General features: G+C 31.7%; 35 protein-coding genes, 3 long non-coding RNA genes, 3 other non-coding genes and 1 pseudogene across 67 annotated transcripts; 22 read left to right on the top strand and 20 right to left on the bottom strand.

Moving 5' to 3' along the window:
* Positions 1-4,026: 4,026 nt before the first annotated feature.
* LOC116766545 (uncharacterized) lies at positions 4,027-18,291 on the top strand. Its single transcript, XM_032656434.2, has 7 exons — positions 4,027-4,158; positions 4,966-5,064; positions 10,270-10,357; positions 15,253-15,338; positions 15,804-15,911; positions 17,055-17,114; positions 17,283-18,291. The coding sequence occupies exons 2-7, from the start codon at positions 4,966-4,968 to the stop codon at positions 17,367-17,369; spliced, it is 528 nt and encodes a 175-aa protein (XP_032512325.1). The 5' UTR covers positions 4,027-4,158; the 3' UTR covers positions 17,370-18,291.
* A 9,627-nt stretch (positions 18,292-27,918) lies between these two features.
* Positions 27,919-33,119, bottom strand: LOC133319212 (cytochrome P450 CYP12A2-like). The gene is made up of 10 exons (XM_061522761.1): positions 32,968-33,119; positions 32,168-32,295; positions 31,367-31,494; positions 31,185-31,300; positions 30,764-30,880; positions 30,390-30,668; positions 30,165-30,321; positions 29,828-30,037; positions 29,577-29,748; positions 27,919-28,405 (listed from the first exon to the last, which is right to left on the bottom strand). Exons 1-10 carry the CDS (start codon positions 33,024-33,026, stop codon positions 28,251-28,253), a joined length of 1,521 nt encoding a protein of 506 aa, XP_061378745.1. The 5' UTR covers positions 33,027-33,119; the 3' UTR covers positions 27,919-28,250.
* A 9,413-nt stretch (positions 33,120-42,532) lies between these two features.
* On the top strand, positions 42,533-46,105 carry LOC116766614 (carboxypeptidase Q-like). Its single transcript, XM_032656529.2, has 3 exons — positions 42,533-42,782; positions 43,978-44,107; positions 44,201-46,105. Exons 1-3 carry the CDS (start codon positions 42,556-42,558, stop codon positions 45,290-45,292), a joined length of 1,449 nt encoding a protein of 482 aa, XP_032512420.2. The 5' UTR covers positions 42,533-42,555; the 3' UTR covers positions 45,293-46,105.
* A 2,733-nt stretch (positions 46,106-48,838) lies between these two features.
* Positions 48,839-53,341, top strand: LOC133319211 (cytochrome P450 CYP12A2-like). The gene is made up of 10 exons (XM_061522759.1): positions 48,839-49,025; positions 49,542-49,669; positions 50,339-50,466; positions 50,533-50,648; positions 50,922-51,038; positions 51,134-51,412; positions 51,481-51,637; positions 51,763-51,975; positions 52,056-52,227; positions 52,925-53,341. The coding sequence occupies exons 1-10, from the start codon at positions 48,967-48,969 to the stop codon at positions 53,077-53,079; spliced, it is 1,524 nt and encodes a 507-aa protein (XP_061378743.1). The 5' UTR covers positions 48,839-48,966; the 3' UTR covers positions 53,080-53,341.
* A 4,698-nt stretch (positions 53,342-58,039) lies between these two features.
* LOC133319241 (uncharacterized) lies at positions 58,040-63,376 on the top strand. Its single transcript, XR_009752921.1, has 2 exons — positions 58,040-63,240; positions 63,342-63,376. It is a non-coding gene; the product is annotated as an uncharacterized LOC133319241 (long non-coding RNA).
* A 9,959-nt stretch (positions 63,377-73,335) lies between these two features.
* LOC116766158 (cytochrome P450 CYP12A2-like) lies at positions 73,336-76,925 on the top strand. 2 transcript variants are annotated; one of them, XM_061522848.1, is made up of 10 exons: positions 73,336-73,596; positions 73,770-73,891; positions 73,999-74,132; positions 74,213-74,328; positions 74,472-74,588; positions 74,672-74,950; positions 75,406-75,562; positions 75,959-76,171; positions 76,324-76,495; positions 76,697-76,925. In XM_061522848.1, the coding sequence occupies exons 1-10, from the start codon at positions 73,538-73,540 to the stop codon at positions 76,846-76,848; spliced, it is 1,521 nt and encodes a 506-aa protein (XP_061378832.1). In that variant the 5' UTR covers positions 73,336-73,537; the 3' UTR covers positions 76,849-76,925. The 2 variants fall into 2 exon arrangements, with proteins under 2 accessions (XP_061378832.1, XP_061378831.1); XM_061522847.1 differs by having other exon boundaries at positions 73,764-73,891.
* A 26,505-nt stretch (positions 76,926-103,430) lies between these two features.
* LOC116766352 (cytochrome P450 CYP12A2-like) lies at positions 103,431-105,188 on the bottom strand (annotated as a pseudogene).
* Positions 105,189-105,438: 250 nt separating this feature from the next.
* LOC133319240 (uncharacterized) lies at positions 105,439-106,414 on the bottom strand. The gene is made up of 3 exons (XR_009752920.1): positions 106,018-106,414; positions 105,796-105,929; positions 105,439-105,551 (listed from the first exon to the last, which is right to left on the bottom strand). It is a non-coding gene; the product is annotated as an uncharacterized LOC133319240 (long non-coding RNA).
* An 82,886-nt stretch (positions 106,415-189,300) lies between these two features.
* LOC133319225 (uncharacterized) lies at positions 189,301-194,524 on the bottom strand. Of its 2 annotated transcripts, none has more exons than XM_061522855.1 (4): positions 194,110-194,524; positions 193,558-194,043; positions 192,974-193,475; positions 189,301-192,901 (listed from the first exon to the last, which is right to left on the bottom strand). In XM_061522855.1, the coding sequence occupies exons 2-4, from the start codon at positions 194,035-194,037 to the stop codon at positions 189,570-189,572; spliced, it is 4,314 nt and encodes a 1,437-aa protein (XP_061378839.1). In that variant the 5' UTR covers positions 194,038-194,043; positions 194,110-194,524; the 3' UTR covers positions 189,301-189,569. The 2 variants fall into 2 exon arrangements, with proteins under 2 accessions (XP_061378839.1, XP_061378838.1); XM_061522854.1 differs by having other exon boundaries at positions 194,128-194,524.
* An 11,053-nt stretch (positions 194,525-205,577) lies between these two features.
* LOC116766582 (trimethyllysine dioxygenase, mitochondrial) lies at positions 205,578-208,718 on the bottom strand. Its single transcript, XM_032656487.2, has 8 exons — positions 208,592-208,718; positions 208,322-208,421; positions 207,518-207,630; positions 207,179-207,399; positions 206,943-207,118; positions 206,542-206,766; positions 206,283-206,416; positions 205,578-205,770 (listed from the first exon to the last, which is right to left on the bottom strand). The coding sequence occupies exons 1-8, from the start codon at positions 208,596-208,598 to the stop codon at positions 205,634-205,636; spliced, it is 1,113 nt and encodes a 370-aa protein (XP_032512378.2). The 5' UTR covers positions 208,599-208,718; the 3' UTR covers positions 205,578-205,633.
* Positions 208,719-223,792: 15,074 nt separating this feature from the next.
* On the bottom strand, positions 223,793-249,564 carry LOC116766279 (venom dipeptidyl peptidase 4-like). Of its 2 annotated transcripts, none has more exons than XM_032656086.2 (18): positions 249,375-249,564; positions 232,873-232,944; positions 232,008-232,314; positions 231,428-231,522; positions 230,572-230,649; positions 229,598-229,859; positions 229,244-229,413; positions 228,128-228,219; positions 227,868-227,988; positions 227,585-227,677; positions 227,378-227,511; positions 226,919-227,120; positions 226,285-226,469; positions 225,901-226,095; positions 225,671-225,825; positions 224,996-225,081; positions 224,702-224,827; positions 223,793-224,524 (listed from the first exon to the last, which is right to left on the bottom strand). In XM_032656086.2, the coding sequence occupies exons 2-18, from the start codon at positions 232,921-232,923 to the stop codon at positions 224,435-224,437; spliced, it is 2,442 nt and encodes an 813-aa protein (XP_032511977.2). In that variant the 5' UTR covers positions 232,924-232,944; positions 249,375-249,564; the 3' UTR covers positions 223,793-224,434. The 2 variants fall into 2 exon arrangements, with proteins under 2 accessions (XP_032511977.2, XP_032511978.2); XM_032656087.2 differs by lacking the exon at positions 249,375-249,564 and adding an exon at positions 235,285-235,348.
* A 3,247-nt stretch (positions 249,565-252,811) lies between these two features.
* LOC133319220 (uncharacterized) lies at positions 252,812-253,650 on the top strand. The gene is made up of 2 exons (XR_009752905.1): positions 252,812-253,076; positions 253,489-253,650. It is a non-coding gene; the product is annotated as an uncharacterized LOC133319220 (long non-coding RNA).
* Positions 253,651-255,497: 1,847 nt separating this feature from the next.
* Positions 255,498-285,086, top strand: LOC116766132 (synaptotagmin-5-like). Of its 4 annotated transcripts, XR_009752940.1 has the most exons (10): positions 255,498-255,661; positions 256,042-256,352; positions 274,895-275,035; positions 279,559-279,785; positions 282,032-282,261; positions 282,687-282,894; positions 283,165-283,391; positions 283,596-283,741; positions 283,980-284,770; positions 284,878-285,086. XR_009752940.1 is itself a non-coding variant. In XM_061523019.1 (9 exons), exons 1-9 carry the CDS (start codon positions 255,658-255,660, stop codon positions 284,124-284,126), a joined length of 1,641 nt encoding a protein of 546 aa, XP_061379003.1. In that variant the 5' UTR covers positions 255,498-255,657; the 3' UTR covers positions 284,127-285,086. The 4 variants fall into 4 exon arrangements, 3 of the variants coding, with proteins under 3 accessions (XP_061379003.1, XP_061379004.1, XP_061379005.1); XM_061523019.1 differs by having other exon boundaries at positions 283,980-285,086; XM_061523020.1 differs by lacking the exons at positions 255,498-255,661; positions 256,042-256,352 and adding exons at positions 265,332-265,381; positions 267,460-267,737 and having other exon boundaries at positions 283,980-285,086.
* A 32-nt stretch (positions 285,087-285,118) lies between these two features.
* LOC116766131 (uncharacterized) lies at positions 285,119-290,990 on the bottom strand. 3 transcript variants are annotated; one of them, XR_004353232.2, is made up of 7 exons: positions 290,611-290,990; positions 287,290-288,713; positions 286,676-286,878; positions 286,413-286,610; positions 285,951-286,343; positions 285,544-285,757; positions 285,119-285,326 (listed from the first exon to the last, which is right to left on the bottom strand). XR_004353232.2 is itself a non-coding variant. In XM_032655818.2 (6 exons), the coding sequence occupies exons 1-6, from the start codon at positions 290,801-290,803 to the stop codon at positions 285,655-285,657; spliced, it is 2,514 nt and encodes an 837-aa protein (XP_032511709.2). In that variant the 5' UTR covers positions 290,804-290,990; the 3' UTR covers positions 285,119-285,654. The 3 variants fall into 3 exon arrangements, 2 of the variants coding, with proteins under 2 accessions (XP_032511709.2, XP_032511710.2); XM_032655818.2 differs by having other exon boundaries at positions 285,119-285,757; XM_032655819.2 differs by having other exon boundaries at positions 285,119-285,757; positions 287,290-288,656.
* A 610-nt stretch (positions 290,991-291,600) lies between these two features.
* Positions 291,601-299,625, top strand: LOC116766364 (TBC domain-containing protein kinase-like protein). Its single transcript, XM_061523018.1, has 13 exons — positions 291,601-292,038; positions 292,118-292,370; positions 292,697-292,913; positions 293,201-293,463; positions 293,739-293,982; positions 294,109-294,270; positions 294,709-294,886; positions 295,292-295,498; positions 296,696-296,883; positions 297,427-297,510; positions 297,816-297,940; positions 298,143-298,314; positions 298,901-299,625. The coding sequence occupies exons 1-13, from the start codon at positions 291,852-291,854 to the stop codon at positions 299,021-299,023; spliced, it is 2,403 nt and encodes an 800-aa protein (XP_061379002.1). The 5' UTR covers positions 291,601-291,851; the 3' UTR covers positions 299,024-299,625.
* A 3,062-nt stretch (positions 299,626-302,687) lies between these two features.
* Positions 302,688-356,662, top strand: LOC116766205 (cyclic AMP response element-binding protein A). The gene is made up of 7 exons (XM_061522875.1): positions 302,688-303,092; positions 345,353-345,554; positions 351,105-351,286; positions 352,604-352,751; positions 353,318-353,496; positions 353,669-353,812; positions 354,292-356,662. Exons 1-7 carry the CDS (start codon positions 303,030-303,032, stop codon positions 354,475-354,477), a joined length of 1,104 nt encoding a protein of 367 aa, XP_061378859.1. The 5' UTR covers positions 302,688-303,029; the 3' UTR covers positions 354,478-356,662.
* Positions 356,317-372,445, bottom strand: LOC116766354 (heparan-alpha-glucosaminide N-acetyltransferase). Its single transcript, XM_061522874.1, has 10 exons — positions 371,299-372,445; positions 368,782-368,912; positions 367,419-367,534; positions 362,359-362,515; positions 361,444-361,648; positions 360,316-360,483; positions 359,439-359,560; positions 358,821-358,990; positions 358,107-358,293; positions 356,317-357,731 (listed from the first exon to the last, which is right to left on the bottom strand). Exons 1-10 carry the CDS (start codon positions 371,485-371,487, stop codon positions 357,437-357,439), a joined length of 1,740 nt encoding a protein of 579 aa, XP_061378858.1. The 5' UTR covers positions 371,488-372,445; the 3' UTR covers positions 356,317-357,436.
* On the top strand, positions 363,249-365,191 carry LOC116766522 (esterase FE4-like). The gene is made up of 3 exons (XM_032656404.2): positions 363,249-363,508; positions 363,582-364,816; positions 364,889-365,191. Exons 1-3 carry the CDS (start codon positions 363,326-363,328, stop codon positions 365,082-365,084), a joined length of 1,614 nt encoding a protein of 537 aa, XP_032512295.2. The 5' UTR covers positions 363,249-363,325; the 3' UTR covers positions 365,085-365,191.
* LOC116766604 (lipase member H-like) lies at positions 372,434-377,126 on the top strand. Its single transcript, XM_032656519.2, has 6 exons — positions 372,434-372,565; positions 373,038-373,210; positions 373,538-373,668; positions 373,802-373,983; positions 374,956-375,108; positions 375,493-377,126. Exons 1-6 carry the CDS (start codon positions 372,475-372,477, stop codon positions 375,837-375,839), a joined length of 1,077 nt encoding a protein of 358 aa, XP_032512410.2. The 5' UTR covers positions 372,434-372,474; the 3' UTR covers positions 375,840-377,126.
* LOC116766602 (phosphatidylinositol 4-phosphate 3-kinase C2 domain-containing subunit alpha) lies at positions 375,993-397,488 on the bottom strand. 2 transcript variants are annotated; one of them, XM_032656516.2, is made up of 33 exons: positions 397,333-397,488; positions 397,066-397,200; positions 395,389-395,509; positions 395,109-395,234; positions 394,497-395,043; positions 394,065-394,182; positions 393,125-393,303; positions 392,695-392,785; positions 392,481-392,624; positions 392,318-392,406; positions 391,732-391,969; positions 391,043-391,215; positions 390,151-390,355; positions 389,521-389,725; positions 388,784-388,963; positions 388,413-388,531; positions 387,911-388,086; positions 387,382-387,548; positions 386,991-387,124; positions 386,812-386,900; positions 386,023-386,196; positions 385,672-385,829; positions 384,960-385,047; positions 384,757-384,886; positions 384,344-384,499; positions 383,908-384,058; positions 383,102-383,258; positions 382,740-382,873; positions 382,453-382,560; positions 382,066-382,266; positions 378,331-378,524; positions 377,779-377,921; positions 375,993-377,550 (listed from the first exon to the last, which is right to left on the bottom strand). In XM_032656516.2, the coding sequence occupies exons 2-33, from the start codon at positions 397,175-397,177 to the stop codon at positions 377,287-377,289; spliced, it is 5,271 nt and encodes a 1,756-aa protein (XP_032512407.2). In that variant the 5' UTR covers positions 397,178-397,200; positions 397,333-397,488; the 3' UTR covers positions 375,993-377,286. The 2 variants fall into 2 exon arrangements, with proteins under 2 accessions (XP_032512407.2, XP_061378857.1); XM_061522873.1 differs by having other exon boundaries at positions 394,125-394,182.
* Positions 378,995-382,336, top strand: LOC116766603 (bromodomain-containing protein 4-like). Its single transcript, XM_032656518.2, has 3 exons — positions 378,995-379,970; positions 380,525-380,678; positions 380,946-382,336. The coding sequence occupies exons 2-3, from the start codon at positions 380,546-380,548 to the stop codon at positions 381,803-381,805; spliced, it is 993 nt and encodes a 330-aa protein (XP_032512409.2). The 5' UTR covers positions 378,995-379,970; positions 380,525-380,545; the 3' UTR covers positions 381,806-382,336.
* Positions 397,489-398,736: 1,248 nt separating the features above from the next.
* LOC116766361 (uncharacterized) lies at positions 398,737-400,142 on the bottom strand. 2 transcript variants are annotated; one of them, XM_032656199.2, is made up of 4 exons: positions 399,789-400,142; positions 399,432-399,567; positions 398,973-399,348; positions 398,737-398,903 (listed from the first exon to the last, which is right to left on the bottom strand). In XM_032656199.2, exons 1-4 carry the CDS (start codon positions 399,911-399,913, stop codon positions 398,818-398,820), a joined length of 723 nt encoding a protein of 240 aa, XP_032512090.2. In that variant the 5' UTR covers positions 399,914-400,142; the 3' UTR covers positions 398,737-398,817. The 2 variants fall into 2 exon arrangements, with proteins under 2 accessions (XP_032512090.2, XP_032512089.2); XM_032656198.2 differs by having other exon boundaries at positions 398,738-398,889.
* Positions 400,143-400,700: 558 nt separating this feature from the next.
* On the top strand, positions 400,701-410,469 carry LOC116766356 (uncharacterized). Of its 4 annotated transcripts, none has more exons than XM_061522975.1 (17): positions 400,702-401,076; positions 403,183-403,333; positions 403,406-403,511; positions 404,461-404,519; positions 405,507-405,718; positions 405,813-405,911; positions 405,994-406,098; positions 406,170-406,248; positions 406,473-406,690; positions 406,953-407,187; positions 407,250-407,351; positions 407,434-407,571; positions 407,701-408,027; positions 408,098-408,211; positions 408,604-408,750; positions 409,004-409,176; positions 409,972-410,469. In XM_061522975.1, exons 1-17 carry the CDS (start codon positions 400,844-400,846, stop codon positions 410,099-410,101), a joined length of 2,628 nt encoding a protein of 875 aa, XP_061378959.1. In that variant the 5' UTR covers positions 400,702-400,843; the 3' UTR covers positions 410,102-410,469. The 4 variants fall into 4 exon arrangements, 3 of the variants coding, with proteins under 3 accessions (XP_061378959.1, XP_061378960.1, XP_061378961.1); XM_061522976.1 differs by lacking the exon at positions 400,702-401,076 and adding an exon at positions 402,633-402,863; XM_061522977.1 differs by lacking the exon at positions 400,702-401,076 and adding an exon at positions 402,633-402,863 and having other exon boundaries at positions 403,170-403,333.
* Positions 410,470-410,599: 130 nt separating this feature from the next.
* LOC116766157 (ubiquitin-protein ligase E3A) lies at positions 410,600-417,860 on the bottom strand. 2 transcript variants are annotated; one of them, XM_032655881.2, is made up of 16 exons: positions 417,644-417,860; positions 417,215-417,428; positions 416,771-416,901; positions 416,421-416,575; positions 415,900-416,079; positions 415,689-415,804; positions 414,974-415,190; positions 414,562-414,731; positions 414,135-414,303; positions 413,703-413,837; positions 413,251-413,453; positions 412,632-412,813; positions 412,097-412,265; positions 411,824-411,991; positions 411,282-411,437; positions 410,600-411,007 (listed from the first exon to the last, which is right to left on the bottom strand). In XM_032655881.2, the coding sequence occupies exons 1-16, from the start codon at positions 417,676-417,678 to the stop codon at positions 410,669-410,671; spliced, it is 2,739 nt and encodes a 912-aa protein (XP_032511772.2). In that variant the 5' UTR covers positions 417,679-417,860; the 3' UTR covers positions 410,600-410,668. The 2 variants fall into 2 exon arrangements, with proteins under 2 accessions (XP_032511772.2, XP_032511773.2); XM_032655882.2 differs by having other exon boundaries at positions 413,709-413,837.
* A 314-nt stretch (positions 417,861-418,174) lies between these two features.
* LOC116766294 (retinal rod rhodopsin-sensitive cGMP 3',5'-cyclic phosphodiesterase subunit delta) lies at positions 418,175-421,011 on the top strand. Its single transcript, XM_032656105.2, has 6 exons — positions 418,175-418,317; positions 418,413-418,522; positions 418,702-418,733; positions 419,056-419,207; positions 419,423-419,559; positions 419,858-421,011. Exons 2-6 carry the CDS (start codon positions 418,437-418,439, stop codon positions 419,937-419,939), a joined length of 489 nt encoding a protein of 162 aa, XP_032511996.1. The 5' UTR covers positions 418,175-418,317; positions 418,413-418,436; the 3' UTR covers positions 419,940-421,011.
* Positions 421,012-421,092: 81 nt separating this feature from the next.
* Positions 421,093-469,062, bottom strand: LOC116766247 (protein sprouty homolog 3). Of its 7 annotated transcripts, none has more exons than XM_032656042.2 (3): positions 468,869-469,062; positions 455,669-455,697; positions 445,205-446,237 (listed from the first exon to the last, which is right to left on the bottom strand). In XM_032656042.2, the coding sequence occupies exon 3, from the start codon at positions 446,178-446,180 to the stop codon at positions 445,566-445,568; it is 615 nt and encodes a 204-aa protein (XP_032511933.1). In that variant the 5' UTR covers positions 446,181-446,237; positions 455,669-455,697; positions 468,869-469,062; the 3' UTR covers positions 445,205-445,565. The 7 variants fall into 7 exon arrangements, 6 of the variants coding, with proteins under 6 accessions (XP_032511933.1, XP_032511932.1, XP_061378963.1 ...); XM_032656041.2 differs by lacking the exon at positions 468,869-469,062 and adding an exon at positions 467,734-467,953; XM_061522979.1 differs by lacking the exon at positions 468,869-469,062 and adding an exon at positions 455,779-456,030.
* Positions 469,063-472,381: 3,319 nt separating this feature from the next.
* LOC116766133 (eukaryotic translation initiation factor 5B) lies at positions 472,382-489,392 on the bottom strand. The gene is made up of 18 exons (XM_032655823.2): positions 489,174-489,392; positions 489,029-489,091; positions 488,728-488,885; positions 486,632-487,794; positions 486,289-486,441; positions 486,038-486,169; positions 485,414-485,632; positions 484,720-484,833; positions 484,245-484,472; positions 483,510-483,692; positions 483,032-483,193; positions 482,623-482,753; positions 482,220-482,352; positions 481,826-481,933; positions 481,162-481,326; positions 480,937-481,044; positions 480,305-480,466; positions 472,382-473,271 (listed from the first exon to the last, which is right to left on the bottom strand). Exons 1-18 carry the CDS (start codon positions 489,218-489,220, stop codon positions 473,164-473,166), a joined length of 3,537 nt encoding a protein of 1,178 aa, XP_032511714.2. The 5' UTR covers positions 489,221-489,392; the 3' UTR covers positions 472,382-473,163.
* A 559-nt stretch (positions 489,393-489,951) lies between these two features.
* Positions 489,952-495,472, top strand: LOC116766298 (ATP-dependent RNA helicase SUV3 homolog, mitochondrial). Its single transcript, XM_032656114.2, has 15 exons — positions 489,952-490,448; positions 490,532-490,652; positions 490,834-491,002; positions 491,419-491,602; positions 491,746-491,823; positions 492,134-492,225; positions 492,416-492,555; positions 492,725-492,859; positions 493,016-493,122; positions 493,554-493,747; positions 493,931-494,110; positions 494,363-494,511; positions 494,772-494,870; positions 495,037-495,169; positions 495,306-495,472. The coding sequence occupies exons 1-15, from the start codon at positions 490,028-490,030 to the stop codon at positions 495,399-495,401; spliced, it is 2,298 nt and encodes a 765-aa protein (XP_032512005.2). The 5' UTR covers positions 489,952-490,027; the 3' UTR covers positions 495,402-495,472.
* A 1,268-nt stretch (positions 495,473-496,740) lies between these two features.
* On the top strand, positions 496,741-499,146 carry LOC133319239 (uncharacterized). Of its 2 annotated transcripts, none has more exons than XM_061522919.1 (5): positions 496,741-496,892; positions 496,968-497,100; positions 497,414-497,716; positions 498,101-498,231; positions 498,548-499,146. In XM_061522919.1, exons 1-5 carry the CDS (start codon positions 496,826-496,828, stop codon positions 498,829-498,831), a joined length of 918 nt encoding a protein of 305 aa, XP_061378903.1. In that variant the 5' UTR covers positions 496,741-496,825; the 3' UTR covers positions 498,832-499,146. The 2 variants fall into 2 exon arrangements, with proteins under 2 accessions (XP_061378903.1, XP_061378902.1); XM_061522918.1 differs by having other exon boundaries at positions 496,742-496,892; positions 498,065-498,231.
* Positions 499,147-499,709: 563 nt separating this feature from the next.
* On the bottom strand, positions 499,710-501,351 carry LOC116766511 (transcriptional adapter 1-like). Its single transcript, XM_032656389.2, has 3 exons — positions 500,678-501,351; positions 500,086-500,450; positions 499,710-499,904 (listed from the first exon to the last, which is right to left on the bottom strand). Exons 1-3 carry the CDS (start codon positions 501,071-501,073, stop codon positions 499,754-499,756), a joined length of 912 nt encoding a protein of 303 aa, XP_032512280.2. The 5' UTR covers positions 501,074-501,351; the 3' UTR covers positions 499,710-499,753.
* Positions 501,352-502,330: 979 nt separating this feature from the next.
* Positions 502,331-512,796, bottom strand: LOC116766181 (probable cytochrome P450 4d14). The gene is made up of 11 exons (XM_032655916.2): positions 512,536-512,796; positions 510,485-510,591; positions 509,720-509,810; positions 509,246-509,431; positions 508,864-508,933; positions 508,585-508,781; positions 508,394-508,503; positions 507,967-508,100; positions 507,774-507,874; positions 504,277-504,456; positions 502,331-503,924 (listed from the first exon to the last, which is right to left on the bottom strand). The coding sequence occupies exons 1-11, from the start codon at positions 512,684-512,686 to the stop codon at positions 503,761-503,763; spliced, it is 1,491 nt and encodes a 496-aa protein (XP_032511807.2). The 5' UTR covers positions 512,687-512,796; the 3' UTR covers positions 502,331-503,760.
* On the top strand, positions 511,753-522,935 carry LOC116766182 (uncharacterized). Of its 3 annotated transcripts, none has more exons than XM_032655920.2 (14): positions 511,753-511,768; positions 518,889-518,910; positions 519,099-519,179; positions 519,680-519,745; positions 519,860-519,916; positions 520,548-520,643; positions 520,744-520,779; positions 520,902-520,946; positions 521,227-521,283; positions 521,361-521,405; positions 521,479-521,544; positions 521,611-521,667; positions 521,887-521,934; positions 522,754-522,935. In XM_032655920.2, the coding sequence occupies exons 3-14, from the start codon at positions 519,113-519,115 to the stop codon at positions 522,759-522,761; spliced, it is 648 nt and encodes a 215-aa protein (XP_032511811.1). In that variant the 5' UTR covers positions 511,753-511,768; positions 518,889-518,910; positions 519,099-519,112; the 3' UTR covers positions 522,762-522,935. The 3 variants fall into 3 exon arrangements, with proteins under 3 accessions (XP_032511811.1, XP_032511810.1, XP_032511809.1); XM_032655918.2 differs by lacking the exon at positions 511,753-511,768 and adding an exon at positions 518,598-518,736; XM_032655919.2 differs by lacking the exons at positions 511,753-511,768; positions 520,902-520,946 and adding an exon at positions 518,597-518,736.
* A 1,453-nt stretch (positions 522,936-524,388) lies between these two features.
* Positions 524,389-540,596, bottom strand: LOC116766180 (glutamine-dependent NAD(+) synthetase). 2 transcript variants are annotated; one of them, XM_061522889.1, is made up of 13 exons: positions 540,440-540,596; positions 531,020-531,174; positions 530,460-530,715; positions 530,118-530,263; positions 529,550-529,799; positions 529,000-529,204; positions 528,373-528,519; positions 527,991-528,139; positions 527,416-527,571; positions 526,753-526,967; positions 526,079-526,301; positions 525,165-525,341; positions 524,389-524,904 (listed from the first exon to the last, which is right to left on the bottom strand). In XM_061522889.1, exons 2-13 carry the CDS (start codon positions 531,163-531,165, stop codon positions 524,791-524,793), a joined length of 2,184 nt encoding a protein of 727 aa, XP_061378873.1. In that variant the 5' UTR covers positions 531,166-531,174; positions 540,440-540,596; the 3' UTR covers positions 524,389-524,790. The 2 variants fall into 2 exon arrangements, with proteins under 2 accessions (XP_061378873.1, XP_061378874.1); XM_061522890.1 differs by lacking the exon at positions 540,440-540,596 and adding an exon at positions 535,271-535,428.
* Positions 534,463-539,397, top strand: LOC116766357 (cytosolic carboxypeptidase 2-like). Its single transcript, XM_032656193.2, has 17 exons — positions 534,463-534,667; positions 534,768-534,943; positions 535,006-535,158; positions 535,302-535,534; positions 535,600-535,746; positions 535,895-536,153; positions 536,234-536,398; positions 536,475-536,590; positions 536,657-536,816; positions 536,892-537,211; positions 537,629-537,752; positions 537,825-537,899; positions 537,971-538,153; positions 538,336-538,484; positions 538,601-538,777; positions 538,852-539,013; positions 539,091-539,397. Exons 1-17 carry the CDS (start codon positions 534,463-534,465, stop codon positions 539,377-539,379), a joined length of 3,093 nt encoding a protein of 1,030 aa, XP_032512084.2. The 3' UTR covers positions 539,380-539,397.
* A 286-nt stretch (positions 540,597-540,882) lies between the features above and the next one.
* On the bottom strand, positions 540,883-542,871 carry LOC116766359 (uncharacterized). The gene is made up of 4 exons (XM_032656196.2): positions 542,766-542,871; positions 541,497-541,583; positions 541,314-541,412; positions 540,883-541,246 (listed from the first exon to the last, which is right to left on the bottom strand). The coding sequence occupies exons 1-4, from the start codon at positions 542,772-542,774 to the stop codon at positions 540,935-540,937; spliced, it is 507 nt and encodes a 168-aa protein (XP_032512087.2). The 5' UTR covers positions 542,775-542,871; the 3' UTR covers positions 540,883-540,934.
* A 2,143-nt stretch (positions 542,872-545,014) lies between these two features.
* Positions 545,015-545,731, top strand: LOC116766592 (vacuolar ATPase assembly integral membrane protein VMA21 homolog). Its single transcript, XM_032656503.2, has 2 exons — positions 545,015-545,173; positions 545,262-545,731. The coding sequence occupies exons 1-2, from the start codon at positions 545,153-545,155 to the stop codon at positions 545,511-545,513; spliced, it is 273 nt and encodes a 90-aa protein (XP_032512394.1). The 5' UTR covers positions 545,015-545,152; the 3' UTR covers positions 545,514-545,731.
* On the top strand, positions 545,547-546,729 carry LOC116766591 (piRNA biogenesis protein EXD1-like). The gene is made up of 3 exons (XM_032656502.2): positions 545,547-546,134; positions 546,253-546,369; positions 546,452-546,729. Exons 1-3 carry the CDS (start codon positions 545,547-545,549, stop codon positions 546,692-546,694), a joined length of 948 nt encoding a protein of 315 aa, XP_032512393.1. The 3' UTR covers positions 546,695-546,729.
* Positions 546,730-547,474: 745 nt separating this feature from the next.
* Positions 547,475-549,624, bottom strand: LOC116766590 (vacuolar protein-sorting-associated protein 36). The gene is made up of 7 exons (XM_032656501.2): positions 549,287-549,624; positions 549,015-549,210; positions 548,588-548,946; positions 548,349-548,513; positions 548,127-548,227; positions 547,801-547,915; positions 547,475-547,681 (listed from the first exon to the last, which is right to left on the bottom strand). Exons 1-7 carry the CDS (start codon positions 549,380-549,382, stop codon positions 547,511-547,513), a joined length of 1,203 nt encoding a protein of 400 aa, XP_032512392.2. The 5' UTR covers positions 549,383-549,624; the 3' UTR covers positions 547,475-547,510.
* A 986-nt stretch (positions 549,625-550,610) lies between these two features.
* On the top strand, positions 550,611-555,869 carry LOC116766593 (histidine--tRNA ligase, cytoplasmic). Of its 3 annotated transcripts, none has more exons than XM_061522982.1 (9): positions 550,611-550,890; positions 551,002-551,271; positions 551,705-551,914; positions 552,071-552,292; positions 552,709-552,915; positions 553,393-553,687; positions 554,022-554,122; positions 554,501-554,683; positions 555,248-555,869. In XM_061522982.1, exons 1-9 carry the CDS (start codon positions 550,798-550,800, stop codon positions 555,473-555,475), a joined length of 1,809 nt encoding a protein of 602 aa, XP_061378966.1. In that variant the 5' UTR covers positions 550,611-550,797; the 3' UTR covers positions 555,476-555,869. The 3 variants fall into 3 exon arrangements, with proteins under 3 accessions (XP_061378966.1, XP_061378967.1, XP_061378968.1); XM_061522983.1 differs by lacking the exon at positions 551,002-551,271 and adding an exon at positions 551,456-551,603 and having other exon boundaries at positions 550,613-550,890; XM_061522984.1 differs by lacking the exon at positions 551,002-551,271 and having other exon boundaries at positions 550,614-550,890.
* Positions 555,870-567,747: 11,878 nt separating this feature from the next.
* Positions 567,748-567,833, top strand: Trnay-gua (transfer RNA tyrosine (anticodon GUA)). The gene is given in 2 exon segments: positions 567,748-567,784; positions 567,798-567,833. It is a non-coding gene; the product is annotated as a tRNA-Tyr (tRNA).
* A 3,515-nt stretch (positions 567,834-571,348) lies between these two features.
* Trnay-gua (transfer RNA tyrosine (anticodon GUA)) lies at positions 571,349-571,434 on the bottom strand. The gene is given in 2 exon segments: positions 571,349-571,384; positions 571,398-571,434. It is a non-coding gene; the product is annotated as a tRNA-Tyr (tRNA).
* Positions 571,435-571,790: 356 nt separating this feature from the next.
* Positions 571,791-571,876, bottom strand: Trnay-gua (transfer RNA tyrosine (anticodon GUA)). Its single transcript is given in 2 exon segments — positions 571,791-571,826; positions 571,840-571,876. It is a non-coding gene; the product is annotated as a tRNA-Tyr (tRNA).
* Positions 571,877-576,716: the final 4,840 nt, after the last annotated feature.

Here is a 576,716-nt window from a genome sequence, read left to right as displayed (position 1 = left end):
GCGACTCCGCCCACGTGTTGGTCGCTTTTCGCATAACCATATATATATCAAACCTAAAATAATTACATACAGAAAAGAGAAAGACAACCACAATAACACCGCGGTCTAGGTTGATGGCGTATTTTATCAACACCATCTATCGAGCACAGTGTTCAACACTTTAACCGTGCCCGCGCGCACTGCGTTATTTGTTATTTTTGTTCCGTCTCATAAGTTTTAATACTAAGATTAACATATATGAGAACATATTTTTTTAGTAACTGATATAACTAATTAACTAAAATATAATATATAACTATTCAATATTAAGTTGCAGTGTTTAAAAGTTTTGAAGCAGTGCTTGAAGTAAATTTTCAATTGACCATAACTTCTTTTTCTCTTAACCGATTTTGACGAAAGTTTTAACAATGCTCCTAATTATATGTAATCCAACTGTGAAAATCGCGTTCGAATCCGTTGAATAGTTTTGAAGTTATAACGTACCAGACAGGCAGACAGACAAAAATTCCAAAAATTGGTTTTTTGGTTTCTATGACCCTCCTTTAATTGCCTCCTATCAGTTTTTTGGAAAAATATTTAATGTACAGACATTCGATTTTTACTGTCTTATTATATGTATAGATTGCTGGTTACCAAATGGTAAAAGGGAATGGAGATAATATATCATACAATTACTGTGCACACTATATAAAGTGTATTCTATAAAATATCAGGAAGTGTGTTGTGTTCCTTGCTCTTATTCATTTAGTTAAAATTGGTTAATTCATTTGGTTAAAAGACAATCTTTATTGAAAAAAAGATAAACTTTAAAGCAAATGTATATTTTTTTCATATAGAATCTGATATAAGATTTGGTTTGGTTAATTTCATATATTATAAGGTTCAAAGTTTGGTTCAGTCCGTATGCTAAACGGTATTTGCGGCTGGTAGTTTACATCTCAGGGACTCTAAGCGCTGGAATAACAACTAGTTGTTGGAGCGGTAGACAAATCTTACAGTATTGTTACTATTGCGGAGCTAAGCAAGATTCTAGATGTAGACTGGAAACTAAATACAGCTTCCGCCTCTATAAGATATTTCCAGTAAATCAACGATGTTTTAGTTAAATGCATACGGTTTCAAAAACGTTCATTTAAATTTACGGTTTTATAAAACCTCAAGTTATTTTTATTTTATATATTTAATTAACTATTTCTTAAAATCCCATAGTCAAAAATTTTTTATGAAGATAATTCTTTATGACTTTAAATATAAAATACCAACAAGGACATTTCCCACGAACATAGTGAAAGCTATTGTGATAAAAAGCCCAAAAAAAATGATCGAATTGTGTAATAAAAGTAAAAAAGAATTTAATGTTAGAAAAATATCATCACAATTTTCTCTAACTTTAAGTTAGTAATATAAATTATTATACATAAAATATATACAATTATACAGCATTCTAAGCTTTGTCATTCTTGTAGTTTTTAGTATGTTTTGCTATAAAATTATATATCTTGAATAACTACGAGTACTTAATCATTTTTAAATGAAACATAGTTAAAATTGTTATTTTATTTATTATTTAATAAGTTACGTAAGCACACCTGAGGAATAACCTTATAGTACATCAATGTTGTTGAGTATCAAATGCTGACGCTGAGCCATCGTTGGGAATATGAAGACGAGAGGGCACGCCTTGCACCATCAGTGGCAATCGGAAATAGGTTTTAATATATATTTAGTCTGGAGTCAACCGTTGACTTACAGACACCTATATTTAGGATGTAGTTACTTATCAGTCTTAATTGTAACCAGACATAGTTTTATAGCTAAAACTGATTTTTTTTCAACCCTCCACTGCCACGAAACGTAATTAATAGGTAAATATTTACATGAATAAGATTCAAAATAAAAAGGGTATAGTGTTTAAAATTTTTATATCATATTTTATTTTAAGAGATACCTACTGAAGTCGGATACAGGCTTCAGATCTAAGATAGAACTGAATTTAGTCCTCGTGAATTTAAGGAATAGACGTAGTAAATGTGTGGTTTCAAAAAGATAGCACGGTTAACTTTGTAAGATTTTCAGTCCGTTTTACGTGATAAATTTTCCGACTGATATAAAATGTTAAGATAGTATTTTCCATTATATTATTTAAACGATTCATTTTAATAAATAAGTTACTGGATTAAAGGCACACTTTGTATTTGATGATATATATTTTTAATATGTTTAAAACAAACCAGAAATGAAAAAATAGGACAAGAGAGATATAAAAGGATATGCATAAAACATACGAAATGTCTAGAACAACGTGGTTATGGTCCAAAATACTATTCTCCGTACACCTTCAAAACATTCCGTGTTGTGTCTTTGCTAACGTAACAAAGCGACACCGACATTGATTGTTTATTATTTATTAATAATAACATATTATATTTGAATATCTTTACAGATAAATAAAATTTAAAAGTTTTTTTATAATACTAAAATACTCATTTTTTACTAAATATGGAAAAATGTACCATATATAAATATATATACCTATGATGCATGTACTTAAATAAGATTTAATTTTTATTGTTTTTCTGACTGTTGTTTTCTTTATTTCAGCTAATATCTGAAACGGATGCCTCAAATTACTTAGTACTTAAACTGATAAGAATAGCCACTTTTATTTTACAAATGTTTTTTAATTATGTTAATAAAAATTAAATAACTCTTTCATTATATTATAAGTATTTCATTTTGTAGCTAAAGATTAATATTTTTTTTTATTAAATTAATATATATGTATATTCATATTCAGGAAAAAAAATTTTTTTTTTAATGCAAATGTGTAATTGCTATTAAAAAAGTATGCTTTAGATTGAATAATAGATTAAAAAAATGTGTCGAATTCCCGAGGATAACTTGGACTAAGAATAATGTGGACACTTTTTAAAGTGAATAAAAAATGATGTGTATAATCATTATGACATTGTCAAATGACAATGTTATGTGCAAAAGTATAATAACTTACTAAATTAAGTTAACAATATTGGAAAGGTAAACGAAAGGTAAACGTGCAAAAAAAAAATATTAAAAATAAACATTTTATGTATTCTTGTTCATCTCCTCTGTCCGTAATCACTTTTGCTGTAAAGTAATCGGAACGTCGGGAGTATGTAGTTAAGAAAATAAAAAAAAGCGTAGTAAATCCGAAAACAGTAGTTTTATGTTAATTAAATGAATTCTCGCGAAAGTCTTAGATCTAAAGGTATATAATTTAGAAAGTCAATTTACCCATCATTTAATTACAAAATAGCAATAGGTTTTTCAACAACAGTATATCAAAGCTATTTAATAAAACGATGTTGTTGGAAAATACAATTACTGCGGTGATTTAAATAATTGTTGTTATAGTATTGTAAGTTACATTTATTCACGTAAATTAAATTATTATATAAAATTAATGGTATAGATTTAAGCTACGTCCATTTTACCTTATAGTTTCTGATACTAATTGTTATGAACATTACATTAAAAAATTAAGTTATTTTTTTTATAATTTACGTGTTTACATTTTTTTCATAAGATTGGTCAGAATCAAAATTTATAAAACCTTCAATAGCTTCATGAGTAAATGTAATAAGTAATGGAAGATTTTAAATCTTCTGTCACATAGGGAATAAAAAACAGTTAGGAAAAAACATATTAGTATATAATTATAGGATCAAAACCAGGACGCAAGGAGATAAAAGTATTTGGTAAGAAAAGATTGTAGCGAAAGTTACAAAGAAAATTAAAATGATATGAACGTTATAAATTTCACTACTGTGGCGAGTCTGAAAACGTTGCTTAATGTCTAATCTGTGATAATATTTTACCTTGTTAAAAGTTTGACGTCCTAAAATAAGCACTTAGACTTGAAGGCCTAAATAATTTTAAGCTGCAAATATTTTATAAGTTACTGATATTCAGAGCATTTTACTAGAGCTTGCCTTTATTACAATGTAGCGTTTGTAACTAGCCTTCAGTCTTGTTTCAGTTGGAAGGCATCCGCGGCCGCAGACGCACGTCCGCCGGAGACTGTGTACGCGTATATTTTTTACAGTATAAATAAGTGAGTGGTAGCCCTATTATGATATATGATTTAGAAAAATTTACAAAGTCAACATTAAGACAAAGGTATGCTATTACTTTGTTATAAGTTATATTTTGTATAAAAAGTTTCAAAAGGTTTTTACTCAGTATTTTTTATATATTATAATGATGTAAATAACTGTAAATATATGTTATTTTTATTACAAATAGAACGTATAATATTTCAAATTTGAGTTTATCATTGTTTTAATAAAATACGTGAATTTGACAATAGTCCTCCTAAAGTACAAGCAATAGTGTTTCAGCATTTTTAATTCGAAACCATTATCTATATTTTGATTACGCTAATATCTATAAATATCAATAAAAAAATCCTAATTACGTAAAATACAAACATCAGTTATCATGAGAGCAGATGCTTCAGTTTTTTTTATCTAAGAAGTACTTCCATCTTAAATAATCTTAAAAAAGATCTAATGTTTCAAAAACACAACTGATACAAAGTCAATTATAAAATATTTTCACTTACCGAGAGTTAATAAAGCATTTCAGGAATAATATAAGTCAAAAAAGCTATAAAAAAATTTGAGATTACTTTTGATTAAATCAAATATCTCCTTAAAGGAAGTGGGATAAAAAAAATTAACACCTACATTATTTATTAATTCTCAAATTTCTAGCCCTCAGCTCGATATAATATATACGTCTATTGAGTTTTAAATCGTGAAAGCTAGAATACTTTTTTTTTAAAACCTAACTTGATTATATTAAGAGGAACGTTCTTTATTTCTATTTCTCTTCTTCTCACAGACACATTCTTTATAAAGAATAATCAGAAGTAGTATATGCATTGTTTTATTTAGTAGTAATATTATTTTTTTCTTTTGACAGATGAAAGCGTGGACGGCGCACGACCCAGATACAACACTGTCATGCTGCAGAACATTGCACGTAAAACATGCTGCATATGCAAGTGCACTATACACATTGGTAATTATTATTCAACATATTTTACTGATGAGTGTTCGTGTTGTAAATTTCTAAACATAATTTAATCATAAGGTGATTGTATAAAGATTTTACGCATACTTTTTACAATTAATCTTGTACAAATAGGCGTAGCATAAATTTTAATAAATTAGTAGGAAGGTCACGAAGATATTATTCAAATTTACGAAAAAGTTTCCTTTGTCAAGTCTTGACAAAGTAATTTTATTAAAATATTCAAAATCATCTGTAAAAATTTTATCAGCTTTACATTTTGTCTTAGTTCAATTCTTAAACAACAATATAAAACAACTGATTAATTTTTAACGAATGTTAATAAATCACCCGTCTAAACTTTTTACATTATGGAGTTATTTTTTATATAACCTTTAATATTGTATCAAATTATTTTCATTAAAAAATAAACGAATCTCTTATTATTTCTTGAACCATGAAGCAAAATTTGAAACAGTATCGAAAATAATGAATTTATGAAAGAGTGAAAAATTAAATAAACATAAATTTAGTTATTTCAATGAAAATGCCTAAAATGTATAATATATGTACGTATAAGTGTAGCTAAGTCATTAGAGGCGAGGATAATAAAAGTCATGGAGACAAGAAAGATGTCTGAATAAATAACAAAAATCAAATTCCTACTAAAGTCTCAAAGAGAAAATCGGTGCGCTCTGAGTTTAATAAAGATAATCATTTAGTATATTTGAAATGTTTGCCTAAAACCTAAAATAATCATTAAGATATAATACCGTGTGATATTTCTGAGAACTATTAAAAAAATATATTATTAAAAAAATTGCTGTTAATTTTTCCCAGATGAAGATCAAAGTTATGAAATAAATTTTCACTAATTTCATTATTACATACGACTGAAGACAGTTTTCATTTTCAGTTTTTTCTTTTATATAAGAAGTATATATGTATATATAAAAAAACAGTTTCAAAGATGATATATATGTATTTCTTTAATGATCCAGCACTAAACAATTGATTTCAGTTTATTCAAATATAAATATCTTTCTAATTGAAAAAAAGATTCATTATAAAGGTAAAAGGACATGATTCTTTTTACCTAAAAAATTACACAAAGGTTTTATCATAGACGCTATGTTAAAACTTATAAATAATTTCACATAAGTTAAACTAACAAAGGGCAAAGCTTCTATATAATTTATATTTAGGATAATATAATACAGTTTTGTTTATATATTATGTGAAAAAAATAAGCTATTTGTGTCTTCACTGGACACAAAAGCTTACGTAATTTTTTTTTATTGTTGTTAATAATAGAGGTATTTTCTGAACGTTAAATTATAAACACAATCAAAAGTCTTATTTGTGTAGGATAAAGGTTACGAAGCATAGAGCGTGAACTAAGGGCGTTGTTTATTTATGTGGAAAACCAAATACATGTGGATATATGCAGGTCAATGACAAACATTATAGCAAATAGGTGCAAACATAAATAATATAGTACATTTGTGGTATTAGGTCTGTGATCGGAGATATGTCTCTCCTTTTTGTTTTGAAAGACGCCCTAACTTTTTTTATTTAAGAACTTCTGCGTTCAGCCAAGTTGTTGAAATATGATATTTGAATTTTAATAACCTTCTATATCTCACACAAACGATTTAATGTAACTTACTATTTTTTGCTATGTTCAATACTAAAAGAATATATTTTTAATATAAAATTGTTAGATAAGTATTACGTAGTAATATTATATTATTAGATAAACGATATTTGTTTCGGCTAAAAAAGAAATAACTTCTCATCAAAGAAACTGCTAACTTTAAAATAATTATGAAATTAACAAAACAATTTTTAATTAAACTTGAAATATTTGTTAAGAATATGAATACACAGGCTATTTTCAACAGACTCAGGACGTCCACGGAAATTATTATAAACCCCCATATAATGTTACTTGCTTGTCTTTAGATAATTCAATGTATATGTATATGAAAAATCCTCACCTTAAAACATTTATACGGATTGGTCTTTCATTTAACAAGCTAAAATTATAATTATTGATTAATCTTTGTTTATTTTATTGGGTTTCTTAAATAAACTTAACTTTTGTAATACAAAATGTGAAGAGGAAATAAAAAAACAGAATACGACATATGTATGGGGAGTGTGATGTGTACAGCCTTTGGAAGTCCCATTTAAAAAAATTCTATCAAGCGTTATAGTATTGAATTTTGCTTTCGATAAACGATAGTAGACTTTGCCATCGTTCTTAAGTACTTGTGTTATATTCTGTAACAGTAATTGGATTTCGTTGTAAATTTTGTTAGTGTTTTGGTAAAAAGACATATATATTTTTATCATGATCATGGTCTCATAGAATTTTAGTTTTTTTGTATTATATAAACCATTTTTATGTAATAGAATGAATTTTTCTATTATATAAAAATGATCCTCGCCATTTTTCTGTTCAGCGGACGTTTTGCCGTGGTTTCATTTCATTTTTGTTTATTTTAAGCCTTCGCTTCAATGACCGTCTTGAAGTATTGTTATTAATAGTTGGAAAGGAATCGTATCGTTTCTTCGGTCTTTGGTAAGCTTTCATCAGCATATTATATTGATGTGATTTTTTAGACTACTTTTTTTTTTTAAATAAAATTAAATATCTTTGCTGAACACTGATTTTTTTACGTTTGTTTAATTTTAAATAGAGGTGACTTTTATAAAAAATTTAAGAAAACCGAAAGATACTAAGAATTCGCAGTATGACATACGAAGTATTTATAAGGCTTAAAAAACCAGTTTAAAATACCGACATGTTCTTTCTTAAGGGATCTCTCATGACGTGGTCTGTTTATCTCTTATTTGAATAAAATTAAAAAATATAACGAATACATTTAAAAACACAAACACATTTAATACTACAATAATAGATTCTAAAGCTGCTTATATATCGACTTAAAAAAATATTTTATTCTTATAATAAAATAGACAGTTAACAACAAAAGATTCGTCGTCAGTAAACAAGCAAATATTTTTGTTACAAAACGAATTGAAACTGAAATTATATTGGTTTCTTTTACGCTTTGATCTTTGAAATCATGGTTCAATTGAATTTGCTTTCTGCAAAAGCAATTTTAACAATGAAAAGCATTATGTGCTTTAGATTGTATATAGAATATAATATAATTTTTTTATCTTAAAAATAATTTTATAATTTTAAGAAAGAAAAGTTTTTATCTAGAAAAACGAATTGCATTTTTCTTAGTAATTATTTTTTTATTAATCATACAATTGCATTTTTCAATTTAGTCATATTATCTATTATGTATACATTTGTTACCTATCTTTTTATTTTATCTTTTTCGTAAAGCGTTCGAGATATGAAAATAAGTATCATGTTACCGTAACTAATGTAACCACACATTTCTTCAAAAATGTCACTGGGCTTACGTAGTAAAATTAAATGTTTTCTGACGAGTAATCCTGTTGTGGAACTAAGTTGACGTTTTTATATCTCTCTGGTTTTCCTTTTTGGTCCCTCAAGTAAGTTAAAAGCGTTAGCCATAAAATGTTTACTAGAACGTATTTCGTCTTCCATTTTCTTATTCTTGTGTCGTAAAGTGGAAAGATGTTTGAATAAAAGAGAAATATATAAAACAAATCATAGTTATATTCACAAAATAATTTCAGCATCCAATAAAAAAGATTAAATTCAATACTTGCTACGTATGGATTCACTGAACTCTTGATATAGTGCTATTTGAAGCAAGTACTAGTAAGTAAAGATTATAACAACTGTTTTCGGTGCCGGTGCCAGTAAACCCTTGGATTAAAAGTATTTTTTATTTCAAGGACATCATATCTTTTTAACACAAAATAAGGCTTTTGTTTTTTGTTAAATGTCTATGTTAAATTATTGTTACACTTTTCACCCAAATGATTTCCGCACACTTTCCTGTAAGAGAGGAAGTTTAGTAACACAGTAAAGGAAGTATATATATATAATGAGAGTTATATTATTTTTTTAGATTCTCTTAAAATTCTCTTTACTAATAAAGCAGACTTTAAGGAACGTTGGTCGGTGTGTATAGTTTCACTTAAAAATATAACTATGCTTGTTTTATGTTGTTATTTATAGCTTAAAGTTTTATGTTTTTTTTAAGATTCAACATAAACTTTTATTAATTATGTATTAGAAAGTTTGTATATAATAACTCGTTATATTATTGAAAAATCAGTAACAATTATACATTTGATAAAGGTTGCTTATGTCTGGCAATCTCTAAAGTCATAGCCTTATGTCTTATGGATAGGTTATCCCGGAACCCCAGCTACAGAATTCTCTATCCTATCTTCCTTTTGCAGCTACAATTTCCATTTAATGACATATTATTGAACTTTATGTTTTAATCGATTAATCGATACTTTGAATTCCTTTAGAGGACAAAATCTGCTGTGAGGGTGCATATTAAACATTTTGGTTTAAGCCTCATCGATATGTCTCAGTAGCAAGATAATCAAGGCTCAGGAGCAGAACCTCGAGATGATTAATTATTTCAAATTGTGAAGTTGAATTTGATGGAACGATTAATGAAAACTACCATGAATTTGCGGATATATGGCATAAAAGGAGAATTTATAGCTTATTTATATAACAGCCAAGATGCGATGATGAAAATGTTAGAGATATAACTACATTAAATATTTGCAATAGCAATAGAATCGGAGTCGTGTTTATTGCATACATATATGAGAGACTCCGTGATAGAAGTTATAAGAATTAATGACGGAGGGATGGTGATTGTTGTAAAATTGGATTGAATTATCTTGGAGTTTACAATGCGTGTCAGTTAATTATTTATTTTTAAAATTTTAATTTAAATATTAGCTCGAATTTGATTTTATATGAAGAACATATAGAAACAAGGCACGAAATCAAAGGTCACTGACGTCAGACACTATTTGGTTCACTTGCTAAAAATGTTTGATGAACAAAATAATTTCTTTCTTAGTTATTATTTATCTAAGTGGAATCTCAACCATACTACCATTATTACATCATAGGCTAAGAAGAGAAGGGTTTTGGAACTTAAAGATATTTCTAAGCTTTCCAAATAATTCTTCTCTCAGGGCAGGAAGAATAAATGAGGATTTTTGTTCAAAATCCTTCAAAGAATTATAATGCATTTAATTCAAAAAAGCTTGTCTTTGTTTCAGAACATATCCATATTGGTGGTACTATTATACAGCTGGAGAATTGGTGTCAACGCGAAAAGATATAAAGAACTTGACGACGTATACTACGGTGAGCTGTATTTAGATTTGTTTAGTATTTAGTATTGTTTCTTGCTGAAAACTATAGGTATCCTGAAAAACATTTTTTTTACTGACCATCAAAGAATATTGATATCTAAATAAAACTATGTAATATTTTCGCATGTACTACGTGTTTTTATAATTTCAAATAACATACAGTTTCGGTTACTTTGAAGAAACCGTGATCACGTATACAAACTCGATGTGGCTTGTCATAGAGTGGACAGCCAAAGAGGGGCATCGATATAAGGGCAAAAAAACCACGTCTCGGTGAGCTTTAAAGTCACCAGTGCGTGAACACACAATGAACAAACCAGGCTACTACATTTGGTTTGATAAACCAGAGATTCTAGCTCGTGAAGAAAAATACACACTAAGACTAATCCACGAGGCTATTGAAATAAAAAAAAAAAACATATCAATTTTAATAGAGAAGATTCCTGGATGGATGGATGACTTTCCTACATCTGGGACCCTCTCAAAAAAAAATTTTATAATCCCATGTCTGTAACCATACTGCAAGACCTCGAGAAACAGTAAGCGCATTCTGCAGACATCTCGAGTGGTTCGCCAGGAAATTAAGAAATCGTTTGCGGTAGTTGACAAATAACAAGATCAACTGACAACTGAAACCTCGGGAGTATTTAGTTTTAAATATTAGTTTTATTTAAATGAGTACTCGCGAAATTCTTAGATTTAAATGAAATTGATATAATCATTTCCTAAATATTTGTTAGGGATTTATGGCATTTAAGTTGGGTTTTCAATTGATGTGGGAATCGCGAAGTAAAAAAATCATCTCGAGTTACGCATTTTGAAACCATTTTTTTGGACTAATATTTAGTATTACTGTAGGAAGAGTAGCAAAATTTAAAAGAAACATTTTAGTATTATCAAGTCTTGACGGAGATTGTGAAGTTTTAGTGTCGACTCGCTGTAGATTATATGGATTTAAGCAAGTTTCAAATTTTATAAAATGATATTTTACTTACTTTCATATTTATAACTCTAGTTAAACTCTAGTCTACTACAAGGATAATAGATAACTAGTTATGATTTAACTTGCTATCTTTTGTGTATGTTTTTAAACTTACTTAAATTTTGCTTCCAGCTGGACGTCGGGTATCAATATTTTGACTAATTTGACTTTTTATTTGTGTTGGTAGTGTAAGAGACCCCATGGTTCACTGGATTTAAGCTCAAATGATTTAATCCCTGAGCTTTTCTAGTGATATATAAAAATTATATTCATTCAAGTTGATATTTTAAGAATGTGTTAGAATTTGATTTAAAAAATAATTGACATTCACCAGTGACTATAAAATGGAAACAATAATATTTATAAGCAAATAGTGGTACAGAAATACGGAGCAGGAAAATAGTATATCGAATTCTTAATCTTTTATCATGTTTGTATGTATATTTTATTAGATATTTATTAATTCGCTTTGAGATTTAGCCTTTCTATAATACATGCCGTTACAAAGGCATTTCAATCTTTCATATTTTCCTACAATCTGTGATTTGCTATTAATTTTATAAAAATGTAAAGTTCTATCGAACTTATTAATTCCTACATGTCAAGTGAATAAATTAATGGTTTAGTAAATTATTTAAACAAAAAGACATTTTCGTTTATTTCGAAATAATCTGGAGATCCGTTTGTTTATGCAAATAAGTAATTCGGAATCATTTTTATGAAGTTATAAAATAATATACTTAGAAAGTCTGTCGAAATTGCACGTCTTACCCATTTCGCTGTCTTTGGAAGCAATAAATTTTCCTATTATAATTTAAACACCTTTAAAATTATCGTATAAGACAGAAAACACGTGTATTTGTATTTAAAGGTGGGGAGGATTTGAGATGTTATAGGATTTTAAATAAACTTTGTTGAACAAGTTCGGGTCTTGTCAAGAACAAATACATCAGAGATTTAGGGTAAGATCCATTCTTGATAAATTGATAAAGAGCCTCGTGGGGTATTTGTTATTGACATGCTTATCAAATTATTTGTGGGGTTAACTAAGAATTGTATAGATTTTTAGTTATATCTAAGAATCCAGAGACTAGAGACTGTTAAACCCAGCTATATTTTAGAATCCTATAACATGAAAAACTACTTTTATAATACTTTAACACTATTATTTAATATTTCAGAATGAAAGTTGTTTTTAATTTTTTGTTATCTGTTATTAAAATATTTTAACACAAATTTTCAATATTAATGTTTTTTGAGGTATAGAAAGGTTAAATGTTACTTTCAATCAAAATAGAACAAGAGTTTTAGATAATTTTTTTTATAGTTTTTAATTGTTTTTCCGCATCTGATAGTTTATAAAAACCTAAATCAGATGAATTTTCCGGGCTAATGCGAAAAACAACGAATTGATTAAGAAGAAATTCAAATTAAAAGACTATTTATTAACTGATATTAAATTTGGTCAACTTTTCATCAAAAGTGTTCTTCAGAAAGCGTAATTTAAATTGGATATAATTTTTGTTAAAAATAACCCGATCTTAGAGATACTTGTGATGATCTTGAGAAAGTTACAGTGGTATTTATTAAGATTTTAGAATTGAGAACATTCTAGTTCTAGAACTTTATATTAAATGAGTAAACACACTACATTTATATTAAATAAGTACAAAAAATATTTATTTATTGCTTTTCGCGATCTTTTCCAGGCAACCTTATTTATATAGGATGAAAATTATAGAAAATGTTGCATACAAAAATTTTATTTGACTTCAGTACAGTAAAAGTATTAAGTTATAAAAATAATAATAAGAACAATAAATTCCTACATACTTACTGGTCTGAAAAGTTTTCGACCTTAACCATAAGATGGTAGCACTATGGTAGTAAGATGGTAGTAAGTAAAAGCTACTGAATTTCGTTTGTTCATCTGTTGACTGTTACTCGCCAAAGTTTCAGCCATTTTGGACGCGCAGTTTTTATGTGACAGTCGTTTGAGTGGGTTGATGTGATTTTTTTTTGTCAAAATGGACAAAATCGAGTATCGAGCTGTAATTAGATATTTATTTTTGAAAGGCAATACGCCCTCACAAATAAAAGATGAGTTGGATTCTTTGTATGGGGACTCTGCACCATTGTTTACCACAGTAAAATTTTGGACTGCTGAATTTAAACGTGGCCGTAAGAGCTTGGGAGACGATGAACGTTCGAGACGTCCAAAAACTGCAACTACCGACGAAAACATCGCCAAAATTCATCAAATAGTGCTAGACGACCGCCGAATTATAGTGAGAGAGATAGCAGAGGTTATAAATATCTCAAAAGAACGTATTTATCATATTAAATGAACATTTACATATGAGAAAGCTTGCCGCGCGTTGGGTGCCGCGTTGCTCACGTTAGACCAAAATCGTGTTCGAATGAACATTTCTAACTCTCTTTAGGCGCAGTCTGGACGAAATAAATCCGAGTTTTGGCGCAGATTTATTACTGTAGATGAAACTTGGATGAAACAGTGGACTGCAAAAGGGGGGACCGGATCCAAAAAAGCAAAAACTGTTTTTTCGACTGGGAAAGTGATGGCGACTGTTTTTTTTTGGGATAGTCATGGAGTTATTTTAATGGATTATCTTACCATACCAAAAGGTAAAACCATTACAGGGAAATACTATTCATCATTACTTGACAAGCTGAAGGTAGAACTTGCGAAAAACGGTCACATTTGCAGAAAAGAAGATTTTGTTTCCCAAAGACAACGCACCGTCTTACACAAAGATTTTCGTCCAATGAGGAGGCAATTACCTCCCAACAATTATTTTGCAGAGAAAAATGCCGAGTACTATTTGGAGGGATAACGGAGATGGGAGAATCGCTGAGAGAAGTGTATAGATTTACAAGGAGACTATGTTGAAAAATAAAAAGTTCTGAAAAAATGTCTTGTATCTTTGTTGGGTCAGAAACTTTTCAGACCACCCTCGTACATATCCATAACAATATTGGTTTTTACAAGGAGTTGAAAGATTATTAGGGTTATAATATATATAAAAATAATTAAACCTACATAAAGCTGATAAATGAATGAAAGAAGCCAAAAATTGGGATTACCTAATGTTTTAAGCTATTTTGTTTTTTTTTTTTATTATTTGTATTTTGCTCTAGCACATTATGATGTATACAGCATACTATAAAAACAGTTAAGCCGAATTTTACAAGTCGTTTAAAAGTAAGTTGCATGCCTAAAATAATATATATACAAATTCTGGTTTTCAAGCACTTAGTGACAAGGAAATAATAGGTGCAGTAAAATGGAAAGGCATGAGCATGACACGTTTCCATCTTAAAATAATGTTGAAAATACCAACGTTTAGTATTTTTTCATTATACGAGTATAACTCCAAAGTACAATATAAAACAAAATTTTAAACGATGTTATAACAGGATAAATTTAATTCGAAAATCACACAGACACTACAAGTCAAGATTCTGAAGTAATTAGTTGATTTTAAGTAAGAATTTAAAGGTTTTTACGATTTATTTTATGTTGAGAAAACCTTTTTTAATTACTCTTATTAGTGATCCAAGCTATTGTTAAAACAGACGGTTGACTAGCAATTTGTTAAAGTATCTACTCTAATCCTGCTATATATTTCCTCGACCCAGCAAGTACTTACGATATCGATGTGATCGATTTCCCTCGATTTGTTTGTTCACTTCAAAATCGATTACGTGCTCCTGGTAACAGACGTAGTAAAAATCTTGTTTGCCTAGTCTTGGAATTCACCAAGCTTAATAGAATTACGTTCTGTATCATTAAGGAAAAACTATTGACATTCCGAGTAAATTACATTTAAGTTTGACTTCACTATCAAACTTGGTATTGACGTATAGTTGAATGTTTGTTTCAGGTGTACAGATAGCATATTTTGCGATAATAGGAACACAAATGTTTATGATCGTCCTCAGTATATTTCTTTTCTACGGAATTTACAAGGTGAATATCATTTAGAATTTATTAACATAATATATTTAAAAAAAGCACTTACTGATACAGTTTGTTGGCATACAGAAGCAAGTGTGTTAGCTTTTATGAGAGGTCTTTACTTCATTTAATAACTTTATCAGTATTATAGCTGTTATAAAGTGCTTATCTCAAGATCGTTTGTAAAATTCATGTGCTCTGAGACGAAATGTCAAAATATTTAATAGGTTAAATGTTTTATGTCGATTTAGTTATATTCTCAAGTGACAATGAGCTATCACGATGATTACAACATAAATAACAGATTATAAATTACAGTATATATAAAACATTTGTTCAGAATTGGACTAGAATTATTTAAAAATTTAAATCTTAGCACAGTTTAAATTGAATGTTATTGCAATAATAACGTCACAGATTGTTTTAATTTCTACTATTTTTATTTTGTAGATATTATAATAGTTGAGTGAATTTCAGGAGAATGTGGCCTTTCTTGTGCCTTGGGTAGTTGGCTGCATGACGTTTATGGCGTTAGAGGCGATGGCTATGGTATATTCTAATATACTTCGAGATCACGTCAATAAGGTAAATACATTTCTGTTACCAAATTACACTTCTAGTATTTTTTTTTTTATTCCAAAACTTACATTAAATTTGTACTCTAGAAATATTTTGCTGTTTTGGATTTAGTTTGCTTTATACATAAACATAAATATAAAGAATATTATGTATCTTTTTATTATAATGAAGTAATTTTGAGGCTGACGATGATCATTTAATGAAGCCTTATTTAATACAATTTTAGTGTCAGAATAACTGTCAGTAATATTCTATAATTATTATAATTATGAGCGGTGTTAAAATAAACCACAATTGATTAATAAAATTAATAACTTAATATCACAAAAATAAAAATAAATTGAATAAATTGTTTTATACTTTAAGATTTTAGGATTTTTTCGCAAACCAGTTATTTGTATAAGTGTCTTTGATTCACTATCGGTTCCAAAATGTATCGACTATGGTACGTCTTCACTGTTATTTGTCATACACCGGTTTATTGAAGTAATTGTAAAGAGGATATAACACTATATTTAATATTATACTTACAATGTAAAATAACAATTCATTAAACAGTCAGCGAAATCAAATGTTCATTGTTTTGTAAGTCGTTTTCATGTATTTGGTCTGTATATTGTATATTAACTAATTGAATATGACATGGCACAAATTGCTTGACGCGATAAGCTAAGTATCGATCAGATTCTTATCCTTGAAACTTGGATAAGTGCTTGTAATTCCACTTATGTGTTGCTATACAAGATTTACATTCGGTTAATGATGGGCGTAATTGTTATAGCGTGCAACATCATTGACTTATAAAACATTATTTTTGTAACGATTACAAGATTATAATGAATGTGTTGTATTCCCTCATTTTATTTAAATAATATTACAGATTGCATTCATTAATTGCAAATGAATATTAAATTATGTATGAATGTAAAAAATTCATAAACATTAGTATCTCTTGAATGGAATATTAGTAAAAATCTTTTCTTTATCTAGTGCTTTTTTGTGCATAAAGTATAACTCCATAGAAATGTATTTTAAAACAGTCTTCCATAACATAAAAAATGGGGGAATAATAAAATATAATATTGATTTAGAATAGACAAATTATTTTATGTGAAACATATTATTATTGAACTTTATTATTTGTTGTAGCAATTCGACGCGATGTGTAAAGCAGAGATATCATTTTTAATGCCAAGAATACTTTTGAATGTAAGTAAACAACAATTTCGGGATTTTCATTCCTCCGGATATTTTCTTTATAGCCATTGTTCCATTTACATAATTTCAATGTATCTACAACATTTTAAGTGTTATTTGATAACAGACGTAAAATAATATACTTGTGACATATAACAATTAAATACATTTATTTCTCAGTGTCTATGTATATGGTGTGTTTTGCGGCTGTATCATCTTCTGAGAGCTGGAGTCACGTGGAAGGGTTCCGCAGCGATAGAACTGTGACTAATGCGAAATCCCCCCACTGAGGACACACCACCCAATCAAACCACTCCTTGCGAAACTAGTCTCCTACTCGGCGGAGCTGAAAGTGACACCGACGCCAGTCTTCATTCCCTATGAAAGCTCCTAGATATTTGAAGCAAAAATCGTTAGTACCATTCTTATAAGAATGTCATTTGTTTATTTGATATTTGTAAAAATATTTTATATCACAAACACATCAACGCCAACTGTATCAACATTATTATATAGTCATGTATATTAGACTACTGTAAATACAATGTACAAATGTTACATTGTCCGTAACGATACTGTAAGGAATATGACAAAAATAAGGACGTACAGACATAATTTCACTGTTTTTTTTTAAATATTAAAAAGCTTGTATTTATTTAAGGCAATGTAAATATTAGCTTTGTAGAAATATGTAAATATTAATAGAATACGTAAATCAGCACTGTTATATTGTTGCAAGGAAATAAAACATGCGTATATCAGTATATTTTATTATGATCAAATTATAATTATAATTTATCAATTATATGGGGTGAAATTGAAAACAGTCACCAAACTACAGAGTACACACACATAGTAATAGTAATTTGTTATAAAAAATACATTCCCATTTTCATTTTTAATAGAGAAAAATTTAAATTAATTTTAGGAGTATGACGTTTACAAACATATATCGTAAACCTTTTAACTTTTACGTATTCTTGATATTTTAAGACAGTTATATGTGTAATGAAAAGAAAAGAAATAAAATAATGATTGTGTAATATTCAAAATGTGACTTTAAAACGTGACCGAGTTGTTTGAAATTAAATGTTATTTAAAACATATTCATTTGTAATAGAAACCTGATTAATATCACCCTATATAACGTATCCTATGTTTAAAGTGTGTAATAAAAGTATTCAATGTTCTTACTGACTTTTATTTTTTTATTATTTACTTTTATGGCATATTTTGTACCTAAAGTAAGCAAATGAGAAGAATTTATTGCGGTCGAAAATATAGGAGAAATTTATGTAGAAAAAGATCGTCACTTCCCTTGTCATACGAGAATTTACGCTTTTAATTTTCTTTAAAATAATTTTTTTGCAGTTTCGTTTACCAAGACATATATCATTTTTGTAAAAGAACCATATATTATGAAGCAGAGGGCAAAAGATTGTACCATAGACAAGCGCGCATATTATGTATGTATTGTGTAAGGTCTCAAATATTCCGTCATTATACAAATGATACTGTTTCCTTATTTCTATAGTAAGAATATAGAGAGGGAACATTAAATAAAAATAAGTGAATATTTTTTGTGCATAATGAAAAGTAACAATTTGAAACCAGTGAAAATCTTCCTAAACGCATAAAAATATATCAGTCAATTTCAAATATTAATGTTGGTACTTTCAATATTAAGATAATGACAGCAGTCTATGTGTAGTTTATTTACTCACAATGGAACACTGGACAATTATTTCCTGTGGCTTCAAAAGTATTGGGGTTAATGAAACGAGACATGTGCTATTACGACCACCCTATAAAAAATATAGAGCATTTTATTGCACTCGTACGAGTACATTAATGAGACATGTTGTTTAAAATCCTACAAATTAGTTTATTATAATAGGAAAAGAGAAAATTTTATTCGTAAAAGAAAATACTCTTATATAATTTTCGCAGATGTAAATATACATGTTAAATATAAAGATATAAAGTTTTTCTTTAACATATTAAATTTAATACGGTCAACCTACAAAAAGCTTCAAGGACAAGTTTTTAACAAGAATGTTGCTAACGAATAGGGATTGCCGGAGATCTTTAAGTTTAAGCCCTCAAAGACCGGACAACTGCAGCTCTATTAAGGTACCTTAAGACCCTTTGTCGTAACCAACTCAAGGCAGAAAATCGGGTCTGGGAACTCAGATAATGATTTGCTGAATCACAATCGCGTAAAAGTATGGTTAGAACTCGAGACTAAGTAAAAAAAAATTGAAAAACCTTTTTGATGGAGAAAACAAATATTAAAATAACAATTTAGTGTTTCTATTAAAACATCTTATGTACATTGACTTTATATAACAGTAAGGAATTGAAAAATCACTATTTGTCTGGGAATTAAATCCATTTGTATATTTTTTTGGAATATAATATTTGTATAATTGAAGTGACTACATAAAGATATGTTTGTATTCTTAATATAATGTGTAATTTCATAAACATCACTATCACAAAAAAATTGCAACTAAATTTATCTGTCTTTTCATATATTTGTCCGACATTCTTAAATTAAAAAAAATATATCATGGAAAGTTAGGACTGGTTTAACGAGAGTTCTTTTTTAATTCGATTGGACAGTGTTGTCTATGTTTCTATCTGATGCTAAATGGGAATAAAGCTGCAATTGATGAACGCACTATCTTAGTAATAGCCCTGCCTTAAAGACACTTAAATTATTAAAGAGGTTCTAATCCTTTGTTGCGTGTATGAGGAAGGAAAAGTGTATCGTTTCGTAGATACGAATTAGGCCTAAACGGGAAGAAGACGAGGAATACAACTGGTCATCTGATAATCAATGGGGGAATGGGGAATTAAATCTTGAAATGATCACCCACACTCTCTGGGGTGTATCCCTTAAGATATGAAGAGGCTAGCTTTAAAGGGATGATGCTCTATATCAAAACACACAAATCTACAGTTATATGTATCAAATTATATTTTATAATAGTTAAAAGATCTAATAGGAACACAAAACATAGAAAACTTTCTAATTCGAACCGTAAATAACTGGTATAAAAGGTAACATATATTTATTCAAAGTTTGTTCTTCTAACTCTACAGTAATATTTTTTCGTATAGTGGTGTGAAAAGTAATTGTAATATTCTTTTTATGACGTGTTTACTACTTTCGTACGCGTTGTTATGCTTTCCATTATGCGACTTAATTTTAATATTTCCTACTACTTATTTTTTTTGTTTTTATGTTTGGATCTAAACTGTTGTAAAGCTGAAAAAAATTGCATACATTAACCAGTAACTGGTATAAACAGGAATCATTATCGACTTATAATAAATCGGGAATCAGAGTCGAAAGGAAAATGCGGAAATTGTTGAAAGACCAGGCAAATTTATGATATTAATATTAATGAAAACCTGATCGAAAGTATTATAGAATTACGAGATAATGAGATTAAAAAAGCGTTGTACGTCACTGTATACCATATGTGGGTCTAATTTAAGGGTAAAGAATAAAATTATTTATATATACTTACTTCAATTAATAACACGTTATAAACATTAGTGTTATGATATAAATATTGTTGAATAATAAACATAAACTATTGCTTTGTCCATCTTAATACATCAATAATACGTTGAATTTAATGTGTAGTAAAATCGAATGATATGATTTGAAAAATAAATAATATTTTTTTTAATACTAAGCAAACACGATACATTCAAATGAAGGCAACATCACTGCCAATTACACGTGTGGCCCCTGGTAATGTAATTGGTATTTTGTTGACACGCAAGGCATTACAGAGATTAGAGAATAAATCATTAATCATTGTCCTGGTTTTTTTTTTTTATATTGCTTGTATTTATTTGTATGTTGGCATATTGTTCACTGTCACATAAAATATAATGATAAAGTAGTCGAGTTTTATAGAACGTGACGTACCTCTTGCTTAAATAACGTCTTGAGCAAACATAAGAATTAAATTTTACATCTGCAAATTATATTTAACACAGCTTATTACATCTTTAAATTTTTAATATGAATGTTTCATTTTCATTATTGTCTTGAATTTATTTCCGTTCACAATCTTATGTTCTTAAGTTTCTTTAAATATTTTAAAATATGCCAACCATTTTCTCCACTATCTCCAACACTAATTCATTTGCAAGTCCACCTACTTAATGTACTCCCGCGGGACACTTGGCAAATGTTTGCTATCGCTTCAAAGGAATTAGAATTGGGTTAATGACATAGGTTGGTCCTTGCTTCATAGGAAACAATGAAAGAAAGTTCAGTTTGTTTTCATTGAAACATTTTACTTTGAGAAGCATATTTTTCACAACAGTTTTGTAACCCCGGATGTAATTAATATCCATTTTGTATTTTATTTAAGACTAGAATAGTAGTCAAATATAATGTTTTTATTTGGAAAATGATAAATATTATAAATGAGAAGGTTAATCAATGTGAATATATATATTTAAATTATTATTGATGATTGACGAATGGTTTAAATAATTGATGAATGCCACCATTTACAATGACAAAGACAGAAAGTGAAAGGAAATTATTTCGGAATTGTCTTTTACATTATAATTAACAATCTTTAACACTCCTCTTTCAGTAAGCAAGAAGACTACTTTCACCCGGTTTCTCCCTTTAATGGGATGAATGACCTCATCAATATTTTGGTAAATTTGTTGACAAAAGACAGATATTTATTTCAAAGGACACCTAAAACTTGTCGTTGATTAAAACAAAAAGGTATACTCCAAAATGCTCGTTCAATTGTGTATTAATTAACACTTTTCAAGTATTAAAATCATCTTGACATTTATTGAATTTGTTTTGGTCACTGAAAACAGAGTTTATATAAGATATTTTATTTTATTGATACGATTTATATTCTAAATTTTAAATTTGGGCTGTTCAATGATATTATTAAATCATTGAATAAGAAACAATCTGCACAATTATTTATATAACATTTGTATAAATATAATAAATATTTTTTTAACTAAATATTAAATATCGTCTATAAAATATTCGAAATCCAGCCATTTGCCTATAATCATTCTGCTATATATTTGTCTTAAGTTGTCTAGTTGTGAAAAAAGTGTTAAGTTAGTTGTCACAGAGAAAAAATGTTGCTGAAAAGGAAACCGTTAATATTATTTTTAACTATATTTGTTGAAAAATCTCAATATCGACTACTTATTATTTTGTCAACTCATGTGTTCTATGCTTTAGATTATGCAGCAAGCCTTAGCTATTAAGCCAATATAGCAGATAAAAAATACAAAAATACTGAAATTGTATACATGTTCAATAGGTTGTGTAGAATTTTGCTTGAAAGACAGGAATTCTGGTTTCAAAGTCAGATAATGTATTTGTATTATTTTTTTATGTAATACGAAATATTTTAGAATACACATCTACAATTTCATATTTTATTCCTAACAATAAAAGACTACTGTACGCTTATCTTCTGTGAAAGGATGGTACTTCCCCGGTTGAATCAGCCCGTTTTAGTAGTAACTTGACCACAGCTGGGCTCTACCACCGCTATAATATTGTTCTTATACTATAAGCCTAAAATAAAGTGTACCATCTTTTCTTGAATGCACAGAAATACTTTTAAAAATTTATTAGATGATGATTTATAATATGCTAGAAGCCAGCCCCGACTTCGCATGGACTCTTTACAAAAAATATAAATTTTGAGAATTTTTAAACTTATTTTATAATAAATTTGAAATGGTACGCCCGATTTAAATGATTTAAAAAGTAATTTACAAATTCTGATGTAGACTTAATATCGTATTTATGTTCATAGCTTTCCAATAAACGCTTTAGGAATGCCAATGTTTAAAAGTTGTAAAATGGAATTAGTATGTTATCCTTAAAAGATAGACGTATGCCATCGCCGACTTTTCTGTAGACCTATATAAAATACATAATTCCACCACACATTGCTATGTCATATCTCAAAGGGTTTTGGCAGCGTTTTCGTTAAAAGCTGACAGACAGCTCATTTTAAACAAATATCGTTAATATACACACAAATCAATACAAAACCTTAACAATTTATATATAAAAAACCTTTCTCGAGAATCACGCTATTGAGTGGTGAAAACCGCTTGATAATTGGTGCAGTAGTTTTTCTGTTTATTGCGAACAGATGGACAGACAGACGCGGCTGGGTACTTTATTTTATAATATGTATAGATAGAATAGATTGTATCCTTACGAAAAAAATTTAGATATTTTTTTTTCTATTTGTTCATTCATACCATAAGGTATATCTTTTAATATATAGTATAGTAATGCCAATTACTATACTATATATTTAAAGATGATATAAAATAGAAAATTTAATAAAGCAAATTTTTCTATCAGTAAAAATTATGCCATGTACGTAAAACTGATAACTCTTAAATGAGTTGTATAAAAACTGAATAGTTTTAAGAAATCTTATGTTTATGAATATTTTTTTCGTAGTTTAAGGTCATCTGTCCGATAACAATTAGCTTAGAGTGCTGTCCTACTTGCTTGCAATACCTCACGGCTGGGTGTAATCTTTGGATTGCAAAATTTGAAAATATATCCAGTGGTATATTTTATCACCGTTCTTAGTGACCAAATAGCAAAAGTCGTAGAATAATATATAGTAATAGAATTAAATGTAAATAATTATGGTAATAGAAATCATTCTTTACTTTTTTAATACACAATTGTTGTACCTATAAATAGTAAAAAACGAAAAAGTTAAGAAAAAATTCAAAATTTATAAATTTAAATGATGAATATAAAAATAAGGGGAATTGATTACAAATAATATAGTTGTTACTAATGTCATGAGATCTAAGACTTTCGCGAGTATTCATTTAAATTAAACTAATATTTTGTCGGATTACTACGCGTATTTTACTATTTTAAAATTACATACTCCCGACGTTTCGGTTCCTTTGCAACAACCGTAATCATAGACAGACGAGATTTGAATGTGTGTTTTGTTATTTTTCATCAACCACCAACGATTTCTTCATTTTCTAGATTGCCGCTCTGGATGCCGGCAGAATGCGCTTACGGTGTCACGAGGTCCTACGGTGTGGTCACGGACATGGGATTTTATGTTTTTCAAGAGGGGATCCTAGATGTTAGATAGAGTCCAGCCATCTTCTCTATTGAAATTGGGATGTTTTTTTAATTTCAATAGCCTCCCGGATGAACCTCAATATGTATCTATCTTCACGAGCGACGATTTGTGGTTTGTTAACCCCGATTGTATTGGCTTGGTTTGTTCAAAGTATGTTCACACTGTGCTGACTTTGACGCGCACCTATTTTTGATGTCTGATATATATTCCTTAACCCTTGTAGCGATGCTACTCTTTGTCTGTCCAATGTTTGACAAGCCATTAGATGGTCAGCATCACAAAGGTATTATGCACTGTGTAATAAAGATTTCCAACGGTAGCTAACTGGATAGGGTGGTGGTGTGAGTTACCATTGAGATACCTATCCGTGATCACGGTTAATAGTATGAAGTTTTCAAAATAATAAAAGTAGAGTATGTAGTTTTTAAAATAATAAAATACGCGTAGTAATCCTAAAAATATTAGTGGCATCTTACTAATGCCATCCAATTTAAAAACAATTTTTATATCCCTTGTGTCAATAAAAAACTAATTGAACTTACGATTAAAATATAATTATTTTTAAAAATAACTTAATAAGAATCCTAAGTGATAGATATATATATTTACATTAAACAAATCCATTGTGAAAGTCAATTCCTTCTTCATTATATTCTTCTGGTCGAAAAAATTTATAAATTGTCTTAAGATTTAATATTACTTTAACAAATGGCCCAAAAAATATTTATTTTCTTTAAGATATCCTTTAATTAAACTAAGCTTACGCTTTGATAACATTTTTTTTAGATGATTAATCAATATTTGAACGTGTTGGTAAACGAAATTAAAGGCTTATTAATTGTTCTTTTTTTTCAATCATTTTCTAACTGTCAATCTTTAGTATGAAGAGAAAAAACGTAATTAAATAGGGCTTAGTAGGGGTTCGAAACTGAAAAGGAAAAAATATAATATAAAGATAAAATTACTTATTTAAAAGAAGATTAAGGAACAAATGAAGAAATATGCACTAGTGAGGTTAAGGTAATATTAAAAAAAAAACTCAGGTCATCTTTGCAACCATTGTTTGCAGTACATGTCGAGAACAATCCCATTTAGTACCTTTAGGAATTAAGTTAGTATTTTCATAGTCGAATAGGTAAAGTCAACAAGTCACATATGAACCTTTATCAAAGAAAAATACTGTAAAGCAACAAATATATCTGACAATGAGCCGTCTATCGTGAACATCGGATACAAGGAAAACTTACATTTAATATATGTAGGAGTTCAAGGATTGTATAAATTCAGCTGTAAAAGATAAGGTTTTTAGCTTTTTGTTTAGTATACAGACATCAAAATTTTACACCTCGTATAACATTGTCATACAAATATAAAAAATTTATATAGTAAGGTAAAGAGTTTAAAGACATTTTTTTACGGAGTAGTAGTTAATAGAGACTATCAAACTTAGCAAGAAATCGTTTCTAATTGAGTCCTAACATGGATTCTAAAGCAAATGTTGAAAATCTTTTTCTACCACTAATAGGTAGAAAGAGATAAGTAAAATTGTAGGGAATATGTATTTAGTATCTAAATTCCAAAGTCTATGTCTAAAGCAAAATATATAAACATGTCTCCCAGACAAATTTTACCTTAAGGCAGCCCTTTTGTATCTCGAAGATTGATGTTAAGTTAAAAATCACTTTACCCTTCGTCCTGAAAATCTCAATAGTTTTTGAGATTAAATTTTACAACAATTACAATACTGACTTTTGAGGTGATCAAGTGGTATAAGTATTAATACTATAAAAATTTAGTCTTCTTCATATAATATGCCTCGTCATATGATCTTACAAAGGCTCATCAATCATCTTAGCTATTCAACAAAAGTAATATTTTCCAATACTGCGAGTTTATCGTTGAATAAGGATATCTTTATTGTTGTCTAACAAAGATTTAGGCTAAAAATGAAACTCTTACTTATCTTTGCTTCAATTAAACATGAGTGTTTAAACGTTTTTTTTATACTGAAGGGTATTTATACCGGTCTTCATAATAGTAACTTTTTTTCAATCAAACAGTAATTAAGCATCGTTTTAGTGCAACCAATAAAAATAAATTATGTATTAATGCTTAATGGTGTATTTCGGAAAAAACAAAAACAGGCTGATACCAGTTAAAGGTAGCGGTTGGTTGGAATAGCCAATTTATTCAAAAGATAAAAAAAATAAGACATAATAAGTAGGTATAAACAAAAATGACACGTCAAATTCTGTAATTACTAGTTAGCGATACTGATGCCAAAAATGCAATCAGTAAAATTTTTGTCTGTTTGTCTGTCTGTCTATATGTTCTTTATAGAAACAAAAACTACTTGACGGATTTTAACAAAACTTTGTACAATTATATTTCATACTCCTGGGCAGGTTATAGTAGACTTTTCATCACGCTACAATCAACGGGAGCAGAGCTGTGAAGGGAAATATTGAGAAAAAGGGAGAAATTACTTCATTTTTTGAGCTTCCGTCGCGTGTGCAATCTTAATGGCTAAAGCTATATAAAAGATTAAATCGTATAAACAATATCTCTCAACAGCATATGCCTATCTTTTATGGTTGAGTCACAATAACACGTGTAACTCTCAATAGCTTAGCAGTTCGGAGCTTACTGATTATTATATTTGTTTATTCTTTACATGTTTAATACTCTAACTCATCCCTAAAGAAAAAGAATTCACATTATTACCTAATCAATAAAAAAGTAACATAGAAATCGGTATAGAATACCATACGCTAATAAGCCATCGCACGTGAATTCTGAATCATGCTATAAGGATTATTTTTGCATAATGATTGCCGAGCTCGACGCGACTTATGGTGGTAGGGTATAAAAAAGCGGGAGGCGACCATTGACAGAGAACAACATGCGTTATCCCGAGACGCTGAAACTGGTTCACAACGAGAATTGCGGCTCACGGCTGACCACGAACGGCATACATTATCTTGCGAGTCCGAAACCTATGCTGAGAGGAAATTACGGCTTATCACGAACGTTATTATTGCTCTTATTTCTGGTACGATCATTCAAATGCTGATACTAGAAATAATGATCATCCTTATTTAAGAGGGCACTCCAGGTATTCCCTTATCAATAAAAATTTAAATATTTTGTTTTTTATAAAAATAAAAAAAAGGAAAGCGAAAGTTAGATATCAATACATTTATTTAATTACATTGCAAGATAAGATAAAAATGTGCATTTAATTAAAATACTGACCCAAAAATAAATTTGGAGTAATGTACTCAAAAAGAATTTGTAATAACCGTAAAATCGTGTTCAAGTTGAGTTTAGGTTGCCAACTGGAAAACAATATTCCAGGGGTAACAGGTTCCAATCTTGGTTGTGTCGCTGATATTTGAAATAACATAAAATATCATAAAGCTAATCTAATGTAATGTAAACTAGAGGTGTAAAGAACTAAGATAAAATGGTAGTTGGAACAGACTAATTTTACAAATTACTATATGGATATTAACAACAAGTAATGAGAATTTTCTTTAGAAAATACTTTATATTACACAATGTTCCACACCATTTTAGTTTTCAAAATTATTTCTCACATCTTTTCAAACAAACGAATAACAAAGACCCAGCTCAAAGACATTAATAATACAAGATTGTAAGCAAAAGGTCTATTCAATAATTTGAATTGTATAAAATATAACAAAAATCTACTGTATTAAAATTATTAAACATCCTCATGGGCTATCAAATCATAAAGAAATAATAACTTATCTTTCATTAAAATATATATTGTGTTATATATTTCACAAAACATAAATACTAATAAAGAAATAAGAAAATCAAAATTATGACAATCCTTTATTTAATAACAATAGCTGCACTAATAGTTATCGCGCATTGAATCATTTCTTTTATAAAACGAGATAAAAACGTTATTGTTAACTTTAATAATAATATTATTTTATACAAGCACTTAATATTACTTAACATCTTTAAAAATAAAGTTAAAAGGTTCACACATATAATTCAAGGCTGCAGTTCGATACCGTAGCGGAGGTCCGAACCATTCTACATGGAAATTCTCAATTACTTTGGAAAGGAAGGTTTCTATTTCCAATTCAGCTATACGTCGACCTGTTTGGAAATACATTACATTAATTCTTCTTTATTTCTTCTCACCACTTACTTCGTCTAGATTAAAAAGTACGATATGATAGTATGATGTTTTCTTGTCATTACATATTTATTTATTTTTGTCCAATCGGCATTGATTGATTGATTATGCTATCGATTGCTATGTATCTAAAATCTATTTTCTCATTGATATCAATTGCGTTTTTACCAGTGCTGTTTGTATTTAAGTATATAGAGAGCTGCATTTTGTAAAACAGTACCAGTTAGGTTTTATCATACATCATTGTTTAATAAGTGATTTCTACTAAAATAATAAAATGATTTAAGTGATATGGGATATTTTACAATTAAAATTTTCGTTTACATTAACTCAATTCAAATAAAATAATCTGCAACCAATCACGGTAATGAGACCTTAAAAATTTACTATTTAAAAACAGATCTTGTTGACACACTCAGAAATAATAAAAGGAATTAATTATTATTATGCAAAAAGATAGTAATTTTCTAACAATTCTGTATTTCATATAAAAAGAAATAAAATATTGCAAGAGAGACGAAACCTCTTAGCATTCGACGGATTCACCGTGCGAGTGCCGCGTCCATCGCGTTGCAGGGAGAGGAGCTTCAACAGTGCCTGGAAATTGCGACCCAGGTGTGGGTTTAACGCCCCTATCTAACGCGAGTTAAACGCTCACCTCCACTGCCCAAGCTCCTCTCTCTACCAAACTAAATTTGAAAAGAACCTACTAGGGCTGCCTTCGAAGTACGTTCCAAGAATGAATTGATGTGAGTTCTGGACAGGCCCAAGTCTTTTAGTAGGTTGTAGAGAGATTTAGCCGTCAAAGCGTATAAATCCACGACGAACCTATTTCGTGTGAGTTCGTTAATGAGCTCGTAATATTTGTTGACCTTGATGGTATGGTCTTTGGGGATGTTTTTTCCCAAGGAATCGTAAGGTTTATCATCACAATGCGCTTTAAAATTCACGAATACATAAATATGACTGGTCGACGCACAAATATCCAGGGGGATTTTGTATTGTTTAAAAACACAATGAAATTCATGATGTTTTATGTACATATTTAACACCTTCATGATCGTCTTTGATTATTATCGATGATAAATCATTGGTATGTAATAACGGGTATCTAAATTTTTTACCAATTACCTATACAACTTCGGATCCCGAATCCAAAAGGGACAAAGGCAAATGGATGAGCATTTCCATAATACAGTGGATCAGTCTTTTCTGCTAGCCATCGTTCTGGTAAATATTCCAATGGTCTAGGAAAGTTTTTGTCCGATTTAGACATTGTTTGATGATGAAAAGTAACTTTCACCTGGAACAATAAAATGTTAGATATTACGAAATAATTATTAAAATGCTATTTATTAAATGAAGTTACTATAAAAACACACGTTTTTTGGGATGTGATACCCCAGAATATTATAATCCTTTGTTGTTAGTCTCATATTTCCTGAAGCGACAGGTAAGATACGCATAGATTCTTTTAATACTGCCTTAAGGTATTTTTTAACTTTTTGCGATTTTATTTCTTCCCTCAATTTGTCTTGTTTGTCCGGATTCGTTGCAAGCAAATATAATGTTGCAATTATCGTATTTGCAGCCTAAAAATTTTATAAATCATTACAATCCTAGATAGAACTTAAATAACATAATCAGTTATATATGAAACTACTTTACTAAATAAATATCTTTCTAAAATAATAAAAAATATAAATTTAGTTATTTCACCGTATCCACTCCTGCCAGTAACATATCGCTTGCCATAATTATTGCCACATCCTTATCAATTTCAAGTAATTTTTGCAAAACTGCTTTTTCTTCATTAGCATTATTATTTTTTGCATCTAGTTTTTCAATAGCTTTATCAATGAAATATCTACTTAACCTGTAAGTATATTAATTTTAATATAAATTCATAAACTATATCAAACAACTGTTTCATAAAATATTTACATCATCTGATCTTCGTAACATTGCATAGCTTTTTTAAACGTCGGAGTAGAGATATATTTCCAAAGGCTTGGGTTAAAGTCCAATTTGTTTGCATATTTAAATATATTGTGAACTATCTGTATCATTTTCTTGACTGGTGAGTTTTCTGGCAAATTTGGATCGAAACAGTTTAGTCGATCGCCAAGAGCGACTACTCCAATCGTTTCCAAGGCCCATAGATTCATCTCTTCGTCAAATTTTCCTTCAATCATATTCTTATCGTTACGTTTGGACTTCAATCTATAATAAATATGAAATAAAAATATAACATTTTCAGCGCACGCCACAATTCCAAAGTATATTTGATTTTCAATACGGTGTTATAATTTGACTACCTTTTAATCATATCTTCCGCTACTTCATTTAATGTGTTGCTGTATAAAATAATGGTTTTAGGTTGTAGCATAATTGGATTGACTGTTGATCGGAATTTTTTCCAAGCTTTACCATGGCTAGAAATTAAAGAGTTGAAACATTGAATATGTTTACTATGGCTGTTATGTATGAATAAAATGCAAACAGAATATTTCAAGAACCAATTCTCCACTTTTTACTTTTTTTATTTTTCTAGGAAGTAATTTTCAATATCTATGAAATTTATTGCAACGTTTTCTCTCACATCTATCGTTTTGAATATGGTTAAAAGCTTTGTATGCTTAATTCAGAATTTCAATATATATTACAGTATTAATAAATTATATTTTTTTCATCATTTATCAATGATATTTCATAATTTTAAGCAAATTAAATATTTACTCTGTCCCCAGTCCTGTCACTATATCAGTTTTCCCTTTATTACTGTACACCTTCCTATAATATTCCAAAGAAATAAAACTCGGCCGGTAAGGCAACCTATTTTCTCCCCATAGGACCTTAAAAAATAATTATGAATGAATTATCATAGTTAAAAGTTGTTCTTCCAAAAAAAGATTATCTACCTGAGACGCGGCTTCTGCATCGAATAGAAATATGACGGTTTCTCCACCAAATACACCATCTAACTTTGCTATAGGCCCATATTTTTCGTATAACACATCGCCCAAATTAGAAACGTCTTCCAACATTCCTAGAACGTAGGCCCTTGTTACCATATCTAATATAAAAATTAATGTGTAGCATGAAGTTAAATAAAAAATAAAAAAAATAATTTAATAAATTTAAACATTTAATGTTGTTGTACTTTTATCGTCAATAAATTGTATTACAATAAAATGGTTGGTATTATGTGACAAAATTATAATTCAATACATGACAAATTCAGTCTTTTAATTTTGAAGCCTTAATTTTTGCTTGTCTAAAATTAATTATTCATTATATTTCATGAATTTGAACACTTATAGATATTTTAATAATCTTTGAGTATTTATCTATATTATTTAACTACTTAGTAATCAATTACAAAGCAGTTGTTATTTTTGATTGCTATATATTATAATAAATATCACACCCTTATTTAGATGAAAAATAGAAATCATGTCTTTATTTTATAGCATTTCTGTTGCTGACATGAATCCACAATATTGTGTTAGGTCCTTTTTAATAATTATTACTTTAATGTATATGTGTAATGAATAATAGTGTGCTGTCTACAATAGAGAATTTGGTATAAATTTAGCCTCATACAACGCAACAGCTTCGCCAAAAATAAAACACATGTAAATGACCTGACCTGAATCTGACCGTATAGGTCCAAAAAAAATAATGAACGAGCTAATAATAATCTAGACAAAATAACGGACCTCCAGGAAAAAAATGGTGCAATTGTCCTATTAGAGGTAGAGTTGGTGGTCCTGGTATTTCTCGCCAGGACTTTAATTTAATTTCTTTGGCATCGACATTTACTGATACTTTGTGCACGGAAACGGACCTGAAAATGTTAATGCCTTTAACTTTTTATTGTTAAAAATACTTTATATTAATGTACCTCAAACGCTATGATTAATTTCGAATTAATAAATGTGAATAAATAATTATTTTTACACCTGATATTATACTGACTAAAGTTTTATTATGTTTCTCATATATTTTAAAAGATTAGACGAAAATCAAATGTTAAATAATTAAAGTATTTATGTCCCAAATTAACTTTTAGTTACCGCTAAAATGAAAACGTTCTGGATTTTTGCTTCCATAAATATTTAATTTAAGCTGCCCAATTTAAAATTAATTAAATAATCTACTCACGTATTATTTGAATGAAACATGAAACTATATTTAAATACTACTGCCAGAGGTATAACAGCCAAATCTGTACAACCTGTGAAAAGACTAGGGCCTATCAAGAACTAATATCAGTTCATTCTTGAAACGTGCTTCGAAGGTAGTCCTAGTAGTTTCATTTCAAATTTGGTTAGGTAGAGAGAAGAGCTTGGACAGTGGAGTTGAGCGTTGAGCTCGCGTTAGATAGGGGCCCCTTAAACCTACACCTGGGTCGCAACTCCCAGCCACTGTTGAAGCTCCTATCCCTGCAACGCTGTTGACCTGGCACCGGCACGGTGAATCCGTGGAATGCTGAGAGGTTTCGTCTCATTATACTTACCTTGATATATTTTTATTTATAGGGGCTACCCAAAAGGTTGATCTTTTAAAAACTTGCATAGCGCAAACACTATTCTAGTATAATCACAAAAAACATAAATAAAATAAAATCACTTATTTATCATGTACACGTACTACCACGAGGAGCGAATTAATAGGACTGATATCAGCGACGTGCTCTATTCATTTGATCTTGATGAGTTTGCAGGTAAAAATATCGCCGGCATGTTATTATAACTCTTTTGCATGCAGACTATTAAATGATGTAATAATGAGTTACAATTACCAAAAAGTTCGGCAATAATAATATCTTTTTATGGTGATATTCAGAAAGCGGTCCGAATTGACGGAATATCCATAAGGATTTTTTTAACTTGTAGAAGTGCCGTGTCAATTTCTCTGGACATTGAATATATTTGTATATAATTTAAATCATCATGTAAACAGTTATTAAAAGTATTTTCGTGCATTTAAGATAAGAAGCTATGCTTTATTTTAGGCTCATAGTATAATAATAATATTCTAGAGGTGGTAGAGCCCAGTTGTGGTCAGGTTACTATAGCTCGAACATGGGCTGGCTCAATCTGGGTAGTATACCCACCCACAGAAAATAGGCGTCAAATAGCTTTTTATGATCGCGTTTCGTCCTTTAATGCCCCTGAGATCTGTGAGGTAGGGGTGACAGGAATGCCACATAGGCATTTGTGGCATTCTCATATTCTAAAACAAAACAGATAATGTTTAATAAAGACTTATTTTTCATTATAACACACACTGTGGGAAGTCTCGATACGAGTCGGTCATAATTCTAAATCCATTTTTAAAACATTGTTATTTCTATTTCCATTAATATAATATTAAATCAAGTGAATTAAATTTCTTTTTAAAAACTCCTTACGGAACTCTCATATGACATTTTTGGTGGCAGCGGTGGGATACGAAAATCCCTACATACCCAAATACGTCTTCGAAGAACTCATAAAATGTTGGGCTTAGAAAATCCATGAACAATAAATTATATTTAAGAAGAACTTATATTTAAAAATAAGTTCTTTTTAAATATAATTTATTGTTAATTAAGACTCATTCAGTGACTCACGCAAAGGTGAATTATATACATAAATCTACGTCTTCAAAACATAATCAGAAGTTGCTGAAAATCTACAATTTCTCCATCTACAACATTTATAAGTCTGATAGAACAGAAGAAAGCACCTTCAAGTTCCAGTCAAACATCGGAAATCCATCATTGCGCCTGATCATCATGTTCTACTATCCGTTTATTGTGTTCGTGTATCAAATATAAGTGACTATATTCACAAATTGAACTCAGAGTTTCGTCAATAATTAAATTAATATACTTTAAAATAATACTTTACATTACAGTACAATATTTTAGTATCAGTTTCATATTTCATTATTCATAATAGAGATAATAACATTGTAAACATTAAAATTAAATTGCATGGTGTACAGAAGGCTTCTCTAGTTTATAATATTATTTTATATTGGTAATGTTGTGTTATTTATAAAAGGGGTGAAAAAATGAATCAAAAGAGAAAACCTCAAGTGTCTCTAGCACTGCGTCGTAACGATATGAAATAGAAGAAAAAGTCGACTTAAATGTTTTACTTAAATTCATACAAACCGTTGATGGGACAAGAGAAAAGTTAAACCCTTTTAATTCTATACGTGTATAATCTCGCAACTAAAAATCAGAAACCAATATTATTTAAATATATATTAAGTCAATTAGAAGGTCGCGCCGAATCCACTTGCAGTATCAAAGTTTTCAAATCATTCGAACAATTTATAGATTTTATAAAACAACAATTCGGAGAAAAAAATCACTGTACCAACTTTTATCGGAATTACGAGAATGTGAGCAAAGTTCAATAGAAACAGTTAACCAATTCGCGGTACGTATCGAAATCTGCTTAGCCAAAATTGTAACTGACATTAATCTATTTAAACCTACTAGACGAAAGACAGAGCTTCCGGGCAGTGTAGTAGCTGTGGAGGATCTCGCTCCCCATACCTTCTTAACCTGGCTACACCCTCGTCTTTCGCAAATCGTAAGGTGTCGGGACCCTGATTTATTAAATATTGCAGTGAGTTTCGCAGTAGCAGAAGAGAAAATTCTTTAGAGTATGAATAAAAGACCCATTACAACAACACAAAAAAACATCAATACTATGTCCGCTGTACCCACTGTAACAGCAGCATTTGTTGGTCCCATAATATCCACTGTTTCCATTGGATCCACTTCTACTGGTATATCTGTACACCCATCACTTCTAATAAAATTTCTTTACCATTTGACACTAGGTCTCCCGCAATATCTACTCTTCATTAGTCTCATTCTAAACGGCAACTCGAAAAAAAAGAAAATAATGTAAAAAAAATTATGAATTTTTTTCAGTAAAATTGCTCTTACCGTGGCTTTACCAGGTACAGCTCCAACATTGCTACTAGGAGGTAAAACTGCTCACACTATGTTTAAAATACCAATTCGTTTAGATCACACGGAAAGTCCAACCTGTAGTATTTCAAGAAATAGATACAAAGCTATGGTATTACGTGAGTATAATTTAATCATATGGGATTAATGTACGATGGCCCATCGAAAAGGAGTAGAAGCGGTACACAGAACTCTAAGGGATATAAGACCAAATTATCGATAAATAGGCGGTATCACTGTTTTATTTTGTGGTGATTTCCGACAAACCATACCGGCAACACCACGGGGAACCTGAGCTGATGAAGTTAGGGCTTGCCTAAAAAGCTCTTATTTGTGGCGTGATATAAAATCAGTGCAATTGACTGAGAGTGAGAACTGGAAAGAACCCGGATGATCGTGAATTTTCTGATATATTTTCAAAGATTGGTGAGGGTACCCATGCACAACCACACCAAGGAAAACTTATTTTGACGCCTGAGTTATGTTGTATAGTGCAATCTCAACAACATCTTATATCGTCGGTTTACCGTGACATAACAAATATATTAAAAAGGGACAATTCTTGGCTATGCGAAAGACCCATTTTACCTCCTTGCAATGACCAGGTATCTGAGATTAAAAATAAAATACTGTCTAATATACAGGGGGAATGCAAAGTTTAAATTTTCATAATTAGAATGGTCGATGAACAATAAGTCATGTATTACCCGATAGAATTTTTAAATTCTTTAAATATGCCCGGACTTAATACTCATGAAAATTGTTTAAAAATTGGCATTTCGATTATTCTGTTCCGAAATTGAAGACAACCACAACTTTTGAAATGGAACTCGGCTAAAAGTAACCCAGTTGCTACAAAATGTAATCGAGGCACAAATTTAGACAGGTTGCGGTGCAGGAGAGACCACTTTTATTCCAAATATTCACATAATATCAAATAATTTTCGATTCTTATTTAAAAAACGCAATTTACAGTATCGGTTTGTTATACAATGAAAATTAATAAGGCTCTAGGGCAGACTTTTGGTGTTGCTGGAGTAAATTTCGGTGTCAGTTGTTTCTCGCATGGTGAGTTATACGTCGCTCTTTTTTCAGGGTTAGCATTTCTAGAAATCTTTATGTTAACGTGCCGGACAGGTCAAATTTCAACACAGTTTACCCGGAAGCTTTGCGCTGAAGTATTTTTGTTCCATAGGTACTTAAGCCTCATGTGAAAGTGATCTAAACAATATTAGTAATACATTAACTTAATAACAAATAAGGAGTTACACGCTGTCGGAGTCGCGGGTACAGCTATTAATAATAATATTCTGCGGTTCCTGTACTAATAACAAAATTTTCCACAGTATTGTGGATTAACAAATTAATTTATATAAATTAGAAAGTAAATCTGTCTGTTACATCAAAATCAATGAACCGTGAGGAAGGACATAATAAGCTACTTTTTTACGAAAAACGATTGAAACGCGGAAGAAGTGGCGGGCTAAAGCCAGTTTTACATAATAAAGTAATACGTACTTTAATTTGTGGCACAGATATTGTGTATAAATTTTTAATTTCTATAGGGTAGAGCTCACAATGAAAAGTAGCTATTGAGTGCCGCCGTCGAGGGTCACTACGGTCACAAAAGAATAAATTATTGTTTTCCTCTACTTATCTTGAGTTTTTCCATCTATCTTCGAAAAATATTTCCTTTTTGTTGCTCGTACTAGCAGATTTTAGAAAAATTCTTAAACAATAATTGATAATCGCAACTTTTTCTTTTGTGCCTCACTTACTTAATCATTTGCATAGATTTTTCTTTTTGTTAGGGCAATTATTTTAAAAACAAAATCAGTAAGAAAGGTTTGTTAATATTTTCAAAAAATTATGAGGTTCTATATGATAAATAAGATGTCACGTTAGTGTATTTTAATAAATATTCGAATCTACTGTACCAAACCATACCGTACTTGATCTTATCGAAAACTCTATATATAATAAACAAGGACCTAATACAAAATCAAACCTACAGACCTTTTGGAGGACATAAGCATTATAAGCAATAGTTCAAAGACCACATTACTTGTAAATGTCAAGAAACGTGCTGGCGATGGTATATGTTTCTTCTAAATATCTCTAATAGAAATTTTGACAACATTGAGCAACACTTAAAAATAATACATTGATAAATATCAGCTTATACATATACATATATTTAAGTGTAAAGTGTAGTAAAAGCTATTAGAGCAAGATCCCAGGGCTGCCAGACGTCACGTATTAACTGACGGATCAAATGTGGACGATTGAGTAGCTTTAGCTTGTACCATGGTCGTATGCCTACCTGATAACAAGTAAATTGTGGCAACAAAAATAAGAAAAAAAATGACATATAATAAATTATACTAAAGTTAGCCGGCAATTAGACTAATAAATATATTTTTTAAAATACCACGTCTGTTTTTAAAATTTTTAACAAATGTTTTCTTTCAATTTTTTCTTGGTAAAGGCAGTGAAGGATAATATGGTCTGTGTATAGAATGACACACAATAAAAAATACTGTTAATTTATTTTTGCTATATTGTTGAGATAACTGTTTTTATATTTCTTAGGAGACCCAAAACGCTATTCATATAATACCGTATACTTATTTAATCGATATAAAGTCTTATATATATACATTGTCTGTTTTTTTATTTCTTTTTCTTTTAATACAAACCCTTGAAGTTACGTGAGCACTTGAACAATTTAATCTGTTAGCATGCAATATACAAATGGCAATCTCTACAAAGGTATGAATAAAGGATTTTTTGACTACATATTTACATCTCTATGTTAACCGAGAAGATTTTTTTATTATCTATAATCGGGGCAAATCGTATGTTTATGTTAAAAATCAAGTGGGTGAACAGGATTACTGTTATCTGCCATCAACATATTTATTGTGAGCTCCAATAAGTACAGTCATGCCCACGTACATGAGTATATTTTTCGAGTACACATGATGATGATGATCCAAGCTTTTAAACAAGACTCTGTCCAAGCACCAAATTAATAACGCTGGTATCCTTTTTAAAAACAGCTACAGTATTAATAACATGTGTGACATGTACGTATATTATGTGTTTTTTAATACAATATATCTTTATTTAAGGTAAAATTTTGTAGAATTCCTGGATCATAGTTTTCATGTCAATCATCGCTGACAGATTTTGGCATCTATTCAACAAAGCTGTTTGTCAAACTTTAACATTGAAAATATATTTATTGAAAAGAACTGTTTTGTATAAATAAGTAAAATTATTTTATCAACTTAGTAATGATATATATATATGACGGTCATATGACCGTCAGGATTTTATAAGTAAATCGTTAAACGGGCCATTTCAAGTTTACATCCTCTGTCGATTTTCAGTCTTAACGAACCGTAACTAATGCGATTCGAGATGGAGATGTGATATAAGAATATGAATGACCTAAAAATTACTGACATTATTTATACAATTGAAAACTGCTTTCCGGGTTTATCAGATTGTTGGTGGTGAGAGGATGTTTTACATTCTGCAGCTCGGCCTCTAGATGGTCAGCATCACAAAGGTGGTGGCCTCTCTGTAACAAAGATTTGCCAACGGTAGCTAACTGGAAAAGGTAGTGGTGTGAGTTACTATTGAGATACCTATCCGTATGTGTGGGTTTTCTCTAAGTAGTATGTCCCAAAGTATCATCAGGATTCCTAATGATGATAAATAACAGGATCAACTGTGAGACATTTACATCACGTCTGCCCGTGATCACCATGTGTGTGTGTGGGTTTTTAAAATAATAAAATACGCGTAGTATAAACCGAAAAATATTAGTTTTATTTAAATGAATACTCGCGAAAGTTTTAGATCTCATTACTTTCTATGATAGCCCAGTCGTTTTTTTTGTAGAACCTGGTAGTGAGCTGGTACATATTTTAAGGAATCGGAATAAACACGTAACATTGTCAATATATCTGGTCATGGTTCAATGATCACGCTGAATATTACCTTGTCTATGTACGTAGGGATATTTCGTGTTGTAATGAGAAATACTAATATTATTTACATATGTAAGTAGATTGTAATATATTATTGTTATAAATTTTTAATATATGTTAATAATGAATTATCTCTAAATAAAAAGAGAATTTCTATCAAATAGAGATTAAAATAAATATTGTATAAAAAAAATCTTATTTTAATTAAGTTAAATCTAAAAATTGTAGTGTCAAAGTGAGCAAATCAAAACGCACACATTCAAAAGGTGTAGTTTTCCTCACATATGAATACGAAGGCAACATATATGAATAATTCAGTATCCTTGTCTGTTTGTGGTATCTAATAAATATGAAATTAGACACGGATGGTTCGTATCACCATACACGAACTTCTACGCTAGCAGTATCGGGTGTATTAACTACTGTAAACGTTACATATTTCTTAAATATTCTATTACTCCAAAGGATTGAAGTAAGAAAATAACAAGACATTTATCAGAGCATGTACAAAGCATAAATTTCAAGACCCAAGTTGTTACTTAAAGAGTAATCGTTGACAATTAATTAAAGCGATACAATTATAAAAGCCAATAATTTACTCGAGGTCTTCGAAGTTCTGCGCTACTGAGACTTACTTGTTTATGCCCTTTCATCTAAAATAAAGCATTATCTTCTTCTGAAAATTATTAATTTTTATATAAATTGCTTTAATTTTTACTTATATTTTCTACTTCTCTCGTTAATTATAGTCTGAAAATATAGACGACTTTAATAAATACTCTTCATTATATATACAAGTGTAGGAAAAATGCACACTGTCAAGTGGGCTTGCGTTCTGATAAAATAATAAACATATTATTGTGAATAAAATATTAGATCTTATCACATTGACAACATTAAGTGTAATTTACTTAAAATCACTGATACTTTTAAACTTTTATTTTGGCTAATGTTAATGTTGTACTTGAATAATCCGATGGATTTATTTACACATATAGATTAATTGCAATCATTGAACACATTTTCATTTCATTACGCCATATATACTAAAAAATTTAAAGAAACACATACATATGTACATAATTTATGACGTTACACTATAATTTAATATAGATGAGTACAGTTATGACATGATACGGCACTTGTTTTCAAAATATATAAAGTCTAATTAACTCGCTTACCGCTTTTTGTTTAAATACATTTAGTTTATATAGTAAGTATCGTAAGTTAGATCGGAAGCTGTTAGTGTGTATTGCGATACTACTAAAACCTTCGAGGAAAGACGATTATTTCGTTAAGGGGTGGGAAGTATTTCTTAAGAGTATATTTAAATAGGAAATTTAAAGAATGACATAAAGCAATTTAAAATATCAACAAAATTTTAAATTTTATTCCAGGACACTTTGAGGCAAGGGTTCTTCACTGTTCTATAATAAAATATATCAAAAATTAAATCGATTTTATTGCTTTTTTTAAGAAATAATTCCAGAATTAAAAGGTTTTATTTAAAGTAAATATTTTTTACAGCCGCTTATCCAGGTTTTAATTTAAGTCGACATGTTATTTCATGGAGAAATAGCGAATGGTTAAAACCTTCTGATGTTAATAGCAATATTATTGTGAATAAAATCTGCTCTAACATTTATATTTAAAATAGCTATACTTCTTTGGAAGTTTAAATCTTTTGAAAGTTTACCTGACTGTGGCTTTTCTATGACAGAGGTTTGTATCTCTTATTAGCATGGACTTAAAACTCTGCCTAGTTTTGACGTGAACGATGCTAGTTGCCCTGATGGTAGTCTAGCCATTGTGTTTAAAAAAAATTGCGTTCGAGATGTTTTCTTTTATGAATTACTGGTATCGTATCTGCCCTGTTGAAACTTAAAATTCTTCTACCCTTGCCAAAAGACCTCGCTAATTATAAACCGATTTAAACAGGTTCACTTAAAATTTCTAAATTTTTCGACAAGGTCTTCTATTCGATTTATTTGTTTTTTTTTTTAGTTTTTGTTTATATCATTGGTCTGATTACATGAATTTCTAATTTGAATGTCTTTAACTTTGGTCTTTGAGTAGTTGTTATTGGCTGCTTGCCTAAGCCAATGACGACCTAATAAGTATCTCTCCTCTCTATAGCTCTATTTTGATGCAATTTAAGGACAGTTATTTGGTGTAATTGATTATGCAGATGACATTATAGCTGTGGTAAAGTATCAATTCATTTTTCAAGCTTTACTGGTGTTAAATTAATTTGAAAAGAGACGCCACTAAAGTACAAGAATGTCTTATCGAGGACAAGAGACAACCGCTTACCTTGAGTCCAACTGATGACAATGTATCATTGGAAATTCCAGACCACTTCCTTTTGTAATAAGTTGATATATATATCTATATATATATATATAAGTGTGTATATATATTCCCTTTATAATTTTCCTCCCGAAATGTATTTTGTCTCTACAAAACACGGACTAGCTCGAGTGTGAAGTACTGCTAATACATTTAGGCTGTTAATGAAAAAAAAAGGCTTATTGCTAACCACAATTTGGTAAGAACTTGGTGGTTTGCAGTGAATTGCATGATATAATTTCTCCATCCCCTTTTTATCAACAAACAACCAGTCGCCCGGTGGTCTTTTTTTATTGTATTTCTTACTCGCAGATGCATGATCATCCAGGTGGACAAAGCGATACATTTTCTTTTTAATCAATAGCCCTTCAAAAGTTTGGAGGGGTTTGCTTGAGTTTTGGTTTCCTGGCGCGTACTACGTTAGATGTCCTCAATAAAATGAGTAAGTAGGTTATTCCTGTATTAGTGAGTATACTATACGAGTATATGGGTACACTTCTACCTACCAGCAGGAAGAGTAATAATTATGCACTATTCAGTTTTAATATTTATAAAACAGTTAAATATTAAGAGCTTAATAAGAAGCCAAAATTAATTTCCTGATATCGCATAAATATCGTTTGAAGTATAGAAACGATAAGAATGATTATAATTTATGTCATTCTTTCCCATTTAACTTTCCTATGCAAATCAATTTGCCACAGATAAGTTTTATTATTAATTTGGTACTAATCACTCAAAATTTCTTCAGTTTCTATTTAATATAGCAAACGGTAACATGCCGTCAATTATTGTGGACCAAGCACGTTTAATTCTGTTTTTGAATATGTTTTTGCTAATAGAAGCACAAAAACAATATTTTTTAGACGACCGTGTCCGTAACGATCAACATAACTGTGGATACAATCATACATTGAGAGGATATTTATCTTTACTTAAACCTAATGTACTTGACATTATGCATGAAGTAAGAAGTGGACTTGGATCTCGCGATTATTATGAAATGTAAGTATTTAAGAAGAAAAATAATACCTATAATTTTTTTTTCCAAATTTGACTAAAAATCACAATTAAATTACTAAATACAACACAATACTGTTTGATTCCCTGTTTTTTTTTATGTATTGCGATGTAATTTTATTTTATTACTATAATAGGTTTAGATTCAAGATCTATGATGGATACTGAAATACTCGAAAATAACAGAATTAATTAGGACGTTTTCTTACATGAAATTAGAAGTTGGTGTGTACTGGCAGTTCTCTTTAAATAACTTTGGGCATTCCAAATAAAAGTTGGAGTATGTAGCAGCTACAAGATATATATGAACGATAATGAGAACTAATTTTTAATATTATAATAATGTATTTTATTATTTTAAAAAACTACATTTTCCCGACGTTTCGGTTACTTTGCAGCAATCGTAATCACGGGTACACGAGATGTTATGTCTATCAGTTGGTCTTGTTCTTTACCATCTACCGCCAACGATTTCTTAATTTTCTAGAGTACCGCTCTAGATGCCGGCGGTCACGGACACGAGATTTTATATTTTTAAAGAGGAGGTCCCGGGTGTTGAATAGATTCTAGCCATCTTCCCTATTGAAATTCGGATGTTTTTTTAATTTCAATAGCCTCCCGGATTAACCTCGGTATGTATCTGTCTTCACGAGCAACGATTTGTGGTTTATTTACCTCGATTGTATTGGCTTGGTTTGTCCATAGTGTGTTCACACTGTGCTGACCTTGACGCGCGCCTATTTTTGATGTCTGAGATATGTTTCTTAACCCTTTTACCGATGCAATTTTTGTCTGTCCAATGTATGACAAACCACAGTCACAATCGAGTTTGTATACCTCCGCTTTTGGTAAAGGTATTATACTCTTGATAGGTCTCAAGAATTGGCTTACTTTTTTGTGTCGTTTGTATATAGTCTTGATCGAAACCTTCTTCAAAATGTTGCCTATTCTGTCAGTAATCCCTTCTATTTGAAGTGATAATATCGCAGACTGTCACTCAACTGCAGAGCTGCAGCATATAGAACATGCTATCACTACCAACAACCTGCCCGTGCTTCGCCAGCATCGCAATAACCACTTGAAACCACCCATAGTTGAGATTCGGTTGACATTCCTTTACATCAAGCGCGTGTATCAAACTCTATTATCCTACTATATTTCCTTGAAATCAATTCTGCAGGTATTCTACTTTTATTGACAAATTTGGACCACGTCCATCAGGAAGTGAAACACTCGAAAAGGCAATTGACTATATGAAGGATCTCACAAACAAGAACGGAGTATATGATGTTCACACAGAGGATGTCATGGTATATTTTTTGTTTAAATTTACAGATTATAATTTAATATTGTATAATAGTTCAATCCATTTCTGTCATTTCAATTTTTGATTCTTATTTTAGGTTCCTGAATGGAAACGTGGGCTTGAATCCCTTAAAATGCTAAGACCACGACTAAAGCAACTGTCCATTCTTGGTATTGGACTCAGCGTTCCAACGGATGGAAAAATAACAGCAGAAGTTATTGTGGTGTCTAGTTTCGAAGAATTGGAAAGTATCGATAATGCCATAATTAAAGGCAAAATCATTCTTTTTAATACTAATTTTACTACTTATGAAAATACTATTCAGTACAGAAGAAATAGTGCCGTCAAAGCTGCTAGAAAGGGTGCTGTAGCAGTTTTAGTTCGAAGTATTACTCCGATTTCCTTATATACAACTCATACTGGAGATTTAGTTTATGAACCCCACGTTAAAAAAATACCAGCTGCAGCAATTACAATAGAAGATGCTGATTTTTTACAGCGAATTCATAACCGTGGGGAAGTTATTGTTATAGAAATACAAATGTCAAATGAACTGAAAGCAAATATATCTAGAAATTTAATTATTGATGTAAAAGGCTATGATATTCCGAATAAAATGGTTATAGTTTCTGGACATATAGATAGTTGGGATGTCGGTCAGGGTGCTATTGACGATGGGGGCGGTATGATGATTAGTTGGTTTGTGCCTGTTGTTTTAAATTACCTAAAATTAAAACCAAGAAGAACTCTGAGGGCAATACTATGGACGTCTGAAGAAGTAGGCCTTAATGGTGCGAAGGCCTACTTGGAAAGACACAGTGATGAATTGGATAACATAGATTTTATAATGGAATCTGATGAAGGAACATTCAAACCTTTGGGTTTGGAAGTAGCTGGATCTAAAAACGTTACATGCTTAATTAATGAAATTTTACAATTATTTAAACCATGGGATTTAAATAGGCTGAAAGTAGCCAATTCCACAGGATCAGATATTTCAATTTTTATTGATAAGGGCATTCCTGGAGCCTCTCTTTTAAATAAGGATGATCGTTATTTCTGGTATCATCATTCAAATGCTGATACCTTAACTGCCCAAAATAAGTCCGATGTTCTAGACTGCGCTGCGTTTTGGGCTGCAATATCATATCTTATTGCTGAATTACCTGTAGATATTCGCAGAAGTTAAAATTAATTTATTAATCATAATAAAGACTGTATGTAAGAGCTAAAGAGTAAAGATCTTATTTATTTGTGGCGTAATTTTTCATATGAAACATTTTGGAAATGAAGATCCATTTTTATATTAAAACTTAAGAAATATGTATTATTAGATTAATCAACGTATTTATAAGTGCAATACAAGTTGATAAGCATTCACTAAAATAGGTATCTATCCTTTTTCGTGATCTCATTGACTTACGATACGAAATATGATTAAGGAATCTGAAATAGAAGTGAATAATTTAAAGATCATTCATTACAAATAAAAAAATACTGATACTTATGTCAATTTAAAAAGTATTGTTTAGTTAAGACAAAGTCCAGCACCAAATGAAGTTAAAATTTAATTTAAATGAAAATATTCTTTTCTACAACTTTTTTATGCATTGTGAGCGGCAGCTGCGACTGCTCAAGGTAATGATAATTAATTAATAGTTAGAATTTTATTCCCTCTAGATTATAAATAAGTTTTTGTAAACCTTAGTTAATTTTAATTTATGTACCAACAATTTATAAAAAAAATAAGTTACAATAACTTTTGACTTTACGAATTAGATAAGATTGTCTTCTCTCTCTTTTAAGAAGATATTGTGACTCGTTAATTATATTAAAACAGTTTTATTGAGAGCTTTCGTGCAAGAATACAATCAATGTAATAGCTTCGTGCGTAATTTAGACATACCTAACGTGTTCAAACCTCATTCGGCTCCTATGGGGAGGCACTCTACTTTATCTAATTTTGTTTATAATATTGTTAATAAATATAATTGTGCTTTTATTCAATTTATTATTGTTAAGCCAGCAATATATGAAGTAAAATAATATATATTTAATAATTCATTTCATCAACAGTATTTACACTTGCCACCTGCAGAATATCGCATTCTAGTTGCGTTACCGTGACTCGAGTGGGTAAATTAAACACTAATCATATATTTAATCTTCATATCAGGACAGATTGTTCAGGGTTATAAGATAGTATATAGAAGAAATTTTTGGAACTACAAAGGCGATTTTTAAGTACTCGTAGATGAAGGAAGTGTAAATAAATTCCTACTGTTGTGTAAATAAAAAAATAATGTATGTAAATTAGTTACATATCTTGGACCTTGTTCCAATGTACTAAGATTTTTTTATGGAGTTGTCTTCATTGAGCAGAAACTTTGCATATGTTAAATAGTCTTCCAACAATATGAGGTCAGTCGTGAAAAAATTAGAGAAAAGTCGTGCAATTCACAAATTTTTTATTCAAATATTGTTCTGTTTAAACATTTATTTTGCTCATGTGTATATTGTCTGTTCCAAGAGCTACAGCAAGCTTAAAATAATTAGTAATATTAATTTATTTTTGGATTCTAATTTTTATTTCATATAAGACATATTTAAATAAAATTTGATATATTTAATAAATACACTGCGTAATAATACTAACTAGAGATAAAACTGATATGAGGCGGAACCTCTCAGCGTTTCATGGATTCACCGTGCGGGTGCCGGGTCCATCATGTTGCAGGGAGAAGAGCATCAACAGTGCCTGGGACTTGCAACTTAGGTGTAGATTTAAGGGGCCCTTATCTAACACTTACCTGCACCGTCCAAGCTCCTCTCTATACCTAACCAAATTTGAAACGAACCTACTAGGGCTGCTTTCGACGCACATTCCAAGAATGAACTGATGTTAGTTTTGATAGGCCCGAGTCTTTTAGTAGGTTGTAGAGTGATTTGGCTCTTATACTAACTAAAATTTGAAATAATTCTTCTAATTTAAATCATATATAAAAGACCTTGGACACAAAATCATATATCAATTTGTTTTTATTGCTAGCATTTCTTCGATTGAAATTTTTGCTATTATTATTATATAGCCGCATTTAACAAAAAAAACAAATTAATCTTATATTTCAATGATTACAGTTTTATGTTTTATTCTGTAAATATTTAATTAAACATACTACATATACATAAACTTACTATCAGCACGGATTTAGTATTTCATAAAACGTATATTTAATACCCATTCAACTATGAGGGTAAACAGGTTGATCCTTCATGATCTCTCTGCCTGATAAAACGAAAAGGATTATCCCAATAACATTGAATAAATTAAGGGTTCTATTTAAATTTTACTGAATAGACACAGATGCCGTAAATTTAAAGTACACAAAGCCTTAACACTCTCGAATAATAGTGAGAAAGGCTTTTTTTAAAATAGTTAAAATATGTGTATTTTTTAATTTATATATTTTTGATTAAGGTTCGTACAAAGGAAATTAAGGTATGCTTTTATTGACAGATATTTCTGATATTTATTTATGTAGTGTTCATTACGTATAATATAATTTTAACACCCCACAGATGACATGGTATTATTGCACCGCTATCATATGTCTCTGTTTTTTATTGGTAATAAATATTTTAAAGTTAATATCAACTAATATTTTAAAAATATTTGAGCTACGTATATGTATGTATGTATACATAGTGTAATGATTTACATATTTGTTTAGTATTTTATATATGCTAAATTTAGCTTCACCAGCTATTTACATGTTTTCGTATCAAGTCATTTTATCTGTTTGTTACTTATAAATTCAAACTTGAAAGTGGAATCAATATTCCTTCTACATTAAGATCCACTCAAGCAATTTTATTTGAATATTTCTGCTGTACTTGAGACAGTTTCTCCTCCTTACTATAATGACTGACACGATAAGGCAATGTCATCGTTTTGTCTCTTCAAATACCAAATATCAAACTAAACGTAATATACGTTATAACTTTGCACTTTTATTATTTTAAAGGTGAAATTTATATCCTTCAATTTTAAAACACTTGTTTTTTAATTTTTTATATATGACCCTAAGGGGCAAACGGGCAGAAGGTCTACTTGATGGAAAGTAGTAACCGTCGCCCATGGCCATCTGCAACATAGAGGGTGTTGTAGATGCTTTACCGATATTGTTAGTGAAGGAGCCACCTCAACACTTGATGTTTGAAAGACCCCATTTTGTAGTTCTCTAGCTCTATAGGGAAACCTCGAGCGGAAGATCATTCCACACCCTGCACGTGCGTGGAAAAAATCACGTACAGTCTTGCAACTAAATACATCTAGGTGATGTAGATGAAATCCAAGCCTACGGCGAGTAGTGCGATGGTGGAATGGTGACGAAGGCACTACATCAAACAGTTCCCCAGAACACTCCCCGATATATATATATATATATATATATCGATATATAGATATATATATATATATATATATATATATATATATATATATATATATATATATAAAGTTGACAGAAATTGACACTTCACTTCTACAAGTTATTAAAAAGCCTAACGGATACTCGGTTAATTCAAACCGCTTTGTGAGTATCGCCATAAAACAAATTTTTTTTGTTACTTAATTTTTTTGTTTATTGTGACTCATCATTCCATCATTTCGTGGTCAGCATACAAAAGAGTTAAAATAACATTCCGGCGATATTTTTACCTGCACAAACATCAAGATCAAATGAACAGAGCACGCTGTTGATATCAGTCCACTTAATTCGCTCCTCATGATAGTACGTGTACATGATATATAAGTGATTTTATTTATGTTTCCTGTGACTATACTAAAAAAGTGTGTGCGCTATGCAAGTTTTTAAAAGATCAACCTTTTGTTTAGCACCTATAAATAAAAATATATCAAGGTAAGTATTAAGTCGTATTATTTAAGTAAAATTCAATGTCTCATTTAAATATTATGTGAGTGTATGTATATATTTTTACGTTTTATTAATTCTGTCTGTCTTTATTTACATTTTTTATTTTTTTCGATAGTTTTAAAAATAAATGTCAATTAAAAAAGATAAGAAAACTTGTAAAATATTTAATTAATTTTAAATTGGGCAGTTTAAATTAAATGTTTATGGAGACAAAAATCCAGAACATTTCTTTTAGCGGTAACTAAGAATTAAGTTGGGACATAGCTACTTTAAATATTTAACATTTGATTTTCGTCTAATCTTTTAAAATATATGAGAATAATAATAAAGACTTTAGTCATTATAATATCAGGTGTAAAAATAATTATATACTCACATTTATTAATTCGAAATTAATGATCACGTTTGAGGTACATTTATATACAGTATTTTCAAACAATACATTAAAAATATTGTGTTTCAAACCGTATCATAAAACATTAAGGGCATTAACATTTTCAGGTCCGTTTCAGTGAACAAAGTATCAGTAAATGTCGATGCCACAGAAATTAAACTAAAGTCCTGGCGAGAAATACCAGGACCACCAACTCTGCCTCTAATAGGACAATTGCACCATTACTTTCCTGGAGGTCCGTTATTTTGTCTAGATTGTTATTAGCATGTTCATTCTAATTGAATCTATACAGTCAGATGCTTATTTATATATGTATGTGCTTCACTTTTGGCGAAGCTGTTGCGTTGTATGAGACTAAATATATATTTATTTCTCTATTGTATATAGCACACAACTCATTATTCATTACACATATACATTAAAGTAATAATTATTAAATAAGACCTAAAACAATATTGTGGATTCATGTCAGCAACAGAAATGCTATAAAATAAAGACATGATTTCTATTTTTAATCTAAATAAGGGTGTGATATATATTATATAGAAATCAAAAATAACAACTGCTTTATAATTGATTCGTAACTAGTTAAATAATATAGATAAATACTCAAAGATTATTAAAATATCTATAAGTGTTCAAATTCATTAAATAAAATGAATAATTAATTTTAGACAAGCAAAAATTAAGGCTACAAAATTAAAAGACTGAATTTGTCATGTATTGAATTATAATTTTGTCACATAATACCAACCATTTTATTGTAATACAATTTATTGACGATAAAAGTACAACAACATTAAATGTTAAAATTTATTAAATTATTATTTTTATTTTTTTTTTAACTTCATGCTACACATTAATTTTTATATAAGATATGGGGTAACAAGGGCCTACGTTCTAGGAATGTTGGAAGACGTTTCTAATTTGGGCGATGTGTTATACGAAAAATATGGGCCTATAGCAAAGTTAGATGGTGTATTTGGTGCAAAACCCGTCATATTTCTATTCGATGCAGAAGCCGCGTCTCAGGTATATAATCTTTTTTTGGAAGAACAATTTTTAACTATGATAATTCATTCATGATTATTTTTTAAGGTCCTGTGGGGAGAAAATAGGATGCCTTACCGGCCGACTTTTATTTCTTTGGAATATTATAGAAAGGTGTACAGTAATAAAGGGAAAACTGATATAGTGACAGGACTGGGGACAGAGTAAATATTTAATTTGCTTAAAATTATGAAATATCATTGACAAATAAAAAAATATAATTAATTAATACTGTAATATGTATTGAAATTCTGAAATAAGCATACAAAGCTTTTAACAAAATTCAAAACGATAGATGTGAGAGAAAACGTTCGTATAAATTTGTGAGAAGATAATATTTATTTTCTAGAAAAATAAAAAATAAAGTGAAAAAGAGAAAGTGTAAAAGTCATGGCATTCATTAAACACATTCAATGTTTCAACTCTTTAATTTCTAGCCATGGTGAACCTTGGAAAAAATTCCGATCAACGGTCAATCCAATTATGCTACAACCTAAAACCATCATTTTATACAGCAACACATTGAATGAAGTAGCGGAAGATATGATTAAAAGGTAGTCAAATTATAAAACCGTATTGAAAAACAAATATACTTTGGAATTGTGGCGTGTGCTGAAAATGTTATGTTTTTATTTTATATTTTTTATAGAATGAGGTCTAAACGTAACGACAAGAATATGATTGAAGGAAAATTTGACGAAGAGATGAATCTATGGGCCTTAGAATCTATTGGTGTAGTCGCTCTTGGCGATCGACTAAACTGTTTCGATTCAAATTTGCCAGAAAACTCACCAGTCAAGAAACTAATACAGACAGTTCACAATATGTTTAAATATGCCGACAAGTTGGACTTGAACCCAAGCCTTTGGAAATATATCTCTACTCCGACGTTTAAAAAAGCTATGCAATGTTACGAAGATCAGATGACGTAAATATTTTATGAAACAGTTGTTTGATATAGTTTATGAATTTATATTAAAATTAATATACTTACAGGTTAAGTAGATATTTCATTGATAAAGCTATTGAAAAACTAGATGCAAAAAATAATAATGCTAATGAAGAAAAAGGAGTTTTGCAAAAATTACTTGAAATTGATAAGGATGTGGCAGTAATTATGGCAAGCGATATGTTACTGGCAGGAGTGGATACGGTGAAATAACTAAATTAATATTTTTTATTATTTTTGAAAGATAATTATTTAGTAAAGTATATTCATATATAACTGATTATTATTTAAGTTCTATCTAGTATTGTAATTATTTATATTTTTTTTAGGCTGCAAATACGATAATTGCAACATTATATTTGCTTGCAACGAATCCGGACAAACAAAACAAATTGAGGGAGGAAATAAAATCGCAAAAAGATAAAAAAGCGTACCTTAAGGCAGTATTAAAAGAATCTATGCGTATCTTACCTGTCGCTTCAGGAAATTTGAGACTAACAACAAAGGATTATAATATTCTTGGGTATCACATCCCAAAAAACGTTAGTTTTTTATTGTAACTCAATTTAATAAATAGTATTTTAATAATTATTTCGTAATATCTAACATGTTATTGTTCCAGATGAAAGTTACTTTTTATCATCAAACAATGTCTAAATCGGACAAAAACTTTCCTAGACCATTGGAATATTTACCAGAACGATGGCTAGCAGAAAAGACTGATCCACTGTATTATGGAAATGCTCATCCATTTGCCTTTGTCCCTTTTGGATTCGGGATCCGAAGTTGTATAGGTAATTGGTAAAAAATTTAGATACCCATTATTACATACCAATGATTTATCATCGATAATAATCAAAGACGATCATGAAGGTGTTAAATGTATACATGAAACGTCATGAATCTCATTGTGTTTTTATACTCGCAATATTTTATTCCTATTTGTATAAAATACGGAATTATATGAAAATTACCATCTTTTTGGATAATAATAATTAATTCCTTTTATTATTTCTGAGTGTGTCGACAAGGTCTCTTTTTAAATAGTAAATTTTTATGACAAACGGTCTCATTACCGTGATTGCTAGGAGATTTTTTTGTTTTAATAGATTATATGTGAAGGTAAATTAAAATAAAATAGGGAAAAGGCTAACAATTTGTAAAATATCACCAATTATTAAAGTTATTTCATTATTTTAGTAGAAATCGCTTATTAAAGAATGATGTATGATAAAACATAACTGGTACTTTTTAAAAAAAACACAAAGAGATATACAAACAATATTGGTATAAACACAACTGAGATCAATGAGAAAATGCATCTCAGATACATAGCAATCGATAGCATAATCAATCAATCAATGCCGATTGGACAAAAATGAATAAATAATGAGAAGAAAACATTATACTATCATTTCGTACTTTTTAATCTAGACGAAGTAAGTGGTAAGAAGAAATAAAGAAGAATTAATGTAATGTATTTCCCAACAGGTCGACGTATAGCTGAATTGGAAACAGAAACCTTCCTTTCCAAAGTAATTGAGAATTTCCATGTAGAATGGTTCGGACCTCCGCTACGGTATCGAACTGCAGCCTTGAATTATATGTGTGAACCTTTTAACTTTGTTTTTAAAGATGTTAAGTAATATTAAATGCTTGTATAATATAATATTCTCATTTTTAATCTAATTTTTTATATTTCTTAAACAAACTATTATTTCACCTTTATTGTTATAATAAGGAATTATATTACAGCGGTCTCAAAGATTTCCGACTTGTTGATAAGAATTATAATGTTACACTTGAAAGATAATAGACAACGTTTTTATCTCGTCTCATAAAAGAAATGATTCAATGCGCGATAACTATTAGTGCAGCTATTGTTATTAAATAAAGGATTGTCATAATTTTGATTTTCTTATTTCTTTATTAGTATTTATGTTTTGTGAAATATATAACACAATATATATTTTAATGAAAGGTAAGTAATTATTTCTTTATGATTTGATAGCCCATGAGGATGTTTAATAATTTTAATATAGTAGGTTATTGTTATGTTTTATACAATTCAAATCATTGAATAGACCTTTTGCTTATTAATGTATTTAAGCGTGGGTCTTTGTTATTCGTTTGTTTGAAAAGATGTGAGAAATAATTTTGAAAACTAAAATGGTTTAGAACAAAATGTAATATAAAGTATTTTATCAACAAAATTCTGATTACTTGTTGTTAATATCCATATGGTAATTTGTAGAATTAGTCTGTTCTGATTACCATTTTATCTTAGTTCTTTACATCTCTATTTTACATTACATTAGATTAGCTTTATGATATTTTTGTTATTACAAATCCCATTCGAATGAAAAAAAAGCAAATTTTTATTTGGGTTAAGTTGGGATACCTTTTTGTTACGTATTTAAATGTGATCTTACTCACTTAATTAAATAAAAAATAATATTTGTAAATACATGTACCGTTATCTTTGTATATAGCATTGGTTAAATGTTGTATTTTTGGCTAAATAAAGAAACATAATTTGGAATTTGCTTTAAATTAAAAGATACGTTTTCTTTATACGTTATAACGTTTTCGCGTAAAACTCGTATACGGCTCAAATTCAGGAAACTTCTAGGCATATTAGGTTGAATCCTCATAAGTTATTTTAATTGTTACTCGAAAATAGCGGATTAATCTTTTCCTCAGCTACAAAATGAGTATCATATTAAACGGCTAATTAGAAAAGGAATGAATTAACTTAAATCACAATGCAACAAGATACCTTGCAAATGAAGGCAGATTATCCGGGTATATTAACCTAAGTACCCACGCACATACAAATGTGTTAAATATAGAATTTGATATAAAGAGCACCAATTGACGAAATATTAAAAATATATTAATTGTAAACTCTATAAAAATGAACTTCTATTTAAAAATTTTAAGATTGTAAGCGACTAGGGTAATGTTGAAAAAGATAAATTATCACATGATATATGTAGTTTTAGTAATATTGAGCTAGTACTTGAATTAAAATAAAATAATAGGTATAGACTGAAAAATTCTTCTAAACGACCAGGATTTGAACCTTTAACCCCCGGAATATCGTTTTCCAGTTGGCAACCTAAGTTCAACTTGAACACGATTTTCCGGTTATTACAAGTACTCGTTGCGTGACTTACTCTATGTTTATTTTTGGGTATTTCAATAATATGCACACATTTATCTTATCTTATAATGTATTTAAATAATGTACTAATGTCTGACTTTCGCGATTACATTACGCGACTTTTTATTTGTTTGTTCTTATAAAAAAAGAAAATAATAAAACATATAAAAAAAAAAACAGTTAATTGTAATTATCTAGATGCAGGCGTCGAGTGGGTGAACAATTTTGGATACAACTATATTAAAAAACTACGTTAAAAATATTTAAAATTACATTTTTTTTAATAAAATCCGCAAAATATACCCAAAATAAATACCCTACACGCTAGCTATCTCACTATTCCGACTACAGAGGCGACAGTGCTAAGTTGACCCGGGAGGCTATTTAAGATTAGTTCCACAAGAGCTTCTTATCTTAAGTGTTACCTAAAAACTTTGTAAAACCGTTTAGAAATACATCTATTTTAAAAGTGAATTGATAATTATTCCACACTTAGTTTTGTTTATTAAATAATTTTAATATAATTATAAAAAATCGATTTATCTTAATATTTATTTCATTAACACACAGTTCAAAAATATTTAGACTAGGGATTAAACAATTAACTGCTCTGTGTCTCTGTGTCCGTGTTCTCTGTATTAATATTATAGTAAGTAAATTAATAAATTAAAACTCAGTTATAAATATCGTGTGAGAGCTATTGCTTTCTCTATTGATTGTTATTAAACAATAGGCATTACAAAGTATCGATTACTTTCACAATAACATATTAGGTCACATCGTTTTAATTACGTATATTTAGTTATTGAGATTACGTATTTATCAAATGTTAAATCATGAAGAATTATCACTAACTTTTTTTTATGTTGCGAAAACATAGTGTTATAATTTTTTAATAAAATTTTTCTTCATTATATTTAAAGGATTAAAATCAAAACATAAAGGAATATCTCATAAAATAGCAAAATAATTGAAAAAGAATATGAAATAAAAACTTTACCCGATTAGTTACAATAAAAATTATAGTTCCCTAGACATAAACTTGTTAGTTTTCGCGTAATTCTCGCAGGCCTCACCCAATTATTTAGAAGGTTTTATGTATAAAATAATTTTACCTACTTGTGTTTATAGTACATAAGTACATCTAGCTATTATGAGGTAGTTTTTGTTCTTAATTTTAAATAAAGTTTATATTTTGGTCCATTTTATTTTTACATTTTACTATAAAAATTAAAATTGTAGGTATTGCTTCATATTTGATACAAATTCGCCATGGCAAAAAACTTATAATAAAAGTGAAATAACTTTTTTTCGTTGACCTTTAAATGTTTTGACCAACGAACGGAAATAAATATATAATGGAAATACCACGTATGTATTGTATGAAATAGTGTCGCTTAGTTTAGTGACACTTAATGTGTATACTGCTTAATATTAAAATTTGTTTTTTTTTTTTTATCATTGGCTGTATAATATTTTTTGCCGTTTTTTTATGGAGTTCATCCATTCCCGCATTATGGTTATGAAGATTATAAACTGATTTTCTTAATTCACTAAAACGATCCGAGAAAGATGACTTAATTGTTGAAGTGATCGCATATCAATACTTTGGAAGTTAAACGTTAAATCTGTCCTTTTTAAAGAATTTTGCACCAGCTCTTTTATTAAATTAAAATTTAATTATCTCCTGTAGCTGAATATTGCTCATATATAACTATTGGCATATTGGTGAAGGAATCATTTAATGAACAGAAACGGAAGAATTTAGTATTTATTTATCTCTGCACCTTAAATTGGAGAGAATTCAACTTACTACTTTAAACAAACTTATGCAATATAATATGTCACTTTAAACTCTAATACACGCTGTTTGCCACTCTTGCGGGAATTGGTTAATGTGCAATACAGTAAAATTAACTTTTTGTTCTAAAAACGGACAAGGTGATATTAAAATAATAAGCGACTGAAATGAAATGTTACGTGATGTTTTTTTTTTCCCACAGAAACAAACTTTCAAGTGCATACAATTAGAAAGTGTGTACTGAGAAGTATAATTAAAAAATAGCGGATCGTAGCGGTTAATGTTGTTATGATTCAAATAGTCTTTAGATATCTGTAAAAAATAGTAAAATATTATGGTGTTGTCTTTGAGTTTCATTTACAATTAAAAACAGAATAGTTCTGCTTTTATTAAATGATACATAATAACAAAGAGTTGTTCTGTTTTCTCTGTGAATAGTTAATGATCCATAAATAGATATGATACCAAATATATATCTACTATTTTGTAAGATATTTATTTCACATTCATTTAACTATGAGGGTAAACGGTTTGACCCTTCATGATCCCGCTGTCTGATAAAACGAAAAGGATTATCCTAATAACATTGAGTAAATTAGATCTCTATTCAAATTCTATTAAATTCACAAATATCTTCTAAATTGTAGGCACACGAAGCTTTAATACTTTCAAAAGATCGTGTTAGAGTGTGCCACAGTTTAAATAAGTTTTTCACTTATTTCTCCTTATCCTTTACAAGCTGTAGTATGTTTATAGATTTATTCTTAGTAAATATACTAAATATTTACTTATATAATAAAATATAAAATGATTCAATACATTGTTCGCTTCATATGTATTCTTAATTTTGTAATACTAATGTTTATTTTATAAAACGTTATTTAAGTACCATTAGCAAGCATGTAAGGACTACATAATCCTCTTACATAAAAAATACTAATTGGGTATCAAAAAAGGTAACTACCATTTTATACATCGTATTTTGATAATAATTATTTCGACTCACTATATATTTTTTGTTTGTAATATTTTCCAGTGAAATCTATCTATCTTAGCATTCGCAATGTAATTTTTTAAACATATTAATTTATTTAAACATTTACTCAGTTTTTTCTACTTAAGTTAAAAACAAATAAGCAAAGCGTCTTTCTTAAAGTATTTTAAAAATGATGTGCAAGTGTAGAAATACCATATTAATAATTAATGATATCTAAGACTTTCGCGAGTTTTATACATTAAAATTCCACATCCCGTCTGCCCGTGATCACGGTTCCTGAAAAGTAACCGAAACGTCGTGATTATGTACTTTTAAAATAATAAAATTTGCGTAATATATCCGAAAAATACTAGTTTCATTGAAACATATTAATAATTGATGGATATTTAATAGTTATACCGTATAGGTATGATGTTATCTAAAAACAACTATTACGTCTTCAGTTGGTTAAAAACAACTATTAGGTCCTAAATCATTAAAATTTTTAAATGCCCGATATAAGAAGACATACATATGTACATATGTGCTCGTTGGTTTCAATAAATTCAAATTGCTGTTTTTAAAATTGTTCACGTTTATCTGGCCTCATGTTTTGATGAGATCATATAGTATTAATAATAGGCACCATTTAGTATGTGGGTGAGTGTGTAAGTTGAAATATAAGAAATGCTGCCATACCGGTTTGTGTACACCGACTGTGCGGTTGACTTTTAAGTGCTTTAGATTAGTGAATTCTGTGAATATGACAGAAGATATAATATCATGGTTGAAACGACCAATATGTGCAAAAAAATATATATGAGTTTCATTTTCGTTAAAATCATAGAAATAATCTGCTAAGATTATCATTTTTCATCTTAATATTCATTTTACATCGCGTTGTTAAAATTAAAATTTTTACTCGACGGAAATTATGTTACAGTATCATATGTGTGTTAGAATACATTTTTTATCAATATTAATTCTGTCACTCTAAAATTTTATTTCATTTGATAACCCTTTAACTTGTGTGATATAGTGGGGAAAAAGATAATGTAAATAATCATTTTTAATTTTAAATAAAATTATGTGAGTCACAATAAACATAATTTTAAATAGTTCACTAAATTTGTCGCTTCACGCAATTATTATTCTGACACTTTTTTCAATTTTGAAAACACGGAAAATTACATAGCTAATTAGTAAATTATATTGCTGGTATTTTTTTGTTTTTGCCTAAAGTAAAATACAAGGGTAATACCGTTTCAAAACGGTTTCGTATTACTAAATTATTTTATAAAACTAAGTGCAGCGCATGCTTTAATTAATGACGAATGAGGTATGTTTTATATGATTCAACAGTACTGTAAATGCAATATCAAATTTTTGTTTCAAAAAAAGTTATGTCGTCTTTTAAATGGTTTGATATCCATACGTTGTTAAAGTTATTCCTAACAAGTGTTAGTTGCAAAGTTTTTGAAAATTGAAAGTAAATTTTCAATATGCGTACTTGCATACATGAATATTCTGTGGTACCAACAGTCATAACAACAGCAAACCAAAAAAAATTGTGGAATAAACATGTGCAGGTGTTACATTAATTAAGATATTTATGTTGTGCATATATAAGGAACTCGATGATCGTTAAAGTGAACGCGTATGAGAGGGAGCCAAACCCAAGGTCAAATTGTTTTAGCATTTTAATAACGGAAAAAATAATAACATCTCTTAAAAAAACATTTCATTCACTTTACTAATATAATAAAACCGCTAATGGTAATATCTTTATGGTAATCTCTAATATGTAGAAAGGACCTAATAGACATGTTAGTGTGCACTCCCCTCTATACCAACGGTTATATCTAAAGGGGTTAATCTTGTACTCGGAGTGCTTTTCTGACACTATATATTTGCCAGAGGATGCTCATCGGCCATTTTTTCTGTTTCTATTTAAGTGGAATTAAATAAATTTAACTCTCGCTATGTGCTAAGACTAGCTTATATATTGGCATCGTATCTCAGTGACGGAAACTAAATAACTGCGATTTATAAATGATAGAGCTAAAATTTTGTGCAAATAATTTGGTTTACCTCTTACCTTCGACACTTATTGTTTAACATTAATGATATATTGCAATAGAAAAATCTAATTTTCTTATTTACGCCGATAATACAAAGTCACTGAAAATTATGGAAAAGCACTAATGACTTAAAATTTTGAAAATTATTAGAATATATAAAAGCAGTACTCTAAATTTAACAACCGATACAGAATTTAGAGACGTAGGCGTCTTCTTAATTATTGTATCTAATTGGAGAAACATGTGTACAGAATAATTTCAATAGCTCATTATGTCAGGGAAATTATTTTAAAAATATTATTACTCATTCTCTTTGATATAATTAGTATTTACGATCTACCCTCGAATTCGTTTCAATGTCCTGAAGTGAACAATATATTACAGAAATAGAAAAGTAAAAATATATAGGGAATACATTGGTAAATTTTTTCCTTATAAGTTACATACGAAATCGCATATGCACAATTTAATTGGACTATAATTTATATCACGATGGACCCGGCACCCGCACGGTGAATCCATGGAATGCTGAGAGGTTTTGTCTCATTTATGAAACATGTCATTTGATATTTATTATAGGAGTTTAAATCAAGTAATTTTTCAGTATTCTTAACCCCAGTGTGCATCGTCACAATAAATACGAAGCGTTCACCGTTTCTCATAAAATAACCGACGTTAATAATACTATAATGTAAGAAGATTTATGAATGAAAAACTGCTAACGCTCCGTATAATGTCAACTAAGACTAAGCATCCAGGAGTAACGAGCAAATTTACGTAATATATTGTATGAACATTATGTTCCTATTGCGAAAATGGAGTGCATGTTTCTCACTTTAAAATTATTATTAACCAACAAGCTAAATCACAATTTACTTTGAAAGTGATAAATAAATATTGAATAAATTATTATAATTATAACAATAAATGCTTACAGACATTTTGATTAAAAAAATGTCTGCCTTTCTGGGTTAGACTTCCACCTCTAGAGTTTTTAAGTATGCTTTAAGAAAAGGCGGTATATAGAATTAAGGATATTGTCATCTTACATCTAATGCTAAGGCCATCATAATCGGATGCTTAACGAGAGACGGCCAATCGTTATTGAAAAGAAAATATATATATAAGCGATCTCATTAAATATTGTTATTTTGGTGATTATAATTTCAGCGTCGATTGTTTAAAGTTAAATTTCAAATACAAAATTCTAAAAAAACATGTAATTTTTTTTTGACATCATTTAGTAACAACTATGGCCAACTACCCCGGACTTACCCAATAATAAAAGTCTAGATAGTACAAACGAAGGAAATTATCTCATTCGTTTAACGAAAAACTAACATTTTACTTCAAAAGGCAATTATTATATTGTAATATTTTTGTTTTATTATTACGAGCTTTTGATTAAACGTAAAGATTCTTTTTTTATTTATAAACTAAGTACTAGCCCCGGCTTTGCACGGGGTCTTTACAAAAAATAAGAAATAGCCTATTTCATTTATTGAATAATTAAACTTATATTATGATAAGTTTCAAATGGTACGCCCGATTTAAATCATTTAAAGTATAATTTACAGATACTGATGTAGGCTTTAAAACGAAGTAATTTATTTTGATAAGACTTAATACCGTATTTATGTAAATAGCTTTCCAATAAACGCTTTAGGAATGCCAATTGATAAAAGTTGTAAAATGTATATAGTACGTTAAGGAATAGACATATGCCACCGCGGACTTTTCTGTAGATCTATATAAGATACACAATTCCACCATATATTATTTTATTATATCTCAAAGACTTTAGACAGCATTTTCGTTAAAAGCTCTCAGACGGCTCATGTTTTCCCGACATCTTCAACAAATATCGTTAATGTAAACACAAGTTAATACAAAAATTTAACATATTATATACTAAAACCTTTCTCAAGAATCACGCTATCGAGTGGTGATAACTCTTTGATAAATAATCGGTGAAGTAGTTTTTCTATTTATCGCGAACAGACAGACGCGGCGAGGGACTTTGTTTTATAAGATGTATTGATTGACCGATGTCATATCATAATACTCTTATAAAAAATACTTAGTTTTTACTATAAAATTATATATTTTTTCTTCATAATATAGAAATAATACATTTAAAGTAAAATTAATTCATTATTTTTTTAATGTTTTGAATACATTGGGGGCTTATATCTCGATAAGGAACTAAAAAATATGAGTACCTATTTTGATAGTACTCGGTCCCACCAATATAACGACGTCCATCTCTACGAGTTGAAGCTAAATGGATAATATGATTTTCCGGTCTCAATCAGAACAAGATTCTTTTGGCATTCTGCAACTAAATGTTATTCGGAAGTTGTAGATTGAATGATTAGAATAAGATTAGGATAAGAATTCTGTAGTCAGATGTAACATCAGGTGAGGACTGTGTAGGTTGACGTTTTAGCTTTTATTTTTATTAGAGGTTTTTATCAAAGGTACAAAAAATACATAAGACATAGTACATGTTATTCAGAGGTTACAGGTCTTTTTTTGGATAATTTTGAAGATAAGTTATAAAAATAACCAGTTTTTCTACTATAAACAATAGCTACTGAACCTGCTACTTCAAAATTCCATTGATATCTGTGCATATTAAAGCTACATTGTTTTTGTTTGATATTAGTCAGTTGGTTAGTTAATAGTTGTCAATATGTGGAACTGATTTCATTTAATATATCAAATAATCACTTTGACCTCGCTTTGGAAAATAGTGTTTACCAAAATCCTTTTCTGTGCTCTTTATGATAAATATAAAAATGGGAAGGATAAAGTCAAAAATGACAAAAGGATAATATAAAAGTTTATAAACGTTAAATAATTTTATTGTATATAGTAATTGACGTTGGTATAAATCATGTTTTATATCTACAATATGATTTGTTTTTAATTGTAATGAATGTGAACACGGAAAATTACCGTTTTTATATGACGGTAATAATTCAATAGATATCACAAAAGTACAATATGTACATCATAACAATACCATTGTCGTTTTTTAGTCAAATATTATTTTAGAACTAAGGCCAAATACATCATTCACACCGTTTCAATATTCCAAATAGTATGGAATATTTAATATTATAAAAAAACAGAAAAAACAGAAAATTTTCACTTTTCCCACATTTGATATAAAACTAAAAAAATAATCACAAATAAACTCTTAACCAGTGGAATTTTTGTAAAAAACATATTTTATAAGAATTATGATATTTTACTGTTTGATTGTATTTTTAATAAAATGGGGTAGGTAATATTCATAAATTTGTACATAAGCTTAAGGCTTACGGTTTACAAGAAGGGTTTCATTGAGAAACCAACATACACAAAAACCAAGCCATGAAGTTCAACAAGTATAACGAGCTCGCTAACGAACTCACTAAGCATAGGTTTGTCGGAAATTTGTACGCGGTAGAAGTGGGAGCGAGAGTTATAATAGCTAAATCTTTCTTCAATACAGCAAAAATCTTGGGCCTATCTGTTCATTCATGGAACGTACTTCGACGGGAGCCCTGGTAGATTTGTTTCAAATTTTGCTTAGATAGAGAGAGGAGCTTGGACGGTGGAGGTGAGCGTTTAGATATTTACCAAACCTATAACCTACCTGGGTCGCAAGTCCCAGGCACTGTTGAAGCTCCTCTCCTTGCAACGCGGTGGACCCGGCACGAACACGGTGAATCCATGGAATGCTGAGAAGTTTTCGTCGTTCGAGGTCTAAGGCATTGGAAAACAAAATGATACGTAAAAACTGAACATTCCTGTTATTGTAATAAGTTAGAAATCAATAAAATATATTTTTATTCTCATAAAATATAATATATATAATAAATTCTTTGTTACAGTAACCCGTTATTAATAAAAGTTCAGCTATAACAAAGAGGTTCATTATTTTCAGCAAAGTTTCCAATTTTCTTACTAATTCCATTTTTAAAGACCTACTGCTTTATTTAATGCTTCTAATAACGAAACGAAGGCTTTTAAAGGTCACTAGTAAGAGGTTGGGAAATTACCACAAGGCGTTGAAATTATGTAATTCTAAATGCTTATAAAATTTTATGCTTAAAATGGAGATGTTTTATAAAGTATATTATTATCAACGTAATATATTTTTATTAAAGGTGAAGGTCAAGTATTGTTTGAGTAGGTTATCATTAAAACAAGTTTAAAATTATCGTTTTTATAACTTCAAATTATGTTTTTGTTTTACATTAATTATGTTTTTGAACGATAATGTTACGACGCTTAACAAAACTTAAAACTTAAAAAGGGTCATTAAATTTTTTACCTTAGTTTGAAAATAGCTAACGAAAAAAAAAATTTAAAATTCCATCCAAACAACGGAAAATAAAGTGTGATTAAATGTATAAATAGTCTTTTTCGAGCGGAACAGGAATGTAATGAGATTTTCTTGAATCTGTTAGAACAGGTGCAAAGTTGTTAAAATGTACCTTAAGTAGATCTTATGCTAGTTTATATATAATTCTCGAATAAAAACATAAATTACTTTATTAATTTCATAGATGGAAATGAATAAATGTAGATATTCTAAGCTTCTTTTAAATATAATAATTAATAAAAATTAGGGTACGGTGTTATCATTTCAATAAATGTTTATATTTACTTGTAATTCATACCGCAAAAATGAAGAAAATATACAAAAGGTTTTATGCAATAGTAATCATGGCATTAGTATTTTATTTATATGACAATTATATGGGAAGTCGATTCAGCTTTGTTCTGATGTCAAGGCCTTACCCACCCATAATTATTTAGCACACGCGATGCCATTATGATATTGTATGCTATAGTTACGATGTTACTTAATATCTTTGTATAACGATATTTTAATGTAGATATGCCATTTTGTATATTCTGCTTTTGGGGTTGTAATAATTCACAAAAAAAAAACAAAAATATTTAAAATTGCAAAAAATAATAATAATTGAATAAAATATCGAAACTTCTTTTAGTAACGTTATATTTGTGATATTTATTACAATCTATCATCTAAACTTAATGCGCCATACATTTTCCTCGTGCCAGCTGTTTGTTATATGAGGAAAATATTATCTAAACCGGATTTATCGTGTATGTTTAAATATTAGTCAAGTTTTTTTTTTATCATCTATACAAATAAATGACAATAAAGTGTTTGTTTGTAATATTTAAAAGACCTTTTTTATGGATGGATATGGTAGATCTTTTTATACAGTACATATCCAAAAAAAATCCTACTACTACTTACTTGCGCGCTACCTACCTGGTGAAGAGTAAAGAAATGCGAAGGGAGAATTGTTGCGGGTTACCTCAGGTGTCTGCTTTAGTATCTCTATTGTGGAACGGAGCATGTGATGTGGTCCTTCTTACTAGTTTCCTTCTCGCTTTAGTGTTCTTCTATGCGGACGACACTCTTGTTTTTTTTTTGGTGACGCTGGAAAATTCTTTTCTCATAACACTCGGCCCGGGGAGGACAGCTGTCGTTATGTGGGACTCCTGGGTATAAAACGTCCAGTCTACCAACTAAAAAACCAGCGTAATTCCCCCTTGCCATAAAGGTGGGGGAGGCTGCAGTAACGCTTCGCCTAGTCCGCTTCTTCCCACTATAAGCTATCCGGCCACGAATCCAACGCCAGATGTATTTGTAGCAGCAGAAGCTTCCCGAGGCGTGCCAGCGTGGTGCTTTACGCCATCCCACTCGAAGACCTCGTCGGATCGGGATGGCAGATTCCTCGTGTCTGCCGCCCCGGGTCCTCTTTAAGGAGGAGGGCGGCGGTCGTAAGCGAGCTGCCTACACCCGACTCTCCTGCGGCGTTCTTGGCTCGACATTAGGTCGTGTTTCCTCAGCCGTTTCGCTGCCTTCTTTTGTGCAATGACGGTTTCGTAAAAGGAGAAGATCGCTTACCATGATCTAGAACTATCGACCATAGATTTAATTACGGCCGCTAATGAAAAGTCGTCCCCTATTTTAGCGACGAGGTTTGCTCGTCCACATCCTATAAAGAAGGTTCGTTTCACACGATTCATCTCCCGTGTGCGAAAGGTAGCAAGCAGGTGTGGACATTCACCTAGTCCTCTATCATCTGATCTGGCCTTCATTGTCCGTACAAAGCACAAGTCCAGTCATTTGTGTACAAAATTTAATTGTCTCTTTCGCAATATAACTCTGTAACTAATACATACGGGAAGATATTAGATCTTATTTTCAGTTCAAATAAAAAGGTTGAAGTAACAGAAAGCAACTTCTCAGCATGCTCGGTTGACAAGTTTCATCCTCCTCTACAGATTAAGCTTAAACTAGAATATAAACCATCGACGCTGGAGGTGAATACTAATGTTAGGTATAACTTTAGAAAGGGTGATTATGAAAAAATTAATGAACTCCTTGCCGGCATTGACTGGGAAACTTTACTTATTAATTGCGACAACGTAGATAAAATGACCGAAACATTTTATTCACACCTGGGCAACTTAGTCCAGCAATGTATTCCAAAAGGGCAACTGAAGAATAATAGTAATTATCCTGTATGGTACACGAGTAATTTAAAGAAAAGATTAAGAGAGAAGAATAAGTACAGATTGCTGTTTAAGAAATATCACAATCCCATGGATAAAATTGAATACGAAATACTAAGAGACAGATGTGAAATTTTAATTGACACTGATTATAGAATATATTTAAATGAGATGGAAGACAATATTAAATTAAACACTAAACACTTTTACTCGTACGTCAAAAATCTGCGCGGTAACAGATGTGAGTACCCGGCATTGATGACAATGAATGGATGCTCTTTCACAAATGGGTCTGATATATGTAACCAATTTGCAAAACATTTTTCTAACATTTACGCTACGAACGATTTAAAAACCACTTCATCAACCCCCATTACAAGATCAATGTTTAACACACATTTGAACAATACGCACATCCTTGAGAGTGACATTGTAAAAGAGCTGAAAAGTCTCGATATTGCTAAAGGAACTGGTCCTGATGACATACCTCCATTATTCATTAAAAGATGTGCTGTTCCTTTAGCAAAGCCTTTATATGTAATTTTTAACAAATCGCTATCTCTTGGTGAATTCCCCTCCTTGTGGAAAAAGGCAAGAGTGGTACCAATTTTAAAAGTGGTGATAAAAATGACATAAAGAATTACAGACCAATCTGTTTACTATCTGTCTTCTCAAAAATTTTTGAATCATTTATTAGCCCTCTACTTACGTGGCACATGAAGTCTACAATGATAGATAATCAACACGGCTTCACTAAAAAAAGGTCTACTATGTCTAATTTAGCAATTTTTGTTGACGATATATCAAAGGCTATGGACAACTCGGAGAGAATAGATTGCATTTACACGGACCTGGAAAAGGCCTTTGATTTGGTGGACCATCATATTTTACTTCAAAAACTTAGCGACTATGGCATCGATGATTATCTTTTAAGGTGGTTGGAATCATATTTAACAGGGCGTATTTTTAACGTTGTCGTTGGAGGTTACCAATCAGATGCATTTACTGCGACCTCGGGTGTTCCTCAGGGTTCTATTCTTGGTCCTATTTTATTTGGAATTTTCGTCAATGATATAGCTAAGTGTTTTAAGCTTTGTGAGTTTCAATTGTATGCCGATGACCTCAAACTCTATAAGACGATATTCGACATTAAAGACGCAAGGAATATGCAGATGGATGTCGATAGGCTTGGATTATGGTATGACCAGAATAAATTAAAATTAAACCATTTAAAATGCTATGCTATTACCTTTAGCAGAAAGGAATCAAATTTCATATTTGATTATAATATTAAAGAAAACGTACTGAAGAGGTTACATCAAATATCCGACCTAGGAGTTACACTGGACCACAAACTAACCTTTATTTCGCATATTGATAATATTATTACAAACGCATTCAAAGTATTAGGTTTTATCATAAGAATCACAAAGGAATTTAAAAAATCTTCAACCAAAATTGCACTCTTTAACTCATTGATACGCAGTAAACTGGAATATTGTTCTGTTGTATGGAATCCGCAATATCAAACACATAGAGACAGAATCTAGAGAGTACAGAAGAAGTTCTTACGTCACCTGGCCTACAAAGATAAAGTCTTAAGACAGAATGACAGTTACGAGGATTTGTTAAATCTTTACCATACGCCTTCCCTGTGTAATCGTAGATAATTAATAGATTTATGTTGTCTTCACAGAATTGTGAAGGGTGATCTTGATAGTGCAAATTTGTTAGAGAGAGTTGGATTGGCGATACCAAAATATAACTCAAGGAGCCACATAAGGAATAAACATACTTTCAGGGAAAGGTTTGCTAGGACTAACATCGGCCGTAATGCTCCCATCAACAGAATGATTCTAACTTATAACAACGTATTTAAAGGAGCTGGGTTAGATATTTTCAAGCATTCTCTGTTACCTTTCAAAAGACTAGCAAAGGGCTATCTGACTACTTGAGGTTAGTCTCAGTAATTCTACGAAGTAAGGTCTCTGTGGAATATACTGCGCAAGAATGTCTTGGTTTTTGGGCTTAGTATTATCATAATTTTTTATTACTACTCTATTATCAGCCCAGTATTATTATTGCGTTTTGATTATGATTTGTGATCACACTTTTTCTTTTTTTGGTTCTCGTTACTTTTTCCTTAAGTCAGTGCTTGTAATTGTTTTACTTTATTTGTACCTCATTTTTTACCAATTGTTGCTTTCAACTGTATCACATTTGCTATTGTTTAAGATTATTATTAGATTATTATTCTTATTACTATTTTTTTTTGTTCGTGAGTGAACATGCAAAGAATGTTATTTTATTACATATCATGTACATGCGAATGTCGAGTTAGCCTATAAGTGGGGTGTACAATTAATGCATGTAACAAATTAAATAATTTAGTGTTAATTAAGACTAAGAACTAAAATTGTATACAACGTTGGCTTCCTATTTAAATAAATAAATAAATAAACAAATCTGGTCAAGTCAATATTAATGTCAAATTTTGGCAGACGCTGCCAAATATCGTTTCACCGCTTTGGGCTTCGAAGAGAGAAATGCAAAAAAATAATAATACTGGTAACTATGATTTGCTTAAAACCAATCTAGTAAATCAGTCAGCTCAGGCGTAAAGTAGAAAGTTTTTCAGTATTTTATAGGATAGACTATAGAGGAATTACACAATTTCACTCCCCCATTCCTTTTTTGTCTTCAGAAGACTAGATGCGCGGTGTGTCTCCATCCTTACGTTATAAATTTCTCGTATGCACATGGAGCAATGCGTTTTTTCCCTCTCTATGCGTACCAAAAAAGTTTGGTATAGTTTACGTTCATCTGTGTTTAATTACAATTATACTTTGGGTGTTGTTAAAGATAGAGTAAATAGGCTGTTAATGAGATAGCGTTAACCACCTTCGATTCATTTCCTCTTACCAATGAGTGGAATGACAATCACTTAATGAGATCTAATACTTTCGCGAGTATTAATTTAAATGAAACTAATATTTTCGGTTTACTATGAGTATTTTATTATTGAAAAAGAAACTACATACTCCCTATCTTTCAGTTACTTAGCAGCAATCAGGATCACGGGCAGACGAGATGTGCCTGTCTTAGTAATCTGAAAATATAAGTTTCATTTAAATTAATTACTTGCAATCATTATCAAGAAGAGAGTAATATTTTTAGGGTGGTAGAGCGTAGCAGTGGTCGTTAACTTAACTACAGCTCTAAGATGGGCTGGCTCGACCGGGGAAGTACCACATTTTAACAGAAGATCAGGGTGAAGTATCCTTTAGAGGCTGCTTATTGTCTGATGAGTGACAGAGCAAGATGCCCTTTCCCTGTTCCCACCCTTTCCTGCCATCTCCTTATTCCCACCCTTTCCTCCTTTCTAAACAAGCAAGATTGACGACGTATCCCCAATATCTTTAATGTTGCAGATCTCTATGGGCGAGTAGACCAACTGCTCGTTTGCCATCTCCGACATAAAAAAATGAGTAACTTTACCTACTTATGGATAGAAATTTTATTTTTTTAAATATGTATAAATATTATGTATGTATAACTTTTGACATGGACAAAGACGGGGCACAGCTGATATATAATAAACAATGGCCTAGCCACATTTTTGAACTCAGTTGAAAATAGTTTTTATATGAAGTAGGAGATAAAAATCCTGTGTGTATACATATCATTTTATTACTTTTGATTGAAAGATAAATATTTTTTGTTTATAATTTTAATTCAAAAGTTACTCCGTTAAAGATTTTATAACCTTTTCATGTCTTATATGTACCAAAATCTAACAAAGGTACGATTTATGCGCTAGAATTGAAACATTATTTAAATAGGTTATAGCAATTCTGCCTCCGTGACAAATTTTTGAACCTTGAATAAAACAAAAGTATTATTAGTAAGCTTGATATTTTTACATTAAAATAGTTTTTTTTTTTTTCATTTTTTTTTTAATGCAGTTATGAGCATGTATGTACATATGTACCGTATTTATTTTGAGTATCGTAAGAATTTGTAGATAGTATTTCAATAATCTTAAAACCAGATTGAAATGTGAATTGTTCTCAAAATTTGCAAATAATGTCAGATCGAAAATATTATGGTCATATTATCAAGAGACAGGTGTCTATTATTTAAAATTTGTTTCTTTTCAAAGTCGTTGTTATCTTATCACAGTGAGTTTTAAATGAGAGACTGATTACTTTCTTGTTTGTTTAATTTTCTATCAGATGATATTGTTGACAATGATTAAAAATTTACTAATTTTTCAGAAATATATTAATCAAAAGTATATTTGCAGTATTTAGTAGATAATTTAGTAGATAATATTTATTATATTTGAGGAATTGCAATTAAGTCAATTAACAAAAATATAGATTAAGATGGCTTAAGCTAAGTTATTGCTATATGTCTAAGAACGTAGACCAAAATTGCGAATAAAGCATAAAACTAAGTCGCAAAAGATTTTCTCTCAGATAAATGCCAAACATGCCATTGGCAGTTGTATTTATATTTCGTTGCATGTAAATGAGTTTAAATACTTTTTTGATTGTCTATTTTTACTTACTGTAGTTCTAAGTTTGACTCATTTTAAACTGAGTAACAAATTATTACAACACTTGATTATTTGTTATATGAAAAATACATTAGACTTCTCAACGCGGTAGTAAAAAACAATAAGATTTTTTATAAATAAATAGTTTGTCATACAACTATGGCTTATACCTAAAATGAAAAATTCGAACAGGATTAGAATTCTCTTTTGTTTTCCGGATTAGTCTCGTCTTACATGTGTTGATAAATTTGATATTCTAGGTATTTTAACCGTTTTCTTCTTATTTTTTTTTGTTTGTTCAGCATAAATAAAAAAATAAACATTAAAATATTTTGCATAATGCGTACTCTAGTAGCAATTTAAGCAACAGGTCTATGGATTTGAATTTCAATAAATCTTTTGATATAAATAGTATACTATTTTTATTCTTTTTTTATGTCAAACTTTATATTTATGAAGTTTTAGGTGCAACCGCCGTACAAAGCACGCTAAATTGTTTGCTGCTGTTGATATGCTTCAAATTCCGTGCTTTCTTCAAATCGACAGATTCAACAAATACTAATTGAAGGATGTTGTTTTGTTCAATATTAAAAAAGTATGTTTTAAAAAGCAATTCATTTATAAATAAATATATATATGGATTAAACACACAACAAACATTACAACACTCAATGATCGTTAAAGGCCCCTTATTTGAAAGATATATTTTTAAATTAAATCTCAAAACTTAAACCAAATAATAATTTACTTTTAAAATTTTATTTACTTCTTTAAAATATTTTATTGTATTTCCTGTTCTTTCTATGTTATATTGTTTATTTATTTTAATCATGTTTAATATTTTATGTTTAAATAATTTTGTAATAAAGTGTCGTACTATTTTAGAGTTACGTTATCTTTAATATAATACATATGTTAATATTTTTGTATTCACAATGTGATTACCTTAGAAAGAAAATGAAATTAGAAATATTACTTTGAGAGACATTTCCATCTCAATTCAACGTGGGCGTTGATATGTCGTAAAGTGTTTAATAATGCATATGTAAATGTTTTTTTCGGTTTGTTTATTTAGCATTTCACACATCAGTTATCATTAAGGAGACGTATGTAAAAATATTCTTCCATTCACTTGTCTCACAAAACAGATCTTCATGAAAAGTACTTTTATTCAAATAAAATGGCTATTCTAAAGAACTTTTCTACAGAAAGAAAATAATATGTAATATAATAGTTGATTCATACGCCTTAAAATTTGTTTCTGTTAAAGAAAGTTGTTACTAACATTTCTTTTTATACAGATAAATTTTCGATCCTACCTACTACCTAATACAGAGAAAATGTATTTCTTGTAGAAATGATAAGACATTTTTTATAATAACTCAGACAAAGTATATATATATCTGAGTTATTATAAAAAATGTCTTATCTTTTTGTCTCCTTAAAAATAAATATTAGTTAAATGCCTCATGTTTGAGATATTGCCTTTGTCTAGTCGAGTTGAACAATACGATTGCTGTATATGATAAAATTGGCTTAAATTTTGAATGGATCCTGAGGAAGACGTTCATGATAACAACCTTGATAGTTTCCGTTACAGCCACCTACATATTTGGGCTATTTTGGTCTTTTATCTATGTAGAGTTAAATCTTCCTTTATAATTAGAGTAAAATCAACTTTTGTTTGATTATAAGGCTAAAGTATTTTTCTTATAAATACTCATAAACATAAAAACTATAAACAATAATGTATAGATTCTTCACCATATAAACAGGAAACCGTTTGGTAAAACATATAGTAAGGTACATATATCTCTTTGATGCGATTTTCCACACAGTACTCCTTAGCTCTTCATCCAGCCCCTCTTGTCATTGATTGACAATGTGCACCTAATAAGGGCTCCAAGGTCTCTGCTTGTTTTCAATCTAATTACTCCCATTCTAGATGGATAGTTTTTTGCTGTAACAGTTAATGTAAAATAGAACTTATTGACGTTTAGGCATAAAAGCAGTCCAGTGGGTCGGATTTTATTTCATCATTCGCTTATAAAGTTTTTATTAATGTTTACAAGAGAAGATGGAAATGCACAGGAAATTATGCCACTTATTTTTTAATTATCATGACGTTCACACCGTACCTCTCACAACAAATCTAGTTAGAAATCGTTTGAATCTTTTAGTAAACAAATAACAGAATAAACTCCCATATTTAAATTAGAACGTAACGAGCACCTGGAATTGTCTCTTGAAATATTTTACAGAAATATAATTTAATAATGTTTGAACGTAAAGCATAATTGAGACATGAGTTAGTGACAATTATTACAAATTCTAAACAAACCGAAGAAATATTTGCCGCTTTAAGATTATTTTATAAATTAAAATTTTCATTTGGACTTCATTCTTTGTTTTCTTTCCTTTGATAGAGACAAAGTAAAACAGCTATATTAAAGATATAACAAAACACATGAGTGTATGAACAAACTAACTAATCACACATGATAAAAATCTTACTCTTAATTCTTGACTTGAATAAATTTATGAACAATGGTATATTTTTTAATGTCTATTTTTTTTTATTAACTTTGTATATATATCAGTTGAATAACTATACGATGATTATTATTTAATATTAAAAAAATAACATTCAGTAATTTTGTAACTATACTTCGTTCAAGTCCGATGATTCTAAACGGAATTCAAACAAAAAATAACCCAAACAAGCTCAATCTATTCACGCGTCAAGGTCAAAAGAATAAAAACACAACATTTATATTTACGTTTCGTACGAGAACGGTCGGTTCACATTAGGTGTATCGTTATTTGTTTCCCAACTTATAGCTAACAGATAATAATAATATTATCATGTGATAAAAGATAACAGTAAAGTGCGATATAATATGGTATATTAGTGTTCGAGACAGTATTATTTATTTTATAATTTGTGAACAGCAGAGTGGCAAAATGAATACAATCAGAAGATCAGTGATTAACATTGTCGTCGTAAACCAGCGATGTTTAAGGTATTCAAATCGTTAGTCAACACTTATATTAGTTGCACAATATTATTTATTCTACGTTTATTGTAAACTTACGATATAGTTATTAGTTACTGTTACATTCTAATATTTTATGAAGGATATTTTGAAACGTCTTCTTAGTCAACAAAAGGGAACACTTAATCAAAAAGTTTCAGATTTACATCTACAAACACAATCAAAGATTCGGAGGAAGGTAATAATGTTAAAAGTTGGAAGGAAATTCCTGGCCCATCTACTCTGCCCATTATTGGACAACTACATAATTTTTTGCCTGGAGGTATGAACAAAACGTTTTTATATATATTTATTGTTACGTATGATTTTGTTGTATTAAAGTCACTAACGTATGAAGTACTATAAACAAAGGACATCATTATTTTACAGGTTCATTGTACGGGAGATTTGATGAAAAGCTACCGGGTTATTTATACGAAACTTATGGGCCAATTGTGCGATTGGAGGGAAATTTTGGTTCACCACCAATGATATTTCTATATGATGCTGAACCAGCAATGCATGTAAGTAAATTATGGTAGAAAGTAAGAAAAAAATAAAAATATATACATTTAAATATATATATTTTATATTAACATCACAGATATTTCGCAATGAAAATATTCTACCACTACGCCCTGGGTTCCAGTCTCTTGAATATTTTAGAAAAACGTACAATAAAAAAAGTGATGCCGTTGAATCAACTGGCTTGTTGACGGAGTAAGATAGAAAATAATCTTTTATTGAATATCGTATTTATTAACGCTCCAATTAACTTGTTACGACAACATATCAGCTTATACCATTTACCAGTACCCACTTAAGATGACATGTTAATACAAATTACATATTACTACTTTAAGACATGAAGAGGCTTGGAAAAAATTTCGATCTGCAGTTAATCCTGTAATGCTTCAACCAAAAACTATTAAATTATATACAGGTATTCTAGCAGAAGTGGCGGATGATATGATTTCAAGGTAGGTCGGAATATCATGACTGTCGAATAAGATAGATACTTAAAGAATGCCTTTGTACTTTGAATCATCATAACTTGTTTCAGGATGAAGAATTTAAGAAATAAAGATAACATAATTGAAAGCGAATTGAATATGGAAATGAATCTCTGGTCACTAGAGTCTATCGGTCTTGTAGCATTAGGCAGACGTCTAAATTGCTTTGATCCAAATCTACCAGAAGATTCTCCAGTTAAAGAACTTATTAAAGTTGTTCATGAAATATTTTATTGTATGTACAAATTGGATTTCCAACCAAGTTTGTGGAGATATTTTTCAACCCCTGCTTTCAAAAGAGCTATGAAACACTATGAAGATCAGATCAGGTAAGAAATTTTGTTCAGTAATTTTTGCAAAATTCAAAAAGAACTAACAAAAGTATGTTTAAATTTAACGTTTTGTTTAATTCAATTTATGAAAAATTTTGGTAATAAATTCCTCAAGTCGCTTTGATTTAATTTTATTAATAGATAATGAGAATAATTATGCTTATGAACAAAATATTTCAATTTTATATAAATAGATAGTGTAAGGTGTAGTAGATACGTACATTCATTCTTTTAAACCGAATAAAATTTTGTTCACTATTTATATGATTTAACATATATATAGTGTTTAATGAAAGAACCTTAATGGATTATAAATTAAATATTTTTAAAAATTCTAGAAAGGTGTCTTGAAACCATTTTTTAACATACCTAATTAGCGTTAAACAAGTGTTGTTGTGTCACGGTTTCTTGCGATTGCTTCAAAACTTATTAAAGCTTTTGGATTTCTATAGGCTCAGTGAATATTTCATAGAAATGGCTATCAAAGAACTAAAAGAAGAGAAAAAATATCAGAATGGAGAAAAGGGGATTCTAGAAAAATTACTAGAAATCGATCAAAAGGTCGCAGTTATTATGGCGAGTGATATGCTGTTGGCTGGAGTCGATACGGTAGTTTTTTATTTCAATATTAAAATATAAATTTTTTTTTTGAGCTTTAAGAAATGAATTAATAAAGAAAAATAATACTATTTTAATGTTATCACCAGCTTTATTTATTATCTGAATAAATAAATCAGATATCTATACATATTATAAAATAAAGTACCCCACCGCGTCTGTTGTCTGTCTGTTCGCAATAAACAGAAAAACTACTGCACCGATTGTCAAGCGGTTTTCATCACTCGATAGCGTCATTCTTGAGAAAGGTTCTAATATATAATTTGTTAAGGTTGTGTATTGATTTGTGCGTAATGCATATTAGCATTAAGATCGCCTCTTGTGCATAGAAATGATTTAACGGTTCAATGAAGAAATAAAATAACATTACAATTCTAACATCCGCAGACTGCCACTACTATAATAGCATTATTGTATCTTTTGGCAAACAACCCCGAAAAGCAGAAAAAATTAAGGAATGAGATAATGACAGCGAAAGATAAACGACCGTACCTTAGAGCTTGTATAAAAGAATCCTTGAGATTATTGCCTGTAGTTGGGGGAAACTTCAGACAAACCACTAAGGACTATGACGTCCTTGGATACAGAATACCAAAAAAGGTAAGGTTATTACTTACTTCAGGTACAAACCTCTCATATATAATAATCTTTCTGTTAAAATATTCATAAAAAAATTTACATTTAAAACAGAAAAAATGTGGAGAAGAAACTAAAATCAGATTATTTAAAGTATTTTTCGTTGTATTCAATAGATGTTCGTCGTAGTTGCTAACCAGTACATGTCTCAAATGGAAAAATATTACCCCAAACCTCACGAGTTCATTCCTGAGAGATGGATTGTGGATAAAAACGATCCGCTGTATTATGGAAATACACACCCGTTCGTCCACACGCCTTTTGGATACGGAGTACGGAGTTGTATAGGTAATATTTTCATTAAAAAAAACAGTTTTTGAAATAAAAATTGTTTTTTACAAAAATGCCTCAAATAGGATGGTTTAGTAATCGAGAGCTTTCAAAAGCCAATTCTAAAAACACTAGAGTGTAAAATAACAATTATAAATACGTGTTTTGTTATTAATTAGAAAAATGTTGAATGTTATTATATTAAATTATATTTAACAGGGCGTCGTATTGCTGAGTTGGAGATTGAAACTTTCGCGGCTAAGCTTATACAAAACTTCGATGTCCGGTGGTTTGGTCCACCGATAAAAGTTCGTGCAACTACCCTTAACTATTTTGTCGGACCCTATAATTTCATTTTTAATAACGTGTAGCGAATTAGTAAAAAAAATATATATATATTTTTTAGTTACACTTGTATAACATTAATAAATTGTACCTACTAAAAAGATTTACGCTTTATTTTTCTTTACAAGCTATAAAATTAACGCCTGAAGATCTCTTGGTGAAACATCGGTACGAATATCTTGATTCATGTATCTGGCACCTTTTCTCTTGGAAATAAATCTTATTCGAGAGTATATTTTTAATAACATCAAAAGGAAGACCCTTGACGTTTGAAACTGTAAATTGTATAATCTATGGAGTTGAATTAGATCTATCATAGAACAGTTTGTAAGATATTATTAAAGCGTAACTTGTTTATCTATGAACTTAAAAACATATTTTCACTTGTAAACAGTTCTTTTTTTTGATATTTTTTATTGATTCATGAGTGAATTTAAAATTTAATTAAAAACTCTTATGTTTGACATAGGAATGACATTGGTAATATTTGATGTTATGTTCCAAAATGTTGTCTTAATGCCACATTATGCTGTACTTTGTTAGATGTCACATTTTACAGCCTACTTTCAAGGATATGTAATGAACTTGATATGTTGTAGACATAACAAGCTATACTTTTATGAAATTATACACGAGTATGTATATCAAGTAACCACATGGATTGATTTCAATTAAGTTGAATAAAACTGTTACTTATAAATCGTAATTGTATAATAATTAAGAAATAAAAAGTACATTTAAATAAACAAAAATGTATTAGTAAAAAAAGATTATAGAAACAAATTTTGTTTCCATTTTTTTAAATTTTGGTACATTTTTTTGTCTATTAGTAATACAGACAATAAAGACTGACTTACTTTAATTGTTCCCCATATTAACTATTACAATATAAAGTCAAACTCATGATACTCTCTTAATGTACTTGACATTAAAGTTAATTATTTACGTAATGGTTATTAAAAGGTAGGTCCATTTCATAGTAAGAAAAGGACTTTTTATAAATACATACTTTAATTGCATTGGTTTTTATTTTATTTAGCATAGAAATGTAATACAATAGACTATTATTGCCTTATAGAAAAATGTGGTTTTAGTGTTTGTTATTTTTCTTTATAATTTATTTGTTACCTGTAAGTAAACGAAAAAAAGGCACAAAGAATTTTGGAAAGAGTGGAACATTTCTCCATATAAGATTTTTATTGTCGTAAATGTCATTTTAAAGAAAATTAAAACACCTTTGATCTTGTTTATAATATGAAAGTTTTGTTGGATGATTTTAAAGATTTTTTTTCCAAAATATAGAATTCACAAATAATAAGTGCTTGTCATTTTAGGTTCAATTTTTTTTTTTACTTTCTGGAGCGACTAAATATAAGAATAACACAGGTATTGATTTCGAATTATTATTATTATTTTTTATATAAAAAGGGGCAAACGAGCAGACGACCAACCTGATGGAGCTAGTACCGTCGCCCATGGACATCAACAAAAGAATTTTGCGGATGTGTTGCCAGCCTTATTTGGGAGAGGGAGAGGAAAGGATGGGAAAAAGGAAAGGGTTGGAAAAAGGAATGGGTGGGAAAAGGGAAAGGGAAAGGGCAACAGGCTCTCTCAATCATCGGACGAAACGCAGTCGTATAAGACTACTTCGCGCCGATTTTCTGTGAGAGGGTGGTGCTTCCCCGGTCGAGCGAGCCCATATTCGAGCTGCAGTATTTTGACCACAGCTAGGCACCTTTAAAATTTTCAATTATTATTGAATATCGCGATAAAACTTTCACATAAAACTTTCACAGGGGACGAAAACTTCTTAGCATTCCATGGGTTCACTGTGCGGGTGCTGAATCCATCGAGTTGTAAGAAGAGGAACTTTAACAGTGATTGCGATGCAAGTGTAGGTTTAAGGAGCCTCACCTCCACCGTCCAAGCTCCTGTCTCTACCTAACCAAATTTGAAACGAACTTACTAGGGCTTTGTTCGAAGTACGTTCTAGGAATGAATTAATATTAGTTCTGGATAGACTTAAGTTTTTTAGTAGGTTATAGAAAGATGTTACACCTCTCTCTCCCACTTTTACCACGTACAAATTTACGACGAACCTATTCTTAGTGAGTTCGTTAGTGAGCTCTTAATAATGGATAATAATCTTGATGGCTTGGTTATTAGGGAAGTTTATTTCCCAAGGAACACCAATCTCAAATAACATAACGTCCTTTAAAATTTGCTAATACAGAAATATGTCTGGTTTGGACGCCAACGAACAAATATCTTCTAGAATTTTATATTGTTTCTCACGCGTTTTCTTCATTATAGTCCAATCCAGAGCCACTTTAGTGATTGAGTAAGGCTTGATTTTGTAGCCCTAGTGTCTTCTTTTACAAAAGCTATTGATAACTTGTTTGTGGTTATTTCCTTTTGCGCTCTGGCGACTCAAAGGCTAATCGTTTCCAGGAGTTGAATAGAATTAAGGTATGCCGTTTCAGTACTGATGGGATGCAAAAATCTCCTATGTATAATCACTGATTCTGTATTTCTCAAATAATTGCATAAATCTTATATTTAGCATTCTCGTCTCACCGAATAAAAGACTTTAATAGATCCGTGGTTTCTTACTTGATCCTAACTCTACTCGGTTACTTTGTGCGCCTATCATTAACTGTTTATGGAATTGAAGTTTTGACTTCAGCTCTGGGGCATCTTGGAGGCGGAGTCACAACTTCCACAACAATATGATATATTTTTGGATTATTAATTTCTAGAATAAACATAAAATATTTGCAACGCATTGTTTATCTTGAAATTCGACTACGGAAATCCGATGTTATCGTTTGATTAAACTAAACAAGTAATGCTTAATGTATAGAAATAATTTAATGTAATATTTCGTAATTAATTAAAATTTTTGTTAAAATAATAATAAAAATGTATCCTCATAATATTTTAGTTTTAAGCCCTTATTCAGAACATAAAGGGAAGTGAAGTAATATATTTATAATTTGCTGCCTACTTGAGCTATTATTAAAGTAGAGAATACCTTCCACTACAATTAAACTTTGAAAGCTATTGTGCTTGTGAATTTACATTCCAAAACCATTCCGCGCTGTCATATCATAATTTATGTTAAAGCTGTTTTGGAGTTCATTTTTATACGACTTTCAATTGATTAAATGTACCTTTAACATAATGAAAAATAAGTTTAAGAAATTGAAATTTTTTAAATGTTTAGTACGTAATTTAAATGCTCATGAAGTTACCATTTTGCTATGTTATTTTATAGAAATATGTAGATTACGTAAACGTAGATATGACAATTATTTAATATGATACAAAATATTATAAAAAACTCTTAACTGAGATTGTTTTTTGTACAGCTAGAAATAATAATTATTTTCGAATATACAAAATAACTTTAAAGTACATAATTCCATCCTCACCTAATTTGTTGAGTAATAAATATTTTATTTTCTCACATGCACATTTTCATAAGCTCTGAGAGTTAAATCCTTTCTCGAAATTTGCTTTTACAAAAGCAAGACGTCTTCCTCCTACATACCTCCTTTTAATACTAGGTTCCCGAACTATTATGTTTATTTAGTTATATATAAAAAAATTAAAGACAATATTATAAACGAACTATAATTTATCTCTTAATAGAGAACTCTGTCAAACTCTTTTAATAACGGAAACAAGAACAGAAATTGCGGTGTAGTTACGTAACTATATATCAACGAGAAATATTATATTTATACAAGCGTACAAACAAATTTATAATAAAAGAAAATTTTGATATTATACATACATAGACATATATTGAGACGAAACCTCTCAGCATTCAATGCATTCACCGTGCGGGTGCCGAGTTCATATCGTTGCAGGGAGAGGAGCTTCAACAGTGCCTGGGACTTGCGACCCAGGTGTAGGCTAAAGGGGCCCCAACTAACGCGCGTTAATCGCTCACCACCACCTTCCAAGCTTCCCCCTCTACTAAACCAAATTCGAAAAGAACCTACTAGGGCTGCCTTCGAAGTACGTTCCAAGAATAAATTGATATTAGTTCGTGATAGGCCCAAGTCTTTTAGTAGGTTGTAGAATGATAAAGCCGTTATACCTCTCGTTCCCACTTCTAACGCGTACAAATCCAAGACGATCCTTTTTCTAATGAGTTCGTTAGTGAGCAAGCAATATTTATTGACCTTGATGGTATGGTCTTTGGAGATGTTAGTTTTCCAAGGAACCGTAAGCTCCATTAACACAACGCGCTTTAAAATTCGCGAATATATAAATATGTCTGGTCTGGAGGCCAACGCACAAAAATCTCTCTGATTTTGTATTGTAAACACATAAAATATATACAAGTATAATAAATAAACATTACATAGAAGGTAAAAGTGACAAAAGATGTCTTTTGCACTTGGACTCACTTTATAAACAGAAGATGGGAGTGTATAATATAATTGTATAATAATACGAATGTACTTCAATTTGATGCATTAGTTAAATTTTATATTTTGTTTTTTTTCTGTCTTCAATCTTTTTATTGGTTATTAATAAATATAGGTTACGTGTAAAATTATAAAAAATTCATTACCTAAAAAAGTCGAACATTTTAAGAAGAACACCATGCTTGCTTGTTTCTTATTTAAAGATTAAGTTTAAAAATGGCCACATTAATGAAAAAACGAATACAAAAATAATAAACGTATGTTAATCCGGCTACGATATTAATTTAAATCAATGAACAGAAAACGTGAATGGATTAAAAATGTACGTGTATGAAAATACTATAGGTCAGTTAAAAGGGAATCTCTTTCGCCTTTATATTGATCTAGGCTTAAACCTACTTACTTTACTATACAACGACCATGTAGCATATTAATGCCTTAAATTTAAGAAACAAAGTTTCACTTAAAAAATCCTTCACAGCTCCCATATTGATTATGTGAGATGAAATGCATGTTATGAATTTAATACACAGTAGTGGTTGCTGTTAAGAAGTCTGACGATTTTTTAATATTGTATATGTTTTAGGTAATTTGTTACATATTTCTGTGTAATTCTTCATTTAAAATCATGCTGTTTGTGACTATTTACTTTATACTTAACACAACTTTAAACCCTGTTTCAATAATTAATATGAATATATTAATCTTTTACAATGTTTTAATAGGAAATAAATAATCTTCTATTTTTCGACATAAAATAAAACTAAGAAGCCCGTAAAATAGTGAATGGTATTTACTGTTTTTGGTGGACAGTTGCTGGCCCAAACCACCTTCTTTCAAAGTTCTGAATAAGCTTTGTTACAAACGTCTCAATATCTGTCTCAGCTATTCTGCGATCTGTGGAATATTAAATATGATAATTTAAATTAATTGCTCATAAATTAAAATAACACATATTTATCACATAAATAAATATACTACTTTCCATATATATTACTTATTGAGAATTTTATTTAATAATACCATAATAATACTTGTTTATACAGAATAAAAGTAGATAAAAATTATATTAACTTTACAACTTCGTACACTGGAGCCGAATGGAGCGTGTGCCGCGGCATGTACAATGTACATTGCCACAATTAAGACGATCGTTTTCATCCACTAGCCATCTTCCGGAATAAATTCTTGAGGTTTTTGTTTTCCAACAACCAACCAACCAATATCTGTAATGCAAACAATCATAGTCACATATACTTAATGAGATCTAAGACTTTCACGAATATTCATTTGAATATAACTAATGTTTTTCGCATTATACAACGCGTATTTTATTATTTTAAAAAACTAAAAAGGCCCGACGTTTCACGACGCCGACGTCTCGTCTGCCCGTGATCACTGTTGCTGCAAAGTAGAATACGAAAAATATTAGTTTTATTTATATATACTTTGTAACACACGTAGTAAAGAAAAGAAAGTAATTAAAAACGTCTAATGTTTTAAAATGTTTCTTTATAATTAAAAATTGTTATGTATATATTTCATGTGAAAAAATTCCTATCGTAAAAGAAATTCTATACACGGCGGTGGGGGTTCAAGGCTACTTTTTTTTACTGTATCATATTTATAAAAAGTATTTCACATGCTTTGCCATTTTGTTACCTAGCGGGTTGCATTCCTTAGTAGTAAGTCTCACATACGCTGTAGCTACGAGCAGTAATTTTAGCGATTCTCTAAGATAAACTCTTCGATATGGTCGTTTTTCCTACCTTGGTTATGTCTTCCCTAATTTGTAGTGTTTATCTAGATGATTTGCAAGAAGATTCAGTAATCCTATGACTGTTTTGGTAGTCTGCCAAAGGATTCATAATATACAGCTTGTATGATAAATATTCGGAAAGATAATTATGTCTATTTTAACTGAAATAATAATATTTGATTAAAACCGAAACATTACTTCTACTTATCGATTCCAACACACACCCAAACACTTGTAATTACTGTGACTTTCGGTCCAATGTCTATTAATTTTCTTAATACGCCCTTGTCTATTTTTTAAACACGTTTTTCAGACTCTAGATTTTGTAATGCCATCCTGTAAAATTATTACTTAGAAGAAATGAGGACTCAAATTAAATGCTGTGGACTTGGAAGATTCATCTGCCAATGTTTTGAAAATCAATAATTATTAAAAATGTTCTCAAAACCCTGTTCATAATGTGGTTAAAAAACTTAAGATAAATAAAAATAAATTAAATTTTACATATGAAATATTACTATTAAACTTTTTATCGCCCACAAAAAGTAGGAATAATTTATTTTTTTTGTTATTAAATTTATTTTGTATTATTATACATAATAATATTAGTATATTATTTTGTACTTCCAATATTGAATGACTATTAAAACATAACAGATCTAAATTTATTGATATTAATAAATAATAACGTTGGTAGCGTATATCTCCTTAATAAAAATCATTTATCTCCTTAATAAAAAAAAAAAATCAAACTTACTGAGTTGTCAGTCCAATGAGTTCTTTAGCATTATAATATTTATCGGAATCCCTTTTAAACTATTCCAAAGTTTCAAATAATCTTCATTTCGAAATAAGTAAAAAAAATATTAAACGTAGTGACGGTTCTTTTGAAACGATTGATGCATTTATGAATTATTTCAGTCTTTTAGTAAACTCACATCTATTGGTGTTTTAAGGTCGAAGAGGAAAATTCGTGTGGGTGACGGACCAAAGCTTCGTAGCAATTTGAAAATACGCACATAAGATTTAAAGTAAATTTTCTCTAATGTCAAATAATAAACCTTATTAAGATAAAATACAATTAACAAGTTATAAAAATGTTTCTAGATTTTGTCTATAGAAATACGGAAAAGTTACTATTTACAGAAGTAGAATAATATTATTAATAGAAGTAGTATATTAGAAAATTGAAAATGTTATCCTTTACTATTTGATAAGTAAAAAGAAACAATAGTTTTGAATAGTTTTTGAAGAATTAGGGATTATAAAGAAATGAATGTTAATAAGAAAATAAATATATAAAATTAATAAGAAATTGCAAAGATCTATTGGATCTTGATATTAAAAATATGATAAATTAGATCAATTCAAAAATTTTTAACATTATCTCCAAGAATAAAATGTATTTGTCCAATCACAATCAAACAGGAAGCACCACGATTTTCCTGATAGAGTTTTACATTTCCTCCATTTATGGTTGATAGTACTCTAGAATATGTAATATTAGATAATAGCGAAACCAAAAAATGGACTATAAATATATATTATTTTGTGTTTCATTAAGATCATAAGTTTTACTAAGCTCTGTTTCTTGTTCATATTTAAAATAAAGATTCACAGAGTAAAATGGACGAAATAAAAGAAAAATGTATGAAAAATCTATCACTTGGTTATATAACATGGAGAGATACGAGATAAATTAATTTATAAATCATTAAATAGGTCCTAGAAATCTTAGTGGGTATGAACTATGAGTCATGTCCTAGTATATTGAGAGTACCATGACCTTGACGGCCAGATACGATGATTATTGGGAACAATTCGTATTGAGCAAGTAGGAAACATCACATTACGTAACATTATTTAAATTGTCAAAGAAACAATATCTCTGTTATTGAATACCTAAACATAATAAGTTTGAATGAACTTAACTATTTATATACACAAAAAAGTTTAAGAAAAAAAACCAAATTATAACAAGTAAAAAATTGTTGCAACTGTCTATGACGATTGATTTTGCTATTACAAAAATCTTGTCGGGTTTATATTTTTGTTATTGTATTATGATTTAGAGCATATGGTAGAGGTTACATAAAATAATAATAAAAATGTAAAATAAAGTAAAAATCACAATGCCTTGCAATCTTTTATACCTTCAATATACAACGTTTTTTTTAGTTTTGCAATTATATTATGAATCGAGTTTTACATTAGCATTACTACGGTCCCCGCTATTATTATCTTAATGATAAAATATTTACAGGCTGGAAAGAGTGAATTGACTGTGAGCAAAACAATCAAGTACCTATTGACATTGTCAATTTATATCAATATAAATTTATTGTATATTGTGCAGTGATTATTAATTTAGTTATTGCAACACCCCGTTTTGTTTTGCGGATATTAATCTGGTATTTTTTTGTTAATATATAATTATTATTTTTCTCTTGCTCCACCCTGAATGTCTTAGGCGTATCAATAAGCGTGAGATAAGCTGTAATGAATTATGTAATAAAGGAAAGCAATTCATTTTGCAATCTTTGTCACTTTTATATTAATATCATCTGGTGTTATCAGGGTAATGCTATTATGTGCTATTATATGCTATTATATGCTATTATATGCTATTATATGCTATTTATGGCATATGGAATATGATTGTGAAAATTTTATACTGTTTAGTTCTAAGCAGTGTCTTTTTTGTTAAAATCACTGATATTCATAGGATTTTCATCGAACAGCGTTACTGAACCTAGTGACAAACTGTATCTAGTATCAACTTTTTCAGTGTTTTTGTTTAAAATTTAAAATTTTTATTCAAAAAAAGTTACTATTAAATGTATGTTCGTTGAATTGTCAGCCCACAAAGCAAGTTCATTATTCAGTAACCAACAAAACTTACTTTGAACATTCAGTGACGTCAAACTTTTAAAATTGAATTGCGAGACCATTGTTTTTCAGATAAATTAACCTGAGTTTTTTAGACTAAAAGTCATCCATTATAATTTAATTGCCTTGTGTTCTTCGTTTAATTTGAGGTTTAAGTTAAATTTAAAGAACAATCTAAACATATCGTTATAATTAAAATTAACATCTGAGATAAAAAAAAGCCGTGACCAATCAATCGTAACTCAAAACAGCGTATTGCGTGTCTAGTCAAAAGTCACAACAATTGAAAGTTAGTTCGGGTAGTTTTTTTATATTAATATTCTTTATTTTTCAAATGACTACATGGTATTGATCTTTTTGAGTTAATTATTCAAATTTTAATTATTTGTCATCACAGTAAGTTGGTACATCATAGTTTATTATTTAATTTATGTGTCAATAAATGTCTAGAATTGTGTGATAAACGCATATCGTTGAATTAGGTTTTTGTTTTTCGATATTATGAAAGTTTAGTTTTTGAAAAAACTTTAGATGAGGCTTTAAGTGTCCTTATATGTAATAGTATGTATATAATAGTATAGTGGAGCAACTAACTATAATTATTGAAACGGACTCTCCCCAACAAATATACGTATCCGAAAAATTGTCTTTCTAAATATTTTTTCTTATTCCTTTTGTTTTGACCCAAATTTTAACTCTTATTTATTTTGTAATACAACATAGTTGTATAATCTTTTATGTAACAGACCTTTTATATCAAACATATTATCTATCCACAATAATATTTTCGGTATTTTTGTATCTACCATAGTTTAAGTAATTTATTGAGAATTATACGTCGGTAAACTCAATAAATGAGTACATGTTATATGAGAATTTCTACACTGGAAGGAAGTAACGGTGGTTTCATGCTAGCAAAATTATAAGCTCTTGGGAACCTAACGATTGTACAAAGTAAGCGAGATTATTATCACCTTATAGAGGCATCCCTGGAGGAAACGAAATTCCTTTCCGGCCCGGAACCTTGTCGAGTAAAAGAAATTATGTACAAAATGATTTACTAAAGAAAGGTGTTTAAGATAAAAGAAAAAAAGGGAAACCTGTTATTTTGAAAAGATTAATTGCGCCCATTCAAAAGATTGACTCTGTTGGAAATTACAGATTCCTCATTCTTAAATGTAGGAAAATGAATAGAGTATAGTCTTCGCATGGTAAAACGCTGATTATATATACGCATAGATTTTAACAATCACTTACCAAGCCCTGGTATAAAAACGTAGTTTTATAATAGACTAGGTGCCAGCCCCGGCTAAGCACGGGCTCTTTACAAAAATATATAAAATAGCCTATTTAAGTTTGAGAATTATTAAACTTATATTATGAAATGTCAAATGGTAAGCCTGATTAAAATGATTTAAACACTTATTTACAGATACTGATGTAGGCTTGAAAACGAAGTAATTTATTTTGATAAAATTTAATACCGTATTTATGTAAATTGCGTTTCAAAAAACGCTTTAGGAATGCCAATTTTTAAAAGTTGTAAAATGGATATAGTATGTTATCCTAAAGTTATAGACATATGCCACCGCGGAATTTTCTGTAGACCTATATAAGATACACAATTCCATCATATATTATTTTCTTATATCTCAAATACTTTAGGCAGCATTTTCGTTAAAAGATCTCAGACGGTTCATGTTTTCCCGACATATTAAACAAATATCGTTAATGTACACCCAAGTAAATACAAAAACTTAACACTAATACCTTCCTCGAGAATGACGCTATCGAGTGGTGATAATTACTTGTTAATCGGTGCAGTAGTTTTTCGTTTATAGCGAACAGACACACAGACACGAGCGGCGAGGGACTTTGTTTTATAATGAGTATTGACTAACAAAAATAATTGTGCAGAAACGCATAAATATTAAAAAAATTGTAAAAAATTTATGTAAAAGTTGGCAAACGAGCAGATGACCTACTTGATGGGCAGTAGTCACCGTCGCCCATGGACATCCGCAACATAAATGTTACGGATGCGTTGCCAACCTTAATTGTTGAGGAAAAGGGAGGGATGGGAATAAGGAAATGACAGGTAAGGGTGGGAACACGGAAAGAGCTACCGGCTCTTTCACTCATCGGACAAACGCTGTCATTAATGACTACTTCACGCCGATCATCTGTGAGAGGGTGGTACTTTCCTGGTCGAGCCAGTTTGAGCTGTAGTTATTTGACCACAGCTAGGCTCTACCACCTATAAAAAAAAAGGTAATGTCACAACCTATCAATAAGAAGTCTTCAATATAAGTTGAAAGTAATTAAGGTTTTGTTTTAGGGCAATCATTCGTGGTACAACAAATAATTGCCTTAAAAATTATTAAGTAATATTATATATTTCTTATTTAAAAAAAATAACAATATTGTGTCTCTGTTTATTGTTTTCTGATGAGAAATCCACTTTAATTAACATATGAAATAAAAACAAATAACTAAAAAGTTGTTATTTTATGGATCGTGAAATGAAGGATTTTTAATTTATTTTTATGATATTGTAATATATTTGTATGCCACGATTTATAACAAGTAGGAAGTTAAGTTTTTTTTTTATCTTCTCATGTATTATTTGTCTCTTTTGTTCCGTCTCGTTTATTACCAATTTTATTTTTTTATAACGTTCTTAGAGTCTGAAGTATAATATTTTTGTCTTTTATTTTTTATAATACAATACTACCTTTATATAAAATCAAAATAGAATGAATCCAATGACTACAATTATAACGTCAACTATGAAACCTAGGAACGAATATAGAACCTAATTTATGTTAAAATAATTTTATCAAAATAATTAAATACCTTTTGCTGAATTCCTGTTGTAACGGTTATTAGGTTATATTCAAAGATTTTATTGATGATAAGGATCATTGATTTCATTCTGAAGGATGGTTAAAGAAATATTGAACAGTGATGGAAAAGTGTCTACAGTTACAATTTAAATAATAATAATATTATTTTATGCAATTTATATTATTGCATTGAAACCGGAACTAACCGGAGTATTAAAACGTTACTACGTCCTGATATTATCATTTAAAAATATTATATAATATTTATTCCAATAAATTGTGATCTCATTAGGACATAAAATGGTAATAACCAAAACTGTATAAATTATGCACGATTTACGTGTGATTACCTGTTTTAATTTTATACTAATTCACAATTTTTCAATTAAACCATATATCTATGAAAATTTAATAAAAGTATTTTTTTGCGTGAGAAACAGCTGTCATAAATTTTAGTTTTATACTGCTAGAATATAAATGAAATTACAATTTAGAAAAGGCTCGACTCTGAGAAAGGCATCTTTTGTGCTAAAATAGAAAATACTCTGGAATTAACTATTTTAATTCTAAAAGTTTGTCATTGGATAGTATTCATTAATAAGTAACTAAGAGAAACTAAAAAGCCAATATTGTTTATGAAATTTAAAAGAATAGTTTCAGAATACTAAAAAGTTTCAATAAAATGACCCAAATATTCTATATTTGCTCTATGATTATAAGAGTAAATTTCTATCCTGTATTTTGTCTTAATTGTTAACTTCAAAGAAATGTCTAGTAAGAAGTGATAGTAATTAAAACCTCTTTAAAATTTAAGTACCCCTTTGTAAATTAAAAAAGTTTATCAGAAAAGTTTAAAGCAACTGTCAGCTGAATTCCGATATTCATGTGGAAAAATAAATATCCTTTCACCTCAAACATAAACATTTTGTCAGCCCCTTCACGGGTTAAATTCAATATATAGGGAGTTTTTCGCGATTATTTTTGGAGAGAAGAAAAACAAGAGGTGCTAACAATTTTAAATTTGAATTAAATTCATCTCCGTGTCTTTAAATTTATATATATTGGTAATATTAGTTTTATATTTATTATTAAGATAAAAAAAAACCTTTTTTTTTTAATTAACTTATCTTCTATTTAATAGCCTCCACTTTTTATTTGTTAATTTACCTAATGAGAAAAACAAGGCTTATATTGAGATCTAAGATTTTCGCGAGTTTATTTCATTTAAATGAAACTAATATTTCGTCTGCCCGTGATCACGGTTGTTGAAAAGTAACCGAAACGTCGGGAGTATGTAGTTTTTTACAAAAATAAATCAGGCGTAGTTTTTCCGAAAAATATTAGTTTCATTTAAAAGGCTTATATTAATTACAATAACGTACCTGAAGCGATTAAAACAATTTGCCAGAATCGTTTCCATTGTTTTTGAATAGAGTGTATAATTTAGAACTACTTTATATAACGAGATAATAAAAATCCTAAAAGGAGAGAAATAACATGAACCAACATACATTTTTTAAATATTACTCAGATATAAAGGAAATAAGAAAACTGCACCGGAATCTTATTGTAATTATTCTGGACAGTGATATAGTTACCTTTTTTATTTTAATTTATTGGTAAATAAAATAAGACTAAAAGTTTTATTCTACTTCATGTCGTTCTTTATCTAATATTTTATAAGTTATTTGGTATTCACAGAAACCGATACTAACGAATTAGTAAGGATGGACTTACGACTCTTATAAGTAAACTTTCAAAAGCGATCTTAATAAAGTGACAACGGCCATTTACATCAATTAAAATGGGGGAACATACAAAAAAGAGATACCCACGAATTGACTACCTTCTCCCTTATTGAGGTCGGTTTAAGGGAAAATGCAGTCATAACTGCTTTACTCGAACCTGCTTATTAGTAAAGCATAAATTCATTTGCCAACTTGTTTGTATTATTATATTTTCTTTTTGAAAACTATTTCTTGTGATAAAACAATGTTTATTAAAATAATATAATTTAATGTAGATTAGTAACGTAGACAAGATTGACTTTAAGAGATTGATTAAATCATTCTTAGAAATAAAGACGTGTTAAGTAGTTTACGACTTTGTAGAGACGAAACCACCCACCATTCCATGGAATCACCGTGCGGCTGCTGGGTCCATCGCGTTGAAAGGAGAGGAGCTTCAATAATGCAGGCACTATATATACTATAGGACGGGCGATCCAGGTGAAAGTTTAAGGTGCCCCTATCTAACGCGCCATAAACGCTCACCTTCACAGCCCAAGCTCCTCTCTCTACCTAAGCATATTTGACACGAACCTATTAGGGTTGCCTTCGACGCAGGTTCCAAGAATGAACTGATGTTTTTTCTTTACAAGCCAAAGTCTTTAAGTAGGTTGTAGAGAGATGTCGCCGTTATACCTCTCGCTCCCACTTCTACCGCGTACAAATTAATAAAGAACCGCGTACAAATTTTTTAAGTGAGTTCGTAATTCTTGTTGACTTTGATAGTATGGTGTTTGGGGATGTTGGTTTCCAAAGGAACCGTGAGCTCTATTAGCACAACGCGCCTCAAATTCGCGAATAAAAAAATATGTCCGGTCTGGACGCCGACACACAAATATCCTCTGGGATTTTATATTGTTTCTTATACATATCCATCATTATAGTTCAATCCGAAGCCGCCTTAATGATAGAGTAAGGCTTGACGTTTGATTTTGTAGCTCTAGTGTCTTCTTTTATAAAACCTATTAATTGCTGGTTTGTGGTTATTTCTTTTTGTGCTCTGGCTACCGAAAGACCACCACTTCAGGTATAATTTCTAAAACCCAATCGTTATGACGCGAGTATTGACCGCTATCAAGGAGTTGAATTGAATTAAGTTATGCCATTTTACTGCTAATGGGATGCAAAAATCTCCTATGTGTAACCACACTTGGTACATTTCAAAACTTATTGCACGGCTCTTTTATTAAGAATTCTCATCTTTCCGAATAAAAGACTTTAATAGGTCGGTGGCCTTCTTACTAGATCTGAACCCTACTCTGTTATTTTGTGCTCCTATCATAAACTGTTTATGGAATTGAAGTTTTACGTCTAGTTTTGGGACATCCTCGTCTTTTGCGAGATGTGTAACGACATCATCATGGGATTACCCCAGGATATGTCTCTTGGGAACTCTTAGGTGTTTATAGAGCTACGATGTCATTTTCAGATTCATCCCAATTTTTTTGTGGTCCTAAATGAAGCTGCAAGTCAGTTGGCGACTTTAGACGATTTTCTCTTATTTCCTCTTTTTTTGGTGGAATGCCGCGGAAGTCGAAACGAGAAATTTCAGGTTTTTTTCCTTCAGGATCTTTATACAAACTGATACTTTTGTGCACTTCATATGTACGTTTAAAATGGTTCTAAATTTGTTCGTTGGTCAAGAGAAGCTTTCCGCTCTCTTTCATTGAAATGATTTTAGAATAATCAAAAGGTTCTTTATCAAAATCTACCTCATGTTTTGCCCGTCAAAATAATTTTGATATTGTGTGGTTTACGCCGATATTCCTTGAATTATTTTTAGAATTGACTTAATCATTTTTTTGTTACTAGTATATTAGATTTTAAATGACTCTATTTGAGTTCATAATTCATTTTGAATTGAAAATAAATATAGCTACGCCTACGAAATTGAGTACGTCGATTAGTAGTTATTCTATTATATTGTTGTAAAATCGAGATCGAGAGCACAACAATTAAATTAACATATGAATATACAACAATTAAATTAACATACGAATATTCAGGAAGATAAATTAGTTAAGGAATAAACCTTAACTGATTGTAAGTAATAACTAACTAAGTAATTTATTATTAAATGAATTCCTTAGTCAAATTTAAACGTAGATAATAATAAATATAATATTTCTTTTACTACAATTTGTTTCCTGAACATAAACGATATTTTCGCTAAAAAATTCCAAGTCGTTTTTACAATTTATCAAAGCTATGGCTTTGTATAAAAAGAAAATACGAAAAACATTCGAATATTTCAGTGGTACTAAGTAACAAAGTATATGAAAACCTTCGTCTTTATAACATTTGAATGATAGGACTTTGAGTATTTAATATTTATCTAATGAGGTTACACTGTTTGTTTTGTAATCACGTTTATCAAGCTGAATTAATCTTTTAAATTACATTAATCGAAAAAAATACTATCTCTTTTAAAATTAACTAATAACCTCTAAAAATAAAAATTTTTGATTCATAAATATCCAATAAATTTAACAATCTGTCATAAAAATATATGAGAGGATGAAATATAGAGAGCTTGTTAAAAGTTTGAAAGTACTGTTGAGCTTTAGTCCAATTTATTTCGCTTTGCAGTGACAATTTTTCTTAATACTTTGCTTTGCGTTTGAATAAATATGATTATTGCAATTTAAAATTGAATACATGTACTTAATTTTTACGTTAAAAAAGAAAAGAGTGAGAATTTTTCAAAATATTTTTTATCTATTTATCAATCCAAATTAGTGCATAAATCACATGCCAGGAAATAATTCAAGTGAATATTTCAAAAGCATATTTACAGATTAAATCACGGTATTTACTAATTTAAATAACAGATTTTTCGCTATTCGCAAATGAATACTACATAAAATAAATAATTTAAAAGTTAAATTACATCAATACAAATCAAAAATTGAAAGGAAATATTTAAAAAAGGATTTGAGTTATTCTCAGTAAATCTTTTACACTCGATTCTCTATACAAGGATTCCATTAAAAATGTTTAGTACACCTTGGCTTCATTCATTCAATTTCGGTGGTGCTTCATGGGGATGTCTTATACCTAACCATGCATTAGAATACATATTAAAAGTAGTCATAAAATGTAAAAAAAAATACTTATATACACATAATGCAAGTTAAATAAAATCTTCAAAAAAGCGATTTATTTTATGTTCCTTCAGACATTTTGATGCAAACGAAGGAATTCTGAGCAGTTAGAAAGGTATTGCAGATTCTTAGGCTGTTATGTTGACGAGGGAGTTTCAGCAAGTTTAGTATTGTATTTATGACAACTATCAATTTTATTTTTGAATTTCTTGTGACAGATAGTGAAGTTTTTCGTTAATAATCTGTTAAAATAAAATATTACTGATTCAATGACATGACCTACTAAAATAATGATATATTAATGATATATTTTATATGAACTGTAACATATAAATGACAATAATTTTATGAAAAATTGTGAAATTGATCATTGTTGTCGTGGACAATAATGTCCGAATATATAAATTTACTATTTGAAAATTCAAATTTTAGGTTAAATATATTTAACAAACCAGGAAAATAAAATAAGTTAGTTAATTGAAAGTATCTTTTTCATATTAATTGAAACCATTTTATATAAAAATTACGATGTAACGGATAAAATTACAATATGAAAGAATTCGCCCAAAAATGCAGTTTCGCCAGACTATGTTTATATTTGTTAACATTTTTAAAATAATTAAGGAAAGGTTAAAAATGATAAATGAATAAGATAACGATTTTAAGGTTTTTTTATGATATATTTGGAAAGACGCCACGCTCAATATTATAAAACTTAAGTTAACAAAGTAGGCTAAAAAAAGTATTCTTTATATAAAGATCGTTACTATGACTCATTAAATAAAAAAAAAATATACGACAGAAGCATAGAGTAGTCAGTACTCTCGCATAATCTTCTTGTTTAATTAAAATGATAAAGAAAAAAATTATTCCCAGACTACAAAAAAAAAAAAAACACTAATAGCTGTTTAAAACTTAAAGTTTTTCTACTAACCGAATATTCTTTACATTAAGTTTGGGCCGTCAATCTTTCTGTCCTCAGAGGCCGTATTTGAGATGAAGATGGATAGCTTCCAACTAAATATTACTTTTCCCCTCGCTACTTCTAATTTCAAGAGAAACAATTGATTTTTATCGTTCCTTAAAAGACTTTTTATTTAAGATTTTATTGGAAGATTTAATTTGCATAGATTTTCACGTTTTTATTAATTAAGTTGATTTTATTATTATGAACTCAAACATGGAATATCGATAATCATTATAATGAAAATATTGATATGTAAATGAATTGATTTCTTAAATAACATAACAATTACAAGGGTATAACTGTTGTGAGATCGTTTTGAATCAAACAAATAAGAACCACTACAACGTATTAAACAGTCGAAAGATGACAATGTTTTTGTTAGAATATTCAGTCATCCGACAAGACATACATAGGTCACTAAAAGTTAAGATAAAGCGAGATACTTGTTTTCTATTTTAGTTTTTTACTTATATACAAATATTTTAGACGTGTTTTTTACAATAAATTATAAAACACATATTAACGGACTTCGTTAAAACTGAAATTAAATAACATTGCATTATCAAAGAACAATAAGTTTCTCCTTGTTTTAGAACAGACTTGAAAGAAAGAATTATACTCTTACGTCAGTCCCTTGTCAGGCCTTTGTTTTCACTACGATATTTCTGACGTTTCGATAATTTTATTATGATTATCTTGATCCCTGTTTTTCCTTAAGAGATTAAAAAAAATGGAATGCTGTACAAAAATAACTAATTATATATGTAGCAGAACCAGTACCCAAAATAGTACATTTATATTTAAAACGTAGTTGATGTATTTCTAGGAGTAGAATTTAATGTGAATTTTTAATATAAATTTAAGATTTCCGTCGTATATTTTTAAATAAAGCTATGGTTTTCGTTAAAAAGTGTTCACGATTGCTGTAAATTAACCGAAATGTAGGATAAAATTTAATACATCACCTTGAATAAAATATTTAAAAACCATAGTTTTTAGATATATTACTTTTACTAAATTTGTGTAATAACTTATTATGTTAGCCCAATTTAAAGTATAAAGTACAGGTCGGGGCCTTTATCATAAATAGTAAATACAAATATAATTCTAGAGTTTGGTCAATGAATCCAAACGACGCTGGTATAAGTTGTTTTCAACAGATTTATCGAAAAATAAAGATAAAAGTGAAGTTACCCCTAAGTCAGATTATTTTCTATTGATTATAACATATGTAATTCCCCGAATATTGGATGTTGTTAGTTTTACTTTCCTCGTATAACTTGACATGGATATATTGAAATAAGTGGAATTCACTCTTTTTTACGTCGAATACGAAGAGAAAATCTATACGAAAATGAAAACTTTGATCATAGAAAAAAAATTCAATGAAATTTATTTGATATTTGAAATATTTTTAAAATTTTCTGTAAACTGTGAAGTTTATCTTCAATCCATCATCTACTTATGTTTAAATATTTAAAAGATTAATTGTATAGTTAAAATATTTCACCATTTTATTTTTTTAAATACAAACCGAACTAAATCTATTCGCAGAATCAATCAACGAAAACGAAGCTATGTTTTCAGGTCTACTGATCCATTTAATAGTGCTTGTCTACTTATGGGCACTAGAAATACAATCAAGGTCACATTAAATTATTCTTTCACATTTTGCAACGTTTACTATGAACATTATATTTTATATTCATCTTTATAATTATTTAAATGAAACTAATATTTTTCGGATAAACTACTCGTGTTTTATTTTTGTAGACGAGGGTAGACGAGATGCCCGTGATCACGGTTGCTGAAAAGTAACCGAAACGTCGGGAGTATGTAGTTTTTTACAAAAATAAATCACGCGTAGTTTATCCGAAAAATATTAGTTTCATTTAAACGAATAAACTGGCGAAAATTTTAGATATCATTATCTTTATAATTATCCAAATCATATATTAATGTAAAAAAAAATGTGTATGCAAATGATTAAACACACTTAATATAATCTTTTAGTGATTGTCTAAACGGAATGAAAATTTATAAATATTTTTTATAGATATAATGTTATTTATTGTAAATAAACTCTGCAACACATTATTTATGTGTTATTCAGAAAATCAATCATCTTTACTTAAATGAATCGGCTTCTCAAACAAGACCCATTCAGCGTAAGAATTAGCAATGAAATCAATCGTTTGAAATTCTCTTTATGATTTTTTTTTAGTTATCTTCATAATGGTTTTCCTTATTCCTAATAATATATTAAATTTAAACTTGGTAATCCTACTAATAATATAAATCCTACTAAATAATATAAATGCTAAAGTTTGTGAGAATGTGTGGAAATTTAATCTTATTTCACCCAAAAAAAATCTAAACAGATTTTTATCAAAATTCACAGTAATGTAGCTTAGACATCGGATTAATTCGATTATCTCTGTTGCTTTAATCGGCCCCCTAATTCGATTATCTATTGCTTTAACACACTCACTACATTTCTCCCTGATCCCAATTCCGAAGTTTATGCTGACGAAATTGCGGACAAACACTAGTCACCACTAGTGATGAATTTAATTTCAGCACTAATGATTGATAAGTAATTGCATGTAAATGGCACTCTAATAACACTGTCAATAACTTCATTAGTCTTTAAATCAGGAAAGCTGAATAATACCATTTTGAATAATACAAAATAATAGAATTCTTTTTTGTTTTAGAAACGTTTGTTTGAAAATGCAACCGATCTTAATTTCGATGCAAATGTCGGATGCACAAAGCTTGTTATTATTGGCTTTCAGCGATATTTACAATTTAAATTTCCCTTTACTTCGTGACAAAAAGAACTGAAACTATTCTTTGGTGTTTTTTAACATCGATAAATAAATTTGTATTTGTGGGTATTTGTAAAACAGTATTATTTTGATAAAGAAAATATTATTAATCTTATAAATGCGACAGCTTTGCGATTCTGTCTGGATGTAAGTACATTTATTTATCCTTTAAGCAAAATCTACAAACAGTTACTTCAAAATGACACTCACGTTTAAAAATTATTGTACTATTACTTTTCATAATGTGTTTTACCTGTAATAATGTATGTTTCAAATTGTCCAATAAATTGTATGCGGCGCACAATGTTCTATTTTCTTACCGTCCGATAGTTTATTGTCGTGTAATGTATGTGTTATGTTATTTTTAATTTAAATATACATATTAGTATACATACATAGTATAAATGAATTATTAGACAATTGAAGATAACTTGTATAACACATTAATGTTAATTTTAATTTCACTTGACAAAACCCAAAATTACTTGTTCATGCAATCGTTGATTTGCTATATTTAATAAACATTTTAAATTGTAATTTTATTTTAATTTAAATATTTGTTCTATCTACCAAAGGTTTCCCAATATTGTAAATATTTTCTTTTTAAAACTCTTATGTTTAGATGACGCTGAGTTACTTTATGGTAAATGACAGCAAGGGGATTATTATGGGTACAAATTCCAGTAAGCTTTGCGTATAAGTCTTACTAAGTTTGCTAGCGGCTTTGCGTCGCGGTAAACGCCATTGGACTTTTCTTAAAAGCACCGTATGCACTCTTCTTTCGACGTCTTATAGTATAAGTTGTCATCTGTTATATTTTTTTATAATAGTGAAAACTTTGTAACGACTTTGTTTATAGAAAATGTAAGTTATGAAAGGATAATTAATATTAATTACAACGGCATAGTATAATTAATTATAAATAAATTGATACCTTCCCGTCAAATTTCAATGTAGATATACACATCAACTGTTAATTTAATGAGGTTAGATAATTTTCTACCTTAGTTTAGCACCAAATTGTTATCCCTTAGAAGTAATTACTGGGCCTAAGCGAGGATTAAACAGGCTTGATAAAAGAAAAAGGTAAGTATTGTATTTTCTGCAGTGTAAATAAATATATACAATACTAAGTGCTAGCCATGGCTTCGCACGGGCTCTTTACAAAAAAAATAAAGTAGCCTATTTAATTTTGCGAATAATTAAACTTATATTATGATAACTTTAAAACGGTAGGCCCGATTTAAATGATCTAAAAAGTAATTTACAGATACTGAGGTATGCTTGAAAATGAAGTAATTTAAATTGATAAGACTTTATACCGTATTTATATAAATAGCTTTCCAATAAAGACTTTGGGAATGCCAATTTTTTAAAGTTTTAAATTGGATATAGTATGTTATCCTTAAGGTATAGAGATACGCCACCACGGGTTTTTCTGTAGACCTATATAAGATACATAATTCTACCATATCTTATTTTGTTATATCTCAAAGACAGCGTTTTCATTAAAGGCTCTCCGGCGGCTCATGTTTTCCCGACATCTTCAACAAATATCGTTAATTTACAAACAAGTATTAAAAAAAATTAACTAATTTATACTAAAACCATCCTCGACAATCACCCTATCGAGTGGTGATGACAGGTGTCTGATAATCGGTGCAGTAGTTTTTCCGTTTATCGCGAACAGACCGACAGACAAACACGGCGAGGGACTTTGTTTTTTAATATGTATTGATGCCATTGATATTGATGATTGATCATTGACTGATTATCAAAGACTTTTACGAGTATACATTTAATTTGATTCGATCACCCATCCAAGACAAGACTACATTGTTTTTTCCTTGACTATCATAATCGTAAAAGATTCGCTAACGCCACTTGACTTTCGAGTATTCCATTAGATTTTCTTTTAAAGTTGTATATAATTTTGTAACAATTTATTCCTTATTAATTTTCATTTCTATCTCGAGACTACTAGCATCAAATATCCAGAGTATTTCATTTAAATAATAACATCATTTTGTAACTCCAAAGCGCTTCATTATTGTTGTTAGAGTCTTGTTGTGAATTAAGTGAAATCTTTAACGAACTTAGGTGATTAATGCTTGAGACAGTTAATGATGGATGTTTCCAAGTCTTATTCAAAGATTTATAAGTACTCGGATGTAGTAATCATTTAGAATTCAATGTATTTAACTATTATTTTACAAACTAAATAATTATTAAACATGATAAGTTATTTTTATTTTTCATATGTCTCCTTTATTCATGTTATATAACGCGTGCACGTGATGCAAAAATTATGTGTTTTTGTGTTATGTTCTGTCCGTTACCTGATTACGCAAAAGCTGCAGAATTATTATGCATGAAATTCGTAATTACTTTGTTATCGGTATGGAATAATAAAAAGTTACTGTTTGTATAGTGATTTAGTCAAAAAAAAATATTTTTTCAATAAATAGGAATCCAAGTCATAAATGAATTAAATTTTTTAAACATATATTAACTATGAGGAGACATCATTTACAGCATTTATAGTATTGTTTACATATACGTATCTAATGACACAAGGTTCAAAATACACACCGCGTATTAATATCTTTATCACGTATAAGCAATAACGCCCTTAATTCCCAATTTCGTAGATAGCTCAAGCGAAATGGATTCCTTTCGTTTGGTTGTTGTCAAGCTTCACTTTTTTCAGAGAGCATTACGTAATGTATCAGTAAGGGTGATTTCTTGAGATTTTATTTTTATACGGGATGTTTTTATTGCGTTGAATGGAGGCATAAAAAATATCGGAAATATATAAATCCTATTTGCAGATTCTTTTTAGTATAAAATTATATTTACCCTTTAAATGAACTATTATAATGTCTTTCACTTTTGGCGAATGATCAATCCATACCCGTGGATATCTTTCATAATAGCATCTCATTTTTACATCAACAATTTTTCTCATAAAATTTAAAAAAATAAAATGTAATCTGAGACACGCTACACTTTATTTCTAGGCCCTAAGTTACAAACAAAAGAGACAGAATTTGAGTACATAAACGTTTTCGGTTATTAACATTAGAATATGATAGTATTTTTACTTTAAAAGATAATAAACCTACTTGAAAAATAACAACTAATTTGTTTTGGCCATTGATCCACTTATTTTTGTTTGTAAGGAAATGCTGTAAAAAAACCAACTTGCAAAGAAATAGCAAAATTGTTATTGATTACATATACTTGTTCTTGTACCAGATCCGAAAGGAAGGTGTGTCCGTAGTATAATGGATCTGTCTTGTCCGTTAGCCACCTTTCCGGAATAAATTCACGGCTCCTCGGATATTGGGATTCCATGAGGCGTTAAATATGGTGAGGATATATGATGCATTGCTGGAATATACTTTATTAATTTATATAAACGATATTTATATATTATAAACGCTACACGTTTATACATCTACATTTTACGTATGTGATAGCCCAAGAGATTAAAATCTTTATTTGTAAGACGCATACTCCCAGCTGATACAGGTAAAAGACTCGTTGATTCTCTTATGCATGCTTTCGGAGACTGCCCTTGTTAAGGTCGCAATAAAAATTCTCCTCTATGTTTAATTTATTATTTCAAGTTACTTGCCAGTAGATAAAGAGCCGCAATTACAGAATTCCAAGGTGAAAATTATTATAAGATTTTAATATACTAATATTTTCCTAATTTGCCGTTTTAACTCCAGCAAACAATATATCACTGACGAAATTTTAGATCTGACTTCTGGCCACCTCTTTCTCGGTTTTCATTTAAACTTATACATAAATTACAAACAGAACTTGAAAATTTTGTTTCACTAAGCTAATTTTCCTTTGTTAATTATAAATCTTATAATTTCAAAAATGATTAGTGTGGTTTTGCGAAGGTTTGGTCAAGAAAATTTAATACAAAGAAATACCTTTCTAAATTACTTTGTAACTCCATACTTTTTTTATGTTTCAGTAATTACAAAACTAAAAAGTCGAGTTTCCAGACATTAAAAAGTCGAGTTTCTCAGTTACTATGACAAAGTTCCAAATACATTGTAAGAGCTCATTTTCTGGAGTCTTCTCGTAATATATTACTAAAACAATAAAGTCTTCGCCCTAGGGCTACTGTTGAAATTGATTCTAAAGCCCAAAGTCTCATTTCGTATGAGAACGAATCTTTTATCATATTATTATTATCTCTTTGTATTTTAAACCAAAAAAATTACCTCAGGTTATATTTTAAATAGAGTTTAAAATTTTTATATAAAATTGATTTTCAATCATATCACGAGCAACTCCGTCGGTAATTTTTTTATACAGTCATATTATATTTTTTATTGCTACATAACAGGATTGAGTAAATTTCTTTTTTTTATATGACTTTGCCTTCGATAAAAAGGTCAAAATGAAGTTCATAATTATTTAAGGGTCACTGTTTAGTTTTATTAGGTTTTTCGTTTAAGTGAATATATGTTGAAACAAACTTATGTATATGTTCTTAAGTGATCTTACTCAGTGAAAAATCTTGTATGTTCCTCAGAGTTTTTTTTATTGTTAAAAGTGCCTTGATTCAAAAAGTGGTAAGAGGCATATAATTTTCAAGATAATATACGATATATTTTTGACGGTATTTCACATTGTATGCTAATAATTAATGATACTATTGTGTAAACTAGTTTTAACTTACTACTTCCACAGTTTCTGGATAGAACAAGTATATTTTTTTTTGTACTGAAATCATTTTCATCTTTACAATAAAATTATTTGTACAATGGACATGAATTGAATGATGGATTAACTTTCATTTATCTCCAGGTAAGTAATGGTGCAACTCTTTAAAAAAGGTAATTGTAGCGGGATCAGGGGTTTTAATTTCACGATCTCATTCTTAAAGTACTATAGTTTCTAGCTCTGTTTTCTGAACATACTTCCTATTTGCATTGTTACGATAATTCTATATAAAAACTCTATCTAATATTGAGAAATCTTAATATTCCGGCGAGAATGATTCGTACCCTTACAAATTTACTCTTTTGAAATTCATTTAGAAGCACGTATAAATTTTCAATCTAGCAGTATTGTAGTCCAAAAATATGACTCCTTGTTGTGCTGTGTACAAATGTTTTATAACTAATGTGAATAGAGTATTTGCTTAAAATATTTGCCAAGTCTGTTATTACATTTACATATTTTTTTATAAATACATATTTCACTTAGTTATATATAAAATAAAAAAAGGATTTTTTTATAAAAATTTTAAATCCAAATACTTTTTTGTGAAATAACCGACGAGTTAATACGTCACAAATTGTGTTAACAACCGACAAAACATAAAGTCAGACAAAAAATCTTTTAAATGCCTTTAACAATATGATCTGGAAAATAATATATATATATATATATATATATTTTTACATAAAATATTTTTTATTACTATAATTCATTGCCACAGAATCGTGTTCCAATATAAATTTATTATTATCATAAAAATGAAATAATTTTTTTATTTGATATTTTTATGCTGTTTAATTTTAATTATCGCTATAGATACATAACTCTGAGGCTTGGCTCTTATGTCTTTCAGTTTTCTTTCTTGGACCAATAATTAGTAAAACCTTTCAGGATTAACACGGATATGTATAACATACAACTTATATTCCTTCTACACATCTTACAGCTACATATAATGCAATGATGTGAATTTAACTTATTCCTGTGAACTTTAAAGCAAACCAAAGCAGAGACTTTACGTGCACTTTGATCTTTTAAATTATTTCGTATTTGAAACTGACTTTTGGCATATCATTTTTGGAAAGGTCATAATTGTATAAAAAAAAAAATATTTTAAAATTAATTTACTATTAAAATTTATGTTTCGCGTTACGAAAAAGAATCATAACTATATATAAATATTTTCATAAATGTTTTAGATCTAAGAAATTGTAGCAAGTATAAGGATAATGTGAAACGCAAAACATGTTTTAAATCTTGGACTTATCTATTAATGATTGTAAAATCCACTAATATTCTTCTGATATATTTAAGGTGAATCAGTTTGAATGTATTTTAACAAACACCAAGATGGGTCAATAGAAGACAAATTAAGATTATAGATTTTCACTTTTAATTATTTTACATCATTAAAAATAAAATTATAAGGTGGTACCATGTAATTAAGAGTGCTGAACTTAAATTTTGGATGAGGAGCAAACTACTCTACATGAAAGTTTTCTATAATTGTCGTTAAAAAAGTTTCCAGCTCCAGATCTGCTACACGACGACCTAAAAACAAAATCTTCTGTTTGCCAGTAATCAAACTTTAAAAACAAAAAAAAAAAAACTAGAAGTCTTCATAGCTCAACAAACACAATAAAAATAATAAAAATCTGATTTTATTATTTATTTATCAATGCAGCTTCTAGTACCGAATCTAAATGGAGTATATGCAAAAGGATGGGCGTTTCCATAACATAGATGATCGTCTTTGTCCACCAGCCATCGTTCCGGTAGAAACTCATTAGGTCTTGGATAGTGGCTATCCATCATTGAAAGGAGTTGATGTCCAAAAAACAAGCTCGTCTGTTAGTTAAATCATAATTAATAGCTTACAGAAATATATTTTAAAAAAGGAATTCTTATATAAAATATACATAAAAAAATATACACCAACAGTTTTTGGGATATCGAAGCCGAGTAAACTATAATCCTTGGTTGTCTTTCTTATGATTCCCATTGTTACTGGTAACATTCGCAAAGATTCTTTTAGACATGACTTTAAATAGTATGTTTTACCCAAACATAGTTCCTCTCTTAATATATTTTGTTAATATGTCTTGTTTTCCTTGATTTTGGGAAAGAAGATACAGCGTTGAAGTTATAGTACTAGGTATCTTTGAAAGCTTGAAATATTGACAAATTTTAAAAATTTAACTTATTTTATTTGCAGGACTAAGAAGTATTATTTTTAATTATCCTTTTACTTACTGTATCCACTCCTCCAAACAGAGTATCTCTAGCCAAAATTACAGCAATTCTTTTATCAATATCGATTAACTTTTCTAAAACTCCCTTTTCTCTATCACCCTTGTAATTATTATTCAAACTCATTGCTTCACTTTCTTCTTGTATTAAACGTTGACTTACTCTATATAGAATGAATCTAAGGATATATAAATTTATAATAACAAATTTTATCACGGTCAGACACACTGAGATACATTAGGAGATCGATGTTAAAGATATAATACCCTTTTTTGCTTCCGGGGTTAAAAGTAATAAATAGTTTGTTCCTTACATTTCTTGATCCTTATAAAGTTTCATAGCTTTCCTGAATGTGGGAATTGAAAAATACCTCCAAAAATTTGGCTTAAAATCAAGTTTATCAACAATAACAAAAAAATCATTAACAATTTGGATGAGACTCTTTTCAAGTTGGGATTAAAGCAGTTGAGTCTTCTACCTAATGTTATGACACTTATAGATTCAAGTGTCCACATGTTCATTTCAATGTTGAACTTATTTTTTATTATGTTTCGTTTGTTACGCCTTAATCTTATTCTGAAAGTTTGCAGAAATTTAAAAACATTACAAGAATTACAATTATAAAAAAAAAACACTTACAAAAAAAAATTGATGAAACATCCGTACAGGAAGTTTGCATTAAGTAGTCTTATTGATAGTTAACATAATTATCTATAAATAACAAATACCTTTTCACCATATCTACTGCAATTTGTTTGATTTCTAGTATGTATAGTTCGATAATGTTTTTTCTTAGTAAAATGGGATTTACCATAGCTCTTAAATTTTTCCAATTTTCTCCCGTGCTGAAAACATTTTGACAAAAATTTTAAGGACTTAATTTATAATATATTTTTTATTGGAATGCATCAACTTAAATGTTATTTAAATATAAACAATATATTAAAATAATTAATCACTAAGAAAAAATATGCAATATTTACTCATTGACAAGGCCAGCTGGTTTTGATAGGTCTCTCCTTTGTTTGCTATAATGTTTTCTGTTATATTCGAGCGACGGAAATCCTGGGCGATTAGGCAGCCAATTTTCTCGTCGGAGTACCTACATAGATACACATAAAAGTTAGACATACTCGAAATTGGTTGAGCAAGTAAAAATATTTTCAGAGAAATAATTTTAATATGATATAAATAAGAACCTTCATTATTTCTTTGAATAACATTTATACTAAAAACTTACTCTTAAAGAAGATTCAATTGTATTATCAATTTGAATAAAAGCTTCAGCTTAAAAAAAGGTTTGACTGATTCCAAACTTAAAAATATATACATATATAATTTCTTACTTGCGCCGAAGCTTCTGCGTCGAAAATGAAGATTATGGGCTCCCGTCCCAGCAGTTTATATAGTTTTACTGTGGGTCCGTAGTTTGAATACAAGTGGTTTTGAAAATCAAAACTACTACATTCATAAAGAGGACCTAATTATCAATCAAGAACAAAAATAGAGCAGTAAATTATTATTATCTTATAATAAAAATTTGTTTAACTATTGTAAACATTACACACTTCCCGGAAGGAAATGATGAAATTGACCAATAATAGGTAATGACGATGGTCCTGGAATGTGGAGCCAACTTTTCGATTTTCCTCTTGTTTGTGATTGGCTTTATGTCCTTGAAATTGTCCTGAGAACTCATTTAGAACAAAATAGTTTTTCGTTTTGTTACTGCTACTATTTCGACATATCTTTTATATCTTAGTAATAAATAGTCACCATGAAGTTCTCGCAATTTGATAATAAGAAATAAACATAATTCTCATCTTAACTTTGTTGGCGGTGGAAGTAATTTTTATTAAAGGCCCCTGGGATCTTGCTCTATTACTATAATTGTAATATAGTGATTGACTTATATTTAATTTTAAAATGAATACACTTGTTAAATGCAATAACTAAAAATGTTTAGAAATGATTAATCATCCTTCAAATGGAATAAAGATGTAGCATACAATACGAAACTAAATAATAAAATATTAATATTCTTTTTATCACAGTAATAAAAAATCTAAAGGAATAAAGTCACAACAAGCATATCATTTGAGTTTATTTCTTTTTAGCTTAGAGTTACTAATTAGAATTATTTTTGAAATTACTATACATTTTTGAACTTTTTTATATTTGTGATTGTGAAGTTTGGAAAGAAAAGAAACTATTTGGATTTTTTAAAACACGATCATTTAATCTAATAGCTTAAAATAAATGAAAGTATTTGTGAGAAATTTATACATAATTTAAATGTGAAGTGAAAAAAAAAAACAACTACATTAACAATCCCATAAAATCTAGTTTTTCAAATCATGTAATTATGTTTCCAATAAAAGTAAAAATCTAAAACCATTAAAGAACTAAAGCATTGAATATTTTACAAAATTTAATGAAATCTAGTGTGACTAAAACTACATATTATTTTGTAAAGCAAGAGTTTGTCTATTCAACTTAATTTATAAATTTTTTTTTACCATCTTCTCACATTTTAAGATAAGGTATAAAATAATAGCTGCCTCACTTTTGTATTACTGTGACCCACATTATCCTTTTTACCGTTTAGCGTGATGTAACAAAAAAAAACCGATATTTTTAAAGAATCTTAAAGTTAATTCTTTATTTAAACTATCGTTGGCTTTTTCAAAAACAAAATTAAAAAAATTATGCAAACCGTGATTACACTGTACGTGATTCCATATATTTATACTATATTTCTTGAAAATATTTTTTTTGTAAAATATTGTAAGATTAACTCCTTTATAAGAAGCTCGAGGACAAAAGTCTAGAATTTGTGACTAGAAGATTAGCTAGAGTAAAAACTTTTTTTATGGACACAGAGTCGGCTCCAAAGATGTGAATATACATTGTGTTTCGCTCTGCTTTGATTTAACAGAATGGTTTTAGCAACTTTCAGAAAGCAAGCCTATTTAGAAATATGCTGTTTTACATACTTAGTGCGGGAGGGATTACAGAAGAAGTAGTATAATATTTTTCTAGAAAATTATTTTTAAGGTTTTGAAGTCTTTATGGTTTAAAATATAAATGTCACCTTTTTCAAATACGCTGTTTTAAAAGAATTCACCTTGTTTGATTATTTAAACAAATAGAATTATATATTTTTATATAGTTAAACTTTAACATTCCGAAACATATATTTTATCGTTTTGTACTTTAATTGGACTACGACACTGTTATACTCTCTGTATGTTTTAACTGAAAGTTAATGACATAGTTCAATTTATGTAGGACAGGACAAGATAAAATTTCGAATATAATAACAGTTAAAAAACATTATTTTGTTGATGTAAGTACCATATCAATAATAATATAACGTTGAACCTTTATTTCATCTTTCCGGTTCTCAGAATTGATTATTGGATACCATTTAGTCCAAAAGGTTTTATCCAATAAGTATCATTAAATATCTTTGGAGTGTTTCTTAAATTGAGGAGCCGTATTGGAGTGTCGCTAAATGTACGTGACTAGTTTCGAAACATCTTGGGTTTCAATGACGGAAACTATATTTTTAGTTTATTTGTATGTAATAAACTAGTCCTGGAGCGTAACTACATCAAAGTATCAAAAATATATATCATGAGAAGCAAATAAAAAGGATCCCAATCTGCATAGGTATAAATATTGAAACAATGAAAACTTTTATATTCCTTAGATAGCAATTGCATATCTAACTATTTAATTAAATTTTAAACTATTCCAGATATTTTTTTATACTTGCGATCTGCCATAACCATCTTATCTTTAAAAAAAAGTTATAATAATCCTCCAACTCCTATTCCAAACACATTATGCACTTATAATATTAATATAAACTTATATACCAGGATATTAAAGCGCTTAAAACTAATGGGACCTGTTCATCTGCCTTTAATAAAGTGACTCATTAAAAAACTAAAGGATTAAAATATAATTTATGTTAATAAAATAGTTTCAACCGTGTACGACGTAAGTTTAAAAAACAACCTAGCGAACAACATTTACCTTCGAAAAGTCAAAATCTGCCTCTCAAAATATTTCGACGACAAACCGTCCTTTATTATTGTCATAAAAAGAGATGTTACTGATATATCCATCCATCCATCCAACTCAGTTGTGTGAGGTCCACTGTTGGATATAAATCTCCCTCATTAACTTCCATTTGCTTCGATCGGAAGCGGCCTGGCTAATCCGTTTGGTTATGTTGGTGACACTCGTTTTTCTACGTATCGCCTCATTTCTGATTTGATACCTTAGAGAAACTCCGAACATAGCGCAATTCATGGCCCTTTGAGTGACTCTGAGCCTATTCATAAGGTCTTTGGTGAAACACCATGTTTTGGATCCATTTGTCGTCACTGGCAACATACGCTGATTAAAGACTTTCGTTTTATGGCTCTGAGGTATTTTATGGATTCGGCGATTGACCTTCCTAACTGGACTTTCTCTTATAGGTATACATCAAAATAGGTACGCGTCAAAAACTTCAAGGAACGAGTTCTCAATCATAACAGGGGTAGATTCGAAATGGATATTAGAGATGAGTTTCGTATTATACATGGTGGTTTTTTTTTTTTGGAGACTCCAGTACCGCCCATATTTCAACCGAAGCAAAGGCTTTTTCGTAGACCATAAACCCTAGATGGAGTGGCAAGTTATACTCTTCGGTGTTCTGGGTAACGCGGCTCATCGTAAGTAAACATGTAGTCGTCGGAACTATAGCCTTTCCTGAACCCGGCTTGTTCGGGGGCAGAAAGTTATCAAACCTGCGCCTGAGACGATTATAATCACCCTACAAAACAGCTTGAAAACGTGGCTCAAGAGCGAGATGGGTCTGTAGTTCTTCAGGAGAGTATTACCACCTTTCTTGAAGAACAATACCACCACGCTCTTGTTCCATGCTTCAGGCGTGGTACGTTCGTACTAGGCCGAATTGAAAAGTTTCTGAAGGACTTTCAGTATCGGTGATCCACCCGCCTGCAAAAGTTCAGATTCCTTCTCTTGCTTACTGATATATGCATGAAGAGAAATATAGAATGCTGAGAAGGCGAGATGATATATTTTTTAAGACGCAAATAAATTCATTGAAGGAAATACAAATGTGTAAGGGATTTTCACAAATTAATTAAAATTATTACTTAAAAAGCCTAAAGGAAGTAGTCCCGTTTTCAAACATCACACGCTACTAAATGTTACCTATATATTTTGATTTAAAAGTCTCTTTTACGAAAAAGTCTCAATTTTATCCTTTTATCACTCGCATGTGGCGTGGCTTACACTTGAAAAAAGGCAAATTGTCTCTTGCTAATAGCTTTCAAGAACACGTGACAATACTATAAAGCTATAGAAGAGGTATTGTTAAGTTTCTGGATCGAATAAGGTAGTTTTATGATTAAAATACGAATAGATTTTAAATATTTTCATCTTGATATATATCTAACTGTACTAAATTCCAAATGATGTTACTGATTATCACAATTCATTTAAAATGGAATAATGTCACTCCTAACAACTAGTTCGTATAAAAACTTCATTTATATTCAGTGCAGTAAAATTGCGATATGCAGAATGTTCTATAACTTAAACGTGTCACTTTACAAATGTGTTCAGTGCACAGTCGATTACAGAAACTTTTGTATTCAATGTTCCGTGAAAGAATTACGGCTTACTCGTAACACCAAAAATATGCGCTACAGTAATTTAGAGACATTTTTGGAATATACACAACTGGATAAACACTGCCTTTTTAAATGTAATAAATAGGTTTTCTTACGTCAAGTGTGAAAGGGACTGATCGTAGTTCAAACCAATTAGATCTGTCGTTATTTATATGAGATATATTTATTGCTTAACTAAAATAAAAGAAATAAATCGTATTTATTGTTAACTAATATCATAGACTTGCTACCTCTCCTTCAAAAATATGTTAAGATTACCTTTTTTTTTTAAAAAACCCGAAACATAAGATTTTATAAAAAGCAAAAGGAAAACTTATATATTTTTAAATATAATAGGCATTTATTTTTTTCCACCAAGATAAATTTATTTTTATTACAAGAGATGCACCGTGAATGTCAGTGGTGCTCAATGTGATGTAAATTTCAACGTCCTTCTGGAGTTTAACGGCGAGGAAAACATTGCATTTATATAATGCACACGTATCTAGAAACAAGGATATTTTAAAATAGATTACCATTTAGTTTCAAATACTTTTTATACTTCGGTTATAATTTTTGAACACTGAATCATGTCTTATAATTTTATTACCAGGAAATTGATAGAAAGAAATCAATTTTAAGCTCATTAAAAATTACAGATTTTTTCTATTTCTTCTTTTAATTATTAAATATAAATTTAATCATATGAGAATTCCATCATGCAGATTTTTATATTTTTAATTAGTATATTTTATAATTTTCTAACGATACTGATAATTAATTTCAAACATTTTCTTCTGTTCTCTCATTAAATGTGATATTATAAACTGATGGTGAATTAATAAGTTGTCAATCAGCTATGCTGTTTATGCAGTAAATTATAATAGATCTCCCAGGTTCTTTTAATATAGCCACATCTCTATTAAGCTGATTTCGGACTTACCAAGGTGGCAGCCAAGTTGATACAGTGTTTTTGAAGTTGCATATTTGTACAGCTAGTCTATAGTGGTGAATTTAATACTGATTTCAGTAATCATTAAGTCTATCCAATTAATGCTTCATACCTACATTGACGTGTTTTAAAACTGTTTAAGTGTGACCTTATCTATCTTCCATGGCTGCGGTTAATCAAGACTAATAACGTTAATAAAGTAACTATTGTTAATAACGAATTACTAAGACCATGTAATTAACTCGGTTAAACCTCAGGTTATAAGAGACAATCATAATCTAAAGTAAATGAAGATTTATTTAAAAAGCTTGATTTACTTAAACAAATGACTTACGTTTAAAATTTTGTTTGATAAAATATGATTTTTCCTCCCGATTTTGTCAATAGCTTAAGTGATTCCCTGTAACTGTCTCTGAAATTACAAAGCAATAAGTTATACCTATATCTAAGACAATGGGATGGCCCCTATGTTAGTGTAGCAAAACCATCACCTTTTTTATATGGTAACTGGAATCTACTCGTTCATACTTCTAGGTATTCCTTTCGCGCAGTCAGCAGCTTTACTCGTTATATAATTTATTCTCCATGAAATGTATGTTTTGTATGGGTAAGAATTATATTTATAACATTAAAGTAAAATTTAACTTACACCTAAATGAAAAATAAAAATAGAAAATATTAAATGGAAAATTATTGCCTAAAGCAGGATTTTCAATTTTAATCTCTACAATATCGCCCTCCATTTACCATGCCATGACTCGAGTGTGTAACTTTCTAAGTTTTTAATAGTATATTTTACAGTATTATAGTGATCTTATAATTCTTTAATTTTCAGTTGTAAAATTTACTGAATGGACTTTTTTTAGTTCGCTAATAAATATCTTGATGAACATAAAAAATAAAACTTGCAATAACTTACAAAAAAAAGGAAAAGATTATATTATCAAATGTATTGTGAGTAAACAAGTTTTGATATGATCATTTATTTGCTATTTTATTTTATTTGTCTGTATTTTTTAAATTTTAATTAAGATTTATAATACTTAAAATAGTCGTACAATATCAAAAATTTTAATATAGATAAACTATCATAAGACAGCCCCTTTATCAGTACCAGACCTTTTTAAATTAATTCAATTAGTTTGTGTTATTAACATATTACAGAATATTTACATTCATCTACTAATTTATCATAGTTACCTATTCCTTAGTTTAAAAAAATATTTTTACGTCTAGATATACAAAAATTGCTGAATGAATTGGCAAATATTTGGTAACTAAAATTAAGAACAAACCAAGAATACAGAAATTTTCTAAAAATCTTGAAAATACTTCTAAAGCAACATTCATCATGAAGCATAGCTAATAGGATGTCGAATTTAATTAAAACATACTCACTTGCGCCAGAATGTTGAAAGCAAGCCGCAGCTCAATATGTTCTGGAATGTATTATTTACTACAAATTATATGAGCGGTTGGCAAACATGATATGAAATTTTACAGTACATTTTAATAAACGGAACTGCTCTTCTTAAATTTTCTTAAATTTTAGTAAAAATAGAATATTGAAAGTTAGCAGCACATTTTTAGTACGTTTGGTTGGTCCGAACAAAATAATAAAAGGAATATTTTGTTAGCGTACAGTTTCGTACATTTTTGTATAAAAACATCAGAAGTACTTTTTATTTATTTATTTTTTTCTTTCTGCTAACGAATACACAATATATTTATTAATTGAAAATATCTTACACATTTTTTATAAGTTATTTATAATATTTAAATGAATTTAATACGGAACAACTCACATCTTTTATGTGCCTAATGTTCGTCCGTCCCTGGTTAATCCCTAAAGCTACAGGTGTGATTTATAACAATAAGTGTTAATAAAATACAAATAAAATTTTTCCTATAACTTATTGCACGTAATTAATTTAGTGAATTTATAAATAATTTACACTGATATATTTAAACCCAAATGTATCTAAGATCGAGACTACGTCTATAACTCATTGTCATCTCTAAATTCTGTTTAACTCACGGCCAGTCACACACTTTGAATTCAATGTTCTATGCAAGAGTTACGACAGGTAGTAAAGGCAATGGATTTAAAGTTTAATACATTTATCAAAAACGGCCCTAAATACCGTATCAAAATAATTGAAAATAATATTTTCGAGCCAGAAAAAATATTCGGCCAGAAAACTTTAATTAAAATTTGGACTAGGTCCGACAAAAATTGTTTTCAATTCTGATCTGGAAATTATCCAACATTTTCAGGTAATCATTTTAAAATTTTTAAAAACTAAGAGTCTAAGTTTCAATAAAACGACATAAATATTTTATTAAGAAACGCTTGTAAGTTACATTATTATCATTGTAGATATTATCATTTTAAATTCTCTTACGATATCATAATTGATACAAAATATTTTTATATTAAAACTCACATTTAATAAGCAATATTAGGTTTAAGTATAAAATAATATATGATTAAATTTTTCTCATTTTAACTAGACTAGATATTTATTTTCCCATTTCTTCCATCATTTCGAGATACACAACTATGCTTTTATAAAAATACAGTTACACAGAAAGGTTTTGTTATTGTTACGGTTAATTTATAATAAATAGGATATAATTAGGTGAGCATATATACAGAATGTTACGTTCTTGGCTCGAGTAATGCATTACTGCAAAGTATACGAAAAATTCAAGAGCTTCGGTCAAGAGTGTTTCTAGTTTTGTTAGTTTAGACACGTCGCTAGCACTTGGCTGAACCCATTTCAATGTGAGTGCAGGTCCACATTGAAATAGCTGAAGCGGGATAAAATTTAATCGAATTTAAAAATGGGTATCACGATTTTTAATTTTCTCAAATAACGTAATTTAAAAAACTAAGTTAAACTAGTACAATAAAAACAATATTGGTGTTACAAAAACCATATGGAAGTTTATTTTTTAATTTCACTTAAAAATATATATTATTCGTATCTTAGTATATATTGTAATATACTAAATATGATAAAAAAAAATTAAAATGTATAAAATTTTGTCATGCATATTCAAATGCTATTAACATGAATAAAAATCTAAGAAATAAATATTTTCTATGATGAGATAATAAAACATTATACTTTCTTATAATGAACATTTAATAAAATAAAAACTAAATATTATATTTTTATTTATTTATTGAAAATGCAAAATCAAGTTAGTATCATCCATCATCCTGTACACTGCGCACTAATTCTAACTAGTGACTCCCAATTTCAGCAGAGATAATTGGCATTGAACAATTTAGTTCTAGAAAATTTGGTTTTATAATAAAATTATTAGAAAGCACTATAAAATATATTAATGATTGCTATCAATTATCCTGAATTCCTCGGAGTACCTCCCATATTAGAGAATTCCACTGACAAAATAATTCAATTAACAACCTGTCCTATCGATATTTATACATCGCATTTCGAACATTTTACGAAATAGAGGCGTGTACTAATTGCTGAAGAGCACCACAAGATGTCAAACGATTGTAAAATATTTACTAAACATGGAACACTTTTATATCCACTTCAGTATTGAAGAAATTTATGCGGCGAAAGGAATTATACGTGGAAGTTCTATGGATTAGTGTCACCATAAACATATAATACAAAAAAATATGTTGTCTCTGCTCTACATTTCTTCCTTAATAAATCCTTTTCATATATAATTTATTAATATATGGATTAAATATCTTTGATAAGTAAACGATAATTACTTCGTTTGATAAGTAAATGATAAGTACTTCGTCTGTATTGTTTTAATTAAATTTATCTTTGCTTGGTTGTTAATTGAAATATTGGTACTGACAAAATTTTATTTCTTCGGATTAACTACCAATTTTTGCAGCACAAAAAGAAGATATGGATTTTTAATATTTAAACCTTTATTGTCGAACCGTCTTCCACCTGTCATCATATATCAAAAAAGGTTTGTCTTGTATCGATTTTAAAGTAATAACAGAGCTTTAAAAGTTTCATAGTTTCTTCTCTGTAATCTTTAGCAACTTACTTAATATATATTTTATTTAAAGAAAATTTAACGATCCTACTTAAAATTTTAAATTTAGAAATAATATAGATGTAGTTCTCACGGTTGCACAAATATATATATATATATATATATATATATAGTTATATAAGTCAATATAATTTGTTTGACTGCGTTTGACATTAATTATATGGGGTTTTCCAATAGGGACGCTTGAACTTTGACAGCTGATTGCGGCCATGTTGTTTGAGTGACAGCTGTCAAATGCAGTGTATTATATTCATTCCGTCCTCCCAAACCACCATGGCAGGTTACAGTGTCGAGCAGCACGTGCAAATCATAAAATTGTTTTATGAAAATGGGTCTTCAGTTCGAGCAACGTTCCGCGCACTTCGCCCGTTTTACGGTAGCGATGATCGTCCTGCCGAGTCGACTATCCGTCGATTGGTGGACAAATTCGAGTCAATCGGGTCAATTAACAATCAGCCGGTTCCCGTGCGTCAACGTAACGCGAGATCTGCCGAGAATATCGCCGCTGTGCGCGACAGTGTCCTCGAAAACCCGCGGCAGTCAATTCCGCGTCGCGTACAGGAACTCGGCCTTTCGCAGACGACAACTTGGCGAATTTTGCGTTGTGACTTGAGCCTGCACCCGTACAAGATCCAGCTGACCCAAGAGCTCAAGGTTAATGACCATAGACAGCGCCGTGTGTTCGCTGACTGGGCATTAGAGCAGTTGGAAGTTGACGCCGATTTTGGCAAAAAAATCATCTTCAGCGACGAGGCGCATTTTTGGATGAATGGCTATGTCAACAAGCAAAATTGCCGTATTTGGGACGAGACCAATCCACACGAGGTTCACCAAGTGGCAATGCACCCGCAGAAAGTGACTGTTTGGTGCGGATTTTGGGCCGGAGGCGTGATTGGTCCGTATTTTTTCGAAAACGATAATGGTGTGGCCGTCACCGTCAATGGTGAGCGATACCGGTCGATGATAACCAACTTCTTTTGGCCTGAAATTGAGAATATGGATCTGGACAACATGTGGTTTCAACAGGACGGCGCTACGTGCCACACAGCACACGCTACGATGGAAGTTCTGCACGAGCAATTTCTGGACATGGTCATCTCGCGCGGAGGCGACGTGAACTGGCCACCGAGATCGTGCGATTTGACCCCGCTGGACTTTTTCTTGTGGGGTTTTCTTAAGTTGCAGGTCTATGCTAACAAGCCGCAAACCACCGATGCCCTCAAAGTCAACATACGCCACGCCATCGATCAAATACAGCCCGATTTGTGCGCCAGAGTCATCGAAAATTGGACCTTTCGTGTGCGCGCCACCAACCGAAGCCGTGGCGGTCATTTGAATGATGTCATATTCCATACATAATGGGGTCGATAGACCTTCCAAATAAAATAAAAATTTCGCAAATATCTTTCCTACATGTATTTTTTTTGCATTTCAAAGATCAAGCGCCCTTAATGGAAAACCCTATAGAATGACATATAACTGTTACAAAGAATCGATTTTCACGTCAGAAGTATTGCAAGTAATAACATTATTTAACAATTTATTTTAGTAATGAGTTTGACGAGTTGAATATTTCAATGTATTATAAATAATAGCCATTTTATAATTTAAAAACTACATCAGTAGTAGGTCCTTGAATATCACATTAAATTTCAAAGTTGAAATTGTTTTACTCTTATGATTTTTATTCCATATTTCAAATATGTAGAAAATAGAGCTTCTGGCATCAAAAGTTATAACTTCGCTTAGCCTTCTGCACTTCTTATAAACTACAATTTCACACTTTAACTAAAAGCTTGACAGAGAAAGTTACTATAAGACTTCTATAACTGGAATTTGTTCCACACTAGGCGACAAGAGATCAAGTATACAATAACTTTTAACTATAAATATTCTTATCATTATACATATAGGAGTTGATATGAATAAAACAAAATCGTCTATACACTTTTATTTATCCTAAAACATATGAAATTATTTTATTACTTTGTCTAATACCATACATACATTTATTACACATACTTTACATAAAAATAATAAATAATAATTACCTAATATCAGGTTTGAGTTGGCCTTTCCTCATCCATAATATTTATAAAACCCTTTTGTTAGGAGATTTTTGCATTCCATTAGCACTAAAATGGCGCACCTTAATCATGATGATGGTCGCCAGCATTGCTAAAATTCTATCTCAATGCGTTCCAGATGACTCTCCCAGATCAAAGTAATTTAGTAAGAGGGGGGAAAGATACCGAAAAAACTTGCTACATCTGCGGGGAGGTAGTTGGAACTGCAAAGCATTTGCTGGTGGGATGTAGGGTACTCCTGGATAGCGGTTAATACTCGCGTTGGCACGATAGGGTTTTAGAAATCATACGTGAGGCAGTCTTTCGGTAGCCAGAGCGCACGCCCCTTAAACCTACATCTGGGTCGCATGTCCTAGGCACTGTTGAAGCTCCTCTCCCTGCAACGCGATGGACCCGGCAGCCACACGGTGAATCCATCGAATGCCGAGAGTTTTCATCTCTAGCAATATGTGTTGACTTACGAAGATTTGATTGTGAGTTTTAGGAAGAAAACATTTTTTTTAAGAGTTTAATGACATTACCATGCAATAAAATATATTCCTGGTATCTTGTTCTTCAAGCATGACTAGAGTCTGAGTTGGTCACTTATTGGATGTCTTCATTACTTAATGAGTTGTCAGTGTGGGTGTTATAGTGACTAGAGCAGGATAAAAATAAACTGGTATGTTTTATGGCCATATATAATAGTAATACATTCATTACTATATTTTTTTTTAATAATAATTTTCTATCTTTATTAGGATGCGTATTAATAACTTTTTAAGCTCCAATGTTAATGACCTCTGGAATTTAAAAATATGATGTTTTAAAACTTTAATAGATAAATCTCGTTTATAAAATTTGATTATTTTTGGGGTAGGCGATAAAATTCTTATAATGGGAATTTTAAAAGAAGTTTCTTGACTAAAATCAGGTACTTTTTAAAATGTAAGCACAGAATAACTAATTTAAAGCATTATTCATTCATACATGCTATCGCGGTCGTCAATCTTGTCGCTGATGGCTGCTTCATAGATGAAGATAAATTACATCCAACGAAGGTTCTTTTTTCTTACTATCAATATATCCAAAGTAAAATGATCTTTTGTTTCGCAGTATATATTTATTTTAATTTATAACAAAATATTTACATCAGTATCATCATTTTTGTATTTAGTGAAATCAAACTATGATAATGCTAACATACAAAAGGTAAAAAATTATATGACATATTAAGAGATCTTTTATTGTTATGATAAAATATCTCTTGCATCAATTGCATTAAGCAAACATTATATTGGAATAAATTTGAATTTGATATTTTTTCCTTAATGTGAGTTTTATTAGGAAAGTAGATATATTTCTTTATACAAATAATTAATTTAATAAACTGTGACACCCAATACATCTCTCTCCAAATCTCCAAGTTTCAGTATAGTACCTTTACTTCAACACAAATATTTAATTACGTTGAGTGGTTTAAAGGATAGCAATGCAACAGATGGCAAATTCCTTGTTTTATTATTAGATTTAATATTGTAAAACAAAAAACTTACCTAATTACACATCCTCCATCGTTCCTCCATCACTGAAATACGTATATCTGGACTTAAAAATAATTTATCGTTATATATTCTTATTTCGTAATTCAAATATGAAATACACTAATTTCCAGTTTTTATATCAAATTTCAAAGAACCGAAGAAGTTGACAGAACAAGGACTAGCAATTCTGAAATATCAAGTAACTTATAACATAATACCGTCTGTTTATTTAGGTCTAATTGCTCGCCTTAGGTTTTGAGTTGACGTTTAATAATCCCTTTTTGGATAATGTCATAATATTATGAAACATTTAAAGCGAAAAACTTCAAGATAATTGTATCGTCTTTTGTAAAAAAAAAAAAAAACATTTAAATTTAAAAACTGTAATCAGTTTACAAACAGAACATTTGACAAGTTTATATAGCTTACACAACGAGGATATAAGATATCCAAGGCGGTCATAAAATACACAAATGTATCAAAGAAATAAAGATGCATTATGTTGTTTAAACAAAACAAAATTTTCATATCTTTTATATTCCAAAATTGTTTAATTATTTAACCCAATGTATATATTACTTTAAAATGATCCAGTTAATAAGAAGGCAAGTTGGAAGAATTCATAGTAGACATGTAAAATGTCAACCACTTCATATTTTTATAATAGAAATTTAGGTGTGAGCAAACCATTCACTCCTTTGAAATGTAGGATTTTTTAATGTCTTTAGTATTGAGAATCATCCGAAATAATATCGCAGAAATAAACATTTAGCATGATTCTCAATACAATTATTATACTTTGTATAAATTCAAAGTTCAGCATAATATAAATAAACGATACTGAAATTATATATCTCAAGAATAGGCTTCCTTATACCCTTCCTGTGTGGCTGCTTTGTTGTTTGAAGGAAACCTCCTTCGGCTCATGTTAAATAATTTAAAGAGGGGGTTAAACTTTTTGTAATCTCTATAAGTCAATTGAAACAAAATATTGTATTCTTGTTTGTGTTCATCAGAAAATAGTGATATGAGCAATTTCGATTAAAAAAAAATAGCTATAGGAAACTTAAATTAACATTCATCTAGACATGAAGATGTTCTTCAACAAAAAGATTTTCAGAACCAATAGATACATTCTTTTATAATAAACAGCACCTACGGGAAATCCAACAATTTGTTTCATTATAATAATTTGTTTGTGTAATGTATACGATGTTTGAAATATAATATTTGATTAATTATGGTTACACAGATAGATTTCGGGTCATCTTATACTTTATTATGAAAGATATTTTAATGAAAGTTAGAGATTTGGATTATTATATTCGATATTCATAAATTATTCTATTAATTTTCTATTAAAATTTCCATTAGATTTCCAATATTAATATTTGTTTTCATGTTGAAGGCCATCTGCTCGGTTGTCCCGAGCAGACGAGCTACTTGGTGGAGGTAGTAGCGTCGCCCATGGACATCCGCAACATAGATTGCCACCATCGATTAGGGAAGAGAGGGAGGAAAAAGTGGGAAAGGGAGGGAAATGGGAAGGGGTAAGAAAGGGTGGGAAAAGGGAAAGGGCAACGGGTTGTCTCACTCATCGAACGATACGTAGCGATTAAAGACTATTTTACGCCGGTCTTCTGTGAGAAGGTGGTACTTCCCCGGTCGAGCTAGCCCATGTTCGAGCTGCAGTAACTTGACCACAGATAGGCTTTACCCCCTACAAAAATATGCAAAGTTTCCCTTTGAATTTTATGTATTGAATTTTTTTCATTCAAAATTAATTTCGTACAAACCAGAATCATTAAAACATATTTCAGGAGTTAATAACCCTCTGGTATATTAATGTAGTCTTATATATGTTGGAGTTAGTATAACCCTCGTATTTTTAAAGAGTATGACGTCGGCAAAACTGACGTCAAATATACCTTTGTTCTTGATTATACTCACTCTGTCGAGCTTTTAAAGGTAACCTCGTAGACGGTTTGACGAATCCTTTATTTCGAAGTCCTGTAACGGCTCGAGCGAGAAAGTTTTCATTCTGTACCCTCGCCTCTATTTATACCAACCAACACTCATTGTTGTGACTGCACTTGCACAGGTTTCTACACAGGTGCTTATGCTGGTGACACTTGATAATTTCAACCATCTATAATTATTAATTACGCTTATAAAAGGTATTTCTTCTGATATATATTTTCTATGTAAAAAAATCATATATTGTAATGATGTTTTAATTCCTTACTAATGTCCCTACAGATAAATTGGTAAAAATAACATATTGTATATGCAATATGTATGCGAAAAACTTGTATTAAGGAATATTAAATAATATCCATGAAAATATTGAACGCAATTTTGTTGGTAATACAATGTCGTTTAGTAGATTGAAATTTCGCGTCATTTTTATGCTTCGATAATTGCTTGTCATATTTTTATATAGCTTTTCATTAAAATTATCATGAGCTTTTTTGTTTTCCGATTATTATGTTATTGAAATTAATAATGAATTTCTTCTTACCTAATGAGATACAATTTTTTTTCTTGGTTTAGTATTACAATGTAAATGTTCGAAGACTAACTTTGTGAGTTATGGTTCTTAATTATCTTAAACGTGAGGTATTTATTTTTAAGGCAAATTTGATATAAATGAATCTCGCTTCTGCTCGTGATGTCCGCGTGAACGAAAGAGGATATGGTTTGGGAAAAATAATTTGCGTAAGATATTATTATGACGTTTTAGAACAATAGATAAATATTAGATAAAAATAAATCTTAATTAGTGAATTGAAAACTGTTGCAAAAATTATTTATTCTAATATGAAGGTAGTTTAGAAACGAATTCCACTTAACAAATCGTGTTCAATGCAACAGTCAGTCTGTGCTCAGCGATTGGTTTGTGAATACTTCACGAAGTGTTTAGTTAATGGTGTACTTTGTGTGTTGTGTTTCGAGGGCGAGACAGAATGTGTAAGTACTGTTTAATGTCTATTTCACTGTGTTCTGGCTATAAGTAATTTCAACTGATAACTGTGAACATGACTTACATTCAAGTGTAACACGATTTAGCGTCATATGGGCTTTATTGGGATCATGAAATACAATCATCTTGTTTATAACTCTCAAGAAAAACGATGTAAAGTTTCCTAAAGGAAAAACTTTTGATAGATTCTTTGTGTAACATATTGTAAATTGGTAACATATTTTTGATTAAAAGTAAAAATACACATTGTTTGTGAAGTTATTTTTATGTAATTAAATTAAATAAATCTGTTATTTGTTATGTATCCAAATTAAAGTACTTTACTAAGACTATAATTTATAAGGTCATAATTTACAAGGCTATATACACATTTTTATAAAACTATACTAGTAGAATGATATCTTATGCGTTTATTCCAAATATTACATGCACAACGCTTTGATTGCTAGAAAACTTAATTACTTGCATATCAATTACCAGTAAAATAAACAAAACGGAAACTATTTAATTTAAATCATATCATAATAAATATTATTATTTTAATATCTGCTTTTATAAATGATATATAACCGGTTTCAGGACACCACTATTTTCGAATTGAATTCATGATTTTCAGAATATTGAATTGTTGGAAATAGTAATGATACTAGAAAATTAATTATCTATCCCTTTCATTTCACCCCACTCCGCTGCCGATTGTATTTTACTTCAATAGATAAATAGCTACAAATGTTGAACATTAAAATGTATAAATTATGCGAAATACAACTTAATTAAAATAGAACTTTGTCGATTTTAATTTGTCAGGAGTGTAGATTACAAGAAAATATATATTTTTTTTCTTATACTAAACTTTAGTGCACATTTCGGCAAACCGTTTATAATTCATGATTTCAAGGTTGCCTGGCGTGGCGCCATCTCATAAAAGCCGCGAGGAATAGCGTGACAACTGTTGTGTAGGCCACGTTCGTGAGAAGGTCCTTGTTGCTTGTCTGCTGTTTTCGCGAATTATTTATATGAAAAAAATTGCTGTTTTGTATTATCGCTACCAAAAGAAAATTGCTATATTCAAAAGTTTTGTTTCCATCAACACCTAGTGAAAAAAACGGTACATATGGATAATTTCAACATTCAAGTAATACAAACAAAAATACATCACTTTTATAGTGTTGATAAAAAATACCAAGTATTGGTAAGCTGTAGTTTATTATCAAAATATTGTTTTTGTAATTTACGACACAAAAATTATGATTAACCTGGTAAATATCAACCTCCATCGAGGTTACAGAATTTGAAAATGTGTCCAGAAATTAATAAATTTCGGATTTTGGTATACAGATAAAACAATTGATTTATAGTTAAAACAATATTTAATTTTAATAATGAAGACCTTTTCCTAATTTTCTATATTTATTTATTATTGCCGAGATATAAAAAATTTATACAATAACTATTAAATCATTTCAATAATTAATAAATTTTAGAAAATATTTGTGGGGAGATATATTTCTCTTTCAATATCTCGTGTGCGTCCATTTTCTAATAAATCAGACGAATTCTAGTCTGACTAATCACATAAAACAAAAAAAAATAATTAAAATTAGGTATCCAACATCATATTTTACATTTTGTACGGTCTTTATAAATAAATGATTTTCATTCTGTTAATAACACATCTTTTATTAATGTTATGTATTTATTTTGATATACCTTAATTTTACTTTTATTTTCTAGTTCACTTTTTTTTTACCTATAATCATTTAAAAGACGTTTTAGAGTCAAATATAAGTTTGTAATTGAATTATTTGTTTTGACAAAGAATTAATTCGGAAGGAAAAATAATTGTACTTTGAGGGACTTCTTTGAAAGTAAAATATTTTTGAAAAAAATCTTTTTCTCTCGTATTCATTGAGTGTCAAAATGAATTATTCTGTTACAAATATGTATATGTTTGGTGATATTCTCGTAATCGAAATTACTACTGTGATAAATCATACATATTAGTCCTAAATGTTAAAATACGTTCTGGCTCACAAAAGGCAGTTTTACTTCATGAGAGTACATTTTTTAGATATAATAACTAGACATGGTGCCTCAGTCTTATAAATCTCCTACCTTTATTTTTAAGATTTGGAACTTAAATAGTAACCATTTATCTTAGTGTTAAATTGCTACTTCATACATTTTTATATATAACTTATAAAAACATGATTGATTCAGCAAATAAACGTGCAGTTAAAAAGTTTTGAGTAAGAAATGTATTAGTATCAGATGTTTTGGTTATTTTGATATTAAAATGTTTTTTTTTTATTATATATTGTTATATACATATATAAATTATATCTGTTAGAAATGTATTAATTGATTTTAGTACATACTTCTTTTAATTATATGACATAGAGTAAATGTGACCTCATCTTTCGTTTTTTTTTTGAAAAAGTATCAATTGCCCATATGTAACTAACAGCATAATTATATTAATATATTCATATTAATAAAATTAATTCTACATAAAGAAATATTTATAATACCTTTACCTTTTATAAAATAAAGTATTATAACATCATATCAGGTTAAAATATTTAATGAGAATTAACACTGATACTTTTTCTGACATTTGATATGAAATCCTGTTAGTATTTTTCTATTAAAATGGGGCTAGTCAGTTACGTATGTATTAAATATTCATCATAAAACAGTAAGCTACATATAGACTATTATTATTAAATATAATGCTACAAACCTCTGCAAGGCTCTAAGTAAGATATAAATTTATCTAAGTAAGATTTTAATGAGGTTTGCCGATTTAAAATCACTTTTATTGGTTTATCTAAACTGTCATGAAAACTACATTTAAAAAGCTCCCGTATTTTTTTCACGATATTATCAAACTTTTAAAAAATGCTACGAGTTTATTAAAAATGCATGAAATGGCCCGTTGAGAGCTGTTGTGGTGTTATCAATATGGAAATTTTCCATTGTCGAAGTTCGTCCCCGATGGCTTCTTCGTGTTTTTCCTATATAATATTTTCCGTTTTAATATTTCAAAAATTAGAATGAAAATTAAATTTACCTAATACAAACATTTAACATAAACTGAAAACTAACTTAATTGTTACATTCTAGTTGTAGTGAGGCTTCCAAATTTAAAAAAAAACAACAACAACAAAAATTTATTAGACTTATCCGATAACTAGAAGAAAAAGGTTTTGAAACCTTCAAAATTTTTTTATACACGAATCTCATTAAACAGTCTTAGTTGACTAAAGTAAGGATAATATAAGTCACAGGTTATAAAAACAGCTTATCAAGAACTGTGACAAAACGTTAACGTAATATTAAAAAAACAAAGTGTTAAGTAAAAAATAAATAGGTATCGCAAGAACAAAGAAACAATTATTACAGTCGCGTTGGTGCGGGGTGATAATAAGAAAAAGGTATAGAAGTTAGATCGAATGTCTCTATAGGAAGTTTGTAATATTAGAAAGAATCCTAAGCATTTATCATTTAACTCTAAGGCTAGTAGCAAAAAGGGAAATTTACAGAGACTTTAAATTGAGTATACTATCTATATCTGAATATAAATATCTATTGAGCAGTTATTTAATAAAACACTCAAATACATATAACATAATCAGTAGCTTTCCTGTTAGAATAACTAAGAAGATAATATTAATTTAATTCTCTCTATATCGTTATTGAACACTGCGCTGTTATCCAACAATAGGAAGCTTCCCCGACGTTCCTGTAATACATTGAATTTATCAGCATTATTCAGGAGTCACTTCTTTATTGAGGGAAATGAAGAATAAATTGAAATCAAAAAAATTTGAATTATAATAATTTTATGGAGTGTATGCATATATAAAATAACAAATAAATATACGAAACATAAATTTGTGAGGATTTTTTGTCGGTGAACAAATTATCACATAATTGGAATTCAAAAATTTATCGGCTTTTTGGAATTTTTGTAGGGTCCAGGACCTTTGAGCTATATTTGGTTAATCGTATCCCTCTTCCTAAGTGTGTAATTGTCAGTTCACCACTAAGACCAAGTTGTCAGTTTCTGCCCGGACACTAAGCTATGGTATTACAATCGGATACCATCCCATGGCAAATAAGAGATCTGCCTGTAGGAGTTAGTTTGGTAATGGAATGTTCCAAAGAATTGTTTAACTTAGTGCCTTCTACTCAATCCTACAATCGCACTGACCGCAGTAGGCTGGGATTGCCTCCAAATCACCTAATTATCTCTCGTCATAAGACTGTAGGTGTTTTGATCGTTAAAATTTCTATACTCAATATTTTTTTGAAGTCAGAAAACTATAGTAATTAACACCGTAGTCAAACTGTCACTACCATATAATCCTTCGCGTTTTTATTCGAGCTAAACTTCAGTACTGCAATTTTGTTATTTCGTTCATTCAGAAAAATGATCCAATCCACGGATTTTACAAAATATTCGGAAATATCAGATGTATCTGAAAAGCATTTGTTCTTGATGTCAATTGTTCGCGATATTATTGTTACTTTATTTGATTATAAGTGTTATATGTAACGACAGACTATATATGGTTTTTTTTTTATCAAAAAAAATTTTACCCACTAAAATGTAGTTAATATTACTTTCCGTAATTACCTACACATGTTACGGTTAACGCGTTCATTGGGCTACATTTCATTATGCATATTCAATTTATAACACGAATGTGTGTAGATTTTGTTAACTAAGCGAGCCAGCTATAAATAATTATTCATGTATCAGTCATTATTAACGTGCCAATTTATTGTAATTACACGTTGCTATCAAACAATTTCCAATGAAATAGCATATTAAAAGCGTTTGTTTATTTTATAGCGTTTGAATTTATATATAGAATATATATATTAAACAAAAATGTTACCTTACTAATGGTATGTACGATGATATACAGTATATACTAGTATATACTATATTTATTACTTTTCTATTCCGTTTATAAATAAAAAAAAGGTTCACAATTTTTTCGAATTCGATGGAATAAGTCTACCTAAATATTTAAAACAATACGATGTTAAAAAAAGGCCATTAACACCATATTTAGGAATAAGAATTGTGAAAGGAAGCATTGTTATTGATAAGTCAGCGAAAACATAATAGCAGAATATATTTTTTTTACTTTTATTACTGAAAAAATATACTTTACATGCAATCTCAATATCGTAGTAATTTTATGTCTTTTATAATTGACATTTGTATAAAAATAGAGTATGTTTATGTATGTACACACTATATATATAGCGCTCGCAGCATATATATTTAATTTTAGCTAAATAACATTTTGGCTACTGACTTTTTTAACTCAAATTTTTCATAAAAATTCAGCCTTAAATGATAAAACACGTGTATTTGAGTAAATAACAGAATTGTGTGCTTTCGACTGATACATGGCAATTTCAATAACACGCTGATATAATACAATAATATCTTTTGCAATCTTATTTTAAATTCTTCGTATAAAAATATTTTACGAAATATTTTTATTAAAAACTTACCTACCAATAAATAAAGAATGCAGTTAAATATATTTTAAATATGATATCGGACTCAATACTAATAATAATTATCTTCATTGACTTAGCAATCCGAATAGTTTAGGTTATATTATAACCGACGTAAGGAAGTATATTATGAATATGTGGAATATTACCAAAGAGGTTTTACTGCACAATTTTAACTCATATTAACTCAATCTAGCCAAACAAAGATCTGATTGGATTGTTTTATATTTCGTATTGTAAGGCTTCACAATTTATTTTTTTAGAAAGAAAGTAGGTTGATGGTAAAAGTATCACTACTATGGTACGCCACTATTATGTCCATTTATCTTTAATAAAATATGAATTTCCTAATTATTTTCATTTGATTAATAGAATCTTTAAAACAAGCTTTCAAATCCGTAAATAAATGTAGAAGAGTCCAGCATCGCTGCAATAAGTTCTTAAAAACAAATAGCACACAACTTCATATTTTTTAATTAAGGGAGTAAATACTCTTCCTCTAAGATTTGAATCATGATATCAACAAAAATAAACTTATGATATTTTTGATCTTAGGATGGATAAAAATACCATTATTATATTGGACAAATTTTATTTCAAATAAAAAATCATTACCACTTTTGATAACGATTGACTTAAATATAACGTCTAGTGCCCTCTTTAAATTTGAATACAGAAATCAAAATTAAGACGAAAGAAAGTATTTGTTGAGACATTATTAAAGTTATTCCAATAATAACAGTAAATAAGGATGGAGAATGAAAAATGAGATAAAATCAACAATTATATTATGTAGAGCACGCATATATATACTCTTAGAGCTAAGTACTTTTCCGATTTTATGAATAGGATCTGATTAAATGATTCCTGCATTATAATTCTGAGAGAACATTTAGTGAATTCAGTCACGTAATACAAAGTTCGAATATCAATGGAGGTTAAGTGAAATACTTAAAAGCTATTTACACGAAGCCTCGTGTAAAATCAGTACATGCACATACATTATTCATGTTCACAGACCGTGTCTAATAAATCTTAAATTTTTAAGATTTATCCTCTATTTTTTTATGGTAAGTGGAAATAAATCTGTACCTGGTAGATGCACTATCCCAGTAAAAGCCTATAAAATACCGATGGGCTGGCTATTGTATATTTGTGCTCGATAAAATCGTGGTGACCCAAAAGCATTTTGAACTGAATCTTCGTTAGGCAACATTTGGTGGCATCTGATCATATGTGGCAACTGCACTTTTCACACTTTTGCAATATCAACAAATTTCTTGGCAGCTTCCTAAGCCTTGGCACAATGGAATCCAGTAGTGTGAGAGTGTCAGTTCTATTTTTAAATGATGTAAGGCATTTTTGTCCAATGATTACTAGATTAAGTTCCTTACGTCGTTTAGGATAATTTTTGAACGACAATTAATGTGCAAGGTTTTTTAATCTCATGAAATATTCTTCTTTAGGCATGTGTGCCATTTAGCAAGCTATATTCAATATTTTAAAGAAAACTTATAGTTAATAGTTAGATATATAATCAAGATTATAAATTGAATAGTGTAATAAAATCGACTATAAGAATTAATTGTCTTCAATTTCAAAAGCAAAGGCAATTGAGACCAGTCGCGTTTCAATTTAAGAGCTCCTCTGAAGTCTGTTTGCACAACTCTCGTATTCAAACTGGGATAAGTTTTAACCATTACGACATCGTTTAGTTAAATTGACTTAATTTTTAAATTTTAATATCTTAAATACCTTGTAAATTAGAGATGAGATGATACAATTAAAGTAGTTGGTATTAATTAATAATTCAATTTAGATGTGAAAAGGAAACCTAATATATAATTTTTAATGTTGTGCATGACTGCTTCATGAGGATTCATATGAATTAAGTTTGAATTATTTAAATATTAGACTTATAAAATAAAAAAAATTAAATTGCGAATTTGACGATCGCTTATTATTTGTTAAACTTTGGCTTCAGATATACCTTCCAAAAAACTTGTATTCAAATAAAGAGAGTATTCATTGAAATAAAACCAATATCTTTCGGTTATACTGCGCGTTTATAATTATTTTTAAGAACATAATCTCGACTTTTCGTTCGAATTGGATCACGGTTACTGCAAACTGCACAGTAACCGAAACGTCGGGAATAAGTTGTTAAAAATAATTTAAAACTCGTAGTAAATATAAAACATATTAGTTTTATTTCAATATTATTGAAAGTTTAATACTTGGAAAGGAAATTCCTAATTATAATAATTTATTGGTAAGTTATCATTTGTGTAATTATTATTGTAGGTGTTTTTAACAAGATTAAACATTAAGAACCAGTCAAAACTATAGTATTCTTAATTAAAATGATTCATAAAACCTATCAAGTTCCAATATAGGCATTTATTTCAATATCGGCATGCTAAGATCTTATTGTTAAAACTTTTGGAAGCTAATCATTCGTCTCATGTAGTTCTATAAATAATTCCTTCATTAATATAAGAAGGAATAATTTAGTGAGATCATTTATGTAATACAAGGTTTAGTTTCTACAAAGATTCTAAGAAACAATTAATTTTTTTTCCACTCAATCTAATTTAAAATCAAGCGTCTACGTGTACGTAATTTAACGCATTTTAAATATTATGTTTGCTATATTTTAATCCGATAATTTTATTAGAAAGGTGACTCCTTATAAACGATTTAAATTAATATTTTAATATTACTACCATCCTGAAGCAAAATGTTAAATAAATATAAACATATTGGGCTATAACAGAATAAGACTATTAAAAAATACATATCTTTATTTGCTTTTCCATAAATTCGTGACAAATATTTATGGAACTTCATGTTTTGCGATCACGTTTTACTATCCTTCAGCGTAAATAATCATAAATGTTAAGATATTCATGCTTTTATTAAACATAAAATGATATGTCAATATATATATGTGTGTACACTAGGGATTCATAATAACAATTTTAATAAAGATAACAAATTGAATAATGAGAAAAAATCACTATAAAAAATGTACTGTCTCCATTTGAAACACTGAAGAGGATTATGTGATTTTAGTCACGTAACTGACGGTCGGCGTTTTAATTTAAGAGCTCGCTTGAAGTTCGTTTACACAGCTCTTGTATCCAAATTGGGATAAGTTTCAAACCATCACGACATCGTTTAGTTAAAGTTGACTCAATAGTTAAGTTACGATCCTTTAAAATAATCCTTCATAAAACAATCAAACATTATAAAAAGTAAAAATCAACCTTTTTGTTCTTACTTAGCTTGTGGAGTTAGTTATTTTTACACAAAACGTTACTCATTCTCAAATTCAAGTTGGTAGTATACTTTTTATACTTTAATTGAACAAACTTCAAACAATGCATTCCTCTTACAAGACCTAAACACACATACACATTTAGATAACATAATAACTTCAATGTAAAAATATAAGCGTGATTTGTCTTAAATGTGATTTCTTTATATGACAGCGGCCGACAATATATTACAAGTTTTTTGTATTTAAACTGTTGTCCTTACTTGGTTATAATTTTACTTTTATTTTATTTTATAAACAGGAGAAGTACGTATGAGATTAGAGTTAATTCCCCTATACTACTTCGGCATAAATATAAGTTTAAGTTAGTATCGAAAAGTCACCAGAAAACTGTTTGTCTCACTTTGATTAGAATTAACAATTCTCAAGTTCGAAACCAATTTTATTTAAGGTGAAGGAAACTCATGAGAATTTTAAAAGTACTCATATCAACTTCGAAGCGAATTAATTTAAACTAAAACAATAATTAAATTTATGTGAACTTATTTGTTACGACTTTTTTTTCTTCTCGAAATAGATTTTTCAGGTAGGCATTGTTTAAAGACAGCTATGAAACACAGAAATTATATTGTACCGACAAATTAATTTGCGCAATATTAAAATTGGTAGTAAATATAGTCAAGAAGAAAAATGACTTTTTATTTAAGAAAAAGAGATTATTAACATTTCTTGGATACATAATTTATATTGATTAAAATGAATATCTACAAAAAATAATGTTTAAAAAACTTTATTTTATCTTTAAACAAAAATTTTTGGCATAAAAAATAAACGTTACTTTTATTATTTATTATTACACTGAGAAGACTTTCAAGGCTAACCTAGTTTCTTTGAACAGCTTTAAACTCGACGATAAGGTAACGAATTAACGTGATTTTTCTTGGCATGCTATGTAATTAATTTCAAAAACAATTCATAAAGTTTTAATTTAAAAAAAAATGCTAAATCTAAACGAATCGCTTGTAACCAAAATTTAAATAAACTACAAAAGGACATATCAATAAAATATTGGTTTAATTTGTAATAGTTTTCCTATTGGTATATTTGGTTTGAAAAACTAAATACCTTTTTTTGTAATAAAAACATTTTTTACGTCATTGCATTCATCAACGAATGTTATAATAATGTTTTTACGACTTACCATACACTACACTTCAGTATGAAAAAAGTCAAATTAAGGTAGTGAAATATTTAATATTCACTACAGTCCTAACAATATCAGAATGCCATATTGATATTATTTTGCCTAATATTTTTACATTTTTAATGTTTTAACAAAACTCTATATGTTTATCTTAAATTTAAATTGCCACAACAAAACATTTTACTACGACGCAACTTTAACGGTTAAATTTATTCTAAAATGATTTGAAAAAAAAAGACATAAAGAATGCTCTTTATAATTACACAGCATCTCCTTGACAAAGAACAGAAGGATATTTTATAACAAAGTGTTTCTAGAAAATGAGAACATTTTATGTGGCATCAAGTTGGAGTTAAACTTAACTTAGAGAGACAGTTTTATTTGTCTAGGAATCTTACGGATTTTGTGACTCACTGGTTTTATATGATTAATAAATTCCACTACCTTAAAGTTGACAGAAAATTCTAAATAACAATTGTAATAAAAATATAACTTAAAAGATAAAAATGTGTTATAAAACAACTAGGATAATCAGAACACATCAATCACCTAAGGCTCCGTCAGGCTATGCTTTCAAATATCAAATAAACCACAATTTCTTAAAGAAATATGAACCTTAATCTTTATCATCCCCTATATAATCATTTATTTTTTTTTTATTATTCGTAGATGCGTAGTGAAATAGTTTTTTAATTAGATAGTTATAGAAACTCTCTCAGTTGTGTTTTCAACAGTTCTCATCATTCTTGTCTTTCGCAGATGTTCCTCTACAATGACACTAAAATTAAATGCTACTTGGAATTCAAGATATTATCTTTATAAAGACAAAAAATGCATTTATATTTTTTATAATTCTGTTCTATTATTTTATTTTTAAAACGAAATTTTTTCATATACCTATTTATTGGCTTTAAAAGTTTAAATTTAATAAAGATTCATCTTATAACATATGACATTTCGTGACTTCATACAAATTTGACTCATTAATTTACGTTATTTCATTACGACAACTTAAGAACTCTGCCTTCTACATTCTTGAATTCACTCTATTAACTTAATCGTCGAAGAGTCACGTTTTTGGACGGAAGGCCATACTTTGTAGTGTTATTTATTTTGGATTTTTAAATCTCTGAATTAATTTTTCTTAATAATAATATGGAAATAGTACGAAAGAATTATATACATAGTAACAATTATTTAAATCAAATATCACACCAGCGAGCACTGTTAAAAAATAAACAAAGAAATAAAAAAAAATACGATCAATTAAATCCAATATACGGGTTGAACAAAGAAAATATTTTTAAATAAAATAAACAAATATTTTGTTGGATTTATAAATAATGGTTCTAAATAATAATGATTATAAAAAAAAAATACGATTTTATCCAGTATTAATTTTCACTAAATTTGTTAATAATATGGTATAAGCAGCTGTAAAGGGAAGGAATTTAAACTCTTTTCCTATTAATTTAAATAGCATCCATGTATAAGAGTCGGCTTTTCAGTAATTGAGATATGTTACCATTTTTTTTTTAACATAATAATTTGAAGTAAAATATGAAATAATTGACATTTAAGATCAAAGCTAATCTAATTGAATTAAAACTTAATGAAATTCATTGTTTGGCTAAAATATAATTTAATTTAAAATTAAAAACTTTGTATGTTTCCTTGCTAGTATATTTATTATTTTTTAAAGTTATACCTTTTAAATTCAGTATCGCAAAGCCGTAGAAAATAGTTTTCAGATTTGGCTCGTAAAAGCAATTTGTAGCTAAACCAATCAACTAGCGCAAAATGCAATTGGCGCGATATTCACCTAAAAATTTTAACTCTCGGGGACAAAAAACAAATAATCCTTATATTTAAATAACATCATATTTACAGTTAAATATATTTTCTTGGTTTGTATTCTTAAACTCATATACAGGCTGACAACTTGTTAAACGTAACAATTGCCAAAACAGAGCTCTCATGATATCTAAGAAACCTTCGCTGTTAATAATATATGTACATATTACGAACTCTGAACAGTGTTGTCGTATAGAAAAAAAATATTCTACTACTGAATAGCTTTTTTTTTAACTTATAATCAACTGTTTTGCCTCATTGAAACTTTGACACATTTTTCAGTTTTAGAAAGTTTTGAATACGGTTGTATTTTTTTTTTAAATTCAAATAAATCTCTTCAATTATATTATCTGTGTTGTTATATTATATACCTTTAATTGTAAACAATCTTAGTCTTCTAAAAAAATACATGGGACGTGTACAAATCGAAACAATTAGTGACGATCATACGCAGCTATTTAAATAAATCTTGTAATAGTACTTTGGCTTATATTTATTTACCTAAATAATCATAGGTAGGAAGTATCCAATTAAATCGCATAAGAATATAAAAATATTCTAGCTTTGGTAGATATTCTATAGAACCAAAGTAGTAGTAAATAAATTATTTAAGTAGTAGTAAATTATTTTTTGTGTGGAAAAACTATTTCTTGGTATTATTGTTTTATTAACCAATTATTCCCATAATCAATATAAATCTCATAGAGATTTGAAATAGCTTATATCTTGTTGAATTTATTTTAAATTTGTTGGAAAAGAAAGACACACGATAGATGGTTAAGGTATATGACCAACCTCTCAAAATATTAATTTAAATGGAATTAATAATATCAACTATCAAACTTAATTATTTATTACTGAAACCATACTATTGAGAACGATAAACAAGACTTTATGTACATTATAAAATATGGTCTAAAATAATCAGTACATTAGTAATAATCAGTCCGTCAGTACGTATTTCACTCGGATGCGTCTCGATGCACCGATCATCTGTCTCGTACAACACTCGACACCTGCCTCGTTCTCTCACTGTCACATGATGATGAATAGATGATATTGTGGACATTAATTAGTACAACTATTGACTCCCTGTTCAATGGCGACAAAGTGAATATTGGATCTTCATTACTCTTGGTAACTGATCTTTACATATAGTATAGTAGTATAAATACTGCGGTAATGAGCCTGTGTTTAACATATTTAATTCATTATTTTAAGGAAGTCATTTACTACATAATAACTTCAAGATTGTTCAGTTAACAGTCTTGAACTTACTATCATTGAAAGGTATCAATACTTTAACAAACACTGTTAATATTTTTTTTTCTCATACCAAAGTAATTTCATTAGTCTAGGATTGTGCGTCCGTGAAAATAAAAATTTATTAATTTATGAAATACAAATAGTTTTTGCTCAGATTAGAATAAAATATTAAAACTAACTAAGATTGCAACCACTTTTTATTCCGGTATTAAACTTAAAAAGAATCTTAAAATGAAAGTAGAAATTCCTTAGGTGTTGATGAACCTGTTCGTGTTTATTTTTAAAGAGGAATTAAAATTATAAGAGTCAACGTTCTGTTTATGTTATAATACTTAAAAGAGTTTAAAGCCCTCGGTTTTTACAGAGAAAATTATACTTTTATATTTTTTAATCACTTAAAAGTCAGGAGCTACAAAAATATTAAATCTCTGTTAGAACTTTTTAACACTCTGATAATGTTGAATGTTGAAGTCCATTCCTAAAACTTATTATCTTATTATTATAGACGAACATAATAATAAAAAGATTTTTTTTTTTTTGTTATTTCATGGTAGAATATAATATTAATATGAAAAACGTATTCAGTAATTGATGCCAGAGATGACCAGAAATAAAGATTAATTTGAAAAACAGTTATGTTGTTTGTTCAAAATTGATCAGCTTTTTCGAATGCCCACATTAAAAAAATAACAACACTTTAATTTTAACACTTTAACAACAATTATTGAATAAATTACCTTTTGTTATTTGCTGGAGTTTAAGTAATGTTTGTTCCAGGGCTATCAAATAGAGTTCTTTATTTTATTAAGCAAAAACATGACCCACGATTCGAAAATAGCCACGAATATTAAGAAGATAAAAATCTAGTTTAGCTTTACAACCATTAAAGGAAAGAACGGATTTCTTATACATATATAGTGTTTTCTGAGTAAGAAATAAAACGTCTAGAATTAAAAATCGATCTGGGTGTTTCACAATTAGAAATTTGCTTTAATTTATTTAAAGTAAGTGAAGATGAAAAGTAAAAGAAAATTAACTGATTTCTTCAAAATAGCAATTATTGTTGATAATGTATTAATTTATTTATTTCAACGTCCATCAACACGTATTAATTTAGTATTCACTGAACGATAAAAAATACTCGTTTGAATTTTATTTATATTTATTGTACCTATAATATAATGAAATATGTGCTAAATTCCAGTATTTAGCAAAAAACATTTAATTTTCCCACCCTCCGATTCCTTTAAGTTATTCTAATCGATGTGTTTATCGGAAGAATATATTCATACATTTTTATGTTTGTGGAAAATAAGGAAATTTATAATAAATTATTTAAAAAAAAAACACGATACTAGTAATGTAAACGACCCAAATAGTTAATATCAACAAGTTAAATAAACATTTAACATGTAAGTTAACATAAAAAAATCGATACGTAATTAACATTTGAATATTTAGGTTGCACATTGACAATTGTTTTTAAAAGTGTTTCAATTTGTTGCAATAAATTTTATCCATAGTTTTATTCACTTATATATTCTATTTACACTTGAGCGTGAAAATATCCTGATTCCACGAAACTCTCTGTAAGTTCTATTAAGGTAATGAACTGGAAAACGTTCAAAGCGGCTAAAGTTTAAAATTTTGTAACTAAACATAAATAAGAACATTTGTATTCACATGCTGGATACGATAAAAAGATACTTTTTTTCTATCTAACACGGATGGAAGATGTACTTCTTAGGACAAACGAATGCATATTTTTTAAATTCAAACCCTGACATATCAGCATGTAACTTTATAAAAACACAAAAATTGAATACAGAACTCAAAACATAAAAACTTAAAAATACGTTCTCAAATTGAGATTTTCCACTCAAATGAGAATTAAGTCCAAGGTTGACTCGGTCAGATAAATTAGAATCTTGCAATTAGTAACTATAAATCTTCGCAGCTTCAGTTAAAATTTAAAATAAGCTTCTCATTACAATATTCTCTGCTTTCTGATGTTCGCAAGCCCAAGTTAATTATGAATTTTGTAAACACTTTGTCATCATTTTTCAGTTACGGAATGTTTTCTCTTAATAATTATGTTTGAAACAAACTCCTTCACGATAATATCATGCTCCGGTTTAACGTTACGTCTATTCATTGACAATGAATATTTATATACTACATATATCATAAGATGGACGAAAGTTTCATATGAAAAAAAATATTTTTTTTATAGGTTCGTCTTAAATTTTTTGAATATATATATATTATTTAGAATTTTACATCAACATGTAGTTTATCAATTTATTGAATCATTTTTTTTTATAAAAAAATAAAAAATATATACAATATACATAATAATGTGTGTTTCAATAAAAATAACTTTTGATGTAATGAAAGTGGTTACAGCGGAGTACATTAAAGGTGGCGTAGTAATTTATCATGTTGAAGTAAAAGATTAAAAGATGTTACGCTCTTTAAATATTTTATAAAGACAACCTTTTATTTAATGACAAAAGAAAATCTTACTTATATTCCTGTCTTTTTTAAATGACATATTAAAGTAATATCGTTGACTAGGTTTAAATTTAAGACCGGTCTTAGAATTTAATTTAATTACCGTTGTACCGAAAAAACTAGAGAAGTAAAATAAAGTAAGCATTTGTTTAATACCATCATTTTTTTAACAAATAATTTATTTAACAGAAGTTCACAATCACAAACACTTGTTGATAAAAAAAAATTATTTCACGTATACCACATAATCATTTATTATTTTCCCTTGCAACATTATATTAATATTCATGAGATCCCTTTTAAGGTGAGGCAATTCACTACGGCATAAGAGATAAACTTCTTGAGGAAACCAGCCAAGTCACGAAATCAATATTTGCAGAGGGTTTCCTAAGTACTTTGTATATATATGTCACAGTTGACCTTGCCTAGTTATTGTACTACAATTTAAAATTTTAAACTATACATGTTAGGAGTAATTCTTTTTTTTGTTGCTGTAGTTATAAGTCTTTGGTAAGAATTCAAGATTGTTTCAATTGACATGATAATAATCGTTTTCCGATAAATAACTTAGATTGATTAATCACTAAAGTAATATTAATATGATATTTTAAGGTAATGTTACATAATTTTAATAAAATTTGTAATATGAATTTTGAGAAATATGACGCAAGATATTTGAGTATCTTGAATTTAAATATTTGATTTGGCGTCCCTGTATAATCTGGCAATGGAATCAAATTAAGGTCGCCTTTACAAAGAGAGTATCAAGTTTGTTAGTTTATCCACATCACCCGACCCTTTTCAATGTATGTATGAGGTCCACTTATTGGTTTATTTGTCCACTTGAATACCTACTTCTAACCGATTGTTAGGTATGATTTATGTCAGATTTTGAAACTAACGTCTGTATATATAAATTAAGCAATAAGCATAAAATACAAGAGAAGATCATACAAATATATATATATATATACACTCATTACGTCACAAAGTCTTCGTCACATTTATTGATTTCCCTTGATTAGCTATAACGCTTAAAGAGCGAGCCAAATACTTGAAAATTAGTGATTTTTAAAATAATAAAATACACAAATATATTATATTAGAAGTGCAAACATAATAATAAAGATTAAAATGAAAAACGAGTTGAGGTAAGATGCTTTGCTTTCTTCCCTTGTGGTATATGCTTTCTCAGTCTTTGAGCTCATTATGATCCGTCAACTGGCAAATTTTAGAAAAAAATTACTGAATCGCTGTAATTGCATTACATAAAAATGAAATTGTTATATTGATAGCTACAATGAAACCTAGTGTAGGTTTCAATTGTAACAAATATATCTGGCTGTGGCATGGAAATGAAGAGAACAACTAGAGCCATGTTGAGAATTTTAGAACATAACTTAAAAAAATTTCAGCCCATAAGAGATAACCTATCGTTTCTTAACTACTATTATAAAAATGGGATGGTCATATCGACACAAGTATTTAAATTTACAGAAGCTTTCCAATTAGTAAACAGAGAACAGCGGTCTTTGTCAGAGTTGATGGGGTGTTTGCTATGAATAGGTGAATGAACTATATTTTTGAAGGGAAGTATTAAGAAATAGGCTAAATTGAATTACTAAGATGTCATTCTTAAAAAAGTGGTTCAGCCACCAAAAGCATCCCATGGTTAATAAATAAGAATTATCCTTTCCATAAGAGTCGGCGTGAAATCATAAATGTTCATCCAATCTAGGTTGGAAAGCAGGACTTCAAAAAGCTGGAGATTCTGATAAGATTCTCAACAGCTTTAGAAAATAAGGTTAAAAACAATCCATGCGATTGGCACTACATAATTTTCTCATAGAATGAGTACTTCTTTCTATTGATAATTCCCTTAACGTTTAGTATAAATAAACATTGTTGTTTCTCTTTGTAACAATACTTATGGCAAGACTTATTAAATAGCGAAACATAACTGCTCCGAGATCAATTAATGTGGTTTTACACTTTAAAGTATAACATTTTTATAATAACCTGTCAACATTTTACACATTTTCTGTCTATCAAATCAAAAGGACCATTATATTTGATATAAAATCATCTATATTAATTAGCCTAGCAAGCATAGCCAGTGTCGAAAATAAAACATTGTCAGCCAAAATCAAGACAAATGAATTTTCGTCCTTAATACTATATGAACAGGAGAAAGCAATCATTTTTCTTAATTCAAAAATATAATTTAAAAGACATTAAATATGATTTATTGTGTGTTTTCATAGATGTGTTAGCTCTTCAAAAAAAGCAGATGATATAAATCTTTGAAATTTTTAATAAATCTTCGGGCTACTGTGATTTTTTTAAAATACTCAATTAATACAGTTCTAAAAACAATTATTTTTTTATTAAAATAATTAATCCATATTCATAATTCAGTTCAGTTCAGTTCATCAAACAGGATCGACAAAAAGATCAGATAATGAAATCTACATTTTATGTAATATCAAAAATAACATTTCTAATACAATATTTTTTAATAATAATATTAATACTAATTGCCATTAAAATGTTATAAATAATTTATTTCATTTAGTGTTGTCATTTTTACATTCAGTTTAAGAATCCTGTTCAAGGGCTTAATCAAAGCACATTAACATTTTTCTAATACCTTCTATAAATATCTGTGTTCAATGAGTGTATTCCAAGGAAATATGAAATTCCGTGGCTTCGCATAAGTTTTTCTTCTTAGATGTTGTTACATAAAGTTTATTAACTTGATTTTAACGAAGGCACGTTTTCAGAAAAGACTGTATCTTTGTATATTTTTTATTCTCAAACATTATATTAGTCAACTGAAAATCAAAATGTAATTTGAATTTAATTATTGCTCTTCTTATGTGTTAATTATAACAGATGTTTTTTTTTTTTAATATATTCCTTTAACTGCTTACGAAACTTTGCCTGTTAAATGCCTAATTCTAGTTACATAAATACATTTAAATAATCTTATTTAAGTAGTTTAATATTATATAACTTTTACATTTTCTTTCTAAAGTGGTAAAGCAAAATATAGCTTTACTCAACTGTATCTGATACTTGCAACAAAACTGTTACGTTAGTGTAACTTTGATAATTAAATAACGTTTCATATAGTTTAGTTTGATGGTCTTAAAAACGACAAGTCCAATCCACATTACACTTTTGGTAATTATATTAAAAAATCTAAATCTTCGCCATATTTTCTACCAAAAAGGAAATTTTAAAATAACAGGAAGTTTAAAAAAAGCCATCTTGATGTGAATGTAATAAAAATAATAGAGTATTAATAAAACTTACATGTAATATTGTATATAAAATAATTCCTTTTATTTTTCGCCGTAAGTAAAACTTCCTAAAAAAAAAATATCTCTTATCAATCTCATTTCAGTTTTGATCAGGTTTAACACAATTTAATAACTTGAAGGTCAGACACGCTTCCCTCTTATAAAAGTAAGAGATGAAGATATATATTTTTATATTAAGGTAATTGAAATAAAATGTTTTTAATAGGATTTACATCATTTAAATATTCTTGATGATTGCTATGCCACTATTATGGTTTTAAGAAAGAAGTAATTATATGGAAGTCATTATGTGTATAAAGTAATAGTTGCCAATAAATAAGTGTCATATGTCATCGCTGTTACTTTGAATAATACTTAAAGTTAAGTATCAAAAGCAAAGAACGAACGACTTCAATTACGAAGAAGGTTGTCCTTTTCTGTCTTAGTATTTAAGAATGAAGTAAAAAGACAATGCAGAAAAACTGTTGCGAATAAATAGAAAGTCTATGTTAATTTATTCATAATATGTTATAATATAATTATTATTGTATTCTTTCTACTGCAAGGAGTGCATAAATGTTATTTTAGCAATTACTTCTTACTGAAGCTGTTCCTTAGTAAGAAGACTGGTTTGGAGTCTTACTAGTGAGTACTACTTTATTTCCGCATTTCTCATGATAAATCACATCGCATCAAAACTTGTGTCTTCTTTTTAAGTCATTAAAGCTAGGTTCTAAATTATTAACTACTATTTACTTTATGAAAATGATGTGTTTGGATAAATTTTAATAATCAAGTCGGATTGGTGGTTCGTTATCCAAACTAACAATTCACATACATATTTTATAAACACCAACAGTTGAATAAAATACAAGTTTCATAAAAGTTAATTTCATTTCAAATTGCTAAAACGTTGTTTTTATAAATAAAAAACGCTTTTATGTATTTTTTTTCTATCGTGTAGAGACGGACAAATAAAATTTTTAATATTTCTATAAGACTTTGTCATTATAAAATGATCGCTGGACATCTGGCAGTTAATATAAGTTTAAAAAAGCTAGTCAGTTGTAGATTTTTTTTTTCCTAGAGTCGAAACCTTTCAGCATTCCATAGATTCACCGTGCGGGTGCCGGTTCCATCGCGTTGCAGGCTGATGAGCTTCAACAGTGCCTGGGATTTGCCACCCAGGTATAGGTTAAAAGGGCCCCCATCTAACGCACTTTAAAGGCTCATCTCCACTGTCCAAGCTCCTCTCTCTATCTAACCAGATTTGAAACGAACCTACTAGGGCTGCCTTCGACGCACTTTCCAAGAATGAATTGATGTTAGTTCTTGGCAGGCCCAAGTCTTTTAGCAGGTTGTAGAGAGATTTTGCTGCTATACCCCTTGCTCCTACTTCTACCGCGTACAAATTTACAACGAACCTATTCTTAGTGAGTTCGTTAGTGAGCTCGTAATACTTGTTGACCTTGATGGCATGGTCTTTGCGGATGTTGGTTTCCCAAGGAACCGTGAGCACTATTATCACAACGCGGCATAAAATTCGCGAATATAAAAATATGTCCGGTCTGAACCCCGTCGCACAAATATCCTCTGGGATTTTATTTTGCTTCTCATACGTACGTATCTTTTAATTTTTGTTTTTGAATTTTGTAGCCCTAGTGCCTTCTCTCACAAAACCTATTGAGATCTGGTTTGTGGGTATTTCTTTTTGCGCTCTTGACTAGACTAACCTAAGACTAAACGCTTCACGTATGATGTCCAAAAAGCCTATCGTGTAATAAATAATGTTTTATCTTATATGTATGTCTCGAAATGCGATGTTTGACGATTTGATTTTTTTTATTTCTTTATAACATCATTTTATAACTTTTTATAACATAATTTTCAGTCAGTATATTTTTTAAACTGTTAAAATAATGCTTTTGGGACTTTAATTTCACTATTTATTCTTCACACAATTGTCTTTGATTATAAATGTTAACCCATAATATTATCTGCCAAATACTTCGGTTTGAAAATGAAGTTGATTTGACCTCTCTAATAAATAAAGTTTTTTTAAATATAAATTATAGTGCATATTAAAAAAAAAAGTGTTTGAAATATTGCTCTCCACGTTTCCAATAGACTATATGTACAGAAAACCTTCTAAGTAGTCAAATTGGAAAATATAATTTAAATAATAAAATTTATATGACATTTTTAATTACCCTTGTTTTGAATAAACTTCCAATTAACTGACTTTTAATTGAATCCGAAATAATTAAACTTTATTTTATTTATTTAGTTTTTTTATTTGGGGATCAAATACTATTATAGGTCCAGTATATAAAATGTCAAGGATATTAATAGCTACTGAAATTACTGAAATCTTTCCTTAAATTCAGCGTTAAATAAACGATGAAAGAACCACAACGCATACCAAAAGGGACGATTTGAGGTTTCACAAATTACGATTGTTTAAAATATTTTAGGAAAACTTTAACACAGCAGTTGCGTCCAACTGCTGTCTGCTTTCAAGAGTAATCTTAAAAACTAGTCTTATCAAGTAAAATGATGAATATCCACAAGGTTATAACATAGTACATAAATAAATGCTAATTTTAATTTTAATAAAACATTATATTTAAAAAAAAATTGTTTTCATATTGTTTTATCAACAATTTTTTTTACTTATACTTTGAATAAAACAATCAATGCAGCTTAACTCTATATGTAAAAAATACAAATTTCTTAAGTATCTATAATCTAAAACGGGCTTTTCTAACGTTCACCTACAAATTTACGACATGCAATAAAAATTTCTACACAAAGTAAGGTCCTTAGGGTAAAGGAAGGTAAAAAATTAGGGTTAGACGGGGTGATACTTCTAAAGTAAGTAATATATACTTCTAAATAGAAAATGTTTTAAAAAAGGTTCCTCTATTTATGTGTTAGAGAAATATTTTATGAGTATAAAAATGCTCAATATTTTATTTAATTTTCTATGTTTTTTGTATTATGCAATTATAGTTTTCTTTATGATAAGTTCAATGACTTCGATAACAAGATGTACAGTCACATGAAATAATTTACAAAATACAAAAAAGTACAATTCTCATATTTCAAATAAGAATATTACAATCATTCAAAATATCTGTGCCAACATATTCATGACAACAATAAAGATTCCACACACAGACCCTCATTATGACGTTTCTGCTGTTCCTGACATAAATATAATTGTTGTTTTATAAAATTGTAATATTTTATATGTTTAATGAAATACGAGAAATAAATTAAATGAAAAAAAAGTTTTATGAGAATTATGTCAAGGTTTTTCTGAATCAATAAATAAATGATTTAGTACGGGTTTTTTTCAATCGAACTATTGTTAGATAATTTGTTTCTTTACCAATCATCTTTTCTATTATATTATTTATTTATTTAAAACTTTAAGTATTAATTAAGTGATTAAAATTTTTAATTATAAATGAAATGTACAAAATAGGGCGTCTAGAACCAATTTCACAGACCACTGCATATTTAAGCTTTAGATTATTTTATGGGGTAACGTAACGTATAAGCGATTTTAAGGTTTGATTGCAAAATCCGAAATAAATTTCAAATATATAAGTTGTACAATTTATAGTACCAAAAGTGCGGAGATTAAACATTTTACTTTACATGAAATACGTAGTAACAAAATATACCCTATCTTATTTATCGAAACCAATTATAAAGTGACTTGGAACACCAAACGTAAGCCTTTGATATATTGCGATGTGTTTGCTAATATCGCTAATTGAGTTTGGAGATACAAATCTAACATTGAAACGTAGATTAAAATTTTTATAGCATTGATTTATATATTATAATTCATTGATATAATCTAATATTGTATCATATGAAACACTTAGTAATAAGCAATTGATGAAAGAAGATGAATTATTCTCTTTTATACTATTTAAGAACTATGTTGTAATAAAATTGTGGATCTAAATAAGGTCACCTAAGAATTTTAATGTATTAATGTTCTCGTATATTTTAGGTACAGTACAAAACATCAGCTTTTGTACAATGAGGGAAGCTCAAATACTTAAATTATATAAAATAAACACAGAAGTCTTCAGCCGAAAATACAAATTTATAAAGATAAAACCACGTCATTCATTTTTTTCCTTCAATTCTTTTAATATCAAACAATGAATCTTGTCTTTTAACGCTATGTTCTGTCAAAACATAAGTTCATATTAGGAATTCTAGTTTAAACCGTTGATTTGTCTGTAAAAGTAGACTATTTTTTAATAACCAAAGTAAAATATGATCTAGGGCCTAAAAATAATAGAATGTAAAATATATTATTACAATTATAACCAACGTATAAAGGACCTTTGTTTGCATATATTTTTGAACATCCTAAATGGCATCGTAAATTCAATGCGGTCACAAACGACCACTTTGTAACTTCAGCTATGTGCCGCTGTGCAAAGGTTTAATTAGGTAAATTTATATCCTTACAAAGTGTATATGCGTCAAGAAAATATTACAAGATATTCACATACATTTCTGAGGTGTAAACAAAATTCTAGACATTTTATAATACAAAATTATATCATTTAAATATATTTAATATTATTATGTTACCATTATAATGCAAACGATTACATTTATATAAAATTACATATATGTTATACATAAAAACAGTTTATTTACTATCAGTCGGTATGTAAAGGTTCTACCTTATTTTATAATGCATCTTTATATTATTACAAACATTCACAGTGTTTGATGTGAGCAAATAACATAAGCTTCAGTACTATCGAACCATGTTCCAACCATCGCAATCACAAATTCTTGTTCCTCTGAATTTACAATTCCTTTGAACTTTGACAAACGTCGAGCGTTAATAGATGAGTGGGTTGGTTAGGTAGATGTGATGTTTCTATCAACAGATATCGCGCCATTGAAACACTGTGTATTTTTTACACAATTTTATACAACAGCATAGTTATATTCCTGTACGTAATTTTTTAAGATTAATTTAATATAATTTTAAAACACGAATGATAATGCAAAACAATATTTCAATCGTAATGATTTGACTTATTAGTCGTAATTGTACAATTGTAATGATTATTTTCGGACGCTCTAGGTTTAGCAATTATTAAATTGGTTGATTGAGCTTATTTTTAAATATGGCTAAAGCCTCATTATCCGAAAGGACAATAACAATGGAGTGCTTTTCAAGAAAAATAAGAATTATAAATGAAAGTTGTGTTACTATTTCGTATTTTTTCTTTTTATAAAATAAATTTAAATATGTTAGCGGTTTAATCTCTTGTCCGTGATTGTTTCTGTCTACAAGGAATTTCCTATTAGTTGGTAAACTTTCACAAATCTGTCTCTTTGTCGATAATAGTACTGACAGCCACGATAAAACATTTTACTGTAACTGGATGTTGTCAACTTATGTATGTGTTATTTCTTGAGCGAATTTAGATAAAAAAACTAGTATCACATCGTTTCTTATAACATAAAACCGATAAATTATATTTATTTGTAAGTAGAGAAATAGCAAATAATAGGGATTATTTTTTATTATTTTATAGAATAAAATATATTATATTTTCTAAAATGATCATGACATAAAATAAGATTCTAATATTTAGAAACGTCTATAATATTTAGAAACGAAAAGCAAATAAAAGTAGGTGGAAAAATTGTTTCAACTGGTTATTATATAACGTAACTAAAAGTTTTTTGTAACTAAAAGTTCAAAATACAAAACAAATGTCTGGCATAATCAAAAAGGTGAAACGTAAATTATATTCCATGGCTTTAATATATAATATATAAATATATATTATAACCAAATCAAATAAAACCAGAATATTAAGTCTCATTGTCTCTTACTGTAAATACATTGAAACAGCAGACTGGCAGAACTTATTACTCATTAGAAACATAGTTTCTTACTTCAGACTTTTACCTAACAACATTTTAATAAGTTTACAATATTATTGTATTACAATAAAAGCATTAGAAGTACACAAATACGATTGAATAAATAAATATTTAATAGCTATTGTAACGGTACTAAAATAACAAAAAAATTAAAATTTGTTTTTAACTCTATTTCAAATATGCCCTTGCATAAATGAAGCAGACAAGTTTGAAATATCATAATGAGATCTAAGATTTTCGCGAGTTTTATTCATTTAAATGAATGGCGGTAGATGATAAATAACAAGGACCAACTGACAGACATTCACACCTCGTCTGCCCGTGATCACCGTTGCTGCAAAGTAACCGAAACGTCGGGATTATGTAGTTTTTAAATAATAAAATCCGCGTAGTATATCCAAATAATACTAGTTTCATTTATTTGAAATATCATGCCGCTATAAATTTGTATTCAAAATTTACGTGAATCTATACCCATATGCTATCAAACAGAATATTGAGAAAAACGTTGTTCATTTACTGTATAAAAAAAATGTATTTCTTTAATTAATATATTGACACTGTAACAGAGAGGATATAAAAATGATTTAAATAAACCTTATATTAATAATTTATAAGTTATTCAGTGAATTCTTCGGAGACGAAATTTTTCCATATTTTTTGGCGAACCAATTGAATTAGGAACACTTCCTTTGACATTCTAAGGAGTAATAAAGAACTGAGTAATAGAAGATCCCCTACTTATAAAATATTTTATTAAATTCTCTCCCAAATACTTTTGAGCAAATAAATTTAAAAAAATAGACATATATAATATATTAGAACTGTCAGTAAATGATAATGAAACAAGGGTAGCCTTAAAATAATAAGAAATTGAAATATAACCTTAAAAAAATACAAAAGAACAGATTTGAGGTTCTACAAAAAAATTAATTTAGTTTAAACAATAGACCTACATATTTGCTTGACTTTCAGAAAAAGAATCATGAAAGTTTTATAAAATGAATTAGCCGTTAAGAATTCTATCCTTTGATTTAAAGAACAAAAATCACAAACTAAAAATGGGGAATTTGGAATCATTGTCAAAGCTAGCAGGTTTTATTCAACGCATCAAACGAGAGGAACCTGAAATAGTGTTTATTTTTTTTCCTCTCACATTTCAAAGAACATCTGTAGTGAGGTAACTTTTGAACGCTGACATTTTCCATGACGGTTCTCACTTTGAACATTTCAACATCAGTTTCATTGCGGTGAAAGTTTCCAACAATATATTCCTTTATTTCTATAGCTTTTACAGAAAATATAAATTTGATATAAAATTATTTTACTGAAAATAGATTAGAATTTTATCATAATGTCATTTGTTTTAAACTACAACGATTATGGTCATATAAATCTGTTCAATGAATACCAACGATCCAAATAAAATAAGATTTTGTGATTCCAAAGACATTTAAGTGTGTATCGTTGTTCAAACATCTCTGGGGTGTTTCTTTTTTATTTTAGTTAATTTTATTTGTTTTTTTTTTAATGTTGAAACTAGTAATGACTTTTTGCATAATTCATGTACTCAGAAATCACTCAAGTACAATTCAGTCAAATAATTGTTTTGACAGATTAAGTTTCAAGTTGTTCAGTTTTACAGTTAAGTTTTATGTACACAATATAAAATGTATTATCTTTTATCCATTGATGAAGTAATATCCTCTGACTTATCCTACCATTAGATACGAGAGATGTGCAAAGAAACTTTAAGTGAGCTCTTGAAATGGAACGCAGGCCATGTGAAACGTGACTCATTTTAGTTATTTCTTTGTAAGTGTACGTAATCCCAGTGAATTAAACAATTTCACGAGAATGATTTTATTACTGAATCTGATTTCTTTAACATTTGTACAACTTTTCATTATTTTTGCTATTAGCATTTTTCTAAACTTAAAAGTTTGATTCTATTTTGTATTTTATTGCTTCACATCGACCAGATGATAGCGCCCAATAACGTGTAATATTATATAACAATGTGATAATTACAAATTAAGTTTAAATAATATTTTCATTATGTAACTTTAATAAAATGTTTTCTATAAAAAAACTTAGTTTATTTATGGAGATAAAACTGGTAAGCATTATCTCGACAACATGTTCATTATTTTTAATAAGACGACGTAAAACATGCTACAAAAAAATTTATAATTTTCACAGACACATAAAATAGCTATAAGCTAATGAGATCGACTACAAGCTGCTAAACAAGTCATCAACAAAACAAACAAAATAACTGCGGGTTTAGATCAACAATCGAATTAATGTATGTTTATTTTGAACTTTGAGTTACTCTTGAAGTGTACTTTAAATAATAAAATTAATAATTTAAATAGTTATATGAGAGTCTCGTAAAGCGAACACTGTTTGAAGTTGTGCTTATTATATAACATTTACTGATTTCTTTATAATATATTAAAAAAAAAACTAAATGAGTATTCAGCTATAAAAACTTATTCTCAAAGTAAAATTGGTTTAGTGTCGTGATATTTTAGCTATATTTTTCATGATTCTCTGAATACGTCAGTGTATTAATAAAAGTATAGTATAATGTCATATTCTTTGTTCGTACCAGTAAAGCTGTTAAATGTTGTTCATTCAAACAATGACAATGAATATTAAAGGAAATCGGTATACATGTTTCAGATTCGTTTCGAGACACATTTGCTATTTTTATTTAAAATGTATTTTATACGTACATTTTATATTTTAAATTTAAAAAATGAACTCGAATGCCTGATACATTTAACACTTATTTTCTTAATGTCCTCAAAACAAAGGCCCTTATGAAAAATAACTCGTATTGTTCTCAGCCTTACTCTCTGCCATAATACAATAACGGCAGCTCTTTATTATTTTACTTAACATGTAACTTTATATCTCCAACAAAACCTCTCTTACGATGTTCATAACGTCACATTCTATTATTCTGTGTTTTTGTTTCACATGATTGAATTTGTTAGGGAACCCTCACACGGTTCCGCAAACGTTTAATAACATACTGAAGTTTTATTTAATGCCCATTGTATCAATACTGTGTAAGTAATTTGATTGTAAAATAATATAATCAAAACGTAACATTTATATAAAACAGTCAAATTCTTACGTATATTTACCATATATATTTTTTGAAGTATTGCTGTTACTTCGGCAACAATTTTGCACTTATCTGTGTTCGTTTAAAGAATAAATTTACAGGTTTGCATAAAATCACTTAATGATGACAATTTGACAATAATTCTCTACAATAAATATAGTAATAGTTGTTTTAGAAAAATTACGTGTCGCTAAAAGATATATTTTATTCTACAATCTTATAAAGCACTCCCTTTTTTATTTGATAAAGGTTTGCTATACTATTTGTCTGCTTTTTTATTGATAGACTAACTTTGTCTAGATTTATCCGATAAAATGATAACAGCAGCTCTCAAACGGCCTTGGGTATCTTTTGTTATAAGATAAAGTTATATCTGTATTGATTATGCCCAGTCTGTCAATATTTAAGATCAGTCTACAAGATGAAGACTGTTCTAAAATTAAATGTAATCTAATAAGATCTAAGGCTTTCGCGAGTATTAATTAAAATGAAACTAATATTTTTCGGATTACTAAGCGTATTTTTTTTTTTAAACTACATAATTCCAACGTTTTAGTTACTTTGCAACGTCTGGTCTGCCCGCTAACACGGTTGCTGCAAAGTGACAGAAACGTCGGGATTATGAAGTTTTTAAAAATGTCATCTATTTAAAATAGAAAAGAATTCGGGGGTTTTAAAAGAATTTAACTTAATATCTTAAAGCGGGATAGATCTTCTGTTTGAAGGGTCGTCGTGAATAGGTGTGTTGAACCAATAATATTATTAATAAATATAGTAAATGGATCTGTATTCTTTAAAGGTTATCAGAAAATACATCATTAAAATATTCTGCTATATGTAGAGAGAGAGTAATTTTATCTTAAATTTTGTTACTAAAATATTATCAAATATAAAAATATAATAATTAATATATGAATTAAAATTAAAACCCAAATCAAAATTGTTCGCATTTATCATAATGATTTTAACTTTAAACCTAACATTAATATGAGTAACAGACTTGAGTTTCAAAAGTTAAACAAGTAATAGTATTTATCTATGGGGTTTTCCAATAGGGACGCTTGAACTTTGACAGCTGATTGCGGCCATGTTGTTTGAGTGACAGCTGTCAAATGCAGTGTGTTATATTCATTCCGTCCTCCCAAACCACCATGGCAGGTTACAGTGTCGAGCACACGTGCAAATCATAAAATTGTTTTATGAAAATGGGTCTTCAGTTCGAGCAACGTTCCGCGCACTTCGCCCGTTTTACGGTCGCGATGATCGTCTTGCCGAGTCGACTATCCGTCGATTGGTGGACAAATTCGAGTCAACCGGGTCAGTTAACAATCAGCCGGTTCCCGTGCGTCAACGTAACGTGAGATCTGCCGAGAATATCGCCGCTGTGCGCGACAGTGTCCTCGAAAACCCGCGGCAGTCAATTCCGCGTCGCGCACAGGAACTCGGCCTTTCGCAGACGACAACTTGGCGAATTTTGCGTTGTGACTTGAGCCTGCACCCGTACAAGATCCAGCTGACCCAAGAGCTCAAGGTTAATGACCATAGACAGCGCCGTGTGTTCGCTGACTGGGCATTAGAGCAGTTGGAAGTTGACGCCGATTTTGGCAAAAAAATCATCTTCAGCGACGAGGCGCATTTTGGATGAATGGCTATGTCAACAAGCAAAATTGCCGTATTTGGGACGAGACCAATCCACACGAGGTTCACCAAGTGGCAATGCACCCGCAGAAAGTGACTGTTTGGTGCGGATTTTGGGCCGGAGGCGTGATTGGTCCGTATTTTTTCGAAAACGATAATGGTGTGGCCGTCACCGTCAATGGTGAGCGATACCGGTCGATGATAACCAACTTCTTTTGGCCTGAAATCGAGAATATGGATCTGGACAACATGTGGTTTCAACAGGACGGCGCTACGTGCCACACAGCACACGCTACGATGGAAGTTCTGCACGAGCAATTTCTGGACATGGTCATCTCGCGCGGAGGCGACGTGAACTGGCCACCGAGATCGTGCGATTTGACCCCGCTGGACTTTTTCTTGTGGGGTTTTCTTAAGTCGCAGGTCTATGCCAACAAGCCGCAAACCACCGATGCCCTCAAAGTCAACATACGCCACGCCATCGATCAAATACAGCCCGATTTGTGCGCCAGAGTCATCGAAAATTGGACCTTTCGTGTGCGCGCCACCAACCGAAGCCGTGGCGGTCATTTGAATGATGTCATATTCCATACATAATGGGGTCGATAGACCTTCCAAATAAAAAAAAAATTTCGCAAATATCTTTCCTACATGTATTTTTTTTGCATTTCAAAGATCAAGCGCCCTTAATGGAAAACCCTTTATATTTTAAAATTACATAACACTAGAGTATAAATATGTACAATAAGAATTCTGTAAGGGTTCACAAAATTTGCATCCTTTTGTACTTTTCACCAACATTATCTTTATTTTTAGCCCACACAGTTACTAATTTATTTCAACGCATAATATATTACATTAATGTATTGATACACATAAATCAGTATTTTCATAGTATACTTTAATACTTGCAAGAACATTAATTTTTCTCACATATCAGGAGTAAAATCAATGTACTCGTATATTAAAATCTGTCAAGAAGCAATGTTTTAATCTCAATAATAAACAAAATTGATTTCAAGGCGTGACTTCTTTTATAATATTTTTAACGTGTACTATACCAAACTCTTATTCGTAAACTGAATTTGTGTCTCCCGTGTGGTTAATATTTTTCATCCTTATTGCTTTCTGTCTAAGCCGAATTTATGTTATATTCTGAAATGAAACTATAACGAATTTGCTTTACATTATTCCTGCGAGAATTTTGTAAGAGTAAATTGTGTCTGATATCGTTTTGCTACAATTGCACTGGACTGAGAAGTAACATGGTATTCCGAAACTTTTTGATATTTAAAGATGATCTTGGGTGCTCTACTACTTAATTTAATTCTTATTAATACTACTTAATTAAATTACTTAATTTAATTCTTATTAATACTACTTAATTAAATTACTTAATTTAATTCTTATTAATAACCTTTAGATTTCCAATAGATGGATGGATACCAGTGGATTTCCATTAGAACTTATTTAACTACATACTTTTGTGATAATTTCAAGTTGAAATAATATTTTCCTCGCCCTTCATTTTAATTGTTTCAGGATGTATTGGTATTAATTTTCATAATTTTCAAAGATTCCCTTGTATTATATTAAATAAATCGTAACCTTTTTTCTTAACCTCTTTTTAATCCTAAAATAATAAATTGATTCATCTGTATTTTAGTGATTCTGTGACACCCGTAATTTAAAATACAGTATTTAATATTTAATTTCCCAGCGTCTTTTTGAAAGATAGAGATTTTTTTTAAATATAATAAAATATGCCATATTATTTTTCTTATAATTATGTTTCAATATTTAATCAACGTTGAGCTGATAATTAATAAAACATTTAATAGAAAAATGTATAATGAAATATTTATTACAAGTGCAAATAAGCAAGATTACAACCTGCAACTTCCGTAATATCGTGTTCCAGTGACTTTGCTAACTAAGCTATCGAGACCTGAATCGAGATGCTGTATTAAGAATTCTACATATTTTATATAAAATTATAAAACAACAAATGGAATCTAAACAGTTAATAGAAAAATATTATTTGAAAATTGAACCTCAAATACATAAATAAAATTTTCGTAATTATAGTTTTATTCTTAAAACAATAAAATAACTGAAATTGTCATTGCAAAAATTATGTATGAGGCATAAAACTACTAAAGGGAATTGATACCATAATTAAATACATAATGATTACAATAACATATTCCAAATGTAAGTGGTTCAAATCTGGTCGAGATGAATAATTTTCCTATCCCATACCATCCATTGGAACTGAACATCTTCATACCGAAAAACCTATTTTGAATTTGCAAAATAAATCTTGTTCAAACCTATCTAGATCTGTACGTTTATATATTTAGTTAAATATTCAGTGTCTTAAAAAAGTTTAGCAGCTTAAACAATGAAATCATTTTCATAACTTAAATCTGTAACACACAAACAACTGGGAGTGACATATTAAAAAAATACATATTTGAATAAAATGCTATTTTATTCCAACGATAATCTCGTTCCACTTACTGAAACTAGTACCATATTTATTATATTTATCAAAATTTATGAGTTAATCGAATTTGAGTCTCCTATGCGATTGTTTTATTCTATATTGGTTTATTTCTAATGTATTTTTCTAGTCAAATACGATACGATTACTTTACATTATAACTACAATAAGCCTAATTTTTATTATTTCCATCATTATATAACAGGATATCTCTTTGGTATTTTGCTTCAAATTTTTTTGAACCGTAACCACCATGGTAGTCTATAACTGCTTGTTTTTTAAGGATTATTGTAGGCACTTTAGACAATATATTTGTTTTGCACGCTCGGTCGGCTTTAATTAACCCCTATCCTTGTTGTTTCTGAAAAAGATTAGACACTACATATTCAGTTAACTAATTTATATAAGAGAAGGGTTGCAATTGGATAAGTAATTATATTCTAAATATCACTTTTTTTTTTTTCAAAATTTTTACGTAACTATTGTCCATGATGTACATAATATTAAGGGAAACTTTTGTTCCGTTTTATCGTTCATAATTATATATATTACAGGTTTTATCCTTTATTTTAATAGCTAACAATTTTTCTCAAATATCGTTGAATAAGTCATAAATTTAACTTAATTTCTTAAACCACCGATCAATAGGTTTTATGAGAGAAGGCACTAGGGCTACAAAATCAAACGTCAATCCTTACTCTATCATTAGAGCGCTTCGGATTGGACGATATTGATTGATGGATACGTATGAGAAGCAATTTAAAATCCTAGAGCATATTTTAACATTAGTTCATTCTTGGAACGTGCGTCGCAAGCAGCCCTTTTAGGTTCGTTTTAAATTTGGTTAGGCAAAGGGGGGACCTTGGACGGTGAAGGTGAGCGTTTAATGCGTGTTAGACAGAGGCCCCTTAAACCCACACCTGGGTTGCTAGTCCCAAGCCCTGCTGAAGCTCCTCTCCCTGCAACGCGATGGACCCGGCACCCGCACGGGGAATCCATTCAATGGTAAGAGGTTTCATCTCGTCTTTATTTTACAAAATTAAAGGTTTCATATTGAACCACATAAATCAAGGAAAATGAATCCAATTATTAGTGATTACTTTTTCACTTCAAAAATATCAAGTTGATAATAATATATTACTAGATATAATTCTTACGGAAGCTTGCGGGTGACATTCTCGAACCGTAAATAATGCGGGTCGTTCTATGGGACGGGCTTTACGTAATAAATAGTCTATGGGATATCTCAGCCTATTACTTAAATATTTACTGAAAATGGAAATGGAAACTACAGTCAAATACAGGAGGTTCTAATATATAGTGTCAAAAGAACAGAAAAACTAAGTTTATTATTATTAGTCTTATTCAAAAAAATAGAAAATTAGATCTGCATTAATGACTTTAAAATAAATATTATAGCTAACAAACAAAGCTTCTCATGACATCAATATTCCATTATTAAATTGAGAGTAGTGTATTTAATAACAAAAAAATTCTGACCTTTCTATTTTAACTCGAGGCTTTTCCCTTAGAGTATAAAGTTTTTAATTTAGCTGAGTAAAATATTTTTATAAATTATATTAACTTCTGCTCCTGCTGCCAACTTATATTGTTGCTGACGTGTAATAAATTTTAATAATTCAGTTGTAAAAATGTCTTATATATAGAGAAATGTGATATATATGTGCAATATGTTTTTTTCATAATTAAAGAAAAGACACAATATCTTTAAATAATTTAAAGTAAGCAGTGTTAGCACTATTTTAAATATCATAATAATTTTTCTTCATAAATTTAATGATACTACCATAGTTACTAAGTACTTAACTATTGCCAGCAAATTGCTGTTTAAATCACTCCAAATAAATTATTTTCTGTGCATAACAGCTTTTGAATTACAATATCTGTCGAAGTGCTAATAGTAGTCTGTAGTATTGTTTACAGTTGATCAATTACAAATTAATCTCCTGTATGTAATACTACAGACATTTATTTTACAAGCTCAGTGATAATAAAAACGATAGTTCATTGTCATCAGTATAATCTAATTCCGCAGATATTGAAGTCAGGAAACTGAACTAAACTAAAAATTTCACGTGTCTTTATAGTTCTTTTAGATCAGACTAACGAATAAAGCAATTTTTGAAAACAACATTGACTCTATCAAGGCAACCAATCTAAGTTAAAAAAAAAGTATTTTTAGAGATATTATTTATCGATTGTGTTTTTTTTAAGATAAAGACAATCCTTATTGTTATCATAGTATAAATTTAAGTGATTTTATTCGTGGATTTTTTTTTTTTTATTTAATTGAAGAAAAAAGTGAAACTAATTATCATCGAGCAGTATATATCTGCTAAATATTTTTTTAAAGTTACTAGTAGTTATTCTGTCGCGAAAATAACAAAAAAAAAATTGTCCACTCGACAGCTCTGCAGATTTACTACATCGTTTCTACCAAGACCACTCTTTTTTCGCTTTTAAGTTAAATTTTATAATTAAATTATCTCAATGAGATGGTGCCGTTCTCTGATAATGAAATTAGAATATGACGTTGTTAAAAATATTTTAAGTTTTCGTTTTGATAACGAATCAATTACGATTTTTGAACATAAAACGATATTATATGCAACCAGCTGCCCAAATTCTATGAATAATAAATGAGCGCTGGTGTCACATAGATATCCACAAAAAGTATTGGCAGCATAAAAGTAATATGAAATGACGTTTTAAATCACTTACATTTTTGAAATATATATATTTAGTTATATCAGTATATGTATAAATTACTATAGTATATAAATCGAGATCTAAAATTTAAAATTAACAATTTAAACTTGTATAAAAATGATTTTGATTCATTTATGATATAAAAAATAAAAATGAAAAAAGCTAAGGATATATTGTGTGAAGACGTAAAAATTATAAGGTTAAAGGAACTTTTTTTCTCAGTGTAAAAGAATTTGCTTTAATCAGAATCTATAAGTGAGAATATACATAAATATTGTCTAAACTACTTTTATTTAGAGCTGTTCTAAAAAATAACAGTATAAATAAAATTGGTGATACTATCTTAACAGAATATAAAGTCCTTCTTTGAAATGTCCTTGTTAAAGAATTTGAAAGCTTAACTTTCAAATATAACGAAATACAAACACAATGTGGGCATTTTAAACCATTTTCTAAATATACGGAAGTAAGGGTTTTTAATTTGACGTTTCATAATAAGAGAATTCTTAAATGTATATATCTCTGTTTCTTTTTTTTTCTATACATATAATAAATGTTTATTTAAACAAAATAACAACTTGGCATGTTTTCTATTCTTCTTACAGTTTCACATGTGAATCTGTTTTTATTGGTTATTGTTTACTTCCTTTCTGAAATTGAAAATCCGAACAAACGTTTTATTGATCGCTGGTTTGAAAAACAGAACTTAAAAGGGGGAAAACGAAATAATTAAAAAAAAATAATTTCGGATAAGCTTTTCGTAACCTTTTCAGTAGAAAATATATTTTTTGCACCAAGTGGCACTCAAATAACACCTATTTTAAGGAATTTAAGATTTCAGTTATTTTAGTTAAAATCTAATGGTTTTGCAGTAAAGTTTTGTCTACATAATATAGTATGAACTATATACATATTAAGTAATACTTTCATGCTTATCTAACTACTGAATAATGATATAATCACATGTCAACGTAAGTTTCGTAAGACGTCTAAAAATGTAGTATTTTGCTAAATTTAAACAAAACTACTAAATTAAGATCCATAATCGACCTATAAATATATATTTTTAATTCTTAGCCAACCCTTCACAAAAATATATTTTTTATGAAACTAGCTCATAGGGAATACAAATTTATAAATTTTCAAATATCAATAAAGTATTAAAACATAGCAAAACTCTATTTAAAATAACTAAAAGAACTCTATTTTATAATAACTCAAATATTTTTACTACCTTCGGCTATACATTCTAGACATGCTTAATATCGTACCTATAACTTCACTACTTCAAATTCGTTCAGAAACTCATTTCTTATCTTTATCGACTACCTCTTTATACCTTCCTTTAAAATTTTACGTTTCATTTATACGAGCAATATTGTTATTATATATAAACTACAGTCAATTGTGATACATTTGAACATTAAGTGAAAAAGACTTTTAGAAATATCCTCATTAAATATAAACACCTATGTTTATTTAACTCTACTTTTATTTATATTTCTGCCATAATACAAGAAATTGCAACAGTAGCTTTTTATTATTTTACTTAACATGTAACCGAATATCTGTAATGAAATCTGTATTACGATATTCGTAAGCTCACATTCGTAAGCTCTGTTATTGTTTCTCATGATTGAATTTGTTAGTGAACATTTACATTCCTACTCCGACAACCTTTAACATATATTATCAGCTTTTATTTAAGAATTATTTAACAAGGACTATGTAGGTTTTATTGGACCATATCTAGCAGTTACTACCGACGCTAGTACTGCCAGTTACCAAAAGGTATAAATAACGATATTGCTCATTTGGAACGTGTAGACTTTAAATAAATATGATTGCTAATAAGTCATTTACGATATTGAAGTAGGCCTGTATACTTTTGCAGTGTATATGTATTTTATTGACGGATGACTTTTTGATCGTATAAATTTGCTTTAGTCGATTATCATTAGGTCAAAATCACAAATTCCTGTACCTCATATTTTATTATATATAAATAGATATTACATATTAAATAAATGTCCGTTGAGAATCTTTAATAAAGAGATATCGTTTATAAAAATTCATTCTAACATATTTTCGGTGTATGAATTAATAGGACCCTTTTTATGAAAACGGCTTGTGAAAGTGACATGATCAGGGAAATATATAAATATATATATATATATATATATATATATATATATATATATATATATATATTGTTATTTTTAGTTGTATCCGTCTTTTTTATAATAATACAAATAGTAATAGTCTTTTTTATACAAAAAATAATATGATTATAATAATAATAATAATATTGAAACAACTTTCTGATGTTTTTTATAATTACGCTGTATTTTTATAGGCTGTTAATTTGCTAAGTATTAAACCAAAGCATAAAAAGCATTGTTCTTTAAAACAGATACTTCGTTATTTTCAAATATTTTTTTTATGATTGTTCTATGAATTGCTAAAATTACCTTCCATCTGTAAGAAGAGTAGTTTTTAAGCAGTATGCATGCATGCATGCATGCATGTACAATATATATATATATATATATTGTACATGTAAGGTCGTAACTTAAAGTAAGACATTAACTCTTAATGAATTAGACAGAGTTAAGAATTAGTGGAGGAAATTCAGCAATTAATCATTTTTTCTCTCTCTGTCAACATAGAGCTTCTCTGACATGAGTGTGCTGATTGAACAATTCTATAGAAAATCGGTTTTATAACATGTAAGGAGGTTTTATTCACTGATTTTTTAAATTAATAAATCAAATATTATGAATGTAAAGAATATTTACTGCGTCGATTTTTATAATTATGTTAACATAACAGCTGCGTTGAACTGAAAATTTAATTTAAAATCAAATATGTAGTAATGGATATAACAAAATAAGTAATTAAAGATATTGAGATGTCCTTAAACCTAACATTCGCTGGTTCATGAAGTCTAAGGCTGAAAAAGCTGCAAGAAAACCCAGTATCGGCTTTTGTCTCTACAAAGCAGAGATCTAGTGACTTATGGAACACTATTGTTAAATTTAGGCGATATAGACAAGTTACGGGAAGTGTCACTGAGGCGATTAAGATGTCGTAGAGAGACATACAGTGTGGCTTATTTATGACCACGATCTGGTTAAAATCAATATAATCAACCTTGCACACAAGCGTAAAGTCAGTCTCTCAATATTTTATACGATACACTTTGGAGATTGTGTTCAGGAATTACGCAATTTAATGTCTCCATCCCCTTTTAGCAAAGGTATCTGTGAGTATCCATACTTTCGTAATAGGCCATCCTCGCATTCAGCTATCTGCACTGGTTTTCTGTTCACTAACAATTTGGATATCATCGATACAATAGTGTATAGTCTATTACTTGGATAGTAGGTATACTATTTTGTAATTCAGTCCCTTGCGATGGACCCGGCACCCGCGCATTGAATTCATGCAATGCTGAAAAGTTTCGTCTCTCAACGGCAGATCAGTTTGAATAATAGTCAAGTGCTGTCCAGTTAATATAGAGAACAAGAATAAAATATTAATCTGAAGTATTAATTTCAAATGGATTAGAATCAATAGAATTAATCATAAGAAATGTAGAATTTCATGAAACTACAAACTCATTAACATGTTTTTCATTGATGCTGAGTAATAATTTACTACTACACGATATCCATTTCTCACATATCATTTCTCCAAAATAAGCTTTAACTCATATGATTGTTATTACATAGTTTTATTCATAAATTCAATTTGTTTCTCCCATGCGGTTAATATTTAATCTCATATTGGTATCTTGTTTGAACTGATTTTTTTTCATTTTTTTTTGGATTGCTAAAATTTTGACTAATTTATGTAGTGAAATATTTTTTCCTAATTAACGAAAAAATATATTGATTTTTTTCATTCAAAAACTATAATGTAGTGATATTTTATACTCATAATAAATGCATATACTCCTAGTTCTTTTTTAGATTTCACGTTACGTGTCAGTTTTCATAAAATTCCGAAAAATAATTTATAACTTTGTAATAATTTTTAGTTTCAAAATTAAATTTTGCTCATGAAATTAGTCAAACGACTACCCTATTTAGCATAACTGGCACCTTAACGACGACATTCTCCAGTGGTGAGGAATGCTGGCCGTACTACTGAGCACTATGGTATCTCTTAGGCCGTTGCCAAAATAGCATCTGTTAATGATAATTGAAATTATACCTTAGGGCTTAGTCAAAGGTCTAACTTATGAATTTCAATTATCTTAATATCAATAAATAAGTTTATGCTATAAAGATATGTACAAGACATACGAATATTTTTTTATATTATACTGTTATATAAAACCAGAAAGGGTACATGTTTGTACTATTTTTACTATTTAAATTTGTATTATTTTTGTTTTTTTTTTTCATATTTTTTTAGTTTGTCATGACATTAATGATCATTTATTGATACATTTACATTCACTTAGCGTAAACTTAAAAATAATATATGAATTGTAATATTTAGTAAGAATAAGTAGATGTTATTTAGCAATGACAACATTGCACTGCCGGAAGTGAATTGCTAATAGATAAATGCCAATATGTTTGACACTTCCCTCTTAAGTTTTCGAACTGAATACATGTTTACACATCGTCAATAAATAAAATACCTTCAATATCTTATAACTTATTTCGTTTTCCATAACCAACTTATCTCTTATGTGATGCTCTGTCTTATAATATTGTGGCTCGACCAATAAATGTTGACTTTTTTTTAAAGAGTCGTTTATAGCCTATCAATGTAAGTATGTACTAATGTAATGTACTGTGTAAGTTGCCTAGATTAGTATTTATTTTTTGTTTGTCATTCTTCGTGCTATTAACACTATAACTGAAGTCTTAAAAATATAATGATATAAGTAAATTAGAAAAACTACTTCGTTTTCTCTCTACACAATATGCAAAATTATTCTTTCGATAAACAAAAACGTTAACAATGGCAAATTATTACACAGTCTCAGTGTGTTAAGTGCATTAAGTAAGTATTTGTTATTTTGTGGTTTTATTGCAATTAAGTCTTGCAAGCTTTTGTTTCGAAATGAGATAATTTGATATAAAAGTTTTAAAAATCCAAAACTATATTTTCAATATGCAATAAGTATTCATCCGATTAGTTGAGATTTAATTTAAAAACTTTTCTAAATCTTACATTAGTTATTTCTTTATAACTTAATAATCATCATGATTGGTGTTAGTGACCTACATATTGTGTCACTGACATTTCATTAATGCGATGAAAATTATAAACTGCAAATATCTCCGAAATGCTTTCATGAAATTTTAAATTATTTTATGACATATAATAAAGAAGATTAATCACTGCCCGGGAACATTGACATACTTTTTTCAATGAGTGAATGACTCAATTTAATTATTTGTTATCGGTGACCATCACTATTATGTGTATCACAAGGCTTGAATAGTTTTAACGTTTAATATACCAGCCAAATCTAGCCTCACCAAACAGGGGATTGTGTTAGAAAAAATTATTTGGCCTAGATGTTAATTGATTGACGTCGTCATATTGTTTTTTTTTTTGCGCTTCGTCAATTATGATTTTTGAGTTTTAATTTTCTGTTCATATAAATAGCTCATGTTTCATGCTAACCTTCTGGGTATATAATGTAATTTTATTAGAATCTATTTGGGTATAAACAAAATGAAGTTAAACGGTCTGTTTTAACTAACATTATTTAAATTTAAAAAAGTCTGATACATATCGCTTTAAAAGTATTAATTTGAACTTTAATCAGCTTTAAATGTACTCCGTATAAGGTATATTATTTTTTTAATTTATAATGATATTTTTAACTAAAAATAGGTTCAATTAAAAAGAGTCACATTTTTAATCTACCGGTTTTATATTTATAGTAATTATTAATCTTTCAACTTTTATTTATTACGTATCTTAAGAAAAATCTTTAAAAATAGTAATTTAATCTAATAGAGAAGTTGAAGTTGTATTTAACCAATATTTGAGAGATCTATAAACATATATATATATTTAAATAGATGACAACATAGTATTGAGTTATGTAGGAATTATGTTGAGAAATAAAAATATTCTGGTTTCAAACATACATAAAAAAAGGAAATCTTGTTGAACCCACGTACTAAGTAATTACTATTAACATAAAATTTTAAGAAACGTAAGTCATTACTTCGGGGCGATATTTTTTTTGTACTTTACCGAATTCATTTTGAATTGCATTGTATTTCATTATATAAAATGGTAGAAAAGTTCGCATTATATAGAGTGTAGAAAAGTTCGTTTTGGCAAAGCAAACCGAGAGGCTAAGGGAATCAAATCGTAAATATTGCTATTTATGACAGAACAATGAAAGCAGTTAAATTGGCCACAATGACTGGTAATTATTTAAAACAGTCGCATTTAATTATCCATTTTCTGCCCGGTTTCTCTATTTAAAAAAAATACTTTCTTACTTAAATTTTATGTCTAAGATGTAATTCTAACAATGTTTTATAATAATCATTCATTATTTTCTTAAAAAAAGGTTTATTTAAAATTGTTTTTTTTTTATAAACTATTGTAGATGACCCTTATGAGGTTTTTCATGTAATTTTAAACATATCATAGAAACGTCTGAAAACTTTGTATTGGCATCGATATATCAAAATTTGGCAGCGAACGAATGAACGTATAAAAATCAAATATTTCATAGTTTATTTCATCTCTACAAGCAATAAATATCCGTGTTGTTTCAAGTAAGTTTTCTATATTCACTGTGAAGTATATTAATATAGCTCCATATTATTTTTTATTACAAAATTTTTTAAATAACATCTGACATAAAATCGAAATCCTCAGAGCTTATAGTAAATATTAAAAGTGAACTGTAAAATGTTTTTACAGCTGCAATATTTGAAATTCACTTCTCCGGGAAATATCAAATACATATTTGAATACATTGGTGAGCAGATGTTCTTCATTTCGTGTTCACAAATGTACGAAGTTAGCAAATATTTATAACTTAATATATATTTAATACGTGTACATTAATTAATATCCGCGTTCCTTCCGAGGATATAAATCATAACAATAATAATGAACCTTGAAAATCTATACACTATTACACTCATCTCTTCCAACACATTTGGCCATTACATCATTAACTATCTATTGATTAAATTGTTTTCAAAATGTCTAAAGCAATTTGTAAGAAATTTTAACTTATAGAACTATTATTTATTACGTTATTTTGATTGAAACAACATTTATACTCCGATCACCTTCTTTTGTATTTTATATTTGAATTACCAAAGACAGATCACAGATTAAAGATTTATCTCACTTTATTTTACTTAATGAAATGTATCTTTATTAAAAAATTCTTTAATCAATTTATTTTTTACATGAAAATATGGATGAGTTAGTACATATAGGTTTGAGTTTTAGTTGAGCATTAGGTATAAGTCCAATAAAATAATATCTTTACAAGCTCTTAAAAATTTTGGGTGGTAAAAAAGTTTTTAAAGCTTACCGTATAATTTGATAAGTCCCAAAGTCATTTCCACCAAACTTTGAAGAAATTGTCGCTAATCATAATGTGTTAGATATTATACTCATAATATGAGTATATGAGGATTTTAAATGGATAATTTAATGGAAGTGAGATGAAACAAATAAGATTTGTTTTAGGTTGGCTTCAAAAAATCTTTTATAATTACATTGTTATACATGAGACTATAAATAAATATCAGTACTTCACCTTTGAGTCATTTATACCTTGGTTTAAATAATATTGCAATTAAAAATATATATTTACTAAACACTCTTTAACTAGTGCGATGGGCAAAATAATGTCAGACAATCATTCCAAGTAATTTAATCACAATTTGAGATATCCTTCAGTCAAAAGTGCTATATTAAAAATATGTGCTTAGTGTTGAATAACAAACATTGTTATAAAAGTGGCCCTTTGCATATAGAATATTAGCTATAGTAACGAGACATGTTTTGATGAAAGTAGTTTATAAGTATATATATAAGGCCTCAAATTAATGTTCTTCATATTATAGTTAGTTCTTTAAATTAATTATAACAAATTAATATACCGTATATATTATTTATTTGAAATATGGTCATGAATTATTTTTCTATCGACTGTTGTGTATCTACCATCTAGGAGATATCGTATTTAAAAGCTACACTACACCTAATTTTAATTTCTAAAAATATGATTACAATTTAATATTGTTATAGCAAAAAGTTTATCGACAAAAATTATATATTCTTAACTATTAGAGAGTGTGTGATATACTCTCTAAGATTTTATTAGTAATTGAAATCGACAAAATAGTTACTTGCTTAATAACAAATTCACATGATCAATCTTCACCTGCACGATACTTATCGTTCTTTTAGATTATTCTTTTGAAAGTTTCACAAAACGATTAATTTTTTTATACGTTGATTATTTTATCTAATTAATTTTTAAACAATATAACGTGAAACCTTTCCATTGATATTTTGAACTTAATTATTATTGCAAGGAAAAGGTTAATATTTCTATTAGGTATATTCATTGTGATGTTCTTCTTTGTAATAAGTTTTTAGCGATCTCTATTATTAAATTAACCCAATCTTGCTGAAACACCCTCGAAAATCGCAAAGAATAAATAATGATCATTAATGGATGAGTAACAGATCTCATTTCGTGTGAGAAAAATCAATTGAGCGAGTTGAATGAAGACGGCGAGAGAAAAGTAGAGATTTCATCGCATTCATTATAGTATTGTCTTCCTTCTTAAATTTAATATATTTTAATCAAGCATATTATTGTGAATATTTTTAATACGTTACCTTGTTCAGAGCACGTAATAATATTAAGTGAAATGTCACCAGTGAAGCCGCGTCGGTTACTTTCATTTTAAATGCAATAACATAGATTATGTAAAGAAAAAATTTAAATATGGAATCTCTCTCATCAATGTTCGATAATTTCTCTACCAGCCATTACAATAAAATCTTTATTGTATATGAATATTCTCTTTGGACGTGTAATAATAACTTAATAACCGGTACAACAGGAACTTAGAAACAGGAATATGATTATTAAATTACACCCATGAAATAATTTTAGCATGAGCACTGTAAACGTTTACTTGACTTAAGTGTGATACAAAATATATTGTGATTTGTATAATCTGGTGCTGTATAACAGATAATTAAAAACTGTAAAAATTTTAATATTATTGATATTTAAAATTTATTTATCATCACAAAAATAATCTCAAACCGTGTTGTTCATTGTATGTTATTGTATAAAATATTGTGTTGCTCTCTGATGCACGGACATTCAATCTATTAAGCCTTTATTGGAATCAGCGTTATTGTTTTATAAAAAATCGGTTTCGTGTGAGTGTATTACGAACTGTTTTGGTCCCCGAATTAAACGAATTATTATGCAACTTTTTTATATTTCTTTGTACAGTATTTGCTTGGTAATATTGTATATAAAGCATATTTATTTGTTTATCAAACTAACTGTCCCTAACTCTAGGTTTAGCGGATACTACAAATATTCATTCATATCGATAAAAAAATATTTTTAAATTCTATTGTACTAAAAGTCAAAATATATTTCAATTTTAATATGGTACTCCTTATAGGCGATTAATATGTGACAGTCTTGCTCCGTACTTATATAATCTTTGGATAGAAATGTGAAAAAATAAAAATTTTAAAATCATATAATCAAATCTTAAATTACATTTAACATCGTTTTGAAATGGTACAGAGTTTAAAAAATAGTAAAAATCTTTAAATATTATATTTTCTAAGCTGACCTTTTTTATTTGCGTGGTGTAATCAGAGTAAACACAGAGTGTAGTGTGTCTACAGGACATAATTCAATGGAATGGTGAACTGGTAATAATTGTTGACCTTGATGGTATGGTCTTTGAGAATGTTGGTTTCCCAAGGAACCGTAAGCTCCATTAACACAACGTGCTTTAAAATTCGGGAATACATAAATATGTCTGGTCTGGAGGCCGACGCACAAATTTCCCTTACGATTTTATATTGTTTCTCATACATATCCATTATTATGGTCCAAATGTTTCATTAAAATTATCTTGTAATTTTTCCAATGAAAGCTTTTAATAATAATTAAATTATTTATTATTATCTATTGTCCAAGATATTGCAGAACAATGCTAATATCACAAAAGTTTTATGCCGATAGAAGGTGTCTGGCAGCATACATTTGAAATTGTTTACAATATTACCTACAACATAAGTAAATATCAGACGTCACACTTTAAGTAAAGTGAGTAAAATATTTAACTTAACTGTAACACCTGGTACCTGACACCTGGTACCTGACACCTGGTACCTTACACTTCACTATAAGCTAGCAGGTATGTATTCGTTTACTGTAGACTATAATACTAATTACAAATATTACAAATGAAATGTGTAATATAATTACATTATCATTCATTTATGAGTCATTTAATGGATCCAAAAGATACTAAACTCTTCAGAGGTTACGTGTAAAATTGTTGTATTTGTTTTTAATTGCACAATAGAATATTCCAGTTATTCGTTAACCCTATCATGAAAGCCTCAGGAGGTAACTTATTTTGCATTCACATGAATGACGCATGTAACCATTATGCAGAGAACTGTAATTGTGTGTCTGCGTGAGTGGTTTTATGTAAAGTTTAATCATTCAGACAAATATTTAACATCACCTATTTATTCAATATGATTTTTTACTTAAATGATGGCAAATTCATCTGAATTTATATACCTAATACTGACAGTTTCCATATAAGTTTTGTTATTATTTTTTTAAGCAGAACCATAAAAAGAAACTTTGCAAAGATTTTAAGTTGAAAGTTGAGATATAATTTTGTGTTAGATATAAAGTATCAGATCACTTTGAATTTCGAGCAACAAAAAATTTATCGACTATAAAACCTATAGAATATCCAAAAAACATAAAATAGAAGAAAAAGATTAAGTATTTTTTAGATAATTTAATTTTCCTTAAGACTGAAATTTTAACCGTATATAAGACGCTCTCGAAGTACGAAATAAAAAAGCGTTTTATCTTGGAAACATTATGCTTTCTTCGTTTTCTTACATTTAAGAATAAAGGATATATAATTTCCAACAGAGTAAATTTTTAAACTGAGCACAATAAATCTTTTAAGACTTACATGGATATCCTTTTATTGGAGTACCTATTTATTTTATTTCGTCTTAAAAATCTCTTTAAATCATTTTATATTTTGTAATACTAAAACTTATTTTTATCTCGAGCTGATTTTGTCGACAATATAATGAGTACAAGTTACATTGCATGCATAGGAACATATATATCGGGTGTACACAACGACAACAGTTGTAAACTTACTACGGTTATCGTTATATTCACCCGAAACCTCAATTACTCAAATTATTAGCCAACTATCAGTTTATCTAGTTCACCAAATTTGGAGTTCCACAGATCAAAATATGGACAAAGTTCAAGGTTTAAGCAAATTTCAAGATGCAGCCATTAAGACCAATAGCTATAAAACCTTCTTAAATTTAATTTAGATGTAAACCTTTCTTAATTATTCTAATATTTTAAATGAACAAAATATTTGTTTGATAGATACAATTTGAACACAGTAAAAATTTTTAAAACAAATCATCCATATTTTTTATCCAAATTATAAAATCTGTATTCTGTCAGTGTCATGTGTTGGTCGAAATACATTTATCGTAACAGCAACACTCGTATTAATGTATTGCTGGGAATACCAATGAAGCAATTTATAGGAACAAATAACGAATTCGACTTAAAACAGCTTAAATTGAATATGTTTTCCTTTTTCGTATGTTCATATAACAATCGCATGATATAGCTCTCAAAAAACAGCTGTACAAAATGGTTTGTATTTTATTTAAATTTTATTTTGTTGTTACAAAAATAATTATGCTTAGTGAGATCTTTTTTATTTTGCCAGATTTGGATAGTGCATTATAATATTTTTTTGTTAATTGTAAATGTAACAAAAAGCGTGTGAATAGTATTAGTCCTTAATGTTTAACATTAAACTAATCATGCTTAATATTACGTAAATTTTTGAACCCTATTTTAAGTAACTTTTATTTATAAATTTGGTGGTAACTAATTTGTTAGTTACAAACAGAAAAGTCTTTTGTTGACACAAAGGACTTGATAATAGTGTCAGGTATTTTTGTACAGTCGTCGGATTGCCAAGGGCTATTGATGATGCTAACGTGTAGCCTCTGTTGACTTCTTTTTATATTTGAAAAACGTAATTAACTTTAGTTACTATTAATTGATATGTATAGGAAGAATATATATAATTGCTTGTATTATTATTTTTGTAAAATTATATTACATTGAGCATTAGATAAACAAATGAAATTTTTGTAGAGTCAGTCTTATTGAAGTTAGTTAGAGGAGACCTTCAAAATAAAATATTTAACATATTTTAAAATTTTTAAATCACGCTCGAGTTTCAGGAATAAATAAAGATAAATTGTTATAATAGGGACATGTCCCACATGAGACGAGTGGGAACCATAAACATTTGTTAGTCCTCTGTAATGTAAATACAAACATTGAAACTGGAATTATTTTTAACATAAATTAAAAATTAGCAACAAAGTTGTAATTTTACCTCTTTTAAGCAATTTTTATTATAATCATCTACTCTGAAATCTAGCAACTGAAAGACTTAAAGCTAAAGTAATCCCCAATAAATTGTGTAGTTGAAATTTAAGGAAATTACTTCAATTTAGGCTAATAGATCGTGAGATTAGATCGCTTTAAACAAACAACTCCTCATCTTTATAATATTGATATAAATATAATAAGATTATTCTTTAAAATAAGTCAAGTAACAAACCAGTTAAACAAAGTTCACGTTAGGAAAACAAGATATTAATATTTATAACTTTTAATCTAAAAAGCTGAACTTCATTTATCTGACAGTGAATGGCCAGGCAATTCACTTTTAAAAGTTAAACGTCGCTGAAAATTCAAAGTAACCTTTGTCGGTTACTGAATAATAAACTTGCTTTGTGGACGTGAACTCCACGGACAGGTATTTAATAAGAACTTATGTCCAACGATAATTGAAAATCTTAATACATTGATGCTCTTAATAAAATGTATTTAATAAACATGCATGGACTATAATATATGGTTTATAAAAAAGAACTCGATCAGTCTATATAAAATTACACATTTCATGAACCTGTATGTTAATGTCATATCAGGCAATGGGTGGTTTTAATGTAAATGCTGAAATTGTACTATGAAACATGACAATGAGTACTAAAATATATTTGAACTGAATTGAAACTCCAAATGAATTCGCACAATCGTATAAATGCAATTTACCGATAAAACTGGGCTCTGTCATTCTGGAAAGCCAATACCAATACCAATTTCATTTTTGTTTTTGGCCTCCTTGTGGAACCGTACAATATTGTCATATCAGACATTGTCACACTAAACGACAAAGGATTTGCGAAAATACGAAAGTATTTTTCTTAATCCCAACAACTTTCTAGGAACTTAACCTAATTGAAGTAACTCTAATATTCCAATATTTGCTTTACTAGAAACTGCAATTTAATTATAATATACCTGAAGCACATAATTTTAAAGTCTTAAACATAATCCTTAAAAATTTTCTTATGACGGGGTCCGCTCTCCTAATTTTATTCTTCCCCTTCCTTTTTACAATTCTCCTAATTTTAGTCTTCCAGAAGATCGCTACTTCTCATGTCTTGTTTTATAACACACTCACACATCTTAGCTTTGGTCTTGCCCTGTTCTGTTTGCCAGTTATAGTAAAATTGAGTGCTGCGTTGCCTATGTACATGCATAGGTGGTTTCCTTTTGATATGTTCACCAGCGCAGCCGATTTTCTTGCAACTTATCCGCGATGTTGCGTACGCCAAGACTGGACAAGGTTACGGACCTTATCGAGCCTGGTCTCTACGCACATCGATTTTAATTTCGTGAGTGGAATCAACTTGCCTTTTCGTAGATGCCCATGTCTCACTTCCAAAGGTAAGGACTGGTCTTATTCTCACTAGGATCTGTAGATAAGCCCTTTCAGCTTAACTGGCATCTTGTTGTGAGATATTAAGACACCAGTTAGTTCCTGCCATTTGAGCCAAGCAATTGAGATATAATGTTGAAGGTTGCTTTCGCGTTTACCGGATTTGTCTATTATATTACCGAGGTATTTGTAGTCATCGCATTGCTGCCTGATTTGATTATCGACTATTATTGGGGGGGTGCGAGAGGTAGGAGCATTAAATACCATGAAAATGGTCTTGAACAACACTCAAAGTCAGTCCTCCTGTCTGCAATTGCTGTATCTATGCGTAAATAGCTACTTCCAGATCTTCGCCACTATTTGTATATATCGCTATATCATAAGCGTATATAAAATTTATATTGACATTTAATGTCCAGGGAGCTTATTGTTGTGTATCTTCAGTAAGCGTATCTAGTACCATACTAAACAAGAGAGGGCTCAGAACTGAACCGTGACGAACCCCTTATGTGACAGGTATTGATTTTGTCATTACTAATGTTGTTTTCACAAAGGAGCTTGCATTCTTGTACATTTTGGATATATTTGAAACATATGTTTTAGGAAGATTTCGACACCTGAGGCTCCACCATATGGTGTTTCGAGGAATTAATTCCGGTCCTAATGCCTTTTTATTTGCCATTTTGAAAAGAGATACCTTGACCTCTTGTGGTTATTGGCGATACTAAGCCAACATTTTTACCAGGTCGTGGTACGGGGGTACTGAAAGGATTTGTGTTGTTATTTAACTAGTTACTGTAGTATTGGTGCCAGGTATTTATGATGTCGTTATGTTTATATAGTAGCTTACTATCTGGCCCTTTCAATCATATTCCTTAAAAATTATATAAAATTTAAATAATACAATATCTACCTAGTTATTTTATTTCATACTACTATATATAATAAAACAAATTAATGAACCACCAATGAGGAGTGCCTTAAAAATGTACGCGTAATTTTCTACTCAAAATGTTATTTCGTTATGAAATTAAGTATAGCTATTATATATGGATGGATGGATGGCAATAATGGTATTCATTATTTACTTTATTTAAGTAAATAACTTTTATTGCTTAGGAGTAAAAAAGATTAAAGGGTTGCAAAATATATTTGATGTTAAAGTATTCCGCCTAAAGATTTGCAGTCAACTTATGGTATTATATAGCTATTGTCAATGTTTACTTAAAATGTACATTTGAAATAATCGCCTAACATTAACCTACTTTAAATTGTCATTTATGTTCCTGCACTGACTAGACTCGAGAGAATCAATATATCATAATCTTGATAGCAATAAATAACGTTAGGGACAGTAACCAATGCATTGGCCGTGATTCAAGAACGTTGACGTCGCTAAAATTCCTATTTTGAACCTTAACAGAAGCACATACGATTTATATTACAACTTGCATCTGTTGGAAACATGCTAAGGCCATAATTCTCCTGGAAAATTGTAGCACCTTATTACCACCAACATGTGTCGACTGTGAGAAATGACGTTATATGTAATGCTCACGCAATTTAATGGGTGACACCTTTTCGTCTTATTTAACTTTTATTTTCTAGTAAATAATATTTTATTTATCAATCTTCCTCATGGCTATGGCTATGGCTATTCATACAGTTGCCAAATCCATGGTCTCGAATAACTAATGAAAACCTTTAATCTATTATTACTAAAAGGTTCCAAACGGTATATATATATATATATATATATGTCTTTATTCTAGATCAAATAAAAATAACATTACGCGGCTTGAGTACAATAATTTTTAATTGAACTCTTACAATTTGCTTTTATTGAAGTATTTTATAAAACGTCTGTCCATATTCTTTAAAATACGCGATAATATTTTTTTTTCTTGTCGTTTCGGCATCTGCAATGTAACAATTTCACGTTTGATAAGTACAAAGTATTCGGAAGTTTTAATTTTTTTGTTATAAATCGTTTTGTAATACTGAAGATCGTTACACTAAGAATAATGACATTGATAAGAATTTAAACCAAACATTATTTTGTTTAATAATTAATGAAAATTCATAATAGAGATACCGTTAACCCCACAATTGAGAAAAATATTGAAACAATTTTGAACAGTTTTGACTGTAATTAGGTGAATAATTTAAAGAAAATTAATAATACAAATAAAAAATAAATAAATGAAATTAAAAACAAAAACGGAAACATGCGAGCCTCAATTGCTCCCAGTTGGCTCTGGACCAAAGCAATTTATTAAACTGTAGCCTTTTAATTGCAGTAATTTGATATTAAATTTTACATAACTATTAAAGTTTACGAAAAAATGCAAAAGCGAGGGACAAGTTAAATTACAGTTATTAGTTAAAAACAGTAGTATACATACATTGACATATGTCCTTCAGTATAAAGAGTTCAAATTAATTTGTAATTACAGAAAATGAAACTATGTTTTCCGTTTATACTTGTGCTACGCGGTTTGTTATTATATTTTACGTTTTCTCGTCGTTTCCATCATTTTACAACAACCACGATCACGGGCGGACGATATGAAAATATCCGAAGGACTTAGTTTCATTTTAAATGCACACACGCGAAAATCTCAGACATCATCTTATTATTTTATAATTCGCTAAAATTTACGATCATTTTTCCTTTACCTGAAGTCAAGGAGAATAAATGTGAAATCCTCAGAGTGAAGGAAATTGCACGCAATTGCAGTGGAAACACGTGTGCTGAGTCTAGATCTTAATATTATATTGACCTATTTATATTCACTTGTTTATACTCGTATTCTCTTACTGTACTTAATTTAGTTTCCTAAAATTTTTTTTATTTTTATGAAACGAATAACTCTTAATCCTATTTTGTATGTTTGATAAATAGACAGTCTCTCTCATCTTTTTTTTCTATTTTTTATGTCACTTCAGCCTCGATCTTCTCTATAATGTAGATTTAGGATGAAGACCGATAACATGTCTGATTCTCATACGTATTTTCTTATACTTTAAAAAAGGTATAACTTTAGTAAAATAAGAGTTTTACGGATCAAAGCTCAAAGGTTTTGCTTTTCCTCTATTATTCTATAGTTACAAAGTAAGTAAAATTATCATTCTTATTTTATGAATTGCACATAACACATTATAGTTGGTAGAGCGTAGCTGTAATCGATAGACCATAGAAGTCTATGGTAAAGTAGCGTTCCGCGCTGTGTTTCACAGTCAGAATACCGGTTGCCCTGCCCTTGCCCTTTATTCTTTTCGTTCTCGATGTTATTACGGTATTAAATTGCAAGCCATAAGTTGTTATCCGTCAGTTGTAAACATGTTTCGTGTTCGTGAGGTCCAGGAAGATACAATGCAATGGTGTTTTAATAGAATCTAGAATATTCTGGTTTAGGAGATAGTCCCGACGGCAACAAAAAAAAACCTCCTAATTTTACTGAGCCTTAGCAGAAGAATGGTGTGCAAGGCCGTTCGGACTAGGGTTCTTGTCAGCGACATATAAACCTCGACAATAAGTTAGAATAATCGTAATTATTAGCTTATCATAACATGCTTTTACAGTAAAATCCTTCTTCCGATTTTCTCCCTGAAAAAAATAAAGTAAAAATCAGAAAAAACCAATGGATTTATACAGCGGGATCCTCTTCCACTTTCAATGTGAATGTGAAACGGACTTCATTCTAATTTATATGCCGTCCACTTACACCTTAAGAAGCAAATATATGTATATATGGAAGCAATAACGAAGAAAATAAGATATGAAACTTAGCACAATTTTTTTACTATCGAGATTATCACATATTCGAGATTATCTGTTAAGCGGATTCAAATAAAAACTTGTTCTTTAAAAGGTATTTTCACTGCATTCATATTATGTTTCAACTACCAATTTTACCCCTAAAGACGTCAGTCAAATAACAAATATATAAAATTACAGGGCTTTTTCTTCAAAATTAGTAAGATAAAACAGAAAGATATAATTAGTAAGTTACAAAACTGTCGATACTTAACTTGTTAACAATTCTCCCAGTACACTTAGTGTTTATTACTTGAAAGAATGTTTTTAAACGGATCAGAATATTTTAATTAAATTATTTTTAGAGAAAATAAACAAAATTACTAAAAGTTTGTTGAAGAACATGAAAGTCAATCTGAGCAGAAAAGTCATTTATTTGGATATTGGTAATTCGTTTCTATAAAATACCATCAGTTTGACTTGTGTGTTTCTGTTTGTGGTTTTCTTGATTTTAAAATGTTGATCCGTTTATAATGTTATACAACAAATTTTCCTCAGGCTATAATATAATCTTAAATATCTTTAACTAAAAGACAAACTCGGAGAGTATACACAAAATAGAATTAAAATCTTCAAACAAAACTTTGTGTAGTTTAATTTCATTGAAACGCAAGTAAATATTTTATATAACTGATCACATTACATGCTTTTTAAAACATAAGTTGAACTCGGAACTAACAAAAAATCTCAATGAATTATAAACTTTTGAAACTGAAGGAGAAAGAAGAAATAAGTTCTCTAAAGGTTAAAATATCAGCAGAAAAACAATCTCTACAGAAAAATGATAATAATCCTGATGTTTCGGTTCCTTTGCAGCAGACGTGATCCAAGAGAAAAAATGTCTGTCAGTCCTAGTGTTTCATTTCGTTTATTCGTGATCGCGCTTGCTCATTAAGGTTATAAATCAACAAAATATAAACTCTAATAAGAATTATTAACAGATGAGATGAAACCTCTCGGTATTCCATGGATTCACCGTGAGGGTTGAGGGTCCATCACGTTGCGGTGAGAAGAGCTTTAACGTTGTCTAGGATATGCCACCTAGGTATAGATTCAAGGAGCCTTTATCTACCGCGGGTAAAAACTCACCTCCACTATCCGAGCCCCTCTCTCTACCAAACCAAATTTGAAATAAACCTACTTGGGCTGCCTTCGAAGTACGTCCTAAGAATAAATTTATGTTAGTTCTAGACAATAACAAGTCGTTTATTAGATTTTAAAGAGACTTAACTCTTATAGCTTTTGCTCCCACTTCTACCGCGTACAAATTTAAGACGAAACATTAGTGAGTTACTGAGTTCGTTAGTGAACTCGTAATACTTATTACCTTGATGGCATGGTCTTTGAGGATGTTGGTTTCCCAAGGACCAGTAAGCCCTATTAACACAACTCGCTTTAAAATTAGCATAACAAGTGTAAATTCTCCAGAGCACTTAAATTTATTATAAATAAAGAAACAAATATAAGAATTTCGTATTGAATTATATCAGTAACTTTAATATTTTAATGTATCATGAAGCCAAGCGAAATGTATTTTTAATCACAAAAATGTTTTTCAAGCTTGGCTTCAGATCCATTTACTAAATCTGTTACTTATTTTTCACGAATATTTTTCCTGAATTGAATTTGTGTTTCCCACGAGGTTAATTATTATATTTTAAACTCTTATTAGTTTTTATTACCAGGGAGTTGGAATGTTTTATAATTTTTTGTGTCTGTAATTATTAATATATGTTGTTATATGTTCTGAAAATATCCTGTAGAAGTTTTAGGTTTCCTATTTTACAAAATAATGAGAACACTACTACTATAATTTTACAACGACATTTATGTTGACCTATCTCTATATTTCTCACATATTAATTATATTTCATTGCTAATAAAATTACCATTTCAAGCGTGACAGAACTTTATACCTAGTGAATGTTGGAACATCACTGAAAGACTTTAACTAAAGCTTGGTAAATTAAATAATTGTTTTTATTAATTTTAAAGTATATTTTGGCTAGTTATAATAAAATGGCTTTTCATTGTCAATATTAAGTGAAATAGCTTTATAGGCAGAAAGTTTTTTGTATATATGGCCAACAAACGATACTTTTACCGACGGCTTCATCAATTTTGAGTTGACATGCGGGACTCATTTTTGGTTACCGCAAGCCCAAGTCAAAACCGTAACACTTGCAATTTGTTTTAAATATATAAGTAAATATCTTAAAGTAACCTAGTATTCTTGACCATGACACGAATGAATAGAACTTCTTGTATTTTAATAATTATACTTATTTACACACGAAATCACAACCACATGAACGGATAAGATTGTAACTACGATTCTACATTCTACATCTTTAATGAATATGGCAGAATTAAAAAAAAAATATTTGCTTCCTATAAACATTTTTCATAATAAGCTAATATAATTTCTGTGGTTTTAATATATACAGAACTCAATCAACCTTATACATATATGTACATACACAAATATAAATTGTAGCTGAGTATGATTAAGACTTTGATATAACGTATATGGTTTGATGAACGTTGCAATTAGAAATGATTATCCATCAAGCGTAAATTATGTTGAAGTGCTTATTAATCTGAAGAGTATTCATACTGTCTAAACAGCTAAAACTAGAATGTAGGTCGCCTTGAGTTAGCTACTAATATAATATAATAAACATATGATTAGTGTCTTAGAACAATTACTGTTGAAAGGATCTCTTCATTCAGTAATAATTGATTAACATGAAAATAGAGACAAAGTCTAGACGTATTTAGTGAGTACGTAAAACAAAAAAAAATATCACCAAAGAAAAGACAGTTATGACAATAATATAAGGAATAAACTGATACCTTTAAACTGAAAGCTTTGGCGGTCTTTGAAAGTCTAAATACATTCAAAATATTTTTTTTTTAATAGGCCTAAGAATCTTTCTTCACATTAAATTTAAGTTATTTATAAGATCTTAAGTTACTGCTTCTTTATTTAGACTCTCTCGGAGGTAATTGTCTATACGTCAGGGTAAGTAATAAAATAATCCTTATCTGTAAATTTAATTCTCTGACTTTTTATTCCCAGTGTCTATCGTACATTCACATAAGTAAACATGTGTAATATTATATAGGAATGCCATTATTTTCTATACACACTGATGTAACTAGTAACGAACAAAAAAAATTTACTCGTATACAGAAGGACATTTTCAAACATCTTACTTTTAATGTACTGAATAACAGTTTCGTCAAAAATGTATTAATTTAAACTTTTTATTCAAATTGAAACGTAATTTAACTTTTGACTGAATAACTTCTTTTTGTAATTCAATATTCGAAGAAATCTTAATACGACCATTTCAATGTCACTTTTCCTTTTTGTTTTATATTTACGGAAACCTTTTATATAATTTAACGAATCACGTTAAATCAGGAGTTATAGAATTCAAAAAAATAAAAATGTTTATAATATTTTATAAAGTACATTCCATATTACGTAACCTCAATCAATTGAGTGGTTAAGATCAACAGAACAGAATAAAGTATGAAGCTTGGTTCCTTTAATTTTTTTGTTTGGTGATGAAGGTACAATTGACATTATATTTTCCTTAAAGTATAAATTAATATCGCCTACAAAAATATTTATACTATAAACTCAATGAGGTCAAAGCTTTTCAAAATGCTGTAACTTTCGTATTTTTTTTGATAAAATCGACCAATACATACTAACTGATATTATTACTTTCTAGGAATATCGAGTTGTTTCAATTCTAATAAAAGTTTTTGATAAAGCATCCAAATACTTTAATCAAAGCTATCGAGAGAAACAAAAAAAGTTATTTAACGTTTGAATAAGAAAAACATAAGTTAATTTGAATCTACAAAGTAATTGATTTAAAAAAAAAGATCTTAACAAAAAGGTTTGATAAAAAATTAAATGCTGTACAATATTTAGTTTTTTTATGAGAAAGGTGACAAATGAGCAGACGACCTACTTGATTGAGAGTAGTCACGGTCATCCATAGACATCTGCAACATAAGAAATGTTGCGGAAGCGTTGAGTTGCCAACGTTGTTATTATAGGGACTGAATGTAAATAAGTCCCCAGCTTTAGATCACTAGAAAGAGGCCTTAGTCTTAGGAATTTCCAAACCGGGTAAACCTAAAAATCTTCCAGCCAGCTATAGTCCTATCAGTCTCCTAAGTAACTTAGGAAAGATATATGAAAGGATTGTTCTTTCCCACCTGTATGTATGAAATTCCCAAAGAGCAGTTCGGGTTCAGAACCCGTTACGCTTGTTCCTTGTTTGTTTTGTTTTTGCAACGCATAAAAGAGCACAAACTTCAAGGCTTAATCGCCCTGAATAGGAACAGGATCGAGGCCCTCTTAATCGACGTGGCGAAGTCGTTCGACAGGGTCTGGCACGAGGGATTGGTATACAAGTGGTACCAAATTAAAGTATCAGACAGGCATATACACATCATATGAGACTATCTGTCGAATCGCTCTTTCCACTATCGAGTGGAGGGGTACTTTTCGTCTCCTCGACTCATCAGAGCCGGAGTCCCTCTGGGTTCCATACTGTCTCCCACGCTATTTTCCATATTCACTGGGGACATATATTGGCCTTTCATTCCAATTAAGCAGGCCCTCTTCAAGGACGACACCTCAATTTATACCACCCACCGGGACCCGGACATTATCCACGTTCGACACCAAACCCAGGCCAGCGCCCTAGGCGACATGTTTCGGAAATTTTGGATCCATCTTTTCTTCAAATGGGGTCGATGGTAAGATATCTCCCGGGAGATATCAATATTCGGTACGCCTATCCTTTGACGGAAGGAAACTACTAACCTAGGTGTGACGCTAGATAAGCAAATGTAACTTTCTCCTCCTATCGAAAAGGTTAGAAACCGAGTCTTTTTTTCTTCCTTTTTTTCACGTGTCATGTTAGTTTTGAATTTACAAAAAAAAAACGTTAAACTGGAACAAAATTTGTAAGTATTTATTTTAATAAAGTCCAATAGATAAACTAATAGTTAAAAGATTTAAAGCAAAATAACGTGTCGATTATAATTATTTCAATTTAATACTTTTTTTTTAACACATATATGTTTGTGTGTTTGTTGGAGTTTGTTTGCTTGTTAATTGACGTATTTTTATATTTATATAACTTTATTTAAAATAACAAAACACCTCGTAATTCAATTATCATATGTAAGGATTAATATTTATAAACTTTAGTTCCAAATAAAAATAAGATACAATATCTGATTTGCTAAATTTCTATTATTTTATTAGTAAATATACTAAAAAAAAAGATATGAAAACTGAAATTATATCATTATACTTATATTGTACAAGAATATTTAATCATAATGAGATCTAAGATTTTCGCGAGTTTTATTCATTTAAATGAAACTAATATATTTCGGATATACTACGTGATCACGGCTGCTCAAAAGTAATATATAGTAATAAACGTCGGGATTATGTAATGAGATCTAAGATTTTCGCGAGTATTCATTTAAATGAAACTAGTATTATTCGGATTTACTACGCGGATTTTATTATTTAAAAACTACATAATCCCGACGTTTCGGTTACTTTGCAGCAACCGTGATCACGGGCAGACGAGGTGTCACGAGGTGTCAGGAGGGATTATGTAGTTTTAAAATAATAAAATCCGCGTAGTATATCCGAAATATATTAGTTTCATTTAAATATTTAATCATACTCGTGACTCTAGTATTTGAAATAAACTTCTGTCATTTCATTGCTCGAGAAACTTTAACCGAATACACAAACCAGATAACCTCTTGAAAGTTGAATGCATTCAGATAACATCATCGCGAGTGAACTACTTACTACAAGATTCGCGTTCTAAATTCTAATTATTTGAAATAAACATCAACATCGCAATATAAAATTTATTTTATTAATAGTTATAATTGTAAATAGTTAATTGAATTTTTGAGTTCAGATTTGAGATCATACCATGTTCTTTTAAATGAAACTAATATTTTTCGGATAAACTACGCGGAAAAATATAAGTTTCATTTAAATGAATAAAACTCGCGAAAATCTTAGATCTCATCATACCATGTTCTTCTATTAATTTATAACATTATTTTTTTATGAATTTAAAAATTAAGCTAGCTCAAAATTCCTTCTCTCAAAGAGTGATATATATATATATATATGATTCTAGAAATCAAGTGCTATATCCCTTACGTTGAATAAAAAACATTTTATCTTATGATAAATGAGCTTCATAAATTCAGTGTTATTGTCATCGTAATTCTAAAATATCGTTGAATTTCGCGAGCAAACTGCTCTTCTCGTTTTTAAACGGCTATTTATTCTCTCTCACAGATTAATTATATTTTATCGGTAACAAAATAGGGCAAAGTATTTTTTTTATTTAATATCCTAATAAGGTAAAGCTTTTATGTTGATAAGTTTTTAAGTTTATATTGACGACATAAAATAAAACTTTTTTGGTAAGCTACTTGAAATAATGCATACTTACGTTAATCGTATATTTTGCACCCCATATATTTTACCGGTGGATAAAAACATATGTGTTAAATTCAAAACGAAAACAATGCCCACATTACAAATAAATTTCGTTTAATTTTTAAATAAAATATTAAGTACATCAGCAATTTAGTAAATGGAAAGAAGATTAAAAGCTACAGATACTGTGAAAAAGGCAAAAAACTTCGAAACTAATTAAGTATGATTGAGAATTTTTGTAACAATTTTTGCAACGGACATGGCACTGCTTATTGTACTTTCGGTCAGTATCGTTACCACACTTTGCTTCGTCACCCCACATTCGCTTTTACATTTTTTCATTCATAAATCTCCACACATTTTAGTATTAACGTAAGTCAATGAACTGTGAGCCAATTTATATTTGAGTATTGGTTGTTTGCTTTTAGACGTCAATAATTTCAGATTTTGAAATACAAATTAAAAAAATCCGCGAAAAAAATTGACCACGTAATGATTACATATCTTATATTCATTTACCTATATGTAATACCAAAATACACGGATATCCTGTTTTCAAGGTTCCCTATATCTACACGTAACCCTAAACTAAATAATCTAGACTAACCTCAGAAATATTTCCTGTTAGATTGATTTTAAAATCTCTTTCATATATCTCAAGTAACTGTAGTGGCGTTACTGTTCCTGTATTCAGGTATTCGTGGCTATATTTATTGAACTGAAAATGTTATCTAAAATATATTCCTGTTACTCATTTTTTACTTTGATAAAAATAAAAACACTAAAATTCTATTATTCGACTTGTCCTTCTCTTTACAAATTATTGTTTTTAGATATAAACATGTAATGCTTTTAAATTTGATATATTTATTGTAAGGTCTTAGAGAACATGTTATACTTAAAATTTAATTTTATTGCAAAACGTAGTGAAAAGTTTTCTTTGCAGTTATTTAGATTATAGTACGTATTCGGGACTTGAGAATTTCTGTCAGTTGATGTGAGTAGTTGCGTTGCATAAAAACATTATCTATTCATAAAAAATATAAATTAATAGATCTCTTATAAACTTAAGTTACGTTTTACACAGAGCATCCTCAATAAAATTTTACGAATGAAATAATTAATTATTAATACTTAATTATGTTTAAATAATTATTATTTCCTATATAACTGTTTACATTTTATAATATTATAGATGCATACCAGTTTGTTATTTTACCCTTAATTCTAACTATAGAAAAGCAATTAAGATAGACCGTTCTATATGTACAGTGGCACAGATAACCAATATCAGTAATAAAGATATATTACTTTGGCCAAGTAACCAACAGTGTCGAGAATATTTAAAAGATAAAAACAGAAAATAATATAAAAAATATTTTCTTATACAAAACACTGCAAGAATAGTTCTATATATAGATATAAGTTCAACCCTTACCTATCTCTGAGTAAGACGATTACAGCGTAGATAAGACAAAGTTCTTTGGGAGTATAATTTTTTATATATTAATTAACCTTTCAAAACTACCGGCGTATTGTCAGATTTACTTTTAATCTATAGTTATCTATCTTTTTTACAATATTATAGTTTTTATTACACAGTTCTTGTACAAAAACTACCGTTTTGTTACGCACCTATTTCGCTCCCATCCCTCATATTTACCCATTTTTCTACTTCAAAGGCATTAATAAATAGCTTTGTACAAGTTCATCGATAAAGAGAGCTATAAACTTGAACCTTTTTCTTGTTTATCATCAATTTCGTTTTGAATAAACTTCGTCTGCACCACAATCTTTATAAAACTCTATAAAAGTTGAAGATACTGATACATGTTATAATATGTTTAACATTTGTTTAATGTGGTTATATAGTTTGTTATTATAGTTTTATTAACACTATATAAGAGGCAAGGTTGTTTATTTTGAGAGAAAAGTGATTTATTAATTTCCTCCAACCCAAGGGAGGCGTTAGAGGGGCATGAACATGAGGTAGGGAGTCCTCAGAATGGGTCCGACATTATCCACTAAACGTTAACTGTTACCATTATCGATTAAGCGGAGATCCACGGGGTCAGTGGCATATTCGGCTGTGATACTCTACCAAAATTTCCTAACTCTCAGATAAGAGTACTCATAATAACGTGGATCCCTTCACGATATAAACCTACATGGAACCAAAAGGTGGCCCCAATTCCCGTCTCACTCCCACTCTACACAGTTGGTATGGAGTCGGGTGACATATTCGCGCTTCCATTTACCCAGTCCCTCCTGACTGTAAGCGTCAACAGAAGAAAAAGTCTCCATGCTCTGCTTCGCAGTCTTCTTTGGAGCAATGACTTTACCCAAATGGCCTCATTGTCAATAATATTTGTAATTACGCCTAACAGCGAAACCATACCATACAGTCCTTGAAAGTGTGACAAGCCGCATCGTTGGGCGACCACGAATCAAGTCACAAAGAGCCACAATCATTCGGCTCAGTGACAAGAGGGTCATCTCTGCTTACGGCACAGTACCTGCATAAAGTGAAACTTTAGAGTCCAGTGCCGCTCGTGTATCCAGTGTGTGGCTAAAGATGAGTGGAAAGGTAAAGGCATACAACGCATAGCCATCTAACTTATGTAGTCGTCTACTACGCGTTACTTAAGTTAATTTTCGAGCCAGATTGTTTCTTATGCACACATTATAATATCCCGTGATTGAAAGGCAAATACCACATCTCAAAAAGGTTATTTACAATATTTACAGCTTTTTCTTTACAAAAAGTGGACAAGAATAATAATAGCAGGAACATGGTTGACGCAACCAATGAAATAATAAATTCGAGTTTTAAGACTGGTAACATGAAACAGTGCTACATCACATATTCTTGAACCGCACTCAATTTAATGTGACTAATAAAATTCAGGGCAAGATATTTTTTTTAACTACATAATCCCGACGTTTCGGTTACTTTTCAGCAACCATGATCACGGGCAGACGAGGTGTGAGTGTCTGTCATTTGGTCCTGTTATTTATCATTTGGTCCTGTTATTTATCATCTACCGCCATCGATTTATTAATTTTCTGGCGTACCGCTCTGGATGCCGGCAGAATGCGCTTACGGTGTCACGAGGTCCTGCGGTGTGAGCACGTTCATGGGATTTTATATTTTTAAGGAGGGGGTCCCAGGTGTTGGATAGATTCTAGCCATCTTCTCTATTGAAATTTATATGTTTTTTATTTTCAATAGCCTCGCGGATTAACCTCGGTATGTACTTGTCTTTACGAGCGAGGATTTGTGGTTTATCAAACCGAATGTAGTGGCCTGGATTGTTCATTGTGTGTTCACACACTGCTGACTTCGACGCGCGCCTATTTTTGATGTCTGAAATGTGTTCCTTCACCCTTGTACCGTTGCTCCTCTTGGTTTGTCCAATGTCCATGGACATGAAAATATATTAGTTACATTAAAAAAAAATAACTTTAATTAAGCATTTAGCTTGGTCATTATATTTACTTATATATCCTTAAATACCTCATATAATTCTTTTCAATAGTGCCTCCATCTCAGAGCTCACATGCCGCAGGAGAAGAATAAGTTCAAGAAGTGATTACCATATTTTGTAAAATTTATGAAGCTTAGACGCTTTCACATTCCAAAACTAGCCTATTTGTTTTATACATTGCATTTTTAAACAAGACTTAATTATTCTCGGTATTGGAGTCTTATTTACAGAACTTATATTATAACTATACCTTTACAAAGCCAGAGTACCTAATATGTTCAACTCAATTACGACTGATAGTAATTAACGCAACTCAAAGGATATTAATATGTTTGAGATAAACATGACTTCAATAAATAACAGCAAGATAATAATGAAATTAGAATTGCTATATTCAATAAAGCGATTGCAATATGTTTATTGATAAGACAAATTATATGAAACTATTCATTCAGTCCTCGTTAATTAATATTTAGGTTAGAATTTTTTTTCGTTTTTAAATAAAAAAAGATTTTTTCTTGTAAAATCTGTCAATGAATCCGAACCAAAAGTTAAAAATCTTTGTAAATACAATCAACAAAATAAAAATCAATGTAGGTAGTTAAATTTGGTTATATCAATTTGATTAAAACCTTTCAACAGTTTCCTTATATTTTAGCACATAATTATTTTATTTAATTTTTATAACATTATACATTTATACTTCATATAATTTTTTTCCGTCCTATTTAATCAGCACTACATATTTTCCTGAATATTATTTAGTTAGATAGGGGCCCCTTAAACCTACACCTGGGTCGCAAGTCCCAGGCACTGTTGAAGCTCCTCTCCGTGCAACTATGGACCCGGCACCCGCACGGTGAATCCATGGAATACTGAGAGGTTTCGTCTCATAATATCTTCTAAACTCTTTTTGTTATACCATTTTATCTTTGCCCATCGCGTGGTATACATTGTATGTGGTATTCTTTATCACCTTGCTTTCTTCTAATGCCCGGTCTAGAAAAGTTCTACTCATACTTAAGATTTAAAATTAATTTAATTAAAAAAAATAATTATTATTCCAAATACAGATATAGTATTCCAAATACAGATTTATATAAATATGTATAGTTTTATACCTTGTCTATCAACGTTTTCCCATAAAATTGCCATTTTCATATTATTAAGGAAAAATAAAAGTAGTTATTTCAATCCCTAAGTTGGCTATTCCTCCGTTAAATACGATTCTGCTAAATAATAATCTGAAAAATTTAGCTCTAAACATTATTTTTTTGTTTTCTTAATATAAAATTATTCTTGTAAGTTTCATTGTGTGCCAAATTATTTGTTATAACTTTTTCTTTTTTCAATCTTTCATTATGTAAAATTTTATTTTGTTATCATGGCTAGAAACAACTGAATAAACTACATAGATTTCAAAACTACTAATATAAATTTTATTTTAAAATTACTAGCTGAAAACAGACGGTTGATTTTAAATTAAAAGACCATATATTACAGAAACATGGTGGACGAAGACTAGAATCTCTATTAAATAGATAGTTTGAATCGACACTACAAAAGAAAAAATTGTAGTGTCGATTCAAACTAATGGGAAATGGTAATTCAACTAAAATGGTAATTGAATAAGCATTTCAAAGGAATTAAAGCATTTTATTTGATGCAAATGAAATAGCAGGAAGGTTTGCCTTTTCTTCTTAGTTATTTAAAATAACAACCTTTACTTTTTGTTCAACAAGAAAAACAGTCGGTTGAGTAAAGCTATGAATCTCGCAAATTAAATGATCTTTTGAAAGTTTAATTAAGTATGTATAACAATTTGGACGTGATTATAAAAATTAATTTGGGATAATAAATATAAATTATGATTAATAATTATAATTTATAATGACATTGAGTTAATTATTTATTTAATGCATTAATGATTATTTATTTAATATAAAACCGCTATAAGCATTCATATACCAACAGTTTTAAATTCTAAACATAAATTATCTTACAAATCTAATAATTGCTTTTTTATCAATGGGTCATATTTTAAATATCACGTTAAATAAAATCTTAAATTATTATCTGCCATGCAATGACAAAAATATGGAAGGGAATAAATTCACCGATAACGATACTAATAATAATGGCTTTATTGATAAGTGGACAGGCTCAGATGACAGGTCTTTAAGTTGACCTTAATTTAATATACATTTAGGGAACACACATTTAATTTGAACCGAACCTTTAAATTCCCGAACGCACCCGAAGTGACGTTAAAGCGGCAACATCTGGCTTGCTCATTTTTACGCGGGAAAGTATTTGGTCGACGAGACTTGTGTCTTTGTAAATTGAATTTAACTTATTTAAGGTGTTTTGGTTTAAGATAATAATTAGTTTGTTCTAGTTAAGGTTTGATTTGTTATTTTAGAGTACTGGCTTTATAAAACAATTATATTTTTTTATGATATTGTTAGAATACTAAATATACATTTATTTACACTGCTACCATTAATATGCCATTTACAAACTGTTTCTGCATTGTTTCATACTAAAACGGGGATTTGAACGCTCATAATCTACTTTGGAAATTTGCATGACAGCTGTCTTCGTCCCCATCAATATCCAGTCCTATTAACCTACTTTGCATTTCAAATGTAGTAAGTACCCAGATAACTACGTTAAGCGATGGCTTTAGTTTAGTGAGTGAAATTAGATCATAATGATTAAGATGATCAAACGGAAAGCTTTCCACTGACACGTTGATAACTACGCTAAATAAAAACAAAAGATTTAACTACGTGAACCTTTCCATTTAGTGGAATTGTGTTTGAAGTTATATTGAAACTAAAGTCTTTTCATGTTTGCTATTTAGAATAAGGTTATTGTGATAAATATAAAATAATATATAAATTGTTTGGGTTGTGACGAGTTTGAATACCTATCATCCTGACTTAAACATTGCTTCGTTATTAGTTGAAATAACTTTGTGAGTAGTTTAATGGAATTTAGCGAGTGCATATCTTAGGAGTGGGATTGCGTTAAAATGGCATAATGGCGTTTGTTACTAAACTTTTATTAAAGTAGTTTTATATTTTATCTCAATACATCGTTCAGAATGTTTAAAACACTAAAAGAAAATATTTTAATTTTAAACATAAAATTTTACAAGATATTTAGCATCGTTTTACATATAAAAGGTTTTTATGTCTAATTTTAAAAATATTTATTATTACGACCTATAACCAAAAAAAACAATGATAAAATATATACATACATAAATAAAAATAGCACAGAACATTATTCTTCCCTTGGTGTCTATTGCTCTTTAGTCCTATGACTACCGTTGACATATTTCCCTTACGTAGTTATTCACGTCAACAACTACGTAGGGGAAATACTTTGTATAATTTGACTTCAAAATTATATGCCTGCTTGTCTAAATTATTCAATAATTTAAATCGTTTATTTTATTAAACGAATCTTTTTTTTTTACTTCACACATTTATATAACAAGAATATTTCGAAGTAATAATATGTTTCAGTTTCCTATTCATTACACTAAACGATAACTTCAGTGCTGATTGTGTTGGTATTATAAATATAGACATAGAGAATGATGATAAGTATAAAATAATGCATAGAATAAAGTGAACATTTGGATAAAACTTAGAGAAAATTTAATATACGTGTAATAATAAATGACTCGTATTATTAAGAACGAAGTAGTACAAAATTGAAAATAAAGAGCTTAAACTACTGTATGCCGTCACGTAGACCGATCTCTGATTATTCTCTGCTAGTACAAGGTCTAGATACTCTAAATTCTCTAAATCATATAACCTCAGACATTTTCTACTACAATTTTAACGTTAAGTTAAATTATATCTTTGTTATAAAAATATTAGTTTTTGAAAAAAATTGCTCCTATAAAGCTGCATTTCTTTTAAAACAAAATCTATTAAAAATATTTAAGTACGATCATTATAAAATTACTTTTACATAAGAATTGTTCCTACGAAAAAAGACTTTTAAGGAATAGAACATAATTGATTCAAATTTTCTTCCATTACTACGTTTAATATATATTTTTTTTATTTTACACACAACATTGTTTTTAAATTGCTTAAATAAAATATATTTACCCTTGTAAGTAAAAACATGGCGTGTAAAAAGTAATTATATAATGCAAGTAAGGCTCCTTTAATTGTTCCAAATTTCACCCTCATGTTAAATGGCCATTGATATACTCGTACTAAAAACAGTAAGTGGTCTTTCGCTGGAATATCGTTTATAGGATCAAAATTGATCAAGCACTCTACCTTGTTTTACTTAATAAATAACTTGCTTAAAATAAGCTGCACGTAATTTCACATATACTGAGAACATTTAGTTTCAATTATTATTTACTTTTAGTGCATAATATATTGATTGTATTATAACAAGTTCAAATTATACTCTCTGAAAACCTGCAGGCTATATCAAATTATTATTAATTTCTCAAGTTCCACAAAATATTTTTTTTATTTCTATCAGTTTTATAGTTAGATTTTTTAAATCTATGTTCTTTATGATAGTACTCGTCGACATTAACTAAGATTTTTCTACTTCAAAACTATTTCACTAGTTCAAAATTAAAAAATTGATAGTTAAATTAATACCAAACACATGTTTCTGTTCTAAATATATATACTTTAACTAGCAAACCCGGCGAACTCCGTTTCGCCACCAGATGGCTTCGTTTTATGTAACGTTTCGTTTGGTGATTAAAAGATGAAGAAAAAAATTTTTTTTTTGTTTTATATTTGAAATGAAAAATTTTATTTCATTTCACAACAGTAATGAATTCATTTCGATTAAAAAAATTAAGTGTTATTTAGTTGAACTTCTCTAAGTAAATGAAAGTGAATCCAAAGTAAATACTGAATCGAAGCGTTATACGTGTCCGCAAATTAACCGTTTCATTGAAGTGCTCTTTGGTAAACCACATTTTTTGTTTTTTGGTCTGACGTTAATACAAACAAAGCGGATGGTTTCCCAACTCGTGAACACGCAACGTATAACTGCCCATGTGAAAAACAATGATTTTCTAAATTTATCCCGCAAACACTATGCGATTGGCCTTGCGACTTGTTAATTGTCATTGCGAACGCAAGGCGAACTGGAAATTGCAATCGTTTGAAGTCAAACGGAAGATCAGTCGGAATCATTGGTATTCGAGGAATACATACATTTTCACCTGCGTACTTTCCGTTAATAATGGTTGCCTCAATCAAATTCGGCATAAGTCTTTTTACCGCAAGTCGAGTACCGTTGCAAAGTCGCGGTGGATTCAAATTACGCAATATCATAATAACTGTACCAACTTTGAGTTGCAAGTTATGTGGTGGAAATCCTGGTAACTCCAGAGAGTTCAAAAACTCCGTTGGATAATGTACTACATCATCGGGATTTGTTATGGAATCAACGGATTTGTATGTCACCAAATCGCCATCGATTTTTGATTGAATGGTGAAATTCAGTGCGTGTACATCATTATTCTTTGCGGCAAGAATTGCTCGTTGACTTAACCAAGCATAATTCTGATAATTCTCACTAATGTTTGGAAAAACATTTTCAATAAGAGCTAGTTGAGAGTCTACAAATCGGCAAAAGTCGTTGGTAAGAGTAATTAATCCAGATGTCGCATCAACTGGGACTTTTCCATTTCCAACAGCTAACAATTGTTTTGAAAATTGTGCAGCACTTTGATCATTTTGAAGTTGAACTCTCATATTAGTGGTTAGCGATAATGTTTTTACGTTATTCCATAAAGGTGATGCCTTCAGGCAAGCATTCAATTCATCTGCAGGCGTTCCACGGGGAATTACTGGCAACGTCTGCCTGAAATCGCCTGCCAACAATATCATCAAGCCGCCAAAAATGTTGTTATTTCGCCGAAGATCCTTCAGTGTGAAGTTGAGTGCTTCAAGTGATTTCTTATGTGCCATTGTGCACTCATCCCAAACAATGAGCTTGCATTGCGTCAACAATTTTCCCATTGCACTGGATCGGGAAATATTGCATGTTGGAGTCTCAATTGTGTTTAAATTGAGTGGCAACTTAAGCGCAGAATGTGCAGTACGACCGCCATCTAGAAGAGTCGCCGCAATTCCAGATGATGCTAACGCCAAAGCTATGTCACCTGTTGATCGAATAGTGGCCAAAATCAATGAAATGACAAATGTTTTCCCTGTTCCTCCAGATGCGTCCAGGAAGAATAGACCACCAGTATTATTGTCCACCGCTTGCATTAATGTTTCGTATACTGGTTTTTGCTGTTCATTCAGCAACGGCACATTATTTTGAACGAATTCCTGCAATGTATCAACATTGTATTGCAGCTCTCGATTTAATTCTTGGTTGAATGCATCGTGTATTGATCGATTTGGTGCAATCATTCCTACTTCAATCAGTAGCTTGTTTGCAATAGTCAAGCATTGATCCTCAATCAGAATCAGTCCTTCATTGTAGATTTCATCGGTTATTTGCATGTCAGGATTATTCGTTTGAATGCGCAAGCGATGCAAGATATCTTCACATATGTCGTCTTTGTATTTGTTCCATAACTGAATTGGTTGTGAAGGAGAACATGTGGTGATGATAATTGCGAACAGCGTTCGTATTTGGTACGCATTTGATGAAACAACTGAATCCGCAAGTGTTAAATCCCAATGAGAATCGTTCTCTAGCAAACTCAATAGTTGACATGCTTCTCGATATGTTTGGCATTGGTGGCCATTCACAGTTTTCAAATGCGCAAATGATTTTGGTCCACGTACATTTACCAACAGCAGTCGCAAATAAAAACATTCATCATTTCTAGGATGAACAGTATACATGCGACCTAGTGCATCAGTGGAAAACACCTGTGGCCAATCTGGAACTGGGGTTCCTTGTTTGCGACGTTGGAATTTCTTTGTTGATTGATTCCAAGTGTAATACTTAGGCATTTCAACGTACATCAGCGTCGCTGCGAATGGATCTGCTTCACACATTGCAAAGAAGCTAGTCAATGTTGTCGATGGTGGTCTCTCAGCTCGTTGTGCTGCATTAGCTTCAGTGAAGTAAACTCTTTGGCCATTTTCCAAATGCACTGCTAAATGTACAACTGTGGGATATCTTTCATGAATTAGAAATGAAAATAATCGCCACAGTGCTTCATTAGTACTGACGTATCTGCCCATTTGGAAGTTGCTGATTTCGTCATTCGCATTTTCCGACGCAATACCAAACACAGCCATGTCGCTGCCTTTAGTGACGTACTTGCACAAATATTTGATTGATTTGGCCGAATGACAACTCTCAACGTTTACATGTGTTTCAAAAATTCGTGATAGTAGCGGGCAATATGGTACAATGAATTCATTTCCGATCTCAATCTCTTGATTTTGAACTTTAACTTTGATAGTTCGACCATTATCTTCTTTTGAACGCCGACGATATACTGGATATCCGTCGTTCCCTGTAACTGTTTCAGCAACTAACGGTCGCGGATATCGTTTTGTGCACTTTCCATCAGTCATGCAAGGCGATAATGGATTTAATGCACCGCACGGTCCATGCACCATCTGTGTCGTCACAATGTCGTGTAGATGGGGATCAGTGACTGGATCAGGAATTTCAGCTGATATGATGTCATCCACTTCATTTGAATGTAATTTGTTCAGCAACCAAGTTAGGATATGAGCATGCGGTAGTCCACGCTTCTGCCATTCCACCGAGTACATATAACAACGTGTGTCACCAAAAACTCGATACTTAGTAAGCACATCCATCATGACCTTGAGTTTTTGCTGAAATACTCTGGCTATTATGTCATGGCGATCTTGCGGTTTTTGGCCCGGTTCCAACTCACGTTCAATTTCCGTCCACTTCGGATTGCAAGTGAACGTAATAAATAAATCGGGAGTTCCATAATTTCGCACGTACGTCATAGCGTCTTGAGCGTATTCGTGCATGTGGCGTGGGCTTCCGATATAAGATGATGGGAGAATCGTCAGACGTCCAATACTCTGAACATCACCATCTGAATGAATAGCATCACGCAAGTGTATATAGTCCTCAGATCGTAGCTTTGCCTGATTGAATCGGATGAACGCTAAACGTTCTGTCTCGACTTTGACATACATGTCGACAGCGAATTGCTGGAATAGCCGACGGCACTTCAGAATGACATTCTCCTCATGTGTACGAATCATCATACGATACGCATAGTAATTCATTGCGCTTAGATTTTTATTCGTTGATACGCCTGAAAATGCAAAATTAAATGAATTGTTAATGGAAACCAATAATAGCAATAATTAGTGTGTGAATATTTTACTTGTAATTGGATCGACCATCTTCAACGTGATGTCGTATCCGTCTTGCCCTTGCCAATAAATGATTGGATATTGTAACGCATCGTACAAACGATGTGTCTCGTTTACACGATGCATGATATTGCTTCTTCGCTGAACGACAATGTCTCGCGATTTAGTTGGATCGCCAACAATAATTGCAGCAACATCATTAACGGTGGGTGCATTGAATCTTCGCACATGTTCACCTGTTGGGGTACAATCCGCTCTTATGACAAATTTGTGCGTATCCGATGGCATTCGTTCCAATGCTGTTTTGAACATATTAACCACAGCGTTATTAGCGTGAAAAAATGCTTGCAACTGTTCAATAATCCGTCTCTTTAACTGTTGTGTTCCCTGAATATTACACCGCACATTCAGCTGATCCACCATCGACGAAATGAAATATATTTGCAGAAATTGATGCGGTTCATCTGGTGTTGGCACCATTGAACCATGCAAATGATATATTTGTCCTTGTATCTGTAATTGCAAACAATCATTTGTTAAAGAATTTGTTAAAGAATATGGTGTAACTTTTGATCGTGTGTGTTGTATCTTTTACCTTGCAAGTCGGCATGAAGCCGCCTTCTCGAATGATATTAGCTCCAAAGGAAGTCATGCGAAAGCAGTTATTGTATTCAAGGATGTGTTGAAGAAAATGGCTGGAATCGGGATCACTTCCATCGAACAATGGTTTCAGTGGCTGTGGTGGTGTAAGTAATGGATCCAGTTTGACTTTTCCACTTGCGCAGCACAATCCAGCCGTTTCTCTTTTGAACTTTAACGCATTGCAATATCGGCATACAGTCGTCATTGGTCCAATATTTAAATTTTCATCATCACTGTAGTTCGCAGTGGGATCATATTGGAATGCCAAGCGATTGTATGATGCCAATGATCTTCGTGTGCTCACGCGTTGTCTCAATCGGGCATTTTCTCTTATTATATTTTGTCTTTCTTCGCTTAAGTTCTGTGAATACACTTGTTGCTGACTTGCATGTCTTGTGCGGCGACCGATGTTCGCACGTCGTCCTCTAGGCATTTTTAACTATGGGCAGAGTGGTGAATTTAACCTCAAATGCACGATCCACGTAATTTACACAGTTCAACTTACCACCTTAAAGACAAATACCTGCTGTTGAAATTGAATAAAAATGTACACAATACACGTGATTGTTTTGATGGTTTCCAATTAAAATGTTAAGAAACGAATAACTTATTTTTTTTACTTTTTTTTCACAATTTCACACCGGTTTGTCACATGAAATTAACTGAGAAGAAAACAATAAGTAGCTGTCAAACAATGTGTCACGCACCGTCGCCATCTTCTTAAAATATTGGTTTGTAGTACATGCTATGTATCAGAGATGGCGCTGTATTAAAAAAATGATATCCCTATTTTCTCGCTTTTCTATTGAAATTTTCCTGAATTTTCTTGGCTATAAACCTCACGGAGCCCGAGACCTTTTCAACAAATGCAAAACTGTGGAAATCTGTTTGTGCGTTCTGGAGTTATAGCGTCAGGAAGGAAAACTCGACTTATTTTTATATTATAGATTTAATTCTTATCATATTTTTGCGATGATGTATCACGCGATATACTCAATGTAAATTTATGTCATTTATTTCAAATAACGCAACAGGAAATATAAACTAATAATAATAAAATCAAAATCCTACCAAAAAATAGAGATAACTAAAAATAATAATAAAGTATTTTTTTTAATGAAAAACAACCACCATTTGAAATTCCTCGTGCTGAAATCATATTTCAGGAGTTTAACCTTGACATAACTTTCGCAACAGGAAAGACTGTGAACAATCTGCCCGGTATTTTCTCTTAGTGGAGAAATGCATGCCTGAAATCTGACAGCTGTTTAACACACGTGCTTATAATTTATTCACTTCAAAATGTACCTGCGCTTTTTAACTGTTATTTCTTTGAATATCATTCATTATATAAGTTAATCTTAGGATATGTCTTTCAACCCTTTTCCTTCTTTAGGGAATCATTATGTGAATTCTTAAAAATTTTGTTTGTCAATCATACTACAAGCATATAAAAAAAATCCTTTAACTGAAAGAATGGAAAATACAAGTACCTTGAAATGCTTTGTATTCATAATTATTAAGTTTAATAGTAAAAGCAGTAAACATTAAAAAGTCATCTTCTTAATCTTTAGCTACTTAATTAAAAACAGCCTTATCTGTTAAATGTATTCAATAATACTTACTAAAATAAATCTTATTTTTATCATATCACTCTACGTTCTATGTATGATGGAAAGGTTACCCGTAGTAGCATGAATTTCGAATGCTAAACGCTTAAGAATGTTCCCTTTGAACATTTCTCGGTTGATAACACTAAAATGTTAAATTGAATTTCTTAAATTAGGGAGCGATTTGTACATCAAGGGAGTAATTCGAGTTCAATCAACCCTTTAGCAATAGAAATCAGGAAATTTTGTATATACAGTTTTTTTTGTTTAGATACCTAGTCCCATTTTGCCACGGATGATGTAACTTCCCTCATCCAAAATAGCACAATTTTGATATCATACTACTAACATATTAATGAAAATGTCCGAAGCAAGAAATTTTTAAACGATTCCCAACATTACTTAAGCTAGAATCCTTTGAAATAAAAAGAAATCTACAATATACCAGTACGTAAATATACTTTTACAGACCATTATAATTTCGATAAAAGGCAAAATAAGCCGTGATTTACCACGGCACATAAATCAAGATGTTTTTTGTAATAATCATAATGGCATGCAAGGAACCCTTAAAGTAGACCTTACATTTGTAACAAAAAAAACCGGACGTTATTGATGTGGGTTTTATAGAAGGAAAATTTTATAAGTCATATGTCCAATAAAAAAACTAAATATAAATATAATATTTTTGTATAGAACTACCGTTCTTAATCTATTTTTGTACTAACTATGTATATATTTGCTAAGGATTTATAAAAGCATAAGAATAGGTTTATTCAGCACGTGGACACAGAACAATTATTTTCTGACCTTTGACTATTAACTCGCAGTTCAAAGTTCTATATTCAAATACCTTTTTGGCAACCAACAACGTCGAGCATTCACGGTGACTTTGATCCTTATTCATTCCACTTACGTGCAAAATCTATAATGATCCTCCTTCCAAGATTTACTTAAGATATTTAAAAGGTAGCTTACGAACCTTCTAGAAATATAATATACATACATAAATTGGTGCTAATAATTGCTAACATATGGTAGATCATCCACTCACTTGTCTCATTACACACGTTAAAAATACAAAAATCATATAGGAATCATAAATATCATTTGCTACATTGAGTTTCTAGATTTATTTCTGTTTCTCATAAAGATTTTTTACGTATCACTCAATCAGATATCATGAATATAATGTCTAATCTAATTTCAGGGAGAAAAAAATACAGGGATGTTTAAAAGACAGTCATAGCACATTTTTTCATAATTTATATCACCCCAGGAGACATTTCATATTTTTTCTTTTCCCCATTTTCAATTGGTTCTCAAACTTGTCATTTAAATTAAATAATCAGATCTATTGAACATTAAAGGGTGTATATAAACACAACTATTTATTTTATTCAGATCAGAGCACATCAACAGATGATAGACATATTTAGTTTTTATTAACAACTTTAAACCCTACAATCACTACACTTTTTCCGAAATTCCAGATAGTTAAACAGCTTTTAGATTTTTTGTGTTATCTGAACGATATCACATGAATAAAACATGAACTAGCGTGAGTCTTTATATATATATATATATTTGTTATTACACCATATTTATCACTAACAAGAAAGACAAATTTACTTGAAGAGATGACCGAAATATTGTTTTTTTGATGAGTGACCAACGATCAGACAGCCTACTTGACGGTCAGTAATTACCGTCGCCCATGGACATCTGCAACATAAGAGATTATACGGATGCGTTACCGAATTTCATTCTTGAGGAAGAGGGTAGTAGAGTTTAATAGTCTATACCTTTAATAGCCTACATTAAACTCTTATATTTAAGTAGAGTATATGTATTTACATTTTAAGAAGATTAGCGTGAAAAAGATGAAAAAACGAATAAGTAAATTGTACGCAATTTTTTAAGTGGTAAATTTACTACAGCTCGAACATGGATCAGCTCGACCGGGGAATTGCCACCATTTCCTGCATAGTACCAAAATTCAATACTCCTAATACATTTTGGATTTATTAAATAATACATATATTTTATAAATATCTGTAAACAATAAAATACTGTTATTATTACGATAGCTAAATTTACAAGTCTATTATTATTCCAAACTCGAATACAGGTTCCATATTTTATATTATTATTTTAACTCGATTCAGCCAACCGTGAAACAAGGAGAATCTCCGTAAACAAAACATGATCTGCATAAAATTCTCCTCACGTAGCTTTTGGAGGCTAATTTGTGAAATGGTGTAAAGATTGAGCGGATATAGAATTTGTCTTATTTGTCTCTGCTTCTATTTTACAAATTGACAAAATGATACAATGGAATGTATTTAGACTGGGCGTGTGATTAGCATAACTGTAATTTATTTTGGTCGTCACAATAGATTACCCAAGTCGTGAATAGAACGTTCATACAATAACCTATATCGAAAATTTGCTCTACCTCTTTAGTTGTTCTGTCACTATCAGGCATAAATGAATACTGATGTGTTTTAATCGATTAAACAAGTAAATTAATTTTCATTCAGAACGAGTCATTCAGTTTAGCTTTCGTAAAAAAATACCTTTCCTATTAATTATTATTCAACAACTGATTCTAATTGTTTATTCATATTTATAAAATAACTTCCATGTAGCTGTATAAAATCGTTTATCGTGCAGACTCTTATTTACATGTGTTTAGCTATTCCGTTAACCTAAACAAACTTATTGAATAATATAAATAACCAAAAGCATTGACGACAACATATCTATTTTAAGAACGATCTTTCTGTCGAACGAACTGTCCTGAATTTAGGTTGCTCATAGTTCAGGAAGCTCGAACCCATTTATATTAGTAGACATTTGATTTATGTACCCGAGATAAATAAAGCCTGGAGTCTAGTCCTTAGCCCCAGATTCATTTCATAGGTTTCCGTGCCCATGCCAGCAATTTATCTATTAGGAGTGAATTGAAGACAACTGATTTATTTTATTGTTATAAAGTATGTCAAAATGATCCCTTAGCGTTTTGTACCATGTTTAAAAAAAATATCGTTACTAGTAACCAAAGATCATTCCGAATCGATATTGCAAGTTAAAAAAATCCTAGTACATGGTGTTGCCATTGAAATTCAACTACAAACTACCTTCCATGCTCACAATGAATGACAAAGTAAGGTTTTCTTTGTTAGACCTACAAATTAAAACTAGAAAATCCCTCATCATCATCATCATCAGCCTATCGGAAGCCCACTGCTGAGCATAAGCCTCTTCTCGCATGGAGAAGGTTTGAGCATTAATCGCCACGCTTGCTCAAGACGGGTTGGCGATTTCAAACTTATAATTTGAAATCATAAGTCCAGGTTTCCTCACGATGTTTTCCTTCACCGTTCGTCATTGGTGTCTAAATACTATTAGAAAGTACATATGACTATGAAAAATCACATTGGTACTTGCCAGGTTTCGAACCCGCGCCCTCACGCATGAGAGGCGGTCCTTTAACCTCCAGGCCACCACGACTTGGAAAATCCCTACAAATAAGAATATTTCGTATGGGAGGATATTTTCAACTGACAAATTAATATCTCTGCACATAGAGAGCTCTCAATTCCGTTGGCACTTGTAAATTATGATGTTGTAATTTATGATGGCAATACACCAAATCATGAGTTGTTAACTGCTTATGTAACACTTGAACGAACTATTACTGAAACAAAATTTTTAATTGAACTCGAAATAATGCTGTAAGCATAAAAAATAATTAATGAAGTTCGTATTTTACGATTTTTGAATTTTCAAAGGAGAATCTTTGCATTTGGATTCTGATAATGAACATTTTCGTACCACTACTATATTATGTAATTAATGGGATCTTTCAGGCAGTATAATCCGCTTTCTATTTCACCTGTTAGCTGAAAATCATACTAAGAGAAGGTTGGAACCTCATCTTTCTTCCGAATGCTCTCAACATTAATGAAATGATAGAACAAAATAATTTCTTTACAATATATCTGTTATTTATATTATTTTATGCATTATAATTAATTATTTCCTTATATTGTAAGTATTTAACTCACTATTAGTGATATTTTTTTTCATATAAAAATTTAAATCCTTTGAAAGTAACCAGATGATGTAATCGTTCGCTCAATGAAATTTGCACTGAAATATTGTTTAATGTAGAACATTGTGAAGATTATAGCCAGCTAACATTATTTTCTGTAAACAATATAATACCATATAATTATTTCTTGTTTTCTATGTAACAAGATGATGGCTTGCCTTTAGGTCTATTTAAGCCTAAAATGTTTGTTTTTAACCAATAATTTGGTTGATTAAACTTGTTACTCAAGCCCCAGGATCTATTAAAAGGATCGTTAAAGTATATTGAATATTTTGTTGTTAAACCGCTTAACTATCTTTTTAAGAATGTTATTTATATTATGTTGAATGTTAAAAGAATGGATCTTAATACGTTTATGCTAAAGTTTAAAAGCTATTGAAAATATCGGTAAATGACTCACTCGTAGCACCACAAAAGAAAATTGGAGTAGGGTAGTACAAACGTAATAGTTTGTTCACCAATTACGAAGCTTCTTTAAAGTTTTTAACATAAAAACAGTCATTTTGCTGGTTTTTAAAATACTTAACATAGTTCTTAGTGAAATTATGACTCACGAGAGAGAATATTTTGTTTTCACAAGTATTTTGTTCCAAGTGAAGGCAATTTCATTAAACAATCAATAGTCCGGTAAATTTTTTTTACCAATACCAAGTTTCTGTACGATTTAAAATAATTGTATTTGACTCCGTGCCTACTTTATGCAAGACAACACAGGGATTCAGTTCTCTTTATCATTTCACTCAATTTTAATAACACAATATATTTAAAAAAATATTGGTGCGAGTTAAGAAAACAGAAGGAACAGTTGCATAAAAATTACATATTCAAACTTAACGTTTCGTTTAATTTTATTTGGTGGTATAATTTTAAAGTACAATAATAATGTTAAGTACCAAATAGGAAAGCTGAGCAGTGGGTTTAACATATATTCAGTAGTTAATCACTGACATAAAGACACTACTCTAGAAAAATAATTATTTAAAAGTCTTAATTTATAACTTTAGCTGATTTTTCTGTATCTTTCAGTGTCATCAAAATTATTCAGTATGGCTCTATAATAAGTTAAGTTTTTTTTAACTTTACCTAAAAATAATAATTACAGACATTAATGTAAAGCACCGACCTCACGATTTTCCATCTCATGCAATACACTGACTCTATATATGTCTTTTAAAATAGCAAAATATAATATTATCAAATATAGACTTATTTTTTTACATACATATACGAGTATATTAAGCGATGCCATTTTCCATTTAGTTGTTTGATGCTAATCAAATATTTACCATATAATACTGTCAGCTGCAAGTCTCCCTAAATTCCAATTAAACGAGCTCGGAGAGCATGAATACGTTTCACATGAATAAACCCGTGAATCTAGATACTTGATAAATTATAATCATTTGCAGTTGCAATGTTCGTCAAACTAAATCACTAAATAATAATATCTACAATATTATATAATAATATAACATCAGCTAAAATAAAGTCATATGTTATTTATAAAACTATTTTATTTAAATGTTTTGTCTTGACTTTTATATAGTTAAGTATATTTTATTTATAGTTGAGATGTCATTTTCGGCTATTATTGTTGTTATAGTTAAAGTACAATTAAAGCAACACGTAATTTAAAAACTTAATTTTTCGAAATAGAATTTTTTGTCCATCTTTTGCGTGTCACATTACATCCATCGACGGATTAGTATTATAATGCTTATGATAAATCAATACATCGGAGACAATGGTTCATGTGTGTATCATTTATATTATTACTGAAGCCTGAAAACATACCTCGGATTTTGAATTTTTATATTCATGAAACTTATAATTTATCAGTATATTTTCAGTAGCCAATTTTAAACTACGTGTATGTATGTCCAAGTTTAAACTTAATTGTATTTATCATGTGGATATTGTAAGGAAAATTGTGATACAAAAAACTTATTTTTATACTATTAGCTATGATATTATACTCGTACTACTAATAAAATTCGCCTACGCCCCTGATCCTATGATATTGTAAAAAAAAAACAAGTTTTAGCAAAAACATTGCTGGAAATATGAGAAAAAGTAAAAATGTTTTATGATCGTAACTACGCGGGCGCGTTCTATCAAATAGTCGTTTTGTAGGAAATCCTTATAACAACACTGCTGAGGGTCTTAAGGTTCAATCGTTTTGTCGATTGATTAAATTAATAAAATAAGCTACACGTCATCACATGTGCTACTAATTTATTTATAAAATTATCTTCGTTTATATAATAATAGTATTAGTTTCAATTTTTTATATAGTATATATCTCCTATGTTTGCATATAATTAAATTTTTGTTGTTTTATATCTACTAACAAAGTTGCTAATAGTGATTTCAGTCGAAGCTGTAAAATTTTATTACATTCCTAAGTTAATCCCCGATCGTGTCTCCTCCATTCAACACGACACTGGCAGAATATACTCTGCACGTCTTTGTACTGATGAAGGCCACATTTAAAACAACCAACTGACCGATATCTTCGTTTTGACTATAAAAATATATAATTTTATCTACGACCGATAAAGTATCACACTTAATAGTATTCATTATACAAATAGCGTAATTTTAAAATTAATTTTTATGTTACATATTGTCAATGTTTATGTGCACTTTACAAATTTATAATATTTTTTTTATGCAATCATTATTTATATAAAACCCATATAAGATTTATAAACATATTATTAAAACCACGCTGGAGATATAAAAATTTAATTCACAGCAATCTTCAGATGTATTTTAATATTGTTGAAAAACAAATTATTTTTTTTAAAATATCTGAAGTCTTAAGACGAGGTATTGACGTATATTTCATCTAGTGTTAGGTATTACTAATTTTATACCTAATGTAAGTATAATATTATAATATGTAACTTTAACAAGAGTTTGCACGAAAGTAATTATAATAATGCAAAGCATGTGGGAAACTTCGCGTTATACTAAACATGAAACGAACAACATCTGCTTGCTCATGTCTCACAAAATACTTGGTATTTCTCAAAGAATTGAATTTTCAATACTCAAGCAGTAAAAATATTTTATGGTTCTTGAACATTGTTTGAGTTCGAGTTCCCTTGAACTTCGGTTTATGGCAGGTATTATTCTGAAGTATATGATGTTCCATTAACTTTATCTGTGTAAATTCCGTAAGTCATTAATGCCTTTTTGCCATAAACTGTTCGTATTATACAGCATGTCCAGTTTATAACTTACACTGAATATAAAAATATATTTATGAAGAACGATACAGTGATGTTATATTTCAAACACTTTTTATGAAAGTTTATAAGGTTATGTATGAAACATTTGACTTCACTCACTGATTTTCTAATTCCTTTATTTTTGTTAGTTATTGATTTTTACGTCATTCACACTATCTCCGAAAGTCAAGGGTTATGATAGCTGAAAGATTCTTTTTTCTTCGCCGGTGATTTTGCTTTCATTTCGAATGTACGATAAAACATTGCCCTTTAATAGTTATGACGAATTTAATACAAAATAATAATAAATAACATATTCCGTTTTTAATAAAAAGTAACCTAAATATCAATCTTCTATAGGTAATAAAATTAAATTTAACAATCTAGGCGTCTAAAAGATATAAACCTTTAGTAAAAAAGCTTAAAGCAAAATAGACTTAATAGCTTATTGTAAGTTACATTTAAAAACTGTTTTATTTTCAAGGACCCTTAAAAAATTATAATAAAACTGTATTTTGTTAAAGAGTTTCCGTTTTGATGATAATCTTCATACATTATAAAGTCAAACCACAAACCATATTTCTAAAATTTTCTTCCGTACAATGCTTTACTTTTCATACACTAATTTAGGCATACGATGTATGTATTCCAATAAATGGTATTTTTATAATTCTGATCTGTAATAATCGTTTATTATTACCTTATTCTTATTTCGATTGTTGAACCATAGAACCAGTAATGAAGTTAACTATTTAAATTACATCTCAGGTTTTTGCACGTAGTATCTACGTATTTAAATCTAATCACAATTGAAGGAAGCAATGAAGACGGTTATAAATAACAAAGGCGTCAAATGAAGCCTTGAGAATAGTTTTATTTAAATTACTACTTTACTTTCCAACTTAATTAACATGGCAAATTAAATTTGTACAACAATAAGCCTAGTATAATATAACGTGTTTATAATATTATATTATAAATGCAAATGTATGTAAATTTGTCGCTGTTTAAGGTAAAAATAATTTACCGATTTTTATAAAACTTTACAATAATGTAGTTCAAATAACTGAATAAGACATACATACATAGATTACAATTTCTCCCGGAATTTCGGATAATTTCCGCAAAATCACTACATAGGATTATTTTTTTGTATGAACTTACGTGACATTAGATATATGTCTCTTTCTTAACTTGAATGTTGCTGTTAGTCCTATTGCTTTTTACAGCCTCACCGGGAAGGTCTACAGGTACATGTATGTCACTGCCGGCTGGTTACCATTTAATTTAATACATTTTGTACTTTTCTCTCTGATTGCAATTTCGAAGATCACTTGGACGAAATCATTGAATTATTGCTTAGCCGATTTTGTAAGATAATAATTTGTATATTGATTCCACTTCAGCGTATTATGTTGAATAAAAATGTATTTGAAAATTTTCACAGCACGTCCTAATAAACTTAAAACTATTATTTTAATTACGTATCGTAGTATTTTGAAGCTAAACTGTATTATATAAAGGATGCCATGTAGATTTAGATAGCAAAATGTGTTCTTTTCATACTTATACAGCTTTTTGTATCTTTTAACTAATTCAATTGGTATTCTAAATTTCTTAACAAAATTAAACGAAAAAATATTTCTTGCTACAATACAAAGATACCTCATTGTAAAATAATAGGACTAGATAATTTTTACCTTTAATTTTTTTAAGGAATTTAATTAAACAAGAAGTAATTCGATTATGCTTTCAATGAATTAATTAAAAAGAATTTTAAATTTTTAGAAAGTTACTTTTTAACAATAATGATAATATTCAACGTATTTAAAGAAATGATTTATTTTTTTAAACTCAACATCACACGGTCTCTACAAACTTAAACATTTCAAGCGCCTCTAATAGTCTGGAAGCCGATTAGGGTGTCTTAGGAAGTTGAGAAACTTCGTTAACTCGACTTCATTGTGCTGGGTGCTCCTTTGTGAAACCTTAATATCATTAACTGATGCTATCATATATTATAACCCACAATATCAAGTTAATTGAATTGAATCCGAGATGTCTAATAGCGAATAAGGGTCATGATCAATGAACTACCTAATGACGAAATCGGTGACAAATTAAATAATTTCCATACATTTTTAAAGGTAAAAACTTAAAAAATATGTCGTATATATTTATCAAATTACGAAAAGTTTTGATATAATTTCTTCAAAGTAGATTTCTTATTATTTATTTAAGTAATCTCATATCACATCTTATATGTCGTCTTACTATGTAAACTGGAGATAATAACAAAAAAAAAAATTTTTGTTTTGTGAAGCCAGTTTTTAATATGAATTAACTAAATTATAGTGAGTATATTATTATTTTTATCAATCAAGACGTACATTGTCGGTAAATATTTTTGAACATATAATTATAAAAATGGACATTAATTTCTCATAATGAGATCTAAGACTTTCGCGAGTTTTATTCATTTAAATGAAACTGATATATTTCGGATATACTACGCGGAGTATATCTGAAATATATTAGTTTCATTTAAATGACATTAATTTCTCTTTGATTCTGAATTGAATTATTGTTAACACTTACAAATTCATTGCTATTGGAATTAAGAAGTGAAAAAAAAATCTTGATGTATTAACTGTATTTATTTTACATAAATACTATTTGTAGTTTATATATATATTGTTATTATATATATATATATAATAACGAACAACAATAAAGTTGTTTTACAAATTCTCAGACCAAGTTTATAAAATGTCATGTTCCATCAGAAACAAACTGTTTGATAATTTACAATTGCTGCTTAATTTATAGCTTAAAGATAATAAATTCTATCTATAATATTAATATAAAATTATTTAATTAAAGACACGAAGAATATTAACCTTTTATATTTCAATTATCTCTTAAGACTTATTCCTTGTGCTGAATGAAGTCCACAATAAACAATGCATGGGGTAAGTTTATGGAGTTCTATATTAAAATGCACAAATTATGACATCGTCACAAACAATTTATTTTAATTATTGAAGCACAAAACAAGCACTGCTATTGTATAAGTTTCAAAGCTCGTGCTTTATTAAGCCAATCGGAACGTGACACGTAACTACCGCATATTATACGATTTCCTGTGAAAGCTGTTCTTCCATGAAGTACTCTGAAGTTGTCCATCACCATCACCAAACCTGATCACATTTTAAAATATAAGATACGAGTGTGGACATAGGTTATTTTATTGAATAAAATCACATTTTAAATATGCATAGTCATTTATCGTGAAAGTAATACTGTTTGCTCCTGCTGTGGTTTAAACTCACAATTATTTTTTTATGTTCATCCAAAATCCTTAAATAGTTTATTCGATATAAATGACGAAAGGTATTTGATTAGATCGGATTTTTTTTATAATTTAACTAAATTTAAAGTCAATTTATTATTGTTCATAATTTTCAACACATTAATTAAATGTCAGTGACAATGTAGGTCACTGCTACCGATCATTATAAAAGGTCGCGTATTTTTAGCAATCACTGTCAAAGTACAAACAAACACAATATTTAAATTGAGTTTAAAAATGATTTTTTTTTTCATTGAAAAAGACAATTTGTAATAAAATAAATATATCTTCGTCAAGGTTATTTCTTGTGTTTCTTCCCCAACTTAATATCTAGGTATATATTACGTTAAGCGGTCTCACCTGGGTATAATTTAAATTTCCATTGACAGTCGGTATTTTGGTAATAGGTCGAGAGATTCCATAGCGCGCGGTAGTATGACCTGCATTCCTCACCACTAGAGAATGCCATCGGTGAGCGGTCGTAAACATTAAACCTGATAATTTAAGCAAACTAAAATTTTAATCAAAATTCTTTATCTAAAATCTATACTACGATATTTTTTTATTTTGATTTTATTGAAAAAAAAAATAACTATATAGAACCTATTTGTTAAATTACCTTATTTGTTCCAAATTCTTTTCCTTGTCAACATTTATAACAGGTGCCGAATATTTATAATGATGACCATCTTCCAAATATTCCGCGTCTAAATTAAAATTAGTCAAGAACTCAAAATCCTCAGGGAATTCATTTTTCAATTTCGTAGCTCCAAAAAAACCATCAACTAAAATTGTTTCTCCGCCTTCTCCATTGGAATGTTCCAGGCAATGCAGTATCTGGAGGCTAGGAAAAAAAAGTCAGACATAAATTGTTATTGAATATCCCTTTTTATCTATAACATATTAAAAATAATTTTGGAAAAAGGCGTCAAGTTTAAAAAAACTAAAAATACCAACGTTAGTAAAATAAAAAATGTTTTGATTCAACTTAGATATTGTTTATGTTTATATGTTTATTACCCAGCTGCCTCGTTGAAGTAAGTGTTATCATTGTGCACAGCTAATGGCAGATTCGTGTAAGCGGTGTCAGCGTAGTCCTGGACGGAGGTAAACTGCCACATGCCTCCAAACAAGGTATGTTGTACACCACCTAACGCTTTGCACACCTGTTCCGTAGCTTCCAGAGATACACCTACCTAAACGATTTAATTTAAAAAAATCCGCAGACTTTAAACATCACTTCATTTTTTTTTTACCTGATCAATTAAAGCAACGCCGTAGTCTATTAGAGATTTGAATACTGTGATAGCACCACTCTCGGTGTTAAGGAATTCACGGGCATGAACCCTTGCTATTTTATTTTCAATGTCCAAACCCTTCCATAATATTGGTCTTAGTTTTCTACTGTCTTTCCATTTATCATATTGAAATTTTATTAAAAAAGATGCTTCGTATGTCGACTGATGTTTGTCATTCCCTAAAATATTATGATTTATAATAAATACTTCCCTTACCTTCTTATTATTTACAAAATGTCTTATTTTCTAAATGATGTAATGATATTTTTTCTATAAAGGTTAATCAGAAATTCTTACATTCGATGTATAGATTACAAGCGTCGAATTTAAAAGTGCTTATCTTGATGCCTGATAGTTCTAATAGGTAATTAGCTTTTTGAAAAGTATCAGAGCGATAGCACGACGAACATCTGAAAAAGTATCGAAAAATAAAATGCATTTTAAACTAAACTATTAATAACACGTTGCTTACATTCATCAATATTCTAAAATGAATGTAAAGTTATACATCGTAGAAAATATTAAAGTTGCCGGACATATGAAATGTTTAAATTATACCGAAATAAACAATTCTTTGGCACGAGACAATTCTTTGTCCTTGTATGTAAGACATCTATTGCAATGCTGCCGCTGTGATTGTCCTCTCAAAATTTAATTTCGAGTACTGTATTTAAGAAAGAAATTACTTGTTATTTATTCAGCAAACAATTTACTTCAAGTGTAGTCAAATATAAGTGATTCCGTAATTTTCTCGCTAACATGACAAAGCAAATTTATAGTACCAATGACAAAAAAATACATTGTTTTCGTATAAATGTATTTAAAAAGAGTCAGCAAAAAAATATATATATATTTACATTTTCTTACAGCGGAAATCCCCTAACAGTTAAATAAAACCAAACAACGCAAATTTTATGGTTATGACAACTAAACCTAAATTTTATGTTTCCGTGTACCAGAATTTTAAAAACTAATTAAGAGAACCGTAACAATGAAAAAGGATAAAAAAATATTTTTAAAAAGGTTTTATATTCGTTGAGGTTTTTGAAATTGGGTTTACATTGAGTGAAAAAAATATATATATTTTTATATTGTGTTTACCTGCAATTATCTCGAAGCCAGCAATCTTCAACACTTAAAGAAGTTCCATTTTCAAATTTTATATTTAGAGCTCTATCAAACTTATTAACATCGGTTATAGCTAGAAATAAGGATTTAATTTAATACTTTTAACAACTTCTGTACTCATCATATCAACAACTATTAATGAAGGCAAATTGCTACATTAGCGATGCCAATATTGTAAAGCGTGTATCAAGAGGAAATTGAAACCGACAATAAGAGGTTAATGTGAAAAGTTTAACAACTTACCAGACATTTTTATTAATAACTGTATTCCCAATTACACAACTTCGGAATCATAAAGCGACTATTTATGTGACGGAGAGATACACAGTTATCTCGTAATATTTGACGTGTGAGGTCAAACGATAGTAACAACTCATAAAATAGTATAAACAATAGAAAGAGGATGTAATTTTATAGCAATTAAAAGGTCTACGACATTTACATGGCAGGTTTTATTATTATTTTTTACTCATTTAAAATTCTAATTCAATAGATATTTTTTTAAACGTTTTTTTTTTACAATTTTATCGATACCATATATGTTTAATTCCATTTTGTTACTAATTAGCAAGATGTTACTTACGCTTGTATTAATTTCAGACCTGTTAATTGAAATAGTAAAAAAAAATTGTTTACTTAAAAACATCATTAGCCTTTAAATTACTCGCCTTCTAAAATATTCAGTTATATAGTGAAGAATACATCAGAATGAGAATGAAACTGAACTCATTGGTAATTTTTCCTTTTTTTTTTTAGAGAAAAAAGAAATGAACAGTATTCCTTACTAAGAAATAGTCAGCCGACGGCATCAATACAGATAGAATGTACAGTAAATTTATACGAGGACGTAAAAAAACTGCAAGTGGACAAATAGTCACGGCGATTCTCAGCTTCTGTAAATTTCGTAGTTTTTATGACGTTTGTATTGCGACAGCAAAGCAAACACTACAGGAAAGGCAGAAAAAACATGTCTTTTTCCCTTATAAAAGTAGTAGCTTCTACAAAATTCCAATTCATAAAATAGATGCCTCATCTTGTAGTTCATTTTATTTGTTTAAATTCATTCAGTCATTTAAATATTATGCAGTACTTAGAAAATAAATTAATACAGACTGTTACTGCTTTGATTCTTTTTATAATCATACATTTTCCCATACATTTCAACCATAAATGATATCATATTACCCATTACAGTAAGAAGTATTGTTATAACTTGAGAATTTACTTGTCCCTACTCCTCTATTTCAATGCATAAAGATTTAGAGTAAAATGCATGCTCATTGAGTTGATGTTCTAACTTTAACAAACTCGTCATACCAGATTTGGTTGTTTCGTAAAGGTTCTTTTGTTGTGGAGTTTTAAAATCACATTACGAACCTCATCATCACAGACCTCACCCATCCTCTGCCATGACGCTCCATCTTGGCTCATATGGATCAACTGTGATTCAGCCGAACAGAACAGGTCGCTTACATTACACAGGATTATATATATATAGTTTTCGATAACAGGACTAACTAAAGACTGCAAGGATATATAATATAACCTTTTTCTAGCCCTCGAATAATAATTTATTTTATTTTTCATAGGTAACATGTACCTGGGAATCGATATGATGGACACCAGATGATTTTAGGAAGACAGACAATTTTTCAAAATAGTTTTCTATCGAAATTCTAGTTGCTTTTGGTTTTAAAATATTATACCGAAAAAACATTTCGTTATATGCTTAAAATGAGAAAAAAATTATAATTCTACAGTTTACGACAAAGTTCAATCGCCTTCTCCACAATTGTTTTTCGTTGATCTAATTAAATAACATTTCAAAGAACTGTTTAAACATATAAATAGCCAGTTAAAAACATAACAATATACTTAAGCAATTCTCATTAAATTACACGACAGGATATGTGTTTTGGCTGGTTTGGGATTAATAATTATGTTACAGTATTATTTATTTAGGTCTGATAAACAAAATTCCTTACATCTTTAATTAAACAATACTTAAAATTAAAAATCATACATGTATAAAAGTTGAAACATTGTTTCCGTACACGTTTTACCACAACCTTACAACAGTCGCGTAAAAGTAGCAACCAATAGTGACAATTAAAGTTTGCAGTAAGATTTAGGCCACAATATTCATTAGTTAGACCATTAACGATTAATTAAGTTGAAAATAAACTAACACTACGTTATTGGTTTGGCAATAGTTAATATAATATTATAAGAATAAGCTATTCGAATAAACTTCAATAATTTCGCCTAAAGAAGATTGCATTTTAATAGTTAGTAAAAACTTTTAGAATAAGATTTTTCACTTATTCCTAGTCCACTGCCTCATTTGAGTGTCGTTTTGTCGAAGTTCGGGAAACTGATACTTTCAGCCAAATAAAATGTCCGATTTTGCTGGATCCGGAATGATGTCTCATACAGAACTATGTGTTGCAATCCAAATTTAAGTCCCTAAAATGTCTACTCTATCGATTGAAGATATCTGTTTCAAAAAAATTTTTCAAGATTCTACACCAACAAAACAAGTTAATTAAAAGCTTTGAAAGGCAAACACTGACAATATATACCTTTTTTATAACACCCAAAATTATAAATAAACCAAACATCTGTATTATGGAATCCAGAACAACATAATTATCTCTGTTATAAGTAACGAAATTACGTTTTTATTTAAGCTTATATATATTTAAATTTTACAGTTTTATAGAAATATAATAAATATTTTTTTTTTATAACTATATGTTATTTTTTAATCTTTAAAGGTTTATACATACTTTCAGCTTTTGTTGTAACCTTTTAATTAGGCATTTTTTAAATCCAATATCATTAAATCAGTGAGTGAGTAATAAGGTTTACTATATAAATACTTACTTTTTCAGTAGCAAAATATATACAGTGAATATAAGTGAGCCCTTCACGCATATTAATTTCAATAAAACTAATATCCGTAGTACATGCGAAAATATTAGTTTTGTTTTAACGTATGCAATTAATTAAAATATATTTATTATAAAATATAAACGAAATACAAAATAATTTGTTGAGAGAATTAAAAATAATTCTATAACTTTAATATTATCGAAGTAACCCTTTATTGTCATTGATTACAAGAGAACAAAAGGAATATTTCAACTATTTTTAGTACAATATAAAATCGCGTAAAAAGTCACAAAATGTTTTCTTCATCATTAATTAATTTACTTATATAGAAATTTTAGTGCCCGAGGTGAACATAGATTATCTATAAATTAAGTAACTAATAACTCAAGCAGGGTTTAAAATTATAATCGAATTTGTTAACAAAAAGTAATCATTTTTTAGCTTATTAATTTGTGCTGCGTATTTAAAAGTTTCGTGAAAACCCTTTGACCGCCAAATAATTTTGTGTAAAGTATAAAAACGTTGGGAAAACATAACTAATTAGTAGAGATTTAACGCTCGAATCTTTCATACAATTAGGGTATTACCCGAGTTACCCTAATGTGTTTGACCTTTATTACATTCGCGGGCAATTTCTCTGTCACCTTTACAAATGTGCGCATTAATTACCAGAACTTCATTATCTTTTATGTTTTATAAAAACTCCATTGAAACTGAAAAACCTTCAACAATTTATCATAAAAATTGTTAGACTAAGTAACATTACGGCACTTTCAACGCTTTTAAGCAAGAAAATTCTATGAATGACGAGTAAACAAATTATGGTTTTCACAAAGAAAAGAGAAATAAGTCTATAAAAGATCGAGTTGAACGTAATCATTAATCAAGAATTTAAAAAGCATAAAATATATATCGAAAATATACGACTTTTTTTTACCATTCTACACTGATAAAAAAAAATATTTTTCTAATTTCTAGAGGATTCTAAATATAAGTAAAAATTCCTAAACAATTCTGTCATTAACAAAAAAGAATCACATGCATTTTATGAATCCGTATTGTGTGGTACACCTTACATACACATACATACCTTTCGTGCTTTTTATTTACTGTTTCCTCGTAAAATATTTACGTTATAAGAACTAAAAATAAAAAACACTACTTATAATTACGTCTAGACCTTTTATAAAATGTAAGAAATATTGTATATGTTTATATAATACGAGCAAAAATATGTAGTCTTCATTAACACTAATCCTTATACCACAAAAAACTAATAGATTGTTCCCAGTGAGCAAGTAATGACAAGAAAATAATCGGACTGCCGTTATGTAAGGAAAAAATGTTTATAAACATATTTATACCTTCTATGACTCACAAATTCATAGTAACATATACCTAATCTTTATATGAAATACATGCAAGCGAATATGAATTAATATGGTCGTAAATACATGCATATGTTTGAATAATACCTTAAGCAAAACGAGATCTAAGATTTTCGCGAGTATTCATTTAAATGAAACTAGTGTTATTCGGATTTACTACGCGGATTTTATTATTTAAAAACTACATAATCCCGACGTTTCGGTTACTTTGCAGCAACCGTGATCACGGGCAGACGAGGTGTATGTACGTCGGGATTATGTAGTTTTTAAATAATAAAATCCGCGTAGTAAATCCGAATAACACTAGTTTCACCTTAAGCAAAACTTTGAGGAAAACAAAACGAATTTAAATCTAATATAACTCAGTTGTAAAGCTGCGTGAAAATAGAGGTTCTTAGCTTCATCACGGTCGACAGTCGACACTAAACCAATTATAGCCCATAGCGGGAACGCAGAATGTATTATTCAGTTGCCGTTTGTGCTCCCTGTAAAAAAAAATCTTCAGTGAATTCCTATCACCATATTCAAAAAATGTTTTTGGTAATTTAATTTTTCATACCAAAATTTTTGAATCGAATGAGACCAAAATCAAGTAAGAAATTTATACTTGAAATTCTGGTTAAATTTAACATAGAAACTATTTTTAAATGTTTTAAGTAAATAATCTATGACCTCCGTCGAGGTAAGAGCCATGTAAGTTCCACGTTAAATCCAATTTAATACATAGCCATATAATTCGATAGGTTACCAACATATGTACTGTTACTGGGAAAATGTCCTGAAGAATGACCGAATGCAATCAAACATAATCTTCATGTTCCCCACGATACGAACGAATAAAATAAAAATTTATTCAGTCTCTTCGTAAATAAAGAAATAACTCGCAAAACAAATAAAAATATGTTCCTTAAATATTCGAATACATATCGATAAGAATTGAAAACCTTAATATTATATCATATTCGACTTAAAATCTCAGAGGACCTATTGAGCATTTTTTTTTAATGACAAATTAGCCATACTTATAAAAGTGTGATGGAAGCATAAATTTTGTAAATGCCCAGAATACAGATTACAGTTTAAAAAATATTCCCAGTCCGCCACTGTGAATATTGCAAAACATGTCCCGAATAAACGTGAAGCCAAGTCATAAAGTCATACGTACATGGACTTTATCTCATCACATTAACTGTCAACATTGGATTTAAATATAAGTGTATTTATATGTAAGTGAATATGAAAGTAATCAAGAATTCACAACAAAAAGTGTTTTGCGAGTCTTGATGTTGATATATCTAGTTCATTATAAAGCAACACATTACGATCTTAACGTATAAGTAAAATTATTGTATTTTTACACTCTAACAATGATAAGATTTGAAACAGTTTAAAACACGAGAAAAGAAATTAATTTAAAAAAAAATGGTAGATAGCCATTTGAAAAACAAAAAGAAATAAACAATTATATTTTGAACAGCGTAGAAAATGAAATAATTAGAGACTTTAAGCATCAATATTTAATTTAATGATTTATTTTTGAACATGAAATGAAATTAAAAATAATTAAAAACAAGTTTTGACAGGATCACCTATTTTACGAAGTGAACTTAAAGTACTTTGAATTATTTCTACGAGTATATGCTAACCACAACTTTGCAAAGTCACTACATGTTCATGTTTTGAGAAACTGGTAACTATTCGTTTGTAATGCAACGACTATCGTGATAAGGAATAACTATGAAGATTAAACATAATACATGTACATTTTTATATGACGTAAATAATTAATGCTTGTATTGGATACTCTGTATTTTTAAACATTTCCCCTACACAATAACTCGCGTAAAGCTTTAATAAGAAATTAGGTTTAAATTTTCTCATGTTCATTATTGAAGGCGTTACGAGTAAGAAAAGATAGAGACGAAACCTCTTAGCATTCAATGGATTCACCGTGCGGGTGCCGGGTCCATCGCGTTGCAGGGAGTGGAGCTTCAACAGGGCCTGGGACTTGCGACCCAGGTGTAGGTTTAAGGGGCCCCTAACTAACGCGCGTTAAACGCTCACCTCCACTGTCCAAGCTCCTCTCCCTACCTAACCATATTTGAAAAGAACCTACTAGGGATGCCTTCGAAGTACGTTCCAAGAACGAATTGATGTGAGTTCTGGACAGGCCCAAGTCTTTTAGTAGGTTGTAGAGAGATTTAGCCGTTATCCCTCTCGTTATAACGCTTATATTGATCACAAGGTTGAATAAATTTGCAATTAGCTCTCGGGCGTTTTACTGTAAAAGGTACATACGAGTATGATACGACTGCTTTTTATTTGATTTACTTTTATATTTTTTTTAAGATTATGAAAAATTCTAGATTTTATTCGCTTCTATTAATTACAATGAAGGAATTTAATGAATACTGACGATAGTCTTAGATCTCATTAAATAGATGAATTACTTCCATAGTTTACCAACATTTCACTTAACTTAAATTTTAAAACGGAGTTCATTTTATCTTCGTGAAGCATGTTTATAACATTTTTATAAAAAAAATTAACTTTACATGCATTAAAACAAACCAAGTATCTTTCAGTCATTCTTTAAAAAGTGTAAGTCATCAAAGAGACAGTAACTACAAAACACAAAACAAACAACGAAAGACAAAACTCCGTTCATAATGAATTCAATCAGATTATAAAATTTCATTGTGAATATTTAAAAAGTTTTATGTCGAGCTGCGAATTCTGTTTACCTTAATTTATTTAAATAAAACAGTGGCTAACCGAATTTTGTACACTGGAAATTGACTTCGATTGTGGGATGGAACGAAATATTTATATTATAAACTTTTCCAAAAAGACAAATACTTTATTGTCATTTGTATCATTCAATAAAGCATTTTCGCTCCATTTTTAAATGTTTACACCTCGTCGCCAATGTAATATTCAAGAAAACTTCGTAATGTATGTATTGTGCTAAGTAGCAAAACTGAATGACTGAGACTAATACGATAAAGTAATCTACCTACAATACACCTGACATCATATTATTATTTTAACAATACCGAGCAACTATAACTAATACAAAACACATTATAGTCAAAATCATTTGTTCATTATTAAGATATACTTAAGATCACAAGTAAATTACTCAATAAAACTCACACTTATTCTTTGAGTACATTTTTATAGAAATGGATAAAATCATGAGAAAAAACAACAATAATTCTTAGTAAAATTAAATTTATCGATTTAATGAAGCTATTTCTGTTACAGGTTAGTCGAACGATAACAGGAAGAAACCGCAGACCACAGTAATCCAATTAAAGCTAAGTATAAACTGGAATCGTATTTAAAGAGAGAAATTCAGAATAGTCTATACAGCTATTTTGAGATCTGCTTGATACTATTGTCTGCCTCTTTTTTAGTACAGTAAGTAATAAATGCTCCGTCATTTTTTCGTTACATTTATGTGGTGTTATAGCGAGATCTGGTGACGTTATCTTACAAGAGTGAATCGATCTCTTCATGCAATCATCGTTTGTTTTTGGTCTTAGATAGACAGCAGTCAAAGCCGGCTTAAACAATACTATTAAAAAAACACAACATACATATGAGACATATTTATGTTGTATTCATAAAAACTAATAATTTATTTGTATCTATATTTTTTAGACAAAAATATTAAGTATAAAATATAATGTAGCTACTGTTAAGTTAAAGGTTGAAGTAAAGTAGAAATCTTTTGAAACATTTATCATCCAGTTGTCCTCGAGTTTAACCAAAATAGAATTGTTGGTTAATTCAATATGTATTTCATTATAACATCAAAAAACACAATTCAAATAAAAATTACCAAGACGTTAAAATGGCGTGTTTCAAATCATACTAACTTGAATAATATATCTTTGTCCCGTACTCGTTTGCTGCAATCCTTATCTTCAATTTACGCATTACATAGGGATCCTAAGAAATGCGGATAAAGAAGATTTACATCGAAGCCAGATCATTATGGTTTCTCTCCCGTATTCCTCGGAGATTTTAGTGAAATAGGTTTCCGAGCACATTTATGGGGATAAATAAAGAGAAGATTTACAAGAGCATTTTATTTTAGATTACCTTATATTATTTTTTTTGAGAAAAACAAAAATAATTAACCAATGTTCAGTACATGTGATAGAAATATATTGTGTAATCCATACTTACATTAAAAATATCTACGATAGTTTTGTAAGCAAACTGTTTTCTACTGTGTAATGTTGTTACAATCTAAGTGTTGCAGGCTGTCTTTCTGACTGGCACGGTATAGTATTCAGAACAGCTGTTTTGAGCTCTGACACTGCAACTTCTGCTAGCGAAGGTTACAATTGCTATTTGAACAAAATTTTTCGTTGAAATGAATTATTTTCAACTCGGATAGTTGTTTACTTGAGGCATAAGTGTATTTAAAATAGTAAACAAGCGTTATAAGACTAATGATTTCTGTTTTTACTCGCTTAGAATTCTGTCAAATATTATTCTTGTGTAATCATCCATATATTCGTAGAAAACATACAAACATACATCAGAAGCGCATAAAATATTTTTCAAGAGATATCATTGTCTTCTCGGCTTCATTAATTACATATTTTCCGCGTTAGTACTCAATTCCTTATTGGCCACAAACGTAATAACTGCAAATTAATCTTGGGATACGTTACCAGGATATATTTATTTCATTAAATAATTAGATATGTCTACTAATATTTAAGAAAAAGAACTCGCATTTCTTAAAATTTTACAGGTCGTCTAAAACTTTAGCTGCATTTCTCCCAGAAGTAATTAATTTTTTTTTACGTTACTCGCAGAACCAAATTTTTTATATCTTTCTAATGAATAAATAGATGACAAAACAAAGTTAAATATATATAATAATATTGTTTTTATGTCTTTATTTATTATATATTACATAAAACTAAACAAATAGAACTTATATTAAAAATAAAGTTTTTTATATTATGTTATAGGCAAAGCTATTCCGTTTAACTATATATTATATTACTTATATTTACAAGACACACTAAATTTCCTGATAACATTCAACTCGTAAATATAAGAAAAATTCATAATTCGTATCACTTCATTTCTTCTGAAACCTGAAGCCTCTGAAGTCAATAGATGTCAAGAGACCATGACCTTTATTTTAAAAACTATTCACAAGAATCAATTTATATTTTTTTATTTAATCAATAGGAAAGTTATATTTTTATAGGAAATTTTAAGAAATTATAAGAGTTGATTCAAATGTTATATTAATTTGCAATCAACATATGAATTACATTTAAAAAGGTATCAGAACGTTAATCGCTTTGGAAGTTACGGAAACGCACAAAAAACTTTTAATTAATAAGCAAAGTTTAAACAATCAATCTGCACGGAACAATTCAATAGTGCCATTTTATTTCTTCAATAATTAATTACCAGGTCATAAATTTCCAATACTCGTTACGGAACTGATTTATTACAGCATCATTGAATACTCAATTCAAGTATTCTCAAAAACACTCGTGACAATCAGATATAAAACCTCATTATTCTAAATAAATATTGATTTCATCGGGAACCATGACAGTTTTATAATAAGGAAAGTCCTTGTAAATCTTTTACAAAAGTCCTTGTAACAAAATAAATGTTAGTGTGATTAAAAAATAAAAGAGCTATTGTTCGTTATTACTTCTAATCATGTTATAAATGTGAACATAGATTTTATTTTAATTTTTATGTAAAATTTCAGTCAAATTTGTTGTTTGGAAGGATGCCCAACGTGACCTCGGAATTTATTACTTTTCAAGGTTTTGTTAGAGACATTAGTTTTCTATCTTTATACGATTTTAATAACACTGTTATGTAACGAAAGTCAACGGAAAAAATCTATCTATCTTATGAATTTGGTAAGTTACTCGCTGGTATTAATTAATATCTATAGTAAAAGAAACTTTTTCCATTAGAGAGGCAGTAGAGAGCAAATTTTTAACAATATCGAAAATGTCCCATTTGTCATAGAGACCGATAATAACTATATGCAAACAAACGAGCGACGACAGGCTTCTATCATTGTGAAATATATTAAAACACACTTTGTTTTTGTTCTGCGAATATTTTTTTTTTGTTTCTATATTTTTTTTTTTTGTTTTTTTTGTTTCTATATTTAGAATACTCTTAGTGCGGAGTTAAAATTTATTTTTGTTATCGTTTAGGAAAGGGTTTTTTGCTATGACTAAAAAAAATTTACTTCGTGGAAGTTTCAACTTTGAAGTGTCTATTCATTCTTATCATATCAAATATTTTAAACCTAATATGCTCACATTATCATAAATATGTAATGTAAGTGTTACTTCAAACTATATTTATATATACACACATTTCCCATTTGAGTGTTGCCATATTTGGGGAATTGTATGAGATTCCCTGCGAATTCTACTACAAAGTTTAATTTGTTATTTTATATTGCATTCTGAAAATCAACTGCAATAAAAGGTTCAACGGACAGAAAGATAAAAATTATTGCGCAATAAATTGCTGGAATCACGAGATCTGTATTTTAAAACTCAATTATTTCTAAGAAAACGAGACGTAAAAAATGTGAGGCAGAATAAAAGTAACTTATTCTCTATGAATAAATATCATATTTTAAACCCGTACATATTTAAAATATACAAGAATTCATATCAAAGATTAGATTTTGTACAGCGAAATGCATGTAGTATTCTCTTGAGGAAATATGACCTAAAAAAACCAATACAGCGAAAAGTTATTTACATATGGTATGATTTACGAACACTCGAGGGCATAGACTAGTTTGAGGCCAAAGAAATAAAATATTTCATGATATTGAAAGCGTAAACACGATAGCAACCCAAGTTATTATTTAAATGATGATTTTTATGTGACCCCAAAAACATTGTTAATAAAAAAACGGCATGGATATTGTAATGAAGAAGTAATAAATACTCCTGCGAAGCCGTATCTTAAAGTTTGTAATGAGCAATGTACAAACTTGGTTAGTTACTCTTAGCAATCCAGAAACACGTAATTTAACATCGTTCCCTACACCTGTATATGTGGCTAACGAGTGTTGTTAAACAAACTCTGAGATTAGTGTGTTAGATACTTACAAAGTTGTTCGTGGTTCTTTTGTTGCTAATTAACAGTCTTGTACAAAAATTTTCAACTTATAAGTGATTGCTATTGTCATGATTAATTACAATCATTAAAAATTTTCATCGAAATGTCAAACGAACTTTTGATAGAATATAAAATTTTGTGACTAAAACAATGAAAAGTAAAGTTATATGAATACTCTGATTTTTTTATGTAACTTAAAAGACCAATAAGATTTGATTTAAATTTCACCCTTGTCCTTATTTTAACTAACTTTTTATTTAGAGTTAAGTGACCGCGACGTGTATACAAATCGTTTTTAATATTTACATTTACAGTACACTGTACTGCAAGGAATAGAAAGTTTTTGTCAATTTAGAGGCGTACAAAAATGCATTAATTAATAAATACATAAGTGTACACAAATGTGAGTTTGAAAATACAATAATTAATGGTATAATCATGCGACAAGCAATGCTGTACGGAATAGAGTGAAGTCGTAAATAAAATTCTCATACCAGAGACATCTAAACTTAGACTTAAATAGGTTTCCATGCAAACAGTTTTAATACTCCCAAACTGTCTCCAAAAAACCAGGACCACGATATTCTAAGTCATGCTGAATCTATTTGAGGCTTATTTATTGCAAATTTATATTTCACAAGTGCCCACATAAGTAACGTAACTACAGTTATGTCTTAATAAATGGTTTTTACTGGTTAACATAGGAATCCCAATGGATTCTACGATAATACGTTTTTATTTTAAAATAATAATTAGAAAGGAATATATTTAGGGAAGATATTTTTTGTTGTTGTTTTATATTTATTGTCATAAAAAGAAATGACAGATCTAGCCTTATCAAAATGATTTTAACTGATAAAGTATATGAGAGATAAAATTAAAAATTCACTATATTCTAATATAATAAATGTCTATCAGTGTACCGTATATTTTTTTTGCTCGACTGAACCGCTTAAATGATTCCTATTGGTATAGAAGTAAATAGGAAAAGGCAGCAGATCACTTTCCGAAACAATAACAGTCAATCACTTCGATTCTGATAATTTTTAAGAGCTTCACGCTATGGATATAAAATACTTTTTCTTGATGTAATATATGAAATTATAAGTCCTTTAAGTAAACATTCATGTTTAACAGATAGACATAGTAATTTTATTGATAAAAAAACTCATATTTCAAAGCCATTTCTTTCATCACCTTAATATCCTAAAACCAGAACTCAATATTGTGTGTTGGGAGAGCATCCGCTTCATATTGGGAAACGGCTCACAAAAGCTGTTAGTTCAATGCGAGGGAACTTATGTGAATACAAGAGAACTCCGATAATATGAAGGGCGGAGGCTTTCGATTCACTCCTTATTGTTTGATAAAACATTTAAATCATGCCCATTTAATTGACAGATAATTTTTTTTTTTATCATTTTAGATAGATTAAAAGGAAACTTTTAAACAGTCTCAACATAAAATAGATTGTCATTTCATTATACCAACCCTTTCACGTTTCGCAGGCGTTAAAGTTAATGTAAAAAGTTAAATTAATGTGACGGTTTAATTATGCTGAAAATTATCTAGAGCCGAGAACGACTTTTTTATAAAGGCCATTTATTTTGGTTGATGTTAATTTTGTTTCCAGGATTGTCTAAGGTTTGCTCAAACTTAAACTTTTATAATTAAAATCGTGATCTAATCTATACGATTAGGTCAGTCTGACCGTGCATCTTATGACACTCATAATTTAAAATGAATTAGGTAACGTGAGTTCAATTTAACAAAACATTACTATAAGTATGGATTGTAAGCAAAACCCTTCAATATTACTTTGTCAACTTAACTTAACTTAACTTAACTTAGTATCATCTATACTGATGTCTGCATTGAAGTATCCATAGAGACTTTCCAACTGCTGGTGATGGAATTACGTAGTAGAATAAAACTTATAATAATGTTACAGAAATTGATTGTCTACACTCCGCACTATAATGCCAAACTCTGTTAAAGCATGTATCATATTTTATTTTATTTCTGCTGCTCACAGCTTTTCTGTTTTACATATAGCTTGTTCAAATAATTTTGTACAACAATTTTAAAAACATATTTATGGTTGTTTACATAAAAAAATTATAAACCTCGTTTTTCATACATCATTTTTAGCATTCTTTATATATTTTGTTACGCCATTCGACCTAACAAAATATTTAATTTAAAATAATTTATTGATATATCAAATAGTAGGTAACTTTACCTATATATATAGGTATATATATTAAAACTTATATACTTCGATCATAAATTACCCACGGAATTCCAAATGTGGTTTATAAATTAACAAAATAAATACATAAACTAACAGATTACCTTAAAAGAGTTAAACACTTATCCCTGAGAGAAGTTAGAAAACAGTTTTATATTTCTTGGTAAAGGAAAAAACTTTCGCTTTCTCGCGTAATGAATCCCGCTTATTCCACGCTAATGGTTTGTAGAAGGCTTTTAGTAAGGGTGGCGACGCAAACAACTATACGACTTTAACCTTTAAGCCTAGCCCTTTTACCAATACTCTTTTAATTTCTTAAGGTACATTAACGTGATTACTTTTCCAAGGAGTAATGTATAAATAAATTGTTAACATTACAATAAATTGTATATATTTTTGGTTTCTAAGATTGTGTCGTATCTTATGCGAAATAGAAGTTTAGGAAAGACAGAAGACAATGAAAAGGTTATCTCAACTATCTTCGAAAAATTCAACCTAAAGCGTTTGTGTTTGGAAATTTTTGTGCGATTTAAGACTCCATTAATGTTACTTATATTTTTTATACATATTATTTTTGTTTATTTATATCATACTCTCGTACGTAGCTTTGAAGGTGTTGCAATCCATTGGATTACGGAATTTAGGAAAGAGAAAGATAAGTTTCGATTGTAAAACTCTTACTTTCCATCTGAGGTGTAAAATTAATAGATATAAAGACAGTCTAAGTTAGACAATGAGTGGTTGGGACCCAGCACTTACTTAGCAGTGATGCTTTCAAAGTAACTATGATAATAGTATTTGTCCATAAGAAAAAGTTATGGTATTGACTGTTGTTATAATAAGATATAATATAGAATTCAATGTTCTGAGAATTCTTATATTACTTTATGCACATTTGTTAATCAATAACGGACTTAGTACTTAATTTATTTAGATTTTTTATTTTTTTTTTATAGTTACATTGCTGGAATGACGAAGGTGACTGTTTGGATAGAATTATATGTTCTTATATGACTCTGATATCATTTAACAGACAGTTTTATAACCCATGTCATGTTCCCAGGATCACGGTTGCGACTAACTAGACGACACGTCCGATTAAAATTAATCTTTTAAAAATGAAAAATTAATGGTAAACATTGTTTATTCCATACAGGTACTAAAATATACTTTAATTTAAAAATATTGGTATTTGTGAAAGTCTTAGCTAACCAAACGTTTTTATTTAAGATTTTAAATTTAAAAACGCTACTTGATAAAATTTTATATTGAGAAAAAAAATATATTATAATTTTTTTTACTATTTAGTTCAACGAAAACACAAATAATTCCAATATTCAAAATCAATAAAAAAATATAAGTTACATAACGACTAATTCATCATCAACAACTAGTGTTACATAATAATTTATCTCCATACAGTTACGTAGGTTTCAATAAATTTCAACTTTCCCCGTCCTACAAGTTTATCGCTCATGACGCAAGCTCATAACCAAGTTGGAAACCCAACTGACATCAAAATTATATTAAACCCACAGCTCCAACTTTGTTTTCGCTTTTGTTATGCTAATTAGTTATGTATTTTGCGTGTTCCCGTCTATACAAATTAATTATAGAGATTTTTTTATATATATCTATTCATGTCTATATCGCTTGCATGTATGGGTAGATTTATATGGATAGTAGGACTTACCGCTCTCTATTACATCACATAAACACAAAGAATAGATAGTGAAATAAAACACGTTGTAAACGTTATTTTATAAAGCACATACATTGAATATTTAATACTTAAATATTAAAATTATTTACAAATACACTATTTATTTAAAACATCAATAACATTATTGAATTCATATTTAAGTGACACATTTGCAATCTAATTTTTAATATCTTTAACATAAATTTTTCATCACGTCTTTTTATATATTCGTAATATACATGAGGCCAGAGTTATAGTTTGTTCATAAAATATTTTATGGTCTATTATTTGTATAATATTTAAAATTTTCAATCATTGTTTTCGTGTGAAGAGTGATTTAAAATTAGTTAAATAAATCCAATATTTTTATGATACTTCGTGGGAATGGTGAAAAATCCATACAAGTTTTTTGGGATTAACGGGGCAAAGTCCACAGACTGATTACTAACTCTAAAACACTAATACTTTGGCAGCTCATTTAGATTTTTTTAAATACTGTTTAATTAATTATTTTAAAAAAAATCAAGCTTTTTTTCTTTCTATGCTTTGGATCAAGGGATGATCCGGTTCACTTACTGGTAAGGGGGCACCGTCATCCTTAACTACCTGCAACTAAATGGTTACAAATACTTTTGGTATTTATAAACAATTACTTTGAAAATGTAATAAATATAATAATAATAATTCAATATAATCTACAACATGTTTTCTCGTAGGAACTTTTCTAGCGCATGATAGAAATGTGGTTTCACGCCGGCCAGGGTGTGATTTTCGTCGGTGTAACTCTGAAAATATATAAATTGTTATGAAAAATAAAATATTTTTAACTATACTCAGTACAATCTATCACAGATCCAAGAATTATTTATTTTATTAACTAATAAAACTGTAATTTTAAATCAAACACGAAATTGAACAGGTTCTTAAGAGGTAACTAATATATTAAGCAATGCTGGGCTTACCATTTGATGGAAATACACGTCTCTCCGCTGAAGCAATCTTGATAATAACATGGCGTGCTGGTAGTGGACATTATCGTCCTCCGTCCCGTGGACAAGGAAATAGCTTTTACGCCTGTAAGCTTCCACCTGGAAGAAATAGAATAATGTCCTTTTATATTGATACAAATACTTTTCTTCACTTTTAATACCAAAAGTTATTTCTATATTTAACCTACTAGACGGATAGTTTTAATTTAAATTTTCAAATTTAGAATAGACGACATCTAGCGTAAATCTAAGTAATCAAATACTCACCACTTGATCTGACAAGAGACTGGAATTCCTGTACGCTCCAATATTATTCTGTGGAGTATCTAAGTATCTTTCCGTGTAGATGGAATCTAAAACAATAATTTGTTTAACTACACTAAACTAAGGAACTATGATATAATTAACAATAGTCTCAATGTTACAAGGAAAATCAGTAATTTTTTGGCTATAACAAATATAATATCTCCCTTATGCCATAACATTTTTTTTGCTTAGCGAGTTGTCGCAAGGCCCTTATCCAATTGTTATTTAAGGAACCTAACGTTGTAAAAACTTTGAAAATATCATTTCATCCTTCTCATTGTGAAGACAATTTTATTAGAGAGAATCAGTCATTGCCCAACTGAACATAATATAGATATTTATTAAGAATTCAATTTATTAAACAAAAAATCCCCTAGAAAGCTTTTCGAATAGTCAAGTTCTGTGATAAAGGATGTGATGCAAATTTTATAATAATAAATTAATTACAAATAATCCATTACTTTTGTAAGAATGAAGTTGGTAATCTTTAAGTTGTCTAATATTAACACGAAATTCCAAGTCTATTTACTGTACAACCAATATTGCACTTAGTATTGACATTGCTATCATATCTAATTTATTTACTAACAATTTTTATGGATTCCTAAGTTTTATTTATGATGCCGTTCTACAAACCATAAAAACGCCAATCAACTACGGGGGCTACGGCGATCGCACATTTGAAAACATCACCGCGAGCCAGCGCAAGCGAAGCAGCATAACCTCCATAAGACCAACCCCATATACAAGTGCGAGAACTGTCCAACCATGGCAACTCTTGATGCAGTAATCTGAAATAGTACAAAAAGAGAATTAGATACAGAGCAGATACGCGTATTACTATAACAAAGAATAAAATAACTTACTTCGTCGCAGAAATTTGGTCCTCAATTTCAACGGATCCAAGTTTTCTATGCACTGCGAACATGTTCTCGACTCCCTTCAAACCAGATCCTCTTCCATCGATGGTAGCAACAGCGATGCCATAGTGATTCACCAAATATGAACCCCAGTCAACATTCCATTGCTTTGTGACCAACGAGGAGTCAGGACCTCCGTAGCTGAAATAGTTATAAAAAAAATCATCAAAGATCAATGGAACTATAGTCATAAGTATCATAAGATTCGGGAAAGCATTCAAATAAAATTTATACAAAGAGAAAAAAAGAAAAAGAAAAAAAAAGGAAAAAATACATTTCGTTAGCAAATTATAGGTATGAGTACCAACGTAGTAGTAGTAACTAACTTACACATTAACGAGTAATGGTACATTGTTGCGTGACTGATAGTCTCTCGGTACTTGTAATTGGACATCGGCATCTGGGATGCCAGCTCCTAAAGATAATTTTCTTCTTAAAACTACAGGTAGACTGCCTACAGACGAGAGATTCGATATCCTCTCGTTGTCATCCCACACCGATAAACGGGTGCCATTCTGAAACATAAAAGATGCCTTCGATAAAAAGCCCATAGACATCATCGCGAATGTGTGAAACCCAAAATACTGAATGACTTCCTAATGAGTTCAAAATTTTGACAGGATAAAATATACTTCTACTCAAGCTAGTGTAAGTACATGGACATACAAAACGTCGTATTTATAATATAAATAGGTTTATACAGAAAATTTTGTAGATCTCCTTCTTATCACATATGTATATATAAAATATTATTGCATCATAAACATTTTATAAAAGTATTTTGTAGATTCATCTCAATCTATGAAACTGATGTCTTCTATTTTCGTTACTTCTTGTTGTATGAATAAAAAAAAAAATCACTTCGTTATAGAAATATATACCTCCGAATAAATAATGCCAAAAAATCAGTAGTCTCTTTATTTTCTTATCAATTAGCTACTAGGGAATTTATAAAAATACTGACCACGTCGTATATAAATATCTGTGGTACCGCTGGCCCACCGCAATTGATACTGATCCTCGAGCCAGATATGCTGCCCTCGTTATAAAGACAAGGACTGCCATCTGGACGAACAACTGTGCAGGTGAAGCAAGAGACACCAGCGCTGCTGGCAGAGTAGATATGCTGCTCGGCCGTATCATTTATACCGGACGCAGTGTACCAGCTGGAGAGGTCGATTTAGGACATATTTTTTTGTAACATAATTTTTATTCTTTATTATTCATCTTGAATGAAACTGTACTTAAGATTGTTAACAAAAAAATATTATAAGCAAAACTTGTTCTGAATTAACGATAGTGAAATCTTTATTGGAAGATATAATAGTATTGATTTAAGATAAAAAGAGTTTTAGTAATGGAAGAAGTATGCCAATAAGAGAGCCACCAAAAACTGTTTGTCTTAAATTAATTATTAACTTACATAACATCATCCGGAGTCCACGTCAGGATATCTATCACTGTGTGGGCTGTGTTAGTTCTACTCTGTACGCTCCAAGAGGTACCATTGGTATTTGATACTTGAAGAATTTGTTTGTAGCGAACATTATTGACAGACTGGAAAATGATTAGGAAGATTTTATTATTTTACTATATATTTAATTTACTCATTATAACATTAATGACTTACGTCAGGTAAAATAGTGATGAAGGAATCGCCCTGTTCATTGAATACCATCGGTACGTTTGTAATCCAGCCGTTGGGTTCGTTGTATCTAAATATCTAATAAAATTTTATTTTTTTAGTATTTGACATGTATTTTTTTTTTGTTTTAAGAAAAATTGTTACAGTTTCAGTTCAGCTGAGTTCAAAATTGGAAAATATGAAATGGGATATTTAATTGTAAGAGTATTAGTTGAAGTTATTCATTATCTTACTGTACTATTAACTAATAAACAAATTATCGTCTCACTGTAACGCAATCCTGGTTAGCTTCGGAGCATACATCCACTTTTAGTTCTGATTGTACGCGGTTCATCCACATTATAGCGATGCTTTGATTTCCCATAAACTGAACTTTTGCCAGAATCGGTCTGGAAATTAAAATACATCTATTAACTTTTATCAGTGCTAACATTCTTAAACAATTTTAATACATAATATTTATATCTAATTAAACCCTATTTATTTATTATATTTTATGATTTTTCATAATTGAATATTTTTACTCACTCATTAAGATCAGAGGGGGGTGCGAATGTTCTCTCAATGTTGGCCGCTAAATTACGGATGGTCACTGTCACAGATGGATTATCTGTTCCAGGCTGTAAGGGCAAGAAATAATGTAAGTGTGTATTTTACTATCTGTATGTATCATTGAATTAGACATCCTAACGGATTATGAAAACTTTTCATCTCAACCGGTCGGTATTCAGCTACAATATAATGATGAAATTTTAAAATACTATAGTAACATCTTTCCCGCCAGTTTTCATACCTCTTAATTAATTTAATAAGGAAAATAATTTTTAACAAAAATAATAAATGCAAAATTTTCTAGTTAGGTACGAATTATTTATGTTATAAAAATACCACGTTATCTCTCGAAATATTTATTTCTAAAACGACGATCTCGTGAACTCCAAAGACATGAAAGGCAGCGAATCGTGGAGGACTTGAATAAATTGTGTTTAGTTATTTCAATTATAATATAATTGTTAAAACAAATATTAAACTCTTCATTATATCTTATTGTTTTACGTCGAAATTATTAAAACAGACATTAAGTAAAAGATCAATCCATATTAAATTTTGTTGTTAAATTAAACTCCACAATTTCAGACAGAAACTCCGAAGATAGTACATTATTAAGAGGTATAATTTCTTACAGCTCAAGTGTTCTCAACTCCATTTTAATTAGACATGGAGGCTGGGTAAGGAATTAAACAGACATGTTAGTCTCCGCGTACACCAACATAATAAAATTATAAACTTACATATAATAAGAACCTCTGTGTATTCTAGAAATTAACTGTTGTACATCGTATTTGATATGAATGAACGAAATGTGGATCACTCAAAGACCTTTTACTTTTGTCATTTATAAACCTATTAGTACGACACTCATCTGATATAGATCATTAAAAGAGTATAACTAAATATACTATATACAGTGAAGTATATTTTGACCGCACCCTCGACTAAAATTTCATAGTCGCACCAATTCAATAAAATATCTTATAAATAGAAGTAAAGTAAAGGTGTATAGTGAATTTACTAGCATATATTAATAATTTAGAATACGTATACAAAAACAAATACATTATAATATCAAATATTTTTTTTAACCTTGGGATAACGTATATCGCGATGTCTGGTGTATTGGAATTCAACAGCGCCGGGTACACCGAAGTGTGGTATCCTCATTACGCGCACGTTGGTATCGTTGAAGGAAGCGTACGCCAGCCTCGAACCGTCGCCAGAGAACCACATCGCGTTGTTGGAACTGAACACCTCCTCTGATAAATTATCAAACATAAATTAAAAATCTAATGTGCTAATTACATCTAAAAGAAAAATTTTCCTGTCACCTAAAAAAATTCACTACTTGAAGTAGAGAAATCGTATTTTAAAGAATAATCATTGAACATTTCCTTTATATGTAATTATAATACAAGTATTAATGCAATTTAAACATAATACCTTCATAGACCCAATCAGGCGCGCCGTTGTAAATGACATTTTCGATGCCAGAAGATGTTATTTGTTGTGCTGGAGATGTCAGATTAGGCTTGTAGTAAATATTATTCTTGTATACAAATGCCAGGGATGTCCCGACTGGTCCCCACACAAAGTTTTGAAGAATTGACATATCGCTGGCAACCCCTTCAGGCGTTATGTTGAAAATGTTTCCAGTGGATGAATCGATAACCACGTACAAAGCTTCAAAACTGTAGCGATATATCTGAGGTAAGAGTAACAAACCTTATATTACAATGTAGAGAAATTTATTCTCAAATAATTATAGTATGTAAGAAAAACCATTTACAAAACTAACATTCTGGGTGAAATGAAATAGTGTCGATTTTTAATGTTGTTTTGAATTATTGTTAAAAACATAACATTTTTAAAAACAAGGCCTTATTTAAAAATATCTTTTATTTAATCCATTTTTTTTCCCCAAGAAGGTAATAGACTATTTTATCCCCGTTTCATGGCAGCTATGATTTACAAAAATTAGTAAAAACCTGTTTGAAAAATAGAAATAACAAATAAAATATTAGAGCAATGTAAAAAATCCAATTTTCATTATTGAATACACAATTAAAGTCCACGAAACCGTCGTTCAATTACGTGCACAAAAGATCTCTCCGGAGCAAATTATTTAAGATCACGTCCGCTATAACAGAGCTTTGGCACGAGAGCCCACTTAATACAGTTTGCAAAACTACTTCGTTACGCTTGTTACAATATCTTTAGCCTCACTGATTTCTAAATACTAAATATCATTATATTATAACACAGTTTTGTGTAAAAAAACTACTAAAAAAACTAAATTTTTCTCTATAAAAGAGATGTTATTTGCATTAAACATTTATTCCATGCAGTAGATGTGTTGTTACCGAAAATTATTGATATTTCTCTAGTAAGTTACATTTATTAACTATGATACATACCAATTCCTCTGCATAGGAGAGCACTACATGTCGTCGATCAGCCGATAATTCCGTCACGCGGTTGGAATTTTGAAGTATCTAAAGGAACAATACAATATATCTCAAAATTATTATTAATAATGTAAATCTAGATGAAGCAATGAAAATATTAACTGCACCAAAAAGTTCTACACTAAATTCTATATGTTCTGTATATTCTGAGTTTTATAATTCAAGAATTAGGTTTAAACTGAAGGCAGTATATCGCACCGCTTCACCGAGTTAATAATGCTGAGCCGTGATATATAAATTTTGAAGTTGAATTTTGTGATAGCTGTAGATTCATATATCTTAGGAACGAATACTACAACTTTAATAATATTTTACAAATACATATAATATAAGTTTTAAATTTTGTTACTTAGCTATTATTATTATAAAACCATTTGTTTTCTTTTATTGAAAAAGTATTCGTTATTGGAATATTTCTACATGTCTCGTAATCTAAATCTTTTAGTACTACATGTATTCTCCCCTTTATTTCGTTTAATACACAGATATCCTAATAACGTATTCCGTAGAGAGGATGAGAAGATTTTCAGTCGTGTTTAAATCTTTGATAATATTATAAAAAAAGATATAATAAAATAAACTTAATAGCGAAAATAAAATTCTTCTTCATTTAATTAGTTAAATAAGGAAATAAATAAGTATTTATAAAAAAAAATCATAACAATAGGGAATATTTTTTTTATAAATCTACATAATACATGTTTGGTTTTACAAACAACTAGATCTCTGAAACTGGAGACACCAACATCCTGTGATTACTTAATAAATTATCAGTGTTTGGTCTAATTGATGGCTTTTTAATTACCTGAGATGAATTCTCGACGAGTGTCCTGGGTTTGGAAGTGTCTACGTTGTATAGTATCAACTCCCCATAAGCATTTCTGAACATGATTTCACTTCCTACAATGATAATGTCCAACTATATATAATAATATAAATTCAAATATTTGTGAACATTGCTGATGTATCCATGATAGACGTTGGTAACTTAACTGAATATGAGTGAATGTATTTTAAGAAATTTCATGATAATTATAACGTAACAAGTAAATCACACTCAAGCATACCGCTGGCTGTACTATGTTTAGCGAGCAGTAGAAAGTATTGTAATTTTTGCTAATGTTATAAGTCAATTAATAAATTATAAAAGATTTATAACATAGTCATCTTACATCTAAGTTAATTGTTGGTTTAACGAACTAATTACGACAATCCGTTGCAGAGGGCCACAAAATACTTGGTTAGAATTGTTATCATTTCTTACGATGGAAGATAAATTTTTGGAGTGTCTTGTTTCTAGTAATACATCATCAATATCAGAAGTTATTTTGAGTTATAGTCAATTTATAAATAATAATAAGGATAAAATTAAGAAATCAACGTACCCGAAACCCAGGATCCATTAAACGATGTTGGTAAATATTCTCCATTTAAAACATCATCCAGATCCATATCCCCTGGCGGTGGAGGATTAGTGGTCGGTGGCTCTGTTGTTGTTGTGATCGGTGTTGTTGTTGGGATTGTTGGGGTTGTTGTAACTGGTGTCGGTCCTTCGGTTGTTATAATATCTTCAGCATCACCACCCCTTGTGAGCACAACCGCGAGGGTGATAACCACAGCTATCACAGCACACATCGCGATAAAACCAATAGTGTACACTAGCTTCTTTGACTTTTTTGGTGCAACCAGGATCTAAAAATGTATATAAAATGCCAACATTTCCAATGTACTGATGCTGTGTGTTATATTCCAAGTAGAGACATCAAGATATCAATCGAGGCACAATTGATAAGCGATAAAAACAGCTCTCGATTTCAATAAAGTTATTGAACACTGCACCTTAAACGTCCATGATAAAACTATGATAAGTTTTTGAGATTATGTTTCATTCTAACAAAACTAGTTTAACAACTCTAAAGTCATATAGGATTGAAGAACAACACATAAGAACGTCTATGCACACATACAATTCTATAGCTATTCTACAAATGCTTATATTTTTTCGCTCGCTATAACAAGAAACTTGTTCCTAGCATATAAGATCAGTGAGGTTATCAATTACGTAACCACTTATTGTTATTGTAGTAAAATTCATGTATCTTAATGTATGTATGTGTGATTTTTTTATATAACTTTAGCGTTAGAATAGATACTGTAGATGAAATTTCAAAGATTTTTTTATTGAAGCCTCAAAGTTAATATCAATGTTATTTGGTATGGTCAATAGTAGTATACTATGAGCAATATTACCTGATCACTGGTGCCCATCTCGACTGTTGAATTGGTATTATCCTGTGCCATGGTGGATGGTTACGATATGCTCTGTAACGAAATTTTATTAACCACAACCTTACTTTTCTCATCCTATAATTACGTGAATTCCTGTTATTACTCAATGAAATAAAAAAAACATTAGTTAAGTGTAAATATTTATAAACATTATCGAATTTTAGTTAATCGATCTTGTCGACTTGAATATAAATTTCTATTATGTATAATATACACAAAATATAATTATCTTATCGTAGGGACGAGTGCGATTCGGCTATCTCTTATTTAAGGTCATTCCCGTAGTTTACGATACTTAAAAATTCCGATATTTAACATTCATAATACATAACCCGGAGAGATTTTTTTTTTATTTGCAACAAATACTCCCCAGTCTCTGCAATCCAGAATATATTGTCTTGGATTCTTAACGCTGTTTTAATGGTACAGTACTTGTTAGGGAACATTAAAATATTTTTAAATTCATTAAAATGTTACAGGAGACAAAGTGACTTGCATTATATTATCCTTCACATATATTAACTCTAAACGTATATAGATAAGAGACAATATTTATTGTTTGCTAACGTATGTATTATCGCTGCATTAAAATCTTTATCTATTTCTGTGATCGTTTAGGTATATCTATTATATATTTCTCTCGTATAAATTCTTTTTTTAATATATTTACTTTTTTTATATATAATACGAAAATTTCATGACGATACCTATAATAAACTTCATATAAACTTTAAAAAACCTTATATATATCTGGTATGCCTATTTTGTTCTTATGATAAATATCACATCTAAATCTATATCCAATAAAATGCTTTCAAATAAACACTATTTAGCTAATAATACTTACGACAAAGGAGAAATAAAATCTCGTACTCGAAATTTATCAAGACATATAGATTCAGTCACTCAATATCCAAGGATGCCTTATAAATATAAAATTCTTCTGTAGACACAATTAAACATTTTTATTTATTACTATTAAATAATAATAAGTCTAACAATAAGTCAAAGGATAAACAAAATCCTCTGTATATTATATCAAACAAACGAAAAATTAAATCATCATCATCATCATCATCATCATCATCAGCCTATACTGGAATCAGCCTATTAAATAGATAGAAAAAATTCTATCCCAATACAATTCCACCATATATTGTATAAATCTCACTGACTTATACGGAAACGGTTGTTTTATTAAATTAATTAGAAGAATGGTTTACAATTCGCTATAAACAATTACATATATATATAGTTTTTTTAGTTTCAAAAATGTACAGCGTAGTATTGAACATATGTGAGTCATTACTTCGTATTTCCTATTTAATCATCCTAATGCCAATATATAAATTTAATAAATCAGAATAAAAGTCTAGCTTTAATTTTCCCATAAATAATACTTTTGCATTGTAATGTATATAGCAAAGAACAAACGTTTAATTATCTATTTAACAGCACGTTCCTCCTAAACTTTAATCTTCGATTTACCGTCACGGTTGTCATTAACTTTGCCTTTAGGAAAAGATATGCAAATTAGTAACTCTGTTTTATAATATTTATTGTTATATCTTTTGTAAATTTATCTGTTTTATTTCATGTTTCATTTGTCAGCGAGGGCTTTCATGGAATTATTGAATTAAATGCTCCTAAACTATACTCATAATTACCTTACAGGTAAAGCTTGGAATTATCAAAATTCCTACAAAAGTTTAGTTTAACTATATAGCTAAAAAAGTTCATACACGTTGAAGGAACTAATATGTTTTATGACACGTGAAATATTCTTATCTATTATATTATAATATGTTGATATAATTAATCAATATTACGTTTTTATCCAGTAATGCCATTGTAAAATGTAGAGATAAGTATACATTATTTTATGTACCATGTTGTATATAAGTATATAAGCCAGTATGATAACGGAAATATTTTTATTATATTTAAATGGAACTAATATTTTTCGGATCACCACGCATATTTTATTATTTTAAAAACTACATACTTCCGAAGTTTCGGTTGCTTTGCAGCAGCCGTGATCACGGGCAGATGAGATGTGAGTGATCTCATCAATTTCTCAGTCTTTTTATTATATTTTTTTATTTATCGAGCTTATACAATATTATAATTATAACGACAATTAATGAATAATTAAGACTGTTCGTTTCTTTAAGCGTTAATCCTTATTAAGGCTTTATGCGTAAAGCTCAGCTTTTTTTATTCCTAACATAGCATATAGATTTTTCATAACATCAATCAATCTACAAATTCAAATATATTATATGTAGTATGATTTTTTTTTAATGCAAAACGCTTTATACGTTTTTATTTGTTATTTTAAGGCAATTAAATTTAATAAATGGTTTAACTTACCACATAAATTAAATACAACACCAGTCAGTGGCCTACTCCGGGCCACACTAAATAGGGCAATAAACAAAACACGATCGAGACACACATATCTTTATAATGCGAATTAAAATTACGATTAACATGATAAGGAAACTACAAATAATTTAAACAAAAGGTACGTTATATTACTAACAGTCTATAATTTGATGTTTCGTTTAAATTATCTTTTAGATTTACCATTTTGTGGGAAATAAACTAACTGTTTGAACTAGATCACACATATATATTTATTATCTGAAGATATCAATCAAATTCTTCTATATAATATGCCAAAAACTATTCTGGAAATCGAAAATCCAGAGTTATATAGGCAGGAAACTGAGTCATGTAAAGCTAACGGTAGGTTAACAAGTCACATATGCATATAAAAATTACACAGTTTGTAACAATTCCAAGACTCGAGGGAGTAAGTACTAATAATGCTGACATAAGAACAATGTTTAATAAAAACGAGATATGTTTACATTAAAGTAATATAAAAGTTCATTTATCTGTCATTATGAAACTCCCCTCCGCTGTATATTTCAATAGCCAAATGCCCCAATCTCAGTAGCCAAATTTGAAACACGGGGGGGCATCAAAAGACTTGAACTAATATCTCACGATACTCTCGATTTTATTATTCCATCGTAAATTTTCATAAATTTTTAAAATATAAAAAAAACACACGCTGTGACATACAGCGATCGATTCTAATCAACATATTTCCCTTTTATTTTTCTTCAACTATTATTAAAGTAATCTTCTACTTTAATATCATCCAATCAATGCAACGAATTTAATTCATAAATATTTCCTTAAAAGACCTCTATAATGATTTCTAACAAATTTCCATTTCCCGCCTAAATACAAGTGGGCTCTGTCAATTTCCCGGGGTTTTAATTTCCTCCCCTCGCAATATATTTGAGGATATAACATTTATTTTTCTCACAAACCTCTATGAACGTTTATGTCAAGTGAAATCTTCAATATTAAAAACATGAATGGATATTTTATTACTAAGTTATGTATTTCAAACATGTTAGTTAATTACTATAGAATGTATGTAGGTAGCTAACTTAAAAAATGATATTGTAATAAAATTAGTTTATTTTAATCTTGTAAACACTATTATACAAGTAAATTAAATGCAGGAATTTCTACAATTAGTTATAGCTAACTAATGACTAACCAGTCGTTAGCACTTTCCTAACGAATGAAAAGTGACTTGAATTTATAATAGGGCACGTATTATTACAATACAAAACTCAACCGGCCGCGTTTATTTCATAACATTTGAACCGAGGTCCGCATTTCATATATATATATACAACCACACTAATGTGTTACTAAATTTTAGCCCTTACGTTTCTTGACATTTACAGAATAAGAATATTTAAATAAATTTAGGAACACTAAAAAAAATATATGGGTATTTGAATTAAGAACGTTCTAATTTTAAATTTGGTTAAAAATACATATATTTTTTTGAGAATCTACATTGAAGTTTTAATTATTGAATAAATAACAAAATTCAATTTTATTATCACTTATAATTAAAAAACGCCGAGCGTTCTATTTATTGTCCAATATACAAACTAAATAAGAAACTTTTATTACATTCGCTTAAAAATCATTATAAATGAGAATCGATAGATTAAACTGACAATATTATTGTAAATTTACCAAAAGTGAACCAACTCAGATTAAAACTACCACAAACTTAACGTTACGTAAACTATGAATTTTTATATAAGTTAATTTTTTAATTGTGTCTTATGCCTCTTGACACAAACTCATATAAGTTGCCAATTTAGTCTCAAATATGATTGTATAAAATTTGACAAGACAGAAAGGAATGCGAACATACTATTGTCACAGAACAATGAATTAATTAAGATGGCCGCGGAATTTGATGAACTCGAAAATATAAGAAATATGACGATTTATGTTACTCTAACAGAAAATATAGCTACTATTTTACACATACATCATGTTGGTTAAAGTAAAACTAAGATTTTCGTATAAACTATTCGTTTATTTTATTTTATTTATACTACATACTGCCGAAATTTCGGTTCGATGCGGTGAAAAAAAATTTTTTCATCTGGTCTGCCCGCGATCACGGTTGATACAAAGAGACTTAAACGTCGAGAGTATGTAGTATTAAAATAATAAAAGGCGCGTAGTGTCAATGTAATGTGAAGCACGAATACTCGCGAAAATCTTAGATGTCACTATCATGTTGATTAGTTCTTTAATAAAAAAATATATGACTTAGTAATACGAATAGAAATTATAAAGAAATATTTCACGTCTAAACTTCTTTTTTTTTTATCTCATCCTAAAAAAATGAGGACGAATACAATTTAAAAGAAAAAAAAACCTACCCGCTCGTTTGATATGTCATTTTTGAATTCAACTTATTAATGAGTATTAGTAAAGCGGTTAGTTAACTAGAGTGTTCTATAAAAATAATTATAATAATAATTAAAAAAACGCCTTTATTCCATTCGACAATTTAATTCGTATTTTCCCCTCACAGTACTTAAGTTTATAATTCGTCCTGAAAATAAAAACGTTCACATTGGCATAATAAAAATATAATCCAGGTTTCCAGAGCGAGAAAAGACATAGCTTATAAAAAAAAGTTTAAAGTTTATCATTCATCTGCATCTGCATATCATATCATTATCATTTAGTTTTTATCATGCTAATCATACAATGCTATAGTATTAAAGTTATTACTAATAAAATTTTAATTTATTTACAAAATGACAAACAGTTGCATTCAAGAATGTAAATGTTTGAACTGGCGCCATTTTCATACGACGCAAGTCATACGTAAGTCAGCTAGTTAAGACGTGACGAAACATTTTCATTTTTAACTATTAGTACGAGTATTATGGTAAAAGGAAAATACTTAAATATTGCTACTTAAGTTAAAATCAATATTTGTACAAACCGAATGCTTAGTCCAAGGTTGCATCATCCCACTAAATACAAAGTCTATTCCATTTTTCAATCAATAATTAACGTTATAACTATTAACGCTCCGTATGTTGTGTGACGATACCAACTTGGACTAAGTATACCAGCTACCGATGATACGTTTACTTTGGCGTGATCATTTCTTGTAACTGTATTTATTATAAATTCTTATCACCAAGATACAAATTTTTAAAGTTTTTTCTTCGCCAAACACCCTAAAGCCTAGATCTCATCCCAAACGGTTTTAAATTTATATAACATGCTCTCGTCATCAACAGTAATGTACAAAAAATCGTAGCGTACTCACAAATAAAATGTCATATGTATCCATTTTATTATTTTGTGACAAATCAAATCGAATGAACAGAGAGATTCTCACAAACAAATCCAACTGAAACAACTGTAATTTGAAATAAAAAAGCCTTTAATCCCTTAAATTAATATCGAAACAATTCACCGGTGTGTATTCGGAGGCTGGTTGATAATAACATACACGTTGTACAAACTAAAGAGTTCATTCCATTATGAAAACAGCCACCGGATTTACGACTGAAGTAATTTCCTTTCCATAACGAGATCACCCCACACTTGAATAGCTTTTGTGTATACAGATTATACGTTTGTTTATCATATACTTTATTTTCTAAAGCTGTCAGAAAAATGTATATTTTTATAACATATATTCACTCTTTTCTGTACATTATTTATACTACTCTTTATGATAAAACATAATCATAAAAAAAAAACGAAACATCTCTGCTTATATTGTATTTAGGCTCATAAAAATCAACAAAAGTATTACGTTCTGTTTAATTATTTCAAATTTTCATTTATTTTTTTACAATATGATATTTTATAAAAAAAAAAAAACTTTCTATTAAAAGAATAGTGTTGCTATAAATTCAGGGAAAGGTTTAGGTACAAATGTATGTAGTCCTTTCTTACTTAATGTGCCCAACTGATTCGGTTCAGAATTTTTTTAAACCTAGAGTTAGTTCTAAAGAAAAACTAACAATTAACATAATCAGGACATTTGATGGAATTATCATTAAATGAAAATTAATTTATACGAAAAAAATTAACTCCGTATACATATATTTACACTTGGCATAACAACCTCTTTGGTTAAATGAAAATGATAAGAGAAATGTTTTTTTTATTAGAAACATCTCTCCTCAATAACTCGACACAGATGCTAAGAAGTTTACCTTGACATCAAGTAACTTCAAAGTTAATTCTCTTATCTATAATTAGTTGAAAAAACCATTAAATTTTAATGTAACTTAATTATAGTTAAAGTTCTCAGCTAAATTCTTATTTTCTTTGTTTATTCTCGTTTTTGATATAAAGTCTTGATAATAATTTTACTTATGAAGCCTTTATTAATATTTTTATTAAATTTATAGAGACTTCGCTTGTTTTATGTGTTAATTATCAAGATACAAAATTTCTTCTTTAACTACTTCAATATCCTATTATCAACATTTCAAGCGAATTGTATGTATAGTTTTCAGCTAATGGAATGTGAAACAGACGTACAAAGATTAAATAATATTAGTGGAATATTGTTTTTTAAAATTAGAATAGAATACATTTCTGTTGAAGAATAAATTTCAAATTTAATTAAAAATAAATGACGTGTTCATTAAGAACAAACAATACTATATTATTATGCCACATTTATTATGTATAATAATAATGTATTATTTACATGTTTTCAGTTCGCAAATGTTATTATACATATTAAATAATAGTGAATCTATCTAAACCCTCGCTTCTAACCGCTGGTAGAAGTAACTTATATGGCTTCGCACTAGCAAAAACATCCCTAGGGGACCGTAGATTTCTGCTCATAGAATGTAGACCTAATCATTCTTGTTTAAATCCCAGTAAAATTAAATTTCTTCGTATGATTGAATACGTATAAATAAACCATTAAAAAAAATACACTTACAATTCAAATAGGACACTTAAAATAATAATAATCTTTGAAATTGAGATTCCTATATAGATAAATATGTAACCATTTATCAGTCTACCTCTCTTTCGCTCTTTATCTCTCTCTCTCTCTTTGAAATGTAATAAATCGTATCATACATCTAAGAGTGTGTTGAGGAAAAAATAAAGGAAAAGTAAGGTCCATATTATGTATGTCGTTTAGGAATCCTTATAAAATTGGGGTGAGCTAACGGAACAAATGTGCAATTCATATTACAGCTTCTGTGTAAAAACCTTCTCCGATAAAAAAAAACGGGAACGGTAAAAAATACATGCATTATGTTTTATTTCAGGACCTCGCGGCGGAATTGAGTATTACTCGAGTTTTTCACACAATTTCCTTAAAGCGAAATGTTTAACATTATACAACATTAATACATAAATACATACTCGTGTATCAGAAGCCTGGTATTAATACAAGTACTAAGAATCATCGATAGGTCAGACGATAACGATGTCTTTAATGAGGAAGGATAACATGAAATTAAAAAAAAAAAACTTCTATTTTGATACGGAACTTGTACTTTTTATATCAAAATCAAAGAAGACATATTATTCTTTCATCAATGGTTATAAAAACATTTTCGAGCTTCGTCGTTTTTTTTTTATAAGTCTAGGCACCTAAAAAAAATAACACAAGTCGTCCTAAATAGTTATAATGAGCATAAATATTATGAGAAATCGTCATGCGAATGAACTGCTCATATTTTATTCAATCAATATTCTTATATTATTAAATAAGGAATATTAAAATCATAAATACAAAGGTTATAATAGGAATAATTATATTTTGTAAGTTTTTTATCGTCTTTGATTCAATACAAGTATATAGTATATATAAATAAAGTATATTACTGTGAGGACAGGAAACTAATTGGACGTAGACCAATCGGCCCCCGCCATGACACTGATTAGAAACCCTCGTTCTGGTTTTTCCTCCTAATCGAATATTTTCAAAGGAAAGAATCTTGTACATATGTTGGTTTCCCGATAACGATTTTAAGGACTCTCGAGTGTTTTTTCGTTAAAATAAAATTTCACAATTCTCTACTTTTAGGACGAAGAAATTACGATATTTAATGTATATATTATTTCCTGTAAATAACTTTACGTGCTTTCGTTTAAACTTAATGTTTTAAAGAAATTTTGGTTCGAAGAATATCATAACAATATTTTATTTTGGTTTCTTTATTGGTTGAATTTATAGCTTGTTAATAAAACATGTTCTCCTCAATCACATAGCTCGCACGCTTGTGTTCTCACGGTTAAGAAAAGTTTTATAGGAAATGATTATCGTAATGGAGAAACTTTCACTCTTTTTGTTTTCGTGTAGAGACATAAAGCCTTTTATATTTCTTGTATAGTTTAATCGAGTTTTATATATATATATTTAATTTAACATAATAAAATATCAAATTTGTTTTTTAAATTATTATTTTTTTTTTATAATATTTCCTTCATCTTTTAAATCTTTATTCTTGATATATATCCGTCATAAATGACATTTATCGGGAATGTTCAAAAACTAAATTTTTTTTTTTAATTGAACCAATTTGAATGAGGCTATAACTTAAATAAAAAAAAAATAAAAAAATAAATGACAAACGTAAACAAGAATTGTATGTTGTAATTGTCTGTGCAGTTCATGTGACATAACACATGGTTTCACGTAACTTCCGTCGTAAATATGTATAGCCTACACTTTTAAATGCGTTCTGTGCGGTAACGATCAAGCAGCTTGTGCAAGAAATAAATTAATGCAAGGAATAAAGAGAGAATGAAAACGTATACAGACCAATTGTAAAATGATTAAATGGGAGTAAATTGTTCAAGAAGTATTAGTAAATATTTCTGATTATTATCGGTAGTGTATATATAATGCGTGGGAATTTTAAAAATATACTCTGTGAGTTTATAAGCACAGCGTTATCCAACGAATATAAGTTTTGTATTGCATTAAGTAATATTACAAGTAACAATACATTATAACACTAGTTAATTAATGGTTTGCTATTATCATTTACAACAATTAAAAACAGTAAACAAAAGTGAAAGGTGGCAAAGGTTTTACGAATCATTAAGTAATTAAATTTGTACAAATTTTTTCTATAAAATAAATGTATTCTTTAACATATCTTTATTAAAATATAATCTGTTGTAAATGTTTTTCTGTACTATTATAATTATATATATATATATATAGATAGAGATTCAGAATGCAAGCAGTAAATAAAAGACTGGGAACTTAAAATTGTTTATATGATTTAAGTTTTAAACCGATGGAATTACTTTAGTGTAAATACCACGTACTTATTCTGACAAAATTAAACAGCTATATGTCTAAAGAGTCTGTTTAAAGTGAAAGGTCTAGTTCCGAATGATCAGTCACATCTACCTTTTTTTTTTTTTTTTTGATGACGCAGGGAAACTCTTTTTACGAGCCGTCTCACCGGCCTTGGTGGGGCCGGAGAGGATGTGTGAGACTCGACCTGGGCAGGTCCCTACTCACTAAAACCACTGCGAAAGCCATCGGCCGCTATGTTGGTGCACCCCGGATCTGTCAGCGACAGGGCACACCAGCGACTGGCCGGTCCTGGCAAAGACCGGACTTACTCCCTCGGAGAAAGGGGGCGATCCCGGCAATTAGGACCGCCCCGACGACGCCGGGCTTTCACAGGAGCCGGGTTACCAGCCCGACCCCAGCCCGGGGCGCAGGGGCGCTATTGGAGGAGGCGTTGATATCGCCTCCGGCGCGCCCCCGTCCGTCGTCTGCGGAGGGAGGGTGCATCAGCCGCAACCTCCCGTTCCCGCTCAGATGCCTCCTTCGTGGACATGACCGTCTCACAGAAGGAGGACACCGCCATCCAGGACCTGTCACTCTCAAGCATCTTCTCCGCGACACTCGAAAGCGACAAGCCCACTCCGCCGAGCGCCGCCACAAGGTCTTGGCGCTGCGCAGCCCATCTCGGGCACACCTCGAGGGTGTGCTGGGCTGAGTCCACCTCAGCGCCGCACTCATGGCAGCCTCCTCCCGGCTCTCTCCTGGCCACCCGACACAAGTAGTCACCGAAGCAGCCGTGCCCGGTGAAAACCTGCGTCAGACGGAAAGTAAGGGGTTTGCGTTTCCGCCTCATCCAACGCTCTAGGACCGGACGGAGCGCAGCCGTTGTACGTTTACCGTACGGCTGGCCCGCCAGGTCCTCCCCCCACTCCCGCATAAGGCGCGACTCCCCCTGCCGGCGAACCGCCCGGATCTCCTCTGACGAAGGGTTCTCTCCGAGAGCCCTCCTACCCGAGACGTAAGAGAACACCTCGGCGAGAACCGACGCCACCAGATCCCAGGGCGGATCGCCAGCAAGAGCCGTCGCTGCGGCCCAGGAGACCGTACGGTACCCCCTAATCACCCTCACCGCGAGTGCCCTTTGCGCCGAGCGCAGTAGGGCCTTGACCCCGCGGCTCATCGGTCGATCAGCCCAAACGGGAGCACCGTACGTGGCTATACTCCGACAGACCCCAGAGTATAGCCGCCTGCAAGCTGCGCTGGGTCCTCCGAGGTTCGGGAGGAATTTCCCCAGCGCACCTGCCGTCCTCATGACCTTCGGCCCCAACTCCCTGAAATGGGGCACGAAGGTCCACCCTCCGTCAAGGGTGAGCCCCAGATATTTCATGGTCGGGCTCACCCTGACCCTCCCTCCTCCTATGAGAAGGGTGGCACCCGGCGGGGGTCCTTTCCGCCCAGTCCCGCGGAAGAGGAGGGCTTCGGTCTTGTCGATTCTGACCCGAAGCCCCAACCTCTCTATGCGGCTGACCACGAGATCAGTACCGACCTCGGCCAGCCACGCCGCCTCCTTGTAGCTTCGTCCCCGGGATAAGACGAGAGTGTCATCTGCATAGCAAATGACACCCATCCCGGGGAGGAGGCGACTCCGCAGGACCCAGTCATACCCGACGTTCCACAGAACAGGTCCCAGTACCGAACCCTGTGGAACGCCGTTGTCGACTGTCCACCACTCTATGGACCCCCTCCGGTTCTCGACTGCCACCCTCCTCTGGGAGAGGTAGCTGCCTAACAGCCTCCTCAGATACAGGGGCACTCCGAAGTATTCGAGTGCCGCCTGTATCGCGCTGTGTGGGAGGCTGTTGAAGGCGTTGGCGATGTCCAGCGACACCGCCAACACTACCTCTCCTCTGCGTTCCGCCTCTTCCGTCACCGCCCTCAGGCGTTTGAGAGCATCGACGGTCGACCGGTGGGCTCGGAACCCGAACTGGGACTCTGAAAGTCCCGGTCCCGAGCCTTCCTCCAGGTGCCGAACGAGACGGGTGGCTATAATCTTCTCAAAAGCCTTCCCCGCCTCGTTCAGCATAACCACCGGTCGCACCGCCGAAGCCGAGTCCAGAGGCCGGCTGCCTTTCGGAAGTAGGCATAGCCGGCCTTCCTTCCAGGCCCTCGGGAACTGCCCGGACCTAAGACAGAGGTCGAACAGCTCCCTGAGGGCTCCTCCGAGGTGCACCAGGGAGAGGGCCAGAACCCTCCCGTGCACCCCGTCCGGACCCGGTGCGCTCTTCTTACTCTGGAGGCGAGCCAGAATCGCCTCCATTTCAGACTCCGTGACGGTGGGCGGAACGCGGTCACCCTCTTCCAGCGTCTGCCAAGCCATCCTGGGGGGAGTGAATCCCGCCGGGGCGTCGGGGAAGAGTTCCCCGACGATCCCCCTCAGAACAGCCGGCTGGAGCACCTCCATGATGGGGGCCGACTGGGCGCAGATTTTATTCCGCGCCCTCTTGTACGGTCGGCCCCAGGGGTCTCGATCGAGCCCCTCCACCAGCTCCAGCCAGGCTGCCTCCTTGGCTCGGCAGATGGCCTGCTGCAGGATCAACTTCTTCTCCACGTAGACCCTGTACAGCCGGCCATCACGCTCCTCGTCCTGGGGGCGGCGTCGCCTGCTCCGGGTGTATGCCCTCCTGGCCCCGTTGCAGGCGATCCGGAGGTCGGAAATGTGGTCCGACCACCAGTACACCGCACCCCGCGGGGGTCGACGTCCAATGGGGGGCATCGCCGCTCTGCAGACGTTATGGAGAACGTCCCCAAAGCGACTAGCCCCCTCGTCCACCCCCAACTCCGCACTCCCCGGGAGACTCCAGCGGCCGACAACGGCCGCTTCCTCAGCCAGTTCCCGGTTGAGCCTTGACAGGGCCCAACGCGGGAACCGACTTCTCTCCCGGGACGACGAGGAACTCGACGCTGGACTCCGGCGACCGGCAGGAGTGGCAGACACTTCGAACCGTATGTAGCGGTGGTCCGAAAGCGTCTCCACTCCTACCTCAACCCTCCATCCCTCCACTCTGCGTGCGATGGTCGGAGTGGCGAAAGAGACGTCCACCACTGAACCTCCCGACCGTCGCACGCACGTCTGGACTGTCCCCGTGTTGAGTAGGGACAGCCCGGCAGTTAACGCCCATTCCTCCAGCTCCCTCCCTCTGGGTGTTGTGAGAGGGCTTCCCCAAGCCGTGGACTTGGCGTTGAGGTCCCCCATCACAACGACCTGGAGAGGCGCTAACTGCCCTACTACCGGTCCGAGAGTGTCGAGAAAACTCTCGAAGGCCGGCAGGTCGCGGTTCGGGGAGAAATATACCCCGACTATGGCAATCTCCCCCCGAACCGCTGCCACATACCCGTGGCCCCTCGCCTTGACTGCGAGGGGGGGCACGGCGCCCGCCCGCGTGACGATCGCCACGGAGCCGCCCGTGTCTCCCGCCCAATGAGGTAGGGCAGGGACATAGTACGGCTCCGCTATGACCGCCACGTCAACGGCCCACTCCACCATGGACTGCAGGAAGAGGTCCTGAGCCCCGGCGCAGTGGTTACCGTTGGCCTGCAGGAAACTGAGATGTCCGGCCATTATTCGGACATCTCAGCTCCCGACGCCCGCCTCGAAACCCCCGCCCTTTGTGGCTGGACCGGGAGTTTCCCACGGGTGGATGGGGGGCGGCACGAATGACCCCCCATCACATGGTCCGCCGGCTTGCTCGCGTCAGCGCACACAGCGCAGCGCGGTGACGCGGAGCACTGGGCGGACTTGTGGCCCTCCTTGCCGCAGCGGTAGCACAAACCGCTGCGGTCTTTTGGACTAGGGCACGCGGCCGCGACGTGCCCCGTTCCCAAGCACTTAAAACAGTGCTTGGGTCGTGCCTCCATATGCGAGAGCCGCACTTGGCTCCACCCGACTGACAGGCTGCCCAGCTGCAGCAACTTTTTCGCCGCTGCAGCCGGCACCTCCACCAGGGCAGAGCCTGTGCCGCGAGGCCCAGGTCGCACATTACGAACCCTGACCTGGGCCTCGGTGCAGCCCCCCTCCTGCGCGACCGCGGCTATCAGCCGGTCCGCGGTCGTCGCGTCGTTGAGGCCCGTTACTCTTACGTCCGTGAATTTCACGGGCCTCGACACCTCCGCCTCCTCCGCCAGCACGGACTTCAGCTTCGCGGCCAAAGCGTCGGCTTTGTCCGCGCTGGCTGAGCCTGGCACCTCGATGATGCGGGCCCCTGTTGCCGATGCACGGATTTTCAGGGGCCCGATGCCCAGCTCCTTCGTGTTAACCTCCCTCTCGGCCCTTAGGAGGACCGACAAGTAGGTCGCTCCCTTGGCCGCTGCCTCAGGCCGTAACTTAAGCATTACGGCCTGGGAGCGTGGGAGCGCCACTTTCTTGGGGCCCTCTTTAGGGCCCACCTTCTTCTTTGTTTGCGGCGCCGGCGTGTTCGGCACCGGCACCACCTCCTTCTTCTTCGGGGCCTTGCGGCGAACCACCTCCGTCCACCCCGCCGCTTTGGCTCCGTTCCCCACTTTACCCCGATCTGTCCCCCCAGCCGATGTGGATGGACCGAATGCAGTCCATACCACCTCCTTCCCTCCCTTTGACCTCTTGCCTTTCCCTTTGGAAGGCGCAGGGAGGGAAGGGAAATCCTCGTCGGAGGATACCACCGGCGCCGGTGGCGCCGCCAAAGGGGCCGATGACTTGGACCCCCTCTGCAGGGCCGCCTGTCGAATCGCCCTCCTGGCCGCAATGGCTTCGACCGAATTGTCACCCGCCAGGGGAGGGCGGGCTACTTCTTCCCGCTTGAGCCGGGACTCCAGTGCGGCCAACCGCCCATCCACCAGGTTGCCAACCAACCTGGCGATGTTGGCCTCCAGCACTTGAGATTGGTCCCGGTTTATGGGACTATCCGCCGCCGCTCTTACCATCGAAGCCCTCTCCTTACACATCTCCTGGAATTGTTCCCGGTGAGCGCGCACCTCCTCCTTGAGACCCGCGTTTTCTCTCTGGAGCCGACCAATGTCGGCTCTGAGACGGCGGGTCTCCTCAGCCTCCGTTCGCGTCACCAGCACATCCAGTGCTTCGCGTAGGAACGCCGAGGCCCTCATGATCCGGGAAGAGTATCCCCCTTTCAGGTTCGAACTCTTCCCGACTAGCTCCTTGATAACATCGAGGTTCTTTTCGGCCTCGATCATTATCCCTTCCGCCCCCATGCTTTCCAGCTCCACAGGGAGCTCCTTCTTCTTCGTCCTTGCCCCGTTCTTCTCCCTCCCGAGGCTTTTCTCGAGGCAGGAGTTAAAGGCAGCCTCTGACTCCTCCTCTTCACGCTCCCGCAGGAATCTCCTGGCCTTAGCCAGCGTATGACCGCGGCCTCGCCTTCCCGCCGGAACCTTCCCTCTGATGACATCACCCCCAGTCTCGGTGTCGGAGCCTGACACCTCCGAAAAGAGGCGCTTGGCTCCCAACACCGACTCTGGGCGCGACGACATTGAGTCGTCCGCACCAACCTCATTCCCAGTTAAAAGGCCCGTTTTCCCCCCCCGGACACTCCCCCCCCCCATCATACTCTCTATCTCCCATCTTACACAACCTAAGCACACCCAAACACAATCCAAAAACGCAACGAATGATAACAGCAAGAACCTCAGACAAGTTTCCGTTTTATCACCCAATTGAAGTCCTGATCAGTCACATCTACCTACTGTAGTCACAACTTTAATATTTTCGTTATTATATTGGTTTAGCTTCCAAATAATAGAATGATGTTCCATCATGGATACCAATAGTGACTTCAACTATTACTATGTACGTCTGTAGTGATGTTATCACGGGATAACTTATACTACAGTATGAAAATATAATATATAATAAACATTTGTCCGTTAGATTACCGCAGCAATATCAAAAATGTAAAAACTTTTAAAAATTAAAATAATATTTGATTGTTATTTCAAGATTGGTTACTATTATTTTATTTTTCTATAAAACAGGGACGGTAAGCAAAAAATTTATAAGATCAACTGTTAATAAAATAAAAAAAAATACACCTGTTAAAATTTTAAATATTGTGACATTCACATCTCGTCTGCCCGTGATCACGGTTGCTGAAAAGTAACCGAAACGTCGGGATTATGTAGGTTTAAAATAATAAAATCCTCGTAGTATATCCGAAATATACTAGTTTCATTTAAATGAATAAAACTCGCGAAAGCCTTAGATCTCATTATTTAAATAAAATAGTTTTGTTGCATATTACGTATCACTTATATATTAAGGGCCTCAAAAATCGAACACTCCGATTCTTCACCTTAATAATAGTATCACATCAATTAAACTTGAATTTATAATACGTATCTAATATTATTTTTTTACTAATATATTAAACGTAATTGTATGAGGTATTTATATTTTTAATTGGACACTTAGAGACAATATAGCTAACAATTATATTTTTTTGCCAGCATAGTCTTGGCTCAAATTCTTAATTAATTTTCCTCTAATCTCTAAAATCGTATTGTTTCGCGGTTTCTTTGACGACCAAAATAATACATGTCCTTTGTCCATTATAAAATGCCATTTAATCTAATTTGTAATGTATGTATACTAAAACTCCAAAAATAGTTATCACTACGTATACTTTATTTTCATACTTTATATTATTTTATACTTTACAATGGCAATCTTACTAAAAACATACGAGTTTTTCATTTATTTTGTAAATAATAAAATTGTCGCAATTTAACAACTATATTAAAAAATATAAAATAAACTTACCTTAACCCAGCTCTACATCTTCAGACTGCACCACAAACAAATTGAAACTATTTAAAAAATCACGTATGAGTCAATCCTACAAATGAGTTTTTATTGCTTTCGCTATGCACTCTGTATTTGTAAACATCGTCTTGTTGACATTCCCGAACGGTCGTCTGTCGTACGCTGCAGTCATTAAGAGACTGAGGCTTACGTTCGCGATACTTACGTTGCCCGGTGTACCACCAATTCATGTCTTAGGTACATTACTTGTACATTATACAGCTGATGTCACTATTTTATTTTTACTTTAGTAGCTTAAGATAGAATTTTTAATTGACTGTATCTTCTAATTGACTACGCCGTTATATAACACAATAAGTAGTTACGTTCTTGATATAATCTGTTCTCCTCGCGACCTCTGATAACGTGGTTTTGGATAAAATGCATAAATTAACTTAAAAAAAAAGTGACGAATAATTCCTCTTTTTGTTTTTTTTTTTTTAACTGAGTACATACATCGAGTGTTGATTACTTTTGACCTAAATATATATTGCTTCCCAATTTGAATGTACGATATGCGTATATTTTTACCTGTTTGTAGATAATTTACTCAAAATAATTGTTTTATAATAATGACAAGTCTGATTATGAGTTAAATTGAGCAACGGTTTATTTTAAATTTGACCAGATTTTTAACATTGTTATGAAACTCAAAATTGGAAACTACGTGGTGAAATAAAACTCAAAGTGTGTACTAGGAACATTATTTCATACAGATTTTAATAAAACAGTAGCAAGAACAAACAATATCTCCATCTTATACAAGCTCTTACAACTTACCTGGCGGCAAATGAGTGGCTCTTGGTATAGAATATTCATGGCTAGTTAATGTATATAGCTGAGCCTCGCTGCTCCACCGAGCTCGCCTTATCATAATACATCATTAATATCTAAAATACTCGAATAAAGGTGATATTTTAGACGAATTCTTATATCGTTGCATTTTAATAAACACAACAATATAATTATCATGGTTCCAAACAATCTTTATAAAGAAAATATCAATATTTTAACATTTTTGTCACTCGCAAGCATATTTTAATATAACTTAGACTAAGTTATTATTCACTATGATTATTATTTTGCTGGACTATGTTTTTCCCCGACATCGATATAGATATAAAACGTATTTTTGTCCCTGAATCGACTTCGCCTTTATCACAAGTCCGTTTCGTCATTGGCGGGTATTCCCAACGAACCGAGAAGTTCTAATGTAAATAGTATCGGCACTTTGGTGTGATACTTCAGTTTTTGTATAATGTTTGATAAAATTAGAAGAGGCTATATAAAAAAGCTGCAAGAAAATATATGTATGTATGCAACACAGTTACTTCTGATTCAGTTAATGACTGGCTATTGCCAGTGGATTTGTCTGCTTGCTATAAGAAAAATAATATTTGCCTTTCTTATAGATATATATATATTATGTGTACATACTATATAAGAATGAGTTGACTTTGATAAAAAACAGCCGTTAAAACACATCAATGGCAACATCGCAACATTTTCTATGCATTTAAAATGAATGTCATTTTAAAAGCTATCTTGAATATTTTTAAAGAGAAATTTTTCATATATACAGTTCCGTTACGTAAAAAACTAAACTTAGATAATTTGAAGGGCTTTAAATTTATTTTTATTATAACTATAAAAGTCCTGAGAGCTTTTCACGGCTGATATGCCTCCTCTTATCTCTATACCTGTGGGAAAATCTTAATCACTATGTGATATGGGTCAAGAGACGACGAGAAAACCGTATGTGAGAGTGTGTGAATTAATTCTGAGAAAGACAAGAGCCCTTGAAGAAACAATAAAGCACATGAGTTTACGAGCTTGAGGTTGGGTTCGATTTCCTGTTAGAAATAAAAAAATACATGTGAAAATATATTTTTTTTTTTTTTCGAAAAATGAAACGTGTTTATACATTAAGTCATATCGAAGTTTTAAAACGTTTATGAAATTTTAATATAATATAGATTGTTTTGTTGTTGTTTTTTTTTTTTTACTACAGTTTAAAAAATTCTTAAAGCAGAAACTGTTTAGAATGGTTTGCATATGGAATCAATCTATGTATATTTATATTTAACTAGCTGTACCTTGCCACGATTCGCTGTGAACAACAAAAGACAGCATATGTTTTATTGAAGTCTAATTTTTCTGAAGTTATGTTTTATTGAAATTTTTGTTTGTATAGATATAGGCATCTTGTTTTCCGACACGGGAACACGCAATATAATTGTCCATGTGAAAAGCAATCCAAGCAGTCACAATTATTTAAATTAAAAATAAACTTTTCAAGAATAATCTATATCTATCTATTTTTTTATGCTATGGCTTGGTTGTAATGGTTCAAACACTATAGAATTCAGTAAAATTTGGTATACAACCAGATAAATGTCTGACAATAATTAGTACAGAAAAAGCCACGTGCAAAACACTAGTGTTTAATATTTATATGCTACAGCGATAATGTAAATATTAATGTTGATAACGTGATTGGAGACGTTTGTTTAAATTATGAATTTTGTTCGCCACTATATGACCTTTATATTCAATTGAATACCAAATAATTATTTTGGCAGTGATAACGTATATAAGTTGAAATATCTAACACTACAGACTTTAAGCATAGTTTGCAAATAAAAGATTTTTTTTAGTTTAAATTGTGTATATAAAATTAATTTCAAGGGGTTTTCAGATTTTCAGCATTAAATTTTTTTTGATATAAAATTGCATTTCTAATGTTTAGTTAATATTGGAAAATGGGAACGATAATATTTAAAGCAATGGTGGACGAGATATCCATTTGTAAAACTGTAGTTTCTATCTGCATGTACGAAACATATTTAAAAAACAATCATACAGATGGTAGATGAACATGAAAATCGAAAAATAATATTCCTTTATATCTTTAATCAATCCAAATATCACGGAACATTTATACCGCTACATAAGAATATAATGATATTAAAGGATTTTTGGAATCTATTAACGACGCCATATTAGTCTCGGCTGCTTTGATAAAATATTTTTTCGTTCATCTTTTCTTTGATAGATAATAACATGCGAGAGGTAGCGAAAGTGGTTTTAAAAATGGCAAAACAGTTTCATTTTAAAAATGTACTATCAAAATACCAATTAGTACTTTCTAAGATGAACAAATCTACTATATAATTTAAAAAGATCCAGGTGTTTTCAATTTCAGATTTCCAAAGTATTATTTAATAGTTTAATTATATAGTATAAAATTATACAAAAAAAATATTAACCAATTTTTGTTATATTACATTACTAAAAATCAAGGATGCTTTACAATATTTCACATGTCTGTTATTCTATAAATATTATATTTTAGTACCTCAATAAAATTTTGTCTATGGTTTTCATCACTTGACAATAATGTCAGTTTTGACAGACGTCTGGGTTAAAGCTTTTCAAAGTAGTTCCATATTGTAAATATATTGTTGATACCTATATAATATATGGTTTAAAAAGATTCTCTCAAAATGGAGACAGAGGTAGAAAAACGTAATCCAGACTGTACGCCATGCAGAATCGTTGGGTCAATCGGTCTTGTCAGTATTGGCGCCTATCTCGCTAACGCTGCATTTAAAAATAAAACTACACCTGGAAAAGTTTTAGTTTCCACAATATCGTTCGGTAATAATAGCTTATTGAATTCCTAAATGTGCATTATACATGTAATTCATCTGTATTCTGTGATTTAAAAAAATTATGTAATCAATTAACCACATAAACATGTATAAAATTAATTTTGATAATTCTCAAAGTTATCATATGAACCAATTATCAGTAATTCCTTTTCTTTTTTTGGCAATTCTTCAAGTATAATGCAATTGATTTACAACCAATTAATAAATGTCATTCAAGTTTTTGTTATAGAATAACAGCAACCAGCAGTCGTACAAAAATTATCAAAATATTATATTACATTAATGAAGTATTCTGGCACATACAAGATTTGAATGTTAAATTTACTCGGTCACACACATGCAAACATATTTTATGTATTTAAGACAAAAGGTTAATTTAATTTAATTTTATTTTTCAGCATTTGTTACATTAGGAGTACAGAGATACAAACAACAGTACCCATTCAACAAGAACATACAGAAATCTTAGGATGAATCTGTGACCAATGTATTTTACTGTAATGTAAATAATTTTTAGGCTTAAGAAACAAATATGTTATTGAAATAAATTATTCGCTACAGTTATGTTGTATTATGTATATGTAAAATGTACTACTGTACAATTTTTATCTTATTTGTGTTTGTACATAATATGGAAAGTCTAAAAAAAATCCCGATCTCAACCACAGCTCTATTCATATGTGAAATTCAAAGAATGTTCTAAATTTGTTTTCTGAAAGAGAACTAATACTTTTCTGTTAGTAACACTGCCATCTATATTTATTTGGTGGAAACCTTATAACCATGAGAAATAACGTAAATCATGAGGAATCCAAAAGAGGGCGCTCTTATCAAAATTTAAACAAATCTTGCCATGATTGTCTCAACTTTTTCAACCAGAATAAATGGATGCTATGATGTTAATTAGACGTCAAACGGTAAGCTAAAATCATTATTCTGTTAAATGACAATAAGAAACAGAATTAAGAAGCTTTTATGGAGAATAAAGTAAAGAATTTTTACTGACAATAAGCTAGCCCTACTACGGACATAACAAATATATAAAATGATGTCCGAATAATACATCATATTTTATTGTATTAAAAAAAAACAGGCTTAAAATTTGCGATTATCGAGTCCTAGATATTAAAAATGAAAAAAAATAAATTCTAAAGTAATATAATTTTCAATATTTAAGTGCATACGTTTATACATACATATCATACAAAGTAATAATTTCATCTATTTCCTCGCAGCTTATCTCGTTAGGACTATTTCCCATCAGATACACCATTGACATCATGGCTAACATATTCCTCGCTACGCATTGTAAACACATTACGCAAATGTACGCTATGTACCTATTATAGCTATAACGATTTTATTCCAATACACATTTAATCTAATTATATCTTGTCTTAAAGAACTACGGATCGATATTATGAAAATGAATAGATTTGGTGAAAATGTTCCTGGTGATATAAGATTGTTGCTAATATAGGAGGTAAGTTTGTAAATTATCAAGCGATAAGTGATCGTGATTTACTTGGTGAACTTCAAATGGAATATTACAATAAAAAAATATGCCTTTAGATTCATCTTCTTATCGTAAATGTCTCTAGAAACGAACGGAATGTTGGATTTGTATTTCAGGACTGTTGCTTAAAAATTTTATTACTAACATTTTGACAAGTACCTACATTGAAATGTTTCTAATTTTTTTTAATATTACTATAACAACATTGTAATAACATTTTATAAATGACGTCACAAAAGTTATTTCCACGCACTTAATTTTCATTAAAATATCATCAGCCCAGCACTTTGTTTCCATTAAGCTTCATGATTTTAGACAGCACTGTTCATAAGGAAGTTAATTATTTAATATCATACATTGTAAAAGTCACTTGACTCAAGTTACTCGGCTTCTCAAATTGTCTATGAAAAAGCGGCCGAATTTTTATTTATACGTTCGATATCTCTATAATCCAGTCAACATCTCTATAGATCAATATATTTAGTTTACAAAATACACTAGGTCTACTTAATTTTTACATTTACGAGACTTCACGAGGACAAACAATTTTGATATAGTTTTAAGGGTTCATTTTGACCGACCTATATATCCAAGTTAATAATACCATAATATTAACATAATTTAGGACAACCTAAAATGAAATTCTTGCCTTGGCAATATTATATTGGGATTATTCTTAATAAAAAATGGCTTTCATATCCTTGAAATCTGATTCTTACTTAAAACGATGAAATCGAATACGCCTTTCTTGTTCGACAAGAAAATTACATGAGAAAAATGTACAATATTTACATAGAGGTTACAAAGGTTTTGTGTTTGTGAGCTAAGACTATAGCTGCTAGGTTTTACAGCCACTTAGCAAATCTTTGCACTCAACGAAGTGAATTGTATCCGATAACGTCGCAATGAAGTCAACTCGCAACACAGATCACGACTCCAAGTAAACAAGAATAATGATAATGCGAGCCGCCCGCCGCAGAGTCGCGCGCGGCCGCCCGCCTTACACACGTGTCAGGAACGTCTCCAACAGACATACATACATACAACTATCATGGGTGAGTACTATATATACCTTTTCTGAGATGTACTATCTAGCATATGGGTGATTTTTTTAAGTTAAACTAAACAGAAAAGTTGATTAGCAACTTATACAATTCTTTAATAGTCCCTAATGAGTGTTTTAACTGAAAGCCTTTACACTTAATTCCGCTTGCGTCACTCTACACTCTACTGAAGTTATAATTCGACGATCTGTATAATGTGATGGGTTTCGTTTGCCGGCGATTCTCTTTAACCTTCACCTTTAAGTCGTCCGTATATATTTACGATTTTGTACTTAATTGTTAGTGATGTTAAAACGTCGTGTTAGTATTACGTCGCAGTTTGAAACGACGGATCGATGTTACATTATTCTAACTAATTTTGTTATCTGCAGATAAGCTGTGGGCAGAGCGTCGACTCGACGGGGCGCCTTACGAGTACGATATGGGGGAACACAAGGGGGATTGGATGATGGAAAGCGCTAAGCAAATTCATGGGGAGGCTCAGGGAGCAAAAGTTCTGCCTCCTCAGGCTCGGACTTCGACGGATGGAACGTGGTCTGCTCAAGCTAACGCATGGAGCGCTGCCTTGGGAGCCGTCGGTGGGGCAGGAACAGTTTTCCTGATTGCTCTTCTGTTGTTTATATTCAAGAAACCGAAGAGGCATGATCCACCTCAGCTCGCTCCTATGGATGTAGCACAGAATGTAAGTCCTATAATTCACACCAGATCTGTAATAACTATTTCGATATAGGAATCATCGCTAGCGAGAATAATTTCGAACGTTTCAACTTAGTCTAACCAAATTATATGTTGTGTATACCAGGCTGTTTTAAGAATGTACATAAAAATGAAAATTTCCTTGAATATTATCCCTAAGGAAGATATTATCCGGCTCCAACAATATACTCTGCCCACGCGAAGGTCTAAATCTAACATTTGACGAAGGTCGGTCTTATAAAGGACCTATTTTGTAATTTAAAATAAACGCAATACCCGGTTACAATAAGCATATTTATGTATTATATGTTATGATGAAATTATAAAATAAGATTAATATAATACCACCGGCGCGGCGTCTCGGAGATTTTGTGAATTAAACCAGCCATATTTTACAGCATGTTACAAAGACATCAATTTAACAGACAAATAATAACTTTGGAAAGAAACGTCTGCTGTACAAGGGAATGTAAAACGGACACACAAACAAATGACGTTAGAGAGTAACAAGGAGAAATTTAATGAAATCAAAGGCGAGCGCTTAATATTATATTATACTCTTTAATACGATGTGTCATCCGTAATTCCATTAACAGGCAGTTCCAGGTCTCAGGAGTATAGCTGTACGGGATTCAATTTTAACAGACTTGAAAACTAGATGAAATAGAATTATTTATATATTAAAAGTGTATAGCAATAAACTTGTGAGATCTATCATAATGTACCGAGTTCATTAAAAATGCAAGGACACGCTTCGGTTGCGGCAAATTAAGTAACGGAGTGGTTCAGACAATTCGATTTACTCAGAAAACCGCTAGGGTCGAGGAGGATATTACAAATAATATTAATAATGATTACACTTATTATAAATAAACATAAGCAAATAGTTAAATGTGCTAGCTATTGTGGTTATTCATAAGTCACTTCGACCGTTATACAAATTTATTGACGTGTGATTGGGTAATTTAGACTTTTATTTTAAAATAAATTAAAATCGATCCTTTAAACAGAATGTAGGTTACGGTGTCTCTTTAGCAGACAAGCTACGTCGGGCAAACAAAAAAATATAAAGCTATTCAGATTCGAAGGACAGAAATATTTTGTAGATAAATACATTTTATTGAAGCTCGAAAATGAAAGATCTATTGTGCAAGAAAATCCATCGGTGTATATAAAATAAATTATTTGATATTACTTTTCCTCCGGTCATTGAGCTGACCATAATCCGTTCGGTAACCGAATTCAGACATTTCGACTTGTGGAAAAACCTTTAAAACCTTATTAAGATAAAAAAAAAACAATCTTCGATATACGATTACTTGAATAATTATTCTCTATTATTCAATTAATCAATTGATCAATACAATTGAAATTTGTATAGATGATTTTTTTAAAGCCCATTCTTATTGTTTGTAAAAAGTCTTTACTGTATCATTATAATTAGAAATTTGTTTTAGTTTCACATTAAGTCAGCCTCGTCCTATATTAGGGACTTTCGCACTGAAATTACGATCATGCGAGGACATAGCATTTTTTTTTTATACCTTTTTTACTAGTAAAGATGATTTTATAAAGAAATTCAATTTGTGCTCCATAGAACAAAGAAAAAAATAAGAAAAAAAAAATACTGGTTGAAAATAAAAATGGTTCTAAAAAAAATAAAAGTTATGTGTCTCCATAAATGCTAATGCACAGAATGCAAGAGGTAAACAATTTCAGAGCCAACTTCATAACGCACTCTCACTATTTACATTACATAATCGATTGAGACGCATTTACTTTGCTGTTGAATATGGAGTTGCACACCAAGAAGGTTTTGCATACTGTTGGTTTTAATTATTGATATTCAGCCAAACATTTATTATTATTACCTTTAGGTTAAACCAAATTCACGTAAACCTAAAGTTTTAATAAACTTGGTTCCAAATAAAATGCAACCTGACTTTAAAATATCGTGTAAAAAGAAATTATTTAATTCTTCAGTAGCAAACCGAAAAAAAAATTATAATATTATTTTCGATTTTTAAAAACTATTAGTAACAACAGATTTTGAAAACAGAAGGCTAAAGATAACCCGATAATGATTTTCTCTTAATTATGTTTTTACTTTTTTTTTATTCTTTTCACTATAAAATATTTATAGACGTCTTAAAAAAATTACTGCGGATAAATCAACTTAATTGTTGATTGTTTTATGTGGCTACATATTTTCTGTCTCTAAGGAAATTGTTCTCAATATTTTCAGCATAAACCGTAAAACCAGTTTGAATTATGTGGCTTATTTTTATACATCCAAGAACTATTCAAATTCGAACCCAAACAAAAAAAGGCAATCGAATATAACCAAATATTTTTGAAATATACTCGAATGCAAACTAAAAGGTGGTATACATCCTAAACGAACTTACCTCTTGTTCTGACATGGTTAAAAATGTACATTTTATTGTTTGTTATACTCATAGAAAGTTCGATATTTGATAATGAAGGTGTCTCATATCTGTGTCATCTCAGTTTATCATTTATCTGTCATTTAATAAAAAAAAAGTAAAATAGAATAATAATAAAATTTTACAATTTAGCTCCATCTCTGACAAAATGGTTATAACATGTATAAAACTGTTCAGGAAACAGGACTAAAGCCTCCTACGCTTCACTTGTTTCAACAATAGATGGCGTTGTTAAAAATTTTGTGTTGTACATGATGGCGTAGCATACTCGTAGTCCTAGCTTTGAAGTGTAGCACTGTGATTTATAGCAGTGAGTTTGTGACTATCTAAGATACATTATTATCAATTATTTTTTGCTTGCAGTTTTATAATTTAGGCGAAAAAAAATTTTTTAGACCATCTTCATGTAGTTGTATGTATATTTATTTATATGTAAGACAAAAGTAAATGACTCTAACAATTTAATTCAAGATTTGCAACCCCTTTTGTTTATAATAGCCATTTAAAGAGTATCCTTGTCATGGAATTTCAAACAATATTGAACTTTATTTCTTTGATTTAAAGTCCACACACGTTATTGCTTTTCAATAATTTAGATTCTATTTCTCCTTGACCTATAAACCGAAATTCACATTGGTTATGCCGGATTAATATTATATCGTTACGAGCTCGGGTTTGATTAGCAAAATAACCACAACATTTAACAGAAAATACAAATATTTTCTTTATTATGATTGACATAATATCTCTCGTATCGCTTGTATGTAACTTCTCGAAAGACTGACTCCAACACCGATCTAGAGCCCATTAATACCCAAAAATCCGATCACTGGAACATTTCAAAATTTCCTCTTTTATATTTCTACTCTGTTTACAAACATTAACATTAGGAATGTTCAAGTAAATGTGTAGTTATATAATAGTTTAATCCACCTGTCACGAGATAGCGCTGCCGCTCGATGTCGAAAAAATTCTACAATATTTAAGACGACGCGACACTGCCCCCTCCTAAGACATTCTTGTCCCGAGCGTCAATAGATCCGTAGTTACGCGCTAGGCGATCCAAGTGGACAATCTACGGCTGGCTCCATAAACTATTCTGAATGCAGTAGGTTAGGTCATTGATTCTAATTTGCAATTTTGTATGGGTCATCCCATTTGTCATGCAATTCAGGAGATTTTCCCGTGTAGGGAACTGGATTATGGAGCCACACAAGCGATCCCTCCTTGAATCCACTGTTATTCGTTTTCCGACCATAGCGAGTCTTCTGCCTCTCAGACTCTCCCTGTCATATTCCTGAGCTTGTCGCAAATTTTCCTACCGCTTACTGCTGAGCTCCGTCCTTATTTCGAATAGAGGGGCCACTTGCCGGACACAATGTTTACAAGTATCGAAACAAGGCCTCTCGATAATGCGGCTGCAGTTCCATGAGACTTGCTGCTGCGAGGTTCCATTACAAAGTCGTATTCCTGCTTTTGTCGGGTCCCTTATTATCCACCCCACTCTCCTGCAATTGTTCTTCGTCGGCCTGTTTCGTCATCGGGCAACTCGGTCGTAAGTGACCCCTCTCCCCACATTTGAAACCTCTAGGGATCTACCTCTTCGTACTTTCGCGAGAAGGTGGCGCCTCCCTGACACAGTGGGTGCGGTAGTCATGCCTCACTGCCTCCACTTTCAGAGCCTGGGTCAAGGTATATTTGAAGGTGTTATGGTGCCCCAGCCTCACTGCAGTTCTTACTCTCAGGTCACAAAGGAAGTCAACAAAAGCTTGTATTTGGTATACATTGAGTGGTTGTGCGGACCGGTAGGTTTTACGCACCAGCTTTTCCACTTCTAGATCCCATTGCTAAAGATTCTCAACACTACCCTGTACCGGATCTTTAAGCTTTGACCGAAACATATGATCGATGTGTACATCTTCATATCTAGCCTCAAACGCCTCAAGCAGCGGCTCGTAGGTGACGTTTTTTCCTAACGCCTCCAGTTTGGTCAAAGCTTGGTGACGAAGGTGAGGTAAGGTGGTAAGGTGAGTGCGGTCATTGCCTGAGCTTTGTTCCACCCATTGACTTTCATTTGTTGGCCTCAAACTGGATTTTAAATGTAGAATAAATGTAGATTAAATCCATGAGGCAACGGCGCTGCAGCCGCACATATCATCACTCCTTTTTTAGTCTTCAGGTCGTCTGACAGTACGGTGGACAACCCAGGCGCCTCTAGATGTAACCCTCCTCTAGCACCTTCAAACTGACTCTGATCCACCTCCTGCTGACGATAACATCATCGTGGTTACCTTTTGTCACCAATTGTTACAAGCTAGGGTTTGATTAGCAATATAAAAAAGGTATTTAACAGATAACACAAATATTGTATTTATTAATGATCGTAAATGATTTCGCAAGTAATATCGCTTGTATCCCTCGTATGTCGTTTCTCGAAGGACTGGCTCAAAACCTATTTAGCCTTTAATACGCTATAATCCGATTACTAGAACATTCCAAAACATTCTCGTTTGTATTTTTACTTGTTTACAAATATTAAAAATAGGGATGTTGTATTAAACGGATAGCTAACAGCTTCTTCCACTAGTCAAAAGATGGCGCTGGCGCTCCATGTCGAGAACATTCTACAATACCTCTTAAGGTCGCGACAATATCAATACAAAAAACTCTTGCTGTTTTGTTCTTATTTCTAAATTTATAACGAAAAAGTAACAACCACTTAACGTTTTATTTAAAAGTTAATGATAAATGAATATATTTTTTTTATCACTCAATAAATATATTTGTATTAACAATAATGAAAAAATAAAAAAACAGAAAATGGATTTTAATATATTTCAATAAGGAATATAGGTTTCACGTATACTTAAAACAACTATAAACAACTGCACACGACTGTAAAACTTTATGCAACTTCACCAAGGGTTGTTGACTGTTTGCAGCCTCATATCATGATTATTTGGATTCAGACTCAATATAATTTAACTATGTACATTTCTCTCTTCTTTTATTTCATTTAATACTCATTATTTAAATTTCTTTAACATATTTAATGTTTGAACTTAAATTTAAAACGAAAGAAATGTTAATAAAATAACTTGGCGATAGTTTTACAATCCACTCTCCAAAGTATTATTATAAAATTATAAACAAAAGATAATTTTTATGAAATATAAAAAAAAAACTAACAATAAGTAAATTGTAACCTGTTGAAGGATCAACAAGTGAAGCGACTTCAAATGTTAAGCTAACTTAATGCAGCTAGATAATCGTAGATATTCCTTTTCCATAAAATACACTATAGTATTTAAATAGATATAAATACTACTTTCAGGACGATACTCTTTAGAGTACAAGTATTTATAAACAATTTATAGGAACACATATGTTTTAATATTAAGATTATATGATGATATGATTAAAACACTTCTTTTCCTTTAGTTTTTAATACTGACATTTTGTGTAAAACTAGAAATAGGTTTAAAAAAAAAAACAAATTAAAAGATTTAATGTAAATGTAATAAAAAGCATAACTTTAAAGAACGTTGAGTTCTACACGCGGAACATTTTACAGTTTACTGCACAGTCGTAAAAACTGAATAACTAAAACTTTAGTCACTTTAGTCGAGTGAATTTAAAAAGTTTCTTCAACTAGAAAATTGTTTGAATAAGACATGACTGGATTTCTTGAAGTTTTGATTATATAGCTTGATGTTATTTCTATTCAATGATTGATATTGTAACGTATAATAACGTAGAACGTACAGAATCATACGTTAATAAACGGAAGAACTGCAAATAGGTCAATGCGACCTCCAACAAATCGATAAGATTTGACCTTGAATTTGGGATAAGCGTATAACACAGCTATGTGCAATTCCTTTCCGGAATAATTAATTGCTATAACTAATAACTCGACCATACGAACAATTTACACGGATTACATGGTTTGCTTTGCAAAAAAAAATGATTATCGTGTGAATCAAATGCAAATCTTATCTCGAAATTTTTGTGCAATTTGAAGCACCATTAAATAACTAGAATAAAGGTTTGGTATTTATTTTAAATTTCAGACTCAAAGTCGAGCAGAATAATTTAAAACATGGCAAAACTTTTCATCCAGATTACCCTTTAGATGGCACCTAAATATGTTTACCATATATATGTCTGTAAAGACGTTTTAAAAATAACTCATATTTTCTCCGCTATAATATTAAATTGAAAATTGAAAGTACATCGTCTGAAGTTAGAGATAAAAGCTCAAAATGTTTTACGTATATGCATATACATGAATATTATTAACTATAAAGTTTAAAAGGTATTTGAGAGACGACGTTACTTCTGTGACAGTATCATAGCAAATTAAACTCAGGAAAGTCATAAATTCCGACTGGAGCAATGAATATCCAACTCATCAAAGGACTGCTCGTCGTAGCAAACTGTCGAAGCAGTTGAAATAAAGTCATTGTTACCACTGTGGTGTTAAACATAAGGAAAATAATATTATAATCACAACATTATTTAAAACTCATCATACAGTAATCCTTACACTACTCACAACTTACATTGATATTAAAGTATACTGAAATGTATAAAAATGTTGTTAATCTTTTACCCAAAAATTACGGAGCTCATTTAATTTATTCTAAAGAAGCTATGAAGAGATTGTATGCGTTCTATCTGAGAGATAGATTTTGATTTATCGAAAAAAGGTTTAGCAGCATATTATTTAAATGTAGTTGAATTTATTTTATATAACACTTTGTATTCAGAATAAAAATATATTTAACACATTTCCTAAAATTGATTATATATCAGTATCAAAACATTTATAGGATTTTATTAAAAATTGACAGCCGATAAATAAAGTTATTCACGTAACGTCAAACATCGGTTAGAATACGTGATTGGGATTTATTGAATTTAATTCATTATTTAATATGGAAATGAACAGTTCTGTTAGTAAGTACACTTAGATCTCGATGTATTATAACTACTGTAAGAGTCTGAAATTTTATAGGCAATATTTATTACTGTTCGGTAATAAAGTATTATTGAAATAAAATAAATTCCTTTTGCTTAGGCGCTTGAAAATGTTTCATTACTTTACGTGTACACGTTTATTTATCGACAAAGATAACTAATGAAAATCAAACAAATTATTTACGGGACAAATTTCAACTGAATTGGGTGGTTATGTTCCCATAACCGACAAAAAGTTGAATATAACGTTGAAGACATTTCCTTATATTAAATATTTTAGTCAACATCTTTGCTTTCCTAATTTTTTTTTGTCTAACTTCTATAAAACCTTTAAATCATTTTTCCTCTCACACGGAACGGTGCTGGAAATTAAATAAGTGTGTTACATATCTCATCTACAGCTGCCTCTTAGCTATTTATTTATCATTTTCTTATAGTATTCTGGATATTAAGCTAAAAGTAAGAAATGACTTTGGTTAAAAAAAAAAAATATTCGACCAAAAAAGAGTTATAATACGTACATTATTTCTAGTAGGGAGCCGTCAATACTTTGTTTATGAAGGCTGATATAAAAAAGGATCTTATAAACAGTGTCTATGACAAAATATATGAAGTGTGTGTATTATTTATTGGGCTTGGTCAATAAATGTCCCTTCAGGTAAAAGTATGGTTTGCAGAAAGGGAAAGAAAAGATTAAGCAATTTTTTTCAACCCTCAATAAAAAATCTTCGTTACAAAACCAAGTTCTTTACATTTGAATCACGTCATGATCTACAAGCCTGAGTACTTCAAAGCCTGTCACTTTAAAAATATCCCTGAAATACAATTCTACTATAACCCTAGTACGAATTGTATATAATATGATTTATATAGATTATGGAATATAACGTCGGAGAGAGATATTAGACTGACCCAATAACTTAAAGTAAGAATATAACATAGCTTTCATGTTGAGAAATGTTATCGGAGCATATTGCACTTGAATTTATTTCGAAATATTCGTTGAACAACTGAGTGGTCAGACCTTCGGATTTCAAAAGGCTTTCATTAAGAGGATATTGAAAGTTCCACGAGGCTCAAGACGCCCTGCATGACCTTCCGTACCTGTTGCTCGGCCAGAGAAAGTGACTCGTCCAAAATGCGCCGCCGCCCTTGGTGTTGCCCACAGCAAACTACCTCCTCGTTTAATGGGCAAAAATTTTGTTCTTACTTATAGAGATACAGCTTATATTTCACATATTTATTTAATGGCTGTTGGTTCAATTGAAAATCTTCATTTAATACAAAATAAACAAACAAACAATGATAATCTAGTAGTACAATTTGGAGTTATAGACTCTACAACCATCAACCACTTAAATGAAGACGATAATCGTTTAGAAAACTTACTATCCAGATCTAAAATCGTGATCTTTAAATGCAGTAGACAATTAACAAGATGAGCAGCGATCTGTGATCACTCGGATGTATCTATTTAACCGAGAAATAGGGTAAGGTCGCTCGGGCAACACCAGCCCGGGCGGCGCCAGTCCTCGCGAGGCGCGGTGTCATCCGCGCGCGTATTCCGTTTTTCTAACCAGTGTTCGTATGTGGCCTATATTAATAAAACATATCTATACACTACAAAAATATAATATAACATTCCATAATCATTACTATCACAAAAATATATTGAATGTTACAATTTGCGCTGTAAATATGTATCGTTTGTAAAACCCTGAGGTTGTGGAGTTGCCATTGAAATATTAAGATTCATAATCGTGTTAATACGTGATCATTGAACCGTTTTAACTTAGGACATCCTAAATGTCATCGCGTTCGTAAATTTGATTAGATTGAGTCGCATAAAATGATAATTATTATATTAAGCAAAATTTTGTTAACATTTATTGGACATCATTAAAGTTCTGTAGCTTATGAGATATGAAATCATATATTACAGTAGATCATAGTTGAATCTAATTAGAATTAATCGAGATGTTGGGTTCGTTAAGGGAGCAATCGCAGTTTTCCTTCCGCTGATAGCTCGATCCTCGACGCGCAACAGTTAGCCAGTAATCTCTCGTTTATTTGATTCCCCTCTGATTACCATCTCCGACTAATACGTCACTTATTTCACTTTTTTTCTATCATATTATGTAAATACTTTAAACATTAAAAGTTTCGTTTGACCTGGAGGTAACTTAAACAAGACGAAGTTTATTAACTATGTTTTATGTGCAAAATTATGACTGAACTGTTTTCTTTTAAAATCAATATTTTCCTTATAAAATCTGTATATATTTTGTGTGTATGTATGTAGGTTAACTCGTTTGTACTGACTCAGTGTTTTATATCTTATAGTTTTCTTCATGTGTGATGATATCTGATACGCGTTAGACACATTGTAATCGAACGCCCACTGATCGTAGTACTATGAGCGCCCACACTGCGCTGCCGGCAAGCTGTCTGGTCTGGGGGGATTCACCTTATATTTTACTACATTTTAAGGAATATAGCCCACGTCTTTGGACAGCCTTGAAATTTATTTTTAGCACAAGTTGTTTACAAATATTGAGATGCTCTGAATTAGTAATTTATCAATTGAATATAACCAATAACTTTCAATGAGAATATTTTTTTATGATAGAACAAGTCAAGCAAAGTTCCTTATATAAAATAATATAAGTCAACTTTGTTATCCGTTTGCTTGTAAGTTGAATCAAATACACGCAGTATCCTGAGTTAACAATTTTGTACATCTGTAAACAGTTTTTTGTCGTAAAGTGTACGTACGTGTCTAAATATACTGGCAATTTTTTTTTTGTGTGCACACACAGTGAATTTTTTATCGTATCGTAAGAATGTAATTTTGCAACATAGTAAAATCAATAAGCTTGTGGATAACACCAAAATTTTTGCTCACGATCTCTGTCAGGTGTCAAAGCACGGTCAGATAGGTGGCCTGAAACCAATATGGCGGACAAGTAAATGTTGTGAGAAGCTAATGAAATACATCTTTGTTGGACATAAAAATTAGTAGACATTTTAGTGAGGCGCTTGCACAAATAATCTTTTTTATAACTCCAAAAAAACGTTTTATAGGCTATGAGAAATTAATAATTTTATGGGCGCGCTCGCAAGAGCTTTTTCCAGATCGTTACTCCCAAATTATCTTTCACTAAATATAATATTAATATCCATCAATCCATTATAATGAGTACATTATTCAAGTTAAATGAAACAAGTGTCACAACTTTTCTGTTCGTCGGATCATTCATAGCATAGAGATCCAAAGACGGACATATTTTTATTTAATTATATATTATACACTTATAACATTATAATTTATAAATATAGAAGTTCTAATGAGACAAACACGATTTTAGATTAATGATGATATATTATAGGTAATAATTTTTGTGCACGGATTGGATACATCATATTGTGACTCGGGTCAAGAGCTGCTTCTTGCACAGAATCCAATCAAGTTTCTGAATTCAATTTATTTATAGTCAATGAAAATACAAACTAAATCTTTTTTTTATGTTTTATACGATCTCAGTAATTATTCTATGTTACAACACTAGTAAACTACATATTTCGATCAACGACTATTCTCAAAATCTTTATTATAAATTAAATATGGAATTATTAATATTTTTTTATTAAATGAAACCACAGCATAAATATACAACGAAGAAACAACTAGGATAGAAACCGATTCGGCCGATATATTTTATGATTCGTGTGTTAATATTGTTCAAATAAACATTTAATATTGAAATGACAAGTGAGTAGACAATATGAGTGGTTTGGGGCCTCCTGGAGTGTGGGCCGCCCAAAAGAGACTGGAATCGTGGGCTAGGGCGGCGAGGGAAAGGACTTCTAGCGCCAGCAGTGGCCAGAGTCATAATTCAACTGACAGTTTTGGCGAAGAGAAGTCCCATGGAAGTCCAAGCGTACGTATATTAAGAAACCGCTAAAATTTATAAGGTTCTAAGCTCTAGTAGGTTCTAAGCTAAGCTTACTGAAAATTTTGCCTCTTTTTTAACATATAATAAGGTTAAGTGATTCTTAACGGTATGCAAGATGCAAGATGCAATCCAAAACCGACACAAATAAAGGATAGAATAGATGTTTCAAAAGACATCCTAACAAATATATATATATTTATAAATATTTCCGATGTTATCATTTTCGTCGTTTGTTCTTTATACCACTGAAACCTTTTATACTTTCTTTGATGATGATGATGATGATCTTTCCCCAGCTGTTTACAATCCAAGTAATGCCCAAATTTTTATTAGCATTTTGAGTATAAAAATGTTTTAGAATATTTTTGATGCACGTAGTATAACATTTAAAATATCGTCTTTTAAACTAAACAGATAATAATTGTATAAAGTATTATCTTAATTTTATCATGTTGTATTTTTTCAAAATAAAACACGTATGAATAAAACTTTGAAAAACAAATAATGAAGCCCTGAACTGAATGTTTCAGAAAAACTCTATTTACAATAGAAATTGTTTCAATATTTGTTTAATCCCTTAGTTTTACTATTCGTTATTTGATAAAATATTTTACATTTTCACGCGATCGACAAAATGAGACTCGCTTGTTTCTAAAGCCTTAATATTATGTTGTAATGTCAAGGCGTAACATTACTATGAAAAATCAAATTTTCAATTTCCAACAACACCACAGTAGACACTACTATATACACTACTATCGACACTAGTTTCTGGTACATCAGAAATGTTGAAATTTTTGCTTTAATTATATTTAGTACAGACAAATATGTATAATAATTCTAAAACTCTATGAAATTAGTCTACAAAGTAAAGTAATTTAAAACTATCCGGGTTACGTGTTACCAATATAACAATGATTGTAATTAATTGACGGATATAAACCTGAAATAACTTTATAATGATGTATCTTTGAATAAATTAAAATCTCGCACACTCTCTGTCGTCGTTTACAAAGCCTGTGTAGTTTCAATCTAAAATTTCAATCTACTTATCTGTTATCCCGCCTATTACATGTACCTAGAGGATACCAACAATAGCTTTCACAGAAATGAATTTTAAGTACATTATTAATACAATCCTTAAACGTATAGTTGTGATATCTACAATGACAGAGTAAATAGGCTTCGTCTTGTACAGTGTATTTATCATAAAAGTATTAATTCCCATTTTCCTCAAGATACAATAATAACTAAGACTACTGCTCAGCCAATTAATAATCAAATAATATATATACACTTATTAATACAGTACGTACTTCATAAGAAAATAAGATACCGATTATACCTTCCCACGCAAATAAATAGAGTTTCAATTGACAAGAACGCTTTCATTAGGGTGTGGCGTTACAAAGCCAATTGTGGAAAGTTGGAGACTAATAAATTATAAATGTAACAGAAACATGAAAAATGTAAAAGCTGACAGGAGAACGGCGCGGATCCGCTCCGTAATTTATGGAAGTTGAGTTTAAAGAGGAAACTTCCAAAGTAACTTTCATATATAAAATTTAAAAGAAAGGATTGTCTTGTCTCACGACCGATTCAATATAATTTAGAAGATAGGCCTCTATTATATCTCATGTAACTTCATTCTATTTAATTTTCTTCCCTTTTTATTCATAGTTTCTAGGGTTATAGGTCATTCACCCCTTCAGTTCTATAGCAGTCTGTGAAAAGTGTTTAAGGTATGGTAAAATATAGAAGGTCGCACTTAAAGTAGGTACCCCCTCACAACCCAGCTTTAATATCTTACATATTATTTTCCTCTCGACGGAATGTATAGGAAGAACAGAAAATGTTCTTAATCTTTTTATTATCATTTAACAATATTCAGAAAAAACAGCAATTTTTGAAAACATTTCTAACAAAATTATTTAAAATAACAATATCAAAGTGAGGCTTTTGTTGATATCTACCAGTTTGTCAGATTGTATGAGATATTTTTTAAACTCTCAATAAAAGTTTATGATTAGAACAAAAAAAAATTCAAAATTAAATAAAATAAGACGATCCCGGCACACCATCAATGCCAACGTTTAAAAATTCATTAACTTACCTTTTAGAAAATTGTTAGACATTTTTCATTTTAAAGATTTAATGAAAAAAAACTTGTAACGTATATAAGACCAGTATTTATTCACTATTCAGTTGGTTTTAGTAGTTAATTTATTGATAAATGTGTAATGAAACTAGTATTATTCGGATTTACTACGTGGATTTTATTATTTAAAAACTACATAATCCCGACGTTTCGGTTACTTTGCAGCAACCGTGATCACGAGCAGACGAGGTGTCTGTGACGAGGTGATCACGGTTGCTGCAAAGTAACCGAAACGTCGGGATTATGTAGTTTTTAAATAATAAAATCCGCGTAGTAAATCCGAATAATACTAGTTTCATTTAAATGAATACTCGCGAAAATCTTAGATCTCAAAATGTGTAATGTTTAAACCCTGCCTTAACAGACGATTAAACAGATTCAAAATCATAGCCTGCGTGATATCCCGTGGGATGCCACCGAATTGAAGGCATTCCCGGAATTCCCGTGAGACCAAAAATACTGGGTTGCTATTGCAATACTTATATACTGATAATGTAATATCCGCTGTGAGGACAGAACGATTTTGTTAAACATTTCATCCGAACATTTTGGATCTCATATATAACATTATACTTGTGATTGTTTTTTATAAATGTCGTAATATAAATATATTAAAAATGTTAAAAAAATATATCTATATAATATAACGCCTTAATATCTGCAACAAGTTTACATTTCAATTAAAATTATAAGTGGATGGAGTCCTTAGTCCTTAACCTCGTTTCTAAACTGTGATCCTGTCTTGTCTCCACTCATCTGACTATTTGGAAAACAACATCTTCGGCAATCAAAACAAAAAAAGGATCAAAAATATATACTGAAACACGAACAAAAAATGGCCTCATCACGAAAAAATTTTATGTGTTCAAAATACAACTTAAAATTTAATATTTTTTTCTATAATAACATCGTTGTACTTTATAATATGTGATTAATTACATATATGTTTAGTATCAAAATTTTATAAACGACTATCAACGGAATTTATTCTTGGACTAGGTTTTCCCAACGACTTTTTTCACGTCTAATAAGGCTTCTCACAAAATAGTTTATGGTAAATAATTGATTAAGATTTTATCCCATTCAAACGGACAACAAAAGCAAAGCTTCTACAAATCGACGTTCCTGTTTATCATTGCTCTCGACAGCTCAAATACTATTGTAGTAGACAAACAGTAGTACAAATAATTCACGACTCAAGTAGTTTGGAACACGCATTTGTATCTTCAAAACCATTTATATTTATATATTATATAACATCATGATATATGTATAATATGTTATCAACGTTGTGTAAAAGTACGCTTCTATGAAAGTGTTTCGTAATGGGCATATTTGCGATTACTTTTGATGTACCCTTTAAATGTTTTAAATGATGTGTCCAGCACAGATATTTTACTAGTCTGTGTACTAGAGGTATACTTGCCCCAGAGAGGATGAACTAACTTTGTGTAAACTAAATCTTGAGGCTGCGAACTTATTCACGCCTAGTGGTTTTAAAATATTTGTTCCTCTTGCTGTCAATGTATATAATATGTTTATAAAAGTATATATAAGATTACTGTAACGTCACTCACTGTATAAATCGTATTCCGTAGGGAGCTTTCATTGTATATAGCTGCAATTGCTCTTTCTACAATGTAAGCATAGTGATGTTATTATAAGCGTATGCCTAAAGCAATACTTCTACCGTAGGGAATTGTAAGATAATGAAAACATTGTGAATTAGACGACAAGTATTGAATTATATGTCTACTTCTCAGTTAATCAATGGTCTCATCTATGGACATCTTCTTTCATGATGCCATATCCGAGTATATGCTTTTTCTGTAAAAGACCGCGACCCTGGAATTTTGGAACCCCAACCACCAGCAGTTTTCAAACTATGGACATACACTATATCACATCGACAATATTATGAGTAACTTGGTCGTTCTCTTTGTCATTGTAAGGATTTAATCAATTACGAGGTTTCTTATAAGGCTCGTATACGCGTATAAATCTTTCTGACATAAGTCTTTACTGCTACTAATAATTGCATTTTTTTTTTCATCAATAAGGTATTTCAAAAGATCAGATTCTTTGCTTTGCCGATAGCTGGACAATCTAATTGGATTCTTCTGTTAATCTCTTTCGCGTAATTTGAAGTAGAAAATCTGTATTAGATATATATTTATTTCTGACCTCAATTTATAGACATTCTTTCAATTGTCATCACTTATTAACATTGTAATGACCTCCAATCCAGATATACTGTAAAGATTATCAAGCTTTCTGGTCTGCCAGAACCTTCGAAATTGTGAAAGTGCCGACGCATTTGTGTTAGTCAAAGCTTCTAGCTCACGTACCCTCAAATGAGCTGGATTGGTTTCATATATTAATTCTGTATGCAGACATAATTATGCCTAGTTTTCATAAAATCAAAGGCTCTCTATTTCACAAACGCTACGCCTACCAGCCAATTATAATCTGCGGTTACCAATTCCATTGCCTACCTACTAGAGCTTCGTGAAGATTACTGACATTATTTTAATGCATACTTTTCTGTTAAATAGGAACTTCGTCACTCAAATGAAAATTTAGGATTCTAGTAAAAACTATTTATGACTCAATTCTTCTGTATCTCACTTTTATTTCAATATATTTTATATTGTAAACGTATAGGCAAGTGATATTCCGAAGTTGAATCTGCTTGAAGTTGAAATTTATCCTAAATCTTCTTTACATGAGTTTGAGAGTTTGGTTCAAAAATTTCGTTACCCTCTGTGAAATGTCCTTGCAGTGCTTAACTCAACCGTGTGTATTATTTTTTTATTTCAAGCTATTAATCATTACTTTTATCATCGCTAACAGCTAAGTTATCTAAGCTATTATTGATAAAATGATCTCAAGTAAACAGTTTGCATCAAAAAATATACTTCAATGTTTAACGCCTGTTAGACACAATGAATCGGATTTTGCTTCTCTAACAGCCATTAAATTAAAGCTTTGTATATTCTGTTGCACTGTGGCAAACAGCATTATGTCCAGAAATTGCAAATATTCGATCAGACTGCTTGGCATATTCCGCTTGCTTTGGTCACTGGTTTATATGGTATCCTGTTCGTATCATTTACATATACGTCGGAATATAAAGAGGTCAGCGAATTCACTTACATTTAAAGTGCCGTAAAATAATTAGTTTAGTTTTGTACAGTTTCATTATTTTAAGCATCCAGTACACTACCATTCGATAATGTTGGTAACTGATGATTTATGGACGACAATCTGAAAGTGTTGGTCAACTTTCCTACAATAGAATAAGTGAGATCAAAGTAAATGCCCGGTCTTTGGAACTAAAACAGTCCAATTATATTTTAGAGCAACTAAACTCAAGGCCTTTTTGTTGACAAAAAGTATTAATTACGTCGAAGTTGTTTTTTTAAATATGGAATCAATAAAAAGAGAAAATCGTAAATCAATCAATAAAAAAGTAGAAACGAATACTCGTCATGGACGGTTGAAAATATTGTTAATGCTTATCCCAGGCACGGTAAGGGCGTCACTAATTGATTGCCAATGTGACTGGGAATCTTGCTCGAATTTTTCACACACATTTATTTGAATTTTTATGTGACAAATAGACTAATTGGGAGCTATATAAAGTTTCGGAACTAATTTATAATGTTTGTATATATTTTTTATGTTAGTTAATTACGTCGGTGTCTATTCCCTTTTCCATACTATATGATTCTTTCTATTATTAATTCGACCAGTTTAATGAATTTGCCGTAAAAAAATATCAAATAAATATAGAAATCTTCTTTAATTTTGTAACAAGCAAGTCGCATAGTGAGTTAATTATTATCAGACTGTGCTACGACTTTCTAATAACATATCACGGAATTAAGTTGTACATACATATAGGACATATGTATATGTCTGTATAACTTACTATTTACGTGTATATATGTATATACACATAAGCAATGCCTAAAGTCACAGACTGTATTTCAAAGTAGGTATATAGTTTCGAGAAATAATTTTAAATATGAATTTTATTTTTCATTATAATATTCTCAAATTAAACACAAAGTTTTTTATGTCCATATCAAGATTTTCCCATGATAATATTCTAATTAATAGACATAGCATATAATAGATTAAAATCAACATGAAGATATCTAGGGAGTGTCGCGAGCCTTACAAAAGCCTTCAATAGAGTATATGTAGACTGCTATAAATGATGATTGTTCAGTCCGACCTGCTAACGAGCCTCGCCAGAGTACACTCTTAATGTGAAGCTAATAAACGTGTGATTGAAAGGCCGACATATATCCATAGTTAATACAGTGTTATACCAAATATATTGCAATATGTTACTTGTTTTATCATGTATTATGAAGCACTTATGATATATATCAATATTTAATTCTACTGTACGTCCGTATATCACTGAACTCCCCAGAAACATCTGAACTGATATCAAAAAATTGATTTTTACGCATTTGTGTGCTGCCCCGGATGGTGTACTTTCACAAATCAGCCCGGCCGATGGCGATGCAGCCCGTATCTAGGTTATTTATAATGAAAATGCTGCAACGTAGTTGACTGTACTTGTATGCATTATTTTAACATACTTTATTCTCTGTGCGCAACTCGATGTTCTCACGGTGGGAGTCGCGGGCAAAAACTACTATCAATATAGTTTTTCCTACAACTTTTCTCAAAGCGTTTGATTAATTTATTAGTGATAGATCTATACCGATTTCGATGAACCCTTAGCTGATGCATCATTGATGTTAAAATGACAAAATGAAGATAATTTATGTTATAGAATTTAAATATTTAAAATTCATCACAAGCCTCTATAGCTAGCCCTTACCTATTCTTTAACTTCATTTGGCCATATTTAATGTCAAATGCTACAATAAAAACACGTTAGTTTCATTTAAATGAATTTTTAAAACACATGTATATTTTAATGATTGGTGTATTGTTGTAGGAAATGCTTATACCTCGCGAGCAATGTCGCGTGCAGCCTCTGAGTGAGAGGTCCGCATCTTCTCTGCCCCACGCTCGTCTAGCCAGGACACCTTCCATATCGTCCCAGAGCAGCCTCGACAGCGGTACATCAAGAGCGACTGTGAGTAAACTTAATAAAAACTCGGTTCCATTATCGAATTGGAACTTCCACTATTTATGTTACAGAAAGAAAACAACGTCCGTAACAAACACAAAGATAAACTGAGATATTTGTCATTTGGTATGATTTATAAGATTATATAATATATATGAATGTTAGAAACAAATATAAATGTATATTTTTGTGGCTTATTTCCAGCAATCTACAGATTATTTAACACACTACTATTTTTCGGATATACTACGCATGATTTATTTTTTGTTAAAACTACATAATACTCCCGACGTTTCGGTTACTTTTCAGCAACCGTGATCACGGGCAGACGAGATGATCTCGGTTGCTAAAAAGTAACCGAAACGTCGGGAGTATGTAGTCTTAACAAAAAATAAATCATGCGTAGTATATCCGAAAAAATAGTATGTTCATTTAAATGAGATATTATTTTCTATTAGCTTTTAAAGTTTAAGCAAAAATTTTTATCAAACAAATGGCTTTTATTTTACAAAGCTTTGTAAAGTTGTATCTAAATTAGAAAATTCTGAATAAGTTATTGTTAAGCTCGATAAATACATAATTAAATTGATGACAAATCAAATGTCAGAAATATTTTTTTATGAACTTTTATACTTTTTTCTGTATTTCAAAAGAATATGACTTTTTAAACCGAAGATAGTGGAGGCATATTCACATACATTTCCTTCCGAAGTCCATCAATGTACTTATCTAAATAAAAACTACCTGTATATATTTTAATTTAATCTCGTTAAACAAAAAGGTTTCAAGCATACAGTGAAAATGTTTTATCAAATGGAACCCTAATAAATATAGGACAGGTGGAATTGAAAATACATCGCAGCAAAAATGCAATTTCCGGAATATTTAAAGCGCTTCGAAACTTTTTAACATTAAGTATTGGATGTTTTAAACGCAGCTGTATTGAAATATTTCACTCAATTGGTTTCCTAAATGTTTTATGTTTAAAAATTTTATTCGTTTGATAAAATTCATTTCTCTTCGACACTTGGTTGATTTGTTTTCATAAATATTTACAACCGGAAATATTAAATGTACACTAGCAGTTTATTAATGGATATCTTTTTTTTTACGTAATTTTAGAGAATGTATGGATGTTTTTTATTCTTAAATCCCAAAAACGACTTAATATATTTTGATGAAACTTAAAAGATATATGGTTTATCAAAATTTTTTCTGTAGTTACCTCAGAATTGAAATATACTTATTATATTATGTATGAAATGACTTGACTCTACGAACATAATTCCTAATTTCACGCGGACAAAGTCACAGACATAAACTATTATATATGTGTACAAAGAATTGCCCAGACAGACGTTAAATTATCTAAACGTATATACGTACATACTACATCTGTAGTTACTGAGGACTAATATAAGTGAGAATAATGTGATAAAAAGAAACGTCGCTCTCAGAGACGCGGATGTATATCGTCAGTAGCACGACGCGACGTCATAATAACGAGGTGGTTTTGAAAAAACAAAACCATCGTAAGAGCAATTCCACATGGAGAATTCAATGAAAGTAAATTTCTTTGGGGGAAAAAATCCATTCAAAATAGAACTAGTTTTTAACAAAATTATATTAGAACCGCCAAAAGATTTAAAGTAATGCATTTTTTTAAATATTTACAATTTTTTTTTTAATGTATAACAATATACATACAATTGATTTAAATTAACTAGGTTTTCGATTTTTTAAATTGACAATAAACAAGAAAAGTCTGGAGTGGGAACAGCAAAAAATATATAGTTGCTTATAGCGAGAAACGTAAAATATGTTTTTTAATTAGGTTCAACTCTCAATTTATGAGAGCCTGGTCGTACAAAGTACTTGTCACAGAGAACCATATGACGCCATTTTTGTTTCCCATTAATGACGTATCGTGTATTTTAAATTTAGATTGAGTTATTTTCATGTTATCGAACGTCGTAAATATATTTTAAATAAACACGTTGAAGCATCGTTATGAATTTTTCTGTTGTTGAAACTATTCTCGGATTTGAATCAATAAATTTAAATTTTTTATTACAATGAAGGCGAGGTATTGTCAGAGTAAAACATTTATAAGTTATAGTAGTTTCAGTTAAATTTAAAATCGTAACAGTCGGTACCAATGTAAGTACATGAAATAATTAAATGAATCATTCGATTTATATTGCTTTAGAGAACAATTTAAATTAGAATATTCTATCGAAACACGAATCGATAATGAGAAATGTTTCCGCTCTCGATCGTAAATGTGGTCGCAATAAAAATACGTCCGCTAAGTAGCGGTTTTATTAACCTTTTGAACGATTAATTCCGAAATAGCGCCCACAGTATATATAATTTTAGACGGAAATGTCATACATTTAATTGACAACTGACATAATGAAAAGGTTTCTCCAGGTCGATTTGTCTTGTGAGGCTTCTTTTTAATTTTATCTCAGTGATTCATTTCGCCAAGGAATATATTTGTTTTATACGTACGAATGTTGTCTTGCTTTCTGTCGGAGACCAAAGTGATATCAGTATTCTATTTGAATTCAAAACTGATTTAGATTTAAAAATAACATTTCATATCATAAACGTAGAACAATCGCATAAATGGAAAAATTGTATCGAATATTTCCGCGCTTGAAGATTTCCTTCGAGTAATCTGAATGGAAACAAAAATATGTTATGAATACTAAGTAGAAATGTGAGTTGGATAGTAGGCACGTTTCACGATCACATTTTTGGCCAGTTTATAATAAGTCATACTTTACAAAAGTACAGCTAAGTAAGATAGATCACATTCATTCATGGAATCTAATAAGATAATTTACATCTCATCTAAAAATATTAATTTATTATATCTATAAATAAGAGTAAAATTTTCAGGAAAATCTTTAGTTTTCATTTTCTTCATCCCAAAGTAAGTGACGTTAAGCGCAAGTACTAAGCTTCTCTTGAAATTCTTATAAATCATTTTCTCACTGTGTCTTACAAAACATTTTCTGTAATAAAAGCATTTTAATACTCTTGGATAGTGCTAAAGAAATGTAAATTATTTTAGACCAGCCTTGAAAAACAGTTATTTGTAAAAAACATAAAATAAATCTGTATATAAATACATATCGGAAAGCCTTATATAGCTGTGAAAAGTAAAACTATTGGCTTCACACATACATCAACTTATAAATGAAAGATGAAAATTAAGTTAAAATTTTTGTTCAGAACTGTTCTAATGAGCACTATACTCGTATCCCATTGGAAATAGTTTCCGGGTAAAGTTTACACTATAGTGACCTTCGTGAAAATGTGTTTAAAATACCTTAATGATACACAATAAAATATAATAACCGTCTGAAACAGAATTGTTTGAAATCCTCAGTTCATTAAGGCCCTAACAACAATACACTTTTTGAACACAAAAAAAAATTAGACATTAATGTATTTATTATCCTGAACAAAAGATATATTGGAGTGATATTTTTACTATTCATGTTATTCGTGGTGATTGTTCACGCGGATACAATCGAAAGTAATGGAGTAATAATCACGCGACCAACTTAGTTCCCATGTTCACCACTCACCAGCCACTACATTGAAGACCACCCCATTTATAATTTTACCATCTGACGTGTGAAGCTTCAAAGGATTTTATTTTGCAATTTTAAGTACTTTTATACATTGATAAAACATTTGATATAATCAATATTTAAAGTAATGATAACGATTGTATAGTTTATTAAATCTCGTCTGCCCGTGATCACGGTTGCTGAAAAGTAACCGAAGCGTCGAGATTATGTAGTTTTAAAATAATAAAATCCGCGTAGTATATCCGAAAATATATTAGTTTCATGTATTATATTAAATTGCAAATTCGAGATTAAGTTATTTAAGTTATCAAGATCTCGTGATTTCAGATATAAATAATAATTATTAAACTTAATATACTTGTTTATGATTAACATATTCGTCTAAACATTTCTTTAACATTAAAGCAATGTTGGCATATTACTTGAATTAAAACGGAAAATGTTAGGTGAAAATTTTCATCAATATAATCAGGAATTGAACCTACACCTTAAGAATATGGAGATCCGTGGGATTTACATAAAAAATTGAGAAAAAAAGATTTATTAAATGGTAACACTAATGGTATGGTAAAAAAGTCGTGGTGGCCTGGAGATTAAAAGGCCCACTTCTCACACGTGAGGGCGCGGGTTCGAAACCTGGCAAGTACCAATGTGATCTTTTCCGAATCATATATACTTTCTAAGAATATTTAGGTACCACTGACGGACGGTGAAGGAAAACATCGTGAGGAAACCTGGTCTTATAATTTCAAATTATGAGATTGAAATCGCCAACCCGTCTTGAGCAAGCGTGGTGATTAATGCTCTAACCTACTCCATGTGAGAAGAGGCCTTTGCTCAGCAGTGGGCGCCTTATAGGCTGATGATGATGATGAACACTAAAACTCTGAATATGTTACAAAACATTTATCTTAATTTCAGAGTCACCGTGGTTCTTCGCCAGCAATTAGGACCTTCGCCCCGGACGGTCGTACGTTAGAAGCTGGAGTATCTGGCATGCCCCGGTCTCCCTCACCATTGAGGGCAGCGTCCCTGGATGTCAGAGCAGCTCCCCTCGGCTCCTTGGCTTCTTTGGCTGATTCCCCAGCACCACCAAGCCCGAGACACATACCCCCTAGATGCCTTTCCCCCCTACTTATGCCGCCTCGGTAAGATTTCTTTTAGTTCTCATTTAAAAGTATATCTTTTATTGCATACACATTATAATTACGAGCCTTCTCTAAAAGAAATGAAGAGAAGAGGTCCCAAATCACCGGAAATATACCCCAAGAAATAAAGTAATGTATAGTAATATATAAAAATATATATATAACTTGACTATGAGTCCTCATACTGTACTCAACGTATCTGATAGCAGAAGAGATCTACAGGAGGGTGCACATTTCAATCTCCGTTAACACGTTAACTTCATCCTGCGACAAATGTAATAAAAGAGGAAACAGGAAAAGCGTCAAGTCTGTCGATGTTTTTCAATATCCTCTAATTATTAACGATCCAAGCTGCTATACAATATCTTAACATAGAATTACCAAGTTTCCTAATTATCAAACTGTAATTTGTTTCAGTGAAAAGCTGTATTATAAAAATAAATGACAAATATTAAACTGAAAGTAAAACCGTCGTAATACGTGTTCAACCCAAATTATACAGGGTGTTCATTGATTATTATCAAATTTAAGTGCCATTTAAAAAACATTTCATGCAATCGTTTAAAATATACATGTTTTTTCGTTACTTTTAAAAGATAATAAACAACTACCTTACTAATAATTCACTCTGGCTAGAAATTAAAGCCGACAAGTTTCAATAGCCGTCGAAACTCCGCACTGCCAACGTTAGGTAACACTCAACAAAGATATATCTAGTGTTACCAGAATGGAATTCAGATGACACGAGTAACAAAATAACTAACACATAGTTATACAAAATAAATATATTTGTGATTATTTTATTTTAAATTAAAAAAAAAACTAATAAGAGAGTATCGGGAACACGATTTTTTGATATATAAAAATTGCATTACTGAAGGTATTTTTTTAGTTAATTTTATGTTATTAGATAATAATGTTTGCATTCATAATTAGAACATTTTATTTCTTATTGAGTATTTGAATCGTCTAGACAAAGTCAGCGAGTTTGTTACTCCTGGTAGTTATTAAGTGTTTTTTTTGTTTTGTTTCTAAGTGAAAATTTAACAAATCTTGAACCCCATCAGGAGCGTTTCGTATGTATTAAAACTATTCCTAAACCCTTTTAGCTGGTATAATTCAAAGTCCCTTCTCAGTTTCATTACGAATAGCTTCAAATATCGAGGGAGGTAGGCGAGGACTCCACAAGAATCAATCTCAAGTGGGCGTGTCCTCAACAAATTGATATTAACTCAATTTGCGCACACAGCCTTCTTCTGACACTACGAACTCATTACTTTCTGTATCAACAGGCCATCTTTACTAAATTGTTTATAATTATAAATTACTAAGCGAGCGTAAGAATGTGATGCTATCCCTGCATGTAGTGTCAAATAATGCCTGCGTATAGAAATGCATTTTTATTCACGTTCATGAGTATTTCACTTACATCATATAAGTTAAATTAATATGCATGAACCTTAGTTTAGGTTTAATTTGTAACTGAGTAACTCATACATAAATAATCGTCCACAATCATGAATAAAACTTACTTTTTATCTATGCACAGTCCGAGATTTGAAACAAAACTACTTTAGTATTTACGAACAATTATTCAAATGAATGAAAGTTTTAAACTGATAATTTTTAACTACAAATAAAATTAAATTAAATTAAATTAAATCGCTAAATAATAGTTATACTTAAACATCGTTTTTAAATTTAAATCTAATCAAGGGATAACAGAGATGAAATAGATTTAAATTTCAAAATTATTTAAAACGTAAGTAACAATTATTGGTCTCGTTATGAAACAACGAAATACTTTAAACAGATTTATATATCGATTGCCATGTTTCGTTATGATTTCTGTTTCACCATATTTGTGTTGTAAACATCATTTTTAATAATGAATGATATTCGCTCTGTGAACTATACTGTCAACACGGTCTGGGGTAATGCTCTTTGAATTATTAAATAATACACGCCACACTACACTTCGGAATATTCCACTACGAGCCACAGATACAATATTAATGTTGATATTACAAAGCCACAACCTAATTTTTTTATTAAGTGAAGTTGTAGCGGTTTTATGTAGATTAAGAATGAAAATTAAATGATAAACATTTAATTTCTATGTATCAATGTCAACATGATTTTCTTAATCATTATTTCATATAACGGGAAGGTTTGTTCGCAGAATCGGACTATGAAGGGAATGTTTATGGTAGTACCTAATAAAAGAATATAATTATTCGTTTCAGACGAATAGACCGCAGCAACTCCTTAGTAGAGAACAGCAGCGGAGCACCCTTGAGTCCCGGAGCTAGCACCGCGATTAGTTCTTTAGGAGCCCTGCAACCAGATCTTTATACTAAAAGAGAAACTCCTTTGGTTATTGAATTAGAGGGCGTCGGCCCCTCACTAGGAAGAATCCACTTACGCTTAAAGTACGACTTCGATAGATCGGACCTTGAAGTTCACCTGATAGAAGGTGAGCATTAACTGACAAGAAAAAAATGAATTCTCCCAGCTTTTGCTTAAATCAATATCCGTATCGGTAATACGAGTTTATTATATAAGTAAGCCGTGTATTATCCATACATTCGATGCATACACCTAAGTGAACAAAAACCACGTTAATCCACTAAAATCCATTTAAACCACGTTATGAAAAATTAAGCAAAAGCAATATTTGTTCAGGCGTTGTTTATTCAATGACTCGGTTGCTCCATGCGTGACAGGATTTAAATATTTTAATATTTATAACTGTAATCCCTTAATAACCTTTTTTATAAACATGAAGTGTGCTTTATCGATTTTCTTTTATTTGAGTATTAGCTTGAGTAAACTTTAGTGACCTTTAGATATTGAGTATGACGTTTATAATATAAAATATAATATTTTCACAAATTGTAGCTCACGATCTGGCCGGCTATGAGGCTGGAGGTTTTAATGATCCGTATGTAAGAGTGAGTTTGTTACCGGAAGTCGATACTCGAGTCAGACAGACACCAGTCCACAGGAATGAAGCCAATCCCTTTTTTGACCAACACTTCAAGTTTCCGGTATCACACGATGACCTCACTGACAAGACACTGCTGCTACAAGTGTTTGATTATGACAGGTGATTATTTCAAAAATATATTGGTTTACAAAATTATCATTTAACCAACAGGTCAAAAATAAATCATAATTATATTTAATAGCTTGGCGCCACAGGTTACAAATAAAGTTTTAAGTTGCTCCCTTTTTCAACAAGACTCCCAAAAATTTTATATCAGCCGAAGTCAAAAATGAAAAAGATATGCCAATTAATTAAAAATAATGATTCAATTTACTAATATCTTCACGGCAAAAAACTCCGTTTTATTTAATGAATTAAATTATTTTCCAGGTTCTCTAGAAACGAAGTGATGGGCTCGGCCAAGGTCCCACTGTCACGTGTGGAGGTCGCAGGTGGTGCGGAGGTCTGGGCAGAGCTTTCTCGCGAGCGTCGCCCGCCCGAAGAACTTCAGGAACTGTTACTCTCTCTTTCTTTCCTACCCTCAGCTGAACGCCTCACCGTGGTAGTACTGAAGGCTAGAAATCTTCTTCCGCCTCAAGAAGGAAAAGATGCTTTGGGTACGGTATTAAATTTGGTTTATGGATTTTTCTAAACTTCGCCTTTTGGGCAGCGCGAACAAAATATTATGACTCCGATTGCTTTATACCTTATGAAATTCAATTCTTTATTGGCCCGTGTATATGTATATATCTTTATTTATTCTTGTTGGCTGTTTTATTTACTTCAGATTAATCATGAATACAGAAGAACTCTTTTTCTAGATGTTTATGTCAAAGTATACCTTCTGGTTAATGGTAAACGGGTAAAGAAGAAGAAGACCAACCGCAAGGAAATCAATAACCCCATATGGAATGAAGCTTTATCTTTTAGTCTTCCTTCAAGTAACTTACAAGAAGCTTCTATCGAGGTGAGAGCTTTTAATTGATATTTAAAATTAAAATAAAATATAAATCAATAAAACAGATAAAGGCTTTATATGATTGCTATTTCTGGTTCTGATACAGTACTCATTTACCTGTAAAGATTTTTTAACATAAACAATTGCTCTAATGTATAGATTTCATGACAGGTTGTATATAATCAATGATTGACTTTGAAATCTGTCCAATATTAATTTGAATGTTTTATAACTGTTAAATTATCAGGTATGTGTTGTAACTGGCGGTGGTAGCGGTCTGGTGGTGGGTTGGTGCTGCGTGGGAGCCGCAGAACCAGCGGCTGAGGGCCGCCACTGGGCACAAATGGCGCAAGAGACACGAAAAGCCGTCGCCATGTGGCACACCCTCAGATAAACCATAGGCAATCGATCTACGCACATCTACGGCACAACCTATCCTGCTCGCACATAAACTGTCATTTTTTAATCTGTCTAACAACTGTCAAACATCAGTCTCTCGTAACTAAATAGTCTATGTGAATGTGTCTTAAACTACGTCTTAATATATTACCCGATATGGATACAGTATTTGTGAACCCATGTATTTAGTATTTTTTAATGTTTTCATAAAAATATATTTCATAACGCCAGAGCCTAAAATAAATTTATCCTAAACTAGATACTTATAACGAATTTGTTAAATAATGGCCATAAATCATATCTTTAAAATAATAAATCAATATAATATTAATACCTACCAGTTTTAAACTGATTGTTGTTGGTGTGATTTAAATTTTACTTAACCTGCATACACTTAGATATTATCTGTACTACATATTTATTTACGGATAGATTATATAGATTTGATTACGAACGCGTCGTTGCGATCATTCTAATTTTGAATTTGTATTAACTACGACAAATGTTTGTGAATCAAGTTGTAATAGTCTACCCCGTTCTTGTAACTTAGCAATCGTCCTGACTGTGGGCTACTTCCTCTCTGAATACATCAATATAAACATCGGTTCATCGACTCGTAATCGGCCTCTATATATCAATGTATTAAGTATTTGAGCTTCTAAAACAGCAAACAATTCTTATGAATTTTGAGATTTTAAATTTAAGATATAAATATATATTTTTATTTGTGTATTTTTGTCCAATAGATAAGTTCATTCTACGCCCACAGTTGCCCTTCGGTGTCTGTCTACTGACGTATCTATGATCTAGTCATTAAGGTGATCTCTGTTTATAAGATTTATTATTATATCGAATTTGATCCATTAATATACGTATTTTTGTCTATATAAGTGTATCGGTGTGATGGAAATATTTTATTTTACAATGTCTGAATAAATCGTCTCTTTATAAAAAAGGGTTTCACTTCCTCGGAAGAATGAAAGACAATTTAACAATAATTTACTTTTATTAGTAACTATTTATTTATTTTACATTTTTTACACATTAATCGTAACTTATGTGTTGTATAGTCTATGAGGAACGTCCGTATACCGTTAAGCCGGATCAAGCGACACGAGCATTCATCACAATAATCACTATGTTAAAAGTTCTCAACTTACCACTCCTGCCAAGTCGACACAGCTCCGTGCACCAACTAGAATTGTATGGTCAAATGATAAATAACCAAATTAAGATGAACCGCGAGGTGCGTCTGAACCAAACAGTGTACTAAACGAACTTGGTGACGCGGTTAGTTATATATTTGTGACATCAAAGCGTTAGGCGTAAAATTCTAAATTAGGTGATAATTTCAGAAACATAAACTGGCATGCAGAATGATTATAAAGAATTAATCTACATTAATACTTTACACGTAATGGAGGTCCGAGTCGTTGTTGGAAGCGACGGATGTGTTACGTGTGTGTGTGTGTCCGGTTGCATGTGTGCGTTTGTGGCATTGTGTAATAAGTGTAAATGTGATGTCATTTCTGCGAGGGTGTGTCTGGGTGGTAGTATTTGCAGTCGGGATCCCTGCAAGTTCCCCCGACTTCGAAGCGGCAAAAAACACCATTGGGATCCTTCCAGCTGTAAAAATTGCACCAGCTATAGAATAATCAGAGCCAACCCCATGGACAGTTCCGATACATACTCACATCGCTATTCCCATCAATTACATCGGTCACTGCCCTAAAGGTACGATCAGCTGTTAATACTTAACTAAACCAGCCATCCCGACATATATTATAGATCAATAATAATTTATATGTAAAATTCTCACTTTTTACACTCCAATGAGTTAAGCGGTGACACATAGTCACTAGCTCCGGCGATCTCTTTCGGGCTTTCCGTCGCTTCGCACTTTAATCTCGGGTGTGTATCTGTCTCGCTCTCTCTGTCCTCTGGCGTGACGTCATCGCCGTTACAGCCACCAACTCGGTCCGCGGAGGGAGTCGAGGGTATCTTTACATTCTTCTTGTTAGTATGAACATCCAAGTGCACGGATAGTGTCGGTAGCGCGACCTCACTGAGATCGTTCACGACGCTGACCTTGAGCGCTTTCAAGTTATTTTCGACTTTATAGTCTTCTTTGCTGGGGTCGTTTTCTTTCTGCAGCTTCGTTGTTATCTTGATATTGGCCCTTGGTGGTATACGATTGGAATGTCTTTCGATGCTAAAAATCGTTTATACAGAGTTACGTATGAATCAAAACGGCATATATGTGAAGACGGATCTGACATACCCTTGTTGCAAGAGCACCTGGTGTTGCAGTCTTATGCTGGTCAAACTGTCCTGAACTGTTCTCTGGTGTTTTTTGTTTATTGTGATAGCTGTGGTAATGTTACGAAGTTCCGTGGACACTATTTTATACCTTTGGGACAATTTCTTAGCCTCTTCCTTTAGTTTGAATATTTTTGATGATTCCTCGGCGATTTTTTTTCTGAAATTTTCAATTTTAATATGAAGATAAGTAAAATATGTCTCCTTTGCATCATATATATTTACCTGGATAGCGCTATTTTGTCTTCAATGCTTTTGCTCGGGATCGTTTTCCTTGGGTCGATGGAAACGTTGCGAGGTTTTAGTGTGTCTTTGGTCATTTGATTGTTTGTTATTTGTCTAGCTTGCTTTATTTTCTCTAATTCGGCCATTCTCTTAACCAGATTCCTGTATTCTATTTGTTCAGACTTTGGTAGATGATTCATGGCCTGTAATTTAGCGGTGCATAGATCAATAACATGCATCACATAATTTTACTTCAACTGATAAATATATAATTAATTTGCCTTTGAAAACCAAATTATAATAAAGTCCCAAAAAAAATTAAACCTTTATAAGTATAATTAAAGAATCGATTTGAATGTCTAAATAGAAATATGTAAAACAATTTCTGATGTAAAACTATTAACTAAGCCGTATTTTAACAGACTGATACTGTGTGTTTTTAAAGAAATTTTCCTTAATAGGCCGGAATATATATAAGCTTAACGACAGTAAAGAAAGGGCACTGAGTCTAAGATAATTTAAACCGCAATGTAAATTAACTATTGCTTTGACGTAACAATCACTTTGTTTCAGTAACAACGAAACTTCTCTTAATACGTTCACCAATATCTTACCTTAGCGACAAATTTGTGTGCTGGTCTGACTGGTTGCTGTACAACATCAGGTAGAGATGTTTCCTCGGTCTTATTTCTAACTGATTTCAATAAATTGTCTAATTTCATTTGAAACTCGGCCTGCTCGGACAATTTGAGGTGCATTTTAGTTAAATTCTTGGTCGCCTCATGCTCGCCCTCTGAATCAGAATCGCCTAGCTGTATAACGAATTTCTTTTCTTCTGGCACTGCTGCGGATGGAACATCTTTGATTTTATCACTTTTGATTTCCTTAACAGATTCTTTCTTAGTTTCCGAACCGTCTAGAGCGGATTTTAATACATTAATATTCAATAAGTTCGGTAGGTTTTTACTTAAGGAAGTCAATAGTTTCGCTCTCAATAGATCTTCATCTTCTTCTAGCTCATCGTCTTTGTGAGGTTTCTTTTTACATGAATTATCTTCTAGAATATTCTGGTTGCCGTTTTCGTGGTTACAATCAGTGATTTTTCCTTTGTCTTCAGCATCAGAACCTATATCCATATCAACGGATTCCACATCAGTATTATTGTCAATATTAATTTCGTTGTCGCATTTTACATCAAAACTATCGCTCACTGATTGGGATAATCTCTTCTGTAGCTTCTGTTTCCTTTTCATTTCTATGGCTTTCTTTAATAATGCTGACTTCAAACAAATAAGCCTAAGCTCGGCAGTGTCGCTATCCTCTTCTTCTGATAAATTTTGTTTATTTTCAGTAATTTCTTTATTAATGTTAGTCTTTTCTGTTGTTTTACTCTTAGTTTTAAGAGCATGTTGCCTCAAAACCTCTAAATCCTCGTCAGAGTTCCCTTCAATACTTTTTTCTGTTGGCACCGAATCAACGGTGTCTACACCGCTTAGAGAAACTAAGCTAGAATCATCTGTACACAAGTCTATTAACTCACAAGATTTCGTATTACTGGGGGGATCATCTGTTGTTTTAATGTTCTCTTGTTGCCGCTTGCATACCTCGAGTTTATCTTTCTTATTTTCTAATCTCATACCTTCTACAGTGTTATTATTTATATTAATGATATGGTTTTCAGTCCTCGACACACATAGCATACGATTAATTCGGTCTTTGAGTGTTGTTGTGTCATTCTTTGCTTTATTCAGTGTGACCGCGTCAGCTAGCTTCCGCCTCTTATTCTTGTATTCATCGTCAGATATGTCACTTGTATCTGAGTTACTTTTAACTTCGACTTTTTTCTTTCGTTGTCCTTTCTTCTTACTCTCTCTGTACCTTACGTTTATTGTCTGTTTAATTTTCTTTTGTTTATATAATCTATTTTGTTTGTGCTCTTTAGTGTTCCTATATTTTAAGTTTGGAAAACCATCATCAGCATCTGTACCAGAAATTTCATATTGATCATAAGTTGCTTCTACTCTTCTATGACTTTTACCTAAAAGCACATATTCATAGTTTCTAAACTAAGTAAAAATTGCTGTTGTTGCCATATTTTCTACTTCCATGTCTCTGTCAATCATCACCTTACACACGAAATCATTCGTTTCTTTTATTCTTCTCTGAAAATAGCGTCCACTCGAGTATGTTGTCTTATTCCCTTTATAACGTTCTCTTAATGGAGTCACATTAAACTAACTTATTACTATCCACATACATCCTCATACTTATGTCTTTTACAAAAAATCGATTGTCTTAATGTGATGACAGTTTTATGTTTATTCTACATAATGTATATATATATATATATTATTATATATATATATATATATTATTATATATATATATATTATTATATATATATATATAATAAACATGAATAAATATCTGTTAGGTCTAGCGAATAAGCACCTTGGAAGTGACCACTATATTAGCCACAAATTGGTCTTCAGTACTGAAAGTAAACTATCTAGTCTTAGCAAACTGCCATCACATTTGATATACACCTCTTAACCAGGTTTTGAAGAAATGAAAAAAAAAACATTCTTCCCCAAACATACACCCATACACCCTAATTGATGTCATATAACTTCTCTAACAAATATCAGTCTATTTTTCTCTCCTTAATTTTCATAGTTTAAGGAATCAACACCATTAGTCTCTTGCTCTATGACAACAGAGTAATGATGTGATTTCCTTAAAACATAACATTATATGAGAAGACGAAGTAACTGTAATACATTTTTTTCATAACATCTCTTTGTTCCTCTTCATAAAAAGATCACCCAACACATGGTACTACAGTTATCTAGATATAGTACAAATGGCTTAATTGATTTTCAACTAATAAAACAGTTAGTTAAAAAGAAAATAAGACACTAATGTACATAAAGACCTTGTCTTCATACTTCTGACGGTTTTGTACATGATTTGCTTGATGTTGATGTATACATATATATAAATAATTTATAATTTCTTGATGTTCTGCTTGCTCCATTCATATTATTTTATCACAACCATACTTACTGCTCTTTCATATATGTCATTATAGTATTGTTCCTATTTAGTTATCTCGTTACAGTATTGTTCCTAAGTTCATCAGCAAAATTTTTCTGTTCATACAAATTTTCTTCTAACTTTTATTTTAAACTTCTCACATAAACATCACAATTACCTTTCATACACATTTTACAATATATTCTTCCTTATTTGAACTATGACTATGTTATGATAATAACAAATCTTTAACTTTGGACATTTGGGACCTGAACGGAAGCATTATATTAAGTGTTTTATCATATATAACCATTGTCTTAAATCAATTTGGTGTAATTTTCTAGAGTAAAAAAAATTTTGCTGTATATTGCACATAACAATAGATTTTTAGTCAAAACCCAAAATGAACAGCCAATAAGTAATTAATTTATAAATCCTATCAAAAATATAGACAAACTTACATGTAATATTTATATAAATTTTTTATGGCTAGTTATAGCTCGTTTATATATCTGACAAATGTATATAAAAATACATACATAATGTTTAGATTTACACACATAAACCTTAATAATTACAACAAGTAAATTTTATAAATAATAAACTAAATAATACATTGCATACTTAGATGTTAAAAATAATTTGTTTCTGTGAAAAATTATTATTCTAGGACATTTTAATCATTATTTTGTTATGTAGTATGTGAAGAATGTGGGTAATAAATTTACAAATGGGAATACACAATTGAATTTTATTCTGAATGCGCATTTAAAACTATATTGTATAGAGGGATTTATACAATATAAGTCTCTAAACGAGACGAGAAAACTACTACTAACGCTTTGTTATTATAGAAATTATATAATTACATAAGAATTGTATTTCACGAACATACGTACCTGGCCCAATCGAGGTCCTTTTGGCTTCTTTTCTTTCCAATACATTATTGTAATTCTCCAAAACCTGCAAACGTTGCCGCAGCAAAAACTCCTCTTCTGAAGATATGTCAGACAACTCGTCTAATTCGTCGACTATCTCTCCTTCTTCCATTTCAGAATCAGCATTCGAATTTATTAAGTTATCACAAGCCATTTTGATAAAATTTAGGAAGCGCTTATTCAGTATTCGTTCATAAGACCGTTTTTAAACATGGGAGTGAATTACAATTTTTAATAACTATTACTCTTACTAAATACTTTCATTAGAATATATTACCATTAAGGAGTATTAAATATAATGCAATAACTAATAAATAAAATGTGAACACTGGATGGCATATTGGACCATAGACAATTTGCACTTGCAATAACAGATTAAAATAAAATGTAGGTACTAAATATACTGATTGTAATGCTACCCATATACGTAAAGTGCTAAAAGGACAAAAGGTATGAAATATCTTTAAATTACATAATGAGATCTAAGATTTTCGCGAGTATTCGTTTACTACGGGCAGACGAGGTGCCGTGATCACGGTTGCTGTAAAGTAACCGAAACGTCGGGATTATGTAGTTTTTAAATAATAAAATCCGCGTAGTAAATCCGAATAATACTAGTTTCATTTAAATCTTTAAATTACTTTAGTCATAAAAGTTGCTAATCATTTAGCAGAAATTATTTTCCCGTCTTACCAAAGTAAAAGCCGAGACAAGAATGATTTTATAGACAACCACATCAAAAACCTTAAAAAGCACCAATGATAAGTTTTGACTCAACGATTTTTTAGCACTCGTGCCATGGAGGCCTAAGTGAAAGAGTAACACAAGTTCTTTGTAGTACTATTCCTAATAGTCTTCTAGACTGTCAAGAGTAAAGAACCTCATTGTTTCTCAGAACATTCTCAATTGAGTAATGGCAACTTTCATGTTTTTGTTTGAAAATTGAAAACTTCAACTTTGATTACTATTTACTATTTAGTATTTTCTTTGATTTAGACATCTCAGCTGTTTCCATTCTTATTAATTAATTTAAAAACAAAAATTTCATAATTATACGTAATTAATTTGCTCGTGGATTTTATATTATGACAATATTTAAACATATATAATTTTGTAATAATATTATTAGTTTTACTGTCCTAAAGAAGGGTGAGGAAATTGTTTGTGATTTCTGTGTATCTTACAAACGGTAATAAAAAAATATGGAGGATGATTATAAATTTGCGGCTAGTACATTTTTCGCCAAGAACCATCCCGGTGAAACTTGTGGAAGCAACGGATTACCATTGACGCCCAGTTCGATAACTATTTTGGGGCGTTCTCAACGCCTCCTCCAAATTGAACATCCAAATCTGTGCACTTATCTGGATATTATTAGGGGGAAACATGGTTAGCGATATAAAATTCTATGTTTTATAATTTTTGTTATTTAAATGTCTTACATTCATTTTATATTATTCCATTTTAGAAAGAATTATAGTAGTTGCAGAAGTGATTGGCAAGGCTCTTGCAGATTATACTACAAAATTTTCCTATGAAGAAATTATTAATATTGCTACTCAAATAGCTTGTGGCATGAAATTGCTTCATGATGGAGACATAATACATAGAACTCTGAGTGATGATAATATTCTTCTTGATAGTAATGGTAGAGTCAAATTGTTCCATTACGGAATGTTTTATATGACCAATGAGGGAAAAGAAGTACCTTTTCCTCTTGGGTGAGTAACTAATTAAAAATTCACCCAGTCAAGTTACCACATACAAACATTTTAGTTTTAAAGAACACTATTTGTTCTAAGATTTTTTATCAATGTTTAGGATATGGAAATTACTTTTTTATCTGTAGTATAACTAGTTGTTATTATTATTTGCTTATTTGTCAATCAAGTCATTATTTGCTTGAATTTTCAATAGCTATATATTTTTTGCTTTGAGATAAAGTATTTTTGTAAACTCAAATGTCAATTATCACCAATGGTTAAACTTCTACATACAATAAGAATGAATTTGAATTCATATTGACTAATAACTTATAATCTTTCAGCCTGCCGCGGTATTTCAGCCCAGAAGCTATCATTGGCGGAGGCGGGCCTTCAGCAGACGTTTGGGCATTTGGTATAATAATTCTAGAGCTGTTTATTGGAAAATTATGGAATAATTTGAAACCCAGTCCAACATTAAGAAGAATTCTCACTTTGGTTCATAGTAACAACCCCGCTGAGAGAATTGCAAGAGAACATTATGCTCTAGATGCATACAAGGTGTTTGATATAATTAAAATTGCTAAAAAAATATATCCTCGAATGTTAGTTTGATGACACTTCAATGTTTATTTCTTCATATAAATAAGATTTTAATATAAAAGCAATGTTCATACTTAAATTATAAATCGAAACGAAATTTGTAATGAAAACTTTTTGACAGTCAGGATTTTTACCTGCAACCTTCATAATATTGCTCCAGTTTTTTTCTCAATCTTTTATTGCTATCCAAAATTTATTTCCTGCTTATAATTTTTCTTAATTGTATTTATGTATATAATTTTCAGGAAATACCAGAAAATATAAGGGGCATAATAGAGAAATGTCTCAGAATATATCCATCGGAAAGAGCCACATTTAAAGATTTACATTCGGAACTATCCATCATGAACACACGGACACCGTCTGAAATTAAACCCGTTAGAGGTTTGATGGGTTGCAAGTTGCAATATCTTTACCACTGGTGGCAATTGGCTGGTGGGGATATTCAGGCGGAGTTGAAGAAAAATGGACTCATTAAAAACAGTCCACCTATATTGTCTATGCCCATGTGAGTAAAATTGTTGTTGGGCCATAACTTACCATAGACAAGAAAAGACATTCTATAATGAAAGTTGTTATTTTATGCTATGACATCTGCTTGTTTGTATATAAATGTGGTTGTATTATTATAAATTACTCAAAAACCGAAAAGCCTATTTGAGTGGTTGCTTGCTATTGTATCATAATAAATGAATATATATGTTTCAATCGCTCTTGTTACTTGTATAATAATTTTTAAATCATTTACGTCTATCGGATTTTATAATAAAGCACTTCTTACAGCGCCATTCTGTTAGATGGTCCCACAATAGGCGGTAAGACTGGGGCGTTGTTCGACCGGCGCATCGCTAAATATAGCTTGGATTTATTGAAAAATCGCCTCAGTCATATACCACCAAGCGATTTTTATCCACTGATGCACGAAAGGAGGCGAGATTACGAGGCTATGGCTTTGCCAAAGATTATAAGGGAACGGGATACTGAATATCAGTTCTACAGACTGCTGTGGTTCCAGAGGCTACTGCATGTAATGTATAAAGAATTTAAACGAAACCTACACTAGCAAATACTGAATATTTAAATGCTTTGTGTAAAGTAGTCTCTATATTTAAGTATTCTATGTAATGAGTAATATGATTTGTTTTCATTATAGGGTTATCCGTACACGGCACAATGTATAAGGTCGGAAGCAGAAATCGATATCCCCCCTCTTGTAAGGGGGGATGTATGGGCCGCCTTGTTAGGAGTTTTAGGAGATATAGAAACACACTATGAAAGAATAGACAAGGAAACACCCACACACACAGACAGACAGGTATATATAGGGTTGTCAAGTTGACAGCAATTAAATATAATGATTATTAATTTATGCATAATTTTATACAGGAGCTGATAGCCCTGACATTTATGTTTAGTGAATTTTGGTATTTGGTAACACAGGAATACCCCTAATAATAATTACCAAATTAATATTATGGGTACTTTGATGACACGAAACTTGTAGTTTATCCCGATATTCCGAGTAGTTCGCGGGAACACGTCAATTTAATACATTTACAAGAATTTCAGACGGAACAGACAGTCTCCCATTTTTCATTCACCTATTAAGGTTTATACTTGTAAAGAAAAAAAATGATAATTCTAATTCATGGAAGAGTATTCTTATTCGTTATGAGTACCAACATACAGACGACAGATGGCGTTGTTATTAGGTTACCATAAATTTCAAGCAAACATTTTGTTATTTGTCAAGATCGATGTGGATATACCCCGGTGTCACCAGTACTGCTGGCTGTTGTGCGGCGCTGAAGGACACAAGAAACTCAAGAGACTACTGAAGGCTTGGTTACTGACAAACCCACAGTACGTTTACTGGCAGGGCCTGGACTCACTGACGGCACCGTTCCTATATCTGAACTTCTGCAATGAAGGTAGCTGTGGAACACGTGTATACAATACTTAATATTATTATTATGTAAATATTTGTCTCACTTCGAAATTCAACTTTAAAGCAATGGCGTAGGGTCGCATTAAGAGTGTCTTTATACTGTCATTGAAGTTAATATTGAAAAATATTAATAGGAAACTAGAAAAATAATCTTCATTAATATTATTTTTAAGATGAAAATAGTTTGTTGGTTTAAACGCGTTACTCTCAGGTTATATTCTTCAGAATGAAAAACTATGCATTGAGTAGTCCATTTATCGAGTAAGTTTGTATGCTAACTCATATAATGACGTCACGCCGAGAGAATAATAAAAAAAAACAGGATAAAATGTCAGGAACCGTCAATAATTTGGGAATTATTGTTAATAATAGTATATATTTATTTCAGCTCGAGCGTTCGCGTGTCTGACAGCGTTCGTGCCAAAGTTCCTCCACAAGTTCTTCCTCAAAGACAACAGCGCTGTGATAAAGGAGTACTTGGCGAAGTTCTGGCAAATGGCCGCCTTCCACGAGCCGCAGCTCGCGACGCACCTGCACGACATCAACTTCGTTCCAGAACTGTTCGCCATACCCTGGTTCCTGACTATGTTCTCGCGTTAGTATATATGTACACACACACACACACACCGGACCGGAAGTATTGTTTATTTTATATAAAACAATATCTTCGTCGGCCTCTCCGGACTCCTAATATAAATTATGCGTTTGTTTAATAACTACCAGTTTCTTAGCGAAGGTTGTTACTAGCACGCTTTTATTAGCTTGTATGTATGTGTGTATCGGAATCTTTGAGCTTAATTTTCACCGGTATCTAGAAGTCTGCACAATTTGAAACTCTGCTTACTTATCAAGGACCGATGACAGTGCAATAATTTGCTAACTGTTTTCCATTGTCCTTATAAGGACTGCCGGGATTAATGAATTCTTTTATACATCCTCTGTAGTGGAGTGAGAGAGATAGAGATAGTGCGCGGTCTGCACATGTCTGTTTATGAATAATAGTTTTAAAAAAAACTAAAAAAACAGGCTTTTATAGCTAACCGAACCTAGAAAATAAGAAAATAATTTTCACTCACAAAGAAACTATATAACCGCAGTAGGAGGTCAAACAATCTTTCATAGCTAATTTTTACTCTGATTTAAATTATTCTGTTAACAAGTAATATAATTTTATTTTGAGCTCATTTCTGCTGTAATATAATTACTTTGTTATTGAAAATATTTTATTTTTTAGTTCGATTAGCTGTAAAAGCCTGTTTTTTTTTTTAATTTTTATTTATTTCGTTTTGTCATCACTCAAGCCATATAAACTATGAGCTCTCCAGTCTTCCGAATGATAGAAGGCATTTCTGGCTTACCATAACTTGTTTGAATGCCTAACCTGAGCCGTTATTATTGTTAAGTGACAATTAACATACAGCGTATTTAAAGTGAATAAAATTATTACAAATATAAATGATTATAATAACATTGGTCGTCTTAATTGACAATACATTAACAAGGAATTTTAAATATATTTTCTTTATTACCACATAATATAAACGAAACTAATATTTCTCGGTTTACTACGCGGATTTTATTATTTTAAAACTACATACTCCCGACGTTTCGGTTACTTTTCAGCGACCGTGATCACGGGAAACGAGATGTGAATGTCTGTCAGTTGGTCTTAATCCGAAAAATATTAGTTTCATTTAAACGAATACCCTCGGAAGTCTCGGATCTCATTACCACATAATATATTCCAGTGTTGGAATTATTACAATCTATTCCATATTCCAACAAATTCCAGACGTATTCCCATTGCACAAGATCGTCCACCTCTGGGACGCACTCCTGGTGGAGGGTCCGTCCCTGCCCCTGTTCATGGGCACCGCCATACTCCGCCAGCTACGCGATACGCTGCTGGACTCCGGCTTCAATGAATGTATCCTCCTGTTCTCGGATCTGCCGGAAATTGATATAGGAGAATGCGTTAAGGTTTGAATATATATATATATAGCATGTTTTTCATATTCAATCATAGATGTGCCGTTAGTATAGAAATAGTGCTATCCAAAGAAGTGCTTGGGACTAATTAAACTTCTTTCAGACAAACATGCACCGAAGTTAATAAAGAACAGGTTTTTAAATCTACCTCATAATGATTTTATAACATTTATTTAACGTTCTGAAACTTAAAGTGTTGGCGGGTAGTATTATAGATGAGAATTTATGCCAGCACAGACATGCTTGTATTTTTACATACAAATACATATATAAAATAAATATATATATATAATAAGTAATTTTTATATACAGAGTTGCATCTTCGTCATGAGTCATAATGCATTAAAAATATCAACATTATGACTTATTCCATAAGATCTAAGGTATATAATCGTGCAACCAATGCATTATGTCTGAGCCTAGTTAGTATCTTACAATATTTTTTAATATTAATATTTCATACAATTTTCAAAACAAGTAAGACGAGTGTAGATTTAATTTGTGAATGATTATAGTAATTTTTTTATTAAATAGGAATCAATAGACATGTGTCGCAGCACGCCGAAGAGCCTCAGCTATAGAAGATTTACAAACGAACCCGAAATAAAAGATCCCATGGTAAGGTACATATATATATATAGTCTATTCTAGATACATTTATATGTAAAATTTAAATTTTTAATTAAGGCAACATTCTAAACAAGAATTTAATTTAGTACAGAATTCTTTAATTAACTTATCAATGATTTATCAGTAGTTGTTGTAGTACATAGTAGTTCAATTCTAATTGAGTTAGCACAGCGCTTATCAACGCGACACGAGCTGTCTCACAGCACTGAACCTTAAAACGTCAAATAGCGTGCAATTATGAACTTTAATGTATTAGTGTATTTTTAAACAAAAAACATGTTTTCTAATTCCAGGATAAGGTTGAAATTCCAATGGAGACACTTCTAAACGAAGTCTGCCCACGGATAAGCCTGTCCGATTTCTTCTCTCTGATATGTCAAGACAAGTGCTGTGTGGTTGACATAAGATCCAATTTACTGTGGGTTTATTAATAAAGAGCCATAATCACATATAACTTAGTAACGTTAAATGTGGAATAAATTAAATTTTCTTCTCCTATATATGAGAATACTCTCCTCCACATATTATATCTCTTCATTCAAATTTTTTTTTTATGTATGAATACAATAATTTAAATTTGAATATGTATGTACAGTTAAGGAAGTATAACAATTTCACAGCTATGAGAAAAGCTGCATAGAAGGCAGCATAAACATTCCATACAGCGGAGTACACCTCGGACAACATGAGCTTAAGTCGTTGGGGCCTCAATCGTACAAGGTGCTGGTAGAAGCTGTAAGAATGAACAAGATCATAGTAGTTGCCTCCGCTGAAGACGGAACAGCACAACTGGTAAGAGATAAAGTATTCGGTTTCATCTCAAAGCATTTCATACAAATGTTCTTCGAAGGCAGCCCTAGTAGGTTCGTTTCAAATTTGGTTAGGTAGAGGGAGGAGCTTGGACGGTGGAAGTGAGCGTTTAACGCGTTAGATAGGGGCCAATTTAACCTACACCTGGGTCGCAAGTCCCAGACACTGTTGAAGCTCCTCTCCCTGCAACGATGGACCCGGCACCCGCGCGGTGAATCCATGGAATGCTGAGAGGTTTCGTCTGATATTGCAGATTATTTTACCTATATAATAATACTTACTGGCCATTCATTTTCAAATAAAAGCTGAAGATATATTTCAATATACAATTATAATTATTTAGAAATGTATTGAAAACTACAACATTAATTAATAACGAGCTTACAAAATATAAGTTCAAGTTACAAAAAAATTTTAAAATTTTTGTACTGAGAATGATTTTAATAGAAATATCAATGAAAAGCACTGGTCCTGAAATTTATATTTTATATTCAATTTTATTATTATATTTCAGTGTTGAATTTCTTTACAACGCCATCTAGTGTTGAATCGCTGTTTATTTTTCCAGTTCAGTTCGTACCTGGTGAAGTGTATGGTGGCCAGGGTCTGTGTTCTTCAAGGTGGTGTTGCAGCGCTTCACACTCACGTGCCATCACTCTTCATAACACAGAGGAAGACGGCTATCAAATAATACTCAATCATTATAATATGTAATTGGTGTTATACATTGTACTGTTTACAAAATTTATCTTGTTTCGTTGGCGTTTGTTAACCACTCAATTAATTACAATAAATCAATTTATTGCTATTATAAATATTGAGTTTTAGTTACTGGCTGTATATATTAAATTATTTTCTTTATACATTGAACAAATTTTAATATAAATGACTAATAATGAATTTTGAATAATATTGTACGCGAGATAATTTAAGATAATTAAATTTAAAGATAATTTTGTTTATTTTTATTTATTTTTTTAATTTAAAGATAATTTTGTTTATTTTATGCATTAGAATATGATCTCTTTATATGAAATATTTTGTTATTTATATAAATTTGTCTCTGTTGTTTACATTTTTGTATTACAGAGGTTAAGTTTAATACAATAGATTTGATGCCGTGGTAATATCTCGAAGAATAATTTGTTATTATTAAAATATTTATAATATTTTATTTAAAGTTATTTTAAAACGACACGAATTGAAATTCATGTTATATAAAGAATTATCAAAGATAAGAAAAATCATGTTACATTTATAATTGTCTCTGTAAATATATATAAATAAAATGTATACTGTGGTTTCATTTTTAATTATTTTAATAAATATTTAAAGATAAAAGTATTTTTTTGTATTATTAGTAAGTAGGTAGTATTCTATCAGATGATTTTTTGCTTTGATGCATGAATAATTTTTGCATCCTAACTATGAGTTGGTAAACTCTTGTACTGTCAGTATTAATGTGATATAAATATATAGTCTTAAATGAAACTAATTTTTTCTTACATAAGGCTATTTTAATTATTCATATAGTGAACACTTGACGTGACGATGTCTTCTCGTCCGCCCGTGTATGTGTCTATTGCCTCCTCTACACTAGTCGCGGAGTTGAACGAAGATAGACGAATAGGATAGTGTAGAGATGCACTTCGGCTTACCTCGCCAAAATTACTTCGCCTCTGGTGACCTCCATTTGTTGTCGGTTTTTGGTACCGAGTCAAAGGCCCGAAGTTGCACGAGTGTCGGCGCCTTATAGCGAATGAGCTCATCGCAAAGTTGAACGAGTGTGTAGTGTCGCACTTCGGATTGTTGCCAAAGTATCTCGAGTACTTCGCCGAGGAACTCCACGAGTAGTGTAAAGGAGGCATATCGTTTGTATCAAGTAGATAATAGATATTAAATAATAAAAATAAACACGTTGTATTAGAGAGAATGAGTTTCATTAAGAAACTTTGTTTAGTCTGACCGATACAACAAGGTAAGGCTACAGTTTCGGAAAGTCGTTATAGTGTTATTGGGCATTTTTTTTTAATCTATGTACTTTAAGCGCTTTTCCAAGCACCATTTACATCTGCGAAGTGAAGTAGGAGCCAGATATTTTTGACGATTTATGGGTATACTTAGTTTAAACAGTTAAAGATAAGTTTTAATAGCTTAGTTAATAGATAGTTATAGCTAAGCATAACATAATTCCATTAAATAGAACAATACAGTAAACTACAGTCTCACGAAAGTTAATTAATAAACAATGTAAAATAAGCCATGAAAAGTTATTTTTGTATCGTCTAAAGCCTTTGATTGTGTAGGCTATAGAGTGTCATATATAGGTATTTTATTATCAATATTATTTTATGTGCGGACGTGCATTTTATCATATTCCTAATAAACCTATTACTGAAAATAAGAAATCAACAAAGTTGAAGTAAATTATGTGAAATTATTTGTCCGCAAAAAAAAATAGTCTTTTTCAAGGGACTACATACCATTATATCCATTTTTTATATTATCGTGTGACGTTATATAGTTTGATTGATTTTAAAAATAGACGAAGTCTGAGAATCTAGTACATAATTAAAATGATTTGGCATTAATATCTTCTACTTCTATACAAGGTGGGTTTAATGCGTCTCTTTTATATTGAATGTAATATTTTCTATAAATAGTAAGCGCCGAGTTGCTTTATTCAAACGATCATTTGAATGAAGCGTGTTTTGATTTAGCTTTATATCTTTTATCGGATTCGTGATTTGAAATTTCGTTTCATAATCATGTACACGAATTCAATTCAATTTAATTGAATAAATAGAAAACAGAAATAAAGCAAATTTATCTCTTTGAGGATTACATTGCACATTGGCCACTAATTTATATACAAAAATATCATAAAGAGTATAACTGTCACATGTTTGAAAATTCCTGAAATATCATATATCAAATTACATACATTTATCATCAAATAATGGAAATAAAATAAAAGCACTACTCATAACATAACCTGAAAATTAATATTACAACTATTCAAATAATGTCAACTTTTTATATTTATTATTAGCCACAGATAACCCTAATGTCTAAACTGATATCATGATAAAACTCTTTTAAATAACACTATGGTTATGTATCCATTTTATTTCTTCTAAAAAAATTATTGATATGTTTTTTTATTTATATTTGTAAAAACTCGTGTTGCATTACATGACTATAATTAAAACAATAATCATATTTATCTAAAAAATATTTAATTTTGTATAATAAAATACGGCGTGATTTATCAATACTTATGTCATTTGAAATATTATTTTTGAAGCAATTATTAAATAAAAAATGAACTTTCCAGACTTTTGACTGTTATCTATACAAAAATTTATATTGAACGTAAACAATTGACATTATCAGTAGGTATAAATAAAAATTAACAGATGACGACAACTTTATCTACATCTTTTAAACAGATTGTGATCATTAACATTACTATTTAATGAAAGCAATTACAAATACGTAAGCGTAAAGAAAATTTTACCAATAGGTAAATAGCGTAATTTGTAAATTAAAATTCAAACATGGAACATGCCCATGGTAATTGAGCAATTATATTAGATTATTCATTACTAATTTGTGACATGTTTCACTGTTCAAATTGGTTGGTTTACTCATTTTCATAATAAGTTCCTTTACCTTCCAAAGTACCGTCAGTAATTTTTTTTTGTAAATTATTTTACTTTCAATTTAATATTTACGACAACTTAGCACCCACTTTAATTATTTATGTCTTTATTTAATACGTCTGCAGTATTGTCACTAAATTGGGCATCTAGTCAGAGACGTAGCTTTTTTTAAAGATACAACAACAAGGTCAAACAAGTAAAAATTATTTTACTCTAATATAAATAAATGTCTTTTTATTTAATTATTAATTATTATCCTAAACGAATACTAAAAAAAAACACACAAAACAAAAATGTTACCTTGTAGACCTCTAACACTTATTAATTAAAAATTTTATTTATGATTAAGAGTCATATTTATTTAATAAATCTGACAATAATATTTAAAATTCTCGAAAGAAACACGAAATATCTAATTCATATTTATAAAAAGATAAAATAAACCATTATCTAATTCTGATAGCTGCGGACAATAATGTTTATAGAAATAGTTCTAAAAGAAATAATTGAATCGGAAGTAATATGGTCGAATCACATTTTATTAATGACAAGAGGACCCGTATTATTATTGTAATGAGTTGTATTATGTTCGTGTGGTTGTATGGACACCCCGGTATTAACCCACGGTCATGTTTTTACCCCCTATCATGTTATGAATGAGAGGTTGGTGGGGCGAAAGGGGGGACAACCAACGCCGCCTTCATTCGCCGGTCGTACTCCGACGCGGATGCGTGTACATTGAAAATATAACGCTCACCCGACATTCCTCGCGTGAAGTGAAATTTCACGAGAATCATTCACAGCGAAAACAAATGGGCGTCGATAGTGAAAATTAAATATTGTGATACGCAGTGACCGTAAATATATTTTCATATTGACAGCAAGTTGTGCAGGTTTACATACCGAGTTTCGCACCGCTGGGGAAAGGACCGTGGTCTGTGGAAGCGTGACAGTTTGGTGTGTTTTGTGCGAGTCGTTCGAGGAGTTTCTCTTAGTGGAAGTCGGAGGCCGTCGTAGGAACCCGGCCCCGACATGGAGAGTTACTTCGATATCTCCAACGATCTGAAGGATGTCTGGGACGCGGACATCGACCCGGTAAGTTCAAATTGTTATCAACAACAAAATATTCAAATCCCCGCCAAAATTATCACCATTATATCGATGTTAAAACGAGTGTCATAAGATCACATCGCATGCCGTTAAAATGATAACAATAAATAATTGCAGCGCCGACCGACCTTGTTTTGTAATCAAGGTACCTGCATTGGTAAAGAAAATAATCGGCGATCGGCTCACGACTGCGGTATTGGTATTGCAACTTGTAATTGCATTCCTTCATATTGCTGTTCGATTTAACTGTTTAACAAATAAAAAACTTCAAAATCTCCTGTTATATGAATGGTACATGTAAAAAAATGTTACCATATCTGTAATGATAACATTTGAAGTTAAATATTTCGTTTTATTCAGCATAAATATACATATACATATACATATAACGTCCCTAATAGATAGTCTATGAATGGCTATTAGCGTTTTATCGTTATCAGTGTAAATTGATAAATTAGTTCATGGCGTGTTGATAATATTAAACAGAGAATGAGAATAGGAAAAAATCTTTTACTTTATTTAAAGATGTAATGTAATAAATATTCAAGTTTCCCATAAACATTCTAATAACCGGTTGTCCGTCTTAACAACCTGTTGAAGTACTCGCACGATTTGAAAATAGGGGAGACTACATTCCGTTGGCTAAAACAAACGAAAATAAAGACGTCAAGTGGACTCGAGTTTATTTATTAAATAAAATTACGTAACGCTTATAAAATTATGTTAATTATTTAGCGAGGAAAAATAAAAACCCATTTACTAATTAGGTATGTTAGCAATAAAGAGTATTAATTATCTGGTATAATGGCATTGCATTTGAAAGCCGCTACTTTCTGTGTGGAAAAAAAAATGGCAACTTGAATCTGTGCTCAATTAAACTTTTCGAGCATGTCAAAGCCGGCACCTGTGGATTGCTTGTTTCCTCTATGTGACGTCATTATATGGTAACCCGTCCGAATTGGAGAGCGACTCCATTCACAGCATTCAGTTAAAAAGTTCGGCGTTTTGAATACGTCCAGTTAATGCTATTTCTTATGGAAGCGGCGTACGGTATACCGTAGTGCGACGACCCGGTACGTTGAACTAAGAGGCCCGGGGCCATTTTTATTAACTACATTATCATACCGAAATGTTAGCTTCAACTTAAATTAGTCTGAATAAAATAATAAGGATGTGTATTTTGGACTGTTGATTATTTTTTTATAAAAACAATTGCCGCTAACTCCGCGGTTTTGACATTTCATCGAAGGAGTATCGTTATGGAGGAAAGTTATTAAATAAATAACGATTGAGTCCGGGGGCGAGTCACAAACGACGTTAGATCTTATATTACGTATATTAATATCCGTAAAAGCAATTGGAAGCCTATTACCGAAGTACGGGTCAGGATAATTGCATAGGAAAGGCAATTCTAACTGGAGTCGCCTGTTTGTAATCCAATCTCCTTTCTTGGTGACCGTTAAGGCTGTGGATATGAAGATCGTGGCCATAATGACTTCTTTCACTTCATATGATATATAAGAATACAGTATATCTATAAAAATACTATGATGATATCTCATTTGTGTATACATTGCATGTATAAAACAATAAATAATTATTATTTGACTTGCATAACGGGTTTCGGTTGAGCGAAGGTTGTTGTCCGACGCCAATTAACTGTTAAAAAAAAAAACTTGAATTTTATATGTGAAGGCGAAAGAAAAATAGCCGGCCTTCTCCATAGATCGTATGAAAATTATTTCTTGTGCAAATAAAAATCAATATATCGTTTAAACAAACAAATATTAATTTACACTTAGCCGGAATCTTTAAGCCAATCCGTCAGCGACTCGGCGTCATCCAAGATCCTCTTCAATTCATCGAACCGATGATAATATTTCTTTGTGAATTATTTATTAATTCCATAATAAAATTCTCTTTACGGTCAATTAAGGTTACATTAATGGAAAGTATAAATTTATACATTCTCTGGACACTGACAAGTCTGGCCTCCACACGATGGAAGGTTTTGTCGTTTATGTACTAAAAGGAAATAAAAAAAAAACAACTTCATTTATAATAATAAAGAAGATTCTATTCAGTTATTGTGTTTAATATCAATATAGCATCTAGTTGATTAGATCACAGTATACAGCGTGTTGCTGAAGTTTGAACAACATGGTGTTCTCGTATGTGGGTTACGTCACGGACAGATCTCGAAAACATAAAAACAGTGTTGACACAACTGAAAATTATAGTGATATATTATGTTGGAATACAATATAGTGTGTGTGATAATATTGTTTTTATATAAAATATAGTATAGCGTGTTGTGCAACCGGCAACCGTCCGTGGCTCTTCAGCCGGGGCTTCGTGAAAGGCGGATCGTCTTTAGCATTCCTCTCAGTGCACTCAAACACACCGTGAAGTTAGAAGTATACGCTAGCTCTTGTTATATAAGCGATAAGGTTCAAAATAGCGTTATTCTCTACGAATTTAGAGAGTCCGCTGGAACAATTGTCATTCCTCATTAGCTTTGTCTGGTGGCATTTTTTTTTGGACATGCTAATATACTGTTTCAATCGCTGTCTTAATTGTTAAGGTATATACACACCTATTACATTACAACCAACAACAATAAGGGAAACTAAACGAGGTCGTAAAGTTTTTGATTGCGGTAATTTAATATATTTTTCAAATTAAATAATTAGTTTAAGACCTTATTGTATCCTGTTTCAGTTAATTACATTAGTCATAAACAATATAGATTTTTTTTTTAATTTAAAATATTTATCAACACTCCAGGTACAATCACTGATGAAATTTTAATTTACATTACGAAGGCAGCTCTACTATGGTTGGCTAAGAAATACATGAAATTAAAATTTTTTGAACAGAACTTAGAAATTTCTAACAATCAACCATACTAAAATGACCTTCATCATATATTGGTCCAGCCAAATGAGAACCGAACCTAGTTTTTACATTATACTACTTTTTCTATTACTCCAAGTACATTGAAAGTAGATCGCTCAAACGATAAGCACACAAGCAAGCAGAAACATTGTTATGCTATTATAATATTTACGTCACAGCTTTATGTTCTAAATTGCAATAAAATTATTAATATATTAATTTCAACAAATTGGTGCAACGTAATTGGGTGTCATATTTGTATTTATATCTCGTGATTACGCAACTGTCATTGAGGTGATGCATTTATAATCTGTAGAAAATAACCCCAGATAAACCTCCGTTAAACGTTTTTAACATTTGAAGGTCGAAATTATTTACGTCAAATTATTTAAACAGATGGTTTCGGATGTACAGAACGCTGTTGTTTTTATAACAAATATTTCAAGGTGATAATTTGTTGAGTTCGAGTGGCTTGGGGCCTGTATTAAAAGCCTATTAGGCAGATCCTAGTACCGAGTAACGAAACTTTTGCCTCAGAATTACGGATTAATAAAAAACTAAGCAAAAAAACCTAAAACGGACATCGGAACTGTTTTGATTTCCAACGCGATGGTCAACGACCTACTTTCACAGCTATCTTTTTTCGGATATCAATTGATTTTGTGAAGACCATGTACTTTTAATTTTTTACTTTTATTTCTATAAACTGATTTAATAGTTAACTGATTTTTGTTGTAATGAGATTTATGTCAGAAATAATTTAACTATACGGTTAGTATGTTAAAATATACTTTATCACCGGGCAATAAGGTCTCTATTCTATGAAATTCAATTAAAATTCTTTCCTAATTTATCAAGATTTCATTTTTCATAATTAGTAGTTTTTGTCTCATTAAGTGTCCTGATACATTCGTTGCGAAATGATGATAAAAAAATTTAAATAATATTTTAACGTTAATATTGTGAATAAATTTAAAACTGTATCATGACTGTTTTGATAAGGAAAGTTAAATTTTCCTTAATTTCAAACTACAATAATATCAATAAATAGACTACTATTAAGCAATGACTATCCGATAATGTTCCTATCATTCTATATTTAGTTGGTGTGCATATATTATACACGTAATGTTAACATAATATATGGGAAGGAAAATTAGTTTTTATTATCAATTTATTATTATTTTCACTCGCAAGAAATTGTCTGAACTCTGTTGTATTATGGGTAATTTGTTGCAGCGAGCTCCATGAAATATGGTGTTTATCTGACAATTCCAACGGCACCTCCTTCAATGAGGAATCTGATATGAATTAATCCAGTATTGTCTTCCAAAATGAGGCTACTATTGCTTGTTTTACGACTTTCTGTCCTCGGCTTTACAATTGTTTATAATTCTCCGTAATCGTTTGATTACATCTTGGGAAGCTGTAACATACAAGAACTGGTCAACCAAAACACTCACCAGTACCTCTTTATGATTCAACTTTCCCTTAGGACAGGATTTGACCGGTTCTTCAGGCTCAGGGTTCAATAACTGTCCTGAGCTGTTGAATTTGGTCTCAGAAAAATAAAATCATTTCAAAAACTTAAAAACTCTATTCTTAAAAAGTGAGCTCTTTATCGTCTTCCAATTGGTTAACAGACGGACGACAACAGATATTAAGAGGGTTCGTTCAATTTAAAAAACCTAATAAATGAAATCAAAAGAGAATTAATTGTTCACATTTTTATTAACTTCAATGCGCTTAAATAACTACGTATTATATGTATTTATACATTATAATTAAGTGACATCCCATTAAAAGTTCTCACATCAAAAGCTATAAAGATTTAATTACGATTTTACAAGTAAAACTTATAGATGCCAAATTTTTCTTTGACAGTTAAAACAAACGTGGTACGTGAGAGGGGGCGCGATAGAATAATTATAAAAGTGACCGGGACATTATATGAATAAAGTCACATGTTCGATTCTCACTCCTCATTTATCTTTGCATAATATAATTTATTTGCTTTCTAATTGACTTTAATAATCCTTACACGAGAATTTTATGTTATAAACAAAAATTCGAATTGTTTTACATCTAAATGTCGTGTTTTTGTACATTTTAATTTCGCATATGCTACATATAATTTAAATGTCAGCCATATTGTTGTATATAAGCAAGTAATAATGCGTTATCAGCGAACTAAGTGGATTATTGGACCGTGGGCGAATGAAATTTATCGCATGATAACGAATGACTTTTTGTACAAAAATATTATATAAACACCAAGGCGATAGCTTTCCAATGACGTCTGCACTTGAAACAGTGAGTCGCTATAACAGTATTGAAACAAGCGGGTACTTTTAAAACGGTATAACTAGCTCAAGCCCGTGACTACGTCCGATTTTGTCCGTTGTTATATAAAACCTATAATTTCATACGAAATGAAGGTATTGTAATATTTTTTTTATTTAATCATTAGGCTGAGTGTATAAGGAATAGAATTAAGAATTTTTTTTTATCTCATGATGGCTTTAAAAATTGTGTCCTGGTATAATTCTATGTACATACTGTGAGGAACTGCGACTCTGTCTACAAGTGTAACCTTTGCCGTAACATGCAATTACTCGTCGAAGATGTATGATTAATATCTCTTTAATTATTACGAGACGTTTAATCGCTTGTTATATTCTCACACGCGACTTCACTCGCATGACTAACTTGAAAATAACGTCCGCGAACGACTTAGTATCGAATGCGGGCGATTTCATAAGAAATTCACGTATTTTTTTCAATCTCAGATGAGTTTAAATTATTTTATTTATTTGTTCGTAATATGTATTTGTGGATGTTTTGCAATTTATATTACGTTCGAAAACCTTAGACGAGTGGACGTTGATAAAATTTAATTACAATTAAATATATATATATTTATTATCTACTTAATTCGTTTAAATTTGGTTATAAATACATATAATATTGTATGTATATATGTTTATGTATGTAATGAAAATTAGTTTTGCGCCTGATCGATAAAATAATCAAGCCGGCTCCAGATCCATTGGTTCAGTACAAATGTAGAATAGATTTATATTAAAAGAAATATCCATTTTAACTATAAAATAATTAATTGAATAATAACGATTATTGCATGTCTGAATTCCTGATGAATTGACATAACCCAAGGACGGTTAACTAAATTGATCGACATGAACGGCGCTGGGTGATTTCGTATGTATATTCAATCTACGGATATATTTTAGTAAGTTTATGTTAATATAATATTAATTTGGTCTTCATATAGTTTTATAAACATCAACTAATCGAAGTTTAATGTTACATAAGATATCAAACGAATTTCCTTCCACAGCACGTGCTCCTTATCAGCTCGCACTGCGATTCGTTACGTCTCCATAAAAAATCATGCTTGCATTCAACGCGATATTGTCGTTCCAAGGTGATTTAAACGGAAGTTGAAACTTTCTTTTATTTCAAAATAATACATAATAAAAATCGTTCACACTTTTAGAAATTCACATATTATAATTCGCTCGTAACTCGGTGTCAACATCTCTAATGTTTTGAGTTTAGTCGTCCCAACTTAGTTATAACTCGGTTATAATTTGCATTGATATGAAGATTGTTACAAAGGTGACTTTATATAGCGAAGGTAGGTGATGAAGTGCAGGCGAACCAGTTTGCACCGTGTCAGGGTTCCAGCCATAAAGGCATAGCATTCCATATTCTTATCTATTGATAATTATGTAGGGAATGTCAGGTTTCTTTGAGTTATCAGATAATAAATATATTATTACGAATATCTACAGCCAAGTATCCTTGAACATTAGTAATTAGATGTTAGAAATCTTTGACGTAGAGGTTGGATTTGATATTGCAACTAATAGGTGTGAATAAAAACATTTTAACGTACGCAGGTGTTGTTTGTATGTTTATATGTATTATCTTGTTTTAATGGACATCCGTTTGAATTAATTGTCACGCTGAATGTTGTATGAGGTAAGGTTGTTGTATGTATTATGATGGAAGAGCAATTTAAATCATGCAGCAATTAGTAGTCTTATAACACACGCTTCCTTATAGTAATCAGTTAATGTACGTTGCAATTGATCATGTAATTGCATTACTTATAAATTTTCATTTGTCAGTTTGTATCCGACTTTACGTAAATTTATCCTTAAAAAATACTTATTAAAAAATTATAATATATATATATATGTATTATTTACTACTTAAAAAATTATCAGCTCATCTAATTCGATTTTATTTCTCAGTTAAAGTTTTCATAAGCGTGTAGTCATAATTTTCTAAAATGTCTTTTTAATTTATTGAACAAAATGACATTCAGATGATGGTGATTTGGAAATATCAATACTTAATGCAAAACTAAATATTTTTCGTAAACTTATTCAGCAACAAACAATAGACTAAAGGGTATCAGTTTGGCACAAATTCTTGGCGTGATGACGTCACGCTCGAAGCCTTTTGAGGCCACTATCACTATGAGTCAAGAGTTGAGACTAGTGACTAAGAAATTAGGACTAACGGAAGGACCAAGCGACGGACATGCCGCTTACATTGTGTTGCTATAAAGTTTAGTTCATATTCTCAGGAATCACCTTGACAACGTCACTGACAGATCGTCTGGAATGTATTTTTTTTTAGTCTGTCTTATTATCTATAATATTTGTTATCTGTGCAACAGTTTCGTCTCTGAACCTTTGTTGAGCACGTGCTTATTGTAATTTGCTTAATGCTTGCATCTAACCGAGTCATTACCAGAAAAATCCATTCAATTGTTTCTTTTCTCACATACGTGGCTGATATTTATGTTATATTAAAATTTATACTTTTTTGATATTTGTTTTTTTTTTTCAATTTTTACCGTAATTAACATTTACTTAAAAAAAAATTACATAATTAATTATGGGTGTAATTTTTAAAATAATAATTATTGATGATTATACCAAATCATAGTTTTAATAGTTTTATACTTTAAATATTATCGTTTCAATGTTTTGTGTGAATCTACGTGTCGTTATCACGAGATTGGTTCCAGACGGCCGGATAGTATTAAGTAGGTGTTATAGTAAATTGTCGTTTCAAACACTCATTGAATACATCCGGCGTCTTAGTGACAGCTAACTACAAATTATTTACATTCATACAGCCATACATATACACAGAACAACTAGAGACTTCTTTACTGAAAATATATATCATAAAAACTCCTTTCGTGTTTTCTCCGCACAGTACTCATGATTTTTCGTCCAACGAATTGGTATTTCGTAAAGATTCAACGATTCCAGTGCGAATGAAGCCATAGCATAAAAAAACATACAGGGAAAACATGCACGTTTTTTCTAAATATCTATAATTTAAATACAGGCAAATCCAATGCTAATTTAAATGAGTTAAAATTAAAGGAAATTAACATTAGATTTTTTTGTACTTATCAATCGATCATTACGAATTTTAACGTTCATTCTTCACGTGAGGTTTCACTTGTTAGTTGTTACGTCAAATTAACTTAGAAAAAGCTGTTCGATTGTGTATTCGATATAATTAAGTGCTATAACAATATACTTAGAATTTATTTAATGGTGTTATGATTAATAATAGTTAATCGGCTCTCAATGGTTTTCGTAGTTAATCTACTAAATACGAATTGCTAAACAGATGCAATTTTTTTTTTTAAATTAAATAGTAATTATAATTTAATTTAAAACTTCGTTCATTATGTGTGATACGGTTGCTAAGTGTTGTATAAGATTCCCATTTCCCATTACAATTGGGTGTAAAACAAGTTATTATGAATTGCTATTGAGAGAGCCATTGTTAACAAGCCGAACGATTTCAATGATTTCCTTTTAACCATATCAAAAAATAAAGTTTTGATTTTGACGTACGTGATTGTATAACCTTAAAATCTACTATAGCTTTTTTTGCGACTTTGTTTAAAAAATTTTGAAATATTTGATTTGTTATTCGACATGTACTGTCTGCGTTTCCTGACGTTTTATACACTACAAGTGTCATGCCTTGGTCCCGCAAGAATTTCACAGAATTCGGGAATAAATAATATTTTATGTCCTATTCTGATGTCTAAGCTACATTACTGTAAAGTTTCATCATAATCTTTCGAGTAGTTTTTGCGTGTAAGAGCAACAAACATACACACATCCATGTTTCAATATAGGTAGCTTTATAAGATTCCGAATTGTGTTTGACAAATCTTTTTCAATCTGCTTATTGTGAATTCAGTGTAGTTAAATTGTCTCACTAATTTAAATAGAACTAAGATTTTATATACTACGTATTTTTTTTTTTTTAATACTCCATACTCTGGAAAATTTGGTTTTAAAAATAATAAAATGCGCGTAGTAGGTACTGAAAATCTTAGTTTTATTTCTTAGATATGATTATGTTTTACTAGTATACTGAACACAGTAATATTTATTCTTGGATGTGCATGTATGTTTGTCAAATTCAATAAAAAAAAAATCATATATTTTTTCCAATAATATATAAAATCCACGCGGGCGAAATGGCATGCAAAAACTAGTTCATCATTACATATTATCGCAGCAAATTGAATATACATGTTTGATAGCCTCCTTATATCTAAATCATATCCGACGGCGTTTCGATTGCAACAGTTTTTACTTTTCAACGAAGACAGAGTCGTTATCTGTTGATAATGAATGACAATAAAACTGCCCGCTCCAGATAAACGTTGGAGTCAGCCGGTAATCCAACGATAACACAACAAACGTACGCTTACTAGACTCGAAAAAATTAAGACAAAACATCGTAATAACTCAAATATATACATGTATAAGTACCAGGATTTATTTTTTTATATGTGAAAATTTATTCACAATAGTCTTTTCATTATATATAATTTAAATCTTCACAGTATCATAATATAAAGAAAATATGTACTAATATTAAAAGTATAATTTTATAGCCTAAACAAATGGTATTGGTGGGGAAGATATTACAAAATAGGCAATGAATCCAAGCTCTTAGTACAAGTTGTTTGTTAAAACGAATTACGAAAAGTTCAAACGTTTTTATTAATACTTGTTGAAACGATGATGTACATGATTAACGAATAATTAAGAATGATATATAACAACTCGTTGGATACGATAAGTGAAATTAAATCATTTTATTAACAGGCTTATTATTGTTTTAATTTATTATCATTACAATCTATGACAACTGCATTATCAGAATATTCTTGAGTAGGGAATAACTTAATTATTACTATTTGATTACTACGAACGGAACGCTTATGGGAATCCCCGTGGCATATTTACAAAACTGGGGGTTTTTCTTAAACTATTTTTTAGCTGCTTGCGTAATATGTTTCATGAGAATTATCTTCTATATTAAGTTTCTTTAATACAATTTAAATCCGAGTTGTTAGGTTCACTATAAGTGATCTTGACACAGAGACACAGCCGTCTTAATTTCCCGAGCAATTGGATAGTAATTTTATCCGAGCGGTTGGCTCCCACGCGGGGAACATCTGCCTGCATTGAAAAACAAGGTAAATAGGGCGGACGAGATACCAAATATTCCAAATTTAAAATTAAATAAATTCCATTTTATAAATGTAAATTTATATTAAAAGAGGGTTTATATTACAAATCTTATTTGTCTAGGTCTATGCAACTTTACGCCACTATATGCATATGCGGAGGCGTTATTAATATTGCATATGCAAAGGAGATCAGAGCTCTGTCGAGGTGTACCTAATTTGTCCCGACGCCGTGTCCCTCGGTCTGTAATTAGATATTGCCGGCGTGTTGGAAACAAGCCTTCCTGAATTGAAAAAGAATTAACTTACAACAGATTAATTTACGATATCCGCTTCTAATAATCCCTTAATACAGATAAATGAGCATTTTATAGATAATAATTTTATTTACTTATTATTATATATAGGAGGAATATGACATTAGTTTTGTTCGTTTGGAAATTGTGGACATGTTTGGATATAAGTATTTTTATTCATCCTAACAACCGTTTTATGGAAGAATAAAATAGGTTATTATTGATTGACATTTTTTTTTAATGAATGACAAAGATTTAGTCATAAAAGTGTACATTGTACAGAGTACACATACAATGCATTCAACATTATAGAACGCATGCATTTCTAATCGCGTAAGAAACTAAGAATGCGTGTTTACATACTGGATTGTTGAGAAAATGTAAAATTATATTTAATAATAGCGTCGTTTTTTCTATCTTATATTCACTTAGGATTCAAATGTTAAACTTTGTAAATTATTTAGAATTTGAATTTAGAATGAAAACGAGTATTGTTAAGACTGAATAAGACTTTGTATTTGAAAACAAAATTTTTTAAGACTTAACATTTTTCTTTTTGAAGTGAAACTTCTAATTCTAAATTTAAAAAGTTTGTGTTAAAGGTTTAACTGGAGGGGGGGGGGGGGATAAAGAGACAGAGCGAAAGGGACTGTGTGGCGCTCGAAAGCATGCGGGCAATCAATTACGACTTGTCAGTAATTTTCATAAAGTTTAAAAAAACACTAAAGATCCCTTTACAAACAATTTCTACCCCTTCCCGTTTTCATTCAAACATTATGCACGAAGTTTCACTTCTTCTGTGCGAAGGGATCCTACGCACAATAATTTATTATTATTTTTATTATTTTTTAATTCTCGACCAAATGATTGCGTTGAAAATTGTATGCCAGTATTAAATATAGTGTTTCGAATCCTGTTTGAATGATTGAGTGTTGCCAGTGATATAATCTGTGCCGTGAGTGCAGTTCGTTGCGGACATCGAAACTGTATGACATAATTCAGCAAGGCACGTCAAATTGTTGATCGGTCGGCTTAAGATCTGGGTCGCATGCAAGCGGACGCGGAAAAGTTTTACCTCAATGTTATATATTGTATAAAAAATGTACTATAATTGTCTCTGGTCGCACCTTTATGACATATCGAAACTGTTGTCCTATTATCTATGGTTAGAGCTACATATAAACATTAATTCTTCACGAATGTTTAAACGTTTATTAAAATATTCATGTATCATAGATATGAATTTCGTTTGTATTTGCAGGAAATATATAATTTTATTTACAATAGCGTACCGTTTACAATAACAGATGATATCACCGCAAAGCATCTAACAATCTGGAAAAGCCATTCATAGTTTTCATTTAAAAAAATCAAGGTTTGATTTCTCGAGGAAAATCATCCATAAATCAGGGGTCGTTAGATGTTATAGATTTCGATATTATGAAGCTATAAACTATACTATGTCAAATATTGTATGTGTATATAATTTTGTATATAAAACTTTTCGTCCGAATAACATATATATTTTATCAAAGATTTCACCTTAGATAATATCTGTATGGATTGTTTTGATGTGTGAAACAGTCGTGGGAAGTGAGGAGTTGTAACTAGTCGTACAATGGGCGTCACGCGATCTGACCAGCGGAATACACCATGGAACTTACCAACTACACATTCGGAACACTTCGGAAATGTTCGAGGATCGCCCAAAATTTTAGTCACAATTTTATTAAACAACTATCTCCGTCACCCGGTTCTGCCCGCTAATTAAACTGTCCGTGACATTAAATCCGACCTACTTTAAAACTATATTTAATGTTAAGACCAGTTTGTTATGGCTTCCTCATGAGGTCGCCATGAACAGTTCATTTCACCATCATTTACCTAATTATGATACATGCAAAAGTAAAATATAAAAAAAAAATCAATATATTTTTCCTATTGGAAATTTATTTGAATTATTTTGCTGAAAATTGTTTAGTATATACGTGTTAAACATAACTAAATAAGATATTTGATTATATACTTAGAATAAATGCCTTCTAACGGTTCTCTATGTCCAAAATGTCTATGGTTCAATGACCGGCTGAATTAATACTATTTGGTTGGTTGTATTGAAGTTTTTGCTATTCTGCTTTTCAATTTGTTGTACATACAAATTTAGTATTTATTTGCTCTGTATAAAGTTGTTTTTTATTTGTACGCGGCCCGGTTTCGCTTGATTTCTTAGCGGTGAGAACGGAACGGAACATCGCGCTTGTTGCAGAATGTTTCCATCAACATACATACAAATTACAAAACTATATATTTATATAGATTTTTTCTTTCTATATCATTTCTTGTTATATCTAAGCTAAGGAATACAAAAAAAAAAACAGGAATGTTTTCTAAACATACAATTAAATTTAAAATTCTCATTCTATTTAGTTATTATTAAACTAACCAAGTATAGATAGCTCCGTATTCTAATAGTACACAGAAGAAACGTATTTTTTTCATCCAAACAATATTTAGTTCATCAAGACAAATAAAAAAAAAAAAAAAAATCAAGTAAAAGAATAAATAATGTTAAAGTACATTTATTTAATATTTTCATTAAATGTAGATTTATGTTCATTAATGTATGAATTCAATTGACATTTAATGAATGTTATTGATTAATTTCTAAATTGATCGTGACAAGGCAGATTGATTGTGACGTGTCACAAACATGTCACAGGTTCCAGGTTCGAGTCCTGCTTCATTTATATTAATTTTACAGAATTCAAATTAAAATTACGTCAAACTCATCGAAATATGAATGTTTCAATGCTTAGTGTACATTTTTTTTTAACTTCTACGTTCAACTAGACAGTTGTAACTTGTAATAGTTGTATCTATTTGACGTCATGAATTACGGGATGTCCGAATTCGGTGTAACGGATGTGTGTCCGTCTGTGTAGACTTAACAATTAGTATGTAATGAGTTGGACAATAACATTTATAAAGAAAATGAAACAAATTAAATATAAACTTAGCTCACAAATAACAGTAACGGAATAGAAAAAGAAAGAAAGATATTGTGTCTCTTATCGCACAGTAAAAGCTTTATATATACTGTAGATATTTTAGTACATTAGATTATAATAATCTCATATAAAAGTAAATGTAACATTTTTATATATTTCTATATATCTAACGAAGTCATGGTAAGTCGGATCTAAATGTCAAATCCGCCGAAATTGATATCCTGTTATGTTAATGAGGCTGGGCGTGTAACATCAGAGTAGTTCTTAATGTTACAAATAACTTTTATATACATATAATAATATCAGACGATATAATTAACTTAAAATCATACATCACAAGTGTTAAATCTCAAATAAAATCACATAACTTGTATTTTATCAATTTTTTTTTTATGTACTTGTTTTAAACTATTTTTAAAATTAGAATATCTTAGTTAAGACACTTGCACCTTTTGAAGCAGACCTACACGTTATATCTGAGGATAATGATAAAAATAAACGTGACATAAAAAATGTTTCACTTTTATATAAAAAAATAACTATATATTTTTTTTATAAAACCTCCATTTGATTATTCTCATTTAAATTTAATTCTGATCAATATATCTATTGTATATAAGTTACTGTTATATTAAAATATTCATTATATGTTATAACGATAGCACGAGACGACGCCGTGATATGTTCTCATATTATCATTTTTTATTGGTACATTTGTTTTTATTGTTATATAATGGTAATAATGTTTTAATGTTTTTTATAACACCATTTTATACCAAAATATGACAGTTATACCACATTATACCAATGTTATACTATACTGTGCCATGTTATACCACATATATATTGCTATACCACTACCATTCTAAATTTAAAATAACAAAAATGTCATTACCTGTAATCCTACATGAAATGAATGAAATTAAAAAAAACAACTAATAATGCGAAGAGTCTTTTAATAATAACATACATAAAAATCCTTGACATAATTTTAATGGCATTTACGTCGTTATAATGTTTATGATATTCATAGATCTCGTATGACTTTCAAACCTATGCAAGTATCACTTTTATTAAACACATAGATTACATATAAATATGTATGTGTTTAAACCTATGCCTTATTAGTAACAAATATTTAGTAATAAAAAAAAATGAAATGTCACACGGTTCCGCGGTTTGGAGCTAGTGTGTATATAAATGTATGTCTTATGAAATATGTCACGTATTTGTAATACAAATTTCAAAAAACTTCTAATTTGATTTCTATTGATCAGCTTTTTTATAGTTTCGTATGCAATATGTGTTTGTAAGCCTCATGCTTTTCATAAATATTTCGTCACCATCAAATGCTATGAGTTTATGAAAGACATACAAAAGATATTTCAAGAGCTATGTTTATTAATGCTCAAATATATATATTATATAACTTTAATTTAACTATATGTATAGGAACAAGTTCCAATAGAGGTACCTGTTGCATTCCATCAGTACCGTTACCCTCTCACAGCACCGCTTGTACTCATTTTTTATATACTTCTATATAGATATTGTTCTAACGTTACACTTATATACTGCCTATGTACACGTTATCATAAATTTGATTTTGGAACGGAATTTATTTATTTCATTTTTTTTTCTAATTTAAAATACAATGCGAAATCCACTTTCAATATTATTTAAATCGAATTTCGAATCGCTTCCCACGTTATTTTTAAATTTGGATTTGTAATGTAATTCAAAATCGATTTTATATACTCAATCTGTTTAAACTCGAATTTAGAACGGATTTATAAATAAACGTTCGACTTTCAAAATATTTTTTTCGTTATCCGTATTGTACTAATCCGTTACTGTATGAACCTGATGGGGGTTCAGTTAGCAGGTTTCAACGATGTGACGTCATCAATCATAACACCATTCAAATGTGATGAATGTTTAACGTCAGGCTACATAGGATACAAATGCTAAGCTGAGAATAAATCGCCTCGGATGTAATGTTATTGTAATAGTGTATGAAATGCTGAGATTATATAAGTTATACTTAAAATTTATTGAATTTTAATATAAATATTTACTACTCTATAGAAAACGAGTTTCATTTAATTTAGATCTTGCTGTGATATAATTATTCGACTGTAAGTAACAGTTACAAAAATAATTTTAATTCTTCATATCAGACTTATAAATATATATGTTTGTGTCTGGCTTCGTATCTCATAAATGAATCGATCGTTTACGATGCGGTTTTCTCATTGCGATACCAAGATCAAGATCATTCTAAGCTATAATACTTGAAGATTCGTTCAGAAATTTGATAATGAAAATCATTTTGTTGGTCTTGGAAATGGTCATAAAAATTATTTACAAATAATGGTCAGAGGATTAAAAAAGTAGTTCAAAAAAATACATCCGACAAACAAAGTGGAGTTATTAAATATAAGTTAATGTTGTCCGATTAAACAAACAACTTGTATCGATATATCATCTGGAAACAATTCAATGACGTACTTTACTGATCTGTTGTAATACAAAATGCACATACAGTATATTAATAATACGACCTTGGGTATTAAACGTAAAAATTTTTCCTTGTAACATGTAGTATCAATTATAAAAATTAATACGTTTTGTTATCGTCCAAAAACTTATTGTAGTTGACATGGCGAAAACAAATTTTTGTATTCATTAAAATTGTAAAATATTTTTGATGGCTATCACCGTGTCGGTGATGACGTCATTTAATGCCGGTTTGGAGGGGATAATAAGAATATGAAGATGTTAGGTTCAATAGAGATATTATTTAAATGAAATATATTGAATTTATATTATTAATAATGATATAACTTGTTAGTCTTTGCACTCGTATGTATGTTTCTTGATTACCCAAAAACTAATAAAACAATTTGTATAAAATTATTGAATAACAAGCTTTTGATCTATACATCTCTGTGATGTAATATGTGTCTTATGATATATTTAATTATAGCATCAATTGTAAATGAGTTATCTCTGTTCGTATCTTAATTGACATAATTTCTTGTTATAAATTGTTTACAGTGAACGGTCTTCCCCAACGATCGCACGAATTTTCCTGTGTTTTACCGCAAACAGTTCCCCGTATATCATAATATAAACACGCTTAATATAATCGTTTGGAAATCACAAATTATATATATATATCTTTGTCTGTCTATACACTTATTAAATAAATTAGCGGAAGTAATGAATCGCGTCGTCTTGTTAGTTCCAGCCTGTAAAACATAAATTTGGTTTGTTAGAGGCTTTGATTTATAGCAGTGTGTTCAGTACACACTGGAAACATATTTAATGATAGCCTTCACGTTAACTACGAAGTTTTATACGAGATTTAAAACACAAAATACAATGACATTAGTCCATCATCTGAGAAGGCTTAGAAGTAGTTGCTATGTTGTTAAACAGGTTAAGGAAATGCTAATTGCTTGGGAAGTCAAACACGCTGAATGCTTTTTAACTTTCAAATTATAAAAGGACTAAATGACGGAATTGTCAGACAAGAAAGAAATAATAATATAGCATATGTATTGATACTTTTGATAAAACTATTAATCTGCTACTAACATCGTGAATGTGAAAGTTTGGTATGTATGTTGATCTTGTACACAAAAACGTCTAACTGGACTTTGATAAAACCTAACAAAAATGCAGCTTGGACATCAGAATAATACATAGAATATGATTTCTCCCGGAATTCCGTCTATTTACTGCAGAATCAAAGCCTAACAGTTGTAATGTGTTCATACACATTGCAACTTAACTGCATAGTCAAGTTACACGTACAATAGATATTGCCACGGGCTTTATATGTTATCTATCGATACACGTTTGATCCATTTCTCCGAGCCTATTCCCGAACTACAGACGAAGTCTGAGACAAAAACTATTATCGTGTAATTTTAATAACATACTGTTAGTAAAACCTTTTGTTACTTATGACTGTATACATTGAACGAGTTACATCAACTTACATCGTTACAACAATACATAAAGACATTTCTGTAACTCGTTCACATCCTGTTCGATGTTTACGAATGATGACATTACAGGCTCACTGACTCACTGTGATTTATATATATAAACGATTAAATTTACGAAGAGATAATTTGGTTTCAACGAAAATGTCATAACTTCTTAAAAGATTTTGAATGTATTATATATATAATATAAATATTAAAAATATATGTGTGTAGGAATCGAATACACTTATCAATTAAGATACAATAATAAAAAAACAATAAAGGAATCATTAATATGACAAGATAAGCTCAGTGACGTCACTTTACACTATCAGGGTTGTGCGAATTCTAACAAACTTAACGTTTGATAGGAAAGGCTCTCATTATGAGGAATATATTTAAAATTTTTTGATTGTAAATCAGAATAATCTGATTAAAGTAAGCTTTTTATAATGTTCAGGTAATAAACTGTATCACCTTTTTATTTCCACATTTTAGGTAAATCCCTGTTATCTAATACGTAATCGTCACGGAAATTAGAACGTATTATAAAATGATTATTAATCTTAATATAGTCGCACGATCTAAATATAGAACCCCTGAAGAGATTTCATCTCAAAATTAATTTAAGAATATTATTTAATCTTAATTAATTAAAGGGATGTGAGAAACAAATTGTTGCTAGCAATCTTATATTAATTTACTCTATTAATGTGTTAAAGTTATCAAACACAGTATAAGACTTTAACCTTTTCTCAATATTTTTCTCATCATCGTCATCAGACTATATGTGACCACAGCTTAGCAAAGCCCTCTTCTTACACGGATAAGGTTAGAGCATTAATCACCACGCTCGCTCAAGGCGGATTGGCTATTTCAAACTTATAATATGAAATTATAAGTCCAGGTTTCCTCACGATGTTTTCCTTCACCGCCTGTCAGCGGTGTCCAAACCCTCTAAGATCATCAGATATTTTTTTTCAGTAGGTAAATTAAGACCGTACTAAATTTAACCATATTAAATTCGTAGTCGTAAATGAATATTTAACTCTCGCTTATTAGAGCGGTATAACGTGTTTGAATGAAAGATTTTAAACGATTATATTTCGTAACTTGACCAACAGTAAGCTTAGCACAAGTTTGCATGGTGTACATACGTAGCGTTTCCCGTTCCAGTAACCGACATGAGCGTGCATAGTTGTAGTAAGCGTACACACATAGCGACTTTGTTATTGTTCGTAGTTTTTTTTTGATGAGTTTCGCATTTTTGAATAATTTTTCTATAAAACGCGCCGTCATACAATATTTCGACAGAGTTCATTGACATAACACAATAAATGATTTTAGGTTAAAATAATTAATTAAATTATAACAATCTTGTTTTGTTGGATAATAATTTTAGAAATTCCTTATATATATTATCTTGATACATAGATAAAATGATATAATAATATGATAATATATATATATAAATAATATATAATTTTTTTAACATTGTTATTATTGATAATTGAACCGATTCTGATGTAATTCTTAATTTATTTAATTAATAAAACAGAAAATTTATCAAAAAGACAATTCTGATGGATGGAAAAAAGGTTAAGAAATGCTCTTATAGTAATTTAAATTATATAAATAATAATTTTTCTTGTTATACACTATGTGTAAATATGTGTAAGTTTATCAGTCTGTAGTAACCCACATGGGATCAATTAGACCCATGACGAAATGACACATCCGTTGCATTTTATTTTAAAATTCCTTATTAGATATATATATATATATATAGCTTATTATATTATATATATATATATAGAGCTTCTATGCAATTATTCTTTTCGTTTTATATATTATTCACACTATTATACTTAATACATTTGAACCTCCTAGAAGTTTGTCAATAATCTGATAAAGAAAGTATTATGAAAAAAAAAACCTGTCCAAAACCAATACCGATTATATTATAAAAGTTATTTTATGTTCATAAATTCGTAAACGACAAAAAATATATACGGAACCTTGCAATAAACACGTCAAGTTTAATATTAATTCGTACAAAGCGATGGTTCACAGGCGGCAACTCTGACATCTAAGAAGGTCAAAGTTGAATTAATTCGGCTAAATGTCGCCAGATGGCAGTCGAAAAATATGTAATAAGGAAAAAAAATGCCGTATTCCGAAATCTCAATATGAATGAGATAAATGAATGTTATTTGATTTCATTAACAGCGTAACTGGTGAAAATCGAGTATGTCACGGGTTAGGTCACGTGAATTTATCTAGAAAGTCAAGATACAAACAGAACATGATATAAAATACATCTACATAAAAAAACCCGCATAACACTTGGATTCTCTCAAAACGAGCGATGTCATCGCTTGTTTGTGTTTACATGCCGTTGTAAATTCAACACTAACACTTGATCGTTATAGTCGATTCTCCCTTACATCACAGTTGATCACAGTCGGGTTACTGACTGCTATTGTAATTCGTCAACACTAATCCCACGATATTCAGACATATACGAAAAACATATTCAAGCAAATTTATGTTTAATATAAAGCTATTACGATAGCATATCGCTCGATGGGTTCATCGCTCGAACGTTATACTGTGTCGTTCACTGTACGCTTCCATTTCCTATTGACGTTAAGTTTACGAGTAGGACGGAAACTCACTCGGCTTTATTTGGCGATAACATTTTTCAGTTGGTGTAATTTTAGCATAATTTTAATAAGATTGCAACACACGATTCATTAAACGACAAAGTTTATCTCACATCGCACCTAAAAAAGGAATCATTTTCATGGGATTTTCATGTAACTGTAATAGTAGATTTACACTCGCGTACGAGTCGCGAGACGAGGCATGAGCCGAAGCTCATGGTGAGAGTGTAAATAGTCGCTTGCGGCTCGCCTCGCGTCTTGTCTCGAGCCTCGCAGCGCTCGCGTCCGGAGGTGCGAGCTGTGATACGAGACCAAGAACAAGAAGAGGTACGAGGCGAGAGTGTAAATGTAAGATAAGGGTTTTTTAAGGGCTTAAAGCTAAAGTCGCTGGACAGAGCGTATATAGTGTCCATTTGATATTTGTCTAACTACCAAGAAAGTTGTTTAAAAATTAAAAAACATATATATGGAATATTTCGTCTAAAGTATTTAATAGTTAAATATTATAAACGTGATAAACAATGTCAATGTTAAAAATTAACAGTTCACTGAACTCGTGAAATTTCGTCAAACGCGTAACGCATCTTTAATTACGGGGACGGGTTCCGCATAACAAATTACATGTCTCAGGATATATGCCACAGAATATAGTTGTATAGTGTCATTCTAACCTTATTTACTACAAGTGTTTTATAAGACACACTTTATAATGAATAGCTTAGAGGACAATGTGTTGGCTACATTATGTTCTATGTGCCGACTGTAGCTTACACATGTATGTGTGCGTGTGTGTGTCTATGTGTATGCATGTATGTCTGTACGTGTGTCTGTGTGTGAATCCCGATCGTTTTTATCGTGTTATATGGATGAGTATGCTATTAGTTGTCAATTTAGACGCCATCAGCAACGAGATTAGATTGAGGTCTTTATTACTGTCATTAATATAATTATATATACTATCACATATCTCGTAGAACAAAGCTCTGTATTCGTATTCGTCATAGGTTCAATTATTTTACAATAAAAATTACAGTTATTATGTAAAATTAAATGATATATCAGATTTATTACATCAGGATTGTCATTTATTAAAAATAGTATACAGAAATTGTAACCACGTGTTGGATGCTATGTAAACAATATTATCAATTACACACACACACACACAAACACACATACACACAAATCTATATATAATATTATGTGCAATTAATATATTATATTAGTTATGTAATAAATAGCGCGTGTACACGGACGTGACTCGTGTGCTGACATTATCATATCAACAAAGCCACTGATCGACGTTCAGAGACATTGTAACATACATTAGGTACATGTTGTATATTATATATATATAAAACGTAAAATGTTTGTAATTAATTCAATGTGAAGAAACATTTTCAAAATTTATTTCAATATAAGTAACTCTAATCTTATATTTATATACATATATTTTCATTACTTACCTTCACATTTACGAAAAACATAAAAGTTTAGGTATCCTGAAATTATTATGTGAAAGAAAAAATATTTTCTAATGTATAAAAGATATTTAATAATTCCGTTAGTTATATATAATAAATAAAACATTTATATCGGATTTGCTACGCGATTTTATTATTGTATACTTATACCGATTGCACGTGATTACGGTTACTGAAAAAATTTCTTATATGTATATGAAACCAACCAAACGAATATCATTACATACGCAAGATTTACATTAAAATTTATATAAAACAGTTTTTCCTGTGGCGATTGTTTTTCCTGTACATTTTCTTGTGTTTTTTTTCTTATGCAAGTGTGCACACCATGGTTACTAAAGGAATTTTTTTATTGCCTTTGTGAATTATATTTTTACACTTGTTATTTAAAATTAAAATTAATTAATGCTTTGCTATTTCGATAATTTTGCTTGATGTAATGGCAATCAAGATTTCTTCTGTTGTTTTTACAATATAATATAAATCTGTTGATTATACAACATAAGTTTTAAAATTCACTTCATCTTTATTATACAGTTATTCAATATGATTACAATATCTGAATGTATTATTTTTGTATATATCAAAATCCTTAGTAAAAGTTGTTCAAACAATTCAAACTATCTATATGAGTCTATGAATGATAATAATAAAATTCAAGCACGCTCTTGATGTCATTAAACTAAAACTTTAAAAGGTGAACAAACCCTGGAAACTCGTTTCGATATGAAAACGTTTAGCATTTTGTTGTATGTGTTTTAATCTATGTTGTACAAGGAGCGATACCGTTTATGTTGTGGCGAATAAAAAAATCGATTCGTAATAATAAAAAAAAAGATAAACCAAGCAAAAACCTTTAAAAAATTTGAAACTGGCATAAAAATTGCAATTAAAAAAAAAAACATATTTTTGACGCCTACAGTGTGACAGTTTTGACGTTTATAATGTGACATTCTTGACATTGTTATGTAACGATTTTGACGTTTATAAAGTGTTATCAGTGGAATAGCTGTGGAAGTGACAAATGCATGTTTACTGGAATCTATGCTAAATCGAGCGCTTATCAACGCTAGGTACAAGGACGTCAATTACACGTACAAATGTGTCGTGATATTGTTATGTTGTGATAAATACCTGTTATTGTATTTTTATTTTCACACGTAAAATATGAACTTATATTTTTGATTAATTCCGAACGATACTATTCCCCTTTTAAATTTGGCTTCATAATCTAATCCATTCCTATACATTTAAGAAAAAAGTGTTCTATTCTGAATATGAAAAAAAGAAACAAAATAAAAAGGTGCTTAAAAATATGCAATTAATTTAATCTGTGAAGTATAAGCAGGTTCCTGATATGCATATCTCATGATTAATTACAGATAAATAAGTCATGAAATAATAAAGGAATAAAAAATATAAATAGATAACGTATGAAACTGATCAATTAATTGTTTCAACAATAAATATAAATTATAAACAATAGTTTTAGGTTTAAAACCTAAAAACAGTGCAATATTTCGTAAGGAAAATCAGATTCGAAATACAAATATAATGTCGCGTTAAAACAGCGATTTTACAAAATAGAAATTAAAGTACCCGCATGATTAGAGGTCAATGAACCAGAAACCTAATTTAATTTTTTTGTTATTCATTAAAACTTTATGATTTTTGTATTAAATTCTTATTATATGTATATGTAAAAAAAAAATAGATTCTAAGTTAGATTATATCTTTGCAATGAATCACTCGAACATTTTATTATTAGTTTTATTTTATTTAAATTTAAAATTTTTATTTTATTTAACTTATTTTTTTTTTATTATTACTATAACATAGTATTTTTTCATACGATCTTCCCCACTTTAAGGAGGTAATTTCAAACCAATATCTACGATCTAGTACTACAATCAGATTACAATTACACTCCCTATTTAATGTTCTTCAATACATACCTTATTTCTTAACATATATATATATATATACATATATATTTATGTACATTTCTTGGCATTTTATTTTAAAGTACTATTTCTTAATCATGTATATGTAACTAACTACACGTTTACAATTTTTATCAATAAGTAAATAATACATTTGATAAAACGTTAAAATTATTACTACTATAGCTCTTCAAACAGGATGAATTCGATCAGCCGAATGTTACAGTATAAACCGGAACAAACGTGCAGACGTTCACAACATCGTGATAGAGAGTCGGCTCGTGTGAACAAGAAAGCACTAAGTAGCCGATACCCAAGTTTCCCTTCACGCTTCAATGAATACGTCTCTTGAAGTCGGCAACAAAATGATTGGTTAATATCCTTATATAACGATGGCTTTCATTACAGCACAGACATTAAAATATCAATGCATGTACCACTGTGATCTTTTCCGAATCATATGTACTTTCTAAGAGTATTTACACACCACTGACGGACGGTGAAGGAAAACATCGTGAGGAAACCTGGTCTTATAATTTCAAATTATAAGATTGAAATCGCCAACCCGTCTTGAGCAAGCGTGGCGATTAATGCTCTAGCCTTCTCCATGTGAGAAGAGGCCTTTGCTCAGCAGTGGGCTTCGATAGGCTGATGATGATGATGATGATGATTAAAATATGAAGGTTTTAACGTTATATATATATATATATATTCGTTTTAATCTTTGTTGCATTCAGTCAATTAGCTCCATATAAACTCGCAAAACTTTCATACATTTTCTTTTTTTATGTACATTTTAATGCCATTTCTATTTCAGTGACGCTGACTATAACCGTTACGATAATCCGAATGTTAATTATATTCGATTATGTCATTTTACTTGAAATTTATATTACATCAAATTTTAACTATAAATGTTGATAAAAAAGTACTGATACAAAAAAAAGCTATTGAAGTGAAATTGCAATTAAATGTTTGATTTTTTTTTTTTTTATAAAATTTCATACACGTCGATAAGCATTCTCTACGCTGAAACAAGTCGCGGTTGTTCAGACCGTAGCTAAACGTATAAATTGCTATACTGTTTGTTTGTGGAATTTTTATTAAAAACTTATACAAAGATTTTTTTCAATTATCAAATATTGTGCATTAAAATAATTTTTATAACTAATATTTTATTCTATTTGATTATCGTTCAGTTTATTCGAGACACATTCCTAGGTACAAACCGAAGTTGATGTTTTAAGAGTGTAACATAAATTATATTCACCTATTACTGAATATATGTCCTAATAATTTCATTAGCACCAGTCATAGTTGAATCGTAACACTTTCCCACGATCATGCCAATCTTATCAGCGAAAACTCATCTGATAACGATCTGCTCGCTCGTCCGTACGCTACATCCGCCGTAACTGTATCAAAACATTAATATTATGTCTCTGTGTACTGATTCAGGCATCGCTGGATGTGTTTACGGACCGAAAACCAAACGTACTTCACATAACTGTTGATACGACTTAAATTACGGCAATTTCCCTCTGTGTCATTTGGCTGAGTGAAAATACTGTTCAATATTAGATTCATTCTATATACGTTCATTCGTTCGATTCCATTCGATCCCATCACTATTGTTAACGGTTAACAATATTTAGAAAGGCTGTTGCGCATTAAGGCACCACTCACGACTGCAAGGCTTTTGCAATTATGATATTACCATGGCACACGTGTTCAATAACTCGTGTCCCTGATAATCTACGCCCTGTATATTATACATATTATGTATATCATGAAAAGGTTATTTAAATGAATTAAACTCTATTTTTATACATATAAGGTAAATTTTTGCATGTAACACATTCTAGATGAGACAATCTCTAGCTAATAGTGTATTGATATCAAATCAATCTCGCATGACATGTGTTTATTGTCACCTACTTTCTAAATGACGCAATCGACCCAGAATTCATATGTTTTAATTGCGTACTCTCGCTACGTATAGACAATTGAATGTGATTGTCGTAGATAAAAATATTTTCTTACTCCTCCTACTTTTTGTTTACGAATGAATATCAGAAATTTAGTGTATGTAACATGTGAGTTTAATTTCTATAGCTATGTATTAGTTGCGAAACATCCCGAGCTCGTGAGTGAGATCCGGTGGTAAACAGTACCGTTCTCCGGGATCTCTCACGTGTTGCTGTAGCGTGACACGATTGTGAACGCCCTGTCGTGAAAGTGAATTTCTTTCAAATGGTATATAAATAATGAAACGACATATTTTATATTATATTATACTGTGTTGGCACATAGTATTTAATAGGCGGGTAACATTTACAACTTAATTGCATGGAAACACACAAATTGTTATGTCGGCTCTTATTAATATTTATCGGTTATAATTATTTGCATAAAATAGTTGATATTATATGTAAAATGTTATGAACGTGCAAGTTTATAAATGTGTACAACAGAAAAAAACGATTTTAATATATTAGATTGTTCTCAAACCATATCATAATGTAACTTACAAATGTTATTAATGTACTTAACATATTTTGATGCTACGATGAATTACTCCACTAACTTCAAAAGCGCTAGATCGTATTTTTGTGGCTTATTCTTATTGTGGAACTATTTTAAAATACGTAGCCAAATATAACAAGACTATGAAATAACCGAAAAGTTTGCAGTTAAAAAGATTATTAAATAATATTTCTTTATCTTAGCTATCCAAAATATTGACTTTTATTTAATATAAATATTTTTTTTAAAAATAACGAGTATATATGACCTTAAGAGTGGAAAGCATTGAGGTGGAGCAAGTTTTTTGAAGTTATTTACTTCACAAATATTTAATACTTAATAAGTTGTAACTGAAAAAAAAACATGTGAAATATAAACGTTGTATTATTATACATTTTAACAAATAAATATTTAATGAGATCTAAGACTTTCGCGAGTATTAAAATAAAACTAATATTTTTCGGATTTACTACGCGAATTTTATTGTTTTAAAACTACATACTCCCGACGTCTCGGTTACTTTTCAGCAACCGTTGTCACGGGTAGACGAGATGTGAATGTCTGCACATCGTCTGCACGTCGGGATTATGTAGTTAAAACAATAAAAATCGCTTAGTAAATCCGAAAACTATTAGTTTGATTCTAAATAATTATTAACTAACGTAATGAAAATTAATTTATGCATATATATTTTATTAATGCATGCTATAAATAAAATAAACATATCCAAGATTTGATGATATCAGCTCTATATAGGTGTTGTGTTTTAAATACCCCGCATTGTTTTGTCAGCGATGCTATTAAGAACAATCACGTCTAAGCGTTTCCCTGTACGTAGTGTAAGCGTTTTGCGTTTTCGCAATCATAAATTAGGTTAAATAAATCACGATTAAACAATATTATCTATAAACAATTTTTTCTGATCATCAAAATATATTGTCATTACGAAATTTCGTATGTAGGTTACAACGCTGGACGTGGAACATTTCGTACAGACTAAATTTACCTCGTAATTTAAATGTATAGTAATGTTATAAGTGTATGGGGATTATAATAATGCCGGTGACGGGGTGGTTATACTTAACTAACGTAATAAATAGTATATATGTAGGGTTGTAGGAATGTCGTCAAGGCGCGGTGAAATCCGAAGGCCGACAACCTCGCTTTCTCAATACTAATTGTTTTTATCGATAACTTTATTTAATTTATTCTGATATAAAAAAAAAAAACAGAAATTTATTTAAAAAAAATTATCGTTCACGCTTCATAGACTCTCACCCTACGTGAATAATGAATTCCGCTATAAATAGATATTCAGATTCACTAACGGAATCTGAATATTGTTAATGTTAAAGATATAAATTAAGGCTCTATATTAATTAACGATTTAATCATTAGTTAACGAGATGTCGGAGTACAGGTTTTATAAACACGAAGGAAAAGTTCCCTCAAACAGCGTTAAGCGAGTCTCGTGCGGCCGGATCTCCGGTTACCACATGACCGTCAAGTCACGAGCTCTGGTCGGAATTAATTGTATATCATAGGGAATTATACTACTATATTTTTGTTCGTACATCTGTGAGTCAAAGAAGTCGGAATATTTATTTAATGTGGAAAGAATTTGCGATTCGGATCAGTATTTGATGAGTTTGGTCGTTGATACAAACAAACAAACAATGTCCTAGGCTATAATATAACACAAATATAATACAAATCACGTTACAGCATATAATAAAATATCAACTAAAAAGGAGCTTTCACACAGACATCGAATTTGACATTCTCATTGTAAATTTAATGTTATAATTAATTATGATTGATGTATTTCTTCTCCGAGTTTCTCCTGTGTGAATGCGCTCTTATAACGAGTGTCACACGCTAAGGTCGAGAGATGCTGATTCATTTCACACAGAAATCTAAACTGACATGTGATCAATTAGTAATATTATATCGATAAAAATAATAGCAAATGTGTTTAAATCGACCCGGAGTTTGTGAAAGTACTGAATTGTCCTTCCGCGATGGATTACCGCTAGTGAAAGTGCTCTGTTATGTGAAGCTTATTTTGAGATCGCACACAAACGTTTAATAGACCTGTATTTATATAAGATATGGAACGTTACTATCAATATATAATAATGGTATGGGATAATAATTTTTAACACTAGTGCTGTAAGTTTTATATTTATTTGATATAATTATTATAGCTAACAATTTGTTTTCTATTTACAGGTAAGTTATTTAGTGGTGACGGAGTTCAATGACCGGGTTAACGTGAGTTTATCGTTTACAAAATGTTTCGGAGATGTCCTGGATTTGTGTGCACACGAAATAATCATCTTTCGATCTTGTATAATCCAAGTCTTTTTTCTTACGTCTCAGTTACGTACAAAAGCATATCAAGTAATCATGGTTACGTACAGACTCGGTTATAAAATTAATCTATTTAATTCATTTTTATTAATATAAATACGTCAAAGTTAATAGTGTTATGACCAATAAAACGATTAATTTAACTTTTATTATATACTCGCTACTAACTCGCCTTCATTATATCCCAACTCGCTGATAATGGGACCGCTTCAGGAGTATGTCCATATTATTTAAAAAAATAATTTTGTAATGTAGACTATAATTGAAGAGATATTAGCGTAAAAATTATAAGGTCGATTTTAGACTTATCCGTTTTGAAATCTCTTCAAAAATACTGTCGAGTTACTTCTTATGACATAATCTACGTGTACCTGCAAGTGAAAGCCCCGTCAAAACGGGTCCAGCCGTTTCAGACATTAGCTAGAACGACACAGACGGACTAACAAACATTTAGATAAAAATTTCCTTCATGTTTTACGTGTCTTATATACTTGGGTAAACGTTAATTGAAACGCTGTTTATTTGAAATCACAAACAAGATTGATTTGTATATATTGACATAGACGTATCAATGATGGACAGGAACTTAAGTAATTGTACCCAAACCTACGTACCTAGCCGGTCGCCCTCGATATCGTCGATTCAAAATATTTTATAGTAACAAGAACGCAGCCCGCATTAACAAACAACCACTCCTAAGCTCCGTTAGTCACTTCATCATTTTACTGTTACGTTTTATCACGATTTACTTGAAGCTATACTGAGTTTTTGTTCAACTTTTTATACAATAGTAAAAGCTGAGAACAGGTTTCGACGAGTGTCAGTTATCCTTGTTTTTTTTTTTGTTCGTGTAATTGAATATGTCAAAGTGCTGAAATGATATACCGAAAAAAAAAAAACATTCGGCTTGTACTATCTGGTTTAAAAAAAGAATTCCTATGTAACTAGTTACTTAACTGTACTTCATTAAATATTTTATTTGAGTAGGATGATTCGAAGTCTTTGAATTCTTTCGTTTTAAGGTTAACCTCATTGGTCTTCGGTCTCCATATAACAATTATTGCTTTAAATATATAGTACGTAATATGTTTAATTATAATGTTAAAAATAATTCAATGTTAACCCGTTATAACCACAATACAAGATCCTTTAACGTCGCAGTCAGTTGGTTCTTTCACGGAGGTCTATAAAAAGTAGATTTTCCCGATAAAGAATCCAAGGTGAAGGTGGTGTCTAAATATACTGACTGTGTCACGGGTTGCCGTAAAGGCTGTACGGCAACCCGCCGTTTAATATTTCTCTTCTCACATTCTGTAACTCTTTTGACTGAATTATTCATGTTTTGTGTCGATTCAAATGATAAAAGATTTCTCTAGAGAGGTTTGAATTATAATTTTTGTGTTACTTCATTGAGACACAATGAAAGTTTGAAATTTCATAGTATAAATATATATTTTTATAATAGTACACTGTTTTTTTTCTTTTGGGAAGGTATTGAGAAAATTCTATTAATTTTAACTTTCGGAATGTTCAACAGACACGGTATAATGAGGTCTAAAAATTTCGCGAGTATTCATTTATATGAAACTAATATTTTTCGGATTACTTCGCGTATTTTATTATTTTAAAAACTACATGCTCCCGACGTTTCGGTTACTTTTCAACAACCGTGATCACGTCGGGAGTATGTAGTTTTTAAAATAATAAAATACGCGTAATGAGTAATCCGAAAAACATTAGTTTCATTTAGACATGGTATAAGTGAGTGCAACTAACAAATTCAATTGAAAATAGATATATAGATAAGAACAGATTTAGAACGCAGATAAGCGTAGATACTAGATATGTACATAGATACTAGGTCCACGCGTGTTAGATAGAGATACGTAGATGATGTTGCAAATGTCAATTGGGGCGTCCCTCAACCTGTTGAATATACTAGAAACTGGGAACCAAACAGGTTTGTCCCTGTGAGTAATATGAAATAGAAATTCATATAGGCTAATTTTATTATCAACCGACTGCAAAAGGGAGGTTTTGGAATTAATTTTTAAATGTTTGTGTGGTAACTTCGTTGCACTGAGAAGCTAAAGCGTGTACACACTTCCTATGGCCTTCCTTATAAACATTCTTTAGAATTATAGCATTAAAGTGAATATATTTATCGAGTACACATTACGTTTCTTTGAATTCAATTATTTTCATATTCGTCTCTTGGTGACTTAGTAAATACTCATTTCTAGGTGGGAGTAAGTAAATACATGTATGGTACTTGACTTTTAACATGAACATTACTAATTACTGAATTCAAAACTATACAGTTTTTTTTTTGGTTTAAATTTCCCCCTTTTTTTGCACGCTAAGAAATTTAAGTAGTTATTTAAGATTTGTTATATACGTACGTATAATATATGTAGTGATAGTTCTATGTTGTGTTAGGTGTGTAACGGTTGTCGACTCTCACGGCCCTGTAGGGCACCTTCACATGTGGAATGCATGGAAACGAGAACACTGAGCACTCTTAAATCCTTTTCCGTTAAATATTCACGAACTTTCACGAGAGCATCGTGAAATATCGTGAAAGTTTGTGAATAAAATATCGAAATATTTCGGAATACACGTGATATTTATCTATTTACGTTTTGAAAAAATGAATTGTAATTTGATTAAGATAATACTGTATTATGTTTAAATGGTTTTTTAAATGTCTCCGTTGTTCGTCATTCGATTCTGAACCTTATGGTTGTGTGAAAGCCTAGAAAGGTAAGATAAAAAGTGACGTCCAACCACAATCGGATTACACGGACTTTGTGTCGGACATAACGAGAACTACATATTGATTTGTATGACAATGATATTGTTATTAATAATGATATATACAATCACAGGAACAAAGAAATGTCCTAAAAAATATATTTTAAATTTCCTTTCCTTTCAATCTATTAATAAAAAATTATAATATTAATATATATTTTGACGTAAATTATGTTAAATTTAATGAAAATCGAACGACCCAGGGATTAAAATATTTTTATATCAAAGGAGAAAGATTACGAGATATTACTTGAGAAATACACATACAAACACACATACACATAACCTTATCACAATAGTAAACAAATACAAGTGCAACTGGCGCAATGTCACCGACTGTAAATCTGGGCCAGTACTACGTACAACACATGCATATCAGTAAACACCAAAACAAACCTTATCACATACAACTAAGGGTGAACATCGTATGACACATTTAATGTTATCTATGCACTCCGAGCCGCCCTTTCTGAATGACTGTGATAATTGAGCAATTACCTTCCTTGCAACATTTATTTTCTCTTTAATATACACACGTAACTTGTCGCATGTCACTTTATATATATAAATTATAATCACTTCTGTTTTATATTAATGTGTTATCTATATTTCAAAGCTTTATTAAAATCAGTTACATACTTATTGCGTAAAGACAGACATACAAATCATAATTAGTAATTATATCAATTAATAGCATCCTTCGTCGTTGGACTACACACGAGTTAGAGATAAGAAGAATATTTAATATCATTATATAAATAAGTTACAAACATAAAAATTAGGGTTCATCGCTCGTTTTACGATGGTTCTGTATATTTTATTACGTTTGAATTGAGCGATGTATGCTTCTCACGGTATACATACTAACATTACGTCAGGTATGCGGGTACCGCTATTTACACGTACAGAATTTGGATAACGCTGATGCATGAGAAAATAACATACGTTGTATGAAATAATCGATATAATTATTTATATATAACATCGTGTGATTTATTGACAGGTGTTATTTTTTTTATGTAACACATGATTTATCATCTGGAGATGCATTTCCGTTGATAGCGCAACTTCCTTCCGCTACGTCGTAGTATTTATCTGGCCGCGTTGCCATTAGTGATTATAGCATCAGCGAAAATTATTTAAAGTTATGTTAAATTTTGTATAATATCATTAATATATATTATATTTCGAGAACGGTATATAAAGTTAGAGATTCTGTTTCACTACTAAGAAAAATATGTCTACCCTCTGTACTTTTCTTTTTCTTCAATTTTATTTCATATAAATATATATAAAAATGTTGTCTTATATAACACGTATTCATCCTTACTATTTTGTGCGTTTGTTTGTTGATTATTTTTATTGATTTAAATATTTAAAAAAAGTCGCAGACGAAGTCGCGGGCACAGCTAATGCATCAAAAAAGTGAAATTATTTCACAAATGGTGTTATAAAAATGAGGATCCAGAATTATAGTCTCCTATAAGTGCGCTTAGCACGAGTTCGTATCGTCACAAATACGAAGCGGTACACGTCCCATCCAATGACCAGCGAACATTTATGACTGAAGAACTCTTAACTTTCAGTATGCAGTGCGACGATGCATATTATGGTAAGCGTAACGTTAGTCAATTCGAAATACTTGCAAGCGTCCTGAGGTATGAGGAATTATTAAGACTATTATTATTAGGTATTATTCATATATTATACTTTATTCTAATAAATTTATAAATTTTCTTTGTATTATGTATATTTTTGAATGATCAATCATAGTTTCCACACCTGTTCCGATTAGTTTAGAATCAATTACAATTGATTGGAGACCATGTTGTTGTTAACCACGTATATGGAAATTTGATTAATTATTTATTTTATTATTATTTTATTAATCGTTAATTTTTATTAGTAATATTCAATCCTAAAGAAATTTACCGAAATATGCATGTCATAATGTATTACGAAACAGTTAAAGTTCCCAAGGGAATAGATAACAGTCGAGTTTTACGTAAATACAGCGCCATCTAGCGGTCACTTATTATACCTATTTTGTTAATCAGACATATCTGACTCGTAACCCACTCGGGCGATGTCACTCACAAGAGGTAGTATGTGGTATATGAAATAGACAGTCATAATGGTCGGTCGATTCACTTATTACGGCCAATTTCGCTGTCGTTTATTGTCAAGAAGATCTAGTAAAATGTATATTCCAATATCAATTTTGAGTATAGTGTACGTTATCTCGTGTCCCAGGCGGGGTACATTGGCGGAAAATTGGAAACCGAACGCACGCCTCCGCAGTGACGTCACCGGCGCCCCGTGACGTCACGGGCGCCTCGCCAGCCCCGGACGTGTACAGTCACGTGTACATTGCGCTAAACAGTAATTGCACTACATAGTTTATATACTGAACTCAGTAATGGATTGCCAGTCACCGTAATCGTATAAATGTATCCAAGCTGTTATTTATAAGTGTTTTTAATGAATTTTAAAATAATCATATAATGCGTGTGTACTGTAAATGTTAAAATACATGACCGATGATTGTTATTCGATTCATTTATGACATGTTATTGGCGTTATTGTTCTTATCTATAAAGAGAAGATAAAATGTCTATAAATCCTTCTTTGTTTTTAAATCATTATTATTTTTATGGATATCTCTTTAACACCTGAGATAGTGTATTTCCTGTTATATTTATTATATAGTTATGACGAAGAATTAAAGGAAGTAATTATTTGTTTGTAAAATATGTTTAGCGTATAGTTTCTGCCTGCGACTTCGTCCGCGTGTTAAATTCCTATACATATTGTAATCAATCGACAGCGACATCTATAGTTTGAATCACTTAATACACAATACAGATGCTATGCCTTGATCGGGGGACGAGTTACAGCCTACGTCTTATCCTCATGTCTTAGCTGCATTACTGTAAAGTTGCACCATAATCCCTTTAGTAGTTTTCGCGTGAATGAGGAACAAACATTCAAACATGCTCACAAACTTTCTCTTCATTATTATATACTATAATGCGAGTAGGATATTAAATGTTAACACTTGTCTTCATGTCTGTACACTTGACATTTAAAAATAATTTTACGCTCCAGAACTCTTCGCCGCGTAGGATGTGTCCTTGGAGCAGTGGGTGTTAGGATTAATGGGAACGCGCTGCTGGAAAATTGGAACAGGCTTCGATGAGACGCGTCATAGTGTTAGCTACTGTTCAATATATAACGGAGCTATACGGATTTAACATTGGTGATCAGTTAGATTACTGCTTGTAGAGCTATATATTGAGAACGATTCCATATTATACTATCGTTTTACTGTTAACACTGAATTAGTTTCTTAGTGTCATTGAACCAATGTTTAAATAAACCCTAATGAGTTTAACCGCAAGATTTTTAATATTTTTTGTTGTTTCGTTAATTGCGAAACAATTTTATTATCAAAGATTTTATTGACACAAGAAAATTTCTAAATTAGTTTGGCTCATTTAAAACTTATCCTATCATATCTAATTTACAATTATAATATTTGAAAAACTGAGGTTTGAATAATGTTACCGTATTAAGAGTGAACGTTTAAAAGTATGTACATTTTTTTCTGTTTAAATATTGTTGGTTTGTTTATATAAGCCTTAGAACTCGTCACGTGAAAAGTCACCTTTTTGAACATTCATACCTACGAACACTCGGCTTGAAACAATTAAGTTTTATATAATAAACATTCATTATTTCTGCGGTAAAGGTTTTAAATATACATTTATAAAAATATACTTTTATACATTTCAAACACATCTATCGAAAACTGATTAATTGCAGCCTACATTAGTGACCTCATTTCTTACCAGGAAGCTTGACCCGCTACTGCAATGATTGCCATGAGCCTTCCCCTATTCCCCTACGCGTTTAGATTCATGTGAACTAATAACATACTGCACACATGTCACTTCTACGTACAGGAACTTCTGTGATGACGTCACGTCTAGACATGTTTATGGGACCTCTGACGTCACAGCCCAAATGCCAGCCGCCCACGTTCTAATTGTCTGTCATCTCTACGCGCCCCAAAAAAAATATGTCCAGTGCTTTACATACAATATTTCGTTCATTGATGTGAAATAAGCTATTGTCCATCGAGTAAGGGGCAGTGATTTTTAAATCGCCTTTTACAGTTATTTAATGATCTATAATAAATTGGTTTAATAAAATATGCGGAAGAAATGTATCAAGGCTTTGACATATATGGATGTTGTTATTTTGTACATAATTACATTTTATTTTTGGTAGATATTTTTTTTAAAAGTACCTACACGATTTTATATAAACAACATTACAACACATCCATTAAAGTGAGTCGTACTTTATGTACTCTTAAAAGCATTTTCAGCTTTTCTAATACATTACCACCGAGACGCCTTAATTTCTTGGAAATAACATTAAGTTAATTTTTGTATACATCGATGTTTCCCCTGAAACGGGTCTTGCAGGCTATCGACCAATGAAGCAATGTACAGTTTATTAAGGGGAGTTATCGTGATTTTATTGTTAACTGGCGACTACACTCAGTGAATGTAATAAAGCATTTATACCACACATCTATTGTCTAGACACGGACCTTATGTAATTTTCTTGTTGCTACCTTAACCAGCGCTTTAGATTTAATATAAATTATCATAGTTGCGTCTGTTAGAAATGTTAAGCCCTTTTAATAATACAACTAGCTTTGCTCTGTATACATCGGTAACCCATCTTGCCTAGCAACCAACGAGACACGTATTCCTAAATGTATATTTATATGGCTTTATTTAGGAGTAAAAAGCAATTAGGACGAATGATCGACTACTTAACAGAACGGACTAACTGAATATTTGAATCTCACTTTGTATTCCCAGTCACCGACTAGCAACAAGCTTATTAACAGTATTTAATAGACTACATACAACTGTTTCACGTAACTTTGCCTGTTCGATATTTAATAGAAATATCAATCCATATTTTCTATTAGAATTTTTTAACTTTACAACAGAACTAAAACATTACGGTGATACAAAAAGGACATTATCTGGAACACACGGACGGACGGACATTACAACCGATGTACACTACAATTTAATATCCAGTTTCTGTGGTAACTGAACGCGTCCCATTTCGTGTGTTCCACATTGCAACATCTCTGCATGCGACAGCGCCTTTAATAAGCATAATGACCATCATCGATGGAATATCTAATACAATGTATTCACTGTGCCAATTCAGACGTTTTGTAACAAACGACCTTTTAACAGTCTATTAGCTTTTTACTAGACAATAAATCAATTAGGAGCTTCAACTGGAGACGCTGTCTTTATTATAGCATTCGTTAGTATGTATATTACTTAATTTATTATAATGAGTGCAAGGTCGTGCAGATATTGGGATTTTTCGGTGATAATCTATATAAATTTATATATACAGACATTCATATAATTATAATATTAGGATAAGATAGCTTAAAAATTTAATCTACACTTTCATAATGAAACGTATTTGTCAAACAAACGCACAATATATCTGTTTCTTGCAATGAAGCCGGTGGCTGTAACTAAGGGACTACAGACTAGCTCATGGTTGACCTTTAGTCTGACCTTCATCGACCTTCAATTACCCTCGAGTACAGTTATCCAAAACATTCACCATCGAGCTCTGGACGTGATGATAGTCAATACGAACGGTACACCAACCGGACGCGTATCCACTATCGACTGGTGAAAGTAGACCTCACAAAAAATGCTCCCATTCCGACACTGGTTTGATATTTCACGAGACATTCTCTCGACACCGGCAATGTCTAAAAAGGGTATATATATATATATATAATTCACAATTATATGTAAGGCTTATTATATATTAACCTACTTATATGTTGTTACATAATACATGTTTTATATGCTATAAGAGTTCTGTTCTAGCCACTCTGTGTTCAATATCTGTATCTTTCAACCATTGTAACAAGTACATAAAGTGCTTTAATTAGAATTTAATTTATATGATTTCATTTCATTAATTTCTTTATTCCAACCGAAACTGCTATTAATATGGCGGGTGGTGTTACATAATGTACCTAGTATATAAGGCGTATAAGTGATGTCGTTTATGTATTGAAAACTTTCCACTTTGTCACTTAAGATATATAGAAAAATAAGGTATCGAAAGCTATAAAATTGTTTCGATTTAAATGAGGTACAGATTAATTAATTTCAATATATATTTTTATATTAATTTGGAGACATGATTTAGCATTGACCAGTCTCACATCTAGTTAATTATTGAATATATATAAAAATAAGTCGTTTCTAACTTCTCAATTAGAATATAACATGGCTGTGAACCTGTTACATTAAAATCTGTAAATGTTTTATCAAAGTCATTCCCCAAATCTAAAATGACATTTATAAATAAAATGTCATATAAGTATAGTACTGAATATAAAATAAAGAGAAGGTTAGATTGCTTAAATGTGTTCCTTTCTTCTTAATAATAAATAATTTAAAAATATTATGTAAAGATTGCTATAATTATATAGAACAGCTTAAGTTATTTAATTATTATGTATATACAGATGTAACCTTTGCGAGCAAATCTATTATTTAAATGCCAATAGCTGAATCAATACAGGTTTTACGACTGCATATGAAATGCAGTTAAAAATTCAAACTAGTTTTGACGTAAGACACGTTATGGAATAGAATGAATTTAAGACACTAATTATTATTATTATTTTTAATACATGAAATAATAAAAATCATTTTATAATACAACTATCACAGTCGAGTCGTACAATATTAAGGGACGTTCAGACAAAAATTAAATTAACAAAGTGATTATTACTAGAATTATATCGAAGGAATTATAATACCGTCAACCCTAGTTTAACTCGAGACGATTCATTAAGAGAGAGCACAATTAAAACGAATGATTACTACTAATAAATTGGTTACGTCAAAAACGTATTTGTAAAAACGTCCAAGCAAACGCTGAAGAACGGAGCGTGTTTCACTTTCCTAGTTAATATTAATAACCGTTGTTATGACTGCTAATAAACATAAAACACGTCTATTCTTGTGAAACAGGAAATTCAATAAATTTTAAACGGGTTGCGCACTGAAAATCATTTGCCTGTATTTATTATCATCCTTTGCACTGTAGCATTTTTAACCTAACTCTACTTACGCGTGTGTCAATGACCGCTCTACAATTAACAATTTTTACAGTTAGAAGAAATGGTATCATCAAAAGAATTTAATACAAATCAGATAAATATGCTTATGTTTAATAAAATTCTTATGTTACATACGTAATTCTTATTTATTCTTTTTATGTATGAAGTTAAAATACCCTATGTCTCATCCGTGTAGTCATAATCCTGTATCGGGTGTGTAAGGTAACCACAATAAAATATTAACTTATTCATTGATCTACGATCTACTCCATATTAACTATTTCTTAACAGTCTTTGTGCGATTAATGTTATCTTCTACGTTATCCCTGTAAAAAAAACATAAAATTCTCCGTCCTGACTTAACCTACGAACGGTTTCTTTTTACTATGGGTTTTCAAAATCAAACGGACAGTTTTCCACTCACATACCTACGTTGATACCGTCAAATATAAAGTTAAACAGTAAAATATAAACCTTAGTTACTAGGTTTTTTTGCGCCAAAATGTGATCTTGTATATGACAAACATATACGTATATATAATAAGATCATAAAATGACAAAGTGTTCTAGTGGTTTGCTACGTTCCGTCCCAATGAAAGCCTTCAAAGTAAAAGCAATGAAACTCTCAAACGATATATAAATCATAATGATTTTATTTTTATTATATACTAAAATCATTCATCTTTGTTATTATTTTTCCTAATCTTTATTTCGCTTACTTGAAACGTTGTTGATACCCGTTTCTCACAATATCATAGTTTCTATACAATTATTTACAATTATAAAAAAAAATAACACTCACGCAAAGGTCGAAAGCTGGTTTTATTGTCAATTATTTTCAACCTTTCGTCCATCGTAATAAGACCTTATTGGTTTACAATCGAAATTCCTAATCGGCAAGTTTGATTAGACTCGAACAATTTATTTTATATTCTCGATTCTATTCATCGAAAATGAACCTTATTGTTGTCGGAGTGAAGTATATTTTTGAATATATATTGTAAACATTATATTTCTCGATAATCGCGGCTGTCAAAATTAAGTGAGATAAGACGTTTATAACAAAATCGTGATAAAAGTTTTTCTATAGATATTTCAAAGATAAATCATTTACATCGATGTCTTGTGTTTAAATTAAATTTAAAATTAAATTTAATTAAGTGAATTTTTAAAATATAACTCCTAGTCATAGTATGACATATGTACAAAGAAAACAATGTACTGAATTCTTATAAAACATAATGCCTTGCCTACATACCGTACTAAGAAATTTCACCTACGCAATACTATTAACGAGTAATAAGCATAAAATTGTATTAGCAAATGCCAATAGAAAAAAAGACTATTAAATCTCATACAGCAGAAATTTATTTGAATTTAAGGAAACTTAAATTATGATCAACAAATCTGCGTGTATTATTTTGGTAAGAACTGCTTGTTTTATTCGAGATTACGTATATTTTGACATTCTCCGTTAGAGAGCGCCCGGACTCTGGATCACACACCGGCGCGGGCGGTCGTAGTCGTTTGTCGTCAAACTTACGTGAAACACAATATGAATGTTATGATTCATCTCAGTAACATAAAGTTTTATGAAAACTGTATTTATCGGATAGAAAGTGGTGTCGGACAGCGATTACGTCAACTCCAATCGAGAAAGATGGACGCTTCAGTGAACTGACGAGAAAACAGACGTAAATAATAAAAATAATGGTACTAGGATTGCGATGATTGTGAAGCTTCAGTACTGTACACAGGGATGTATTCAGAATATACACATAAAGGTTTTAATAATTTTAACGTAAGATATGAATTATTTACACAATATACAATTTAAAAACCACATAACATTACAATAAATTAAAAGAAAATCACATATTCAAATAGCAAATTAAATCACGTTTATGTTCATGTATAAACGAAAAAAAAAAATATCTAAATTATTTTAAAATTCCTATGACATATCGTTTGTAATTCTTGTGGTGTCCGAGCTGTAAACATTACTCGGAAATTCCCACCAGCGCGTCTCGACTCTCGTGTGCTCCCCACGGTACCTTCCGATTTTTTTATTCTTCCTTTTCACTCTAAATCCAAATGAGCTAACAGTTCAATAGAACGCTAACTTAATCTTTCCTACGGTCAACCTTTGAAGCCTGGGAATAATGATGACAATGGTGTGATGTTATAAAACAATTTATATGATTGTATCAAGAGTGTAGCTTGTTTCATTACTATCTTAAAATATAAACCGTTTATATTGTGCTTCGTAAGTGACTTTGTCATCTTTGAGTTTCGATTCACAATATTATTGCTAACTAAACACCTCTGTTTTCGCGTGCGGGGCCTCAGTGTGAATGACATTTGAAATTTGAATGTTGATGTAAATACATATGAAATGATTTTCTTTTGATACTGAAAAGAATTTGCATTGATTACATACTCGATATAAACTATCTGGTTATATAATTTACGTATTAGGTACGCCATTAAAATGTATTGAACAAGTAACAGTCCGAAACTTCGAAGAACACATCACATTGCCGAGAGCATATGGTCAATAATTCAGATTGTTCCTCGTTGTTAACGAGTCTCATTTGCATTAACTATTTTCAATTCACGCTTATAAACATTCTAAGAGGTTTATCATGTAGAAATACAAATTAGGCGGTGTCCGTACACCTCTTCGTAAGTACGCTCGCGTCGGTTCGATGACCTTGTTTGGCGGACGTTTAGTGTTTAGCTGTTATTCACTCTCGGCCAAGGTGAGGGCCGTGGATAGACGCGAATTAATACCTCATGTTATTGACCTCGTGTTGTTTGCTGTGAACTCTTCAATACGTATGGTATGTAGCGTGCCTAGGATTATTTTCTAAACACGGTACGGCTTCTCCGCTCTGATATTACAAAACTGTTAAAGATTACATACACGCGGACGGCGATACTTGTTTACAAATACAAAGAAAATATTTTATTTAGAAGAATGCTGGACGCAAACAAACGTAATGCGGTCCGAGTTATGTGTAATTTATTAAGGCGCAACCAATTATTTCGCGAGCTATAGGACATAATTTGCTGTCGTAAGTGTGACGTGAGCGTGAACTATAATTTAGGTATTGTGAAATGCGGCTGTACTTCTCAGAATGTATTTGAACAGAGTTCCCAGAATGTAACAGTCTGGACTATAATGTGTACCGCAAATAAAACATTCGAATACATCTCAATTGACTGTCGGGCTAGTTATGTACTAAGAGCACTAATAGATAAGTAATTTACACTGATTTGTTGGTATACATATAAAGGAATATCTATTTTCTATTTATAAGAACTGGACTTATGCTAACCAAACGTAACTACTTTAATATTATATTTAAGATATGTTAACGTTAGAATGATTATTATTATACCCGTAACATTGATTATTAGTTCTTGTAACATGTAGTGAGCATCATCATGCCAACTAAATCTTATTTCCTATTACAGGATATGCAGGACGTGTTAGACGAAGATTCAGAGATGAGCGACTGGCTGATCGAGAGGGATTCCAAGCTGGGTGTAGTGCTTCATGATCGTCTGATGACGGACGCCGCGCTAGGAGCAGCTCCCATCAAGACTGAACACTCATATAGCCTCCACTCCGATGTGGAATCAGCACCGCCCTCGCCACACCACACCAAAGTTGACGGTAAATATTGTTCCAGGATTGACTTAATATAAAGTAGTATTCAAGACTGTGTCTGACACAAACTATGGGAAGTAGAGTTCAAATGTGCAATATTTGGAGTAAAAGAAGTCAAAACATGTTACATGTATTTGCATAAAAGTATCATTAATCGAATGACGATCGTTCCTAAGCAAGGAAGCTGGAGATATTTTTAAAATGTCCATAACTGCGCGAATAATGTATAGGGTAAATTAAAAAGGCCATTTTCTTATAGAACCATCCTCAGCTTAGTACCGAACACTGAATGAGACGATTTATTATACAAATTATTTATATTTTAGAATGTATTATATCAATTCTTAGTATTAGAGAGATAAAAGTACGTCCATAATATCACAGACAAGGAGTATTTTTTTTTATAAATATTTTCTTTATCTCACAATCATTTCTATCTAATATTACGTGAGTGCGTGCCGTCTCATAGCTGCCTTGATGTTCAGTATAAATAAGGATGTAATTTTATCACGTTTCGCTACTTTTAGTTATGTTTTAAAGAATCTATAACGAACACGATCTTCTACAAACATTATATGTATAAAAAATTTATATTTTCTCAAGAATAATCGTGAATGTTAAGGTTATATATTCTTAGATCAATAAAAATAATTCCACTACATTAATAATCAAATTGATTATATAAATATATTATATATTTTTATTACGTAATTTAATTCGTCGATTGAACAAAACAAATCGATTTATTTGTGGGAATATTAATTGATTTTGTACTAACATAATTTGCAAAAACCGATCTATTATAGCAATTATTGTATACATTACTTAAGCCTTTGTAGATTTAATCGATACTAAATCGATAATATTATGTTTAATTTCGAAAAAAAATTACAGAGCTATTAATTTGTTATTTACATATATATATATATACATTACCAATCAATACGTCTGAATATTTAAGTTATAACAGTCACAGTGCCATTGTTAAGACAGCGTCACAGCTGTTGCAAAATACGGTTACATCACTGGCCAATAGTTCACAGAATGATGTCAAGATTTGAATCAGACAATAATCTTGTGTTAAAATTGTTTATAAAAAAAATCAGGCTTAATCCATGGCATATATTGACAAAATATAAAAAGGCAAAGGTTGAGGTAAAATATGCAAGCAATGCTAAATTAGATCGATTGTTTTTTATTCTTTGCTAACTAATGTTCCGAATAAAGGAATAGTTTCTTTTATTTTATAAATAAATCCTCTAGTGTAAAGAATATTATGGTAAAATAATTAATTACATTATGATTCGTCTTTTATATAACTAGTTGTTGCAAACTTAAACAATTGCCGGTTACATATAAGTAATTTAGTTTATAATCAGATCAACTAGATTCTGGTATCATTTGACCACAATGCAAGCGTAAGAGCAGGGTAAATGAAACCAAGTTTGTCTGTTGCTACGCGATTTTATTATTTAACATCTTCATGATCCCGACGTTTCGGATCCGTCACAGCAACCGTGATCACGAGCTGGCGAGAAATACTTTCATCTCGTCTGTATCATGCAGACATAAATATACAGATACAATGTCAGAAAAAATTTGTTTCGTTTAAATGTGCATACGCGAAAATTGTAGCTGTCATTGGCGTTGCGTAAGCATTAAGCTTGTAGTAACTGACGTTCGTCACAAAAATAAAAAAAAACAATGCGTTGAATGGAAAATTTGTGGAAAATGTTTGAAACTTTACAACAGCGGATGTAAAAAGTGATACAATTTGATGAGAATAATAAGTCTTATCAAACATCAGAACAACTCTCGTGCTCTACACGTGTCGTGATACACGAACAGAAATGTCACAATGACAATATGTAGAGACCATATGATTATGAAGGTTGTAAGTATAGATCCGTGTGTATTTATTTTTGTTCCCTTCACCATAAAAATGATGAACTGATTTTGATAACACTTTACAATAGAGTTAGTTAGTTTCAAATGAAACAAGACGATAATTCATCTCGAAATTTGGCGTAGTTACCAAATGACGAAGGCATAACCATTGTATTGTGTATGAAGTCATTACACAAGATTTTTGATAGCGCTGCCGACTGGTCATCGCTACTATTGTTTTGACACTATCTCTCCAGTCTGAGACAAAGCCGCAGGTATATACTAGTGAATATATGTATACCAACATTTATCTTTACATTGAAATCTTTGAAAATAAAACTATACTTTTTAAATAAATATATTATATCTATATACGTTTTTATATGTACAATATTAAACAATATATAAAGTTACTTGTAATGTTTAAAATTTTAAAGGAAAATAATCACAATTTAATAACTTTTCTCGTCTATTTGAAGCTAGTAAGTACATTGTTCTCATAAAACTATTTTCGATCCGAGTGTCGTTTAGCCAACAGTATAAAGTTGACATTAATTCTTTTGCCATACAAATATCAATTTTATATACACTATCATTTTGTTTACATACATGTAAAATACAACTGCTTTACTTGCGACTTTGCATCAAGATGTCTTTTGGTCTTCATTTAATGTATAGTGCAGGTCTTTCCAGCCCATATAAATATATCCGTGCGACCTAGACCTCGTAAAACAAACCAGACGTCTTTGAATCATAATTCCATACAAATGTTTTGTTTCTATAATAATTTAAACATTATAATAATAATGTTCAGCGACGTTAAGGTTCAGATAATGTATCGCCTATAACAGAACACGAATCGGCCATTAATTTTATTAATTTCTTATCAAATGTATCGGTACTTTAGTGTTACAACAAATTGATAATTAATAGATTAACAAACGCTATTTATGACACTTCAACGTTTTCAGCTTAGTTTTCATATGAAGAGCGATGTCTTATTTATTGTATATATATTTTATAATAAAAAGCAATTCACGTCAATAACGATTCGGTACGCTTTTGCTTGAGATCTCGATTTTTCGTGAGTTAAATATCTAAAAAGAGAAATTTCACAGACTGTCCGCCGTCCGGTGACCAGCGTCATGATTATAAATCTCCGATGTATATTTTTGTTAACTTCTCAACCGTGTAATTCGTAGACTTTGCTTATAATCTTACATTTCAATGATGATTTGATATTTATTTCCTTAATATCGTTCTTTCATTCGTTTTATTACCCTCGGATCTTTGATATCGTCGTTAAGGTAAGTGAACAAATCATTTTTTCATTGCTTCAAGCAGGTTATCACCGTTAATGACATTAAATTAATCACATCCACTTATAAATTTAACGTTGCTCGGTTTCGGTGAAAGGTACTCAATTTGAGGTACGCTCAGTACATTTCTTTCCGTTCCTCATTCACGCGGTAGTGACGTGCTGTTTGCTAATAAAAAAAAAAAATTCGCATTATAACAAGACACTGTTATCTCAATTTGTTTCCTAAGCATTTTTTTTTTCGTTAACTCAAATAACAGTCCTACATCAAGTGAATCAAATATATTTAGAGAATTAACTAGCTAAGGAATAAGTTTCATATAATTTTATGATATGTTAATAAAACGTAAATACATACGTTATGTCTCCATTCATATAGAACATAACGTAAACAGCTTTCAATAAACAATAGAACAAGCATTATAACTCACACAATTCATTTATATCGTGACCAGGCTGTATCTTTACATAACGTGACTTATATACCACCTTACGTTATATACTATAAATGTTATATAATAGATCATACGGATTTTATATTTTTAGCTGTATTTTTCTTTAAACATTGTATTAGCTCACACGCTTTCACAGAAAAACATTAATTCTAATAAACAGTTTAGTTATTGGATAAACAAACGTTGAAACTCATGTAATAATTGTGTATTTTGTCATAAGTTTATCGTTTTATTTTCATATAATTTGTCTTTATATATTTTATTTCTTCCTTAGATTGGTACATGTATCCTAACTCGAAACTTTTCATTATCAGGAAGATAAATAAATATATTATGTTTCAAATACATACGTATAAAATAAGAAAAAAAAACACATAATATAGGTATATAATTATAGGTATAGAATTAGTGAATAAAATTAAGTCGTACAATAGACTAGTATTTTGACAGGGGTTCAATGACCTTATTGATATTGCTTACAAAAACGGAGGTTGGTAACGAATCTTAATGGTAACTCAATGAACTGTCGGTCGGCGTCTAGTTTGACATCACAATTGATATCAGACAAGTGTTAATTAAACGTGTTCAATTAATATCATCTTGTAGAAGTTCATTTTATTTTAGAACAACTTTAGTATCAAGACTTTGTATCACAGTATATAAGTGTTAAATCTTAGCACGTTAGAAAAAAATTACGTTATTAAATGACGATGCGGACCCGTACTAAGCGTACTAAATATACTTCGAAGCAAGAATTAATATGAAGTAAATTCAATTTATTTTGGACCTTAATATTGTTTTAAACGATTTTAATTAAACCTATGGCTGCAGTATTGCTGTTTAATGACGAAAAATGTCTATGGATCGGTTTAGACTGGATACGTAAAACATAAAAGTTTCATGAAGTGATTTTAAAACTAGTTAAACATCTTAATTAACGAATCTGATAGTTACATCGAGTGTAATGAACACAAGCACGCGACTTGCGGAGGATTCTGAACACTTTCTAACAGGATAATAATTCATATAGTGTAATTGATTCAACACACAGAAACATCTGCCTCATTGTTACACACATGTATACGTACATTTGTGTTTTGATATTTAAAGGAACGGACGCACGGTTTTAAATGCATACATTTGATGACATATTAGTAAAATATGTCGTTACTATCTGGTCATAAGTCATAAACATACAATATATTTTTTTTATATTCGTTCCGATAATAAGCAACAACGAGGCTAACGTTTCTGACTTGGTTAATTTGTAATAGGTATATGTAGATTACTTTTAGGTACCTATTGTTTTATTAATAATTTAAATATTTACTGACGTCGCTAGAACATAAGTTAAATTAGAACTTATTTATTAACGAGATAACGGTTAGTGTAACTTGACTTGATGGAATTGACTAAAAGGAAACTCACGGCTCTTTTGGTTAGCAAATCTAATATCCTTACCGCAAGTGAATACGCAAAATTTAGAGATTTTTATCATGTAATTACTCACGCGATAGTATCAGCTGTCAAAGTAACGCTACGCTTGTCAATGAAAAACTAGAAACGCTTCGTATGTAGTGTGACTATGAAAACTTGTGGTAAGAATTCTTGTACCTGTTGACTGATTCTTAGAAAGTCAATTCTAACTGAGATAAAACAAAACAAAAGATATTTCGATTTTAAAGGTATGCTAAACAATACCGTAGAATGAAAGACTCTTATAAGCCCAATAAAATTAAATAAGATTTTTTACAATTGAAGCATAATTTAGGAGCACAAACTTTTTATATACTATGTGTTGTATTGTATAAAATAACTAAAGAAATTCTATGTCTCTTGACGTAAAACATCTCCCATTATAAAATGGAAGCTCACCTATATGGCGACTACTTCTAGATATGGAAGACGAATGCTATCCAGCCATTCCAGCGAGTGCGTGGCGGAGTCGCCGGCGCTCCAGTGATTCCAGTCCGGAGGTGAAGGCCGAGCCCAAGTCTGAACCAGAGTCGCCAGCCTCCTCGTGTCCTCCGTCGCCAACACCCACTATGTCGACCGTCGACTATGTCATAGACCACACAGTGAGTACAAGCATCAGATCTTTTAAATGTAATATACACACACGCACGCGCACACACACACACACACACGCACGCACACACGTGTATATTTAGAAACCGTTTATATTCACATACACAATATTTTTTTTATTTATAAAACTTACAAATAGTTGTTATTGTAGCGGACAAACGTTAACATAAAAACTTTCGGTTGTATAGTAATTATATTGAATTGTTCTTGAACTGTTCGCTGTAATGAACAGACGCTAGTTCACACATAACGAACAGAGACTATTCTTAAGATGTCTACGTTTAATTGACAAGTGAAAAGTAGTCGTGATTTGAAATGCGATCTCAATAAAAGCATGATCCGATGAAATTAAAGGTCACGAAGGTTCAAATAGCTCATGAGACTTTCACTGTAACAAGGTTTTAAAAACGTTCACGTTTTTGGAAACCAGTAATGTTGGCTGTTATTACAAACCGTGTGTCAGTAAACTTGGAGAAAGGTGCAAAAACTTGATTAAATGTAAACTTATGATCTGTCAAAGAACACAAAGCTGCAATAATAACAAATCATTATTCAAGCCGCTAATTCCTAGATATGTCGTTATACCCCCTTTTTTGGACTAGGCTATCGTGTCTTCACTTTAGTCCTATTAACCCTTCTACAGATTTCATATTCTTCATAAAATTTCCCAAAGAGAAAGCGTTTATATTTATAGGAAGGATATAATTAACAAACTTAGCTCTCACTGACAAAGTTCCACTTCATCGACTATTGAATTCCATTAAGTATAGTAAGTCGTCTAAGTTATAAAAGCGCTGGCGGTAGTTGGAAAGATTTAAAGTTGGAGATGCAAATTGTTTGCGGAATCTCACGCTGGCTGCTGCATACTAATCGAGATGATAGGGATCGTGTAACAGGACATGCAACTGCTATCACCAAATAAGATAATTCAGGTTGTCAGAGGCTTCCTTAGACTGGATACTTTCCTGTCACTGATACTGATGTGACAGTAAACGGTTTTAAATACATACGTCTTAAGTTTGTCAAACAATCTCTCCATATAGTATAAAGACACAATGTCTACATAATTACATGCGATCTTTCAGATAAAATATTTATATATAAACTTAGTAACACGTTATTATTATAAGGAAACAAACAAGACAAACTTAAGCCGCAGCAAAGTTGCTTGGCTTCGTGTATTGGAATAAGTCTTGACTTGAATCAATTATATTTACCCTAATTACTTACGATCTACTTTAAAAATTTATCTCACAAACAAGAGAACATTAAAGAAACTAGTTCTTATAAATCAACGGTCATTCTAGACCGGCACAATCCACATGCCGCAAGCTGTGCTGCAGAAAGTTGGTGCCGCCGGCGTGCCGCAAATACTTCTGAGTGCGGCACCACGTATCGCAAACTCGCTCAACAACAACAAGCTGTCTATCAAAGTCACCTCATCAGGGACATCAGGTGAGCTATTAATCTTTATATTTTTTGGCTTGACTCGACCTTATATGAAACATTTACAACACAATGACATGTCGTCCTCATGTTAACTTGTTGCTGAATGATAATTGTTTAATTTGCATTAAATTCCGTCGCCTGTCACTCTGACTAATTACACTCTAATTTAAATCGAAACAATCCACGTATGAACATGACTTTAATATTCACTTTAATAATAAATCAGTCCAGTATAAAACATAATAGTAATTTAATTTGACATACGTTTATAAATTGTTTCTCTTAGAATATGCTCGCTGATCTGGAAGGGCTTCGTACTTAGGTTCTGTGAATATATTCTAAGATTTAATAAAAATATGTTTATATATCACACATACATACAATACTGAATTAATTCCAAGATATTTGATAGACTTTATAAGGTATTGCTATTGTAGAAGACACAGTCGATAGTTATCAATTATAAGCATAAATGTAAAGACTAGGAGTTTAAAATATATAACACATATTTATAGAGTGTAATATACGTTACGTTACGTTACTAAGCATGTATATTTGTCCGGTGTGACCAGGTTTCAACCTACCCCCAACTCCTCCGTCATCATTGTCGTCGTCTGACAGTGAGGGTGCTCTGTCGCCATCTCACGAGCCCCCCGCCCCCATCACCCCGGCACCCCCGCGCCGCTCTCACCTATACGTGTCACACCACTCCAGGCAGCCTATCAACACACCCCTCATCAGCAGCCAGCCGGTGAGTAGACCGGGATCATATCGAATAGACTATTCTGATTCGAGTAGACCGTTGTGTGATTATAATAAATACACCAGTTTATGCCCAGAAAAAAAACTTATATTAAGGGTAGATACTAGACAATGAAGCATACAAAAATAAATAATAAATTATAATGATTGGTGTATTACAGAAAGGATCCACTGGCACATTAGTTTTAACAGAGGAAGAGAAACGCACGTTACTAGCCGAAGGTTACCCGGTGCCGACACGTCTGCCGCTCACCAAGGCCGAGGAGAAGTCGCTGAAGAAAGTCAGGAGGAAAATTAAGAATAAGGTCATTCTTTGTCATTATAGCACGAGACTAAACTTCGTAGCATTCAATGCTTGCGACCCAGGTGTAGGCTTAAGACAGCACTATCTAAAGCACGTTAAACGCTCACCTCCACCGTCCAAGCTCCTCTCGCAGCCTAACATAATTTGAAAAGAACCTACTAGGGCTGCCTTCGAAGTACGTTCTAAGAATTAATTGATGTTAGTTCTGGACAGGCCCAAGTCTTTTAGTTTTAACTAACGGGTGACGGACGTTAAATGTTTAGTACATACGAGTTCATAACTTACGATAGCTCAGTTGATGAAACGACTGAGCTGTCATATCCCAGAGGTCGCAAGTCGAATACCGTGTGTGAGGACATTTTTACTGCATATCACTCATTTGAATGTTACATGGGCTTATACTTAGAGCTATTCCGCACTTTGATCTGTTAAAATAACTTTAATTTTGAAACTTCTGAAACGACAAAATAATTTTTTCAGATTTCTGCACAAGAAAGTAGACGCAAGAAGAAAGAATACATGGACCAATTAGAGAGGAAAGTAGAAATATTAGTATCAGAGAACACAGACTACAGGAAGAGGGTCGAGACCTTGGAGAGCACCAATGCTAATCTATTGAGCCAGCTGGCAGCCCTGCAGGCGATGGTGAGGGCATCCAGGAAGTGACGTCACGCGAGGAGCGATGACGTCATCGAGCGGCGCAGCGACGTCACTACGGACGTCGCTCGCCCACACTGCACAGGGACTTAATAGGTATTTTGACATTATCAGTCTATCAGGTCAGGATCTATGCAACCGGAACATCCGTCATTCCTCTACACAGACTCCTTCAAACAGCTAGGGCCGGTTTTTGATCTGCAGATATTACAGCTGTGAGGGCTGTCGGATGTCTGGCAGTTCCTATGTTACAGTATACGTCGTATACTATGAAGTCGCCGACTTCGTCAGGGATCCATGTCCATGGACCATGAATGGTTGCTCATGTATTCGTTAGTTATCGTGGTGCTGGATATACAAACTTCTCGGGCCGGTCGCGCTCTCTCAAGCCGCGGGTCGCGCACGGAGCGGCCCGCGGATTGTTTACGGCCTAATCGACGTTCGCCTCATCGTGTCTTAAATCAAATACGGGATGTGATAAATGTATTTGTATGTTTTTAATTTGAGAGTCTATACAGCTCGCGGACGCGCCCGACGGCTTGAGAGGCGACCGCGGCACCGGGACGCGAGTGCCACTTAAGATATTTATTTTCCAATTCGGCTTTAAAGTAAACGCTGGACTGGTTTTATATAAACGATAGTTTAACGCGTGTCTGAAATCTCGTAATATATTTTAAAGCGTATTTAAGTCTTGATATGTGCGTTTTTTTTTTATATAATTAAATCGAAATGTGCAATTAGTTATAGACGTGATCGTTACCTACAGCGTTCAGGACTCGGTGTCGTCGGATCTTAGCATAATATATATAAGGTTGGAAACGCCTTAACTGTTAATATATTGAATTCCATGAATTTGCATTTATAGCGAAATGTTCTGGAGATTTTTGTTTTTTTTTTTTTTTTGGGATGTGTAAACATTTATTTAATAATTTTAGATATTCTAACGGACCTTAACGAAACTGATTCGCGTGTGAGTTTTCGGTGTCTAGTCCTTTGGTCTCGTTTTTTGAGACGTTATTTCAATGTTAGTAACAGTAGAGCGCTGGCGTTCAAAAAAAAAAAAAAAATGGCGCGTCTTTGTCGACAACGAATCTCGTACCGTTTGACAAACATTCCATTTGATGTAATGAGTGACTTAAAGTGAGCGAGTACTTATAAATGATGTACAAAACATGTCATGAGCATAATCTGCGGAACCGACGCTTGGAATATTGCAGTTATAAATACACACACATACAGATATACTATACACTGAATACTTCATATCTCTTCTCTATACACTTAGTCTATTTCTAACTCACTGTAATATTCCAGCTGGAAATTATATTAAGATTTTTTTTTTTTTAATTTTACAAAAAATCGTTCGGTCTTCAATCTTCGTGTAAACGGTATTAGTATTTTTTACTGTGTGCAATTAATAAGTTCTCTTTAACATTTAAAAGTTCTTCCTATATAGTGTTAAGCGAATAAAATATATTTATATAGCGCTGAATGTGCCCGCGGTCGTTGGACGGATTTAAAACAACAACAAAAAAAAAATAAAGAATTTATTGAGATATATTTTAAGAGATTTTTTCTAATGAAATTTTAGAAATATGTATATATATATATAAATATAAACAGATTTTTACTTGTCTATCGCTATACTAATGTTTACATTGTTAACGTAGTTACTGTATAGACGTATATTGAATTGAAGCCTGCCTTAAGAACATTACCATATGATATAGTAGCTAAAAAGAAAAATTTTTGAGAATGCTGTTTTGAGATATACATACATATATACACATATATATGTATATGTATGTATGTGTTAATTATAATAAAATATATCTTTTGTATAATATACTAAATTCCTATAACAGCATTTATATTATACAATCGAGTTTATATCGCATCCAATGTATTTAATGAAGAGTTTTTTTTTTTTATTTAGTCACTAACTGAATGCCAAACATGTACTGTTAGTATACAGGGTGACAGATCCCGGGGCGGATCTTAATATTAATATGTATTGTATATAAATAGACCTTTCACCCCGGATGTTATGCGTTTGTGGTTTTTTGTTAAAACTATATACTGTTACCTTGTGTCATGATTTGTTGAATCGTTTTTTTTTTTTAAATGATATTTATCTGTAATGACATCGCTGATTCACTGTCATCCTTGAGTTAATAAAGCGTCGTATATTGTATATGGCTCGTTTCATTTTAATTCTTATCCTAAACGCCAGCGACGTCACATGTCACGAATACATATATATCTCATTTCAATGGACAATTTTTTTTTTCTAATATGGCCGTCAGCCGTGCGAAGACCTGCACAGTATATTCTGCCAGTGTCTCAATAGAATTTAGCAATCTTGTAAACAAACGTGATCAGCTGATATTGACAGCCACTTGTCTATGCCACTAGTGATGTGAGTACTCTATTAATTCTTTAATCTTTATTGTGATATATTAAAGTAGTGTTGTAAAAAATACTTTATGTAATTATAATTAATACTTATATATATTTTATTTATTAGTGAGCTTTTCTTAATATCTTTAGAAATGCAGAACGAGTGGTTACAAATACTCCATTTTTTTATATAATAGCCCATTTTCATTCAATATTATCATTTATTTTTTTCAGCTTACATTAAATACAGTTCATAATTTAGACTAGATTAGTTTTGATAAAAAAAATTTAGACTCATCTAATAGCGAATATTAAAAAAATATTTTTTATACAATAATTAAATATATATATTTAATTATATTTATAATTTATTTCGAAGTCTCTCTTAAAGTCGTCAAATCACGAACCAAGCTGCACTTTAATCTCATTTGTCAATTAAAAGTGTTACAGCGCTAAGCTAAGCTAATACTAATCTAAAATCTAATACGTTCCGGTATAAAATTATTTTGTATTATTGAAAAATAATTAAATATTTACAAAATAATATATAGAACACGTAGGATCACGATCAGAGGGTGATGAATACTTTCTTTCTGGCCATGACGTGAGCGATGATGACCCACAACGCGGTTCCCCATACGGCTTCCACGAGATAGACGGCGTGCGTTCTCATGGTTGGGATTTTCCAATGGAATGGGAATATGTGCGCGCAGATCGAGTGGCCTATGTACAGGGCGATGGCGTTAAGACCTGGAGCTCTGAAGGGTCCTCCGCCCCACAGCCGCCAGGCGTCCGTGAACGTGTAACAGATGCTGAGTATCGCGAGGGACACCGCTGACGTCACCAGCACGAACGACATGGACCTGGGACATAGACCTCTTGAATCCATACCACTGACTCGGAAACCTTTTGTTTAGTGAATGCATTTTTTTCAATGAATCTCTTTTTAATTGCATAAGCCTATGAGGTTTTGTTGCCAACAGAAATAAACAACTGACAATTAATGAGAATAAATAATTAACTAGCAGGCCTATGACTAAATGTCATGCCAGTTTTTTCATCACGTCTTTTGGCAATTTTTTTTTTTTTTTGAAAACTGTTCGTATTGCTTTCAATTATCAAATCATTATCAATATTACACACACACCTGAATATAATAGTTTTATGAACATTCAATTCTTATTTCTGTATAGTATTTTAAATATAAAATAGTCTAAACACATGCCAACTACACCTACCACAAGTTCTTATTGATGGGTAGCACTCCGTGTTCCCTCGAGAATCCAGCGAGTAGGGCCCCGGCTAGAGCTAGCACTAGAGCCCAGGCCAGCCAACGAGACACCCGGGCTTTGTGCGAACGTTGGAGAAGGACAGTGGCGCCGGCTTGGATGCCGACCAGGGCTTGAACCGCGGAGGTGAGGCATCCTGCGACATACCGCTTAGGATATATTACGTATCAAACGTGAGGCATGCTACTAGAGAATATTTTGATTAAAATTCGTAGCTGTCTAATTGGTTTTCCACTAGGAAGGTAGGGTTTGTCTTCTAATTTGAATAAAGTTTTAAGTATCATAAACAATTTTCATACCATTTTAAACATAGGAAATATAATCTGGAGAATTCACAAGATGACTTACTTGGAAGCTAAAAAATCTATTACTTCTCGGAGTACTATGCTCCGGTTATTGTTCGGTTTTTTATTGAACAATGAAGAAAGATTTGATAGGTATTAAAAAATATATATGTCATATTGATTTGGTAGAGATACTTTCGTTATAAAGCATCTTGCAGATTCTTTTATTCACTCTGTATTCAAAAATATTAATTACTTGCAGTTAGATTCTGTTTTATTTCAGACAGTAATTAAATTTAAGGTACATATACATTACGATAGTCATTTAGAATACAAAAGCATTATCGAAGTCACACAATATATAGTTTTATCGACCAACCTAACAGACCCTCTGGATCAGTCACTGGACCTCCGTAAACAGATCTAGCGTCGCTGTTCTGGTAGAGGTGTCGGTCTCCTAAAAGTAAGCGGTCAATGAACCCAGCCGCTCCTCCCGAACACTCCGGAGACACCCAGTCATCGTGTTTACCGCCAGGACCAAGATAACCCCTAATAATGCGAGTATTATTAGACACATCATAAAGACATACACATTGTGACATATTTTTTTTTTATGTTTCTTTCTAAAAATTAATTTCGCCTGAATGCTTAACATTTATTTCTTTAATAATCCATATGTATAAATGCTTGGAAAACCCAAAAAATATCCATTGCATATTTTGGTTTCAATTAACATATTTGTGACGTAATTAAAAATCATATTATAAGTACTGAGTTTGTGTCGTTGTATATTAGTTGCTTAAAATATAAAAATATGCCTTCATCTTGTCACTCTTATATGAAATAAAACTTATATTTTTCGGATTTACTATGCGTTTATAATTATATTTAACAACATGATCCCGATGTTTCGGTTACTTGCAACCGTGATCACGGACAGACGACATCTACATAACTATTGTATGAGATCACTTAAATATTCATCATCATCACTCACGGTGGACAGTCAGGGTGGTGTATGATGAAGGTGATGGCTGTGTGAGCGGCCACGAGGACTGCAGCCAGCACCCAGCACCAAGCGCACGACAGCACGTCCTTTAGAGCTTGTCCACAAGCACCCTAACGGAGACACGAGCAAAGCACTCGTTCAATATACTGAATTTATTACTTAACAAGTATACTTAACTACCGCGAGCACCAATAATATCGTCAAGCAAATTAAAAAAGACATATATATGTGTGTACTCATTTACAGTTACGAAGATACTCATTAAAAATAAAAACTATATTAATGTAAAGTTTTGCCTTAATGCACTATGTACGTTGCATAAAAACTAATGTCGTTTCTTTATTTAATTAACCTATCAGATATAAACCAACAAGTTTAAATTGGCCATACTTTATCTGTTACAATATCAATAGTTTATCACTTGAGAAATTGTTTACCTAATATTGTTAATAATCCCAACACGACATAATCAAATGCTGTTTGTTTGTGGCTACAACTCAGCTCTTTCTCCTAATGCAAACCAACCAATGAATAAAGAGAAAAATGTACATTTTTAAGGGCACTGAAATAGTTTTCCTGTCAATAGACAGACTAGGCACGTTATTGAGAACAAGATCTACAGTCTACACTACACGTCAGGCTACCTATCTCTTCCGTTATCGGTTTTATAACGTGTTTTTGTATATAGCTGCACTTTCTTTTTCTTTGATAAATAGTAAGATATTCAACCACACTGAATACGAATAGTCTTACATATATACGTCGTTGTTTTAATCAACAAATATTTCTTATATTTTTGTCATTAATATTTTTAAAATCATTTAAATGCAAAAACAGAGACTATCAATATTTCTGATAAACTAACCCTTGGAGGTGTGTAGTATTTCGGAGCTGTGAGGGCATAGAAACCCGCAGCCACGAGGTAAGACACGGCCAGTCGCTGCAGGACGCCAAAAATACGCAGTTCACCCAACAAGTTAGAACCGTAGATCGTGTTCAGAGACACTCCTAGTAGAAACATAATGCATGATCGCTGAAACAAACATATTAGTTATGATAAAGGAAACGGGATACAGATCCTACTAGTTGTTACATCTAGTGTGCACGTAGCCTTATTTAAAAAAGTGAATAAATGTATGACGTGTCAATCGAATAAGACTAAATATCACATCACTTTGAACATTAACAATCATAATATTAACCTTAACGAAGATAAGAAGCAGTAAGAGAATGTTATAAGAGCTAACAAGAACAGGAAATTATAATAAATTAAAAATTCCCCAAAAATAAATACCTAGAGAGCAGAGATGTGAGCCGGCATAAAAAAAACATTCATAATTGACAATCATAGTTTATAATTAACTAGCGAACGGTTGAAATAAGAGGTAAAGCAGAATAACCAAGATCATTAACAGGAATAATTTATTATAAATAGTTTTTATACTTAAATTCAATGAGATGATATGAAATTAAAAAATGAATGAATCTGTCGTTGTACATTCTAAACTGTATACATGATTCTCAGCGTAGCCTTAATATTAAAAATAAAAATTGTTAAAATTGTCTTATTACTAATAGAATGCATACATATAAACCAATATTTTTAAAAGTACATCACGAGAGAAGATCCATCGGAAAAAAAGTTTATTATCTTATCGGTTTTTCAATTTGATGCGATAAAATGGCGGCGCGGCGGTACCTTATGTAATGGCGGCTGGTTACTAAACGTTCGACTCACGCACCCTTAATGTAAACAAATAGTTAACGAGCAAAAACCAGTCTCTCCGAGGACTGTAGACCAAGTTTATGTAAAGTCGGACGTCGTTATACGGAGGTAATGCTTAACTGTATGAGCTTGCGAAATAAGATGTAGAGATATTGGACACGAATTAAAAACTCTTCTAAGATAAATCACTCGAAATTTAGTATACGAATTAATTTTATATTTATATCTCTCTCTTCGTATAGTGATAAAATATAGTATTTGATTTACCTTAAAAATGTGTAGGACGATTTTCCACCTGGGTATACCCTTAGCGAAGGCGCTCTTTATTGATAATGGGATGCAGACTCCCATGATCCAGAGGAAGGCGGGGAACACCAGGTCTCCAGCTGAGAGACCGTTCCAGGTGGCGTGTTCCAACCACCAGTACCCTCCCGCACCATCGTTCACAAATATCATGAAAACGATAGCTATCCTATTAATGAAATACTAACATTTTACTTTTATACCAAAATATATCTAACTGTCAGTCGCTCTGTTTCGTAATTGTTAACTTTACATTCTTAATTTTAACTTTAGCCAATGCTTTATTTACTATTATTATTTTGGGCAAATAAAAAAAGAAAATTCTTAAAAATATTAGTCTGATTTGTTTAGAAATCAGTAAATTATGCATTAAAAGAAATAATTCTGTGAAGTATCCGACACTTTCATTTCGATATCTCTCAACACTAAATGTAAAGCACCTAATCAAAACATCAAGATCATCAAGAAATGTATATCCCGCATGAGATAAAAGGTGACAGATGACGTCACTTACCACATTATTTTTTTACACCATTTGTTAACAACGTCGGTATCAATCAAATAAACGTATTTACATTAACGTAATACGAGTATGGGTAACGAGCATAATAAAAAGTTAATTTATCCGTAATATTCGCGATGATTGCAATTAAAGTTGAAGTTGTTATGAAGCTTTTGAAAATATAACTAGAACCAGTTACGGGCAATCATTTATATGGCGACCGGTTGCAGTTCGAGCTGAGCTTGTCTGAGGAAATTATTACCGGCGCATCAAAACTCATTTCGGTCTTAAATAACAAATTATACGGATACTTTATGCAAGTATTCTCGTGAGGAATTATTACGCAATATATCTGTCTTTATTATAATTTACGTTACCCTCGAAACGTGTCCAGAGCTCGTAGACGTTGCTGTAGGGCAAGTTCCTTATCTCCATACCTCAACTTGGCCGATCTCCTCACCCTCGACATGATGAGCCTCAACACACCATAGAGAATCGACGCCCCGATCAGAACTCCTAATAGTAGGAGCAGAGCTAAAATAAACAATATTATTTAGAATACGTATAGTTTAGAAACATTTTAAAATTAACGTAAATATTATAGGACGTAACGTTTGCATATAATGCATCTATAACGAGCTCGCAACCACAGCTTTATTATTATATACTAAAAAATAAGGGCTTTTAAACATTTTACATTATAGAACCATTCTATGATGTATATTTAATTTTCTTGCTAATAAGAAAAATAACCGTTGAGTTTAAAAAAAGAAAGAAGCAAAAAAATTGTAAGAAAATGATATTCTTTTTAATTAAGTACTTATTAATCACCATATATAAAGTAAGCTGTCTCTGAAGACATTTCTTGACATTGTATTTTATTGAATCTTTAATATTAAATGACAAGACAATGCCAATGTCGCCAGATCACGCACATTCCGTAAGCTGACATTCACAAGGCACAGCCATGGTTAGTACACTTGACGTGAGATAACAACGGCGCCCGACTCACGACCGGTGACGGTATTTTATTTAAAAAGACAAGCAACAATCTTAGCAAATATAAAATTATTGCCGAGCTATCCATATTAATATAGTACATAAATATAATAATAATAAAATGCACATATTATATAATTAAAGGCCAGGCATAACACATTTTGTAACCATTTTGAAAGTACTTATAATAATCACGAGTACTTAAGATAATCGATAAAACAAAAATCCATCTAGATAACTTCATCACGATATTTATGTCAAACGGTTTTTATCGTCTCCACATTTTCAAAGTAAACTTAGAAAGTGTCAATCGTAGTTAGTTGATCTCACATATCGATATTTAAAATGAATCTTTTTGTATTTTATTTATTGTGCGGCGTAACCTTAGCTAGTTGTTTTGAACCGAGGGTTGACCCTCTAGTCTTACTGGACCAAGGACTCGTCCGTGGTTTGAGATCGAGTGATGGAAGTTACTCCTCGTTTCTAGGAATTCCATATGGCTTGGTCGACCCCGATAACCCATTTGGTGTGAGTAAAGTTTGCATTAAATAAAGACATAGGTACATACAAATATTTTCTAATGTTAATATTCATTTTGTAGCCGGCGAAAGAACATCCTGGTTTCGGTAAAATTATTTATAACGCTTACTATGGATTAACGAAATGTCCACAATCGGTTGTTTACGAGCCAAGCTCAGGGAGGAGCCGTGATGAGGTTTTGGATTGTTTGCGTCTGAACATTTTTTCACCGTCAGCTGCAAGCAGCCAACATCCTTTACCGGTATTAGTGTGGATCCATGGTGGTGATTTTGAATTGGGTTATGGTGGCGAGTACCATCCAGAGAGTTTAGTCAAGCAGAATATCATTGTGGTAACAATCAACTATCGTTTGGGAGCATACGGTTTCATGTGTCTCGACATCCCCGCTGTGCCCGGAAACCAGGGACTTAAAGATCAATACCAGGCTTTGAAATGGATAAAGAATAATATTCAAGCATTCGGGGGTGATCCAAACAGAATAACTCTAGCAGGACAAGGCTCTGGCGCAAGTTCAGCACTGCTCCATTTATATTCGGATCAGGAAAAATTATACGACAAAATAATCGCAGAAAGTGGCTCCCCTCAGACCGTCGGGACATTTGCAGAAGGGGACGTAGAAGCAGCACTAAAGCTGTCGAGACACTTAGGTTTTATCACGGACAGCAATGAGGAAGCTTTGAAATTCCTCGCAAAAACATCACATGAGCTTGTATCAGCCGCTGCAGTGGAACTGCGTTTAAATCTTAGACCTTGCAAAGAAAAATCTTTCAGCGGCATCAGCAACTTTGTTGAGAGTGATCCATTTTCATTATCAAATGAAAATAAAGTAAGAAACACTCCAGTATTAATAGGTGAAACCAGAAACCAACACGTAGGTCTAACGAATGTTTACGGAAACGATTATTTCAAAGGGGATCCATTTTATGATAAGATCGTTAATAATTTCAATCTCGACGAAAAACAACTGAAAGATGCTGTGAGAATCGTAAGGAATTTTTATATCGGAGACGAACCTGTATCAAGACTCGTAGAGGCGGATTTAGAAAAATTCGACACTGACTTTGATAGCAATCATCCCATACAGAGATTGATCACTAATTTATTGTATGAAAACGCGAGCCCAATATACGAATATGAGTTTAGCTACACGGATCACATGATGGAAAGGAAGGCATCAAACTCGGAGGAATTGAAATATCTCTTTAATATGTTAAGGGACAGAGTAAGAATGAGTCCTGAAAATCTAATAGTGATCGATCGTATGACAACAATGTGGGCGAACTTCATTAAATATGGGTAATTTTAAATTTATTAAATAGTGCTACACTAATACATGCATTATATTAAAAACTATTTTTAACTTTCCAGCGATCCCACACCAGAGACGAACGATTTATTGCCGGTGAAGTGGACGCCGGTTACAGAAGATACAAGGCCGTATTTAGTCATTGATTCCCTACTAGAACTTAAAAGTAGAATTAATAAAGAAAGGATGGCCTTCTGGGACCTGTTCTTTTTGAAGTATGGAGACAGAAATAAATATTATCGACAGTGTGACATATAAATTTGACTTTAATAACGAACAGTCATATTTAAAATTGAATCTTAAAATAAATTTTATGTGACTATAACTTTTTGTATAGAATAACAATAAAAGACTGTTACTTCCTTCTTTGAACTCCGCCCACGTGATGGTTTCGATAAATCCCAGCATCCTAAGTTCCGCTGAGACGCCTATATTAAATGTCCGTCGTTAAACTCAAATGATTCTTCGCAACAAAAGATTTACGACAAACATATCCGCCCCTGTCACCAGACGGTAATTTGATTCAACATGTCCGTAAAAATATGAAAGTACCTAACAATAAAACACGATTTGTAAACAATTAAAATTTAAATACACTAGTCATGTTTCAAATTCTTTACAACCGTTATATTAAGGAGGAATGAAAGATGGACAAAAGTTACCTTTACCTCTTGCTGCGCTATTGACAAATAACATAAATCAAATTAAATATTGCACGTCCAGAAATAACACTTTCACTCTATCTAATGCTGTCTATTAGATCCGCCAGATTTTCACAATTTTCTCCGTCCCTTAGTGCGTGACTTTGGATGGTCAATTTATTACGAAACGACATTGTTACAATGTACGCTTGTTCAATAGTTTTAATTTGATTTCAGTAAGATTTATATATATTTTGTATTAAAAAGAAATAAACGGGTGATACCCAAATCGTTGAATTGTTGTAACTAAGAACATCACTATGAACAGAGACCAGAGTAATAGCTATTTGTTAATTAATTAAACTGGTGGTGAGAAAGTATTTCGGCGCCTAATTTACAAAACCTGCACAAAGTATTCAGAAGACTCTTTGATTGCTGTAATTTCAATTGTGTTTAGTTTGTTTTCCATTAATTATTTGTTTAGGTACTTATAAAATAAAATACCTTTTGTACGTAAATTATTTGTTCACATTTTTATAAGCAATTATAGAACTTTATTGTATTCTTTTCAATTCATCACTAACCCAGTTACACTTGAGACATACAGACATAATATTTTTTTAATTTATTTGTGCTATGGCTTCATAATAATAAGTCATTGTTTTAATCTTTCGTCCGTTCAACAATCATGACGTATGACATTCACACACTCGCTGCAGTCAGATATACCGTCTGTATGTCCCAGTTGTATGGCGAATAGATCAGGTAACTTAGTAAACAATAACGATAAATTTATTTCCATTGATAAACAAAACAACAAGATAGCCACATTACTGTATAAGATAATGAGGAAAATATTATTTAAGTGATTATTTATACACTTGTTTGGTTTTATAGTGAAGGTCATCATTAGTGCAGTTATTTTAGAAACAAGGTCGTTTAGTTCCATATAAATATGTTAACGTTCTGAGATACTGACCCTCCCAATATATATAAAGATGTGCACGAAGGAATAGAAGGTGAGACAAGAGGGATTTAGATACATGAGTAATTTGAGAACGAAATTTAATCTTTCTTCTTCCATAGACAACAAAAGATGTATAAAAGGGAGTCTACACAGGTTATAATAAAAAAAATATAAATGTCATTTAAATTATTATGCATTAAAGAATAAAAAAAAATGCATTATAATATAAATAGACTTTAAGTAGTATTTTATTTTGAGATCTACATTTTGAAAGTTTTGTTATAAATAAATGTTTAAATATTTATTGTACAATGAACTCTATGACATTTAATTTTGACAATATAATAGAATACAACGACCAACGTTGTGAAAGGTATTGCTAACAGATAAACTTTCGTTTTTGTTCTTATAATATATAATGTTAAACAGTTAAGTCCGATATATACGTACGTATATATAGTAGAGAAAAATAGCGAATTTTCACAATAATCAGTATCCTTAAGGCCGTGAGATAAGGTGTCAGTATCTTGATTTTTAAATGAGGACATCATTTGTATGTCAAGGTTATTACAAACGGGCCGTTGTTATTGTCAAATCCGACAATATTTTGAATAATTTACGACCGTAATAAGACCAAAAAAGGTAAATGTTTTTAGGATGTAAGTCAGGGCTGAAGTATCGATAAATATTTACGACTCCGGAGTGTCTATTTGCTTTCTTACTCAATTGCATTTAATAAAATATAATTGTGTATAATCTAAAGCCTAGATTACATATATATGTTTATGTTTACTGAGGCCGTCAAAGCTGCTGCTATTTATTTTACTGGCAATGTTTAAAGTTCATCAAACTCATAACAAACAGTTATTCGTAAATAAATAAAGTACTCGGACGAGTGTAGCTACTCGAGTGAGGACTTGTGCCTATTTATATTGTAATTTGTAAGACCAGAGTAAGGAGGTTTTAATGAAAAATATCACTTACGCATATATATATCGACGGGTTCCTTTTCCGTTCGTATGTCGCAACCTTCGCTGGTTGCGTTTAACGTGTATACTCCGAACTCCCCCAGATTTGGTCTCATTTGGCATAACAGTCCTCTGGAAGGGAGAATTACTTAAAATTGTGTATATTGTGAACATAAAAACTTTAGATTTTAATAAATAATACCCTCCTTGGATATGAGACACTTATACGCGATGTTTCCTACATCACAAATACTTACATTAAAGCAATTATAAAATAATTCGCTAAGGAGGATTTCCACAAATAAAATTGACTTAGCTATTGCGCAAAAGCCATTACATTTATTTAAATTTTTAACATAGAAATAGTAACAGTAACACGTTTGTTTAAGCAACGTTATTATTTGTGAAGAAAATAAGATGTAAATCTTCTAAATAACATTTAGTAAGTAAAAGTTATATACTGCTAAATATTTCATGTTAAAAATGTGCTAAACATTTGATTATTTTACGGGTTGGCGTAAATTATGAGCAAAATTAATGTTGATTTCATGGACTATTTTATATAATAAAAGACTTTTATTACTACTCCTATATTTCTTTATTTACCAAGATTAAATCATGCGTATGGTACGGTCACAATATAAATATGCAATTATAACTTATCAGTTCTAATAACTAGTAAACGCTATTCCGGATTACGCGTAACAAAATTTCGACGAAATTAATACTTAATACTGATTGTAACTGGTTTAAAGATATAAAGGAAATTTATTATATTACTCTTAGTATTTTCATTAAGGAAGTTACTATTGTCCGATGACTAACCCAGCGTAGAGAGGTGGGAAAATAATTTTATTGACTTATTGTCAGACCACAATGAACATTTTTTTATTTAATTATAAATGTATATATATCGTTTTATGCTTGTTATATTTTTGTATGTCGAATTGCTTAGTGATTATGAAGTTAAGTAAAAGTTTTATAATTTCGAATTCAAAGCGGCTGCGGAGCTGATTATTCTGATCGTGTTCAGACTTTCTTTCCGCGAACAAACAAATAACTTAAAATATAAAGATTTCGATGCATAGTCATGCAATAAAATACTAAAGCTATTCTCTTCGACATTTCCTTTGTTTATTTTTTCCATGATAATGATTCTGATTGTATGTAAGATTTTTTCTAATCATGTTTTCAATATTTATAAGGGCTTATAATATGGATCTGTTTAAATACTGGGATTATAATGAAAAGAAAAAAAAGAGTTAAACGGTTTTCGCATTTGAAAACTAAATAATAGTCCATGGTAAAAGTCTGGAGTAAATTAATTCAGAAAAGTATTCATATTTCTGTGGGAAACAAATATATAATGTGTTACTTACGTAGTATTTCTAGCAGTTATAAATTGTTCGTCGGCGCCGCTGTACACCCTCCACGTTGAACGCTTGGCAGTGCTTACAATCCACGAGCTATTTGACGAGGGATCCAAAGACTTCTGCAGCTCAAACGGGCACTGTACGACATACGACAAAAACATTAAACGATGGACACAAATAAACAAAATTTCTTATCGTAGTTTTATATTCAATTAACTTCCTGAAATTGTTATAATCGTGTTGTATAAGAAAATTAATATTAAGACAGTTTTATAACTCACAAAACATTTATTACTTACTCACTAACTGTTATTGTTGAAACTTAACTTTTCAAAGCGCGTCGTTTGCATCGCATTATGCGATTACACATGAAATGTCTTTGAGAAAGGTAATGTTACACAACAAGTCTTCCAACGGTCAAATACTAAGCGGTCTCGTTATGTAATGAATTCACGAAACAACAATGTTTTGGTGTAGTGTGACATCGACTATTATCATAGCTTCACGGAAATTCCACATGGAGACTATGAAATCGGTCCGTCTATAAACGATCTATATTCAATCAATGTGTACGTAGCATGGTTTGGTAAGTCTATTGCAACGCAACAATTAAACTTGCGTGTTGTATAGTGACAGTTAAAACTTCATCACCCTCCCATACAACACGTAATTTCACTCGAGAACAATCGCGTGCGGAATTCTTGACACACATACCGCAAGCATATTTTAATAAAAAAATAATAATACACATTTGATTTTAAACATGTTTTCCTTATTATCTTTTGATGTAATTCATTATTATTAACGTTATATGTACTCGGTATCAATATATATTTTGTATGTATCAGTGTTTTGTAATTGTTGAATTGTTCCTGGGGTTAATTTTTACCCGTATGAATAAGTTCCATTCCCTCGGGAATCCCGGCGTACGTCAATCGCTGTTGATAATTGGAGTTCATCAACCTACAGTCGGTAGCATACAATTAGATTTTGTCGCGGTAATCCGTTTAAAAATATCTAATAAATTTAAATGTTTTAGCTGCGACCGCAAAAAATAATGTGAATTATTTAATTTTAAACATTTCGTCTTCAAAAGTTTTTACGAAGTTACCGACTTTCTCGACTGTGCACGCGAATTGAAGGATATTTGAAATCGCTTCACTAAATTACTGACAGTCTCGTCGAAGGCTCAGGATGTTACATATATTTCGTACTAATTACTAAAATTATAAAATTTATAACAAAACGTTCACTTCAATTATAAAGTGCATTGCGTTAAGCGAGTTGTTTACAGAAAATAATACGTTCTGCAATATCTAGGAATTGGGGTTGTTGAGTAAAAAGTTTTAAAACTAGCACGTAACGTTTTAAAATACCATTTATTTAATATTAACTGATACGGACCTCGTAAGCGGTGTCTGTTATATGACAGATTTTGAACGTGTAAGTTAATATATTATATTATCTACCACACGGGCGATTCTTATAAAAAAAAGTTTCTTAAATATGTTAGAACAAAAAGAAGAGATAAAGTCTAAGAGGTAAATGAAAGAAATGAAGATTCAATTGAAATTAAATAGATTTAATAGCTCAAAACTTCAGAACTACAACTTTATTCAGAAAAAAATTATAGTTGCATCATGATCGACTTAGCATTTTCTAACAATAAAACTAAGGATAAAACTGCCACTTCCTTTGTGTTACATAAAACACGTAATTCTTGTAATTGGTAACATCGTAAATTTTTTGTTATGAGCTTTAATTATAACTCACAAATTGCTCTTAAATGATAAATATATTGTTTAAAAATACGCTACTCGGTCGCTATTTTTACTTTCACTTATATATAGTCTAATATATTAAATAGAATGCTTGTAAATATTCATAGCTTGACATAAATATTAATATTTTTTTTTTAATTGACGTTCTGCTGCACTGCGCCGGACTAACCGATATATTATTATTTTGTAGAAAATAAAATTTACTATCAATTAAACGGAAAAATAATAGTTCTACTTTTGCTATAAAATATCTGGAATCTAAATAATGTTTTTTTTATTTGGATATTAGAAGTCGTCAATTAAAATATAATGCGTTATATATTTTTTTGTTCTTCTTAAAAATTTCATACAAAGCACTCGACCTTTTCCACACAATCGTTTGTAGTGCTCGTGATTAGGTAGATATCAACGAAGGTTGTAATTGAAAAAGGTTGAATGGTTCCAAGTCGACACTTGAAACAATTTTTTGTAAACAAAGTATACACAGAATACTTAAAATATTTTGTCTTTTACGTTTTAAATATGTGTTTTCATGATAATAATGTATTTAAAGGAACACAATAACTATGATAGTTAGATCTTAAACATTTACAAGCGAGATGAAAGTAAGCTCGATAATGTTAAAATACCCACATATTTTCTTATAAATAATTACAATTAAAGGCAAAAACGATCCATTTTTTACTACTTAGTCAGCGACGAGTTATTTCAAAAATTTTATTTATTAATATTTATAACTTACTCTGAAGCAGTCATCTGATACTGAGTAGACGCCGACGTCCCCATCAGCGATTCCCATCATGTAGGCCTGGTCCATCTGCAGCTCGCTCATGTTCAGACCCCGGAACTCCTCCACTCCGGGATCCTCCAACCATGACCTCAACACACCGCGAACCCATAACCAAGTATCCTCACTCACAGATTCATTCATTGTTTATAAATAAACGCAGTATTCCGTCAAGTGTTCAATACGAGTGATATTCTACAACATTCTCGTGTGTATAACGTGTCTGTCGGCGCGCTTCGACCGCGAGGTACTAAGTTGCACTGCCGGTAAAACCGGTGTTGGCTGTGCTCGCAGATCGCTCTTAGCGTTTACTAAATAATTGGCTTTCTACTCGACAGGAAAAAATCTCCTCGCATTGTGATGAGGTTCACGCGTGAAGCCAGTTTCCCCGAGTTGGAAATCAATCTAGTTCCACCAGACATTACTATATGTTGTTTACAGTAACTCGTTACCCGAGCACCGGTTATGGTAACGTTTTCCCAACACGAAAACTTTGTTATAAAAACTTATCTCCTTGTAAGAATCTCAAAAGTTTCCTATTTCTATTAGATATATGTTATATAAAACTCCTTTTTGAGAATATTTTTTTTATCGTGATATATATTTTTAATCTACTAATATTTCGATTGTAAAAACAATATTCTGTTACTATGAGTAATACCAGCGCCTTAAGATTATGTTTCTACAACAGTTCTAAATCTATCCAGAACTATAAACAAAATAAAATATAATAATAGGCAATGTATCACTATTTCTTCGTTTGATTAGGTTTAAATATCGATGATACAATACAAGTAAAGCACAGTAAAATATAACAAGTGAACCTTGACACTCAGATATCAAATTACATAAAAAAGACAAGTAGCTATGTTGCAAAAAATCTTTAATATATCCAACCTGGCCCTAGCCGACACTTATCAGCGAGCAGACCTACTTATATGCATCTAACAGACGACCAGAATCAAACCAGCCCGTTAAAGATGAATCATCAAGCCATAACATTGCGTGAGAACGCTGCCTCTAATTCAAATAATGTTTCTGCCAGCCTTCATCAATTTAAGAAACTTCATCGACAAGTCTGCGTTATGCCTATACGGTAGATGCACGCTTGTATTATTTGTGCATTTGAAAATGAAGTCGATATTTATTTTTGTAATATGTTTGAGTGTTTCTATTCTCGCTGGCCGTGATACTGGCTACCCGGCAGGCTTGATGGCTGAATGTGGGTATTCCGATATTATAAACAAACAAAATATTTATAACATGATTTCAAAATTCCAAAAATCACGTTAAACATTGTCAGTTCCGGTAGAAAAACATACATTTTATTATGAACAGTGCATTAATTATTGCTACATATATCTTTTTCCATTTTACCTCTTTAGAATATTGTTCTTGATTTCAAAAAATAACATCGATTTACGTAACTATAATAGCTAAACATATTATTACATAAATGATTTTTTTAATTCTAAATTCCTAATAATTTTTTCATATTTGTGTATTCCATGAAATTAAACGAATATTTTCGGATTTACTACCCTTTTTTAATTATTTCAACTGCATTCTGCCGACGTTTTAGTTACTTTTCACGACCGTGATCACGGGCAGACGACGTGAGAATGATCTCATTTTGTGTATTCAATTCTATATACATATTTCGTTAATATTAACATAACGAATGTAACCCACAGGTCCTGGAATGACAAAAAACACGACGTTATCAGAGGAAACTAAGAATTCTTTACGAGTGGTAGTGCTCTGTCCCGACAAGGGCTGGTTAGCCAGTAGAGAGGAGTCTTGTCCTTTGGACTATAACGGAGTAGCGTGCGTGTCAAAGCATATCGACCTGAAGAAGAAAACACTGGTGAGAAATATACTAAGATGTTAAATAGCTCATGATTCATGAATACCTACTATAAACTATAACGCCTTTTTAACCTAATGATATCTAATACTTTCGCGAGTATTCTTTTAAATAAAACTTTTAATTTTCGGTTTTACTACGTGTCTTTCATTATTTTAAACAACATACTCCCACCTTTCGCTTGTTTTGCATCAACCGTGATCATGGGCAGACGAGATGAAAATGATTTTTTTTTAATCTTTTTTATCTTATTGATTTAAAAGTTAATGTACCAAAAATAAGTGTATAACCAACTGTTTTACTCATAAGTTAACATATATTTTTCAGGTATATATAAGTGGCTACCTGGACGCGTCATTTTCTCCTATAGTACGAGCTCTTACAATACCTTACCTGGAGCGTGGTCGTAATGTCATCATTATGGAGATATATCCCATCCTTCATCGCTCCTATCCTATGTATGCACTACAAAATCTTTTCTAATACAATACAATACTTGTAATACTTCAATAGTAAATGTTTTTTTCCTCTTTCAGAGTTTCCTAGTTCAAAATGTATTTACATATATCTAACAATAAGTCTATTCCACAGTGCCGCCCGCCTCACGAAACCGCTGGGTTATTTATTGGGAGACTTTCTTTCTCATCTTACCCACAAAGGTTTGTCCCATAGTAAACTTGAACTGCTCGGCGGAAGTTTAGGAGCGCACATAGCTTATTATGCGGCTACGAGATACTATGAGTTAACACACTTCAAACCAAACAGACTTACAGGTAAGTTATTTCACTTTTATTTCTATTAATTTTTTTAATCAATATATCACACGTTTATCAAGATTTACATCTAATATATTCATTAAAGCGATGTAATACAATATATTACTCATTATTTAACTGACGACAGTACTACGTTCTAAAGATTGACTAACTTAAGAAGTCATTACAGCGCAGATAATAAGGGTATGATAATGATTGAAACAATTTAACAAATAGTTAACATTGTAAACATTTGTGGTGTGTAAAATGTAGGGGGTTTGTAAAGAATTCCAACTGACTCACTGACTAATTAAATATGAGCACCTTTTAAGTGTAGGTTGATTTGATTAACTTATTTTTTACACTACGTCTTTGCATTAATTTCGTAACAGAAAATGCTAAACAAAAGTTAAATGGTTTACCATTAAAAATAGTAATAATGCAACACAAACAGACAGCGTCACATATATTGTAGAAACACATTTTTTTATTAATTTGTGAAAACAATAAAAGCGTGACACTAATAGAACCTTTTAATGTGTAATCCAGTTAATATTTCTAGTATTGTGAATATAATCAAAATATATATATGTTTTTGGGAATAAATCTTTTCTTTTTTTCTTTCTAACCAATCATTTCAATTCTCTGTAATATTAACCGCAGATGACATTTTAAATTAATGACATCTCACGTCAATTAGAATAATTTTGATCGATGTCAATAAGACATTGAACAAGTGATTATTATCTTGAAACGTAATAGAGATATCCTTTTTAAACGTCTAATCTACTTAAGACATTATAAATAGGATGCTTTTATTGGTTTATATCAATCTCTAACAACCAACGTAGAAACTCCGGACTTGCAGTGTTCATTAAAATTTATAATTTCTAGAGAATCCCTGAGTGTAACGATTGTTAATTTAATATAATTTCCTGTTATATATAAATCTTGAATTAAATAATAATGTTGACTGTCTTGTCGTGTCAGGTTTAGACCCAGCAGGTCCATGTTTTCGTTCCTTGCCTCCTCGCGATCGCTTCCATTCTGCCGGCGCTCTCAAAGTAGATGCCATCCACACTAACATCGATGGTTTCGGTATACCGGACACAATTGGTCATGTCGATTTTTATGTTAACGGCGGTAAGTCAAATGATAATTTTATAGCAGAATTTTTAATGTTATGGAGTAAACCCGGGTTAGTTTTTCAAAGATTTTGCATGTGAAAGTTTTTCTTTGTCACAGAAAATCTAAGTTATAATTTGTTTTGTACACATAAGGAGGTACGAATTAAATGAAACGACCTGAGCGTCTTGGCACGGAACCGTTTTTGGAACATGGGTTCCGTTTTCGGGCCCAACAATTGAGATTGGTGGTCCGATCTACTTTTTTTGATAAAAATCACCCCAGTTAACTGAACTAACCCAGTTTTCCGAGATCATCTCCGTGGAGGAATGCCCTAAGTCGGCAGTATAACGTTCCGATCGCTTCACTCAGTAAACATGGTTTATATTTGTTAACTTCCAGGTGAATTTCAACCTTCCATGGTCTCAGATTATCTGCTACCTTGCTTTCAACTGTGCAGTCATGTACGTTCAGCTATCTACTGGCTCATAGCGAGTTACGAGCGACATCAGTTCGTCGGTGTCAAATGTAATTCTGTCGCTGAAGCGCGACACGGAAAATGTTACTATAGAGGCGTTGACACAAATGTTTTGGGACCAAAGACGAATTTCAACCGTCCAGGGATATATTACCTCCCTACGACAGAAAACAAACCCTTTTACATGGGCAAAGAAGGTCTCAAGAAGAGAAAATACGATGTTAATCATTATTTACTACAAGTTTCCCCAGAGAAGGATATGATTATTTGAATAAAATTATGAGAGGAAGCAATAATTGATTAAGTTCTTCCTTACTTAAGTACATATAATGCGGTGATTGCGTGTTAAGACTTTTAATAAGTAAATTATTAATAAAAAAAAAATAGGGTTGAATATGGAATAAAAAAAAAATTCAAACAAAAATTGTATTAGAAAAGTTTATTAAACCGATACAAACAGGTTTGTAAACAACGAAAAGGGCTTATTATGATTCCATCGGGTGATTACAAACAGGACATACAAAACTGTCTAAAATCTATATACAAGTTAATATTTATTATCTATATTATATAAATATGCTCCTTCTATTTTGAGCAATACTGGAAGCCATGATGCGGCGACGGGGAACACCCGTCCCATACTAAAAGCGGTAAAATACTCGGTTACGATCAATATAATGGGCAGTAGAAATTAATACAATATTTAAAATGCATCTATAATACCAATAAATGTACATATGCTAGAAAAATAATATTCAATCCACAAATGATAAATATAACACAGCAACACTAAGCTAACATATAGAGAACGCTCAAAACCTTTACAGTCAGATCTAAAAACTAAACACGCTGTATATAGCGCAGACCATATAGAGTGAACTCCACAGACATCCGTCAGCTACGAAGTACCACAGACCGTAAAATATTAACAAATGCTCATATAAAAATATATATAATCTGGAATGTGAGAAATAAACCAATCGATTGATCAATGGCTGTCCGCGGGATGGCCTTTGAGAGGCTGAAGTTTGACATTATACTGGAAACTTACTACTGAGACAAAACAGTTCGAAATGAAGCAGAAATAAAGTTGTTATAGAAATTACATTATAAATAATATTATAACAAGAAATGTGTGTGTATGGGGGGCTTCATGTTATTAACTATTAATTTAGACGAGAAACATAACGAATATCAGATACTCCTTATACAGTCAGTTCCGACATATTTTGACATATTTCAGATAAATTCTAGTAATCAACTTTCAGTTTACGCAGGAACTTTCTCGTTTCATTATTAACAAAGTTTATTTTAGTATTGATATAGTATGTATAGAATAGAATCATTTTTTTAAGTAGAAAATTTAAGGTACAATAGACTTTAAGCATTCTGTCGTAAGGTTGTTATTTGAATGGATTCCTGTTCACTTTAAATTTCATGTGTTTTAAGCGACCAGTGCTCAGACAGTCTTCAGCTAATTCATTTCTAATGCACGTCGGTAACCTTTTGAAATACAAACAATACAGTCGCTAGGTATCTGCATGATTTAATAGAAAAATGTTACCGAAAAATATTTTTTTTTATATAAAAATTGATATGATCGCAAGCTATTGTTGACTCTATCGATTTTATTTATTATATTTATAACATTTAGTATCCAAAGTCGTTTATCTTAAGATAAATCGTGTGCTCCATATAGCGGAGCGGGTAAGTAGCAACTATCTCGGGATATATTCCAAGGGATACCAGGATACTGTTTCCTCTCTCAAGTTTAATGAACTCAGAGGTATCACGACGCCGCCGAGGAACTCGTTTTCCTGCAGCGAGTCGTAATGCCACACCGTGGCTTGCAGGCTTCTGTTCTTGACCACGTCCAGCGGTAAGCGATATTCCAACATCTCCATGAACGATGGGTGTGCGTTACGTTTGAGCACTCGCGTCTTACGTTTCGTTTCTTTGGTTGGATCCGGTACTAAATACACCTGAAATGTAATGTATTGTAAGCTTTTTTTTTATATTTTCAAATAATAATGACGACATGAAAAATACGAAAATTGAGACTGATAAATACAATCCTAGACAATCATATATTCTCAGGAGGGGGGAGGGGGGGGGGTAAACTCTTCATCGAAATTGTTCTTAATTTTCGAATAAAGAATAGTTAGGAGCCTGTTCTGCACCTACTATAATTATAAAATGTGTCTTAATACCTTGACATAAGGGTTAGGCGGCTGACCCTGCGAGGAGGCGAGCGACTGAGCGTGTAGTATGAGAACAGATAGAACACCAGCGGCGTATTGAACGGACAGCTTCAAGGAACCGCGGCCACTCGACTCCGCCTCCACGGACTCGCCTGGAATAAAATATTAGCAATTCTTTAATTATACATGTGTGTTACAAAAATATATATTTCAGCAGGAACCGAATGTATTAGAAGACGTTATGGAGCACAAGCAAGACATGCAATTGGGAGACCAAACTTCTTAGCGTGCCATGGATTGACCGTGCGGGTGCCGGGTCCATCGCGTTGCAGGGAGAGGAGCTTCAACAGTGCCTGGGACTTGCGACCCAGAAGTAGGATAAGGGGCCCCTATCTAACGCATTAAACGCTCACCTCCACCGTCCAAGCTCCTCTCTCTGCCTAACCAAATTTGAAACGAGCCTACTAAGGCTGCCTTCGACGCACGTTCCAAGAATGAACTGATGTTAGTAAATATATAATTTGCGGTATCATATATGTAAGGACTCCATATAAAACTGACCCTTCCTGAGTCTCTGCGGCTCCACATCCTGTTGATCCCTCAGCAGCGGATGGAAGAAAGTGTACACGAGGTCCGAGTGTGAGATCTCATCGGCGAGGCTGAACAGGGAGGTCAAGAAAGACTGGACATCCGCGAACCTGCGCTCAGCCACCTGGCGGATGTTCGACCGGCCGACATGGAGCCCTGATGGAAGGCTGGAATATATAAACACATTAGTAATACTTTATCACAACATAAAAGATATTATATCTTCATATCAACATATCTATAGCGAGAAAGTTATTCCAATAAAAACTTATACAAATATATTAGATTCGCTGATTTAGTTTTATGATACAATGTTTATTGTGCGAAGGAAATAATAAGCCATTATTGTAAGTATAAAATGGTCACATGTTGTACGTCACGTGACGTGAGGTACTTCCCGCTTGTGTAAAATATTTCTTTATATACTTATATCGTTGTAGAAAAAATTCCACAGTTTAATGTATTCGTGCTGCATATTTTTTTGCCTTGAATACTTTATATTTAACTTAATACTTATAGGCAAATAAACTAAAATCTCACTATAAGCAAGTTTAATTCCTGACAATAATTTTAACAGTATTAAATAATTTTCAACTAGAACGTACAATCAATAATTACATCTTAAATTTTCGCTAGTATTCATTTAAATGAAACTAATATATTTTGCATTACTACGCGTATTTTATTATTTTAAAATCTACGTACTCCCGACGTTTCGGTTACTTTGCAGCAACTGTGATCACGGTATGTAGATTTTAAAATAATAAAATACGCGTAGTGATGCAAAATATATTAGTTTCATTGAAATACAGTAGAACTCCAAATCTCGAAAAAATATATTGTTCCCTTCCCTTAAAACACGAAAACCTCCATTACTCGAAATCTCAGCCGTCTATTAGTCGAAATAATAGTGAGTCACTCCAAACCATTTTGGTACATGTTTTCCCTCCATAACTCGAAAAATTAAATTTTACCTCTGTATCTCGAACATAGCAATGTTTTATTTCCCAACCTTTACAACTCGATTATTTGAGACTCATTACCTCCAGTTCGGATAACAATAAGTTGCCGATTTTAAGATTTTTTCATTTATTTTACCGCTCTAACTCAAATTTTATAAGAATGAATCTCAGCCTCTTTACGTCGAATAAAAATCCGTCAAGTCGAAAGCCTCCATGACTCGAAAACTCTATAACTCGATTTTTTGGCGTCTTCCTTGATATTCGACTCGTAAGGTTCTACTGTATAATAAAAAAAAAATTCAAAAATAAGATTTTTGAGCGGAATAACCGAATCAGTTGCACCATATAGAAACGCGGGACTGGAGTAGAATTAAGAAAAAAATATAACATATGTATAGAGCGAGCGCTTTAATTATAACAATAATAAAAAAATAACGATAAGCTGTGATAAGATAATGCTAACAATTACTTATACGACACTTGTGTTATCAGCGCGTGATGGACAAGCGATCTAGTGCGCTGGGTCTCTGCATGTGCAACATATGTATCAGGAACTGTGAGTGCTACTACACACTAACTATAACCCCCGGCTTCGTCTCATTCGAACAGCTTTCAAGAATCACTATTTGTTCGTCCTGTATCTGACTCTAGGTATGTATCAATCGTCCAATGAAAGTCCCATCAACATTTGATCAGACATTCCATATATAAGATTGATATTATTTAGATATTACCGTCTCGTGTAATAACTTACGTACAAACTTATAATGTGTACTTTAGAAAATACTTTCATTCGTAATTCACAAACAGATATATATATAGATACATAAAAAAGATTAAGGTCTTATAAAAGTTATTAGCGTATCATAAAAAAGAAAAAAAATCCCTCAAAAATATATAGATTTTATATTTTATATAACAGAATAAAGTTCTAACGAAATCCTAGTACAAGTGAATATATAGGGCTGTGTAAACAGATGAGATATAACACGTTTTAAGATTTTAAACAATACAGAGTTAGTCATAATTGGGAGTTACACTCACGGCGCTGATCTAACACCCAAGCGACTCGTTTGACTCACCCGCGCCTTTCTGTTTATAACGTACTCAGAGTAACTCGTAATACGCTGAGGAGTGGATATTTCCCATAATAAAACATTGTTAGGACATTTTTATTTTGACATAATTTATATATTTTCTGTTAGGTGGAAACATAAATAATAACAATGTTGAGGTTTCGTGGATTTCGAGCCAATTTCAAAATATCTACAGGCAAGGGAAGTGGACTTGACAACTTCGATGAGACGCCGGGGTTATCCCTCAATGGTGCATACAGGATAAATAAGGATGAATTATTTGGTAAATTTATTGAAATATATTAAAAAATATTCCCATGTCAATAACACGTCCAAGTTTTCCTAGATGCACTTCATTCATTCTAGGCATAGTTTCTTTTCTTTTAAAACCAATAGGTAATATTTGAGTTTTGTTTACTTTAATGTAATTAATATTACAAAACATATTAATATCTTAGATTATATGATTTTATATGTTAAGTCCCTAAATTAAAGATAAAAACTTTCGATACTGACTATTCGCAATCACACGTATTGTATTTATTTCCAGGCAACATCGAGCTTCCGAGTCCGTCGAGACAAATAAATCCGTCTATGGTGACATTGCCGGTTTCACAGAGCGGTTTGTCGACAGATACCTCTAGAAGCGTTGACAATTTAACAAAACGACAGAACGATAACGGCCTGGGACGAAGCACTCCAAATATTACAGCAAATATTACGGAGCAATTGCCAAAGAACCAGACGAAAGAGCAAAAGAAAATAGAAAAACAACGTTTAGAGAAACAGAAGAAACAGGAGAAAAAGGCGGCCAAGGAAAAGGAGAAGGCGGAGAAACTGAAAAAGGGGAAAGAGAAACAAACCGCCAAACAGGCCTCGCCACAATCACAAGGAACAGCACAAACCAAACGGCAGCCACAAACTGTTACCAATCCACCGCAACCACAAGCAGTGCCGCAGATGACGTCTCAACTTCAGGACCAGAAGCAAACGCAACAACCACAAAACCGTACACAGATCACGCCACAGCCACAAGTACGGTCACAGAGCAAGCCACAACCACAATCACGGAAAAAACCCGCACCACAGCCACAAAGCACACCGCAGCCACAGAGCACACCGCAGCTCGCAATCCGTGCAGTGAGAGCGGAATACTCAACAAACACACTAGAGAGTTCCGTAAGCAGAAGTAGCGGACCCCCTCCGTACACACCACAAGACAATACTCAAGACGAGAGAGAACGCTCTGGAAACATCACGTTCAAGGCAGACTCCAGCTGGGACATGATCAATGAACACAGGCAACAACTAAACAGGCCGAGGGTCAAAGGACTACCCAAACAAACACACCTTGACCTTAACTACAACACTGGTCCAACCGCGGCCACTACAGACATCAGTGATGCGTAACCTTATATAACGATTATAAACTTTTTTATTACTCACAAAATTTTACAATAATACACACACACACACACACATATATATATATATCATCTTAACAATGTATTTTTTTTTAATATCAATTAAAATGGATGGAGTATACATATATTAATTATTTATAAAGTTTTTTTTACCGAAAGTAATGAACTTTGGTTTTCCTTTGGAGAGTCGAGGCTTCATAATTTAAAGGAATGTATAATTTCTAAATATATTTGTTGTCATAATACCTGTGGACCTTCGCCAGGGGGAAGTGCAGACATATCTTTTGATAGAGCTCGGTGAAGTGTTTGTAGGAGCGGTACAGGACGGAGGGCGTGGCCTGTCCCTGTCTGTAGACTCGTAGCGCGTACACGTAGTGCTTCTCCGGGTCGTAGCGCTTCTCGTAGCTGAGACACTCTACGCGGACGAGGCGACCCTCTTGCGCCATGCTACAAATATACAGCAACATTTATATCTCTATATTCCTATACGATGTTTAAAATAAATGTGTTACAGTAACGTATGCGTTTAAATAGTGTTTTTGTTTATTTATAAAGTGTTATGTAGGTTATAGCCGACGCATGCTGGTAAGGGTCAAGGCCGGAAGGCAACAGCTGATACAAAAGAATACATACGTGTATGTCCGGGGCATAAACGACAGCAGCTCGGAGGTGCTGTTCCCCTGGTCGCCGCTCGCCCGGAGCTGGGCCAGGTTGTGGAGGAAGAAGTTTATAGGAGTGAATCTAAAACATAATACCACACATACAGCTGACATTAATGTAATAACAGATATACTGTCTTAATTATGCGGTATTTTTACATGTCTATGTGTGCGTGTGCGTGTGCGTGTTCGAGTGAGTGTGAGTGTGTGAGTTAATTGGTCAAGATCTTAACGTGTCTATGTGTGTGTGTGTATTCGTACTTGCTCTTGAGCGAGGAGTGTATGAGCCTAGCGAAGGCCGCGGCTGCCTCGGCGTTGGTGGCGGCCGGCAGCAGGGCGGCTCGGACGTAGCACACCGCCGCACTAGACACGCCCGACACACCAGACATCGCCATCTGTACATATAGAACAGAACATAATATTATATCGAAAATGTTTAAATACAATTATAAACCACAATATAAAGATCTGATTCGCCACAATTGTGTTACCAAAGCTGTTGATGAAATACGAACAATAGAAACTGGATAAGTACTCAAAGGCGACTGTGGACTAGTGTTTGCTCATCTCATTCGCACATATTATCTTCCCGATAGTTCTATCTCTGTCACTCCTGGACTCACCAGTGCGAACAGATCCAATATATGATCGTGATGCGCCCTGACTATGTTAAACGCCATGCAGCACAACTCGACAAAGTGCTGGAAGCGCTGCGTGGGTCGTTCGCCGCCGTTGATGACGTACACCATGTCGTGAGTGAGGACGAATGGAGCGCGATCCCTGCATAGAAACATATGTTAAGACATTGGATGAATAACAATAGAGAGAGAGAGAGAGAGAGAGAAACGTCTTCTACAGCTGAAAATATATATAGGTACAGGGTTTTAGCTTGACGTGGAAAATATATATATATTTATTTATAGTTCGGGTGGTTTGAAAAATATTTGCTATTTTTACAATACTACTTTTTGTATGCTACTTCGCTCGCGTGGTCGTAGGAAATAGGTTCAGAGAAAATGTATGAAGCGGGATAAAACAATACACATGATAGCTATGTACACAGCAGCGACATCTACAGTCTGCGTCACGTCACTTTGTCACGGTTTGGTCTCACGCTAACACCTAGGTTTTTCGGTATATATTCCTAACCTACTTTACTGTAGATATCATCGTAATCTTTTAAGGAGTTAATGTTAGCAGGGTTTTATTATCAGTCTAGTAATTATCATTTGCGCCGACAGCGTTCCAGACCAAAACTCAAAGTACGAGTGATAAGAAGACATCTAATGTACCTTGACAAACTGAGCTGGGAGTTTCAATTCATCACGAATACCTACGTCGATACTACCAGTCGCGGCGATTACTAGAAAACTGTCTGTGTTTAGTGCACCGATGCAATCTCGTGGTAAGGATGAACTGTTATAGTCACCTTTTAAAATTGCCAAACATCTGCGCGTCACCCAGGAACTTGCCGAAGTCTATGTGGAAGAGGTGTCCGGAGGTTTTCAGCATGATGTTGTCGTTGTGGCGGTCACAGATACCCAGCAGATAGGTGGCCACGCTATACCCAGCACACGACGCTAGATGCAATGGACACATCGGTACAAATACCATACAGGGGTACAATTGACAACTAACACTCCTTAGTTCATACTTAATAACTTGAAATGGATTAAAAAAATATTCTTCCTGAATAAATTACCAACTTTACGCTAAACGTTAACTTTTTAGTGAGAATCGGGTGAAACATTTTTATCTCCTACAACACCCTGTATAACGAAATCTAGTTCTTTGATACAGAGTGTTCAATAATTGGAAGAAGTCATAATTTAATTTATACTTGTGATGAATACAGTGTGACTGACCCGTGAAGTTATCCCTGGCCCGCTGGTACTCTAGTTCCGAGGGGTTGTGTTTGGCGAGCCATTCAGCTATAGGTTTGTCCTTGAACGACCCCGTCAATCCCCACTCCGTTTGGATCGCTCGAAGAGTTTCCGCTTCGGATACGATCTCTATCATTCCTATATGAACAGCATCATTATTGTTACAGTCAATTCTGACGGTAGACTTCGTTTAGTCCGAGAACAAATATATCACCCAGAAAAATAAAAATATTTTTCGCTACTTAAATAAGTGAATGTAATTACGTTATCACCTAAGGTTTGGGAATTCGCTAACAGAGTATATAACGATACAAGTAATTATACCTACTACTTAATAAGTCATAGTAGCGTTAATTTTTTTTAATATATATTTTTTAGTAATTCCTATACATCACCTCTCTGATTGCTGGTGGGCAGGGCTTGGAAGGTCACCATTCTCAGATCCAAACCGGCCTGAAGCCACAGATTATCCATAACCTTGATGACTTGCAACACCAACGAGTCCTGTCTCAAATCGTCACCGACCTGTACATAGCACAGATAGAGCAACCCAATACTATTGACATTATGAATGTATATGTTTCGTGCTATAGTCTACCTTGAACATGGCAGGAACGACTGCGTTGTCGACGCCTATGAAGTTGATCTTTAGCGGTAAAGTGTTCGACGAGAAGTATGAACAGGACCTGTAATAGAAAAAATAAATTAAAAATCTGGACTATTTCTGCTGAGTACAGACGAAATGTATAAAAATATTAGATTAAAAAAAAATATATCAATCTAGTACTGTTGCAAACAAGTGTCTGGTCAAGGTCTTGGCGTAGTGGGGACAAGTTTTGCGCGTGTACACTGAGTGCAGCGCAGGTGGTCACTTTCGATACTTATCGAAAATAAAAACTCGTAACAGGAACAAAAACAATGGGTTCAATTTAAATACTCGCAAGTGTGCTCGGGAGCGAACAACCAATCACGATCACGGGATTGTGCCGTCTCTTTCCCTGCTTTATCATACCTGTGAGACGTAATAATCGCTTTTCGCGTATCTATCGTCGCTCGCCAAGTTACGTGTACTCGGACTAAAGATTTATATTTAATAAAAGTATATCAACTATTCATCCAAATTCCCAAAAACGTTTTACAAGTTACATAAACTAAAGACTACTTTGAACGATGAACTTCCGACTGCAACCGTGAAAAGCAATAAAGCAACTCTAGATGTTAATTTTATACAAGTTAAAAAAATTCAGATTTAAAAGAATAAATCTACGTATAATTAAACTATAGAATGTATTTTATGTTAAATAACTTACTTGATGTCTATATCGTGTACATATCGGTGTAAGGCGAACGGCAGAGCGACCGGCTCCTGCCTCAGCACGGCCGCCAACTTCTCCCCTCCCCCGTAAAGCGCCCTCTGCCGGAGATTTTCTTTAGCGCATTTCACCGACATCGCCACATCCGCTACCGTCTAGAAATATGTTACATTTATAAAAACAATATTATAACATTGCGGGCGCATTTTGATCTATTCAGACAATATTTTTTCGGTGGTAATAGAATAAACGAAAATTAAATGCAAATTAAATTAAAAATAGTAACATTAATAGACATCATAGCCCTCGGATACAGGTCCTACATAATGCTGTATAACGACCATGTACCTTGACTAATAGCTGCTGTCTCAGTAGTGTCTTGTTAAGGTTTTCTCCGCAGATTGCCAGCAACGCTCGCAGCATCAGTCGACTTCTCCAGGTGAAGGTCATGCAGGCGTCTGGTTCAGACGACTCGCACGGCCCGTCCTCTAGAGTTATACCTAGGAATTCTTGATTTGGAGCCTGGAATTTAAAAATTTCGGTCTTAAGCCCCGTACTAATACTTATCAATTTTAGTGTTAGTTGGACACAACAAAGACGAACAAGATACTTATAAACAAAATTGTTTGTGTCGATATTGGCGGACCAATCTCAGGATATTTATGTCATGTGTGTTTCATGGACACGTTAATTTCCCTGACCTTAGCTTTGATATACCTAAGGAAGTGACAAGCATTAGCGCAAGCACTTTACATTATAAGTTAAAACCCAAGGTACCGTTACAAGCTATAGGGTCTGATTAACAACATAGACACGGTATTTAAAAGAAAACACGAATATCGCTTGTATGTCGTTCTCGACAGACTGATTCAACAGACCCAGCGGCCCTTTTTATACACAACAATCCGATTACTAGAACATTCAAAGACATTCTCATTTATATTTACACTTGTTTACAAACATCAACAATAGGGATGTTCTAATAAAGGTGTTGCTAGTAGCTTCGCCCACTCGTCACGAGATGGCGCTGCAACTCGTGTCGAGAACATTCTACAATGTTGGCTAAGAAGCCGTTTAAGCCGGCGGGACTACACTTAACGTGATAATAATGCCTCTAGTATTAAGTTCACTACATACCTGTGGTACGTTTGGCAGGGAATGGACTAGAAGCCAAAACAATTTATGAGCCACGGCCGGCGCTCGCAGCGCTCTCGAGAGCAGTAATTCTGTAAGTGAGATTCAAAACATTATTATTATTTCTGTTATAACAAAACAAAACCCTTAACCAGCCCCTACCACCAGTTCTCGATGCTCACCTGCTAACGGACTAGCTTCGTACGTCTCGTAACGTAACGCCTGTGTGAGTTGGGGCAACACTCTCATCAGTTCGTCGTCCGACATGCCGTTCGCTAGCTTCGCCGCTAACTTACGGACCGCCGCGTCTGGGAAGCTGGATTTAATAAAATACGAAGATCAATACAATTTCTATTATCTGTTTCATACTTTCAAGAATAATGCATAATATTGTTATAATAGGTATATGTTTAACGTACAATGCTACTCATTTTAAGGTATGGAACAAAACTACAGATAAACTACAGTACAGTATCTTTATATGTTATCTGAACATAATATATAAAAATGAAACTATGTTTCGCAATATTTATGGCAAGAATAATTTTATTATATTAAAAATATTTCATGTACCAGGGCAGCAGTAGATGCATAGCGTTTGTGGGTGAAGGTTTCTCCCATCGCTCTAGAAGTGAAACCAGCTGAGCACGGGGCTCCCCAGCCCAGCTAGTCGCCGCTAAGAGCACGAGGGGCAGAGCACCCGGGATTTGGACGAGGTACTGACGTTTCTCCCATAATATCTATAAAAAAAACCTAGGTATATAGAGGACCAAATTTAAACGCCTAACTAAAAAACATGAGCAATTACGCAGACTGAATGAAACATAACTTATAAAACATATTTATAGGCACTGTAGGCTTTGTTGAGTAAATAATTTTAAAATACAATATTTATCAAAAATTCATTCTACTTTTTACCTTATATATTTTTTTTAATTTATAGTCTATGCCTCCCAAAAAATTTCATGGTCGCTGTATTTTGTACGTTCAATTACAAAAGTGTTAAAATAACCTTGTATAGAAATCTTAATCAATTTTTATATTTTTATTCTCGTACTGATAACCTCGATAATTCAAGCCTAATATCCACAACTGACTTTACCTCCCTTCCCTCGGTGGGCATTCTTTGGTATGCTCCTTGTTCTATCAGATGTAACAACTGTTGCTGCGTGTGCCCGTCCAGTGAATCAAACGCTGGCAGACCTTCGGGCTGTGAACTCTTATTATTCTCATCGCCGTCCGACCATCGGACGCCATTTCGATTGTAACTCGGGATTTCTGAAATAAAATATGAGACAGCGTCCAAGTAAATATGCTATATAATATATTTATATTGTAACAGCAACCTATAAATAGATTTTGCTTATCGTGTGAAAACCGCTTAAGATATTATAATGTAACCTTTAATTAATATAACTCTTTAATCCTTATAACGTATGATTTAAGTTATCTCAAAGTGTCGTTTCACTACTGGCGAAATTATAAAGTGCTTTGAATGTAGTCACTTGACATAGATAATAGATGGCGCTGACCGCGAGTGACTGTCATCTCGACTAAGACTTAAAATATGAATGAGGAGAGGAAACTTCTATGTTCTAACTAACCGATATTGACAACCGGATATGGTGGGGGCGGTGAATGCAGGAGAGGCGGCGCCGGCCCCATACGACGATCGCAGCACATCGGCCACAACGGCAACACGTACTGGCCGTGAGACAGCACTCTAAATGTAACCACTATGATTAGTTATATATAGTATACATTATTTAAAAACTTAATTGGTAATTAGTAACACATATAAAAACTATTTCTATGGCCTTTATTTTTTTGTGTGCATAATACAATAATACTGGCATAAAACCCTTTTTTTTTTCCAAGTATAGAGAAATCCTTACGAAATCTATTAATAACTAGTACAGATCAGTACAGATCTTCTTAAAGTTCGTTTAAATTATTATTATGTTATCGTAGTCACCCATCATAATCAAACAGCTGTATCGCTGCCCAGCCGAGCTCGTGCAGTTCGTACTTCACATCAGCCTCGCCGGCCTGGTCGGTCCCTGTGTCCTCACTCTTCTGGGTCCGGCCATACAACGTCAACACCAGGCGGGACTCCCGAGGTAACGAACTGATCGTCGTATCTTCCAGGTTTAACCTGGATAAGTCATTGTTATATAATACATTAATTATACAATATAGTTTTACATTTGTTTATATAGTTAAGTAATGATACGAAACTCCTCCGCGTTCAATGGATTGACCGTGCGGGTGCCGGGTCCATCACATTGCAGGAAGAGGAGCTTCAACAGTGCCTGGGACTGATGTAGGTTTAAGGGAGTAAATGCTCACCTGCACCGTCCAAGCTCCTCTCTCTACCTAATCAAATTTGAAACGAACCTACAAGGGCTGCCTGCGACGCACGTTCCAAGAATGAACTGATGTTAGCTCTGGACAAGCCTAAGTCTTTTAGTAGATTGAGAGATATTATTTTGGGCATTTTATTATGGTATTTGATATTTTATTTTTCATATAAAAAAAAGTAATATATTTTTAACAGTTTCGTCAATACATGAAAATTTTACTACTCTATCAAATAATGTATATATATTATACATATATAGATGTATATATATATATATATATATAAAGCTGATAGCAGCTAGCTTATACAAGCTGACTAATATTACCTATACTACTATAACCAATACAAACCACGTATCGAATATGATCCTGGGATAGAAGCCTCCGCACTCTATCTTGGATTCCTGTGTCACGTGGAGGGTCTTCAGCGGCCGGGTTCCGTAGTATATCTGAGCGTGGAATAGATACTCGTCGTGAGTCCAACACAGCGGCAGGCTGTGTACGGCCTCGATACAGAACAACATCGTCTCTGTCACTGACTGTGAGGATACCGCTTCTGTTGTAAATAAATTATGATTATTATGCTACATTTATATATATATATATATATATATAAATGTAGCATAATAATATATATATATATATATATATATATATATATATATATATATATTATTTTCGTAAATAAGATTTCTGTTAAATAGAATTGAATTAACGGATAATGAGTTAAGGCGATAACTTGTTCGGTACAGTAACAGGAATGCTGTGATGTGGAGGTGGGAGGTATAGCCTTATTTTATACGGCTTAATGATAAAAACAATTATAGAAAAGAATTCAATAATCTTATAACTAAAAGAGGACAAATTAAAAGAAAATTATATCCCTCGGATTTACTTCGCATATTTAGTGATTGGCCTCCCACCCGTCGGTTCGATTGTTCCATATATCTTATAACTAATAGGTTTCTCTATAAAACTGACTTTCGTGGTCCGTGGCGAACGGTCCGTCGGCCAGTCGGAAGTCTAGCAGCGTAGCTCTTGTGTACAAGGCGAGCAGGGCGCGCACGGCGTCCCGGAGCCTCGCGCACTGCAGGGAGAGCGCCTCGCGGGGGCTCGCCGCACGGAGGGACACCGCGCAATACGGACCCGACTCCGACTGGATCTCGGGACGGACGGTGCTAGATGGCTGAAGACAACATATATAATATATAATAGTATGTAGATAATAAAATACTGTAGAGTAGTAATCCGAAAATATTCGTTCCATTCAAATGAATACTCGAGAAAGCTTTAGATCTCATTATATATCACGAAAACCACTACAGACAGTATTGATTGTTTAATTAATTATCTGTTGTAAATTTCCCGCCTGACTGATAGAATTTGATATAACTGTGAGTGTGAGTGGGGCGGTGTTGAGATTATTATTTTTTAAATCAAGGTGTAAAGAGCTGATTGCTTTTAAGTTCAATAAAAAAAATTAAAATAACGGCTTTATACGTCGCTTTTGTGCCCAGGTCAGAAAACAATATGTTATGTAATACAAGTGGAAATACTGCATGGATACGTTTATTAATGAAAACAATTTTTTGTTTACTGAAAAACGTAATTTTGTCTTTGTTTTATTGACGAGAGCATATTATTATTAATAATAATAATTGGATGGCATTTTAATATTAGTTTAAAATTTCATTACACCTATCATTTGTGCACGTTCAATGAATCACTCATAAATTTCTAGAAAATCCTAATAGAAATTCATATTTGTTTGTAATTTAATTCATAAGTTGTTTCGTTTTAAACCAACCATTTGTTAAACCGTCGTTTAGAACTAAAAGCCGTTTTAAGTCGGTTAAGTGTGTTACAAATGTACCTGCGCCGTGCAAGCCTGAGCGAATGCGTTGAGTGTGTAGGTGAGGTGCAAGGTCACTAGACCCCCGGCCAGAGCACAGATGGCCTTCACGGCCTGGAACACGGCCGACGGCGAACACGTACCCTCCGCACCCACAACACCCACGGCGCGGGACAACTCACCCTCCAGAGTCTCTGAAAGCATCACATCAAATATTAAACGTACACAATACACTTTAGAAACGAGCACTCTACACTGGTTCATGTGACGTCATCAGCGTCGACGCTATATATACGGCCCCGAGAGAACAAATTCTTCCACTCCCGGTGTAACCGCTGGGGTGGACGCACGTACACACCGTCGTGCTTCCTCATTTAGTGTCTTATTACTACTGATATGTAAATATATATATTTTTTAGGTTATTTTCAATGTTTTCAACTTTCCTATTTAATCGTGTATATTTTTGAACATTATCTTGTTTGTTTTAAAATATATTTTTTTAACTAAACACCTTTTTAATGGAATTATGTAAAGTATATTTAATGAAAGCTAATAAACAATTCTTTTTTATCACTCTCATACTAATATCACAGAAGTAAACAGTACTTAGCGCTAAGTTTACACATCACTTCTTTCAAACTGCGCTGTGAAGCAACCTAAATAAGATCTGTATTAATTCCTAATTAGGTAATTCACTATAAATTCTTACCGAGTAAAATAGAGAGGTTGTCAAACGACAACATGTGTAGGGAGCCCTGGGCAGGTATGAGGTCGTCTAGAGTGAGATGGGCGTGTCTAGCGTCGTCTCTGTCAGTCCTGGCGAGGGAGTCGTCTCTACCCTCACAGAGACATAGAGACACGTCCTTCTCTAGACGAACGCATTCCCGTATGTAGTCGTATTCACTGAGAACGCTGCCGGGGGTCAAATACTCTTTGGCGCCCCACACCTGGAAGGAGACGATCAAAAATACATTCATCAAAAATACATAGCAAATACTGATCTCGTAGGTGGAAAGGTTGGTGTTATGTGTGGTATTTTATTACTCTGTCAAGTAAAATATATGTACGAATACTAAGGAGACTTTCCTGTAGTGTGACCTAGACCAAACTAACATGAGCTATAGTTTATTTAACAACAAATGTAGTTCCCGCGGCTAGAAGCGTAACAGATAAATTCTGTAAGTGGTCACGTGCCGCACCGTACAAGGCGCTGGCTGTTATTGACCGCACACATTTTCATTTATCTCTGAAAGCATTCTGAGGTTAATTTATAATCCATCAAAGGGAACCCTCACCCTTAGCATGTAACCGGACATGTCTTCCCTTATGTCCTCGTCGAGGGAGCACACTACAGTCAATATAACGTGCTCCACCGTCGACTCCACTGAAACACAAGCAATTGAATCTAAGCTTTATCCCCTTAAACATTGACATCATATTTGCATGAACATTTCTCACCGTCTGACGTGAATGTGATCGGTTCGTCTGTGTGTGTGTTGTGGACTAGAATCTTAATACTAGTGTTCGGTGGGTACCTCCCCCCGGACCTGGCCGCTATCACGTGACCAGGGTTCGTCTTAACATCCGTGTATATGAATTTTTCTGAAAAATAACTTATGATAGCCTAAGACTGATTTTTAATATGTTTTTACGTGTACCAAAATGTACTAACTTCTGACGTCGAGAACCATTTTCAGGAACGCTTCGTGTTCGCTGTCGTAAAATTTGGTCCTGGACTTCACGATGCAGTCGTACAGTTTATTCTGTAATAGAGAAGTTATGATTGTATTCGATCTTAAACAATGTCATGGTCGGACAAACCAGCCCCGATAGTATAGTACATTATACATAGGAAGAGATAATTTCCGTGAAAATGTAACAGACATCCTCATAACCAAAAAAAATTAAATAATGTTCGTGACAAGTAACTAGCTATGGAATTCTTCTTAGCACTAGACTTACAGTGAGACATGATAATTATAAGAATAACATATATTATATAATGTATATATATATCCTAGCCAGACAATATCATGATATGTAAAATTTCTGCCAAATCAGTATGGCTGGTGTCCCATGAGGGGTTTTAAACGCTATAATACCGTGGTATGTCTAGTAGTCAGCGTGGGTGATGGTAGTTTCTTGTGGGGCGAAGGCCCGGGCGCCGTCTTCCTGTCCACGGTGGAGTACACCGGTTCCCTCAGCTCTGTCTCCCCGTACAGAAAGTCGAGAGGATCATAGTCCTCATACACACTGCTCGTGTCGCTTGGGACTGTTATATCTGGAATGATTGGGTCGGTATACGTGACAACTGGCCACCTCGCATACAAAGACCTCAATTGTGAGTGAATATTTAAATGAAACTAATATTTTCACATACTACGCGATTTTTTTTACGAGAACTTTTTTCACCTGTCCGCCCGGGATCACGGCTGCTGCAAAGTAACCGAGACGTCGGGAGTGTGCAGTTTAAAATAATAAAAAAATCACGTCAACCGAAAATATTAGTTTCATTTAAATGAATACTCGCGAAAGTCTTAGATCTCATTATGAGTGAATACTATGTATTTTGTCATGTTGGTACATGTCCATGCATGAGAGACGGCACATGTTTGTTATGTTGGCACATATCGATCAACCTTTATGTATATTGAAATGCAATGTTATCCATTATGATAAAAAAATTGACAGCAATAACACAATCAGAAGTAAAACAAGAGAAATTGTGATCAGCGATTAAGTATGTCATTTGATAAATTTTAAACAACCAATTTCAATGCGTGTCTAGAACCTAAGACGATGATTGAAGCACAAACAGAACTCTCCTATGAACAACACAGATACAAGATGGATGGAGAACAGGTAACAATAGGAATCCCATGGGATGGTCATGGCAAATGTTTTGTCACTTTTCTATCATATATTTCTTTGCCTAACACATATACTTACAGATTCAATAGCATTTTATTTCACATTATTACTAAAACGTATAGGCAAACACATAACATTTGCCATGCCACAATGATAGGACGGGCCACTCACCGTGATCGTTTTCTGTTAGTAGTGGGTCGAATGCCTCTAAAACACTCACTCTTACGCTACCTTGGGATCTATCGAAGTCTATCAGATTTGGATCCCCGCCGGCCGTGGACTCGTCGGACTGGAATAAAAAAACTATATTTATATTAAAACATTCACATATCTGTCGCTCTCAATAGCACTGATCAGAGTATTCAGTTTCATATCGCTTTTAATAGATGGCGCTGTTCATAACAACAGTTAATGTGAAGTACAAAATAGTTTTAGATATAATATGTAGTATATAAGTTAATATTTTTATAAAGCTCATTGTCTTGTAATATTTACAGTATTAGTTAATATGTCGACTTTTTGATTTGAGATTTAAGTAATTATAAATTTAATTAAATTACAATACAGAAGTAACATATGTGAATGATTTACGCGAACACTCACCTCAGTCGACTTGACAGCATTCTCAGCACTGTCCTTTGAAGGTTCAGTTTTAACCGGAGGTTGCTTTTTAACACTATTGTTGTTATTCACAGTTTTATGTTGTGCGTTTTGTTGTATCTGTGGATAATTGGCCGTCTGACTTAACTGTGGGTAGAGATTGGGTCTCGGTGCTCGAGATATTAGATTCGTTGTATTGTAATTGTACTGTGGACCGTGGGGATATTGTGGCATATATGGTGACGGTGAGGCCATTCTGGTCTGATTATATGGTATCGTTGGTGCATACATTGGTGGGTTCGTGATCACATATGTTGGTGGCTGATCGTGATGTGCAGGTATTGGGTAGTAGGGGTAGTTGGGCATTGGCCCCATGGGTACAGGCATGCCGTATGGTGTGGATGGAGGGTAGGGCGGCATTGGTGTATACGGAGGGGGGTAATTGTACTGAGCATTATAGGGAAAGCTCGGCCTGTGATTATACTGGTTGTTCATTGTGGTTGATTGTTCAGGCGCATTTATTGTAAGATCCTCGGTTTGTTGGCCCAATCTGGAACAAAGATTGATTTGTAAGAACACATTTAATTTTAATGATTATAGTATATCAGTACATACTTGCTAAGCTGATCAAGATATTCCTTGAGGGAGGCATGAGAGTTATTTGGAGGTGATTTCGCTGTAGGACTCGTGAACGATATTAGATCGCTGCTCGTATTCCTCGTCGGACTCGTTCCTGATGACCTGTAATCAGAATCGACGACTTAATATATAATTTCACAATATTTCGGCCAACGAAATCCTTATCGTGTTTACAAATTGATTATATTAGTTTTATCAGTTCACACAGTTATAAATTATATATAATATACTTTTAAGTACATATATAATAATTTACCTAGAGTTCTCTGATGTGGACGTCTTCCTTGGTGGTTTCCTTGGTGGTGGAGGCAGAGCTGGTGGCGCACCGTCGGGTTCCTCTCTACGACGTATACTGCTGACCGTTTCCCGAACATTATCTATAAGATAGAAGCAGATAACATATAAAACGTTATCACAAAAATACTATAATGTAAATAATAAATACACAATCGATCTAAATACAAATCTATTCAAATTATCAAGTGGTTTTTTAATCTTAAATAAATAAGGCATCACATCATTTATTACCAATAAGGTAACCATATAAGAATACTCACTAAAGATATGATTGTTGTGTAAAATAATCCATTTACAGCCATAACAATAAGCAGATCGATTTTTTATTTAAGTACAAAGTTAGGCTAATCATAGGGAACTTTTAGTTTAACGTTATAGGAAGTTAAAGTGTACTCTTGAAAAGTGCATACAAGAAGGTATAAAAGAAAATAGGTATTTTATCACCATTCTTTCAAATTTATAGATAAGTCGAGTAACAAATACGTTAATATATAATATTTTAAACATTAATGTTGGGGTAATGCTTTAATTATAATTCAAATAGATATGCAAAGCAAGACTCATCAAAAAATCTATGGAATCAAACCCACAACCTCGGAATAACATGTTTACGTTACTTTTACCACAAGACATGTATTTTAACTGAATGTAAATATATATACAACATATAGAGATAATTTATAGTACACCATAAATCACCAATATTTTTATAATAATTTTATTCTATACAAAATTATTTCGTACACGTTATAAGCTAACCAATTTTATTCATATATTTATTTGCATATGCTAATTAATAATAGGTAACGCTTTTTGAGAAAATTTTAAGAAAAATGTTGTTTTAAAAAAAAATTACATCATTATATACGTACATGACCTATTTAAATAGATGTATCTTTTGGATTTAATTTGTGTTTTGTATCTTGCGGTGACTTATGGGAAGGCAATATCAGATGATATATATTTTTGTATCGTCTTAAATTGATAATATCATAAATATAGGTCAGTAAATACAAATTATAATAAAAACAATTTAGGTACAAATGCTATATCAATATTCTCCACTCGTGAACGTCATTATACACTTCAATCTATTCATATTTTATATGCTCAGTCAATGATGAATGGGAGAAAGTTATTTTAACTATTAATTATATTCACTCTCTTGGCAAAATTATTTCCAAAGCTAATTATAATAACAGCTAAGCCATATTACTTTTGTTAGGTATTTTTTATGTTTCTCTTCCTAAAAAAATATTAATTGTAGTATAGTTATTGAACAGATCTTGATTCTGTGTCATTTATTCAAGGGTTAATAAACTTTACTTCCTTTTTACTGATAGCCTTGTTTTTCGATAATGAACCTAAATTTATTATAAACATTTTATATGAAACATCATATAAGTAAATGTGAGACTTAGTTAATATATTAACAAACATTTCTAGCGATATCTATCAGTAAATACTTAAATACGTGCTTAAAATTATCAATTTAGCTTATAAATAAAGATTGTCTCTTACGAACCAAACATAAAAATCTAAACGAAACCTTCTGTTATGAATTATAACAATTCATTCCATGGAGTTGATGAACTTATCGCGTAAAGTAAACAATAGCACGTCAATTATTACATACCTGAATTAGATAGCTGTTTCTGTCTTCGAAATTGCTCCAATGCCAAACTTTCTAAGCTAAGAGCTTGGGCCTTTTCTAGGTCCGCTTCAAACTGTAGATCGTACTCGGACATAATCGGTCAACCTCCAATATCATCTACAACGTAGATCCACAAAGAACTTAGGAATAACATATAAATTTCACTGTTTTGAATAACCACAGCACAAACACTTCGGCGTCTATCAAACAATGCAAGTATTGAATATATCAATGTTTTTATTATCTTACCTAAGATATCTTCCCGATAATGCTTTATTTATATTTATTTTCAAGACATCATAATACAATAGAATTTTGTTCAGCTGTAAAACTTCAGATTTCCCATCACTAACTCGTCTTGATAGCTCATCCGACAATCACCTCACCACAGATAAAATTTACAATTGCATTTCATATTTCATCTATATTCTGCACTATCGCTAATGTATCTAAGAAAATAGTTCATAATATACTTCTGAATAATAATTTACTTTATACAAAAACAAAAAATATTTTAAATACAGTAAAATTATAAGGAGCAATTAACTTACGTATTATTTATATTATCGTATTTATATAGGGAATACGGCTTTTTTCGCCTAAAAATCCTGTGTGATAATTGGAGCAAATAGAACGGTCATGCTTATGACCTATATGTCGGTTTAATGTTGGGATGTAGGTTAATGTATGATCACACGTCGTCTGCTTAGGTACTTGTTGCTTTTTTTATTATTAATACATATGTCTATGTGTCACCTTTTTTTAATATATATGTCTATGTGACATTTTTTTTAATCTGTTATAGCGACAGTCTTCGATTTGATTCATGGATTCATATGTATCTACGCTATAATACTTTTTGAACATATTTTTTCGGTAGGTAGACAAAAAGGCAAACTATACACATATTGATAACCATTATGTCAAAGAAAAAAATCTCCTTAATGATTTTTTAAATTTCTATATTTAAGTAATAAGAAATCTTTGTAGCAAAGACTAGAGTTAAATTGTAAATATAGATATTTTTATAATCATCTCCTACCTTACACTTCGGGCGAATGTAAAATCCTTGAGAGCTCTGCCCATTGTAATTCTTTTAAATTCTATTAGATATAACAATAAATAAATGTAAGTGTTCCTAAAGCCAAGTCAATTATTATTATTATCTCACAGGTGTGTAAAAGAATGCGTAATATGACAATGAAAACATATATATATATATATATACATATTGTAATTATTTGAAAAAATTTTTTTCGAAAAATCTTATCATAAAAATTATTACCAATCCATAAAATCTATATTAAAGACTAATAAAAAAAAAAATAGACGAATCGGCTCGATTCTCAGTTTTTCTATATACATAAATCAGTATTCTCACCTCCCCAGGGCATAGAGGTTAATCAAAGTGAAATTTTTAGCCTACAAAACTTGTCGTTTATTTTTAAACGTGTGTATTAAAAAGAGCATCTTATAAAAAGAAATTGCTCTCACCGTTAGAACTTTGAAAAATTTAGAAAAGTTTTTTTTTTCACAATAAAAGTCATGCTGCGTAACTTTGCAGTATCTAATCTACTCAAGTGCAAAATTTCTAAAGTGATATTTAAATCTAATGACGAAAAAAAAAGCTTGATACCTAATAGCTATAGATACAGAATTTATTAATTTGTTTTTATTATATTTTTAATTTGGCAAACTTAAATATTCGACTGTTTTAACCAATTGTTAATTTATTTATTTGAAGAGGTTGCTTTGTGGTTGAATGTTTGAAAGATTTGGCGAAATGTGTGTAACGGTTATTAGGACCTGAAATGGAATAACTCACATCTTTAAAATAAAAATATATGTATACTATAAAGATTATATTTCTAGATCGTCGATTAGTTTACCTGTAGGTATCAATTGAATTGATGGGATAATTTTTTTACTGCGTTTCTTATGGACTGTTTTCTTCCGTACGTTTCTATCCCCGGATATGTTATTATTTATAGTCACACGAGGAGTTCTTCTGTTTTTAGTTGTTTTTGAATCAACACCTTCAGATAATCTTTTAAATTTTAATGGCGATGTATATCTTGAGGCTGTCTTGAATTTTATCAGGTCATCCTTTCTTTCCGAGGTAGTTGCCCGCGCTAAAGACATTTCATTGTTGTGCGAAAACATACTTTTGGCCTTTTTAATTTTTCTTTTAACTTTAATTACTTTCTTCTTCTTTCCACTGGTTTCGATTTCTATCTTCGGTTGTTCTTTGTTCTGGGTTGCCATCTACAAAATGTTCATTAATTAAATACCCAGTAAATAATTGATGTCCAGTTGACATATGTTAAAAATGTAATATTTCTATATACCTGTGCATAGAACAAATCGTCTGCATCTTGACGATCGCAGAAATCTAACAGTTTGTTACATACGTTTCTTAGATTCTTAATTTTTTGTTTTTTCTTCTTTCCACCAATTCGGTCTAATTCATCGAGCCGTAATGTTCTGCAAGGATGAAAAGAAATTTTGCATATTTTGAATAATTTTGATCATAAACGGCTTGTATTTAATTATCTCATCTATAAACTTAGCACAAGTTTGCGACTTGAAAATACTTATGAATTGTTTGCCGTTTTTCAATCGATAAACTACTTTAATATAGATAACTGTTAAAGCTGCGTATTCTGCAAACTTGGGTTAAGTATCCTGATACCGGTCACACATACTTGATGACCTTAGGTTTGGTCAAAATATCTTCTTTCTCATCCACGTTCATCGAAGTCTCCCAAATGTTTTTAAAAAGCTTTCTCCGTTCCGCGTAACTTTCCTCTTTTGTCATGAGTGAATTCATTGCAATGTAATTTTATTTCCACATTATTGAACTGTATTTCAAGGTGATTGGAAACTTTGTATTGATTTACTGGGACATTGTAATATTGTTGTAGTACAATTTTTTTTTATTACATTTTTTTTACATTTCATATGTTTGCAGTCCTTTGGTTAAATTTTTTTATTGTATAAATTTTTGTATTGGATTTGAAGTTTGATGACATTTTCGGAAAATATTTTTTAAACAACACTGCCTACTTGATATAAAACTTTTTTTTAATAGGCAGTTACTATTACGGCTGATAGTAATATTTATACGTTACACATATAGTTAATGATTAAAGAATATCTTAAGTTATTTGCATTAGATACATAGCTTTAACTTTTCCTCGATATAGTAGTATAGTCAAGGGGCAAAGTAAATGACTTGTAGGTTACCAGCCAATTTATATTTAAAACTGTCACATGGATCACGTCTTCAGAATAATTTACAAATCTCTTTTCCGTCTGCAATTTATTAATACATCTCATTAAAATATATTTAGCTATTCATTAAGACTTTATGTGCCAAAACTTTCTCTTAATATTTCTAATACATATAAAAAGAGAAACTTTTAACTTAGAGTTGTTTAAAAATAAAATGGAAGTATCATTTTTAGTTTGTTATTATATATTTTTTTTTGTTATTATATTATTTTAGTGTATATTTATATAGATTTAAAACTTTTAAGATCTGTTTCCAAACATATAATATACCAGGCACTGCTGGCGTCCGCTCAACAGGTTGCGAATAAAGCTACCAATACTTTTGTATTCAGTTCGCAGACAGCGCTCAAGGCAATAACGCATTCTTACCAAACTTTTTATATATTCGATACAACGATAAACTTTGCTTTACCTAACAGTACACAGATTTTAATTACATACAAACCTCAAACTATTATTACATAAAATGCCAAAAAAGTACGACCCAAACGCTTTGTGGGTGGTACTGAGTGAAAATAATGATGGTAATCTGTTCAACGTCTATCCCAAGCTGTTGGCCGAGATACTCCTTCAAGAAGATGCAGCACGTCAGGGAGGTGATTCCAGCGAGGCTGAGCGTCTCGTTCTCCCGAGCGACAAAGATTGGAGACTCACACAATATTTCAATCTGGTGGCTATGCAAAAGACTTTGGACACTCAGCAAGTATTTATTTAGTACTAACTTGGGCCCAAGGCTTGGATATTCTGAATTAATTTTTAGTCCAGATTAACAATATATAGATAATCATTTGAAGATTAATAGTTTCTTTTTTAATATGTAGATTTTCTTATCAACATTGAACTTAATTAAGTGTCACTTATTTGGAAGAATTTACAATTTCTATGGGATTTTCTGAATAGGGGTGAACCCCTATTATTTCTATATTTTTTTTAACTTTATCTACTATTATATGAATTACTCTTTAATTTTCTCCTTTTCCAAAGACACCCCAAATTGAATTAAATTAGAGACACTTTAATTGAAGTTATATGAATTGAAATTGTTACGGTAAGGTTGCTTTATTTTTTTTTTTGGGTTCCAAAATCAATAACTAACAATCAATATCCAAGTATAGCCGCCTCCTTGTTCAAACTTCCCTATACCGTTGCCTTTATGTGAGCATGTTAATGTTCTGCAATGATTATGTGGCGGCCATGAACTTTGTTAGGCATACTATAAATACTCTTCAGGCCAATGCGTTTAATCTTCTTCCGTACATGCTTCTTATTACTATAAAATATAGAAATACCGAAACATCTTAAACGAATGTTTCAATGGAAGTGATTTACAAACAGAGTCAATATAAATTTCCTGGTGCAATTCAAAGTTTTCCTAGAAACTAACCACATGGAATAGACAACATAAGCGATTCGTCACCGGTGTCGGTAGTTTTGATCATCGACTCCTTAATTATATTCGCTTTTCGTTCAGTTTGCTTACTCCGAGTTTCCATTGTCACACTACATACGAACAGATTTTCATTCCTAAATAGTGTCACATTGTGCTTTTTATGTTGGTTATCGAATGATAAAGGCGGCGCTACGTGTGCAGCTTGAGTGTGTAAACTTGAAAAAAAAATAAACGCTTTGGTTATATTTCAATTAGTGATACGAAGACAAACAGAATCCAATCCATAAGAATTAACCTCTGTAAATGAAGGCAATATAGGCTTCATTTTTGAAGCGTGTTTCATTGTTTCTGTCCTATAAATAAATGAATCATGCTGGAACTAACGAGCTGATTGTTATGAAATCTTATATTTTGGTTTTCATAGAACTGAACTTTATCTACATACCTTACATAAGTAATACTCTAATTTAGAAAAAACCGTAATTTTTTTTACCTTGTTTATTATCTTTGTCTATTCCTTTTTGAACGTGTATATTCAGACGGACTTGAACTTACGTAGAAATTATTTATGTCAACGTAAGTTAGAGACCAGAAGTGGAATGTTTTATTTGAAAGTAACAGTAAATATACTTATGTAATTCCAGTACCCGCTCATGACTAGTTCTCGAACAGAAGCAATAGATACCTAGAAGTAAATTATCGTTTTTAAATTGAAAATCAACTAAAAATATTACTTAAATGGATTTTGAAAAAGGAAGGTGTTTCTTTATATTTGTTTATGTTTTCATAATATTCTCTTTTTTATTTTGTTCCTATAAAAAAGAAACATACTGGTTGATTTTTAAGTTTTCCAACTTGACGTTAATTTAAATGATCGTTTTGAATGTCACTTTTATTTAATTAAAAAGCAAAAATATAGTCATAAAATATTAGATATCAATATAAATAGGATATTTTTATTAATTTATTATATGTGAAGTATTGTAAATCATGAAGTTGTCACTTAATAAAATGTAATACTATTGTTTATGTTCCTACATTATGTCGTTATTGAGGGATAAAAAGCAATGATTGATGGACCAAAGACGATAATAACGTAAATATTATCAATTTTAATTACATTTAAAATTTTTCATTTCATTATTTGAAACTTTTCACATATTCTAATTTGCTGTAAGTTAAGTTTGTTGCAACAGCTTGGAGTATTATATTATAGAGTGTATTACATGCAGTACTAGTTATCGAATGAATGGCACTAAGGAATGTTGAGTGATATTTAACGAATAACCCTGAAAACGCTCTGAATTTTTGTCCACATAAACGACACGAAACCCCTTAGTTAATACCAAGGTAGAACACTAAAAAAAATTATGGAATATTTGAAAATTTTATGGATTATTAGTTTTTGAATCCAGGGAAGGAGATGAGGTCAAAACGGTCGAAAAAACGGAGGAGGTGGTCGAGGAGTGGGCGCCTTGGAACCTGGTTCTGGTTACTAAAAACCCTAATGCCCCACCACCAGTTAATATAAAGGCTGCTCCCGGACCCGCTTGGGATATTGGACAGGTGAGTGAAGAAGAAAAAGTTACAATAATTCCATTAAGTCTTCGATTCTTTAACTATTGTATTCAACTGTAGGTGCTGAAAGCAGCAAAACTTCTCTGCAAGCCGCCCCTTGATGTGAACTTCGCGGACGAACAGGAAATGAGATGCGTATATTCTCTTATCTACGACGTATTCCGCTGTAAGACTTTAACTAAAAAAAAAAATAATTGTTTCCATTTCTTTGATCATAAATATCTTTTTTTACTATCGCTCCGCCAGAGATTCCGTGACTTTTTTTTTATCGCTGAACCGATGATCGTATATTCATGAAAATCTATTATAAAGTACGGTGAAATACGAGGCACATATAAAGGAACTTTCACTTAAGTTGGTGTCACAAAGGCAAAGTTGGCGCGTGAACAATATATAACAGCTGTAAATTAGATCACGCGATCTTTGGAACTAGTTTACGTGGTTTTGTTAGCGTTATTCAACTTTGATCATATAAAATACATGCTATGATGTAGCGATAACCGCTAGCGTGTCTAAATGTTCTCGTTTAAACGATAACGGTTTATTTGTTTTGCGGGTACGTGAACTTGGTTTTGTTAGTTTTATACGTTATAGGCCACATTACGCTTTTTTATGTAACCCTTCTAAAAAAATTGGATCTCAATAATAACTATCAAATTGGATTTTTATAGTTTATCTATTATGTAAATTAAAAACTGAATACTGAAACATTTGTAGAGCTTTACTTTTTGTATATATTTTAACTTTAATAATACTGTGCCTACATATCACTTACTTAAACAAGACATTAACATTTAAATTCTGTATATTTCGCTTGAATTTTGTTTTTTAAGTATCTGACACGTTCATCTCGTCTTTTTATAAGGAAGATGATGTAACTATGAAGATTTGAAAAGTAAATGCTACACGAGTAATTAAAGGACAAAAAAAAAAAAATAATTTTACTGTTCGTGTAACTTTTAAACTACATTTATTTTTGATATTAGGTACCCATTTTTTTATTTGTCGTGGTTCCATATAACAGTGCTATATATCACAGTTCATAGTGTCGCTACACGGACACACATTTCCATATTCATGAAGCTATTCAATAACGTTATGTACCTCCCTTGCAGACAAATCAATATTGGATCAGGCGATTGAAGACACCGATTTTTTCGGAGATTATCCACAGGTACCAAACCTTCATAAAGCTATAATACAAAATAGAATAACTTTGATAACCTGTTACAAAAAGAAAAACATCAAATTAACAATTCTTTACACTGTCGCTTTGTGTCAAAAAAAAGTTACCTACTTATCTACAAAAGTAAAGTGTCGTAGGTATATTAACATTTGTCTTTTAATGGCTGTAAGTTATTTAGGTATCGCTAGTCTACGCCTCTATCACAATAGATGACAGATTAAAAAAAAAACAGACTACGTGATCTGAAATACGCTTTTGCCATAAACCATTTTAATGCTCTTGAACTTGTTGGCTCATTGCTTATTCAAAAATTTTGCTATCAAGGTTGCAAAAGAAATGTCATTACCGAAAGGCTATAACTCGTGTAGAATCTGATCAAACAAGATGGAACAAAACGTAAAGCCTATGTAACTTGTATTACACTGTTTCGTGACCGAAGTCATTTCTTTTTCTTTGAGGACGCTCACGAAAACGAGCTTTTGATTTATCAACGTATTTTTTGTAGCGAAAATAATTGGCATCGGTTACAGTTGGCTCCTGTAAGTGGATCCGATTAATAGTATTACACTTTGTATAAGTGGATTTGAGTTTTAGAATGATAGATGGAACAAAGCAACATCCTTGATTCAATAGTGTTTTTTAATATTACGAATCAATTTATTACAGTCAATTATTTGCCCTCAACTGAAGTTTGCAGCGATTTTAACTTCAGAAAATTTTAAATTATACGTTGTTACATATTGTAACGCATATATTGAGTAATTGTTATGTCTGTACCGATTTATATATGTACATAACTAATTTCAAAAAGAAATATTTCTGTCATCCATACGTTAGTTCCTAAAACATTGTTTTTTATTTGTTAAAATTCACAATTAAAAATAATTACAGTTATCTGTAACATGGCTCTATATTTGATGTCATGGTCAGAGCAGATGATGCTATTTATAATTTAATAAATTGAATAATGATCAGCTCTCCGATCACCGCCATTCAACGTGGTTGTTTCTGATGGAGTTGGCTAGGAGACAATGGGTCGCTCGGTCGAGGGGTGACGCTGATAGAGCAACCAGACTCCTCAATGAAGCCGGCTTCCCTTTCAAAGACGTTGAATCAGCTGTGTGGGATCAGCGAGTACACTTCGCCGCAGCGATTGCTAGAATAAGGATAAAAAATAGAGCTTTCTCGTAAGTTTTTAACAATCTGTATTGAGAAGTTGATTTAATAAATTTGTATAAGGAGTTAAACCATTTGTATTACGTTGTGTTGTGTTATTGCCAGTCTCTCGGCACTTCTGCCTCCTCATCTGCGCGAGGAAAGAATATCCGCATGCGTAAACAAAGACCTCGTCACAGGCTGGGTGAATACATTTAAAGCGAAGTGAGTATATCGATCATCGTAACAAAAATATGTTTCGACCTCGCTGATATAACATATTTAAACGTTATCGGTTAATTTGTAGAAAAATTGCAGCGCTGGTCGAGAGATTGCATGAGTTGGGATACTCGTATAGCAATTCACGTCAACTTTGCGCTGGTGAATACAGATTTGACAGAGTCTGTCCGCGGTAACAAATTGTTAATACATGTTAATTATATATAAAGACTCAATGCATATTGTGATAACATATATTTCCAGGTTTATAACCTTGAGACCACCACAGAATGTTAGCATCGGTCAGTTGGATCTAGTTAAAGAGGGTATTATAGTTCTGCAGGTTAGTTGAAGTGACTATAATAGAAAACAAGTACACATTTTCAAATGAACTAAATTTTTATTTTGGACAAAAAAAAACAAATGATCAAGTAAAAACTAGGGTTATTCTATGACCTATGCAAATATGTCTAATTTTTATATATACAGACATCGAAAATATATACAGACTTGTAAAACGTCTAATATTCCCGTGTTACACATACTGCTTTATGTGTACACTGATAGGAGCGAGAGTTCTGTGAGGGAGCGTCGACTCTGTGTCGCGCACTGCGCGCTAACTCTCTCAGAGGAGTGGTTGCGCAGACGCACGCCTCTTCCCCGCGGTGCTCGGCCTATCTCGCTGCACAGCTAAGGGAACTGGCGGCTGTGCTGAGAGCACAAGCACCGCCGGCACCAGCTACACCGGAACTGGGCAAGCTGGTGGTTTTTGGTGCTGGGGATAAGTTAGTTGGATATTTTTTAACGTACAGCTGGTGTTTGGTGCAATAGAATCGTAGATTTTGACATATCATATAATTCTTTAGTTAATTAGCCATAATGAGACATTCATTCAGATATCATCTTATTAGATTTCGCTCTTAAATGTCTTTTGGTACTGTAGTGGAGAAAGCCCCTTGTTTTATTTAAATTTAATTTATTTTTTATTGGTAACTACTTTCCGACTATGAAAAGAATTATGTTTATAATCTTGTAATGAATTCTAAGAGTGAAGAGCTACGTTTGTGCGCTGCGGGACTTGGGTATAGAAGCATCAGAGCTGCCTCAGTCGAGTGCTTCGGTATGCGTGCTGAGTGACCCCGTACACTTTGACAACCCTAAAGTGGCGAGCGCCTTGGATGGCGTGGTGGCAGCCCTGGCCACACCACCGAACTCCTACTCTGCGGTTACCGATCCCATAGACTTAGTCTGCGGTAGAGGTGGCGACCTGGCCATGCTAGAGGTGCGATGAGATAACTTAATAAAAAAAATTGCTATACATCTAATAATTCTTTTATATTCCAGATATTAACCGAGTCTGAAATAGATTCGAACGGAAAGGCTCGAGTTCAATCGATACTGGAAGAGCAAAAGAAAACTTTGAAGACGCTCATGTCTAAACCTCAGGTGAGGTCACACTCACAGTAATGTGTAGTTAGGTAAAAAGGGAAGCTATAAAATAAATATTCAACTGATTTTGTACGAACAGATTCAACTTATTCTATACGAGACGCACTCAGCGTTAGAAGCAGAGAATCAGGCTCAGGTGACGCGAGCCGTGGCCGAGGCCAACAGGCTAGCGCGCGAGAGACACGCACTACTCAAGAAGAAACATAAAGAGCACGTGGTATTAATGAAATCTAAAGATTTTTAATATCTATTTAGAAAACTTATATCTACGTTGATCTAAAACAGTAGTTAAGAATTTTTTTCTCTATTTTTTCTAAGATACCTTTGTTTTAATAAAAAATTCCAGGTCCATAAGCCTAAGGAGCCAGTGGAAGCAGCTATAACAGAATCATGTTCGTCGCTAGACCAAACAGCATCACGATCAGACCTCGATAGGGAAGAACAGGACGATGAATATTCCACGAGCCGTTCCCAGAAGAGGCCAATGTCTTCCCCGCCTACAACAGCAAGAACCAAATCGGATAGCGGAGAGACCGTCCTGAAGAAGAGAGCAGAGAGCGCCGACGTCGGTTGGAGATCAGGGCCTATGAAATCAAGACCCATACCAGAAATGCAAGTCCCTGAAGACGAAGTGGTCCCCAGGGATCCGGACAAAGATAGCCCTAATATTTATGTGAGCCTTACATAACTTTAAGCTTGAGATATCATATCAAATTATATATTATATTCTAATATTTGAACAGGTTCCAGATGGGGATCTATTTGAAATACAAACCTTACCGAATATTGGTAATGGTTTGGATATTAACTACATTCTGGATAGAGATGGTTGCTATTTGGGACTCATCCAAAGGAAGGTTAGTTCTCACAAAATATGATTACACTTATTTTAATAACTTTGCAGACACTACTACAACAGTCCTTAAAATAAATTACTTAGACAGAAATTTTCGAAACCGTTCACAATTCAGAATGCAATTAACAAGCATTAATAAAATAATACGGTCTTTTTATAGATATGATCCAATCAACATTAACTTTTCAACTATAACTGTTATTACTCAGCAGACAAACGCTTTCTATGTATACATCCCTCAGTATACGCTGACTGAATTATTTGACCCAAATATATATGACCCCAAAAACAATTCAATACACCCGTCCACATCTGACACCACTACGTTACTAAACCTTAAGGTTTGCAGGTTACATGTCAGTATTGTATATAACGCGAGCAGGGTTCCCTCAGGAGATCACACGTCTGGACGCCAAGTATATGATTCGCGTGGCGGAGGAGCGCGGTCTGTTCGGAGCTGCGCCAGCGCCGAGACGAAGACGGCCCGAGCCACCCCCACAAACCACACGAGTTAGGAGACGGAAGAATAACACGTTTGAGGTACACTTACTAGGGTGGGGTAGTATGGAATATTGGTACGCAAGTCAGGAATGGTTTCGGAAGTTGTTACATGTTTATTGGCTTGATGATTAGATTCTTAGATCTCAATCAGATCCACTCAGTTTCAAGGATTCATTGCCATTATTGGTTTAAAACATTCAAAAACTCTGCACGCATCATGGCAATTACGAATACACTGTTAAAAGGAAGCCCAAATCGTTTGATTCAAATATTCATGAGATCTATCATCCAGGTGGGGCGTGTTTCGGCGCCGACCTATGCATCAATGTCTCGCTCTCGCCGCAGTTCAGCGCCAGCGTGTGTGGTGGAGGAGTGCCCTGTGAGGGTCTGCTCCAGACACGCTCGGAGACACGCAGCCGCCACAGCATTTACAGCTGCCTCCTGCACTTGTGACGCCAGGCACAAGTAAGACTACCTTAGCAACAATTCCATTTAATTTCACTCCTGACATTAATTTCAATGAAATATCCAATTAGGATAAATCACGCCAAATTTTAAAGAGTTGCAGTTTAAAACTAAATTACATATAGACATTTGTAATGTATTAAGTAATGTAGCATAAAAAGTTTATCTACACGTACTGGAATCGTTCTATTCCAAGTTCGCTGAAAAAAGTTTTGGTAACTTTTTCATCAGGGAGGACGCCAATTTTTCACTCATGTGAACGTAGGTTTAAGAATGACAAACTAGAAACGTAGTGTGACAACGTAGACTTGTGGTTAGGACAAAGAAAGAGAGTCACTAGTTAGAATCCTTCGTATATGAACTCCTGCGCGATACCGACGAGTAAACGGAATATTATTCTATAGGGATGTTTAGGATTTCATTGAAAGAATATCTAATTACAGATTTATCTCTGAAATATTAAATAATTTATCGCTTAGAATGTATTTGGTGCAACTAATGCAATAGCTCTGTCTCTTTTATCTAACTTATCTTTATGTACCTATATATTATTGTTGGGAGCGTACACACACAGACAGGTCTTAGTGTATCGTATATAATAGTAACTATTTCCTATTAATTCACATTCATTAGTGATCTACTAAGTACATCGCTTCTGCACGTCAAATAAGCCTATAAATTTTATTTATAGTCCTTAACTGCAATTTTTCATGATGACAATTCACATATAATTGGATCCACGAAAATCGTATTTGATATATCATTTATTACATAATGAATATATTGCAATTCCAGGAGTTATAAGACACGTCGCGTCTCGGATGTGACGTCAGTGCGCCCCCCCTCTCCGCCGTGCAGACAGCCCTTCCCCCTCGCCGTCCACGACCTCCGCCTCAAGATGAAACCACAAGACCTTCCAATATAATAGACCCGCTCCATCACAACGGATCCTTAAGATCGCAGGCCACACAGCCGTCGCTATTGGTTTTTTGATACCCGTTTACTCGGCGAACGTGGAATTTTCGATTGTTCTACAAGATTTGATTTAAGACACCTATACATATATTTTTTATATAGTGTGCGTCGTGTTAACGGCTAGTAAATTTATTCGCAAACGAATAGTCTGTTTGATGATTTTCTTTTTGTTGCCGATTTAGGAACTAATCGATATAAATTGAGTTAATTTAGAAACTGTGAAATACTATTAAGCCATAGTAAATATCGTCAAAGCATACTTTTGATATTTAGATATAGAAATCTGAAAACTATCAATATATCATAACATTGAAAACCTCCACGTTTTTTATTAATTATCTGTATATGCAGTGTTGTCGCGTCACATTGAGACAGTTACTGTTTACTCGCAAAATATATACATAAATTTTATTTGTACATAAACCTATATACAACAAAATATTCGGTATAAATAAAACAAAACTTTATTCATTTGTTACAAATCCGCCAAACAGTGGCTGTACGCCGAGCCGCCGGGTTACAGCATGCCGAAGCCCTTGGAGTAGCTGATGGCCTTCATGAGCCTGTCCTGCAGCTTGTGCCGCGTGCTGTACTCGGGCAGCAGGAGCACGTTGAAGCAGGTGTGCGCGGTGGGGAGGCGGTCCGAGTCGGGGCCGTTTCTGGCGATGACCAGTTTCAGGTGGCTCAGTCCGCCCACGGGCACCCTGTCCGAGCCGGTCGTGAACTGCAGCAGCTTGCGCTTGTCCTCGAGCGTCAGACCGTGCACGATGCTCCAGAAGTCTTTGATGATCTGTGACTCAGCCGTATAACCGCCGTCGTACTCCGTAGACTTCTCCAGCTCGTTGAAATCGAAGTTCTGTTATGTATGACATATTTTTATACTAGACCTCGGCGTTGGGATTAGGCACAACTTGTAGTGTGTTCTAGTGTGCGACTTCGTAAATGTGGCTTAACAAAGCGGTTTTAACTACAAGGAATTGTAACCTATATCTCATTCTGTTGTATAAGCTACAATAATGTAGTTTTATCAAAATCCGCTAAGTGGTTTTTGCAGGGTAGGTGAGAAACACTCGTGCATTCTCGTGAGCTTTCGAATTTAAATCGCTTAGACGTGTTGGTCGTGCACGTACCTTACTGCCGCAGACGAGCGTCTCCACCTCCTCGGGCCTGAAGAGCGCTCCGAGCTGACTCTCGTCCGTCACCATCACGAACCCGCGACGGAACGCGCGGAACTGGCTCTCCACGGACTTGTTGAGGAGGAAATCCGAGTACAGATCCACAAATTCCTGAATAATAATCACATATATATAAAAAAACAGATTTTTTTTATTAAGCTTCTGACATATCACCGTTTTAGATGGTCTGTCTGGCTTTTAGATAGCTGAATTGGCTGTCAGAATATAAAAGACAATGACATTATTATGGAAAAAATATATATATACTTGCGATTCACAACTAGGGACATTAACGTAAATAGAAATGAAATTGCTCGGTATTTATTGTAAATGTGCCTGAAATAAAACTAAATATCTTTCGGTTTTTCTATAATTATTGAAGTAACCGAAACGCCGGGAGCACGTAGGTTTTAAAATAATAAAATACGCGTAGTGTAATGCAAAAAATCTTAGTCAATGAACACTCGCGAGTCCTAGATCTCATTAAACAATCCTACCTGTTTATTGTCCTGCGTGACGAAAATATTGTCGCCGTTTTCTTTGAGATCATGGAATATATTGTTGCCGAACACATCGGTGTAGCATATCCTGAACGTCTGGTAGTATACCTCCTCTAAATCACTTCCGGTGTAGTCCAGCATGTCTTTTAAACCGTTGTATAAAGTCTGGAACAGGACATTCGGTATAATATAATGCCTATATCTTAATTCTTGCTTATATATTTCATGCTACTAAGCCAAGCTGTGTCACGTAAAAGTTGTACGTCTTACAGAATTCCAATCAGCGAGATCTTCGAAGGAACCTTTCTTTCCCATGAGTTTCCTGTACACCACCATGGGGAAGTTGACCGCTAATATTATATTATTATATATGGCTAGCCCCAGCACGATACCGATTAACGTGAACTGGGCCTCCGTCTCGAACGACGTAGGGTTGAACCTGATAACAAACATATCGATAAAATTACAAAACAGTTTTGGGTCGAGAGAAATAAAAGTCGACAAGTTACGTCCCAAATAAAACCGGAGTGTCTGTTTGTATTGTTGATGTAATCGTTTCTTACTACAAGCATATGAATAGATATACGGTTCATAAACCGAAATATATATATTTTTTACAATTACTGTCTGTCTGTCTGTCTGTTTGTTGCGGCTAATCTCTGAAATGGCTGGCTCGATTTTGACGGGACTTTTTTAGCTGATGTGATAATTAACGATTTAGGCTACTTTTTATGTTGATACCGAAATTAAGAGTTACCGCGAGCGGGGGGAGGGGGCATCTATAAATAATAATGAAACAACGAACCAGACAGTATGCGAGTCCTGCCTGTGTGTGAACATGCCGTAGTCGGGGTTGAAGATCTGTTCCACGACCAGTTGGAAGAACTCCTTGCTGACTCCGCCCTCGTCCACGCCCTGCTCGCCCTCGAACTCCACCACCAGCTGCTTTTTGAGATCCAACGCTCGTTCCATTGCTATCATCTCTAACTGAAAGACATATCCTCTTATTAGATATTTAAGTTACTTGTCTTCTGGTGCAAGTAGATTCTCCCTGACTGACTTGGTAGTTCAAATAAAATGCATATTTAATTCATTTCGCTGTAACAGACAATGATCCGTTAAACCATCAATTAATTCAAGAATGATTTTTATTCGTTATTATGTGATTTAATGACTGTGACAAATTTACTATATATTTTATATATAAATTAAAAAAATGTATCCCTTCTAAATAAAATTAGAAAGTTATGAGTAGTGAGAGAAGAATGAACTGGTGGAAAAACAGATAGATGAGAAATATAGCGGCTAATAAGAGTGAACGAAAAGTTGATACGAGTGAGTGAGTGAGTGAGTGAGTGAATGACTTATCACTTCCCAGTAATAAATGATGCTATCAATAATAATGGTAATATAATTTTAATAACCTCAACAAGCGCGTCATCTATGATGTGCGAGCGTCGTACTTTCAGCCTCAAGAAGGGCATGGGAGGTGCGGCCCCTACTACCGCGTGGAGGAGAGACACGCGCCGTTCCGAGTACATGCGGATACGGTTCTCGTAGTAGAGGCCGAGCGACTTGGTGGCCGCCGTCAGTATGAACGGGTACTTCAGGAACGAGAACTTTCTACCTATGACATAATTGCATTGGCTGTATGGATAAAATCTTTAACACTTACATTTCTTAAAAAATTATTTATTGTTTTTTTTCTGCACATGGTAGTAGTGGGTGACAGGTTTGACATTATTACATTGGCTGTATGGATGTAATCTTTAACACTTAATTTTTTTTTGTCAGTGTAGTAATTATGAAATGTTCTAAAGTATAGTGCTGCATCCGCATGTCCGTCTTAATGTTACGCTAAACATAATAAACTCACCATTACCTATTTCAGTTTTACAATTAGCTAGATCTATATCCATTTCTATGTTATCACTAAGGGGTTCGTTATAAAACTCTTCGAATGGCAAATATGGTTTCCTAGAGTCTAGTACGTTTACATCTAATTCAATAGCTGAAACAGGAAAAAAAATATCAATTTTATTTATTATACTAACTCATACTGGCGACTTTGTTCGCTTCAGTTGATATATTACTTAATCTTTTCATACATTAAAGAAACACTCATGAACAAACAGATACAAGCTCATAAATATGGCCGTTTCTTAAGACATCACTAACTGTTCTTCTTAGCTTATTCTCAATTGTATTATAAATATTATTTCAAGTAGTTTAAGTGAAATGCAAGCAAAATTGTATATTTTTATATTATACATATTTATATATATACGTATAATTTATTATTTTTTACCTAGAGGGTCATCTTGCTGCGCCTGTTTGGAGTTCTTGATCGATGAGAGGGGGTACAAATGATCTAAGGCGTCTCCTAGCGGGTCCAATTGACTGGCGATCACTATGGGTTCCTCCCTTAACGTATTCGCTTCCATCACTCCAGCTAACATATTTGCGAAGTACACTATCTAAAAATAGTTATATATATATATATGAATATTTAATATAGCACAAAATACCGCCACTGACAGATCATTTAAGATCATTATGTATGGAAATTTTTTGTCATTCAATTTTTTTTTTTAAGTTTCCACGGCTCCGGATACATAGCTGTCATTCAATGCTTTGGCAGTGCTGCCATACGTTCATTCAAATAAATCTGCCTATTGAAAACATACGACATAATATTAAATAATGATTTGACTGTAAGTCCGTTTGTTTGATACCTTCATCAGTTTAGTTGCCATGGTAACCGTTTCGTCGTCCTGCACCTGGAAATTCCTCGAGTAGTTGGTACAGATCACCCTCAATGTGATCAGCTGCTGCAAGGTTTCCAAGATGTGACGTAAACTGTCCTTACAGTGCTGGGCCCAGGTACGAGCTAGTTTCGCTTGAGCTGAAAACAATTTTACATACAAATGAAACGATTATATTTAGATTAAACAAGTTTTTGAACCAAATTTGACAGTTCTTTTTATTTCGTCACAGATTATATATAAGAAAATAATTAATAAAGTAATGTGCAAATTAAAATTATTATTTTTCTTTTATGAGTAAATTAATATATATAAACAGATGTTCAATGGATTACAAAATTGCAACAGTTTATAAATAATGGGATGTGAACAGATAAAATACCTTTAACTGGCAAATGTTCGGCCGCGTGGCACAGAGCCGGCAGGGCAATCTCCAAATAATCGCTACATCTGAGATCCGGAACCTCGAAGGCTATCACGAAGCAGGTGACCACGTCGTCCAAACTCATTTTCTTTGTTATTCGTAAATCTATTTCCATGTTCTCAGCCAACGTCTTCAACGCTATCACTAACGCAGAACTATAATATTCTGATGGCACCTGGAATAAGCGTTTGTTTGATTAAATATCTTATAGTCAGTTTTAGACCGCATTGCCGCATACTCACCGCATACAAACATTAATTGTAACAATCAGTTAAAATAAATTCTTGTTTATAAAACGCTCTTTGACAGAAATAAAACTAATATTTTTCGGATTTACTACGCGTTCGTTTTAACATTATGCTGCCGACGTGTCGGTTAGTTTGCGGCAACCGTGACCACGGTTAAAAATAACTGTAAACGCGTTGTAAATCCGAAAAATATTCATTTTGTTACAATGAATACTCGCTAAAACGTTAGATCTCATTATTGCTGTGTGACAGTTAAATGTGTGCTAAAAAAAAAAAAAATACTTCGGACACAAACGTATATACATAATTTAATTAATCATATATGATGTACATTAAAAAGAAATTAAAACAATAACAATTCAGATGAATTTAATTTACAAAGATTAAAAAGCTTATACACTCTATATATACTATTAAAGACTTACTTTGGCAAGATACTGAAAGGCTCTCTGACATGAACCCACATCCAGCCCCGGGCCGGTGACACAGTCCACATCCTTGTCGGGGTCACTCGAAGAACACATCGCCTTCAATTCCTTATCTGTAATAGAAATATGAATGTATAATCTGTGGTAACCTTTTGGCATGAGCTCTTAGCCTATCTCCATGGATGAATATTAAATAAAATATTACTACCTAACTTTTTCTTCCCTTCGCTAACATCACATTTGGAGACCTTTTTCTGAAAACATCTGGATAAAATTGCCGGCTGGGTGAAGGCTTCGCCGAGGGCTCTTATGAGCGCTTGAGGTTTTTTAGTCTGGAGACACTCGTCACACAGTTCATATATACGATCCTCGGTTAACGGAGCCCCGTCTGTCAATAAAGATATTATTAATTCATCCAGCGAATCCAGCAACCATTTTTTCCTTAGCTTAAAGCTTTCTATTTCACTTGACATGCTCACAGCACTGTTAACTAACAAGTGATGTGTGTTACAAAATTGAACAATATATAAAGAATACTGTAGGGATAAACCTTAAACATAATTAACTAATGTCTGTAGTACATAATCTGCACTTATAATAATAGCTGTCCTTTAATTAGAGTTATATTAGTTTATGTATAAGCATTAGAAAAAAATCATTACTACAACCAACTCATACTAATGAGATGTCATATAATTTGTCTTATTAAGTAATATTTAAATGACTTACTATTATGACTTAGATTTTTATACTCCTCCCGAGATATATTATGACTAGTTTCAGGCTTGTCCGTCTTGTTGTCATTCGGTGAAGAACTACATGATGGATCACCTTTCTTATCCCTATTGTTTTTGTCCTTTGTATTTGACGTTGAACATGGTGCGCTTGTAATAAAAATATACGTTTAATAACAATTCAGTAATTAGGTAATTAAAAACCAATATGTTCTAACAGTAGAATGTATTGAAAATTATCAATAAATTAAATTCAAGTAGGAATTGTGTTAGTAAATTATTACAATTTACCTATTGAAAGAAAAAGTGAGCAAATGAAATAGTCATGAGATCCTTTTAACTTACCTAGCACTAGTGTCACATGTGCTGGCTTCAGTTCTGGGTACTTTATTTGGTAAAGTGTCACAGAGGCGAGCCTCCTTGTAAAATAGTTTTATTGCTTCTGCTGCAGCCTCATTTGGGGTCAAGTTTCTTGCCTAGCCACAAAGTATTTGAGTCATAATAAAAATTATCACTGTGTAGTGCTCATGATATATTAAGATGTGTAATATAGAGTTATAGAAATTTTTGGTTCCTGTATATGAGAATTCCCAAAAACATTACATGTCAATGAAAATAAATCGAGAGAGCAGACAATTATGCAGAAATATTACTAAATATTAAATCTCACCCTTATAATAATAATCTTAGACGATTTTTTTTTTTTTATTTGGCGAAAATAATATATTGTTTCCAATAATAGCAATATCTTAGTTATGTTTATAAAAGAGGTGAAAAACACTTTGCTACCTCTCCACTTGAAGCACAGTACTGGTTGTCACAATTAGGGTTACCGCAGCCGTCTAGAAGCTGGTAGAAATATCTCTCAATCAGTTGTCTTGCGGCGGCTCTCTTCATGATGTCGGTCGTGTTTGAACTTGTATCGGCGCATAAACCCGCCTCGGATTGTTCCTTTGAGTTGCTTGGGGCTGGATTATTATTTGACGATGATGCTTCGCTCCCCCTGAAACGTAATTAAACAGAACAAGGTCTTGCAATTTATTCCGATCATTGTCAACAAAGACTGAAAAATGTCAAGTAATGCATAACCTCTTCCGTATAGCTTTGTTCTATAATAGGATTTAAAAATTTAATGTTTTTGTTTCACTTACATTCCTACAACATCTTGAACGATTCATGAAAAATATGAAAATAAAAATTCAATTATGACAAAATTACCTTGAAGCTTCGTCAGTTTCGCTTTTTGAGTTCATAGAAATAAATGATGATCAATTCTTAATAACTTCCAACCATTTAATATTATCAACACAAAGATACCAGATCTTCACTTATTATTTTCTCAAATAAAATGATAATGTTATTACAAAACAAATTAAGCAGGTACACAAAAAATACCACTAATTGTTCTCATTCTACAATCTGTCAACCATTTTGAAGATATTTTTTTTTACATTTTACGCATTTATTTAACAAAATTTGTTTAAATTACTATAAAACTGCATTACGAACTTTAATAAGATCAAATTTAAAAGTTATATTTAAATGAAGTAATTTTTAAATACATTAATTTATATACGAACCATCGTTAATTTTGTTATATTTATTGCCTAAAAAGGATTGCATTTGATTTTCAACAAAGAATATTTTTGCAATATTTAAAATATAATAATATAGTAAATATTAAAAATAGAAATAACTTATACTACATCTCATATGTTTACAACCGAATGTATAGTTGTCACTTTTCTATAAGTCGTTCAATACACATAAACTGTCATCAACGTAGTTTAGTGTTTCCAATGAAACATTTTCTAGCATTTTCTTTGTAAATTTTGAGTAAAATCAATAAAAAGCCTATTTAGATATATGTTTTAGTGTTTTTTCTTTGCTAGGTATTCTTAATTACTTATAAGATTATGTTCTTAAAAGTTATATTGATATAAAATTAACGAAAAAATAATTAAATATACTCGTTTTTGTTTTCTAGGTTTTATTGATCTTAGCTACCGAAATGCCTGAAACAATGATGGAACAGTTACCTCTTCATGAAGAGTCTGAAGAGGATCGATGCAAAGCTATACTCGATGGCTTTCAAATGTATCCTTTTAGAGAATTTTTAAATAAAATGTATTTATACATATGGCATTTTTAAACTAATGTCTAAATGTGTATTATTTTCATGATAACAAATAAGATTTTGTTCACATTTAATGTTTTGTTACTTTATGAAATTTATGTTATCATATATAATATTCTTTCCTAAATATTCCCAACAGTAACTATATGACTCTGAGGGATGTGGACACAGGTAAATAAGATTATTATAATTATATAATAACTCTTTACTCTTAATTAAGGTTATATATTTAATTTCAACAACTTCTTAAACATTCTCCTTGAACAAAATAATAAAAATATTATAATATAACAAAACAGTTTTTACATTATATTTTTATTGTCCAAAAATACTAGTTTTACAAAATTAGAGATATCTCAATAGTGAATATTTTATTTATTGCAATTATTTCACTTTTACTAGTAATTTTTTCAATTTAACCCAGCAAAGGACTAAAATGTACTGTATTTATAAGTAATATATATAAATTTGAATTGTGACAAAAACATTCCAGGCAAGATTCTTTGGCAGCATAATCTGGACATGTCCAGTCCGGATGTGGAACATGAGGCTCGTGTTCCAAAGCGCATACTCAAGTCGAGAGTTGTATCAAGAGAGATGAACTTCAGTTCTGTGGAATCAATCAGCAAATTTCGCTTAGAACAGGTAAAAAGGATATGTAATAAAATTTCTCATGTTACTCTTACTAATATATTGCTCCTGTTTGTATGAAAATTTGTTTTTATGGTTATTTTAAATAAAATCAAATACATTTAAATGTTTTCTCTAATTTATACAATAAATAGATGTCTTAGAAATAAATTTATACAAAAAAAATATGATTTCTTGCCTTTCTAAAGTGGTTTTTCATCTAATTCCAGAAAGTTCTCTTCAAAGGCAGATGTTTAGAGGAATGGTTCTTTGAATTTGGCTTTGTCATTGCAAACTCGACAAACACATGGCAGTCTATCATAGAATCGGCCCCCGAGTCACAAATGATGCCCGCCAATGTACTTAAGTAAGTGACCAAGGAATAAAACATCCCGGGATTTTAACAATAGACATGGATATTATTAAATAATACATACAGATGTGTGCTAACAGTGTCCCATAATTATTTAAATTTGATCAACTAGTAAAATCTATGTAAAGACTAGATTTTTTTAAAAATTTAAACTAAATATAGTTGATATATGATAATTTTAAATATTAACACAAAAGACGTTTAATTTAATTATTTTTTTGTCTTAGTTTTCATGAAATCTATTCATAAAATTAAAACAGTGATGTATTATGTATTTAAAATTTTCTTCCAGTGGAAATGTGATCATAGAAACGAAATTCTTCGATGGCGATCTTCTCATCACCACATCGCGAGTGAGGCTCTTCTACGTTTGATGGGTTCAAGTTACCATAGACAAGAGACATAGACTATGCTAAGAATACCTTAGAGGAATTAATAATGATGTATAAACTGTGGAAACAATCGTGCACCCAATATCTATTGACTGTAATAAGTGAATAATTCCATAAATACTATTTACAGGTTCATATATCTGTACTAACATTATATTTTTTATATAACTAGGTTATATATTTAATGTAAAATAATTAAAATTTGTTTCCTTAGGATATTTCAATACTAAATATTCCTTTCGGTATAAAAACATTTACAACTCTTAATCAATAGGATAAAAGAGTACTTTTTTGATTGAGAATAAAAATACAGTCTGCGTTCGAGTATAAAACTTTTAGTCCTCAATATATTTTACTGATAACTTTCTTCATGGTGTAATTCTTCGTTTGGGACTTATTATCATACTAATTATTTTTTCTGCATTATAATTTCTCTAACAATTTTACATATTCTATGTCTATTGTGGTGTAATTAATACAAACGACTTCAAAAATGGAAAAATTATACAACGTATTCGAAATTTTCAAAGATAATGCTACACAGCCTCTTAAATTAAAAAAAAATATATATTTAAAAGAGGTTTTATTAAAAAAAAAATCGCAGATGACATAATTTTCATTCATATAACTCTACACAGCTGTGAATGCATTTTTTAATATAATATCTAGTCAGTACACGCACTGAATTAATGTCATTAGCGGTAGATAAAAATGTAGTGTTAATGACGGTAGTTTTAATTTTACTTACTTTTTTAATTGCTAGAATTTAACAAAAATCGTCCCTAATTTAAGCTACGGAAGGTTGAAATTCAATTGTGATATGAGCTGATGCTATAGCATTTAGAAGCACTTTAATTTTTTTTATTGTTTATGCATTATACAATTAAATAAAATCTAATGTCGTATTCCAAGTAATTTGTCATGTATTATACAGTGTGGAACAAGCTCTAGGCTACATACAAAGTGAGGGAAGTTTTGAGAAGGTTCGTTATAGTGTGTTATATTAAACAGAAGTGTATTGATATATAAATAAAATATTTTTGTTTATTAATAAGTAAGTATTTATTACTGTTTTAAATACAATCAATTAGTACATTATGGTGTATAATCTGGGGTTATATATATATATATATATATATATCCGAATCCAATCCATCAGGTCGAGTGAATTTCAGGTTATCTTCATTGGTCTCTTGCTATAAATAATCCTCTAAGTCCAAGCTTACATTTTTCGTGTCTTCCCTCTACAGTAGCTTTCTTCCTAAATAGATTTCTCTATACAAAAAAAATATCTCATATTTATATCTACATTTACATCTCATATTTATATTGAAAGTTTCGTTCAAGTGTAAATCTATGAGAGTACAAAATTATTTTTCTTTTTATGAAGTTCACGAAAAAAGCTCTTATTCCAAAAATTGAGCTTCGTTCGACAGAAAAATTCTTTGCGAAATAAGTCATTGTAAAACGATGAAAAAAAAATACTGGTTACTGTCAATCACTTTCAACTAACGAAAATTCTCAATCGTCATATAAAATATATAAGGCGTTGTAGAAATTCGCTTCACTTGGCTTATTTTTTCCAAAAGTATTCTGTTACTATAAGTCTTCCTCTCAACCAGGAAATCCAATATACCAAATTATAAGGCAGATACTTAATATTTAATCGTATTCAGTTTGATGTGTGGTTGAGTGACGTCATCAGATGAAACATGGCGGAACATCCAAAATGGCGGACTTGATATTTTTAATGTGTTTATCTAATGCTACCAAACGACAAGCTTGCTGAATACACACGAATAACAGATTATTTTTCAAAAAATATAATTTCCTCATTGAAATAAGCAAATGTTTCGTAATTATAACCAAATAAAACGTTAATATAACTTTCGTTTATATGATACCTTGATAAATGGTGTCAAACTTAACACAAACGAACGTATTCTGGTAAAAAGGGTATACATTTTGAAATTGTATATGAGAACAAATACGTGACAATAAATGTATCGCTATACAAGTTGCCGATAGGACTGGAAAAGATAGAGAAATTCACAGTATATATTAGTTATTTCCGGTTCATAGAGCAAGTAACTATTTTATATTTACTTTCTGTGCGTGGTCCACATTTTTTCCACCCTGTATAATACAGAGTTTTTTAACATATATAAACCTGGCGTTATCCAAGAAGTTAGACTTCCAAGATTTTAAAATGCTTATGTATCATAATCTGATGTACGAGTAATAATTTTTCATTAAATATTTTTTTTATTTCCTAAAATTTCTGACTTTTTTTCTTTTTTGTTTTCTTGCTTAAAATATTTCATTTAAACATTAATACACCTCATCGTTAGAACACATCATAGAATATTTTTGGCATTTACTTTTTTTTTACATTACAATATAGCACGGATCGCCTTACGTCAGTCAATTATTAAAAAAATCTACGAGTATTTGCACGCACTATTTAAGTATTGTTTAGAAATAGGAGCACTCGTTTTGGTGGTGCTTACTTTTTTTATAAGTACATTACCGTATTTCGTGTTACAATAAAAATACAACATATAGAATCTTGTTTTATTTAAAAAAAAACACTTTTTTTTAGTAATTATTATAACTTAGAATTTGCTTTTTTACAAACCTATTTAACGTGTACATCTTTTATAATATTAAATGACACATCGAGTCAGTTGAATCGACTAACAGCTAACCACACATAGAAAAGATAATTAAAAAAAGACTTGCAAAATGTTTAAAAAGTGATATTAGCTGGAAAACTGTCAAATAATTTTAAAAATTAAAGTCTTTATAAAATAATTTAAATTCGTAATGAGTATTTATTTTAATGTAGTAAGGAGGTTGTACAACAAAAAACAACAAATTATAATTAGAAAATCACTTGGGCAGTAATCTGTTAAGAACGTGATTAATATATTAAAGTTATCTATTCCTATAAGTTTCTTTATTCTCATGAGCCTGGCTGACGAGACTCATTTGACATTAAGCATCTACCGCACGTGTTCATGAAGTAAATACTGCTACAATAGCTATATAATTATTGAGTAATAATTTATATTTATTTATTATTTTTATTCGAGATTATACGGGACAGTAATCTATTATCTATCCCTCTATTAGTTCCTTTTGGTAGCGAAGATTTGATCAAATTAAAAATCTTATAACAGTCATTATATTCTCAGGGAAATGAAAAATTTTGGCCCGATAGCATATAAAAATACCTTCAATTCACATATTTATTGATTAATATTCATTTCAAAAGTTGAAAACTTAGTGCTTATGCTATTGATCAAAATTATTAAAATATTTTCCAGTTAATATCATTAATAAGTCGAAGGAAGTCATTGCTATTGCTTTAAGACAGGAGCATTAAAAGGGTGAAATCAGTGTTTACGTGATAAAGATATATAAGTGTATATGTATTTGATATTGAATAGGTTTTATTTAGGTTTAGGGAGCGTAAAAAACAAGGAATATTTTGGTTCTCAGCAATTCATACGCTTAAAAATTAACTTCAAACATAATTTAGTGGTTAATGATATATAAATTAAAAAAAAAAAACATCAATCGTAGGTGAACCTGTTTTTATGTCGTGAAATGAAATATAACTTATAGGTTAAGTTTTTCTTTAATAACCTTACAGTTTAATATTCATATCTTATGGAAATATCCATATCTGTTATAAGATAAAAAAATCATTATGTGGAAACGGAAAAGTTTTTAATTCAAAATACAATCTAATCTCATCTTAAAGTCTCTGTAATGGCTGAGGAACGTATATATCGAAATTAGTGTTCCGACGTTTTTATCGATATCACGATAAAGGAAGCATGGCGTGTGGAGTCGCGTCACTCAGGAAAAGCTGTGGGCAGGAACTTTTTGTGAATTAAACGCTCGCCGGTGTCACATCCTCTGTAGCTGGAAGTGACCGCTCGGTTTCTTCGTACGGCGTCGACGAAGGAAGCAGTGTCGTTTCGATGCCCGGCACACACACAACTCCGCATATAAATAATAGAAATTATATAATTATGTACCGGCGATTGCTAGGCGCGGACTCGTCGTGAATCGTAATGTCGGCCGTGGTGACCGGCCAATAAATAATTATTACTATGACATTCCGATAAATGTACTACGGTTTTTTCGATAGGAAGGTCGCTGTTATCGGTTAACAGATATTACACATTGTAATAGAAAGATAAGCTGCCTAATTGTATGTAAACGCTTACTTGCTCGCTTGCGTTTTACGTGTTTTTGGCTGTTCAATCTTTAAAATTTATAGTCGTTTTCATATTCCGAACTAGAGAAGCGAATGCATTCGATTTTCATAATGACCAATTAAAACTGTCAAAAAAAACAATGATAAATAATAATAATAATCGCCTTTTTACATACCTATAGTTGAGTAATTAAGTTTATTAAATTGCTAACACTGATATATTATGTTAATTAATGCAACTTTGTTAGAATACAACATATGTACGTGTTCAAAATATAAATATGTCCGTACAGCATGCAACATTAGACAAAGTCGGTTGTAATGCAATGCGATATTTCAAAACAAACGCACGATCTATTAGATAAATCGTTCTAAGGTGAATACGATTCTAAGTCGCTAAGCATTCTAGAAATTTTTGATACTATATAACTCTGTACCTATGTTGTTTCATAATTAAGGAAGCTGTGAGTTGTAAAAGTAGATTTCAAAGGAGATATTCAAATAGAAAGCAGGATATCTTTATGCGATAACACTGTTAATGAAAGCGTTGAAACAAATGTATTTAGTAGATTAATAACAAATATTATAGTAATATATTGTATGATGATTATTTTACGAAAGGAACACTGGCAATGAAAATGAAACGACGGTCGGGTTGACGTTACAGCGGATGAAGACGAAATGTGTTATATTTTTAGTAATGTTGATTGCCCTCTTCCTGTTTCCGACTGGGACGCTTGATGTGAGCCGCACCAACACCCAATTAGTATGGAATTATTAATACCGATGTAGATGACATGGGTTATCGAATTTTGATTCGGATGATGGATCCGCGACGACGGATCGGGATTGTAATAAACGTTAATAGATAATATCCAACATGTTATATATGAATTGGACGATTGAGGAACATTTCTCGTTGAGGTAATAAAAATACTTAATTTTCTTTATGATTACATTTGACTGAGTTTCGTAAACTCAAATAAACACGAAGCCAGCTCAGCTCAAAGAAAAAAAAAATTAAAGGTTTGAAAAATTATAATGATTAATATATAAATAAAGTTTTTGGTACACATGACTTTGATTTTCTTCATATAATTTACAATGATTGACTTACAATAGTTTCTTGCCGACGGTACGACCAAAGCATTGGATAAAAATATTGAAAAAGAGAAGAATATTAAATGAATAGGACTATTATTGTTGTTATTTGGGTTACTACAGAAAATGGGGTAAATTTTTTAATAACACAAATCTAGAGGTCCGAGTGACGTATTGGAATCAATGTAATGGCGACGCGACAATCTAAGAGAACATTTTCTTTTTAAAAAAGCGGTACAAACACTTCTATGGCGGGACAGCGTTCGCAGCGCGCGCGCATCGGGTCACCGGCCTCGCCCCCTCCCCCGCCGCCGCCGCGTCCCCGGGGCCCCAGGGCCTCTCCCCCGCACGTCACGACCGCTACGTCACTACCTTGCCCTACTAGACAAGGTTTTTTGACCAAAATAATCGGAAGATGCAGATTTCACGTTAGCTCATAACTGCTGGCTGTAGCCGTAACTAGGTAAAATCCAATGTAAACCTGCTTCTGTGAGAATAAGTTTATCTGTTTTTTTTTTTTTTTAATTTTGAACGATTATTCTTTTAGGTCTTAAAAATGCTTTGGGAAAGCTTTCGAGTTATTTTTATGAGATAGCTCCGTTTTCATGAATAGAATTTTCGATTTTCTCGATATATTTTCTATTACGCTTTTTACTTATAATGGTAGTATTAAGGCCACATAGAGGATGTATTGTTGTCTTTATGGAGACATATTTATATACATATACATTTATTTATATATCACTTACATCGATAAAGCAGAAAGAGTGCTCGAACAATCTCAAAATATATACACAACATTTTATTAAGAGGTTAAAGTATATTTCCGTAAAAGGGACGCAACTGATATTCAAATTGCAGACTAGCCAGTACAAAACGTAAGTCGAGTAATTAATGATTTTCCACTTCCAAGTCGTGTAAATCTAACTCTTTATAAATAGCAATAGCATTCACAATTGATATGAAAATAGTTTTAAGTGCCCAAAAATACCGTGTTAAGTAAGGTTAGTTTATGCTAGCCGACTGACGTCAACTTGTTGCTTGTTGACACTATGTATTTGCCCAGTTGCTCACTTACTTTTGATAATAGTTTAGCGTCCACAAACGTCACGTTTTGGTCTCCAACAGACGGTGTTCAAGGGCTATTGTCTCTATTTTTGTATTCTACCCACACTATGCCTTTCAAACCACTCTCATGAAAACTACAACGTCAGATTACTATTATTCAAGTATCCCTTTCGACTCACATATACTTACTCTCTGAAGAGTAAATAATTTTCTAGCTTAAACAGCATCGATGCCTTAACATATGATCTAACTGCAATATGCAATATCTATTTTGGAAGATGATAAAATTTATATTTAATATTACAATATATTTGTGTATCTGTTTGAGCTCAACTAAATCTTAAACCCAGTTGAAACAATGTGGAAAAAGTCAAAATAAATTTCGAACCATCGGCGCGGAACTTTTCCAGCAAAAAGCTGTGCGACAAAAAGTCGATGTTTACGATTCCTTGTCGAAGGTAGTGGTCGTGACGGAGATCTGGAGAGAGCATTGAAGCGTCCAACGGCCTGTAAAAACTGGACCCGCCTCGGTACACTCGATTAAGGAGTGAGTTTAACAAGAACCAAAGTGTTACACTTTAGTTCTAAAACTCAGAACGCAAAAGACATAAGACAGACATAAAGATTACGGAAGAAGTTTACGCTTTGATAGGGAAAATAATCCAATGTAGGGATCCAACAGAAGTGCAGGTAGCTTCATGTAATATTTCATAAAACTACAGAATTAAAGTTAAAGTTACATAACTGTTTAATGATAGTTAAAATAAACTTATCACCATCACCACAAATCAAAATGAAAATCCTTTAATCTTTTAATATGAGTTTTTTTTTATATAACAAAACCGTTTTAACTTTAGAGGGCAACAAAAATGCTAATGTTTCGAAGTGTCATTCGATCACGATTAAATACAATAATGATTATCGAGGTTTCTTTGAAACGAGACAATCACACATAAAAAATTATTAACACGTCCAAATGTACCTCCAACGACGCTCATACTGGGCAAGACCTTAAAAATAATGACGTAAGATCGGCTCCGAGCGATCCTTTTCGGCAGTTAAGGATAGAGTCTGCGTTTAAGGAAGGTTTACGCCCCGCTATGGAATGAGTTACATCACATCTCGCTAATAAGCGATGGATTTGAAATATGAAATCGGTTATCGTTAATTATCGATTCAGAATAAGTGCGTCGCCATGTTGGATGTAAGTGCGCGGCGTTGTTCCCGCGCGGTTTCCGCCGCGAGAGCCACTCTGCATACTAATGGACGCCTGCGCATGATCGCAACTCGGATGATGTTCTCGTCATAGTTTCACTCGCCAAACTCTCGCTCTGGACAGCATCCATGCTTTCTAATACCTCATCACCAGCTAACGATCGAAACTTCTATCAATTCACTCTTTATTCCATTTAATTTCTAATGACATATATTAAATGAGAATCACAACAAAAACATTAAATATTATATTTTCTAAATGGAAAACTATCTAAAAATCTTATATTCAAACACGTTAAAAGATTCAATATAATTTTTATATTTTATTATATTAGTATTTAATAATTAATTTCCCACAAACATACGACATTCAATATGGAAGAGTTCCTAGTATGATTGAAAAAATAAAACTGCAATCACAAATATTTCTCTATTCATTAAAGGAGAATTCCACAAGCATCTAGATTTATCTAACATAAGACAAAAACACTAGGTAGATATATAGTAAATAATTATTCTTGTCACGAGCCTGGTACTTGATAGACAGCTCGGCTTCTCGACTCACAGAAGCTCGTAACTTAGCATCGAAACGATAATAACGCTCATTCACTGACAAAGCTATTGTTTTATAACACTAATATAACTAGTGTACACTATAGTCTATACATGCAACTATTAAGGGTAAACAGTTTGACAGCTCGATAGATACGTTCAGAAATCATATAATGACACTGCATTTTAGTTTATTTAAGGTTTACGGTTTAATAAATGCTTAATTTAACAGGAAATAAATATAGCAAATATAAAAATGATGACAAGAGTTCCAAAGAAATAATTTAATGGCGTATTCAATCAAATATTGAACGTTCATACTATATGTTGTCGTTTTGTTTTCATGCGAATGAATAAATTTTTATTTGAATGATAACAAACAATTGTTTCAAAGACCATTGTCAGTCATAATTTACTGCATTCCTCGAATACCGATACCGGACCGCCTCACTGCTTGTGATGATTTAATTTATTGCGTATATTTACGTTTATTTATAGAAATGTCGAGAAAACTATTTTATATATGACATATGACAAGAGTGATCTAAATAGAAATAAAGCATTTCGATGACACTATCATAAACTAAATCAAATAAGACTTGAAAGAAATGTAAAGTAACTTTCTAAGATGTCGGTATAATTTAAAAATGTTGCCAAATAATAAATTTTAATTCCAAACGTACACAGAAAAGGTAAAAAAAATAATCGAACTACGATTAGAAAGATCTTTTTGGAGTTGGTTAAATAAATTGTAATTATTATTTTTTTTATCAAATGTTCTTTAAATTAAGTTTTATTATTATGTGGGCAGGTATATTTTCTTTGCAATTCACCCCTTCGTGTAAGCGTTCGTGTATTGAATTCGTCAGACATCAGCCACCCCGCATATGGCTTGGAGGAAGTGACATGTGCTTCACGAAATCTGCCTACGATTGAATAATAAGGATATGATTTTGTACATAAAACCTTTTTGCATTATTAAACTTTAGGCACAGATAATACTCGAACAATGAAATATAGTTAATTATCTATTGTTCGATTGTTTTCTTGATAGAAGAACAGATAAATATAATTTACCATGATATACATTACTGATATATTATGAGTTTAGACTATTTAAATATTTTATAATGTTTTTGTTTTATTTTATTTTTTTATATTATAAATATTGTCTGATATGTTATGCCAATATCATGTCCATATGATAGTCGTGTCTCCGCTGTCACACACCTGCCATTTCGTTCGTCCGTCCACATTCCGTCCTTATAATGGCTTCACCGGCACCAAATTTTAGAAACCCATTATATGACTTAATAAAGTCGATGTATTTTATAGCTTTACTTAGAATTCAAGATCAAATATATGATAGTTAAAATAGTACCTTAATATGTGTGTACGACTCGAATCTCGATACCCAAAAGATATATAGTGAATTTAATTATAGCCAAAACCAAACAAACAAAAAGTATAATATAGGTTTTGTTTGCATTATCTATGAGTAAATCAGCTTAGTGATGTGTACGTTTCTACTACGTCTATTAATGAGAGAAGATAGAAAAGAATTTTAGTATAGCTAATTATAGCTAATAGTCGAGAGATACCTCTACCTGTAAGCATGCCGAAGTCGCTTTAACCAACAGCCTCATCAAAAAAGCCTTCCATGAATTATGACTGCATGTTTCACAAATAAAATTTCACTAAGATATAATGACGTCCATTAAACGGATTTTATGTTCAACGATATGCATTTAATGATATAATTTTAAATATTGTATTAGCGTGAAATGGAACGCAAAAAAATATTTATTATATCTAAATCGGATGTTTTTGGTTAAGGAAGGTTTCGCGGCTATTCATTTAAGTGAAACTAATATTTTCGGATTACTACGCGTTGTTTTATTGTTTTAAAAACTACATACGCCTGACGTTTCGGTTACCTACTTTGTAACAACAGTGATCACGGGCAACGATATAGCAGTTTTAAAATATTAAAATAACGCGTAGTAATATGAAAATGTTACTTTTATATATATTGAATATTTTTTTCATTTCGCTATTGGGTTAATAAGATAGTGTTGTTAGTAAGAATCACCTGACTTGATTTTATAGAGTTATTTTTGTTAATTTTTATTTAATCATAATCCACAAGGGGAATATCAGTTCTTGTAATATGTGTTTATACACGCCGGTGTGTGTAATGGTTCGTCGTCCTGCGCGGGCGCAACCTTTAAGGTCGCCGCGGGTTGCTCTATTATTGTTATTATCTACTCCAAGTTGTTCGCGTTTCACAAAATATTCATTAAATATCACTCTTATAAGGAATAATTAAATATGGTTGTTAGTATATAAAATATAAACTAAAGTGATAATAATAATGTATAAAAAAAAACTTTTTTAATAAAATATATATATGTGTACGTATGATATATAATATTATTAATAATTATTGTTTTAAAATATAAAATTTCTTGAATTATTTATGCATATTGTAATTTGTAACCATATAGTCTGTAAGTCATTAGAATCTGTCAACGTCATACGCATGAGGGCGTAACTTCCGGTGTATGAATGCGTGCGTCCGCGTTCCATGCTATGACATTACCATAATACTATAGAAATGGAAAAATTTAACTTTCATAATCTTCGTTCGCCTTCGAGGGCATTAGATTGAACGAGATGAACTTCAAGTTTTTATAATAAAGTAGGTATTTTTGTCAATACCTATTATTATCAGGGTCTTTCGCAATGACGCTTCACTTTATATTTTTAAATGACAACGGTTTTTCTTATTGAGCCGATGAGACGTGAACGTTTGCAATTGTGTAATTCGAGGGGCTTAAAATCGGAACAGCGACAAAAATATCGGAAGTGCGACATAATGGAGGACGCAAAAAATAATACCATCCGGAGCTTATCGTTTGTAACGGCTGTGGAGCGGAAGTTGTGTGCCTAATAACAACAAAAGGCCTGCTATTTCGCCATACGTGCCTTTGGTTTAGTTTCACTGTTGATGAGCAAGGCGGGGTACGTGCGTGAGCGACGCTCGCAGCGACGGCTTAGGGGGCTGGGAGAAGGGGGGAGAGGGCATGGCTTCCGGCGCACCGTGGGAACCGGCGTACCCAGAGCAAACGATGGTCACTAATTAATTTAATTTTACATTAAAAAAATAGTATCCCGTACGTGATCTACACGTTATCGGATGATGGAATTGAGAAATGCAATATAATTTTACAACCGTTTCAGATGTTTTTAATAACATCGCGGAGACATCAAAGTTTAGTTCGAGTACAGCCATCTTCACGAAGGCAAAATAGTAACTCTAACGTGTCCTTAATTGTTTGTTTACAGAATCTGCGAAATAAATCGTGAGTGTAACTAAAAACTTTTAATTTTTACTACGTATGTAAATGTAAAAATCCTAACTTAGTTATTGCTTACAATTTCTAAATAATTCTATAATTAAATCATGATGTGGTCGGCCATATTGAATTATTGTACAGGTGGTACGTCAGTCATTTAGCTGAGGGTTGGATTGTGAATATTTCTAGATGTTATCTGTGTGTCCGTGTATTCGCAGCTCTGTGGCGTCCTTTGTGGCTGCCCACCTGGCGTGGCAGATGTTCCCATTCAACAAAGCCATTAAGTTTTATCAATTGCGCTTTACGCTTCATTCATATTATTTTAATACTTTTTATATTTATAACTCTATAGTCAATAAGTTTTATTTATATCGATGTACACGTACGACTATGTCTTCAGTTATTTGTTATATGTCTCAAAATTATAATTAAAATATAATCAAATTCTATCATTCAGCCGATGTTATAAGTAAATGTTTATAATTATTAAACGGACATAGAAAACAATTGTATTACAAACGCGAACCTGTGATTGGTCATTTTATATCTAAACTCAACACTTGACTCCGCTGAACAACAGGCTACTGTTTATTTGAGAACTAATCAAATAACTGTTACAATATGGTTATCTTTTGCTCCATTCATAATTTCCGAGATAACGGGCTCGTATATCATTAGTGATGTTTAAATAGAATATCGCCTTAACGCATGATATTAATTTAATTCATTATTCATATTGAATTTTGTAGTTTGGTAATTTAAAAATAGTAAATTCTTTCGGTATCCATGTTTCTTATATGAATGTTGCCATCGCAGAAAATGATACCTTGTAAGATTTCATTTGACATTTTAACTATTTGTAATAGTTTTTCATATTACACTATAAAAATTATAAGTGTAGTTCAATCAATGGCTAGGATAATTATTCGAGTCAAAGAAAACTATCATTATAAAGATTAAAAGTAAAAAGTAATGTTATTTAATACCGGATACAGGAGGAGAAAATTTATCGCCGGTTGTAATCAAAACAGCAATTGCTATATAATTTATATCAAGCGACTTCACATGGGTTCTCTAGTAATGAAAGCGGATGTTGGAAGCCTGGAAACATAATGCAGGAGTGGTTTACTGATTACCCACAGAAAATAATAGTTTTGGCAGGACTAACGTCAGGTTAACGTCCTTGCCTGTTTGTTATAACCTTCCTGTACATGGCACTTGAATCTTCGAACTGCTTATCAAGCCTTCCAAGGATTGAATAGCTAAAGAAATTTATTTTTTATTAAACTTGATTAGGCCATCGAGATAGGACAGCGTTAGACGTCGCTGAGTCGCATGCCTGTAAATGGTATACGACATGTCGACTGTATAAAAAATATAGAATGCTAATAATAACCTATTAAAAAGTTCTGTTATAAAACAAAACTAGAGTCTAGACTGATATTTCTGTAGTTAAATTCTCATAAAAATATTTTAGTGTCATTTCTTACCGGTCTTTCTTCGGATTAGTGATGTGCTGGTATATTTTTATTTACGGTAAATTGAGTGAGAAGGTTCTAACTAAGACAGCAATTCAAACATGGTGATTTGGATTAAAATTAAATAGTAGGTATATACATAATATAGATATATTGTACTTATATAGAATATCCGCTGATTGTAAGATATTATGGCGGAAATACTTAACACTTGGTTAGTGTCGACATTAAAATACCAATACCTTATTTAGCAGTTTTAAAAGTAGAGCAATTGTGATTAAAATAAACATTACTTGTTATTATAAATTAATTACGTATATTTTCTTTGAATAAATTTATTTACTCCCCAAAATAATAATACCAATGAACGTTTAAAGTTTTTTTTATACAATCAAATTGTTCGTGTAATAACTGAATTGATAGAATGACAATAATCATAAATTAAATATAATAAATGACAGATTTTGAACGGAAAATTGTTTACCACAGGATATTATCATTGCCAACATATATTGAAGATATTATATGGAACAACAAGCAAAACCTTGTCTGCGTTAAATATTCGCTGTTAAAAAAAACCAGAACGTCAGTAACATCCAAACACGAAACCTCAGTTTTTGGAGTCATTCAAAATTATCTCGAGAGAAGCTAACTAAAAATACAGTGTACTTGTAAATGTCGAGAGATTTAGAAGCACATGAGACGTATTAAAAAGCGATCGTGTTTATTTATTGACGATTTTCTCACGGCCGTGTAATAAGTGCGCCGGCGCAGGAAAGAAAGGGTCCTTCCCTCGCGGGGGCGCTACTTCCGACGGATACACTCGGTACTTTATTGTTTCCTACTTAGTATACCCTCTGGGGTCTATAATTACTGTTCGGTAAGAACCTTTGATGAACCTTACTGTAAAGAAACTAATGTTGAACACTCGAAAGATTTAAATTAATGTCATCTTTGTAATCTTTTTATATATAGTAAGTATTACAATAATTTTATACATTTTATATAATGATTCAAATGCATGTGGCTTGCGACATAGTTTTTGAACGTGATAATATTAATGATGATACACAGCATCAAATATTTTGAGGTTTTTTTTTATGATAATTATAAAACATCTAAGCATAAACAAAGTTGAATATCAGTCAGATAACAACATGAATAATTAAAAAAATAATACTTCATAACTTATACTTTCAATCCCAAATATTATGAAATATCTGTCTAGTTATAGTTTAGAAATATTTTTTTATTAGTCAGCACCTAAGACATAGTCAATCTTTTTTTTTGGTCCCTTTAATTGGCCGTCGTTGTCTATGGCATTGATTCTAAGGAATGCCTGTAAGTGCATCGTACCGACTTCATATATAAATAAAAATTTCTCTAAAAATACCTAAAAAACAATTATTAAAATATTAAATTTTGAGATCAACTGTTTACACGAACGAAACAATGAGTAAAAACTAGTTTCAAACATTCCTATCTGTGTAAATTAACCTAATCTATACACTTTTTGTACACTTAAAAGCAACAATTTATCACTACAAGAATAATACATATTTGAAACTAAATCGTCAGAAAAGAACTTGTTTACGAGAACAGTTTTAGTCATTTCTAAATGTCGACGAGAACATCGGTGCTGTTAGGTAACTGGTAACGTACATAAAATTGTTATCATAAAAGATAAAATAATAATATTAATTCAACAGAATATTTCATTGATAAACATTGACCTTTAGTGTAAGTAAACGGGAACAGTCTAATTCACACTTTCACAATCAATGAATTCATTTTATTCGCGAGTCGTACAGCGACTATGTGTGTCTCACAACGAGTGTACATTTTGCCGTGCGAGTGACAAGGACGGATGGCGGAAGTCGGATAAGAATGGCGCGGGCTTGTTCATTGATGTTTCCTTCGAGATATTACTATAAGACAAGGTGCTTGCGAATCGGGATCGACGTTTCAGACTAGTGTGGGCACTAGGCTAGAGCGAGTCGGAACACGTAATGTAAAACGAAATATATTTGTACAAATACTTAGAGTTCGAAAAGTGGAGACTTATTTAATAAATATTTTTATTCCAATGAAAATTAACAAATCTAAAGCAATTAATATTTCAATGAATGTACGATGGCTCTTCAATGTAATGACGTCTTCAATGTAATGACGTCATATGCAAATCTCGTAGAATCCCTAGATTACCGAGTTCGAATTTGCGATGTTAGAGTTGTGTGAAGTATTGAGTTCAAACAAACAAAGCCATTATAGATGTGCAAATATTGTTCATAAAACTTTTGTTCCCAAAATAGGATAGTGGAATCTAATTCTGATTTATGACGTAATATTCCAATAGTGATGTTCCATTGCTTGTGTTTTTATTAATTTAATTATTATTTTACAGTACATAAAATATATTAAAAAAATTTCAGAAGCGTAGAATTAATCCATAGTGTATTGATAGCTTTATTGTCGAACAATCTTTTCTGTTAAAAAGTTAGTTCTCTTGAATAGAATGTGTAATGTTTTTTTTTTTATAATCGAATTAATTTATGATCACTGATAAGCATTTAAATAAACGAATAGTTTTTTTCCACGATACTTCTATCTATATTTTTCATACTGAAGTTTTCTATACAGAATAATTCGTTTGGACTTGCATATAATAAAGTATTTTAATTCTCCATAGACAAATACGCTGCTATCTAATAATTTATATTGAAAAATGAGAGATATAAATGGTAGGGTTAATAGATGTGATGGTCACGAGTAGTCGAATATAATTATAGCAATTAAAGCGGATATACGCTAAAAAACAATACTCGTAAAGCGTATCCGGCTCGCTTGAAACGTAGGACTAGATGATGTTGCTTCAATGGCATGAAATACGTTACAGGGCTGACATAACAGGGCCTTACCACGAGCTCGCAGTGTCGAACTCAACTCGAACAGTACCAAGTTAGGTTTATTAAACTATATTATCAAGTGAGATGAATGAATGAAGTGATAAGAGTAGGATACAAACAAATATGATCAAACATTATACGTATAAACATTTGTATGATAAAATATAAAGCTCAAATATAAGATTGGTTCAGTGTGAGGTTAGGGTATTTTTTTGATACAATAAAGGAAACATTTCAATAACTGAATGTCGAATTCTAGTTTAAAATGTTATGTTATAGCAATATAAATGTATTAATAAGCAGTCCTGATGAATGAAAGAACGCGTCCGGCGGCGAATGGGAGCGGAAACGCGCGGTTAGTCCACTTCCTGTTTCCTGCGGGGCGTCGCACGCGCAGCCGAGCGGGCCGAACACTGCAGCTTTATTGTTATAATATATATAAGCTTTTAACGCGGCTGCACTCGCGTTCATATTTAACGAGACATTTAAGTATGGATAGACACCATTACCACCTTAAGACTTCTATAAAGAATGACATAAAGTTAAGATTTACAAAAAATCACAGTCATATTTTAAAAATTCCCAATACCTTATAGTAAAAATGTACCATTTGTAATTAAAACAGATAACTTAGTTTATATATTTTATATCTACGTTAAATAAGATTCGTAATCAATACATACAATAGCGCATTGAAGGATACATTGATGATAATTTACTTGTTGTCCTTGCACACAGTTAGGACTTAATTATTATTTATTAGCATTATTAAGATTTTCTCATTATCAAGACTAATATTACTTTAATTGTTTAGTCTCTGATAACGGAGTCTTTGATTTCATAATGGCTATAAATTATAATGGTTATAACACAAATGTCATTGGGGATACGTGCAAATTAATATGGTTTAAAACAAGAAAGAAAAACAAATAAACGCCATTATTCCATTCGACAAACTCCTCCGTGTTTCCTCCACATAGTACTCAAGATTATAATTCGTACAACAAATAAAAACGTTGACATTGGCAGAATATTTCGCAATTCCTGTGCGAATGAGGCCATAGCATAAAAAATATGGTTTTTAATTCGCCCACGCGGAAACTAGTGTCTAAAATCTGCTTTATGTTAAGTTTATTTACTTATACTGTAATTAAAGATATGTATGACTGTTCTTTATGATTTAATTACAATTATAATAAAAATATACTTCACTGCATACTTTTTTCGTCTTCAATACTTTAATTTTCATCGCATAAAATCAACTTCGTTCGAGATCTTCAGCAAATCGTAATATTCTGTATCAAACGATATAATTATAATGTTAGTATAAATACATAAATTCCTGCTTAGTGCATACCGCTCGTAATACTTGGTAACGATTTCTATTCTTATCTGTTAAAATTAACAAGCAAAAAGTTTCAATTTAAAAAGCTCTCATAGACTTTTTTGTGACATTGAAACGTTTTAAGTAATATTGTCCCTAGTTCATCTAAACAACGAACTTACGAGAGAGTGGGATATCCCTTCAAGGTTAGCGGGGTGTTTCAACCCTCTTCATTCATAAAAGACTTCGCTGCGACACCGCCATTTGCATAATTACATTCAGCCAACAAATTCAGAATGATAAAAATAGCTCATTCTTAAGTTCAATATCAATGATTCTTACTTCATATACAGCAAGTAAATAGGTTTTCTTAATAAACTTTACAAATGATTTGTTTTTTTTTTTATTAAAAATCTGATTTCAATCGTAACATTCAGCCTCGTGAATAATATTGCGAGAATAAGCTTACATGATACATTTAACATTATTATAATTATGTTTTTAGATATAAATATCGAGATAAAAATAGCTTTAGCGATAAGTTAACTTCTTAGTTTCTTTGAACTGTTCACCGGATGATATATAACACCTTACTATTAACCGTCTCTAAGCTGCATTTAATAACTCACATAATTTTGTTTGACGCAGAGCTGTTTCGTTATGGCTTTCCACGGTGACGTAAGTTACAGACAGACTCTCCGTCGATGTTATGAATGACGTAACTTTCATAAAATCTATTACGTCATGTAGTTTTACGTAAATCACAGCCGGGTTAAATGTTAATATGTATGAAAGAATAAATTGATCACGTTTCCTAGTAATAATATATATTATATATTAATATCATAACGCCCAGCTTTGATCGTCATAGCGTCAGCGTTAACTTTTTTCATTCCTGGATCTTCACAAACTAAAATATTTACGAAACCTTCGTTAATACAATCGAATGACAATACTGAAAACTATTCGTGTTCAGTGTGACGAGGCAAACACGTACTAAGCACGTATTATATAGGGTTTGGAGTGAGAGAAATGGAAAAGGAGGGGTGCTGCGTGGGTGAGACACCTTATGAATGAAAACACGCTCTGGTGTCATATATTGTAATTACCTCATGATTATAGCTGGTGACGATACGTCCAACGTGGGCTAGATTTAAATATTTTTTGATTTTAGCTTATATTTTAGCTTTCATATAAGTTAATTATTAATCAGCACACCTATTTTGGGATCACATTATGAAATTAACAATATTAAAACTCGAATCATATTATTATGTTACAATGTTAAAGTTAAAGAAATGTATTATTACTATTATTTTTCGGATATACTAAGCGTGCTATCACGGGCAGACGAGATGTGAACACGGTTGCTGAAAAGTAACCGAAACGTCGGGAGTATGTAGTTTTAATAAAAAATAAAGCACGCGTAGTATATCCGAAAAATATTAGTTTCATTTAAACGAACAAAACACGCGAAAGTCTTACATCTCAATATGTTAAAGAAATGTGTTTATATTTTCGTTATACAAAACGAATTATATAAAAAATCATTGTAGATATAAGTACATATATCTATATATACGCTGTATTTTTACTATATCTGTACAACATTGTTGCATTTAATTAATTATCATATTTACTTTATAAACAACTGATAAGTAACATCAATGAGAATAAAAAAGCTTTAACATTTTCCAAACCAACAATATACGTTATATATATATATATTTTGAATCTGCAATAACAACTTCTACCTACGTTTTTTTTATAATACGATTATTTAAGGGTCGACAGGGTGTTTATTAACTTTGCGACATGTTATATCGCTCCCGGTATGTGTAAATTATTAAAAATAGACAATAATGTCGTTAGGAACGGGAGTTCTACGAAGTTAGTATTATAAAAAGTAATACGACATGTTGAAATTCAAATGGTAAACAATCTCATGCGTTCGGTTAATCAATTGTTATCGTCTAAAAAGTAAACAAATTGATATGTTACTCTAAACTAAGGCCGGATGTTGGTTATTTGGAACGGACGCTCTTATTATTATCTCCTGTGATCTGGAATCTGTCTGAATCGTGCAAATTATGGATTTAGGACGCTGATATCGCTGCTTCATTATTTCATACACATAACACGTCGGGTTCGATTAACGAAACTAGACGCTTCAATTCTTTGTAAAAAAAAATAATGATATAAAACCTTTTTGTGGAATATTAAAAAAAAATATGCTAAGACGGTACTTTATAATAGAATATTAAGAGTATATAATTTACCGATGTATCAAAACACGTTAGGGTTGTGTCGTCTTACAATTATCGGTCTTAACCTGAGCTCTTCCTGCCCGACTGACACTCGACACCACTACACAGTACACACATACAAAATCATACACACAAACACACGCAACACATAAATACACAATGCCACAAATGCGGTTGATATGAGTGATAGCCACTAGCTGTAATACAATCGTGATAAAATCTTTTGTTCCAATCTGATGAACTTGTGTATGTAACAGATGATAGATCGTGTCTTTTCCAACGATATAAAATTACCTGTTCAATTAAATACTTCACAGTTTACGGATTATACTAACACAAGCTTCCTCCGGAATCATCGAACAAAGTTTTCTATGCTAAAATTGTTACTTTCGTTCTAATATAAAACCATCACTGTAAATTTATATTGATAAAACTGAGTCATTGCATCAAATAGTAAATGACATCTACACCTGCAATCTACTTGGAATTTAGATTTTTACCCCAATATTGTATAATATTATTTAAAAGGTGATCTATTAACGGTCATCTTAAATGTTAATAATTGTTCTATGTTTTTATTGAATAAGTATTAGAACTGGCTAAATCATCATTTATTACAACTTTAAACATCGTCAAATGTACGTAGGTGACACCGGTACCTTTTTGTTAAGTAAACAAACTGTCAGAAGTGATCTGTCAATTTCAACATTTTTTCGTATTTATGAGATTTATTTTTTTGTAAATGTTTTTACGGCTCTGGATACGAGTCCTTTTGAGCGTATTTATGAAAGATATTTTAATGTTGCCATTTGTGATTCATGAATTCTTTACAAGTCAACAATTCTATTCAAGTTTGAAATATTAATTTTATTATACTTACTTCTTACTATTTTTTTAAGTAGTGCAATATAATTATACTTAAAAAAAACCTAATATTGTATTAGCCTGTAAAGTATAAATAAGACGTTTTATTTATTCAAATTAAATATATATTTATAATTAAATACAGCAGACAGATACAATATCAAAAGTAAAGTGACAACAATACATACGGTATAACAAGTGAGATTATTATTTTATTACTTAGCGTGAATGGTCTGCTAGTACCCTTAGTATGAATTGTATTAATATTTTTTTTTTTTTTTGTCAGACCACAAATGGTGTAGATCTTTTAACATTTTTACAATTTGTATCTTTTGATGGTAGATAACTGTTAGGATTGATAACTTTAAAACTAACTGTTCAAACCGCGCTGTAAGACATTTTTTCATCGCTTTGACTTTTAAACGCCAACAGAAAATACATTTTGAGATAAAGAAAACAAAGATTGGTCGAGGAAGTAGAAGAAAATAGAAGAGTTTGAAGAAGTCTCACATGAAATTAGTGAAACGTTTATGCGTTTGGTGTATATCACGTTAACAAATTCCAATTAATAACTTTTGTCCAGCTAAGGAAAAAACTCTATTTGGGTCAGTAGAATCCATAACCGACACAAAACCACGGAGAAATTACTCTGAAACCTTCAGCTGCATCTCGTCAACACACGTCTTCTCTATATTTTTCTATGGAACTGGATCTTAATACCCAAAAATGCATTATTAGAACAATATTCACAAAAGATAGCTTTAGTTAGAAGTATCTTTGTTCTTTAAACAGTCAAATGAAGAATGATCAAAAAGATTACACATTTCTAATTTTATTCATAGTCATATAACTTTTACATAGCATGTAGTACTTACTTATATAATTATCTTGAAGGATACAATTTATCCCGAAGGCGTGCTACTCCTTTCAAGACTTTGTATCTAAAACATCTATTTCGAAGACTTATATTCGCCATACGACAACGACGATGAATGAGAAACGTTAAAACTGTCAGTATTTAGGTGGGCCATGATAACTCATACTAATGGTGCAGGGCACGAGAGACGTCGGCGTCGCGTAGGCAGACGCTACAATGGGGACATATGTTATCTACCGGCAACCGATGACTGTAGTTCTGAACGCTAATTCGGATTTCTTTTAAGATAATTCGACAGTCGAAATGACATAGTTATCATTATCGGCTTTAAGCTAATGGTGTCATACGAGTGTTGTAAAACCGTCTGGGATGCTTATCTCCATTATTTTGAGTTATTCATTTAAGACTTATTTTTAAATTTTAATTGCAATAGTAGCATTCATTGTACGATAGTGAAACCACCATTTTGAAGTTAAGATCTGTGCGAGTAAATTTAATTTGATGGTCTAAATATCTAAATATTCGTGATATTATTGTTAACCATAAAATCTTAACAATCATAGAGCTTATTTTAACGTCACAGGGAAAATAAAAATAAACAGAAAAAAATGTCGTATTCACTATATATTGTTGAATAATTTTGACACAATTACTTAATTTCGTTTGTCGCAAATTACTAACGTGGTAGCCTATGAAATAACCTATGCATTCTAAATTCAAAAAAAGAATGACACTCCAATAAACGAAAAAAATTCATTAATTTTCATTCTGATCCACTGCCGCTGCAGAATCTAATTCGTGTAAATTAAAAATAAATCCGTTCGTAAACCACGCGATATAATATAGAATAAGATTTATCGGTAGTATGGATTCAAACCAAAATACCTATCACCGGCTACGTTGAAGCGGCGAGTCGCCGTCCATTAGTAAGATACTTGTTTGTTATGAACTGTTCGTAATGTAATTTTTCTCAAAAGTTTATATTCAGAATCGAATAAAAATACTACATCTATTGTAGCTGACGTCAGGACGCGAAGTGGAAGCCGCCTTACCCGTGCGGCGTTTTCATCTTTTATTTATAGACGATTGATTGATGAAGCGAAACGTCTTATGAATGAATCGATTTATGGTTTCGTTGAGCGGACACTGTTTATGTGCTCGCTTGACGTCAGGAATCTTAAATGGGAGACGAACAACCGCTTAAGTTCCGACTGAACCCGACCGCTGACTACCTATAACCTGTATTTTAAATATTTCCATAGAAAAGTCATTCGTAGCTATTAAGTATGGGTTCTTGTGTTGATTATTCGTCAGGTAACATTTAAGTCTTATCATTTTATGTACTAAATTATTTCCAAGCACTTAAATAAATCCAAAGTAGAAAATTTTATTGAGAATGGCCATACCGCATACGCAATCAAAATAATAAAATATCTTAATCACGAGTCCTTCTAGAACAGTGGTATCCAACCTGTTGTCGCGGACCACCAGTGGTCCGCGGGACTTAAAAAGTGGTCCGCGAACGAATTGAAAACTCTTTTAAATTTTATTAATGTTTTAATAACATATTTTTGTTGATAAATGCGTTTTAAATACATTGAGTTTTTTATTAAAATTTATTTTCTTAGTCATTCATTTTATTTTTCTATTACATAGTGGTCCCATGCGAATAACAAAGAATACAAAGTGGTCCCTAGTCAAGAAAAGATTGGGAACCACTGTTCTAGAATATTTCGTTTCCTATTCAATTTTAATTATCATTAATGGCAACCCGAAATAGGAATTGAACTTCATTTGACACTAGCAGGTGTTTCGAATTCGCGCTAAATTGCGAGTCACGTCAAAATCTATTGTGGCTATTAAGACCATCAAACGGGCAATAGATTACTCATGTTTCTTTCATTAATTGTTTAATTTCGGTCTTGAGATAGGTTAGCAACGAAGCGAGCGGTTGCTCAATTTTCATGGACGTTATCATCGCATCGGGAACCGTTTGAAGTGCCGCTTCCTGCGTTGTGACCCGCCTTATCTACTTGCGCCTGCAATGCAAATGATGCGCTAACAACGGCCAAATATCAACCAGTTTTAAGAATTATGGTGTTTATTACGTAATTAGTTGATTTTTTCACACTTAAATCTTTATATATATTCTATGTTTGACAAAGGCAGTTTTGACTATACGAAGAGATCGAAATGATTAGTACATATATTTAAAATTCAAAGCGTAATGCGTCAAGTGGTAGGTACAATATTTAGCAGACCCTCTGGCTACGTGAACGCGGCGTCGAATGATAAAGACCATTTTATTAATAGAACACTACTTATCATAACGCTATACTTTTAAAATTAATAAAATATCTGAGTCATATTTTATGTTTATTTTCATATGTACTCTATTCAGTCGAGTTGACGTACGAACCTTTTTAAAGTCTTATTAAAATATCCATAATAATAATATTACATTATCATGCCTGTACAACCTGTTACTTCTCGTATTAGTATGAAATACTGGTAGCCTGTCTGATATATAGCACTGATTTACCGTAACGGATCGACCAGCACATCTCCTGACTGTCGAACAATCATGATGCCACTGCATCATGCAGCCGGGGCCACAGGTCAAGGAATGCGATCGATAGTATTTGACAGTGAAATGTTTACGAATATAAGCGCCACGACGCACCTCCACCTCCCCGAGCTCACACAATGACACGAATAATCCATCTTCCATGAAGCGTAGGTCAAAAGTGCCCTGGGTCGACGTATTTTATACGGGAGATTATAGCTTTTTTTTTCCTCAATTTAAACATGAAATCAGACGAGGCAAACAGGTTTATCTATTGTAATACATCAGCTAGCTAGATTTGCGTCTAGTTAACAGAAATGTCGTGCGTTTATTTCTCGTAGAGAACGGATCCTGCGGTCGCAAATATTACACATTAAAATTCTCGATGTGACGCTTACGCGCGTTGTAAATATTGAGGTGTTGTACAAGAGGCGCTCGATACACCAGGATCTAAATATATCGAGAGCAATTTCGAGGTAACATACATTGTAGGGCTAATGACACATCTTGCTCACCGATGCAATTCCAATCACGTCCTAAATCATTCTTTACGATATAAATAATATCAACTATAACTTTTTTAAATTAAAACATACACATTTTACGACGAAGTATCTTCACCATACAGCCAATTAATGTGTTTTTTTTTTAATTTTATAGACATTGTTCAGTACTGTTTTTTATTGTTATAAAATATTTCATATAGTTTATGTAACACCTGTTCCGTACCATACCGCTGAGGGTCATTCGTTCTAGTCGTGATCTCTTGTTAGTCGAATAGGCAATAATTCCTTTTATCACATGCCAGCGTTCGTCCGGCCATCAAACGTCGTCGGCAGCCTGTCGACATCTGTTGCCCCAATTTAAACGAAGTACGCACCAACTATATATCCTGTGAATAGTTCTGACGAATATTTGCGTCCTTTAATTTATTGTGTATCATTCAAATTGTATTACTGTGCTTTTTTGTGCATCGATGTTTATATTCCTATATCGTATAGTGCATTCCAGTCATAAAATAAGACAGGAAGGCGACAGGAGCGCATCCGTCGTCGAAGGAAGCGGCGCGTCACTTCCGTCTGTCGACTTCATAAACTTACTATTTATATAACGTATGCTGGGATGTTTGTTGTGGACCATTGCCATTCCTTTGAAAAAATAGCATCGCTAGGAAGTTCTTACTTAGACTTAGACTTAAGTTTAGAATCAGCATATATGAGAAATAATATGTTTATGTATACTATATTTTTTATTCTTTTGTCCAAATAAAATTATATATATGTAGTGTCTTGTCCCTATATCTTATTCTAACACAGCTGAAAACAACCTGACCTGTTCATCTCTGACGGTAGTTTATTGTCTTTTTATACTTAACCTAAGGCTGTCGCATTGTAACAAGGTTTTGGTCAGATACATTTTATGTATAAAGAAAACAAATATTGTAGTAAACATTCGTATTTATAATATAATGTTGTCGTTTTATTTACAAATAAATACAAATTTAGTTAATAAATAAATGGTAAATTATCTACATCTTAATAAGTATACTCTATATCTCGTTTCTTAATCTTTTCTGGATCTGTGTGGAATCCAAAATACTAACGTCAGCGTTTTCCTATGACACGTTTCGGTCTCAAGAAAATTTGAGACTCTCGGCGTCCGTCGACACGTTCACATACATTCACACCATACGACTATATATACAAGAGACGAACACTCGCGAGCGCACCGCACTACCTCACGCAGAGGCCTCCCGTCCGCACTCCGGCGAATAAATATTTGTACAAGGCGGCCGCGGGACTAGATAATACTGGAGGAGGGCGGCGGCGCGCGGCAGCGGCAGCCGGGGCGCCGCACGCGCGCGTACAGCGCCGCGCCCGCCGCCGCCACGGCGCGCAGAGGCCAGTACAGGCACAGGCACGGCAGCGGCACGGCCAGCGCCGACACCACGGCCAGCCGCGGCCCGCACGAGCACTCCGAGCCGCCCGCCTCCTCCTCGCCGCTCCCGCAGTGGTAGAACAGGGCCTTGGCGCAGCACATGCACGAAGCGTAGTCCACGCACGCCTCCGCGCTGCACAGGCACGAGCCGCACAGCCAGCGCGACGGCAGCGGTCGCGGCCGCGCGCACTGCTCGCAGCGGCACCGCCCGCAGCGCCCGCACACGATCGAGTCCGCGCCGCCGGCCGGCTGGCTCGTCACCGGCTTGAGGGGCTGCGAGGCCGGCCGACGGTGAGGCGGCGGGGCGGGCGCTCGCCGCGGACCCTCCACGTAGGCGTTCGGCTCCCGCTCGGCCTCGGGCCGCGGCCGCAGCAGCGACACGGGCGCCGCGCGGGTCGCTCCGGCCGCGCGGTGGACGCGGGCCGCGCTCGTCTTGGGCGGCCGGGGCGGCGCCGCCGGCCCGCCATACTCATCCATGGAGTCCGGCTAACGGCTCTCGGGGCCGTCGCCTTCCTGTTCCCTCATCGTGGCCACCTGGGGACGGACAGAATGTTCTAGTTAATGTTCGACCCTTAGGATGATGCGAAGATACTTAATATTAAAGGGCCGCCGTGAACCTCGACTTGCGCGTTTTGTCCGTCTGGACAACATATATTAGCAGACGATAGCCACACATGATCTAAGTTTCATTCTACTGGAGGGGTGTTGTATCTCATCTCGTCTTTTCCTTTTAGACAACGGATTGATTTTAAAACCTTTCGTTGTATGCTCCTTTATTTCGAGCAATAACTGAATGAGTTCTGTGGGATGTTGATGAACTCAGTGAGATCACCCGAACAATTTAGTCTCGGTCATCTATGCCGAGTCTCGTCGGTTCAGTCTGCAGCAACACCAGTATGAAGTGAGAAAGTAACCTTCTACCTTGAGCTCTAAAAATAATCTGTTCGCTATTCACTTATATCATCAAACACTATATATATATGATGGAGAACGAGACGTTTATTTCGAGATAATTCAGTATATCATACCACTACTGACGACCACCAGTATACAATCAGCTTCCAAGCTTATTAGTCTCATATAATTACAATGTTTCAATCACTAAGATAACGTTTTTAAACAAATAATGCTTCCGTATTCCAAATACCATTATTCTTTCGCGACGTACATTTCAATGTATAACAAGTCTAACACGTACCTGTTATGACATTATTACGCCTAAGATGTCTTCAGATTTTGAATATCGACTTATTTGAATTTAGAATACATTTTAATTCAAAATTGACATGAATTCTAATTTATTGACTTAAAGTCTAGTCTATAAATAACATCGATAGATCTAAAATAAAACATCAGATTATACATAAGTGTAGTGAAATTTATGGAATTATAATGATTTTTTTGTACGCTCACAGCATAATAGTAGGAGGAGGAACAAAAAAATTAAATTATATGACAGTCTTTAATATGCACAAAAGGCTTAATTTACTTCGGTTTCTATCAATAAAAACTTAATCTCTTTACTGTGTACATGCACATAGGCTATGTATATGGGTGATCATGTGTAGATAAAAGTACACGATTAAAAAAGCGTTCCATATACAAATTTTAATCTGTCACACGAATACGAATTAGCGATTATATATATAAAGAACTTGGTAGGATGTATAAATAAAGCCGAGACACATTCACGTAGTGCCCGTATTGTTAGACGTTACTGTTAATTTTTCGACTTTCATGCATCAACAAAGTAGCGAAGTTATATTTAGTCTCCGAGTTTATATTATCAGCAGATGTGTGAGATGTAAGTTTGTGCTGGATGAAATATGCGAGATTGTAAACATCGCCTTGGAAATTAATGAACGGTATGAACGAGAGAAAAAATGCCATTCCGCCTCATACGGATATACATACATAGATAAGAATATATTTAACAACATTCCAAATTAGTCGGCCAATGAAAACCATTAACGCCGGTTTATTATATAATAACGCTATATCACTTATTCGGACCGGCGTGCATTATACAGTGGACCGATAAAGATTTCACGTATTTTGATTTTTATTACACGAAAATTACATTCGATAGAAAACCACTACGAACATGTTGACCGGCGAGCGTCAGTTTTTGATACGCGCCGTGTATTGTTTACAATTCACCTATACGTTATCTGCTTAGCCTTTATCATCCGCCGTTGAAATTAGACTGTTGCTATAATATCAAAATACTATGAACAAATATACGATCCGATGTAACTGGATGTATCTGACTGTTTAGTGATATTTTTTTGCTTATTTTAAGATTTCTAAACTGATGAGTTTTTAATATCGTTTATGGTACGACGATGACCGTTTGCGGGAGCTCGCTCTCGAGTACGGCTGATCACATCCGCAACGGTTATTTGAGTCTAATGATGTTTGAGGCGGTTTCGTAAATGAAAAGCATTCAATGTTGGAAGGTTCTCGTTTGTAGTGTGAAGGCGGCGCGGGCGCACGTGTAGGACGTCTGCCTCCCGATCCACACGGCTCTCATAATACATGTTTCTCGTTTTTTACGAGCCGAGTTAGTACTTCCTACTGCCTACGTGATACGCCCTATACATCTAGCCGGACGAAACCGCCGCGTCCCGTCACATCCCGGACGAGGTGACGTCGTGCTACTTACGAGGCGGACGTTCCACGGCCACACGTCTCCTACACACACGACACAAGGACACATTACACAGGCCTCACCGGGCCCACACACAACACTGAGCCGTGGGTTACCGCACCGGGCCTGCGCCATCGGTCCAGCCAAAACACCGAAATTCGGCAGAAGCACCGAATTTTGGTCGCGCAAATCCACGGGAAGGCTCATAAGACCGGCGCGGCCCGGAGCGGCACCTGGCGCGGGCGGGGGGCGGCCCACGCACCGGCCTCGATTCTCGTCCGCCCGCCGCGCGGTTATCACTGCAATATGGCCGCTACTCACTTCCTCGGTGAAGTTCTTCGTTGATTTCTACTCCCGATCTCGACGACGGCGATTCTCGTGACCGTTCCGAACTCGTGCGGATTCACTGCACTTATTCTTATACACATTTTAATGGAAAACCGGGAGCGTTAGCGCTACGCTCCGACGAAACGACCGCTCCATTCGCTGGCACATTCCGCACTGGCGTCGGGCGAGGGAGCGGCGGCGGAGAGCAGCGCCCCGCCGCCCGCGTCCCCCATAACGCGCCTCGCCTTTTTATGAATGGAAGGCGGCCATACTGAATGAACCGCGTACACGAAGCGGTCGGCCGCTATTTTCGCAGGCGAACGGGGTCGTCGAGGGGGGAGGGGGCCGGAAGTGGGCTGCGAGCGCTCGCGGTGCCAAATTTTGCGGCGCGAGCGACGGCAACGGATGTGCTCGTTTATCGAGCTTCCGGCGAGATCCCCCGCGGCCGCATCCGGGAATTAGGTTTCCGGTCGGCGAGAGTCGTACCACGCCGCCCACTTTCGTCCTGCTGCTGAGCATCTCGATCCTACCACATCTAAAGTTAAAAATACTCCCCATTGATAAGGCATACTACAGCTACACGTGTGCTTATGTGGCTAGCAGAGTATTCACACCGCCTCGGTGGATGTTATAGTGTACGTAGAGTGTAGACTGGTCGTTGATACCGGAGTATCAATTAAATATATAAGAGAGCGATTTCCGCAAGGTTGCAGCGACAATAAGGCGCGTTGTGCACGCAGCGTCTCTGTGTCAAGGACGAGCGATAACGCTATAACCATACGGGACCGCCTGATGTCATACTACTGCCTACTACAGCTAAATCGAATGAACCGCTTATGTAACACGTCATTTACACTATTCCGAGCGAAAATATTAAAAACAGCAATCTCTCATGTAATGAAGTACGCTGATATCGAACGATCGCCTCGGCCATAGGACAGACTATAATTATATTCCATTGATAGAACTTATCACCATTTACCTCAATAGTTCATAATGTTATGCATGTTTATTGCTTGTTTATGAAACAAACTCAATAAAACTGTCAATGGATGCGCTGTCAGACGTTATTACATTAATTTAAAGTAAGACGGTTTTCGCAAGGTGAATGGGTGGTACAAAAACTTTTACCTGGGTTTTGCTTGTTCTATTGTGAGCTGCTAACTCGGCTGTGTTATGACCGACCACCAGCTTGTGAATGCTACAGAGGAAACGATATAATATTTCGCTTTATTTTTAACAAAACAAGACTAATGAAATTTATATTTAACGTATCTTTACAATAAAACCTTTTATATGTAAAGTCCTATATTCATGTGTTTACTATGTCTATATTAAAACAATATTAGAATTTAAATGGAAATACTTGAGTATAGAAAATTAGGAGCATCAATTATAAATGGTAGTCAAGATTAAGAACGTTAATATCTACAGACGTTTTTTTTTTAGACCGGAACATTACATCGACATGTGCAAAGCAGAGTTTTTTTTAGAACCATCTCGTATCCGGATAGGACTATTTTTTGTCCAATTAACTGTCGAACTTCCGTCGAGATATTGTAATTTGATGTCTGCGTGTATTATACACATGGAATTAATTGACTATCTGTAATCGCATGTCAAAAATTCACTGTGCGAAAAGTTTTACTTACGAGTAAACTCACTGGATAGCATGAATTTTCTTATAATACTAATATTAATTTGTTATTGAAAAAAATATGCATATTTCGATAAAAAAAAACTTTAATTTTTTTTTATCTGTTAAGAAACGTCAAAATTGTCCGCCTTTTATTAGTGGCCACCATGAAAACGACGCCATGTTGTAGTGTAGAACACTTTATTCACAGAAGGAGTTTTAACGTGAATATTCACAATGTGCTTTGGATCATTTCGAGGTAGTCTCTTTACGTTCCTGTTATTTGATGATATCAGACTCAACAAATGTTTGTTTATCATTTGCTTTCAACATATATTGTTGCTTACACCTTAAGTATTGATAAAACAACTCGTGCCCCTTAAAGTGTCGTACAAAGTCAACTGAACGTATGCACTTTGGAATATATAGATATAATATAAATATAGGTATTATTTGTATGGGTACGGATGAAAATATAGTATCAAAATCAAGTGCAAAAGTATTATAATTTCATCAGCGATACGCTTAATGAGATTAAGTTATTAACAATATGTAACAAGCGCGACAGAATTTCCAAAATATTCCCGATCTACATCAGTAGGTACCTGTATCTAGCTTTCTACGTCTGAATAGCCGCCATGTTGTCTATTACACATAAATATTGTCTATTGAAGATGCTTTTTAAAAAAACATAGAGTTATAAAGCCGGTATAATACTATTGTGATTTGAGGATACATTAAACCGCATTACAGCAATTGTTTTTCCCGCATGCTGTTAATTTAGATATAAATTTGTATGCTTCATACTAGACAATTTTAAAGACCTTAAGTCGTAGAATCCTCATACTTACTATGTAAGTAACAATAACAATTTAGCATAGTTTATTTGTGTGTCTTGTGTAATTTCATAAAACGTTATGCTAGCTACGATGTCAACTGAGTGTCAATTAGCCGAGAGCAATTAGGTTACACATGATGTACGCCAGCCATATTACTACATAGTACATACTGATACTAACATGACATCTACCAGTTTATATTAATTAAATGTGTCTCACACATGTTGTGTACGATAACTGAAGAAAGCTTCTAAATTTACTTAACTTTAACTAATATTGTTAAAAACTATAATAGCTTTAGGATATTTGGCGTTATCTGACAGATGGTTCAGGTGATGTGGGCGCGGATGAGTCATGGATCTTCTTTTGTTATAACGCCATATCCAACAACCGTGGGTCGATCGAATTTATATAGAGAATCCGTGTGAATAGTACTGGTTAGATGTACTAATAGTCACACATGTCGCACTGAACTGGACGTCTCCTAGTAGCTCGAAATACTGTTGTAGTGTTGGAGTGCGTCTGAAGTATAGAAATCAGGTTTCATTTGTTATTCCGGAGGCCGCGCGGCAACCGGAAGTCAACCGCAGTCCGCTTTCCATCCGCTCGGCTCGCACCCGTGCAACCAAATGCTATCCAGGATATATACATATATACACGTCTTACTTTTATTTATTATCCATTACACTACTCACGTTATATATTTCAACTGACGATTCATTAGGATTGCTTCAGTGGTAACAATTGATATTATTTCAAACTCATTAACGATCTTTCGCGGAGCCAGCTGTTATCATTCGATTGTTTTGTCAAATGTGTTCTTATCACGTCTTCCTTCTGGAGTCAAATAGTTATCACTAACGTTTAATTCATAATACTTTTTATATTATAATTAACTCGTTTGTTATGAGCGTTCATATCAGTGGTGTATATTACGAAACGCGAATGTTACTTCATCGAGATGAAATGATTGTTGATATTCGATTCCTGGTTTAGGACGATAATCGATAGGCTGTAACATGATAGTTATTTTTCTTTATGGACTAAGTATAATATATTATATGAGGCCGGTCTAACGCCGGATGTCAAGTAGGTACGGATAAACGATACGCATACATTAAACACGTTGGCTGTATCTTTATTGATCCAACGAGGCTCGTACAGCACGATCAAAACGTGAGCGAGTTCTTAGAAACAAATAAAAATAAAATGTTATCCGGCCGACTGTTTCACGAACGGAATATTTTTTTGCAACATTAGATCTGTAAACATGTTGTGTCTGATAAATTAAAGATTTAAAATAAAATACGTATATGGCAACAACCAGTGATAGGTATGTTTGATTGTTTTTAATGAAAATATATGTTTTTTTTTTTGAAAATTATATATTTTTTAATGATTCATTTATAAATGAACCTAGTGAACGAAATCAAGCTTAGCATGATATTCTAAACAAATATTATATTTTTTATTAATCTACTTATTTAAATGGTCGAAAATTTAAAAAAAATCCTCGTTTTTGTTGATACAGTATCCGAATAATATTTCTTCCAACAAATACGATCACAATATCGTTATGTCTACAAACAATAGATACGCTAACATAATATATTTAGACTGTTTCCCGTGATTCCAATGATGACGTTACGTAAGAACAAAACTTAGAACCAAGGGTATTGAATGATACTGTGGCGCACGACTTACTCCATTCATGGCACGTTTTCAACGCGGATGACCTTTCTTAGATGTTATTCACTTATAACGTAATAGTGTATTCACGCAAACACTTGATAAATCTAAATGTTCTAATAATTGATATAGTATTCAAGAGGCCCCCATCGGAGGAGGAAAGGACAAAGGTCGACCTTTATACTGGCCATAGCCGGTCATCACGCACTGTTACGCACTCTGGAAGCCATTTTAATCACTGATCCAAATAGCCCACAACCATAATTTTAATTCTGATGTCTACAAACACGGCAGAATGCCGCGGGCGTCGTTCGAATTTTAAATCAAAAGACGTACCTCGTTCTCAAGATATGGACATGTCTATGTTTATTATATCTTAAAAATTAATCACCTTTAGAACATCGTTCATACCATTATAACCAAAGAAATATATTAACAAAATAATACACAAGGCTACATAGAAAAATAACTATTCACGTAGAAACTATAGGATTCAAGTATTGAGCGTGTTTAGAAGAAATTCCGAAATAGTGACGTGTGCCTCCAGGATGTGAGATGTTCTCTAAAAAAGCAAAAGTGGCTGCGACAGCGTACAGCAATATAACCAACCGGGCCAATGACATCACTGTCATCGACAGCACCCAAAACAAAAAACGAATATATACCCTACCACCACATAATAGATTACAGAATCGATTACGCGTTCCCCATCACAAATGTGTGAACGCAAGTATTTCATCTGTAACTCATTGTTTCAACAGATCAAATTGTTTGTATCATAATAAATCTAAGTATCACAGCAGCTTTTTATAGATGCCGTGTCTAATAGCAATCATACGAGACGTTTATGAACTCAAATAACGTTATTGTTAAGAAATGCCGGAGAATATCAAGTCAGTATTCGTTTCCCAGGGAATTAACGAAATTACGGTTGCAAATGCGGACGGAACTAACATCGCTTGATGATACAGTAATACGGTTTTCGAGCGAGATTAGTTCGATATTAGGGTGAAGAAATACAGTGGTTACTTCATCGTAATGATAGGTGAGTTAATCGCCAGAAATTTTTTAAGCCGAATTTAATTCCATAATTTGACGAATTGGTTTCACAGTGAGCGATAAATTTATAAATCTCATGACACATACCCTTAGCTCATGCGTGAGGAGTCATAGGAACTGATATATTCATATATCCTCATCAGCTTACCTCATTCAAACAAAACTGGTTACTGGAGTAACTCCAGGAATAGCCGGCGACTAACGTCTAGTGACTAACTTAAATCATATAAGCAAAGAAAGGAATCGGTTCACCTCATGATGATATGCAGCCTCTTAATTTTAACTATTCCAAAAAATATAACGTTCGACAAAGATGGGATAATTAAATAGATTATTTATTTTTTAACCAATTTCATAAAGAGTAATTCCTTGATATTCTTATAGTTATGTTAAAAAAATTATCGCTGTTGCGTACACGAAGATCTGATCGCATTAAGGACAAACAGATGTTTTTTAAAATCTGTAATCGTATCATGAATTATGAGTCTTAAATAATTATATCAAATAAATTAAAATCCTATCAAAATCTAGGCTAGATTAAAATAAATATCGCATATTAAGTGATGCGTCAGTACTCGACTTATTTATTTTTGCAGGTTTCCGGTTTCCAATAATATAATAAACTAATATCACGATGTTTTTTTTTAATCAGAGATAAGAAACTTTTTGTTGCTATTGAAGTCTTATTTAGCGAACATGTAGGTACCTTTGAAATTTGTGTGTTTGTTAATTGTTCCGCGACTTATACTGACGGATAGATTTGTTTTTAATTGTGTGAATATTGAAAATGAAAATACCTTACGTGAAGCAAAGTAAAAAGGAGAAAATAGTGACATCTATACAATCTTCCCGATAGTTATATATAACGCGAAATGCTCAGTAATTTATATAATTTTTTTTTTTATCACGGCAGCAACAAAAGGTATTTAACCAATAAATGTCAATATTATAACCGTCAAAGGATTATATGTTAATTTTAACCTTAATTTAAATAATATAAAACGTACACGGAGGAGAGAATTGAAATGAAATGTGTGATTATATGGGAATGTAGAATTTTACTAACTTCGCATACTTTCTAAGCGAGGATGATAACTTGTTTCATTTGCTCAAAACTTATATACAGGGTGGTCAACTGGTCGCATGTACATGTATATGGTATTAACGAGACCGATCACGACTTGGCTATGGGCGCGGCGTGGTGGGCGAACAGCCGCCCACGCGTGCGACCACGCAAATTCCGAGCCCAACATTGCCTCACAAGCCTTACATATGGTATGCCTGTTATTTTCCGCTACTTATGCATTATATTCAGATTTCACATTATAAATGTAAGTAGATTCAATTTTAATTACATTAGGACACATGAATTTGAAAGTTAAATAAAAAAAAATTTGGTCTTTATTAGTGTTAAAATTAATTCTCCAAAAGGATTAATTACTTTCTTTTAACACGTTTTTTTAAAAGTAAACACTGTGTTCAAATATTTTTTAAATAAGCATTCTTTCGCGACAGCGTCTTTAATACAATAAATTTTTTATTTAAGTTTAATGTCACTGATGAGGCAATTGTTTGTTAAATATCAAAACTACTCAACAATTGAATCCCAAAATTAGGCGATTCACACTCTAATGCTATTCTAATAGAGTTTGATTTGCGACACGGATTGTGAAATGAAATTGCATTAAATATATTTCGTAGTGTTTTTAAGGTTTACCTTTATATATATATATTTCAATATTGTCAATTTCTGTATATCACTTACCTACATTTTACGTGGATATCAGTTTAATTCTGAAACAAAAATTGAGATATAAATACCGTCAAATCAATTTATGCCTGTGAATGTACGAAATTATTATTATAATCAAATACATGTACATGTAGAACAACAGGTCCATCGTCTCAAATCATTCAGTATGACAACGCTAATTATGAGACAGATATATCAAGCGAGTGTATAAATACGCAAGCGTAAGAAACAATTGTGGCATGTCGGCTTAAGGTCAGCCTGTGGGTTGCGGACAACAAAAAAACGTTTATTTCAAATAAAATATTCATTATGAATGAATAAACAATTCCACGTTCATAGCGTTAATGAATGAGTTGCATGCAGGCAACACTGCGAGTAGATGTCGAGCTCATTGATCGATCGGCTCGATACACGCACACATGCACGCCCGGCGACCAGAACCGGATGACGCACACAGGCGAACACGCTGCGGATGTGTGCGCGTGTGAGGACTCCCCCCCGCCTGCCCGCCCCCGCACCCCGCCGCTCGCAGACCTGTTGCACTGCTACCGGAGTTACGCCGCATAGTTACCGGACTTGATACGCTCGGCTTTGCGCCCGCGCCGATGCCCCCCTCACCCCCCCTCACACACACACAGCCAGACACACCCACACATACACAGCAACAATCCATTATAACACACCGTTCCTGCTTCGTGAAATTGGTGATCTCGTTCACTCTCATCGACGTCTATTAATTTTCTATTACCGGTCCTGATGCTGGGTTTAATTTAACGTTACGGTCATTGTTGTTCCATACTTCTGTTACTACGTATACATGTTACGTCGGCAAGAATTATATACCTAATGTGTTCGATATATTTAATTAATCTCGTCTCACACGGAACGGCATTTAGAGACTCGGACCTCGGTAACATCTCGTGGCGTTTATGGCATCCGATGGCGTGTGGTATAAAATAACTTGATAATGATCTCTATGGTTGGTTAAATTTAAAAGCCATCGGGACTATAAATAACGGAAACGTATATGTCAAAAAGTACAAGCTTCAAGAGGCACTTAGCTATAGCTTTAAGGATGACTTTTGTATGGGCACGTATAATGGTAAACTCGTGTCTATGGTGCACATTAACCCATTAATCAGCAGACTTATGACCGGAAACGATGCCCAGGTCATGTTTACTTTAATTCGAAACCGTTGACACTAGCTAGCGACAGTGGATTCATGAGACTTCTAATAAAATAAAAAAAAACATTAACCGGATACACTATGAGACCTTTGAGAACTTTTTTGTCCTTTTATATTTTATAAATATGGCTACATAAAAAACAATAATATTTGAAATAATCACATATCACAATTAAATATTAAATCTAAGAAAACCTTGGACTTTCGTTAGTGCAGTGACATCCGAAACTATAATCCGGTTTTTTGAGATCCTTTATTAAATTATTTTATACAGATAAAAACCTTCACCTCTATTTGATTCACAATAAAAAAATATTAAGAAAAAAACTAACTATAAATCTTCAGTTGGATATTAAAAATAATATTGTATCTAATTATCCGAGTCAGAGTTTTTATATCTGATTATAATCAATATATATTTGTTGGTATATATGTAATAAACAAGTCGGTAGAGCCCAATTGCCTCGAGCTCAGAGCTGTAGAAAAAAACAGGTAGCGCCGTCCCGCCATATCGATCTTTATGTTATTTTTTTTTTATTTATCTTTTTTATCTCGGCCTCCGCTCCGCTCGGACTCCGAACGGAAGTTGTAACGATTTTTAATCGCGCCAAGTATCTCGGCCGGTCCGCAGCTAAACTTTATATAGATATACATTTGACGTTTGTTTTTTTTTTTTACTGTAAACAACCACCGGAAACTGGCGATGGTACATACATCTTCCATTACGTCTCGGCAGATAAGATGATATCTCGGTCATTAATGAGATATAATCTGTTGAAATGTAATGTCCATACCGACCGGACGATAGGGAAACTGCGACGTTTTTATTTTCGTAACATTTTTCTGCCAATAGTGCGGCGTGGGGGCATAATATCCACACTCTAGCCGCCCACCCGTCAGCCGAGTGTATGAAACAGATAAATAATAATTTATACATTTTATCTGAACGTGTATTAAGACTTATTTTAAATGAAATAACGTTTACGTATGTAAATGTAATGTTTAATCCGAACGTAATAATATGCTTTACACAGGTATACGTGCGTATTACAAAATAATCTTTCAATAGATTTAATTACTGTGTTCTCAATTCTCATGCGCTTTTTAAATAGAATAACGATACTTGTCAATCAGATATTAAGTTTTTATATCTATGTAAAATCGACATGTCTATACCCATACTCAATAAATGTCAATCCTTATAGATGCTGTATATTAATTTAAAAGAAATCAATCATTTTTAGACTGCATTAAAGTTTCAAGCAATTAAATTTGTGTGAACCATTCAAGACGGGTATTATAAAGCTATACAATCAATTTTATTACAAGAAACCTAAACCCAGAGTTTAAAAGTCGATAGTAACAATTATCATAAACATATCTCAAATAAACTTCCCAAATCGAATGATTTTATGACCTCGATTAAAATTAAACGTACTATTAAATGAGGTGCGTTATTTATTGGGCTTATGTCATTGATCCGAAGCCTCTGTTTGTAAAGCCGACTTTATTATAAAAAAAATATATATTTATATAACATAATCCAGTACAATTAAGATATTTCTATTATTATAATGTAACCGCAACCTGCTATAAACAAGAATACAGTTATGACATTGGCTTAATTAGTAAAGATGAGCAAATAATTTATATTATATACGCCATTTGCATTTTGGGATGGCGTGCTTAACACCTTCTTGATAGGAGAATTTATATATATTTGTTATTTATTACATTAAAAAAAAATCACATACATTATTCATAAATATAAATTCAAATATGGAACTTACTAATTATATTGTACTACTCACGTTATATTAATGTTATAAAGAAAATATTATATTCTTAATTTTGATTATAACGATTTAAAAATTAGTATAAAAGTCTGTATTTCATGTCCGCAGCCGGCGCCACGTTGTATTTATATTCCTTTGAAAGACCGCTCTTATGTTCTCACTCACAGTTTACTTAATTCCCCGGCTTAGAAAAAGCTTCATATTTCAAGTTTATCTCTTGAACATGTCAAATTTATTCAGACGTTTACTAATAAGTTCAAAAGATCGCGATATGCGTTGAGCGATGTAGGACTTATATGTCTTAGCTTCCGACTACAGGCTTATCAAAAATAGCTGTTGGTGTTTAAAAAAAATATATAAAAAAGTAATTATCTATGGCCGTCAGCGACAACGAATCACAGATAAAATAAAAGCCGCAAGCTATAAACCTAATGCCAACCGCACAGCACGTCCGCAATCCCGCTCTGGCCACAACCAGTTTGCTTTAATCATCATAATTGCCTCCCCCGTTAAGCCTATCCCGGAGACTACATGACATTCTCTATTTGGATCGAACCTTAATATAATATAAATTAATAAGTACACCAACACACGTTGAAATGACCGTTTTAGAACATTTTTATTGCTTTTAAAGTATATATCGATTGTTTGTTATGATTTTTGACAGAATTATGATTTTATTGTACGACTCGACACACTTTCGGTTAAAGTAATTTAATCTATGGCTTATTAATAGTTTTCGACAAGAGTATTATTTATAATGCCAATGTCATTTATATATACGAGTACATTATCTGTGGTAAATCATAAATATAAATAGTACAAATAGAACTCTGCCAAAACAATTAGTAGCTACACTGATTCATAATCATAAATCGTATTTTATTTAAGAATCACTGAACATTAATGCCAGTCATGCCGGATATACTAACGGCCACGTTCAGCCCGGAATACTATTTTATATATAAATAAAAACTAGCCACAGCTCGGTAGACGTTTCTGTACGATTATTAGCTGACGTTTTAATACATTGCAACATTTTAATTAATTCAACCATTTATTTCATTGACCAAAGTAATAACTAAAAAATGTTTTTCCTACTATAAATATATTTATAGCTCCAGACAATTTTTTTATAACTATCGTTATCATTAAACTTAAAAATAGAGTATCTCAATTCAACTATGTATATATTTTTCATAATCACATATGAATGCTATAATATATATATATATCTGTGGAATAAACTGTGGGAAGTTAGTTTTATGTTTCGCAATATCCAAGCGAGAGTCCGATTATTTATGATAAGCGCACAATGCGTTATCTGTAATACATGAAAAAAATATTTAGTAACATTTACCAAGGCCATACCCTACGCGGAACTGCCGGCGAACGGGGACTTCTTGATGAAAAAAAAAAAAAGATATTTTACATATTTGGCAATGTCAAATATGTCAAAGGGGACATCTAAGGACATAGTCCATATTATAACGAACTGATAGCCTCTATTTACCGATTTGAAGTTATTGTGATTGAATTTATGATTCTCACATTACAAATTAGCGTGTTACTTGCAATGTCAACGTTAAATATGAAACGCGATCCCGATGTTAACATTGTCTTAAATTGCTCGTTTGTATTACAATGTTAGCGATACGAGCGCAAGAACAATGCTCACATTCAAAGAATGCGTGAGATACATATGTTTTAACAAAAAGTCCACAATTATGTCCAGACGCGTTACGTTAGCATATTTGTCTAAGTTCCATTGAGTAGGAGACAGTCTGGTGGTAAACAGGAAACTAACGCGTTGGCAGCTCATCAACTGCCACGTGTTTCGACCGACATAACATTACTAACTAACTGTAGTTCAATATTAATTAGGTCTTTAAATTGGCTGTTAATATCAAACCATATACATACTTGGAACTAGTGTTTTTTTTTTCTGTCTCAACTAAGCAACAGTAACTTCCCTCTTGTAAAGGCTTATTTTAGTGACCGGATGGCGTAGCACATGAATGGTTTTGAAATTTTGTCCGTCGACAAAAACCGATAGAAAAACCGTCCAAACGCACCGCGGGACACATGCTCGAAACAAAAGGCGAGCTTTGAATATGTTATACAGATGTGCTTAAGACTTCACACAGGGCTGGAGACATTAACATTTTTGTAATATGTAACTATTTAAATTTTAATTCATAAAACTTATACATAATAAATAATAATCTATATTCCCATTTTATTCGACATCTATTACAAACTGTTTTTTTTTTCAAGGTAATACTGCACTGACAATCCATTTGTCATTTGTCTGTCTATTAATTCGTTTATCTTTTAATAAGAATTTGTGGACAAATAGACATTAATATAAAATTAAAAATTTGAAGAGGACAGCCCTATCCGTTCCCACTACTAGAACAATGCATACCTTCATCAGGATGTAGATTTGGCGCGAAAAGCAATTGTAGGAAACTTTTAAATATAACAATCGAACACGTGTTAAAAAATAAATAAATAATATTAATGGCATGCCTTGAATATTAATGTGAGAATTTATTATTTCATTGTTTTAATCGAGCTGAACTCAGCACACTTTACGGAATAACGTGCCATACTAAGCCACAATCGTAAATTGTTTTTGATTTTCTTATAACGATTGAGTAAAAAAATATATACATATATCTATTTATCAAAGAAGACATTAACAGGGTTTTCCCTTGTTGAATATACTGTTGCCGATATGACTTCCAATAATTTAAACGAGTAGCCATGTGATCGTAATAAACTTAGTATTTCTGGCAGATAACGTGTAAGTCAATTTGTCAAATCCAATGATAGCTTATGAATGAATTGGTGAATGACAGGTCGGCCATGTTTGTTTACGCGTGCGCATCTCCGCGCTCGGCCAGGTTCGGGTGACTTCGGAAGAGCTCGGGACTCGAAATAGCACGCAACGACAGCAAACAGTGCGGTCGACGACCCGCGCCGCCGCTCCGAAATATTGAATCTTCAATCCTTTCCCCGATTATTACGAGGGTGTCATTTGAACTACCTATCTAAATTAACAATTGTCGTGGGACATGTTAATAGCTGTGATATATACGAAGAATTTTGTGACAGGACTACGTTCTTGAACATTTCTTTGATGTATGTAATTTTTGTGTTAAGTTTTTTAATAAAACAAGATAAAAAATTACAGTTGTTAATCTGACTTACACGCGGATTATTCCGAAACGATAAAGAGAATAAACTGTGACGGTTAAATATAGTAATTTTGTTAATGAATTATTAGATAACTAACTTCGACCTTACTTCTGAGTGACAAAAATAACTTTGTCGTTGAAAAACCGCTGTCGCCATACATGAACTTAGGTCTCAATGGACTTTACAAGGTGCAAATAAAGTTTGCACATTTAAAATCCCACATCGATATGAATTTGTGATCAATCGTTTATCAAATTAATTAAATTTTTTGTGCTAAATTTTTTTCTCCTTTATAACTATATAAACGTTCCTTATTGATTAAGATATTTGCCCAGAATTTGGTCAGAAATTCAGATCACCAAGCAAAACCGTTTATTTATTTAGATTGACTGACGTAGAATAAATATTTTATACACACTGCTTTAGGGTTGCAGACTTATTTAGTATGTATTAAAAGAATGCTTAAAATACAATAAAGGGCTTCCTTAAATACAGATCATAAGTTTTCATGTTAGTAGATAACTCCATAACATTGTGAGACACCTAATGCTGACTTTAAAAACAAGTTTTCCAACCTTGTTAAAACGGATCTTAAGCCAAGCTAACATGTACATGACCCTCATTGGAACAAATAACTTTGTAAAACGAATTTTACCTAACTCCCATCAGCTTTCTTATAACTATTTACACTTTATGTAAATTAGAGCGTCGAATTATGTATATAATATGGGTATACATATTTGATATTCACTAATATTGCGATATATAATTAGTAATTTGTGGTGGTGATGGTAGTGGGGGCGCTCCCACGGTGCCTCACCCACTGTACCACCCACTGTACTTGAGAAGTATCGTTTACCAATCGTGCACCAACTTGGTAATATCTTCGTCGCTACTATCAATAGTTCAAATTAATCTGATAAAGACATTAATAATGATTATATACTTGTTCCTATTTAACTAGGTATGTATGTGAATTTGGGAATCATTTTCAATATTTTTACAAAGTAGAGAAGGGAAATCTGAATGTGGATTCTCATTTTTTTTTAAACTGTCATTGTTTATCTGTTGTTACCTAATTGTCATTGCCTTCTGTCATACCAACGCACTCCAACCAATATTTCTTTTTTTTTTTAACTATGGCTTCATTCGTACTGTAATCGTGGAATATAGTGCCAATGTCAACGAATTTGTTCTATAATTCATGATAATACAATATAAAATTAATTGTACAAACAAAAACAAATTTCGTATAAGTACATCTAATTAATTTTTACTTATATATATTAAATAAAAAATTACAAACATTCACACGTCGTACGTACAACTCATCCTTAACGACATTTTTTTTACAGACACATAAATAACTGCAAGAATCGAAATAAACAAAAGTATAAAAACTATCACTTACTTATAACAAGACGTCAAAATTTTATGCAACTGTAAAGTCCTTTGAAAATTGAAATCCCGATTTTGCAATTTGTTTGTTATAAAATCGAATTCAAATTGCACCTACGCGGTAATTTCGCAAAGGTTTCAGGTACTAAATTCTTCACCTACCGTTCAGATAACACGTGGGTAGGTTGAAAGCGGATCAGATTATGCAACACTTGGATATAGTCTGCACCTTATTGGTCGCGAAAGTCGATTGTATCTGTAAAAGGCGTCGAAATCATGTGGGCATTTCGGCGCCCTTACGAAGGCTTCATGCAAATATAATATATCATTATGATATAAATGTTTATGTTCAATGCGTAAGACGTAAACACATACGAGCTTCATATATATATATTTATTTAAACTAATTACATATGGAAGTTGCACATTGTACAAGCTGACATCTTAGTTACAATTATTTCTTAATGAATTCATTTTAAAATTACTATCATATTGAATATTTATAGTATTGCTTGTTGCATTCACGACATATGTAACAGTTTTTCAAACACACGACAACTAGTTCATTTTCCCAGGCATTTCTCGGAATGGCATTTTATTGACAACGTTACGAAATATTCAAAATTCAAGATGCGTGTGATATAAAACAATCAATAACAACTCCGATCAAATCACACTTTAGATTTGGGAAGCGTTTACGGTTTAGGGACAACATTTGCATATAAAACCATATCTAACATATGGTTAGATACTTAGATTAGAAAAATAGTAGTTAGTTAGATTAGAAAAATATTTTCATACAATACATTTAAATCCTATCTACATAGATGTTTCAATTTGTTTCTTTTATTTAACGAGATGCGAATGTTTAATCAGATGTCAAATTATAATCAGCTGTCAACTGTCATAGACGAAACACCAAGTAACGTCAGGGTATATCCCTGAGTTGTGAGAGATTATGTTTAAGGAGCACAAGTCATCGTGTATCCAAAGATATATTGAGGTATGCCATAAGGATTTGTCCGTGATAACATCAAGCCGTCGATCGTCATAAGTAGGTTATGCGTCCTACAAACATCCTACGCTGCATCACAATTATAGTGTTGCTCTGGCCATCGCGAAACAATTTACCTGTTACCAAATTCGTATAAACCTCGAGATGTCATATAAATTAATTGTCACGCGAAATTGTGTGCATTGAATGTGATTTAAGATATTTTTTTTATATAACCTAATATGAAAGGGACCACCATGGGCGTGGTAAGAGCATTCTCGTCTGTGTTACTTGGTGTACATTCACAAATAATTTTTATTTCTTTGCCAGTCCTAAAAGATTTAGTCTCATAAATTTTTCGCTTACAAAGTGTATAAAACTACTAGATTTTTTATATTAGTAAGGTCGATAACAACAATCATCAATCTATTAACTCTTGATACCTTCGATTGTAGGTTTTTGTTGAAGTCAGAGATAATACGTCGCGGTTTACGGCTTACAATTACAATATGTCGGCATTTGCATATAATAAGATATACATTTATTCTAAACGCGGACGCTGCTTCGATGCCAAACTAGGGATTCCGGATGTGATAGTTGGAAAACATTGACGCAAATAATATACATATATATATATATATATAACTTTTCTATTATATAAAAATCTATATTTTTTATTATTATTTAATGTCTATCACTATTAGGAAGAGGAAATAACGTCACGGGTATGTATGATTCGGGTTGAGCTTCAGTAACTTTCAGTTTCTCGTTTAAACTAAGCTTGGCTTTGATATTTTGGATTTTAAAGTTACTACATGTTTGGTAATATTTAAAGTTGATTAAAAGTCCATAACGTGCTGGTTCATTTTATATACATACAAAAGTTTTTTACGTTTTTTGCAGAAATCTTAAAAAAAAATATAATTCTGTTCTACTTTTCTGCTTGTACCTACCCACAACATGCAAGTGACTATCGGAGAAAAATTTAGATAAAAGGAAAATATGTATTTGCTGTACCAGAAAAAAATTGCGGAGGTATGTCCATAAGGTGAGTTAAAAAGCGAACATATAAAAACAAGATAGATCATGTAGACCTAGTGGCTATGTTTAAGAAACTATCGCATATGAGATGAAAGATTTGAGTAACGGAAGACGCAATAACCAGAGACAAACAAACTTAATTTTTAACTTGACATTTATAAAAAAAAAAAATTGTCTATTACAATATAACTTATTATAAAAATGTTCTCATTGCTTCGTATTAAAAAGTTTAATGGTGTCCTTGGAGCTGTATAAACCGGTGTTTTCTATTTAAAAATACTGACAATAATCCATGTGTTTTATGAAATAACAGTGCGAGCGATATACAATTTCAGTAACAATTAATTTCCTTTAAAATAACAATAAAACACGCGTAGTATAGTCCGAAATATATTAGTTTCCTTTAAATGAATACTCGCGAATGTCTTAGATCTCATTCCTTTACTTCTGTAACTTTTTTTTACTGTAATAATCATTGAAAGATATTTTAAAGGAGGATTTAAACCTTTTCCATAGTTTGTTTTTCAGTTTATAACTGTCAAAAAGATTACAAGTTCTAGGAAGGCCTACATAATGCGTACCTATCATCTATATCCCAATATGAACAATTAGTCAATAAGTTTCAATATATTTTTTGTCTCAATGTAATAAAATACTATGAAAAATTATCAAGTTTTGCGGGTATTCATTTAAATAAAACTAATATTTGCGTATGTAATTCGCGTTTTTTTATTATTTTAAACAACATACTCCCGACGCGACGTTTCGGTCACCTCGCAGCAACCGTCGTCAGGGGCAGACGATATAAGAAATTAGTTTTTTGTAAAAAACTCTAACAAATTATACGAATAAGTTAATTTGTACGCGGTAGAAGTAGGAGCCAGAGGTATAACAGCCAAATCTCTCTACAACCTGCTAAAAGACTTAGGCCTGCTAAGAACTAACATCAGTTCATTCTTGGAACGTGCGTCGAAGGCAGCCCTAGCAGGTTCGTTTCAAATTTGGTTAGGTAGAGAGAACAGCTTGGACAGTGGAGGTGAGCGTTTAACGCGCGTTAGTTAGGGGCCCCTTAAACCTACACCTGGGTCGCAAGTCCCAGGCCCTGTTGAAGCTCCTCTCCCTGCAACGCGATGGACCCGGCACCCGCACGGTGAATCCACGGAATGCTGAGGTTTCGTCTCTTACTAATATCGTGTTACCGTCGTTATATCCCGAAGTTATTATTATTTCATTCTTTCAATTAACTCACTAAATTACTGTTGTTACAAAAAAAATCTTCTATAGAAGCCGATCTCTCAACATTATAAAAATAAAAATGTTTGTTATAACTGTGTGTAATATTTATAGTGTTTGATGTAGTGAGAACATTGCAAGCGAAGTCGGGGCACTTCCTGTGCCTGATATGCCCCCTTATCTCGCTCATTGATAGATTTATCTCGCGAGGTCGCATTCCCGTCGCTCGGCGCTATCATTTGAACGATATCCTCCTCGTTTCTAGACTCGTTCATTCACTAATTCAAGCATAAAACAACAAACAACACTGGAAAAATAAATAAACATAATTATCATTGTCTCAAATCTCATATAATCTCAGTTAAATTCTTTTCATTAACTTCGACTGACAGTGTCATATATAATAGAACACTCAAGGGATTTAATACGTTTGTCGTATAACGAATGAAGCAATAAATGATTTGCTTTCGTTATTTACAGCGAGACAGAAATGTTTATAAATCAAACGTGAGGAAGAACACTTTGTTACGACTGCACACTCAGTTGTTGTCTTTCGGCGAATTTTGCTTCCCCGAAGTCGAGACGGATTCGGTTTGAAGCCGCTTATGCTCTGTGCAATGTTTTTTTGTTTATTTAAGGAGGACTTATGTAACAAAACTATCTAATCAACGTATTCCACATTCGGTTAAGTTCGCATAAAAACTTTTTTAAGCACTTATTGCTTTGAAAAAATCGTCTGGCGCCGTCGATAACGTCCGTAATTTTCTAAAAGCCCCGTCCCATTATCTTTTAAAACACGGATAAGTTTCTAGTAGCCCTTTGTGAAGGTTATCTTATCAATGAAACAGTACACTGGAGTGTTTTTTTGTTGGTTTCATTTGGCACGCGCTTTGTTCGATGCCATCATAAAGAGTTCTTGTGCTGTGAGAGCGATAACCGTGATAGGTGTACTTCCTGCAAGTGCTGTGTAGTAGTCTGACTTTCGACTGTCGACTGTCGACTGCCGAGTGTCGAGTGTCGAGTGTAGGGTGTCGGCGACATGCAACGGGATCGGCTACTGTTAGCCTCCTCGCCGACCCAACTCATTACTTTAATTTCCTGTCTATAGTCTTTCTTGGTATGTAACAGTAAATATAAAAGGATCTACAGAGACCGTGTTATTAGTTTTTCTATTTACAACACACACCATCATGTATATTTATTTCATTTATAATATAAACTTACGAATGGATTCTGTTGAAAATATACGAACCGCTGAAACTTGATGTGGAATTAGTCCAATTAATTTTAATCACAAACAATTTCAGTAACGAATTCTCGCCAATTATATCGGATACGAACGGGAATAATGAATGAGAACGTCCAAGGTTGTAGGAGGTTAGTTAATTGTGCGCGGGCGCATGCGGTGCGCGGCGCTTTGCGCGCTCTCGCCGACTACTGGGCCATTCACGGAGCGCATCAATGAACCAGCACGTGGCCCAAAAATACTTAACCAACACTAAACCGAACAACCGACCTTGTATAATCTTTTACTAGGCTAGTCGCTAGTCGCCGCGTGTACTCCTATATGTTATCTATATTAAATCCGTGCGTTATATTTTGACAGCTTTTTTTTTTTAAGTCTATTTCAATTTTCGCAGCAACCGACTGATGTCATGTTCCAAAATTATTTGTTCGTGTGGTTTTCGGTGTCGTTTGACGTTTTATACATTTAAATGACAATTTTAAGTACCGCTTGTCTTATAAAGTAACACTTAAAAGAGATTGATAATACACAGTGAGCATATAATAAAAAAAATATGGATAGTAAATATGAAAAAAAAAAATAAGGATTTAAACTGAAACTGTGTTTTTCGGATGACCGCACAATTTTAATATTTCATTTTACATTTTCAGCGTCGGGAACTCATAGTTCTCCGAAAAACATACGCTCATTTTAAACATACACAGGTGAAAATTAGACAGCCGTCTCTGCAGGAAACCAGTAGAATATACTTTAAAAATAAATATAAACCAAAGTTTTAAACTAAGAATGATTATAAAATATATGTTTATCATAGTAAAGAAAATGTATAAAACAGCGCGTTTATTATTTTAAAAATGAATTGCATTTACATTTTGATTTGAAAACTGTATATAACAATTGTCTAATATTTTCAATAGTTTGGTTAGGTTCTTTTTACAACGAGACAAATATTTTTACCCTTAACTAAATATTTCTATAAAAATATGAAAAATTCAAAACTACATATCTTACTTCCAGATAAAAATCTAATTTATAATGTTATTTTAATTTTAAAACTAATTCATATCAAATCATTCTAGATCCTAGAAAAACGAATATTTGGGCCATATCTACCTTACAGCTCCCCTCGGTAGAATTAGCGGACACTTCACAAATTTTAAAATGATCACTCACTTTACTTTAGTATTCTGCCAATCATATCTCAACACTCAAACTCAATGACTCGATGAGACTAATGTGCTCCAACTGATACCGCAACTATTTCCACTTGGAGACTCCGAGGTGCTTTGAGCTGTACTGCTTCCCGGAGACCCTGGCAGCGCCTGCGCTCTCGTTTCTGGGGCGTGACCCAGACCCTGAAAATAACACCCCCCGGCCTACGCACATCCGGTTGCCATGGTTACCAACCGAATTGCAATATATGCACCCGTTAAAACCGTTGTTAACTACAAACTTATCAGACATTTTGATTCTCATCTATTTATTGTCGTTAGATACATGACAACATTGTATCAAATAAGTTAATCGTGGGTGTTTATTGTGTTATATATTTTAATATTCACGAGGAAGTGATGGTTGTTGCTCCTCCCAATAATCGTTAACAGATCGGCTTGCATTGGCCCGTTCTCTTACTCTCTCTTATTAGTGCAGGCCATTACGACGACATTATTTAACTGTTTGCTTAATGTAACATAAGCTACATTTAAATATAATTTAAATTATTAAGTCATACTCGTGTTGTGTTTATATCATGATACACCTATCGTGTTAATATCTGTAAATTCTTTGAAATGCTTTCGTAACAATAAGTTGACAAAAATAATTTTGTAGATAATCAGAGAGGGTGACAAATAAGAATATGTATCACCTTATGACCATAGATTAAAATATGGACGAAACCATTAAAATATGTATAATATAATCTGTGTAGTAAAATCTGTATAACTTTTAGTTTTACGAATTTCCTTATAAATAATTTATAAATTCGATTTATTAAATATAACGCTAGTTCAAATTTAAGATAAAGAGAATTTTCTAACGACGGAATAAACGGACGCTTTGTTTCGAAAACTTGCTTCATTCAAAGGATTTGACTGTGTTATTGAAATATAATAATATTTAAAGTAAGAAAATAAATAAAAAATAAAAAAAATATTCAGATACTTCGGATATTAAAAATGAAGGATAAGCAAAGTTTAAAAAAATTACAGTAAATGAAATATTAAATATTCTCAACAACAATAAAATTATTAAACGAAGGAGTATTTAATCTCCAAGTACATACGTGTGACTATTGTTAACTTATAATTTGTGGATCAAATAACTTACCAGCTTTAAATTTTATTTAAATTACGAATTTCATTTTAACCGTGAATTACTCCGTTAAAAATAACATTAGTCGCTATTAATATTTTACTAATTGTAAGACAATTTTAAACTTTTTAAAAGTAACATTATTGGCATATTATATTCAAGTGCTTTTGTTTCAGTCGCCTCATAATGTAACAACAAAGTTTTACAGTTTTATAAGAAAAATATTTTTCAATTTAGATCATATTTTTTTAGCTTCGAATTTTTTTTTTCTTTGTTACTTAATCAGGGAAACCTATTTATGTAAATTTAACTGTCCAGGCTGAGTCTTTGTATGTTTGATCAAATTAAAATTAAACATAAGTAATAATATTTTTTTTTTGGTTTATATTTATATTTTTGTTTCATTGATTTCATCAGCGCTGGTTCAAAATATCTTCAATTTAAGTAAACTACATTAACACACTCGGATATACCTATGATAATTTACTTCGGATGACAAAAATATGTAGTAATGAAATTAATTGTTGTTGTAGGTATTATATTATAGGTTTATTTCATAGTTTTTGCTCATGGAGCACATTTACGAGTCCAAAAATGTTTTTATTTTTAAAACTACATAGTTAGAATATTTATTGTATGTGTAAATTGCGGTTTAGTAACTAGCGAAATAATTGTTTGCTTGGAAACAGTAGGTACATTCAAATGACAAAAAAACGAATAAAACTAGTACATTAAAAAACTACAGTCCCCACCAACATCTGCGTAAGATGTCATCTGTGACAGCAAAAAAATATTTTGCTGTTACAGATATTCGCTTTTTGAATTTATATTAAATTAGTAACCGTTTTGTCTCAAACAAAGTATATTTTCAATGTCATAACATCCTTACTGTTCTCTTAAAGTTGATGCGGTAGTATTGTAGGCAGAGTTTTAATTCCTTTCTAAATATTTGATTTTTTTTTTATTAAATTTAAATTGTGCCTAAATTTTTCATCCATCTATCTAATGTTACATTACAGTGGACAGCGGAGTAGGGGTAAATGAAAGGTTGATAGCATCCAGGAGTAATATATCGGTTCCATCATTGATCCACGTCAGTTAGTCCTGGGTCCGTGGAACCTTTTATTTATTATATCTTGCATAGTCACCAAAAAAGAAACATTTACGCATAATTAATGCATACGCCTATTGAAGTAAAGAAATATAGTTAGGTCCTACATATAGTGCCTTTGTTCATTTTCCGAAAACATAACATAAATAGAGTAATTCTCCTTAAATTTTCAATCTTAATGCTTCTGACAAAAAAACAGTTTCACTCGCATAGTTTATACGGTCACATCTTACTTACTTTCTTAAATGTTTTTGGCTTTGACGATTGCTAAAATTTTAGGAATTCAATTGATTAACCTTAGTATAAATCCAGTTTTTTTAATTTGACACATTTGAACAAAGCTACTCTCGCTTGTCATGTCAGCGTCTATATAGAAACTATTTTTGGATTCATTGACAACTTCATAGATAGGTAATTAATACATAACTGTTCCGATTAAACTTGTTTAATATATATATATTATTAATTATTTTTTTATGAAAATTTCAAATGAAGATCGTTAAGAAAATTATATGATAGGACCATTATACCATTACAATGTTCAGGCACTATTTGCATCATCACATTGTATATCGGCAGGATTTCCTTCCAACCGTCACTTGATAATACCATATAAGAAGTACTTGTACATGGCAGTTTCGATGAGATCTCATAGTGACCCTCACTCACAAAGTACCCACATTCAATAGTCATTCAATAGTCGGACATGGCAGGTAACTAAAAAATCGTTAGAAGTATAGCATTATTAATAATATTTTCCTTTCTAAAAACTTACCACGAACAATTAGTTTAGAAGTTAATTGTTACGTTAAAAACGTGTAAAAATATAGTTTTTAAATTAAAATGCATGTTTAACATTTGAATTGATAGCTTTAAACACGAGACAAATTTAAATCTGATAAGATTTTAAAGTATAGATGTCGTAATTTGTAGTCATTTTTTTATTTTTAATAGCTCTCTTCTCTGAGGTTAAAAATATATTAATCATTGAAATATATTAAATTAACTGAAGAGTTAAAAATGTATATATAAATCAAGTATTTTTATTTATATTACCGGACTTAAAATTTAAGGCTGATGGAGTAAGGAATATTTGTTTATATATAACCTCCGTCACGTCTTGCTGAACAATTAGGATGTTTGTTTCAAAATAAACTATAATTAAAAAAAAAACCTTCCAGGGCGACGCATTGAAACAACAGTTAGACATATTACGTAATTTATTAAAATTTCTTCAATATAAGAATATGTCTGATTCCATGTTTATAGTACAAAGCATTTCCAAAAGAAATAAAAACTACAAAAATAACAACCCCACACATCTTCGAATAAATAACGCCAGCATTAACATCGTATAGTGTACGCTGCCTTAGCACGAGTTTGTGTCGTCACACTAAATACGAAACGTACAGCGTATTCCTTTAAAAATCCCACGTTAATACTATATCGTGGCCTGTGTACGGTACAACTGTTGACGATGTTTGTGACATGCAAACTCTTACTAGCATGCTGATGTATAGAGAAATAGGCTTTCAAAATAATTACATACTTCGATAATAACAAGACTTTGAAAATATAAGATACGTCACAAACGACCAATAATGAAGGGACGGGAGTATATTTATTGCACATGCTATAAAAAAATAATAGATAATACTTTTAAGATTCTATGTACAATAATATATGTGAATTAAATAAAAAATTTATATATTTACAACGGTCATAGTATTTTATGTGGCGTCATGCGATCGAAAATGGCCGGGGCTGTGTGGAAACATCAATAAATAAGACTCGATGAGCTATATACACGTGGAAACATGGCGCTGACTGCGGGCTAGAGAACAGACGTGGAGGAACAAACCAGGGCTGGGGGCTGGGGCACATGAGATTCTGTAGGTCATAGATAAGATGGAACGGCAATGTAGGCGAACCCGTGCTTGGACGGGCCGAGAATCACATGTAGAAAAATCTATTGTATATATATTTAGAGGATCTGGAATAGCTTCTTGAGTTCCACCATTAGCTGCCAGTCGGTCTTGATGAGGTCGTCCCTGAAGTAATCCTTGCAAGCGTCGATACTGGCACGGGATATCTGCAACAAAAACATTATCACACAAACAGGCCACGTCATCCATATCAATGAGAAATGTTGGAATAGGTATATATATAAATAGTACAATAAATTTTTTGAACAGCAACACCAGATACAAAGACGGAAGCTTGGAAACCATTCAAAACTATATATTTAATGTGTATAATATACTTCGTTCAATGAAACACGATCTCAATGGCGGGTCGTTCATAGACCAGAGTGGTACATTGCATTTCTTTGTAGCGAACTGTGAATGCGAGGGGTGTTTCATTCAGGGTGACCTATATAGGGGATCGATTCATGTCGGAGGTTGTATGGATGACGTCATAGCGGAAGTAGACCAGCTACAGCTCGGTGGGGTCGGGGGCTCAACTAGGTCGTGACCTCATGCTGGGGAGACTCAGGAGTGACGTCATCACACGCTTACACAACCGACTTATAATTTATAATACACTACCAATCCCATATACATATTAGGCTGGGTTTTGTCCTATTTTTGTTCCTGCTCGTTCTTGTGTTATGTAACTTCAATCAAAACCGATATTAAAAATAAGTACAAATAAATCCAGCCAGGAGTTTGAAAAAACCGTTTGTCGAGCATAGATCTTCGCTAAAAAAAAAAAAACTGTAAACTGTAAGTTTTGTTGTTTTGAAACTGGTATTAAGATTACTGAACGGTGGATTTCATCAATGGAACAGCTATGCGAAATATCAATGGAGCTTCGAGAATGGGATTTGACCCGGTCGGGCTGTGTGTGTGGGTGTTGTGCCGCTGTGTGGCTCTGACACACGACCGTGAGAAACCCGCCTCTATTACATACACATAAGGACTAGAATGGTAAGAAACATAACGTCCTCGAAATTACGTAGATGGCAAAAGGGAGAACACGAATAACACTTATACACACATAGAGATCTCTCGACGGTACTTTATATAAGAAAATACGTTATCACAATGAAAAAAAAATATGACGAAACATCAAAATATAATTAAGACATTCATTAAATAATAAATTAAATTATGCCTGATGGAAGAGAAGTATACTGAAAGTAATATATATATACACGACTTATATATAGAATGCCACTTATATATAGAAAAAGGAAGTGGGCATCGTTCCAGATGATGATTTTCATGGGCTAGGTCGACCATTAATGAATGGATAGTTACACTGTATACACGATGAATGAAGCGGTTCGTGGCTCACAATAATCATTATATATAAAGTGAATTTAATCAAAAACTAGGACCGGTGCAACGTCGAAAAATACTATAATAAAAAAAACAAACTCTTATAACAAACAGCTTTCACCTATCTAATATTATTTTAATGAAATAAACCCTTAATACTGATTAACACTCACAACTTAATACCGTCGGTTTGAAAGTGTTCCATTTGATTCGTGACTGGCGTGTTGTGTTACCTTTTTAATAATTTTTTTCTTTCACATAACAAAAAAAGCAGGCTTATTTATTCCTTGAATTACTTTACCAGGATACGTTCATAATATGCGAAAGTAACTCTGTCTGTCTGTTACCTTTTTCCGCCTAAAGCACAAAGTAGATTATGATGAATTTTGGTATAGAGATAGATGGAATCCTGGAGAAGGACATAGGCTACTTTCTATCTCGATCCCGAAACTACACGGACGGGACCATGAAGTACAATTCGGATTTAGTGGCCGTAATGGCAGAGAACAACTTTGAAAAACTGTACAGTATTAATGTTATACAATTTTATATTGGTTTATATACAGCCAATGATTTGATGAGTAAAACTTTTTTTTAACGTCAACTACAGCAATAGCTTATTATTTATCTATTATTCTATTAAAAGTTATTTTATTTCTATACTAAAGACATAGCGAAATAACTGCAAACAATGCATAAAGTATGGATTTTAATTAAAAACAAAATATATAATATAAATTTCCACGGATCTATTTTTTGTACTTAACAGAAACCTTATACTTACTTCTCAAAGGGATTTCAGATAATAACAAGATATATATTTCGTACAAACATTAAAAAAATGTTAAAATAAAAATTAAGTTACGTAATGAGGGTGCGGTGATCGGACAAGGTTGTCCTGTGTTCTGGCTAAACGAACACACTAGCCATACTCACCCGCCTATAGGATTACAAACCTATATAATTCAAAAATGGAACAATTTAAATATAGGTAAATTTGAAAAGTCATATGAAATAGAAACGATATAAATTCGTGCCGGGAATAAAATAGATTAAAAAAAAGAGTAAATTAAAAAATGTCAATATAGATGTTACGAGTAAATTAACTTTTGAAATTGGAATTCAATGAAAGAGGTTATACTGACGTTTTTTATTGGGAAATTTGTATTTTTTTAAAAATGGAATAACGAGCTTATATTTAAAATGAATTTGATAAAAATTGATTCAATTATTTTTAATTAAATAGTTTATGTGAATGCTAGGAATTCATTAAAAATTGGAAAAGAAATAAATTTCAAAATGCTTTTTTTAATGCTGGGTATGAGAAATAGAATAGAAATGCAAACCAAAAATACAGGATACATGGTACATCGAATGACCTGATTGGCAGTGTTGCAATGCTATATAAAGTAAGTAAATAGCCTAGTAATATAAACAAATACAACTGGTTATTATATAAAATGGAATGAGATATAAGTATTAACATTTTTAAGGCAACATTGGACAAATAAAGTGCCTTTAATAAATGCCTTATTTTTTACGTATTTAGTATTGGTATTGTATGTAACAGTAGAAATACAAGCAAAGTGGAGTTATTTAGCAGTCGATGTATGACGTACGAACGACCTAGTGACCCCTCGTTAAAATCAATGAAGCCGGGGGAGCACCATTCACTATTGAGGGAGGTGCAAGCGAATATATTACGATTTAGCAGAATTTATAACGATTTATAAAACTTTTTGATTTTCCCATAAAACCTTAATATTATCGCGGATATGATTTGATATGAAATGGAAAAATTATTACTTTTGTAGCAAAAAAAGTAATAAATTTTCACAATTATTTACTGTATTATATAATAAAATTTTGTTCCTATCAGAGTGCATACTGTTTCGATATGAATTCAAAAAAAAATATAGGCATACAATTTTTTCCGCATAAAATGTATATATATATATATAGGGTTTTCCATTAAGGGCGCTTGATCTTTGAAATGCAAAAAAAAATACATGTAGGAAAGACATTTGCGAAATTTTGTTTTTATTTGGAAGGTCTATCGACCCCATTATGTATGGAATATGACATCATTCAAATGACCGCCACGGCTTCGGTTGGTGGCGCGCACACGAAAGGTCCAATTTTCGATGACTCTGGCGCACAAATCGGGCTGTATTTGATCGATGGCGTGGCGTATGTTGACTTTGAGGGCATCGGTGGTTTGCGGCTTGTTGGCATAGACCTGCGACTTAAGAAAACCCCACAAGAAAAAGTCCAGCGGGGTCAAATCGCACGATCTCGGTGGCCAGTTCACGTCGCCTCCGCGCGAGATGACCATGTCCAGAAATTGCTCGTGCAGAACTTCCATCGTAGCGTGTGCTGTGTGGCACGTAGCGCCGTCCTGTTGAAACCACATGTTGTCCAGATCCATATTCTCGATTTCAGGCCAAAAGAAGTTGGTTATCATCGACCAGTATCGCTCACCATTGACGGTGACGGCCACACCATTATCGTTTTCGAAAAAATACGGACCAATCACGCCTCCGGCCCAAAATCCGCACCAAACAGTCACTTTCTGCGGGTGCATTGCCACTTGGTGAACCTCGTGTGGATTGGTCTCGTCCCAAATACGGCAATTTTGCTTGTTGACATAGCCATTCATCCAAAAATGCGCCTCGTCGCTGAAGATGATTTTTTTGCCAAAATCGGCGTCAACTTCCAACTGCTCTAATGCCCAGTCAGCGAACACACGGCGCTGTCTATGGTCATTAACCTTGAGCTCTTGGGTCAGCTGGATCTTGTACGGGTGCAGGCTCAAGTCACAACGCAAAATTCGCCAAGTTGTCGTCTGCGAAAGGCCGAGTTCCTGTGCGCGACGCGGAATTGACTGCCGCGGGTTTTCGAGGACACTGTCGCGCACAGCGGCGATATTCTCGGCAGATCTCGCGTTACGTTGACGCACGGGAACCGGCTGATTGTTAACTGACCCGGTTGACTCGAATTTGTCCACCAATCGACGGATAGTCGACTCGGCAGGACGATCATCGCGACCGTAAAACGGGCGAAGTGCGCGGAACGTTGCTCGAACTGAAGACCCATTTTCATAAAACAATTTTATGATTTGCACGTGCTGCTCGACACTGTAACCTGCCATGGTGGTTTGGGAGGACGGAATGAATATAACACACTGCATTTGACAGCTGTCACTCAAACAACATGGCCGCAATCAGCTGTCAAAGTTCAAGCGTCCCTATTGGAAAACCCCATATATATATATATATATATATATATATATATATATATATATACGCATAATTTAAAACCATAAAACAGCTACTAGTTTTCAATATACAGCCAACCCATACCTATTCACCCCTTACACCGTCTCAATTGCGTCTAAATCCACACATCTCTAAGACAAATGCGAATGTCAAGTCTAAAAGTACACTCAAATATCAATAGTGTTGTATACACTATACAACAACTTCCGTCATGTTCTAAAACAAACACATCGACGTGTTTAATAAGTTAAACGTTTGGCGTTATGTCATTTGAATATACTATGTACACAATATAATAGATTATAACCACAGTACAGAACATTATAATTAGTACAACAAACAAAAACGTTGACATCGGCAGAATATTCCACGATCCAGTGCGAATGGAGCCATAGGAGAAGAAACTATAGATTATAATATTTATTTATTAAAAAATAACTATCATAAGAGATTTTTTTTTTTGATCTCGGGTTGGAAAATCCTCATGGAGCCCCGCCGCCCTCGGGGAAGGGCGAAGGGGACTGTCAGACTCTTACTGACTAAAAACCCACCCGTGTTCCTCATGTACCCGTGTGTCAGAGGGGCGGGTTTCGCCAAAGCATTCATGGCTACCCCCCGATAGGTATTGACCCACCATATGGCAAGGTGGGCTCCGTCACTAATAAGAAAAGTATTCTCCATATTCAAACATCTCAACCCTTGTTTTATTATCGAAAATTTTAAAAACCAAACCGCTAATAACTAAAATAAAAAATATATATATATTTACATATATGCTATGTTTTCTACCACAGATTATACATTAAATTGTTCTGTCATTTTGATTCCATATACCGTATTATGATTGTTCATAGATTTTAGATAAAATATAATATAAACAAAATAAATACTGCTAAATAAAATAATAGGGATCCTCGGTTCAGTGAAATATGTAAACCTCTAAACCAGTAGAACCTGGCCATTAATTGGCCAGTTCAATGATATCACTTATATTGTTTTTATAAATTCTAAGAAGACATTAGGCCAAAAATTAAAAAAAAAGTCATATATATTTTAATATTTGAGTGTTTTAAAAGCATCCGTTTTTGGATGCACTAACTAATATTATGTTTTTTCGACATCGCAAAACTTAGTCAATATTTAGCTTGTACTATTATCTCAACTGTCTATTGAAATAGATTTAATAATAATCACAAAATAATATGCAATCTGTACGCTTACTATGCGTTTGTATCACACGACACACGACACGTTTCCCGTTTCAATAGCCTACATTAATACTAACATGAATGAAAATCGTTAATTGTCCGTATGTAGTGTGACTTAACGACTTTTAGTAAGCATAATCCGAGTCTTGAATATACATTAATATGCATATATTTCTATATATTTCATTATATTTCTATATTATGTCTCGTTATATTCTGATCGAGAATCGTACATTAATGTGGATCGCTGTAACTCTTTCACGCGACAAGTTATCGATAATATAGGCAATATAGAATAATAAAATATGGAATTAATTTATTTAGATGTTCCTAGTTGATCTCGCGGGAAGCGTAACTGATTTGCTTGTAGAGACGACAGATGGCGCTGTCCGTCGCTTCAAACACCAAAGTATTTCTTAAACAGTAATTTATTCCTCTACGAAGTTAAAGTTAGCGAGACAATATAAAATAGTGATTTTTGAATTCAATATGGTCGCTGGAATTATATTGCGAGGTGTACGTTTTCTATGAATGGGATCTCCGAACACATATATTTTCAAATTATCTTTTCAATTAATTTCACAAGAAAAAAATATAGAAATAACGTTTTTATGATTAAAAACAGTTTAGATTGTTTTTTTTTTTTTAGTTTTTAAATATAAATATTTAAATTTCCCGAGCGTACATTTAAAGCTATGGTTTTAAGAATTACTACGGGATTTATTTACAACATTTTTCACTGAAGACCATAGTTTTATTGAATACTGGACAGATAAAAAACACTTAAAATTCAATAACGTTGAAAATAACAACAACTTCTTCACTTTCATTTAATTTTGTTTAGAATATAGATCTTAGGACAAACATTCTTTTCGCGTTTATAGTGGGTGTTCACTTTTAGAATAGATTTTTTCATGTTATACGTATCAGTGGATTTACAGTTATCAGCTGCCAAATGTGGTATTGTGAAAACATTTAAATTATTCACACAAGGTATATGAATAGATTAAAAATATATATATTTTTAATAAAAAAAAAAAGAAATAGTAATTATTCGTTAGTTATATGTCGGTTATATAGCCGGAGACCGAGTCCCAGCCGAGCGTCATGCTGTACATACTCAAACTGGTTTTCTGATAGTAGACTAGGAATAAACTTAAAGTTAAATATATATATATAAGAAAAAATGTTCTCTCTTTTGATAGGGACATTGTAGGAGTATAACAGTCTCATCCGCCATGTTGGATTTGAATGACGTCACAGACCTCACACTACAATGTACTCTCAACTAAAATTTTATATATATATATGTGTGTGTGTGTGTGTGTGTGTGTGCGTGTGTGTGTTGATCGTACCTTGCTGACCATCATGTCGGTTTCGTCGAAGTGTCTGCCGAACATCTTGGGCGACTCCCCGGGGATGGGTTCTATCTTGATGCACACCTCCTGACCCTTGCGGGCGCTCTCCACCTGCTTGTGATTCACCTCGATAGACGTCACTATACCCAGCTCTACGAACTACGGAAATACAACAATAACTGTCATTATAATATAATTATCGTCATAAAACATATCCTGGTACAAATACTTCGAGGAGCTTAGAATCTATCGAAAAATTCGCATTGATACAATTATCTACTTGTACATCTTTTTCCAAAAAAAAAAAATATCCATATAAATAAAATACATGAACATATAGAAAATGAAATAGTAAAATGAGGATACGTGAAACGAATATTCTTCTCCACGATATATTTATTTCCATGAAGAATCTCCAAAATTTCCAAAATATATCTTAACACATCAGTTCCAGAGACAAAGTAAATGCCATAGATGAGAATGTAAAGTTTTTGTCAGTTACCATCATATGTTACATGAGAAAAGCTGCTAAGCATGAAGTCGGTGAATGTGTTCCATGTATAACTTCATATATATATATATATGTGTGTATGTGTGTATATGTATCTAAATATATATATAACTATTACCTCCTTGCTGGGTACACATATCGGAGTACCCTCTTTAACAATACCAGCCTCCACCATGACACCAGCCACGATGGGGTCCCGGGAATTGAACACGAACTGAGGTAAGATCTGTAGAATACAATATGGTGCTCATAACCTGACAGCTCTCACACATTCATATGGCAATCCGTTAGTGTTACCAGACACATTTAAAAAAAAAAACAAAGGGTTATTGTATTTTTGTACCTTCAGCTTGCAAGGGAACACAGCGATGTGTTTGAACTCCTCCCTCTTCTTCTGTTTCAACTCTTCCCTGTAGGCTGTGAACTTGTCGAACAGGTGGTATATAATATCAGCTGCAAATATCTTCACGCCCAAGTTGTCGGCTAGTTCCTGGGCATCTCGTTCAATCTGGACAGAGGACGAATAGCTCTTCGTTTAGCATACCCGGATAAAAATGACTTCATATCAGCTGCATCAATATACCATGACGTCAGCAAGGAGAGGTTGCCTGGAGATGTATCTAACCGTAAATACATGTCCTACTTTTCATTTGCCACGTTAATACATTTTCTTTGTCAATGTCCAGTCATTTTGGACGCATTAAATTCACACATAATAATATAAAGACAATTTAAACATTATAACGTTTTAGTGTTACTGAAATAGCGAGAAGTCAACACATGAAAAATAGCAATCGTCTTATTTTTGTGCCAACTCCAAAAAAAAATATCATAAATTTTGATACAATTACTAGAAGTGATCACACAAGTTTTATATAATTTTGTTGGCCTTATCAACAACCTTATATATGTTACCCACCTTATATATATATATATATATATATATATATATATATATATATATATGTTACCCACCTTATATATATATATATGTATATTTTACCCACCTTGACATCAAATGCCAGTATGGTGGCGTACTGTGAGTCGTGTTCCAACATGGCGGAGGCTTTCATGACGTCACGCTTCACCACCGGACCTATCCTTATGGCGGAGTACTGAAACAACACAGGAAACCATTAATTCAATAATGGCATCTAAAATTAAGCGAGTACTCATTTAAATTAATTTAATAGTTTTTTTGTACATAATATGAATATTATACATAAAACCTATTTCTAACAAAAGCAAAACTAACATCAATACATTTTGAGAAAGTTTTTGAATTTGTATGGTTTGATTTTACATCAATTTATTAGAAATACCTGTTTCAATACCAATAAATTATCAAAATGAGTTTATAGACAAATAATCAATTCAGTAACATATACTATCTTAACGTACCGGGATCTTGCTAGTCCTGAGGAACTCCAGTAAGGCTTCAAGGGAGCCGAGCGTCGACGCCTGGACGTAGACCCCTCGCTCCGTCAACTTGATGGATGATAGAGCCGACTTCAACTCGCGGGCCACTTCCTCCCTGGAAACATTTGTATGTAACTCAATGAAAAATATGTTTAAGAGGAATTATGTTTCCATTTACCTGATTATTGCAAAAAAAAAAAACAAAAATCAAGAAATTTCCATCAAAATTTTACTATACACAAACACTAGATATTCTGTTGATAAAAAAAATGTCTCCATCATTTTATATAGGTATATTTTTATTCCTACATAACACTGAACGATTCTGATGGGACAATTAAAGTAATACAAAGATAAGGCAACATAGGATATTTAGGAAACTCACTTCAGGACATCAACTTCATCAGGTTTTTGTGCAACGAGTAAATTAAGTCCAGCGATGGCTTTCTCCAACTCCTTGGCGGCGATCTTCACCCCCTGGGCCCCGACCACTTCTTTGTGCTCAATATACGCGTTCTATATACCAGAAGTAGATTAATTTAAAAAATTGTCACTTCAATAAATCGTTTAAATATGTTAGGGATGTTTTTATTCATTCTATATCTCGACTTTGTCCGACTCCAAACCCAACAATCATTTATAGTTTAATCAAAAATATTTCTTGAATGTTTATTAATAAATATAAACAAAGACTGATTTTGAAACAATTGCTCACAAGTTTACTTTTACCTCAGGCATTAACCGCGCTAAATTTAAAACTACCCTCCTGTTATTTTTATCCCTGAACCCCTCACCTTAACCCTCAACTCCTTCATGGGTTGCGGCATCAGCAGTGATCTTATCTGAGTGACGATGGGTCCATCAGTACCCGCCAGCACCATGGTGTCCCCCTCCCTCAAAGTACCATTGATCAAGATGGCGTCTATGGTGGTTCCTAAACCAGGGATCGCTTTGACCTGGTACATAATAAATTAATATGTTAAATTAATACCACATAAGTTCAGAAATATAGAATTAATATAACTCTATTCTGTACACAGATTAAATTTTTGAATTAGTGGGAGATTCAAAATTAAATTTATAGTCTATGCCAGTTGACTTCCACAATATGTAATTATGTTTTTTTGTTTCTTATTCTATATATATTATTTACCAACAAAAATTAAAGGAATATTTTTTATAAAATAATTCTTTTATCTCTCTTGATTAAGTTATAGTAATGATAAATCTGTAGTATTAATAATTATAATTAAACTAAACAAAAGGCCATACCTCAAGTACAGTAGCGAGTAACTGCTGTGAGAACACAAGCCTCTTATGAAGGGGTCCCTCACAGGCTTGCACGATCATGGCCAGCAGGTTGCCCATACCCTCGCCTGTGACAGCTGACGTGGGCACCAGGGAAACGTAGGAGCGAGGGTCAGGGTTTGAGTAGAACAAGGCAGCATTCAGACCCTTGGGGAATAAAGATAGTGGTCACTTGTAGTTGTGTTTCTATTTGACTTCTTTTGTATCTACAGCTCAAAATTACTGGCGAGCACTTTATAGCTGAACATAATGACAGCATGTCCTTTACATAATACAGCTTATTTAAGCTAACTCGTCACTGAATACTAGTGTTCTATATATTTATGATTTATAATTACATAAGATATTTTTTTTTGCTTAAAGTGCCATCTATCAAAAGTAAACAGAGACATTTTCGACTGATCGCTACTAGCGTCGCCTTCCAGCCAATGTCACGGCAAACAATACAACTCGCTGCTTATCCTCCATAGTCCATACAAATACGTCACGTCAATACTCTTGTCTCATACAACAAAATATTTGTACGAGTCTAAAAACCCATACATGTGTTAGGTTATATACCACTGTTTCTCGCAACCCGATTCATTTATCCAGTAATATTTATTTTGAACCAAAAATATCTATAACCCATTTAATAATCAATACTATAGCGCTGACGTCATAGCATGGTCCAAGCAAATGGTCGTAATTCACACCAACCTGTTCCGCAAACTGTAATATGACGTCTTTGCTTCGTTTCTCGAACTCCAGCTGGGTGTTGGGTTGTTGCATCTTCAATATGTCCCTGACGTCCTTCCGCTGAGCGCTCTGCCAGTCGTACAGACGGTCGATCTTATTCAACGCCACTATGAAGGGAGTTTTCTTCTGTTTGAGCAGATTTATCGACTCTATCGTCTGTGGTTCCAAGCCGTGCATGATGTCCACGACCTAATTATAAAAATATTCACATGTAAATAGTAGCAACAAAAAATAAATACAATAAATAATCTCACAGTAAACACAGTTATGAAAAATATTATAAAAAACCAGGTTATGAAGAATACTTACAACAATTAACAGAGATAAAGTATTATAGAACTTATTGTTGTAGTTACAGAACTCTTTTTTGGATGTCATTTTTTGTAATAGTATTCCGAAAGATTGTTGAGGTATACAAAATCTATTTAACACTTACAAGAATGGCAATATCACAAAGGGACGATCCCCTGTTCCTCAGGTTACTGAAGGACTCGTGGCCGGGAGTGTCGATGATGAGCAGGCCGGGAAGCTTGAATGATATCTCATTCACCTGTCACCACAGAGGTCGTATTAGTTACAGATAACGCTCAGGCTCTGCCAGGGAACTTAATTTTAATATTTCATCACTACCCACAGGAATATCGTATGCATTTGGTGACCTTCGTAGTTTTCTAAAATCAAAACTTTTTAGTTTTAAATTAATCATTCAAAGAGACAGCCCACAAGATATTTTTTGAAACATATCTGTATATGTAGGGTCCTTGGTATAAGATATAACAAGTATACAGAGCTGATGAATATTTTATATGACAATTGAACTAAGACTCTCATTCTCCTAAAATGACAACAGTGCGATAAATATGTTCTAGAAGGTTTCTAGAAGTTTGTGAACGCGATCTCATCCACGTACACGACAGAATTAGATTCGGAATGATATGGACGTGTGCTGAGATATAAAAATGGTCGCCAACCGGCAGCGGCTTCAAACAAAATACAACAATAATGACGTTTTCCCACATGAACTACATGTAATAAGAGCGTAACTTATACGGTATTTAGATGAGCGAGCTAGTGAGTGAGTGAGTAACAAACACTACCACGTTTAACATTAGTATAGTAAATCAGCCTACCCCTTTGACATGTTTAGTTTGTTCCTTGATGTTCTCTATGGGCACGTTAGTTGCTCCTATTTGTTGCGTGATGCCGCCAGCCTCGCCGTCCTGTACGTTTGTTCTTCGGAGCTTGTCCAATATCTTGGTCTTCCCGGTGTCCACGTGACCCAAGACACACACGACAGCCGCACGCAACGGATTGTCCGCTTTGTTCTTCTCGTTTTCTTCTTTTCTTTTCTGAAAAAATGCATAAAATTATTTATTTCATAGAAATATGTCATTCATAGCCATAATTGCTGCAAGATTTTGGTCCTTGACATATTAAAAAATATAATCATAATCAGCCTATCGGTGCTCAATGCTGAGCAAGGGCCTCTTCTCACTTGGAGAGGATTAGAACATTAATCACCACGCTCGCTCAAGGCGGATTGGCGTTTTCAAACTTGTAATTTGGAATTTTAAATCCTGATTTACTCGCGATATTTGCCTTCGCTGTCTGTCAGTGGTGTCTAAATGCTCTTAGAAAGGACATACAAGTAAGATAATATCACATAGGTATTTGCCAGGATTCAAACCCGCGCCCGCATGCGCGAGCGGCGGGCTCTTAACGGGCGACCACGGCATATCAACGTGTCTAAATACCTCTAATCTCTTAAGAACCAATTCCCGTTTCTTCTGTGCGTCCGTCATCTGTTCATCACCAGAATCTTCTTCTGAACTAGAGTCTTCTTCAGAGCTGTCATCTTCTTCTTCTGAGCTTTCGTCTTCTTCTTTCTGTAAAAAAATATTCTTTTAAATAATTCCGGAGCATATAAGGCTTGAAGAATTCTAAGGTTTTGTATATTTTAAGCAAGTCAAAGATATCACATAGATTATATAGGCATGTATAAAACCTCTTTCGTTTCTTCAACGGGTTCATGTTTTTCGTCTTGCTTAATTTCCGTTTTCTCCGGTTCAGGCTCGTCTTCTGAAGACTCCGCGTCCCAGGCGTCTTTCACTGAATCGTCTTCTGACTCTTTCTTCTCTTCAACCTTCGGCGCATCTTCCTGTGAACATTTAAATTCCATAAATTCTCACTAGTACCATTTATTGGTAAAATTTTATTTTATTTGTAGTCTTCATGGTATTAAATGTTACAAAAAGTTACGTGCGAACTAGAATGAAAATCGTGGTTTTGGGAGAAAACAAAATATATAGAGAGTATGATAACAAATACTAAGAATAAAGTTAATTTACCTTAACATCTGATGTCTTCAATTCGACCTTCTTTTCTTCTATCGGAGTAGCTGGTTCTTCCTGAGACATCTGTGTTTTCAATTTTGTTGGCTTAATCCTGGTACCCGGCCTCGGTGGTTTCTTTTCGGCCGACCCGATCTCTATGCCTTGGGCCTTTAATGAATCTAACAAAGCCTGAGCTCTGGCTTTCTCTGCTTTCTGTTTCGGAGTGAGCAGTTTTCCTTCAGCCTTAAGTCTTTCTTTCCTCTCCTTTTCTTTCTGTTTCTTTCTATCTTTACGCTCTTTTTCTAATCTAATCGCTTCCAACCGTTGCCTTTCCCTTTCTTCTTCTTGCCGTATTCTTTCTTCTTCCTCTTTTTGTAATCGTTCCTCCTCTTCCTTTACCTTTTTCAAAGCTTCTTGCATGGCAGCAATAGTCTTTTTCGTTGGACCTTTCTTTCCCTTATCATCCTTGTCACCCTTATCACCTTTTTTCTTTTTCTTTCCGTCGGCAGCTGGGGCATCGCCATCAGCTTCTTTATCTTCAGCCACAGCTTTTCCTTCATCTTTCTCTACCGTAGGTTTAGATTCAGTCTTATCTTTTCCAGGTGGAACAGGTGTTTTCGGTTCCGATGGTTCCTTTTTAAATTCCTGTTCTTTTTCTTTTTTCTTAGCTTCTAACTTCTTCTGTTTCTCCCTCTCCTTCTTTTCTTTCTTTTTCTGAGCCGCTGTCTTTAAGGTTATCTCACCATCATCATCACTATCCTTATCTTCAGCCTCATTTTCAGCTTGTTCAGGTTTAGGTTCCTCTTTTTTGCCTTTCTTCTTTGTTTTGGGTTTTTCTTCTATGGTTTCTGGAGCTTTTTCAGCCTGTGCTGCTGGCGCTGGTGGTTCCTCTTTTTTTATTCCGGCATATTCCATTTCGAGTTCGGCCAGTACTTTATCTATATCCTCGTCACTGTCATCTTTCCTTCTCTTAGCCTTCTTGCCCTTTTTCCCCGCTGGTTCTTTCTTTTCAGGTGCCTTTTTCTGTGTTTTTTGAATTGGTTTTTCATCATCCGATGAAGGTGGGGCTTCGGCTGCGGAATCACCAGATTCAACAGCTAACAATGAAAATGCACTTTTTTCTTCCTTTTTCTTATTCTTCTTTGGTTTCTCCACTGGTTCATTATCATCGGATTCATCTATTGATATAAATTTTGTATTAGCGAAAGAATAAAACTATATATTCTAATAAGAAACTATGAAGGGATTATTGGAGAGATTTCATTTTTAAATTAATTAAAAATATAACATTCATAACGACAATTTACAGATTAGTTTTGCTGTTCACTTTCAATTATTTAATGTAAGTATGTTCTTTTTAGATAATAATATATACTTTTTAATGAGCACATCAACATTTTACACTAGTAAGAAAAATAACTATAACGACAATTAAAACAATTACCCAGTAACTTAGGAACGGTAATTCAATATTTGGAAAGATTTCAGATAATAAAATGAAAAAAAAAACTGATTGTTTTACATATAGCAAATCATACCGCAGTAAGTCATGGACAACTTTTATTTTTATTAAATACTCAAAATTGATAAGTGGCTAATTTCGGTGAATGAACACCAAGTTTTCCGCATTTGGCTTGGCTTTGTATACCAGACCCATTTCAGAAAATGGCCTCTCGCTGTAAATGCTGCTGCAATTTACTGAATGAAAAATTCTAGCAAACCTTGACAATTGCGGCTACTGATTTAAATTAACTGAACACCAAATGTAAACGTTAATATTGTGATTGATTCTAGAGGTCTTTAAAAGAAAGTCAGATTCTGAAGAGGCCGAATATCCAGTGCTCCAGCTTTGCAGCTTACCAAATATTTGGTATCCAGTTCAGCCAAACCACGATCCGTTTCATCTCTAATAGTAATAAACTAGTTAGAATTTGGTATGAAAGGGACCTATAAAATTTGGTTACAATTTTTTGTCATAAAAAACAACATCACTACTTTTCACTCTGCTAGTGCTATGATGTTATGAATAAAGATAACATATAAGTGAAAATAATACTAAAATAAAAAACTCTTAGAATACAACCTGCTATAAAAACAAATGATTATCTCACCATCGCTACTGACTACTTTCTTCTTTTGAGACTTGTTTGAAACTGAGACATTCTTTAAGTTTTTTGTGACTTCCTTTACATCAGAATCAATAGATTTCCGTTGTTTAGATTTAACTTTTGGTTTTTCATCCTCACTTTCTTCTGAATCATTTGTTTTCCTTAAAAAATTATAGAAGAGTTTTATTAGAAATAAATACAAAATAAGACAGCAACATAAGTAGAATATAAATATACACTCTTGATATAATAAATAGAAAGGTAAAAATAATATCACTCTCGTGATAACCTTAAAAATACTTACTTCTTCCCCTTGATTTGAGCCGGTTTAACGTTTTCGATGGTAGTCGTCTCCACGTCACTATCACTGTAAATTTTAACAACATATAAATCTGAACCAATATATAAGTGTATTAACCTCAACATATGTTTAAAAAAATAAGAATTACCCATCCTCCGTCGTCTGACCCTTCTTTCCCTTTTTAGCTTTTCCCATTGTTTTATTGAGCTATATTAAGTCACGATGCCTGTGATGAAATGTTTTGTATCAGAGTATATTACAATTTCTATCATGTGAAACGTAATCAATGCACTAATTGGGCTAAACCGAATTTATTTGCTGGTCGTCGTGTCTGTGCTCCACTCACGTCAAGCACGTCAATGAACGAAAAAACAAACAGATTATGTTGGATTTTTGTTGATTGTGATTTGATAGTCATATAAAGAATTAATAAATAAATATTTGTTTTTAATATTATGGATTACAACTATATAATTTTAATAAGATACAAAAGTTATAAAGATGTTATCGCCAACAACTGGTCTGAATTGCGATTTTAGTATAATTCATAAAATGGTCATCAAAAATAAATATTAATTAAAATACAATTAATTTATTGTTAAGTTGGAATAAAGAACGGTTTATTAAAAATATTTGTCTTAATTTTTTAATATACTTGTTAAATTTCTTTACAATTTATAAAATCATATCACTCTTCTGTTGCGAACGAATTGGGTCATTTTTGTTTATAAAACTAAAATATTTGATGATTGATCCCATTTGCTTTTCATTGAGTACTAGGTATTTTTATAAGTTTATAACAATTTAGAAATACAGTCATTTACTTCTGTTTAATTGGGAAAATTACCAATAAGACCAGTTTCAATAATAATCGCAGATATCACTAGTCAGTAGTCTGTTAACTGTTTCTATTTTTCTTATGACATTGTCTGTTACTTTCTTGAGCAATGTGACAGAACTAGATTATAAAAATTTTTGTTAAATATTTTAGTTTTTATCAAAATGTACAAAGGTTTTTCACGAATATGGACAGTTTATAGCATAGAAAGATTGCAGCCATTTGTTTCTAATCTGGTGTTTGGTGTTTTAAATCCGCCAACTGAAAGACTTAGTCGTATAGGTTATGTTTTTAAGAGAACTAAGAAACACGATAAAGGACCTTCGTCTTTATTTGTACCTGTGCCGGTGAAACCAAACCCAGATGATATAAATGTAGGGGAAGAATTCACAGGCCGTTTGAAAAAACAAGATTTATTAAAAATTTTAAACAAATTCTATCAAAAGCCAGAGGTTAGAGTTTTAGCTTCGGAGAATGGTCTTGACGATCAGATATTGCATCAGGCCTTTTTATCTTTTAGAAGACATTGCTTAGAACATGATTTACCTCCAGATTTACATATAACAATAAGTGATATTTTAGTAGGTGAGGATTGTTTATTTACATTGCAAAATATTTCATCACACCTGGTTTATGAAGTGTATCATCTGAGACTAATTTTGTTTTAGGTGCAGGTAATGTGAATGACCTGTTTCCATATTTCCTTAGACATGCTAGGCTCGCATTTCCACATTTAGATTGTTTAGATGATCTTAAAAAAATATCAGACTTAAGGACACCAGCTAATTGGTAAATATGAAAGAATATTTCCTTAGAAAATGTAGATGTTATTACAATTTTTATATATTAATACTATATGAGACAATTCTTGTTGCAATAGTATAGGTTTATATGTTTTATACCTTGGATTCTCCAAGTATATAATGCTATCTATATTGGTTTCTTTCATGACTTCATATATTATGCGCAGGTATCCTGAAGCTAGGAATATAAATAGAAAGATAATATTCCATGCCGGTCCCACGAATTCTGGGAAGACCTATCATGCAATGGAGAAGTTCCTGGCAGCAAAATCTGGGGTATACTGTGGGCCTTTGAAGTTATTAGCGACGGAAATCTATCACAAATCAAATAGTAAGGTGAGTTAATATAATATATATGCATATTCTATATGAAATATGCATAAGTTTATGTAGCGGCAAGAGATCGAAATCAGTGGAAGCCGTTAGAGGAGGCCTATGCCAACAGGCACACTGAATCAAGAGACATTTTTTAGTTATAATAGTTTATTTGTATTTATCAATTCAGAGTAAAGGGCTCTATTATTATTATTATTATTTATTAAGTTGTATGTACAAGATTTATACTTAAGAAATATAAAGTCAGTTCTCAGAATAGTATTTTGTTTAATGTCTGTGTTTTAGTAAGTGAACTTTGAAATTTTATATCTATATTTATTTGTTTAGTACAATATTCTAGTAGCTATAGACACATATATCACTTTAAATACTTTATACATAGTAGTCTCTGTTTGTAATATACTACGTATTTATAGGGTACCCCATGTGATTTAATAACGGGCGAAGAAAGACGGCATGCATCTCAGTATAAGACTTTAGTAGACAACATAGAAGATAATAAGGAATTAGATCATGAACCGTTCTTACTGGAAGAGCCTGTTTTGACACCTTCAAAACATGTAGCATGTACGGTGGAAATGACTTCATTGAATGATACTTGTGAGTAGATTATTAAAAGCAAACAATTTTTTATTTGCCAAACTTGGAAAGAAAACTTTTTTTTTTTATTTTTGACCAAAGAGGTTTCTCTAAATTAGTAGGTTTTTAGAACTTTTTGTATTTTTTTTTAATCTATGTTTCAGATGATGTAGCAATCATTGATGAAATTCAAATGTTGGGTGACAAAGGTAGAGGGTGGGCGTGGACTAGAGCTGTTTTAGGTAATTAATTATTTCATGTCCATAATAAATAATGGATGCCAAAACATATATATTTGTATGTGTCTGTTATTTAACGAAAACCTATTGAATAGATTACACAAAATCTCACCAAACAGAATCATCATCTATGGAGCAAAACTAGATGTGATAAAATTTCTATCGTCTGTTTTAAAAAAATCTTAAATAAAAACAACAAAAAGAACATCCTGTATCACTTGACAGGACAATTAACATTGTGACTTCCTATTGTGTGTACTTGCATATAATTATGCCGAAAATCCTATATTATTATTTTTACTGTGCCTTCCAGGTCTCAAAGCTGATGAAATACATTTATGTGGTGAAGCGGGCGCCATTAGTTTGGTTGAAGAAATGTGTAACACGACCGGCGAAGAGTTAGAAGTAGGTTGATATATGATAATATTGCATTCTAAATAACATTTCCTGGAGACATTGAAGTTGATAAATGTTGAAAGGAATCTAAGCAATGATAATTTATAACAGTTATGGACATTGTTGTATAAAACCCCATTTAATTATGAAAAATTTTAATTCTGCTGTATTTTTCTATACCAGGATTGTTTAATTTCAGGTGAGAACATATAAACGATTGACGGAGCTAAAGGTTGAGAATAGCGCATTGGGCACATTAGACAATGTTAAGGCCGGTGATTGTATTGTGTGTTTCAATAAAAACGATATATACAGTGTAAGTCGAGCTATTGAACAGAGGTCAGTCCCTTGAGGCAGGTATCCTTTACATGTAACATCATCTATATCAAACATTATTATGTATTAACGCGATCATAATATTGTAATTTATATTATTATTAGCAAATCATAAGATGTGTGTGTTGCTATTTTTATTTATTCAGGCGTTTTATATTATTTTATATTTCAGGGGTCGCGAAGTGGCTGTTATATACGGTAGTCTGCCACCCGGCACTAAACTCGCTCAAGCTAATAAGTTTAATGATCCAGAAAGTTCTTGTAAAGTTATGGTTGCTACTGATGCTATAGGACTCGGTATTAATCTGTAAGTAGAGACGGAATATGAAATAGGCTTTGTGACATAGGCCTTTGACACTTATCCACGCCATTTTTATATCAAAAATTTTAAGCAATATTCTTCATTACAAAAAACATAAGGATATTTTAAAGTATTGAAAGTATGTACTTCTGTATTTTCCAGGAGTATACGACGTATAATATTTTATTCTCTCATCAAGCCCGTGATAAATGTTGACGGAGACAAGGAGATGGATGTCATAAGTATATCACAGGCGCTGCAAATAGCAGGTCTTTAAATACATAATACATTATTAATACTAAGTCTCTTTAAATATAGAATTAACAGCTTACAAGGTTCCCAAATAGATTTTTTCAAACATCTCTTGCATTGTACCTGAAAAAATGTCTTGTGTTATCAGCAAACTAAAACAGCCATTACTTATATACATATATCTAATTTGTATAGCTACATAGTTTAACCATTTTAATTTCGTTATTATATACTAAAAGTTTGCTTTGAACATCTTCTGATGAAAAAACCTAATATGTAAATATGTTAAAAATTGTTAGTAGATTTTTAAGATGCAAGCGTATAATATAATATAGCCTTTATTAAAAACACTACCATTAAAACCTTAACCTTAAACTTGATAGATATAAATAAATTAAGAATAATATTTGTTGCTTGGTTATGATATACTGATAATAAATATTTCAAGGTCGCGCTGGTAGATACGGCAGCGCTTGGGAGACGGGGTACGTGACCACCTTCAAGTCCGAAGATCTCGCGACCCTGAAGACGCTCCTGTCCCAGCCTCCGGACCCCGTGACCCAGGCCGGTCTGCATCCCACAGCTGAACAGATGGAACTATACGCCTACCACCTACCGCACGCTAGCCTCAGCAGTCTCATGGTACATACACTCATAATATACACAGTTCCACCGAGATGGGTATAATCAGCTCATTTTCAATAATTTTTCTTGGCTATTTAGATATTTACCTGCAATTAACTAAAACAATGTCTATGTAACATTATTTTAACAATTTGTCGAACACCCTGTATATGAAATTATTATAGTATGGTTTGTCCCCAGGATATCTTCGTCCACCTGTGCACGGTTGACGCTACACTGTACTTCATGTGTAACACCGAAGGGTTCAAGTTCCTGGCGGAGATGATCCAGCACGTGCCGCTGCCGCTGAGGGCGAGGTACGTCTTCTGCTGCGCTCCCATCAACAATAAACTGCCGTTCGTATGCGCCACCTTCCTCAAGGTATATAATATTTTCTTGATATCCTTCCACTTATAATCTAAATGTACAACATAAGGGAAGTCCATGAAAATACCTTTGTTATTCTAAAGTATAATCTAGTAAAAAAATGCATGATCATTTAAGGCTTAGTATAAATTTTAGTTTGATCTATTGATAAATAACTACAAATTTATATTGTAATAGAATAAGTACATTTGTATATCAAATTAAAGCTATCGATATTTCACATCACTATTTTCACTGTTATTCCAGATGGTGCGTCAGTATAGTCGTAATGAGCCCATCACTCGTAACTGGATGTCTAACGTTGTGGACTGGCCACTGCCAGCACCGCGGACTATTATGGACCTTGTACACCTGGAGGCAGTCTTTGATGTGCTGGAATTGTACCTCTGGCTCAGGTCAATATGAAGCTGTACCTTAGAAGTTAGATGTAACCAGCGGTCATACAAAGACATGTAAAATGATAGCCGTTACAATAAGAGAAATATTTTTCATTAAAAATCTGATATATTGGTTTGTCCAGATATTTGAATTTCGAACACCTTCATGTTAAAAAAATATACTAATTTTGCTGTCCAATAAGTAAAAAAAATAGCCCTACCGCAGCCCTATTTTAAGTATTTTCCTGTTTGATTAACAATATAAATTATTATTCCAGTTATCGTTTCCCGGACATGTTCCCAGACGTGAAGCTGGTTAGAGAAATGGAAGTCGAACTGGATGCGATCATACAGCAGGGAATTTTCCAGATAACAAGGTTATTCTGATAGTCTTAAAGTATTCATAAGTCAATCTAATCTATTTAAAAATACTCTATTAATATTTACATGTCAATTTCAAATTTAGAACACCCTGCGTCTATAGTCTATAGTCTATGGCATTTGTTTATATATCTATATATACATATATATTATTATTTTCAGGTTATTAAGGAATTCAGAGCCGGTCCTTGAAAGTGAGACAGATATGAGAGACTATGGCAAAGGGAAAAAGTTACATCTACACTCAAGACAAGACGAGTCGAAGGGAAAGTTATCAGAAATGCTAGTTTCAAAGGTAAGTAATATAAATAATATTAGTATATTGATATATAAAATTATAATGAATAAGAAAGGTTATTTTTTAACCTAAATAACCTTTTACCTATGTTGATATATGACCCGTGTAAAGTTAGTTTTTTTTTTTATTGCAGGGTTTAATAACACCACAGATGTTGAAGAAGTTACAACAAGAATTGAGCACAGATAAAACAGAAAAGAGAACGAAGGGAAGGAATAGAAGGAAGTAGTGCATTAACGAAAATCTAGATCAATGTGTGAGAAATGAGTGAATGACAAATAAAATGCATATAATTTTGAAGTTGTTTCATTAAAAAAAAAACTTAATATATATATATTTACTAGTGACTGTATAGTGATTGACTTTGTCTTTTACCTACCAAATAGTAACAGAAAGCCTTCATGTCAAACACACTATAGTGGTAAAAGTTCATTCACTTTAACTTTGAACACATAAAAATCTAAATTGCCATTGGAAATATACAAGTAAAATATTTATAGAATATTTTGAATCAGATACAGCCTTCTCAGTTTCTGTTCATAGTTTTAATACATATACATATGTACAGAAAGTTCTCACGTAATGTCATCATGTTTTAAAATAATACGTTCTCAATCTATACTTTTCATAATTATTACTCGTTTATAAAAAAAAAATAAGTATTATAGTAATAACTATGCAGATTTTATTTTCATTAATATAGAGTGATAACATCTCCATGAGAAACTTTTTTTGAAATAAATTTGCATAATTATAGCTAGCATTCATGTTATAATTTAATTTGTTATATTTTGACCACTATCTCGATGTTTAAAAATATTTTTTTGATATTAAAAAAGTCATATGGGATTATTTTTTCTTTCTAACTTACAGTGACAATTAGTTATTTATATTAAAATGAAGAAGTAGACAGATAAAAATAATAATTTTAATAAATTACAGATAATATAAGATTGATCGACCTGAGAATGTTTGTTACTTGTTGCTTTCGGAAAAAAAAATTTAGTACACTCCAGTACATAATATTTTTTCTCTTCATTTAATTAAATTTTTATTATAGCATTGTTTAAATGTTACAAAATATAAAGTAAAAAAAATAAAACTCAAAGAAAAGGGTCAAAACAACATACAAGTTTCTTAAACTTATTAGCATAATTTAGAAACGGTGGTTTATATCACTATTGTGTCGTTGTGTAACGAATTAGGCATATTTTATCTCTAGGATTTACTCACATACAGTCATTTGAAAAAGTGTATAACATTAAAAAAAATAAGACTATTTCAATGAACAGGATAAGAATGAAACTTTTTTTCGAAACAATATTATTTTAGCTTTCTTTAAATATAATTAAATCCATATTTATATATATATACTGTCATTATATATATATATATATATATATATAATGACAGTATACAAATAATTTAAAATAAATTATATAGTATCTGTAATGAATAAAATATTAGACCTTATTCTACAAACGTACCTCTCGTATATATGTACAAATAAACAATCCTGTCCTAATCTTATGTTATCAGAGTAACCCTCGTTAAGTAATTGACCTTTAACATAATTCTTATGTATTTCTCGTCCAGACCTCTGTTTTAACGAGGGTAGTCTCGTGTGGTAAGCGACCGCTCTGACAGTTTGAAATGTTCTCCGCGAGGCTATATGTAACAGTTCTAACTTTAAACATATTTAGTTTAAGTTTAGTCAATTGTAAGTTATATTAGTGTTGCGTTATCTTTGTGAGGTAAAAGATTTCCATGTATTAAAGTGTGACTGTTATTACAGCGTTTAGGATATTTAGGATCAATGGCAAGCAGACGATATTGGCTTTTGAAAACGAAAATATAAATATACAATGTGAATCGGAATTTCCTATGACTTACTGCGGATTCGTTCACCCCACTGGAAAGAGATTTTCGTATGTGTATTTCATTACGTTTATTAGAACTAAAGTTGATAGGAAAATTTCGATCTTATTTAAATAATCTTCGAAATTCTTACATATTATATAATTTATATGTAAATATTTATAACGTTCCATTAACTTGTTTTTGTAAAGGTTTAAATATTTTATATCTGTTCGTTTAAAAATAAGACAGTTGTAAACCCGGTCTATTTCTTATTTACCTTATTCACTTTGTTTCATAAAGTAATGAGCATTTTGTTTTCAAGATTTTAATGTTACTTTTTTATATGTGTAATTAATACAACGAATGGTTTTAATTAAAAAGATTTACAGATCTATCAGTGAATGATGGCAAATGTGTTCAGAAGATCAGAGCTACGAAAAGCGACGACGGGGAATGGGGTTGTCATATTGGAAGGAAGTCTATAAGATTGGAAACTATAAAGAAAATACAAGTACGGATTGTGAATCAAGTGGCCGCGGTCGAACCTAACGTAACGGCTAAGCTAAATAAACCTATAACACTAACTTGTGCAACAACTAAGGGCTTAGTCCCTTTGAGCTACTGTCGCTTTGAACCACCAAATGGAAGATCGTTTAATATAGATTCATCAGTAACTAGTGAGCGGTAAGACAAACTTTGTATAATTTTTTTGTGTATTTAACACCTACGTTAGACAATCAGTAACAAAGTATTTTGGACCGTTAACAAAAGTAAGCAATATTTTAACTATTGTATTGTTGTTGTGTCGTTAGATGCGTTACCATGTTGCCATAAATTTTATGAGAGGATATTATTCTTCATGAGAATTCGTGACACTTAGGTGATAACGTAACATTGTTGGGATTTTAAGTATATTTTGTTGTAGACATTAAAAATCTTACATCAAGGAGATATTAATTACCGTTTATATTTGTATAGCTTATCGTCCACATATAAGAGCCTATTAAATTCTGATAGCAATAACTTTTCCAGTCCAATTATGGATAAATACTATTACCCATCAAACAGCAGTTTGGATAGAGGGGATTGTGTCGTGACAATCAATAAAGTGAAATACGAGGACATTGGTTTGTGGACTTGCGGCGCGAGTTTGGACGACGGCAAAGAATATGTTGATGTCATTAAGCTTGAGGTTGAAGGTTTGTATTTAAGCAAAATACATTTATTTAGATTCTAGAACATAGTTCTTTATGTTATATTCATATTATATCACTTGTAAAGGCCCCGTGTGTGCTAATTTACTTTTGAAGACGAAACGATTAGGTTCCGATTTAATGAGATCTAAGGTTCCGATTTGTTTCATTGATATATGTATGTTCAAATTTTGCCAGCGTTTAGGCTAAAATAGACTAGCAACAGGCACGTTTTTTATTTCATTTTTTTGAATATATCATATTGAAATATAAAAGATCTCCCAATACTTCGTATTTATTCGCTGTTTCACGATATTTATAGGTATGCACACGATGTCGACGGCTTCTGCGACGGGCGTGACATTGGGAGGCATTCTGATAGCAGTAGCTCTTGGGACGTTGGGTTATATAGCTTGGAAGAAACGCAGTTTTATAACAGGCACACCGAACGAGCAGCAAGAGATAGAAATACATGAAATGGCTGCAACAGGAAGAGAATCCTCCGCTAGTCCTAGACCAGGGAGGATGGTCCCCAGTGTTGTGATACAGTCCCCATCAGAACCAGGAACATCACCCTTAATGCAAAGAACCGAGAGCTCTAATTAGGATTTATATTTCTTAAAGATAATTAGTATAACAATAGTTGTATTACATTAATTAAATTGGAAGTTAATCACTATAAATGAAGTAAAACATTCTTACAAATATTTATTATTTAAATTGTATGTATTAATTTGTAGTGCTATCTATACACGTCTGTTCAGCCGTTGTTATAGTTTTCTATACTTCAATATCTTTCTCCCTTACTTATAACGTTCTGTTCTGACAAATTTGCGTTTTAATTTCCCTTCTGTTTATTCTAAATGAATTGTAGAAAATAATATTTTGTTTATTATTTTAATTAAAAAAAGATGTTGCTTATTTCGTGTTTTCATAAATGTATTTTAAACACTGATACCTGATACATTAAGTAACTAGTTTTAGTCAAGTTAAGAGTGTATTTGGGGTATTTATTATTTAAGTGAAATTAATGCTGTATGTTATAGCGTTTAGTTGTTTCGTCAATTAATTTTAAGTCATCACAGATGACTGACTAGACAAGTCCTTCCCGAATTTCCGTCATCTTCACATCTAAGGATAAAAGCTTCGAATAGCAGTCAGGTTTTTAGGCGAACGACATTTGAACTTTACTTATTACCTACAAAGCGCTCTTCAACATGACTTTGATAGACTATTTCTTTTATAATGAGATCTAAGACTCGCGAGTATTCATTTAAATGAATTTATAATTTTTCGCATCACCACGCCCATTTTATTATTTTAAAAATCTACGTAATGCTGAATTTTCGTTTACTTTACAGCAACCGTGATCAGAATCATAAATATAACAGAAACGTCGGGAGTACGTAGATTTTAAAATAATAAGATACGCGTAGCACAATCCTAAAAATATTAGTTTCAGGATTCGGGAATTAAATTAAAGATTTTATTTTTTATGTTTTTATGTATTTTTCTCTTTATTTATAATCTAATAGCTCGGATGGTTCAACATAACGGCCAGCCTCTCCATATTGATAGCGTATATTGAATGACAGGCGATAACATTCTTGTTCGTTAGTAAGGTCTCATAGAAGTCCTCAATGGTCAGCTTGTCGTCGTTCACATCCGCATTCGGGACGCTGGAATGAGAACATGGTCTAAAAACATCAGATCAATATAGTTTGAAAAAGCTTTTTATTGGTTATTAGCAAGAAATTAAAATATCTCGGATATACAAGGAGATAAAGGACATTTGTTCATTTTATTGAAATTTATTTTGTAAGGAATAAGATCTGTATGGTGTTATTGTGAATATTTTACCTGCAAGCGATTTCATAAGCCGCATGTTGTTCAACTTCATCGATGGTGGGAGGGCATCGTGGACCCAACGCATCGAGACTGTCATCCAAATTAACCCTCCCGTCTGTTTGTGGATCGTACAAGTTATTTGTATTTCTTAGCCACATATTTGGCATATCACCTCCGATGTCATAGATGAAATTCTTATATCTCCGCTTATAACCCTTCCGTTGTGTGACCACAGCGCTGATTATGTTCTTAAGGAAGTTCTGTACAGCCGCGACAATGAGATCCGCTGCCTCATCGTCAGCACCTTCCAAACCCAGTTCCCAAGCAGCAAGCATGAACCGCCCAACCACCAAAGCATGATCGGGTAAAAATATCTCCTGAAAAATTCATATATTATAAGAAAATGTTTACAAATCATTGTATTTCACACTATTTAATTTGTTTACAGTCTATGTATGGCAATAATAGCTTGAAAAACATTATTAAAAATAACCTTGTAAGTAAAAACGTTAAGTGGCATTAAATATGAGCTATGATATTTTGGTAAATCATTTTATACAAGGAACTTTATTTATCTTATTGTTTCCACAAGTTACCGTCTCACCTGGGTTGCATATTTGACACCATCACTGCCAGCCCCCGGAGGTGAACTGGGTGGTAAATATTCCAATAAGTCGGCAGATTCGAAGGTCGACTTCTCAGATGTTCGGGAATTCCGTTTATGCCGCCTGGTGTTTCTGTTGTGTGAGACAGCTCTTTCCTGAGCGATTGAAATCGATGTTTCAGCCAAACCTTCGACTTTATTCAAAAGAGCGAGAAGAAATTCATTGTGAAAGTGTACTTGGTCTGGACTGAGCAAGACCCGAGCTTCTGCATCGAATTCTTCTTTAGTGAGTTTCATGCGAAACCACTGCTTCATATGATTGAAATATTTTGTGTTCTTATCACCTAACACCTCATTTAGCTTTCGTCGGGCGATATTTAACGACTCTGAGGACATTTTAAGTTGAATCTATTAGATGATTTTAAAGCAAATATTTATTTCAATCACGAGTTGTTTTAAATAAAATCACATTTATTTCACTCTGTATAACTCATCTATAAAACAACTTAAGAATGTTGAACAAAATCTTTTAAGAAGAAAGTAAGTTTAAATTTATTCAAATATTTTAAAGTAAGACTTGTTCATATCTGTAATATTTTTGTTTGTATATTTTATTGCCTTTGACTATTTGATATTTCACTATCTAACGTCAAAGTCAATTTTAGGTTTTCCTACGACTAACAAATTACAAAATATGACACAATGACAAAACACCCTCCCGGTGACGCTGTCAAAGACATTAGGGCTAACAGTTAAGATCAAGTCGACACTACCTGTAAATAAATATTGTTAAAAAGGTTGCTTGATTATATCCATAAAAAAACTTTAAACTTCTTTTTTCTCAAAATTATCACTTAGTAACTCATTCAGCAGAAATAAGATGATTTTGTTTGTTAATATACTGCTAAATTGTAATTTTCTCTCATTCGTATTTTTTTTTTCTGTTATCATCAAATCATTGTCTGTGCCTCTAAAATAGCTGTTCTTTTAATTTCACCAACTATTCTTTTTTAAATTATCGGTTAAGAAATAATCAAAACGACTCTTATAGGATGCATGTCCGAAGTCATGTTTTAAAATACGATAATATGTGATTCTATGTGTTATTTTCACTTTTGAGATATAACCTTTTTTTTGTTTCGGGCAGAATTTCCTCCAATTCTTTTTTTTTTGTTGTTTTAATCGCTTTTTTATACGGCTACTCTTTGCACGGCCAGAACATTTTCAGGTATAAACAGAGCTTCTGTAGTACACAAAGTGATATTAAATATTGTGTTTGGTTCCATACCCATTTTATCTAATGCAGATTCTATAATTACACTACTAAAGTTTAATACTCTTTGCAATGTATTTAAATTTCCGCATAGAAGTAAGAATATAATTTGCAGTAACGTACCTTTAAAGTATAATGTTGACGGAATTCTATGAAGTATGTTCGGAATCTGTATACCTTTTTCATTTCAGTCTGCATACATATTTCATTACCTTTTTATTTTAAATTTCGTCAGGTTAGCGAAACTTCTACCATAAATACCCAATATAATTAGGTCATATTATAGGTACTTCATATATATTTTTTGGTTAGGATACGTACAAGGATTAAGAAAAAAAAGAGTAAGTTCATATTTTTTTCTTTTAAATAAAACGTTTAAATATGTTTCAAAACAATTTTTTTTATTTTTCAAATAACAAAAGTGTGTTACGTGTTATAATATGGTATCATTATAAACATTTGTTATAATATCCAAAAGGTTTCTGGCGCTATTGGTAACTGCTGTTTGGAAAAGGACTTTTCTTTTGTCAAACACATTGAAAATTATTCCTATATTGACACCCCAGTTGGCAAATAAAACAAGTAAATTCCTAAACATAGAGTTGGAAATTATCAATTCTTAAGATCTATATAAGATTAAAATATTTCTGAACAAATATACAATTAAGTTATAGAGTACACGTACAGTGATTTGGGCGAATACCGAATATTCCATAACGCTGTGTGGCGAAACTAAAAAATTTGATGCCGCGATTCAACTTTGATGGAAGGTAAAAATATCTGGTTTTCGAATTTGTGCTAACGCCTGTTACGTACTCGAAACATGTTTAAAATTCAATGGACATTACCGCATCAATCACCGTTGTATATATAAAATATATAACGAGTGTCGCTGCGGGCTCGATGTAAAAAATACCTATAACACAAAGAAGTAGAAGATTCCGGATATACAATTAATGTGATGGTATTTCAATTCTAGCATCACAGCAAACGTGTAGTTTTAGGTGTAGGTTATAAGTTTTAGTTAAGTAATTTTAATTATACTCGTAATATACATAAGTTACGTACTTTTCTTCCAACCTCTGGCTGACCGTGAACCTCAGCTTAACAATCCCTTCAAAACAAGTTGCCTTAATACTAGTTGCTATGAATCTAATCGTAAATATGAATAAAAAAAGGGTTAAAAAAGCGGCTACGGGATGTGGAGATGAGTTCTATGGTAAAAGTGTTTTTTTTCAGCGAACGAAAGATATTATCGAAACTGCTCGAAATTTGATAGCTTGTATAGTGACAGGTATTTAAAAGTAAGCATAATTTACGAACAACCACATTTGTTGCCAACGAATGCTCAAAATCTTGTTTTTATCCAACACAAGTCAATTTACTTTTCTAAAGTATTGTAATTTGACACTGAAAACACATAATTATAGAAAATAATTTGTAATTTCTTTATAATATTGTATTTGATGTCGACTAATTGTAACCCCTATATGGCCGAATACCGAATACCAAAAACGAGAGCGAATACTGGCCGAATATTCGTGACATTTCTATTAAATTCTTCATTTATAATCAATAATTTTTTAATTCAAAATAACAACAATATATTTAACATTAAAACACAAGAAAATAATGTACACAAATATAATATGACAATTTTCATAATTTACAAATAAAAATAAAAATCGAATATCTTGAAACTTATTAACATAACTTATAAACTATTTATTTGTTAATGAGCTGGACCTGAAGATTCTTCATGTATTATTTATAAAATATGTTATTTAACATGGAAGCCAATATCACATTATTATTCAGATTTCCTCGGCATTAATTTTATTCGTACGCCGTTTTCCGAACGTAATACCAACTCCGCGCAGAGTATGGGCTCGGCTGAATTGGCTGGCAGTATTCGGAATTTTTGAACGATACTCGCCAATGTTGCTTTCAATTCCAACATGGCGAATTTTTGACCTAAAGACGTAGATTATTATTAGATATTGTACATAGTACCTACTATGTTTTAGGCGGAGCGTTTGTTGTAATTCCAAAAGAGTAACTTTATTCGCCTGCTGATGTATTTGACATTTACAATGCTTAAAGAATAGGCATCGAAACTAACACATTAAATAAAAAAAAAACATAGTAAGGAGTTTTTACATTTACATTTTTTTTTAGGATTGAATAAAATAGTTTTATTGCCATTTAACATGCATTATCTATAAATTATAATACTATGTATATCTAAGACTTTAGCGAGTTTTATTCATTTAAACCACTACGCGTGCTTTATTTTAGTTTCATTTAAATGACTATGTATACTAACCTATACAATTTCTCGGTCCAGCACTAAACGCTATCCAACTGAATGCATTCTTAGCGTTCATAGTCTCGAATCTCTCTGGACGAAATTCCATCGGATCTTCGTACAGATCGGGATGTCTTTGCAGCTCAAGAATGTTTATTATCACGGATGTATTCTTTGGTATACTAAGTTCTCCAACTTCTGCAAAAGATTATTCCAACATCTATTTTAATCATTGGCAGTAGTCTTCCTCGCCCATAGACCTCCACAACAGGTCTTATGTTGTGGATGCGTTACCAATCTTGGTTATTGAGGAAGAGAGAGGGGTGGGAATAAGGAGATGGCAGGAAAGGGTGGGAACAGGGAAAAGGCATGTTCATATATAACAAAATGCTTTTTGGAGCTCCGAATTTGAATATGCACATCCTTATGGAATATGTATGATATTTTATTATAAAAATATATGCGTTGAAATTTATTGTGTCAATGCAGATTCCGTATTTGAATTTATTTAACTGACAGAAAGTAGTAAAGAAGTTCACTGATTAGGAGTTTGTTTAGTGAGAGTAACAATATATGTTTTTTTATTCATACAGTGCAGTGCTAATGCCGGCCACATACGTTTCAGTATATTTGTGCAAGTCCAGACTGGCGTAAGTAAAGTGTAACATGTATTTGAAGAAAACTGAGCAATTTTCTGACGTGCATAAGTTGTTGAAAAAGATCCAAATATCGATTACTGACTCGCGGAAATGTATTTTCCCAAGTTTACATGAACGTGTGTGGTATCAGTTTGCATTTCGCGCGAGTTTCAGTAATGTTTTAGCCACCTACATGTGAATGTCATATTCGCGCCAAAACAAACGAGACTATAGAGAGGCTTCGAGTTCGCGCTATAACAGAAGAATTTACAAATATATATAGAAAAGAACCATGTCTTTCGTAAATAAACAGTGAAGAACACCAGCACAGGGACAAAAAAATTGCATAAATCGGTGTCTCTTCCGAATTTTAATTTTTTTTTTGTCGCTAAAATGAAGTCAACTATTGTCATTGCGTCATCCATAGCATAAGTAGTGCGCTGCATGTACACTTGAACACGTATCACTGAAATGACATTTTCGCAAGCATTGCTTGAGCCGTTTGTGGTCGCCCCCGTGACCACAAGCGGCTACACCTCAGAGTACAAATACGTGTATGTAGTCTGGACTTACTCAAATATACTGTAACGTGTGTGGCTGGCATAAGGTTTACAAAATGAGTTTGTTATTCCATTTCTATTTATGATTTTTCGCGTATAATAACAGAAATTTTAAGGATAAAATTGGATCCTATTGACGGGCTGTATATCTCAACAGGCAACTTATTTTAAAGCAGGCTCGTTTTTATATTAAATTAATTCAAAACGCTTTTTCCTGTTCCAATAACAATACATACTGAGATTTGTAAAAGTAAGAAGATCTTTTGTAGAATTTTCAAGACAGACGCAGGCTATTTGAAACCTGCAAACGCAACATATGTATTTAGAAAGAGAAGTAAATACGTAGCTTGTGATCTCTTCAGACGATCATTCCATTTTAATTATTTGCTATCATTCTGTATCGCAATATTTAAACGAACTAGCGAAATGGGTGTTTCATGTCTGTTTACGAGTAACAACTGTACTTAAAAAAAATTCATGTACAAAGAAAATAATTATTTTATTATTGTGAACATAAAACCATTACATGTGAGGATAAAAACAACATTTACGATATGTGATAATTTTCGTATAGTTAGAATGACGGTGTAAAAATCTAATGACTTTAAAAATACAGATGTATTAAGATATTTTTCACACACATAGGGTTTGTGTATGTGTGAGTTTATGACGTAAAACGGATACATACAAACAAACATATAAAACAAAACTGTTATCCTATACTAATTTATTATGTATATTGAATAATAATATACTTATAACGTTTTGCTCAGATGTGTATCTCGTCTGGCCGTGATTACGGTTGCTGCAAAGTAACCGAAACGTCGGTAGTATGTAGTTTCTAAAAGTAATATCTAGAAAACGCGTAGTAATACGAAAATATTAGTTTCATTTAGTGATGAGGATTTCTGAGTATATTACCACCTGGCTGAGACTAGTCTAGTCTAGTCTAGCTTAATCGTCTGTATACAAGGTTTTTTTTATAAGATTATGTGATATTTATTATGTTTCTCTAATTTTTTTAATTCCAATGTCAAACATCAAATAACTACAATTTAGCACAGTAATAACTACGTAATGAGTCTGTTATTAAATATTTTGTAAAAATATATATATGTATCTGTAAAAGGATTGTATCGTTTAAGTAATTTAAGGTTATTTGTTGTGTAATAATCATAATCACGGCCAATGACAAGTGAATGAATGAACTGAACGGATTGTTTGTTTCAAATTTAAAAAGTAATATCATTAACTTATTTATTTTTTTATCGAAATTCGTCGTTTATTTTTAATAGGCTTGACATATAGCAATTTAATCTGACAAGGTTAAAAACTGGTTACCCTTGAAACCTACATGTCAAAATTTATTAACTGTGTAGTTATGTTATTATAATATAATGTCCTAAATAGCTTTGTTCCGTTTCATAATAGTGTTTATTATCAATTTAAAAAAAAAATTACTCTAAAATAATATAAAGAAGAATAGTGTAAAATATATCTACTCATTGGAATTTAATAAATATATTTAATATCTTGTTAAACGAACCGTGCCCTTAGCACGAGCCGTCGAGTCTAATTCCTAAGCCACAAACAAAGTAACTGTAAGTGTAAAAGTAAGTAAGTAAAACTATTACATATACTTATACTTCACACATTATGAACGAGCGAAACTTTATATTTTACAACAATATTCGAGTTAAAGCATGTCAAGGTCGTTTGTTAAAAGGATTTTTAAGTAAACGTTTCATAAAGTGTATATATTAGTTCCGATATATGATTTCATACTATGTGTGGGTTAAAAGCAACAAGTGAGGTGCCCATATTCATGAATATTTTAGTTGCATCCTTACAATACTAGCTACGCCACTACGCGACTACTACGCAACTTCGTCTTTAAGAACTTGGGAGAGAAATTAATCATATTCGCTTAAATAAAATCGAATACCGACAGACGTTTGACGGGGATGCCTGATCTGGTTATAATCAATGAGATCTGCCAGGGTTGAACATTATTGTATTGGTGACATGAGGTTATAAATTCAAATTTATTAGTATTTTTTAAGGCAAAATCTAAATAGGCAATGGGAAAATGTTTAAAATAGAGGTAGACTAGAAGTATAACTAATGAGTATGAAAAATTTGATATGACCGATTATAAGACGAAATATACATATAAGATATAAAACTTCATAAAAATCGTTCAAGCTATTTCAGAGGGGAACAGCTACTAGCTTAATAGCTACTAGCAGTATATTTATTAATTAAAGTACTGAATAGCCAAAAAATGATTATTATTATAACATGGCAACATTCTTACGTGAGTCTTCTGTAATCATTCTCTCAATTAGAGGTACGGAGGGGAAAATTCGTAGACTCTCTCTTATCACACAGTCCAAATATTTCATTTGTTGGACTTCACTGTAAAAATATATAGTTTTGTTTGATATTTGATCTTTATAATTTATAACTATTAGCGTAAGTAAGGTATTATACCCTTAGAGAAGACTTACGAATAAGTAGGATCTCGAGTCAAATCATCGCCCAGTATAGTTTTCTGTTCTTCCAGAATTTTCTCTTGGACATTTGGATATAAGGACATACAGTAAAGTGAAAACGCGAGACCTGATGCAGTTGTGTCGTGACCCTATTACAGCAACACATACATATAGATTTTTTTAAAGTATATACATAACATTGAACTAGAAATTACTTGTTATCTATAAGATTTTGCATTAATTGTTCAAATGCTTAAATTATAAATTAAGTAAATTGAATCTCAACGCATAATAATAATGGTTTTATATGTTGTTAAACATCTTGTAATATCGTCAAAGATGTAAAAATGTTATGAATGTACACGGCAGAGAGCTTTACTAATTAGGATTCGGCCTATCTTGACATTGACGTAACTGTCAAATATTTGACATTTCATCCTACCTCAAACATGAATGTGTCAACCTCTTCTCGTACGTGCTCATCGTTTATCGGTTTTCCGTCCACTTCAGCCAACAAAAGGAGATCCAAAAAGGCGTGTTTATTTTTGATACCTGAAATTTAAAAATTATTTAGATAACTGTATAATAATTTAATATTAACTTATTTACTATACTCCATGTTGTGAACTTCACCCATATCATTATTTTTTTCCAATCTGGTAATTTTAGACAGTTTCAATTCTTGACGGCGTGCTTTTATAACTTTGTTTGTTTCAGAGTGCACGTACTTTACGGCTTCGTCTTGTTGCTTTTTAGCTGACAGCATGTTAAAAATGATGTCTTCACCCAACAACGGGTTTCGCATTCTTGAAGATGTAATCTTAGCTAAACTAAAATGAAATGTTTATATTGTATATGTATTAAAAGAATATTCATTGTAAATATGATCTTTAGTACGAATAATATACTCACGTTTCTATAGATTTAACATATTTGGATTCACGGTTCGTTTGTGCGTTTACTGCTACTCCCATGATTGACTCTGAGATATAAGACATAAATGTATTTTTTATTAGACTCAAATTATTGTGACTTAAGAATACAAACGCAGAAAAAAATTTAATTATCTAGCTTCGTTAACCTGATCGTTGACTTAAAATAAAAAAAAACTACTTAAAAAGAAAGTAACCTTAGCGTGGCGTGACATCAAACCGAACACCAGATGTTTTAATGCTCATCATTAAAAAATCTCCGATACGAAATATAAAAATTTATTAACGACAAACCTAAGAATCCGTGTTTAGTGTAACACAGATCTTAAAGTGTTAAACAAACTTCAAAACAACAATTATACCGGTAACATTGTCGAGCGCTGTCAATGCCATAATCGGTAACACATTGAAGGCTCGCCCGTCGGCGTGGTCTCTCAACTTTTTTATCAATATCTTCTCATTCTTTAAAAACACCGGCAGAAAGTTCTGGAGTATGTTAAAATGGAAGGCCGGCGTCAAAAATTTTCTTGTATTTCTCCATCTTTGTCCTAAAAGAGTCACACACATCCCTTGTTTGAAGTGGTTTATAAAACTTACAAAAAGTATTCTCTTTCATAACAATAATATTATAGTTCTTTTATATCATTTTTCAATAAAATCCCCTCATTTTTTACCATAATTTACTTTAGATAGTTTTTATTTAATGTCGTCTATATAAAATATAATTTTTTTATTGGGCTATGGCTTTATTCACACAGCAGTTGTGATATATTCTGCCAATGTCAAGGATTATCTTGTCATTAATCATCATTATGACATATATCAATGTTATTTACCTGTCGATGTCAGTAGTCCATTCCCTAACCAGGACAGGAGGTATGAATAAGACTTTCCTTTAACTATCAACTCTGAATGAGATAATAGCGGCTGAAATATAAATATAAACAAAAATAAAATAGTCTTAAAATATATTGAATACAATCCAATGAAAAACTGACAAAGATATCAGTAACATTAATGATTGCACTAATTAAACAAGTACGATAACCTTTTAAACTTAGTATTCCCCATTGTAATATATTTTAAAGCAATTCAAAGTGTCTATTTAAGGATAATTAAAAACATGTATTATTTCTCATAAGTATAATTTTAATTCAATTATTTATGCATGTATATTTTTATGACCTAATTTATTTTAAACCAACAGATTAGAATTGAATGTGAATTCAGTTGGCGGCAACTACAATCGGTTACTTGATTCATATCCATTTTTTGTTGAACCACAAGCGTAACACATCAAAGCGTTATGAAGATCTTGAGCTAATGTTCAATAAAATTATTTTTATGTTCTTTGAAAATTGACTTTAATGAAAAGGGATCGGTCTAAATTATACTCTGTCGTCAACTAAAGAAGCTTGTTATTTGAATATCAAGAGATAATCCTAGGATTCAACGCTTTGAAATTTTAAAACGTACATAAAATTCCAATCACGTATCATCAGAGGACTGTATAAGTATTCAATTGTTTGGACACCGTTTAACTTATTTTGCACAGGTAACACTAGCCAGTTATAAAATATAATAAATTATTTTAAACCTACCTCCACATATTTTGGATGTGACAACACTATGTATGGTTCGTGTAGGAGGAAAACCCTGTACGCGTTTCCATATTCTAACATTAATCGTCTGAGTTGAGGGAGGAAATCTGGAATTATTATTTTTTCTAATAAACAATTGTATTTTATTTTGTTTGTAAGTTCAACTCTAAGGAAAATTGATTATCTTCTGACGCGGAAAGGTTATCTGTAATGAATTCTTTTTCTAGTTTTAATAATGAATGCGAAGGGATTTGGTTAACGCCTGGTCTCTTTAGGTAAAACAATATTTACACGTAATAGATATAAAGGTTCAGTGGAGAATTACGTATATTGTATATGTTCTAAATTCAATTTAAAATAACGAAGAATGAGTCAATGAGGTTTTGTATTCATAGCTAGTTAGATTTAAAATGTAACTATGTTTTTTCGCATAACTATGCGATTTTATTGTTGGATTTTATGATTTTATCGACGAAAATGAAAAATACAATAACAATATCGCTGAATGTGTCTCTCGTCTCGTCTATCCGTGATCATGGCTGCTGTAAAATAATCGACTGTCGGGAAGATATTAAAAAGCAAATAGCGTACGTAGTTATGCGACAAACGTACCTAGTTTCATTTTAAACACCTTAGAATTTTTTACTACGACTACCGTGATATAAAAATACCTACCTAATAAATAAACCAAACAAAACAAAAAAATTACCGATGAATTATCGTAAATTAAGATTTTTTTATACACCTCACTAAATTACATAAAACAACGACCTTGATCAAATTAATAAATCACGTCATTAATTTCTTGTATTCTACTTAATTCTATTCTACGTATTATATTCAATTATCTTATGTTAGTTTTTATACATACAATCAAACAAATATGAAGATTGAACAACCTTTTTGTAATAGATATGTTATGGTAACTAACTATAAAAAAAGTATTTATTTAAAATAGATTTCCAGGAATCGTCTGCCGTGAGTCCAAATTCCACAATTCACTTATACGATACGTATATGAAGATCAAGTTTTTTCTTGTTATTATAAATTATTGATAAGCTAAATATCTACATTTACATTTGAATGCTCTTAAAACTAAGATAAGAGGTGATTAAGTAATTATAAGTTAATAAAATAATAATCAACAAATATATATATATATATATATATATATATATATATATATGTGTGTGTGTGTGAAAATGTATATAATATTCTTGTCGCGTTATAGTCCATGGGCCAGCGGCTGTTTTTCATAATGATTACTAACAATCTGAATATTCGTGAGTAGCTTCATTTTAAGGAGACGCCCAACTTTTTCCTCTACGAAAATTCTTGATGGTGAAGGCTAATATAGTATGGAAGCGTCAAAAGTGTCAAATGGGTCAATGTATTATTACTTCTATGGTATTTTTTAAAATTATTGATAAAAATATGATAACCTTGCTTACTATGCAACTGTCAAACTGATTATAGTCAACTAAGCTACTCGCAGATATTGATAAGAAAATTTAAAATGATAAATATTTCTTTTAAATTCGCAACGAGACTAAATTTATATTTCGAGCGTCAACAGTAGTAGTTTAATTTTATCCTAGCATAGTTACATGTATAAAAAATAATCTGTTATTTTTACTTAATATTGACCTTTCATATGTCAATGGGTGACTTACTCGTGTTTCGTTGTCATTATTATCAGCTGTTCAATAAAACTCAAAATTAATACACGTATATATGTATAATTAATATAAAATAATCATTTACTGAACTAGCTGAAAGTATTAAAAATTTAAACTAAACTAGTAAACTAATGATATCTCTAATTAAATAAAAAAAATTACAACACTACATTCGTATTTTGTTTACATGTTAGTACTTTAATGTTTAAGTCTATATGTATTTACACTTAAACATTCTATAATATTTACAAAAGAAAACTTGTTTTTTATATTATTATATATAAATAAGGTATGGAACTTGGACTCACGACAGACGTTTGCTGTAATTCTATTTAAGATATGTATTTAAAATTCAATTTAAATGCACTCACCGCTAGACTTGGATATGAATAAATACCCATTTCCAATAATAGGGTAAGGCGTTGGTCCGGGCACGTTATATTTTTTAGAATCACGTAACAATATTGTCCACGATATCAAACCCGTCACTACAAGTGCTAATAAACTGAATATTATTATCATTTTTTCTATATAACAAACAATATTATTTTAATTTATTTATATGTCACACACCACCGCCCCCGTCAACGATCGTCGTGCGTTACTACTTGTCTGTTTGCGATTTGAGTTTTAACTGTTGACAAACTCGTGTGACAACTTGTAGTAGGGAGGCGAGGACATTACATTTTCAGTTAATCGAGCGCTGTCAGTTATTGGATTAAGTATAAAGATTATTTTCTAAAAAAAGAATTAATCTAAATGTTTCTATTTTAATTCTCTACTCACAAATGTAAAAACAAATTGGTTAAAAGTATTCGGGCTCCTCAAACATTATATCATACGGGCATTATATATCTGATAGCTATTAGATTACTTCATGAGGACTGAGCGTAACGAGACTAGTTTTTGATACATAGATATTCGTACATAATATTACGCTATTACGCTAACAAATAATGTTTTCATTCGTTTAGAGCTTCTCTTGAAGGAGGATTAACAGAACTTGTGATAATTATTATTCTTATAGCTTCGGAAATCCGTACTTTTGCAATAAAATTCAAAATTTTATCACGAAAACTTCCATATCAACTGGTGTTGGATTTTTCTTTTCATATCAAACAATTACTAAGTTTATAAAAATTCTCTTTTTGGACGACTTTTGTTTTCTACATATATTATTTTCTATACTTTTATTTAATTCTGTTAATTGAGGCCATAAATAAAATCGTGATAAATCAGAATCAATATTTATTTCTTAAGTATATCTTAAATATATTTAAAAATTAACATTTAAATATAACTGTTGTAATAATTACTATGTGGATTAAAATTCTTATAACAGACAAAGTCGCTATCTTGAAAAAGAATGTGAAGGTGGTCAAAAGAAAAAATAATACTATTAAGTTAATATAAATTCGAAAACTAAGTAAATATAGCAAAAAATTAAGTAAATTATATTTACGAGCGTTCTGACTTAGGAAGTAAAGTGGTGGGAATTAGTTAGTATAAGTCTTGTGGTAAAATAAACGGTTCAGTTGTAGGTTATAAGACAAACCACATCTTACCCTCAGTCTAGTTCCAGGTTACTTGAGGCGGCACGGTATATCTGTTTACATTAACGATGTAGATGCAAGTTTCATTCTCGATCACGGTTGCTGTTAACTGTATAGCAACCGAAACTAGAAGAAAAATAGATTAAAAAACCTCGTAGTATATCCGAGAAACCTCGTTTCATTTTAAACCTCCTCAGTTTTCATAATTACCCTTACCTTCCATGCTTACTCTTTATTATGCATAACCTCTCTGTCTCTCACATTACCTCTAACACGCTACATATTTTCTTGGGGTGACTTCTAATTTTCCATCCCCCCATCATAATTTCTAGTACCATCGTCCACCATCGTCCACCATCGTCCACCATCGTCCACCATCGTCCGCCATCGTCTGTTGCATAGGAATAGGAAGCTACTCACTGGTCGTTGCTAACGCGCGCTGGCCTGAAACAGGTATAGTTAGCACTTGCGTTCGACCACCCTTTCTCTGTCTCTTTTTATCCCAAGGAGCGTTGAACGTGTAACACAACAGTGCTTTGACACCCTCTCCATGGTAGCGTTAAACGTTGAACGCAACCTTGGAAGACGCATAAGAAGTTTCAATTAACATACTATAGCCTAAGAGCCATGAACCTCAGACCTTCGTTATTTTATAAAAGTTTAAAGTTTGTTAGCGCATGCTCCGAACAAAGGTCAGAACGATGGCCCAATATGAAGATTGGATTGCCCTGGCTTTGGCAGGTAAACGGTAATAAAGATGTGTAAATATACAGATCTACTTTCATAAAAAAATAAAGAGCGATTTTTGTGAAATCGCTTCAGCATATTATTAAAAATCTCATTATTGATTGCCAGACACCCTTAATGTTCATTAAGTTCCTTATTATGTAATACTTACGTTATAGTATGAAAGTTTTTATTCATGATACTTGAGTAGCGGATGTTTCCCCAGGAGCCAGACATTTTAGATAGTTCCAACCCCTTGCCGGACAAGCGTGTGTCATTATATGATATTTTCAAAGATTAATTTAATATTCAATATTAATAATACTAATTTAATAACTAAGTAAACTTTTTTTTTTGTGTATGACTTAACTAATACATATATTTGAGGGGTACCGTGTTAGTAGCATAGTTTTGATTCAAAAAGGATTTAAAATTATTTTGTATAAATCCATATAACATAAAATTTTCGAAGCTTCTCTTCAATATATCTAGGATGCAGTCGTCATATTGTATTGGACTAGCTTGTTGACATGTTATTTTCATGAAGAAATAATTAAAATTGGTTCACAGTGAAAACAGGAGGTATTTAGTTAAAGTAAGAAAAATCTATGATCAGTTAAAAAAAATTGTTTGCTTTATTTTTTAATAAATACACTTTCTCTCAGAATGTAATGTTTACGAAGCACGATTTTACCAAGTCCTGTCACTCATAACCCTTACATCACGTCAAGCACCTCCACGTGATTAAATAATGTTCCAAATAATATAAAGGCTCAAAACAAGCTAAGTTCCAGAAAACAGGTTACAATAACTTAGAATGTAAAATTTTGTAACTTATGATAACAAATATTTAGTTATAACAAAAAATATACTAAAACAAGATATACAAAGTTCGGCGACTACGAATTATAGAGGCTAAGGTCATATTGGTCACTTCCGGTAACTTTAATATTATGTATTTATGAATTAGCTTTTGTCCGTGACTCTTCACTGCACGCTTTATGGTTCCACTCGTGTAGTTTTGTGGTCGGAATCGGGATCTGAATTTGTTTCGTGATCGGGATAAAAGGTAGCGTACACCCTTCTCCACGGTTCCATCTAACTCTGAACCAAAATTCACCAAAATCGGTTCAGAGATTTCGACGTGAAAACGTAACACACAGACAGACAGGCTGTGTTTCGCATTTATAATATTAGTACATATACAACTGGTTTGATACAAACACCATAGTCATATGTAAATAAACTATTTTATAAAATAAGTGATAACGCCAAAGATAATATTTAAATCCATTTAATTCTTAACATAATGAATATATAAATATTTTTGTGATCACGGAACATTTTATACGACTGTATTTTTTATAGACGTAATAAACATTTTTTAAACAAGTGTTTAACGAATTGCCGGTCTTAATAACTGAACGATATGGAATGAATTAATATATAAATCGGAATGGTTCTGGTTTTATGTGTGTTCATATGTACGTATAATATTATTCGCTGGAAAATATTTACCGTAGAATGTTAGCTACGTCGAAGTAAGTAAAATAGAGGGCCTCTAAACCAGGAACCACGGACGTAGAGCCCCCCGTCATGGGCCCCGTATCAAATTTAATTGGGGGCCCTACAGCAAAATTTTGTTAAGGCCCTCCTTTGTACCGTCGGTTAAATTTAAGGATGTATAATGACATTATATTGTTAAAATTAGCATGTTTACGACATATGGTTAACAAATCGATTTAATGGTTTGACTGCGAAAGATCCAAACAGATAATTTAAATTTATTTTGGAAAGGTTTTGGATTTCAGTGCTCCTTAAGCAAGGGGCCTTTCAGGTATACGGCTAAAGCCCTCTCACGAAAAATCGCATTTCGTTTTTCAATCAAGATGTGGTTTTTCGTAAGAAATTTTAAAACAATATGATTGATAATAAATAGTCTCAACATAGAATAAATATTTATATAAAAAAGTTTTATATAAAAATGAAAAGAATGTGTGTTGATTAAAAATGTGTGTGGAGTAAAAAACGAGTATGGAAATCAACAGTTTATTATTCCATAGAATATTATAATTTTATCGACTCATCACATTTCATGTATTAGACTATTAAATGAAATGAATTGATGTTATTAACTTGTTACAGACAATGATTAATAAGTATAGGTTATTGTGTAACTGTAACAAGAATAATTATCAATTAATAGAAGCAAAACGACATCGTAAGGTCATCAATAAAATTAACAGAATTCTAAACAATTGCATAATATATTGTTTTCCTTATTTACACGAATTCTTCACATCCAAAACAACAAAGATATTATCGGAAATGATATTACGATAAAAGCATTAATATTAGTCTATTGAAATATATATAAGTTGTCAGCGTGACATGGTCGCAAACGTGGTTAAGTTTTCTTTTAATATATTTGTAACATTTGTTTATTGATTGACTTGTTACAGCAAGTAACTTCGTTAGTTTGAACTCCGGGATGAGACGCGGAGTTACATTCATAAAGTGAATAACTGACAGCAACATCATGTTTGACACGTGACTTTATACACAATGCAAATATTTAGTACCATTTTGTTTTATCATACAACACACGACGCGTTTGCCGTTTCTTATTCAATATCTACCTTAATGTATTAACGTGAAAAGATTTATCAATAAAAAACTATTAACGTTCCGTAACTAGTGACATGATGCCATATCGGTTTAAGCATACTGTTACGGCTTAATCCTACGTTTAAGTAGTCATTAATATACGGCACGGAATTACCGAAAATTTTCATCAAATACGTGTAGTAGTGTTTGCGTGAAAGAGGGACAGCCACTGATACACTCTCAGAAACTTTAAAATTTTTGAATATTAGTAGTAGTAATTTATTATCCTTACATTTTCGAATATAAAGTACACTATTCATGTTTACTTTATTTTAGCAATCTTTACAGCTAAGCTTATTATTCTATCGATACAGAAGAAATGATTTGCAATTGTTTAATAAATCACAAGTATTAAATAACTTATAATAAAAACTAAAATAAATGTATAGCCATTACCCATACTGCTAAATCTGAAGTTAATTCAGCTATCGGAGTTTTTAGTGAGGGGCTCAGTCTCAAGCTATAATAATTGGGAGTGTGCAAATGTTTAGTAAAATTCATTTTGACCTTTTACCCTTTAAGCATACAATGATTTTACAATTAAATTTCTAGATATTGTCTTGAACAGCTCAAGTGAATGAATTAAGTAGACTAATTTACACTAACATCTAAAAACTTCCTTTACCTTTAAAACTAAGATTATTCTCGTACAATCTCTTCTTCTTTCGTTGTTCGACTTCTTAAATTCTACTAAAGTACTTCTTGATAAATAAGATCGGCTTCAGGCTTTATGCATCCCTTATCTCATCGGCTTTCGTAAACACGTCCATATTTATGTATTTCATCGAGAGTTAAAGAGGTTCCCCATTCACTAGCGCCGGTATATGCATGATCTTATGCACAAGGTATTCATATCTTCTTTTCTCCGGTCCCAGCTGGAACGTTTTAAATTTTCCGTCTACAGAATCCTTGCTTAACTGTCTTGTGTTGCATAAAATCTTCTTGATGTTCCTTGCTTTAATACAAAATTCTTTCATATATCCTTATCTATCCAAGTTGCGCAACATTGAAACTCCCTTCTGATTACTAATAACTTGTTTTCTTCATTAAAAAAAATTTCTGGCAGAGACCTTTATCGAGAGACAAGTTATTCTCATGCGTCATAGCTTTTTATTGTATTATAATTTTTAGTACACAAATAAATAAATATAAATACTTATGTCAAAAGAGCAAGGTAAATAATAGCAATAAATAAAACTAAAAATATTTAATTAAAATTTAACAGTTACGTATTGTTTACAAAAACAAAATGTGGCGTGCAAAATTGTAGAACGTATTTTTTATAGGTTGTAGGATCAAATTGATCAAATTTATTTCGGACATCAATTAATATAGATAAATAATAGATTATAACTTACCAAGAAAACCATCTAAGTACATAAAACGAAATTAAGAAATAAATTGAGATGTAAATGGGTTAAAGTTAAATAAAAACATAATAGTCTAAACCTTCGTGCGTATGTTGACACAGATGTTTTAAATATTTGTTATCTATATAAGTAACAGTTAATTCATATAGAATTTTATTTATTGCAACATCAACACTAACAGACAACGAATTTAATAAAGACATACAGAATGAACAAAGTATTATTTGGATGTATTATCGCTGTTTTTATAAAATACGTAAGTTGAATTCAAATTTTAAGAATTTTTTTATAATTTATTAATCTTATTAATTAATGTTCTTAAAAAGGCTGTGTCTATGAAAATTATTTCAATAATAAAATATTAAAATAACATTAAATTAAAATGTTTTTTTTATATTCTTGTTTCAGAGCACATCCTATCCTGCCGATGGTAAGTAAGGCTTAGAAGTTTACTAATAACAGAAATAAAACATATAATTATAGGAGAAATAAAAAATATATACATGTAAATATTGAATACAGCAGAAGTTTTTGTTTAAGACTTCAGGAATGATTTTAATTATAGCGTTTTAATTGCGTTTTATTAACTAATTTAACTTATTTATATTTAAAATTTAGATCCGATATCAAAAATGTTGTCTGACATGAGCGACTTCGCAAATAAGACGGAGAGTACAATGCATTCAGTGACTACAAAAAGTGAGTATTATTTTTTGATTACAGTTTTTCTATTGTGACAATCAACTCGAGGTACCTATTAGGGTTATTTTTTTTTAAGTTTTTAATGAACGCTCTGAAAGTATAGATTATGTAGATGCCAGGATAAAAATCGTGCAACTGTCACATTGCAATTGATGGATTTTTGATTTTTTTTTTATTACTTTTATTTTTAATACTCTTAATCACAATGACAGATATTAAAATCTAACGATGTGCAAATTGTTTAAAATCCATCATAATTTTTACGCTGGTTACTAATAACCATGTTTTTTTTTTGTTTTTGGCGCAATTAAACATAATAATAGAATAATCATCACCGATCTCATTATCATAAACATCATACCATTTTAAAACGACTTCTTTTCATCACTATAAAAAAATAAAGGCTTTTAGAGTGACTTATATAAGAATTATATTGTCTTCTCCCCTTGTCACATCTGTATTTGGACCCATAATAAAAAAAAAATAAACAATTTTAGACACCACCAAAACTTTCACTACCAAGACATCAAATCTTCTCCTGGAGGCTGCAAAAACATTAGACAGTAAGTATAAATAAAATGTTAATATATAAAATTTTATTCGTTTAAATCAATTACGAACACTAATTTTATGATAAAAAATCAGCAATACAACAATAAAATACATTTTTTTTTCAGTAACTAATATCAAATCGGATGTAGAGTTCCTGTCGCTTTTGTTTGAAAGCGTATTTAGTAAGTACCTTTTAGTAATACTGTTTAGTGTTTATTGGTTAAGGAGCTCAATATCTTTAAACCTATATGGAGCAGCCTTGATTTGTTGATCAACAGTGGCATTGCCAGGAAGGTTGAACTTGAATCGAGGGTGAAAATGGTAATTTATTAAGAACTATAAGTGTTCATTTTGCGAGTGATAAAGGCTCTATATGAACATAGATACATCCGGATCCAATTCTGTCACATCCTCTGGTCTCTGGTGTATGTCCTTTGAACGCTATCCCTGATCTGGGGAGTTCGCTGATGATTACCAGAATCTGTTTTCGCGACAAAACAAATCTCCCGCTGTTTTGTTTTCACTTACACTTCATTCAGGGTACGCATAACAGTATGGTGAAGCGGACTTCCGTTAAGGTTCATTTTCAAGAGATGTCTATTTATAAAGGAATAATATGATTTTATTACGACTGAGTTTATTACAAAAACTGAGTTTAAGCCAGCTGCAATATATAAGTAAAACAATATATATATTTTTAATTTTATTTTATTATTATAATATTTTCTAATCCTACAAATCTTGGGAAAAAACGTAACAGATGAGCTCCCGTACAGATTCATTGAAAATTCGTGGTTTATGTTTTATTTACAGATATTATAAGAGATACTAAATCCGAAGAGGGTTTATTCATATCTGACTTGACGGTGATAGTTCCGTCGATTATAGAAAAATGTGTACAACAGTTGCGTAAGTAATTTACACCTATTTGTGATGTCGGTTAATTTTCGTCTATTTCTTTATTGTGTTTTTTTATATTTTTTTTTATTAAATCTTTATTTTTTTTCAGAATTTGCATTCTTTAAAGTTTTTTTCGGTAGTCTCGGTAAGTTTAAATTAATGTTTTCGTTATTTATACAGAATAATTATTATGATTTACACAAAAATAAGCAACTGTATTTTTTTAATAACATTTTAGAAATAATATTATTGTATTACTCTCCACAGTTCCGAGTTCTTTTACAAATTTCGTTAAATTAATAAATGTCGCAGGTAAATACATATTTTTAAATAGATTCATAAAGTATTTTATTATTTAATTTTAATATATATATATTTTATATTAATCTAGATGACTGATTGTTTTTTGTCTATCTTTAATATCTTCTACATTTTGTCATCATAATCAAAATGTGCAAAATAATACCATTTTTTTAATGGCCTAAGTTATTCCAGCCTATATTTAATACGGTGTGTTCAATTTTATATAAATAAATAAAAAAAGGTTTTAATGTCCATCTATTCATAACTTATATCCCATTTATATTTATAGTAAATACAACTGCGGGTGCCGCTGATGTTGGTTTAAAATTGGCGACTGCCTTAGAAAGTAAGGTTAAAAAAAAATATCTGTTTATAGTGGATAAATAGTAGCTTAATGTGTAAAATTTTATTTCACATTTTCAGCGGGAAAACTAAACGCTGTATCAAAGGGTATCGACACCGCTGAGAGTTAGTATACAATAAATTTTCAATAAAACATTATAAATATTTTCACAGCATTGATAAAATGAAATTTTGCTAGAAATCGCTGACTCGATAGCTTCAAGTGTGCCGTCTAACGGTGCCGCAGATGCGGTGAAAAATATAGGTAAATAATATATTTTTTGTCATAACTAATTCGGTGCAACAAGTGTATTAAATATTTTTTTTTTAGTCAACGGTTCACTCGACAAAGCCAAGGAAGCCGTAGACACTGCGAAGACGTTAGAGAGTGAGTAGCTAAGGATAAATTAAAAAAATTATTAAAGGAAGTCGTGTTTTGTTAAGTTTCTGGACATTAAATAATATATAATTATATTTAGTCTATCTTTCGTAAATAAAAATAAAAAAGATTTAAACTAGAATATAGGTTACCACGTGATATTATTTGTATTAAAAAAAAAGTATGTATAAAAAAATATATAAGTAACTACACATATTATTATTTCAGCTGAAGGTTCAAATGTCCTAAGCGGTATATTGCATTCATTTAAACTAGGTAAGAAATGAAATAATCATGGATAACTTCAGTCTCTTAAATGTAAACACTTTACTAATATATTAATTATCATTTTTCAATAAATAAGAAACATTGAAACTTGTTTATGATTCCGTGTCACAGAGTAAATAATCACCTCTATAACCATAATGATAACACTAGCTATCATATGTTTGTATTCATTAACTTTATCGCTGTTAAGTAATGCATTCATTAATTTGTAATAAATCAGATGAAATAGAGATAAGTCCAGAACGTCCATTACCAAGCGTTTATAAAGATTTTTGCAAAATTACATAGAATAAACATAACACAATAAAAAAAATGGTAATGCATGATAATTTTGATATAATGTGTCTGTTTATTAATCACGACAGACCGAAACTACCCACATAGCACATTTTTGTTCCGAAAACAATGATGTTTTTACTTAAATGATGTTAAATTATGGTAAAATTGCTCACCACTTTTGTCACTGCAATAATTAAATTTATCTCGAAAAAAAACTTAATGACAATTTCATAGTCTATAAAACCGAAACATACTTATAGCTTTGAAATCACCTCAAATGTTATTACATTTGAAGTGATAATTTCACTCAATTTGGCTAAAGACTTTTCCTTCTTCTTTACTAAGTACTGAGAACTAAATTGCAATTAGTTCAAATCTTTTAAGGAACCATGTTTTTTCTTTACTTTTTTTCATCGCAAATACAAGACAATATAAATAGACTCCTTAAAATATTCATTTCCTACCGTAAACAGCCTACATAAATGACAGAAGTTAAAAGGGGACATTTTTAGATATTTTATTTTTCAGGTAAATGAGGTGTGCGTCATCATAGTATGTACAGCCATGAACATTTTAAGAATTAAACATTTTAAGTATTTTAAAATTACTAAAATATGTTTCGTCATAAATTATTATTTTATTATTTACTTATCCTTGGTTAGTTATTCGAGGACGTATGATTGTAAGAAGAGCATTTTATTAATAAAGTGTTAAATAAAAAAATAGGTTTTATTTCCTGTTTGGTTTCGTTAACCTGAATGATTAAAACGCCGATACGCTTAAATAGTGTTATTTTTTAATCTTCTAATATTTTTCTTTATAAAGTCTACAATATTTTTGCATTGTAGAGTAAAAGACAGTTTTCCATTTAAGAATCATCGTACGTCATTGTAAAACAATTTATTGCAAAAAAAAAGTATAGACAAAGAAATAACTAAACGCTGTTATTAATGTCAAAATGTCAAATATATTTGCATAATGCAATGCAGAATTAAACTGTGTTAATTAATAAACCAATTATTAACAGTGATCTTATTTTATGTTTTGATTCATTATATGTGGTTTTAGATTTTTATTTTCATATCTTAATAGTATTTTTTGTTCTATGTAATATTTAAGTTTTATCAACGTATTATTTATTAAAAAAAATTATCCTTAATTATTAAATTCAGATACAATTTCGACCAATTTAACATTATACACATGTATATAAGGTCAGTTGAATAATTTACAAGTAAAAATTTATATGGCCCAATAATTTATTGCGTTCATTTTCTTATATATATACAGATACACTAGACAGACTTCCGTAATCGTGAACAAAGCTCTTGAAAATATGAAGTTGAAAATTCTATTGTCTCCCTTCGCGTACTCAAAATAATTATTTTTTAAAAATATTATTAGACCTGACTGGTCAAATAGCGCAGTTTATCTGATAACTTGTTAATTGGATATATTTTTGATGAATCACAATCTTGTTTTAAGAAGTCGTCCTTCGTGCGTAGAATTGATTACTGATCTCAATTACTGACTAAAGATACATATATTCTCGTGCTTACTGTTGTTATATTGGACATTATATGCTTCATATTTTAAATGAATTTTAACAATTTGAAACTGTATTTATTGATTTACGTCTTTAGTGATTACATTAATATTTTAAGAAAAAAATAGGGTGAAATACAACTAATATTTTAAGATTTACTACGCGTTTTTTTATTAACAATTTAAATACATACTCTTTACTTTTCGGTTACAGTAACCGTGACCATATTAAATCCGAAAATATTAGTTCCATTTCAATGAATACACGCTAGTCTTAAATCTCAATATGGGGTGAATTTAAAGTAATTTATTTTTCCTGCTTCCCTGGCCACTGATTGTCATTTAACAATCGCCATACCTGAACGTGTCATTTAATCGAATAGTCGCAGCCAAAAAGCCTTACATCATTTTAGAAAAGAACTGATTAGATTGCTGGACTGATAGAAATCAAACAGCTAAGAATCAGCAAGGAAACTGACTTCCAAACAAAAATATCGCACACACACACACACATACACAAAGGCACGCACACACATACAACCACACAGATAAGGGAAACACACATTTGTAGGAAGGTTTTATTTATTTTAATTTTTTATTTAAAAATGACTCGCTGTTGTTGTAAATAAAATTTAATTATGTGTTATAAGCGTTTATTTTAAAACAACTTGTACTTAACAATAGTTACGTAAAAATATTTTACGTTCTTAAAAATATATAACTATTTTTGTGCATTTTTTTTTATTGAAATACAATATTAATATGTAGATGGCGCTAAAGAAGTTTTATGTTGGTCGTGTGATCTCAGGCACAATATACGTATATATATATATATATATATATATACAGATATATATATATATATATATATAAGAGGACTAAAATTATGTATCGATAAAGGCAATGTCGGCATTATGATGAAAAATATAATAAATACAAATAAGTCTTCATTATCTTTTTAGCTTTTGTTTAAAGAATATATATATAATAGAATATATATATATTCTATTATATATAGTTTTATATAAGAACTCCTTTTCTTTCTCGGTTCCTATTGAAATGTACCAAGTTAGTGTTCTGCTCTGGTGTATTGTCGCCTTGCTTGATGCGTTTGTCCTTAGCCATTTGAGCGACCTGTATAACATTATAATAAGGAATCCATTGACACTATGCTAATATATTACTATATTTTTTTTATTATCATAAATAATTCAATTTTTTACATATGAAGTGATTGTTAATTCTAGTATGGAGTTATATTTACCAAATCCGATTAAAACATGGAACATCCTGTATATGTTCATTCTAGTAAAAACACGGCCATGTAAGTAACAAAGCCGACCTCAATGACCTCGCCAGTGTCTAGTATAGAGTAGTAACCAGGCGACTCTTACCGCTTCGTCTATGACCTTGAACTGCCAGTTCCAGTGCACCCTGTATAAGAACGGCCGGTGGTCGAAGCGGTTGTCGTCCGGGCTGTAGCTCTCCGCGTGGTAGGACGGGGTCAATACGGTCATCTTGTGACGATTGATGGCGTAGCAACGGAAGAAGTGTTTCACTTTCTCAGCCACCTTCATAATATAGCGTTTATATATAGAGACTTCAATAGCAGCAAGTATATAGGCGCTGTCAGCGTTAGTGACGGATGCAACATGAAAATAACTTGAGGCTGTCATCAGTTATTATAACAACTTATTGGTGTTCATAATTATTGTTAAAAGTAAAATTAAATCAAAGACTGTTTAAAAGGAGAATAGAACCATGTTTGAATTTTGGTATGTTTTGTATGTTTGGACGCAAGACAGCAGAGTTCAGTGAGTGCGGACCATTGAAGAATGTGAATATAAAGAACCTTCGAGAATTTGAAGAAATGAAGTTCCATTTTTAAATAACATGAAACGTGCTGAAAGAAGTGACATTAGTGACGTCAGCGAGGCTTGCGTGTCTCTCTTTAAAAACAACGAATTTGTATTAAACCCGCTCTATACTTTAACTTCGTTACAATCAGGGTCGGAGTTCACAAACTTGTGACCTCCGTGAAAAATAACTTTGAACCATATTTCATAGAATTTTTTGTATCAACGTGGTATTCACATGTGTTACAAAAAATCTTCAAAGCTCAGATCGTTAAGTATAACGAGAAGAATTATAATCAATTTAAATGTCGCTATATTTGGTACTGTTCAGAAGAAAAACGATTCCGAACTGTTTTATCTGAAAACCGGGTTGATTGGCGCCGAATAGAAATGTCCTCCCTGTAATGTATGGAGTGTGGATGGATAGCTATAGGGCCGATAATACCACTTACCTCTTGGGGGGTGCACTTGTTACCCCATGTATGGACAAGTTTGTGGAACATGCTGTAGGGGCCACAGTGGTATGTTTTCCTTAGCTTCCCAAACTCCGACAGCTCGGAGTAGGTCATGCCCATGTCCTGTTCATCGGTTTGTGTTATTTGCCCGTCCGCCAAAGGCTCTAATTCGGCGGTCGGCGGAGCTTGCAGGATCTCGTTTATGGACGGCAGGAAAAAACTTACACAGACAAATATATAATTAAATAAATAGCGTTTAATCATATAAGGGTTAGTTTGATATGAAATGTGCGATCGAAATCTGTGTTGGTATATATTTAGTCCAACGTAACAAGATAATTTTTGTAATCAAACTTAATATATCACTAACGACTGTACTTTTTAATGTCTCTGTTTTTTGTATTTAAGAGATTTATCAATATATTATAATTTTATTGAAATTTATAATCTATGAAAATTTTAGATTTTTCAGGAAATCGACTTTTGTTATCACAGAAGCAAAATACTTTTTGATTAAAGATAAATTGTAAGTGACAACTAATTACCCTTTTCCTTTACGTATATATCGTAACAGATTATAAAGTTAACATAAGGATTAAAAAGTTAATTTCATATCTGCCTTTAATTCTAAGATTTCTAAACGCTATTTCCTATTACCAAATACCGCTCACCGGTTCTTGGCATATCCGAGGAATGCTTTCAAATCAGTCTTGGATATGCCGCCTATGGGGTTGACGTCGGCGCTGGAGCAGTCGTATTTGGTCATATAACCCCTCAACGCTTCATCCACATTAGAGGATCCTAACACCAGCAAGCCGCCCGGCCTGCCTCGCACCCACAACATCAGTTGGGCGAACAGATATGACAGCACCATGCGGAGACGAGCCTAAGGGAGACGAAATTTTTGTTTAACTGTTTGTACGTTTATCGCGACTTACATGGTTCGTGTTGTTTTATTCTTTAACGTCTTACTATTAACATTATAAATATTTTTTTTTTTTTTGGATATTTTCAATGTATATAGAGTATAATAAATGTGTAGAATTATTTTGTCGGTGATATAGATGTCAATGTCAAATAATATTTTATTGCCATACTTAATTACTTATTGCCATGTTGTTCGTCACGTCAAGTTAAAGTAGAAAATGTGTTTTTCTATGGGAGTATTAGTATAACGTTATATTAATGAAAAAAAAACTTTGCAGTAAATCAAATAGTGTTCTAAATAAAAATCAGATATATTTCTTGGTTTTGGACAAAAAAAAAAATTTTTCCTCTCAATTATATAGATATCAATAAAGCGTAATAATTATAAATTGGTTCTTAAATATCACCTGAATATTCTGCAAGGCCAGATTCTGCCTGGGACATCCACCTTTGCTCCTAAACTTGGGCACCAGACCCGTAGCGGTGGTAAATATTCCTATAACAGCACTGACGGCCGCGTCGATAGTGATAGGGAAGTGGTAGCTGCCTATTTCACTCGCGAGCTGGTAGAATATAGAATACAGAATAGAATAAAGAAGAATACGGCACTGACGAGTTCTGTCTTCAAGACTTTCAAATCTTTTTTGGGGATACCTATACATACATATAAATAAAAACTCAATACACCACAATACTTAAATTCTATCTTTGGGTTGACATACAAGAACTTCCTCAGATATAATTTTGGTAACGGTCTTTTCGCAAGCCCGCCCCACATATCAAGCTACTTTTTTAAATCGCGCATCGTCTTTTCTTTCTTTTTAGAATATCAATATTGATGTTATAAAATATAATATTCATGATATCTTCTCTAACTAAATAATGACCTTAAAAAATAAAAAGCATAAGACACTATTGATAAAAATTCTTGTTTAATGGGCATCTTGTGGCTATCTGTATCACGCATGTCACGGTCTGTCACCTGTAAGGCTCGTTGTTTGGTCTCACTGCTGGAGTTCTCAGAGGCCATGTAGCACGTGACCAGCAGCCGGTTACAGAGCTCCATGGGATCTGACGGCGTGTAATCACTCTGACAGAGGATTTTACGAAGATCATACAACACTTGGCTCTCTGGTGACATAAAAAATATATGCATAAATAATATACGGGAAAGGGACTACGTTATTGTAATAGTATGTTAGTTATACTAATAATATTTTTGATATTAACTTATAAGTTTGCCATTGAATTTATTGAAAAATAATAACGGTACAGTAAAATTAAAAAGTTTGGAACATAGGAACTATTAAATTAAATTAAATTATAATAATATTTAAGTTAATTAAATGTAATTATAATCTAACCTCCTTTATGTATAGTTTCACATATGAGTGTGCACATAGAGAACACTATACAGGCTGTGCTAGCGGAGTCCACTCCGCCGCTCAGTGGGAGGAAGAAACCACCTTGACCTGATCTCCGAAGATAGTCCCATAACCAACAGGCTGGACCTAGGTTACACAAATATCTTAAACCGCATCCAAAACAGTCTAGCTTTTTGTTTTTGGATATATAAATACATACATAACTTGGAGACTATACATGTTTTATATAATAGACTTATATTTTTTATCTCATAATATTATAACCGTGTAAATTCTGTCAGGATACATTGCGGCCATCCCTCACATGCAACGTAATGGATTTTGATGAAACTCTCAAATAATGTCAGTCATGCACCAGAATATCATGTAGTACATAACATATGCCACCATTCAAATACTTATTAACATTTGTATATCACGTAAAGTCACGTGACACAGACTATAGATAACGCCATATATTGGTTAGGTTGGTTAGTTAGGTTAGGTTAGATAGTTAGTTAATGTCTATTGATTTGCAAAACTTTATACATTCCACTCTGATTCTAAGCCCAAGGTGAAAGTTGACGAAGCCACAGGAAATTACTTGTTCCAAGATAATTCTCTTACCCAATTCGATTTCCTCCTCCGGCGTGAGATACTTCCAGTCTATAGGCGGGCTGATAGTGAGGTATATGTCATCATCGTCTGATAGGGCGAAGTCGACGGGAATTCTTGGAAAAGGTGGATTTGATGCTGCTACATGTGATCTCGACCTGATACTGGCTCTGTATGACCTGATGTCTTCCAAATCTATAGTAGCTGTTATGACTTCCTGTGAAAACATTGTGAGAAAACTGTTTAGAAATAGCGTTTCATCTGCTGATTTGACTCAGGACACGATAGCTTCTATGTCAAAGCGACTGTTGCCATAGGATCGAGGGTTGAGTGGCGACGAATTTTGTAGCCTACATTTTCCATACGAGTTTTTATTCAAATATTGTAACTAGTCTACTTACTTTTTTTACTTTTAGAACTTAGAAGGCAGGTTATGTTATTTTTAAAAATAGCTATAGGACAATAAAATTTTATCAAAATCGATCCAGCAGGTTTTGGTTTTATATATCTTACATCCATATTTATATGCATTAATAAAGATTTTCGGAGCCAATAGACTTACAACATCGGGTAAAGCGAACTGCAGCCCGCGACTGACTATATGTCCGTTGACCGCAACACAAGAACAACCATTGAAGTAAATTCTCTGTCCATCGCAACCTCGAAGGTTACTGAACAAGTACGCGCCACCGCTTTTGAAAGTTGCGCTCTTAACCAGGTCGACGGTTACATAGGCTTTTCTTAGTTCCATGTAACTTCCGGATCCGTTCGCTATGATTTCTACACCATCTAGACTCATAGGGATATGACGACTGAAATTAAGGGAATTCGTCTTAAAATGGCTTTTCTCTAAAATATGGGAGCATAGAATTTATTATTTTTTTTGTGAATAAGTTCGTAATGATTTAAATTTAGCAACAAATGCTGGCCACTATTAAACGTAGCTAGTTGGACGCTATAAAGGGATACAAAGATATATAATCTGTAATATATGTTATTCCTAAGTTTATGTTAATTCTTTATATAACAAAAGTAAGTATATAATGTAGAGTTAAAAAAATCTTATTGCACTCTTAGAAGAACTTAATGCCAAATGACACAATCCTATTTTAATCGATTTTATAATATACCTTTGAGGATTCCACAACTCTTCACAAATTTCAAATCCAATGCACGTGTCTTTCGTAGAAAGAACAGCGTCTCCAATTGGAACAGTAGTTTGATCAGTTATAGCAGTGATCATTCTTGGTAAGTAATAATCTTCTACTTGTCTTTCCTAAAAATTGTATATTAATGCTTTTATGTGCAAAACTAGTAAACTTTACTATTAGAGCTTTGAAGTACAGTATGATTTTTTAGGCCCTAACAAAGCAAATCGGTCTGAAGCTTTGCCGACGGAAAAGTTCAGTAAAAAAAACGATGGATAAAGGCAAAATATAGTCCAAACTTTTCTATTGACAATATGTACTCACTTTAGTCCAACAGGAAAACCACCTAGACTCCCTGTAATTTCCATCTTCACATAGCAACATCTTTGGTCTAATCAGCAGTATCTTTTTGTTCAAGAACGCTACTCTACAATTGTAAGATACATTCCGATGCCTGACCGGCATACCAACGTCGACCAGTATATCCTTGCACGTGGGAGACTTGAGCAGTTCGACTAAAACTTGCCAGCTGTGTAAAAACGTATCAGATTCGTGGAAATGATCCTCACAGCTGTAACCGCTGGAATTAAAGAGATGTAATCATTGAGGAAACTTGTGTGTGATAATTTTTAACCAATTGTAATAAAAGGGCTTTAGCTCTTGAACGACGTCAGCAGATATTAGACACATTTTAAGATAAGCGTTAGAAAGCAGTTCAAGCTAAATTGTGTTGATAAATGTGAAGGAATTTTTTCTTCGTATATTAAACTATTTCACTAAAATTTCAACACAATTATAAAATATTATACGTTCTCTTAAATGGTCCCTATTTTTAATTAGGCTTTTTTGATAAAAAATAATAAAGGAGGTCTTTCATTACTTACGTCACTTCCAACTCGGGTCCTGTTCGATACAAAGCTCCCATCTCCTTCGCCTCTTGAATGGACTGCAATATTCTATTGAGATTTCCATCGAAATCTAAAGCCCATTGATTCAAAGTACATACAGCGACTACAACCTTACGACCCATTCTGTTGTTCTGAATAAAAAACATTTTCATAAACCAACATAAATTTAAATATACAAAAAAAAAAAAAATGTCGCTATGAAATAAAAAGTGTTATCTGAAATTCTTTTGACTCGTTTAAGTCGAACGAAGAAATTCTTTAATGTGACTGCATAATAGCATCGTGCCTTCATAAAGTTTATGCAAAACAAAATAACCGAAACCAAACAGTAGTTAACTGTATAACATTTTTTTTTATTTATTTACATTTCTATTACATTCTGTTATAATTTGTTTAGTATTAAATTATTTTGCAAGACTTTGTGCATAATTTATAACCTTACTGGATATTGGTCATTATCATTAAAAAAATTAATGATTTATTTATAAAAATTACTTTTATTCTCGGAGACCGTAACCAATAAAGAAATGACATGCTAAATCTCACAGCAGATTTTCTTGTACTCGAAATTCTTCATCAGTGATTAAAAAAAAACCGAAAAACATTCAATGTTTGAAAATCGAATGAGAGAAATAGATTCTTTAAAAAAAATGTCTCATTAAAATACAAACGGATTGTAATATATTTTCGAATGTTTTTTTCACGTAATTCTGTTAATAAATTATTAGTTATGTTTGTTAGTAATGTCTGTCTATAGAAGTTAAGATGTACTGAGGGCTAAAATTACTTTTGAAAACTTTTGTATATCGACATATTGTAATGGAGCGGTAAACCTTATCAATGATAGTAAGTATTCCATGACGTTGTTACAGATTTCACATTTTACTACGTTTCCTTCACATCTGAATAAGGATTACAGGTGTCTATGTTAAAGGAAAGTGCTGGAAAGTGCTCTATGGGTTTCGAATCTCTAGCTTGCAAAATGAACGGAAAGTTAAGGGGCCTTAAAAAATTATTCTCAAATTACCCGATTTTTTCTTATATTCTTTATCTAGTTACTACAAAACTTGCTCTTAGAAAAGTCATGATATCTAAATGGTTAGATAAACAAGAATTAATGTAAGTTAGCATGGATTCCATTTAAATCAACGAAGTTATAGAAATATAACTCTGTATAATAGAAACCGCATCCCGTTTTTTTTAAGTCAGTTAAAAATCAAACTGTTTTTGTAACTACTTTTAAGTAATCTCAATTGAGCGGTACCTATATACATAAGTTTATACAGTATTATTATGTATATACAGAATTGTACATAAGCTGTGTTTTCATTGATGAGTGATGAGTATGACATGGGATCGATCGGCACCACCTCGTGCCAGCTGCCACCACTCACGTCGCCCTACCACCTGCTAGAGGTCTACGCACCCAACAGTAGAAAGAACTTACACAATGAATAATCAACCATAAAATATATACATTTAAAGGTAATTTTGAAATAAATCCTTCTGAATGGATTGAATATCGTATTTTATGATATACGACCATGAAGCTTAATATTATAAGTCCATATTAATTAAATAATTAAATAAAAATTAAACGATTTGATCAGATGAAGTTAAGGGTAGTTCATATTTAAATACTTATTAAAATAATGCTCTATAAAATACACAATTCACACCTTATACACAATAGAAAAATAATTAAAAAAAATTAATTATGTGTGACAGTGTTTTTGAAATAATAAATTTTAATAAATATAATAAAATTTTACATACTGTCAAGATTACATTGCGGCTAAATAAGGGCAAGTCATGGCAAATAAATTTCAACTGACGGAAATATAAAAGCAGTTTTTGTTATTCAATAAAAATCGCATTACTTCGATAAATAATAAACACAAAATATAGAGTTATTAAACATTCGTTAAATCGAAGTTCATGTATATTTTATTACAAGGAAGTCTTAATAATTTAAAATATTAATAATATTAAACGATACTCACTTGATGTTTTTCGTATATGAAATGAGTTATCGATTAGCCACCGTGTTGCCTTAGAGACAAAATTGCTTAATAAAAATCTCGACTTTCATGAAAGAACCCAGATAGAGCATAGTGTAATATAAAATATATATAATATTTACAATAAGAAAAATCATGAAGAAGTAATTCGAATTAACAATATTACGAAACGTTTGATTGGTTACAAGGTTGCGCGGTTTATGTTAAGGATTCTATGTGAATTTAACATCAAAACCGGCCCTAATATTTGAAAAAACGATTAAAATTTCGCCGAATCATATTACATATATCAAAAAATATATCCTAATTGATAATTTTCATCAGCTTTAAATGGGATTTCGATTGGACTATAAATAGGACTATAGCTAATGACTTAGGTTGCAAGTGGTTAGTAGGAAAATAATCAACATTTTTTTCAACGAATTCGTCTATTAGTGGGTAGCGATAAGTCGGAAGTTTAAATATTTCATGGAAGTTCACACGTTACTTGGAAGTGCAGTCACCTTTCAGACTTTCACGGAGCTACACGATGTAATCTGTGAAGTTTTAAATTTTCACGTGTCGATTTTTAATTATTCGCAAAGTTATTATTATGATATGTACAATCAAGATTCCTTACTTAAATTACATCATAATTGTAAAAGATAATATTAAATAATAAATTCGGGATTTTTATTCAACATATGGGACAATTAATTAAGTTTAAAACTTAATCCATGCATACTCTCTCCAGTTGAGAAGGATTTAGAAAGAAATACTTTGAATACTTAAACGAGTAGAATAAAAAAAATACTAACACAATGACAGTCAAAAATAACGAAAGAAACAAAGACGCAAGAGAACTATATATGAGTAACAATGAGGATAACGGTAAGATATTACTTAAATTAAAGTCTTAATGAAAATTTTATCTGTATTATTAGGTATGAAATAAACAACCCTCTTAAATATTTAAGAATCCCTTACAAGAAAAACTTTAAAAACATGCATGAAGCTTAATAATTTGTTAAGAAAAAAAACAATCTAGCCGTTTTTAAAATAGTTTCTTTTTTGTTATTGTGAACAAAGTTCTAGTCGCACGGGTAATGGAGGAAGTTGACAAGGTGTGTTTTAATCCAACCAGTGTAATACAATATAAGTACTGACGTCATTAATCACTTGATAAAACACTGAGCGATCGAAGCATGATAGGGCTTTCTCCCGAACGCTATAAGTTTGGGCCATCATATAACCTCAGTTGGCTTTCGTGCGCCGAAACCTCCGGCAGCTTACATGCCTCCAAAAAGCTGACGATATCAATCAAAATAGTTTTGCAGCCATGGCGACAGATTATTTAAGGTGGCGTCGCGATAGGACGTATGAACTTTTATATTGAGAATTTTAATTTAACTTTTTAATATGTTATGGTGGAAACAACTGGAGTGCGTGCAAGAAAACGTTCTAATGCTAGAACGAGAAGAACAGCAGAGAGAACACGTCAACAGCACGACAATTACTTTAAGACTTCGTACTAGGGATCCGGTGTTAGAAGATAATTTATATTTAGCTAACATAGATCAAGTTAAATCATTACAAGCGTCTTTGTTTCCGATTTGTAATAAAGGTAGAGAGAAGAATATGAATAACATTTTTGAAATTACTCTTAGCTTTTTATAGAGTAGTTTGTGATTATTTAACATAAGTTGTTCACGATCGTTTTACAGGAACTTTTATTACAAACTTTCTACAAAACAATATAAAGACAAATCAGTTGGAAATCAACACAGATGTTAAAACTTTTAAAACTACCGCCAAATTAAAGGAGCCGCGGGAATTATTTGCTCTCCCAAAAGAATTGGATTGTCCGCAACAAGCTCCTAGGTGGCCAACCGAATGTCAAGTGAGTACATTAATGTTGTGATCAATTGGTCAGAACGTGGTATTATGTAGATACTTTTAAAGGTTGTAGAAGAAAGAATTCAACATATAACATGGAGTCCAGCGTCACCAGAACCATATTACGTGTCCAGTGGCAAAGAACTCAAGCCACAGCCGGTCGGTGAGGAGGCAGGCACGGTTATATATCAATACTATCCCATGAGTGCCGTTAACTACGTAAGTTTGATTTGAAATACCTTGATAAAAAGTATTATGATTACATTTATAATGAAAGTTTTGTATATGATATGGATGAGTCCGTTGTAAAGTTACGTAACTATAAACGTACAAATTATACAGTAATGTGTATCGATTTCCAGTTCAGTCGTTCTACTGTAGGAGGGTCCCGTCTGTTCCTGTCCGCTTGCACGACAGCCGGTGGTGACGACGAATTACGTTTCGAGTCACGTTTCGAGAGCGGTAACTTAGCGAAGGCTGTTAAAATCACGTCCGCATACTACGAACTACACCTCCGTACTGACCTTTACACGAATAGACATATGCAATGGTTTTATTTCAGAGTAACCAACACGAGAAAGCAAACTATGTACAGGTATGATTTATTAGCAAAATATTTTAATTAATAATGCGTTTGCGTGCTGACCACGTTTATTTCAGGTTTTCCATTGTAAACCTATCTAAACCTGAAAGTTTGTATAATGAAGGCATGCGACCTTTATTATATTCTACGAAGGACGCGCAATTACATTCGATCGGCTGGAGACGCTGTGGTGACAACATTGCTTATTACAAAAATGACTCCATGTTAGTTTACCAAATATTATTACTACATATTTCAGAGAAATGTGAAAAAAAAATCAGTCATACATAATATTTCATAGAATTTGAAAATAATGACGTGTTTATAATAATAATAATAATAATAATAATAATAATAATAATATTTTTTTAGATGCGAGGAAGAAGAACAATTTCCAAGTTATACATTAACATTTAATATAGAATTTCCGCACACAGACGACGCTGTATACATCTCACATTGTTATCCTTACACGTATTCCGATTTACAAGAGTATTTATCAAGATTACAAGCTCATCCGGTGAAATCTACTTACTCTAAACTGAGACTTCTGTGTAGAACGCTAGCTGGAAATAATGTATATTACCTCACAGTAACCTCTCCCCAAAATACAAATGAATTTGAACAAAAGGTACTGAACAATGGCATGAGAATAAGTACTTCACAATGTACATGAACAGTATTGGAAAAACTTTTTTTTTTCTGTTTAAGAAAAAGAAAGCCGTAATTATAACAGCAAGAGTGCATCCAGGTGAGACGCCTTCTTCGTGGATGATGAAAGGGTTTATGGACTTCCTTACTGGGGACACCAACCAGGCGAGAGAACTACGAGAGAAATTTATATTCAAACTTGTTCCAATGTTGAATCCTGATGGTGTGAGTTATTTAAGATTAATCTAACTAAGATATTCAAATTACAAAGCATGTTATATATATTATCATCTTTTTTAAGGTAATTGTTGGAAATAATCGCTGCTCACTAACTGGGAAAGACCTGAACAGACAGTACCGCACAGTAATAAGGGAAACATACCCTTCGGTGTGGCATACCAAAGTTATGATTCGGAGGTAACTGGTTTTACATCAAAAGAATATACCTAAAATGTTTCAGCTGTTTTACCTAATTAGGTTCAGGTTACAGGAGGAATGCGGGGTAGCTATGTTTGTGGATTTGCACGCTCACTCCAGGAAGCATAATATATTCATATACGGATGCGAGAGTCGAAAGAACTCAGACAAACGATTACAGGAACAGGTCTTTCCACTTATGTTGCATAAAAATGCAGCCGATAAAGTAAACCACTGCCTATTTATGATTTCATACTGTTGTACTAAGAAAACGGTGAATAAACAATGTTTATTTTTTTAGTTTTCCTTCGAGAATTGTAAGTTTCGAATTCAACGCAGTAAAGAAGGAACAGCTCGTGTAGTAATTTGGATGTTAGGAGTAGCCAATAGCTACACTATGGAAGCTTCATTTGGAGGGTCAGAACTAGGCAGTAGAATGTCCACCCACTTTTCAGCCCAAGACTACGAAAGTTTGGGTAGAACATTCTGTGAAACATTGCTTGATTTCTGCGACGAAAACCCGAGCAAGGAAAGATTAAGAACTAAGATAGTCACACGTTTACTAAAAGAGGGATCCAACGCCGATGAACCTACCAACATTGATCTTTCTGATTATTCCAGGTTGGTGTCACAAAACATACAGAGACCAAACGACTAACAGTTTTTTGTATTTTATTTTTAGACTGTCACCAAACTATATCGACATATATTAACAACGCAACGATCTCAATATAGGTATCTGATTTCTATTAAAAAATTTAATCTTAACTCAACTGCATTTATCTACAATTTACGAAAAATTTTAGCAATTCCAAGTGGTAAATATATATTCCCTGGTTGATTGAGGACGATACAATCCTCCTGCAAAAAATATAGCTGAATTTGGTGGTATGAGTGCGCTTTAGGAAGATTATAGCAACTAGCACTCGGTCCCAATACCGAAATTCATTAGTACAATTTTGGTTTTACGAGAATTTTTTTGTCATGCTTTAAAGAAAGTTAATCTTAAGTTTTCTCTTAAAAGTAATTTTGTAACAGTGATGAAGGTGACACATCAAGCAGTAGTTCCGAAGCGGGTGTAATAGGAGGATCCAGCAAGACTACACAACTCGCACCACCACCGTCGCCTATTCTTCCTGACATTAATAGAAATGCTATTGAAGTATGTATACTACAATTAACTCTAGTTTTGATTTTATGTACATATGATATCTCAATGATTTCAATTCTGCAGAAATCCAGAAAACAGCCAGTGCTAGAGAAAATACCAAAAATTGAAAAGAAGAAGACGAAAAGGGAAACTTTACGGGTACATGTCAATAAAAAAAATTGCAGTTACATCAGAACTTAGAGCTAAAATTGGCTTATTTGTTTGTTCAGGTCTCCAGAGCTACTATTGATATGACGTCGGACGCTATGACAGACGCATCATCAGATTGTGATTCATTTGAAGAAAATCTAAGTCCACTAAGAAGAGTTAGAAAATTGTTACAGCCGCCGGGGAAGGCAAAAACTAGAAGAAAAAAGAAAATGCCACCTGAGCTAAAAATATTTCGTGCACCAGTAAGAAACAAAAGTATTTAATACATTTTATTTGATGTAAAAACGACCTAAATCGAAAATCCCTCATTCTGATTCTAAACCCAACATTGAATTCTTTAAACAATATTGGGTTTAGAACAAACTGCAATTATGTAAAAATATAAAAAGTCTTAAAAACATGTAATTAACCATAAATATTTCAGACAAGTGACTCGCCCTTAAATTCAGACAAAGAGAAGAAGTCCACGAAATGTATAAGACCGAGGAGTTTGTCAATGATAACGGAACCGTTAGAACAAACAAAGTTAAAACCGGCGTCTTGGCATCAATTTCGCCATTTACCGACACATAAGTATGTAACATTATAATGACACTTTGAACAGGACTTTTCCAACGCATATTTAAAGAAATCAATAGCAATGAATACCCTCCAAATCCATAAATTTTGAATTTTTTTTTTTAATTCAGGTCTATAATTGAACAAAAAAATAGGAATCTTCAGCCTGCTGAATTACAAGTGAAATTAAATGTCTTAAAGAAAAGTATATGGACTGGAATACCTGATGATGAAAAGGGACCTCTCTCATGGGGCATTTCCAGTTTTGCTACAAATTCATATTTCACGGACAGTGAAGCCCTCCTTAGGTATTAATTTGAATAGTGTTTGTTTATAATATATTTTTAAATATAAATTTAGTTATGAAATTAATATCTACTAGATCATGTTCCAAGAAACTTGAAGAATTAGAAGGTGAAAGAAAAAAGAGAAAAGATGATAAAAAGAAGAAAAAAACTAAGAAAGTGTCTATAAAAGTTCCCAGCCCTGAAAATATATTGGAACCAATTATAAAAATGCCCAAAAGTAACAAGAAAAGGGGGAAGTAAGTTATTTTATTACATTCAAGACATCCACTACTGGTGTAATTGATTAAATAAAATTAACATAAATTTTTTTCAGATTGAAACATACAAAATCAGAAAGTTCGAATCAAATTTATAGCGCAAGCTTTACTGAAATACCAAGGAATACTCAGAAAACTCAAAGTAAACAGGCAAAGACGTTCCGAAAAGGTATGTTTGTTGCAACAGCCATCCAAACAAAACAACCAAATAGTAAATCGGCGAGGACAGATAATTCAGAATCTGATGAGTCTATACAAACAACCAAGAGGGTTAAGAAAAAGAATAGGGTAGTTAAAAATAAATTGCAAAAAGGTAGCTCAGAACTAAAAATAAAATCAAACTAGTATGAAAAATAATAGAGTATTGGAAAAAATTATGATTGTAATATTTTATAGTACTAACTGATTGTTTAAAAATATATTAGCAATTTAAATAATTTTTAAGAAATTTAATGCAATGAAAATATTATTTATTTTATTTCATTCAAGTAGAATATGAAAAAAAAAAATTAATTATTATTTTTTAGTAAAGTGAAAGACAATTACAATAAAAAATTATGGTAGTGCGATAGACAACATTGTCCTTCAATAACTTTTGCTTTTAAAACCTTTTTACATTTATATAGTAGGTTAGAATGGAAAAACTGACTGAAGATCGCTGTGAGAATAAGACTAGCTATATCTGAGCTATCTATATATCTATATACACATTGGGAGATGACCCTGCTAGCTCATCTGCCAATGTAAAACATTTGCTACAATCAAAAAAACTCAATCATTGTTTCTCGTAAAAAAAAACTCTAAAATTACTTTTTGTCAATTAATTGATTTAACACAAACAATCTCGCAATACTCTGTCGAAGTCACAGCATCTCATTATTATCGAAAAGATTTTGTTATGAATTGAAATAGAATAAAATGTTATTACAATTATTTTAGACAATATATTGTATAAGTAATGTCACATACATAATATAGGAAAATAAATATTACAGAATATTAGCTCATTCCCTTCACTATGAGAACTAGAAAAGATGAGAAGTTTGAATTAAATTAACTCTCAGATTGTTTTATTAGAAGTAGATTTTATAGTTAAAATTTTTCACCCAATTACTACTTATTTATTCATAAAAGGATTACAGATATGGTTAAAACGTGAAGAACATGCTTTTAATATCTCTAGGAAGCTTTTTGTAACAGAAAAAAATAATGTATTATTAACATTTCTGAAATGATGTTCTCTTATTTAATACACTTGGATTTCTGTGAGAGAACAAGGTATTTTTTGTTGCGTAGTGTAATAGAATTAGTTTATCAACAATTTTTTTTAGATAATGCGTTCAATTTTCTCCTAGTTATATTAAAAACGTTATCAGTATAAATAAAAAAATGAAAACACACTTACTCTTTTCTGTTTTTAATGAAGTAAACGTTATTCTATTTTATATCAGATTTACAATCATACGTTGTAACAAAAATTATCCACTAGCCTAACCAAAACATTTTTAAACTTGGAACTTTTAAAAAACTAGACAAATGTCAGACATTGACATGACATTGACTTTTTATTTGAAATGAAAAACTTAATTTTTAAATTATTAGGTATCTACGGAATTAACATAACACAAAGCAATATATTAGTTGATTCTTATAAAAAAAGTGTTATTGTGACATATCATTAGGATTTTTTCCTTTCTTTATATTTGATCGATATTATAAAATTGCTAGCATGTAACATTTTCACTAAAACTAGAATACAGTAATATACAATTTTCTTTATGTATAAATATAAAATAAAATTAATTCACTTATTTGAATTAATTATTTGGTAAATAAAATGACGGTCACTTGTTTTTTATTATTCCATAATTTCTAAGATTATTCAGTTAATTTGTACCTACTAACAAACATTAGTTAACCAATTAGACTGGGTTAAATTATTTGAAGATGAACAGAAAGAAGATGACACTGGCGTTGTTGCTGGGAAGGCTATCACTCTCAGTTCACCGGCTGTGGAGAATTGTAGTGAATTGCTTACTCTTACTCCTGTAGAAGTATATCCAGGAGTTTGTGGTTCTCCAGTAATGGGGTTAAAACTACCGCATCGTGTTTTTGCCAAAATACATGAGGTAACATTTGTGAAAAACTTGACGTTATCGCTATCCAGAGTTATGTTTACACCGGTACGCGCTTCTCTAGTGCACTGAATTATCTGGAAATAAGTTATAGATTAATAAATAAAATTTTAGAATTATAGTGAAATGTCATTAGCAGCATACCAAATTATTAGAATTAGTCCGCCGTAAACATCTAACAAAATCACAATAACCCATATAACACCCGGAAGGCTGAACATTTAATGCTGAGGATGACAACGCCTGAAAAAAAATGAGAAATAACTTTTCTTTCTAAGATATTTTTTCTAAAGTATTAAAAAATCAATCAAAAAATAAATTTCTTACCATAAGAGCCGTTGCACAACTAGCATACGAAGTATTCGTAAAATACTGCACAGCGCAAACACTTAACGCACTTAATTCTTGAGGACCCTTAAATATATTTAAATTGTTATAAAATATTTTGGGAATTGGAATAAGAACGACATTCGTAAATTTCTATATATGAAATAATATACTGACTGTGGAACGATACCTAGAATTCTAAACATAAAAATACATTTACACAATTAAATTAAAAACAAATATACATAAATATAATTTAACAACTAAGTGAGTAAGAGCGTCTTTACATATGAGAAAGCTTTTATAGAATAAATATCACCTAGCAAAATTTAAAACCAAACTTCCTTTTCACGTTGCTTTACAAAACCACGGACATTTTGTCAACTATTTTATTTACAGCTTATAGCAATGAAATATGAATTGAACAGGACGGGCCAAAGCAATGTCGCAACAATGTCTGTAGTTTTGGCAGTTGTAAACAACATGTTTATTTAGGAACTAATTTTTTAGTTGTTTACTTTCTGCTTGCATATTCGAATTAAATATCCTTGAAAAAAGTTTTACAATTGATCCCCAATATGGCAGATAGATTATTACAATTTGAGTCTTATATTTAGTTTTGTTGCGAGGCTATCTGTTCGTCCAGTTTTAGTTTGCGTCATTAGTAGAAAGTAAAAAGTATAACTAGTAAAATCTACCACAACACATCCTCCCACTTTTTGTATGGACAAATACTATTAGCCCTGTGGCTTTCATACAGTTATTGGACGAGTTGGCTGATACTGAAATCTGTATATATGTCTTTCTGTGTCTTCATAAAAAAGCACCACTATTTTAAAGTCAACGCCGGTGAACCATACTGCCGAACTAATAATTCAGTCAATCGGAACGGATTTAATTATACGGACTCCTTCGATGGATGGAATCGACGTATACTAAAGCTCTAAAACTGCTGTTACATCCAAGTTTTTTACAGAATGAATTTCACAAAAAAATAGACAAACGATAAAATGTTATCTATTGAAAACGGCTCAGGCGTCTAAAATTTTTTTGTCAGTCGGTTACACTTTTCACGGTGGGGGGGATTATCTACTAAGTAATTTTTTCGCTCATCAAAACTGTGTAATGTTTTAGTTCAAAAAATTACATGTTATCTTACAAATCTAATTATTTAAAGATTTGAAATCGATATCTCATATTTAAAATAAAATCTCTAATTTCTACATAAAAATTTAAATAAAATAAACATTATAGTTAATTACGATCCACCTCCGGCATAGCTGTGACTCTGGAGAAACAGGAAATACAGGCGTCCCTTAACGTGACGTTAGTCGGCTGCGCTGTGCTGCATGCTAAGTTCAAAAGATATTGAAGTTTAGCTCTGCAACCAATAATATATATTGAATGTTATATAACTGACTCTAATATTCGGTGTCAACAAAAAAACTTGCCCATTCGAGGGACACAGCGCTGCAATTTTTTGATTCTTCCAATGCAGTATTTTATTCTTGACATCGCTTAAATCGAAAATTCCATTCGTGGCTGCTCCTACCTAAAAATATAATTATAAATTATTGGAATGATTTGTATGTGAGTAACATTCAATAGAATCCAAACAAACTATCTAACCTCGCTAAAATTTAGCAAGTTTTTATTCTTCCACTTTTCAATAGTATTTTGGACCTCTTTGAGGTCCAAAAATGTACCATAAATCCCAATCTGTTGGAAACAGTTCATTCCAATGTAATATGCAATATGCATGTGATGTGTAATTTTAAAATACAAATATAAACTTACAAACAATGATATAAGGACTCCGTAGAGGACGTTATTCATCATAAGGACAAGGATATAATACTAAACATTTCACCAGTTTTCTGAAATATATTACAAATAATTATATATAATTTAAAAAAAAATACCACCACCCATTGACAGAAATTTAACCTTATGTTATAGAAAATGATTCCGTATATGAAGTATTTTTTTAATTATTTCTTAAGAAAAAGATAAAAAGAATTAAATAAATTACATTTGTTAAAACTTTAAAAATATACTTTCAGTATGTTATGATAATTCATCCCATCCCCATTCATCTACCCATCCAATTTAATATTCAGTTTACAAAAACATTTTATATTGAATAAGTAGATATTTTACGAAATAATGTAAAACTTTTAATCTTTGCCAGATTTCAAAATTGTATTAAGCAATCAAAAAAGACTAATTTTCAAGATTTCTCACACATTTTTATGCTCTATTCAACTTAAAATACGAACAGCGGATCCCTAATATGATTATTTTTAACCGGTATTCATGATCAACGTGCCGTAAATTTGTGAGAGTGGTAACAAAGTCCATTATAAATAATACATTAAATATTTCCCAGTTATGAAACCAAATATAAAAAGAATACCACGAATCAGTAACTAGTTATTTCCTTTCGTAACAGTTTTTTTTTTTAATGTTTTAGGTACCTACTTTTTATAAAACACTTTAGGTCAATGTTATTGAGCATTTCAGGTTTACTTCAAAATTAACAGACTTAAGCGGTACATCGAACATATATTGTAATTTATTATTAATATATATTTATTATATTCAATACACTAACAAATATATTAAAAATAGTAACTATATAAAAAAGGGTTACCATTATATCATCATATTTGAAATATAAATAAAACTTATTAACGCAATATGTATTATTTTACATTGTAGAAAAACATGAATTAGTGATAAATTGCAGTCTTTAACAACCTTTAATAAAACTGATCATTTTCTTCACGAGATTCCTCTACTGGTCAAGACGGTTCATTTTTACCTGTATTGTAAGGCTAAATACCTAATAATTTTGTTTGTCTTTCTTGATAATATTTAACAAGTTTATGTACCTTGCTATTTATTCATTTACAAATTTCTTTCAGCCTTATTTATCGCGAAAATCTATAGGTTAAAAAGTTTTAATGAAAAATGTTGCAAAAAAGGGGGGAAGTGATGAATTTTGAAAGCCTGCTTTTCAGGCAATTTATAAACAGCTAGTAACAGTAAGTAATTTCCCAAAAAGGTGATTTCTTAATGTAGGTGCAAAAAAATATGTATATTCAAAGTCGCTAGCAAAAACGTATAGTATCACTGATATATTTATTTACAATCTAGCCTGTGAAAAATAATACAACATATTAATAATAATAAGAATCCTATCTACGACTTTACAGGATAAGGATAATATAATTTAATAATAAACTGCTCCTACTATAATTTAATAATAATTTACTTATAATTTAATGACATCTAGTTTCATTTAAATTACTAATAATTTCCAAAACCAATCATTTCCAATATTGCATATACTCAAATCTGCAATACTGTATCTAGAGAATTATAACTACAAAACTAGGAGATGGCTGCCTGACCCAACAAAATTACACGATAGACTAATATTATTCCAATATTATGTGTTTAATAAGGTCCGAGCTGGTGTATACCTGCCTTAAGATATGGTCACACGGAATATTGATTGAAGATTGTTGTCTATGACTATTTCCACATAACACTTTCATTTATTTTTCCTTAAAGTAGTGTTTTTAGTCTATTCTTTGATTAAGAACAAAGTTTGTTAATGTCGATGAGAGTTAGAAGTATAATTAATTGTGATGATGGAAGGAAAAGCAAATGTAAGTTTCTCCTAAATAAATCAATAACTTCTATACATTTCTTTATGCCTTGAAATCGATTTTAATCATAACCTGTCTTTCCTTTAAGGAGCTACCCGATTTTCAAGTGTTTCGGACGGTAATAAAATACTGCTTATTCATTATTATCGTACCGGTAGTATCGTTTTTCGTATCGAAATTGATACTTTTCGATGCTGTGTTTCGTCTTGAAGCTGTATCTAGTAGCATATATTCTGCTGTTGTAGCGGTAATCGTGTTACATGTTACCCTAGGCCTCTATATTTACAAAGCCTACGGTGAATCGGAGAAACCGTCTAAACCCCTCAAAAAGATTTCTTAAAGTACTTAATCGCATACTGATATATTCACAAAAATGGACAATCTATACATGAAAGGGGAACTTCTTCAACTTCACACAAAAAATAGTGAAGTTATCGAAGGCAGATTTTACAGCATTACTAACGATAAGTCAAAGATATCGCTATACGAAGTAAAAGAATCACCGCAATCTGATAAAAATGAAGGTGTATGCCATTACTACGACACAGAAGTTAGAAATATTGTGAAGTTGCAAGAGCCCAATGAACAAACATTTCTTAAAATAACTCAGAAAGAATGTGAAGAAATATTAAAAATATCAAAAAAGTACGTTTTTATCAACCAAATTGACCATAGTTTTCATGATGCTATGGACGATTTGAATCAGTACAGCTTCATATGTATTAGCACAGATGGAGGTAACATGGGTAGAAAGTGTAAATTGCCCTTTCTAGTGCTTTCTACGCCAGCACAAATCTATATTTTTGATATACAAGTTCTACAGCACCACGCCTTTGATGCCGGATTGAAGAAACTTTTGGAAAGCGATCATCCCAAAAAGATTGTCCATGATTGTAGGAAAATATCAGATTGCTTATATCATAAGCATAATGTTAAATTAAATTCAGTGTTTGATACTCAGGTAATTTTTTGCTATAAGCTATTCGAGCCAATATTATGTAATTTGAATGAGTCAATGACTATAAACACTTCTATATATCAAAAAATCATGAAAGAATAATTAAGTCTTGCCTTTTTAGGTTGGTGATTTGATAATAACGAGAAATAAGACAGGCCGACTTCCAAATAATGTTAAGTCATTGTCAGAATGCCTCAACACATATCTAGGTTTGAGACTTAATACCATTCAGGACAAGGTTTGTATATAATTTAACACGAGAATGTGCATAGTAATTCATTCTATAATTTTGAATGAGTATAATTTTTAACTTATTTCAGTTGGACATAATTAAATGCAACGAGAGACCGTTATCAACAACGATCAAAGAAAGTTTAGCAAGGAATGTATGCTATATGCATCGTTTCTCAGAAATCATCAACGAACAGATGATGTTGCCGTTTGTTAGAGGAGTTGAATGTTATGTTGAGAGCATTAGATCCTGTGATGACTTCAAGGCCTGGGAGCTGTGCGGCAAACACGCTCAATTACCAAAGGATTTCAAAAGTGCAATCGAGTATTAACATTCCATAAGAATAAAATGTAGAATTAGGCTTTATTTTTTTTTTATTTTCATGCCCTTGTGTTTGTGCAAAGTTTTTTTTTTTATTATCATTTTTGACCAACGATATTGATTTTTTCAGTCACCACAAAGTTCTTAAGATAATATTTTCTGTTATGACAATAAGATATATATATTTTTATATAATGCATGTAGGTTTGTAAGGAAGCTTTAAAAATGCTTTTATGAATACATGCTAAGATTTTGCATAAAAAATCTCTTGTTAGGGAAAAAAAAGCCAAGTTATTAAAAGCCTTAAAATATATGTATTGCACTTATATCACAATATTTTTTATATATATAGTAGTTTTGATCTTTAACATGTAACCAATGTGAGATATCTTCTAAGCTTAACACTAAGTTAATATCCCTGAAATATAAGCATATTGAGAAAGTTATTTCGAGATGGTTTATAGTAAAGTTGAAATAAGTGAGGCTTTCAAATTAAATGTCGCTTACGTCTAGTAAGTGTGTATGTGAACCCGCTTCAATATTTATACTTATATAGAAATTATATAAAAATTCTGAATCTTAGTCATTTAAGCACTTTATAATGTCTTCTTAGCTTAACCTTTTGCTCATATCTTACATATAAGTGTATTGAGAAAATTATTTTGAGATGGTTTATAGGAAAGACATCAAAGTAAGGCCTTAAATTTATGTCACTTAAAGTAAGGGTGTGTGAACTGGCTTCAATAAAATATTTATGCTTAACATGGTGTTATAAATTCAAATACATAACTTTATTATAAAATATATGTATTAAATAAATAGTTATTTACACTTTGCTTAGAAACAAATTAGGGTAGAAAGCCAATCCTTCGATAGATTCATCTCTGCAAGCTAGGCCCATTCGTTCAGTTGTGAATAGTTGTTCTCGTGCAAGTAGGACGGAAACATTTGCTATTTGAGATAACTTCTCCGGGGTTAACGAGCCGCTTTCCTCAAGCTGTGGATGTCAAAACGATATATTAATCTAAATTTTAACTAAAATATATCAGTGCAATGTCAGTTGGTGGCCAGTGAATGCTTATTACTTATGCAAAAACCAATAAATAACAAAATTACCAGTTCACTTGTTGTTTTTGCAACTTCTTCATCCCTATGACTATTAAGTTGTAACACACATGCACCACTTGGAAATTTACGTAACGACATTGGAGCATCAATAGTCTGTAACAATCTGAAAAAAATAATAGGAGAAACAACTTTTAGTATATTCTGGGTTTTGAATCAAACCATACGCCTCTAGAACCTTTTAGCATAAATAAGATTAATTTTGAGTACATAAGCACAGCACATATACTCAAAATATATAACATTAAACACACATATATTTTCTATATCCATATTAACATCTCTATATATATATAAATGTAAAAGTTATAACATACTTGCAAGCATTCAATAAATCCTCGGGTGAAATGAGTTCTAGACCTCTAGCTCTGTTCACTCTACACCACACATCCGCCAAGGACATGATACCGCCACAATCCTGAAATACATTAAAAAAGTTTTAATAATATTTATAAGGATATAACAGATGCCAATGTTAAATTATTCACCAGAAAAGCTAGTGTGTTAATTATATAGTTGTATGCATAACCTATACTTACCACCAAAGCAGCAACTATCATATCGGCAATTTGATGAGAGAGACCCATGTAATATTCCGAGTCTGATCTAAATGCATCTCTAGTTACAGGATCGTCTATACCCAAACTCATTAAGTAGGATTTGAATCTCACTGTGTCGTCCTCTGATATATCACCTTGCTTCTCCTACAAAACAATGTTCTAACTAATGGTAATATTGACTTAATATGTTTAACATTAATATTTTTAATCATTATTACCCTGATTTTCGATGAAATTGTCTTAGATATTGTGACCATTTCTTTAGCTTTCTCCATGAGTTTTGTTAAATCCTGAAAAGCTATACTGATACTTTGATCTGTAGCTTTGTGTTGCTCTTCAATACTCCTCTCGATACCAACAATACCAGAACGAATTTTAGAATTTATAGGTGATGTTGAAGTCTTAGGCGTAACACTTGTAGGTGAAGTTAAATTAGAATTATTAGGTGTCTCTATCTGCCAAGCTTTCGCAGCGACGGCATCGTTTAATGCCTTATAAAACACAGAATCAATTCCATCTTTAAATGAAAATTTTATGAAGTGAAATGGGCTCACTACAGCCGGTCCTGGTCTTTTACCTATAAAAGTAATATTTAAGTTTAACAATTATGTAAAAAAAATTAAGGTGAAACTATAATCATATTACCTGGAAGTGCTGGACCAAGGTGCAATATGATTCGTTTTGGACCTCCGAGACCAAAAACACCTCCGCTCTCCTCTTCTACACAGAATATATAATATAGGTGGAGTGATAAACAAACAAGCCCCTTGGGTATATCACCAGGTTTACCCCACAGTATTCTGTGAGTTGTTAGAATAATTTCTCCATCTACAAATTGGGTCTGAAATATTTCAGGAAAAAAAATAAATATGATGTTAAAAATTATAAAGTTTTCATTAAAATAGTTTTATTCTCACCTTATCTTCACCATCATAGATTTTCACATTTTTATCTCGTTTGAGATAAGTTTCTCCTTCAAATAGTCTAGCTTCTATGTATTCAAATCTATCCATTTTAATAAAAATCACAATGTTGAGTGTAGGTATGGTAGTCGTGTTATAAATCTAATATAAATTTTAAATTCAGGGATAGTAACATATCAACTGTTCATTAAATATAGGATACTTTGAATTCCTAGCTTTATAACTAAAGCAGTAGTTTCTGTATTTTAAAACAAACGTAATGTTAATGATAATTTGGTAGTGATGACTGATTATAAATAACTTTGTCCCATAGTTTGCGACGAGTTTTACATTATTGACATTGACATTGAGTTAGTTAATTATTGACAATTATTAGAAATGTTACTAGGTAGCTATGCTAAAAGAGAAATTTGTAACAGTAAAACTTGTGTATATACATGTACATTAGGTTTTATTGAATCATCAAGTAAATAATGGTTTTCATACAGGGATTTAAAAATCTTATGAAATATTAAGAGATGCAAATATTTCAGTATGATGTTTATTCAACCAGCTATCATCCATATGATAGCTGGTTGTATAAACATCATATTGACAGCCATATGTCACGATATCAAACAAGAAGAGGAATGAGTACTTTTTTATCCAGTGGCTATTTTCTTTTACACTGTCAGAGTTATCCTTTTTCTTTTAATTATTAATTTTTATAAATATTATCCATTTTCAATTACTAATTTTGTAATCAATAAAGATTAAGAACATATTTAAACACAATTTATATTTTTTATTTAACTCCGAATTCCTTCTGACATTATTTTTTTTACTTACGTTATATAATAACAGATATAATTAGAGATTTTTGTTTCCTTTTTTATATATTATTTCTCTTTGTACAACTATTTCATTCACTTAAAGAGACAAATAATATTTTTTCTAAGAGGGTGAATATATTAACCAATGGACGTAATCTATTCTTTCAGATAGCAGTAAAAATACGGTAAAGGTATATTTTTATGGTAGCAGTCATAAGTTTCCATCGCTCTTGTTATTATTCTCTCAAGCAGTCATAATGTAATTTCTAATTTCCTTTATAGTAAAAAGTAGGTGATACTTTAACCTCTCAAATTACAAAAAAGGCAAAAAAAACTTAGGAGGAATAGAACTTGATAAGGTTTACTTGTCCGCTACCTAATAAAGGCTATAATTAATTATAACATTTATTTAAATACAAAATATACTACATAGAGTCATAGAGCTTTGGGTTCAATCCATAATGAAGACAAATGAGATTTGTCTGCTGTCACGTTGAACTATCAATGTCACATACATATTTAGCGCTGTTGGTAAAATTTACGTTCGCCAATTCACCAAGTGAAATGAAAGGTTTCGATCGAGAGTAAAGCCTGAGGTCCATTCATTTTGTCATTAGAAACTTAGTCGATAGACATAGCCTTGAGCGCGGTGTCGCTTTCTGTTAGAATTATATTTTTATTTGATCTTATATTATGGCAGAACACAATGAAATATTGTTGAAAAAAATTCAGGAGCAAGGAGATTTAGTGAGAAAGCTGAAAGCAGAAAAGGAATCAACCGAGAAGGTTTGTTCGTGTTATGCTTAATTATATTTGCTTATTTGCAATGCAGGAGGATTTGAACAATGACATTGCATCACACTAACCACATCACTAAATCGAAAAATTGTTTTATAGGTTATAAATGAATATTCTATTCAAGATCTCGGAGAATTTGATAAATATATTTCCCAGTACAGTTATATCAATGGGTATACGCCTAGTAGATTAGATTTCGAAGTTTATAATAATCTAAAAAATGTAGATTTAAAGAGATATTCATACGTTAAGCGATGGTGGTGCCATATGAGGAGTTTCAGCAACTCTGAAATAACGCAACTTCCTTTTATGAAACCTCCAGATGCTGTAAAATTAATTTTAAATTCCAACCAGAACCATGACCAAAAGGTTTGTCCTCGTTATAAAGTTGATGTTACCATTCCAATTAGGTAGTTTTCTTTGTTATTTAGATTAGTTTCTGAGTTGTATGAACCTCCACATATGGTTGCTTCGTTGCCACTAAATAGCGTGACATAAATTTTAATATATGAATAATTTCTTATTTTTTTTACAATTCCATATCCGGTCTCAGTGGTGACGAGGGATCATATTGTGTTGAAAGTATATAGTTCAGCATGTACAAAGCATTAAAAGTAATAGATATCCAATCAAAGCTATGGTTGTGTAACACTTGGAAGAGCAATCTAGCTAGAGCCATTACAACATCATCTTATTGCAAGGTATCTTATAGACGCACTGTTGATATTGTGACACTGGCTTAATAAGACACGGAGGTACTTATAAAAAATGTCATACATACAAATTATTAAATTATTTACAGATTAAAGAAGAAGTAGCTAAGTTATTGGCTTTAAAAGCTCAGCTCTCCAATGATGCCCCTCCACAAAAGTTTGTACTCAAGACTCCTAAAGGTACGAGGGACTACAACCCTCAACAGATGGCGATAAGGAATAGCGTTTTGCAAAAAATTATATCAGTATTTAAGAAACATGGTGCAGAATGTATCGACACCCCCGTCTTCGAGTTAAAGGTATTCATTATCTAATAGTCATATATTTTGATTATATTTTTTTACTTCATAGTATTGTAAACGAGAGCATAGCAATAGTTAATAGCAGATGTGTATTCTAATCATTGCTGTGTTATAAATATGTGAGATTTATTCAAACCTTATTCGCTTTCACAGGAAGTGTTAACTGGCAAATACGGCGAAGACTCAAAGTTGATTTATGATCTGAAAGACCAAGGCGGAGAGATACTTTCATTGAGGTATGACCTCACCGTCCCACTCGCAAGATATCTGGCTATGAATAAGATTAATAACTTGAAGAGGTATCACATCGCTAAAGTGTACAGGAGAGACAACCCGGCCATGACGAGGGGTAGATATAGGGAGTTTTATCAATGTGTAAGTATAATATTAAATTTATATATTCAGCTTTATTTATTACTTTAAAAACTACATACTATTTTTTAATTAAAATGTGCGACACATATATAACTATACATCCATATATATGTTATTCAATAGCGCTAGCATCGGTTCCACATATAATAAAATATATGACAATATATTTAAGGAATGATTAATGCAATTTATAGCGTAACATTCTCTATAAAACATTAAGCAATTTAATGAAAGTAACAACTTAAGTTGAGAAGTGTAATGACAAGGTCGTAACATAAATTTTAAGTGAGTAATAACTCGGTTGAGGTTCAATCGTTTTACTTATGCAAGTGATGGATTGATCTGTATACAATGACAATAATTAAATATTCCTGTATATATAGATTACATTAATAATAATCTTATATAATTTCCAGGATTTTGATATAGCCGGCCAGTTTGACCCCATGGTGCCGGATGCGGAATGTCTTAAAGTAGTCACCGAGATATTGGACTCTTTGGACATTGGCAAGTACATGCTGAAGGTGAATCACAGATGTCTACTGGACGGCATGTTTGAAGCTTGCGGTGTACCAGCAGAGCAGTTCCGCTCTACATGCTCTACTATTGATAAACTCGATAAGGTAATCATTTCATTTATATATAAGAGCAATTGTTTTAAAGGAAAGGCCAAGTAATTCAGACTTCAGTGTTTTCTGTGGATTTTTTTTTATGTCTGTATTGCATTTGTAAGAGTTTTTGTGTTAAAGATATTACGAACGGTATTAAAAAATTTCCCTTTACTCTACTGCTGTTAGTATGATTAATCTGAGAGATTTATCATATTAAGCATAAATTCAGCCCTTACATATGATTAATATTAAAGAGGTTTTATTTTTCAGTTTAAATGATATATTTTATTAGTTTTGTCCGGGTTACTATATAGAATAATATCATTTGCAAGTCTTATTACAGGCTACATATAAACAATAATAATCTTAGAGATATAACAGCTTATAAAAATTAATTACTATTAAATGTAGTTGAAAAAATACAATCTTTTATTAAAGTCTTGGTAATTTTTTTTAAACTAAATATATATTTATTATATTATATTTCAGTCACCATGGGAAGAGGTGCGGACGGAAATGATCAGTGAGAAGGGCGTTACACCTGAAGCAGCTGATCGCATCGGCGAATACGTCAGGCTGAACGGAAGTACGGAACTCGTGGATACATTGCTACAAGATGAAAAACTATCGAAGTCTAAAAGCGCTGTAGAGGGTTTACAAGGGATAAAATTGCTGTTAGAGTATTGTGAACTCTACGGCATTAAGGATAAGGTGCTGTTCGATCTGAGCCTCGCCAGAGGCTTGGATTACTACACTGGCATCATATATGAAGCTGTACTGACCGGTGAGTTTATAAATCAGTGCATTGATGACCTCAGTAAAACTTCAAATATAATATAATGAGTGTTTAAAATATTATTTAGTTGCCAATCGGTGACATCCTCAAAGAAAGTCTCAAAGGTCTATATAGAAAATATAATTAATAACCTAAGTTCTCGGGGGAATATTGTAATAAAACATAGGCCATACATCAGATACCATATATAAATGTAAAGTTTCATTAATTATACCTCATTATAATATCAATACATATGAAGTTATAGATTTATATATTATTAAGATGAGCTATAAGAGAAGGAGCATTTCATTGACCTTGTTATAAATAAATTCTGTTTCAGAACCAATCAAGATCGGTGGTGAAGAGCAAAGTGTGGGCTCGATAGCTGGCGGGGGCAGATATGATAACCTCGTTGGGATGTTTGACACCAAAAATAAACAGGTAACTATTACTTATAACATTAAATTGATTTATATATAGTTTAAATAATCACATAAAAGATTCATACAATATTTCATATGCTTAGATATATTTAATTTTTATTTTATGAAAATATATATATATATATATATATTAACAATCAAACATTTAATTCTTCTTCAGTCAACATGTATAATAATTTATATTATATTTTCTTATTAAAATGAATTTCACATCCAGTTGCCAGATCTAATGTATTCAAATGTCGGATTTAAAACTATTTTTTTTTATTTTACTATCAGTTTACTTGTGATATAATCACATTAGTTTGTTTAAGGAGAGACCTACTAGTGTTATATGTGACTACTTTTGACTTGCGATTTTTGTATATCGTTTCAGGTTCCATGTGTGGGTATCAGTGTGGGTGTGGAGCGTGTGTTCTCAGTGCTGGAGGCTCGCCTGGCGGCCGGGGAGCTGAGCGTGCGCCCCTCGGAGGTGGATGTGTATGTAGCGTCCGCGCAGAAAGATTTCCTCACCACGAGAATGAGGATATGCAATGAGTTGTGGGGCGCTGGCATTAAGGTGATATATGAAAACATTACAATATTCTCATCAATAACAAAATCTATGTATTTTGTTAAAAGAAACTAATATTTTTCGGATTATCTCTCGTATTTTGTCGTCACATCCTGTCTGCCCTTGATCACGGTTGTTGCAAAGTAACCGAAACGTCGGGAGCATGTCGTTTTTAAAAAAAAATACGAATAGTAATCCAAGCAATGTTAGTTTAATTTAAATGAATACTCGCAAAAGTCTTAGATCTCAATATTTTGATAAAACTTTTCTATAATGTAGTTTAAGAGATTAGACAACATTTGGAGTTTAATATGGATCTTCGCTAGTTATAGTTTATACGGGAACTTATCTTAACAGTTGAATTTAGTTTGTAGTTGCGGGAAACAGACGCTAGATGTCGCTGACGATTGATTAGCATATGAATATATTAAGTAGGAGCAGGAAGTTGCTAACAAATAATGTTATTTTATGTAATTGTGTTGTGGACATCATCAATAATAATTTTATTTACTTAGCATTAAATTATAAACTGAAGCTAAAAATAATCTATATACCTTGTGTCATGTCCAGGCCGAGCAGCCGTACAAGAAGAATCCAAAAATGCTAAACCAATTGCAACACTGCGAAGAGAATGGTATACCGCTGGCTGTGATACTGGGGGAGTCGGAATTAAAACGTGGATTGGTCAAAATAAGAAACATAGCTACCAGACAGGAAGATGAGGTGCCGAGAGAGAAGCTCGTTGAGGAACTCAAGAATAGAATAAGCATGTTGAATGTCAATGTAAACGGACTCTAGAAATTATACACTATGCATTTGTAAAAAATATTTTTCATGTCACACGTTGCTTAATAACTTTTTTTTTTAATTAATTTGGCTCTATATTTTAAACCAATTTCAAGCACAAACCATACATCCTTACTGAATCTGTATGCAAATATTTTTTTTTTTTTTGTTTTCTGTGTAAAGAATTGCTGTTTTAAGATAACTTCCTGTTTCATTAAGAAAGCATTTTATTCATTTAAGTTCTGTAAGTATTTATTTCAGTTGTTTTATATAAAAGTTAAATACAGTTCTAAGATAATGTTACCTATAAAATTACTTTAGATTAATTCGAGGTTCAGGACGCGCGTTTAAAAATAGTATTTTTCATAAATATTTTTTATCTGTAATAAAAGAAGTTAGAATACTATCAACGACTTTAATTTTTACCTATTCCGCCATTTTTTTTATGTGTTTGTGTGTGATAGTTGCAACTGTCATAAATATTGATTTGACAAAGTTATTCATTTATTTCAGAAGAATTTAAAGAATTAATTCATTATTTATTATATATTTAAATAAAAATAAGTCAGGATATCTCCAGGAAGAAATGTATATGGTATAAATATAATATTTTTAATAAATTTCTGTGTAATAAGTTTCTTCTAATAGTAGTCGAGTTATTAGTTATGAAGATAAAAAAGCAACAGCAAAATGCTATACATACATACATTATTAATGCTGTCTGTTGTAGGTATGTCTTATAAAAAATATATAATAATCGTTCAAACTTAGAAAATATTAATAACAAATGTCTTTTCAATATGTACATGTGTCCTGTTTTGGCTTGCCGTGTATATTTTAGATTATTTTTGTGTTAAGTTCCAAGTAACCGTGCTTGCGTGGAGCTTGATGAAGGGAGCGGTACCTATTGTAAGCAGGGTATACTATACAATCAGAATTAACAAGAATCTACTACATTTTCTTCACGTATTATTTCGCTAAAATATGAGACATGAAAAAATCTGAATCAATGATTTAGTAATTATTATATATTAGTTATACTTATAATACAATAAAAACTCGTTTGTTTGTCACAGCCTCTTCAACGAGTTACTACCTCGTGTACTCATGGTTTTAGACCACGGTGTCACGGACAAGTTTTCCGCATTGTTCTTCCATTGTCCCTGGCTGTGGTTCCTGTCATTGTGATATAAATTACCGCGAAGTTCACTCACAGTGAATATAAAACTATTGATCCTACCATTTTCTTTATTTTCTCATCGGTTCTCAGTGACAATAGATTGTTTATAGTGTAATGAAATGATCCCGAAAGTCCAGCGCTATTATATACTTTTGCTTAGTCTTTGTCTGTTTTCCACGGAACTCTGTTCGTCGTCGGTAAAAGAAGCATTGGAAGAACATCTTAAAGATATAGCTCACAATGATAATTCAGAATCAATCAAACTATCCAAGGAAAAGGAAGAGAAGAATCATCATGTCGACAGTGAAATTAAAGACAGTCATTCCAATCAATATTCTAAATCGAGCGATGACTCGAAGTTTTTGACGAAAGATCATGAATCCAAAATTACATCCGATAAAGATGCCTACGGGGGATACAACACCAAGCAAGACAAATTAGAGGACAGCCATACGGACGGTTTTAAAACTGGACATAAAAAGGGACATCACAAACAAGGTTTCCAAAACTCCTACCATAAAGACGAATCGTCAAACAAAAGCACCTATTTTGACGACTTTAACGACGAGGGCGATCGAAGTGGATACAATAGTAAAGCTAATAGTTATGATAATCACAGCGGCAGAAATTACCAAGGTTCACGTAATAATGAAAAAGACAATTTACGACACAATTACAATTCTGGAGGGCACAATAAGTATGGGGATGTAGCTGATAAACATTTAAGATACCAGGACCATGAAAATAAATATTTATCGGACAACTTAAATCATTACAATAAAAATGGCAACGATCACGGAGCGTATGACAGAGGAAAATATCATAACCGTTATGAATACAAAGCCCCTGAACCTCATCACAACCCTGACTGGGATTGGAAGGAACGAAGAAACTGGGATTGGAATAATAGGGATTGGACGAACAGACGAGACTGGGATCAATCCAAATGGCAACAGGATCCAAGGTGGGAAAATGATTACAGCAGACCAGGGTATTATGATGACCATGGGGTACGCCACGGTGGCGGGTTCAGCCATGACCCTGAACATGGATATGGCTATCGTTATGGTGAATCTAGATCCGACCCAGTGGCAGACTTACCAAGACATTCCCCCGTAGTCGCGCGACGAAAGCAAACCATAACTATATACGAAGATCCAAGATATTCCAATCAAGAGAATAGTAAAGTGAGGAGAGAGGAAGGTGATTACATCGAACTCGATTATCAACCAAGTAGCAGGAAATACGCGACCTACGACGATACTTATTATTCGAGAAGTTTTTCACCTCCAGAAAGAAAACAAGCAAAGCCAAGCGAAATAAACAAACTCGTTTATAACTATAGACGACAATAAATTAAAAAAAATTGTATGTATTTATTTGTAAGACAGCTTGTAAATAATAATTACTACTCCTAACATACTAATAATAATAATAATATGAACGAATAAAGATAATTTATTAACAACACAACACACAAGTCCTTTTATGACACTCACAAATATTAAAATGTACGTAATATTATCAATCCCAATATCGTATAACTCGCGCTATAGACATTTGAAGTATCCAATAATATCACATGGATACATATTGAATATTTGCTGTTGACCAGCGAAGCGTGTATCTCAAATACAGGTACTTTGAAGAGAATATTCCTCAGGGCAATTACGTGACCGGCAGACGGTCAACCGGCTGGCATATTTCAATATGGTACATCTGCCACAGATGAGTGAATCGTGCCTCCGTCCGTGACAGATGCTTGGGAAATCGGGACCCATGATCCACAGACCCAATATTGAAAATCTTGAGAACGTTTCCATCAATATGACTATTTGATTACATCTGACATTTTCAATACTATTAGTGTTGCTATTTACAAAATCCTCCATAATGTATGAGGTCTTTCAGAACTAATATGAGTATAATTTTTATCGGATAATCAAAGTTTTAGGATTATTCCGCTTTATTACCCTTTCCGTTTTAATTAAAGGATGTCGTTATAGAGGCACTACCCACTCGTAGATATTTTTCAGTACTTTTATTTGTAATTTAAATTTTGCAACCCTTCGTCGTGGTTCTATAGGGGAATAAACTAATTTAAACGCTAAGCTCTCGTGAAAATCCTTTTGTATTATGTATGGTTTAATGACATTTTGAAATGGGATGACAGTGTGTATTATGAAATAGAGGTAGAATGAATATGCATTTATTTTGTAGCAAATATAATGATGTGTTAGTCTCATTAAAAATGTGTTTCTCCGTAAAAATTACAAACATTTATTGGTTACTTTTTGATGAAACTGCAATAATTAGTAATAAAAATAAATATAATAAAACATGTTATTAAAATGCAATGAACTCTTCACTAGTTTTTATTTATTTCTAATTGAATTAGTTGCAACAAGATTTTTTTTTAGTCTGCTACACATAAGTTCTTAAATCAATAATTCCTGTAACAATATGAATATTTATAAGTTAAGCTAGCTAGTGAAGGATATGCATATTGCCAGCCAATCTGCAATTTTAAATTCAACCTCTCATATTTACTTTGTGGTGAGTACTCATTATTATCATTGTTACTGTTTTTCGTCAAAATTTTGTTAATCAAAGGTTGAATTTTAATGTATGTAAAATTTTTGAAACACCTCTACGTTTGTCTGGAAGTCGTATTTTTATTCATTTTGAAGTTTTTAACGTTTGCAATAATTATTTGATAACACAACACGATACGGAAAACTTGTAAAATCACCTTGGAGTGTATTAATCACTGTTCTGTCTTTTTATTGTACTTTCTAACGACTTATCTAAGGGCACTAAAGCAATTTCAAAACGACGCCCAAATAACATGCCAATAATCGTTAGCAGCGATTGGAAAACAAAACTGTGATTATAGGATATTATCGTTTGTGTTTTGTCCCTTTCCGACCATCAGAACTACGCCTAGCTCCTTCTCAGTCGTCTCGAAAGGGAAGGGCGATAAAGTGACATTACTTAAACGAACTTTCGATGGGCTAATTCGCTCAGGGTTGCCACTATACTTGATGGTCTAGTTTTTTTTTATCTTCTTATAATACTTTTTCCATATTAGATTAATTTATTGTGAGATAAAAGTACCCGCCATAAAACTTTAAGCATATAGTATTATAGTTCATCACAATTTATGAAATTAATTAAGGAAATCGAATATTATAACATGAACACACTCACATATATTTGGTCTTTTTGAGATGTTAACATAATTATTACAAATAATATGAAGTGAAATTAGCAAAAGTCTATATCAATTGGCGTTAAAAACCACATTAGAGAGCGGAAGTTTATTTCATAAGCAATCGGCTCCCCAGTCTCGGATCCCGACAGAACAATGAACTCGGTACTCGCTTATCTCGACTTTGTTTATTGTCTGAAGTTGGCTGGATGGCCGTTTTGTTACAGATTCCCCGACAACTCGGTTTAGATGAGCAAGTTGCCGTTTCTTTGGCGGCACCATTTCCATTTTCCAATACGACAGTTATAAAGATTCACCTGCATTATTAGAAGCAAGTATTAATGTAATTGCAGATTTTTTTTGTTTATTCTATATGGCAAATATTTTAAAGTTTGATTTTTTTAATTTAAATAATTTATTTCCATCTGGTACCTATACAAGTTATTTTAATATTTTTAGTTAATAACATTTAAATTACTATTACCTGCACGACAATGTTGATGTATTTTTTTTTATGATAAAAAATCGTAAAGTGATCTTGATCGTGTCGTTACCAGTAAATATTTCTATCATACGACAGCAGAAACATCGAACAGTCTTAAAGTAAATCTCGTTTTATAGGACCTTTTCGGAAGGGGTATCCTTTCATTCGTGACGTATCCGCTGTTCCTAACTAATTGCTATGAAATGAAAGTCTCCCAAGGGACTCATCCCCGATTTTGTATAATTGCAAATCGTCCAAACAGCGACTCTGATACAAATTGTCAAACCGTTCTGACAGCATTTGAATATTGATCATAAGTGCATTCACTTTGACAGATAGTTCATTAAATTTATTCAGATTTTTTTTTTTTTTAACAGTATTATTCCTTAGAATTATTTTTGGTTTTAAATTGCAGTGTTTCTTATAAAACATACTTATTGTGTAATAACTAAGAAAATATATATAGATATTGGAATATTCTTCAAAAAAAAAAAAACATGATTAAGTGAAACTTATTGATCTTTGACATAAATTTGAAATATCGATATTTCTATAAATTTTATATAATTTACTTAAGCAGAGCAACCTAATAACATTGAAGTTTTAAATGAAAAAGGAATAAAAAATTAAAGCGAAAGGAGTAGCTTTTAACGATAAATACTAATAAGAAAATTGAATTAAAATGTAAGGTTTCTTGTTGTAAGGTTTCCTGGTATAAGCTACAAAAAACATTTCTATTTAAAGGACAATGAACATTCAATTATGGGTTTTATTAAGAAACCGCTGTTTTTCTTTCAACTGCTCTAAAATATGAAAAGACTCTTTTAAACTCAAATTTAATTAGGTTTCATGATACATGTTTGAAGTAATATTTGTTACGTTAAGTTATTTTGCTAAGTATGTAACCTAACAGATAATTTGAAAAGATTTATTCAAACTAACAGATTACAAATTAAAAGATGTCATAAGTTATTTAAATTTATACAGCTAAGAACAAGGGTTTCAATTATCGGTCACGCGTAAATTAGTATAACGCTTTCATAAGTTAAAGGAAACTGTTTGCGTACAGCATGAAGCAATATGTACGGTAAACAGCCCACAGGTAAGTTGGGCTCTTGTGTGCAGTTTTGCTTATTAAAGAGACCAACATGGACGCTTGATAAGATTTAGGTTTGTCTTGCCTGGCATTCGTGCCTTGAGGCGCTTCCAGAGTATTTGGAGTTGAGGCCACCAAGGAATCTTAACGAAGTTTGCTCTACTCGATAAAATTTCATATGACATTAATCAAAAATTAATAGATTTAATACATGTAATTGTAATACTAAAAGTACCGTTTTTATCTTATATTGTTGATGAGAGTTTCGAGTCACTTACTCAATAAGTTGTAAATTCTTACTCAATAAGTTGTAAGTTGTAAATTCTTATGAGAAATAAAGTTCATAATGTAAAGAGAGTTTTTGAATTCGCTTTATTGTCACCGACATGACATCTCATACGGAAATTTGACAAATAGAAATAAATTGTCACTGTCACCATTTGAAAGTGAGGATAAAACTGTTCGGTACTAATTGTAATTTTCTTTTCATATTCTGTCTAAATTTACTTAAAATATAGTATAAGTATGTTCTTAATATTAGCTGCCTTGCGTATAATTGATAAAATACATCGATAATACAATTTATCACATAATATTAAGTAAAGCAGCCTTCTTGTCGCCTCAGATACAAAATTCCTAAACAGCTATGAACCGAATAACAGGACGCTTACCTGTATCAACATGAAATATATAACACAGTTTACAAAGGTAAGAAATCTTAATTATTTAATTATGCCCCCTAGTTAACATATTTCTTGTAAAAAATAATAATAGCTATAACGTATGATCAACACACGTAAATATATAAATTTTTCATTTACGATTAAATTTCTAGTAAAAACACAGCTATTAGGAGTGGTATAATTATCTTAAAATTTCGTAACAAAATTCTACATAGCAAATTATGCAGGATTTGGCGAAGTTAAAGCCGCAAGTCGGAAGGCTTAGCCGCGCCGTGTTATCTTAACAAAGTTAGGAATTTGTTAACGCCGCCGGCTCTCATAAAATATAAGGCCTTTGTATCGCGTCGTGACAATGAGCCGATATAATCTTAGAAATTATCCGACCTCCTCATATGAGCTAATCTTAACTTTCACGTGTGATTAGAATTTTTAAGTATCTTAATAATATTAATATCGTTGTGTGTTATGGTGTCTAGTCACGTACTTAACATTAAAAAAATATAATCCGTACTTCAAATTTTCTATACATACGATATTAATACATATATATATATATATATACATAGATGGCGTCTTTGATAAGTTTTTGCTAAAAGTGTTACTTAATTCAATTTAAGTTTACACTTTGAATCAATTCTCCAAAGTAGTGATATTTCGTCTAACAACAAATTGACTGCAATCAATAAGGATTGTGTATAGACGATTCAATATAAATCTTCTTTAGCTCTAAATACAGATTATATATATATTATACCTACTTATATGACAAGGGTAAAGTTTATATTTTGAAGTTTTCATCGATTTGGAAGTTATGTTAACTCGCATTAGAAAGATTATAATAAAATGAAATCATATAATAAAATCGTCCGGAACAACGCCACGGATGCAATTATTTTAATAACATCATAATGTTATGATCTAAAATTAAATTTGAACCCTTTCGCAACGAGATATCAAGTTGAGCTCGGTATAAATGCTGCCATTTCTCATTTCAACCGAAGCAAAACTTAATAACCCTACTGGAAACGCAATAATTACGGCCGTTCGGTGCGAGATTCGGCTGAAATAAATGAGGCACATTAAGAGACTCGCGTTTAGATATTTCACTCCCCTTGAATAAGATGTTAACGTGGAAAGGAACGCACGGCGTCGGTGTATTCCCACGGTTTTGTGCAAAGATTAACGATTTTTACGAATTTTTGTGTATAGCAACACAGAAGTTTCATTTTAAGACGAATCTATGTACGGAAAGTTTTTTACTTGTCATTATAATGTAAATAATAATTTACATTGGAATCTAGTAATTAAGTATTTTTACGACACCTTATTATTTTAATCCGCTCAATTATTTAAATTCTTTTCAACTTGTTGCGTGATTTTTCTTTATTAAATGTATTACTTATATTGTTTTAATAATTTTATCGTACAAGTTGTGTTCCTGTCTTTTATTTTATTCTTTGGACTGATAAATTACAACCGCTGGTGTGAAACACACGTTTGTTTTTGTCGAAGGTGTATTTTTGTTGCAGACTAATTTCCTACGCACTTAATCACCCGAGAAACTTACATCATATATTTTCAACACACAGACAAACAAAACGGTGGCAATAATATAGTAATAATGCTGATTTAGCAATTTGTTATTTGATGATTTTATATGGTATTTACTAATAAAATAATGATGTCTAAGACTTTCGCGTATATTTATTTAAATAAAACTAGTTAATGCTTTTGGATTACTACGCGTTTTTTAGTATTTTAAACTACATACTACCGACGTTTTGGTTACTTTGCAGCAACCGTGATGACGAGCAGACGAGAGGAAAATGTCTGTCAGTTGGTCTTGTTATTTGTCATCTGCCGCCAACGATTTCTTAATTTCGTAGCGTACAACTGTATTAAGGCGGTTCTGTCAGTATTTTCAACCCAATCTGTAATTTGTAGGTAATACAAATAGAATATGCCCGCTTTATGACTGTGGTTTACAATTATATTTTCTACTATCGAATCTGGTAAAAATTCTTTCATTCCTGCTCCTGTCTTTCAACTGTGGTAGCTTAAATCATATTTAATATTGAAGACCTTAATATCCCCGGTAGTGGAGTGGAAGCAGAGGCATTATTGGGTTCACCCAGTTGGTCTTCAGAAAAGGATTAGAAATGCCCCATAGTATAAATGTATTGATAATAGATATTTGTCAGTTTTTGCAAAGAAACCTGAGTTTTTTGCTAGACGTGTCTTCTCTATATGATAATGTCTTATTCACATTGCTGAAACAACAATACAGTTTAATTTACCAAAGAAATTATACGTTAATAAATTTCTTTTCTTTTAGATCTAAAGTTGTAACATACAAATCTACGAGCCTCCTTTTCATAATGGTTTGTAAGGTGTCTATGAAGGCTCTGTATTCTGTCATTGCGATTGCATTTACTAGCAAGATCCCGATGTCAGTCAACAGTCGCCGATCGTTCTAAAATACACTGATAATATAATTTATCAAAGTCCACCTACAGAAGCTGTAACTCAAAGCAAACCCTTTGAATTATTCTGCTATTACCTTAAGCAGCGGCTCTCCAATCACACTTTATCATTATCTGAAGTTCTAATACTTTGTGCAGTCAGCTCTAAGTGTGCTGTCTAATCTTCTGTTCTAATTCTTCGATGGCGTCATGTAAACTTATATTTTATTTCCATGTTTTTTGCCATGTCTGACCTAATCATATTTTTGATATACCCGAATGCAATCAAATTTAGGTATACCGGGTTCTTAACAGCGGCATGTTCGTTATCTATATACATATTTATTTTATTTTAATGTACCATGAAATGCTCAGTTTTCAATGTGGAATAAATTAGTGGGGAGTAATTAAACGACTCGTTGAGCTAGAGTGGTATTATTTTGGTTGGTTTTATTATATCGACAATCTATAGTTTGTGTTTTGTTTTGGCATGCTCTCTCAGGTATCTCTCTTTTCCCAGTTTCCTAATGAATGTGATCCGTCACATTCCTTTTCATTGTCCCAAACTTCTTTAACAGAATGTAAAATTCCTTACTTTGTAATCGATATTCGATCGATATATTTGTTTAATCTTTATAATCGATATTTTTGTTTAATCCTGAAATCTAATTTCATAAGAAATATGTTACATAGAATAACATCAGGCTTTAATTGTGCCATAGGTAATTCGTGTGATGATATGCCTCTTAACTATTTTTTTATCTTAATAAATGTGACGTACATAAACGTCTATGTTGTTCTAAAGACTATACATATATGTAATAAATGTCAATGTCAATGTCAATTGTGTTCATATGACAATTAAATCGGACAAATATCCTGTTCTTTCATACTACGAGACATTCTCTGAATACACACAGCACTTGTTCAATGAACGAACGCCACAAAATAATTATTTATATACATATATATTATTTTTTTACTCGTGAATGACATACGACATTATGTGTATAAACAGGAGTACTGCTAACAATAAAGAATAGAGTCTGAAAAAAGTCATACCACAAACAAAAAGACTAAAAAAAAATGCGAGAACTATTTTTTTGTTACAATTAAGTTAGTTTAAAAAACTACAATTTTTTTATTATATTGATGGAGGTAATAGAATGATATTAATTCTCTATGCGTTGTAATCGTTTTCCGGCTTCTATCTTGATTTTTTCATGTAAAAAGTTTTATTTACATGAATGCAAACGTACAAAGCGTGTTGACAGTTGACACCGCGGCCGCAGAAGGGATCCGGCCTCGTACGCCACATACCTCAACTATTGGCAAATCCTATTTGCTTTTATCAGAACAGTGATGTCCAGAATGATATCGATCAAAATATTTATACAATTAAATTTATATGTTTTAGTAAAAAAATGATGAGGTATGAGTTAGTTTTTTTGTATGTATATTTTTTAGAGAATTTAAATTAAATAAACGCTCGTCCCATTACATTGTCTGAACCTAGTGAAAAGAGCAATATCTTATATACTTTTAAAACGACCAATTTAAAGAAAGATACAATATGTTAGTAACTAATATATTTAATATTTATGAAAAACAAAATAATAATTAATTGTGTCATAACTTATTTTTACTTTTTAATGGTCATATTTATACGTAATCATATTGTTTGAAATGTTTATAATGATTTCATGTTAAACGGCATTTTCTTCTTATACTTTAACCTGAATTTCATCGATATATTTTAGAAATGTCGATTCCGTTTTCCCATCACTATCGCCGCATCGTATCACGGTGCGTTGCGCGTATAGAACGTGAGATTTTTTCACAAAATCCTGACAATCGTATTTGATAATAATACATATTTTACAAAAAATGTTATCTCTCATTTCTATATATACAAAATGCTTTTTAAATAAATAAATAAATTTCTATATATGTATTCCAATGTATGTTTCTCCAGGATGTTATAACTACAACTGTGTAACTACCTCTTTTAATTCTCATGCATGAATTACTGTTTAACTAAATATTACGAATAAACTAAATATTTCTTTTATGACCGTATTTAATTTTAATCTATGAGACTCATCTGTAATGTTCTCTTTACGTAACGTAAACATGATATAATAATGTTTTTCTTACGTTACGTAGGTATAAACTCTGTTACCGCTCCGTGTGAATATTAGATTCAAGTAAATTATTCATACAGTGTTGTGTTTTTGGGTATACAAACTTTTTAAATCTTTCATTATATATAATTTATGATATTTCTATATATAGGATTTTTTTAAATATTGAGTTTCGTCATACGTTAATCTAATGTAGCTTTATTTTTGAAGTCAAAAATTCAATCTGCCGAGGAATTATAGTGATAGCTAGTGTAAAGGGAATTCTGAAAATCTGATTACACTACAAGCGACCGCCAACCGACAGGAACAAAAGGGCTGTAACATTTTATGGCCGCAATCGTCAGATAGTCCTCCCGCCAACAATTATACAGCCTCGATAAAGCGACTCCTTTCAAATAATTTCCGCAAAATCTACAGTACACGGATTTGCATTAAACTAATCACAGGCAGTTTGGCATCGTCACGCTATATACATAAAACTTCGTAAATTATATCGTTAATGTAAGTTATTGAATGAGAGACGCGAAACGTTGGGTATGTAGTTTGACAGGGTAAAACTTGGATTAAGCATGCAGTCTATATGCATATACGTTAATACTTGATACTATCTAGTGCTATGTTTACGAAGGAAATATCGTACTCCGTGTTTTGTATTCGTCGATTAATCTAGTGTTAATAGAACTGAACTGTAATTTATTTAATTAAATAAATAAAAATGTAATTCAAGTAAGATAATAAAAATTAAGTTTCAAATATATAAAGGATTGAAACAAAAATGATATTGTAAATGCTGTATCTAAAAAAATCATATTAAATTTATCTGTATACTAAGAACGAAGGTTAAACTTATAGTAATTCGATATTATCATAGGTTTAATATTAATTTTATTCATTTAATTCCAGTTATTAAACGTTATATGAAATACTTAACTCTTTATCAACGTCATTAAGCGCTCTTCGTTTTACTTTCATTGTTTTTGTCCAAATTTCGTAACTATATTTTAAAACATTTGTTCAAAATAAGCCTTCGATAGCTCAGTTGGTAGAGCGGTGGACTGTAGACGGTCAATAGACATCCATAGGTCGCTGGTTCAAATCCGGCTCGAAGGATTTTTTTGGAAAATAGATAATACCTAGAGCCAAACATATTATTTATTATGTTTATGTTAAAATTAAATTCGTTTGAGCCACGTAATGTGTTCGTGTCCAAATAAATTTAATATTCACAAGGTCCGCAGTGCATTATACGTGGATGTTCGATGATTTTTAATTGAATGACTTCCGAGCAAGCGCGTGTAATTGCCTCAAAGAGATGCATTAAATCAATTATCTCCAATAAATCGCTCCAGCAATTTACATCGCTGTGGGCTAATAACGCTAATTTCGGTTCGCCATTGTGAAACATAAAATTTTATCAAATAGCCCCAATGACGATTTTACCTTATAGTACATTAAGGTATGTAACGATGAGATAATAACTAAAAAGGTTTTATATGTTTGCAACCTGATTATTTTGACGGATATAAAAGTATGAATCCTTTTTGTTTCGTTCATCCATATATTTTAATGGCGACCGCACATACAAAGTAATTAACGGAATAGATTGAGCGGCAAATCCTTTAAAGCATGTTTTCCTACAGGTTTTCCTAATGGGTTATTTTCACGCCACAACTTCCAAAGCCCGCACCCCTTACCCCTTACAGTGACACGGATTTCCAATAGAATTACTCCGAAGAATAAGGGTAGCAATACAATCATAATGAGAACAGAATTCTGAAATAATTAACAATTTACTATCTATATTTTAATTACGGCTTTTAAAAAGTCGAAAGTTTTTAATATTCGGTAGGGAATGCTTTATAAAAAAGTTATCAGAAATTTAATAGCATTCCCAACTAGCGAGTCCAGTGACTTTGATATTTTCGGTGGTATTAATTAAAAAATTATAAAGCTTCCCCTCAACCCCCGGCCATTGTTCGACCCCACAAAGCATTTACATCGGGGAAAAAGATAAATATGAGAGACGCAGGTAATTGCGAGGGCTTTTATTGAGCTGTTGTTTGATTTCAAAGGCTTTATTGTATCAACTCAGACCTATTGGTGATGTTTGTTCGAAATCCTTATAACTGTATGATGTTAAAGTATTTTATTATTTAATAATATATATAACTAAAGCCAGTGATTTGTTAATGTACACCGGGGCGTTATTTCTTATGATTTCAAAAGGTTACCTGGCGAGTACTCACAATGGATCCCTGGATGGAATGTAATTATGATTGAGCACAAAACGGATAAAAATAAAAGAGCATTGTTTCAGACATAATTAGGGTTTGTTGATCCGCGGGGAGTGGGAAACGCGAGTCATACTATACGCGAATTATATGACGACTACAGTACCAAAACATTGGATAATTTTATTTGAAACATATTAAATATATGTACTATGCTTTGAAGCTCGCTGACGAGATTAAATTAAATTATTTTATCATTTAATTATTTTATTATATGCAAATTATTATACTGTAATGAAGTCTGAAAGCGTTTTATATCTTAAAGCGTTGGTGCGTCGAAGTGAATTAACATCTCAAGTTTATACGCTATTCGTAATGACATGCAAGCTCTATTATGAATATTAATATGGCGGAGACACTCCAGGTTAGCGGATTAACGTTAATTCTGAACGACAGACCACCAGCTCGCATCCGGTTAAGATGACGTCTTGGCAGACGGTGTCGTCTGAAAGATATTCATTGTTTATTTTATAGCTGTTTTTAAAATTAAATATATTAGACTTATAAGTGACCTTTTTTTTAAATGTTGTGTAATATATTTTTAATGACAAGTCTGTGATGTCGTTATATATTTTTTTTAAGTAATCTCGTGTTACGTTCACTTAAAATGACAGTCTTATTCGGTTGATCTACGAAACATTGTCAACATTTTAATTTCACAAAAAAATAACAAAGAAAAGAAAATTCAATAAATTCAGAGGCTATTGAAATAAGTTGAAATATATATATATATATATATATATTATGTTATACATTAAATTGCAAGAAAAAGGTAAAGAAGAATTTTAGTGAGAAACTTTTACTAAGTCCGCTAATGAAATTGGAGTAAAATTAACTTGTATCCTCATTGCTGCTGAGATAAACCCATAATTAAGATCCTTCTCGATCGATTAATTTAATCCAAGTTTAAAGAGACGTTAACTTCAAGAGAAGTCTACTCCGTGGAACGGTATTAGGTATTCGCGTTTTATTTCACGACGAGTTGCTAAGGAAGGGGGATTTTATGGTGAATTTACTTAATTAGGGCATCGCGAAACAGTGCTATATTTTTTGACAGCAGAATAGAACATTCACTGGTCGTTTGGAGTTAAAGAAATGTATTATTTATATATATATATATATTATATAATGTGTTTTTTAAGCAAACAAAACATACCTACATGACATTCCTTTTTCATGTCCCACGAAGCACGAACGGTATGGGAGAATTATTATCAAAACATATTGTTTACATTTTTTCAATGGTTTTGATGAACAATAGATTGAAAACAAGTGTCAGTTACAGCCCTCGTTGGCGCGCGTTGTGAGTCACATACATTATATTCAACGTTTTTAGTTTGATATTGTCTGTTATAAGGAGGTTTACACACGTTGGATATGTCAAGAATAAAGCCTCATAAACATCGCATAGCGATTTAAAAGTATGCATATCAGAGAATCTGAAAGTTGTTCAAGAATAGCGCGTTGCTAATGCGTTTCATGTGAAACGGCCGTTAATCTCTCGACTAATTAAATCAGGCGTCCCAACTTGTTTATAAATATTTAAGCCACGGCCAGAACAGACTTCTGATTGTTGAGAATTTATGTACATATAGTTTGATAGGGAAATAAAATTATAATGATTTTTTTTTTTTATAATATAACGACTGTGAAGATAGCATACATGAGTCAGTGTACCCTTTAAGTTGCGTGATGCGTTTCCTTACAATGCTGGAGCTATGAATTGGAGTTCATTTCAGCGTGGTTGGAAATGTCAGTTTGACCTTATGTTAAGTGCCGGGCCCCAATGAATTATTTGACGGGCCTATGTTTGATCTTTACGTTGCCCTTTACTATGATAGCTGTCAATTTATCAAGCTCTCTTTATGCATATTCAATGGCTGGTAATTTTGTAGCCGTTTAGGCATAATAGTCTTTGTCTTTAACGTAAAAGAAAATGAGCCTCGAATGCATCAAGTATTATGAGTAATTTTCATTGCTGTCTTTTATAGACAATTTTTTAGTTGGTTTTATTTGTACTTTATATAGTCTACTATAAAAGGTTTTTCCAAACGGTTAGGCCTTAAGAACCTTCCTAGTCACGAAGGGTGAGTCGGAAGTAGCTTATCGCTATGAGACATCGCGCTGTTTAAATAATGTATGATATTTAATTAGAGTTATGTGCGGTTACGTGTCTTTACGGATATTTTAATACCAGTCAGTTAAGCCAGACTTTGACTGCTCACCTACATAATTTACGCTTAGTATTTTGTTGTTGAAATTAACTCACCTTATGTGTTGTTCTAGATATGTTTATTATTTCAAGTAATTGTAATATATATTAATAAAAAACGTTCCTTCGAGCCGGATTTGAACCAGCGACCTATGGATGTCTATTGACCGTCTACAGTCCACCGCTCTACCAACTGAGCTATCGAAGGCTTATATACTACTAATTTAAAACACTACATTGTATTAAACACGGTGAAAGTAACATACATACATACATACGTCATTATAGTCGCTCAGAAGCCAAACGGGTTTCTCTGTTACAATCTTAATAGATAAAAAATGTAAAATTTTTGAAGTAAATTATATCGAATACCATTTCATAAAATATGTCTTTATCATCTTTATCTAATCCATGCACAGAATATATAAAAGTGGTGAAATATCTTACTTTAATTTACAGTTGAATGTACGAAAATATATTTGTTTAAAAAAAAATTATTGCGAATTGTATTGATTGGGCGGTAATCGTGCTTTTTATTTGTTTTTATATCTGATAACAAAAAAATCCTTCGAGCCGGATTTGAACCAGCGACCTATGGATGTCTATTGTCCGTCTACAGTCCACCGCTCTACCAACTGAGCTATCGAAGGTGTGATTACTTCGTCCGAACAACGTAATGGATAAACAAAATTGAGTTCTACTGTCTTCACTGACTTACTTTTGTTATACTTACCTTATATCAGTACCACTTTACACTTAAAAACTAAATAAGGGTACTTTTCACAAATTTAAAAATCAATATTAATGATTTATGTACAAAAGCATTGTAATTTTTGCAGTGAAAGTCAGTTGTGACGAGCTTCTGTAGCTAATTCTACTTTATATTACTTGTCTCTGGTATAACTTAATTACTATCGCTTACGTTTTATTAATTACATAATCATTTCCTGTTTTAGAATGTACTTTCAAATAATATTGGTATTATTTCAATCCAGCTCCACGTAGTCTCTATATGTGAGTACTGTGAGAAATTCTGCATCTCAGCGCAAGTTGCATCTAAGCTGTCTATATTCTTACATTATCATATTAATTGGATGTTGGAGGTTAGCGAAGTGAGCTGGTTTTCACATCACCTTACATTCCGGATGTCTACCACAGATTATAATTTTGATTGTTTATATAATCTGTATTAATATTATCTAACTGAGATGAATGTAAATGCGATAATTTTGTATATATGTACATATATGTTTGTTGCTGTTACACGCAAGAACTACTAAACGGGGATTAGATTAAACTTTACGGTATTGTAGTAACTAATTAATATATAAATTAATACGTAGGCTATAACCTATTCCAGCATTCGGTGTAGCTCCCAAAGGATCAAGGCATAATTGTTAGATTAAAAATATCGTAAAGTCACACAGATTAAAAATATCGCTGCAACTTGATTACCATGTCTATTGTATAAATGTTCTTTATGCAGTCTTACATAAATGTAGTTTTGTCTATGTAAAACTATAAGAAGTCGCCTCATATAAAATCTCGATTGAAACTATTTTAAAATATATAGTATTATCAAGAGACGATATGTAAAATAATAACTAGAATAGATTTTATCGATACCTTCATTTATTATTTAATTAACGTTACCGCGAAGTTCGTATATATTTTTATAAAGTAATCTTTGTCATATTGATATTTCCTTTCACGTATCAATCTATAGCTAATGTATCTATGAGATGTCATGTGAGGGGGGAATTGATGGTTGCTGATATGCCGAAGTTACGTCTCCCGAACTCCAGGTATTGTATGTGAGTTGGTAGACAGTTCACGACAATAATAGCTGCGGCAACGAAACTATTTAGCGAAGTTTGTTCTGTCAATAGAAGGCGCCATCTCGAGGGGAAATAATTCATTTAGTGATAGTTAACTCGCGAAGTCTACAGCGAATCTCGAGGGTGTTACCTTCTGACGTTGAATGTGCTCATTTAGTGTCGGGAGTTGTGTAATTTCTTCGCTTTTAATATATTCTCGCTTATTGTAGCTCCAAATGTGTCCTCTTAATATTTCATACTACTTTTTCATTTGGTTTTTATTAAATATATTAATATTTCTAACCCATAGATTATTTATATTTTTGTTGCGTACACTAGTGCAGATTAAAAATAAACATAAAAAAAAAAGAAAAAAGTCACATGTCAAAATATGTACGATACTATAATATGACGGTGAATTCGAGGCACAATTATTTATAATTTATGACATTTACAACACATAAATACGCTTACGTTACAAACCCTCTTGACATTTACTTAATTACATAGATTACAAGTTGACATTTTCGTTTCCCGCCGCGATTTAAACTCGAGTGATATGGATTACGAGACTTAGCATTCATTCAGTTAGTTGAAGCTAGTCTGAAGCCTGTCAAGTGCGTACTAAATGTTTATACGCCGTGTAACTGGCGTATAAAAAATTCTGTATACATATAAACACTGTTTAAATAAGCCTGCTCAGCTACTAATTAATCCACTTTAATGATTAAGAAGGTGTAATTATTCTTCCAATTTGTATATGTGTATATATATATAAATATGATATTTTTGATAACTTTTTTTTTAATAAAGATTTCGGCGGAAAAGATTTTCATCGTTAGGACAAAAAGCTACATCATTTATTATTTTTAAATACATGCCAAAACTTGTAGGTGTGATTAATTTGAAATAAAATGTTATTATTAGAAGTCAAATCATAATAATTCTCAAGTACAAAAATAGTCTGTCAGTTATGACAAAGGCCCGTCACAGTGACATTAATCACAGTCCGAGGACCACTCACAAGAACATGTCACGGCTTTTTAATTATGGCGCCAAATGATCATTTTTCATTCTTAATTGCCATTTCCATTTCACGTTTAGTTAGATGTAAACAAAAATGTTTTTACATTGTTAATCATTTCGTTTGCTTGTTATAAAATTGTTTCGTCTTATTCTGTTTTATTATAGTATTTTCGGTATTTTGCATTCGTGTAGTGGCTCGGGTGTTGTAAAGCCGAGTGCGGGACAATAAACCGGAGTCGTCAAGTCGATACTCGCTTGTCTCTGCTTTCACATCACGCCTAAACCCCGCTTAGTATAACGTTACCTCAGATGTATACGAACTAGTGATGTATCGTATACAATTATTTAAATGATCGAAATAAAAAAGCCGATAGTTTCTCTTCTCTTATTGTTTTAAATAATGTCTTTAATTTAGCTTATTTTTTTTATATGTTAATTATGTTTGCATAATATTATGTATGTATACAATTATGGACTAAACACAAATTAATTGTAGTATTTGTTTTGGATAATTTTTCTATAATTGTTTATATCTGTCTTAAATAATATTTACTTTGAATATACATTTATTTTTATCGATATCGATGAAGTGTTCTTTTAATTTCTGTCAGTAGGTAGACAGTCGACACAGGCACCTGACACCATTATGCTATTATAATATTTTGCCGCTGATGTCTTCTTGACGACGCAGTGAATACCGATTTCGCCGTACCCTTTGGTTTCAGTCCGTTATTGGAATTTATTGACAATCGTATTGGCGTTCCATATCGGTTGCAACCCTAATGACATTGTAAACTCATGTTTTATTTAAATTTAGAACAATTTTTGATTTGGAACTTTAAATGTAACAACCATGGAGGTTATTATAAAGAATATTTTTAGCATAAAATAAAAACAAAAAAAAATTACAAAAAACGAGATCTAAGACGAGTTGAATTGGAAGTGAATCTCGACTACCCGTGATCACGGGTGTTGCAAAGTAACCGGAACGTGGGGAGTATGTAGTTCTTAAAAATAGTTAAATAGGCGAAGTAATCCGAAAATATTAGTTTCATTTAAATAAAAAAAAAAATATCAAAGTATGGATATTATGTTTAAAAACATTATTTTAGTGAGGGTTCTACTGTCGCGAGATTTTGTTTTAAAATTACATTTCTTTGTATTTGGAACGCGATCCGTGGGTGACAAATACGCTCGCCGCCCTCATGAATGACAATTGAAGAGATGTTTTTATAAAGAACCGATTTTTATTTTCATACGAAAGAAATTGCACCCATAAAAACGGTGTTGAAATGATGTCTGTCATTTTTCACTGTCTCCGGGATAGCATTTTATGAGGCAATTGTAAACGAATGATAAAGTTCGAACGACGAATGCTGTCACAATATTTATGTTAACGTTTGAGAGATTTGTTTTTAAAACGTAATCCTTCACAGATAATGTATAGCTTAAGAAAACCGGTACACTTTATGCATTAGGGTTCAGATAATTATATAAAATTGTGTAAATATACAATTGGTTCCAAAAAAAATTAAATTATCAACATGATCAAACAACTCGATACAATATGTCATAATCAAGTAATATAACATTGTTCAAAAATGTTTTCCTTTAAGTATATTTAAACAGCTGATTGATACAATACATACTCTATGAAATTATTTTTTTTAATTTCACAACAAAATTAAAGCTGTCATTGTCAAACAAAAAAGGTTTTAATGTAAAACTTTTTGAACAATATATATTACGTGTCTATTTATATTCGGTCAGTACAATGTGTGTCTAAGCCCTAGTGGATACATTTGATTAACCTGACCAGACAGGCTTCATTGATTTACCGTTTGGCATCCACTAATCCTTGGCTAATGGGGATCCTGTTACGGATATATAAATAGAAATAACCGGACGATAGACTTTAAACTGATATTGATTCAGTCTTAGATAAAAATATAAAAATATGAACTTAACCTCTGTCATATCTAATAAAACCTCCTCGACACGTTGGCTGAATAATTAACATTTTGCGAAATAATACATTAAATTTTATAATGATATTGTTTAAATTTAATGTTAAGTTACAGATACGGATCTTCAGGCTAAGAACAACCATAGAAAAGAAGTATACGTTAGTACAAACAACGATAATAAATTGTAAGGAATTGAATTTGCTTATATTTTTTAAAATAAATTTGTATTTGTATTCATTAAATCAATATTTCACCTGGTTTTGGATAATTTAACATAATCACATATAATATTTACTGAGGCTTTGTTCGTTGAAAATTTGTATGAAATAATATTCAATAGTAATTTTCATGTGCTCATATTGAAACATAGTGGCCATATACTTTTATAAATTGGTATTCGTCTATATTTACTCATTGCCGTACAAAGGTTGTGTAAAAACCGATCGGCTGACGTTAATCGCCCGTTAGAGACGAATTATTCACGGGCACGCGTTCTACGTCCACCCTGTATAAATATCGGCGACACTTGAACTATACAAGCGAGAATTCATCCTATTTATAACGGAATAAAGAACAATATCCTATCATAATAAACACACTTCACAGGAATCACGCGTTGAAATTAATCCAAGCAAATATATTCTCTATTACCAATGAATAAAATTAATATCCATTTAACC

Source organism: Danaus plexippus, chromosome 15 (assembly GCF_018135715.1).
Source record: "Danaus plexippus chromosome 15, MEX_DaPlex, whole genome shotgun sequence".
Lineage (NCBI taxonomy): Eukaryota > Metazoa > Arthropoda > Insecta > Lepidoptera > Nymphalidae > Danaus > Danaus plexippus.
The sequence above is the reverse complement of the archived record's forward strand: the minus strand, read 5'-3'. Positions and strand labels throughout refer to the sequence as shown.

Bases quoted from the DNA above. Each gene is read 5' to 3' on its own strand.
- LOC116766545 (XM_032656434.2), top strand. From the start codon at position 4,966: ATGAAAGCGTGGACGGCGCACGACCCAGATACAACACTGTCATGCTGC. The intron at 5,065-10,269 runs GTAATTATTATT...TCTTTGTTTCAG, and splicing joins CAAGTGCACTATACACATTG to AACATATCCATATTGGTGGT. The intron at 17,115-17,282 runs GTAAGTAAACAA...TTTATTTCTCAG, and splicing joins TGCCAAGAATACTTTTGAAT to TGTCTATGTATATGGTGTGT.
- LOC133319212 (XM_061522761.1), bottom strand. From the start codon at position 33,026: ATGCAAGTTTTTAAAAGATCAACCTTTTGGGTAGCCCCTATAAATAAA. The intron at 31,301-31,366 runs GTAGATAATCTT...TTATTTTTTAAG, and splicing joins ATGCAGAAGCCGCGTCTCAG to GTCCTATGGGGAGAAAATAG. The intron at 28,406-29,576 runs GTAATTGGTAAA...ATTTCCAAACAG, and splicing joins CGGGATCCGAAGTTGTATAG to GTCGACGTATAGCTGAATTG.
- LOC116766614 (XM_032656529.2), top strand. From the start codon at position 42,556: ATGCCGTCAATTATTGTGGACCAAGCACGTTTAATTCTGTTTTTGAAT. The intron at 42,783-43,977 runs GTAAGTATTTAA...TCAATTCTGCAG, and splicing joins TCTCGCGATTATTATGAAAT to GTATTCTACTTTTATTGACA. The intron at 44,108-44,200 runs GTATATTTTTTG...TTCTTATTTTAG, and splicing joins TTCACACAGAGGATGTCATG to GTTCCTGAATGGAAACGTGG.
- LOC133319211 (XM_061522759.1), top strand. From the start codon at position 48,967: ATGCAAGTTTTTAAAAGATCAACCTTTTGTTTAGCACCTATAAATAAA. The intron at 51,039-51,133 runs GTAGTCAAATTA...TATTTTTTATAG, and splicing joins GCGGAAGATATGATTAAAAG to AATGAGGTCTAAACGTAACG. The intron at 51,413-51,480 runs GTAAATATTTTA...ATATACTTACAG, and splicing joins TGTTACGAAGATCAGATGAC to GTTAAGTAGATATTTCATTG.
- LOC116766158 (XM_061522847.1), top strand. From the start codon at position 73,538: ATGAATACAATCAGAAGATCAGTGATTAACATTGTCGTCGTAAACCAG. The intron at 73,892-73,998 runs GTATGAACAAAA...ATTATTTTACAG, and splicing joins ACATAATTTTTTGCCTGGAG to GTTCATTGTACGGGAGATTT. The intron at 74,951-75,405 runs GTAAGAAATTTT...GGATTTCTATAG, and splicing joins CACTATGAAGATCAGATCAG to GCTCAGTGAATATTTCATAG.
- LOC133319225 (XM_061522855.1), bottom strand. From the start codon at position 194,037: ATGCCTAGAGGACGACGTGCGAACATCGGTCGCCGCACAAGACATGCA. The intron at 193,476-193,557 runs GTAAAAGATACA...TTGCAATTACAG, and splicing joins GCTTCATGCCGACTTGCAAG to ATACAAGGACAAATATATCA. The intron at 192,902-192,973 runs GTAAAATATTCA...TTGCATTTTCAG, and splicing joins GATGGTCGATCCAATTACAA to GCGTATCAACGAATAAAAAT.
- LOC116766582 (XM_032656487.2), bottom strand. The intron at 207,400-207,517 runs GTAAGAATTTCT...ATAATATTTTAG, and splicing joins TTGTAATCTATACATCGAAT to GGAATGACAAACATCAGTCG. The intron at 207,119-207,178 runs GTAAAAAAAAAA...TAAATCGTTTAG, and splicing joins GCGTTGCTTTAATTGATCAG to GTAGGTGTATCTCTGGAAGC.
- LOC116766279 (XM_032656086.2), bottom strand. From the start codon at position 232,923: ATGGCACAGGATAATACCAATTCAACAGTCGAGATGGGCACCAGTGAT. The intron at 231,523-232,007 runs GTACGTTGATTT...TTATCATTGTAG, and splicing joins TAATGGATCCTGGGTTTCGG to GAAGTGAAATCATGTTCAGA. The intron at 226,096-226,284 runs GTAAGTTAGTTA...TAACTATTTCAG, and splicing joins GTACCATTACTCGTTAATGT to CTACGGAGGTCCTGACTCCT.
- LOC116766132 (XM_061523019.1), top strand. The intron at 282,262-282,686 runs GTGAGCATTAAC...CACAAATTGTAG, and splicing joins TGAAGTTCACCTGATAGAAG to CTCACGATCTGGCCGGCTAT. The intron at 283,392-283,595 runs GTACGGTATTAA...CTCTTTTTCTAG, and splicing joins AGAAGGAAAAGATGCTTTGG to ATGTTTATGTCAAAGTATAC.
- LOC116766131 (XM_032655818.2), bottom strand. From the start codon at position 290,803: ATGGCTTGTGATAACTTAATAAATTCGAATGCTGATTCTGAAATGGAA. The intron at 288,714-290,610 runs GTACGTATGTTC...ATGTGCTTTTAG, and splicing joins AAGGACCTCGATTGGGCCAG to GTAAAAGTCATAGAAGAGTA. The intron at 285,758-285,950 runs GTGAGAATTTTA...CAATTTTTACAG, and splicing joins AACTCATTGGAGTGTAAAAA to CTGGAAGGATCCCAATGGTG.
- LOC116766364 (XM_061523018.1), top strand. From the start codon at position 291,852: ATGGAGGATGATTATAAATTTGCGGCTAGTACATTTTTCGCCAAGAAC. The intron at 294,887-295,291 runs GTAGCTGTGGAA...TATTTATTTCAG, and splicing joins TCTGAACTTCTGCAATGAAG to CTCGAGCGTTCGCGTGTCTG. The intron at 297,511-297,815 runs GTAAGGTACATA...TTCTAATTCCAG, and splicing joins CCGAAATAAAAGATCCCATG to GATAAGGTTGAAATTCCAAT.
- LOC116766205 (XM_061522875.1), top strand. From the start codon at position 303,030: ATGGAGAGTTACTTCGATATCTCCAACGATCTGAAGGATGTCTGGGAC. The intron at 345,555-351,104 runs GTAAATATTGTT...GACTACTTCTAG, and splicing joins ACACCACACCAAAGTTGACG to ATATGGAAGACGAATGCTAT. The intron at 353,497-353,668 runs GTGAGTAGACCG...GGTGTATTACAG, and splicing joins CCCTCATCAGCAGCCAGCCG to AAAGGATCCACTGGCACATT.
- LOC116766522 (XM_032656404.2), top strand. From the start codon at position 363,326: ATGAATCTTTTTGTATTTTATTTATTGTGCGGCGTAACCTTAGCTAGT. The intron at 363,509-363,581 runs GTGAGTAAAGTT...TTCATTTTGTAG, and splicing joins ACCCCGATAACCCATTTGGT to CCGGCGAAAGAACATCCTGG. The intron at 364,817-364,888 runs GTAATTTTAAAT...TTAACTTTCCAG, and splicing joins GCGAACTTCATTAAATATGG to CGATCCCACACCAGAGACGA.
- LOC116766354 (XM_061522874.1), bottom strand. From the start codon at position 371,487: ATGAATGAATCTGTGAGTGAGGATACTTGGTTATGGGTTCGCGGTGTG. The intron at 358,991-359,438 runs GTGAGTGATGAT...TCGCATTATTAG, and splicing joins CACCACCCTGACTGTCCACC to GGGTTATCTTGGTCCTGGCG. The intron at 357,732-358,106 runs GTAGGTGTAGTT...TCTATGTCCCAG, and splicing joins CCCATCAATAAGAACTTGTG to GTCCATGTCGTTCGTGCTGG.
- LOC116766604 (XM_032656519.2), top strand. From the start codon at position 372,475: ATGAAGTCGATATTTATTTTTGTAATATGTTTGAGTGTTTCTATTCTC. The intron at 373,211-373,537 runs GTGAGAAATATA...TATATTTTTCAG, and splicing joins ACCTGAAGAAGAAAACACTG to GTATATATAAGTGGCTACCT. The intron at 375,109-375,492 runs GTAAGTCAAATG...GTTAACTTCCAG, and splicing joins CGATTTTTATGTTAACGGCG to GTGAATTTCAACCTTCCATG.
- LOC116766603 (XM_032656518.2), top strand. From the start codon at position 380,546: ATGTTGAGGTTTCGTGGATTTCGAGCCAATTTCAAAATATCTACAGGC. The intron at 380,679-380,945 runs GTAAATTTATTG...ATTTATTTCCAG, and splicing joins AAATAAGGATGAATTATTTG to GCAACATCGAGCTTCCGAGT.
- LOC116766602 (XM_032656516.2), bottom strand. From the start codon at position 397,177: ATGTCCGAGTACGATCTACAGTTTGAAGCGGACCTAGAAAAGGCCCAA. The intron at 392,786-393,124 runs GTATTATAGCGT...TCTCTATTACAG, and splicing joins TGACTACTAGACATACCACG to AATAAACTGTACGACTGCAT. The intron at 388,532-388,783 runs GTGACTACGATA...GGTTACATTTAG, and splicing joins CAGCTGTTTGATTATGATGG to AGTGCTGTCTCACGGCCAGT.
- LOC116766361 (XM_032656198.2), bottom strand. From the start codon at position 399,913: ATGAATTCACTCATGACAAAAGAGGAAAGTTACGCGGAACGGAGAAAG. The intron at 399,568-399,788 runs GTATGTGTGACC...TCATCCTTGCAG, and splicing joins ACCAAACCTAAGGTCATCAA to AACATTACGGCTCGATGAAT. The intron at 399,349-399,431 runs GTATATAGAAAT...AACATTTTGTAG, and splicing joins ACGATTTGTTCTATGCACAG to ATGGCAACCCAGAACAAAGA.
- LOC116766356 (XM_061522975.1), top strand. From the start codon at position 400,844: ATGCCAAAAAAGTACGACCCAAACGCTTTGTGGGTGGTACTGAGTGAA. The intron at 403,512-404,460 runs GTAAGACTTTAA...CCTCCCTTGCAG, and splicing joins TATCTACGACGTATTCCGCT to ACAAATCAATATTGGATCAG. The intron at 405,912-405,993 runs GTGAGTATATCG...GTTAATTTGTAG, and splicing joins GTGAATACATTTAAAGCGAA to AAAAATTGCAGCGCTGGTCG.
- LOC116766157 (XM_032655881.2), bottom strand. From the start codon at position 417,678: ATGAACTCAAAAAGCGAAACTGACGAAGCTTCAAG. The intron at 416,576-416,770 runs GTAAGTTAAAAG...TTTTATTACAAG, and splicing joins ACATGTGACACTAGTGCTAG to CGCACCATGTTCAACGTCAA. The intron at 412,266-412,631 runs GTTCGTTGTTTC...GTTTGTTATCAG, and splicing joins CAGGACTCGCATACTGTCTG to GTTCAACCCTACGTCGTTCG.
- LOC116766294 (XM_032656105.2), top strand. From the start codon at position 418,437: ATGCCTGAAACAATGATGGAACAGTTACCTCTTCATGAAGAGTCTGAA. The intron at 418,523-418,701 runs GTATCCTTTTAG...TATTCCCAACAG, and splicing joins ATACTCGATGGCTTTCAAAT to TAACTATATGACTCTGAGGG. The intron at 418,734-419,055 runs GTAAATAAGATT...AAAACATTCCAG, and splicing joins TCTGAGGGATGTGGACACAG to GCAAGATTCTTTGGCAGCAT.
- LOC116766247 (XM_032656042.2), bottom strand. From the start codon at position 446,180: ATGGATGAGTATGGCGGGCCGGCGGCGCCGCCCCGGCCGCCCAAGACG.
- LOC116766133 (XM_032655823.2), bottom strand. From the start codon at position 489,220: ATGGGAAAAGCTAAAAAGGGAAAGAAGGGTCAGACGACGGAGGATGG. The intron at 484,834-485,413 runs GTAGGCTGATTT...CTGTGGTGACAG, and splicing joins AAACTAAACATGTCAAAGGG to GTGAATGAGATATCATTCAA. The intron at 481,327-481,825 runs GTGGGTAAAATA...TCCTCTGTCCAG, and splicing joins TACTGGCATTTGATGTCAAG to ATTGAACGAGATGCCCAGGA.
- LOC116766298 (XM_032656114.2), top strand. From the start codon at position 490,028: ATGTACAAAGGTTTTTCACGAATATGGACAGTTTATAGCATAGAAAGA. The intron at 491,824-492,133 runs GTAATTAATTAT...TGTGCCTTCCAG, and splicing joins GTGGACTAGAGCTGTTTTAG to GTCTCAAAGCTGATGAAATA. The intron at 494,111-494,362 runs GTATATAATATT...CTGTTATTCCAG, and splicing joins TATGCGCCACCTTCCTCAAG to ATGGTGCGTCAGTATAGTCG.
- LOC133319239 (XM_061522918.1), top strand. From the start codon at position 496,826: ATGTTCTCCGCGAGGCTATATGTAACAGTTCTAACTTTAAACATATTT. The intron at 496,893-496,967 runs GTAAGTTATATT...CTGTTATTACAG, and splicing joins TAGTTTAAGTTTAGTCAATT to CGTTTAGGATATTTAGGATC. The intron at 497,717-498,064 runs GTAAGACAAACT...TAACTTTTCCAG, and splicing joins TCATCAGTAACTAGTGAGCG to TCCAATTATGGATAAATACT.
- LOC116766511 (XM_032656389.2), bottom strand. From the start codon at position 501,073: ATGTCCTCAGAGTCGTTAAATATCGCCCGACGAAAGCTAAATGAGGTG. The intron at 500,451-500,677 runs GTGAGACGGTAA...TGAATTTTTCAG, and splicing joins GTGTCAAATATGCAACCCAG to GAGATATTTTTACCCGATCA. The intron at 499,905-500,085 runs GTAAAATATTCA...TTCTCATTCCAG, and splicing joins GCTTATGAAATCGCTTGCAG to CGTCCCGAATGCGGATGTGA.
- LOC116766181 (XM_032655916.2), bottom strand. From the start codon at position 512,686: ATGATAATAATATTCAGTTTATTAGCACTTGTAGTGACGGGTTTGATA. The intron at 509,811-510,484 runs GTAGGTTTAAAA...TTTATATTTCAG, and splicing joins CACATCCAAAATATGTGGAG to CCGCTATTATCTCATTCAGA. The intron at 504,457-507,773 runs GTAAGAATGTTG...AATCTTTTGCAG, and splicing joins AATGATTACAGAAGACTCAC to AAGTTGGAGAACTTAGTATA.
- LOC116766182 (XM_032655918.2), top strand. From the start codon at position 518,689: ATGAACAAAGTATTATTTGGATGTATTATCGCTGTTTTTATAAAATAC. The intron at 518,911-519,098 runs GTAAGTAAGGCT...TTTAAAATTTAG, and splicing joins CACATCCTATCCTGCCGATG to ATCCGATATCAAAAATGTTG. The intron at 519,180-519,679 runs GTGAGTATTATT...AAACAATTTTAG, and splicing joins GCATTCAGTGACTACAAAAA to ACACCACCAAAACTTTCACT.
- LOC116766180 (XM_061522889.1), bottom strand. From the start codon at position 531,165: ATGGGTCGTAAGGTTGTAGTCGCTGTATGTACTTTGAATCAATGGGCT. The intron at 530,264-530,459 runs GTGAGTACATAT...TACAATTTTTAG, and splicing joins GGTTTTCCTGTTGGACTAAA to GAAAGACAAGTAGAAGATTA. The intron at 529,205-529,549 runs GTAAGTCTATTG...ATGTTTTCACAG, and splicing joins AGTTCGCTTTACCCGATGTT to GAAGTCATAACAGCTACTAT.
- LOC116766357 (XM_032656193.2), top strand. From the start codon at position 534,463: ATGTTATGGTGGAAACAACTGGAGTGCGTGCAAGAAAACGTTCTAATG. The intron at 534,668-534,767 runs GTAGAGAGAAGA...ATCGTTTTACAG, and splicing joins GTTTCCGATTTGTAATAAAG to GAACTTTTATTACAAACTTT. The intron at 537,753-537,824 runs GTATGTATACTA...TCAATTCTGCAG, and splicing joins TTAATAGAAATGCTATTGAA to AAATCCAGAAAACAGCCAGT.
- LOC116766359 (XM_032656196.2), bottom strand. The intron at 541,413-541,496 runs GTAAGAAATTTA...ATTTTTTTTCAG, and splicing joins GTTGTGCAACGGCTCTTATG to GCGTTGTCATCCTCAGCATT. The intron at 541,247-541,313 runs GTATGCTGCTAA...ACTTATTTCCAG, and splicing joins GGACTAATTCTAATAATTTG to ATAATTCAGTGCACTAGAGA.
- LOC116766592 (XM_032656503.2), top strand. From the start codon at position 545,153: ATGATGGAAGGAAAAGCAAAT. The intron at 545,174-545,261 runs GTAAGTTTCTCC...CTTTCCTTTAAG, and splicing joins TGATGGAAGGAAAAGCAAAT to GAGCTACCCGATTTTCAAGT.
- LOC116766591 (XM_032656502.2), top strand. From the start codon at position 545,547: ATGGACAATCTATACATGAAAGGGGAACTTCTTCAACTTCACACAAAA. The intron at 546,135-546,252 runs GTAATTTTTTGC...TTGCCTTTTTAG, and splicing joins ATTCAGTGTTTGATACTCAG to GTTGGTGATTTGATAATAAC. The intron at 546,370-546,451 runs GTTTGTATATAA...AACTTATTTCAG, and splicing joins TTAATACCATTCAGGACAAG to TTGGACATAATTAAATGCAA.
- LOC116766590 (XM_032656501.2), bottom strand. From the start codon at position 549,382: ATGGATAGATTTGAATACATAGAAGCTAGACTATTTGAAGGAGAAACT. The intron at 548,947-549,014 runs GTAATATGATTA...TTACTTTTATAG, and splicing joins CCTTGGTCCAGCACTTCCAG to GTAAAAGACCAGGACCGGCT. The intron at 547,682-547,800 runs GTAATTTTGTTA...TGACATCCACAG, and splicing joins CAAAAACAACAAGTGAACTG to CTTGAGGAAAGCGGCTCGTT.
- LOC116766593 (XM_061522982.1), top strand. From the start codon at position 550,798: ATGGCAGAACACAATGAAATATTGTTGAAAAAAATTCAGGAGCAAGGA. The intron at 551,915-552,070 runs GTATTCATTATC...TCGCTTTCACAG, and splicing joins CCCCCGTCTTCGAGTTAAAG to GAAGTGTTAACTGGCAAATA. The intron at 552,916-553,392 runs GTAATCATTTCA...ATTATATTTCAG, and splicing joins CTATTGATAAACTCGATAAG to TCACCATGGGAAGAGGTGCG.